Source organism: Tamandua tetradactyla, chromosome 13 (genome assembly GCF_023851605.1).
Source record: "Tamandua tetradactyla isolate mTamTet1 chromosome 13, mTamTet1.pri, whole genome shotgun sequence".
Lineage (NCBI taxonomy): Eukaryota > Metazoa > Chordata > Mammalia > Pilosa > Myrmecophagidae > Tamandua > Tamandua tetradactyla.
Window position 1 is genome coordinate 51,853,844 of NC_135339.1, and position 575,742 is coordinate 52,429,585.

Here is a 575,742-nt window from a genome sequence, read left to right on the forward strand (position 1 = left end):
GAATCCTAATATACCACATAAAACTCACCAATCCTTTACAAGTTAATATCTAAAGTCATAGAATCTGTGCCATGAGCAACAGTAGATAGTAAGTCAAAGAAAATTGTTATTCCTTGGAGCATTAGATGATTCTTAAGTGATCCTGTCATACAACTCTGTAGTAATGACATTGTAACAAGGGCATGCAGTAACCTCTTTGCCTTATTTCCAAACTTTTGATAATTTTTCTTAACAAGGTCTTTGAAAGCAAATTTTAATGAGTTATTATTCCAGTAATAACTCATTAAAGCTCTCATTCACGGAAAAGAAGTTTAGCCCTGAAACTTGCCAAAAAGAAAAACTTAGCAAAATGTTATTCACTGATTCCCTTTTAAAAATATTCTTTGTATAGATCATCAAATACTTCTGCCATTGTAACACTTCCTTAAGACAGGCAAAGATTTTCATGATTTCAGCTTCACTTTCCTTGGTTACATGTTCAATTAATGCTTCCTTTTCTTTCTTTTTTTTTTTTAATTCACATATTTAATTCAATCTAGAAAAACGATCACCTTACAAAACAAAGGTATCATATTGATCCCGTCAGGACAGAATTCCCAGATCCTGGGAATGAAGAAAACCAGAATAATATGCTCAGATATCATGCTTCCTTTTCAGACAGTCACCAGAAGCCTTTTGCTAAGACGCACTCAATGAACTCCACATTTATTAAGCAAATATCACTGTGGCAGGCATCATGCTAGGGTCTTTCATGTATGTTATTCCATTCAATCCTCCCAACAGCTCTGTGAGGTAGATGTTATTGCCCCCATCTGTAAGCTGCGAAAACTTATATTCACAGCTAGTAAGTAAAAATGCCAGAAGACAAACCCAGGTTTTCTTGCCCTAAGTCCAGTGTACTACTGCTTAGCGATTTTTGGTGTCACAAACATTTCCTTGGAAGACTGCAACGGTGATATCTATTAAAGAAGAAAATATCTATCAAGCATTACATATCATATTGCTTGGCCCTGGGGATAAAAAGCAAATAAGACCAATGAAGTCTGTTCTCACAGTGGTTACAGTCTAGATTGTATCTTATTTTATCTACTTTGTGTTATTTCTTTCTTTCGATTTCAGCTAGTCACAACTTAGGAAGTATCTGTTCCTCAGTTCCCTGAGCCCTGAAACTTGTACCATTTTGCCACAGAAGAACAAAGGTAAGGTCATGGCCAGAGCCCTCTAGACCCTGAGGAAGCAGGTTCCCAAAGGCACTGGTGCCAAATGCCTCCAGGGCTGGATTAAGCCAGCACCCTCTGTGCAGGAGAAAAAGACCTTCAAGACTATTTCCTTCTTAAACAGGGAATGTCTTCCTGAGGTCCACCAGAAATCTCTCAGTGGTAAATGCTCTTCCATGGATTTCCCTAAGAATGACTGTTTCAAACTAGAGCTCAAGGAACGTAGGGTTCCCTTTAACATTCGTTTCTTCTTCTTGTTTCATTTCTCTGGCTCTACTACATAGAATGAGAGAGAGACGAGCCACCACATCAATATAAATTCCACAGCAGGGAAAACCCTCAGATCATCTGTCCTTCTCTATAAACAAAGAGCCAACACCTAGGGAAACTGTAAAACAAAGATAAAGAGTTGCCTGGTCATTCCAATCTGTAAGCTATTTCCAAATTCACTTATAGAAATCCTACATGGCAGGAGCTCAACAAATATGTGATGGATGGATGGATGGATGGATGGATGGATGGATGGATGGATGGATGGATGGTTAATTAATTGAACCAATCCTTAGCGTGGTTCATAACTCAATTCTCCAGTGCCAAAGGGGCAAAGTGGGAACATTTTCTGTTCTAGCCAAACATAGCTTGGACAGTTTTGGAAATTTGGGCTCCAGTACCAAGGGAGCATCTAGGTGTTTGCCAATGCCTTCTAAAGGGCAGAAAGAAACTGAGCTTGTTGAAGCTGGTCACATCACTGGGCTGAATTTGAGTGTGTCCTGACTCATACCCATGAATTCAGCATCCTTTGAGCAATTTTTATTTTTAATGTTGTATCCATAGCATTATTTCCCCAACCCTGAATAAACTGGGATTACCAGATTGCATTTAGTATATCCCTTCTCCAGAGGTTTTTTGCCATATTATTGTCCTCACCAGCTTGTGTAGGCCATGGAATGAAAACACTACATTCTGAAAAGGGCAGTGTATTTTTTGCATGGAGCAAAGAAAGAGTCATAATTGTTTTTGATTGTTAAACATTAAGAATAGACCTTGTCATCTCTATTTAAACTCAGTGAAATGAGGAAATGATGACTGATTAATCCACACTGTTTAAGTAGAGTAATTATAAAGAGATAAGTGGAGAAAAATAGAAGGAAAAATAAGTGCCATGCTGCAGCAAAGGGGAAGGAACCCAGGTGCCCACAGTGCTAATTAGCTGTGTGTCCCTGGGCAAATTGGTCAACCCCTCTGCACCTTATTTCTTTATCACAGAACAAGCAGTTGAACCCTTAGGGTCTCTTGCTACTCTAAAACTTTATTTTTCTAACCAGAACCCTGCTATTGCCTAGCATGATAGGTTTTTCAGAGGGAAATTTTTCTATCATTCTTTTTTAAAGTAGGAACCAATTTTTCTGGCTTCTTCGTCCCTCTTTCTTTGACTTTAACATGCTTTCCTTTCAGCCTCAAGCCATCTTTTCTGTTTCAGTTTCTTCAGTGTTGTTTTTCTTACGGTCCTTGACTTTCCCTTCTTTTTCTCTTGACACCCTCACCTGGGCATTCCTGCTGATTACCGGAATGTCAATCTCAGCGAAAACCAGGTTGTAAGAACTGTGAACCTTTACGTTGAGTCAGAACAGATAAATAACATGTTCATGGAAAAGGTGCTTAAGGTATTTGCCTCTGAGGTAACTGTCATGAGCCAGGGTTTCACACGGGCACTATCTGAGTTTTTAAAATGGAACCTTTATGAGAATGTTTTTGACCCAGCCAGTTCCCCTCTAGGAATGCACTTGCACAACAGCACAATGCTGTATAGGTTCATAAATGCCCATTGCATGTAAGCGTTAAAGTGGAAACAGCCTAAGTGCTCAGCAAGAAGTAGAGAAGCCATGGTACATCCAGGCGACAGGTGGCCATCGGGCTTGGATAACTTATATATCTGCAACGGTGTTTTCAGGATATTGAGCAGTCTGGACGCCTTGTTCAAAGTCCTTTAGGGGACCTGAAAACCTTAACAACTCTCTTTGTATGGAGCAGAAACATGGGCTTCCTCTTTAGATGTTAGTGGGAAAAAAACATAATGTTCTAATCTCTTATCTAAGTAAATATTTATGCCTGTGAACTTCTCCTGGAGGTGAAAGATCTGAGGCTTAGTCTCTCATATCTCATAAATCCGATCTTCTGTTCAGATTAACTGACGTTTCTGAGCTCTAACCAGGAGTGATGAGAGTAGAGAGATCACCGGATTCCTGGCCTGGAAAGGCACCCAGAGATGCAAATAGACAATCACAGAATAATGTGGTATGTGCAATGAAGGAAATGATCTCACGGGGTGACGGGAATATGGTGTTGGGGGCACCTAATCCAGATGGGCAGGGAGCAGGTGGGGGCGGGGGTGAGCAGCAAAGGTTACCTGAAGGAGGTGACTCAGAGTTGAGGCTAATAACAGTCTGGCTCTCTGGGAACAACTCATACTTGGCAACAGTCCAGACAGCCACACCCTGCATACTCTAGGTCTGCCTAAGACACTTTGCCCATGACATCCTTTCCCCCTTTTCTCTTCCAAATCAGCAGACATCTGGCTGGTTCCACCTGGTCCCTGCCTGCTCCCTATTTTGATACTCCAAGAGCAGTGTGCAACAGTGGTTGGGAGTTCTGTGTTAATTGTGAGACCCGACCCTCAGTTTCCACATCTGTGAAATGGTATTAATCATAGTACCTATTTCATACAATTATTAACAATGAAACCTAGCACAGATTGCTTAGTATGTACCAAGCACTAGGCTAAAAGCTTTATACACATATTATCATTTCATTTAATGCTTACAGCAACCCTGTGAGGTAGGTACAATGTTATCCCCATTCTACATGCCCAGGAAATGACCATCTGGTACTGAAATGACTTGCCCAAGTCCCACAGCCAGTCATGTTCTTATCCACAGCCAGTCAAGGATTAGGTGACATGGTGTATACAAGTGCTGAGCAGCGTGCCAGGCACATAGTAAATGTACACTACATGTTAACCATTGTTACCAGCATTGCGTTAGCACAGGGAATTCTTGTTGCCTACGCAGTAATGAGTAGCTGTCATTTGTATAGCACGTCATCACTCTTACAAATGCTTTTTCACAATGATCATATCTGACATTCATAATAGTCCTGTGTTATATGTGTGATGGTAGCACAACACTGTAAGGGTAATCAACAAAACAAAGTATGAGTATGGTTGAAAGAGGAAGGCTAGAGTTGTGTTTGCCACCAGAAGAAGGAAAGCTAGAAGATATAGACTGGGACTATATAACTTTGCAAAACCCAGAATGGGCAATGACAGCAGCTGATTGTATAATTATAAGAGAATTCTTACATGAACTAGGACAAACTACGTCACTATTACAAGGTGTTAATAATAGGGTGTTATATGGGACAAAACACAATTAATGTAAACTAAAGTCTATAGTTAACAGTAACATTGTAATATTCTTTCATTAATTGTAGCAAAGGCACTGTACCAAAGCTAAATGTCAATAATGGGGGGAGATAAAGGGTATGGAATTTTTTTCTTTGGAAAAAATGAAACTGTTCTCATATTGACTCTAGTGGTGAATGCTTAACTATGTGATTACACCAAGAACTATTGATTTATACTTAGGATGGATTATATGGTGTGTGAATAAAACTTTCTAAAATAGCAATAATAAAATTTTTATTATTATTATCATTATCAATTATTTGTTTTAACAATAATATAATAAATATTGTTTATTTATTATTATTATTATTAAATATTTAATTTATTAATAGTAATATTGTCCCCTCGATGAAAAACCTGAGGGCCAGCATTCTCTTGGTGATACTGTGGCTGTAAGGCGGGCTGGTTTGGATTTCCTGCCTTTCACCACTTGATCCTAGCTCCAGAGTCACATCCTGGTCCAGTCCAGTGGAGAACATGAATTTATACCACAAAACTAAAATTCCTTTAGAGCAAAAGTTCTCAGAAATTAATCAGGAACATATAATTTGTTATGTAACAAGTCAGAAAGCAAATCAAGAGGTCCAAAATTGTGTTCCAGAGATCCAGAGTGGAATTAACCTCGCCTTGATGACTCAGAGAAATGCTGTGACCCAAGAACATACTGAGTTATAACACAACCCACGGACCTACCGGCTTGCCCATCAGGCCTTCTCATAGGCACTGAACGCAGCCCCTGTGACTCTCAACTGCCGCGAGGAGGTTGCCTGTGAAGTTTCAGATGGGCCAGATGCCATGTACTAAAAATCAAGAAAACAGATTGCACCCAAAATGTGTTTACAGTTTTCTATTTGAATATTTGATCCGTGTTGCTTTCTTTTTTCTTTTCTTGACTTATTGTGGTAAAATAAACATAGCATAAAGTTCACCATTTTAATCATTTTAAAGTGTACAATTCATGGCATTTAGTATATTCACAATATTGTGCAGCTATCACCACAATCTAGATCCAGAACATATTCATCATCCCGAAAAGGAAACCCTGTTCCACTCCAGCAGTCCCTGATAACCACTAATCTGCTTTCTATGAATTTGCCTGTTCTAGACATTCTATATAAATGGAACCATACAATATGTGGCTTTCTGTGTCCGGTTACTTTCACTTGGCATAATGTTTTCAAGGTTCATCCATATTGTAGCATGTATTATTATATCATTTTTTTTTATGTACAAAAAAAAGTATTTTGTACTTTTCTCTTAGGGATGTTATAGGGATTAGCAAAGTGCTTGCTATGTCATGGGAGTGAGATAAATAGGACTGGTTTTTCATTGTTGTTGTTAATTATATTGATAGCTCCCGTCCAGTGTTGGCAAGGAAGCAGGTTGGCACGTATGCAGTTGATGGGAGAGAAATAATACCTTAACAAAAATGATATTATTAGTAAGCAATTATGGGTACGATACTTTACTATGTCCCAGGCTCAGAAGACAGAAGAGGTGCAAATGAGGTAATATTGATGACATTGATAGTTGAACCTTGCAGCTCTAGATCCCATCTATTTATGCAAAGTAGGCCTTGCTTAACAACCTGCCTCCCTTTATTTTCCAGAATTCCCAGGAGAGTCTGGTCTCCATAATACTCAGCAGTGAGTCTGCACATGGTCTTTGCTTTGGCCTTCCCAGTCAAGGCCTCATGCCCTGTCTCCATGCCATTGCCTCCACAGGGACTCTGCTGGGGGCCCCTCTTCAGTCTGGGCAAAATGGATGGAGTGTGGGTGACCAGCCCTCTCCCACCTTGGGTGAAATTTTGTCCCTCAGGCTCTGAAGCGGCAGGAGAACAGGCACAGTGCTCTATTCCTTCCATTCTACCCTTTTTTCCCAGGCACTCCTGAAGGAAGGGGAAACAAGCCTCCATCCTCCTCCTCCAACCAAGAACCAAACCACGTTGCATATCAACTCTTGCAAACAGGCCTTGGGGTGAGAGGGTCATCCTTATCCTTTACCAGCTGTATCTCCACTCCAGCTCAGCCTGGACAGGAAATCTCATAAACACGACCACAGTCAACCTACAGTCTTATGAACTAGCTTGTATTATCTTGCTTCATAGATTGTTAAAAAGTATTGCAGCGAGGCCCTCAATATTAAAACAGAATGGAACAAACCTACCCGCAGCAAGCAGCAGACTTAGCAAATCCTCGTCGTCAGCCAGGGATCTGGTTATCTTAAGGCACATACACAGCTGGAATGCCTGGACACCTGCATATAAACTTCCCTTTGTGACCTCCTTTATTCTTGCTAGTTATTTAAGAATATCCTTGCAGATCCTGTATCTTTGCCGGCTGTGGTCTTTAATGGCTCTAATAGGATCCCAGACCGTCCCCTGGTATGTAAAAGTTTTGGAGAACTTAGGGTCTATAAAAGCAAGATGCCAGTCTTGGCTCCCAGAAGGCTGGAACAGTAGGAGAAGTCAGGGTCTGGCTTAGTTTTGTTGTTTACTCTGGACGGCAAGAAGAAAATGAGGTTTTGGAAACACACACGCGTAAAAAGCTTGCCATTCTGCCCAACGTTCTTCAGAAGAAGGTGGGATTTTGAGATTTAGATAAACCTGGGCCAAAATGCTCCTCTGGCTTTGTCATTCTTTCCTAAGCAACCCCAAGAGTTGCACAAAACCACAACTTCTAAGAGGCAGATACTGGTATCCCTGCAGGTGAGGAAACAGGCTCAGAGAGGCTAAACAACTTGCTGAAGTTCACACAGCAGGGTCAAGGGGGAAAAGATCACCCCAAACCGAAAAGTTTGAATTTGGAGCCATCACTTCAGGCCAGGATGCAAAAGGCTATTGGGCTCTGAAGCCTCTCTTGCCCTGGCCCCAGGCTGCTGCAATTTCCAAGGGGCCTGCAAGAATTCAGGGGGACCCAGGACTACCATGGGAAATAATTATGTCATTACTCTCACTAGTCTCTAAGCGAAATTTAGCATTTTAGTTGACTATGAATGGAGGCAACAAATCATACAGTGTTAGCAATACCTGTGACCTTGTCACAGATGGAAATCACAGATATTTTCATATCATAGCCTAGCTATTGCAGATATCTCAAAATATCGTTTACACTCAACACTGTTTCACAATGAAGGTCTAATAACTATTAGACTCCCCCCTAGATCTTATTTACTGCATTGATTACTATATTGATATATTACTATATCATAATTTGTTTAAAAAATATAGTGCTGTTTATCAGCATAATTGGTTTCCTTTGGAATCATGTTATATATATATGTATGTGCATATTATATTTATATTATAAAATGCATTTTATAGCATTATTTAGCAAAGGGATCCACAGTCTTCACCAGACTGCCAGAGAGGTTTATAAGCAAAAAAAAAAAAAAGGTTCTGAAAGCTGCTGCTATACAAACAATGAAAATTACACATTTAATGGTACAAGAGGGTCTGTGCCCCGAATTCCCATACTTTACCAGCAAAACGTCCACTGTTCCCTGCAGCTTGTAAACCGGAACGAGACCAAGAGAGGGGGTTTAGTCCTATCAATTAGTAACCGGTTGACCTTGAGCAAGTCATAACCTCTTTGAGCTTCCATTGTTTCAAAATGGGGCGTTAACCCTGCCTCTTCTCCCGCACGGGCCGTGGGGAAGATTGCGAGAGGCTGTGGCGACCCTAGACTGTGTCCCCCATGTCCACTTGTGCTTGCCCCTCCTGCTCAGTCTTCCTCCCCTGCATTGGGTTCCCCCCTCAGCCTCCAGAACGCCCCCTGCATCCCACTCCTCCACGAAGCCTTCTCTGACCACCCGCCCCTTCCACAGGCAGAACACCGGCCTTCCCGACCTGGTCCAACGGAACCCCAGGATCCCTCAGCCCCGCCCCCAGGGCCCCCAGGATCCCTCAGCCCCTCCCCCAGGACCCCCAGGATCCCTCAGCCCCTCCCCCAGGACCCCCAGGATCCCTCAGCCCCTCCCCCAGGACCCCCAGGATCCCTCAGCCCCTCCCCCAGGACCCCCAGGATCCCTCAGCCCCTCCCCTAGGACCCCCAGGATCCCTCAGCCCCTCCCCCAGGACCCCCAGGATCCCCCAGCCCCGCCCCCAGGACCCCCAGGATCCCTCAACCCCTCCCCCAGGACCCCCAGGATCCCTCAGCCCCACCTCCAGGCTCCCTCCCCCAAGGTGTCCAGCTGGGTTCACCCTTCCCAGGCCCCAGGACCCGGAAGTGCAAAAGCATCAAGGCCTGGCCGGGCTGGGCCCCCCCCCTCTAATCTCTGGAACCACCCCCTCCTCCACCCACCCAGCAGGGCCCTGGCAGCTGGGAAGGTAATTAGCGGCCACTATTAATTGGTGCTAGACTCCAGAGGCTCCTGGGAGCAACCCCCGCCCCGCCCCCGCCCCTGCCGCCACCTCCAACCCCCAAGGACTCCAGCCAGTCCCTTCTCCGCTAACCGGGATCTGCTTACACTGCAGCACAGGGTGGGGGCGGGTACTTCAGGACACCGCCCGGAGGTGAGATGGCGTTTATCTGCACCTTAGTCGTCCCATGCCCCATCCACCCTTCCACCATCCAACCAAGATGTCTTTCGAACTCTTCTAACACTTCCATTCATGCAGTCACTTTTAAAATAATTTTTAAAACTTATTTTATCCACTATATTTTTTATTTTTCCAAAATCTCCAAAACAGTCCCTCAGGCAATCATCCATCATTTGGCCCCTTCTTCATCATTGATGCAATAGCCCATTTTAAGGGAGCTGTCAAAGAAGAAAGTGGGGTTGGGGATGACAGTAATTAGCTAATGTTGGTTGAGGCCTTTACTCTGTACCACACCCTGTGCTGAGCTCTTTACTTGCATCTTATTTTTCAAGACTGTACGAGGTATTATTATTATTGTTATTATCCCTATTTTACAGATATGAGAAATTGGGGCTAGAGAAGCTAACGCACTGGAAGATGCACAGCTCATGCGTGGCAGAGCTGTCTCTCTAGAGCCCAGTTCTTAACTACTCCACTATGCTGCCTCCTAAAAGAGCATAAAATGCAGCTACAGCCAACGCTTCAGAGTTGAACACGTCTTTAAAGCAATAAGAAATTAAAATCGCATAAAGCCCTCCTTCTGCCCTTACATGCTTTAACCCCATGTGTACTATCTTGAGCAAGTCATAGAATCTCAGCCTCAGTTTCCCACTTGTAACAGGGAACACTGTCCACCTTGCAGGTTTATTGTAGATTAAATGTGATAAGGATGCCAAGAGCTCAGCACATTACAGGTACTTCCTAAATAACAGTCCCCTCTTTCGAGCTTAATTTGGAGTCCCTTGGCCTTGGAAATTCTGGGAAGGACCATTGTTACAGAATGAGCGGCACAGATTTCCTGTCTGATTGAACACTGCCATCATTAGCAGAAAGTTGGAGGTGGAAGGAGGGAGAAGAACCGCAGCCCGTGCTGGCTTCAATCAAATGGTTCTTTTCAGGCACTATGGAATTAGACAGAAGGGAAATTGGGTGCGATAGAGGACACCCTCCTTTGGATTTCCAACTATTTGTGTGCACCTGCTCAGAGCAGAGGATGAAATGGTGAACTACGGACAGACATGTAATGCTCTTGGCCCTGTGACGAGAGGACAGGAAAAGGAGGGTGAAGGGAAAGGAGTGGGCTCTGGGAAACGTGAGCAGAGCCAAGCACATTTTGTAGGCTCAATTGAATTTGTGCAGCCTAATGATTTCTTCAAACAGCCCAGCACTTTTCATACGTCCCTGTAGTTGCACTGTGCCCACTGATCAGTCAGCCTTGCCCCAGCAAGCCTAGGGTGTCTCTATTACCCCGTGCCAGGGACATCTATGCCCCGTCGGAGGACAAGTTGGCCCTGTGATTTCTCTCTTTCTCTCTGTCCCTTTCTTCTTTTTGCATGACTCTATAAAGCATTATGCCTGACTTAGGTCAAAGCACTGTCATGATGCAGTGTGCCATGGAGGAGACCTGGCAGGGCTGGGTGGAGGGAAGGGAGGATACAAATGTCAGATGAGTAGGCACATGGGGGCACATGGCTGAAGGTCCTTTGAGGGACAGCCTGGGAATAATTAATTCATCTTCAGGGCAGCATTGCCTCTCGAAGTGTGGCCTCAAGCCACTTGCATCCAAATCACCAGGGGTGCTGTTCCCCCAATTCTACCCCAGAGGCCATGAATTAAATTCTCTGGGGATGAGGTCCCATAGCATGCAGTTTTTAAAAACACTCTACCTCAAGACTCTGATAAATTCTAATATTTGACAACCCGTGCTTTAGACTTGGGAGAGCCCCCTCACATCTCCATTCAACCTAGAAGTGGCTTTTGCTTCCAAGGGCACTTTAAGAAGTGGAATGCCGGCATTTCCAAAATGGGTCATTTCCAGGCTGCAGCTGCCCATTCCTCCCACATGGCAGCCGGCCCCTCCCTGTCCCCATTGTCACACCCACACTCATCCTTCCGATTTCCCCACTATCGTCTCATATCTAACTTGATTAGCACATAAGCCTCAGACCAAACTTAGTATTTTAGGAATAAGATCTAGAACTAAGAATTCCAAGGAGAAAAAAAAAACTCTGTAATCATAGTTTCTCACAAGGGGGGAGTATAAAAACAGATATAAAGGGGCCCTTTCATCTCGACTCTCTATAAATGTTTAAAATAGGGTTGGTGGTAATTAATGTTTCTATAAGTATATGCTTAAGGAGTCGTTACAATCAGCCTTTGTCTGCTCAGAATTGGCAGCCGGGACCCACTGCATTTCAGAAGGGAATGTTTGAGGGTCATTTCACATTGCCTCACTCCTGGCAATTCGAAAACCGCTATAATTCTGCCAAAGAACATAGAGGGTTTCCCAGTCAGGTTCCATCCTGATTTTGATTATTGTTTATCTCCAGTCCCTGTCTGAATAGTCGTAGTAAAATAGAGGAAGTTTTACTCCTGAATCCGAGGTCAGCTTGTAATGAACCATGGTTTCAATTGCAAGAACAGCTGCTTCTTTTATAAGCAAGGAGGGTTCACTTACAGTTCAGGGTAACACAGAAATAATTTAAAGAACAAGGACGCTTCTATTCATTTCTTTATTTTTTTTTAATGTTTTTGAAACATTTTGACATTTGAGTGGCTGTAGAATGTGGATTATTGACTAGACTCAACAGGGGAAAAAAAGCCAATAAAGTTAAAAAAAAAAAAAGAAGTACAATATTTCTTGACCTCCCTGACCCTGGCCAGTCATTATATAAGAGTTTAATTTGTATAGGGAGAGTTCAAATAATTGACCACACATTTTTAAAAAAAAGGTATATTGGACATGCATATATAAATATAATGTATATATATATATTAATTATACACCAAATACTTTTAAAAGATCCAAAAAAAAAAGAAGGAAAAGAACTAAACTGTGAGTCAAAAATAGGCTCAGTTTAAAAATAAGTTTAGAGTATTTCCCCCATTACCAGCTACTGGATGGAAAATAGAACCTTTTAGGTTTGAATTTTTCATGTTGCAAATGTGTCTGGCACTTAGCTGTTAATAGTATGAGTGGCAGGGATCTGGCAGGTATCACAGCCCAGCCTCCCACCCACAGAAGGAATTGCTGCCACCACAATCCTGAGTGCTGTCTCCCAGCCCAGTGACCAAATAAGCATGTCTGGTGTCGGGGATTGGCCCTTTCCACTCTGGCTCAGGTCTGCTGATCATCATTTATCCCTTTAAGTTGGCAGTATCTTTCAAAATTAAAAATGTATAAAGAGGGGGAGAAAGATCAGAGGTGATGGTGGAGTTATACAGAGAAGGTAGGGCTTAACAAATGGGTATGACTGCTGAATCTTTATACTGATATTTCTTTTAGCCCCCAGTATCATAGAGCAGCTAGAAGTAAAAACCTAAAATTGTGGAATTGTAACCCATACCAAACTCTGAAATATGTTCTACAACTAATTGTTGCAATGTGCTTTGAAATTTATTGCTTTTTGTCTATATATGTTATTTTTCACAAAAAAGAAAAAAATTAACTTTGATGATAAATGCACAGCTATATGATGATATTGTGACACACTGATTGTACACTTAGGATGATTACATGGTATGTGAATACATAATATATATTAATTTTAAAAAAAGTATGTATCCTTGAACCCAGAAACCCTACTTCTAGAAATTCATCCAACAGAGAGACTTATCCATATGCAAAATGGCATTATATACAAGGTTCTACACTTCAGCCCTACTGAGAAGCAACTTAAATAGAAGGCCAGCCAAATAAGCTATAGTACATACCTAAATTGGGATGCTTTAATAGTAAAAGCCAACATATAATGAATGATACTATGACCAGTATCATTCTTGTGTTCTAGTGTTTTGCATGTATAAATTAATGTAATCCTTATAGTGTTACATGAATATTATATAATATTAATATATTACTATTTAGATGAGGAATCTGAGGCAAAGAAATTTAGTAACTTGTCCAAGATTTTACAACTAGTAATGAGCTGCAATGATGGAGCTGGGATTTCAAATGAGCATTAATTAATTCATTAATTTGTTTATTCATCCATTCATTCAATAAATATTTATTGTGTGCCTGTTGCATGCCTTAGGCACTGGAAATACACCCTACATGGCAGTGGAACAAAGTCCTTGCTCTCATAGAGCATGCTTTCGAGGGGCAGAGATGAAAAATAAACAGCTAAACAAATGCATGCATATCATGCCAGGATGCGCTTGGAAGAAAAATAATGCAGGGTAGGGAGAGAAGGTGATGGAGGGTGTATTAGTTAGGGTTCTCTAGAGAAACAGAATCAACAGGAAACACTAGCAAATATAAAATTTATAAAAGTGTCTCATGTAACCGTGGGAACGCAGAGTCCAAAATCTGCAGGGCAGGCTGTGAAGCTGACAATCTGATGGAGGGTCTAGACGATCTCCACAGGAGAGGCTCACCGGTCGAAACAGGAAGAGAGCCTGTCTCTTCTGAATTCTCCTTAAAAGGCTTCCAGTGATTAGATTAAGCATCACTCCTTGCAGAAGACACTCCCCTTGGCTGATTACAAATGGAATCAGCTGTGGATGCAGCTGACGTGATCATGATTTAATTCTATGAAATGTCCTCATCACAACAGACAGGCCAGCACTTGCCCAACCAGACAAACAGGTACCACCACTTGGCCAAGTTGACACATGAACCTGACCATCACATAGGGGTATCATTTTAGATGGGTGGCTAGTCAGTCTCTCTGAGAAGATATTATATCAGAGGCCTGAATGACACAAAGGAGAGCCCTGCAGGGCTTACCCAGGACAGACTGGTTCCAGAGCATGTCTTTCCCAAACCAGACTTAAAGTCTTTTGGCCATTAACAGGACCAGGGCCACTCTGCATGCAGGTTTGGAAAGTTCTCCAAAGCATATTAGGTTTGTGAAGCAGTATGTGGAAGAGTGTGCAGGGTGTGTATTGGCTACTGGATACACACACAGACAGGTTTGTAAACACACACTCTCTGGAAGGACACATAAGAAAAAGTGAACAGTTATTGCCTTCAAGTTCAAGAACAGGGAGGCTTTACTTAAAATTAGGCCTAGGAGTCATCTCCCAGAGAACCTCTTTTGTTGCTCAAATGTGGCCTCTCTCTCTCTCTCAGCCAACACGGCAAGCAAACTCACTGCCCTCCCCTTAACATGGGACATGACTCCCAGGGGTGTAAACCTCCCTGGAAATGTGAGACAGAAATCCTAGAATGAGCTGGGACTCAGCACCAAGGGATTGAGAAAACCTTCTCGACCAAAAAGGGGAAGGGAGAAATGAGACAAAATAAAGTGTCAGTGGCTGAGAGATTTCAAGTAGAGTTGAGAGGTTATCCTGGAGGTTCTTACACATTATATAGATAACCCCTTTTTAATTTAAGGGTAGCCTCTAGAGAGGCTGGAGGGAACTGCCTGAAAATGTAGAGCTGTGTTCCAGTAGCCATGTTTCTTGAGGATGATTGTGTAATGATATAGCTGTCACAATGTGACTGTGTGATTGTGAAAACCTTGTGTCTGATGCTCCTTTTATCTATGGTATGGACAGGTGAGTAAAGATGTGGATTAAAAATAAATAAATAATAGGGGGAACAAATGTTAAATTGGGTAGAGGGAAATACTAGTGGTCAATGAGAGGGAGGGGTAAGGGGTATGGTATGTATGAGATTTTTTCTTTTTATTTCTTTTTCTGGAGTGATGTAAATGTTTTGAAAAATAATCATGGTGATGAATATGCAACTATGTGATGATATTGTGAGCCACTGATTGCAAACCAAGTATGGAATTTTCATACATTAAGAACGTTCGTGTTGTATGTCAATTGCTTTTATTAATAAAAATTAAATATATATAATAATAATAAGGTAGTATATGGGAAAAATACAATTAATGCATAGTAAGGATTATAGCTAATAAGTAACATTGTAATATTCTTTCATCAAGGTACCAAAGCTAAGTATCAATAATAGCGGAGTAAGGGGAATACGGGATTTTTTTCTTCAGGGAAATGGGAATATTCTAAAATTGATTGTGGTGGTGAGTGTATAAACATGTGATTATACCGAGAGCCACTGACTGTAGTCTTTGTCTGGACCATATGGGATATGAATTAAACTGTTAAAAAAAAAACAACAACCAGCATATGACTATACAAAACAAACAGTGAGACAATGTAAACCATGGTCTATAGTTAATAAAAGTCTTCTTTCATGAGTTGTAACAAATATCCCACACCAATGCAGGGTGTTAATAATAAGGTGGTATATGGGAACTCTGTATTTTCTATATGATTTTTCGGTAAACCTACAACTTCTCTAAAACAATTAAAATTTTAAAAAATTAATGAGAAAAGAAAAGAACAGGGAGTCTGGCCAAAGGGAGGGAGACCTATTTTTACTATGTGCCTTTTTGTATATTTTTAATTAACATTTTATTACAGATTATTTGGCATATAGAAAGAATATGTGTAACATATGCAAAAGTTATATAGAATAATTTAAAAAAAATAAAAAACAGTGATACCCACTCCCACTATTGAAGCTACCTGTGGTCTCCTCCCTTTCCCACCCTCCTGTTTTTCCCTCCTCACCCCACCCCAAGTATCACCCTCTTGAATTCCATGTCTATCATTCTCTTGCTAACATATAATTCACATGCCATACAATTCACCCATTTAAAGTGTGTCAATTTAACGGCTTTTAGAATATTCACAGAGTTGGCCAACCATTATCACAATCAATTTCAGTACATTTTCATCACCCCATAAAGAAACCCTGTACCCCTTAGCAGCCATTCTCATTCCCCAGTACCCGCAACAACCCCTGCAACAGCCCTAGGCAACAATTAATCTACTTTTTGTCTCTATGGGTCTACCTATTTTAGATATTTCATATAAATGGAATCATACAATTTATGGCCTATTGTGTCTGGCTTCTTCCATTTAGCATAAGGTTTTCAGTGGTTCGTCCATATTGAAGCATGTGTTAGAAATTTGTTTCTTTTCATTGCCAAATAATATTCTATTGTATGGATAATGCATAAGAATTAGTATATGGATATGCCACATTTCATTTATCCATTCATCAGTTGATGAACATTTAGGTTGTTTCCACTTTTTTGGCTATTATGAATAATGTTGTTTCTATTTTTTAAAAATTTTATTAAGCAGATAAATTTTTAAGCAATATTTTTTTTCATCTGGTTTATTCTGAGTTTATAAAAATGGTACTATGCTATGTGTAGTCTTCTACAACTTAATTTTTTCACATTAACGTTAAGTTTCTAAGATTTTTCCATGCTACTGCATGTATCTGTAGCATTTTCATTTTCATCAATATATAATATTCTAGGGTGTGGGAAAATAATGTAATTTATTCATTCCCCTGTTGGTGAACATTTGGTCTTTTCTACTTTGGGGCTCTTAGAGTGCTGTCCCAAACATTCCTGAATATGTCTCCTGGAGCATATGTGCAAGAGTTTCTATGGGGTATGTACCTGTAAGATGGATGGGTGCATTATATCATCTGTAAATGTTCACTTTTTCCAAGCGGCTGTACTATCAGCTGTGGGTAAGGGTATCTGTTGACCCACATCATCACCCACACTTGCTATTAACACCTTTTAAATTTTGTACCATGAGCCTAATATACTTTTTCAAAACATAAGGCAATAAAAAACGTCTCCCTGGGTGGTGCACCGGTGGCTGAGTGGCAGAATTCTCACCTGCTGTGCGGGAGACCCAGGTTCAATTCCTGGAGCCTGCCCGTGGAAAAAAAAAAGTCTCTCTCATGCAGAAATGACATCTGCTTGCTTGGAACCCAACTGCTGGTCCTTGCTCTATTTTTTTGGAGCTACACAGAGCAAATCTAAATCTCACTGCCCAATATGCAAAACCTCTACATATTTGAAGGCATTCATCTTATTTGCCTAATCTTTTTTTTTTTTTTGCAATGTATCTAAATAAGGCAAGTGAAAAAATACGGAAAAAGAGATTGGGTGCATTTTTTCCTTGATTAGATGTGGAGCAGAATATCCAAAGTATGTTCCTCCTACACGAGTGCCTCAGGAGGCTAGTGGAATGCATGTTTATAAAGGGGCTGTTTCTTTTGTTGTTGCTCAGATGTGGCCTCTCTCTCTAAGCCAGCTCAGCAGGTGGACTCTCTGCCCACCCCCCCCACCCCCCGCCTACATGGACCAAATCTCCCGGCAACGTGGGACGTGACTCCCGCAGATGCGCCAGGACCCAGCATCATGGGAATGAGAAAGCCTTCTTGATCAAGAAGGGGAGAGAGAAATGAGACAAGATAAAGTTTCAGTGGCTGAGAGATTTCACAGTCGAAAGGTTATCCTGGAGGTTATTCTTAGACGTTATATAGATAACCCTTTTTAGTTTATGGTATACTGGAGTGGCTGAAACTACTGAGCTGTGTTCCAGTAGCCTTGATTCTTAAAGACGATTGTATAACAATATACCTTTTACAGTGTGACTGTGTGATGGTGAAAGCCTTGTGTCTGATGCTCCATTTATACAGGGTTGAGGACAGCTGAGTTTTAAAATAAACAAGTAAATAAATGGGGGGGGATAAAGGGTAAAAATTGGGTAGATTGAAATACTGTGGGTCAATGAGAGGGAGGGGTAAAGGGTATGGGGTATGAGTTCTTTTTTTTTTTTCTGGAGTGATACAAATGTTCTAAAAATGATCATGGTGAAGAATACTCAACTATGTGATGATATTGTTGGCCATTGATTGTATAATATGGTTGGACTGTACATGTCTGGATATTTCTCAATAAAAATATTTTTTGAAAAGGGGGTTCTGTGGCCCATAATCCTGGCACTATTGAGCTAAATGAACTGAGGGTGTTTTCTTGGCTGCAGGACTTTTCAGAACCTTAAAATATTATAAATTTCTGAAAGAGGTGACAGAACTTAACAACAGAGCAACTTTTGAGAAACATTTAGGCAATATTGGTCCTAAGAAAAAGTGGGGATTTGATCTTTGGTTTCCTTGACCCATTTTTGATCACTTTTTGTTTCCTTTAAATAACCAATATGCTTATGTCTTCATCTTCCCCATCCTTGCCTTTAATACCAAAACATTTCTCATGAGAAAAAAAAAATTGTCAGTCATTTAAAACCCTATTTGAATTTTAATTCAAGACTTACTTATCCTCAACCCCAGAATAGAAGACTTTAGCCCAAATTAAAGAGAATACCAGAAAGGAGAGGTAACCTCTCAGGAAGCATTGAAAGTGTTTCCCTTCTCTACTTATATCTGTTCATTGATGTGGTCAGGAAATTCAATTCTGGATGGTAAAAGCCAAGTGAAATACTACATAGTAATGTGTTTTATCAATGGTCATGGACAAATATTTTGAATGCAATGACTGTTGTCCATTTAATAATAGCTAGCATTATCACTTTACAGATAACCGTGTATTTAACCATCTTTACAACCTTGAGAAATAAATATTACCTCCATTTTACAGATGAGGAAACAGAGGCTCAGAGAGGTTCAGCACTTACCCAAATCAAGCAGTTCCAAAGTTTCATGCTGATTCTGAAGTCTGTATTCTAAGTTCTCTGCTCACCTGCTTTCATTCTCAAGCACATCTTACTTTGGTCATAGGCTCTACAAAACCTGCTGCGTGTCACACCACCTGATCAAATGCACAGCCATCCTTCTAATTACATCCCTTTTTTTTTTCCTTCTGCCTCTGCTACTAAGCATTCCATCTCTTCATGGCCCACTTGAGCTTCCAGGCTGTAATTCTTATGTAACCTCTCTCTGACAGGGAGGAAAATTGAGTGAATTTTTGGCTTCATATACTTTTCCACGACCCAGCCATCCTCCCTAAACGCATTAAACAAAATTTCACTATCTGTACACAGTTTATTCCTTCACCTCGCTCTAAGAGACCTCCCTGACTGTTCTACCATGAGTTCGGCCTGAAAATTACCAAAATGGAATGCTTTTCATTTAAACCATCATCAAGGATCCATCCTGAACCAAGATTACTCTGAACCCAGATATTTGGGAAAAGATACAGATTCAAAAGTGGTCAAAGATGCCAGCAATCCAAACCAGGCAACATCCCCCATCATCTTGCTTTTATTTGTGTTCACAGATATACCTAAGAGCTAAAAAAAAAAAAAAAAGGATTGTATTCTTGGGCCTAGTTCTGGACTTTGCCCAGGACACAATGGGCCCAAGGGTTCAAGAGTAATCATGACTTTCCCCAAACAGTTGTAGAGTGCCTGGCTCCAAACACTTCCTTCCAGAAGAATCTACCTCACAGGCACTGTAGTCCTATGTGTTCATCATCTATACCTTCTATGCTGGTTTGAATCTGTGGTGGACCCCAGAAAAGCCATGTCCTTTAATCCTCATTCAGTATCGCTGGATGGAAGCTTTTTGGTTATCCTTGGAGATGTGACCCACCCAATTGTGGATGATAACTTTTGATTAGATGGTTTCCATGGAGGTGTGTCTCCACCCGTTCAAGGTGGGGTTGTTTACTGGAGCCCTTTAAGAGGAAACCATTTTGGAAAAGGCTTTAGAGCCCTCACAGTCACAGACCTTTGGAGATGCAGAAGGAAAATGCCCCCGGGGATGCTTCATGAAACAAGAAGCCAGGAGAGAAAGCTAGCAGACGTTACCATATGCTTTTCCAGCTGAGAGAGAAATGCTGAACTTCATCAGCCTTTCTTGAAGGCAGGTAACGTTTTGTTGGTGCCTTTAATTTGAATATTTTCATAGCCTTGCCTTAATTTGGACATTTTCACAGACTTAGAACAGTAAACCTACAACTTAATAAATTCCCCTTTTCAAAAGCCATTCTGTTAGCATTTTGGCAGCTTGCAAACTAGAACGCCACCTGACTCTGACCACTGCTGCAGACCTGGAGTGACATCTGACCCAGTCCTAGGCTGTCCAGCAACCTGTATCCTACATGACATGGCTTGAAAACAGGAGACAGACCAGACATGCTCCTCTCTTTAGGATTCAAACTAAGAGCCTCCAAGGGAAATCGCCAGGTGTAGTGGTGGCATTACCATTGAAAAGCCAGGAAGAACTGAGGCTCAGTGGCCTTTGGGACCACTGTGCAAGACCAGACTTCAGACAGGAGAAGTTGTAATCACACAGAGGAAGTGAGGAGGCAAGGCAGGGAGAATGGAGCAGATGCACTGAGAAAAGCCCAGAAACCATGAGAGAGACAGAGAGAGAATCTCCCAGAAACAAGCTTCTGCTCCTGACTACTGTCTGGGTTCCCCTCCTAGCCCCCGTGAAATCTATCTGTGCTGGGCTTCTGGTCCACAGATTTTTGGTGTCTTTTCCTTTTGGGTTCTCACAACAAAGGCCCCTTTTCTTGAATACACTTGAGTTAGTCTTTGCTCTTTGTGGCCAAGAGAGCTCTGATTAGAATCCCCTAAACTCAAAAGACAAGTGTCTGCTGCCCCAACATAGTCTGATCCAAACTTAGCTTGGAGATAAAATTTTTTTTGTTTTTTAGTTTTAGAAAAGGAACACAGAAATGATCATTATCTATCTATCTATCTATCTATGTTTCCTCCATCCATCCATCCATCCATCTGTCCGTCCGTCCATCCATCCATCCACCCATCCATCCATCTATCTTTCTACCTATCTATCTATCTGTCTATCTGTTTGTCTGTCTTTCTATCTATCTATCTAGCCATCTATCTATCTAATTCTTTTATCTGGAGTCTGGTAATTACAAAATCATATTTAAGAGCAAGACAATGTATTATATTTAGCATTGTTTTCACATAATATTACTGTGTTTAATAGTAACATTTAAAGTTATACTTATTTGGACAAATACAAATTGCCAATTGGTTTCACCTTTAATATTTTATCCACTATACTGTAATTTCCAAGAGGGCAGAGTTTTTAGACTTTCTGTTTTGTTCACTACTCTATCTCCACAACCTAGAATAATGCCTGACACATAAATATGTGATTAATGACTTTTAAATGTCCATTATTCAATGTAGTTAAAAGCTACTAATTTTAAAGAATTTTCCGTAAGCTATTTTAAAGAAAAATTTTTTTTAGTTTCCCAAATCAAGCAAAACCTGATAGCAAAAGAAATTGTCACCATGGTATAGAGTCAGAAATATCTCTGTCTTTTAAAGACAAGCAGACTGTGAACGCTTTAATTTGGGGAAGATGATCCAAAGAAGAATTAACAGGGGTGGGGGTTATTCCAAAAGTTATTAGGCCTGTCTTTGCCGTAGAAAATATGGCCTAAATTTTCTGTTAGCCCTCACAGCAGTTTTCACTTGACCCACTGCTTGACTTTCATTATCTTCATATATACCCAAAAGTGAGGGATATGTGGACTGAACAGAAATAAATTGGTAAGACATGAGGTGCCCTGGAGCTGCCTGGACTCGGAATCATTGGCTGAGACCCATCTCTGCCACTTTGCAGCGATGCAAGGAAGCTTTTGGGGCCTCGGCTCCCCCACCTGTAAAATAGTGGGGGCAGAGAGACAGGCATGAAACTAGAAAATCTCTGATTCCTTTTGATAATTATTTCTGATGCCAAATTTCTAGCGTTTTCAGATATATTCAGTGCTTTGGTATATTGCTAGATGTAGACTGTTTCCTTCCCACCTGGCAGAGATGAAGTGCTGGGGAGCCAGGGCAGACCCGGCCGAGGCCACGGGAAAGGCTGGCCGGCCTGGCACAGGAAGGCGCTGCCTGGAAGGCTCCCAGACCACACTCCTGATCCAAACACCCGCCGTCTGTGACATTTGAAAGTACCTTTCCAACCACAAGATCCGAGTTGTTGCCCCAATTATTTAATCCACGCAGAAGTAGTAAGTATGACTTCCCTTACCGCCTTTGGATCTTAGACTTAAAAGATTTACCGTCACATGAATAGACTGACTGTTTCTAAAATGTATCTTTAATTTTACTTTATTTTTAAGTGGAGAAGCACCTAGTATAGGAAAGTTCCTTAAAGGTCACTTGTCCTATGGTTTCATGACCCATTTCCAAATTAGATGTACCTGGGTAGGTCTCTAAAAACGTAAATTCTGGGGTCTGCTTCAGTTACCGAGTCAGAATCTCTGGGGGGTGCCCAGCGATCTGTGCTTAATGAGCAATTGAATGTAAGCTACACTGTCATGGTTCTCACTCTAGAATGACAGGGGTGTTTCTGCAGGCATGCAGCACTCTGTGTAATGGAGGTACAGAAATTCGCGTCAGAGGCCCTTGGGATGTGTCCAGGATGGGAGTGGGGCTCACTCACAGGCACAGTTTCCTTGCCCTGCCAGGTCCCAGGAAGACGAGAGGAGGCAACCAGAGGTGGCTGAGGTTGGGACTAATCTCCCACAGGGTTCCAATCCCTTTTTCAGATTCCCCATCCGTCCCTATAAATCATGCCTGCCAGAGCCCAGGAGACCCCTAAGGGCTGCACTGTACTGACCACACCTCCAGACATCTATTTCCCGGCAGAAACTTGCTTTCCCCAAGTTTTTGTTTTGAAAATTTTCAAGCCTAAAGAAAAGTTGAAAAAAAAAATAGTACAGTGATTCCTAGGCCATGCAACTGCCCCTCAAACCAAAACCAAACCAACCAACCAACAAAAAATAGTACAGTGAACATCTGTATATCCTTTATATAGAATTATCAGCTATGAACATTTTATCATATTTGTGAGATATTTCCCCCTCTCCTTCTCCATTCTCTCCATATAAACAGTCTTTTATTTTGCTCCTGGAACCAACTGGGAGTAAGTTGCAGATACCACGACGCTGCATAGCTAAATACTTCTGCATTTACCCCCAAAGAACAAGGACATTGTGCTACCTAAAAACAGTTACACTCAGAAAATAGTACCTCGATACCATTATGCAATTTTGTATATTCAAATTCTTCCAATTATTACAAAAATGCCCTGTATAGCTTAATATTATGATTATTGATTTAGTCCAGGATCACATATTGCGTTTAGTTGTTCAAACAGCTTCTTAGTTCCTCTGTTTTCCATGACAGTGATATTTTTTAAGCATGCAGGCCAGTTATTCTGTAGAATGTTCCTCAATTTGAGTTTGTCTGTTTTCTCATAATTAGGCTCAAGTTAAATGGTTTTGGTAAGCATATTATAGAGATGCTATTGTGTCTTTCTCACTGCCTCACATCAGTCGACTTATGTGGTCAGTTTATCTCATTTCAGATGATAAATTTGATCATTTAGTACAAACATACTTTTTCCTTTCTAGTCAACAGGCATCCATAGAATGTTATTTGAGATATGTGAGTATTCTGTTCCCTGATTTGTGGTTTTATCTAGTGGGTAAGCATCCATTGATGAACCTTTATTTGCACCAATTATTGAAATGGTGGTTGGAAAATGATGATTTTTTATCTTTCCTTTTGCATTTGTTTGATGGAATTCTTCTATGAAGAAGAGCTTTGCCATCTTGCTCCACATTTTATTATTATTTTTATTATTGCTATTGAGTATCTTGATGGAGCCACTGATTTTTAATTTGATATTATCATTTTCACTATACTTTTTGACATTCCAATGGACCCAGATTTGACCAGTGTGAACTCCTACAAGGAGCTCCACTGTCTTTTTGGCACCTTCTCATCAATTTTTGAGCACTTCTTTACTTTGAGTACTTTCTGGCATAATAAGACTTTCTAGACTCACCTTTTACTTTCCCTTCCCCAGCTCGGGAATTAGCCATTTCTGCAAGGAGCTCTGATTCCTTTTAGGGCTCATCATTACTGGAGCCTAGCTCCTTTCAGTAAACAGAAATATATATATATATACACACATATATATACACACACACACACACAAATCCAATCAAACATCAAAATGTCTTCCACTCATTGCCCTATTTTCTATTTATATCTTCCTTTTCCCACAGTAAAATCCTAGTTTCCCAAAATAACAATTTAGTTACTTATATACTACAATATGCTCAAAAATAATTTATTTTGTTTTCTGTTAGAGAAGTTGTGGGTTTAAGGAATAGGAGTCTTTTGTGTTTTTTTTACGTGGGCAGGAACCAGGAATCAAACCCAGGTCCTCTGGCATCGCAGGCAAGCATTCCTGCCTGCTGAGCCACCGGGGCCCACCCTGAATAGGAGTTTTTAACTACTTCACCACAGTCACTCCAATAACAGACTTCCTAAACTAAGGTGAAGACTGCAATTCTGTAATCTTTAGACTATATCCCACTGAGGGTGTGTAGTCAGAGTACTATGCCCAAAAGTTTCTTGGATTAGTTCTTTGTTTTCCACTGCATGGCTCTATATTCAGTTTTATATACTGTGAGGTTCAACTAAACCTTTAGTAAGTCTTGAGAGCAAGTCAAAGGTTGTGGTCACGGACAGAACCTAGAGGGCAAAGATCCATGTTGCTAATTCAGGGCAAACTCATGCTTTGGTCACTGAGGTGGGAGATGTGTTCATACCCTACTAGGAAAACGGACCAGGCCTTTCCTCCCACACATGATGTTAAACTCTGAAATGATCTGAAAATGAGCAGAACTAATGCCAAGTAAAGTTCCCCAGATCAGACCTTGTAGGGTCCAGGTTTGTTTATTGTTTTAATGTTTCCTTGATTTGTGAGAGGAAAGGTGTGTGTAGAACATGACAGACAGAGAAACAGAGAGAGACAAGGGAGGGACTGAAAGAGGGAGAAAGAGCGAAAGCCAGAGGTAGAAACGGAAAGAACTGATGGAGAGAATGGCATCTAAAGATGCCAGACAGAGTGGTGCGGACCGAGTGGTGTCCGCAAAGCCCAAATCTTCCCTGCATTCTCCTCCTTATGGAGCAGGTGAGTTTGCACTGGAGGACTGGCCTGGGTTAGTTAGTGAACGAAAGCTCACTAGTGTTTGGGCTCATTAGCGTTCAGTGTTTGGGCTGGTTAGTTAGTGAGTGAAAGCTAGTGTGCTGGTTTGAAAGGATTATGCGCCCTAGAAAATCCATGCTTTAATCCTAATCCAATCTTGTGGGGCAGCCCTTTCATTTAATCCTTATTCACTACTGTAGGTTGAAAACTTGATTAATTATCTCCCTGGAGATGTAACACACCCAGTTGTGGGTATTACCCTTGGGTTAGAGGGAGATGTGACTCCACCCATTCCACATGGGTCTTGATTAGTTTACTGGAGTCCTTTAAAAGAGTAAGCATTTTGGAAAAAGCTTCAGTGTGCCCCAAGAGCCATGAGAACCACAAGAGTCCACATAGCCCGAGACCTTCGGAGATGATGAAGGAAAATGCCCCTGGGGGAGCTTCATGATACCGAAGCCTGGAGAGAAAGTGAGCAGAGGCCACTGTCTGCCATGTTCCTTTGCAGTTGAGAGAGAGAAACCCTGAACACTGTCACCTTCTTGAACCAAGGTGTCTTTCCCTGGATACCTTAGACTGGACATTTCTACATCCTTGCTTTAATTTAGACATTTTCATGGCTTTAGAACTGTAAACTTACAACTTAATAAATCCTCCTTTTAAAATCCATTCTATTTCTGGTATATTGCATTCCTGCCGCTAGCAAACTAGAAGCTCAGAGCGCCACAATTGCGGATGTGGGCCGAGCCTCTGGTCTGGCCAGCCCAGCCCAGTGACCTTTGCGGTAGCTGCGGGTGTCAGGGCAGATGGCCTATGTTATCGAGATGCTGCAGGGTGGTGCCAACATCTTTGGGTCGACAAGATGAGACTTGCTTCTGATTCTTCTGGGTGTGAGTCAGCTCAAATTAGGGATCTTCACTTCCAAGGGCCATGCCACGGGCAGGGCAGGGCAGGAGGGGGTGAGCTAGTCCATCCTTTCTGATATCTGCTGTCACAGCACAAAGACAAGCCAGAAAATTCCATATTTGACCTGGGAGGGAGGTGAAGGGTAAAGATAAAGAAGGGATGAGGGTCTACTGTTCTCCCAACTCTTTGGTCCTGCTCCCCACCCCACCCCACTCTGCTGCAGTCCTGCTCACGTTCGACCTGTCATCAACTCTGCACGATATGGTGGGCTGCAGCCCTGCTGAAGAGCTCTCTTCGCTGCCCCTCTATCCCTTTCTATTTGGAAAGACAGCACTTTCCAAATAGAGTTAATATTCAGGGGTGGGAAGCTTTTTGAAACATCACTCACGCCAGGGCATTGACCACGTAAAAGGCCGGTTCTGAATGGGATAACAAGATTTTGGGAATATTTGGAGGATTCTGCTTCCTCCTAAATAATTTATTTTTTTCAAGTCACCATAAAACTTGAGGGCCCAGGTGAATTCAGGGGGCACCATAAAATTTACTTCAGCAACAACCAGGCCATAATTCTGAATTGCAAAATTCTGCTTAAGATTTTCCATCCAACCTCAGTGTCAAATTAAAGCATTGGTAGGTCCCAGGTAAATGAGTATGTCTCACCTCCTTTCTCTGCCCTGCACTTGCTGACTGATAAACAGGAAAATGTTGGCATCATCCTTTTAAGGACACAGATAAGGGAAGATGGCTGAATAGGGGTGTGGAGCCAAAGACCCAAGGTTGGATGCTGAAGTATGGCTGTCACTAGCTTCCAAGCTTTCCTAAGTTCCTTAACTGGGGGCAGCAGCCCTAGAGAGCACCGGTGAAGGCTCCAGAAGTACTGTCTCTGGGAAAATAAGAAATGGAGAGTTTAACTGGCAGGTCTACTAATGGGGGAATTATACTGAGAAGCATTTTTGGTGTATTGGAGGATGTGGGAAGAGTTAGCCAAAGGTTCAAAGAAAACTAAGCAAAGAAAGAAAGCAGTAATTAGCCCCAGGAAACTAAAAGAGTTATACAAGAAAATAAATGTCATGATAGTACACCATTTGGCTCAGCATTAAACAAGGTTAACTGTTATTTTTTTAAATTCTAAGCCTGTTAGCATTGACTTTCAAAACTGTGTTTATTTACTATTTTGATAAAAAGCGATTTGAAAGCTTTTAGTCACTTAAGGACCTTTTCACATCTATTAAAGTAAGTATATAGGGCACGAATTCAGCATGGCATTTGCCAAGAAGTCAGTTGGCGCTGTCCAATGGCTTCGTTCTCCTTGCTCTTTTCTCTAAGAGGTTTGGGTTCAGTTGGAAGTCAGGGGCTTGGAGTGTAGCACAGATCATTGGAAACAGTCAAAAGTCCCCACAGCTCAGGGTACCCCCAAATCATCAGGCATCCTTGTGAGCCTGAAATTCCACCATCAGGGTAACCCCAAGCCAAATCCAACCTCATGAGAATGTGGGGTGAACTCAAACAGTTCATCATACACAACAGTTCATCATACACGCGTGCGCACACACACACACAAACACCTGGGCTTCGGTTTGCTCAGCTCTAAAACTCATAGGGCAGGGAGAGGGCACAAGATAGTTACCTATTTTTTGTTTCATTCAATCAGTACAGTCATCAAGCACCTGCCGTATCTTGCTGGTCACAGGAGTTAAACCATAAACAGGACCAACAAAGGCTCTGCCTTCACATGGTCTGCAGTCCAGTGGATGAGACAGACAAGAACCAGCGAGTAGTCCACCGCCCAGCCCACCTGTGTGTCCACGATGCCACCTGGTCAGGTGTGCCACCGCCGGCCCTGCTTGGACTGAAGGCTCAAATCCCCTGGGGTGGAGAATTTGTGTCTTTTGGGAGAGAGGATTTAGAAGTCCTTTGAAGAAAAAATTTTTCTTCTCAGAAAATTAAAGCTTAGGGCAGGCTGTGAGGTGTGCCCTGGCAGCGCGCCTGCCCTTGGTTCTCGCCCAGCGCCCGCGGCCCTGCACCCGCGCCGCTGCCGGCCCCACCCTGCCGTCCTCTCCCCTCGCTTCCCTTCCGAAGACATGGAATTTCCAGGGCAGCCTGATCCTGGTCCCTGAGCCCCCAGGACCTCCTTGACAGACCAGTCAAGCCCAGACAGGGAATGAAGTGGGTGGGGGTGGAGGGGAGGGACCAGGAATGCAATAGCAACCAGAGGAGGAGGGGGAGGGGAGGAGGGGAGGAGGAGGGGAGGGGAGGGGAGGAGGGGGAGGAGGGAAAAAGACGAGGAGCAAGGATGGTCTTATATCCCTCACCCTTTAAGACACTCCCCGAGATCTACATTCCCCCCAGTCCCCCCCGCCCAGTATTCCTGATCTGTCCTGATTGGCCTCATCTATGATCCTTCATTCATTTAGCTCATCAATATTACCTAACTAGTGCCTACTACTGCCAGGCCTTGTGCCAGGTGCAGGTCACAGACCTGAGCTAAACAGGCCAATACCTGCCCTTGCAGGGCTTAGACAGAACAGTGGTCAAATAAACATCCAACTACACAGCCAAAAATAGATGCTGAGTGCTGAGGAAGAAAAGAGCAGCTGCTCTCTGAGCACAAACTAAGGGGACCTGTCATCATATTTTGGGGGTTGGGAGCCTTGAGGATAATAGGTTTCCTTTCCCCTAACTTTTTATTTTGAAATATTCAAATCTATAAAAAAAGTTACAAGAGTGTTATAAGAAATACCTTTATTTCCTTTATCTAGATTCGCCAATTGTTTATATTCTGTCACATTTTCTCTCTCTCTTTACAGACATCTTTTTTTTCCTCAGCCATTTGAGAGAAAGTTGTAGACATCATAGCCCCTAAACATTTCAGCATATATAATCCTAAGAACAAGAGCATTCTACCTAATCACAAAGTCTTGTCACCCCAAGTGGTTTAACATGAATGCAATGAAAGTATCAATGTACAGCCCATCATCAAATTGATTGGAGAGTGGTGAGAGAACCTGGAGGAGGAGGTATGGGCAGGTGTGAGGCCAGAGTATAGAGATGAGGAACACGGAGGCGAGGCACCTGGATTTTATAGGAAGCCCTTGGCAACCCTCAGACGTGCTTGGGGGGAGGTGGCGTGTGGAGTCAGGGACAGGCTGGTGGTTGGAAAGCCCAGAGTTTGGTTGCCTGTACAGATCATACTGGCTGGAATGGGATCCCAGGACTCCTGCTACTTTAGCACAAATATTTCCTGGACAGGTTACATGTGTTGGGAATCACTGAGATCAGGCCCAGAGTGGAGGAAAGACAAAAGCTGGAGTTTGAACAAAGGAGTGATGGGGGATGGGGAGCTCCGGACCAGGCCTGTGAGTCTCCAGAGTCAGACACCCGCCTGAGATGCAAGTCTGTCAAGTTCCTGGCATACCCTAAGTGCCAAATAAACATTTGTTTCCTACCTTCCTTTTGTTCTTTTGCAAACTACTTTCATATCACGTAGTCTGTTTCACCTGAATAAAATCCTATGCAGTGTTTGAGAAGAATGTTCTTACTTGTCAGATAGGAAACCCGACGACCAGAGAGGTTCAGAAACAGCCAGGGGAGCAAAGGGCAGGAATACAGGCCATCAGGCTCAAGTCCCCCACCTAGTTAGTTGCCTTTGTCTCACCAGAAGTAAGCCACTTGGGCAGAGCTTCCCCAGCCTTCTCCATATTCTCCTTTTTCTCAGAGAAGAGGCACCACACTGTATCGCTATCAACAAGGACTTAGTGAGTGGGAAAAGTACCAACCACCAGGAGTTACAGAGCTGAGTAAGATCTAAATCCCTGCTGTGAAGAAGTTCTCATAATGAGGTCTCTAAAGAAGGGGTCAATTATCATGGTGTTTTGAGGGATTACTTTAAGGACAGATAACCCCAATATAATGCCTGACACAAAGTAAGAGCTCTGTAAATTCAAAATGAAATACAAAGGAGGAAAGAAGGGAGGGAAGGAGAGAAGGAGGAAAAGAGGAAGGAAGAAAGAAAGAAAGGAAGAACACTAGATAATAATGACCTTAAGCAATTCTTCCCAACACTTCGGTGCCTACCAGAGATGCTCTGAGTTCTGATATAAAAACGTCACACAGCAGTCATGATTTTGTGGCCCATGCTCAGCACAGAGCCACACCACAACTATCCATCAGCTGGGCAGCACTTAACCTCACACAACTGTCCTAACCCCTAAAATTCCATATAGGTCTGTGACCACTCATTCAAAAGCACCCATCTGCTTCTTTCCACTTCTCTGGCCACCCAGAAACCTGGATGGACCAACTCCACCTTCACAACCTGCAGCTACTACCACCCCATACTCACACACTTAGACACACAATCACACCCCCCAGCACACAGCCATGAACACAGCTCAGGAGTACAAGCCAACTCAAACCTGCAGGGAACTCTGACCAGAAAATGATGTCCTTATTCTTCCATTTCATCATGCTCACAGCCACCCCTCTTCCCATCTGAACACATGCTCACACTTAAATTCACACCCAAATGCAGTGACAGGAGATAGACTAGCTGGGTGGAGGTCACAGCTCTGTTTCCAGGGTGTTGGATGCTAAGGACCAGGGTAGGATCTATACGATGGGGATCCTTGTGCCCCAGAAGGATAGGGAGGATAGAAAGGACGGAAGAGAAGGACACAAGGAAAGAGAAGCAAAGGAGCTACTTAGCCCAAAGCAATAGGTGACTTGCTTTTCTCCACTGCTCCTATTCCAACCCAGCTCTCAAGGGGCTAGAGTTGATGCAGTCCTAAGACCAGAGAACACACTAGAGAGTTTGGCATGGATTTTACTGGGACTTATGAACAGGAGATCTTTCCTAGTGATGGCCATCTGGAAAAATGAAAGTCAGTGCTCCACAAAGTGGGTAGGAGAATGTAAGGGATTAAAATGCAGTTGTCTTGCTATCTGTTGCAAAAAAGTTAGCAACTTCACCAGAGTTTTCAGGGCATCCCTATGCTGTCACAGTAGTCTCCATTCATCTAGAAGGGCAGCCACCCTTCCCTAATTGGACTATATAGGCCAATTTTGGATTTTCCCCATGGAGTCTCCCTTCCCAGAGCCAGTGCCAACTACAGCCTGTGGTTTTTGGTCTCCTGGCTGGCTCGCCAATTGTTCCAAACCAGCTCTCAAAGAGCTCAGGTTGACACAGCCTTAAGACCAAAGAACACACTTGAGAGAGAGTTAGGCCAGGATTTTATTGAGACTTATGAACAGAAGATTCTTTGCAATGGCAGTCAATTGGGAAATGGAAGTCACTGTTCTGCAAAGGGAGTGGGGTAGTACAAGGGTTATAAGGGTTTAGGACAAGGCTGTGAGAATAGTTTCAGCAGGGTCACATGACACAGGGACTTGTTATCAATAGTGACCCAGGGGGCGATGTTTTAATGCTTTGATTATAATACCATCTGCACATCCCCCCCCCAACATGAGGAGTTGTGATGACCTTTAACTTCTGTCCTGGTCATTGTAGGTGGCTATGTGCAGTAACTTATTCTCAAAATAGAAGGGGGCCTGGGTCCTGGAGCTCCACCACCCCTTTACAGAGAATGTTTTCCAATCAGGCAGGCATCTCACCCCCAGAAGGAGTCTTAGGTATCCAGGTCTTAGAGTGGGCCAGATGCCCCTCTGAGAGTACCCTCAAGGAACACTTCCTGGTTCCATTATGCTCCTCAGAGAAGGACAAAAATAATAACAGACATTGTTTCACATTGGAGCACTTTATTGATATTGCTACCATGTTATTATAGCCATGTGCTTTCAATCCATTACCTCATTTCATGCAACTTGGCTTATTTGTAATGTCCCAACTTCTTCTCAACCTCAGCCAGGAGAAAGGAGGACTGGATTACAGTTCTTGGGAAAATCATTTAACTCCTTGCATTTAGAAGGGAGGAAACTTCTAAACTAAGGGATTGCTCTCAATGATGCTTGACTCCCCTTTCAGCTCTAACACTTTTTTGTTAGAATTGAAAGCAGTGCTGTCCAATAGAAATATAATATTAGCCATACATGTAATACTAGCCATATCTACTAAGAAGAAATAGGTAAAAATGATTAAGTAATATGTTTTATTTAACCCAGTATGTCCAAAATATCACTACTTCAATAAGTAATCAATATTTTAAAAATTAAATGATATTTTTTACATTATTTTTTTCAAACCTCATCTTCTAAATCTGGTATATATTTTACACTTAGCAGCACATTTGTATTTGGATGTTAAATTTTCACTGGAAATACTTGACCTGTTCTTAGATTTCATAAAATTTACCTTGTAAAAGTAGATTCACATATGAAGTTGGTCCAAACATACTTAATTTTTTTTTCTCAATAACTGCATTGAGCATCCGTTTTTAAATTAAAATGAAATGAAATTAAAAGTTGAGGCCTTCAGTTGCACCAACCACATTTCAAGTGCTCCATGGGTGCATGTGGCTCGTGGCTACCATATCCGACAGCAGAGATGAGAGCATGGGAGTAAGGGGCTGGGGAGTTGCCCTCCTCCCCCTGCCGGCCAGGGCTCCAGCTCCTGAAAGACTGCTAGCTGAGACTGAGACGGCAGGGGAGGGCATCACGGCCAACCCCAGTCAACATCTGTCCCGCCACCTCACTGGGTCCATGCCAAGGAGAAGCCAGAGAAGGGGCCAGCCCACCTCGCCCACGGAAACAATCTCCAGTTCCTTTCCACAAAGTCAATGCCAAAGTTTCTGCAGGCAGAGGCCACATTTCCAGCTCAGACACAAACGCATGGGCAGGCGTCTGAGCTTCCTTTCCTTACTTGAAGGAATGCCCGCCGGGCAGCTAGCCAGGGCTACAGCCTAGACTCTACGTGTCAGTTCAGGGATTTGGACTTTATTAGCACAAGACTTATGCAGGGTGATGGGTGTGGGGGTGGTAAAAAGGCAGTGGAGACATGGTACAGGGACAGACGGTGGAGCACAAATACCACAGAGCAAGCACCAGAGAAGGGCACATCCACTTTAGGCTTTGAATTGTACCGTGGATACAGGGAGAGTCCCTGGATTTCAGAAACACAACCTGGAACCACATAACCCTGCGTGAGGGGAAGCATTGAAGGATACCTCCAGAATGATCCTTTTATGTTTCTTAGAGCTGTGGAGAAAAGCCAAAACTAGAAAGTTTTATAATACTCATGGAGAAATTGAGACTTATAAGTGAAGTAACTTGCGCAAGGTCATGCAACTACAAAGCTGAAATTTAAACTCAAATCTGTTTGCTTCCAAAGTCTGTGCTCTTTCTACTAATGATACCTTATAATAATAGCTGATGTTGATTTAATAGTGCCATGTGAATGGCACCATACTGGGTAGTTTATAAAAGTGAATTCATTTGTACTCATGTTTCCATTAAGTAGGTACTGATCTCACACCCATTTTAAAAATGAGGAAAACTGAGTTTCAGAGAGGTTATATAATTTGCCCAAGGTTTTGAATCTCGCAAGTGATATAGTAGAGATTTGAACCTAATTTATTTATTTATTTTAAAATTATTTATTATTATTAATATTATCTTTAATATTTTATTGATAAATCTTAACACAAACATTTCATACATGGTGTACAATCAATGGCTCACAATCTTATCATGTAGTTGTGTATTCATCACCATGATCATTTTTAGAACATTTGCAACACTCCGGAAAAGAAAAAAAAGAAAAACTCATACATACCTTACCCTTACCCCTCTCTCTCATTGACCACTAGTATGTCCATCTACCCAATTTATTTTAACCTTTTCCCCCCTATTATTTGTTTATTTTCAATCCATATTTTTTGCTCATCTTTCCATATCCTGGATAAAAGGGGGATCAGACCCAAGGTTTTCACAATCACACAGTCACATTGTAAAAGCTGTATCGTTATACAATCATCTTCAAGAATCAAGACTACTGGAACACAGCTCAACAGTTTCAGATACTTCCCTCTAGCCACTCCAACAGACCACAAACTAAAAAGGAATATCTATATAATGCATAAGAATAACCTCCAGGATAACCTCTCGACTCTGAAATATCTCAGCCACTGAAACTTTATTTTGTCTCATTTCTCTCTTCCCCCTTTTGGTCAAGAAGCCTTTCTCAATCTCTTGATGCTGGGTCCCAGCTCATCCCAGGATTTCTATCCCACCTTGCCAGGGAGATTTATACCCCTGGGAGACATGTCCCATGTGGGGGAGTGGGGCAGTGAGTCCACTTGCCATGTTGGCTTAGAGAGGCCACATCTGAGCAACAAAAGAGTGAAACTGATTTCTAAATGGATGCATTTAGCCATGACATAGCACCTCTTAATAAATAAGAATACTTATGGTAGTAGACACTGCTGATGTCCTGCTCTATCTATGTCCTCCTGACCCATCTCTGAGCTCACTGCAGCTGGGGAAGTTTCCCACCCACTGGCAGCATCCCACCTCAAGTACCTTCATCTCTGCATCTCTGCCTGTAGGCTTTCTTGAGCACCTGGGGAGCCACTGGGCAGGGTGGGGGGTGGTGGGGGGGTGGAAGTTGTTAACATCTTTGGGAAGATCCCTCAACTAATGGGGGGGGGTAAGTGGGTAGACAAATACTTTAGCCATCCCATCTTCTGGTGGGACAACTCTGAGGTGTGTTCTACATGGTTTCCCAAAGGTTCCCCAACAAGGTTGAGCCTCAGTTGCCCACAGCAAGAAATTGGTCACTCTCATACCCATTATTGGCTTTTCTCCTTTCTCTGTCTCACTTTCTCACTTCTTGCTTTGGGCTTTCTGGGATCATCCCTCAAAGAACTATCTGCAACATTGCCTGGCTTAGGAGGTATCATTGAGTGGGATCCCAGCCCCCTCAGTGATGTAGCCAAAGCTACAGGCCTTCCCCCATCACTTATTCAAGCTGGACCCTCTGAGTTTGGGTTTGCTGCCATGGAAATAAGCAGGCTACAGGTGCCTGCATACAATCCTGACAAAACCTCTGCATTCGGAGGCATCAGATAGATCAGGGTTTCTCAATCTTGGCACTATTGACACTTGGGCCAGATAATTTTTTGTTGTGGGAGCTGTCCTGTGCATTGCAGGGTGTTTTGCAGCTTCCCTGGCCTCTACTCACTAGATGCCAGTAGCGCCCACCCAGTTGTGACAACCAAAAATATCTACAGATATTCCCAAATGTCCCTTGGAGGGCAAAATCACCTGCAGTTGAGAACCACTGATATAGACCAACTGACTTTCTACTCTGAGGTTCTTAAAGTCTAATTCATTTTATTTATTATTTCAGTGATTTTAGATTTAAAAAATCTATTTATGATTTTCCAATCCCAAATGTATAAGAAAAACTTCTAAATTAAAAAAAAAAAGACTGGAAGAAAACGTTAGTCTTTGTTGTCTCTGAATATTGGGTAGTGTGTTATGCAGGTGGATCATTGTTGGTTTTTCTTTCTACTTTTTTGGATTTTTCTTTTTTTGCTATATTGAAAATATATTAGTCTTATTGATGAAAAAAATTGGTTTGCTTGTTGACTTGGGAATTTTCATGTTAAATGCATACTAAGACACTATTTCACACATCATTTGTAGGAGCCAGGGTTAATGGAAAACCTGTGGAGTTTATTGGGAGCAACTGGCTTCAGAGTGGCATCAGCAATAAACTGTGGAGACCGATATCTGCTTAATTGGAGGACAGTCTGAGAGGGAGAGAATGTTTGTTGTTTCTTAAGCCCCAAGGTCTTGTTAGCTATCTCTTGTATGTAGGGAGTAATATACTGAAAAGTAGGCACTCTGTTTTATCACGAAATGTATGCATGATTTTAGTCACGTAAACCCTGCAGTATATAAGCAGGAACTAGTTAAGAATAAACTTGTCTGTTGTCTGTTATGGCTAAGCTTCAGACCCTCTGATCCCGTCTTTTTTTCTTTCTTTCTCATCATTCCTTAATATCGTTTGAGCTCCGTTTCATAGGAAGCAACAATCATTAAAATGTAATTAAGCATAACCAGATCAAGGTGATTGTAGTAGTTAGGATCAGGTGTCAACTTGGCCAGGTGATGGTGGCCAGTTGATCAGTTAGTATGGACCTAAATCATCAGCATGTGATTCCATCTATGGCTCATTACACATGTGATTGGCTAAGGCGAGAGCAACAAGTGACATTTAATTTGATCAGCTGGAGGCTTAAAAGGAGAAGTCAAAAGAGAGAGAGAGAGTACAGACCTCAGAGCTGACATAGATCCAGATGTTTGGAGAGGAAATGCCCCGGGGAAAGCCATTTGAAACCAGAAGCTGGGAGAGAAGGCAAGCAGATGTCACCATGTGCCTTCCCATGTGACAGAGGAACCCAGATGATTTCTGAACCAGAAATACCCTGCTTATTTCCATGACAGCAAACCCAAACCCAGAGGGTCCAGCCTGAATAAGTGGTGGAGGAAGGCCTAGATGAAAGCTAGTTACCTTTCCTCCAAAGAAATGTAAATTGTGACCAAATAAATCCCCTTTATAAAAGCCAATCTATTTCTGGTGTATTACATTTTGGCAGATTTAGCAAATTGAAACAGTGATAAAGGAGAAAGAGCATGGTTTTGAAGTCTGACAGATGTGAGTTTTAATCCTGCCCTTTCCACTCACCAACTAGCCATGGGATGCTGGTAATATCTGCCCTGTCTGGCTGAGCTCAGGCTGAAGTTGGGGATATTTGTGAAGTACCTAGAGAATGGTAGGTTTAATAAACGGTAGCTTACACAATTATTATGCTTCCTTCCAGCTCAAGATTCTAGACCCCTCTCTCTTTAGTGCTACTGTGGAGTCACTAGCATGACCTTGCAAGGCCCAGTAGGCACTCTTTTGCTAGGCAGGACCCTCTCTCCAACTCCCAGATTCAGGGACTAGAAGGAGAATAACGACATCATCATTTGTTATTATTACTGTGCCAGACACTATATCCTACACTTTTCACAAATGGTCTCGCTTCTACCTCTCAACCACCCTACAAAGGAGTAATGATTTCCTTTTCAGAGATGAGAACTGAGCTCGGAGAGGTTATGCAATTTTTCCAAGATTGCACAGCTCGTAGGTAGCAAGAGTCAGCATCACATGGTCCACTCGCCTAACTTTACAGGTGATAAAATTGAAGCTCAGGGAATTAAGTGACTGGCTCCAACGTCACCCAGCTAATAATGCCACCAGAATGAGAGCCAGACTCTTGGTATCTGTGCAGTGTTCACCCCACATACCGGGCAGCTCTTTTTCAGGATAGAAGAGAGAGGATGCCAACATTTGACTAAGCAATTATCATGTTCAGAAGGCAAGGATAGCATCGTGGTTTAGAGAATAAGCTCTGGAGCCAGTCTGCCTGAGTTCAAATCCAGTCTCTATCTCTTCCCAGCTGCATTACCTTGAAAAGTTATTGAAAGTCATCAGGCTTCTGCGCCCTCATGTCTAAGAGGAAAATAAGAATATCTTTAAGAAAAATAAGTTAGACACTCTTAGAATATACTTGCCACAAAATAAGCATTCGATACACACAAAAATAACTTTTTACTTTGGGAATTTTCAAGCATGTACGGGAGAAAAAAGAATAGTATAGTGATCTCCAATGCCTACATCATCCAGTTTCCTTAAACACCAACTCACGGCTAATCCTGTTTCATTGATAACCCTACTTGCTTCTCTCCCACTCCTGCTTTCAGTCTGTTTGAGCAAATCCCATTCATCAAATCATCTCATCTCTAAATATTTAGATTCTCTCAGTTAAAGGAAAAATAGCCGTAATACTAATATCATGCCTTAAAAATTTACAGTAATTGCTTAATATCATCATAATACCAGACAGAATCCAAATTTCCTCCAATCATCATATAAACGTTTTAGGTTTGCTTAAATCAGGTTTCAAATTGAATCCACACATTGGATTGGTTGATGTTTTTAGAATTTCATTTACTCTACAGACTCCCCCTTCAGCTCTTTTTCTTTCCCTTGAAAATATTTGTATTCAAATATGGAATATTTTGTCCTGTAGAGTTTCCACACCCTGGATTCTGTGGATTGCATCTCTGTGGTATCACTTAATATGTTCCACTGTACCATGTGTTCCTTGAAAATTAATAGTTCTAGAGGCTTGGTCAGATTCAGGCTTCATTTCGTGCCAAGGCTACATTGTAGTGTGGTGCTCTTCCATCAGGAGGCATGCAATGTCTCTTGATCTCTCTTTGTGAAAAGTTGGCAACCTTTGATGCTCACAGAGCCCAGAGCCATGGATTTTGTTAAGGGTTACAAAATAGTGATATTTTTTAACCAGCTAGTTAGTAAATAGAATGTTTACAAGCTGGAATGTTTCCATAAAGAGAGATTCTCATCGTGATATATAATTTATATAGGAAAAGCAGGATAAACACATGATTCTTTCCCTTTAATGGCCAGATGTCAAAGTAAAAATCTCTAGCATACTGCAGAGGTGACCCAATGAGCGGTTATTGTTATTTTGTTTTGTTTTGAGCACATTACCAGTTAGTATCTAAATGACCAACTAAATAATATAAACTTAGTCTACAGGTTTTAGTACATTGCTGTTGTTAGTCTTATTAGAACTCATATTATCTGAAGTTTTGAGGTTTTTTTCTCTTTACTTTTAAGTAGCCTTGGTATTATCTGATTTTTAAAGGTTTTGGTGGAATTCCCTTGTGAAACCATTTGGGCCTGGTGCTTTTCTTGTGGTGGGGTTCTTTAATTACCTTCTCTATTTCCCCTATGGTAATTGGTCTATGATTTTCTGTCACTATTGAGATCAGTTTTGGTAAGTTGTATTTTTCTATTAAATTATCTGTTTCAACTAGCCTCTCAAATTTATTTGCATAGAGTTGAACAAAACAGTTCAGATTTTTATTTTAGATTTCTTCTGCTTTGATGGTTATCCCCACTCACCCACTGCCATTATTTCTAATTTTGTGACTATGCTTTCTCCCATTTATTTTCTTCATTACTTTAGCTAATGTTTTTTTTATTTTTAACTTTTTGAGCCTTGAGCTTATTTATTACTTCTACTTTTTCTGTTTTCTACTATACTAATTTCTGCTGTCATCTTTTAAAATTATTTCCTCTTTATTCTTTTGGCTTACTTTTTCGTTCTTTCCTAGCTTTTTAAGTGAGATGTTTGGTTCACTTATTTTCATTTGTATTGACATAAGTTCATAAACCCCAATTTTTTCTTCTAAAGAACTACTTTAGCTGAATACCATAGAACCTGATTGGGTTTCCATAATCATATTTTCAAGTAATTCTGTCATTTCATGTTGCATTGCTCCTTCTGACCAAGAGCTGCTTATTGGCATGTTTTTAAAAACTTTTCAGGGAGAGTGGACTTTTTATTTTGTTAATAATTATTACTTTTATTGCATTGTTATCAGTGAATATACTGTTTTGTATTTCTATTCTTTGGAATTTATGGAGGTTTTCTTGTGGCTCAACATACATTCTCTTGAGAAGAAGGTGTTTTCTCTACTATTGGGGTTCAGAGTTCTATACATAAGAACTACCTTATTGAATACGTGCTTAGATCTCCTAAATCCTAACTGTCCACCTAATCTGTCTTGGATTGAGAGGGAGGTATTAAAATCTCCTGTTCTTGTGAATTTCTATTTCCACCTGCATGTCCGGTTGTTAGATATATACACATTAATAATTAGTATACCTTCGTTGTGAATTGTTGCCTTTAGCATTTTAGTCTCCCTCAATACTTTTTTGGTCTAACTTCCATCTTGTTAGATATCAAGATTGCACCCCTGCTTTTTAGTTTTAAGTTACATTTGCCTTAATATCTCTTTATATTTAACCTTTCAAAACCTCTTGTACCTCATGTGTAGAGCAGAATGTGGAATTTTGCTTTGTTAGCCAATCTGAAAATCTTTTTTTTAAAAAAATAGGTAAATTAAGTCCATTTACATTCATTGATATAATTGATAGGTTTGACCCTGGCTCCATCATCTTATTTTATCTCGTGACTAATTGTTAACATAATTTTTGTATCCCTTTAACTTTCCAGTCTGGTTAATCCCTTTACTGGGCAAAGTTCCATATGATTCGCCTGTGTTTCCATCATCCCTCATCCTGTTTTTGATGCTATTTTCTAGTTCACACTGATCATATATCCATTTTGTATTGCTAAAGCTGAAAACCTCAGCCTGTTAAAACACTTAGAGCATTCGCTTGTGCGTGGGTTCCATTACGAATGAGCGAGTTGTTGAGAGACTCACCCAGGGTTTCTTGACATAGGGATGAACCCGGGGTTTGGAAATTAAAAGACAAAGGGTGTTGGGAGAGGAGAGAAATGTCTCTGTGAACATTTCCCCTTACTTAATGAATTACTAGAGATTTGTGGCTGCCCAGCCGTCGGCTAAGTCTTTCAGCATGTGGACGCAGAAGTGTCGTGAGCATGCTCCGCTGTATCCTCACTGCCCTCTCTGTGAACTGCGACACTTCCTGTCACCAGTTTATTTTCACTTCTCTCCTGGCAGCCTGTCTGCTGCAGTCGGCATGCATTTGAAATCATTTGCTACTTACTTGAGAATTCACACTAGGGAGAAAGGGAAGAAAATAGCCATTCCTGGGGACACCACACAGTCATGAATTTGAAAGAAAAGTCAACATTGAAGAAAGCCCTTTTCCACTTTTTTTTTCCACCGAAATGACTGGATTAAGAGACCACATAATGCCAAATAAACCATAGAAGAAGGGAAAGAAAAGGTCAAGTCAGTTGCGGGGGGTGGGCTGGGGTAGGGGGTGATGTAGAGCCTTCACGAGGCTGCAGTCCCTTCCTTCCTAGCCCTGCTCAGAGGCCCGGCAACCAATCATTCTCCCTCTCCCATCTGCTCTGGGTTCTGCTACTGACAGAAGCAGCACACGCTCAGGATTTTCTCGAGAGCTTCAAGTTGGTCTCAGATGTGTGGGTCTTGTTGTTTGTAAGCCAGAAACATAGAAAGTCGAAGTGAAAGGAACTCTGGGGGGAAAGCATTGTGCTCAGGGTTGTGGAAGGAGCTTTCGTTCAAATAGTCTTGGGGTCAAATCATAGCTCTGACACTACCTGTTAACCCGTCTGAGCCTCAGTTTCCCCATTTAAAACACTGAGACTATCCTATCTCACAGGGTTTTTGCAAGTTAAATGAATTAATATGTCAGCAGCCCTCCGAGTGTGGTCTCTGGACCAGCAACATCAGCATCACCTGGAAACATGTTAGAGATGCAAATTACCCGGCCTCAGCCCAGGCAACCTGAATTAGAACCTCTTGGGGAGGGACCCAGCAAGCTGGTCTGAAAAGCCCTCCAGGTGATTCTAATGCCCACTGAAGTTTGAGACACACCAGTGTAAATAAAGCATCTAGCAGTGTCCGGAACCAAGTCTCCCAAAAAGAAGTCCACACAAAAAATGGAAGCTATTAGCACTGATATTATTCAGAACTCAGCTCAATCTTGCTTTTATAACTGGATTGACTGGGACCCAAGGAGGTGTAATATCAAGGAGGGCACAGTGAGTTAATGAATTGGTGGCACAGTCATAGTTTACTTTTGGTGTGTTTTCATTTAAAATTTTTAATGTGCATGGATGCAGATCTATAATGTAATATGTGAATATTGTATATGCATGTAATGGATATTGCCATGCATATGATAAATCTATAATGTGAGTGTATGTTTATGTATATCATATATATATATCTAGGGAGAGACAGAGGGAGTAGAGAGAGTGACACAAAATTGGGATCACACTAAACAAAGCTTTTTAGAAAGCTCTTCCATTTAACAATGTTATAAAAGTTATCTTTCTTCTTTTTATTTCCTATTTTATTGAATTCACTTTTTGATTAAAAAACAAACTTGTATGTAGTTTTAAAAGTCAAGTAGTACTACCAGGTTTATGGGCTTTAATGTTTTTTTTTTTTAAAGCCCCATCTCTGCCCATTTACAACTTTTGCTCCCAGAGGCAACTACTTTCTATCTTTTCAGCTATTTCTTCTTATATTTTACTCTATTTCTGTAAATAACATGCTCATAGTACTCTTTCTTGATTTTCTCAGTTTTAGATATCTATTGACTTTCTACTCTGTCACACACCCACTTTCCTTCTGGCGTTATCCCATTATGGATCTGCTCTTTTTTTTTTAGTATATATATATGTGTGTGTGTGTGTGTGTGTGTGTGTGTGTGTGTATAAGTATGAATTATGTGTGAATTCTGTACACATTTAAACCATGAAGAATACTCTGAGTACATTTATTTTCTTGTATGACTTTGTTCTCCTTGGAGTAAATAAATCAGACTTGAAGGTTGCTGTTTTCTTCTCCTTGGAATCCTCTCTCCTGAAGGCTTCTCTCTCCTGCTTCCATCTGGAACAGGTTCTCTCTGAGCCCACAGCTTCCTGGTATCATCTTGGGTGATCTCTTCCCTACACTTCTGTTGATCCCTAGTTACCTGGCTGCCTTTTCATCTTCTTTCTTGGTAAATTATTTTGCTGAAGCTGCTCCTTTAGTAGTATCCTAGGAAAAGTCTCTTTTCTGGCTCTACATCCCTTTTTTAGGAACACCCTGAAAGCAGTCATTGGCTCAATCTATGTTTCCTGCTCGAGTTTACCTTCAAGCTGATGAGAAAAGGCCATTCTCCATGACATGATGTGATATGATGAGGGCATATCTCTGAACCACTCTGTAATGAACACTGGTACTGAAAACATTGGGATTTTCTGTTATCAAAATAAGGGGTAAGTCATTCTGATGCCTTAAATTGGCCCCAGAGCTAATATAACACCCCACCTCCAACCACTCACTGCCAGCCAACCTCAAAACAAACTTGCAAAATTTAAGACATTTCAAAGACACAGGGTAATTCTGTGGCCATGGGTTGGCCCGGGTCAAAATGATGTCATTTTACAGACATTTGTTGAACTTCCACTGTTTGGCAGGTGCTTGGCTAGAAGGGAATGCTACTGTCCTTCCCCTGGATAATGGTATCATAGTCCAGAAAGGCTAGAATGGTAAATCTTCAGAATTTTGGTTCCCTTAGACATGTCTAAGTCTGCCTTGACTGCATACAATGGCGAGTTCACTTTGCTTCCATCTATAGATCTGTTATTTGTTGAGACAACAACAACAAAAAGATTTCAAGAATAAGAGTGGACATCTATAATTTACCTGCTCATTGGCATCTCCTCCCTACCTTCTGTCTTCTGGGAAATTCACAAACTTCTGAAAAATTTCCAGAGGGGCCGCCCTTCTTAGAACTTTGCCTCCCACCCAGAGGTGGGTAGTGGTAGCAACCCATGACACTTGGCCATGGTAATCAGCACAAGGATGAACATGTGACCCAATCAGAACAATTAGGGTCTTTCCTGGGTTTTTATATTTGACATCTTTGTAAGAGAAGCTCTTTCTTTCCCTTTACATTGGGATGATGTAAGCTTGCAGCTGTTTGCAGCTGTGTGCTTTCTCTCTAACCAATGGAAGAAGATGCCCTGCAGAAGGAGAGGATGAGAGCAATACAGAAGATTAAGTAGAGCCAAAAGATGGAGTAGTCCTGGGAGCATTGTTGAGTTCCTGGACCCAATTTTGCCAAGTCAAGTCCACCCAGACTTCCTGTGCTGTGCATACATGAGATGATGAAGAATCCTTTTTGCTCCAGTGAGTTGGAACTGAATTTTTGTCATTTGCAACCAAACAAATCCTGACTAATACAGAACCATAGACCAGAAACAGAGGTTCATTGCTAGGGTCCAACCTGTGTCACTTGCCACATTATACATATATGGGCATGTACAGGGGCTGGTGGAGAAGGCATTCTGGGGTCCATGGGCAGGAGAGACCAAGATGCTTGATGGAAGGATAGAGACTGGATATGCAGAGACTGATGGCCTGTAGCATGACCCTGTTGGGTGGTAAGGAGGACTCTTTAAGCCTTTTCTCATGTACTAGATGGGGCAGTTGGTCACCATGAAAGGAGAAGGAGATAGGTTGAAGAAATAGAATGAAGGTATAGGAGGATAAGACAATATTTATAGCCAGGGCAGGGGGCTAGTATGTGAATTTTGATTGAGTGTTCCTTGGTCTGGCTTTCAGCCCAGGTTTGTCTGGACTTGTACCTGAGCCTCAATGGCAAGGTGAGGATGTACAAAATGCAAACCTACATCTCTATGGACTTTGTTCTTTAATTTATCTGAGAATCTCATGGAAATGCATATACTGTCCTAGGAAAAAATGTATGCATAACTGTGGTGGGCATATTTTGAAAGGCCTCCTCATCTTACAATGACCTCTCTAACTGCCTCCCACTCACCCACCATGGAGAACTCCTAGGAGTTATCAAATTCTTTTCCTTAGGTATTTGAAATTTGGATGCAAAGAGATTTCAAGTCTCTGACTATATAAGACTGTTGTGTGTGAATTTTGACATTATGGAATAAGTGTCAGAGAGAGCTGGTACACAGTGAGAGTGACTCAGAGACCCAAAGAGAAGCACAGATGAGACTCAGGGAGCAAGAACTCCTTAAATTAATGAGTTTTCCATTCCCAGTTCTAACACCACCAGCCCTGCAATGAAGCTTGGCTCATTTCTTCTATTTAACTTACTAAGATGTCCATGAATCTCAATAATAAATTATTTGTCTTTGCTTAAAGAAATTCAAGTTGCCGCCAAAAGAGCCCTAATATATACAAACACACACATAACACAGCCCCAGATTAAAAACCCCAGGGCTAGGATTCAAGCAAGGGATACTTTATGGACACAGAGTTGGTGAGAAACTGGGTTTACCCCCATTTACCCAGCTGGATTATAAAGGATAATTAGATTGGAAAACAGAATCATGTAGAACGGAGAGGAAGGCAACATGCTGCAGTAGCATTGTGTGAAAGAATGGGATCTCTGGAGAGTACTGGTGGGAGCCAGATATATGAGGAGCAGTTTAGGGTGATTGCACAAGGCCACGTGGAAGCGTGGGATACAACGAGGGCACTGGAGGTCTCTTAGACTGTCCCTATGTATCGAAGGGAGAGATTTTGAAACATTGCAGGTTCTGTGATCCAAGTGGTTGGGAAGACCATGGAATAACTGTTAGTTTCTATTTCTATGAACCTATCAACTTTTTTTAAAAACTTTTTTTTTACTGTATAATATAACATACATACAAAGCAAAGAAAGAACAAGGCAATAGTTTTCAAAGCACCCTTCAATAAGCAGTTACAGACAGATCCCAGAGTTTGTCATGGGCTACCATACCATCAACTCAGATTTTTCTTTCTAGCTGCTCCAGAACGTTGGAGGCTAGAAGGTATATATATATGCTTTTTAATCATCACTTTTTTGTGAAAAAGTAACATATATACTAAAAAACAATAAATTTCAAAGCACAGCAATTTGTTGTAGAACAGATATCAGTGTTTGGATGGGTTACAATTCTGCAATTTTAGGTTTTTACTCCAAGCTGCTCTAAGATACTGGAGACTAAAGGAAATACCAATATAATGATTCAGCAATCATGCTCATTTGTTAAACTCTACCTTCTCTGTATAACTCCATCATCACCTTTGATCTTTCTACCCCTCTCTTTAGGGATATTTGGGTTATGACCACTCTAAATTTTTCCTGTTGGAAGGGGCTGTCAGTAATATGGAGGAGGGAAGTGGAACTAGCTGATTGAACCTATCAACTTTTCCTTAAACATCTTTACACTGTTTTGTGTAACCCAATAAAGGTGAGCTCGTTCTTGGTCTAGTCCAAGAGGGGAACTGCCATCACAGAAACAACAGCCCAATCACCAAAATATAGTGTAAACTCTTCATCCCTTTGCTCCCCCTATTAGCATCCTCAGACACTATAGATACCGTTTAAACCACCCCTTGTATTTAGTCACCTGTCTGTGACCAGGCCACACTAAAGATGAGCTTCTAGCCTTGTACAATAACCTAATGCCCTTTACCTTCTAACCTGGAAGTAGCTATGCTCTTGATCTTCCTGCCTTGGCCTCCTACAACCACTAGCACCTGGGTCCTCCACCAATTCTCTCTTCCATCCTTGCCATGATCTAATTTTCAGGATCCACCCCCTCTTTGAGCTCTCCTGACACCCCTCAAGTTCCCTTTCTGAGAAGGCAACTATTTTAGTTATCTGTTGTTGCATAACAAAGCAACCCCAAAAGTGAGTGGTTTAAAAGTTAGTGGCTTAAAACAAGCATAAACATTTATTATCTCAAGGTTTCTATAGGTCTGGAATTTGGAGAGAGTCTTGGGGTTTCTCATGAGGTTGCAGCCAGATGTTGGCAAGGGCTGATGTGAAGGTTTGGCTGGGGCTGGAGGATCCCTTTCTAAGGTAGGTCATTCATGTGGCTGGCAAGTTGATACTGGTTGTTGGCAGGAGCCCTCAGCTCCTCTCCACATGTCTGCTTGAGTGTCTTCATAACATGGTGGCTAGATTGTCCCAGAGCGAGCATTTTAAGAACTAGAGAAGGCCAGGAGGAAACTGTAGGTTTTTTGGTTTTTTTTAATGACTTAGTGTCAGAAGCCACATAGTATCACTTCTGTCACATTCTGTTTGTTAGAAATGAGTTACTAATTTTAATCCACATTCAAGGGAAAGAGAACTAAACTCTATCTTTTGAAGGGAGGAGTGGTAAAGCATTTGCAAACATATTTTAAATCAGCACTGCAGCTAACATATCTGTTTCCATGGAAATAGGGGCAAAGTTACTACGGTTCTTTCTTCCCTCCATTCACTACTTGAACAGCTGCAATGAGTGCAGTCTAATAGAATTCAGATCTTGTGCCAATTCCCACTTACTGCTAGTGGCTTCCAGGGACACTCTTGTGCAAAGGATACTCAGGGTATATCCAGGTTCAGCAGGAGAGAGCTATGGTTGATTAGTGATATCTACCATGCACACCATAGTAGGATGTTGGCACATGACCCATGTTGTTATTTCTGTGGGAGGTTGGTCCTCTGATAGGGATAAATATATGTAAGACATAGTCATAGCTCTTGAATTGTTTACAATCTTCTTCTAGAAGATTGTGGTGGGCATGGTGAGCTGCCCACTAAATTCCATTCATGTCTCCTTTCATAGTTATAGAACTGTAGAGAGACATATGGTTGCCCAGCAGACTACATTTCCCAGCCTCCTTTGAAGTCATGTGGCTACATTCTCTCCAAAGTAATTAGAAGTAACATATACCACTGCTGGTCTAATACCTAAAGACTAGAGACATATAGGGGATGGTAGAGGAAAAAAGATAGAAGGAACCAATGTCCCTAAATGACTATATGAATCTAAAACCTGCTTCCTGGACTTTTACATGAGAGAGAATTAAGGTATTTGTTCTTTAAGCCATTGAATCTTGGGGATCACTTTCTTACAGCAATTAATACAACAAACACAGATAGGGCACTTGACAAATACCACAAAGTCTCCACATAGTGTGAGATAACCACCCAAAAGACATCATAAACCCAGGAAAAGTCCAAATAAGTCAGACTTAATATTGGTGGAAAAAATTCAATGGCAATAGCCCCTATTTGTAATTAGTAACTACTCTTAGAATTGTTGTGAAGACTAAATGAGATGACATCTATAAAGTGCTGTGCACATACACAGAATAATATAAATGCTCAATAAATGTCAGTGATCTGTTCTTATAAATTCATTTATAAACAAAGTGTCATGTTTTGGCCAATAGGGTATTTGCCAAAAAGTGAGCTTTTTCTTTCAGTACTTAAACATGCTTCTGATCCATTATTTCATTTGTTTTCATGGACAGGTCTATTTCTCACCCATTAATCCATTACCTGATATGCAACCAGGAGGCTGTCTGGGGCACGAAAGTTAATGTACAGCACAGATGTGGCCTTGGTCTCTAAGGAGTTCATTGTAGTCACAGGAGAGAAGAGTGAGAGTCTGTTCTTGAAATTGAAAAAATAAAACCATGGAAAGAATTTGAAGCATTAGAAGTAAAATCAGTAATTCTAGGTCTGGGCCAAGGCAGTCTAAGTATTGGATGCATATTAACATTCATGAGCAGAGCTGCTGTATAAAGCAGTCATTTTTCCGTGAAGAGACACACTTAGTAATGTACACTGCTCAAGTATATTATGGTAGAGATTACCCCTTCCCCAAAGAACATCCAGGAAGAAGATGCGATATAATTATTGGGAACTATATGCTTGGTTCTTCCTCAGCATCAGGCGATGCTTAGCTCCTTTGAGCTGATCTCTTGAGGCCCAGGACTCTGACAGTTACTGGGTTCCGTGTAGGAGGGCTTGGGAGGGACGTTGGAAGTCATGGCTGTGGGCAATGGGAAAATGTATGATCAATTTCCTGCTCTTACCAGGCTTACAGTCTTATGGGAAAGATGGATGTTCATGTGGGAAGAAAAACAGAAGATACCAACTGTAAACCCACAGCTAGTGAATAGTTAAATCACAGCTCAGGCTGAATTCTAGGGAGGCTGAGAAAGGTTTGCTCATTGTGAACTGGGTTAGACCCATAAAATATTAGAACTGGAAGGAAACACACGACTTGGTATTGGTTTTCTTCTCGCGGTTGGTAATTTCTTAGTCCAATTCCCGCTCATATTGTGTAACAATGTACATTCCAGAGCTAGGTAGAGAAGAAAATTTACTGAGGATGGTTTTTCTGTCTGGACAATGAAGAGATTTTGTTGTGTTTTGTTTTGTTTTTGAAGGAGGCTGGTAAGGACAGAAAGAAGAGGAATAAAAGAAAGAAGGGAAAGAACTTTCATGTCCTTCCTTCTGGTGCAAATCCTCAGAATCACTCCCCACACCCACTCTTGGACCTTTATTTGATTGTATTCTAGTCTCTATTCAAATGGACTTATTTAATTTGTCACATGGCCTTCCAATACATTTGTTTTGACTTGTATATAAACTTACCCAGGATTCCTGGCTAGGATTTGAAACTTTCAGAGCTCCCTTACATTCCAAAGATGGCTCTGTCTTCTGAAAGTCTGAGAAATATCCCTTCAGCTTTATTTGAGATGTGAGAGTCAAGTTGGGGTTAAAAAAAAAAAAATTTTTTTTTTTTTTTTGCTTAAAAAAATTCTCAGACATTTTTTTGCTAAGCCGTAAATCAACAGTGGTTGAATTAAAACAGATCACGCTTGGCTTGGGTTTAGACCTCCATGAGGTCTCTGGCTAAGCTTGAAGGGAAAAATAAGTTAATACTTTTTAAAAGACCAACTCCTGTGCATGTCCAGTTGGAAGAGAGTAAATCCCACTTAATGAGAGTCAGCCCCTCTAATCACCCCTACATTTGTATCTACATAGCATTTCTTCAGGTTGGCCCAAACCTGGTTTTCTGTCCTTTCCTTCTACAAGTAACAGGATGGACATGGAAGAAAAGAGAACTTGTGTGGAGAATCAAGAGCACACCTTTCAGATAGTGTGGCTTGCCTAGGGAGTTGGTGTCTAGTTCCTAATATTAGCTTCAGCAAGAACAGAAACATGGGTTCCTTGAGCTCTTGGCTTTCCAAACAGCAGCTTACAGAGAGAGCTATGATGGTTGTGCCCCAAGAGAGAATGTCTGGACTGGAAGTTAGAAGGTGGCTTGATAGGATGCTGACCAAGTCTCCTACTCCTCAGTGGGTCAAGTCTGATGGAATCCTCTGTATCACCAAAGCCAAAACTCAAGCAGAAAATCATTCTGAATGATTTTCAGAGGCAATGCCTGCATGGAACCATGGCCTCAACTGTTTTGATCACAAATCTTTTGGGCATCTTTCTGAGTAGCAACATAAAAGAAGTTTCCAGAGCCACTGGATTTTTGAGGATACGTATTACTTCCCAGGAACTACAAATATTTAATTCTGTGGGCTTACAACTTTGGAACTTGTACTACTTATGTAATGTAAGGATTGTATAATTGTATGTGGTTCTCCCCTCCCCTTTCTTTCTTCTACTTTTTGGTAATTTTATCATCCATCTTTAATGTTTGGGGACATAACTCAAAAGGAGCCCTTTCCCCACACCCACTTCAAGTTGTAACCATCAAATGATCTGCCTTGCTTTCTTTTTGGCTAATGTACTGCACAAAACAATTATTTCATGGACAATTTAAGTCCTGGAAAGCTAAAATCCTGAGAGATACTTCTCTAATGTTTATATAAGGCAGACATATCAGGCTTAAAAATCTCTAGCTAATTCACTTATCAAACATAACTGTAACAACATCAAATAAAGGAAATTTAAAAAGTATAAGTACCAAGAAAGTATACTTAGTCTCAGACTTTGTGAACCTGTTGCTTTGGCCCGTTCTTGGCTCTTTTAAACAAAGTTTCAAAGAAGAGCTTCATAAAGTATGTTAGCACCGTTCAGTTGCCCCTATGATGACTAAAATCCACAGTGTCTTAAATGTCATGCTCTGATTCTTTCTGGGCTCTTAAAGCCTCAAGTCTATGCTACCTTCTCTCTGAAACAGTCTCAACCACAATCTTTCCTGGTAGGACCTGAAGCAACCCTCTTTATTACTAACATTATTTTATGTATCTGCCCTTATCTTGTACAGTAATGTTGCTCTATTTCCTTACTTTCCGATTCTCTTTTTCTTTAGGCCATGTAAGTGCATAGTGCATCATCATTTAGGGAAAAAAAGGAACTAGATGGTCAATCACACTTTACATACATTAAATATATGCATTCACCAGTTCACAAATTAAATGTATTTCAAAGGTATGTTATCAGGAACTTAATATGCATTTTTTTCCCATAGAGACCATATTATCATGACAAGTACAGTCTAAAGCTCTCTTAGAAATGTGTTCACTTTGCTGTCAAGCTAGCTGCATGATAATATTAGTCTCCAATTATTTTCTTGTGTTTTGCCTGGAATTTCACACTTTAATGGAGAAAGAATTCATCTTTCCCAATGCAACCCCAGGAACTTGAAGGGACTCTCCACTCCTCAATGCCCCAGTGGCAAAAAGACTTTTTCTATCTCTTTCCCCTTACAGATCAGAGTCAAAAGAGCATCGTTTATCTTGAGTAAAAGATGACATTGTTTCCTAGCTCTGCTGCTACCCACAACCTGTGGGAGTTTCAGAAAGTTAATAAACCTCTTCAGATTCCTCATTTTCAAATGGAAATTATAACTACATCCCTCTGCTCTAAAATGAAGAAAATAAAACCTATTGACTGGGTTGTTTTAAAAATTAAATGTGAGAATGTATAGAATGCCCTTAACACATGGTAAGAGTCTGATGAAAGGCAGCTCTGATTTTGGCCCTTTCTTGGCTCTCCCATGTGGTTCCCATCGGGGGAGACGACTTCATTCCTGTCTAAAGCCCCCCAGGTGCTCTGCAATGAGCCTTCCTGAGTCAGGTGCCACCGAGACCACCTTTACTCTCCTTGCAGCCAAAAGCTTTCCCCCTACAACTGCAAGTCAAACCTAGGCAGACTTCTTCAGATTAAAACAAACAAAAGCGCTGGTTGTGTTTACAAAGAGGGTTTGGGAAGCCACAGCTGCCCATCACAGCTGCCAATCAGTTCCAGCCACAAGCCAAGCTGGCAGGAGATGAAGAACCCTAGGCGAGAGAGGGGAGTGGGAGAGAATGGGGGTGGGGGGAGCTGAGGGTCAAACCAGTTTGACTTCCTTAAAATGAAAGAAAAATGATGAGACTGGCACACTTGAGGAAGGTTGAAAAAGAAATATTTAGGGCATCATAACCACTTTATAGATTTCAGTGCTGGGTCTATTTTAAAAATATTTAAAAGAGATTATATATGCCAGTGTTTTCCAAACTGTAGAGTAAAACCCATTAATACAGCATAAAACCAGTTTAGTAGATTGCTCTTAGCATTTTTTAAAGGAATAGAATAGAATAGAGTAGAAAATAACAGAATGCATCGAACAAAGGTATTTGTAAGTATTTTTCATGAAACTGGGTTGTGATATAAAATGTATTTTTTATTGTGGGCTGCATACAGACTTTCAGAAGAGTCCATTTCCTGTTTCCTTGTTAAAGTGTTATTATCTATGTTGAACAAGAACAAATTTTATTTTGAAACTTCATCATAAAACCAAAGCCTTGCCCAAGCTTAACCAAAAATAAAAATTTTTTTAAAAAATAGGGCCACCAACAACTTGAATTCTATTCCAGAAAAATCTATCAACTTTCTGTTAGATTTTGAGATGCTTTGGAGTTGAGTTACCCAGGACAAAAACTATCAAATCAAACAAAATTAGGATTTACCAAAAAAAGTAAAGCAGGCATGCTTATATAAATAATGGTCCAAATGGAAAGGATTAATGGAATTTCACTGCAAGATGAGAGGTGAAATGATCCCCACGAATAGAAATAACGGGTGGGGGGATAAATGAGATCTTCTTGCAGTTGTGTCTGGTACATAGTAGGTGCTCAGTAAATAATTTTGAATAAATGAAAATGATATATTACAGGATAACCAGCCATGACTTCCAGCAAATTTTTTTTGGAAAAAAAAAAACCACAACTCTTGGGAGATTTTAACCAATAAAATAACATTTAGCAAGAGTAATGGAAACAATGCTATGGACAATTCCATATTCTGGGTATGAGAGAGAGTTAGTACCTGTGCTGGTTATTTTCTGAATTCCACACCCCATCTGCTCCCCACCCCTCCCCCCCATCTAGTCTCTACTTTTGTCTGCCCTATTCTTGTCCTAGGAGGCTGATTCCTAGAGACTGACTCCTCTGTCTCTCCTGACTTCAGGCTTCCCACGGGATTCAACCAATGGAGACGGTAGATTCCAATAGCAAGAGGTAAAGGTAATTCTGCCCTGTCCCTCTGCTCTAGCACCTTGGTTCTGGCAGAGGCTGCATCCCTTCAAGACTCTGGCTCCCCCAGCCCCCTCCTCCATGGCTCCAGTCTCACTATGCTCCAGTAACACTTGTTCTCCCTCTTGCCCTTACAGGCCCAGGAGTGGTAATGAGTGTTTTAGGTGCCTCAGTTTCCCCTGTGGGTTCCATTAACCCTGCTCATCCCTCTGTAAGTGGTCTTTCATAAAAGTCTCCTTATTTGAACTATCTGGAGTTAATTGTGTTTCTTGCCGGGACCTCCACTGATCCTGTACCTCTAGCATACACAAATTAATGTGTTTTAAAAATTGAAGAATGGTAACAATCACTTATGCCAAAAACTTTTCAAAGCACCACTTTTTGTCTATCTTTAATAAATGAAAAGACATTTGAGGCTCTCAAGAAGTCTGGAAAGAGTGTCTACTCTCGTAGAAAGCTGTGAACATTTCAGAGGTTAGGATTCTGGTCGTTTGGTTTCTGATAGAGAAATGGCCAGTGTTGTGGTGGGAGTGCTGGTTGTCTAGGAAAGGAATTCCTAATTCTCATTAGGAATGCACAGGCCTTTAGAGTAAGAGGAGGAATTTGGTGATAACTAGGGAAAGGGGAAAACAGATCTGGCTTCCTTTCCTCTCTTCTCTATTTCTTTCAGGTGAAATAGAGAGTGAAAGGAGAATCTTCAAGAACAGCACTGTGGACAAAGGTATGCTCGAGAGAAATTCCTGGAAGGAGACTTAACATCATCCATGCTGAGGATTCACCAGATCCTGAGGGAGAAGGTATCCAGGAATGCATGGCTGCAGTGGCACTTGCATTTTACCTCTCTCTCTTCTTTTGTCCTTTCCCTTCATTGGCATTGGCCACTTATCCGCCTCATCCTTTTCTTCTCTAAGCTCCACTCACTCACCCTTGCCAGCACTCTCTTTCCTTTCACTTATCATTGGGCCTATAGGGTCAAGTATTTTCTAGGGATTTGTTTCCAACCCTGCATGTCTAGGGCGGTGGGAGTGGTTGACAAGATCAGGGGGTCAAGTACATAAGGTAGGAGGATGGATGGATGAACTAAGCAAAAGGCTAGGGCTGGTGAGGAAAGTTGGCAGTGTCCCCAAGTGCAAGAAGACACAGCAGGTCCATGTGCCCTCCTACTGGTGGACTTGGCCTCGCTGAGTGCACAGAGCTTCTCTGTTTGTTAACTGCTGTATTCCCAGGGAAGAGCACAATGTGGGGCACGTAATAAATGCTCAGTGAGTATTAATGTAAGGCATGATGGTTTCAGAAACTGACCAATCGCTTATCAGAAATGTCTTTGGACTTAGCAATCAACCTAAAGATCAGGTAGGCAGATGCTAGTGAAAAATATATCCCTAAAATTTAAAGGATGCACTTACCCTTATTATGGGATACTTCACTGGGGAAGTTCCTTGGACCTACATGGGCTCACATGTCCCCTCTTGCCTCTCTCCCAGATGAAAGGAAGCCCATCTGGCTACATGCTGTAAACCAGATGTGTGGCAGGAACCAGCATAAAGATCTCCCTGTACTCACAATTCCTGTCTAGGAAGTCAGAGAACTTTTGGGAAATGCAGAAAAATGGCCAATTGGTTTGCTATGGAATGTATAAACCCAACTGACCCCATGATTGGATTTCATCCTCTGACCACAAGAGTGCCAGGCAAGGGAAATGACTGAAGTTTTCCCATCTAGGGCCCATTAAGACAAATTGATTGACTTTAAACTTTCAGGTTTTAATTTGCTCTCTACCCAGATGGTCCCTAGGGATGAATGCACCAACCCTTCCCCTGAAAACTGGTTTAACTTTTCTTGTTTTGATTTCTTTGAAGATGGTATTAACTGATGGAAATTTTAACCAAAAAATGCAGATTTTTATTTTTTAAATTATAAAAGAAGCGCATATTTATTGTAGAAAGTTCTAGAAACTCCAAGAAAATATTTTAAAAATAGCATTTAAAAAATCAACCACAATCTCTCTACCCAGAGATAATCTCACAAAATCTCACATTCTGGTGTATTTCTTATTATATATATTTTTAATGAATATTTGTGGGTGTGGTTATATGTTTTAAAAAATCAGGACCAATACTTTTCTAGCATAAATTACCCAATTATGAAAACATCCTGGTATATAAATTTTCTCTACATCTCTGCCCACCTTTCCTCAGGATCAATTTCTAAAAGAAGAATTAATTACTCAAAGTTATAAGAGTTTTAGAGGCTCTTGATGCCTATTGTTCATATTGCCCTCCAGAAGTTTGTACCAATTTTTGCTCCATTGGCTGGTTTGAATTTGCTTTTGAAGGAAGCTTGTCTTCCTTCCCTCAGTGTGTTTTATGAGTTGGGATTCCAGGGAAGGGGGGTGCTAATGAGTGATGTCATCAGTCTGATAGTTGATGGATTCCCACATGCAATTTCCTCTTCTACATGTGAAGAGATAGCTTAGACAACCTCAGAAATGTTTTCCATCCAAATATTTCATGACACTATGAGTCAAAGACTGTGCTCTCAGGAATCCTCAGCCTCCACTTTCTTATTTTTTTTGCAGGGTAACAGGGTTTGTTGGTTTGTTTGTTTGGCACTATTAAATATTTTATTTATTATAAGCACCAATATTTATATAGAACCAAATAAACATCAGTAGAGAAAAAGGACTCAGTCTTGTCTGGCAACAGTGAAATATCCAATCTGGAAAAAGCAAACAGAACTTCACACACCCTGTGGATAGTCACATGGAGGTATGGGTGTGTCCAGAGTGAGTGATGAATTCAAATTTCTCAATGTGGTAGACATTTGATGCATCCTGGGCTACCCTAGGGTCTGATTTCCCTCCAGGTTTGGGGAATTCCCCATCATATAAGCCTTGGAAGGAACTGTATTCCTTTGCCCCAAAAGCCGGATACTTAAAAAAGTGCAATATCCCTTGCACTGGGACAGGGACATGTGATCCAAGCTGAAGCAAGCAAATGCTTCTACTCCAAACTCAGAACTGGGAGTTGGTGTGTCATGAAGAAAGAATTCTTTTTGCAGCAGTGGCAGCAAATCTAGCTTCCAAAGGCTGCACAGCAACAGCAGCCCTCAGGGTCCAGGGCTGGTGGTACTGGGGAATGGTTCTATTGGGTGGATTTGGCTATGGTTATTAACATGTTACTACTGTCTTTGTACCTGTCCTGTTTTCCGAGTCTGTCTCTGAACCTTCCAGGTGTTTCTGTGAGCTTCTGATGTCCTTTCAATTAATTCCTTTTCTGCTTGAATCAGCATGTTGCTTATAACCAAGGACCCTCACTGATACAGAAACACCCTTCAGACTCAGGGTTCTCTTCTATAAAATGGGGCTCTTTTGGCACCACCTTGGAGCCCTGGGATGAGGACTAATGACATAGAACATGAAGGCACCTAAACCCACACATGGTAGAGCCTCAATATAGGATGGTTTGTCACTCTTATTTATAGTTTTGGGAATCTGAGGTTACCTTGCCATAGAGATGATGGTATTTGGTGGAGAGGAGAAAAAGCAAGCCATTTTACTTGCAATTGTGAATACAGTCGATTCTTGTTATTCAAAGTAGTTGTGTTCCATAAAGTCACAACGAACACTGGATTAGCAAATACTGAACCACTGCTCCTAGGAGAAATAAAGGGTTAAATTCCTGCAAGCCTCTGTCACAACATTTTCATCAATCAATCAGCACATAATCTGTTTAAAGACACCTTATTTAATAAGTGAGAATTGTGCAAGCATCTAGAGAATGCTCAGAAAAACCAAAGAACTTGAATTATACCCATATTTAGACAACTATATATAATATCCGTTCATCTGTTTTGACCAAATCAAAAGTATTAAATGGTTTGATTGACGTTTCAGGATTGAAACCTTCACTGAGAATCCCGCAGTTTTAGTGAAAAGGGCCAAATAGTTGTGCCTCTCTATAGACTCATCTCAGTGGACCTGGAAATCTCAGCGGGTCTGGGATGATATTTATCAGAATCATTTTGAGAATTCTTTCAAGCCACACATACCTGCCCTCCCCAACCACCCCAAAGGAAAGGGACTGAGTGGCAGCTGCTGATACAAGTAGATCCTGAGACTAGGCTTAGGCTCTCTGCAGTTTGGGGAAATATGAGGCAATTTTTTTTTCATGAAGACTCAAAGTCCATTTTTACTGTCTTTAGGCGCTAGATGAAAAAAATTTTCAAAAGGTCAAAAATAAAAACCTAGTTTCATGCAATGCAGCTGGAGTGACATAGCAGTGACAGGAAAATGTGAACTATGTGCGAGAGGGAGTGTTAGACATGCACACAGACAAGCTCTTCTCAAGGTGGGAACTCCTGAGCTCCAGGCGTCTGGAAGGAGTGCCCTCGACCCACCCAGCAAAGGCCTTGGTGCCGCTTGCATGGCTTCAAAGCCCGTCTATACTTTGGCTTCTGAAATGAAAAACTATACCAAGAGATGCCTGATTTTTATTAACTATCCTCAAAAGGAGTCTTTCACTAATTCTGGGGAAGGTATTTTGCTTGAGCATTTTCCCATTTTGGCAAAGGTGATCCGGAGAGGTTGGATCTAAGGGGTTTTGCCCTGGGCAAATTTTTGAATATAAAAACCCTGCCGACTCCAGAAACAATTTGAAGAAGAGAGAAAAGATTTCCTTGATTCGATATGGTGGAGCCAAAGTAAATGGGGTATGCTTGTTCTCTTGAGAAAACATTACATTTTTCATAAAAGAGATCCTGATGCAATTGACTAAAAGACCTGGTTCAGGAAACAAAGAGGCTGGGGCCAGACCTGAAGCTTCTGAAGGGGGTTGTGCAGCCGCCATGCGGCCAAAGCAGGGCACGGAGGCGGAAGTGGCTTTGGAAAGGAGCCACCCTTTGCGGCCTGTGAGCAGATCTAGGTTTTTGACAGAGTAAAGACGGCTCCTGCAAATCGGGCCCGAGGCGGCTGCATCAGGGCATTTACCCAAAGCTCTCTGTCAACAGTGGCAAAACGAAAATGCACATGGACAATCCTGGATCAGCCGTGAAGAGTTTGGAAGGAAATCTTAACAAAAAGCCAGAACAAGAGACGGGAGCAGTAAATCAGACAGGGAGAAAGTCTGAGTCGAAGGACGCTGCTGCCTGGCCTGTCCCTCCTCGGCCCGCCGGAGCACACGTGGGTCCCGGCCGGCGTTGACTCTAGCACCCTGCCAGCTTATTCTGGCTCCGAGAAAATGAGAACATCTTGGCTAACGATGTTGGGGCAGTGAGTGATTTTCAGTTAAAAAAAAGAAATTGTCCCCAAAGGAGAACCTAAGGCCTGGGACCTCTTACATCAGGCAAAGATGCTAACTAACGCGTGGTGAGGCTCACAGGAGACGGTCCTCAATCTTCTGGAAGGCTGATCTGAGAGAAAGAAAAGCAGAAGAAAACCAATTCCATCTTACGGAGATGTTTCCTTGGGGTACCACACTGCTGATTATTTTTTTTTAAACCAGTAATGAAGTGCCAACAAAACACCGCATCAGTATAGTGTGGTGGTTAACAGTCCAGGATTTAGATCCAGCCCTCTGAGCCTGTTTCCACGTCCAGCATAATCTCTGCTTTAGAATGTAAGGATCAGGCAAAGCACAGGACACGGAGCAGATATGAGAGGTCACGCTGTGGCGGCTGAGAGCATTTATAACCACTTCAAAAAACGCCTTTCCAGGAAACATGGCAGTTCATGGGAGGCGCCATTCTTTAAAATTCCTAAGTGAACGCCAAGGGAAAGCCGAGAACAATTAACTTACAAATTGTGCTAGTTGGTTAAAATACATCCACATCAAAAAAGAAATGAATCCATTTTGTACTTCTCAGCCTCAGCAGCTGCCTCTTCCAATCTATCTCTCACCTTGACCCCAGAGTGACCTTTCTTTATAAGCCCAGAATTTTCACTGGTTCCCCAAGCTCTAAGGAAAAGATCTAACCTTCTTCATTAAGGACCCCTACGGACCTATAGAAAATGGCCTCCCACGTTAAGACTCAACCTCACCACGCCCTCCAGGGGTTCTCATGCAGGGTGGTGCTGTCCCCAGGGCCCCTCACCCCCCACACACACACCCAGGGGTCTTTGGAAATGTCTGGAAGCCTTTGGTCTTCACTGGGAGGGAGGTAAAGTACAGTGTGGGTGCAGAGTGGGGCACCTCCTATTACAGCCCTGGTCAGAATGCCAAGAGCAGGCTGGCTGAAGGCCCTGAGCCTCCGAACTATAGAGCTCATGACTCTGTGTCTTTGTATTTGCGTCAAATACTCATCTCCACTCCACCTAACTTTCTCATCCTCAAAGACCTAGATCAAAATTGAGATCCTCCAGGAAGACTCCCAGATCCCTCCAGTACCCCAAAGGCAGAACTGATGGGTCCTTCCTAAATCCCCCTCCCAGCCTGCCTCTGCAGGACCCCTAAACCACACCTGCCTTCTGTCCCCCAGGTGTACCGTCAGGGCCTAGTTTCATGCCCCACCCAGGGAGGCCCAATTCTGGTGAGGGAAGGAAGGAATGATGCCCTGCAGCCTTTTTTCTCACCAAACTTTAAGTCTGGAGGGCAGGGAGTCTTGCAAGATTAACTGTGAAGTCACATGGCTACGAGCATTCTCAGACCCCTTTGACGGGGGCTGCGCTGCTGAGATAACTGCTCTTTATTTTACTTGAATTGTTTTTTCTGGGTCATTAGAAGTTGTTTAATCTGGTTAATACTTTTATTTCATAATAAATTCCATCCTGGCAGTCAAGTTCAGGAACTTGGCTACTTCTTTGATAGAGATCTCCTTGGCTCCAGTGATCTTAGTCCAGACTAAGGAAAATGACTCATGTTGAAAATTTGGATTCCTCAGGGAAGTGCTATAGCAGTGGAGACAGACTTAGAAATACTACAGGAAGCAGAAAGCGGTTAGGGCTAAACAGAGGGGCCAGCACACTATGGAATATATGAAGTGCTAAATAATATGTAGTGACAATAGAAACCAGCAATCAGTTTGAGAATAGAGGAGGGCACCGTAGCCAGTGGTTACTCATGCAATGATCACCTTTGTGTCAGCTCAGGAGGTGGCCCAAACTGGATTATGACATCTGATTAGTGTCTGACACTAATTATCAGATTCTTGTCCTTCAGTTCATTCTGCACACTGCCAGAGGTTAACATTCTGGAAAGATACTCCCTTCCCTGTCCATCCCTGTTCTTCAATAGCATCCCATACCCTACAGTCTGAACCCCTTAGCCCAACAACCAAGAGTTCCCCTCCTGCCCCACTGTGGGCCAAGCCCTCCTCCCCATCGCCCTTGACTCTCCTGCCTCCACTCCAGGCAAAGAGGTCAACTGACTGTCCCCCAAATGCAATGAGAAGCCCCTCTAGCCTTTGTGCATTTGATTATGCTGTTTCCATGATCTAGAATGACTTACCTTTCTCTTAACCCATCCAAGCTTTCCTTTTCTACCTTTTCAGCTTCAATTTCTTCAGTAAGCTCCCTTAATAGCTCGGTTTCTCAAAGCCAAATTCTCTCAACACATATTTGTTCAGCCAAGTTTAGAGCTTATAGATTGGCAGAACATGCATCTCATCAGCTCTGGTTCAGAAGATGGATCATATGATCCAAACGTGTTGATCTGTAGCCAATGCCTTCTGCACTCCCGTGGGCAGGCCCTGTGTCTGAGGTTGGAATATAAGCAGAAAAGTGCATAGCAAACTGAGCCTGTTTTTTGCTTTTTCTTTTCTTTTTAGTAACATGTCTCACAAATCATCCTGGACTTAATGAGTCTATTGAAAAAGAGCTTCATTCTGTTTTACAAAACTCTATTGGCCAGGAACCCAGGTTCAAAACCTCACCTTGTGCTGGCCATAGGAGTGATGCTGGGACCCACCTGGCCAAGGTCCCAGGACAGCCAGGGGCTTCACAAGGTCACCACGGAGCATGGAAGTGGAGACCCAGGCTGTTCTCCTGGGGACCATTTCTGCCCAACCATCCAAGGACACAAGTGAGAGCCCTCTCCTCTTGGGGTACAATGAGGGCTAAATTCAGGGGAGTTGGCTCCCCAGTTCATCCCTGCCATTCTCACCAGGCATGCCCAGGGAAGTTACTTAAACTTACCCCTAGGCTTCCTCTTATTCTAATCCATGGATCCTAGCACATACTTTGCAGGACAGTTTAAGGATTAGAGATTTTATATATATATATATATATATATATATATATACACACACACACATATATATATATGATGATGATTTGGTGCAGAGAAGATGGCAATTACTGCAAGTTATGCTAATCTGCAGACAGCTGTTTGGGTCCTAAAAACTAATACAAAAAGATATATAGGCAGGGAAATCAGAGGGACATAGCATAGACCCTTTGAGAGGAAAGTTTGACTTTTTTGTCATGCTGTCACCTCCTGCTCATCCTCCCCCAACTCCTACCACACAAACACATCCCAAATTCAGTCCTTCCTAAGCCTATCAGATCTTCTTTGTGTGACCCCCTCAGAAGTCTTATTTCTATCTTCAGTTTCCCCACGCATCTCCTTTATTCCTGTGTCACTGCCACATGCACTTTTGTGCCTTGAGAACCCATAGCTTCTTCTGACTGTTCTCCATACAGGACCCTGGGGTACAGACCAGGCCACAGCTCCCATCGCCTGCTTCTCCCTCCTGGGGTCCCTCACAGAAGTCTCTTTCACTCCCCCCAACCCCGACCTCTGCCTGACCGCTCCCCAGCCATCATTCCACTGCAGTGGGACCTCCCTAAATGCTTTCTGAATGAACAAAAACTCCTGTCCTTATTTGCCATCCTACATGCACTTTAAAAGAATGCCACCAGCTCCAGTCCTGGCCTGGACTCATCAAGGGACACGTAGCCCCACTATACAGGGCAGGTCAACCAGAAACAGAGCCATAAAATCTGGGCAGCCCCATACGTGGAGCCGCAGAGGCAGTGAACCTTGTTTTTCCTTCCAGCCTCACAACCCCATGGGGAGGACAGACCACCTTTAACTAGGTCAACGAAATTTCACAGTCTTCACTCTCTCCCCATTTAGTATCGTAGTTTATTATCATGGTCGGAGGCACTAAATTTATTGTGATAATTTACTGTCTGGAAAAAAAACGGAATACTTGACTCAACTGAATAAGACCTTCCTGTATGGAAAAGTCCCGGTAAGGCAGAAAGCCAGCACCAGACCTTCTCCACAGGGGAGAGTTTTCTAAAGTCTCCTGACCATCCTAGAAGTAAAATCCTGGCAACTTTGAGGTCAAAGTCAGGAAGAAAAGGAAACTGCTTTGGAAAATCAGTTCCATTTAACTCACAAGGAAGCCTCTGCCACAGGATTTGACCTTCTCACCTATCCCTTTCTCTCAGCTTCCACACATGACCAAGCAGAGCTTTCCCTCCTCACCCGGCAGACCAACCCCTTGATAAACAAAGGGGAATAAACAGCTGCCGCATGAAAACGTATCTGGCTTGGACGGACCCTCCCACCCCAAATTGCTGGCCTCAAGTTGTCCCTTCACTTTTACATGCTGTGACATAAAAACCAAAGGAGAAGCACATTTCCTTGTAACAAATGGAGAGTGTAGGGATGCGACATGAAACCTTGTTCCCTGATATGGGGATTTCACTGGGTACACACAAGCTGGAAGACATCCTAGCCAAGTGACTTCATGATCTTGTTTGCTTTACTCCTGAAGATAAAGCTGCATAAACACAAGGTTTACAAAACAAGGGGTTCTTGAACTTAATTTGTATGTGTCTGTGTGCATTTGTGAAGAGACCAATCAGTGAAAGCGCAGCATTATTCCCATCCCTGTGAAACGTTCGTTCCGCCTACCCTTGTGTAACCAGGTCCCATCAAGCCCGAGTTACATGAGAACATGGGTTCTAACTTTAACAAATACATAAAGTCATGACCCTTTTGTTTTCATACGCTGCCTGTCCCAGACAGGCAGAAAAGCCGCCACTAAAACTGAGAGGTCTACAAGACTTCACAATTTATTAAGAAGATTAGCTGACTTTAGTTTGTCCACTAATGATTAGTCACTGAATGTGCGTTCTTTTGGAAGCCTCAGAGGGCAGGTAACTCAAGGATCAGTTTGGTTTAATTTCTTCTCTCCCGCTCTTTTTTGATATGTTAATGTGCTCTGTAAATTAAGGACTATTTTATGTACACCCATTCCTAACCACATTTTATACATGACTAAGCCCACCTTAAATACTGTATGTTTTTTTACTTTCCGCGATATTTGTAGAACTGCCTGCTGTGAAATTACAAAGTTCATGGTTCAGCTGAACTTTTGAACTCAAGTGAGGATTTGACACAGCAAAACAATCTAAATGAACCCAACACGAAGTTTTCATAGTTGAAACTGCTTTTCAGCCTATTGTCTGGGGTAATTGGGTAGGAAAGTTCTTTATTGATGTTGTAAAAACTACCAGTTTAATAACAGGCAGAGGGAGTGAGAGGAGATGAGTGGATGCACCTTGGAGCATCTAAAATCACGCTGCTTTGCGAGTTCGCTGAACTCTACCTGACCCCATCGGGAAGGCCTTCCCAGGATGACCCACCAGCTCCAGGGTTTGTGACCAACTGGCTGCAGCCTGCCAGTTTTCAATGCCTCAGAGCAGAATGACTTCCCAAATGCCACACAAAATAATAAACGTGATATTTATTAATTTAAAAAATAGTAGCTGCTACGATACAGCTTATGGCTACCAAGTGCCAGGTCCTTTACAGACATTTCTTCATTCAAGTTTCACAAAAACTTTATGAGGTTGGTATTACCATCTCCATTTTATAGATGAGAAAACTGAGATCAGAGAGATTAAGCTATTTGCTCAAGAGCACACAGCTAGCATTTGGCCTCTCCATGTCTCAGTTTCCTCATCCAGAAAATTGGACTAACTGAACTCAGATTTGAGGTTTTAGGTGCTGGCTCATGCACATGGGGCAGCCAGAGAGAAAGACAGTAGAGCTGTCACTCACGGTATCAACCTAGGAGTCAGCTAACCCTACTTGACTGAAGAAATTGAGCTCAGGTGGTTTAATTGACTTCCTCAAGGCCACACAGCTGGCAAGAGCAGATTTGGCATGAAGTCTCTGACACTAAAGTGTATGCACCTTCTCTGCTGATGAAAGCTATGCAGTGATGCTTGGGTTTCCCTGGCCTAAACATCCAAAAGTTTGATTGAGCTTGAGAGTGACAGTTGGGGATGGGAGGAGGGTGTTTTGTTTGATCACTTATAAGATTAATTCCTGCAGAGATTTTACTTTAAAACCAAAACATTTTGGGAGCCTTCGTGCAGGGTGGTGGCAAACCCCTGTTGGCCACCAGGTGCCTCACCACCACGCTTTGGTGTGATTCCTCCTGAGAAGGCCAAGGGAGAAAGCCTGCCGGACAGTGATAATGGAGACAAAATGTATAAGATGCTTAGTCTAGTCTTTTAGTAAAATATTACCTATTATAGGTTTATTAGTCCTTCTTCTGAAAATAGGGTTAGGTCTACTCCATTTCCCAGCCATTAACAGCCTGCAGCAGACTTTCTTTCTTATATCTGTCTCTTATAAACATGATATAGTTAGATTTTTTTTCCTTTATAATTTGACATTTTTTTCTTTTAATTTGGCATTTTATTTATTTACATTTAATGGAGTTACCGATTTATGTGGGTTTACATCTACCATCTTATAAATTTCTAAATTGTCCTACCTGTTCTTTGCTCCTTTCATCTCCTTTCTTGTCTTCTTTTGGAGTAATCAGATAGTGATTGTTATATTATTCTTTTCATCCCACCATTGTCTTGGAAGATCTATCCACTTATACTATTTTTTCATGGTTATCCTAGAGATTATAGTATGCATCCTTGATTGATCAAATTTTAGTGCTATTTGATACTTTCTCCTCTTCCCTATTAACCCATCCTCCATAATTATAAGCCATGATTATATCTCTGAACTCTATATTTTGAACCTTCCTAAATGTTACTATAATTATTTTATGCAGTGAATATTTACTTAGCTTTACCACGTTTGCCCTTTTTAAATTGTTCTTATTTCTTCCTGTAGCTATAAACTTCTATTCGGAATCGTTTATCTTCTGCCTAAAGAAGACCCTAAAATATTTCCTTTTCTGCAATCTGCTGATGATACATTTTCTTAACTCTTGTTTGCCATTTTTGAAGGTTATTTTCCTGGGCTTAGAATAATAGGTTTGCAGTAATTTTCTTTCAGATATTCCATTGTTTTTTTTTTGGTTTGCATTTTGGTTGAGAAGCATTCATTGTTTCTTTTGAAATATTAGATATCTAATTGTTACTCCTTTGAAGGTAATCTATCCTCTTTCTCTGGCTGTTTTTAAATTTTTATCTTTGTCTTTAGCTTTTAGCAATTTTATTGTGAGGTATTCAGGTGTGTATTTCTTTATATTTGAACTGTTTGGGGTTGAATCTGTGGCCAGATGATTTTATCAGTTTAGGGAAATCCTCAACCATTATTATTTTTTCAAATATTACTTCTGCCTGTTTTCTCTTTTCTATCCTTCTGAGATTTCAGTTACATGTGTTAGATCTCTTTATGTCCTTTACCATCTTTGCTGTATTTTCTGTACTTTTTCTCTCTATTATTCATTCTAGATCTTTTCCACTGATATGTCTTTCACTTCAGGACTTTACTCTTCAGTTGTGTCTAATCTTCCATAAAACCTATCAGCAGAATTTTTAACATGGGTTGTTACAATTTTTTAGCCAAATTTCCTAATTTTTCAAATCTACCATATCCTTTATTATAGTTTCCAGATCTCTGCTAACATTCTCAATCTTATTCTTTATTCCTTTGAACATTCCTTCTTTTTGAACATTACGCAGTTATTTTGTGAGCGTATTGTTTTATTTTGCAGTTATTTTAAAGTCTTTATTTGGGAATTCTAATATCTAGAGCCCATATGGGTCTTTACCTACTATCTGTTGTTTCTCCTGATTTAACTCATATTGTCTTATCTCCATGTGTACCTGATTATATTTATGTGTGTGTCGCATGCTGTATTTGGAAAATTTTCTGGAGAATTATTTTAAGGTCTGGGAGATTATTAGTCTCTAGAAAGGACTTACATTTGCTTCTGCCCAGTGCTTAGGAACATTAACAATCCAGGCTTACCTTAATCCAGTTAGGGTACTGAGTTAATTCGGTTTACCGGAACTGAGTCTATCTAAAGCTGTGTTGAGAAAGCCCAGAGTTCAACCTTACTCCTAAGAGACTTTCCAGATCCTAACTAAACCAAATGGGGTAGTGGTGGGAGGGGGTCACTTTTATAGGTCCTGAATTCCAACCTTTGTTCCCTTAGCCCCATGAGACTGTTAAAAATACTCGTTATCCTCTCAATGACTTCCTCCAGATTTCATAAACAGCCTAGGTGCAAGGATTATCTTCCGAGATTTCCTTCTTTGCTTGGATCTTGGGCCTGTAATTCTTAATATCGCTTTGTCTCTCTGATGTCTTCAAACAGATGAGTTTTTTAAAAATATTTTGTTTAGCTTTTCTAGTTATCCTCCATAGGAGGATTGATCCAAATTATCTAGTCTACGATTATTGAGAGTGAATGTTCTCAAATTATTTTATTTTAAAATATGTTCTTTATTTTGAGATTTTCCTCTTCCTAGATTTTTTTTTTTTTTTTTTTGCGTTAAAATGTGCCTTTCCTCTTATGGTAATGATGAGAATGGATGAAAGCTTTGTGTGTTTTCTGTTTTTAATGTTTTTGTTTTTACAAAAAATAAGGACAATCTAATATTAGGCCACAATATTCTTTTGAAACTTTATAGATCCATAAAATTTATGTCTAAGGATAACTACCTATTTCTTTTAATTATCATAACAAATATGTAGGGTAGGTATTATTATTATACACATTTTACAGATGAGGACACTAGTTCACAGAAGTTTTATACCATATTTTGCTTGAGATCTTGCAACTGGAAAGGGCTGGGTCAGATTTCAAATCTAGGCTTTATTTTCTCTGGAACCTGAGAAATAATTTTATCCGTAACTTCTTTTATTCACAAAGTTTACTGTGTTCATTCAGTCATTCATTTTTCATTCATTTATTGAGTCCCTAGTATAAGTGCAGGGGATACAACTGTGCTTGCACACTGGTGGATGAAGCAGATCATAAATAAGCAAATGAATAAATCACAAAAAAATTCAGATTGTATAATGAGTGATATGCATAGAATTAAAATAATGTGATGTGATTTGGAGACTTTATATTTGAGAATGTAACATGTAAATAAAATCTGAATGTAAGAATGGAGCCAGCATGTAAAGACCATTCAAGGCAAAAAGACAGCATGTCCACAGGCCCTAAAGAGGTAACAAGCTTGTGTGTTCAGGAAACAAACAAAGGCTTATGCCTAAGTTTCAGTGAATGAGGGGGAGGATGATAAGGGATAAGGAAGGAATGGTAGGCAGTGTTTTATAAAGCAGGTATTTTATTTGCCAAGCTAATCAAAGCAGATACCATGAAAAGAGTTGGCCTTAACTATGGGAATTTATGAATTTAAAAGCTTACAGTTTTGAACCCTTGAAAATATCCAAATCAAGGCATCATCAAGATGATGTTTTCTTCCTGAAGACTGGCTGCCAGTGATCCTTGGCTCCTCTGTCACATGGCAAGGCACATGGTGGCGTCTGCTGTGCTCTCCCTTCTCACCCAGGTTTTGTTGATTTCAGCTTCTTGCTTCTATGGCTTTCTCTGTCTGAATTTCATTGTCTTACAAAGGATTCCACTAAGAGGATTAAGATCCATGCTGAATGAGGTGGGTCATACTTTAAATTAAGTCACCTCACCAGAAGATCCTACTTACAAAGGGCCCACACCCATAGGAATGGATTAACATTAAGAACATACTTTTCTGCAGTACATACACTTCAAATCGCCATAGCAAAATTGGGAGTTTGGAGTTTTTTCTGAATGGATGGAGTAGAAGTTTAGGTACCCAATATACATTCTTCAGCATTCATGTCTAAGCACAAAGGGTTGCTTACTGCAAACACTGTGACCATCTGCCAGAGGACTGCAGGCAGTGCAAGCCAAAAGTTCTGGGAACCAATGCCCTTGGAAGCAACTTTCTGTCTTGGCATTGGTGGATAAGTACTATCAACATTGCCTGCTAGGTGGAATAACTCTGAGGCATGGTCTCACTGTCTCTCATAGTTCCTCAACAATTGAGCTCCAACTGTGGCTCATATCTTGATAGTATAAATTTTGTTTGTTTTCATGTATTACTTCTCCACTCCTTTACAGGTATTTTCTAGGAACACTTCCCAAACAATTTGCACTAAAATTCTTATCTCAGACTCTGCTTTTGAGGCAACTCAAACTAAGACAGATGGGAAACTGCTGGGGAACCAAGGGCAAAACCAAAGTAGACTCACTCTAACAAACCACAAACAAAACCTTCACAGGATCAAGGTGATCTGCCTGCTAGAACCTTTTTTGGAGGAAAAAACAGAACTCAGAGTCTCTACAATACATTATTGCTGAACAAAAACTACTAGATGCAGGAAAATGTGACTAAGACATGGAGGGACAAAATACAATCAGGAGAAACAAATCCAGAGGTGATAATGTGTTGGAATTCGCAGACAACAACTTTAAATGAATTCTAATAAACACATTACCATTTTTATAGGAAAAGACAAATGGAGAAATAGGGAATTTTCTCTATTTCTGAGTGAAGAAATAGGGAATTTCAGGAAATATATGAAAAATGAAAAACACCATATTTGAAATTTAAAAATTCATCAAAGATTCATAGCAAACTGGACAATACAGAAAAAATAATTTGTGAACTTGATGATAGGTTAACAGAAATTATACAAACTGAGTGACAGAGAAAAAATATTTTTTTTAAAGAATAAAGCCTTCTGGTGACATATATGACATTAAACGTCCCCTTTCTACACAAACACCATTCAGCACTGTAATTTTATCTCACAGTAACATGCTACCGTCACCTCTGCCCATTCCTAAATGTTTAAGTTCAACCTAGTTAATATTCTGCACTTATTAAGCAACTACTCCCATTCTTTAGCCTCATTCTATATCCCTGGTAACCTATATTCTATGCTTTATGTCTATGAATTTACATGGTATAATTAGTTCATATCTGTATAATCATATAATATTTGTCCTTTAGGGTCTGACTTGATTTTACTTAATACAATGTCCTCAAAGTTCATCTATGTTGTCGTGTGCTTTAGGATTTCATTCCTTCTTACTGCTGAATAATATTCCATAGGATGTATATACCACATTTTGTTTATCCATTCCATCTGTTGATGGACATTTAGATTATTTTCCCCTTTTGGCGACTGTGAATAATGTTGCTATGAACATCAGTGTGTAGAGGTCTGTTTTTGTCCCTGTTTTCAGGTCTTCTGAGTATACCCAGAGAAGTGGAATTTCCAGGTTGTAGGACAACTCTATACTTAGCTTCCTGAGGAGCCGCCACACCATCCTCCTCTGTAGCTGTACCATTTTACATTCCCACCCGCAGTGAATACGTATTCCCATTTCTCCACATCCTCTCCAAAATTTGTAGTTTCCTGTTTGCTTAATAGTGGCCATTCTAATAGGTGTGTGATGACATCTCATTGTGACTTTGATTTGCATTTTCCTAATAGCTAGTGATGCTAGAGCATCTTTTCATGTTGGAGGTTAAAACACGGTGTATTAGTTAGGGTTCTCTAGAGAAACAGAATCAACAGGGAACACTTGCAAATATAAAATTTATGAAAGTGTCTCACGTGACTGTAGGAATGCAGAGTCCAAAATCCACGGGGCAGGCTGCGAAGCCGACGACTCCAATGGACTGGATGAACTCCACAGGAGAGGCTCACCAGCCAAAGCAGGAATGCAACCTGTCTCCTCTGAGTCCTCCTTAAAAGGCTTCCCATGATTGGATTTAGCATCACTAATTGCAGAAGACACTCCCCTTTGGCTGATTACAAATGGAATCAGCTGTGGATGTAGCTGACGTGATCATGACCTAATCCTATGAAATGTCCTCATTGCAACAGACAGGCCAGCGCTTGCCCAATCAGATGAACAGGTACCACAACTTGGCCAAGTTGACACCTGTCCCTAACCATGACAGTCCACCCCTTGTCAACTTGGCATATATATATATATATATATATATATATGTATGTATCACCTTAGACCATACTTAATTTCCAAATGAAAACAAATAAGCACACATTTTTTTCTTTTACCTGACAATACTCAACTGTCCAGCATATAACTGGAAACACATTAAATCTCTCCAGAATAGGGTGCAAATCCTTGGGCAACATTCATTCTTAAACTTGATATCTTACAACTTAAATAGTATAACACAAACAAAACAGCATTACAGTCCTCGTTTCTGTAACTGATCACGTGGTCGAAGTTCATATTTATCACTACCTTCTTCCACTACCCATTCCATGTTCCCTTTCCCCTCAGCAAGCACTTCAGCTGGCTGTGGTTCTTTGCCTGGTGGGGTAACCCAAACCTTCATTCCTGAAGTCTCAGGGCCATTAGTGGTCCTGCCTGGATTGTGTTGTTGCAGTTTTCCATTGATTTTAATCACAGGGCATGGCAGTACTAATAGATGCCCCAGGGGATCTCCTATATTCCAAGAAAACTCTTCTTTACCTCCGTTATGTAGTTGCAGTCCTACTTCCTTCTGATAGTCAGGGTCAATTACCCCAGACAATAATGTAATCCCCTTCTTGGTGTGTTGATCCAGAGGCATAAGTAGCCCAAAGTGGCCAGGTGGCAATCTTAACTTCCAGTTCAGTGGTATCACTGTTGTTTCTCCTGGAGAAAGCACACCTGTTTTGGAACTAAAACCTGTAGACCAGCAGAACTCAGGGTAGCAGGGACAGGAAGCAAAAATTTTCCTAGTGGATCACTAGGAGTAATAGTGAGTGGCACCACACCCATTTCCACCCCTTGGTTCCTGGACCCATGGATCCTGGCTATGGGAGAAACAGCACCATACAGCGGACGCTGATTCAGAGCATACACAGCTTCCTGGAGAACATTACCCCAGCCTTTCAAGTTTTTGCCACCTAGTTGGCACCGTAATTGAGTTTTCAAAAGGCCATTCCACCATTCTATCAATCCAGCTGCTTCTGGATGATGGGGAACATGGTAAGACCAGAGAATTCCATGAGCATGTGCCCATTCCCGCACTTCATTTGCTGTGAAGTGTGTTCCTTGATCCGAAGCAATGCTATGTGGAATACCATGACGATGGATAAGGCATTCTGTAAGCCCACAGATAGTAGTTTTGGCAGAAGCATTGCGTGCAGGGAAAGCAAACCCATATCCAGAGTATGTGTCTATTCCAGTTAGAACAAATCGCTGCCCCTTCCATGAAGGGAGTGGTCCAATGTAATCAACCTGCCACCATGTAGCTGGCTGGTCACCTCGGGGAATGGTGCCATATCGGGGGCTGAGTGTGGGTCTCTGCTGCTGGCAGATTGGGCACTCAGCAGTGGCTGTAGCCAGGTCAGCCTTGGTGAGTGGAAGCCCATGTTGCTGAGCCCATGCATAACCTCCATCCCTACCACCATGACCACTTTGTTCATGAGCCCATTGGGCAATAACTGGAGTTGCTGGGGAAGGAGGCTGACTGGTATCCATAGAACGGGTCATCTTATCCACTTGATTATTAAAATCTTCCTCTGCTGAAGTCACCCTCTGGTGTGCATTCACATGGGACACAAATATCTTCATGTTTTTAGCCCACTCAGAAAGGTCTATCCACATACTTCTTCCCCAGACCTCTTTGTCAGCAATTTTCCAATTATGGTCTTTCCAAGTCCCTGACCATCCAGCCAAACCATTAGCAACAGCCCATGAGTCAGTATACAAACGCACCTCTGGCCAGTTTTCCTTCCAAGCAAAATGAACAACCAGGTGCACTGCTCGAAGTTCTGCCCACTGGGAGGATTTCCCCTCACCACTGTCCTTCAGGGACACCCCAGAAAGGGGTTGTAATGCTGCAGCTGTCCACTTTTGGGTGGTACCTGCATATCGTGCTGAACCATCTGTAAACCAGGCCCGAGCTTTCTCTTCCTCAGTCAATTCACTGTAAGGAACACCCCAAGAGGCCATAGCTCTGGTCTGGGAAAGAGAAGGTAATGTGGCAGCAGGAGTGGAAACCATGGGCATTTGTGCCACTTCTTCATGTAACTTACTTGTGCCTTCAGGACCTGCTCTGGCTCTATCTCGTATATACCATTTCCACTTTACAATAGAGTGCTGCTGTGCATGCCCAACTTTATGGCTTGGTGGGTCAGACAACACCCAACTCATGATAGGCAACTCAGGTCTCATGGTAACTTGGTGGCCCATGGTTAAGCGTTCAGTCTCTACTAAGGCCCAGTAGCAGACCAAAAGCTGTTTCTCAAAAGGAGAGTAGTTATCTGCAGCAGATGGTAAGGCTTTGCTCCAAAATCCTAAGGGTCTGCGTTGTGATTCTTCTATAGGGGCCTGCCAAAGGCTCCAGACAGCATCTCTATTTGCCACTGACACTTCCAGCACCATTGGATCTGCTGGATCATATGGCCCAAGTGGCAGAGCAGCTTGCACAGCAGCCTGGACCTGTCGCAGAGCCTCCTCTTGTTCAGGTCCCCACTCAAAATTAGCAGCTTTTCTGGCCACTCGATAAATGGGCCGGAGTAGCACACCCAAATGAGGAATATGTTGCCGCCAAAATCCAAAAAGGCCAACTAGGCGTTGTGCCTCTTTTTTGGATGTGGGAGGGGCCAGATGCAGCAATTTATCCTTCACCTTAGAAGGGATATCTCGACATGCCCCACACCACTGGACACCTAAAAATTTTACTAAGGTGGAAGGCCCCTGTATTGTTGTTGGATTTATCTCCCATCCTCTGACACGCAAATGCCTTACCAGTAAATCTAGAGTAGTTGCTACTTCTTGCTCACTAGGTCCAATCAACATGATATCATCAATATAATGGACCAGTGTGATGTCTTGTGGGAGGGAGAAACGATCAAGGTCTCTGCGAACAAGATTGTGACATAGGGCTGGAGAGTTGATATACCCCTGAGGTAGGACAGTGAAAGTATATTGCTGACCTTGCCAGCTGAAAGCAAACTGTTTCTGGTGGTCCTTACTAATAGCTATTGAGAAAAAAGCATTTGCCAGATCAATAGCTGCATACCAGGTACCAGGGGATATATTGATTTGCTCAAGCAATGATACTACATCTGGAACAGCAGCTGCAATTGGAGTTACCACCTGGTTGAGTTTACGATAATCCACTGTCCTTCTCCAAGACCCGTCTGTTTTCTGCACAGGCCAAATAGGAGAGTTGAAAGGGGATGTGGTGGGAATCACTACCCCTGCATCTTTCAAGTCCTTAAGAGTGGCAGTAATCTCTGCAATCCCTCCAGGAATACGGTATTGCTTTTGATTTACTATTTTGCTTGGTAGGGGCAGTTCTAGTGGCTTCCACTTGGCCTTTCCCACCATAATAGCCCTCACTGCACGAGTTAGAGAACCAATGTGGGGATTCTGCCAGTTGCTCAGTATGTCTATGCCAATTATACATTCCGGAACTGGGGAAATAACTACAGGATGGGTCCGGGGGCCCACTGGACCCACTGTGAGACGGACCTGAGCTAAAACTCCATTGATAACCTGGCCTCCATAGGCCCCCACTCTGACTGGTGGTCCAGAGTGACATTTTGGGTCCCCTGGAATTAATGTCACTTCTGAAGCAGTGTCTAATAATCCCCAAAATATCTGATCATTTCCTTTTCCCCAATGCACAGTTACCCTGGTAAAAGGCCGTCGGTCTCCCTGGGGAAGACTTAGAGGAATGTTAACAGTATAAATTTGTGGCAGTGTAACAGGTTTCTCCCCCATAGGGACCTGGCCTCCCCTTCATTCAAGGGGCTCAGGGTCTGTAAACTGTTTCAAGTCTGGAAATTGGTTAAGGGGCCGTGACTCTGTGTTTTTGTAATTCAGGTTAGACTTCTGTTCCCTTGACCTAGAACTCTTTTGTTTATACAGCTCCAACAAGAATTTAGTAGACTGCCCTTCTATTGTATTTCTAGGCACCCCATGATTTACTAGCCAATGCCACAAATCTCTGCGTGTCATATAATTTTGATGCCTCCTTTGAGTTTGTTGTCTATTATAATACCCACGTCTACCCTGTCTTTGGTGATTAAGTACTGCCACCTGGCTTCTGCCAACTCGGGATCCTGTCATCCCCATTGTGTTTAAGGATTCCAGCTCAGTGACAGCAGTTCCTACAGTAATATCTGACCTACAGAGAAGTGCAACCACAGAGCTCTTGAGGGATGATGGTGCTAGTCTCACAAATTTATTTCTCACTGTTCTGGTAAAAGGTGCATCCTCTGGACATTCCTGGGGTGTAAGAGCAGGCTTTGCATGATAAATCCACTCTAACATCCCAATCTCTCTAAGCCTCTGGATCCCCTCATCTACATTATACCAGGGCAGTTCTGGCATTTCAACCTCAGGTAATGTTGGCCACCTTTTGATCCATGTTTCAACCAACCACCCAAACAAGCTGTTAACACCTTTTCTAACTGCTCTAGCTATAACATTGAATGCAGAATCTCTGCTTAGTGGGCCCATATCAATAAATTCAGCCTGATCCAGCCTTATATTCCTCCCACCATTATCCCACACTCTTAAAATCCATTGCCACACATATATCCCCTGATTTCTGTCTATATAAATTGGAAAACTCACACAGTTCTTTTGGAGTATAACGTACCTCCTCATGTGTGATACTTTGTACCTCACCTTTAGGGGCCTGTTGGGACTTTAGTCTAGTTATAGGTCTAGAAGAAATGAGGGGTGGTGGGGGTGGGTCATGAAAAGAATTAGAAATATCTTCCAAGCCATTTGCTTCAGGGCTTTCATTTGCAGTTTCATCTGGTGAAACAGGATTAATAACTCTAGGGCTAATCCCTTCAGGAGGAGGTTGGGTGGCCAATTCCTCAAGGCAGGCTGGAGGTGGGGCGGCTATGTCCTCAGGGCAGACTATTACAGGGTTATCTAAAGAAGGCTCAGCATGGTCTAGGGTTTCAACCTCACCCCCAACATCATTATCAATCCATATGTCACCATCCCATTTTTCAGGGTCCCACTCCTTTCCAATCAATGCTCTCACTTTTACGGCAGACACCATGCAAGACTGAGATTTCAGTTTACGTTGTAAAGTTGCTACTCTAACAATAAGATTCTGAGTCTGATTTTCAGAGATCTCAAGTCTACGGCTACAGGAAATAAAATTTTCCTTCAGGATACTCATAGAAACCTCTACATCTTTCAGACGGCACTTAAGCTTCTTGTTTGAAGCCTTAAGCCCATCCCTTTCACCCTTTAATGTAGACAGTGTATCTAACAACAACCAACCAACATCTCTATAACTCTTATTTCTACAAAACTCTGTAAAGGTGTCAAAAACATTATCCCCCAGAGTCTGGCTTCGTACAAGCGAAGCATTAGGAGAATCGAATGATGATATTTTGACTATCTCCTTTGCCAACTCAGTCCATGGATTGGGAGTGTCATTCTGATTACGGGAATCAGAGTCCTTAGTGTCTCTGAGCCCAGTCAGAGTAGAAAACCATTCATAAAAACCCATTTTTAAGATTCTGTTCCTTAAGAACCACTCCCGGTACCAAGATGTATTAGTTAGGGTTCTCTAGAGAAACAGAATCAACAGGGAACACTTGCAAATATAAAATTTATGAAAGTGTCTCACGTGACCGTAGAAATGCAGAGTCCAAAATCCACAGGGCAGGCTGCGAAGCCGACGACTCCAATGGACTGGATGAACTCCACAGGAGAGGCTCACCAGCCAAAGCAGGAATGCAACCTGTCTCCTCTGAGTCCTCCTTAAAAGGCTTCCCATGATTGGATTTAGCATCACTAATTGCAGAAGACACTCCCCTTTGGCTGATTACAAATGGAATCAGCTGTGGATGTAGCTGACGTGATCATGACCTAATCCTATGAAATGTCCTCATTGCAACAGACAGGCCAGCGCTTGCCCAATCAGATGAACAGGTACCGCAACTTGGCCAAGTTGACACCTGTCCCTAACCATGACACACGGGAATGTGTAACACAGTGAATCCCATGGTGGACAGCGCCCATCATTAACAATACAAGTATAAAAAACTTCTTTTATGAACTAGAACAAATATATGACACTATTACAAGGAGTTAATATAGAGGGGTTTATGGAGGAAAATGTACCTATTGCAACCAGTTAACAGCAATATTTTAATACTCTTACATCAACGGTGACAAATGCACTACACCAATACTATGGATGAGTAATGAGGGAGGCAGATAAGGGGTATGGGAGGATTTTGGTTTTCATTTTTATTTTTATTTCTGGAGTAATGAAAATGTTCTAAAATTAATTATGGGGTAGTAGCACAACTATGGGATGATACTATGGGCCAAAGACTATATACTTTGGCTAGTTTGCATGGTGTGTGAATGTATCTCAATAAAACTGCATTAGGAAAAATAGAGCCTTAATGACCCATGGGAAAGCATCAACTGGTACAACATACAAGCAACTGAAATCGCAAATAGTTAGAAAAGAGAACCAAGTAGAAAAATATTTGAGGAAATATTGGCCAAAAAATGTTCCTTGTTTGATTAAAAACATCAACACACAGACCCAAGACACTGAAAGAACTCCAGGCAGAATAAAGTAAAAGAAAACCACATCTAGGCACATCATAGTCAAACTATTTAAATACAAGATAATGTTAATATCTTAAAAACAGTCAGAGAACAAAAGACATTACATACAAGTGGGCATCAATAAGAATGACACCTAATTTGCCACCCAAAGCAATGGATTCCAGAAAATGATGGAACACAATTTTTTTTTATTTTAGCAATATATTTTATTAAATACTAAAATATCTACAATACGCAAAATTATTTCAGTGAAAACTATTTAGAAAAGTACAAAATCACTTAAGTGACTGTTCCTTGGTGTGGTCAAGAAACTCTTATAGACACTAGAGGGTATCTAATAAGTACTTACTGCAATACTTACACTTTGAACAGTTTTGACAAGAAGAAAATGTACAACTCTGAAGACTGTTATATACCTGTTCATAGATATCTTCAAAAAGCGTACTTTAAGAATATATAAAGAATTGTTCAGCAAACATGCAAAACAAACAAACAAAATTCAACAAATGGTGCTGCACTAATGAGATATTCACAAGGAAAAATAATGAAATATGACTGTGCCATACAGCCTACAAAAAAAAATTTGTTCAAACTTGTTTGGTAATGCCTAAAGTACAGAACATGTCAAATTATGAGTATGAAGAAATCACATGTAATTAAATGCTATTTTTTAAAAACTAGGATCCTTTAAAATACTGGTTCTCAAACTTTATCACACATCAGACTCCTCTGGAAGGAAGGGTTATTAAAATAAAGATTTATGGACCTTAACCCTAGAGTTTTTAACAAGTTTCCAGGTGATTCCAACGCTGGTGGTCTGGGTATCACACTTTTTTTTTTTGCATCGGCAGGCACTAGGAATCGAACCTGGGTTTCTGGCATGGCAGGCGAGAACTCTGCCTGCTAAACCACCATGGCCCATCCCTGGGCATCATACTTTAAGAACCCCTGCTTTAAGATATAGTCTCCAGAATTATTCCAAGCAATGCTCATATACCTTTACTTTTTTCTAATGGTAAATAATTAAAAGAACATCTCAGATATCCTCCATCAAATCTTTAGGCTTTTGAAATGTTCTTTTTAGAACACACAATTCATTCATCTTGGCTCATAATGATTCCCATGAGTTCAAGAAATAGAAACATAGGATAGTACAATATAGGATAATGCATGACTAAGGATAAATATTTCTTTACAAAATACCCAGCAACTCTTAGGCCACAGAGAACTTGGTCCTTTCTCCTCTTTGTTTCTCCCTATAGAATATCCAAAAAGAAATCATAAGAATACAGTACCCAGAATGAGAACATAGCTATCATGTATGGATACATAAATATCATAGTCCATTGTCATAACTAAGACTCAGATTCAGAACTTCATCAGGTCAACAGTTATATTCCACAAAACATATTTGTCCATTTTCATTTCTAATCATGTACTATAATCTTTGTTTCTAATCATACACTGTTATAAGAGGAACCCCTCAGTTATCAGCTCAAATAAATACCTTACAAGATTGGACTAATGCCTTTGTAGATGTTTTCATTAAGGAAATTTTGTAGCTGTTAACCTAAGTCTAGTTAAAATGAAATGCTTCCATCAAATCAGAATCTTTGAGAGAGTCCAGGTGGGAGTTTCCTGCTTTTTCAAAAGTAGATTACCTGAAATAAAGCTTGTCAGGAGACATGATGATCTGGAGGATCTCACCAGAAAATGCTTCATAGAGTCTCTATGACTGCAGAATAATTTTATTAATCACACTGCACTGCAGAAATAAAAATCCAGCATCTCCTCAGGCTACCAAGTATTGATTTTATAACACTCAACACTCCTCTTTCTTCTAGAAATAGCATGAAAGGGTAACCATAACCTTGGCATCACATTTGAAGTGCCGAGTCCCTGAATAAGAGCATTTGCTTATACATGCATTGCATTTTCAACTGGAAACTTGCTTCCATTTTTAGTAACAAAACATGTAGCATGTTCCTGGAAATGAATGGCTTTCAAAATGTTAGAGAGATTCATAACATTGTCAAGGCTGGCCAATAAGCTGTACTGATCATTCTCAGCTTGGATCTATGGGGTTAGAAGAGGCATCTTTCACTGTATATTTGACTCCAAGGGATGCTTCTGGGGCCAAAGCCTGCTCCTTTGGGCTGGGGTCTGGATTCCAGAAGGCTCCTCCCAGCAGTTCAGCTGGGAAGCAAGCTCCAATCCCCAGGTAGAACACTATTTTAAATGTGTGTTGGAGCAGCAACTCTCCTTCTAAAATTCTATATGTAGAGAGAATATCCTTCAAAAGTTAGGGTGAAATCAAGACACTGTCTGCTATAGGAAAGCTGAAAGAATTAATCACTAGCAAAACTGCACTATATGAAATGATATAGAGCCATTTTCTACATATGATATGGATCTATATAAATATGGATCTTGTTTTAGTTTGCTAGCTGCCAGAATGCAATATACCAGAAACAGAATGGTTTTTAAAAAGGGGAATTTAGTAAGTTGCTAGTTTACAGTTCTAAGGCTGAGAAAATGTCCCAATTAAAACAAGTCTATAGAAATGTCCAATCTAAGGCATCCAGGGAAAGATACCTTGGCTCAAGAAAGCTGATGAAGTTCAGGGTTTCTCTCGCAAATGAGACGGCACATGGTGAACACACTTAGGGCTTCTCTCTCAGCTGGAATGGTACATGGCAAACATGGTGTCATCTGTTAGCTTTCTCTCCTGGCTTCCTGCTTCATGAGGCTCCCCAGGAGGCATTTTCCTTCTTCATCTCCAAAGGTCACTGACTAGTTCTTTCTGCTTCTTGTAGCTATGTTGTTCTGCTCTGCTCTTTCTGAATCTCTTTCTTTCTCCAAAATGTTTCCTCTTTTATAGGACTCCAGAAACTAATCAAGACCCACCCAAATGGGTGGAGACATGCCACCCATGTTGTTGATCCAGTTTAACAACCACTCTTGATTAAATCACATCTCCAGGGAGATGATCTAATTAGTTTCAAACTGATAGGGATTAGAAGAAACAGCTGCCTTTACAAAATGGGATTAGGATTAAAACATGGCTTTTCTAGGGTACATACATCATTTCAAACCAGCACAGATCTATATAAAGGAATGAACTTGAAGACTATTTTTCTTCCTTAAATTCCCTAAAAATAATGGACTGTTCAAAGCAAAGATAGTAACAATATATTGCATAGTTTACAACATATGTTGAAAAAATAGATGAAAATAACTACACAAAGGATGGGGATTCCCTGACAGCAAAGCTCAATAATTCCATATTTGTTCTCCCATCCCTCAAGGGACTTCCCAGTACTTTTTGATTATCTGCTTCATGAACTCCAGGATGTATCCTGGCATCACATCAAGCTATACAGAATTAAAGGACCTTTTTCTTATTCTGGGCTCCCTGTGCTTCAATTGTTCAAATGAGCTATACAGATAGGTTATTATATGCTACAGAGTCTTCCCTTGGTCTCAAAGAGTGTGCATGGTTCTAAAATGTAGACAATGTCTTCCCTACCCCTGTGTTTTGAATTACTTTAACCCCGACCTGATTGGCTTTGATCTTATCATTAAATACCAGGCATATAATAGCCTCTCAAAATCCAGAAATAATAATTACCACTCCGGACTAAATGTGTCTGCTATAAGAGCTTAACTAATCTAGGCCCCTGTTTTCTTAAAACATTTTTTCCAAAGGAGACCATGCCATAATTGTTCTTTTGTTTCTGCTTTTGCCCATTTTTTAATTGGGTTGTTTGTCTTTTTATTGTTGAGTTGAAGAATCTCTTTATATATTCTGGATACTAAACCCTTGTCTGGTATGTGGTTTCCAAATATTGTCTCCCATTGCATAGGCTACCATTTTACTTTCCTGACAAAGTTCTTTGATATACAAAAGTTTTTAATTTTCAGGAGATCCCAATTATCTATTTCTTTTCTCAATGCTCACGCTTTGGGTATAAGGTCTAGGAAACCACCTTCTATTCCAAGATACATGAGATATTTCCCTACATTTTTTCTAGCTGTTCTATGGTCTTAACTCTAATGTTTAGGTCTTTGGTCCATTTTGAGTTATTTTTGTATAAGGTGTGAGATATGGATCCTCTTTCATTCTATTGCATATGGGTATCCAGTTCTCCAAACACCATTTATGAAAGAGGCTGCTCTGCACCAGGTGGGTTGGCTGGCTTGACTGCCTCATCAAAGATCAATTGTCCACAGATGAGAGGGTCTGTTTCTGAACACTCAATTTGATTCCATCGGTCAGTATATCTATATTTATGACAATACCATGCTGTTTTGACCACTGTAGCTTTGTAATACATCTTAAAACAGGTAGTATGAGACCTCTTACTTCAATTTTCTTTTTCAAGGTATTTTTAGCTATTTGGAGCATCCTGCCCTTCCAAATAAATTTGGTTATGGGTTTTCCTATTTCTGTAAAGTAAGTTTTGGGGATTTTAACTGGCATTGCATTGCATCTATAAATCAATTTGGGTAGAATTTACATCTTAACTATATTTAGCCTTCTAATCCATGAACACGGTATGCTCCTCAATTTATTTAGGTCTTTTCAGGATTTTTTCTGGCATTTTCTTGTAGTTTTCTGTGTATAGGTCTTTTGTATTCTTAGTTAAATTTATCCCTAAATATTTGATTATTTTGTTTGCTATTATCAATGGAATTTTTTTCTTGATTTCCTCCTCAGATTGAAATACTATTCATTTTTAGGTGTTGATCTTGTATCCTGCCACTTTGCTGTACTCATTTATTAGCTCTAGTAGTTTTGCTGTAGATTTTTTCAGTTTTTTTTGACATATAGTATCATGTCATCTGTAAACAGAGTTTTACTTCTTCCTTTCCAATTTGGATGCCTTTTATTTCTTTTTATTGTCTAATTGCTTTGGCTAGAACTTCCAGCACAATGTTGAATATCAATGGTGACAGTGGTCACTCTTGTCTTGTTCTGGTCCTAGAGGGAAAGCTTTCAGTCTTTCCCCATTGAGGATGATGTTAGCTGTGTGTTTTTCACATATTCCCTTCATCATGTTGAAGAAGCTCCCTTCTATTCCTATCCTTTGAAGTGTTCTCATCAAGAAAGGATGTTGAATTTTGTCAAATGCCTTTTCTGTAACAATCAAGATGATTATGTGGCTTTTCCACTTGACTTATTGATATGGTTATTACATGGTAGATTTTTTGCTTTGAACCAGACTTGTATACGTGGCATAGATCCCACTTGGTCATGGTGTGTAATTCTTTAATGTGCTGCTGGATTCAATTTGCAAGTATTTTCTTGAAGATTTTTGCGTCTATATTCATTAAAGAGATTGGTCTGTAATTTTCTTTTCTTGTCTTATCTTTGTCTAGCTTTGGTATTAGGGTGATGTTGGCTTCATAGAATGATTTAGGTAGCTTTCCCTCCTTGTCTGAGCATGATTGGTACTAACTCTTTCTTGAACGTTTGGTTGAATTCACATGTGAATCCATCTGGTCCTGGACTTTTCTTTTTCAAGAACTTCTTGATGACTGATTCAATCTCTTTACTTGTGATTCATTTGCTGATATCATCTATTTCTTTTTAAATCAATTTTGGTTGTTCATGTCTTTCTAGACAGTTATTCATTTCATCTACACTGTGTACTTTATTAGCATATAGTTGCTCATAGTATCCTCTCATTACCTCCTTTAATTTTGTGATGTCAGTGGCTATGACCCCTCTTTCATTTCTGATTTTATTTATTTGCATTCTCTCTCTCTCTCTCTCTCTCTGTCAGCCTAGTTAAAGGTTCATCAATTTCACTTATTTTTCTCAAAGAATCAACTTCTGGTTTTATTGATTTTCTTGATTATCTTCATGTTCTTAATTTCATTTATTTCTGCTCTGATCCTCATAATTTCTTTCCTTTTGTTTGCTTTGGGGTTAGTTTGCTGTTCTTTTTCTAGTTCTTCCAAGTGAACAGTTAATTCCTCAATTTTTGCTCTTTCTTCTTTTTTGATATAGGCATTTAAGTACTGCCTTTGCTGCATCCCATAAATTTTGATATGTTGTGTTTTCATTTTCATTTTCCTCAAGTTATTTATTGATTTCTCTTGTAATTTCTTCCTTAATCCACTGGTTGTTTAACACTGTATTGTTTAGCCTCCATTTATATGTGAATTTTCTGGCCCTCTATTATTGATTTCCAACTTCATTCCATTCTGATCTGAGAAATTATTTTGTAGAATTTCAATCTTTTTAAATTTATTGAGACTTGCTTTGGGAACACTACATTTAAAATTTTAATCTAATAGGAGGCAGAAACTCAGGAACAGAGAAACAAAGAACAAAGGGAATAAGTTGAAAACAAACAGCAAGATTATAGACTTGAACCCAACCATGATCAATAATTACATTAATAAAAATGGACTAAGCACTCCAAATAAAAGTCAGAGATTGTCCAATCCAACTGAGTGCCATTTATAAGAAATACGCATTAAATATAAACAGATAGGTTGAAAGAAGAAAAATGAAAAAAAAAATACAACACTAAGCTTTTTTTTTTTTTTTTTACATGGGCAGACACAGGAAATCAAAGTGAGGTCTCTGAACACTAAGTATTTTAATGTCAGATAATGTAGACTTCAAGACAAGGAGAATTTCCAGAGATAAAGAGGGTTAATTAATCAAGAAAATATATAACAACATTAACTGTATATGTACCTAGTAACAGGGCTTCAAAATACATGAAGCAAACATTTACAGAACAAAAGGGAGAGATAGATAAATCCACCATCATGGTTAGAGACAATAACACACCTCTTTCAATAATTGATAGAACAAGAAGATAAAATGTCAGTAAGGAAATAAATTTAAACATTTTTAATCAATTTACCTAGCTCACATTTATCAAACACTGAACTATTGTAGAATACGCATTCTTTTCAAGTGCACATGGAATATTCACTAAGATAGACCAAATGCTGGGCCATGAAGCAATTTCAAATAATTGCAATGATACAGGGTGTTTTCCTTGACTGCTATGGAATGAAAAGAAAACATCACTCTGGTTTCTGTGTAGCAAACGGATTGTAGGGAAAAAGAGCAGAAACAAGAAATTCCGTTAGGAGAGATGACAGGGATTTGTAGTAGGATGTAGGCAGAGATAGAAGAATCTGTGTTAGTGATACGTTTTATAAGTAGAATCATAAGACTCTTTCTGGACTGAATGTGAGGGGTTAGCAATTGGAATTTTGTTTACTGAGATAAGGAGAAGGAGCAGCTTCAGAAGGGACGTGGTATGGGAATGATTGGTTTGGGAATAAGAACAAGGATTCATTTTTGATCATTTTAAGCTTGAGAATTCTATGGGATGTGTTTATTAGGGACGAATTACTTATTTCACAGCTCATACTTTACAACTGATTATAATGCTGGAATTTCAAAATACTTTAGTTATGTCATTCCTCTGTGAAGTGTAATTTGTCTTCTCTCCTCTTTAAAGAATTCCATCCTAAGTTACATCTTACAAATTGTGCTTGACCTGCTGGGTCAGTCCTATGACAAAGGCCATGGTATCTCCAGGTCAAGTTATGGGAAGTCACTGGGGCCACATGAAAATATTTTCATTTTTCATAAGGTAGGAGTGATGAGTATACAAAGACTATCATTGTTCGGTTCCTTTTTATGCTGAGCTGTACATACCCCTCAACCTGTTCAGTCTGCACGTGTTGTTCCCAGAACATTTATGGCAAGAGGATGACTATGTAAGCATTGTCCACATATGAGCTTGGGGATGTCTTATTCTAGGAAATGTTTACCTAAAGGACCATGGCTGAAGTCTGACTCAGTCATACCTAAACTCCTGTGCCCCTCGGCAGGAGGGGTACTGTCTTACTCATTTAGCTTGATCCTCACTGTTAGTCTGCGCTGCTTGTCTGCTGGTACAAAAGCCAGTAAAAATGTGATCGCATCAGTCCTCACTTAAAATCATGCAGTGGTTCCCCATCATCTTAAAGACAAAATCGAAGTTCCAGAACAAAACCAAGATCTTTTATGACATGGCCTCTGTTGGGCTCTCAGAAATCACTCTTCCTTTCCTCTACTGCCTCCCAAACATATGTATTCACTCACACTACTATGCCATTAATTTCTGTCATGCAGGTGACGATTTCTGAAAATAGTGGCACTCAATACTCAATATCCAATGAATCCCCTTATGTTACAGGTAAGGAAACTGAGTAGGGGGAGAATTGACATAACTGGGGCCTGGGTCAAAGTAAAAACTGGGAATACTCAACACAGAGGTTTTAACTTAAATATCAGTCGACCCTTAGAATCTTTGAAAATCATCTTGAACACCTTAGAAATTCCAATGAATTCCCTTAGGAATCCAATGAACTCCCTAAGATTTCTAGGAATTCTAGTAGCTTGCACTCCTGACACCACTGACTTCAAGTTCATCCTTCCAATGAATTAGTTAATTTCATATAGATTATTTTATTGTCTCTGGTCCTTACCAGGTCAATCCATCAAAGTGCAGAACTCTAGTCTTCGATCTGCGTGCACAAAATAATTAAAAAATCACTCCTACCCAGAATTTTCGGGAAGAGGGCCAACTAGAGTAGCTCAGATTAGCCCTGCTCCACGGAAAAGTTAGAGAAGGGACAAGAGGGCAACTGAGGTGGCAATTTGGGAGTGTGGCTGACCTGGGAGAGTCTTCTGCATGACATGTGGTAGCCCTGGTTGCATAGGCTGAGGAACTGAGATGGCAGAAAGCTGTAGCCTAGTGCGGAGGCATGGAGCCCATGGGAGTGCACGGATGGAAACACGGGACGAGGAAGTAACCAGGCCATGTTCCGTGGGTGCATTACTCTCACCAGCACAGCCCTGTGACTGGTGACTCATCCCACATCTCACGCACGCACCTGAACCCCCTCACCCGCTCCCATTCCCCACACTCCAGGCGCCCCCATCCTAAACAGCCCCCAGTACACATACCTGCCCCACAACCCCACCCCAAGTGCAGCCCAACCCACCTCTCCTACACCCCTCCCGAGCACTACTTCCTCCTCCCTGTTCCCTGCAGGCTGTTGCCAGCACATAAAGGCTGCGGGCACTAACCTCCATACCCAGGTTACTCCCGCCCATGGTGCTACACAGCCTCACCCACCCTCCCTGAGCTCAGCACATCCGTTTACAGCACTCCCAGGCCGACGCATGCACTTGGGCCCCCAATCATATCATTCGCTCTGGGAATCGCACTTTACAGCAGTCCTAGAACCATGCATGCACACAGCCTTCAGCCTCACTTCCCAGCTCTGAGAAAGTGCCGACCTGTGCAGCCAGGTCACATCTGCCCACAGTCCATGAAAGTGTAACACTGACCTGCTGCCACAGCTATATGCACGTGCACAAAGGACCTGTGCCTTAGACCAGCGCACACCAGAGTCACACCCCCCAAACCGGTGCACCCGCCCAGCTACATCCTCCCTGGCTGCTGGGCGCCCACGTTCACAAGCACCAGAGTAACATCCCCAACCTGCATCAGTACCTGCCCTGAAACAGATCACCGTACTGAGTGCTCCACCCCATGTCCTGCTCCCTGCTGCACATCCATCCTGCAAACGCAAGGCCTCAGACTACTGAAAGACATCAACTCCCAAAGTAAATCAATCAAGATATCTACATGCGATGAAGACGGTAGAAGATCACTAAGCATATATCACAATGTAGACAGATGTGGCTCTGCCTAATGACCAAATTAAAACACCTGAGGAGACACAGGTGTTGGAACAACTAATCAAAGATGCTCATACAACTCTGCTTAATAAAATAAGAGTGATAGCAAATGACACAAAGGAGATCAAGAAGACAGTAGAAGGACACAAAGAGGACTTTGAAAGACTAAATAGAAAAATAGCAGAAATCACAGAGATTAAAGACTCTGTTGACCAAATAAAAAGCATACTAGAGGCACACAACACCAGATTTGAAGAGACAGAAGAAAGAATAAGTGATATAGAGGACAAGATAATTGACTTTGAAGACTCAAAACAGCAAATGGCAAAAAAAGATAGAAAAAAATTGAATGGGAACTCAGGGAAATGATAAACAAAACAAACCACACAAACATAAGAATCATTGGTGTCCCAGAAGGAGAAGAGAGGAGTAAAGGACTAGGAAGAGTAGTTGAGGATATAATGGGGGAAAACTTCCCAACCCTCATAAAGGACATAAATATACAAGTCAAAGAAGCCCAAAGAATTCCAAACGAATAAACCCAAATAGGCTTTCCTCAAGGCACATACTAATCAGTCTGTCAAATGTTGAAGAGAAGCAGAAAATCCTGAAAGTGGCAAGAGAAAAACAATCTACTACATACAAGGGAAACCACATAAGACTGACTTCAGACTACTCAACTAGCACCCTGGAGGCGAGAAGACAATGGTATGATATATTCAAGACCTGAAAGAGAAAGACTTCCAGTCAAGAATTCTGTACCCAGCCAAACTGTCCTTCAAAATTGAGGGGGAGATTAAAGTTTTCACAGACAAAGAATTCCTGAAAGAATTTGTCAACAAGAGACCAGCCCTATAAGAAATACTAAAAGGAGTACTGCTGGCTGAAAAAAAAAAAAAGACAGGAGAGGAAGGTTTGGAGGAGGGCACAGAATTGAAGAGTACCACTAAGGGTCATTTAAATAATACAAAGAGAAAGAGGGAAAAGAATATATAGATCTGACAAATAAAATTAGAAAGATAAGATAGTGGAATCAAGAAACGCCTTTTTGGTAATAACTTTGAATGTTAACAGACTAAACTTACCAATTAAAAAATACAGATTGGCAGAATGGATCAAGAAACATAATCCAGCTATATGCTGCTTACAAGAGACTCATCCTAGACACAAGAATACAAATAGCTTGAAAGTAAAATGATGGAAAAAGATTTTCCACACAAGTTGTAACCAAAAGAAAGCTGGAGTAGCTATGCTAGTATCGGACAAAATAAACTTTAAATGTAAAGACATCATAAGAGACAAAGAAAGCTTCTACAAAAAGGAACAATGTCGTGAGGCATGCAACGATGTGAATGAACATGTGGGACATTTGGTGAGACAAAAGCCAGAAACAAAAAAATAACAATGGTATGGTCACCTTTAGAAAATGCTTATAAGAAAACAGGGGCCTAGACTGTAAGCTTTTAGAGCAGACATATTAAGTCTGGAGTGGTGATTATTATTTCTGGATTTTGAGAGGCTATTTTATATATATAACCTGATATTTAGAGATAAGAACAAAGTTTAACAGGTTGGGGTTAAAGTAATTCAGAACATAGGGGTAAGGAAGACAGTGTCTATAGTTTAGAACAAGACATACTCTTTGAGACCAATGGAAGAAAGGTTTATTTGGTCTGGAACTAAAATTTTCTGTAGTGCATAATATAATTCAACCTATCTGTATAGCTCATTTGAACAACTGAAAGACAGGAAGCACAGAAGAAGAAAGAGCTCCTCTAATCCTGTATAGATTATTGTAAAGCCTGGAAACATCCTAGAGTATATTCAGCAGGTGATCAAAAAGTATTGGCAAAGTCCCCAGAGGGAGCGAGAAAGACTATGGAACTATTAAACCTTTACCATCAGGGAATCCCCTGATACCGTGCCATGCCCTCGATCATGAGGGTTGCTCTTGTGAAGCTTATGTAGGTAACAGAGAAGCTTAGCCTACCTGTAGGTGTGCCTAAGAGTTACTTCTGGAGGACCTTTGTTGTTGCTCAGATGTGGCCTCAGTCTCTCTAAGCCCAACTCTTTAAGGGAAGTTATTGCCCTCCCCCCTATCTGGGACATGACATCCAGGGGTGAAAAGTCTCTGTAGTGATGTGGGAGAGGACTCCCAGGGATTAATTCAGACCTGGCACCATGGGATCAACAATTTCATCCTGACCAAAAGGGGGAAAAGAAGTATAAATAATAAAGTATCAATGGCAGAGAGAATTTAAATAGAGTTGAGAGGCTACTCTGGAGGTTGCTTTTATGCAAGCCTCAGGTAGATCTTGCTACCTATCATAAGCTGCCAACCTCCAACCAGGACAATTCCAGCCAATCCTAAAGAACACCTAGGGCAATATATAAGATTCCACAAGGGTTCCAGGCACTAGAGTAACTTTCCAGAAATCTACAACCTCCACATGGGTCCCTGGTCCAGATAAGCCCTGAAACTTAGCCTAGCCTCTCCAGAACATCAGATAGTTCCATCTTCCTACCCCATATTAGTGACAGACCCTTCCAATATCAAAAATTTAGAAATTTCCATAACCCAAACAACCCCAACGAGAAGTATGGAAAGATCAAATGTGATGGTGGAATTATACATAGAAGATAGGACTTAACAAATGAATATGAATGTTGAATCATTAAATTCATATCTCTTTTAGTCTCCAGTATTTTAGAGCAGCTAGAAGTAAAAACCTAAAATTGTGAACTTGTAACCCATGTCAAAGTCTGAAATATGTTCGACAACTAATTTTGGAGCTGTGCTTTGAAATTTATAGCTTTTTTTGTATCTATGTTATTGTTCACAAAAAAGAGAACGAAGAAAAGTTGATTGTGGTGATAAAAAAGCATTTAAGCCCTCTAGCAGCCTATATTCTGGAGCAGCTAGAAGGAAAAAAATGAAAGGATCATATGGTAACCCATGACAAATTCTGGGATCTACCCTGTAACCACTTTTTGAAGAGTGCTTTGAAAACAATTGCTTTTGTATTTCTTTGCTTTGTATATATGTTGCACTATACCATAAAAAGGGTTAGAATGGGCATAGACCAAATACCCCTACAGAGTGTGAGAAACATCAGAGGTGATGGTGGAGTTATTCAGAGAAAGGTGGGTTTAACAAATGAGTGCTGAATCATTTTACTTATATTTCTTTTAGCCTCCTTTGTAAACTTTGAACAGCTAGAAATAAAAACCTAATATTGAGGAATTATAACCCATAGCAAACTGTGAAATCTGTTCTACAGCTATTTGTTGTGATGTACTTTGAAATGTATTGCTTTTAGGTATATATGTTATTTAAAGAGAAGGAGTATAACATAGGATTTAACAATGCGTATGAGTGCTGAATCATTGTATTGACATTTCTTTCCATCCCAGTGTCTTGGAGGCACTAGAAGGAAAAAGCTGAAATTGTTTAACGTAACCCACACCAAACTGTGAAATCTATTCCATAACTACTTGTTAAAATGTATACTAAAATTTATTGCTTTTCTGTGTATATTTCACAATTTAAAAACATTTAAAAAATCACTCCCACCCAGTGGTTATCTATGTGGCACACTTAAATGAAGATTTGGGGAATGAAAGGAAAAGAGGTTAAATTCTATAACCAGAACTTTATATATTGAATATTGGACATCTAGGTTCTTAGTTCTCGTGCTACTCTATAACTTTGCTTCTCCTAGTGGCTCTGCAGTTGACTACTCTCTTCTCCATTTCTCTGTCCTCTCTCTTTCTGTTCCTTTATAATGATAATCATTTTGGTTGTCATGTTTGTTTCCTCAACTTTATTAACTCATGCTCTCAGGGTCATATTTTCTGTCTGGACGGGCTTATTGAGGTATTTTCTTAAAGAAAAAAAGTTTCTTCCCTTAGGAACACTTTTGTTTCCTACCATTTCTTTACTTTTCATCCAGCTTTACACTAAAGTGATCTATGAGGCAGATTCTTCCCTTATGGCAAAAATCCTGGCCATAAACTGAATCTCTGCAGGACTTCACGGTAATAGGAGGTTCTCACTCCCACTGCCCACCTGTGAGCATCTACCATGATTGAGCTGGAAAGACACCCTCAGTCGGCACACCAGAGTATATTCCCACTAAAATCTACTTTCTCAGGTTGCTGCCTTGAAAGCTATTGCCTTATTCCAGGAAGAGGTAAGTTTCGCAGTGGCATTCATCCATGCTGTGATGATGTGCTTCCCTACAAGAGGGAAGTGGCTAATTCCCAGGAACCAGCAGTAGCAGACAGGCTTGGCTCATAGAACAGACAGTGTGGCTCCTCTTAGGCGGAGTGGGAGGCAAAGAGGCCAAGCCACAAATAGGAGCAGCCTTAGCAAACACTGGGCACACACCAAACCCAAGGCTGGGCCTCCCACAGCAACATCAAGTAGAGGCCTCCTCAGACAGGGCAGCCCGTGTAGGGAGCAGAACCATCAGTAATTGCGCTCTATGGACAAGATGTAGCATAAGATCCATGACCCATCCACTCTAGGAAATACAGACTGGCAAAGGAATAGCCTTTCCTAAGTGAACAACATGTCAATCCTCCAGAGACAAGAGACTCCAATACATCTTCCTCCCTTGGGAGAGTCAAATTTGTTTAAGTACAACTAAGAATAATAGTAATTCCTATGTTTGAGGAGCAACTATGTTCCAGGAATTTTACTAAATGTTGGTACATATAATATTTCTAATTCTCCCAACAATCCTGTATGTGAGATATCATTGCTCTCATTTTATAGATTAAGAGATTGAGGACTGGAAGGATTAAGAAACTCACCCAAAGAACACAGTGGAGACATGGAGAGAAAAGGTTAAAACAAACGTTATAAAGACCACAATACAATGCTTTTTCAAGAATTCCCTTAGAAGCAATAAAGACTTTCATTAAACACCCACTTCCTATAATCCTAAAAGAAACTGCTTCTGGCCGCTTGCAGAGCCTCCCAACTTCACAAATACTCTTGCCTAGCTCCCATCCTTTCCAATTCTCTGTTGTCTCTTGGCCAGATGTCTTCTGGACACAACCTTGTCCTTCTGGCCCTCTACTCGGTCAGTTTAATCCTTCCTGGTGAAAAACCCAAGGTCTATTTTTCTAGGCTCAAACTTCTGACACTGCTAAAGTCTTTCTCTTCATTTTTCATTTCTGGTCAGAAGAACATGCCTAGATGGATTGTGATTTGTAGGACTGTGATGATTGACAGTTATAATGCCCACTGAAAATCTTAGCCCTTCCCACCTCTGGACATCAAAGGAAATTATCTTACAAATTTTGAAGACAAGTCTTACCATGTGATTCTCTTGCTTAAAAAACACTCTGCTGGGCCTCCCCAACTTAAACCCATGTTCCATAGGGTACAGATTATCAAGGCCAAACCATCTTCTCCATCCTCATATCTATGTTCCCATCACACTGAATTTCCCACCTCTCTCCAAGTAAGCCATGGTCTTTTGCATCTCTACGCATTTGTACTTGTTGTTTCCTCTGCCAAGAAGACCCTTTTCCAATACCAGGAGAACCTGAGGCCTGGTCATCTTTTCTCAGGGCTCCCATAAATTTTTGCATATATCCTTATAACAGAAGTTCAGTGCAATTCAACAAATTCTTCATGAGCAATTAAGTGCTAGGCACAGAGCTAAATGAGATAGCCAGATTTTCTGTTCTCAAGACACTCCCAGCCTGATTGGGGCGTCAACAATGCCATCATCATAATACATCTGTCAGAAAATAAAATAGATATTTATAGAAAAAGTAAAATACACAAAGAGGAGAAAGGTCGACCCCATCTGGGGAAGTCAGGAAAGGCATCGTGGAGGGAAAGTCATTTGAGTACAATTCGGATGAGTATGAATCTGTCTGATGAATGGAATGAAGTGGAGGGGGGAAGAGGAACTGGGGGATAAACATCCCACTAGAGTATTCTTGCACAAAGTTGGCAACAATGAAGGCATGCATGTTGTGGTGGTTTGAAGCTGTATGTACCCCAGAAAAAAAAACTTGTTCTTAAATCTAATCCATTCATATGGGTGCAAACCCATTGTACGTAGGACCCTTTGATGAGGTTATTTCAGTTATGGTGTGTCCTCCCTCAATCAGAATGGGTCTTAATCTTATTATTGGACTTCTTTATCAGAGAATGAAATTCAGACAAAGAGAGAGAGAAAGCCAAAGAAGCAAGAAGCCAAAATCAATGAAACCTGGATGAGAAGACACCACCTTTTGCCTTACCATATGACACAGTAGCCAAGGATTGCCAGCAGCCAGTCTTCGTGAAGAAAACACAGCTCTGATCATGCTTTGATTTGAACATTTTCCTGGCCTCAAAACTGTGAGGGAATAAATTCCCATTATTTAATCTGATGTACTTCATGATATTTTCTATGAGCAACCTAGGAAACTAAAACATATGTCTTAGCATTTCTTGAGGAGAAATGAAATTATGGTGATTTTATTTACAGCAGCCATTACAAAATTATCTCCAGATGTACACTTAAATAGAATCAAAACTTACTGTGCAAAAATATAAGATGACACAATGTTTATTCATCAAAGGAAAAGATTAACACAATCTCCTCTCTTTTGAACATACATCATAATTAATATTTGGACCGTTCATTAGCAGTGAATTCTACAAATCAGAGCTCAGAATTGCAGCTGCCACAGAGATCAGAACTCAGGAAACCACCTGGAGTGGTCGTTGATGTGGCAATTTTTAAACAACATGAATCATTTTGAAAATTAGATTTATCTATTGATAAAGTAAGTATATACGTGCTGCTAAATAATGAATGAGAACATACAAACGGCAGACAATTTTCATCAGATCATGAAGAAAGATGACAGCGAGCAATTTTGAAAGTTGTGCCTTCCCTCTAACTGTCTTATGCTTGGACCTCACTACCCCTGTCGCTGCTCCAGCTATGCAGCTAGGGATTCATCTCAAGCACAGAGAAAAATTCAGACCCAGAATCCAATCCGAGTGTACCCTGATAGAGATGCTAGGAGCATGTGCTTTAACAAGTAAATTAAAATGATTTCTCAACAGTGGTGGCTCCAGGGTTTCTATATACGAGCAATTAGTAGGGTAAGTTGGGGCTTTTCTGAAGACTAGCATTTTTACTTGATTTTGTGTTTAGAGTAGCTTTGTTAGCAGGGTTTATAGAATTGATGGGGAAATAAAGTCTCCACCCTCACTCCCTGCCACCCAAGCCATCCAGGTGCCACCACTGTTAATCTGTCACCACCCAGCTTTCAAAGGGGTGGTGTGCCCCCACTATTTCTCCTTCTCCTAACTCCCCGTCAAGTCAGTTTTAATTCCCTTTACTGAGGCTCTTCTGTTGAAGGCCACCAATTTCCTCTAGTGAACAAAGAAAATGACATTTTCTGCATTTGTTCTCTTTAGCCTCTTCATATGATTTATGTCCTGATCACTCCCTCCTTCCTAAAACTCTTCCCAAATCACCAATCTTGGTATCCATGGTAATACATGATGTTTCTCTGTCCTCTTCTGATTATTTTTCTCCATTCATATTCACCCCTACCCTCCCACATACACATGAGGATTTTTCAAAGTTAAGGCTTGGTGGTCTATTCTTCTTTCACTTCAATATCTCCTTTGGATTCACTTATGCTGAAGGCTACAACTGCTACTTCTAAACAGAGGATGCTGAATGCTTCCAGTGTTTTAAAGATCCCAAAGAACCTTCTTTCTATTTTTTGTTACATTGGGTTGTTATAAGCCTTAATTGATCATGATACATTCGCTTTTTATACACTGCTGAATGGAGGAGGGAAAGAACGTAGAAATGTAGGTCTGAGAAATGGGAAACAAAATCACAGGCTTGGTAACTGATTGGATGTGGGGGGCTGAAGAATAAATAGAGCCTAGGATTATGGCTCTATTTCTATAGCTGGATGGACATTGGTGCTAGTCACTCAGATCTAAAACACTGAGGAAATAGATTTGGTAAGATAAATTCCATTGAGGGCACAGTGAGTTTGCAATGTCTTTATGATATCCAAATGTGTTAAAAGAGTTGTTGCCAGTTAATTTAGAATATTAGCCAGACATTGTTTGAAATGATGGCCATACCCCTCTGTGTCTCAGCCAACATGACAAGCAAACGCACTTCCCTCACCCTGTCTACGTGGGACATGACTCCCAGGGGTGTGAACCTTCCTGTCAATGTAGGACAGAGATCCTAGAATGAGCTGGGACTCAGCATCAAGGGATTGAGAAAACCTTCTTGACCAAAGGGGAAAAGAGTGAAATGAGACAAAATAAAGTATCGATGGCTGAGAGATTCCAAACAGAGTTGAGAGGTTATCCTGGAGGTTATTCTTACTCATTAAATAGATATCACCTTTTTAGTTAAGGTGTAATGGAGAGGCTGGAGGGAAGTGCCAGAAAATGTAGAGCTGTGTTCCAGTAGCCATGTTTCTTGAAGATGATTGTATAATGATATAGCTTTCACAATGTGACAGTGTGATTGTGAAAACCTTGTGTCTGATGCTCCTTTTATCTACCTTATCAACAGATGAGTAAAATATATAGATTAAAAATAAATAAATAATGGGGGAACAAATGTTAAAATAAATTTAGTAGATTGAAATGCTAGTGATCAATAAAAGGGAGGGATAAGGTGTATGAATATACAGCTATGTGATGATATTGTGAGTTATTGATTACATATCAAGAATGGAATGATCATATGGTAAGAATGTTTGCGTTTGTATGTTATATTTAATAAATAAAAAAGTAAATATTTCATTAAAAAAATAAAAATAAAGAAATAAAAAAAAAAAAGAAATGATGGCCATAAACTCTCAAATGGAAAAAGAACTGAAAATAGGAAGGGTGTACAACAGACGCTATTAGCTGTTTGCTCAGTATCCATTATCCTCTTCTTTCTAATAGAATGTTGATTTCATTGGGAATGCCAAGCATAAAAGAACCACCAAAACACAAACTTTATTTCTCAGCTTGTCTTGCACCTAGGGTGGGTAGTCATTTGACATTCTGGGCCCAAAAGACAAAAGCAAAAGTTACTGGGTGGGACTTCTAGGAAAGCTCATTTGAAAAGACCTAATGTAGAGGGTATATGCCCCTCTTCCAGAAGAGTACTCCCTGAAATCAAGCCAATTTGCATAGTGACTCACTTTTGGGTGATGAGGTCTGCTTTGGTGGCCAACACATCTGAAAGGGATTTGGAAGAAAGGGCTTATTTCTATTTAATTCTTGGGCAAGGAATCTAATAAATGGGGTGACTAAGATCCATTGGAATCCAAATTTCTGAAGAAACAGTCTTTTTTGCCAGAGCCATCTGTCCCTATTCAAGCCTCAACTCTAAGTAGAAGACCCTCTCTTCTCTTGCTGTAAATTATAGGGAAGTAATACAGCACACAGTGTTTGTGGACTCAGACAAACCAGTGTTCAAGTCTCAGTTCTGTAAACTCTGTGGCATCACCTAACCTATCTGAGCCTGTTTCTCCACCAATAAAATGGCGATAATGATTCCCACCTTGTAGGATCACTGGGGTATGAAGAATGAAATGAAATAATGCATGTAAAGTGTATGACACTTAGTAAGTACTGAAATATTTATTTCAATTTTTTATATCATTACTTGCATATCAGTTTAAGTATACTAAAATAGCTTTTGTCTCTTAAAAACAATGATGCGTTTTTGTAAAAGTTGTCCATTTGGGTTCCCTGAATGGACAGCATCATTTGTTCATACCCAAGGAAGTGATTATAGCACCTATAAAGACTCAGGGAAAGGGCACCAGAAGCTTTGAGCAAAGCTGGTTGTCACAGAGGCAGAAGTAGCCTCTGCTAAATTGGAAAGAAGTACAGACCGAGCATGCAGGATCAAGAGTGGGGTCAGCTCCCAAGGGTGAAGGAGGGAGGGGAGAACCTCGAGGGAGACAAGGTGACCAGGCAGGGACAAAACAGCCTCCTCCATTGTCTGGGAACTCAGGAGACAGAGCCAGTTGCCCACTCACAGCTTCAGACATAGGATGGGGGCCCAGGCCTCCCTTGGTGACAGATCCATCCATCCACCCATCCATGGAACCTGGCCTAAGGAGGTAATGAAGCAGCTTTGGTGGGCACAGCTTTCCTGAGGTTACTGGAAAGTCAGTGTGGGAAACATTGAGGTTCTAAAAGGAAATTAGCTTCCTTCAGAACACAGAAGTCTGGGCAATCCTAGAAGGAGCACAGCATGACCTGAAGCCTATGCAGCATGTCTGGGGCTTGGGAAGATCAGGGCTTTCTCCAGAGGCTGAAGATGTCACAGAGTGAGGGAGTGAGGTTGACAGTGATGGGCTAGGGGTGAAGATGACTGGGTGAAATTAGAAGAAATGTCTGAGCACAGGGCCTGTCCCAGTAAGCTCTAAGTTCCTCCCAGATCTTCTCAGATCCCTACACCTTCTCCAGGCTTACTGGCTCCCAGTGGGCTTTCATTCTCAACAGCACCTGTTCCTCTTTTGATGGCAGGCTCCTGTCAGGCTGTCAGGAGTGCTCCCCCATGGTCCTCTGGAGAGCCAGAAGCCTGACAGTTGATGTCACCTTGAGAAGACCTTAACAAATGACAAATTGCCCCTCGCCAAGACAATCTGAGGTGTGATCTACATGTCTCAGAGCTCCCCTGGGGATTGAGCCAAATTTACCCTCTGTGGGACTTTATGGGATAAAGCATCCTTGCTCCCTCTCATTCTGACCCTGTGTCCCCATTCCCTTCCGATTTTTACTAGGAACACTGCTAACAAAGCACTTGATAGGGACTTTCCCCATCTCAGGCTCTGGGTCTGGGGGAAACTGTGCCACAGAGCAACAGGTACGTGAAAAATGTTTGTTGAGAGAGTGAGACAAAGAGACATTCTGGCATGATCTGAGCCACTTCTGTCAACAGAGAAGAACCCAGGGCTGGCCAGGACAGCATATGGTCAGAGGAGAATAGCTCAGTCCAGAAAAATCGTTGTAACCTGGGAGCAGATGAAGCCACTGCTTTTATCCTGTGCGTAGAACTTCTTCTTCATTTCCTTCAGTGAACGACTCCATAGACCACAATGGGTTGGGTATAATGTCTTTTTGACTCAAGCCTGAAGGAAGGTTCAAAGTCCGGTCAGAAAACAGGGAAAGAGAGGTGAGAGAACATTCCAAGGAGCAGGTCAGAGAGAGGCAGAAGTCATCACCATCCAGGCTGGACTAGAGGAGAGACTGGACTGGGGGGACCAGTCAGGAGGACAGAAGGGTGAAGGGTTTATGAAGGTCTACTTAAAGGCAGAAGGGGTGGTTTGGGGTGGAGAGAAAGAGAGACCAGATTCAGACAGCTTGGAATCTGAATGAATGCAAAGGATGAGAGGTTGAAGATGACTACAGAAAATATATACATATATATATATATATATATAAGTATTACTGTAATCCACAAAATTAAGTATCTTCAATGCATTTTAATGTCTATACTTGTATTAAAGGGAAGTGTGAAGTCTCCTTACCTTTCACCTCCAGCCGGGCTGAAGCCTATATTTAGAATATGTCAAAAGAAATAGTGATTGAGGTCAACACAGATGTTAACAGTAAGGTTAACGCCCAGAAAAGCTGCAGGGTCCATAACCTTCCCCTAGACAGGCAAGTGAATGCATTCTCCATTTTTCTTCTTTGGTCTCCTGGACATGTACAAAAAACATGCCCTATCTTAAACAACTGGGAATGCACCCAGGTCTTTCCTCTACTTTTTGTTCTTCTATTTTCCATCAAGAGATAACCCAAGGAGTGTACCTGACAATGACATTAACACTTCTGCAGGAGCCATGCCAGTGTCACTTTTCAATTCAAAAACAAACAACTGAACTTTATTTCAGATAGCTTGCTCCAGGTCAGAGATTCCTGTCTCAGGTAAAAATGTCATCATGGGCACAGGGTCCCAGACCAACCAAATGGCACCTGACCTCTGGCTTCCCATTGGTGAGAAAATACCACACGCTGTTGAGAAATGATGAATAGACCTAAAACTATAAAGTGAAGAGTGATCAAAACCACCATGACCTGAAGTATGACGAATATATGTGGACAATCCACATGTTTAACATCATAAAAGCTGTACAATGAAAGATTTCTGCTCAGGAAGCAGCTAAGGGTTTGCCTTTTTCCTTCAGTTTGACTTGCATTCAGCCCCTATATTTATACATGTGAATATATTACAGTTTGAGATTTTCAGGTTATATTTCACAGATGACATTTTCAATCTGTCTCAAAAATGTAAACATAGCAAGGTTGTTCTGCAGACGTACTGCCCGGAGCGACTGTCAAATGGAAAATTCAGTGGAAAGTTTAGCCTGTCTCCAGTTTAACTAAGTTGAGGAATGCTGCAAAAACAGGTGTTGTCTGACACAAGCGATAATTATCTTTCACCTTGATGGATGTTAGTTTAATCTGTTCCTTGCATGGTAGCTTGGTCTCAGCTGACTGAATTTAGTGTCAAAAAGCAGAGGAGAGGGTGAGTGTGGCTGGTATGTGACACTATTCACAAGAAAAGGCTTTGGGGGCAGTTTTGATTGATTTTCTGAAGGGGGTTTCATCCTTTTTCCTATTTGCCCAACAAATATTTAAATCTAGATGGATATCATGGTGATCTGTTAATATACTAACATTTTCATTAATGGATTTTAAGTGTTACCTTGAGAGCATATTCAATTCGATGAATTTACCAGAAAAGGAAAAAGGAGTTACTAGAATATTTTCATAAGCCATGAATAGACCCTACACTATTAATGCCCCCGGGATAAATGACTCAGCTACAGAAACTGTAATCCTAGCAGGGGGGTGGTACAAGAAACACCTTCCAAATGCTGATCATGGACAGCATTATTCAAAAATCTTTGAATTCTTGGGCTTTATAATTAAGGACGAAACAGCATTGTCACTAGATGGATGCTGTATTTTCTGTCTTCTGGCAGCTTTTTCTTGAGCAATGATAGGCAAATAAAAGAAAACACTGATCTTAGCAGTCTGATACTCAGTCTGTTCAGAAGGAGAAATGGTCTATCACTCCCAAATAGCAGGAATAAATATTGGAGATAATTTTTGGAACAAGACCTGTCAAGCTGACCATATTCAATTCATCATGTATTTAAGTGCCTACCTTGAAAGTCAGCAGAGTGTAGTGGGTAAGGCTGGAACCTGGAATCATCTGGATCTTGGGTCTGTCACCCACCAGCTGTGTAGTCTCGAGCAAGGCACTTACCTTCTCAAAGCCTCAGTTTCCTCACCTGCAAAATGGGACAATAGCAATGACTACTGCATGTTGCTTCATACAAGTTTAGTAAACATTACATGATGCTGTGGGGGATAAAATGATGAAGGAGACACATGTATGTACACACTCTCTCAGAGAACTTACAACACACAAAGGAAACATAGGTACATGAATCATTGCAGAATATGAGTGGAATAATGAGCAAATTTAACATGTAAATTAAGATTTCTGGGAGCAAAGAATGACATATCCCTTGTGAAGTGTGAGCTGGGCCTTGACAAGTGAGCAGGATCCCAGCAGGAAGGGGGTTTCGGCAGTTAGAGTATTGTGACGGAGAAGTGAAGAAGGGTCTTCTCCCGGCCGAAAGAACCGTGTGAATGAAGAAGGTGGGTCTGTCCTACCATATACTGCACACCAAGCACAAAGCACAGGGAACGATCAGGGCCTTAAAGAAACTGCCCTGCTCCTGTAGCCGTGGAATGGGCTGTTCCAACAAGCCTGGAGCTGAGCTATAGGTCTGATGCAGATGAATTAACCATGAGCTTTATTCTACCAACCACTGTTTTCTCTGGGGCCTGCCCCAAAGGACACCAACGAGCTGGTGAGAGAGCTGGTGGCGAAGGGGTCCCGGGTGTGGGCGTTACTGGGCTGTCCCTTGTCTAACCCTTAGAGAGAGCATAGACGGTCACATTTATAGCTGTACTCCAAACTGCCCAGTCTTTTCCCGGGATTCCACTTCCAACTGCTCACCCTGGAGTTCCATCTAGGAGTTTCCTCTCCAGCGATAGTGGCTGATGTTATTAGCTGAGGACTGCTAAATGCTAGGCACTGACCCCAGCCCTCCACAGAGGAGAAAGCAGTTCTACTGTTACGCCTTTTATACAGAGGTGGAAACTCATATTACCTGAGTCCAGCAGTATGAAATATAGCTTGGCAGCCTGCCTCTTCAGGGCTGCACTGCCTCGCTGCCGGACAATTACTTGAGCTTCTGTTGTTCTGACTCTCACAGGGTGAGGCCTGAGCCACTGCCATCCTCTGCCCGCCTGCCCTCAGGGATCTCTCTTGCCTGCAGACAGACCTGTTCCCTGGGGCTCCCCCAGCAGACACGCTGAGCTCCAAGTGGCAGCTGATACTTCCTACCTTGATGCTCCCACCCTTTCCCAGAGCACTCTCGGGGAGAGGGGTAGGGTAGGAGCAGACCTGGAACAGAGCCTATGCTACTAGAAATCCCTGATTCCTCTTAGCTAGTCCCACTGCTTGTTCTGACTGCCTGAGCTAAATGGCTTCACTCAAGGGGCAAGGGGACTTTCTTTCCAGGGACTCCACTCTCCTCCCTCCAGCCTGGTCCCCTGTGGAGACCCCCTTCCCAGGCTTTCAGACAGGGCTTTACATGTCCAAACCCAAATTGTGAGCCAAGTTCAAGTCTTTCCAAGGCTTATGGGCCCCAAGTAAATATGTGATCAAGCCCTAGTTCAGTGCTTCCAGATTATTCAGTTAAGAAACCCTTGTGCATGGAGCATACAGAAGCCCTGTGAAGATGACGACTCCACCCCAGTCCCAAACACCCTATTCCAGGTGGAAAGAGTCAGGCCCAATGATCTGAGGTCTCCCCGCAAGTCTACACTGGATCCTGTACAAAGAAGCCCTGGTGCACTCCAGAGCACACACGAGCCTGCCCCCCTCACCTGCCCACACACACCCAAGGTGCAGCTTTTATTCTAGAGCCAGGGCAAGATGGCCTAGTATGATCAGGAATTATTAATACGTAATGACTAAATTCAGGTTTGTTATCAGTGCACAATCATATTAAAACTTTGCTGTTCTGAAGATAACAATATCTGATATTTAGTGGACATTCTCTATGCCAAGCAGTTTACAGAGTTTAGCCCATTTGTTCTTCCAACAACAATAATAGGCTAGTACAATCATTCCCTCCTTTTCTCAAAGAGAACATTAGGGTTCTGAGAGGTAGAATCACTTGCCCACAGCCACAATTAAACACATGCAGTCTAAATCAGAACTGAGATTTTGCCCACCGTGCTTTATACTCTCTTCTTAACAATACACGAAATTTAATGGCATGGGTTTGTTAGTGAACTCATGACGCTGTTTGTAAATTATGGGGCATGAAAGGCCCCCTTACTCACTCACCCCATGTGAGGGACAATATGCATTCTTCCTCCCTGCTTCTGCACCCTTAATGTCCATGGGCTCTGGTGAACCCCACAAAACCTCTCTCCAACCTCCTTCGTTCTTGACCACTTGGTAACACGGAGATCCGTACCTCAACAGCTCTCCCCATCCTCAGCTTATGAAACAGGGGAGAGCTCCTAATTCCTTTTCTCCTTTTTATTATTCAATAAATTCAGGCTCTGGATATTCTTTCAGTTCCATTTACTTCCTTTTCCTCTTCCTCCCCTAACTGGATGGATGCCCCTTGCCACTCCCAAGTTCAGTCCTTAGACATCTATTCTCCCCTATGCCAGAGGTTTCAAGCCAAAAAACTAGAGCTAGAAGAGTATGACTAAGGGGCCAGGGGCAGTCTAACTGCAAAGCTCACAACCAAAGAAGAGTCATTCCCACTATAAAAGCCCCAGGAAAGACATTTTTGCTTTCTTTCCCTAGATGGAGCCAGGAGAAGCTGTGGGCCCACAGCGGTTCACTTAACCCCCTCTGTGGAAAGGAGGCAGTCGGCAGGGCTAGGACAGTGAGGGGTTGCATTTTAGCAAACCTTAGCCCAGATCAGTAGCCCACCTACAGACCCAAAATCCAGACGTAGAACCCAAAGGGCTTCAGGGCCCTATCCATGTAAATTCAGCCAAAGCCACGAAACCAGAGTGATATTTAACTAACAGCTGGAACGAAGTTGATAGTTTTGGGGAATCAAAGGCTCACAAAGGAATGATGTGAACGGACCCTGGTACGGTGTGGCCTGAGGTCTAACGGTAGGACTACATCCTGCCCCACCGCAGCGGCAGGGCACCAGCATGAGGCCTACGATGGATTCTCCAACGCTCCTCTTCCCGAAGCCCCCAAGGAGGCCACGAACACTGAAGGGAGACTAAGGTCCTTCCCCAGGTTCCCTTGCTTCTTCTCCGGTCTCTTTTCTCCCTCACCCTCATAAATACCCGGGTGGAAAACATCCACCCTGGACTTCCGCACAGGGTCCTGGTTACTCGGATCCTCAAGGGGCTTCAGGTCCTCCACGCTCCCTGCAGTAAACATCTACCATACAAAGAGATGCTTCTCTTGCTGGTGGTGGCCATAACTCTGACCAGTTGTCCTCCTCACAGTCTTCTTATCTACACTCTGGAAGGAGTGGGGAGAGGAAGGAAAGAAAGGGATGAGGGGAAGGAGAAATCCAACCCGTCCTTCACTCATCATCCTGGTAACTATTTGTTAAGTGTCTGAATCCTTCCAGAAACCATAAGCCCTTTTCTTCATTTCTCGGGTAATAAGCACTTGATGAATGTGTTGAAACAAACTGAAATTTATATATTACATTTCTAATCGTTAAAGCTTTCAGAGCTTAAAGAGTACCAATGAAGTAAGCACACCGAGTACCTGTGTGCTTACTTACTTAGGCTCATGTCAACTTGGCATTTAGCTGATGGTGCCCAGTTGTCTGGTCAAGCAAGCACTGGCTTAACTGCTACTGCAAGGACATCTTGTGGACTTAAATCATCAATAAGTAGATTGCATTTATAGCTGATTACTTCTACAACCAACTAAGGGCAATGTCATCAGCAATGAGACACATTTAATCTAATCAATTGAAGGCTTTAAAAGGAGAAGTAATGACTTCAACAGTCAAAAGAGAAAATTTCAGCCAGACGACTTCACCTGGGGAATACATCAAAAACCTTCATCGGAGTTGCCAGCTTGCAGCCTGCCTTAAGGAATTTGGACTTGTACATCCCACAATTGCATGAGACACCTTTATAAAAGGTGTCTCATATTTACAGCTATCTCCTGTCAGCTCTGTTTCCCTAGTGAACCCTTCCTACTACAGTGCCCATCTGCACATCAACACTAGGTTCTTGTAGTGGGTGTGAGCTACATTGCAGCAAGTCCAATGTAATGGCCCAGAAATAAAGAGAGTAACTTTTCAAGAAAATAACAAGGCTCACCAGTAATCCTCTGACCTAATGCACCTCTCTTGCATAATCTCTTCCAGCTCACCATGAAAGCTAAGGATTCCTGAAGATTTAATGCCAGAGCCAGACTCAGATAGCTCAGGTACAGTTGCTCCCCTTCAAGGAGGGCTCGTCTGGATTGGTTATAATCCAGAGACAAACCTATGGCCAGCCCTAGGTGCAAACCAAACCCTGAAAAATCTAGAATAGGGAAAGAGGGAGAAGGATACACACTAAGCCCAAAGAAGCTAGATTAGAAGAACAGTGCTAATTTATCCTGACACACACATATATATATATTAAATATATATATATGTATATATGAAAATTTAATGGAAGGGACTGACTGAATCCCAGAATTCTGGAAGTTCTCTTTGAAAACCCTAAGAAACAGCAAATTAATACTGACCAGGGTCACTGCAATTAAGTTTTTGCAACTCAGCATTTAGTTGACTTAAATATCTTTGAGTGGTTACTACATTCCCATGATAGGGGCTGGAGATACAAAGATGAAAGTGACAATATCCATGCCCTTGAAAATCTTGCACCCAGTAAACTGTCACTTCCATTTATCCAACTTAATTCTGTAGTCTTTTGACCAACAACACTCATGTCTCAAAGGTTACACAGTCCTAGAACCAGAAATAAAGTATCATAGTCAGTCTTCAATATTGATGAATCAGCCAGGATATGCTCATCTTAATACATCCAAATGTTAACATATACCCATCATTAGCCGATTGTCTTTTCCTGTGTGTGTGTGTGTGTGTGTGTGTGTGTGTGTGTGTGTGTGCATGTACACGTAAAGAACTGGACAATTTAAAATGAAAATCATAATAGGTTCTCACAAATATATAATAATTGATTAATATCAAAGCATTGTTTTGGATATTAATGGGAAGAGGAAGAGTAATGCATCATGGTCTTGATTTTCAAGGCTATTTCAGCTACATTTGATATGTAAGACATTGCAAACACAGATTGCAATGCAAGATTGAATAAAGCAAGATTTGAAAGATAATAGCAATCTTTTATTGAGCGAGTATTGAGTGCCAGCCAGGGCCTTAAGCACTTTATTATGTATTATCTCTTCAATGCACAAAAACTACATGAAGTAGGTGCTATTACTACTCAGCTTTACAAATGAGAGAACACAGAATGAGAGAGGCAACGAACTGTTCAAGATCATGTAACTAGTAAATGTTAGAGCTGGAATTTGGACCCAGATCCATCTGACACCAGAGCAGCTAATTCTTAAATGCTACACTGTATTACTTACTAGGGTGACTAGTGGTTATGGGGGGAGGAGCCAACTCACAAACCATGTCTTATGTGACTCCAGAATGGTAGCCCTGAGGATAGAATGAGGTAATGCATACTGAAGGAAGTATTAGAATGTCAGAAAGGGTTGTGGTCCCAACCAATTGATTAGGGAAGAGTTTAGAAGGCCTCCTAGAGAAGGTGGGAACCACAGGATGAGTTGGGTAGCTGGGGAAATGGAAGAGCTTGACTGTGGAAACGAATGATAGTTTGCATAAGTAAGCACATGTAGATGAAGATGAGACTGTGAAATAAGGATCTTTCATGTAGACTATGTGCAACCTTTGAAGGTTCATAAGCAGGTAAAGGGCATTAAGAAATAGTGAAGGCAACTAAATGGGAAGGGATGGGCAACTGCAGGCTGGGTGGAAGGACCAATGCCAGTGTGAGAGTAGGCTTGGAATTTATAATCTAGTGTGCTGGTTTGAAGCTGTTGTGTATCCCAGAAAAGCCATGTCCTTTAATCCTCATTCAATATTGTTGAGTGGGAGCTTTATGATTGTTTCCATCGAGATGTGACCCACCCAAATGTGGGTGGTAAGTTTTGATTGGATGGTTTCCGTGGATATGTGTCTCCACCCATTCAATGTGGGGTTGCTTACTGGAGCCCTTTGAGAGGGGACCATTTGGAAAAAGCTTGAGAGTCACCAGAACTGACAGAGCCACCAGAACCAACAGAGTCCATGCAACTAGAGACCTTTGGAGATGAAGAAGGACAACATCCCTGGGGGAGCTTCATGAAACAAGCAGCCAGGAGAGAAAGCTAATAGATGTTGCCATGTGCCATCCCAACTGAAAAAGAAATCCTGAACTTCACTGGCTTTTCTTGAGTGAAGGTAACCTCTTGTTGGTGCCTTTATTTGGACAGTTTCATGGCCTTAGAACCATCAACTTGCAACTTAATAAATTCCTGTTTTAAAAAGCCATTCTGTTTCTGCTATATCACATTCCAGGAGCTTTCAAACTATAACACTAAGATTGAGTGAGAAGACCTGAATACCTCCCACAGATAACTCCCATCACATTTAAATATATATATTTTTATTGATAAAACAACACAAAAACACACAAACATTCTTAACATACGAACATCCCATACGTGGTATATGATCAATATCTTACAATGTCATCACATAGTTGTATTCATCATCATGGAGCATTTTTTAGAACATCTGCATCGCTCCAGAAAAAGAAATAAAAAAGAAAAAACTCATACAATCCATACCATTTACCCTTCCCTCTCTTTGACCACTAGTATTTCCATCTACCCAATTTATTTTAATCTTTGTCCCCCCATTATTTGTTTATTTTTATCCATATTTTTTACTTATCTGTCCACACCCTAGATGAAAGGAGCATCAGACACAAGGTTTTCACAATCACACAGTCACACTGTAAAAGCTATACCATTATATAATCATCTTCAAGATATATGGACAATATGGACAATATCATCCTTTACCAAGTCTTCTGATATACCTTAGTCCTATCCAGATCAGCTTCATTCATATCTCTACTTGATGTCTGATCACTATTTCAGCTTTTTAAACAGTTCCTGCATCCCATCACATATCAACCTTGGTGCTGGCACTGAAAATAGCATAAATGGAAAGAAGAGAAGGCAGGGAGTTGGAGGACGGAAGAGAGGAAAGGATAGAGGGAGGGAGAGAGAGGAGGGAAGAAAGAAGGTGACTTCAGCTAGACTTAGAGACTGATTGTATAAGGTTGGGAGCAAAGAGAAGAAAAGATGACTCTATGTTTAAGTCTGGGCATCTTGAACAAAATTGTCACTTACAGGAAAAAAAGAAAGTTTGAAAGGAAAACAAAGTTGATGAATTAATTGGGTTTTGTGTGTGTTTGCTGGGGCTAGAGGTGACAGAACAGAGAATGTTTTATTTTGGACACTTTAAATTTAAGCCAATAGGACTACCATTTGAAATTATCCCACGTGAACCTGTAGACTGGAAGTGATCATCAAAATTGGAATGTAAATTTGGGAGTCATCCACTTCAAGAGGGTCAAGTTGTTCTCTGTACCTAAGGCAAAAGACACTGCGCCTGTAGCCTTTCTGATTGTGACTTTCCTCAAAATGGGGTAGACTAGGGACCAGAGGTGGTTAGGACACTATCTGTCATTAACTGTCAATCTGACAAGTTATGAACTTGGCACTCTACATATATTATCTCATTTTATTCTCCTCCCACATCTGTATGAGGGAAGAATAACTTCCCTATTTTACAAGGTTCTGAGAGGTTGACTATTTTGCACAATGTCGCATAGCCTGTAGGTAATAGAGCAAGAATTAGAAGTCAAATGGAATGCCAAAATCCAGAGTTGCCTAATGTTATAGTCCCAGTGCTGGGTCAGTGGCATTAGGTGTCACAGGTTTACTTAGAGGTCAGAAAGGTCCTCTGATCTGTTAGCCACCAAGCACAAATCTGCTCTGAGACCCTGGAGTGTGGATGCCAGTTTTCCAGCTTGTAGTGTTGGGCCATACATATCCCAGAAGCACCTGGAAAATTCTTGTCACAGGTATCCAGCTCTGTAAAGATGCCTATGGCTCATCCAGTCCTTCAGATCTGATTACAAGATATTAGCAGGAATGGCTACCTTTGATAGTAATATTTAGGATTTTTTTTAACTTGAGGAAAGTTGAATAAAAATATTATTCCGAAGATGAAGTCATCAGAGAAACCACTGAATGAAATGAAGAGCTTGCAGTTGCCCATGGGTCATCGTCTAGGAAGACTCTCAGAGCGGCAAAGCAGTTATGAAGCCATTTCCTAAGAAGTGTGTGAAGAATTCCCTTTTTATACATGTGCGTGGCATGTAAGAGCTGAGATTCTTCTATGTTAATTAAAATGCCAAGTTTCATTCTACAACACATATTTCACTCAAAGACAATCACTCTGAAAAACTGAGCCACCAATAATTGGACATTTCTGCAGCCTGGCACCTTTTTCTTACCCGTTGGGAAGAAGCTGTCTCCTGGAAATGCAGACAGCCCATCCCCAGACATGGGGAGTCATCACCAGCCTCTAATAACTGCTTGTCTTGCCAGGAAGATGGGCAAGTCAGGGCAAGCCTGTGGCCTGCAGCATCTGCATCCGATTCACCATTCTCAGTAAGTAAACTTGCTTCTCACTGTCAGAGTGGAGCAGAGACCACGTAAGGCCATTTCATAGACTCAGATCCAGCAGAGGTCCATCCAGGCTGCCACCCTGCATGCATGGTGTGTATGAAGCTCTTGTTACAGGAACACATTCACACCCACCCACCCATATTTCATGCCCTTTAGTCCCACACCTCCAGTCCACCAACTCCCCACCCCACATCAGCTGATCAGTTCATGCATGGGCTCTTTCAAATTGATATGTTCAGGAATCCTCTACACGGATAACAGTTGAAATCAGATTCTTTGAAGTCATGAAAAATTATACTTGACCATCTTTAAATGAGCATGGATTGTCTTTGGGAGCAGAGTTGGATCCATTTGTTCAGCAAATAATGAGCTGCGGCTTTTCCCTGGGGAGAACATCATTACGGATGTCAAGAAATATTTTGTTCTTGTTTACTTTTATTGACTTCTACACTCAAACAGATCTTGTTTCACAAAAGCAGGTCCTGGGCCTCTTTTGTTGCTCATATGTGGCCTCTCTCTCTCTCTCTCTAAGCCCAACTCTGCAAGTGAAATCATTGCCCTCCCTACAGCGATAGGGACACGCTATCCAGGGGTGAAAGTCTCCCTGGCAGTGCGGGAGATGACTCCCAGGGATGAGCCTGACGCTGGGATCAACAATGCCATCCTGACCAAAAGGGGAAAAAGAAATATAGCAAATAAAGTATCAATTGCTGAGAGAGTTCTAACACTGTCAAGAGGCTACTCTGGAGGTCTCTCTAACACAAGCTTCAGTTAAACATTGCTTACCTATTATAACTTGCCAAACCCCAACCAAAACCATTCCTGCCAATCCTAAAGAATACCTAGGGCATTATATAGGACTCTACAAAGGTTCCATTCGTTAGGGTAACTTTCCAGAAACCTGCAATCTCCAGAAACCAGATAAGTCCTGAAATGCAGAGCAGGCCAGCCTCTCCAGAACATCAACTAGTTCTAGCCCCCACCCCATATTATCGACACCCCTTCCAACATGAAAAAGTTAGAATGGGCATAACCCAAACACCCCTAAAAAGTGGGAGAAAGATCAAAGGTGACAGTGGAGCTTTACAGTGAAAGTAGGGTTTAACATATGAATATGATTGCCGAATCATTATATTGATATTTCTTTTAGTCCTCAGTATCTGAGGGCAGGTAGAAGTAAAAACCGAAAATTGTGGAACTGCAACCCATATCAAACTCTGAAATCTGTTCTACAACTAATTGTTGTGATGTGCTCTGAAATTTATTGCTTTTTTAATATATGTTATTTTTTACATAAAAGAAAAATAAAACAAAACAAAAAACCGTGAGTCCCGGGATTTAAAGATATTTTTACAATTTTATTATTTCATAGAAAAGTGAAGCTTCTTATGAATGACTCTGGCCCTCCAGTGGCTAGGCAATCTACCTAATAGCATCCTCCATTGTAGGAACAGCACCAGTGAAAAACCTTGTGAGTTTCCTTCTTCAAGGAAGAAGGATGCTGGGCTCGCAGGAATGACTGGCCCATCTTTTTCAGTATGTATCAGGCTGTGAAAGCATCCATCCAAGCAAAATGGAGCCGCACAGACTTCTTTTTTTTTTTTTTCACATAAACAAGGACGATTTATTGGGTGCATTTGGAGTTTTTCACATGGAAGAGAAGAAGGGAGGTTCAGCCAAACTGGAGAATCAGCAGCAGCCCATGTTCCTTCCCTGTCTGCCTGGTCATGTGCTTTCTCTTTCTACTTCTCCCAGTAAGATTTGCTTCATTCTTTTTACCTCCCCAATAACCAGCTTTCTCTTTTTTTTTTTAATTTTTTTTTAAAACATGTTTTATTGTGAAAGAAACATATTTACAAAGAAAAGAGAGAAAAAGCAATAATTTTCAGAGTTCATTTTCAACAAGTAGTTAGAGAACAGATCTCAGAGTTTGTCATGGGCTACCTTCCACTATTTCAGATTTTTCCTTCTAGCTGCTCCAAAACACTGGAGGCGGGAAGGTATATTAATATAGTGACTCAGTAGTCATATTTGTTTGTTAAATCCCATTTTCTCTGCTATACCTCCTCCTTCTCCTTTTTTTTTATTAATTAAAAAAATTAACTAACACAACATTTAGAAATCATTCCATTCTACATATGCAATCAGTAATTCTTAATATCATCACATAGATGTATGATCATCATTTCTTAGTACATTTGCATCGATTTAGAAAAAGATAGAAAGACAACAGAAAAAGAAATAAAATGATAATATAGAGAAAAAATAAAAATAAAAAATAAAAAAAAATCTATAAAAAACAAACAAACAAACAAAAAACTATAGCTCAGATGCAGCTTCATTCAGTGTTTTAACATAATTACATTACAATTAGGTAGTATTGTGCTGTCCATTTTTGAGTTTTTGTATCTAGTCCTGTTGCACAGTCTGTATCCCTTCAGCTCCAATTACCCATTATCTTACCCTGTTTCTAACTCCTGATGGTCTCTGTTACCCATGACATATTCCAAGTTTATTCTCTAATGTTAGTTCACATCAGTGGGACCATACAGTATTTGTCCTTTAGTTTTTGACTAAACAAACTGTGGTATATACATATGATGGAATATTATGCAGCTTTAAGACAGAATAAACTTATGAAGCATGTAATAACATGGATGGACCTAGAGAACATTATGCTGAGTGAGACTAGCCACACAGACTTCTTGACATTATAGACTAAACCTTTTTTTTCCTTGTTACTTAGGACATTAGGGGAATCCCTTTTTTGACTCTTTGTCACACATGCACCTAAAGGCACAGGCAGTGTTTCCCAGTGCATAGCACTCAGTGCTACTAGTAGTTCTAACCCCCATTCTATAGATAGGGAAACTGAGGTTCAGAATTAGTCTAAACAGCTAGTGTATGGTGATGCTGGGATCACATTATGCCATGGGTCGGTTCTCGCTGATTTGTTTCCCTCACTGGGTCATGGTTCCAAGGGTAAAGGCCCTGAGCTCTGTCAATCCTAGCTCATCTCCCATGGGCTCTATAATAGCTTTTCCTGCTTCAACATTCACATATCCCCCAACCATGAACCTTCTCAACTATATGTAGAAGTACACAGCTCAGTATTGGGAGATGGGGGTGGCGGAGTACTTATAAGCAGTTGAGAGTCTACTTCTATATACAGGCAAATATGTATGTACATTACTCAATTACCAAGTATATACCAACTAAAGGGCATCCCAAGGCCCAGCACAGAGAAGACGGCCAATAATGAATGTTTCAATAGAACAAATTCTCAAGCAAGTGAAATAAAATAAAATTAAAAACAGGAGTTGAATTTCTTTATGTATATTTTTGTGAGAAAAATATAAATTTGCCCAGGCACTGTTAACCAGCTTTGTGACTCTGAACAATACTTTCTCTGGCCATCAATCCCTTCGTCTGCAATTGAGGAGCTAGTCTAAGTGATCTGTTTGGCCTTTCCTATGCAAGGATCCTTGGAATCTCTAATGCCAGTTTGTGAATTCCTTTTTAACAGGAGGGTTCCCTCCTATGTCTGCTAGGTGTCTGTGCATTCCTTAGCATGGTCCTGTGTGCAAACACTGGTTGAATGACTGCTATATAAGTTGGTTTGATTGCATAGTTAGCCAAAACAGTCAAGTCTCCTAAAAAGGGAATTTCCATTAAGTAAATTCTACTTTTCTACTAGTTTTAATGATCAGAAATTAAATTTTGCTTGGGCCAGCATAAAACAGTGGCTACAAGTTATAATAAAATCACACTCAGAAAGTCAGTAATTAAGAGAAATGCACACAGATTTCCATTGCCAAATACCTAGTGACTTAGGTACCCTGAAACATAATGGCCATAAAAAAGCTTAAAATGCTAGATAAAATATAGAAAGCACTCTTTAAAATAAACAGAAAAGCTTCCAAGAAAAATGTGTACTTCATCCCCTGAAGCCAGGCTGAGAGCAGAAAACCAGAGATAAGTGACCACTGCCACCATCACATCAGCTGGGGATATCTGTGGATCTTCAGATAAGATGCCCAGGCTGGGGAGCAGGCCACTCTGCATAAAGTCAGGGCTCAAGCAGGCTATTCCCCAAGAAAAAGAGTGAACTAGAAGAAAAACAAGTCAGCAGTGGCAGACAGCAATGAAAAACATTATCTCAACTTTGGCTTTGTGTATAGATAAAATTAGCAAAAATGACAATGAAATTTCCTCAAAATCTTGTAACCACAAATCTGTCCACACATGGAGGTTTGGTGCTGGAAATTATGTATTGGTATGGTCTAATGAGAATCTTATTTAAACTGATGAATTTTAGCAAATTAATTCACAATCAAGAGTTACATAAAACAAAGGAAATAAACTATCTACACTGAGTTTCAGCACAAACAACGAACAACAGGACCTAGTTCAAAAAAGATGTCAAGTTCTAGAAGTTTTGGATATATAAAACATAAAATAAGAATGTTAGTATGTTTTTAAGAAACAAAAGAAAGAATCAAAAACTCAACTAAAACACAGACCTGAGAATGAGCCTACTATAACATCTAGAATTAAAAATATAATCAATAAATTTTAAAATTCAATTGAAAGGTTAAACAGTAGGGAAAAAATCATAGCTAAAGAAAATAAACAGATTGAAGAAATTACAGATGATAACAGAGAAAGAAGACAAAAAAAATGGTATGGGTAAATAACCAAGAGGATAATGAGAAGATCCCAAAGATATTTAATTGATATTCCAAAAGGGAAAGGATAAAATACTGATAATTTTCCAAAATTGATAGAAAACTCCAATGCTTTATTTAGGAATTCCAGTTATATGCATGATAAATTCTAGGCAGGAGGGGGTTAAATCAAAGACAAACAGAAGATCTTAAAAGTGTCCAGAAAGCAAAGACAGAATCCTTCAAATGAATGGGATTTAGACCCACAGAAGATTTCTGAACGGCAACAGTGAAACTCAGTAGACAGTTGACTAAAATCTTGAAAGTGCTGAGAGAAAATAACTTGTAAACTAAAATTACGTATTCTCTCAAGAATGACAGTAAAGGAGAAGAGCCAAGGTGGTGGCTCAGCAAGGTGTGGGATTTAGTTTGTCCTCCAGAACAGCTACGAAATAACCAGGAACAGTACAGAACAGCTCCTGGGGCCATGTCAGTGACTGGACACACAGCGTACACTAGTCTAGACCAGCTGGACCGGCTGTGAGCCCCCCCAGAACTGTGAGTCCCCCAAGCCATGGAGGCTGGCACACCTCCCCCACAGACTGCTTCCCAGAGGGGAAAGGAAAGAGGCTTTATCAGCAGCAGGGGCTGAGCCTGACCAAATGCCAATTGGGGAATTAATTAACAAATTCTGACAACTAAAAAAACAGGCCCCAAACTCAGGTGAACCTGGTCAAAGTGGGGGTTGATCATTTTTGCCCTGGCACCAAGGGGGTAGGGCTGACAGAAAAAGGAAAAAAAAAGAAAAAGAAAAAGGTTTTTGTGGCTGTGTTTCTACAGAGGCTTGACTGCCTTTGGATACAGCAGCAGGACTTCTCAGGCTGCAACTGCCCCAGGCATAGGCAGAAACAAGCTTCTTTGAGAACTTCTCTGGAGCTGGTGCCTTCCCCAGGGGAGGGGTGAGGCCCAATTCAGGTGGAATCCCTCCCTCAAGGAATTCAGACCTCAGGGCTTGGTAATTTGAAGCCATTAAAACCAGCCTACAACCTCTCCTCTGTCTCCATCACATCACCAGCAGGGAGAGTCTGCCAAAGTTAAAGGTACTGCATCATCTTATGCTAGTGGGACATGCAGGCAGACAAACACCACATACTGGGCAGGATAAGAAAAAAAGAGCCCAGAAACTTCACAGGAAAGTCTTTCAACCTCTTGGGTCTCACCCTGAGAAAACTGACACAAGTGACTCTTTCCTCCTGACAGGAGGCCAACTGGATCTGGGAAAATCTGGCAGGGGTCTATAATACCTAAGTAGACCCTCCTAAGAGTGTGTGTGTAGGTGGGGAAGGCACCATACAGGCAGGGCAAGAAACAAGAAAACAAAAACTGAAATTTTCTCCTCTGTTAAACAAAACCTAAGCTAGTGGTCCAGAAAAAGCTGAACTGAATGTCAAAGAACAACAGAAAGAAAACAAATTCATCCAGCAAGAAAACCCTAGATAAATGAAGTGAACACAATCTTCAGAATAAACTAATTAAGGTAAATAAATGCCTAGACACCAGCAAAAAATAACAAATCACACCAGGAAAATTGAAGATATGACCCAGTCAAAGGAACAAACCAACAATTCAAGTGACATACAGGAGTTGAAACAATTAATTCAGAATGTATGAACAGACATGGAAAGCCTCATCAAAAATCAAATCAGTGAATTGAGGGAGGATATAAAGAAGGCAAGGAATGAACAAAAAGAAGGAATCAAAAGTCTGAAAAAACAAATCACATAACTTATGGGAATGAAAGGCACCATAGAAGAGATGAAAAAACAATGGAAACCTACAATGGTAGATATAGAGAGGCAGAAGATAGGATTAGTGAACTGGGGGATAGAACATCTGAAATCCGACAAGCAAAAGAAAATATAGGGAAAAAATGGAAAAATATGAGCAGGGATTCAGGGAATTGAATGACAATGTGAAGTGCACAAATATACATGTTGTGGGTGTCCCAGAAGGAGAAGAGAAGGGAAAAGGAGGAGAAAAACTAATGGAGGAAATTTTCACTGAAAATTTCCCAACTCTTATGAAAGACTTAAAATTACAGATCCAAGAAGTGCAGCATACCCCAAAGAGAATAGATCCAAATAGACGTACTCCAAGACATTAACTAATCAGAATGTCAGAGGTCAAAGAGAAAGAGAGAATCTTGAAAGAAGCAAGAGAAAAGCAATCCATCACATACAAGGGAAGCCCAATAAACTATGTGTAGATTTCTCAGCAGAAACCATGGAGTCAAGGAGACAGTGGGAGGATATATTTAAATTACTAAAAGAGAAAGACTGCCAACCAAGAATTCTATATCCAGCAAAATTTTCCTTCAAAAATGAGGGAGAAATTAAAACATTTTTAGACAAAAAATTACTGAGAGAAATTGTGGCCAAGATACTGGCTCTGCAAGAAATACTAAAGGAAGCACTAGAGGCAGATGTGAAAAGACAGAAGAGAGAGGTGTGGAGAAGAGTATAGAAAGGAAGACTATCAGTAAAGGTAAAAAGAAGAAAAATTAGATATAGCATATAAAATCCAAAAGGCAAAATGGTAGAAGAAAGCATTACCCATACAGTAATAACATTAAATGTTAATGGATTAAACTCCCCAATCAAAAGACATAGAGTGGAAGAAAGGATTAAAAAACAGGACCCATCTATATGCTGTCTACAGGAAACACATCTTAGACCCAAGGATAAACATAGGTTGAAAGTGCAAGGTCGGGAAAAGATATTTCATGCAAATAACAATCAGAAAAGAGCAGGAGTAACTATACTAATATCCAACAAATTAGATTTCAAATGTAAAACAGTTAAAAGAGACAAAGAAGGACATGATGTATTAATAAAAGGAACAATTCAACAAGAAGACATAACAATCATAAATATTTATGCACCAAGTCAGAATGCTCCAAAATACATGGGGCAAACACTGAAAACACTCAAAAGAGAAATAGACACATCTACCATAATTGTTGGAGACTTCAATTTCACACATTCATCAATGGACAGAATATCTTAACAGAGGATCAATAAAGAAACAGAGAATTTGAATAATACAATAAATGAGCTAGACGTAACAGACATTTATACAACATCACACCCTGCAACAGCAGGATACACCTTTTTCTCAAGTATTATGGATCATTCTCAAGTATAGACCCTAAGCTGGGTCACAAAGCAAGTCTCAATAAATTTTAAACGATTGAAATCATACCAAACACTTTCTCAGATGATAAAGGAATGAAGTTGGAAATCAATAATATGCAGAGTGCCAGAAAATTCACAAATATGTGGAGGCTCAACAACACACTCTTAAACAAGCAATGGGTCAAGAAAAAAATTACAAGAGGAATCAGTAAATATTTTGAGGCAAGTGAAAATGAAAACACAACATATCAAAACTTCTGGGATGCAGGAAAGGCAGTGCTAAGAGGGAAATTTATTGCCCTAAATGCCTATAAAAAAAAAAGAGGAATGGCAAAAATCAAGAAATTAACTGTCCACTTGGGAAGTAGAGAAAGAACAGCAAACTAACACCAAAGCAAGCAAAAGGAAAGAAATAATGAAGATTCGAGCAGAAATAAATGAAATTGAGAAAATCAACAAAACCAGAAGCTCATTCCATGAGAAAATCAATAAGATTGATGGACCCTTAGCAAGATTGACAAAAAGAAGAAGAGAGAGGTTGCAAATAAATAAGACTAGAAAGGGAAGAGGAGACATAACACCAACTCCACAGAAATAAGGGAAGTAATGACAGGATACTATGAACAATTTTATGCTAATAAACATGACAATGTAGATGAAATGGACAAATTTCTAGAAAGGCATGAACAACCAATTTTGACTCGAGAAGAAACAGATGACTTCAACAAATCAATCACAAGTAAAGAAATTGAATCATTCATTAAGCTCCCCAACAAGAAAAATCCAGGACCAGATGGCGTCACATGTGAATTCTACCAAACATTCCAGAAAGAATTAGTACCAATCCTGCTCAAGCTCTTCAGAAAAAATTGAAGAGGAAAGAAAGTTACCTAATTCATTCTACGAAGCCAACATCACTCTCAAACCAGAGCCAGAAAAAGATATTACAAAAAAAAGAAAACTACAGACCAATCTCTCTAATGAATATAGATGCAAAAATCCTCAACAAAATTCTAGTAAATCAAATCCAGCAACACATTAAAAGAATTATATATCATGACCAAACAGGATTCATCCCAGGTATGCAAGGATGGTTGAACATAAGAAAATCAATTAATGTAATACACCTTATCAACTAATCAAAGCAGAAAAAACACATGATCATCTCGATTGATGCAGAAAAGGCATTTGACAAAACTCAGCATCCTTTCCTGTTGAAAACACTTCAAAGGATAGGAATAGAAGGGAGCTTTCTCAACATAATAAAGGGAATATATGAAAAAACCCACATCTAACATCATCCTCAATGGAGAAAAACTGATAACTTTCCCCCTAAGATCAGGAACAAGACAAGGATGTCCACTATCACCACTGTTATTCAACATTGTGTTGGAAGTTCTAGCCAGAGCAATCAGACAAGAAAAAGAAATACAAGGCATCAAAATTGGAAAGGAAGAAGTAAAATTCTCACTGTTTGCAGATGATATGATACTATATGTCAAAAACCCTGAAAAATCCACAGCAAAACTTCTAGGGCTAATAAATGAGTACAGCAAAGTGGCAGGTTACAAGATCAACACTCAAAAATCGGTAGTGTTTCTATACACTAGTAATGAACAATCTGAGGGGGAAATCAAGAAAAGAATTCTATTTACAATTGCAACTAAAACAATAAAATATTTAGGAATAAATTTAACTAAAGAGACAAAAACCCTACACAAAGAAAACTACAAGAAATTGTTAAAAGAAATCACAGAAGACCTAAATAAATGGAAGGGCATACCGTGTTCAGGGATTGGAAGACTAAATATAGTTAAAATGTCAATTCCACCTAAATTGATTTACAGATTCAATGCAATACCAATTAAAATCCCAACAACTAACTTTTCAGTAATAGAAAAATGAATAACCAAATTTATCTGGAAGGGCAGGGTGCCCCGAATAGCTAAAAGTATCCTGAGAAAAAAATGAAGTCGGAGGTCTCACACTACCTGACTTTAAGGCATATTATGAAGCTACAGTGGTCAAAACACCATGGTACTGGCATAAAGACAGATATACTGACTAACGGAACAGAATAGAGTGTTCAGATATAGACCCTCTCATCTATGGACAATTGATCTTTGATAAGGCAGTCAAGCCAACTCACCTGGGACAGAACAGTCTCTTCAATAAATGGTGCCTAGAGAACTGGGTATACATATGCAAAAGAATGAAAGAGGACCCGTATCTCACATCTATACAAAAATTAACACAAAATGGATCAAAGACCTAAACATTAGATCTAAGACCATAAAACTGTTAGAAGAAAATGTAGGGAAATATCTTATAAATCTTATACTAGGAGGCAGTTTCCTAGACCTTACACCCAAAGCAAGAGCATTGAAGAAGGAAATAAATAAATGGGAACCCCTCAAAATTAAACACTTTTGTGCATCAAAGAACTTCGTCAAGAAAGTAAAAAGACAGCCTATACAGTGGGAAGCAATATTTGGAAATGATATATCAGATAAAGGTCTAGTATCAAGAATTTATAAAGAGATTTTCAACTCAACAACAAAAAGACAAACAACCCAATTACAAAATGGGCAAAAGACTTGAACAGATACTTCTCAGAAGAGGAAATATAAGTGGCCAAAAGGCACATGAAGAGATGCTCAACTTCCCTGGCCATTGGAAAAATGCGTATCATAAAACCACAAGGAGATATCATCTCACACCCACCAGAATGGCCATTATCAATAAAACAGAAAATGACAAGTGCTGGAGAGGATGTGGAGAAAGAGGCACACTTATCCACTGTTGGTGGGAATGTCAAATGGTACAACCACTATGGAAGGCAGTTTGGCAGTTCCTCAAAAAGTTAAATATAGAATTGCCATATGACCCAGTAATACCATTGCTAGGTATCAATTCAGAGGTCATGAGGGTAAGGATACAAACAGACATTTGCACACCAATGCTTATAGCAGCATTATTTACAATTGCTAAGAGATGGAAACAGCCCAAATGTCTATCAATAGATGAGTGGCTAAACAAACTGTGGTATATACATATGATGGACTATTATGCAGCCACAAGAAAGAATAAAGTTATGAAGTATGTAACAACATGGATGGACCTTAAGGACATTATGCTGAGTGAGATTAGCCAGAAACAAAAGGACAAATACTGTATGATCTCACTGAAATGAACTGACGTTAGTGAATAAACTTGGAGAATTTCATTGGTAACAGAGACCATCAGGAGGTAGAAATAGGGTAAGATATTGGGTGATTGGAGCTGAAGGGATACAGATTGTGCAATAGGACTGAATATAAAAACTCAGAAATGAACAGTACAATACTACCTAACTGTAATACAATTATGTTAAAACACTGAATGAAGCTGAATGTGAGAATGATAGAGGGAGGAGGGCTGGGGGCACAAATGAAATCAGAAAGAAAGATAGACAATAAAGACTGAGATGGTAGAATCTAGGAATGCCTAGAGTGTATAATGATAGTGACTAAATTACAAATTCAAAAAATGCTTTTGCATGAGGAAGAACAAAGGAATGTCATTACTGCAGGGTGGTGAAAATAGATGATAATTAATATTTTAAAATTTTACCTTATGTGTGAGACTAAAGCAAAAAATATTTATTTGGTACAAAATTTATATTTTGACTAGTGTATTTCCTAATATAACTTATGCAGACAGCTTAATTGGACACCATAAGTACATGGAACCTTGAGTAGGACATGAGACTTTGTTAGTTTGTCCAGAATGATGCCCTGATAAATCCCAGAGTGATTTGAACAGTGAATAAAAAAGTATTTGCAAAGTGGTGAGAAAAAGGGAAAATTCAACTTCCCCAAGTTGAATTCTTGATATTCTCACAAGCAGTGTGGACAATCAAAGCTATAGGCTGAGCCCCCATTCTTGGGGTTTGTTCATATGAAACTTAACCCCACAAAGGATAAGTCAAGCCTACTTAAAATTAGGCCCAAGAGTAACCCCCAAGAAAACTTCTTTTGTTGCTCAGATGTGGCCTCTCTCTCCAGCCAACACAACAAGCAAACTCACCACCCTCCCTCTGTCTACATGGGACATGACTCCCAGGGGTGTGGACTTTCCTGGCAACATGGGACAGAAATCCTGGAATGAGCTGAGACTCAGCATCAAGGGATTGAGAAAACCTTCTCGACCAAAAGGGGGAAGAGTGAAATGAGACAAAGTGTCAATGGCCGAGAGATTCCAAACAGAGCCAAGAGATTATCCTGGAGATTATTCTTACTCATTAAATAGATAGCACCTTGTTAGTCAAGATATAGTAGAGAGGATGGAGGGAACTGCCTGAAAATGTAGAGCTGTGTTCCAGTAGCCATGTTTCTTGAAGATGATTGTACAATGATATAGCTTTCACAATGTGACTGTGTAATTGTGAAAACCTTGTGTCTGATGCTCCTTTTATCTACCTTATCAACAGATGAGTAAAACATATGGAATAAAGATGAATAATAGGGGGGACAAATGTTAAAATAAACTGAGAGTGAAATGCTGGTGATTGGTGAGGGGGAGGGGTTGTGGGTATGGTATGTATGAATATTTTTTCTGTTGTCTTTTTATTTCTTTTTCTGAATAGATGCAAATGTCCCCAGAAATGATCATGAGGATGAAAATGCAACTGTGTGATGATATTGTGAATTACTGATTATATATGTAGAACAGAATGATTAAAAGTTACAAATGTTAAAAAATAAAAGTAGGGGCGGGCCGCGGTGGCTCAGCGGGCAAGAGTGCTTGCCTGCCGTGCCGGAGGACCCCGGTTCGACTCCCGGCCTCAGCCCATGTAAAAAACAAACAAACAAACAAAATATAATAAAACAAGAAAATGTTTAAAAATGTTTCCCTTTCTTCCTCCCTTCCTTCCTTCCATCCTTCCTTCCTTCTCTGTCTTTCCTTCCCTTCCTCCCTCTCTCTTTAAAAAAAAAAAAAAAAAAAAAAAAAAAAAAAAAAAAAAAAAAAAGTAAGCAAATAAATAATAGGGGGAACAAATGTTAAAATAAATTTAGTAGATTGAAATGCTAGTGATCAATGAAAGGGAGGGGTAAGGGGTATGGTATGCATGAATATTTTTCTGTTTCCTTTTTATTTCTTTTTCTGAATTGTTGCTAATGTTCTAAGAAATGATCATGATGATGAATATACAACTATGTGATGATATTGTGAATTACTGATTATATATGTAGAATGGAATGATCATATGGTATGAATGTTTGTGTTTGTATGTTGGTATGTTTAATAAATAAAATAAATTTAAAAAGAAAAAAAAGAATGACAGTAAAATAAACACATTTGTAGATAAGAAAGTCTACCATCAACAGACTCTTGTTAAATGTGCTTCTTTAAAAATAACCCCGTTTTTGAAGGAAGGAAAGTGACCTGACAGTAAGATCTGAGATGCAAGAAAAAGGGGAGATAAATGAAAATGGCAAAGATGTGAGTAATTATAAATAAATACTGAATGTATAAATCAACATATCAGAAAAGAAGCACTTAACTTTTGTGCTGGTTTGAATCTGTTATGGGCCCCAGAAAAGCCATGTCCTTCAATCCTCATTCGATATTATGGGATGGGAGCTTTTTGATTGTTCCCATGGAGATGTGACTCACCCAGTTGTTGGTGGTAACTTTTGATTAGATAATTTCCATGGAGGTGTGTCTCCACCCATTGAAGGTGGAGTTGCTTATTGGAGTCTTTTAAAAGAGGAAACATTTTGGAGAGAGTCCCTTTTATAGAGCCCCGAGAAAGCCAGCAGATGCTGCCATGTTTGCCATGTACTCTGCCAGCTGAGAGAGAAACATTGAACTTCATCGGCCTTCTTGAACCAAGGTATCTTTCTCTGGATGCCTCAGATTGGACATTTCTATAGACTTATTTTCATTGGGACATTTTCTCAGCCTTAGAACTGTAAACTAACAACTTATTAAATTCCCGTTTTTAAAAGCCATTCCATTTCTGGCATATTGCATTCCAGCAGCTTGCGAACTAGAACAACTTTCTAATAAAAAATAGAAATATTACACTCCTTAAAATTTTTTTTTAAGAAAGAATGTTATTCAAAGAAAAGTGAAAAACAAAGTTCACCAACTATTTTACCCCTTTCTACTCCTTTTTGCAAGCCTCCTACCCCTTGCTTTCTCCATTCACTGACGGCCATACCTTTGGGTACATAAAATTAAAGAACAAATTGGCCGGGCCTATCTGAAGATGGAAAGGATTGTTAGTGTGTCACAAATCAGAGAAGGATCAATCAGAACATTTTTGGTGACCTGAGTAACAGCATTTGCAGTGGAATGCTGAGGTTGGAAGTCAGTTGCAGTATACAGCAAGAACGCCGTGAGAAGTTAGGTCAGTTCACCAAAGGAGGAGCATGGCGTACCTTGCATTTTTGTAAAGAGGTAGGATAGGCCTCACTGCAAGTTTGGAGGTGCTGACTCCCAGAATAATTTGGAAATTCATTAAACAGAACCCATAAACTTCAGGAATACATGAATCATGTGTAATTAATTCCAAAGAAACAATGTTCCTCCCTTTTAGGACTTATTTCTTCAAGATTGTTTTATGCTTTTATTTACCAAGTGCTGACTCCATACCTGACATAGAGCACTTTACACAGAGCATTGTGTTTAGTCTTCACATAAACCCTATGAGAAGATTATCATTTTTATTCCCATGAGGAAACCAAAGCTTAGAGAGGTTAAGCACTGTTCTAGTTTGCTAGCTGCCAGAATGCGATGTACCAGAAAAGGAACAGCTTTTAAAAAGGGAAATTTATTAAGTTGCTAGTTTACAGTTCTAAGGCTGTGAAAATGCCCAAATAAAGTAGAAATGTCCCATCAAAGGCATCCAGGGGAATATACCGTGGTTAAAGAAGGCTGATGACGTTCAGGGTTTCTCTCTCAATTGGAAAGGCACATGGCAAGATCTTCTAGCTTTTCTTCAATGGCTTCCCCCAGGATCTGTCCATTCAGTTGGCTCTGTTGGTTCTGGTGGCTCAAAAACTTTTTCCAAAATTGCTCCCTCTTAAAGTGCTCCAGTAAGCAACCCCACTTTGAATGAGTAGAAATGCATCTCCAGGGAAACCATCTAATCAAAAGTTACCACCCACAATTGGGTGGGTCAGATCTCCATGAAAACAATAAAAAAGGCACCACCCAGCAATATTAAATGAGGATTAAAGGACATGGCTTTTCTGGGACCCACAACAGATTCAAACAGCACAAGCACTTTGCCGAAGGTCATAGAGATAACAGGAACCAAGTCAAGATTTGAACCCAAGTTACTTTGACATCAAACCTCATGTTCTCAATTGCTATATTCTTTGGTCTCCTTTAACTTTTTCCACTAAAGAACCCTATTTAAACAGTTTTTAAAAACTGTTTACCACCACATGATGGTAAAGTAACTGTATATGTATAAATTTAATTCATATTTATATTATAAACAATATTTTAATAACATAATTTATATTACATCATCACATATTTAGTTTTTATTATTTAAGATAAGGCAAATTTGTGTGGACTTTCATTAATTTTGTGGCCAACAGCCTGAGCCACCAGAATAAGAAATACGTCTTATTATAGAAAAAGATGAATCTTGTCTTCCTTGTATTTACTATGGTATGTATGCAGCATTGCTATGTATGCAGCAGGTGCTCAGTAAATGTTTGTTGAATGAGAATCTATGACTCCCTCAATAGCCTGTAAGCATTCATACTTTTGAGTGAAGACTGGTAAGAGATATTTAAGGGGTGTTAGAGTATGCAAGTAAAGTAAGAATGTAAAAAAACAACCAAACACACACGCGAAAAAACCTTTCCCAAACACGGTCCAAGAAACACTGGATGGAATAAATCAAAACAGATTCACTTCCTGTTCTATTGTTAACTACTTAGCTATTTCACCTCTCTGTGGTGGGGTGTGGTAAGTATTTACTGACTGGTTAAATATGGGCACGATTTGAATCACTTCCAATTCTCATGATGTAAAGACCCCTCCATGGCTGAATTCTAGGTACCAACAAGATGAACTAAACACAGAGCTGGTAAAAGGCACGCAGTTGTCCACCGTTTTCTAGATTTCTACCTACAGATACAATAGACGCAAATAAGCCCAAGAGCTTAGATTACAGCAAAATGTAATAAAATAATTAGGAAGTGATACTTTTCAAGTATTTTTCACCTTTGTTTTTAATATGATATATTTATTAATAAGTTTATATAACAATTTTTAATAATGGCTGCGTTTCACAACCAGATCACAAAATTCCTGAAATTTTAATAATTGGCTCTCCCAAACTGGCATTAGTCAAATACTACCTCTCTGGATCTCGTTTTCCTCTTTTAAAATTTTTAGGAATTATCCTAAGGAAATTAAGGACGTGTGCAAAGATTAAGCTATAAGACTATTTGTCACATTGTTACTTTTAAAATCAACAACCTGTAAGCAAATTAAGCAGCAAACAATAGTTGCTCAGTTAACAGAAATAATAATGCTAACGTTCATTGGCCCTTCTTGATCTGCCAGGAACTGGGGATATGGCACAACAGTCACACTTTCCCAGTTTCCGCTTCACAAACTCACTGATTATCCGCTGATCACTCATTCTGTAGAACGTCCTGTCCGGCAACAACAGCGAACTGAACATTCCGACGTCTCTGCTTTTACAAGTTCTGCGTTCATCAAAGGAAAGGTGTGCAGATATTACAACCTGCCATGGTATGCAAAGCTCCAACTAACAACGTTCATAAAAACCCCTAAGAAAACCCAGGGCTCTAAGACTCTATAAAAGTTTTGCTTATTAAGTTTATTTTTCAGAAATTTAAAACCTTCAGGTTGTTCCAATGCCAGATAAACCCTCAAATTTATAGGTACTAGTCTCTCCAAGAACATCAACCAGTTGCATTTTCCTACCCCATATTGTCAACACCCCTTATCAATATGAAGTTAGAATGGTCATTGCCCAAAAAATCCCTAAAGATTGAGAGAATGCTCAAATGAGAGGGATGAGTTGTAACAGAGAAGTCAGGATTTAACAAATGTTTGACTACTGAATCATTGTATAGATACTTCTTTTTAGTTTCTAATGAATTAGAACAGCCAGAAGGAAATACCTGAAACTGTGGAACTTAACCCATACAATACTTTGAAATTTGCTCTATAACTATTTGTTAAACTGGACTTTGAAATTTATCACTTTTCTGTAAATATGCTATATTTCACACTATTTTTTTTTTTTAAGTAAGGTATGCTTGTTTCCAAATCTCCTTTGGCCCACCATTCTTTTTTAACATGGGCAGGCACCAGGAATCAAACCCGGGTCTCTGACATGGCAGGCAAGAACTCTGCCTGCTGAACCACCGTGGCCCACCATTCTTGTTAGAATGTGTATTAATGAACCATGCAAACTGCAGAAATAAAAGTGACAAAAGAGAGTTTTTGTTTCCTTGAAATGTAATGTCAGTGTTTGGAGAGATTCCTAAGGCTAAAAAATCTTTCAAATTAGGTGTGAGAAAGACAACTGCAAAGGATGGGGATAAATCATAAATACATGGGACTGTATACTCAGGGTGTGTTTGTTTGTTGCAAATACCTCCAATTTCTGGGTCTACTTTAAAGAAATCACTGGAAGCTTAGTTTAAATACATCCCGGATATTGTACTGAACATAACTTATACTTTTAAAAAATATGTGTTGTTATTTGAAATTTAAATTGAACTTACTGGTGACTCATCCAGATGCTCCTCATCCACACTCACCCCCCAGCACCAGCTTCATAGAACAGTGTTGCATCCCTATAGAAATCTTTGACTCCATACAGATCTTTGTCCACAGAAAGAAAAGCATCCTGCTCCTTTAGGGTAGAGGTTGGGGCTCCTTCTAGCCTACAGTGAAGGTCCTCCCTGAAAGGCGGCCCAAGCAGCTGGCTCAGTCAGAGCCAGAAGTTTCCGTGAGGCTCATCACACTCCTAAGTGCTGGGGGGCAGCAGAGGGCAAGGAAGAGCCTGGAAGACAACCTTCACTTACTTCACAGTTTCGCCCAGGACTAGCCCTGATCTTAATCAGGGCTGAGAAGCCAACCAAAATTTCCCAGGGAACCCTACTGTGCTCTCCTGAGCCATTTCCTTTTATGGAGCAGTTCACGTGATGCTTCCAAATCCCTTCGAGAACTCCACTTCTAAATTAAACAACGTGTTCGACTGCAAATGAGGTCATGTATTATATCCTTTGAATGAGTCCAAAACTACCTAACAGGTAAAGACCTTGCCCAGTTGATTCTTTCCCAGAATAGAAGGCGAGACATTGTCCAAAGGTGATAAAGCATTACACAGAACACGTGTGTGTGTGTGTGTGTGTGTGTGTGTGAGAGAGAGAGAGAGAGAGAGAGAGAGAGAACTCTCCCCTTACCTTAGGGATGATCTATTTGGATGAAGCATTTTGACATCCTCATGAAAGGCGGGGGAGCTGCCACAGCGAGGAAATTGCCCATGATTAGGGGAAAATGTGAAAGGCTGAAGTGCCTCTTTGGAGCACCTCACACACGCTAACAGCTGTCATGAAAATGACCCCAATTTTGCTTCTCCTCATTAGGGAATGAGAGAGGAATTTAACATCTAACCTTTCAGAGGTGTATCCTTAGTGCTAGTTTTAGATGTAGGGAATTTCTAATTTTAAGAAAAATGTGCAGGTTTCACCAGATGTGACATGAAAGCCCAGAAGCTGGAAACTACATTTTAGGATTTTGGTGGTTTGGAGTTTAACAGTGATGTTATGCAATAGTCGACGCATTGGAAACATTCCGAGTGTCCATAATGAAGATTGCCTCAACAAATGAGGTGACCCATGAATAGGATTTTCTGTTGCCATTAAGCATGGCACTGAGAACTAGCTGATGATGTGAAAAGCTAATTGTTATATATTTACATGAAAACTTACAAAACATGTACAGTGATAATTCACCAAATTGTGGACAGTGGCAGGCTCTGAGAGGTAGAATTTCCAATTATCTCTATTTTCTTCTTTTTGAAATATTCTTTTTTTTTTTACAGTTAGCATGGACTGCTTTTGTAAAAAGAAAAAAATTTTTATAAATATTAAAAATCTTTAAACAGTCCAGAACCCTCAGAACCTAGAATTGCGTTTTTAACAGACAAAAGCCAAGGAACCAAAGACTGATTTAAAACCAAACTACAGCAAGAAAACTCAGCAGGGGTTTGACCCATTCCCTACATAATAGAAATACTATTAATATTTTTGAAACTCATGAATTTATAAACTCCTTAGAAGGCAATGGGGGTATATGCCAGGTATGAAGATGGCAGTGATAACACAATGAACAGCTAGTACCTCTGGAACTCTTCTTTACTCTGTGCCAGGCAGCAGGCTAAGGGCTTTACGCAGATTATCTCCATATGAATCTAAATGGGTCAGTGTCCAACAACCCTAGGAAGTACATTCTATCATTATTCCTATTTTATAGGTGAGAAAACTAAAGCTTGCTGAAGGATGCACAGCCAGCAAACAGCGAGCAAGGATACACACCCAGGTATTTCTGACCCCTGGTCCTGCACACACACAAATCTTTTCATTTGACCCTAAGGACCACACCCTCTGAATATCTCCAATCATGCTTCTCTCAGCCATATTGGTCAGGGTCCTGGTTAAGTGTCAAAATCAAGGTCTTTTTTTTCTGTCTTAATTATCAGAAAAGAAAAGCTTAAAAAGCATGCAAAATCTGTGCACTTTCTTCAACAGTTACGGGGAGAAAGTTAGCTCGGGTCTGCAGCTACGTGCATGCACCAGAACCAATGCCAACAAGCATCAAAAAAAGGCTGGTTATTTACAAAGCAGCCAGTTAGCTGATTGAATTAATCAGATTTTTTTTGAATCAGTTGGCTGACTTAAGTTTCCCGCTTCTACTCCCGCTCCTACACCCCCACTGAGGAGGGAGTAAAACAAGATGCGTACATAATAAATACAGTCTGTACAATGGGGGGAGGGTGTGGGGAAGGGAAAGCCAGGCTAGCAACCAGGTGTTCTCTACAGGACAAACAACCTTTTGATGTTTGGGTTGTTTTTATTCCACTCCCTGAACTGATAGTCTGTCTTGCTGTATTAAGTCAAGCCTGTCTAGGTGTCTTGTCTTTGAAAAATATGGCAAAATAAAATTTGACCAGCTCACTACTGCTGCGGTCTGCAAGCTTCCTTCCTGATTTTGTAGATGAAAGTAATGCAATCTTGACCTCTAAATCGAAAATGTATTTTACCACCAAGACTATCAAATATGCTGCTTCTGAGCCTCCTGAAGCCATCCCAGGCCAGAACTCACTAGCAAAACGACAGAGATCTATTTAGACAGAACACAAATAAGCCAAAGGTATAAGGAAACTGGTGCTTTCCTCATCCGGACTCCTTCACTTTAACCAAGGAAAGGGTGTGTTTCAGGAGTCCAGCTCAAAGGCAGTAAGGAGACCTGAGGCTTCATTCCATAATTCTTATTTGCTACTAAAGCCATGAGGCCAGGATGTGTGTTTAAAGCCTCTTTAATTCAAAGACCTGTTATCTTTACTTGACCTTATTTCCTGTCATTGGCAAGAATTAAACTGCTTCTATTCCCTCTAATAGCCATATAGTATAACCCTTGCTGAGAACAACCTCTGTGTGTGCCTTCCTTTGTGGCAGGCCACAATCTTGGGAAGTAATATGTCTGTTTTGAAAAGAGTCATTTACAGCCTGTTGTTTGACCTAAGGGATCGAGGAACCCACCCTTTTCTGGCCTCTTACACTGTATTTCCTTCCTGGGTGTTTTGCAGGTTTAATGCAGCACAGGTGGTGGCGTGTTTCCAAACCAGGTGTCTGAGGCTAAAGACATTCGCTAAAATATTCGACTCGTTTGTTTCTTTTTGGCTTGGAATTTAGCACTGTGAACTATGGCGATCTGGTGATGGCTTGACTTGACTTTTATTACATTTTTGACTGTCCTTTACACATTTTTTTTCCTTCCTGCAGTTTAACACTCCCTAAAGATGCCATAAAATCCCTACAGTTTACTCACCAACACTTTTCAGTGCAGTGATGATGCCTCTCACACCCCCCCCCACACACACACACACGCTGACCACTCACTAGTTGATTGGGTGTGGCCAGGACTGTAGCTACCTGTCCACTGAGGGCTGGCCACAGAGAGGAAACACCTGGGACAGATGCGCGGCTGGAGACAGCAGGTCATTAGGCCAGTCACACTGTCCTAATGCATCCTCCTACATGCATCACCAAAAAGCAACCAAAGTCCAGAGTTTAAAAGATTGTTGGTATGAAGCTGAGACAGGGACTGCCCAGAGTTCTATAGGCATATCAATAATAGGATTAATAAAAATAACTTTCTTTGACCAAGCATTGACTATGTTCCAGCACTGCACTCGACAGGCAATATCTCACTCACCCTCAAAATAAACCTCTATGCAGGTACTGCTAGTAGGCTGTTTTTATAGATGAGGAAACTGAAACTCAGAAAGGTTAAGTAATTTGCCCAAAGTCCCACAGCTCATAAATGGTAGAGCTGGATTCAAAGGCAGTTGATTCCAGACCCATACTCCTTACCCACTAATTATATACCGTTCAGAGGTGTATACGTCTGTGTACACAAGATATTTAATGCAGGATATCTAAGTACGTCAAAGATGGAAGGTTGTTACAGATGGCCTCTGGCATGACTCTACAAGGGAATATGCACTTGACCTAATCTCATCAGTGACCCTATTTTTCAGTAATATCTACTCTTCTAAAGCCCATGCTATAGAAACAAATTTCTGGTGGCTAAAAATGACCTTTCAATTGATACACACTGGAGCAGGTTCTACACCTAGTTTTAGCCCTCACTAGCTGGGGAGCTTTGGCAGAGTCATTTCACTTCTCAGGGAGGCATGTGGTTAGAGTGCCCTAGGACCAGTTTGCCCAAAACAGTGCCCGTTTATATTCTTGTCTCAGGGTAACATTTTTTTTTTAATTTTTTAGATTTTATTGTGGAGGTGCTTCTAAGTAATCATCTGAATTAAAATAACCAATTGTGATAAATACTGACCAGGCTTGATAAGCTGATGTATCAAGACACGATACAGACTTATAAGTACAATAGAAAAAAAACTTACAAAAAAATGTGTGCACACATTTCCAATGATCACACAGGAAATCCCCACACTCTACATAAAGGATCCCAGATTACATGAAACTCATGATGCATAGTCCATTTCAGCCAGGTATCAAACAGCCCTATTTATATAAATAATAATATTCCCAAATAGAGATGGTCCACATAAGAGATTTTAACATTATAACAAACTTCACCTAAAATGATGAATGCACCTTAATCATCCTTTCTAGGCTTCCTTTATATAAAGTTTATGATAATCCTTTGAGTGAATGTTCAAATTAAAATGTTTGTCCAGAGAAATGCAAAGTTTAACTTTCTTCCCCAAATATCATTAATATTCTAGATACAGCTCTGCTCTTAAGCTATTCCTTAAATCATATGCTTTGCCACTTCTTCTTGCTTGCCTTTATTTCAGATGCCTGTATAAGAAATAGATCCCCTAAATTTTAGTGCTTCTTTGTTTCTCGTGATGTTTGATAACCCTGTTTCTAAGTCTCTTCAGCTGTGGTCAGAAAGGTGCAGCTTTTTGACCTACAGCATCACAGGCACAGTAGAATTAAGAGAAAATATCCTTTGCACTTCTATCCCTGAGGATCTTAGCTGTAACATTTTGCTTTCTACAGTACTGCTTATAAAAACATGTCTGCATTGATCATTATTATGATTGCCATTTGGAGGTGTCCTAGTTTTCCAGCTGTTAAATACCATACAGTGGGTTGGTTTAAACAACAGGAATTTACTGTCTCACAGTTTTGAGCCTAGGAGAAGTCCAAAATCAAGCTCTCAGCAAGTTGATGTTTTGTCCCCAAAGAGCATGGTGTTCTGGGGCCGAATCCCGTGGATGCTCAGCTTTTCCATCACACTCAGTGCACGTGATGATAGCCTCTCCTTTCTCTTCGGGGTCTGCTGACTTCCAGCTTCTGCTGCTCCACATGGCTTTCTCTTGACACTGCTGCATTTCACTCTGTTCATAAAGGACTCCAGTAATCTGGATTAAGACCAATTCTTTTTCAGTTGACCACACCTTAACTAGAACAGTATCTGCAATAGGTCTTCTTTACAATGAGTTCACACCTACAGGAATGGGTTAAGATTAAGAAACATGTTTTTCTGGGGTGCATAATTCAACTTATCAAGTAACTTTTAATGGTGGCCCCTTTATTCTCTTAAGTGTCCCAGTCTGAATAATAAATTATATGGCCACTTTAAGTACAGTGCTCATTTTTCGAGAATATTTCCCTTTCTTCTGGTGTCAGCTCCCCAATGTCTCCCACTGTAGTCCATAGGGCTTAGAAAGCCCAAGATGGTTAATTAAAGTTCTGGCCTGACTATGGTGATTGGAGCATAGGAACCATACTTGGCCAAAGAGGGTGGACTCACAGGACTGTTGCAGAAACCATCAAGGAAGAAGCCCTCTTTCCAGTGGGGAATGCTGGGCTCGCAGGATGAAGCCCAGAGCTGATGGTGGCCATCTGTGCTACAGTGTGAGAGGCACCTGCTTAAGGAGCAAGTAGTGCAGAGCTAAGAGATGGGAAGGATGAGTATCCTGCTGGTACTGTTTTAAAAACCCAGTCTGAAGCTAGATACATACAGGGAATTCATAGTTACATGTGCCACAAATGTCCCTGTTAGGCACAGCTAGTGAGAGTTGGGTTCTCTGTTTACGAGTGAGGGAGGTCACTAAAATAGAGAGGTTGGCACTTCATTCCAGAAGGGATGAGGGATAGAGAGTGAGAACAGGCCAGGCTCAGCAGCTCTCCCTGCTTCACCCATGGAGGTCCCACTTTTATCTGTTTTATATATTAGGATTCAACATGAGGTTTGATGTGAGGAGAAGGTTGGAAAATCACTTATTCGATCAGAAACTATCGTTTTAAAAGTGAGGCCATCAGGGTCCAGAGATAGCAAAGGACACCCACACCATACACACACACACACACAAACACACGCAAGGTCACACAGCTAGTTGATATAAGATGGAAGACCTGGACTATATCTGGTGCTTTGACGTCACAGTGGCTCCTTTGGTATAATAAAAAGCCTTTCGCTTCATAGTGTTATGAAGTCCAAATAGAGTTATACATTTATATAATAATAAATATATATTTATATGCCATTTAGACAAAATAGAAATAAAAATTCATATTTCTTTGTTTACTTGTGTGGTGTCTGTTTCTCATTGGGCCATAAGCCCCTGTGGGAGGGAACTAGGTAGATGAGGACCCAGTGCCTTAAATACGTTAGGAGCCCAATAAAAACCTGTCAAAAAAACAAGCAAATAACCCAATCACAGGAAATATAGGGGACAAGGGGAGGTGTTAAGCAGCACATTGGGATGAGATCATCAAAATTCAGACTGAAGAAAACTCTACAGGACAAACAACACATTTTCTTCAACAAATAAACCTCAAGGGGAAAAAGGATAAAATAATGGAAAAAAACCCTGCAGCTTAAGAGAGATCTGAGAACTATATGCCCACTAAATGCAATGTGCAGACCTAATTCTAACAAACCAACTGCTACGTTAATGTATGAGAAAATTAGGGAAACTTTGAAGACCATATGGATATTGCTTAATATTATTATTATTTTATTTTAGCTGTGATAATCATAATGTGATTATTTTTCAAATAAAAATCCCCATCTTTTAGAAATACATGCTGAAATATTTACAGCTGAAATGATACGAGGTCAGGAATTTTGTTCAAATAATCTGGGCTCAGAGGGGTGAAGGGTATAGATGAAATAAAATTGGCTTGGAGTTGATCATTGTTGAAGCTGGGTGTAGCTTATGTGGAAATTCACTCTACCATTCTTGCTATTTTTGTCAGTGTCTGAGGTTTTTATAGTAAAATTTAAAAGGAAGGATGGGAGAGAGGGAAAGAAAGAAAGGAAAGGAAGGACAATCATAGGCTTTGAAATCAAACTTGGGTTCAAATCTTGGCTATCCCATTTAATAGCTGTGAGTCCTCATTATCTTCAGTTTCCTCAATTGCAATGGACTAAAAATAGCACCTATCTACTAAAAAGGTTGTGAAAATCTAATGAAATCACACATGTAGTATGTCTGCTAAGTGGTATACGATAAACGATAACTGCTATTGTTAAGACCAAACGTTAAAGATGCTGCCATCATTCTTCAATTATAACTGGCTCCATAAAATCACACTTTTATAATAAAAACTAGTATTTATAGAATATCTTCTATCAACCAAACATTATTCGAGATGCTTATGCCAGTTTGAATTTATTATGGACTCCAGAAAAGCCATGTTTGAATCCTGATCCAATCTTGTGGGAGCAGCCATTTCTTTTAATTCTGATTCATTACTGTAGGTTGGAAACTTTTGATTTGATTATCTCCATGGAGATGTGACACACCCAATTGTGTGTGATTTTTGGTTAGTTGGAGATGTGACACCACCCATTCCAGGTAGGTCTTGATCACTTTACTGGAATCCTCTAAAAGGGGAAACATTTTAAAGAAACCTCAGAAATGATGGAGTCATAGAAACTTCAGAGCAGAGCTGACACATACCGACACTTGGAGAACAGAGACGCGGATGTTTGGAGATGCTTGGAGCCCAGCAGATGTTGCCATGAAATGTTAGGCAAGCCAGAACCTGGAGAGAGCCAAGGGAAGCCAAGAGATGAAAGCCAGCTCTGGAGAAGCAAAGTGAGGAACCCTCACAGGGGCAGAGGCTGAAAGCAACAGAGCCCAAGAGGAAGGGACCAGCAGATGCCAGCCGTGTGACTACCCAGCTGACAGAGGTGTTCCTGACACATTGGCCTTTCTTAATTTTTTTTTTTATTTAAGAAATTAAATATTTCTTAAATAAGGTATCATTAAGGTATCATCCCCTAGATGCCTTAGTTTGGACATTTTTATAGATTTAGTACTGTAAACTTGTAATATTAAATTCCCTTTATAAAAGCCATTCCACTTCTGCTATATCACATTCTGGCAGCATTTAAGAAACTGAAACAATGCTTTATATGTAATAGCTCTTTTAATCTTCACATTAAAAGTGAATCACTTGTGCCCTGATAGTAAATGGAGAAGTATTTACAAGGTCCCTTTGGGAGAATGGGGGGGCAGAATATTCAACTTCCCCATTTGGAGAATTTCTGGTGTTCTTGCGGGCAATGTGGACAGCCAAGTCAGTGGACCGGGCCCTCAGTGTTGGGTTCATAAAGGATAGACCAAGTCTACTTAAAATTAGGCCCAAGAGTCACCCCCAGAGAACCTCTTTTGTTGCTCAGATGTGGCTTCTCTCTCTTTCTGTAAGCCAACACAGCAAGTGAACACACTGCCCTTCCCCTCTACAGGGGATATGACTCCCAGGGGTGCAAATCTCCCTGACAACATGGGACAGAAATCCCAGAATGAGATGGGACTCAGCATCAAGGGACTGAGAAAACCTTCTTGACCAAAAGGGGGAAAAGAGAAATGAGAAACAATTAAGTGTCAGTGGCTAAGAGATTTCAAACATAGTTGAGAGGTTAACCTGGAAGTTATACTTACACATTATATAGATATCCCCCTTTTAGTCTGTGGTATATTGGGGTGGCTGGAAGGAAGTACTTGGGACTGTGCGGCTGTGTCCCAGTGGCCTTGTTTCTTGAAGATGATTGTACAATGATGTGGCTTTTGCAGTGTGACTGTGTGATTGTGGAGGCCTTGTGTCGGATACTCCTTTTGTCTAGGGTATGGACAGATGAGCAAAAAATATGAATGGAAAGTGAACAAATGATAAGGGGAACAAAGGTTAAAATAAATTGGGTAGATGGAAATACTAGTGGTCAGTGAAGGGGAGGGGTGGAGTGTAGCATGTATGAGTTTTTATCTTCTTTCTCGTTTGTTTCTTTTTCTGGAGTGATGTAAATGTTCAGAGAGATGATCATGGTGATGAATATACAACTATGTGATGATATTGTGAGCCATTGATTGTACACCATGTATGGAATGTTTGTATGTTAAGAATGTATGCTTGTATGTTGTTTTATCAATAAAAATATTTTTAAAGTGAATCACTTTAAATCAAATTAAAAATTCATAGTAAATAATAGCAACAAAAATGGTTTGATGGAAATTTATCTTTAAAACTGAAGATAAATAAAAATGAGCTTATTTTATCTTACATTTAACCAAATTTAGGAAATAATTGTAAATGTGCTACTAATTCTTGGAACAAACAAATAAATTAGTTTCGGGGTTCTCAGTACAACTTTTCAGATGACATTCTACGATAGTATAATATAGTTATCCTTCACTTCATATTTTGGTTTTGTAACACAATCATAAAGTAGCTCTCACAAAAAATAATAGAGAACTTCAATCATTTCCTGAAAGTTTTCATATTCAAATCATCCTCTTTTGAAGTATCCCTATCCATAGTCTCTCTTTCGATTGTTAAGTGAACTAATTCAGCCAGATCCACATCTAGTAACAGCTTTTCCTGGATCCAGAGGAATTGTCCAACATTTCCTTTCTGAACACTACAGGAAATTCTGTGTCTTTTGCAAGATTTTTTTCTTATATGTTTTTGGCTTCTGCAGATGCCCCCGTTAGGTTGGGTGGAGGGGTACGAAGGTGTTCAGAGATGCTAATTTTTAAACTTGTTAATTTATTAGAGAATTTTGCTTTCTAATGTGACTTTCCAATTGCTGGCACTGGACTACTGGGCCTTGAACAACTTCCTATAACGTTGGGCAAATCGTACATGACCTGATGTTCCCATAAAGCATTATGAGGATTGACATTTGGATAGTTCAGACCAGAACAGCTTTAGTCTAATAATCTAGAAAAGTCCCCTAAAACTCCACTTCTTTTTGATTGTACGGCTGTAGATTGGACCAAAGTTACCTCAATTCACTTCCTCTCAAACCCATTCAGATAGACAACGCCAGGGAGAGGACCAGGTACCCATCGAAGGCAAGACTGAGAAGTTAATAATGAACCTTGGCCTTTCAGCACTCAATGTTAACCAAAGTTCAAACTCCTGCAGTTTGCCTAGAGACTCCTTATCAATTTAATTCACGCAAATACGTTTTTCAGCTCGAACATATTGGCATGTGGAGATGATACCTTTGGGGGTAAAATATTGCTGTATTTTAGCTTAGCCACCAAATGGATCAAAATACAATTTTAAATAATATCATAAGGAAGAAAGCCTAAGCAGTATTTGACAGGGATCAGGGGAAAAGTATATTAATATGAGAATTTTACTTCCTGGACCACATAAACCTTGCAAAGGTAAATAGCTTACAGCCAACTGAGATTATATTTGTAAGTGTGAAAATCAGCCTGTGCCAGCACTGCCCAAACCTGCCTGAGCACATCAGAATCACCTTTGGAGCACGTTAAAAATAGCTTGCCTGGCTCCTCCCATAGATTCTAATCAGTAGATCTGGAAGTAGAGTCCAGGAATTGATATTCTTAATAAGCACCCCAGGACTTCTTATATTCACAAATGTTTAATAAACACTGAGGTCATCACACGAAGACGTCATTCTCCGTTAAGAATGAAGGTGACTAAGCAGTGAACACAGTATCTCCATATGATCTTTGATGTCAACATAGAAAGTAAAATACAAATAGGCTTTGGCATGGGCAGATGTTGGGATGGTTTAGCATTGCCTCTTAGCAGCTGTAAGCCCTTGAGTAACTTGATATTTCTAAGCCTCTGTTTCCTTGTCTGTAAAATGAGTATAACAACTACCTACAGCATTGTTACAGAACTAAATAAGATAACTAAACTAGAGAACTCAGCACAGTATACATCATATAGTACGTGTTCACTAACGAATAATTCCTTCACCCTTATGTTGCTGAAAATGGGCCAGTTAAGTAGAATATAGGGCAAGACAAGCCATGAGTTTTGACATTCCTTATAGCCGCCAGAGGCATGCAATCATTCCCCTTACCTCCCAGCCCCCAAACTGCTGTTTTTTCTACAGTCCCAGTGGCACAACCACACATTCCTTTGGATGCTACCCAATCATTTTGTGCCTCTTCTTTCCCCACAAGGGGATCATACCCACACTGTGCTCTCTCCTTTATTCTGTCACCACTTCCCCTTCTGTTACTTGGAACAGGCATCATCTGCCCCAACAAATCTAATTCTTTTCTTTTCTCTCTTTTGCTCAAAAACCTCTGAAAACTTCCTCTTACCTGTCCCAAACTTCACTCTGCTTCTATGTGCTCCAGGTGAATGCCACTCCAGACTGCTTCCTTGCATCCCACTCCGGCGTGGTCTACAGTGTGGAGAGAACACCACAGTCACTGGCCTGCTCATACCCACATAGGTTTCTCTTCTTTTTTGGCCTTTCTTTTTCTCACCCCTGTTTAATGCCTTTCCTACTCCCCAACTGAGCATCATCAGAGCTGGATTCAAATTCTAACAGTTCCACTTCATCTGTGACATGAGGCAAATTATTTAATCCTTCTGGACCTCAGTATCCATCTTTAAGGGAACAATTGGTAATAATAATACCAATCCACAGGGTCACTGTGAGAATTAAATGCATTAACAGTTCATCCATGCAGAGTGCTTATGAATGTGCATGTACACTGTACGTGTGTGTGGCGTATACGTACGTATATATACCACATGTGCATGTACACTGTACGTGTGTGTGGCGTATACGTACGTATATATACCACATGTGCATGTACACTGTACGTGTGTGTGGCGTATACGTACGTATATATACCACACGCGCAGGTACACTGTACGTGTGTGTGGCGTATACGTACGTATATATACCACACGCGCAGGTACACTGTACGTGTGTGTGGCGTATACGTACGTATATATACCACACGCGCAGGTACACTGTGTGTGTGTGTGGCGTATACGTACGTATATATACCACACGCGCATGTACACTGTATGTGTGTATATATATCATGCATGCATGGATATATACCACACGTGCATGTACACTGTATGTGTGTATGGCGTATACGTATGTATATATACCACACGTGCATGTACACTGTGTGTGTGTATGGCATATACGTATGTATATATACCACACGCGCAGGTACACTGTACGTGTGTGTGGCGTATACGTACGTATATATACCACACGCGCATGTACACTGTGTGTGTGTGTGGCGTATACGTACGTATATATACCACACGCGCATGTACACTGTACGTGTGTGTGGCGTATACGTACGTATATATACCACACGCGCATGTACACTGTGTGTGTGTGTGGCGTATACGTACGTATATATACCACACGCGCATGTACACTGTGTGTGTGTATGGCGTATACGTACGTATATATACCACACGCGCATGTACACTGTGTGTGTGTATGGCGTATACGTACGTATATATACCACACGCGCATGTACACTGTGTGTGTGTATGGCGTATACGTATGTATATATACCACACGCGCATGTACACTGTGTGTGTGTATGGCGTATACGTATGTATATATACCACATGTGCATGTACACTGTATGTGTGTATATATATCATGCATGTATGGATATATACCATACACACAGTACTTAGCCTAGTGGCTGGCACAGGGTAAGCACTCAATGAATGAATTAATGTTTGCTCTTGGGTTTTTTAGTTCCCTTTTGTCTTTCACCGCCTTTTGAGGATGTTCACCTTTTGGGGTAGAGGAATGAAACTGGTTGATGTTCTTGGAGAGACTGGTACCTCTGAGTTTCAGGGCTTTGCTGGCATAGGAATAATCTGGAGGCCTCAAGTCTCTGAAAGAATACATATTAAACTTTTTGTAGAGTTTTAGACAGAGCCCAGGGTATTCTCTAGGGTTTTAGGAATTCTATTGGTTAGGGCTAGGTATATTGTGGCTATTTGTAATATCTGGCTGAAGCTTGCATAAGAATAACCTCCAGAATGACCTCTTGACTCTATCTGAAATCTCTTAGACATGAAACTTTATTTTGTTTCATTTCTTTTGCCTCTTTTGCTCAAGAAGGCATTTGGTGAGTAAGGTCATAAGTTAAGACGTGACCCACCTTATGCAGGGTGGGTCTTAATCCTCTTACTGGAGTCCCTTATAAGAGAATTAAATTCAGACACAAAGAAAGACACAGAAGCTGAAAGAGAAAGCCATAAAAACAGAGAGGAAGCCACAGAAGCTGGATGCTATAAAACCCAGAAGAGAAGGGGGAGACCATCAGACAAAGCCATGTGCCTTGCTTTGTGCCAAAGGAGCCCAGGATTGCTGGCAGCCTGTCTTCAGGAAAAAGGTATCATTTTGATGATGCCTTGATTTGGTAATTTTCATGGCTTCAGAACTTTAAGCTTGTAAACTCATAAATTCCTGTTGTTAAAAGCCAGTCCATTTCTGGTATATTGCACTTCAGCAGCTTTAGCAAACTAAAGTACATAATTAATTACATAGTCCTCTATTGTTTCCAATTTATACCAGTTAAACAACCCTGAAATGAACATTGTTTTCAGAAATCTTTCGTCCTCAATTCTGAATATTTCTTTGGGGTAATTCCCTGGTTTGCAGGGGTCAGAAAAGATTAACCTCCTTAAGACTCTTGATACATATTGCAAAACATCTGCGAAAAGGGCGTGCCACAGCCCCATCAGCAAAGTCTGAGACACCTAAAAGTCCATATTTAGCCTTGGAGCTGTGATGAATAGCCCCTTCAGTTTCTGAGCAGAGACTGTGACAGGGGACTTACCAGAGCACTCAAGAGGTACTGAGACTGCTTCTTGCTTCTTACTTTGTTCAAAAGGACCTCAGATATACCAAAGGAACAACAAACTTCAACCAACTCCTATGGCTCAATCCTTCCCTACATCTTTCCACCATCTTTTTAGTGAACTCCAGCCCCACTCCCAAGGCACCAACTCTACAACTGACCAGCATGCATAACACCACCCTGAAATCCACATCACCACCCCATTTTTAAATTTTAAGATTAAGAAATACCTTTTAATTTGGATAAATAAAGCTCAAAAAGGTGGTGTTCTCAGCCGTGGTGTCAGGCCTTCCTTTGCATCCCTGGGGCCTGTGACTGTTGGGTCCTCTCCCCTCAGCTGTTACACACCAGGCCCCGCTGTCAGTGCCCGGCTGGGGCTCTGGAGAGGAGCTCGTCCAGGCTGCCCATCATTGGTCTGGGGCTGTCAGTAGGCCCCACCACCATTGTGGTGTCCTCATATATCTGGACCATGCACAGCTGGGCCAGGTCAGGTTCATGATCTCTCAGCTAATAGGGCTTCTTAATCAGTGTGTGCCTGGGGCTGATCTCCAGGGTGGGCTGCAGCATCTGTGCGTGGGTCCTGGCCAGCTGCTGCAGTCACAGGAAAGGCCAGGCGGCCTTATCTCTAGCACAGTGATCATAACGAGGTGGGTGACCAGGCGAAGAGTCCCCTTCACTCTGGTGACACACAGCCTGGGCACATTTTTCATCCAGGCCATGGCGTGCTCTGTATCCTCAGACAGGTGCTTGCCAGCTGGGAACCTGCCCTTCACCTGCTTCTCCTTGTAATGATGGACAACGATGTCCATTTCCACAGAAACCAGCTTCCTCTTGTCACGTGCAAGGTGATGTAGCAGGGTCAGCTCATTAAACTATTCACAGTGGGAAAGAACCTCCGTGTCTTTCTGCCTTGAGGCCTCAGAGTAGGGCAAGTGCTCCGCCAGGTGCTGGCTGGGGGCACAGAGGTAGTAGATGTGGGAGGGCTCGGACCGCAGTGACTTTGCAATCTCCTCCTTGACCTCCTGCTTTGCAATGGTCAAGATGCCCTCCCCCATGAACAAGCCATTATCTTCAAAAAGCTTCACGTATTTCTCAGCATTTCTCTTTACTCTGGTCAACAAAAAACTTTATTAACCTCAGCTGCAGAGTGTTTCCTGATGAGTGCGCTCTGCTGGCCAAGGCTCCTGGGTATGTCCTCACTGCCCACCAAGACCTTGAATGAAGTGCAGCCACTTGGGCAGGATGTCAGGAGGTCTGGAGGAGGACTCTGTGCTGCCCAGCATCATGCTGGAACCCAGCTCAGAACAAAGGTTAATGGTTTCAGCTCAGCCCTCGAGGTGTTGGTGCTCTGTAGTGTTGTCTTGTTACTGATCCACCCACGTGTGCATGCATGGATGTGGCCGTAAAAGACTACACCCAACAAGCAGTTCAAAGCTATGGGGCCCACCCCACCCAGCCTGGGCAAACCACTCCCAGCAGAGCAGTCAGCCAGCCCTGTGGACAGCAGAGTTATGGTGATTACAGTGGACACTTCAGACCATGGTGGAGCAGCTACCGTTCTTCTCATAGGCAGATCCAGAACCCAGGCCAAGGCACCCAGTCAGCTCCCTGGGGATATGGTTCAACTGGTGGCTATGGCAATAGCCAGAGTTCCCAATTGTCTTATGGGCAGCAGTCCTCCTGCCCTGGCTGTGGGCAGCGGCCAGCTCCCAGCAGCACCTGAGGAAGCTATGGTGGCAGTTCTCAGAGCAGCAGTTATGGACAACCCCAGAATGGGGGCTGTAGGCAACAGTCCAGCTATGGTGGACTGCAACAAAGCAACAGACAGCAGCAGCAAAGCTCCTATAATCCCCCTCAGGGCTATGGACAGCAGAACCAGTATAACAGTAGCAGTGGGGGTGGCAGAGGCAGAACTAAGGAACTGCAGACATGATCAGTCATCCATGAGCAGTGGTGGTGGCGGCTATGGGGGAGGCCATCAAGACCATGGGGGGCTTTGGTCAGGGCGCGATGGTGGTTACAACCATAGCAGTGTTGGTTAGGAACCCAGAGGTCATGGAGGTGGCTGTGTAGGCAGCAGGGGCATGAGTGCAAGTGACCAGCCTCAATAAATGTGTTGGCCCTCAGGTCCAAGGATCATGTTATGACTCTGAACAGGATAATTCAGACAACAGCACCATCTTTCTGCAAGGTTTGGGAGAAAATGTTAAAATTCAGTCTGTGGCTAATTACTTCAAGCAGATTGGTATTTTTAAGACAAATAAGAAAACAGGGCAGCCCATGACTAATCTGTCCACAGACAGGGAAACAGACAGGCGGAAGGGAGAGTCTCATTTGATGACCCACCTTCTGCTAACGCTGCCACTGGGTGGTTGGATGGTAAAGAATTCTCGGGAAATCCTATCACGGTCTCCTTTGCTCCTTGGGTGCAGACCTCAGTGGGGTAGTGGCAGTGGTCATGGAGGCCGTGGCAGTGGTGGTGACCAGGGAGGATCCCCCGGTGGAGGTGGTGGCAGTGGAAGATGGCAGCGAACTGGGGATGGGGTGTGTCTAATCCGACAGGTGAGAACATGAACTTCTCTTGGAGGAATGAGAGCAACCAGTGTAAGCCCCTAAGCCCCTAAGCCCAAGGGCCCAGGAGGGGTCCACGAGGCTCTCACATGGGGGTAAACTATGGAGATGGTCGTCATGGTACCATGACGCCTTGGGGCAGCTACCAAGGCCTTGGTGGGGACCATAGGGCTTCGGAGGGGGCCGGGGTGGTGGAGACAGAGGTGGCTTTGGCCCCAGCAAGGTGGATTCCAGAAATGAGCACAGACAGGGTCACAGGGAGAGGCTGTATCAACCTGGTCCTGAGGCTCTCCAGAACAGCTTTCCCTCCTGTATCCAGCATTTCCCTCATTATTTTGTAATGATTTGTAAAAATTCCTCATCCACCTATGGGTTTTTTGTGTCAAGCCATGTAATTGTAGCCATACCTCTGGTTCCCATTTAAAAACATCGTTTTTTTATGGTAGTTTCATTTCCAGTGTGTAGAAGCAGCTCCGGACGCTGGGCAGTGCGTCTGTCTTGTGGTGCAAGGAGTAGAGGGGCTTGTCATAGCCCTACGCGATGCAGTGGTAAAATTCCTCGTGTCACCACTCGCCCACATCCTTGGTGTCCATCGCCCAGACTGCCTGTAAAGTGTTAGACTGCTCCCTTTAAGGCACAGGGGGAAGCCATCAAAGCTACTGTACTTTGTGACCACATCTCGTACCCGAGCCTTGCTGGCAAACTCTCTTCAGTCTGATTTGCAGTTGATGATTATTTTGGTCCCAGTTCTAACTCCCAAAGCTTCAGCAATTTCAAACCCTCTATGCTGTCAGAAAACCACTGTGACCCGGGTTTCCTGGGCCCACCAAATGGACACAGACCTCAACTTTGCCGCCCAGCATGAAGACAGAGTAGAAACCCACTCTGACCTTGCAGCCGGCCTCAGCCTGACTCTGCAGCGCATCCAAGAAGGCCTTTGATTCTGATCTGGCAATTGTCCCCAGATGGGACACCAGCTCGTGTGCCATGCCAATGCCAGCGTCCCGAGTCCTGGAGACGCCTTCCTCGGCATCAGGCTGCAAGTGAATCTCCATTGCTGGGGACATCTGGCCTTCCAACAGCACCTTATGACACAGGTTTCCCAACGTACCATGGTTGTTGGAAATCAGTTCTTGAATAAACACCTAGAGCATAACAATGCCCCAGAGCTTTTGGTCCCAGCCTGAAACTCACGTATGGAGATGGAACCCTACACGGTCTCTGTGCTGCACATGAGAATGCGGGTGCTCCTCCTCCTTCTTTTCAGCAGCCTGTGTGCTGTACATCCATCCAGCGTGGAAGCTGGGGGCAGCCAGACTTGGTCTGGGGTCTCCTAACTGGCCGTGGTTCTCTAAGGACCCAGAACTGGTTTTCCTCCCCGGGCAACAGAGGCTGCAAGCGGTCAGTCCCCAGCAGCGGTACCCACAGCTCACACTTATTTCAGTGCCTCCCACGTGCCCCACATGGCCACCACCACTCCATCGGTAGCTAGCTTACCTTCTCATTTGTTACCTTCATAACATTAACCACAACCAGGAATTTTTTTTACTGCCTGTTCATCATCTGCTCCCCCCATTATCATGTAAGCTCCAGGAAGGCACTGTTATCTTATTCATCATCGTGACCCCAGGACATGGCCCTTCACCTGGCACAGAGCAGGTGCTCAGTAGATATTTGTTGAATGATTGAAAGATTCACCTTTGTCTTCCTATATCTGCCACCCTAAGTTTATAAGAGCTGTTTTAGGGTTCAAAAAACAGATGTAAATTTTCAATACTTACTTAGAATCCTTAAAGAATTCAAATGGTGAGATACGGCCAGTTATTATAATACCAAGTGGGATGAAGTTTCTTGACTGGCACAGTCTATTTTGTCAGTAACATCTACTTGTTATTCATAGCCTGCCTGGATGATGTGAGTCTCAGCAAGCATAAAGTGAACTCTCTCTCTGTCTCTGTGAGCTCTTTTAAGGACCTCAGTAAGCTATTAAGACCCACCTTAAATGGGTGGAGTCATATCCCCAGTTAATCAAAAGGTCCTACTCTCAATTGGGTGTGTCTCCATAGAAGTAATCTAATCAAAAGGTCACACCCACAGCTGGGTGTGTCACATCTCCATGGAAACAACCTAATCAAGAGGTCCCACCCTACAATACTGAATCAGGAGTAAAAGAACACGGCTTTTCTGAGGTACATAATAGCTTCAAACCAGCACAAAGAGCACTCCAGAGGGAGGAAAAAACACAAGTAGAGTCCTGGAGACAAAAGAGAAAGCAAGAACAGTTTAAGGAATTTTTCAAAAGTTTGTTATATTATATTATATAAATTCACAGACATAAAATATAGAATATAGGTTACCAGGATATAGAATGAGGCTAAAGAAATGGGAACAGTTGCTTAATAAGTGCAGAATGTTAACTAGGTTGAACTTAAATGTTTGGAAATGCACAGAAGTGATGGTAGCATGTTATTGTGACAATAGTCAAAGGTGCTGAAAGGTGTGTGAGTGTGGTGGGAAGGGGACATTAAGAGTCATGTGTTCCAGTTTGCAAGAATGTGTTGTAAGTCATGTGTTCCAGAATGCAATATACCAGAAGTGGAACGGCTTTTTCAAAAGGGGAAGTTTTTTTTCACAATTCTAGGGCTGTGAAAATGACCAAATTAAAGCAAGGCTATAGAAATGTCCAATCTGAAGCATCCACGGAAAGATACCTTGGTTCAAGACAGCTGATGACGTTCAGTTTCTCTTTCAACCAGAAAGGAACATGGCAAACATGGCTATATCTGCTAGCCTTCTCTGCAGGCTTCTTGTTTCATGAAGCTCACTGGAGGTGTTTTCCTTCTTCATCTCCAAAGGTCTCTGGCTGCATGGATTTTGTTAGCCCTCGTGGCTCTGATGCTTTTTCCAAAATGTTTCCTCTTTTAAAGGATTCCAGTAAACTAATCAAGACCCACCTGGAATAGGTGGAGTCATGTCTCCCTCTAATCAAAGGTTAATACACACAATTGGGTGTGTCACATCTCGGTGGAGATCATCTAATCAAGTTTCCAACCTACAGTGCTGAATAGGGAATTAAAAGAAAGGGCTGCCTCCACAGGATGGATCAGGATTGAAACACGGCTTTCCTAGGATACATAATCCTTTCAAACTGGTACACATGTATGCCACCAGAAGGAAAGCTGGAGGTTAAAACATGGGAATATATAACACAGTGAGTCTTGTGGTAGTGAATGGTTGTGATTAACCGTACAAGTGCAGGGAAGTTCTTTCATGGCTGTAGCAGATCAGACGACACTATTGCATGGAGTTGGTGATGGCGGGGTATATGGGAGGAAGTGCGTTTGTTGCAAAAAATGGACTACAGTTAACAGTAATATTTTAATGCTCTTTTTCATCAATAGTAACAAAGGTACTACACCAATACTATGGTTCAATAATAGGGGTGGAATAAGGGATATGGGAGAATTTTTATTTTCTTTTTTCTTTTTCTTTTCTGGAGAAATGACAATGTTCTAAAATGGATAGTGGGGTTATATGCACAATTATTTGATGACACTGTGAGTCAATGATTGTATACTTTGGTTGATTTGTATGGTGTGTGAATATATCTCAATAAAGCTGTTTTAAAGTTAAAGAACTATGCAGGAAGTCTATTATCACCACTCTAGCCAACATTTTAAAAGTGGTACAAGCCAGTGCAATATTGAAAGAAAAAAATACTTCGTTAATGATGAAGGTTGTTCTAGTTTGCTAGCTACCGGAATGCAATATACCAGAAACGGAATGGCTTTTAACAAGGGGAATTTAATAAGTTGCTAGTTTACAGTTCTAAGGCCGAGAAAATGTCCCAATTAAAACAAGTCTATAGACATGTCCAATTTAAGGCATCTGGGAAACGATACCTTGGTTCAAGAAGGCCAATGACAGTCAATGTTTCTCTCTCAGCTGGAAGGGCACATGGCAAACATGGCGGTGTCTGCTGGCTTTCTCATGGCTCTACCAAAATGGACTCTCTCCAAAATGTTTCCTCTTTTAAAGGACTCCAGTAAGCAACTCCACCTTCAGTGGGTGGAGACACACCTCCATGGAAATCATCTAATCAGAAGTTACCACCCACAATTGGGTGGGTCACATCTTCACGGAAACAATCAAAATGCTCCCACCCAACAATATTGAATGAAGATCAAAGGGCATGGCTTTTCCAGGGTCCACCACAGGTTCAGACCAGCACAAAGGTGATGAGAAACAGATGTTTTTTTTCAATGAATGGTGCTATATCAAATGAATAGCCATATAATAAAAATAAATAATAGGGGGAACAAATGTTAAAATAAATTTAGTTTGAAATGCTAGTGATCAGTGAAAGCAAGGGGTAAGGGGTATGGTAGGTATAATCTTTTTTTTTCTGTTTGTGTTTTATTTCTTTTTCTATTGTCTATTTACTTATTTTTCTGAATGGATGCAAATGTTCTAAGAAATGATAAATATGTAACTAAGTGATGATATTGTATTTACTGATTATCTATGTTAATGTATTTCATTTGTTACATTTTTTTAATTAATAAATAAATTTTAAAAAATGAATAGCCATATAGTAAAAACAAATATATAAATCTTAGTCCCTATTTTACACCACACATAAAAACTAATTCCAGTATAGGCCTTAATAAAAATAGCTAATACAGGGCGGTACAATGGTGGTTCAGTGGCAGAATTCTTGCCTGCCCTGCCAGTGACCCAGATTTGATTCCTGGAATTTGCCCAGGCCAAAACAAACAAACAAATGGAGAAAAATAGCTACTACAATTAAACTTATAGAAGATAAAATGGGTGAATACTTTTTCTTGGATTAGGGAAAGATTTTTTAGGCAGGGCACAGAAAGGAAAACTGTATCATAAAGGAAAAGATTATAAACTTTAACTCCATCAAAATCAGGAACTTCTGTTCATCAAAAGATATAACTAAGACAGTGAAAACACAAGCCATGGAATGGGAGTGCAAATGTGCCACATAGTTAACTAGCAACAAGTCTTCATATCAGGATATATAAATAACTCTTATGAAACTACAAGAAAAATACAAACAATAGGAAAATAGGCAAAATATTTAAAAAGACATTTGATTGAGGATATCCAAATATCAATGATGTTATGAAAAGTTGCTGAAATCTCATCACTCAAAAAGAAAATTAAAAATAAAACCATGAAGAGATACCACTATACACCACTAAAATGGCTAAAATTTAAAAGATTAACAATACACAGCGTTGGCAAGTATGTAGAGTGACTCATTGATTATTAGTAGAAGAGTAGATTGGCACAATCACTTCAAAAACTGCTTGGCAGTATCTACTCAAGCTGAAAACATGTATAACCTATGAACCATCAATTTCACTCCTAAGTACCTATCCGAAAGAAATGTATATATGGTTGCTAAAACATGTATACAGCAATCAAACAAATTTCTTCAAAATGCCCAGGTTTAAACAAAAGATTACAAAACATACAAACAAATAAAAACATACAGGCAAAGGAGAAGATTAAAGCATTAGAAACCATCAATGAGGAAGATCAGACCTGGGACATTTCAGACAAAGACTTTTTAAAAATTGTCCTAAATATGTTCATAGAGCTAAAAGAAAATATGAACCTAAAAGACATTATGAAAATGATAGATGAATACAAGAGAACATCAATAGAAAGATAAAAATTATGAAACGGAACTAAATTGAGCTGAAGACCACAGTAATAGAAATTTAAAATTCTCCAAAGGGGGTTTTTCAGTTTGCTAAAGCTGCCAAAATGCAATATGCCAGAAATGGAATAGCTTTTAAAAAGGGAATTCATGGGCCATGGTGGCTCAGCAGGTAAGAATGCTTGCCTGCCATGCCAAAGGACCCGGGTTCGATTCCCGGTACCTGCCCATGTTAAAAAAAAGGGGGGGGGGGGAATTCATTAAGCTGCAAGTTTATGGTTCTAAGGCCATAGAAATGTCCAAACTAAAGCATTCAAAGAAAGATATTTTAACTCCAAAGAAAGGGCTGATGAAGTTCATAGATTCTTTCTCAGCTGGGAAGACACACGGCAATGTCTTCTAGCTTTCTCTACCAACTTCTTCAAACGACTTCCCAGGGTGCTTTTTCTTCTGCATCTCCAAAGGTCTCTGGCTATGTGGGCTCTAAAGCTTTTACCAAAATGGTTTCCTCTTAAAGGGCTCTAGTAAGCAACCTTTCCTTGAATGGGTGGAGACATATCTCCATGGAAACCATCTAATGAAAAGTTGCCACAACTGGTTGGGTCAGATCTCCATGGAAACAATAAAAAAGATCCCACCCAGCATTACTGAATGAGAATTAAAGAATATGGCCTTTCTGGGGTCACAACACATTTCAAACTGGCACAGGGTTCAATAGCAGATTGGAGCTGGCAGAAGAAAGAACAGTGAACTTGAAGATAAGACAACTGAAACATCCAGCCTGAGAAGCAGAAGGAAGAGAGAATCAAGAAAAATGAAAAGAACCTGAGGAATCTTATAAACATCGTTAGGTATACCACTATATGTATTGTGGGAATCCCAGAAGGAGGAAGAAAAGAAGAAAGGGGCAGAGAGAATTTTTTTTAATAATGGCCTAAAACCTCCCAAATTAAAAAAAAAAAACATGAATTTACACATCCAAGATATTCAATGAACTCCAAATAGGATGATCCCAATAGACCCACATGTTATAATCAAACTGTTGAATGCCAAAGATAAGGAGGGAATTCTGAAAGTCACAAGAGGGAAGCAACATGTCACAGATAAGGGAGCCTCAATAGATTAAGTGCTGATTTCTCATCGGAAACCATGGCAAGAAGACAGTGGGAAGGCATATTTAAAATTCTAAAAACAAAATATTGCCAACTAAGAATTCTATATCTAGCAAAACTGTATTTCAAAAATAAGGGAGATTTTTGCCTGCCATGCCAGAGACCCAGGTTAGACTCCCAGAGCCTGCCCATGCCAAAAATATATAAAAATAAGGGAGAGATTAAGCCATTCGTCATAAGAAATGCCAAAGGGAGTTTTGCAAGTTGAAAGGAAAGGACACCAAACAGTTGAATGAAGTCACCTGAAGAAATAAATGTATCCAGTAACGATAATGCCATGGGTAAACATAAATGCCAGTACTATTGTATTTTTTATTTGTAACTCCACTTTTTTACTTCCTACAGGATCTAAAAGGCAAATGTGTAAAACGTAATGATAAATCCAAGAATGGCAAATAAGTTTTATCATGTTTTCCACTGTATCAGTCAGGGGACAGGAATCATATCAGTTATTTAAACAAAGAGAATTTAATATAAAGAATTATTACCGAGATAACCAAAAGGTAAAAAGGGAATCCCTAAGCAATCATGAAGGTAGCAACTGCAGGAAGCAGCTATCACCCGTACAGCCGGGGCCCAAAAGGAGTGATAAAAAGGTAGAAGATTGGAGGAGGGGCCCCACAGAGGCAAAATTCAGACTGCTGAGGAGGGGGTTGGCAGGCTGGTATTGGCGTCTCTGAGGGGGCACAAGGAAGCTGGAAAAAACTATGAACTGGATTCAGCTGTTGCTATAGGAAGGAACTGCAGCTGCTGGAGTGAAGGAGCATTGCCATGGTGATGCCTAGCAACTTAGCAGACAGGAAGGAACAAGTCCCTTCTTCCTCCTTCAGCCTCCAGCTTCCCTCTCGTTCCTCTTGGTGGTCAGAGTCCCAGCCGAAGTACCACAAATCCCAGAACAGAAGGGTGAGTTTGGAGCTCAGACAGGCATTGGGGCTTACTAATTGCTTCAGCCACTTACAGTTGATTTGGTAAGAGCTGCCTGGAGGACTACACTGAAGCCGAGTGTGGGCTCAACAGAGAAATACAATAAATTGGTGGTCTGCCATAAGCCCAGAAAACAGAAATGGTTGCTAGAATGCCACATCTTTGCCCTTTCTGAATTGCCCATGAATTGACCGCCATAGCATGAGAGTGAGTGCTGCCTCTTTACTTCCAAGAGCACAGGCAGCTGGGTGGGCAAAGTGACCCACAGAAGCAAGACAGCAACCCACAGAGTCTCTTCCCTCCCCCCCCCCCACAGCCAGCTCTCATCTACTTAATGTGCATACATAATGGTCATGATCAAAAACTAAAAGTAAAATTTAGACTCTTAAACTAACGCTTCCCAAAGAAACTGTTGATTGGAACAAGGAGAGGGATGGTTTAAGAGGATGCCTGATACTCCATACAGCAACTGTTAAAGAAGCTGAAACAGAGATCGGACTTCAATTAGAGATATGAATAAAGCTGACCTGGTTAGGACAGCAAAAGACAGGGTAAAGAATAATATTGTCTGTATTTTGAAACTTCAATTTCTGTGTGAGACCAAAGGAAGGGATTTTATTTTATCCAAAATTTAAATTTTCCATAACACATCATCTAATTTAACCTGTCTGTTCAGTTTATTTAAACAACCTAATTACATGGAACTTAGCGCAGGGAATGGAATCTTGTTATTCTGCACAGGTTACTGTAATACACTGATACATTCCAGAATGTTTGGGGCAGAAAACAGATGTTTTTGCAAAGTACCCCTGATGAACTGGGAGCAAATATGGAACTGTTAAACTCCCCCACCTCAGGAATTCCTGATATTTGTTCAAGCATTAGGGACTCCCATGTTAATTTGCCAAGCACTCAATCTTGAGGATTGTCCTTATATTCCTGAAATGATGAAGCTAAGTCTACTCATAATTATGCCTAAAAGCCACCTCCCAGAGCACCTCCTTTGTTGCTCAGATGTGGCCTTTCTTTCTAAGCCAACTCTGGAAATAAACTCACTACCCTCCCCTCTACATAGGACATGACTCTCAGGGGTATAAGTCTCCCTGGCAACATGGGACATGACTCCCAGGAATGTGCCTGGCCCTGGCATTGTGGGATAGACAATCCCTTCTTGAATAAAAGGGGGAAAAGAAATGAAACAAAGTTCCAGTGGCTAAGAGATTTCAAATAGAGTTGAGGGGCTATTCTGGAGGTTACTCTTATGCAAGCTCCAGCCAGATGTTGCAAATTGCCACAGTCAGCCAAGTTCCACCCAACAGTATTTCTAAAAACCCTAAAGAATACTCAGGGCTCTAAGACTCTATAAAAGCTTTTGTTAGTAAGTTTATTCTTTAAGAAACTTAAGGCCTCCAGATTGTTCCTAGGCCAGATAAGCCCTGAAACCCAGAGGTACCAGTCTCTCCAAAAACATCAACCAGGTTCATTCCTCTACCCCATAGCGTCAACACCCTTTTCCAGTATGAAGAAGTCAAAATGGTCATTGTCCAATATCCCTTAAGACTGAGAGAATTATCAAATTTGAGGGAAGATGTATAACTGAGGAATTAGGATTTAACAAATGATTATAACTACTGACTTTATACAGACATTTCTTTTTAGTTTCTAGTGTAATAGAATAGCCAGAAGGAGGTACCTGAAATTACCAAACTGTAATCCAGTAGCCCTGATCTTTGATAATCATTGTAAACTATATAGCTTTCATCATGTGACCATGTAATTGTAAAAACCTGTGACTGATACTCCCTTTATCTAGTCCACAGGTAGATGAGTAATAAAATAAAGACATGCATGAAAAAAATAATAAAAATAGGTTGGGAATATGAGCAAAAAAATATCCCTACATAAACTATGGGCAATAGTTATGGTACTACTTTAATAATCTTTCACCAACAATTGTGACAAATGTAATTACTGCTTAAAAAAATAGTAAAATTACAAAAACAGTGTTATCATCAATTTGTTTGTTTAATTTTTTTTTATTAGAGAAGTTGTGGGTTCACAGAACATTCGTGCGTAAAATACAGAATTCCCATACACTACCCCACCACCAACACTTGCATTAGTGTGGAAAGATTGTTACAATTGATGATAATACTTTTTTTTTAATTTTACTATTTTTTTTAAGGGAGTATCAGTCACAGGTTTTACAATCACATGGTCACATGACGAAACACCCTCTCTGTTCCTCACCGAGATTCACCAGAAAGCCTTTCCCTTACAGGTCTGGTGACCTGGCTCTCTGCAACACTCATCTCCTACCTCCAGGCCTGGCAAGTTGTTGGTTTTGTTTGTTTGTTTTTCTTTTTTTCTCTCTCTCCTCAAATACTATTTTTTAATATTTTTAGCCTTTAGAAACAAAAAGTCAGGAAGTTCTGTCTTAAATCTACCTTGAACTCAGGAGCAAGGGCAGACTCTCTGATTGAATGGGAGAAGAGAAAGCAGGAAATGCTAGAAAGGTTTGAAATTTAAAAAAAGTTGATTTGGCAAACAAGTCAGACCATAAACACATTCCAAAATTCTCAGTCTTTGTTTTTGTTTTTTACCAATAGAATGAACAAACAGCTTTCTCACATTTTCCTGTTGATCTGTGGAATGCCTAGCACATAGTAGGTCCTCAATAAATGGTGGCTTCCTTCACCTTCATTAAGGCCATACCCACTGTGACAAGGCTCGCAGGGAGAGAAAGCCAGAAGTGGTGTCTCATCCTTCCCTGCCTTGCACAGCGGCAGGGGTTGAGATCCCCTGGGCTGGGTGCTGTAACCCATCCTCCTGAGCCTTGAGAAGCAGATACTGGTACATTAATAATGGGTAAAAAATTCCCACATGCTCAATTGTCACACAGCATCCTCTTGGGTTAAGCAGGAAGGCCAATGAAATATTTAACAAGTGACCAGTAATGCTACCTCAGAGTGCAGAATCTTGGCAAACCACTCTCTTCTTGAACAGTTTCCTCCTTGGGACCCCCTCGGACCCCTTCCAAGCCTCCCTTCTTGCCTGTTATCCTGACTGTATATGTTCAGGCTAGTCAATTTCATCCAGAACCATGCTGCAGGCACCTCCCCACACCCATCCGTCAATGACTCCCAATCCCATTCTTCTCTCTTCTAACACCAGAGAGTTCAACTGAACTTCCATAGACACCCCCACACTCAACATGCTCCACCTTGAACTTATCTGCCCTACCCCTTCCCATGACATCGGCCATGGCCTGCATTCTCTAACCTAGTGAATTTTATTTCTACCTGTAGTTCTCCCAGACATCTCCTGCACTCTCATTCCCCTCATCCAGATGATGATGAGGTCTTCTGGTTCTACTTCCTTCAGTACCTGCCTCTGCAGTCCTTTTCTCCAGGTTGTCTCATAGGGACAATCGAATTCTCCTACAAAGTCCTTTCTCTGCCCTCCTGCCTTGTGTCCTTCAGTCCATCCTCCATTGCCCAAAACAAATCCGAACATACTAAAGCACTTCAGTGGCTTCCCTACTGTCCAGGCACTTTAGTTAGAATTTGGCAAGACATGCATGGCTTTCTATGATCCAGACATAAAGTCCTAAAACTAAAATCTCATTTCTTCCCTCTCTCCCTGATGCCCCCTGCCTGTGGCAACCACAATGAACTCCTGGCACTTCCTAGTTCCTTCTGCCTATGGCATCATTTTTCTCTTTTTGCACCAGGTTAAGTCATACTTAGTTTTACAAATCCATTTTTAGCACCACCTCTGTGAAGCCCTCTTGGATTCCCAACCTCTTTGATCATATTTGATAAGTACTTCTTTGAGGCCACTTCTGCCAACAGCTTGTGCCTCTCTCTCTTTTTACCCTTACCTCGCTGATGTAAATTTTCTTTGCACATCTGTCGGCCCCCCTAAACTAGGTTTGTTGAGGGAAAGCAACATGCTTTAATTATGAACGTTTAGTCTATGAAACATCTTATTAATGGGGAGTGAGTAAGCAGAATTACACTGCTGTGAAGTGGGAAGTATGATGTGTCAGGCATGAAGTTTGAATTAGTAGAACTGACTCTAAACAAACTCTGATAAGAATGTATACTGTTAGCCTTGGAGCAATCATTTACAAATGTTTTTTCAAAGGAATAGCTAAGAAACAAACAAAAGAAATAAACCAGAGTATCAAAAAGTATGTGATTAATACAAAAGAAGGTAGAAAAGGAGCAATAGATAAACAACAACAACAAAACCAAATGGAAAACAAGTAGCAAGATAGTAGACAAATTGACAGATTGTCACGTACATACAAACACCCCAGTATGTGAGTACGGGTGACTCTGCTCCTTCCAGAACGGACCAGGACTCACAGTGAGAGCTCAGCCGGCGCCCACCACGCTGAGGAGAGGCTGGGGGAGGGACCAGCCAGGGCACCACAAGCTTCTCCTACAGGTTTTAAGTCGTGTTTTCTTGATTCGGCACTCACCCAGTTACTGCAACCCTATAACTGCTTTACAGAGTTTTGAGGACGATGGCTTTGCCAATTTTTGCTAACTGTTCAAAGATTCTCTGGGGGACTTCCGGAGAAGATGGCGGCTTAGTAAGACGCGCGGGTCTTAGTTCCTCCTCCAGAAAAGCAACTAAAGAAACAGAAACAATATGAAACAGCTCCCGGAGTCACGACAGAGACCAAAAAGACAGCGTACCCCATTCTGGAACGGCTGAACGGGCAGGGAGAATCTGCTGCGGTGAGCTACCCGAGGGGCGCGCGTTTTCCCGGCCGGGGCGGCTGGCGACTGGGGTCCCCTCCACGCACGTGGCTCCCCGGTCTGACTGGGAACGTTGGATAGCAGGGCCCTCCCGTCACGCTTGGCGTTTCGGGCCAGCTGGGCAATTAGGACCGGCACTCTCCCAAGCCGTGGCGGCCAGCGACCCCCACCTCCACGCGCAGTTTCCCGGGCCGACTGCTGTGCAGACAGACGAGCGCCACGAGCGCCACCTACTGGGCAGGAAAAGAAAAACAGAGCCCAGAGATTTCACAGAAAAAGCTTTCAACCAGCTGGGTCCCACACCCAGGGAAATCTGCTCAAATGCCCAGACACCAGCAGAAAATAATGGATGACGCTCGGAAAATTGAAGATATGGCCCAGTCAAAGGAACAAACCAATAGTTCAAATGAGATACAGGAGCTGAGACAACTAATGCTGAATATACGAACAGAAATGGAAAAATTCTTCAAAAACCAAATCAATAAATTGAGGGAGGACATGAAGAAGACATGGACTGAACAAAAAGAAGAAATAGAAAATCTGAAAAAACAAATCACAGAACTTATGGGAGTGAAGAACAAAGAAGAAAAAATGGAAAAAACAATGGATACCTACAATGGTAGATCTAAAGAGACAGAAGCTACAATTAGTGAACTGGAGGATGGAACATCTGAATTCCAAAAAGAAACAGAAACTATAGGGAAAAGAATGGAAAAACTTGAGCAGGGGATCAGGGAACTGAATGACAATATGAAGCGCACAAATATACGTGTTGTGGGTGTCCCAGAAGGAGAAGAGAAGGGAAAAGGAGGAGAAAAACTAATGGAAGAAATTATCACTGAAAATTTCCCAACTCTTATGAAAGACCTAAATTTGCAGATCCAAGAAGTGCAGCGCACCCCAAAGAGAATAGACCCAAATAGGCGTTCTCCAAGACACTTACTAGTTGGAATGTCAGAGGTCAAAGAGAAAGAGAGGATCTTGAAAGCAGCAAGAGAAAAACAATCTGTCACATACAAGGGAAACCCAATAAGACTATGTGTAGATTTCTCAGCAGAAACCATGGAAGCTAGAAGACAGTGGGATGATATATTTAAATTACTAAAAGAGAAAAACTGCCAACCAAGACTCCTATATCCAGCAAAATTGTCCTTCAAAAATGAAGGAGAAATTAAAACATTTATAGACAAAAAGTCACTGAGAGAATTTGTGACCAAGAGACCAGCTCTGCAAGAAATACTAAAGGGAGCACTAGAGTCAGATATGAAAAGACAGAAGAGAGAGGTATGGAGTAAAGTGTAGAAAGAAGGAAAATCAGATATGATATATATAATACAAAAGCCAAAATGGTAGAGGAAAATATTATTCAAACAGTAATAATACTAAAAGTTAATGGACTGAATTTCCCAATCAAAAGACATAGAATGGCAGAAAGGATTACGACCCAGCAATACCACTGCTAGGTATCTACTCAAGGGACTTAAGGGCAAAGACACAGACGGACATTTGCACACCAGTGTTTATAGCAGCATTATCTACAATTGCAAAGAGATGGAAACAGCCAAAATGCTCATCAACAGACGAGTGGCTAAACAAACTGTGGCGTATACCTACGATGGAATATTATGCAGCTTTAAGACAGACTAAACTTATGAAGCATGTAATAACATGGATGGACCTAGAGAACATTATGCTGAGTGAGTCTAGCCAAAAACTAAAGGACAAATACTGTAAGGTCCCACTGATGTGAACCGACATTTGAGAATCAGCTTGGAATGTATCATTGGTAACAGAGACCAGCAGGAGTTAGAAACAGGGTAAGATAATGGGTAATTGGAGCAGAAGGGATACAGACTGTGCAACAGGACTAGATACAAAAACTCAAAAATGGACAGCACAATAATACCTAAGTGTAATGTAACTATGTTGGAACACTGAATGAAGCTGCACCTGAAATATGGTTTTTTGTTTGTTTGTGTGTTTGTATCTTTTGTTTTTGTTTTTTTCTTTTTCCTTTATATATATATATATATATTATTAGTATTATTATTTTAATTCTCTTCTCTATATTAACATTCTATATCTTTTTCTGCTGTTTTGCTAGTTCTTTTCCTAAATCGATACAAATGTACTAAGAAATGATGATCATACATCTATGTGATGATACTAAGAATTACTGAGTGCATTTGTAGAATGGAATGATTTCTAAATGTTGTGTTAATTTCTTTTCTTTTTTTTGATTAATAAAAAAATTAAAAAAAAAAAAAGATTCTCTGGGAAAACAGAACCATGGAATATTTTATGCAGCCATTTTTGTCAACCAGAAGTCCTAGTCATGTCTCTATTTCTCTCCCGGAACACATGAATACAGGTATAACCACTGTTTTAATGTTCTTCTAGGGTCATTCTAACAGTTGCATCATTTCTGGGTTGGTTCTGACTGATCTTTTTTTTCATTTTGTATCATATTTTCCTGCTTCCTTACATACCTGGGAATTGTTGTTAAACGTCAGTCATTTTGAATTGTCCTGTTTGGGGTTGGGTATTTTTATTTCTATAGATATTCGTGTGTACTCTAGCTGTTTGGGACTTCCCAGACACTGAGTTGTGTCTCCTCAACTCAGGAAGCCTGCTGGACTCCACCTGGGTTCCCTCTCCTTGTGCTGCAACCTCACGGCGGTAGGCTTGAAGCAATTGTAGGCGCACCTCAATTCTTCCCTCTCAAGTATCATTGTCCTTTGCTGTCAGTGCCCTGCATTGACCTTTGAGAGTTAAAAATTGTTATTTCATATATTTTGTCCATTTGTTGTTGTTGTTGTTCCAGGCAGAGGGGCAAATCTGGGTCCTGTTAACTTTCTTGGCTGAAAGTGGAAGGAACGCCTCTTTTTTAAATAATCAACTTTTTGAGGTCTAACTTACATACATGAAATCGAATGCAGTCAATTGTACAGCTCTTTTTCATCTGTCAAATGTACAATCACTGTTCCAATGAAGATGTAAAACATTTCTATCCCCTCAGAAAGTTTCCTCATGCTTACTGGAAGTCAATCCCTCCTCTAGTGAACCACTAATCTGTTTTCTGTAACTGTAAATTAGTTTTGCCTGTTCTATAACTTTATATAAATGGAATCTTTATGTAAATGGAATCTTCAGATCAGAATTGGATCTGAATTATTTTGCTCAGCATATTTTTTCAAATTCATCCATGTTGATGTGTGTACGGTAGTTTGTTCCTCTTTATTGCTGAGTAAAATTCCATTTTATTGATACAACACAATTTGTTTATCCATTCATCTGTTGCTGTACTTTTGGGTTGTTTCCAGTTTGGGGCTATTATGAAGAAAATTAACATAAGAATTTGTATACAAGTCTTTTCTTGTGGACATATGTTTGCATTTATCTATATAAATACCTAGCAGTGGAAGCACTGGGACAAAGAGGAGATGTATGTGTACAGGAAATTGGCGAAGTGCTTTAGAATTGGTTGTCAAGTTAGTTGAGATGATGCTGTTCATTTCTTCTGTTGTTCTTAATGATTTTTGTTTGTCCATTTGTTCTAATGATTTTTGATGAGGAGTGTTGGAATCGCTAACTCTAATTCGGGCTTTGTCTATTTCTACCTTTAGGTGTTATTCATGATTTTTGAAGCTCTGTTATTGGGTGAATACACATTTAGGATTATTATATGTTCCTCAATAATTGCTCCTCTCCTCATTATGAAATGCTCCTCTTTATCTTTTCTTTTGTCTTGAAGTCTTCTTTGTGTGTGAAATTACTATAGCTTACCCAGGCTTCTTATGCTAACTCTTTGCATGATGTATCTTTTTCCATCCTTTCACTTTTTTTTAATTCATCCTTTTACTTTTTTTTTTTTTATTAATTAAAAAAAGGATTAACAAAACAATTAGAAATCATTCCAATCTACATGTACAATCAGTAATTCTTAATAACATCACATAGTTGCATATTCATCATTTCTTAGTACATTTGCATCGATTTAGAAAAAGAAATAAAAAGACAACAGAATAAGAATTAAAACAATACTAGAAAGAAAAAAAACAAAAAAAACAAAAACAAAAAACCTATACCTCACATGCAGCTTCATTCAGTGTTTTAACATAATTGCATTACAATTGGGTAGTATTGTGCTGTCCATTTCTGAGTTTTTATATCCAGTCCCGTTGTACAGTCTGTATCCCTTCATCTCCAATTATCCCTTCTCTTTTTTTTTTTTTAATTAACAGAAAAAAAGAAATTAACCCAACATTTAGAGATCATACCATTCTACATATGCAATCATTAATTCTTTTTTTTTTTATATTAATTAAAAAAAGAATTAACAAAACAATTAGAAATCATTCCAATCTACATGTACAATCAGTAATTCTTAATAACATCACATAGTTGCATATTCATCATTTCTTAGTACATTTGCATCGATTTAGAAAAAGAAATAAAAAGACAACAGAATAAGAATTAAAACAATAATAGAAAGAAAAAAAACAAAAAAAACAAAAGCAAAAAACCTATACCTCACATGCAGCTTCATTCAGTGTTTTAACATAATTGCATTACAATTGGGTAGTATTGTGCTGTCCATTTCTGAGTTTTTATATCCAGTCCCGTTGTACAGTCTGTATCCCTTCATCTCCAATTATCCCTTCTCTTTTTTTTTTTTTTTTTTAATTAACGGAAAAAAAGAAATTAACCCAACATTTAGAGATCATACCATTCTACACATGCAATCATTAATTCTTAACATCATCACATAGATGCATGATCATCATTTCTTAGTACATTTGCATTGGTTTAGAAGAACTAGCAACATAACCGAAAAAGATACAGAATGTTAATATAGAGAAAAAAATAAAAGTAATAATAGTAAAATCAAAACAAAACAACACAAAACAAAACAAAAACCTATAGCTCAGATGCAGCTTCATTCAGTGTTTTAACATGATTACTTTACAATTGGGTATTATTGTGCTGTCCATTTTTGAGTTTTTGTATCTAGTCCTGTTGCACAGTCTGTATCCCTTCAGCTTCAATTACCCATTGTCTTACCCTGTTTCTAACTCCTGCTGAACTCTGTTACCAATGACATATTTCAAGTTTATTCTCGAATGTCCGTTCACATCAGTGGGACCATACAGTATTTGTCCTTTAGTTTTTGGCTGGATTCACTCAGCATAATATTCTCTAGGTCCATCCATGTTATTACATGGTTCATAAGTTTATCTTGTCTTAAAGCTGCATAATATTCCATCGTATGTATATACCACACTTTGTTTAGCCACTCTTCTGTTGATGGAGATTTTGGCTGTTTCCATCTCTTTGCAATTGTAAATAATGCTGCTATAAACATTGGTGTGCAAATGTCCGTTTGTGTCTTTGCCCTTAAGTCCTTTGAGTAGATACCTAGCAATGGTATTGCTGGGTCGTATGGCAGTTCTATATTCAGCTTTTTGAGGAACCGCCAAACTGCCTTCCACAGTGGTTGCACCCTTTGACATTCCCACCAACAGTGGATAAGTGTGCCTCTTTCTCCGCATCCTCTCCAGCACTTGTCATTTTCTGTTTTGTTGATAATGGCCATTCTGGTGGGTGTGAGATGATATCTCATTGTGGTTTTGATTTGCATTTCTCTAATGGCCAGGGACATTGAGCATCTCTTCATGTGCCTCTTGGCCATCCGTATTTCCTCTTCTGAGAGGTGTCTGTTCAAGTCTTTTTCCCATTTTGTAATTGGGTTGGCTGTCTTTTTGTTGTTGAGATGAACAATCTCTTTATAAATTCTGGATACTAGACCTTTATCTGATATATCATTTCCAAATATTGTCTCCCATTGTGAAGGCTGTCTTTCTACTTTCTTGATGAAGTTCTTTGATGCACAAAAGTGTTTAATTTTGAGGAGTTCCCATTTATTTATTTCCTTCTTCAGTGCTCTTGCTTTAGGTTTAAGGTCCATAAAACCGCCTCCAGTTGTAAGATCCATAAGATATCTCCCAACATTTTCCTCTAACTGTTTTATGGTCTTAGACCTAATGTTTAGATCTTTGATCCATTTTGAGTTAACTTTTGTATAGGGTGTGAGAGATGGGTCTTCTTTCATTCTTTTGCATATGGATATCCAGTTCTCTAGGCACCATTTATTGAAGAGACTGCTCTGTCCCAGGTGAGTTGGCTTGACTGCCTTATCAAAGATCAAATGTCCATAGATGAGAGGGTCTATATCTGAGCACTCTATTCGATTCCATTGGTCGATATATCTATCTTTATGCCAATACCATGCTGTTTTGACCACTGTGGCTTCATAATATGCCTTAAAGTCAGGCAGCGCGAGACCTCCAGCTTCGTTTTTTTTCCTCAAGATGTTTTTAGCAATTCGGGGTACCCTGCCCTTCCAGATAAATTTGCTTATTGGTTTTTCTATTTCTGAAAAATAAGTTGTTGGGATTTTGATTGGTATTGCATTGAATCTGTAAATCAATTTAGGTAGGATTGACATCTTAACTATATTTAGTCTTCCAATCCATGAACACGGTATGCCCTTCCATCTATTTAGGTCTTCTGTGATTTCTTTTAGCAGTTTTTTGTAGTTTTCTTTATATAGGTTTTTTGTCTCTTTAGTTAAATTTATTCCTAGGTATTTTATTCTTTTAGTTGCAATTGTAAATGGGATTCGTTTCTTGATTTCCCCCTCAGCTTGTTCATTACTAGTGTATAGAAATGCTACAGATTTTTGAATGTTGATCTTGTAACCTGCTACTTTGCTGTACTCATTTATTAGCTCTAGTAGTTTTGTTGTGGATTTTTCCGGGTTTTCGACGTATAGTATCATATCGTCTGCAAACAGTGATAGTTTTACTTCTTCCTTTCCAATTTTGATGCCTTGTATTTCTTTTTCTTGTCTAATTGCTCTGGCTAGAACCTCCAACACAATGTTGAATAATAGTGGTGATAGTGGACATCCTTGTCTTGTTCCTGATCTTAGGGGGAAAGTTTTCAATTTTTCCCCATTGAGGATGATATTAGCTGTGGGTTTTTCATATATTCCCTCTATCATTTTAAGGAAGTTCCCTTGTATTCCTATCTTTTGAAGTGTTTTCAACAGGAAAGGATCTTGAATCTTGTCGAATGCCTTCTCTGCATCAATTGAGATGATCATGTGATTTTTCTGCTTTGATTTGTTGATATGGTGTATTACATTAATTGATTTTCTTATGTTGAACCATCCTTGCATACCTGGGATGAATCCTACTTGGTCATGATGTATAATTCTTTTAATGTGTTGTTGGATACGATTTGCTAGAATTTTATTGAGGATTTTTGCATCTGTATTCATTAGAGAGATTGGTCTGTAGTTTTCTTTTTTTGTAATATCTTTGCCTGGTTTTGGTATGAGGGTGATGCTGGCTTCATAGAATGAATTAGGTAGTTTTCCCTCCACTTCGATTTTTTTGAAGAGTTTGAAGAGAATTGGTACTAATTCTTTCTGGAACGTTTGGTAGAATTCACATGTGAAGCCATCTGGTCCTGGACTTTTCTTTTTAGGAAGCTTTTGAATGACTAATTCAATTTCTTTACTTGTGATTGGTTTGTTGAGGTCATCTATGTCTTCTTGAGTCAAAGTTGGTTGTTCATGTCTTTCCAGGAACCCGTCCATTTCCTCTAAATTGTTGTATTTATTAGCGTAAAGTTGTTCATAGTATCCTGTTATTACCTCCTTTATTTCTGTGAGGTCAGTAGTTATGTCTCCTCTTCCATTTCTGATCTTATTTATTTGCATCCTCTCTCTTCTTCTTTTTGTCAATCTTGCTAAGGGCCCATCAATCTTATTGATTTTCTCATAGAACCAACTTCTGGCCTTATTGATATTCTCTATTGTTTTCATGTTTTCGATTTCATTTATTTGTGCTCTAATCTTTGTTATTTCTTTCCTTTTGCTTGCTTTGGGGTTAGCTTGCTGTTCTTTCTCCAGTTCTTCCAAACGGATAGTTAATTCCTGAATTTTTGCCTTTTCTTCTTTTCTGATATAGGCATTTAGAGCAATAAATTTCCCTCTTAGCACTGCCTTTGCTGCGTCCCATAAGTTTTGATAGGTTGTGTTTTCATTTTCATTCGCCTCGAGGTATTTGCTAATTTCCCTTGCAATTTCTTCTTTGACCCAGTCGTTGTTTAGGAGTGTGTTGTTGAGCCTCCACGTATTTGTGAATTTTCTGGCACTCTGCCTATTATTGATTTCCAACATCATTCCTTTATGGTCCGAGAAAGTGTTGTGTAAGATTTCAATCTTTTTAAATTTGTTAAGACTTGCTTTGTGACCCAGCATATGGTCTATCTTTGAGAATGATCCATGAGCACTTGAGAAAAAGGTGTATCCTGCTGTTGTGGGATGTAATGTCCTATAAATGTCTATTAAGTCTAGTTCATTTATAGTAATATTCAGATTCTCTATTTCTTTGTTGATCCTCTGTCTAGATGTTCTGTCCCTTGATGAGAGTGGTGAGTTGAAGTCTCCAACTATTATGGTATATGAGTCTATTTCCCTTTTCAATGTTTGCAGTATATTCCTCACGTATTTTGGGGCATTCTGATTCGGTGCGTAAATATTTATGATTGTTATGTCTTCTTGTTTAATTGTTCCTTTTATTAGTATATAGTGTCCTTCTTTGTCTCTTTTAACTGTTTTACATTTGAAGTCTAATTTGTTGGATATTAGTATAGCCACTCCTGCTCTTTTCTGGTTGTTATTTGCATGAAATATCTTTTCCCAACCTTTCACTTTCAACCTATGTTTATCTTTGGGTCTAAGATGTGTTTCCTGTAGACAGCATATAGAAGGATCCTGTTTTTTAATCCATTCTGCCAATCTATGTCTTTTGATTGGGGAATTCAGTCCATTGACATTTAGTGTTATTACTGTTTGGATAATATTTTCCTCTAACATTTTGCCTTTTGTATTATATATATCATATCTAATTTTCCTTCTTTCTACACTCTTTTCCATATCTCTCTCTTCTGTCTTTTTGTATCTGACTCTAGTGCTCCCTTTAGTATTTCTTGCAGAGCTGGTCTCTTGGTCACAAATTCTTTCAGTGACTTTTTGTCTGAGAATGTTTTAATTTCTCCCTCATTTTTGAAGGATAATTTTGCTGGATATAGGAGTCTTGGTTGGCAGTTTTTCTCTTTTAGTATTTTAAATATATCATCCCACTGTCTTCTAGCTTCCATGGTTTCTGCTGAGAAATCTACACAAAATCTTATTGGGTTTCCCTTGTATGTAATGGATTGTTTTTCTCTTGCTGCTTTCAAGATCTTCTCTTTCTCTTTGACCTCTGACATTCTAACTAGTAAGTGTCTTGGAGAACGCCTATTTGGGTCTAATCTCTTTGGGGTGCGCTGCACTTCTTGGATCTGTAATTTTAGGTCTTTCATAAGAGTTGGGAAATTTTCAGTGATAATTTCTTCCATTAGTTTTTCTCCTCCTTTTCCCTTCTCTTCTCCTTCTGGGACACCCACAACACGTATATTTGTGCGGTTCATATTGTCCTTGAGTTCCCTGATACCCTGTTCAAATTTTTCCATTCTTTTCCCTATAGTTTCTGTTTCTTTTTGGAATTCAGATGTTCCATCCTCCAAATCACTAATTCTATCTTCTGTCTCTTTAAATCTATCATTGTAGCTATCCATTATTTTTTCTATGTTTGCTACTTTATCCTTCACTTCCATAAGTTCTGCGATTTGTTTTTTCAGTTTTTCTATTTCTTCTTTATGTTCAGCCCATGTCCTCTTCATGTCCTCCCTCAATTTATCGATTTCATTTTTGAAGAGGTTTTCCATTTCTGTTCGTATATTCAGCATTAGTTGTCTCAGCTCTTGTGTCTCATTTGAGCTATTGGTTTGTTCCTTTGACTGAGCCATATTCTCAATCTTTTGAGCGTGGACAGTTATCTTCTGCTGCTGGCGTCTGGGCATTTATTCAGCTTTCTCTTGGTGTTGGACCCAGCAAGGTTGTAATATTTTTCTGTGAAATCTCTGGGTTCTGTTTTTCTTATCCTGCCCAGTAGGTGTCGCTCGTGGCACCCGTTTGTCTGCGGGTCCCACCAGTAAAAGGTGCTGTGGGACCTTAAACTTTGGAAAACTCTCGCCGTCCTGGGGATTCGCTAGCCGAAACGGCTTGAGCCGGCCCGGGGTCCGAACGCAGGGAGGGTTGCTGGTCGCCGCAGCCAGGGAAAGAGCCCGTCCGAATTTCCTAGTCGGCCCTGGGCAACAAGCGTGGCGGGAGGGCGCCAGCGGCAGCGGCCCGCCCGAGAGAGTGCACGTTCCCCGGGAGTCACGGGTTTGGAAGGGGCCTCCCCCACCCGTCACCGTTCTCCGCGGCCTGGGGGTTTCCGATCCAATTCTCTCAGTTGGTCCGGGGGCTGCGCGTGGTGTGGGCGCCAGCCGTCTTTGTTTCAGGGGACCGCCTCTCCAATTCTCCCAGCCGGCCCGGGAAGGGGGAAGGGAGTTACTCCGGCCGCTTGCCACCCCGCCTGGTAAGGCCCACGCGCCTCGGCGATCTCACCCGAGCTGCTTCTCTCAGCCAGCCAGCCGTTCCAGGATGGGGTACGCTGTCTTTTTTATCTCTGTTGTGGCTTTGGGCGCTTTCTGTATCGTTTCTACTCCCCTAGTAGGTGTCCTGGAGAAGAAACTAAGATCCGCGCGTCTTACTAAGCCGCCATCTTCCAGGAAGTCCCCCATCCTTTTACTTTTAATCTATTTTTTTTTTCTTAAAAATCTGGGAATAGAAGGAAACTTCTTCAACATGTAGAGGACATATATGAAAAGCTAACATCATATTCAATGGTGAAATAATGAAAACTTTCCCCCTATGATCCGGAATAAGACATGGATTTCCACTGTCACCATTCTTATTCAACATTGTGCTAGAAGTTCTAGCCAGCACAAATCAGCAAAAAAAAGAAATAAAAGGCATCCAAATTGGAAAGAGTTAAGTAAAACTTTCCCTACTCGCAGATAACATGTACCTATATAGAGAGAATCCTGAAATTTCACAACAAAGGTGTGGTAGTTAGATTTAGGTGTCAACTTGGCTAGGTGAAGGTGCCTAGATCTATTGCTGTGGACATGAGCCAATGGTGTGTGAACCTCATTCGTTGCTGATTACATCTACAGTCAGCTAGGAGGCATGCCTGCTGCAATGAATGATGCTTGATTTAATTGGCCGGTGCTTAAATGAGAGAACTCAGCGTGGCACAGCCCAAGTATCTCAGTATACTTCATCTCAGCACTCACAGCTCAGCCCAGGCCTTTGGAGATACAGAAAGAAATCACCCCAGGGAGAGTTGTTGGAACCCAGAGACCTGGAGAGAAGGCCAGCAGATATAACCCTGTGCCTTCCCACATAAGAAAGAACCTCAGTTGAAAGTTAGCTGCCTTTCCTCTGAAGAACTAATGAAATTCCCCTTTTATTAAAAGCCAATTCATCTCTGGTGTGTTGTATTCCAGCAGCTAGCAAACTAGAACAACCAGAAACAAACCCTTTTAAAAATGGAATTTATTAAGTTGCAAGTTTACAGTTCTAAGGCTATGAAAATATCCATATTAAGGCGCCAACAAGATGTTACTTTCACTCAAGAAAGGCTAATACCATCCAGAACACCTCTGCCAGCTGGAAAGGCACATGACTGGCCTCTGCTGAGGTCTTTGGCTCCTGAACACCTCTCTCAGCTAGGAAAGCATGTGGCGACATCTGCTAGCTTTCACTCATCATTTCATAAGACTTCTCCAGGGGCATTTTCCTTCTGCATCTCCAAAGATCTCTGTATATGTGGGCTCTGTTGGCACTTTCCAAAAGGGTTCCCTCTAAGCAATTCCACTTTGAATGGGTAGAGGCACATCTTTATGGAGACAATCAAAAAGATCCCACCCAACAGTATTGAATGAACATTAAACAACATGGCATATTGAACTTCTAGGGATGCAAACTACATCTGAGATGAAAAATACTCTTGTTGGGATTAACAGCAGATAATATCCAATATGAAACAAAGAAATAAAAGATAATTTGGGGGGATTAGTTGCCTTTTTTTATTAATTAAAAAACTTTTTTTAAAGTATAACAACAAGCAAACACAAACATTCTTATGACCATTCCATTCTACATATATCATCAGTAATTCACAATATCATCACATAGTTGCATATTCATCATCATGATCATTAAAAGATAATTTTTTAAACAAAAATAGCATCAGTGAGCTGAGGGAACAACTTCAATAAGTCCCCATAGAAGAGGAGAGAGACAGGAAAAGAAAAATATATTTTAATAAACAACATGCAAATTTTTCAAATTTGATGAAAAGTAAAAACCCACAGATCCAAGAAGCACAACATACTCCAAGAACAAGAAATTGAAAGAAAACTACTTCAAGGTTCTTTATAATCAAATTTCTCACAATCAGTGATTAAAAGACAGTAAGAGGGAAAGGACAGTTTAAATAGAGAGAGATAAAACTAAGGCTAAAATCAGATTTCTTGTCAGGAAAAATATCCAAATTAAAAGGTAGAGATTATCAGATTGGATAAAAAAAAACAAAATCTAAGTATAGGCTGCCTAGAAAAACCCAACTTTAAATGTAAAGAACCAATAGGTTTAAAAGTGTAAGGATGGGAAAAGATATAATACTCTAATACTAATCAAAGGAAAGCTGGAGTGGCTATAGTAATATCAGACAAAGACAATTTCAGAGGAAAAAAATATTACCAGAGATAAAGAGGGTAATTTTATAATGATAAAGGGGTTAATACATTAAGAATACATAAAAATCCTGAATGTTAATGTACCTAATCACATAGCATTAAAATACATGGAGCAAAAACTAATAGTATTAAAAGGAGCAAGTAGACAGAAAATCAAAAAGAGAAGAACTGGACAACACTATCAACCAACTTAATCTAAATGACTTTTATAAAATTCTCCATCAAATAACAGCAGAATACACATTCTTTTTAAGTATATAGGGAACATTTACCAAGATAGAATATATTCTTAGCCATAAAACAAGTCTCAACAAATTGAAAAGGATTTGGAGAGCAACACTATGAAGCAGAGAGTCCACCAGCCAGCGACCTTTGGAGATGAGGAAGGAGAACGCCTCCTGGGGAGCTTCGTGAAGCCAGAAGCCAGGAGAGAAAGCTGGCAGATGACGCCATGTTCACCACGTGCCCTTCCAGCTGAGAGAGAAGCCCTGACTGTGTTCGCCATGTGCCCTCTAACTTGAGAGAGAAACCCTGAACTTCATCGGCCTTCTAGAAACAAGGTATCTTCCCTGGATGCCTTTGATTGGACATTTCTATAGACTTGTTATAATTGGAACATTCTCTCAGCCTTAGAACTGTAAACTAGCAACTCATTAAATTCCCCTTGTTAAAAGCCAAAAAAAAAAAAATTGAAAAGGATTCAAACCCAAGTATTTCTCTGACTACAATACAATTAAATTAGAAATCAGTAACAGCAGATATCGGAAAAATCCCCAGGTATTTGAAGCTAAATAACATACTTCTAAATAACCTATATGTCAAAGAAGAAATTAAAGGGGCAATTATAGAGTATATTGGACTGCATAAAATGAAAGCACAAAATACAAAACTTTGTGGGATGCAGCCAAAAGAGTATTAGAGGGAAATTCATAGCACTAAAATAACCACTTAAACACATGGAAAGTTCTCAAATTAATGACAGCAGTTTCTCCTAAACAAAATAGAAAAAGAAGAGCAAATGAAATCCAAAGTTAAAAAAGAATAAGAAAATAATAAAGATCAGATCAGAAATCAAGAAAGTAGAAAACAGAAAAACAGAGAAAATAAATGAAATTGAAAGCTAGCTCTTTGAGAAAATCAATAGAATCAATAAACCTCTAGCCAGATAAACCAGATCAGGAAAAAAAGAGAAAAGACATAAATTACCAATACCATGAACGAGAGAAGCAACATCACTACAAAATGTACAGATATTAAAAAGGTAAGGGGACGGGCCATGGTGGCTCAGCAGGCAGAGTTCTTGCCTGCCATGCCATAGACCCGGGTTTGATTTCCGGTGCCTGCCCATGCAAAAAAATAATGTACGGGATTATTATGAACAACTTAAAGCCATTCAATTTGAAAACTCAGATGAAATAGACAAATTCATTGAGAGACAGAAACTGCTAAAGTTCTCTCAAGAAGGAAGAGATCATCTGAATAGCCTACATGTATTTTAAAAATCAAATCTGTGGTTTAGAAAAAAATCTCCTAAAGATGACTCCCAGGGATGAATCCAGACCTAGCACCATGGGATCAACAATTTCATGCTGACCAAAGGGGGAAAAGAAGTGTAATTAATAAAGCAATAGTGGCAGAGAGAATTCAAACAGAGTCAAGAGGCTACTCTGGAAGTCGCTCTTACACAAGCTTCAGGTAGACTTTGCTACCTATCATAACCTGCCAACCCCCAAACACGACCATTCCAGCCAATCCTAAAGAACATCTAGGGCAATATATAAGATTCCACAAGGGTTCCAGGCACTAGAGTAACTTTCCAGAAAACCTACAAACTCCAGATGGGTCCCTGGTCCAGATAAGTCCTGAAACCTAGCCCAGCCTCTCCAGAACATCAGATAGTTCCATCTCCCTACCCTGTATTAGTGGCAGACCCTTCCAATATCAAAAATTTAGAATTGCCAAAGCCCAAACAACCCCAAAGACAGATATAGAAAGATCAAAGGTGATGGTGGAATTATATATAGAAGATAGGACTTAAATGAATATGCATTTTGAATCATTAAATTGATATCTGTTTTAGTCTCTAGTATTTTACAGCAGCTAGAAGTAAAAACCTAAAATTGTGAAATTATAACCCGTGTCAAAGTCTGAAATATGTTCTACAACCAATTGTGGTGCTGTGCTTTGAAATTTATAGCTTTTTTGTATATATGTTATTGTTCACAAAAAAAAGAAGGAAAAAAAGTCGATTGTGATGATAAAATAGTAATTAAGCCCTCTAGCCTCCTATATTTTGGAGCAGCTAGAAAGAAAAATATGAGAGGATCATACAGTAGCCCATGACAAACTCTGAGATCTGTCCTGTAACCCCGTGTTGAAGAGTGCTTTGAAAACTATTGCTTTTTTTATTCCTTTGCTTTGTATATATGTTATACTATACAATAAAAAAGTTAAAAAAAAAAAAAAAAATCTCCCAGGCAGGCCACAAAACATCTCCCCATAAAGAAATGTCTGTGTTCAGATGACTTTGCTGGGGGATCCCACCAAACACTGAAAGACAAAATAATGCCTTTTTAACACAAACTCTTCCAGAAAACTGAAGAGAAAGGAATACTGCCCAACTGATTCTATCACGTCAAGATTACCTTGGCAACAAAACCATACAAAGACATTACAAGAAGAGAAAACTATGGACCAATATTCCTCCTAAACACAGATGCAGATTTCCTGAGTGGAAACCCACTTCTTAATCTCACTGGCCCATCCCAGCCTCAGGCCAACTTCAAAGTAAAAAGAAGGTGGAATGATGATGATGTCTTCAAGAACTGCGTGAAAGGTGTAGATGATCAGAAGACAAAAGATTTGTAAATGATATGCTGCGATCTGAATTTCACAAAAAGTTCATGGAAAAATATATTAAGTAGTATAAATTTATGTGCTTATTACTAAAAGACTATAAAATGTAAAGGAGCATTGTTCTAGTTTCCTAGCTGCTGGAATGCAATATACCAGAAACAGAATAGCTTTTAAAAAGGGGAATTTAATAAATTGCTAGTTTACAGTTCTAAGGCCCAATTTGGAAATTTGGCCAATTAAAGCAAGGCTATAGAAATGTCCAAATTAAGGCACTAACAAGAGGTTACTTTCACTCAGGAAAGGCCGATGAAGTTCAGGGTTTCTCTCTCAACTGGAAAGTCACATGAGGAACATGGAGATGTCTGCTAGCTTTTTCTCCAGGCTTCTCGTTTCATGAAGCTCCCCCAGTGGAGTTTTCCTTTTACATTTCCAAAGATTTCTGGCCGCCTGGGCTCTGTGACTCTCATGGCTCTGTTGCTCACAAGCTTTTTCCAAAGTGTTTCCTCTTTTAAAGGATTCCAGTAAAGTAACCAAGACCCACCTGGAATGGGTGGAGTCACAGCTCCCTCTAATCCAGGGTTAAGATGAGTCATGCCTCCATGGAGATAATCGAATCAAGTTTCAACCTATGGTGCTGAATAGGGATTAAAGAAACAGTTGCTCCCACAAGATTGGGTCAGGATTAAACCATGGCTTTTCTAGGGAATATAATCCTTTCAAAGCAGCACAGCTATTATGCTTTATTTTCATTTGTTTGTTTTTGGTTTTTTAGCCTTCCCCCCACCCTTTCCTAAATTGCACACACGTTTTCCTCATTTTAAATTCCAAAAATACCTTTTCTTTTAGTGATACTTTATTTGATAATGGACTTGGGAATTGGTTTAACCAATTTCTATTCTTTGAATGCTCCCAGACATGTTTGTCTTCCTTCCTTCCTTCCTCCCTCCCTCCCTTCCTTCCTTTCTGGAAAATGGAATCTAGCTTGTAATAAATACTTTATTAGTTCAAATACAAAAATTACAAACCCAAAAATTTCTCTTCCCCAAAATGAGCAAAGATCTGAACAGACACTTTACTAAATAAGCCACATGGATGGCAAAGATGCACATGAAAAGATGTCTAACACCATTTTTCATTAGGGAAATGCAAATTAAAACACAAGGAAATATCACTGCACACCCACCCTTACAAAAAAGAATGCCCATACCAAGTACTGAAGAGGACATGGAACAGGTGGAATGCTCATACCTTGCTGGTGGGAATATAAAAGGGTACAACCTATTTGGAAACGGGTTTGCGAGTTTGTTGCAAAGTGAAACAAGGAGTCTCTCCCGCGCTTCTCCGCGTCCTACGTCGCCTCGGAACTGACACGACCCGGCCGGGCTCTGGCAGCGCCTGGGTGTCCGGCTCCCGGCGCGTCGTTTCCTCGGCTCCCGGCGGCAGCGCCCTCCGCCAGCGGCTCCTCGCCCATCCGCGCGCCGGCACCTGCGGACTCCGGGGCACCCAGGGGCAGGCCGGGCGCGGGGGCCAGCCGGCCGCTGAGCTTGTCGCCGCCGCCGGCTCAGAAGATAAAATAACAGCCCACTTGCTTAACCGTGATGGTAAACATTAACAACCAAAGGGGAAGTGGCTGACTCTCTGCTAGAGGTTGTGGTTTAAAATAATCTAGATATCGGTGGTTCGGGTGCACGTGAGGGAGCTCAGCCTGCTCTCCTGTCTCCTTGTCTTTCAACAGCACATATTTGAGACGTGACAAGCAATCAAGGATGGCCTGCCTGATCCAGCCTGTGGGCTCACAGACACATCTGTGTGACACACTGTCTGGGCGATATGACTGTTCAGGCACCTTTCGCCGTGCCCATGTCCAACAATCCACTGATAGGCAAGAACTCCTAGGCTAGAATAAATAGAAATATTTTCATGAAAAATTTCCTATTTTTATAATTATTATTTCTTAATGTAATTAAATGAGAACATGGGCGAATGGATTTATTATTACAACTAGCGTGATTATTTTAACTTACCTTGTATACTGAATTTTGTAGTTCTGAAAGTATGCAATCTGTGTTTTGGTTAAATTATAAAAATGCCAACCAAATGTTAGAAAATGGTTCATTGCATAAAACCTAACATATTTTACCTCATATTTGTTTAGTGACATATAAATCATATGCCTGTTCGCCTATAAAATAGATTTAGGACTATTAAATAATTATTAAATGATTTAAAATTATTACCCCTGTTTGATCTAGGTATAGGTGGGGATCTGAAATGGCTTGTTTAGGGCCATACAACTACTTAGAAGATGTGGTACTAGAACCCACATCTTGGCACTACAAGTTAAATGCTCAGATTGAAACTGGACGAATTGTGAATTGCTTAGAGCAGTAAGTAAATGCGAATGTGTGTGGACAAAAATAATTGCTCAATGAACAATTTCAAAGTTAATGATTAACCTAATTTCAAAGACGGTTATTAACCTTATAAAGAAATATTTCAAAATTTGATTTGTTGAGAAATAAAGTTTGAATGCAGGCATTTTATCACTATAAGAGGGGCTCACTGCCTATTCTGACAATACTGGAGGTATAAACTAGATGTCCTCTTCTGAGCAAACTGTCTTTTAATCTTTTAATAATAATGCTGGATTATAAATCTCTGTCTGTAGCAGAATGGGAATCTTATGAGTTAGGTTTTCTCTGTCCTGAGCGAGAAAAGGACATGAACAGGCTGCCACATTGCACAACTCTAGGGGACACTATTCTCTTCAACAAGACTGAAGTTGTACAACAATATGCATCAGTCCCAGAAGTGAGGGGATGGTTTTGAGTACCACAGATTACCAGTCACAAAAGGGAAATAGCTATATCTTTGTTTTTACTAAAAATAAATAAGTAAATAAATTTGTACAAGTTAAAAAAAAAAGTACTAAACATAGGCCTGCCTTATGACCTGACTTTTCCATCCCCTAGGTATTTATGTAAGAGCAATAAAAGCATATATCTGCATACAAAAACTTGTACACAAATACTCACAGCAGCTCTACATGAAATGGCCAAAAACTGGAAACTAAATGTCCTTCAACAGGTAAATGGATAAATGCATTGTGGTATATCCATATTATGATATATCCATACAGTGGAGTACTACTCAACAATAAAAAAGGAATGAATTATTTATACACACAATTACGTGGATGAATCTCAAAATAACTATGAGTGAAAGAAGCCAACAAAATGATTACATGCTGTGTGATTCCATTTATATAAAATTCTATAAAATGAAAACCAATCTCTAATGACTGACTTCGACCCTGATTGTGGTGATGGCATCACAGATATATATGAGCATTTATCAAATTATGTACTTCAATGTGTACAGTTCATAGTATATGAATTATACTTAAAGCTATTAATAAATATGTACACAATAGATTTTTAAAACCAGTCCAACATCTGTCTTGGCCTTCAGAATCTCTTGCAGCAACTTGTTTCCTTGGTCATTCCCCCCTCCCTGCTGCATAGAGAATGGGATGTGGGCTGGAGGGGCTGCAGTGAGCAAGAACCTGGCCTCTCCCTTGGTCTCTAGAATAGCCTAACACAGGCTTTTCTGCTCCCTTCCCCACAACCTCCCTGCAGATATGCTAGAGAGGAAGCACAGAGCCCATATGTGCACTGGCCCTTCTGCTTTTCCCAGTGTACAGCTCCAGCTGCCCTTTGGGCTTATCAGCTATCCCCACACCACAGTCAGAGAGTCTGCGAGGCTGACCCCCTTCTCCTGCTCTTGGCTCTTCTCTCACTTCCTTAGACTGAGGCCAGCACCTCCAGGACCCTCCCTAACCCCACAAAGCCCCAGCGCAGCCCCCCAGACAGACTCTGTCTGTCACTTCTCTACCTAGACTGGGGAGGTCCCCCGCTGTCACTCAGAGGAGATTAAAACAGTTTGGTTCTCACCTAAGGCTGTTATTTGCATGGAAGGGCTTGTCACACATGCTAATGAAGAGCCCGGCTAAGGGGTCTGACTAAGAGCAGGCCCAAGGACTAAGGGCTTGCAGGCGGCTGCTCGATTCTTCCTGGCTGCTGTGCTGATAACATGCAGACAGACAAGTGGCTGCATCTCTCCTATCTCCTGGACTGACGGCCTGTTCATCTTCCTGAGTAGCTGGGTCCCAGGCCCGTGGGCTTGTGGTGCCCTCCTAGACTGGCCTGAGTCAGGGCAGGACCTGGTCAGTGGTGACCTGGAGGGATGGTGATGCCTAAGCCAGGTCCGTTCACCCCCCAGTGCACAGCTGCCGTTGCTTCTAGGCCAAGACAGAGTGGCTGATCCAGTGGGTCTTGAACTTCTGTGAAGGCTTAAACAATTCAAGGCAAGCATTCCCCCTCCTTTATTCTTAGTGACTTTTTTCCTTTTTACAAAAGTAGTTTGTACATACGGAAGAGTAGTCTGATATTCAAATACCCACACAGAAAATGTTAAAACCACATGTGGACTGGTCCAAGATGACGGCTTAGTGAGGTGTGGAATTTAGTTCGTCCTCCAGAGCAGCTAGTAAATAGCCAGGGACAGTACAGAGCAATGGTTGGGCCACATCAGTGACCAGGCACACAGCTACAGCGTTTTGGACAAGCTAGACCAGCTGCGATCCCACCCAGAACCATGAGTTCCCCAAGCCACTGAGGCCAGTGTCCCTCTCTGACAGGCTGGTTCCCAGAGGGGAAAGGAAAAAGATTTCACTAACAGCAAGGGGCTGAGCCCAACCAAGCTCCAATGGTGGAATTAATTAACAAATTCTGACTACTAAAAATAGACCCTCAGCTCAGATGAACCTCAAGCGAAAGCTAAGGTTGCTGGGTTTTGATCCAGCATACAGGGGGCAGGGCTGATGGAAAAAGAAAAAAAAACAAAACAGACTTTTTCAAATCAGACAGCACAAAATACTTGGAAAGTTCCTGAGCCCTGAAGGAAAAGAGGGGGCTCATAGGACCTGGAGATACATAGAGCAACATACCAACTTAGGCTCTTGATTGGCAAACCCAAGGAAAAGGGTCCTGCTCTGAAAAGGACATTTTTTCTTTTCTTTTTTGTGGTGGCTATATTTCTACTGCTTGACTGCCCTTTGCATACAACTGCAAGTCTCCTCAGACTCCAACTGCCCCAGTAATAACACTAAATATTAATGGATTAAACTCCCCAATCAAAAGACATAGACTGGCAGAATGGATTAAAAAACAGGACCCATCTATATACTGTCTACAGGAAACACATCTTAGACCCAAGGATAAACATAGGCTGAAAGTGAAAGGTTGGGAGAAGATATTTCATGCAAACAACAATCAGAAAAGAGCAGGAGTAGTTATACTAATATCCAACAAATTAGACTTCAAATATAGAACAGTTAAAAGAGACAAAGAAGGACACTATGTACTAATAAAAGGAACAATTCAACAAAAAGACATAACAATCATAAATATTTATGCACTGAGCCAGAATGCTCCAAAATACATGAGTCAAACACTGAAAACACTCAAAAGAGAAATAGACACATCGACCATAATAGTTGGAGACTTCAATTCCCCACTCTCATCAATGGACAGAACATCTAGGTAGAGGATAAATAAAGAAACAGAGAATTTGAATAATACAATAAATGAACTAGACTTAGCAGACATTTATAGAACATTACACCCCACAACAGCAGGATACAGCTTTTTCTCAAGTGCTCATGGATCATTCTCAAGAATAGACCATGTGCTGGGTCACAAAGCAAGTCTCAATAAATTTTAAATGAATGAAATCATACAAAACACTTTCACAGATCATAAAGGAATGAAGTTGGAAATTAGTAATAGGCAGAGGGCCAGAAAATTCACAAATACATGGAGGCTGAACAACACACTCTTAAACAAACAGTGGGTCAAGAAAGAAATTATAAGAAAAATCAGTAAATATCTTGAGGCAAATGAAAATGAAAACACAACATATCAAAATTTATAGGATGCAGCCAAAGCAGTGCTAAGATGGAAATTTATTGCCCTAAATGCCTATATCATAAAAGAAGAAAGAGTAAAAATTGAGGAATTAATTGTTGACTTAGAAGAACTAGAGAAAGAACAGCAAACTAACCCCAAAGCAAGCAAAAGGAAAGGAATAACGAAGATTAGAGCTGAAATAAATGAAATTAACAACATGAAAACAATCGAAAAAATCAGCCAAACCATATGTTAGTTCTATGAGAAAATCAATAAAGGTGATGGACCCCCTAGCAAGGTTGATAAAAAGAAGAAGAGAGAGGATGCAAATAAATAAAATCAGAAATGGAAGAGGAGACATAACCAATGAAATAAAGGAGATAATGATTCCACAGAAATAAAGGAGATAATGAAAGGATATTATGAGCAACTTTATGCTAATATATTAGACAACATAGGTGAAATGGACAACTTCCTAGAAAGGCATGAACAACCAACATTGACTCGAGAAGAAATAGATGACCTCAACGAACCAATCACAAGTAAAGAAATTGAATTAGTCATTAAAAAACTCCCAAAAAAGAAAAGTCCACAACCAGATGGCTTCACATGTGAATTGTACCAAACATTCAAGCAAGAATTAGTACCAGTACTGCTCAAACACTTCAAAAAAATTGAAGAGGAGGGAAGACTGCCTAACTCATTCTATGAAGCCAACATTACCCTCATACCAAAGCCAGGCAAAGATATTACCAAAAAAGAGAACTACAGACCATTCTCTCTTATGACTATAGATGCAAAAATCCCCAACAAAATTCTTTCAAATTGTGTCCAGCAGCATAGTAAAAGAATTATGTACCATGACCAAGTAGGATTCATTCCAGGTATGCAAGGATGGTTCAACATAAGAAAATCAATTAATGTAATATGCCATATCAACAAATCAAAGCATAAAAACCACATGATCATCTCAATTGATGCAGAAAAGGCATTTGACAAAATTCAGCATCCTTTCTTGTTGAAATCACTTCAAAGGATAGGAATAGAAGGGAACTTCCTCAATATGATAAAGGGAATATATGAAAAACTGACAGCTAACATCATCCTTGATGGGGAAAAACTGAAAACTTTCCCTGTAAGATCAGGAACAAGACAAGAATGTCCACTGTCACCACTGTTATTCAACATTGTGTTGAAAGTTCTAGCCAGAGCAATTAGACATGAAAAAGAAATACAAGGCATCAAGATAGGAAAGGAAGAAGTAAAACTCTCACTGTTTGCAGATGATATGATGCTATATGTTGAAAACCCCAAAAAATCCACAGTTTTGAGGTTGCAAGATCAACACTCAAAAATCTCTAGTGTTTCTATACCCTAGTAATGAGCAATCTGAGGGGGAAATCAAGAAAAAAACTCCATTTACAATTGCAACCAAAATAATAAAATATTTAGGAATTAATTTGACTAAGCAGTCAAAAGACCTATACAAAGAAAACTACAAGAAATTGCTAAAAGAAATCACAGAAGACCTAAATAGATGGAAGGGCATACCATGTTCATGTTTTAGAAGACTAAATATAGTTAAGATGTCAATTCTACCTAAACTGATTTATAGATTCAATGCAATACCAATTAAAATCCCAAAAAGTTACTTTTCAGAAATAGAAAAACAAATAACCAAATTTATCTGGAAGGGCAGGGTGCCCCAGATAGCTAAAAATATCCTGAGAAAGAAAAATGAAGTCGTAGGTCTCACACTACCTGATTTTAAGATGTATTACGAAGCTACAGTGGTCAAAACACCATGGTACTGGCATAAAGATAGATATACTGACCAATGGAATCTGATAGAATGTTCGATATAGACCCTCTCATCTATGGACAATGGATCTTTGATAAGGCAGTCAAGCTAATTCACCTGGGACAGAACAGTCTCTTCGATAAATATTGCCTGGAGAACAAGATATCCACATGCAAAAGAATGAAAGAGGATCCATATCTCACACCCTATACAAAAATTAACTCAAAATGGATCAAAGACCTAAACATTAGATCTAAGACCATAAAACTTTTAGAATAAAATGTAGGGAAATATCTTATAAATCTTATAATAGGAGGCGGTTTCCTAGATCTTAAAACCCAAAGCACGAGCATTGAAGAAAGAAATGATAAATGGGAACTCCTCAAAATTAAACACTTTTGTGCATCAAAGAACTTTGTCAAGAAAATAAAAAGACAGCCTACACAATAGGAGACAATATTTGGAAACAATACATCAGATAAGGGCCTAGTATCCAGAATATAGTAACAGATTGTTCAACTTAACAACAAAAAGACAAACAACCCAATTACAAAAGGGCAAAAGACATGAACAGACACTTCTCAGAAGAGGAAATACAAATGGCTAAAAGGCACATGAAAAGTTGATCAACTTCCCTGGCTATTAGGGAAATGCAAATCAAAACCACAATGAGATATCATCTCACACTCACCAGAATGGCCATTATCAATTAAACAGAAAATGACAAGTGCTGGAGAGGATGTGGAGAAAGAAGCACACTTATCCACTGTTGGTGAGAATGTTAAATGGTACAACTGCTGTAGAAGGCAGTTTGGCAGTTCCTCAGGAAACTATGTATAGAATTGCCATATGACCCGGCAATACCATTGCTAGGTATCTACTCAGAGGACATGAGGGCAAGGACACAAACGGACATTTGCACACCAATGTTTATAGCAGCATTATTTATAATTGCCAAGAGATGGAAACAGCCCAAATGTTCATCAACAGACGAGTGGCTAAGCAAGCTGTGGTATTAACATATGACGGAATATTATGCAACTGTAAGGCAGAATAAAGTCATAAAGCATATAACAATCATATTGTTGGGCCTTGACGACATTATGCTGAGTGAGATTAGCCAGAAACAGAAGGACAGATACTGTATGGTCTCACTGAGTGAACTAACACAGTGAGAATGAATGAACTTGGAGAATTTCAGTTAAGACCAGAGGCCATCAAGAGTTAGAGATAGGGTAGATTTGGGGTAATTGGAATTGAAGGGATACAGATTGTACACAGGACTGATTGCAAAAATCCAGAAATGGCTGGCACATTACTACCTAACTGTAATACAATAATGTAAGTACACTGAATAAAGCTGAATGTGAGAAGCATAGAGGGAGGAGGGCTGGGGGCACAAATGAAACCAGAAGGAGAGATAGACGATAAAGACTGAGATGGTATAATCTAGGAATACCTAGAGTGTATGATAGTGACTAAATATACAAATTAAAAAATGTCTTTGCATGAGGAAGAATAAAGCAATGTCAATATTGCAGGGTGTTGAAAATAGATGGTAATTCATATTTTAAAACTTTAATTATGTGTGAGATAAAGAGAAAATGATTATTCAGTACAAAATTTATACTATGACTAGTGCATTTCCTAATATAACTTAAATGCACAGTTTAATTGAACACCATGAGTACATGGAACCTTGAATAAGGCTTGGAATTTTGTAAGTTTGTCCAGAGTGATGCCCCAATAAATCCCAGAGTGATTTAAACAGTGAATAAAAAAGTATTTGCAAAGTCCCGAGACTTTGCAAATGAAAAGACAAAATGAATGGCGAGAAAGGGGGAAATTCAACTTCCACATTTGGAGAATTTTTGATATTCTCGCAAGCAGTGGGGACAAACGAATCAATAGGCTGAGCCCTCAATCTTGGGGTTTGTTCATATGAAACTTATCCCTGCAAAGGACAGGCTAAGCCTACTTAAAATTAGGCCTTAGAGTCACCCCTAGAGAACCTCTTTTTTTTCTCACATGTGGCCTATCTCTCTCAGCCAACACGGCAAGCAAACTCACCGCCCTCCCCCTCTCTACGTGGGACATAACTCCCAGGGGAGTAAACCTCCCTGGCAACCTGGGACAGAAATCTTAGAATGAGCTGGAACTCAGCATCAAGGGATTGAGAAAATCTTCTCAACCAAAAAGGGGAGGAGAAAAATGAGACAAAGTGTCGGTGGTTGAAAGATTTCAGAGCCCTGGAGGTTATTTTTATGCATTTTATAGGTATCCCTTTTTTAGTTTAGGTGTATTAGAGAGGCTAGAAGGAAGTGCCTGAAACTGTAGAGCTGTGTTCCAGTAGGCATGTTTCTTGAAGATGATTGTGTAATGATATAGCTTTCGCAATTGTGACTGTGTGATTGTGAAAACCTTGTGTCGTATGCTCCTTTTATCTATGGTATTGACAGATGAGTAAAAAATATGGATTAAGAATAAATAATAGGGGGAACTAATGTTAAAATAAATTGAGTAGATGGAAATACTAGTGGTCAATGAGAGGGAGGGGTAAGGGGCATGGTATATGTGAATTGTTTTTTTCTTTCTTTTTATTTCTTTTTCTGGAGTGATGCAAATGTTCTAAAAAATGATTATGATAATGAACATACAACTATGTGATGATATAGTGAGCCACTGATTGTACACCATACATGGAATGTTTGTATGTTAAGAATGTTCATATGTTAAGAATGTTCATGTTTGTATGTTGCTTTGGTTTGATAATACAAAATAAAATTTTTAAAAAATATATAATTAAAAAAAAAATGCATGTGATTCTATCACCCAGAAATAACCATTACAATTTTGTCTTCATTTGTTCCTTATCATTTTTTGTATATGTTTTTAAAAGCAAAAGTGGGACCATAATAGCTAATATCTGTTGAGCAAGTGTCTAGTAGGTACTAGGCTGTGCTAAGCACTTCACATTTATTAGCTCATCTAATTTTCCCAATAACTCTGAGTGATGATGTCATCATTATTATCACCCATTTTATAGATGGAAAAATTGAGACTTAAGGAGATTAAGTACCTTAATTAAAGGATTTTAAGCAATTAAAGGGTATGGTTGCAATTCCAACCAGGAGGTCTGATTCCAGAGCTAGTATTCTCACTCTTAACTGCTTTCAAAGTGAATATTATGTAAACATCTTTTAGCATCATTTTTAAGGGCTGCATAGTATTCTATTGCTCAGATATACCATAATTTACCTAGTCCTCTATCAGTAGATATTAGGTTATATTTAATGCTGTCTATAATAAATTCTCCAATCAACATCCTTGCAGTTAAATATTTGCTCAAAAACAAAAATTGGAATCCTTAGGTCAGAGCATATGTATAATTTAAGGCTTTTGATACACATTGCCAAGATTGTCCTCCAAAAATTATGGAGCAAATTAAACTGCTTACATCCTACAAGCATTTTTCATCCAAGTAATTCGAGGCGGCTCAAATTCTGCCATATGAATAACAAAATTTAGATTAATTAGGGGATCGGGGTAGCCTAATCCCTTCCAGTGGAAATTCCATCCCTCTGTAGCAGAAGAGCCGGAGTTAGAAGCTGGGCAGAAAGGAGTCTGGTGTAGAGAAAGCAGGAGCAGCTTCTGCTTACCTGAATCAGCTCAGCAATTCTAAATTCCTCAGAAATGCTTCTGTTTCGATCATTGTCACTGAACAGTGTATAGAATGTCCCTGAGACCCCTGGCTGCTAAGTCCAGCTGGTGGCCTGAGCCAGGGAGAGGACAGAGACCTGGGGTCAGGAATCCTAGGTTCTATGACCAGTACCAGCATGGGTTGTGATCATGAATAAGATGAGCCAAGTCTCATTTCTCTCCTTTGTCATAATGGTGGTTAGACCCAGTGCCTGGAGTTTCCATCTGCTCCAATCCCCTAAAACCCAGAATAGGACATTCACTAGTTCCAACTAACATGTATTGCCTTCCTACTACATAGCAGGCACTGTGCTTGCATTATCCTGTTTAATCCCCAAAGGTCTTTGAAGTGGATACGACTTTTTTCCTTGTGTGACAGGTGACAAAACTGAGACATAGGAAGGCTAAGGGATTTCCCCAGCAGGAATGGGGGCAAATGACAGAGCAGAATTTGACCTAGGGACAACCCAAGTCACTTTCACAGTCCCACATTTCTAAACTTGGGCCACAGGGTCTCTCCTGGGATCAGGATGTTAGTTCCTTGAGCATGAGAGCTGTGTCTGTCCTGCCCTCACTCTGTGCCCAGCACCAAGCCCACTGCCACGACAGGCAGGAAAGATTTGTGACTGTATTCCTTCTCTACTTTTGTAACAAATTACCACAAACTTAACAACTTGGAAGAACATCCATTTATTATCCTGCAGTTCTATAGGTCAGAAATCAGGGCACAGCATGAGAGGGTCTGCTAAGGGTCTCACAAAGCTGAAATCAAGGTCTTAGCTCAGCTACATTCTCTTCTGGAGCTTCGAATCCACTTCTAAGATATTTCAGATTCTTGGCAAAAATTAGGTCCTGGTGGTTGTTATGACTGAGGTCCCATTTTCCTGCTAGCGGCACCCTCAACTCCTAAAGACTGCCACCTCCATATGCCCTCTTGCACTTTCATGCTTCAAGCCTCTTCCTTCAGAACAGGACTGATCTCCTTTAAGGGCTCACCTGATCAGGTCAGGCCCACCCAGGGTTCACTTGGAGTCATCTGATTAGGGACTTCAATTACATTTGCAAGATTTCTTCTGCCATATAATGTAACCTACTCACGATAATGATATTCCATCATATTCAGAAGTCCCTCCTACACTCAAGGAAAGGGGATTATACAGGGTGTGTGCACCAGGGGTGAGAATCTTGGAGGCCGCCTTAGAATTCTGCCTATCACGGTAACTACAAGCATGAGAGAGTAGATGCACGAATGATTGAAATGAATGAAAAGCTCACCCATGCAGAAAGAAGGGAGGAGAGTGGTCTGAATGTGCAGTAAGTTTGGAATATACACTAGAAATCTGAGTTTGACAGATCGCCAGGATCACTTTGGTCTTTATGGAGCAGGGACCATGATGTCAACCCTTTATCCTGTGTTGACACAGGGCAGGCTTATGTAGAAGTCAAGTGTGATTTTCTCTGAAGCTTATAGTGGGGTTAAATGGTAATAATCCAAATGCCAGTAAAGATGCCATGGCCATAATTTCTTAATTGGAAAACGAACTTTCATTCTAAGCCCCACTTTCTGCTTCTCTTCATCTCCCTCCCCTGTTGGTGCTCATACCACCCCTCCAAGGGCCAGCTTCTGTCCTTTGCCTTCTTGGAGAAGCCGGCCTGGGAAAGCCACACACTTCACCTCTGCCCAAAAGCACTATCCCAGTAACACCACCACCCCACCCTGCACCGAGCTGGGTCCTGGAGGAAAGGTGCACGGGCCGCACCCCCATCTACCCCAGGTCTCCTCTTTCCAGTCCATAAAATCACACTCACCGTGATCCCACGGGGACTCACGAGTTTCACTGGGACCGGGCGAACTCGAACAATCGCTGACTCGCCGTAAGGGATAAAGGGGCGGGGGGGGGTGGGGTGGGGGGGATTAGGTGGCGGTGAGGGCAAGCACAGTGGCCAAGATCGGTTGCTTTTCCACCTGAACTGGCGCGCTCCTAAACCTCCCTGATGTGGAGGTGACCAGCTCTGTGTTCCCTGGCATTTAACTCCGGACACCAGTAATGAGGGATTGGGTCAGCTAGATATTTGAGGGATTGCAAGTGCAAAGGCCCTGAGGCAGGAGTGTGGTGCGCGTGTTTGAGGGCTAAGTGCAGACTAAGCAAAGGGGAGAGTAATAGGCGAGACGGACAAAGAGGTAAGGCGGCAGGTGCTCCGGATCACCCAGGAACTCATCTGTTTTAATGCCTTTGGTTTTCACTTGGAATGAAATGGGGAGCCCTTGCAGGGTTTTGAGAAGAGGACAGCGTGAGCTGCTTACATTTTTAAAGGGCTTCCTCACTGGGTCAGGAACATCACATTGGTCCCAAGGGGGACTTAGATTGTGAAATGTTGGCCTTCGATAAATATTTATTGACCAACTTGCTTGAATATCTAGGTCTAGTGCCTGTCAAGGGTTGGTTAAGAAGCATTAAGACAGAAAGGGGATGAGGGCTATGGTTATCAGGATCTCAGGAAGCTGCCGCTGTGGTGAGCAGATGAGCCAGAGAGAGGGAAGAGGCAGGTGGGGTCAGGAATCCAGCAGGCTGGCCAGCTAGCAAAGCCCTCTTCGATGAGACCGCCCTTCAGACAGATGCCGCTTGCCCTTTCCCGTGCACTTTTGTCCCCCACACATCAAATCCTTACAAAGCGCCGACGCTATCGCAGCCACCTTTAACAGAGAACAGCACACACGACCATCAAGAACTTCAGTTCAATGGGGAAGATGGTCAAGCAATCATATAAACAATAAATAAAATAATTATAGTTTATAGAAAGCACCGTAAAGGATGCAATGTTGCTATAGAACAACTGGGAAAGTCCCCAAAGGAGGTGACAGTCAAGGTGAAGCCGACCATCCAGAGAGAGGTGGGGAGACGCGTACTCCAGGCAGAGGAAACGGCAAGGGCCCCCCCAAGGAAGGAAGGTCCACAGCAGGTTTAGGAAGCGAAGGAAACACTACATGGGTTAGAAAGTTAGCCAGGGTCCTTGGTTCTTCCTGCTCAGTGGTCCAGTGTGGCGAAGGGCCTGTGCAGGAGGGGCTCAGCTGCAGCCACCAGGGCTCTGGAGGTAGCAGCTGCAGCATGTGCTGAGCCCCAGGAACACTCATTCCTCAAGGAGACCCCGGGAAAAAGCTGTCAGCACCAGAGGTTCCCAGGCGCCAATACCCATTTTCACATGTACCAAGCATTTTAATAGGTTTAAACCTGAAATCTGATGAGGAAGTTATTTTTTTTTTTTTTAGGGAGGAAGGGAAGGAAAGACAGAGAGAAGGAAGGAAGGATGGAAGAAAGGGAAACATCTTTAAACATTTTCTTGTTTTATTGTATTTTGTTTGTTTGTTTTTGTTTTTTACATGGGCTGGGGCCGGGAATCGAACCGAGGTCCTCCGGCATGGCAGGCAAGCACTTTGCCCGCTGAGCCACCGCGGCCCGCCCTGAGGAAGTTATTTAATATGTTAGTTCTTTATTGCATCAAACTCACATTTCTTTAAAAAAAAAAGCCATAGCACTGTACAACGCAGTGAACCCTAATGTAAATTATAGTTAATAATACAGTTGTAACACTATCCCCTCCTCCGTTCTAGCAAAGGCAGCATACTAACGCAAGGTGTTAGCAATCGGAGGGTATATGGGAGCTCCGTATTTTCTGCACGATTTTTCCGTAAACCAACTACTCCAATTAAAAAGTTACATATGTATGTAACAAAAGAAATGCATTTCTGCTTAAGAACAGAGAAAGAAGAGAATAAAAATACTGTATTCTTTCCAAAACAAAGGAACGAATAAAGTTAAAAAAGAAACTTTAGTTAAAAAAGAAAGGAAAAAATAAAATCCATGGTAATGCCCATTGAAAGTTGCTTTGCTATGCCTTTTCTTAAATAGCATAATATGCCTGTTATATGCTAGCTAATAAGTAAAACATCTAATAAAATTTATGAAATTCTGCTCAGGGAAAATTCCTACTTTTGCTTCCTAAAATAATAGAAAAACAGCAGAATAGCTCTAGGTAATAACAGATGGACAAATAGCACTTGCTAATGAGAAAAATCAAGTCCGCGCTTAAGTAAGCCTAAAGTAAGTAACATCAGCAGCATCTTTTCAACTCCCCAAACGCCCTCTCTTCTTAGACATTGCATGTGCTGACCCCGTTCCTACCCTAAGGGTAGACACCCAACCCCAGCTGGACCATTGAAATTCTCTCCCCCTGGAAGTTGGATTCAGGCTGACAGGCAGCTTATCAGTCTCAGCAAGTACATGGAATGAGGGACAGACCTATCCCCACAGCTCTGCGGCAGCCGCGTTCAGCTAAATGGTCAGGAAAGCAAGAAAGCCGTTAACTCCACAAACATGGATCAGCTCTTGCTGTGGGCTAGATCTGGGGAATCCAGGGTAATCTGATAGGATACGTGTTTCAATCTGTAGGATTTCAGCCCAGCGCAGGAGAAAGATATATCAAGTGGTGGTTCCATCATCTAGGGGCTCCGCCAGTTATCCTGGGAAAGCCCTTCTCCACTCTGGACCTCGGTTTCCTCATCTAGAAAACAATAGAAGTGACTCTTCCAGTTCAATAACTGTAGCTCCTGAAGACAAAAGCAGTCTGATTGGGAGGTGGGAGGTAAATTTAAATGTCCTACCCCTTCTTCAAAACCAGATAGAGCCGTCTAACATTGATTGTGGTGATGATTACACAGCGATGTGATGATACTGAGAGCCATTGATTGTACACTTTGGGTGGATTATATGGTGTGTGAATATATCTCAATAAAATTTGCATTAAAAAAAATTGGGCAGAGGGGTGTCCCATGGCCAAGCAGCACTTCCAGAAACACCCTGAACACAGGCAGTTTGCTTCCAAGGCCAGCATCCACTTCCTTCCCAGGAGGTGTGAGCAGGAAGGCTCTGTGTGAAGCCTGCCCTGCCCCCAGCCCTTGGCCACCTTCACTACCAAAATCCCCAAGCTGTCAAAATTCATGCCAGACACTCTGGGCCCACCTCCAGCTTCCTCTGGAACATTCCTGCTGCTCTCCTGTAGGCAGAGGAAGCCACACTCAGGGCCAATGAGCAGGCTCTGATGCTTGAGACACAGTCGGGACTGACTGGCCAAGAACTAGGCAGTCCCAAGCCATTGCTCCCCGCGGCTTTCCTGCAGTGATGCATGGGGAGTGCCAGACTGGCCGTGGTAGCACCAGGCTACAGTCACGACAACTTACAGACTTACAAGTCTCTTCTCTTTGGTCATCTAGGTGTTCACCCATTGCCTCCCCGAAAGTTCCTAAAATGTCATCTTGTAACAGAGAAATTAGGATTTAAGGGATGATTGTGATCACTGAATCATTATATAGATATTCCCGTTTTACTTTCTGGTGTATTGGAGTAGACAGAGGGAAATACCTGAAATCTCTGAACTGCAATCCAGCTGTCTTGATCTCTGATAATGAATGGATAGCCTTTGTCTTGTGCCTTTCTGATTGTAAAAACCTTCACAATTTTTTGAAATTGTGGCTGACCTCAGTTCAGCATTGATTGCCCCTCACTTGTTCTATCCGATTTTTCAACTTTGGGCTCTTGTGATCACTAAAAGACAGCTCCTAATGTTTATTAATGAAGGGTCTTGGGTCAAGCCCAGAATGAACCCACCCCAATTCCAAAGTTATCCTGATGACCAAAACTGGATCTAACCAAAATGGGCTGGCTGACATGCACAGATGCTTAGACTTTAACCTATAAGTCACCTGTATCTCATTATAATACTAAAAGTCATGTCCATCGTCATATTAAGACTGCCATTTTCTTACATACATTCCGTGACTAAGCGTGTAATCCATCCGCACACACTCAATAATGAGGTCACCTCTAATGACATCATTGGAAGTCATTGTGCTCATGAATCCTAAAAGTGGCCCATCTCTTTTTGTGTGTCTCCCTACATACATATATTTCTGTATCTATACACACACACACACACACACAGAGCCAGACATGTGATCTGCATATCATAAGGAATTTTGTTCACAAATTTTTTTTGGGGGGGTGCCTGGGCCAGGAATTGAACCCCAGTCTCCCACATGGCAGGTGAGAATTCTACCACTGAGCTCCCCATGTGCTCCTCCAGCCCATCTTTTGAGTCTATAAAACTATCAGAATTACTGCAGTTCGGGGAGATACAGTTTTGGCCTGACAGGCCATTTGCTCTCCTGCTTTGTGCCTAGCAATAAACTCTCTCTTTGAAACCCCAGTGTCTCAGGAATTGGTCATTCAGTGTATGGAGCAGAGAACTCACTGCCTTTGTCTGGTAATAGTCTCATTAAATTGCATTTTCAATTATGCAAAAAGGCCACTTTAATTCATTAGGATGGAACAGAGATAAAGCAGATCTTTGCTTTGTTTGGGTACTTTTTTTTAATAATGAAAGCATAGTTCCTCAATATCCCACATTTATGTCGTTTTCTTAATGGCCCAGCGGTCCTTCGTAGTTCTCAGCTCGTGGGCCCACAGCGTCTGCATGCTCCGCACCCTTTGGAATTAGCTCCTGAAGAGCCTTAGCAACCAAAAGCACAAGACTCTCTCCTGCTTTGCCTCCCATGATCTGGGCTCCCCTGGCTTCTCTCCTTCTTCTCAGGTCAGTCCATCTCTGGCTCATGCCGCTTTTCCCAAGTGGTCAGGAAGTCCCTCCCTTTCTATACACTGTCCCCAGCTATGATTGCTTCCACAAGCTGAGCCTTCCCCAGAGAAGCAGACCTGCCGGTACCTGCCCGCAGACACCTCCACCTGGTGTCCTGTGGTTCTAAAACGCCGCAGCCCCAGGCAGACCTAGTCACGCCTTTTTGAAACCAGCGTCTGCCTGTGCTCCCACCTCTCTCAGGGACTTCACCCCATGCCCAGGTCCCACGTCTCTCAAACTTGGGCTCCTCCTGCTCCTTCAGACCCTGATCTAGGGAGTCACCAAGCCCTGGCACAGCCACCTCCAAGATGCCTCTGACTTCTGTCCCCTTCCTGACATACCCAATCATGCCCCCTCTTCCTCTCACCTGAACTTTTCCAGTAACTTCACAGCCTACTACCAGCTGGCTACCTTTGGACAAGTCACGTTACCTCTCTGAGCTTCAGTTTTCCTCATCTGAAAAATGGTCCGAGGATGTTCACTGCAGAAGGTTGCGCCCAGCATGTGCCAAATAAATCCTAATTCATCTCTCCTTTGTTATTCCACTTCTTCAGCCCAGTTCTCCCCCATGTGGTTTATCCTCTAGAGATAAATCTGATCTCGAGAGTCAGAGTTTGCCAGACACACCCTGCAATTTTCTGCTTCCCATAATCCAGCTGCAAAGGTATTGAGTCTTCTTTTGTGTTTTCCATCTTAAATCAAGTTGGTATTGCATAAAACTATCTGGTTATTTTAATTTATCTAAAATAGATAGGAAGGATACCTGAATTTTTAAAAATAATTGTGATTTTGGAAAGCTCGTCTCAGGAAGTTTTTAATAAAACAAAGTAGAAAGGACTCATTCCCGTCAGGCATTGTTCTTCCTGAGCATTCTGCTTTGGGAAGGATTTCAACTCAAATTGAGGATAAGCTCTCTTTTCATTTAGAAAAATCACATTCCTGGTAACAATGAATGCCCCCCCCAAAGCCATATCTTTATAGCTTGTGTGTGTGTGCAGCAGTTATACAAGAAAACGTGACTAGTCTCTTTCCCCCTTCTTATTCTTTACCACTATCTCTTTACAATGGACATTCGGAGCTGCACAATCACACAACACACATGCACATACACACACCTCCATTGTCCTTTCAGATTTCTTCCCATCAAAACCCCAGAAATGACAGACCAAAATTAATCAAAATTATTTTAGCTGACATCAGCTTAGGTCTAGGTCCCCAGTGGCAAAATGAAACAGAAAATTGAACTAAAACCCCTTAATGTCAGTTGCATTATCCTGATAATTGCCTGAATTTCTCTATCCCTCAAGAGAACTCAGATCAATATAGAAGAAAAAACTGTATTAGTATGTTGATAAGGAAAAGGGACAGATGGCTCTCGAGGATAGGGGTTAGTGTGCAGGGTCTGGGTTTAAACCCTGCGTCCTTTATCAGCTGAGGGACTTGGAATGAGTTGCTTTCATCTCTGCATTTCCGTTTGCTCATTTGAGATTGCGAGGATGAAATGAATGAATACATATAAGCTGTTAGGAAGTGCCTGGTACATACGAAGTGCTCAGTGAAAATAGGAATAATTTTACTCCACATAAAATTCAGTGCCGGTTCCAAGCAGTGCAATACAGGAGGCAGTATAGTGTAACGACCAGAGCCTTGTACTCATCCTGCCTGGGTTAAAATCCTGACTCCAAGTACTAGTTGCGTGACTCTGGGCAAGTTACTTAAACTTTCTGTGCCTCAGTGGCTCCATTTGACAAATGAGTACTTAAAAAAATGTACCTCCATCATGGAAATGTTGTGAGAATGAATTGAGACGATATGAAATAGTGCACACTTTCCTGTACTTAGCACTATAAAAATTAGGTTAACTCAAAACTACGTGGTGGATTTCAAAAGGGTCAAGCTATAAGATTTTCCACTTTCCTCATTGACTAGGAGTCAAATAGTGTTACAATATACCTCCTACGTGGAGGCGCCTAAGAGGGGTGGGTGGCAAGGACTCTCCTGTTAAAGGGGGTCAGACATTCCCTCTCCCAAGAATTGGCAGTCAGAGCACGGGTGCGTGACCTGGGCTCAACCAATCAGACGACAGAAACTGGCAATTGGGACTTTGCATCTAAAAGAAGCAGGTGGTGGGGGGGAAGGGGAGATGGGAGTAGGGGTGAAAAGGGGGGCCAAAGAGGAGACTCACAGCCGATCTCTTGATTCTCACTAACTTCAACCACAGCATTTCTACCTCTTCCACTCTAATAAAATTCTCAGTTACAAAACCAACACGTCCTCCTTAAAACCCAGAAGAAACACCCATAAATGCATTCAGAAAATGTGAACAATCTTCCCACACAGTGCCTTCCTCAGTTTCCCCTACCAATCAGCCAAGTCCCTCTGCTTACCACACACTGCTTGGAGGGTCAAAAACTGGAAATAACCTAAATGTCAGCAATCTCCCCTTATGCGTGTTGTTTATGGCACTTAGGGAGGTAATAGGGGAATTTCAACAGAAAATGTGTTCTATGAAACCATTACTCAAACCAAGGTGAGAGTTGGGACTTTTAGGTTCCTACCAGCAATGAAATTTTAGATGGCTTTCCCTATTTGGGGAGGAAAAGGAGATAAGAACAAATGAAGTACATATGTCAAAGGCAGACTACAACACAGGTGGGTCATCATTAGGTCTATTTTTGTCTTTTTTTTTTTTTTTTTTTTACTATATAGCCTTTATCTTGTGATTGCCCCTCACTTAAAACCACTTATTCTGTTTTCAACTTGAGTGTATTATAATCACTACAGACAGCTCCCAATTTTTATTCTTGTAGGGCCTTGGAACTGATCCACTCAGCCCAGAACTAACCCACCCCAATTCCAAAGCTACCTTGATAGACAGAGATGGATTTAACCAACATGGACCCACCTGACATGCACAGTAGCGTAAATTTTAAGCTATAAGTAACCATTAGGTCTATTTTACCCACACAGATAGCAAATCTGAATCCTCATACAGCCTGAGGCTGAGTTTTGCTCTGATCCAAAGCACACAGCTCACCTAGGACTCCAGCTAAAATGCAGGTTGACTCATCGGTCTGGGGGGGTGCCTGAGACTCTGCATCTCTAACAAGCAGCCAGGTGATGCCAAGCTGCTGGTCCATGGACCACATCTGATCAATTCTCATCTGCTTTTAACTGAATTTTCCTCCTTGGTCAAATAGCACTATTGGTTAGGGTGACCAATGATGCCAGACTGCCCAGGAATGGCCCAGTCTTAACCCTGAAAATCTTGCATCGCAGGCAAATCAGCCTGAGCCTCAGGAAAATCAAGACAGCTGGCTACCCTTGTGGTTGGATTAGATAAGGCTCTTTAGTTTGTGGGCTCAGATCAGGGTCAGATGACTCAGAGGACTGAAAGGTTATTATAAAAGTCAGAGATCTGGGCAAGTAGAAGAGCAGAAACACGTACTACTTGGGCTTTCCTAAGAGTCTTCAATTTTCAACTTTGACCCAGGTGACCCTTTAGACTACATGCAGCTGAGAAATTCTGTAATTCATCTTTTTCTGATAGTAAGTATCCATAGGTAACATGTCACAATGAAAATATTAGAAATCAGAAATAAGATGAAAATGCTTTAAAGAGAGAGAAGTGTCTGTAACTGCTCAAAAACACACAGTGGTAGCCAGTCCGTGATATTGCCCCCCCCCCCCCCATTGATTTTTACCTCCTGGTATTTGTACCCTGTGCAGTTCTCTCCCAAACTGGACAGGACTAACATGTATTATCAATAGGATACTGCAGAAATGGTAAGATTTGACTTCCTAGGCTAGGTCACGGAGGTCTCTGTTTGGCTGCTTTGCATCACTTGCTCTGGGGGTGGGGGTTGGCTCGCTGCCATGTCATGGAGAGAGTCACCTAGTGAAGTACGGAGATCTCCAGGCAACAGCCATGTGAGTGCACCATCTTGGAAGCAGATTTTTCACCTCCAATCAAGCCTCCTAATGACTGCAGCTCTGAACAACATCTTACCTATAACCTTGTGAGAGACTCTGACACAGAACCACCCAGCTAAACCACTCCTGAACAGCACTCTAAAAACTCCCAAGGGTTCTAAGACCCAAGAAGATGCAAACTGGAAGTCAACAAGGCCACAAACAAGTTTTACTTTACCTGTGCAATATTTTTAAAAATATGGCTTAGCTAACAGCATCTAAAAAAATAGGCTATTCCCATACAAATCTAAATTTCCAGCATCTCCTGAAAAATTGGAAGAGCTTTCAAACTATTATCTTCATCCCTACAGGTAGGGGTGGGTGGAGGCTGGGCAGCAGCTGCCCTCTTTAAGATGGGACCCAAACTCCCCGCACGCCCACACCCACCACCTCCACTGTCTCCCCACCTGGCTCGCTTACTAACATCAACTACAGGTCCCCTCGAGTGTGTGGTTACTGAGTTGGAGGTCACAGACTTTTTCACCAGTGATTTTCAAAGTGTGGTCCCTTGATCAGCAGCCACAGCATTAGCCTCACCTGGGAACTTGTTAGAAACACAAATTTTTGTGGGTGGGGTGGGGTTGGGGGTGGGGTGGGGGTGGAGTGGGGGTGGGGGTGGGGGAAATCAACCCAGAAACTCAGGTCAGGCTCAGCAATCTGTATGTTAACAAGCTCTCCAAGTGATTCTGATGCACTCTGAAGTTTGAAAACTGCTGTTTCTTATAAATAAGCTTTCTTGTCTTTGGAAACCATTTTCTGCTGTTCAGTAGAAGGGGTTCAAAGTGCCTCAGGGTATTTGAAGGGCACCTGCTCCATGTAAAAAATAAATTAATTAATTAAAGTTTTTGAGTCATTGTCTTTAAACAGTTTTTTTCCCGTTGATCTCAATTAGTTTCTTCTACAAATCAGTCGCAAGGCTAGATTTGTGCAATGGAGAAGGATTAATCACCGGGTTATTGAGTATATTTTAGAGATATGTTGTAGAGACTTAATAGAATATTGGCTTAACCGACATAGAAGTGTGTTTCTCATGTTAAGTGGGGCAGGAAAAGTTTCACCTTCACCCACATGGCTATGCCTAGCTGCAGGGAGGCTGGGAAACGAATCTTTTACTCAGCGTGGTTACAGGCCCAAGTAAAATAAAAGGTGCCAGAGAATGGCTATTGGAAAACAAATATCAGTCTATAACAATCATATATGTTAAAGCAGACTTTCTCAGGTAAACATTGTAATATAGGAACTCAGAGAAGCACAAACTAGCATTTGTTTATATATATTATATATGTATACATGCATGTATTAAATCTTGTATTACTTTACTTTCTATTGCAGAGAACCTCACTGCATTTACATATAGAATGATAACATAGACAGTATTTTATCATTACCATAAAAAAAATCTGAGGTCCGAGCTCTACCAAGTACAGCCCCAACAGAAGTGCCGGCAATCTGTTCCGTCGTGTTGAGTCCCAGATTTCATGTTGAATCCTTTGTGGCCACAGAACTCCAGGTACTCTCAGCCCCTCAAAGAGCAGGGGCACTCTCAGAAGCACCGTGAGGTACTATAACTGTTCTAGTTTGCTAGCTGCTGGAATGCAATATACCAGATAACAGAATGGCTTTTAAAAGGGAGAATTTAATGAGTTGCAAGTTTACAGTTCTAAGGCCGAGAAAATGTCCCAATTACAACAAGTCTATAAAAATGTCCAATCAAAGACATCCAGGGAAAGATACCTTGGTTCAAGAAGGCCGATGAAGTTCAGGGTTTCTCTCTCAAGTGAGAAGGCACATGGCAAACACAGTCAGAGCCTCTCTCTTGGCTGGAAGGGCACATGGCGAGTACGGTGTCATCTGCTAGCTTTCTCTCCTGGCTTCCAGTTTCATGACGCTCCCTGGGAGGCGTTTTCCTTCTTCATCTCCAGTGGTTACTGGTTCGTGGACTCTCGGCATCTCATGGCTACATCCTTCTGCTCTCTCTGAATCTCTCATTCTCCAAAATATTTCCTCTTTTATAGGACTCCAATAAACCAATCAAGACCCACCCAAATGTGTGGAGACATGTTTTCCCTTAATCCAGTTTAACAACCACTCTTGACTAAATCACATCATCCAGGGAGATGATCTCATTACAGTTTCAAACATACAGTATTGAATAGAGATTATTCTACCTTATGAAATGGAATTTATATTAAAACATGGCTTTTCTTAGGGGGCATACTTCCTTTCAAACCAGCACAATAACCTAGGAAAGAATTTGGTCTCAAATAACCAGCTCATTTGCTCTTTTTCCTTGACATATATATAAATAAACAATATCATTTTAGGGCGAGCCACAGTGGGTCAGCAGGCAGAGTTCTCACCTGCCATGCCAGAGACCCAGGTTCAATTCCCAGTCCCTGCCCATGCAAAAAAAGTCGTTTTAGTTTGGTTTTGTTTTTTATTGAAGGACAAATCCTACAATGTGCTGGAGACCCGAGTATTAGTCTGATTCTCAATTGTGACCTTAGACAGTGAGTGTTTTCCTTTGGGCCTCAGATGTCTCCGCAGTAAACTGAGTCCATAGCCTCCCTTCCAGCCCTAAGGGTCTATAACTACTTGACATTAAACAAACTTTTTGTTTCAGAATACTGCATGCCCTCTTCAATCATTAAATAAGTCATAGCTGTACTTAATGAATCTATCAATGTGCTTTGTCAAATATCCATTATAAACAAAGCACTTTGTCCCCTATTCACAATGTATTTGAGTTTAGTGAACCTTTTAGCAACTTCAGATGAAAATCTTGATGCATCTAGCATCAGAAACAAGTGGCTAGATGTCTAACCCCTCGCTGGATGAGGGAGGAGTTTGGCAGAGGTAGGAAATCTTACAGTGTAGGTCAGCTTCTGTCCTGAGGGGCATGGTTCTGAATATGCAACTTGATAACTCTCACCCAGAAAACCCACCACATGATCCAGGGCTAAATTTCCACCCCTGTCCCAGGGCTCTAACTAGAGTTGACTGTACTTCAAACGAAGGAAAGCTTGTTTGGCCAAATACCCATGGTGTGTCGGTTTCAGGAATGTGACATGCTGTTAAACCACAGCCATGCAATCTTGCCGCTGCTGAGATTTTCCAAGGATGAAAGTTTCACTTTTCAAAGAAAAATATGGCACCATGTAAGCTGGAGAGACATAAGGTAAATGGTGTCAATTGCCCCCCAGAAGCTTTTTCTCCCAAAGACTTACTATGTGGTAGTACGTTTTAGGGGGAGGGCAAGGAGGTGAGTGAGAATGGACTAAGTTTACAAAATTCAAATGATGAGACACAGTTCTTTGAGTAGTTTCTCAGGAGGCAGAGAAAAAGGACATTGAGAAGGGTAGAGTCTAATGTCAAGGCAGGGCATTGTGGGAGGTCAGGATTCTAGAATCCCAGAAACTAGGTCGAGTGGGTGGACACACGGGAGAGGACAAGGGGGCTGCTGGACCAGACTCAGGAGCTTGAGCTCAAAGCATCCGGGTCCCCGGAGGGAGAGAGGTTCCTGGACAATCAACACAGGGCGCTTAGTGCCCCACTGAGGTCACGCTCAGGTCCCTGAGGTTGGGAGAATGATCACCAAAGACTGTGGAAGGTCTCTGCAAGAGATGGGAGGATATCCCATCTCCCTAGATTGGAATTAATCTGCATTTTAAAGTAAAAAGTAGGTATTAAAGAACTGAATTAATACAGAATTGAACCTCAGAGAATTGCAAAGTTTGATTTTGAGCTTGCAGCTCATTTACTTGACCCCTCATTCCATGTCAGATTCCCTACAGCAGCTGAGTCCTCTGCTTCTGTTTGGAAGCCCCCTTTGACAGGGCGCTTTGCTCTCTCACAAACCAGCACATTTTGTCACCTCACCAAAGGGCTCTAATTGTCCCAAAATATTTTCCTTACGTAGTGCTACCATCTTCCCCCGCCCTAACTTACCCGCATCTAAGGCCACACTCTGTCTTTGAGAACAGATCTGAAACCATATTTAATACAAAAACCCTTTGAATGTTTGAAGTCCATGGTACCTTTATATATAGCTCGAAAACTGTGCTCCAAACTCAGAGCAGTTTTCCAGGTGTAGTGAGAGTGACACAGGACAGACCTTAGACAGTGAGGGAGTGGGAGGAGACAGGTCTGGAAACCTGAGCCAGCCTGACCACAGAAGCACCATCGCTGCCTCAGGAACCCAAAGATGGTCCAGTTGAGCCTAGCTAGAGAGTGACCCCTTCGAGGCCGGGCAGGCTTGACCAGACCTAAGTTGAGTCCCTGCCAGTTCCTGGGTGGTCTGTACCCTCTTGCTATCTGGGATAAAAGCGGGCCTTGAGCCAGAGTCTGTGGACCACGGATTTCATGGACACGGGTGGGGAAAACCATAGGTCCCTGAGCTTGGCATAGGAGGGAGAAGCCCGCCCCCTTGTGGACCCCTTGGGTGGCAAGGTACCAAAAACACCTAAAACTACATTGGAGGCAGAGGGTCTGAGGCCGGTGGGAGTGGCCACCTCCTCTGAGGGCTCCCATTTCACCATTGTCTCTGGTGCCCTGCAGGAGAATTAATCTGCTCTGTCGTGAGGCGGGGGAGTGATGGCAGGGGGCCTAAAGGCAAGTTAAGAAGGAGAGAACCCTGGGTCGAGCCATCTGGCAACAGAAGTTGGAGAGAAATCAGGCAGTTGTTATTAGCTGTTTAAAAGAAAAAGGAATAAAAAAACAGAAGCAGGAGGTTTTTCCTGGTTCTGCCACTCGCTGTGTGGCCCCGGCTAAATCACAGTCCCTCTCTGGGCTTCCAAGTGTTGAACTAGGTAAGGACTGTAATCCCTCTGATTTGAACCTGCAAACTCAAGCCTCCTTAGAACCTGTCCTGATGCTGGTCTGTCTTCAGTGGTGCCACATCCCTGATTGAAGAGAAGGGGAGGGCAGGAGGCAGCATTTAATTCAACTTAGAGCGAAAGGCATGCATGGAAGGGAAGGCAGGGGTCACCAACTTGACCAGCTTGGTGGGTCAGCCAAAGGACCTGGAAGGTACAGCACCCTCCTTCACTGCAACGAAGCTCCAGGAGCCCCCAAAAGGTCTCCCTCCCTCTGTAGTTGTGGCCAAGTCTAACTTCATCCTGAGACATTGGGTGACACTGATGCAGAGGTGACTGTACCGTAAAACATGCTCACCCAGATCGCCGTCACCCAGGCCCATCTTGCGTCCAATATCACAGCCCACAAACGTCGATTCTCCCTCACATTCATGCACTTCTAAACTGCCTCTACTCAGCTCTAAGCGCGTTATGACAGATTGTGTTTTTAAGGTAACTTCCTGGCAAATTCTGCCCTACTCCGTTAATCGATCATTATAATTGGGCTTAATGTAGCCCTGGGAAATGCAAGCCAGAAGCACTTTCTTCAAAGCTCTCCAGATAAAAAATAAAGATGGACTTTAAAAATAGAATTAAATGCTAAAATGATTTAAATTCCTATGGCCCTATGTTCAGAGACACACAGCCAGTGTCACCAAAGATGTCTTTAGAGGCAAACTTCCTCCGATGAAATGAAAAGTGTTGCAACCTTTAAAAAAAAATGCCTTTTTATAAATTATCTGAAGTAATCCTTCAAGCTAGTATGTTCCCACCTGGAAAGATCCCTAAATGAATGTTATGGGGGGTGGGGAAGGGCATTTTTTCAAAAGACAGTGCACTAATGATTTGGCTGTAATTTCTCATTTAAAAAAAAAAGGCATTATAAGATTATTATAAGGCATTGTAAATTATTTATGTAAACGGCTCTTAAAAATCAAAGGATTCCAACAATAAGTACAAGCCAAGTTCTGCCTAAGAACTAAAGTCAGGTAGAGCATGTATCTCTAATTGCAGACAGACCCTTTTCAAACACCTATTTAGACCACCCAGTTTCTGCAACATTGCCAGAGACTGAAATTGTAATGAAAAATTTTAAATCCAAAACCTACAAGCCATCAGAGGTTTAGTAAGCAGATTGTACCATTTCAAAACTGAAAATGTGCTTGCATCAGCAAGTCACCGGGGCTAACCTTTCTGGATTGAGAGTCTGGCCTTCAGTTCAGAACATGGCTATGCCAGGGTCAGAAATGTGACAAAACTGTGCTTTCGGGGAGGTTAGCCATGGTTCACCGGGTCATGACTGGGCCATTTTATCAGCCATGTCAGGCTCACACCCTACTGCCTGGGATAGATAAAAACTTTATCTGTCACTTCCCTAAATCTACTCTTCCTGCCTTATTTTGAATAAAGAAAACCTGAACTCACTTATCTAAACCAGAGATTTGCCTTTCTCAATACTGTTTACAGATGGAACTTCTGAGTAAAGGTGACTCACCAGTGATTTATTTTTATTTTTATTTTTATTTTTTTGCTTCATCTTGGTTAATAACTGTTCATAATTGGAGTGACTGGCTTATCTTCTTTAAAAACCTTAACTTCAGAAAACAGCTCTGGGACTATTGACAACTTGGATGTATTATATTTATTAAGTGTTAGATGGGCTGAAAGTATTATATTAAAAAATGACTGTTTTCAAAGCATTACTTTTACAGATACATCTTTCCCTAAATTAAAACCAAAAAAAATTTTTAATGAACTTTTTGATAGATTTTCCAAACAGTAATTTAGAAGAGTTTACAAAGTTACCTTTGGACTAATAGGTGTACATACACACACGCACACACACACACACATTTCCCCCAATAACTGTTGAGGGAGAAAAAACAGCTAAGGTTTTTTTCCTCACAGAAAATAGGTATACACTGATACAAACAAACCTATGCAAACATTTAGGAATCTGGTTAAATACTTCAAGGGCATATATTCAATTGATGAGTTTTCTTCCACAGGAATCCTAAATACAAGAAAAGCACTTTAGAAATTTACTCTATTTGGAAATCATACAAATTTATTATTTTAATATTTGAAGACTGGGACACTATCATAGAGACACATAAATATTATAATATACATTTAGGAATTAAATATAATAAAGTCGACACAACACTATATAAAAACTCATATGTACACATCAAATAAGTCCAAGATTTGGACATTTATGCCGATCAGATTTTTCCCTGAAAATGGGTGAATCGTGTGGGGAGATTGTCCACAGGGTACACCGTGGGACCGGTTTTCATCGTAGGAGGCCCATTTAGAAGCCGCCAGTCACAACGCCTGGCCAGCTCCACTGTAAATATTTTGAGGAGAATTTTTGCAAACTCTTTTCCTACGCAGCTCCTGAGGCCTCCTCCAAACGGAATGAAGCTGAACCTGGACGCATCCTCCGGGGGAGGCAGCATAAACCGGTCAGGATTGAATTCCTCCTTGTTGGTGAAGATGTCTGCCACGTCGTGAGTATCACAGATACTGTAGATAACGTTCCAGCCCTTGGGAATCTGGTATCCCTGCAAAAGATTATGAAGTCCCAAGAGCTGACCCACTGGAATTTAACTTTCAACAACAAAAAGCTATCACTGATATCTTCGGGGGGGGGGGGGAATGTATGAGTTAAGAGACAGAGAGAGGAGATTGAGACCTGCAGGTTGCTAAAGCATGCATCCACATGGGGCAGGACGAAGTTATCAAAAACATAAGGAATTTAATTAAGCCAGTGCACGGGAAGTAAAGGGAAGGTTTGAAACCACAACCAAAGACAGGGAAAAGGGCGAAATGTTAGACTTACACTTAATTCAAAAGTCTTAAGAGCAACCCGAAACCCTCCTGGAACTGGGGGATTCAGTCGCAGGGTCTCTTTAATAACACACCCAGTGTATTTAAGCTGCTCCAACATTTCCATGTTCAACTTGTTGTCGTGATTGTTCTTGCAGAGTAAACCCTATCAAAACAGTCACACAGAGGTGAACAGTTATACAGTGCTCCAATAAAATCAGCCCAGCAGACGTAAACAGTTTAAGTGGCGGCGAAGTCCAAAGGGCCCCTCGATGGGGGGGGGGGGAGCAGTGAGAAGCTAGTGACCATTTGCCTCCACCCCTCCCACGAAACCCACTATTTACAATTCCAAGAGAACACTGTCACCGGTTGGAACCGCCCAGCTTCTCCCCTCAGCATCACCACTGCCTGCCCACACCCGGCAGATAGGAGTTTGCCGTTTGCTCTTTTGAACATACAAATCCAAGGAAGTAGAACCTATCTGAAATCTCCAAGCTTCTAAAAGGAGGCAAGAGGAGGGAGGGAGTACTAGGTCAAACTCTGTCCAAGGTGGTGGGATCGCAGCTCAGAGGCTCAAGATTCCTTCCTGTTTATTCACCAAGTTCATTCTCTCTCCCCACCAGCCCAGGCACCCCTTGGCCTACTATTTTCAAAATACTCAGCAAGGCAGCTTTCTTATTGGGAAGTTTGCTAGGTTGCAGCTGAATTTCTTTACCTAAAAGCCAACTCCCAGATTCCCCCTACCTTACTCTTCAGCTCCTCTCGCACTTTCTGGAGTACATGTGGGTACAGCCCCAGGTAAGTGATCAGAGATGTAGCTGCACTGGCCGTGGTTTCGTGTCCCCCAAAAAGGAGTTCAGTTGAAGATTGCTTTAGTGCCTAAGAATGGAATCAAATGAATGTTTTTAAAGAGAAAATGCAATCTCCAGGCAGCTTGTTACAGAGCAATTACAGCCTAGCTGAGGGTTCTGGAGGGAAGACTCGAAGGGCTGAAAGTTCTGCCGACGGAAAAAAAAAAAATCAAGGAAAGCTACATCATAAATGCTCCACGGCCAAATCTGGCAGAGCTAAGCAAAATGCAGTCCCTTTAGTTCAACTAGAGCAGTAGAGCTAAAGCGATTAAGATCCCTACCCTACCCGGAACCCGTGGATTAAACACTTAATTCTACTTAAATTGCCCAAGATTATTTATTCACACTTTGCACATTTCATTTCCCATTTGAAAACCCGGAGGGGCGCGGGGACGCTCTGCGGACCAAGTTTCCTAGTGCCTCTTCCGAATCTGCCACTCACCTGCATGTCTAGCCTCTCTCCCCTCTCCCACGAGTGCTCAATCAACAGCTGCAACGCGTCTTTGCAGTCCCTGCCTGTCTCGGTTGTCCGCAGCCCGCAGATCTTGGCGCGAATGTTCTCCTCGATGCGCGAGTGGATGAGGTTTCGTGCCTTCAAGCCCTGAGCGCAGAGAGTGCGCGGCTGTAAGCAGACGCGGGGCGGCCGGGCTCCCGGGCTCCCGCGCCCCTAGCTCCGCACCCGGCTTGCTGCCCTTACCCTGTACAACCCGCTGAAGGGCACGTCGATGGGCAACGAGAAAAGATTGCGAGTCATCTCCTCAAAGGCCTCCACCAGCTGCTGCTCAGCCTCCCCACCGCCCGCCAGTGGAGGCTCGCAGCCCAGTAGGATGCGCATGGCGATGCGGAACATAAGACGCTTCACTTCTGGGTAGACCAGGAGGCCGCGATCGCCGCAGGTCAGCCATCTCTCCAAGCAGATACCCACTTCTTCGGTAATCACCGGCACGTAACACTGGAGCGCTTCGCGGCTGAAGGCCCGCATGATAACCTGAGACCACAGAAGGGGACAGCGTTAAGCCCGGGCCCTACCCGCCCTTCTCGTCTCCGGAGTCCCCTTCCAGCCGCGTGCAACCCCTCCAGAACCAAGCCGCGTCCTGGCTGGGAAAGCTAAACTGGGGTTGGAGAGGGTCCTAGCCGATGCTTCACGCTGCTGCTGTTCACCCAGCATCGATCTGCTTGAACCCCTCCGGGGGGGGGGGGGTGTTCCCCTCCCTGTCCAGTCGGCCGCCACCCCGCGCTCACCTTCTTGCGCTGCTTGTGCGAGGAGTCGTGCAGGTTGGAGAGGCAGCCGGAGCCCAGGATGGTGCGCACCGACGCCGGCCAGTGGACCGACACCAGCCGGTGCTCCCCGAGCAAGATGCGCCGCACGTTGTCTGCACCCATCACCCGCACTGTGGGCCGCCCGAACAGATGCGTCTTGTAGATGAAACCGTATTTCCTCCGCTTCATCTGCAGGAACTTCCTCCGCTGCGAGATGAACGCAGAGGAGAGAGGCTGGCGTGAGGGGGCGCCGAGGAGCGCCAAGCCACGGGCTGCGCTGCTCCTAGCAGTAGTCACCTCCCTCCCGGGGAAGCCCGGAGCCGAGGAATTGTCCTGTCCCACCCCAAGCTCCCTTACCTGCAGTACCATCTGCAGCGTTTCCCCAAAGAAGGGGAAACCCATAGTCCCGGGGGGCAGGGGCAGGGCGCAGCTGCGGTCGCGGCTGCTCACACAGTACAGGTCCCATAGCTTGATTGCGGCCAGGAAGAGCAGCAGCGGTAGGACGAAGGTGCAGAGCGCGCTGGCCAGCAGAGCAGGGAGCCCCATGGCGCACCGCGGCCTCCCGCGCCACCTGCTGCCGCCACAAGTTCTCCGAACCCCGCCGCGCGCCAGCTTTATAGGCGGTCCAGGTTGCTGCCCACGTTACCTTGGTCAATTAGTTCACCCAAAGTTCATCTTTAATTGCGGATTGGGCCCCTGGCTCCTCCCCCCGCGAGGCGCTGCCCAAAATCGTTAACCGTTTGTTCCGCGCAGAGGCCGAGACGGCGTGGTGGCCTCCTGGGGTGCCGGGCTAGGAGCAGCCCACCTCCCCCATCCAAGGTGTGCCGAGCTTCCAGAAGGCGGCGGAAGCCTGTAGAGGTTCTGGCCGGGCAGGAACTCCAAGTCCTGGATTTCCCGGGCGGTCTCTTTGGAATCCCTCCTGCCGGGTCGGATGGATTGTCCCAGCTCAGAGCTGCCTTCACCGGCTTTGCATTCACAGACGCCACGTGGGCTCCCTTCCACCTGTTGAGGAAGCAGTGGGAAGTGCTTTCAAGGACTGTCCAGCTTTGTTGTCCCACAGATAGGACCCTGAGGTCCAGAACGCGGAGAAAGACGCAGGCCTCCCTACTCTTCTAAAGACCCTACAGAAGAACCCAGGGCTAGGACTCCAGCGGGAACACGGGGTGTCAGGCGTGACTACCAAGTCGTGGACCCAGGCTCCCCGACCTCCGCGTGCGGATTGGCACTCATTAAGCCTCGGACTTTCCTACTTGAGGATACAAGATATCCTCCAGGTCCCTCAAGATAACAGGTGTAACTCTGCACAAGCCTGGCCCCCAACTTGAAACCCAAGTGGGAAACCACAAGGGCAATTTCATCTGCGACGTGACAGTCAGCGCCCTGTCCCGCGATCCCATTCGGTGAGCCCTGGGGTTTGTGGCCCTGGCTAGGTAACCGGGAAGAGGGTCTTTAGCCCTGACAGGTTACGGAGATGAAGATAGAGAAAGAAAAGCCCGGGAGTCCTGACTCCACCTTTATTTGCGTGACCTTGGGAAAGTCACCGTACATCGTTGTACCCGTTTCCTCCTTCTTAATATGGGGGCGACAATTTTCTGCTTGTAACCCCTCTGGGTAGTTGTGAGTTCTCAAAAGAGGCGTCTGGTCACAAATACCGCTCCCAGTTCTACGCACGCTAGGCTGAGTTACCCCGGTGGCCTAGGCGCAGTGCGTTGGAGCCTTCCTTTGCTATCCCAGTCCCACCCAGCGAAAGGCCACTGCACCCCACCCCACCCCAGGTGGGAGGGGCGCTCGACCCTCAACCCAGGCCTCCGCCAGCCGCTAATGGGAAGTTTGGGGGATTTGCCTAGGAGCTGGGGTCTCCTGGCCTCTGCCCAACTATAATCAGCTGTGACTGCAGCCAACGCATGGAAGCCGCGCAGTGCGGGACGCGCGTGTGCGCTCCCGGGCTTCCCACTTTGCGGAGCCTCACCGCTTCAGTCCAGTCATGGCCACATGCTCCCTCGATGTGAGCGCACCAGGGGCGCGGAAAACAAAGCGGAATTGCGTTCCGTTTGTTTAAAACAGAACACCGGCTCTCGCAGGAGCTCGCGGAAAGCGTCCCTTGGTAATGGGAAAATCTTCATTCCTGAGAGCTGTTAAATACGTGATCCTCCCGCGGTCCTCTCGAAACCTACCGGGGTCGCAAAATGTTTGCGGAGGTCTTAGGGACCCGCGTCCTCTGGGCAACTCTAGATGCCGTGGTCGCCAAAGGGCATAATTCGGGGAGCCAGTGTCGCCCCATAAACCTGTTGGGCGTCTCAGAGGCTCTGCGGAAGGGGCTTTCCCTTTATCATCTCATCTGGTGACTGTAAACAGTGCGAGCTCAACTGGGTATAGGAAGAAACCGAGGCGAGTCGCGCTAGAGGTAAAGTCTCAGCCCTTTCTGGACAGTGCCTCAGGCCGGTAAGCAAAACTGTCGAGCGGGAGCGTGACCTGGGGCCCATTCCCAGTCCTGGGCCTGACCCGCCTGTGACCCCTGCAGGCTGGGCCATGACATCCGAGTGAACTCTGTGGGGCCACCTTGCCAAGTTCAGCGTGCGCCGGGTCACAAGATGAGCTGGGCCTGCGCGCTGGAAATCACCAAAGGAAAAAAAAAATTTTTTTTTTAAATTTTTTTATCTATCTGCCCATCGCCGCTGACCCAGGTGTCTGGCAGGAAAGGATTAAACGGGAAAAAGTGAAAGAGATCATTAAAGAACATCTTGAAAGGGAGTTGGAGGAGGGTGTCAATAAATTACCAACCGAACTTTGATCTAAGAACTCATCAAGGTTTCTTGGGTGGTTGTGGGCAGGAAGGGGGTTTGGTTCCCTGGAAAATAAAATGTTGCGAAAATGCTTCCAAAAGACAGCTTCCCGGTTGCTAAGGGTGGAAGAGGGGGCTGTAGGTTTTTATTTGGGGGTGGATGGGAATCAGAACCCAGAAGGTGGACAGGAGTGGATGAGCTAAGGCAACTGAAGTACCCGAGTCCCCGCATTTCTTTCTTCAACCCCCTCATCCTCTTATCTCTTGAACACATTCATTTCTGCCTCAGGGCTTCTCTGCCTGCTGTTCCCTGTGCTTGGGACTCCCTTTCGGCAGGTCACTTCATCACCCACCCAGCCAAGCTTAGTCCACAGGCACTCTATTGCTTCCCCTGTTTTATTTTCTTCCCAGCACTAATCACATCTGACATTCTTGGTCTTTTGTTTGCCCCTTGACCTATTGTCTTCCTTCTTCACGAGTGTGTCAAGTCCAGGAGGGCAAGAAACACGTGTGCTTCTTCCCCAGAGGAATCCAGTGCTCCACAGGACCTCTGATATTCATTGGAATTATTTAATGTGATGTGTCAACGGAAAATTAAAGTTGGAGTCTCCCTGCAGGGGTTTATAGTTAGTCCAGATCTCAGAGCAGTTTGCTCCAACCAGTTCTACTGTTTCCGAGTCTACATTTCCTTCTTCCCCGTGTTTCCTTCCTTCAGCAAATCAGAATCAACCCCGAGGGCCGGGTGCTGCTGCAGCGCTGCTCAGGCCGGTAACCGGCCTCTCGGGACGCGCAGTGTTCTGCGCAGCCTCAGGAGCGCCCTGAGGGCAAGCCCGCGTCCTGCCCGACGTTGCCGCCTCCGGCGCCGGCCGACCCCAGGGCCTGGCGCCGGGCGCGTTGTCCGCAGTGGGTGATGAATTGCCCTGGATGGAGGTTATGGCAGTGTCAGCTGAGCGTGGAAGGGACACACGCCTGCTGCGTCCTCCCTTCTTTCTGGCCCCGGCTTCCACCTTAAGCATAAGGTCAGGAGGGCACCAGCTTCCTTCTGGTTCACTAAGGGGTCAGCTCAGGCCTGGGCGGCAACTTCCCTGGGCTCACTGTCTTGACCAGACGCCTGTGCCTGTCAGAAGGGTAGGTGGGCAGGCTGAAGTGGGTTGTGGAAACGATAGCGCACAGGCTCTAGCTTTCATTTAAACACTAGTGGGAATCTCAGTGATGGAGAGACCCAGAGAGCTCTTGATCCAGATGAGGGATCACTATGAATGAGGGCGGGCCGCGGTGGCTCAGCGGGCAAGAGTGCTTGCCTGCCGTGCCGGAGGACCCCGGTTCGATTCCCGGCCCCAGCCCATGTAAAAACAAACAAACAAAACAAAATATAATAAAACAAGAAAATGTTTCCCTTTCTTCCTCCCTTCCTTCCTTCCATCCTTCCTTCCTTCTCTGTCTTTCCTTCCTTTCCTCCCTCTCTCTTAAAAAAAAAAAAAAAAAAAAAAAAAAAAAAGGGTTGATGAGTCCTTCATGGTGGCTACAGGTCAGAGGCTGGGGCTGGGGCTGGGGGAAAAGACGGGGTGGGGGAGAGCACTGGGGGGAGTCCAGGAGCCAGAGTCTACTGCTGGCTCCTGGGGGAGTCATTCTCCTCCCTTGCTCTTCAGTTTCTCCCCTATAATAGAGAGGTAGACTGAAGCAGAAATCCCGAAGGTTCCTGAGGCCAGCTATCCCTGAGATAATTCCCCACACAGCTTCCACAGGCTGCTCAGGAGGCTGGGGTCCAGCCTTGCCCCAGCTCCTGGCCCCAATCTCAGGCCGCACACTGGGAAAGGCGGTCTTTCCCCCAACCCCCCTCATCCTCCTGCAACTTTCCACCAAAGAGCAGCTGCCATTTCATTTCTCGTGTTTTTAGTAAAAACACCCCAAATCTCCCTGATTAACTACTCAACCTTGCATGAAAACAATCCTGCCTCATATGCATCCTGATATACCTATTCTCTGCATTATAAATGGAGAGATTCAACGCGTTCTGAAAGTGGGATTTTTTTCCCCCGGTGGTGCTGAGCCCTGGAAGCGCCCGTAATTCTAAATTGCCTTCGAATCTCGGCACCCAAGGCCAGGCCAGCTGCCCTCGGGGACCTTCCTTTGGACGCCCTCTCCGCGTGTCCTGCTAAGGTCCAAAGCCAGGCCAGGGTCACGCCCCTGGGGTCCCCGCAGGAGTTGCCGATTCTGCCGCGTGCGCCAGGTCTCTGGCGGGGTTCCGCAAGGCGCAATCCTCTCCGCGCCCTCCAGGAACTAAAAAGAGGGAAGGTGAGGCCTGGGAAGCTCCCGGTGAAGATCTGTCCCCTCCAACCCCGCTGTGGAAGGCTGGGAGGTACTTCAGAGGTTTAGCCCACTACTTTTACTCAGGCGCCTTCCCACCGGCCTGGGTGATGGCTCACAGCTTGTTCCCCCACTCCGCCTCCCTCAGAGCCCGGCACAGAGCCGCGTCCGGTCAGTGTTGGTTAAATGAGCGAGCCAGTGAGGGGGCGCAGGATTCGACACTGGGAAACCACAGATGGGCGGTGCTGCGCGCGCGCCGCAGCCACTGGCCAAGCCGTGTCCCGTAGCGCAGCGGGTCAGAGGCGTAGCCCATCCGGCGCCGCCGAAGGCACGAGCGGTCGGAAAAAGAGCTGCAGCCCGTCCACTGGGTGCACAATGGGTACGGTCTGCATGGCGGGGAAGGCGGGCGTGGCCAGCTCCCAGTGTGCGGTGCGCACCAGCTCCACAGCGAGCAACTTCAGCACGGCCTGCGCTAGTTCCTGGCCAAGACAGCTGCGCGCACCGCCGCCAAACGGGATGTAATGGAAGCGGCCGGCAGCACCCCGCGCATCTTCGTGCGCGGTTCGGAAGCGCTCTGGGTCGAAGCCCTCGGGCGGGCTATGGTAAACCGCGGCAGTCTCGTGCGTATCGCGGATGCTATACATCACGCTCCAGCCCTTCGGGATCTGGTAGCCCTGAGGGGAGGCAAAAAGACGGGCCTGACCGTGAGGCACCTGGAAACAGGATCCAACCGACCCTGCGCCCCAGGTTTAGCAAACAAGCTTCAGAGGACTGGCAAGAACGTGCGTCTACACCGGAAGCCAGAGGAGCACGGCATTCCAGTCTCAGCTGCTTCTCTGGTGAGCTGCGTGACTTCGGTCTTTTAGTCAATCTCTGAGACTCTGCTTCTTATTCATTAAAATGAGGACATAAATGTGCACTTTGTTGTGAGGATTCTAATAAAGGACCTGACACATAAGTCCATGTTCGGTAAATAGGGTCTATTATTTATGCTCTCGTGTTTTGTTTTTGTCTCTTTTTTTGCTTCTGATATTAGGCAGGAGACCTAAATTCTGTCCATCTACCAGCTGCCTGAGCAGGAACAATGCAAATGACAGAGACCCAGATTCCTTTATGTTCTGCTCAATTATGAAACTCCTTGCATTTAATTGAAAGCTGTCAACCTGACCTTCCTTCCTATCCATGGCCTGAAGAATAATATTCAGATCTGGTGGCCACACTTCAAGAAGGTGCACGTGAGAATTAAACTGGGGAGTCCTTCAAATGTTGGAAGGCAGTTTCCAGGTTCAGTCTGCCCACTCCCAGCTTTTTCAGGCATTGTTCTTTTTTATGTGATTTCTAGTGTCCTATCCTGCTACCTTTTCCTCAGCCAGCTCCAGAGTGTCCAGTCTAAGACTCTTAAGGTGGGGACAGAACATTTTGGAATCACTTGAGTCTCTCTGTCTCCCCTCTCTGAACCACAATTTTCCCATCTTTAAAGTAGAGGATGGCAAACACCCTCACCCTGTGCTCATCCTCCATAGTTCTGTGCTCCTTTCCCTCAGTTCCCCTAAGGTCTTGTCTCCAGCACCCCAGTACCTGCAGACTGAAGTCTGAATTCCCCGACTAAGCATCTGGCATACAGTCCCCATCCCAACCCTTCACTGCTCCACTTCAAACCTCAGTTCCCAAAATGTTTTAGTGTCACCCAGCACAGCAGATCACTCTTCTTCACAGCACAATTGGGATGATGCTGTATATCAAGCTCCTCCAGAGCAGAATCCCAGTCCCTTCGGAGTCCCCACAACTTGGACACAATGTGCCATGGATGCTTCTGTTTAAAGTAGGGTCAGGGGTGAAGGTGTCCTCTCTGCCTGGAGTCACCCAGTGACATCAGTGCGCTGTCCATACCAGCACCACTCCCGATGCAGACACTGCACCCAGTAGCCCCACTTCATTTAGAAAGTGAGAGAACCGAATAAAACTGACAACCTACTTTCAGAGGGTAAACTGAGGCCCAGAGTGGGAACTGCCCAAGGTCACATAGAGCCGGAACTAGGCCTAGACCTTAACCCTGTCCAGTCCAAGGATTTCTTAATGTTAAGAAATTTTACCCCATATTTTAATTCCCTCGCTTCCCTGGAATTTAGTCTCAGCCCTGGACTGGTAACAAGGATCGGCCTCTTGCTCTTGTGAGGGAGTCAGAGGGGATGGGTTCGGGTCATACTACGGGTCCCTCTTTGCTCCCCGCCCAGACTCACTGGCTGTGGCTGGAGGGGAGGGAGATGGGGAGACTGCGAGGGGGGAGTTATGTTTTTGTTCTAAAACTTAGCTCTATTTGAGTTACGGACGCGGGCCACTGCCCCAGACCGAAACGTGCGAGGTCTCTGGTCCTGCCTGCTCACCAGATAGGAGGCTTTGCGCCCTCAACCGGGGATCCGTGGAACCAGGCTCCGCCCATTTTACACACGGGAAAGCAGAGGCTGCGAGAGGGGAAGGGGAGGGTCCTCGTCGTCCTGGTCCCCCTCGCCTCCCCTCCCCTTCACCCTCCAGCCCGGTGCCGCAACAGGCTGCAGCAGGCCGGCTGCCGAGTGGGCGCGGCGCACTTACGTCGAGCTCAAAGGTGCGCAGTGCTGTGCGGTAGCCCCCGGACACCGGCGGCAGAAGGCGCAGCACCTCTTTGACCACGCAGTCGACGTAGCGTAGACGACCCAGCGCCGCAAGGCTGAGGTCGGATTCGCAGCCGCAGTCGAACTCGTGCCCCGCGCCGCCCAGCACCGCCCGGGATTCGCAGCCGCCTGTGCGCCACAGCCCCTGAGCAGCCAGCTCCTGCCGGATATTGACGATGGCCGCCGGGTGCTGCATTAGCAGCAAGACGAGGGAGGTGCTGGCACTGGCCGTGGTAAAAAAGGCGGCGAAGAGAAGCTCCACAGCAGACTCCTGTAAGATAGCCCCAGACGATGCTCAGCCTCCTTTCAGTGGAGTTAGGTGGGGCCCTGGCCTGCTAGCTCCATTGAGGGGGCGGAAGGGGCCTACATTTACCCCTGCGCAAAGGCTGGCGAACTGGGATGTGCCATCGTGGCGGCTAGGAGCGCGGGTCCGGCAGTCGATTGAATCCCAAGTCTGCCACTTGGGAAAGTCACATATATTAATGGGCAAAAACCAGGATCCATCCATCTACCTAGGAAGGGTTATGGGACATAATGCCAGAACTTACTCCGTGCATTATTTTAGTGCTTTACTCATTTAATTCTCACCTCAACCCTGGGGGGGCGCAATCCCTGATCTTGTTTTACAGGGTTGGAAACTGAGACACGTAGAGGTTAAGTCACATGCTCAACGTCCCTACAGCTGACAGTCCCAATAGTCGGGCTCGACAGTCCAGTGCTCTTAACCACTTCGTAGTGCCGCCTCCAACCCCAGCTGGGCGTCCTGGCGATGGCCGTAGCGGGACAGACTGTGCCGCCCGCAGCATCAGCACCAGCTTCGCACCAAAGTAGGCATCATGGCTTCTGGCCTCCGCTGACTGGAAGGGTCCCAGTGAGTCACTAAACTTCTGCCTTGTTTCCTCTGCCCAGGAAGGGCAGCGGAGGAGGTCAGGTGGCTTCACTTGCTGCCTCTGCCCTCCCAATACCAGGTTTCTTCCCTGCAGCACCCACAATTTGTCTTTATGCACTGATTCTTGATGATGAGTGTGTACCCCTCCCCGCTCTGCACCTGCCACATCAAACTACAGCTGCCTGCCATGCTCAAGATGAGGAGCCAGGAGAGATGCCCTAGGGCATCAACATCCTCCCTGACCAGTCTAGCCAGCCTGACCTGCCCCTGAAACCCAAACTAGAACTGAACATTCCTGGCCAGAGGGTCCCTTCCTGAAAAACTGTAGGGTGTTGGCACTGGTCACTCCCTCCCTAGTCATGCCAGGGTTATAGGGACTGTCCACTCCTTCTCACACCACTCCTCTTCCACGCCCAGAGCCATTCTCATTCACGGGCTTCCCCGGTATTCATGAACCCATTGGTTATACCTTCTAACCCACTTGGCTCCTCTCAACTTCACTACCATCTTAGAGTCAGGATAGAGATTATTAGCCCCGTTCTACAGAGAAAAAAACTAAGGCTAAACTCCACCTTTTAGTGACTGGCTACTGGAAAGGGAGAAACAGGCCCAGAGAAGAGACAGGAACTTATGAAAGGATGTAGGTCTTCCCATTTCTAACCTTCTCCTCCCCCCACCCCGACCATTCTGGATTCTAAAGCAGGGGCCAGGGTCTATTCCAAAGCTCCTCTCCTTGCCCCCACTGCATGTGCTCTATACATACATTAGAAAGGGTCCTAGTTCTCCAGGAGATTTCACAGTGGTCAAACTAGGGTAGGACACAAGATCACAGGCATTAAAGAAACATGGTGGCTGATGGAAGGAGAATGTTGATTTGGGTGTGGAGAGGGGAGGATGTAGAATTTGACCCTGAGTTCTCTAGGGTTTGGAGAGAAAAGGAGTAGAAAGGACATCCAGGCAGGGAAACTGCAGAGGCAAAGGCACAAAGCAAGAGAGAAGCACATGGAGGGAGTGGGGGCCGGGGGTACAGCTTGTGGCCAGAACCTATAAGGAGGGGCCTAAGATTTATGCCTGACCACGGCTACTGAGGGCCCAGTAGGGGTAAGAAGGCCACATGGCTGGTGGGTGTGGCTGAGCCGAGACTGGAACTCAGGTGTCCCTTTTACCCTCACCCTGAAGAGTGCCTCTGGCTCACAGTGGGGTCAAACAGGATGTGGATCTGGGGCTGCAGCTTCTGTAGAGGCGTACTTTATGTGTAGAGAGACCTACTGGAAATGCAGATGAAAAGAGGACAGGATTCCCTCCACCTACCTTCAGTTCCTGCACTGAAAGCTCGCGGCCGAGCTCCCTGGCAGTGTGGATAATCAGGTGGAGAGCGTCACCTGGCTCTGCAGCCTTGTCCTCACGAAGCTTCTCTGCAATAGCTTCCTCCAGGTGCTGATGCAGCTGGTCCCGTGCTCGGATGCCCTGATGCCCCAGGAGAGAAGGGAAGTGGGGCAGGAAGGCTCAGGGGCATCTACCCTGAAAACATTCCCTGGGGCCATACTGGCTCTGCCAAGATCCACTTGCTGTCTCCCAGCCTAGCTTTGTGCATGGCACATAGTAGGGGTTCAATAAATAGTCAGAAATTTGTCCACTACCACCAAACATCATTTGCTCTTATTACAAGCCTCCTCTGAGGCAAGGCAGGTCCTTACTGTCAATCCTGAGGGGAGGATGGTGATGCTCAAAGGGACTAAGTGATTGCCAAATCACACAGCCCAGTCAGGGTTGGGGTCAGCCCATTGCCCTTTCCCTCCTCCCTAGGCAGGAATGCTCGGCACCAGTGCAGAGAGGAGGAAGGGGGACCCCGAAGCCCCCAGGAAAGCTCTGGCTTAGGGGACACTCTTGGATGTTCTAAGCTTAATCTCCGGAAAGGGGACTGGGAAGAGGGCCAGGGTGTCCCTCCGGGGTTCAGGGAGCAAGTATAAGCAAAAGCAGGACTGTGTCAGCTTAGGGAAGCATTTTAGTTGAACTTGGGTTTTGGAGCCAGAGAGGATCTGAATTAAAATCCTGCATATAGTGCCTACTAGCTGCATGATTTGGGGCAAGGCCTTTAACCTCTCTGAACCTCAGTTTCTTCATCCAAAAAATGGGAATAATACCCTTTGCAAGCTGGAAGTATTGGATCAGCCAATGTGTCTAAGATGCTCAGCTCACAGCATGCCCCTTTATAACTATTTATGATTTTTATTCAGGTAACTGAAAACCAGGGAATCTGCACAGTGAGAAGCCCCAGCTCAGGGGAAGAGGGAGAATAGGTTGGGGCCTTTCAGTTGCACTCTGGGCTCCACCCGTCGCTGTGAAGTCTTAGGGCCATGGTTCTCTAATCAGGAGAACCCAGGGCCGCGGGTTGGGAGCCGGCATCCGCCCCTTTCTATCCGGGGCTGGCGCCGGGCTGGGTCGGGGCGTGTCTGCGGCCCTTGTGCTCCCGCCGGTTCTGCAGCAGCACGGGCTTCCGAGGAGGAGAAGGAGGCCCGGCTGGGAGGCGCCGCCCTGAGAGGAGTCAGGCCGACTGGCGGGGCCCCGCCACTAAGACCCAATCTCGGGAAGCGCGCGTCTCCTGGGGCTGGAGCACGTCCCGGCAGGCGCGGCCCAAAGAGGGTGTGTGGCCTCCCTCGGTCACACAGTGAGTCAGGGCAGAGGCCGGCCCCGGAGCTCACCGCTGCACCACGTCGTCTCTCCACCTTGAGCCGCGCCTGCGACCTCGGCAGAGATGACGCGAGTCCCTCTCGGTATGGGAGACCCGTTTGCTCCGTGAAACCCCGAGGGTTAAGGTCTGGGGCCCCGGCTCTGGGCATCTTGAGCCAGGGCGGCGGTACCTTGCGCAGGCCGCTGAAGGGCACGTCCAGAGGCAGCGAGAAGAGATTCTCCACGAGCTGCTCAAAGGTTCGGGCCAGCTCTGAGCACTGCGCCTCGTCTAGGCGCAGCCCGAGTAGGATGCGCGCGGCCATGCGAAAGGTGAGCGCCTTGGTGGCCTCATAGACAGCGACGGGCCGGCGGGCTGAGCACCAGGAGCGCACCTCGCGCTGCATCGCCCCCTGCAGACGCGGCACGTAGCGCTCCAGGGCCGCGCGGCTAAACACTCGTGCCAGGAGCTGTGGAGAGCGCAGCGGCTCAGCTCTGGCAGCGGTCAGGTCTCCTCTACTCTGCGATTCCAGAGGAGCCAGAAGGCCAATTTCAGTCCCTTCCTCCCCTTCTAGCGACCCGGACGTAAACTCGTTGGCTTTTGCGCACGCCATGCCTCTTATGACCTAAACTCGTTGGCTTTTGCGCACGCCATGCCTCTTGTCTACTATAGCATACAAAAGCCCTTCCCATCCATGTAGGTTCCAACTGCTCCCTTCTCCAAGAAGTCTTCCTGACCCCTCTTCAAGTCTGGTTCTCCAAAGCTTCTGGTATCACAGTCATACAAGTCAGAACTGGAAGGACTATTTAGTCCCAGTCCTGGCCTTAAAAGACCGAAGCCGGAGAAAGTAAGGCAATGGTCCAAAAGCTACTCACTTTTTAGCTAAAGGCCCCGGCCTTGTTGACAGTATACCCTCAGAACCTGGTCCTAGCCTGGCCCACAGCAGGTGCCCGGGAACCGCGGTTCCCACGATTCGAGGGCCCCTTCTTTTGACTTCCACTCACCTTGCGCCGCCGACGGTGCGGCTCGCCATCCGCGCTGAGCAGCGTGTGCGAGCCCAGCAGGATGTGCGCACTCTGCGGCCACTGACTGCGCACCAAGCGGTGCTCGCCCAGCAGGATAGTGCGCACGTTCTCGGCGCCGCTCACGCGGATCACTGGCCTTCCCAACAGGTGCGTCTTGAACACCATCCCGTAGCGCTCGCGGCGGGAGCTATGGAATCGGGAGCCCTGCGAGCGAGACGGATGGAGGTGGGCCGGGGCAACAGCGGCCTCAGCCCGGATTTAGCCCAGACCTCCCAGGTGTTCCTTAATAACTCCCTGCCTCAGGTTGATGCGTCACTCTTTACAGAGCACTTTCAACACAGGGCCTCTCGACTACCCTGTGGGGAAATAGCGATGCTCCTGTTCCTGAGGGTTCTCGGCCCGGACGCTGGCTCCCGATCTTGCAGGACATCAGGTGATACTCCTCAGATCCCTTCCCAGAACTCTTTCTTGTTCACCCCCACGTTGCGACCCGGCCAGTTTAAGTTGTGCTGGGGAGGACTCTGGAGACTGTGCGATCTCCTCGAGAGGGCAGTGAGCAGCTAGACGCAGCAGAGGGCTGCGCTGCGCTGCGCTGCGCTCCCGGGGGAACCCTGGACGACGGAAGGGACCAGCGAGGAGAATTCAGCGGGACCCGGGGAAGAAGAGGCCAAACTGGGGTACGGGAACGATGGACTGCTCACCTGAACTAACCAATGCAGCGTTTCCCCGAAGAAGGGCCAACCCATGGAGCCCTTGGGCAGGGGCAGGGCGGAAGCCGGGTCCCGGCTCAGCGTCCAGCGGAGGGTCCAAAGATGCTGGGACAGGCTGAGTAGCAGGCCGGCGCAAAGGAGAGCTGTGCCGGCTGCCCCCAGCACCGAAAGAAAACTCAGCCCCCAGGGAAACATCGCGATCCAGTGAGCGCCAGGCCCCGGGGAGCGCAAAAGAGCTGGGGCTTGGACGGCGCGCTGGGATCACCTGTTGCCCCTGAAAGGGCCTGGGGTCTGGAGGTCACCCGAGATTTATAACCTCGGACAAGGAGGGCGCCGAGCTACAGACTGTGAGTGGAAGGCGGCAGTGATCGTGCGCCCTTAAGGAACATGTCTACCTCGTGGCGGACGCGCTCAGGTTTTCCGGAGTCTGAAGGCTCGAGGGACAAAATATGTCTTTCGCGGGGGTGCCGCTGCCTCCGGGCCCCTGACAATGGGTTCCCACCTCCTCCCCCAAGTGTCAACACTCGAGAATGCCCCCGAGCCCCGTCAGCACTTCCTGGGTAGAAGTAGTGGAGAGGAAAGAGAGGAGCAACTCACCGCTGCGACCACCGGGACTGTAGACCCCCGCCCCGCCTCCCTCTCTTCTCCTGTGGTTTAACCCTTCTCAGTCCACTCTGGACACCTTTATATTAGATATTGTCTCTTTCCCCCTACAGACGGATCCCGGTTCACACGACGTGACATGCCTATGCATATTTAAAGTGCTGCAGGCAGAGGTAGTGATTGGAGACGGTGGGCACGGCGTGCTCACCCAGGGGCTCTAGGTAGGGAACGGCAGCTCGGGTTGGGCTATGGGCCAGGCTCCGCGAAGATTCCCCGGGGAAGGGGCGGGCAGCGGTTTCACGCCAGGATTTTAGCAGGAGCCTGGCGGATGGGCGAGCCTAGCGCGCTGAGCAGCCGCGGGCTTGTGCGCCGCTAAGAGCTAGACCCATCTCTGATTGCTAGCTCTGAGAGCTTCACTTTCCGAGATACTAGGTGCTCTCCCCCTGCCACCCCAGGATTAATGCTCGGATTCTCCTTGTCCCTCGATGCCTGCTAGACATTGCAAACACCTATTAGGGATAGCCTGCCTGAACTGAGGAATGCCCAGATTCTCAACCCCACCCCCTTATCTAATCTACCACTTATTAGAGAATCTTCAAAAAAAAGAAAGAAGCAATTTCACTGTTGTCCAAAGCTTCACAGAGATATCCTATGCCCACGAGGAGCATATTAACTCGGGCGCATTTGGGTTTCACTGACCGAATTCACCGTTCGCTCCCTTCCTCTCGGAAACCCGTTGGCCTACACTGTTCCGTCTCGGGATTACTGTGTCCAGTCCTAGGGATTCAAACACTCCAGGACTCGCGCGTCCTTGTGGGAGCGGCATAACCTGGGGTGGGGGCAAGTGCAGGGTGTTTGTATTATTGGGGAGAGCAAAGGGTACTCCTCAAGATCATCACAGCCGAGGGTCTACAGTGAGGCGCGGCAAAGGCTGCGGTGCTCGCAATCCCTGGACCGCGACGCTTCAGCCAAACCAGGGGTACATCCCAGGTGCCCTGCAGGGCTGGGTAAGGCACGCAAGGACAGCTACATTCCAGAGTCTTCAAAGAAAGCTAGGTGGTCACTGCTCCTCTCTTAATAATTGCCATGTTTCCCATGTAAAAAAAAAAACATATATATATGTATGATGTATGTATATGAAATACTTCAGGGTCAGAGATGGTCAAGAGAACAAATGCTTATTTTCTTTGTTTTGGTGCCACTCCCATTCCAAAACTAAGGAAAACTTGTCTTTTCTGAAGCAGTTATTTTAAATCAGGAAGCTCTGAACAGATACAATTAGCAATGCATTTTCAATAACCTGCTCAACCTTTTTAATATTTCAAGAAAAAATCAGGAACTATACATATAATTCTTTACACTTATTTTACAGAGTGAAGTATAAGTTTCTTACGGGCATAAATTCTGAAATGCAAAGGGAATATTCAGCATAAACACAATGAAAAGAAAATAAGGATGAGATACATTACCAAATTTGGACTATGGTAATTTATACAAAGGAAAATGTACAATGCTTTCAGGTTTTCCAGAGTTCTCTTGGCTTGGCTTGTTTCTGCAGTCAGGATATGGTACCATGACCTGCTTTTTGAAAAAGGTAACCTGACCCCTGTGGTAACTTCCGTGTGTAGGAGCATATCTCCCTTAGCACAGGCTACAACTGAAGTGTTTTGCCCAGTTCTTGTCTCCCTTTTAACTCGAACCAAACAAATCCTAGAATGCAGTCAGCTACAAACAATACAGGCAGAAATATTAACCCCTGAGCAGAAATGCTGCATCTTTAGAAAATCAAAACACTTTTAAAGTAAACTGTCAAAGGAGAACAAATAATTTACAGTTTTAATGAGTCAAATTATGTTTGATTTCAGGGAACTTTAAAGATTTGTCTATGTCCCCCTCAGAATCAGCAGAATTAGAAATTTTAGTCTACACTGAATTGAAAATAAAAGTTAAAGTCACAAAATGACAGTGAAATACTTTCATATCAGATATGACTGCATTCCAAAACCAGATGAAAAAAACCAGGAAATCATTCAAGTCTAAATAGAAACAACACCAACAAACTTATAAGTAGAGGCACAATTTAAAAAAATATATTTACAATCAGTTTCATATACAATTTTTTATGTGATTTATATTTTATAGTTTTGCCTTTTCCCCCAAAAAGTCAAAAAAAAAATTGTCACATTTTCCACATACAAAATAGTATTCAATTATTTAAAAATCCATATAAATGATTTTATGTTATCATTCTTTCTTGTTTAGGCCCTAACCAGTGTATTTTCTCCACTATATTTTTTAATTCAGCACACAAATTTCAATATCATGACTAGATTAGGGATCATGACAAAATTAGAGATCAATTTTGAATCACAGATTTGGTGTCAATTTGAGATCAGAAAATGTGAAGCCTATGTGTGCTGGGACATACCATTCACCAAACTTCTCAGCTGTTTCATGACTGTCTCTATTAACTTCTGCTTGTCTCGATCATTCTTCCTAAACTGAGCAAATATATTGTTCTTTTTGCTAGTATCTTTCATCCTAGAAATACAGATAAACGACAACTTAGTAAAAGTAAATTAAAAGCTACATTGTCACAAGTATCTCAGCGTGCTCTGAATTATCTCATTCAAAGCTTGAAAAACATGATTCAACTAAAATAGGTACTAATAAATTTACAGATAGCAAATGCACAAACTTTAGCAGCTTTATTTTATATCTATCTGAAGATGTGTTTTTGTATTAGTATGCAAATCTAAAATATCATACTATTTCTAATATCATTCCATAAAATATGCTAAAATACATACCCTCTATGGACTCTGCAAATCACATTCACAGCAAGACAAGGTGAAAGGAAAAATAGTATTAGAAAATTTTAAAACAGAGGGGCTTTTTTTACCTCAGTGGTGTTTCATGGCATTGTAAAACAACTTTACATTTATTTTTAACAGTTCCTTTTGTCCTCTCAAGTCAAATATGCCACAGATATTTTGAAATGTTGACAAAATAATAAATTTATTTCAAAAATTAAAAAATGTAATAGTGATACTTAAAATAGTGATGGTGAAATATGATTAAGCAAAGAGAAAATCTGCCACATGATGAGTGGGAAAAGGAACACATAAATTAATGTTATTTGTAGTTGGACAAGATGCAACAGTAAATGTCCTGTTACATCAGTTTTTATTATATGATTTTTTTTCAAATCACATATTTCTCTACCTGCAAAGAGCCCAAGCCCATAACACTAGGATTTAGATGGCACTGGTGATAATCATGCCAATTTTTTTTTTTTTTTACATGGGCAGGCACCGGGAATCGAACCTGGGTCCTCTGGCATGGCAGGCAAGAGTTCTTGCCTGCTGAACCACCGTGGCTGGCCCAATCATGCCAATTCTTTCTTTCTTTTTTTTTTTTAACATGGGCAGGCACCGGGAATCGAACCCAGGTCCTCTGGCATGGCAGGCAAGCATTCTTGCCTGCTGAGCCACTGTGGCCCGCCCCATGCCAATTCTTGACCACATTTTATAAAATACCTTCTTTTCTGTTTTATATATATATATATATATATATATTTTATGAGCTCCAATTCTCACTTATATCTCCTACAAACATATTTTTAAGGCCAATTAAGCCTGCTGTTCAGTATACAATGGGAAAAATGTTTTGTTCCTATCAACATTAACAGCAATTGGCTATAAAACCACACTAACCCTGAAGGACAAGAAAGAGGTTTATTTTTGTAAGCTTCCTTTGGACTTTTCTCTTTTGACAGAAATATCTGGCTGTTCATTTTATCACTGAATCAAAAACTCCTAAATATTTTACAAAAAAGTTTTCAGAATATACTCACTTCTCCAAAAGAGTAAGGGCTGTGTTTGGATTCACCCGAAGGTATTTAGAAGTTGGCTGTCCATAATCAGCTAGATAAGTAGACCAATCCCAAACCATAAACAAATCAAGGAGCTAAGGAAGATAGGGGAAAATGTTAAACCAACTTTTGATTATTTACCACAGCTAATACATTAACCAAGTATATGATATTTTTGATCCATTTTAATATGTACTACTTCTTAGATGGAACAGAATAAGGAAACTCATTTTTACAACTTCATTCACTGTACTTTACGACCAAAATAGTACTCACTTTTTTCATTAGAAATTACTAAAATTGTCAGGAATAGCTTTTCCAATAAAATACTTCGTTGTATTTTCAAATAATTACAAAATAATGAAAACCCTGTTAGAATATACTTTACATTTGTATTGATATATTTAACCTTTATACATTATTCAGTCTGTGTCCAAATTAAATTGAGAAGAATTTGGTGCTACTAAATATATGAAGAATTTAAAAGACCTTAAGTTGAACCTTTTTGCATTAGAGGTAAGTATGTTTACCTTTCACAGAAGCCATTTGCATCAAAACTTTTCCCGAAGTAATTTAAACCAAAAGCTCAGATAATCTCAATTAAGGGCATTAAACAACCTCTGCTGGATTCTCCTGGTGACAGATCCTCAGTAGTGTTATGAAATGAGGGCTTCATTTGTATAAACAAACAACAACAACAAAAGAAACCCTCTTGTTTTCTGAGGTACCTTAAAATTGACTATTTGCTTTATAATCTCCAGTTAGAACTGTTGTCAAATATAGAAGTAATCTTTTAAAAGCAGTGCAGGGCCTAAACCAAAGCACCAAACTCCTTATCCAACTTTAAAGCCCTAATCCCCTTTAAGCCATTTAAAACCAACTTCCTATCCCTATTTGAATTGTTTCAGAGAGCTAAACACTTTACTTAACTACCTTCCTTCAGTCTTCATTCTTACATTTTGTTTTATGATTAAGGCATCTATTAGTTTTTGCTTTCAAATAAAGGAAGCATTTGCATTTACTCACAGGATATGTGGGCCAATTCACTGGCACACATCTCTATATGTGGGCCAATTCACCAGAAGGATAAAACTTCTGGTGATTAAACCATCTAAAGAAAGGTCACAAGAAACTAGTTCTTCCTAAGAAAGGTAAGGAACTTGTTTGGCACTTCCTATTCCAATTTACACTGTAATGAAAATATTTCCATTACACTGTAATGAAAATATTTAATTACTAATACTAAAAGCCATTCTATTTTCTTACAGTCAAGATAACATTCAAGTAGTACCAAAATTTGAAACACGGGTACAGAAACTAAACTGAGACAATGTTAAGGAATATACTGCCTGAAAACTAAAAGAGAACTTAAAGTTCTGTTTAATTTTTGACTACCGTTTGGCAAAAAGTATGTTTTTCTCTCTTTTCACAAAGATGGTGAGATGGTGAGAATGTAACTTGGTAAAATGTCTCTGGAATGTGGCTATGCAATATATATATTTAAGGACTTTAAAAAAAATGGGCAATCCCTTTGGCTCAGTTATCCCACTTCTAGGAATCTCTCACTTGTGCTAACAACAATAAATATAGACAAAAGCTTATGCACAAAGACATTAATTTCCAAAGAATTAAAAAAATCTGAAAACAACCTAAATTCTCAATATTAAGATAAAGTAAAATAGTGAGATATAGCCACATGATAAATATTATATGGCTATTAAAATTAGTGTTAACAAAATTTTAAATAACTTGAGAAGATGCCTATGATAAATGTTGCTACTTCAATTACATAAAAACCCTTCAAAAAAGACTAGAAAAATATTTGAGAAAATGTTAAGAAATGTTATTTGTTTAGAATTACAAACAACCGTTATTTTCTTCTTTATTTTCACAACATTCCACAATGGACATGTGTTAACTACAGTTAGAAATAAAGTTTATATTTATTTATTTAAATATATTTTAATAACAAACACCCTTCACAGAGTTGTTAGCAAAAGCCTCATTTGAAGGTATTCCTCTTTCAGGTGCATTATGTGTTTGCACACATGCGTGTGTGTGTACACACAGTCATCAGAAAGTAAACACTTAATACACTGGCTGTAATCTTCCTTCCTTTCTGAAAGGCATTTGTGACGTATCCTTTGTGATACAGAAGACGAAGCAGGTTTTTAAATAAGGCCATTTCTCTCTTGGGCTGACCTATTGACAGGTAGTAAAAAGGAGGAGCATACTTAATTAAAACTCTGTATCAACTCAATGTGAATACAAAATTGGTTCTACAGCACAAAAACAGACTTTCCTAGATAAAGAAATACTTTGCTTACAGTTTTCACATATGGTCAGAAACTCAGATGCAAATCTCTTATCACTAGAAATTATAGGAAACACAAAATTTTTTTCCTGAAATTTTTTTTTATTCTGTGATAATTTTAGATTTATAGAAAAGTTAGATATATATACCCCTCACCCAGTTTCCTTCTGTTGTCATCTTACGTTACTTTGGTACATTTGTAAACAGTAAACAAATGACACTCGTATACTACTGTTCACTCTAGCATTGATTTGGATTTTGCCAGTGTTTCCACGAGTGTCTTCTTTCTGTTCCAGGACCATTCCTGATACCACGCAGCATTTGGTTGTCATGCCTCCCCAGACTCCCCTGACCTGTGACAGTGCCCCAGTCTTCCTTGTTTTTATGGCCTTGACAGTCATGAGGCCAGATATCTTGCAGAATGTGCCCCAATCCAGCTTTGTGAATTGCTTATTGGGATTATGGGTTTTTGGAAGGAAGACGATGCTGGTGAAGTGCCCGCAACATGTATCACATTGGGAGTACTTGGGATCCCGTGACACTCACTACTTGGGAGGTTCACCTCTGTCACTCGGCTAATGTAGTGTTCACCAGGTTTCTCCACTGCAAAGTTACTGTTTTTCCCTTTCCCTCCTCTATTCAGAAGCAAGTTAGTAAGTCTAGGCCACCCTCAGGATGGGGTAGGGGGAGTACCTATACCTGTTATTTGGAATTCAGGAACCACAAAATTTAACCCACCTGCCCACATGTAGACAAATGTATATTCTTTCATATTTACATTAATATGAAATGCATATGTGCATGGTTATCTTGTGGGTATATGTGGAAAGCTAAGTAAATTTGGAACATTAATGGCTAGAAATACATTACTAATGTAGATAAAAGGGTCAAAGACCTAGATAAGATTCACTTGTTCAGTCAACAAATATTTGATTGCCCACTTATCAAGTGCTGATACAGTGTAGGCATCAGAGATACAGAAGTAAATGAGATAAAATCCCTTTCCTCAAGGAGCTTACATCATAGTTGCAGAGGCAGAGAGTCAACAATAAAACAAGTGTCATTTTGATGGAAACAAAGAAATTACAAAGAAAAAAATCTATTGCACAAAATCTTAGTAAACAACAGTAGCACATGAGGAAGTTATTATTAGTTTAATATCAAATAAGATAGAAGCCACTGATTTATCTTGCAAGTAAGAGCTGGTGATCGCTATCAAATGGCTATATACTTGACCATTTCAGTGTCTATGCCCCAAAGAATGGACGAATGTTGGTAGGGAAAAAAGATAGGGCCAGCCAACATGTTGATCTCATATTCTGCTTTCTTGTTCCCATGTGCTGGGAACTGAATCATGTCCCCTGCAGGCATGTTCAGGTCCCCATCCCTGGTCCTGTGGGTACGAACACATTTGCAAAAGGACCTTTGAAGTTGTTATTAGTTAAGGTGTGCTCCAACTGAATGAGGATGAGCCTTAATCCAATATGGCTAGAGTTCTTATAATCAAAGGAAATAAGACAAAGAAGAGTAAGCCACAGGGAGCAGCCAGAAGCCGGACGTTAATGGAAGAAAAAGAGAGGATAAAATGAGAAAGGATTAAATACCTGCCATGTGCATTTCCATGAAACTGAAATGCCAACGAACCCCAACAAGATTGCTGGTCAGACATAAGATGCTGACTCAGGAGGAAGCAAGCCTTCTAGCCTCTGAAACCATGAGTAAGATCCTGTGGTTAAGCCAACCCACTGAATGCTATTTGTTTTAGCAGCTGGGAAACTAAGACACCACGTAGGTAAGGTTTTTTCGAATGCACAAAATTGTTGGCACAAATAAAAAGAAACAAACTTCACAAAGCCAGGAAGGGAAACTCATATAGTGTGTCCAGTATAGTGTAAACATCCAGTAGATATATAAAAAATAACCAAATGATTGATAATACCAGACCATGAGTCCAAGTTTACTTTGGAGCTGCTTCTTAGGCTTTACATGTACAAAAAATGACCGCAATACAAACTGCTTTGGCTTATGCTGATAGCTCTCGGAAACATGTCAATGCAGCCCTGCAGACAAATGATTTCCCTCCATCTCTCACAGACTTTCATGTGGGCACTGGTAACAAGAATAGATTCCCTCATGATAAAAGATTGAGTCTAATATTAATTGAGTTAAGTGATCTTCCTAGAGAAAGAAGCACCAATATTTCCTAATGGTCTACAAGTATCTCTCATCCATAACAATTTCAAGGTCCTTTTTCATTTTTTAAAATACAGTTCTATTGAAGTAAAGGATGTAAGACAAAACGGGGACTTTAGTCATGAGTCCTACCCCACACTATGCCAGCCATATTTCACAGACTGAACCCATTTTCACAGTCTGCTGTCCATGTCCATACTGACCAAGCAGTGCCATGGTATCTGACTGGGGTGACCTAAAGAGAATGTGGTTGCTCTCAAGCCACAGTAGGACGAGAAGGGAAGAGGGAACTTAGGTACCGCCGGGTATAACCACTGACACCTTCATTTCACACCACAGTCCCTGCCTTGGGGGACTACTTCTCAAACCTCTTGGTCAGGTTTCACAGGATACAAACTATGGTCTAATACTAGACAACTCAATTATAGAAAACCTCAGTTCTCTCTCTCAAGTTTTGCTTCCTTCGGATGGTAGAACCCAAGTTATAAGCTTATTATTAGTTACACAAAATCTCTTTGTCTTGTAAAGAAACAATAAAACATGGTCTTAAGAAGTGAATTTATTAGTTAACACACAGACCTGAAATACAAAGTTGTAGATCAAACATGAACAAAACCAAAAATCTTCCACAGATCATCCAAAAGCAATTTTACAATTACTTATTCAGCCAGGCAGGTTATAATGAGAAATTGGTATTAAATTCTATAAATGGGTTTGTTCCAATAGTCAAAGTAATTCAATCTTAAATCCTTTTGGGAAGTAAGTAAAATATAGATCATTCATAAATGAATAACAAAATAATGCTCCTCAATTCTATCACATCATGATTTATAAGATTATCTGAAATTAGTATCCTAATTTTCTTCACCAAGGATTCAAAAATACCCTTCATAACTAATCTGATAATATAAAGTGAATTTATGCCAATATTTGTAAATGAGTTGTAAGTTTCACTTCCTTAGCATTTCCTGTGTGTCCAGCAAACAAAAAGATCAGCTTAAGGAAAGAAATGATTGCATGGGTGGTCCCTTTTATATGCTCAATATAGCACTTAAAAACAACCAAAGAATCCATTTGTATCAGTGCATGCTTGCTGACCACTTCCCATCTTACAGTTTCATTGCCAGTTTACATTCATCAAGAAACTTGGGGTCTAAGACCTGTTGAAATCACTCTGCACAAATGACACGATGAATCTAGGGGGACTTAAAGCTGTTCTATGGAACCCTTGAAGTGACTTTTTGCCTTTGTAAAAGTGATCCCAGTGTACCAGGTCATTTTTTCCTCGACTCTGGTTTAGCTTTCTTTGTTTTGGGTCTTTTGGTTTTTGCTTTTGAAGTACTTCAGGGGCAGTGACCCAAGACAGAAGATAAATAAAATTAAGCCAACCTCAAGTGAAAAGCAACTGGGGATACCACGTTTGCTTTTGTAAATGTGAACAGTGACCTGGGGGCTCAGGGTCGGCCTTAGTCCCCCAAAGTTCTCTTTTCCAAACACCAAATCCACCTGGGACCTCAGGGTTGCCTTGCAGATTCCAAAAGTAAAACAGGAGATCATTTTCCCTTTGCCTCCAAAACAAAAAGGCCAGGCCAGGGTTCCTAGAGTGCTTCAGAGATTTAAACAACAGCAACAAAAATCCTAAACCCTAATACAGCTTTAAGAAAGAAATACTTGTCCTTCAAACAAATCCTGAATAATTAGGCACTGGGGATTCAAGGAAAATGGGTCTTAGTAAATTAGACACAATGGCAGAACATACACATCCCTTTTCTAAGTAGATGTTGAAATCAAATGATGAGATTCCTGTGATTTTTGAAACACTTGGCTTTTTCCCTCTTTACAGCTATCTGAAAACACATTTGGAAAACTCCACAGGCAGCAAGGAAAGAGTTTTAAGTAGTAGCCAAAAGGAGCCTGAGCAAAAAAAAAACTGCAAGAAAGCAAAACAGTATTGTGTTTCCACCCACCTCACTTTTTGCCCTCAGGTGTTAATTGCCCTCCTACAGCCCTCTGGCTCCCTGGTACACCTTACCCTTCACCCAAGCCTGCCCTCTTCAAAGTGTTCCATTTGCCAAATCTGCTCTCAGCCATCCTTTCCTCTCCCACATCTGTATGTGAGGACCAAGAATAAGCTCTGAGCACTCTGTGCTAGAAAGGCTGTTAAACGCATTGGTTTCTTTACGTCACTTAGGTGACTACACATAGCTGAAGTAGAATGTTTGCAAAGTATTTTCGATGGTAAGATACATGTAAGGTAGATTGTGGTTCTAGATAACCCACAATGTGGGAGCAACTGGAAAAGAAAAAGATGTACAAAGTGGAATTTACATAAACAGATTTATACAATATCTGTATTTGCTTGATTTTGAATTTTTGCCACTATCCTGGCTGTAAAGACCTAAAAATATACATGTGGTTAATTTCTTTATTAAAATTAATTTTATCAAAGTAATACATGGTTAATAACCAAATGGTATTATCATGAAAATTAACAGTCCACTGCTCCAACCCTTCCCCTTCTTAGAAGCAACCATGTTCAAACTCATGTTTAATTATGGTTATTACCTGCATTACTTCTAAATATGCTTAATTTTCTAATATTTGAGTTATCATCTTACAGCTATCACATATGAGTATTTACTTTTTACCTATACCACCCTTCCCATTTTTATAAATAGACTTGATTTTCTCTATTGTTTACTTTTATAACTTAATATAATTAAACCTCTATTTTTCTGTTACAACAAAATTTTTAAGTTTCTTTTCTTAAACAGCTTTGATATATATTTCATATATCATACAATTTACTCAAAGTGTACAAATCAATAGTTTTTAGTATATTCACAGTTTGCAACCATTTCAATCAATTTTAAAACATTTTCATTACCCCAAAAAGATATTCTGGACTTAATAGTAGTCACTCCCTATTTCCCCCCAATTTCCCCAGCACTAACAACCACTGATCTACTTTCTTCTCCATATATTTAACTATTCTGGATATTTCATATAAATATTAAAAAGTAACATAGTCTATTGTTATTGGCTCTTTCACTTAGTATACTGCCAAGGTTTAGCCATGTTGTATCATGTATCAATACTTTATTCTTTTCTACTGCCAAGTAATATTCTATTGTATGAATATACCATATTTTGTTTATTCATTCATCAGTCAACAGACATTTGGGTTGTTTGTTTCTACTTTTTGGCTATTATGAATAAGGCTGCTATGAACATTTGTGTACAAGTTTTTGCATGGGCATATGTTTAATTTCTCTTCGATGTATGCATAGGAGTAGAATTTATTATATTAAGTTTTAACAGGGTCCTTTGGCTCTCCACTAAGTAATATAAGAATAGTAGCACCATATGTAGTTGAATTTTTTTTGTTTTGTATGCTGTATGGCAGGGTCATATTCCGTTATTTTTCCATGTGAGTAGCCTATTATTGCAGCACTATTTGTTGAAATTTTGTTTGTTTGTTTGTGGGGAAAGGGCATGGACAGGGAATCAAACCCAAGTCTCCTGCATGGCAGGCAAGAACTCAATCATTGAACTGCCCTTGCACCCCTTTGTAGTTGAATTTTAAGGTCATTCTTTTGGCAAATGGGGTTTAAAACATCTATAGTATGTATTTAAACTCAAATAGCAACAGATGTTTGATTAAAGTCTCCTAAAAGTTCTTTAAGAATATAGAAAGATGCTAATAAACTCTTATCAGTAATGTTTTAATCCTTTGCTTCTGAAAAACAAAAACATAATTATCCAAAACAAGAAAAACATTTCAGATAGTTTCTTCAAGTAGATTTGTTTCAAGTAGTTGTCTGTGATTTAGGTTTCTGTAACACTTTTTCATATTATACATGGCTTGTTTTTCTAATTCAGCTAACTGGTATTTTGTAAGGTGGGTCATACTTTATAGGAGGTAGAACTAACATGATTACCCAAAACAGGAAGCTAGATGCAGTCTTGCTTGACTCCTGTCTCTCACAACTCTGCACCTAACTTATTGCCAAATTGTGTGAATTTAACCTCCTAAATATTTCTTGATTTTCACTTCCTACTTTCCACTCTCCTACTACCATCCTTGTTCAGACATCATAATCACTCCCCTTGCTGATTCCCTTTTTCTCTGCCCTTCCCTTCCCATGCCTCAGATTCATCAACATTCACACTGCTGCCAGGGAGATACAGCTAAAATACCTACGCTTAAAACCTTCAATAACTTTCCAACTCCTAGGTTTCTTAACATGACACGCAAAGCTATCTTACACCTTGTACTACTACTCCTTCCTTGTAAATGAAGTTCCTAAACAAGGAATGACTCATAGTTCCCTTACAAACCAGGAGGTTTTTAACTCCCAAACACTGCTCACTCTCTTTTCCTCTGTGTAGGAGAAGCCCCTTCCCGTCCTTCTTCAGCCAGCACTTACTTATCCTACAAAATTTAAGTCTGGATTAATTTCTTTCAGGAATCCTCCCTACCAACTTTCTCTTTTGTGTCCTCATACTCCCTCCACATTATCTCTAGAACAGTATATTACACAGTATATTAATATCATGGTGTGCTGGTTTGAAAGGATTTATGTACCCCAGAAAAGCCACGTTTTAATCCTAATTAATCTTGTGGGAGCAATGGTTTCTTCAAATCCCTATTCAGTAGGGATTAGAAACTTGATTGGGTTATCTCCATGGAGATGTGACTCAATCAATTGTAGGTGTTAAACCTGATTAAATGGAGATGTGCCTCCACCCATTCTATGTGAGTCTTGATTAGTTTACTGTGTCTATAAAAGAGGAGACATTTTGGAGAGAGTTCCTTTTGAGAACGAGGAGAGAGCCACAGAACCACGACAGAATGATGAGAGAACCACAGTCTACCAGCCAGTGACCTTTGGAGATGAGGAAGGACAAAGCTGCCGGGGAGCTTCATGAAGCAAGAGGCCTGGAGAGGAAGCTTGTAGATGCCGCCATGTTCACCATGTGCCTTTCCAGTGGAAAGAGAAATCCAGAACTTCATCACCCTTCTTGAACCAAGGTATCTTTCCCTGGATACCTCAGACTGGACATTTCTATAGACGTGCTTTAATTGGGACATTTTCTCAGCCTTAGAACTGTAAAGTAGCAACTTATTAAATTCCTCTTTTTAAAAGCCATTCCATTTCTGGTATATTGCATTCTGGCAGCCAGCAAATAGAACAGATTTTGGTACCAGAGGAGTGGGGTGCTGCTGTGGTCTGCAAATACCAAACATGTTGGAATGGCTTTTTAAATGGATAAGGGGAAGATTCTGGAAAAGTTGGAGCAGCTTAATAGAGAAGGCCTAGAATGCTTTGAAGAGACTGTTGGTAAAAATGTGGACTCTAAAAATACTTCTGATAAGGCCTTAGACAGAAATGAGACATGTGCTATTGCAAACTGGAAGGAAGGTAAGCCTTGTTTTAAAATAGCAGATGATCTGACAAAATTAACTTGTGGCTTTGGCTGGAAGGGAAATTTTAAAAGCCATGAACTTAGATATTTTAGCAGAAGAGATTTCAAAATTAAATGTGGAGAGTAGGCCATGTGGTTCAGGGGCAGAGTTCTTGCCTGCCATGCCGGAGACTCGGGTTCGATTACTGGTACCTGCCCATGCAAAAAAAAATTAAATGTGGAAAATGCAGCCTGCTTTCTCCTCGCAGCTCACAGTGAAATGTGACAGGAAAGAGATAAGCTGAGAACTGAACTCCTGGGTACAAAGAAACCAGATGTTGATATTCTGGAAAATTCCAGGCCTCTAGGAAGGGAGACGCTAGAAAATAGTTCCCCATGTGAGGATTTAACCAAATGTGGAATCAGTCAGCCATTTCAGAAAAAGCCAGGATTAGAAATAGAGTTATCTAGGAAGGATTTGTGGAAACTCCTGCTGTCTGGTGGGCACGATCCTTGCTTGCTACGTAGAAAGCCATCAAGAGTGCTGTGGGGCCTGTATAAATGGAACAGCTGCCGGTCTCGACTGCAGGGCTCAGAAAAGGGACAATGTGAAGGTAAAATAACTTCAGAGGCAAAACTATGGAGGCTGGGGTCTGAAGTCAAGGAGCCTCCAGTCAGGAGAGTGGACCCACCTAAGCACAAGGAGAAGAGTTTACCCCAAAGGCAGAGGATGAGCCTTTGCAGTGGAAGAGTGGTGCCACCTCAGGCCTTGGTGAAGGTGGAGAACATTCCTTAGGGATTGGGGAGAACCTGGCTGCCACCACATGGAGGGGTTGAGCGTGTGCCCCAGTGATGGCAGAGCCTGGGTATGGCCCCAATGCTTGGGGTGGAGCCGAGAAAAAGGTGGTCTCACCAATGTCCCCCAAGGTTGTATTCAGAGAAAGGCAGGCCACTGGGTAAGCCCTTGGAAAGGGTGGGACTGCCACTTCCTAAAGCCTCAAAGATAAATGACTTTCAGACTTTGAAATCTAAAGGACTTTGCCCTGCAGGTTTTTGAAACTGCTTGGGTCCTGTGACCCCGTATACCTTCCACTTCCTATGAAATGGGTATATGTATCCTATATGTATGTTGGCAGCAAATAACTTGTTCTGAGTTTTACAGGTCCAGATCCAGAGGAGAATTTTGACTTAGGACAGACCATGTCTGTAACTAACTTTGGGATTTTGAACTGTGTTCTAGTTTGCTAGCTTTCTCTCCTGGCTTCAGGTTTCATGAAGCTCCCCAGGAGGCGTTTTTCTCTCTTCATTTCCAAAGGTCACTGGCTCGTGGACTCTCTGCTTTGTGGTGCTGCAGCATTCTCTGCTCTCTTTGAATCTCTCAGTCTCCAAAATGTTTCTTCTTTAATAGGACTCCAGAAATTTATCAAGACCCACCCAAATGGGTGGAGACATGTTGTCACCTAATCCAGTTTAACAACGACTCTCAATTACATCACATCTCCAGGGAGATGATCTAATTACAGTTTCAAACATACAATGCTGAATAGGGATTAGAAGAAACAGCCGTCTTTACAAAATGGGATTAGGATTAAAACATGGCTTTTCTAGGGGATATACATCCTTTCAAACCAGCATATACTGTTTCTGACTTTGTATTATATTTGTATTGTTACTGAAATGGTTTAAGGCTCTGTGATATTGTTATGGAATGAATGTGTTTTGTATATGGAAAAAACACTTTTTTTGGGTCCAGTGCTGGTTTGAAAGGATTTATGTACCCTAGAAAAAACATGTTTTAATTCTAATTCATCTTGTGGGAGCAACGTTTCTTCTAATCCCTATTCAGTACTATAGGCACTTGATTAAGTTATCTCCACAGACGTGTGACTCAATCAATTATGGTATTAAACTTGATTAAATGGAGACATCTCTCCACCATTCTATGTGAGTCCTGATTAGTCTTCTGGAACCCTACAAAAGAGGAGACATTTTGAAGAAGGAGAAAGCCGCCAGGGGTCTTCATGAAGCAAGAGGCCTGGAGAGGAAGCTAGTAGATGTCGCCATGTTCACAACATGCCTTTCCAGCTGAGAAAGAAATCCAGAACTTCATCAACCTTCTTGAACCAAGGTATCTTTCCCTGGATGCCTTAGTCTGGACTTTTTTTTTTTTTTTTTTACATGGGCAGGCACCGGGAATCGAACCCAGGTCCTCTGGCATGGTGAGCCACCAAGGCCCGCCCAGTCTGGACTTTTTTATAGACTTGCTTTAATTGGGATATTTTCTTGGCCTTAGAACTATAAACTAGCAGCTTATTAAACTCCCCTTTTTAAAAGCCATTCCATTTCTGGTATATTGCATTCTGGCAACTAGCAAACTAGAATACATAGGTTAATGTGTCTGTCTACCCACTGAAGAATCAAATACCAATAATCCCTTTTTAAGTTTGGGTGATTCATGGCTCCCCTTCATCTTCATCTCAGTCCCCCAAAAATTGAAATGGCTTTCCTTCTCCTAAGAATATACCTTGTAACCACCTCAAAATTGGTGACCTTATTTTTACTTAATATCTGATATTTTTACATTTGGCCCAGTACCCAGTATATGGAAGGTACTAAGTAAATGTTTGTTGGGATGAACTGCATGTTACTTTGTGATACAGAATTTTATAAGTTTATATTAAACCCACCTTACAAATTAACAGAAGGGCTATGCTATCATTTGTTTTACATGTAAACTATTAATTATTAAGAATCTCTGAATTTTTATTTTTTTATGCCATATGTTTTACTTGTCTATTGATAAGGTAGATAAAAGGAGCATCTCTGAATTTTTAGAAATGTCTGATTCTGAGAGTCAGACTACTCTATTTATTGATTGATTTAACTTGTGCTATAGAATGTGCAAAGATATTTCACAACCAAAGTTCTGCTACTGAGATTACCTTTTGTAAACCATAAACTGGTGATGCTACCATCAAACTTGCTAAATAAACATTCACAGCTTAGACGTTGAATTTTCTGTTCAGATTAGTTACCTCATCTGCTATACTTACCTAACAGGTATTTATGTAATGGCTTCACCAGTGAAGCTCAAAGACTTCTAATATTAAGGAAATCAAGCCTTGAAACTCATGAGAGGTGTTCCCTAGATTTTCATTCTCTCTATGAGTCATTTTGCTTCACTGAAGCTATAAAGAAATAAGATATGTTTGTATGAATTGACTTTGGAAGAATTCAAATAACAAAGGAAGACAAAATGGATTGGCCAATGAAGAAAAATTATATACTAACATTTTTATACTCCAGAATATTGCAGATGCTTGAATGAAGGGTTATTTTATGTATTCCTTATAGTGCAAGTATTAAAGAAAACAAGGATAAGGGAATACTATATTTTTAAAATTTGAAAGAATTTATAGTAGTGATTAATAAGGCAAATGAAAACTTGGGAGAATTTAATAACAAGATTAACATAATCTTCCATAAATTTAATCACTATGTTTTACTCTAAAATTTTACTAAGTCAAATATTTTAATTTATTTATGATTTGTCATTAGTTCCTAACAGATTTCTGCCTTTTGAAAAAACAAAGCTACACTAAAAACTAAATACTTCAAGCCCCAGAAGCATCTTATAATTCTATTCTTTAAATGGAACTCAAGCCATTTAGGATAAATGAAACACACCAAGAGTGTGAAAGAAGGAATGGGGTGCGGGGAATTGTTTCTATGGCTATACCTTAGCAGACAGTGGAAAAAGTAGAGACCCCAGTTTTAGCCCTTTGAAAGAAATCTTTGTCTCTGGTAAAGCAGCAAACTGAATTTCAGACTCCTGTCTCATTTGTTATGCTTTATAGAGATAAGGTTCCAATTTTATGTCTGAGACTATGAATATAAGACCCTTTACCATTTTACCTTGGATTTCCAAAGGAATGAAAGTTTACTAGATTATTATACTTAGCAAGATGGAAATAAAGAAAATATACTTCTCTGGTCTCTATTAAAGAAAGGAATATTACAATAAGTTGGTGACTGCATGGAGGGGGTATGCATTCGCATTCATTTTTCTTTTCAATCTCATAATAGATTTTGTAATCTTTACTCAAATAATTAAAAAACATATATTTACTTTATTTTAAACATCTTGTCTAGAATCTACAGGGTACTTCCCTTATACTAGACAATTTATTAACCCCTAATCATCCAGTTGCTTCCACACCTGACTGTATATGTGATCACCTTTTGTCAGGTATAATAACTTGCTTGATAAACATGTCAGAACACTTACAGCTTAGTCTGTTTCAACAGCTAAATGCAGTCTTTCCACAGCCTCAAGGGATAATTAAATATGAAAAAAGGGGGCAGTTATCAAACTACACCAAAGCTGATTCACCAAGAAGGAGTTCACAGCATGCAGTCAAGGCTTATTTTGTGGCCTGAAGCTTGCCTGAGTGCTTAGTTAGTCACAGCTTTCAGAGACAGGTAACAGTGACAACACTCTCTGTGACATTCTGATTAATGCAGGTATCCACATGAACTTCAAAACAGGTAACAGATGAACCTTAAGTTGTAGCTCAAGCAAGAAGCAGCTATTGGTAAATCGCTATTAGTATCATACCTTCACTATAAGTTATAGCTGTAAAATATTAAACAAAAACCTGAATAAAAACATTAGCAGAAGGGCTTATTTTCTGAGAAAGATAAATGCAGCCACTACAATTAAATGGATTGTGACTAAGTCCTGTAACGCTTGTCTCTTGTGAATCTGGCACTATGAGAGCGCAAAAAGCAATCTCTACCTGACCTCTGGATAACCTAAACAGGAAATTAGGATATTTCTAAGCAAAATAGGCTGTGTCATCCTGTTAAGATCATTGTTTCCATTGACATTTTGCATAAACATCTTACACTAGGCCATTGGAAAAAAACTCAAGCCACAGCGTCTATTCTTTGTAATACATAAAAACAGTGCCTGGCTCAATGCCCTTAACATAGTTAAGGAGGCAAAGTTTGTGGATAGTAATTAGGAGGACAAAGATACAAAAGGGGAAAGAGGAAACAAACAGGTGAGAAAACTGGAAGCATTCTTTAAGTATTTAACCAATTGGCTGAAAATAAATTAATAAAATATTAAAAACTGTAACTTAATTCTTACTAAGAATCAGATTATTAAGAAAGCATTCAATGCCTGGATATATCCCAGAGTATATTAGGCAGATACTACCAAAAAGTATTGGCAAAGTCCCTTGAGGGATGGGAGAAGAAATATTAAACTTTACCACAGGGAAACCCCTGATACTGTGTCAAATATTAGGGACACTCAAATCAACAGGCCAAACCCTTGATCTTGAGACTTGCTCTTACAAAGCTTAAGTATACAGCAGAGAAGCTTAGCCTACCTCTAGGTATGCCTTAGAGTTACTTCTGGAGGACCTCTTTTGTTGCTCAGATGTGGTGTCTCTCTCTCTCTAAGCCCAACTCTACAAGTGAAATTACTGCCTTCCCCCTATGTGAGACATGACATCCAGGGGTGAAAGTCTCCCTGGCAGCGTGGGAGATGACTCCCAGGGATGAGTCTGGCCCTGGCACTACAGGATCAACAATGCCATCCTAACCAAAAGGGAGAAAAGAAATATAATAAATAAGGTTATCAGTCAATGGCTGAGAGAGTTCAAATATAGTTGAGAGGCTACTCTGGAGGTCACTTTAATGCGAGCTTCAGTTAGACACTGCTACCTATTATAACCTGCCAAACACCAACCAAAACCATTCCTCCCAATTCTAGGGCATTATAAAAATTTCTAAATATGTTCCACGCACCAGGGTAACTTTCCAGAAACCTTCAACCTCCAGAAGGGTTCCAGACCAGATAAGTCCTAAAATGCAGAAAAGCCAGCCTCTCCAGAACATAGCTAGTTCTATCCCCCTATCCCATATTATCAACAGTCCTTTCCAACATGAAAAAGTTAGAGTGGGCATAGCCCAAATCCCCCTAAAGAGTGAGAGAAAGATCAAAGGTGATGGTGGAGTTACACAGAAAAGGTGGAGTTTAACAAATAAGGATGAATGCTGAATCATTGTACTGATATTTCTTTTAGTCTACAGTATCTGCTAGAAGCAAAAACTTACAATTGTGGAATTGTAACCTATACCAAACTCTGAAATCTGTTCTACAACTCACTGTTGCCATGTGCTTTGAAACTTACTGCTTTTTGTATATATTTTTCACAAAAAAAAGAAAAAAAAAGCTGATTATAATGATAAATGCACAGCTATATGTTGATATTATGAACCACTGACTGTATACTTTGGATGATTATATGGTATATAAATATATAATATATATCAATAAAAAATAATTAAAACAAAAACCAAAAGAACAACAACAAAGAAAAAAAGAGAGCATTCATTGATTTTAAGGAAAGACTCAACAAGCACTACATTTTTTTAAAAGGATAATTTAAAAATATCTGATATTTGGTCATGGTACTTCATAATGTTAGCAAAGGCACCAATTTGGTTCAGAAAAATGAACCTCCCTGATTGTCTCACCTAATCAATTCTCTGGACATTATATGCTTATCTCATTATATTTCACTTGAGTAAGAAGTAAAACTTTTAAGAACTAATGTTTCTTATGACACCAATAGGGTATTTATGTCTATGTACTACTAAATTCCTTCCCAACCCAATTTGTTAAAAATCAAGCCACTTTCATTTTGAATTTATCATTGAAAGGAGTTGTAAATCCCACGGGTTTCAACTTCCTCTTCTGTAAAATAAGGGGACTGTGTTCATATGTGACAGGCACTTCATTTGAGACTAGCAATGACAAGATTATAACCCAGTCCTGGGATTCAAGTAGTTCGTAAGTAATGGGAGACATATTCATACAAATACATTTATGAACTAACATACTAATTATACTGATAGACCTGTGTATAGATTATTATTAGTGCATTAAATCTTACTTAGGATGGGAACAAAATCTGAGAAGGCATCTTCCATGGTACCCAAATTGAGTCTTACAAAAGAGTTAGTCAAGGGAAGGGTGGCGATATTTCAAGCAGATGGGACATGATGAAGAAAGGCACAAAGACAAGAAACAGTTGTATTTATGGGATGTTCTAGTTTGCTAGCTGCTGGAATGCAGTATATCAGAAACAGAATAGCTTTTAAAAAGGAAAATTTAATAAGTTTCTAATTTACAGTTCTAAGGCTGAGAAAATGTCCCAATTAAAACAAGTCTATAGAAATGTCCAATCTAAGCCATCCAGGGAAAGATACCTTGGTTTAAGAAGGCTGATGAAGTTCAGGGTTTCTCTCTCAAGTGAGAAGGCACATGGAAAACAGAGTCACGGTTTCTCTCTCAGCTGGAAGATGGCAAGCACAGCGTCATCTGCTAGCTTTCTCTCCTGGCTTCCTGTTTGATGAAGCTCCCTGGGAGGCGTTTTCCTTCTTCATCTCCAAAGCGCTACCTGATGGACTCTCTGCTTCATGGTGCTACAGCATTCTCTGCTCTCTCTGAATCTCCTTTCTCCAAAATGTTTCCTCTTTTATAGGACTCCAGAAATTTATCAAGACCCACCCAAATGGGTGGAGACATGTCGTCACCTAATCCAGTTTAACAACCACTCCTGATTAAATCACATCTCCAGGGAGATGATCTGATTACAGTTTCAAATATATAGTATTGAATAGGGATTATTTTGCCTTTATGAAATGGGATTTAGATTAAAACATGGCTTTTCCAGGGGACATACATCCTTCCAAACCAGCACATGGGAAGTGTCATTTACTTTAGCGTTGCCAAACGAAATACGAGTAAGTACAAGATAGGCTGGAGAAGGAGGCAAGGTCCTGTTGATAAGAAGACACATAACTTTCAGTAGCCACTGAAAGGTCTTACACAAGGGAGGTGACATAGGCAGATTTACCATTTAGATATGCAGCTCTGTGAAGAATGAATTTGAGGAGAATTAAACTAAAGGCAGGAAAAATAATTAGAAGACTGTTCTGAAAAACTTGGCCTACACTGGAACAGACTGGCATATAGTTAGGATGGAAAGAAGAGGACAGGTTTGAGAAATAATAGAGGAAAAATTCCTTGACATGGAGTTTGACTAGACACATGGCAGTTAGTGCCACTAACAAACAGGATACAGAAAGAAGACATGATTTCAGACTGAGGGAAGATCATGTGTTGACAGGTTTGACCACATAGGTTGTAGGCTATAGATCCTAGTGGTAATGTCTACCAAACAACAGATATAGATACCTTGTGCCAGAAATATGATGTCACCCAGCAAGGTCAAGTACACAGAGACAAATGTTGTAAGGACAGAAACCTCAGGGACACCAACATTTAGATGGTAGCACAAGGAGGATGCAAAGGAGACAGAGGAAAAAATGTTCACAGAGGTTGGAGCCTTTGAAGAAGAGAGAATTTTTTTTTAATTAAAAAATTTTTTTAAACATAACAACAAACACAAACATTCTTACACATGATCATTCCATTCTACATATATGACCAGTAATTCACAATATCATCACATAGTTGTACATTCATCATCATGATCATTTAGAATAGAGAATTTTATACAGGAAGATAACACCTACTGTCCTTCCCTGCCCTGATGACTTAGGTGTATACTGCTTCAGTAATGTGGCAAAGCAGATTGTGTAGACTGAGGAATGAATAGAACATGAGGAAATAAAGGCAACCAATTAATCGTTCTTTTAAGAATATGGATTCAAAGGAGAGAAGAGACTCGAAATAGCTAGAATGAAGCTAAAGAAGTTTCTTTCTCTCTTTTAGGTTGAAGAGACTGAATATGATTTTAGGCTAATGTAGTTAGGAAAAGGATAAGATGGAGGAAAAGTGGATGAATAATAAAACTAAGTCTCAAAGAAAAGATGGGGCAAGATAAATAATAAAACTAAGTCTCATAGAAAAGACAGGGTCATAGGAAGATGAGAGAACCTTGACAGATTAACTATCCCGAGTCTGAAGGAAAAGTGAGGATGGGTGGTGAATACAGATGAACCATCTGACGCAAAACTAACAGTAAGAGATTGGCAGTGATAGAGATGAATGACATGAGGGCCAAAGGGGTTGAATCTTTCACTTAAGTGTGGAAGTACGATCCACAAATAGAAATGGGGAACCAGGAGAACACCAATCTGCCATTCCCTGTGCAAGTTGTGAAAGAATGCGTAGCTACACTAGAGAGAGCTACAGAATTAGGAGTCTTTACAGAACTACATGACAAGGAGGTAAAGAAAGGTATTCTACCCAACAGAAACTATGGGCCCATTTACATTAAAATGAGGGGTCTTACCCCTAGAATGAGTTGAGACTCAGCATCAAGGGATAGAGAAAACCCTCTCGACCAAAAGGGGGAAGAGAAAAATGAAACAAAATAAAGTGTCAGTGGCTGAGAGATTTTAAATAGATTTGAGAGGTTATCCTGGAGGTTATTCTTACGCATTAAATAGATATCACCTTGTTAGTCAATATGTAATGGAGTGGCTGGAGGGAACTGCCTGAAAATGTAGAGCTGTGTTCCAGTAGCCATGTTTCTTGAAGATGACTGTATAATGATATAGCTTTCACAAGTGACTGTGTGATAGTGAAAACCTTGTGTTTGATGCTCCTTTTATCGACCTTATCAACAGACAAGTAAAACATATGGAATAAGAATGAATAATAGGGGGAACAAATGTTAAAATAAATTTAGTTTGAAATGCTAGTGATCAATGAAAGGGAGGGGTAAGGGGTATAGTATGTATAAATTTTTTTCTGTTGTCTCTTTATTTCTTTTTCTGAATAGATGCAAATGCTCCAAGAAATGATCATGATGACGAATATGCAACTATGTGATGATATTGTGAATTATTGATTATATATGTGGAACGGAATGATCAAAAGTTAAGAATGTTTGTGTTTGTTTGGTGTTTTTTGGTATTTGAAAAAAAATTTTTTTTAATGAGGGGTTTTAGCTAGCATAGTGTAAGAAAGCAGTAGCGAAGTGATAAGAGTAAACAACAAGGAGGGAATGAGACAGGATAAAGGTTGGAAGATGGGAAAGAATGGAGTAAGAAAGTGGAAAGAACAGGGAGAGAGTAGTTAACTTCATTGAGTAATCAAGTATTTTAGTCTTCTGGAATATGGATAGATGGTTGGGAAGTGCCAGAAATGTCAGTGTCTGACCAGGTCGGAGAGAGAAGTGGTGAAGGCTGCTATGAGGTTTACAAAAGGTCAGAGAAGCTTTGATCTTAACTGACTGATCTGAAACAACCTCAAGATATCTGGAGCAGTAGCAAGGGCTCTGGTTCAGAAGCAAGGGAAGAGCTTCTAGAAGGTTTGGAACCAGTGGTTAGATATTTTCTGAAGTCCCTTTCAATTCTCAAATCTCGGGATTTCACAGACTTGAAAATCATTGAATCACAGATTGAAGCTAACTGGCAGATGCTCTGATATCTAAGAAACCATAAAAAGGGTCAAAGAAAAGGAGAGAACTATAAGTTGTAAAACACTCTGGGGACTAACATGTCATCTAACATTAGTAATAATCATTGTGAGCTATACCCAAGAAAGAAATTTAGGCAATAATGCTAAGAATAATTAATTCTCTAATCAAATAATCCCTTCAGCAATTTCATTCTGTGATATGTAATATTATATTGGTAAAATTTCTCATCATCACTATATATCCATTTAACTCTTAAGAGGTTACTATTGACGTAAAAGACATTGATCTAATTTTTTTAAATATATGGTTTTATATAAGAGGAGGCATAAATCCCTTCCAAGTGCTAGCAGAGGTTGGTAGTATTGAGTTCTTTTAGCCATCTACAGTGGAAGACAGGGTGGGATCAGGATCCATGAGCACTGAGAATCTCCTAAGTTTGGAGTTCATATACCAACCGAGATGCTCCTTTTGCATCAAAGAAGGATCAAGATATGAATCCTTCAAGGGCAGAGGTAATAGTTCTCATTTCTACCTTGGAGTACTCAATAAAAGCTTGTTGTACTGAAGAAAACTATATTTCACAGAATACTTTGGGAAACAGAGTTTAAGGATTGTGTCTTTTCTGGGGCAAACACAAAGAAATAGCAGAGAGATTAGGGCATAAGTTTCCAATTCAAACTACTATAAAAGCTTTGTATAAATAAAGCTTGAGTCAGGGACTTTTTCACACATAAAGTACTTGGGATGGATCCTGACAGACTCTCTACCTGAAGTTCACTTAACCAACAATTCATTTTTCTTTTTCTCCATTTAGACCATTAGTTATGTTTGTATTATGTTATCATAAACTTAAATATTATATTATGCGAACAATTTAAAATGTATTTTATAAACTGTAAATTCCTTGGACTTACATATTTCAACTGAAGAATTTTCACTTGAACATCTCATTTGAGTGAAGTATAGGTTTTTCTATACCTTATAAAAGGAGAAACTAAGTTCCAGAGAGATTAGGTATCTTGCTCAAAATTACCCGCAAAAACAAGAGACTGGACTCCAATTTTCTCAATTTACAAGTTAAGCGCTTAAATAACTAGACTAGTATCATTTAATTTTACACAAGATTTCATTTCAATTATATATATAATGAACCTGCTTTAAGCTTCATAGGGTTTTTTAGAACAGTGATCTAAGATTCATACTAGATACGGAAAATATAGTAAAGGCAATCTAGGGAATATTATTTTATATAGCTAAAAGAATGTAACTGAATAGGGTGGTTCTAATACTCATTAGTATGTGACACAGACAGTACACTGTTGCTGTTTTTCTGAAGAGGCATTTAAATATAAACTTTTCATAATTATCTTCCAAACATGAGGAATACTATACTAAGAAAAAAGAGAAACACTTTCATTCCAAAAAAGAAAGTATTTATCAGAGAAAAATGTTATTTCTCATAAATGAATAATAGGAGGGTTGGAAAAATATATAAATTAATTTTAAGAGAAATGATAGTTTCTTATTGACTACTGCTAAGGCTATGCTAATATCTAATAATAGTTTAATGTATATATAGTATTTTCCAAAGTCCAGCATATCACTACTCTTTATTGCTAATGGCATGGTCTAACAATTTTAACCTATCCCTTTTTAGTGAGAAAAACAGCAAGAATATTGATGATTGAAAGCATTTAAATTAGGGACTGCCTCTCTCTACATTGCCTACTGGTTTATAAATTCCAAGCTGTGGAAGACAAAGACTTACTCTTCATGGAACACACTGAAAATTTCCTTCAAAATTAATCAAATATGATAATGCTGATAAATTAGGAATATTCATATTTGCCCTACTGCACACTTACATGACATAATTTTCCCCATGGATATTGTTATATTACCAAATTAAGTACTTATCTTAAAAAAGATTCTAAATGGTATACTTCTTGGGGTACTTATTTTGACAGTACCCAGTAATTCAACTTCTGAAGGCCTACAGAAATACTTACATAAGTATAGCTATATAAATAACTGTAGGGCTATTTATATGTAGAAAAATTAGGGACTCTATAAATAGCCAACAAAAGGGGATTTATTTAATAAACCATGGTATATTATACTAAAGAATACTATGAAGAAATTAAAAAGAATGAATATGACCCTATTTATAGTAAAAAAGAAAATAAAATATAGAATAAATGACCATTTTCCCCAAAGGAAGGAAAAAACTATACATGTGAACACACAAATATATACATGTGAGTATTTGAATATGCATTATAAAAGATATAAGGGAAACACACCAATTACTTTAGGAAAAGAGACTGAGGAAAAGGAAAAATGATAGCTTCCTCTTTACACACTTCTATTTTATTTGATTGGTTTTTCTTTGTCGTTTTTTTTTTTTTTCACATGGGCAGGCACCGGGAAACGAACTTGGGTCTCCAGCATGGGAAGAGAACTCTGCCACTGAGCTTACCACCCTGTTTGTTTTAAACAGTGAACATTCAGTGTCAATTTCCTGGTTTTGGTAATGTAAGAAACTATGCAAGTTCACATTGGAGTGAACTGGGGGTAGTGTACATGGAACATTTCTGTACTATTTTTGTAACTTCTGGTGAGCCTATAATTATTTAGAAACAAAAAAGTTAAAACAAACAGTGAGCAAGTTTTTTTATAATTATTATGCTTTTTTCCTTTAAATAATCATGTGAAAGAGTAATTTTCCAAACTATAAAACAGTTATAATCTTTACTCTTAAAATACTCTTACAAACCTGTGAGTTCAAAATAACTGAAGGTTTAAGTACAAATCACGCACCGAGTTAAGCATATAAACTGTAAATTTCCCAAATTATGACACTGGAGCAAAAACAAAAAAAAGGCAAAAGCTATTTAGGTTTAGACTAATCCTTTACAATCTAAGCTCTCCCAAAGGGCAGCATACTTTTCTAATATCTGAACCTTAAGGTAAACTTTGTGAGATGTCTGGTCTTGTTATATTCAAGAGAAAAACCAAATACATCTTCCTTTAATTCTCTGGCATGTCACATGAATGTAGGATTGTCTAAGGAAAAAAAACGTTTGCTGCAGGAGCTGTGTGAACAAGCTTGTTGTCCTGCTACTAACTTTAGACAAGTATTTGGATACTACAACTTTGGTAAATCCCATTAATATTTTAAGGACTCAAAGACTAAAACTTCTAAAGAAAGTTCCTGTGAAGTAGTCATAGGAACAAGTTTAAGCAAGCTAGGTGTATGTATAATTTAATAACAAATATAATGCAGACAAAAGATGTGTTTAATTATAGTGGAAATAATTGTTATTTAAAAGTGCCTTCTTCCTCCTTGTGAAAGAATAAACTGGAGTAGTGGCAAAAGAATTTTATGTTATGATGTGTTAAGATTAGAAACAGAAGACAGAAATTTCAAAGTAAAGTCTTGGCAGATACTCAGTCTCCATGGCAAGCATTATAGCCAAACAATTCCTTCATTACTTCCAAGATTTATTCATGTTCTTTTGCACAGAACCTCAAATTAATTGTTTTGCGTCAAAAACTGGTGTATATTTAGCAGAGTTCTATCTTTCTGTGGTGAAGTATACCCTAATTTCTTTACTAAACCTTACACTCATTTAGGGATATGGTGGAGAGAGATTCTCAGATTATGTATAAAAGGGTGAAGAAAATGGGTAAGAGGGTTAATGAGATCAAGGAGGTTGGTGTCTATCTACCTTTCCCTTTTCAAGCAATACTGTTGGAAGGACACGTCAGCTCCTCATGGTTCACCATGATGTAGACCTGACACATCAGCCTGACACTGAAGTGTGGTAAATACAGAGATGGTAACTGCCAACTCAGTCAATCCATATCTTCGTAGGGTAAGCGGTACATGACTTACTAATTTCAGCAATGAAGATAAAGCATGCAATGAAACGATCCCTCCCAGAAGTAAAATGTACACCATCCTTCCTCACAAATTTAATTAAACCATTAAAATACATAGTTGAAAAAGTTCAGGAAGCAATTTCCCAATAGATATTAAGAAGCTGAACTCCACCTTGTCTCCTGATATCCTATGAGCAAAGCGTTCTCTCTAACCCATCATTCAAATACTTTTCAGTGCTTTCTTTTCACACTCCTTAGTTTCTATTGTTTAGGCAAGATATTTTTCAGAATCTAACAGTCCTTATCTTCATTGATGCCAGCTAATTGACCTTCAAATTGTCTAGTCTTCTGCTAATCAAAATCTATTCCTTGTATTATAAATGTGTTTCTTTCTAAAGCCTACCAAATTTGTTCTCTCACTTAAAATTATAGTGGCAATTCTATCTCCTCTACTAAGCTAACTGAGAAAAAAACAAATTGTCTTGTTTCCTTTCAGGTAAAATTTTAATATAATTTATGCCCCTAGCATCATTAAATGTTAAAATCCTGGATTTAAGAATCAAGTCATGAATATACTTTCTCACTAAAATACCTTCTTTGCTTGCCTAAGCTCTTAGTCTGTATCTTTAGAACAAACTTTATTTGGTTACAAAACTGTAACCTGAAAATCAAATTTAAGAGCCACCCGTTATTTTTCTCTGTTTTGGTGATTTGGATTTTTACTTCAAGAAAATATAAACAGAAAGTCACAATACCTAGAAAGGAGAAAAGGAGAGTTAACTGAACCATCAAATCCAATTAAAGTCATAAATACTACAATATCAAAAATAGATATGGCAGTTTTAGAAAATAAACCATACATTACCATTTATTCAAAAACTCAACTCTCCATTCATCTCTCTTTCCCCTCTTAAAATGCAGATTTTAACATCTATTCAAAGAGGAGGATAAAGCTACTTTGGGGAACATGTTTTGTGTATGGAAGTCAAATATTTTCAAGAAGCTTCATCTGTTGACAGAAGCTGGCTTTGAGGTAGGTATATTCATGGGGTTCTTTCATTGTTTGTCATGTCCTGCATATTTCTGCCTCCTCACAAATAGGTGGGGATAAAAGAAATGTTAGGAACTTTAAACTTTATCGGCTACTTGTAAAGTAGAAGACTGCTGTGGACTAATCAAGAATAATTTTTTATTTAGTTTGAATTGCTAGTGATCAATGAAAGAGGGGTAAAGGGTATGGAATGTATAATTTTTTTTTCTGTTTTTGTTTTATTTTTTTCTGTTGTCCTTTTATTTCTTTTAATGAATTGATGCAAATCTTCTAAGAAATGATCATGATGATGAATATGCAACTAAAAAAAATGATCATGGTGATGAATACACAGATATGTGATGATATTATGAGCCATTGATTGTAACCATGATGAGAATGTTTGCATGTCAAAAATATATGCATGTCATGAATGTTAGTATATCTGTTTGTTGTTTATAATAAAAATTAAAAAAAATAATTTTTGTAAAAAATAAATAATATTCTGTAGAGTATAAGCACACTAGTGAGTGTAGGAGACAGGATGAAGTTAGTATACAAAATGCATATGATGTTGCTCTATACCCTTCCTAGGAATGGATTACAAATTTAGCCCTATGTTTTCTAGCTCCAAAATAAAGAAGAAAATATAATTAATTATATAACTCAATATTCTTGAGATAAAACAAACCATTTGTTCAGGTTAAATTAAACTATTTTAAGTATTGAAAACAGAAATTGTTAAGTTCACATGAAGAAACCATTATGATCAAGGGATTGAGAAAACCTTCTCAACCAAAAGGGGGAAGAGCGAAATGAGACAAAATAAAGTGTCAAGGGCTGGGAGATTCCAAACAGAGTCGAGAGAGGTTATCCTGGGGGTTATTCTTACGCATTAAGTAGATATCACCTTGTTAGTCAAGATGTAAGGGAACTGCCTGAAAATGTAGAGCTGTGTTCCAGTAGCCATGTTTCTTGAAGCTGATTGTATAATGATACAGCTTTCACAATGTGACTGTGTGATTGTGAAAACCTTGTGTCTGATGCTCCTTTTATCTACCTTGTCAACAGATGAGTAAAACATATGGAATAAAAATAAACAGGGGGAACAAATGTTAAAATAAACTTAGATCAAAATGATAGTGATGATTGAAGGGGAGGGGTAAGGGCTGTGGTATATATGAATTTTTTTCTGTCTTCATTTTATTTCTTTTTCTGAATTGATGCAAATGTTCTAAGAAATGATCATGATGATGAATATGCAACTATGTGATGATATTGTGAATTACTGATTATATATGTAGAATGGAATGATCACATGTTAAGAATGTTTGTGTTTGTTTGTTATATATATTTTTAATTTTAAAAATTAATTAAAAAAAGAAGCCATTATGAAATACAGTGAACTATATCATCAGTAACTAAGTAACAGCAATTCAATCATATGTAGCCTAGACTATCAAAACAATCTTCAATTGCTCTTCCCATTTCCAATTTTGTCCCTCTTCAATCCATTCTCTTCAGAACAGCCAGAATAATCTTTTAAAAATGTAAACCAGGCATGATATCTGCTTCAAATTTTTGCATAGCTTCCTATCATACTTAACATCCAAACCCTAAGAAGGTCCTCAAGGTCCTACATGATTTGGTTCTGACAATCTTCCCAATTTCCTTTGTATCCCTTGTCCCCTTGCTGATTACATTACAGTTATACTATTATCCTTTTTATTCTTCAGCATCTTAGGACTTGCACTTGCTCCTCCCTCTGTCAGGGAGGTTATTTTCCCAGATCTTTCAATGACTAGCTGCTTTTCATTCTGAGAGCTGCTCACATGTTACCTCCTTGTAGAGGTTTACGCTGATAGCCCAACCTGAAGCAGTCTACCACACTCCCAGTCGCTATCTATCATATTTCCCCATATCACTGAAAGCTATTTGAAATTATCGTTACTTATTGTGGATCTCCCTCTAATGAAAAGAATCCATGAAAGCAGGGATCTTGTCCATATTATTCACCATTTAATCCCCAGCTCTTAAAGCAATGCCCAGAACAGGTGCTCAAATATCTGTCAAGTAAGTGAAGAAATATCTGGAAATGGGGCAGCTCTCTGGTGATCTGCTTTAATGTGGACAGCTCTCAATTTCCCTAGAGCAGTGGTGGTCAGTTAACTGTTTTTAGGTCATACAGACTGCCTCTGAGAATATGTTGACAACATTGGACCCTCTTTTCAGAAAACTGCACATATACACAAAATTCTGCATGAAACTCCTAAAACTAATCCATGGTTTAGAACCCAGGTTAGAATCTGTGATCTAAAGGTATGTAAGGGCTTTGGGCAATACAATCCTATGTTATAACCAATTACTGCCTATGGAGTTGAAGGGTGGAGGGAAAAATCAATAAAAAGCTGCAAGTTCAGACACAAAGAATAGATACTGTATGATTCCACTTTTATGATCATGGTAAAGGTAAAACCAAATGCTTATAATACAGAATATAGGGGACCTAGAGATACATGGAAGCTAGAGATGGATGAACAGTCAGCTAATGAGGTTGAACTTAAATGTAAAGAAAAGATAGAAGTGAAGGGGGTTCACTAGTGGGTCTATAAGTAATATTACCATATTGAAGGTGATCATGATTGAAAGGGGATATATAGAACCATGTGTCCCAATGATTAACATTACAAGTATAAATAAGCTCTTGCACGGACTACTGCAACGGTATGAATCTTGTACAAAGAGTGTATAAATTTGGGTATAAGGGGAAACTGCTACTGCATGCTATGGGCTGTGTTTAACAAGAAAACATCAACACTACCATAATACATCAGTAAATAATAGGGGGAAGGACAAGAGTTAAGGGGAGGCTTGGATTTTTTATTTGGTGAGGGTGTGTCTATTGGTTATCTTTCTCTCGGGAACAATGAAATTATCTAAAATTGAGAGTGTTGATGGACTGTCAACTTTGGATATTATACATGATGCCTAATGGATGGAGGTGGCTGAAGGACGCACTTATGGAGTAGACTGGTGAACAGTGCTATATACATATGATCGAATATTGTACTGCTACAAAGAGGAACAAAGTCGTGAGGCATGCAACGATGTGAATGAACCTATGGAACATTTGGTAAGACAAAATAAGCCAGAACCAAAAGAGAAAATATTGGACAGTCTCATTTAGAAAACACTGATAAGAAAATAGGGGCCTAGATTGTAGCTCTTATAGCAGTCACATTTAGTCAGGAGTGGTAATGGTTATTTCTGGATTTATATATATATATATATATATATATATATATATATATATATATAACCTGGTATTTAGAGATAAGAACGAAGCCAATCAGGCTGGGATTCAGAATACAGGGCTAAGGAAAACACTGTCTGTATTTTAGAACCTTATCTACTCTTTGAGACCAAAGGAATAAAGGTTTATTTTCTCCAGAACCGAAATTTCCCATAGCACAGAATCTATCTTAATCTGTCTGGATAGATCATTTAAACAATCCAAACAGGGAGCCCAGAATAGGAACGAGGCCCTTTAATCCTGTATAGCTTAAGGTAAGGCCTGCATAAATCCCAGGGTATATTAAGCAGAGAATCAAAACTACTGGCAAAGTTCTTTGAGGGATGGGAGAGAAAATATAGAACTATTAAACTTTACCACCAGGAAAACCCTGATACTGTGTCAAACATTAGGGAAACCAAAATCAATAGGCCAAGACCTTGATCTTGAAGCTTGCTCTTGTGAAGTTTACATATGTAGCAGAGAAGCTCAGCCTACCTCTAGGTATGCCTAAGAGTTACCTCTAGAGGACCTCTTTTGTTGCTTAGATGTGGCTTCTCTCTCTCTAAGCCCAACTCTGAAAGTGAAATCATTGCCCATCCGTTATGTGAGACATGACATCCAGGGGTGAAAGTCTCCTTGGTGGCGTGGGAGAGGACTCCTAAGGATGAATCTGGCCCTGGCACCATGGGATCAACAATGCCATCCTAACCAAAAGGGGGAAAAGAAGTGTAATAAATAAGGTTATCAGTCAATGGCTGAGAGGGTTCAAATACAGCTGAGAGGCTACTCTGGAGGCCACTCTTAGGCAAGCTTCAGTTAGGCTATGCTACCTATTATAACCTGCCAAACACCAACCAAAACCATTCCTCCCAATCCTAAAGAACTCCTAGGGCATTATATAAGATTCTACAAAGTTTTCATGTACTAGGGTAACTTTCCAGAAACCTACAACCTCCAGATGGGTACCCAGACCAGATAAGCCCCAAATGCAGAGGGTCAGCATGTCCAGAACTTCAACTAGTTCCATTCCCCATCCCACATCATTGAAAGATCCCTCCAACATGAAAAAGCTAGAATAGGCATAGTCCAAATACCCCTAAAGAGTGGGAGAAAGATCAAACATGATGGTGGAATTATACAGAGAAGGTAGGGTTTAAAAGGTAAATATGATTGCTGAATCATTATATTGATATTTCTTTTAGTCTCCAGTATTGAGAGTAGCTAGAAGTAAAAACCTAAAATTGTGAAACTGTAACCCATATCAAACTCTAAAATCCATTCTACAACTAATTGTTTTGATGTGCATTGAAACTTACTGCTTTTTTGTATATATGTTATTTTTCAAAAAAAAGTAGATTGTGATAATAAATGCACAGTTATATGATGATATTGTGAACCACTCACTGATTGTAAACTTTGGATGATTAAATGGTATGGATATCAATTTAAAAAAATCAAGTTATTCCTAAAAGATTTCTCTACAAAGTGGTAGTTTGTAAGAGTGGTCAAGTGAGTAACAGCTGTAGCTAGTGGTCACTTATTCCTCATGTAGCATACTGTATTAAGAAGCTAGCCTTGCAATTTATCATGAAAGAAAATGGCATATATGTAAATGACATAAGTAATAAGTAAACATCTGTGAAGTGATGAATAGATTTATGGTTTGCCTCTTTAAACAATAGGCAGAAGATGGCCACTTAGCGAGATGTGGGGTTTAGTTTGTCCTCCAGAACAGCTAGTAAATAGTCAGAAACAGTACACAACAACTGCTGGGGCCACGTCAGTGACTGGACACACAGCATACCCCAGGCTGGACAAGCTGGACCGGCTGCAATACCACCCAGAACCGTGAGTTCCCCAACCCGCAGCAGCCAGTACCCCTCCCCAACAGGCTGCTTCCCAGAGGGGAAAGGAAAGGAACTTTACCAGAAGCAGGGGCTGAGAGCACAACCAACCTCCAATTGTGGAATTAATTAACAAATTCTGACTACTAAAAATAGGCCCCCAGCTTAGCTGAACCTCCAGTCAAAGCTGAGGTTGCTGGGTTTTATCCCAGTGCAGAGTGGGCAGGACTGACGGAAAAAGAAACAAGGAAAAAAAAGAAACAGAGGATTTTGGATCAGCACATAATACTTGAAGGGGTCTGGGCCCTAAAGGAAAGGAGGGGGCACATAGGACCTGGAGATACACAAGGCAACATACCAACTTAAGCTCTTGATTTGCAAACCCGAAGAAGAACGGGAGTCCTGCTCTGAAAAGGATTTTTCTCTTTCTTTTTTGTGGCTGTGCTTCTACAGTTTGACTACTCTTTGGATACAGCTGCAAGGCTTCTCAGGCCCCAACTGCTCTAGGCATAGACAGGATTAAGCTTGTTTGAGAGCTTGTCTGGAGCCTGTGCCTTCCACAGGAGAGGGGTTGGTACTAGCTCAGGTGGATTCCTTCCCTCAAGGAATTCAGGCCCCAGGGTCTGGAAAAGTGAAGTGATTAAAACCAGCCTACAACCTCTCCTCTGTCTCCACCACGCTCCCAGCAGGGAGAGTCTGCCAAAGTTAAAGGTACCGCATCACCTTATGCTGGTGGGACCTGCAGGCAGAAAAGTGGCATATACTGGGCAGGATAGGAAAAATGCAGAGTCCAGAGACTTCATAGAAAGCCTTTCAATCTTCTGGGTCTCACACTAAGGGAAAACCAATGCAGGTGACTCTTTCTTCTTGACAGGAGGCTACTTTGGGCTGGGAAAATCTAGTTGGGGTCTATAATACCTAATTAGACCTCCTAAGGGGGAAAAAAGGTACCATACTGGCAGGGCAAGAAGCAAGAAAACAAGAACTGAAAAATTCTGATCTGTTAAAAAAAAAACCCAAGCAAGAGGTGCAGAATAACTGAACTGAATGTCAAAGAACAGGTAGACAACAAAGTCATCCAGCAAGAAAATCCTAGGTAAAAAAAAAAAAGTGAAAAAAACCTCCTGAATAAACTAACTAAGGCAATTAAATGCATAGATGCCAGCAAAAATTAATGAATCATACTAGGAAAATTGAAGATATGGTCCAGTCAAAGGAACAAACCAACAATTCAAATGAGATACAGGAGTTGAAACAAATAATTCGGAATGTTCGAACAGACATGGAAAATCTCATCAAAAATCAAATCAATGTATTGAGGGAGAATATAAAGAAGGAAAGGAAGGAACAAAAAGAAGAAATCGAAAGTCTGAAAAACCAAATCACAGAACTTATGGGAATGAAAGGCACAGTACAAGAGATGAAAAACACAATGGAAACCTACAAAGTCAGATTTCAAGAGGGAGAAGACAGGATTAGTGAACTGAAGGACAGAATATCTGAAATTCAAAAAGAAAAAGAAAATATAGGGAAAAGAATGGAAAAATAGGAGCAGGGACTCAGGGAATTGAATGACAACATGAAACATATGAATATATGTGTTGTGGGTGTCCCAGAAGGAGAAGAGAAGGGAAAAGGAGGAGAAAAACTAATGGAGGAAATTATCACTGAAAATCTCGCAACTCTTATGAAAGACTTAAAATCACAGATCCAAGAAGTGCAGCATACCCCAAACAGAATAGATCCAAACAGACGTACTACAAGATACTTACTAATCAGAATGTCAGAGGTCAGAGAAAGAGAGAATCTTGAAAGCTTCAAGACAAAAGCAATCCATCACATACAAGGGAAGCCCATTAAGACTATGCATAGATTTCTCAGCAGAAACCATGGAGGCAAGAAGTCAGTGGGATGATATACTTAAATTACTAAAAGAGAAAAGCTGCCAACCAAGAATTCTATATCCAGAAAAACTGTCCTTCAAAAATGAGGGGGAAATTAAAACATTTTCAGATAAAAAGTCACCAAGAGAATCTGTGACCAACAGATTGGCTCTGCAAGAAATACTAAAGGGAGCACTAGAGACAGACAGGAAAAGACAGGAGAGAGAGGTGTGGAGAAGAGTGGAGAAATGAAGACTATCAGCAAAGGAAAAAGAAGAAAAATTAGATATGACATACAAAATCCAAAAGGCAAAATGGTAGAAGAAAGTACTGCCTGTACAGTGATAACACTAAATGTTAATGGATTAAACTCCCCAATCAAAACACATAAATTGGCATAATGGATTAAAAAACAGGACCCATCTATATGCTGTCTACAGGGAATGCATCTTAGACTGAAGGATAAACACAGGTTGAAAGTGCAAGGTTGGGAAAAGATATTTCATGCAAACAACAATCAGAAAAGAGCAGGAGTAGCTGTATCCAACAAATTAGACTTCAAATGTAAAACAGTTAAAAGAGACAAAGAAGGACACTCTGTATTAATAAAAGGAACAATTCAACAAAAAGACATAACAATCATAAATATTTATGCACTGAGCCAGAATGTTCCAAAATACATGAGCCAAACACTGAAAACACTCAAAAGAGAAATAGACACATCGACCATAATAGTTGGAGACTTCAATTCCCCACTCTCATCAATGGACAGAACATCTAGGTAGAGGATAAATAAAGAAACAGAGAATTTGAATAATACAATAAATGAACTAGACTTAACAGACATTTATAGAACATTATACCCCACAACAGCAGGATATACCTTTTTCTCAAGTGTTCATGGATCATTCTCAAGGAGAGACCATATGCTGGGGCACAAAGCAAGTCTCAATAAATTCAAAAAGACTGAAATCATACAAAACAGTTTCTCAGATTATAAGAGAATGAAGTTGGAAATCAATAATAGGCAGAGTGCCAGAAAATACACAAATATATGGAGGCTCAACAACACATTCTTAAACAACCAGTGGGTCACGGAAAAAATTACAAGAGAAATCAGTAAATATCTCGAGGCAAATTAAAATGAAAACACAACATATTACAATTTATGGGATGCAGCAAAGGCAGTAGGAAGAGGGAAATTTATTGCCCTAAATGTATATATCAAAAAACAAGAAAGAGCAAAAATCGAGGAATTAACTGTCCACTTGGAAGAACTAGAGAAAGAACAGCAAACTAAGCCCAAAGCAAAAGGAAAGAAATAACAAAGATTAGAGCAGAAATAAATGAAATTGAGAACATAAAAATGATCAAGAATATCAACAAAACCAGAAGTTGGTACTATGAGAAAATCAATAAGATTGATGAACCCTTAGTGAGGTTGACAAAAAGAAGAAAAGAGAGGATGCAAATAAATAAGATCAGAAATGGAAGAGGAGACATAACCACTGATGCCACAGAAATAAAGGAATTAATGAGAGGATACTATGAACAACTCTATGCTAATAAACTCAACAATGTAGATGAAATGGACAACTTCCTAGAAAGGCATGAACAACCAACACTGACTCAAGAAGAAATAGACAACCTCAACAAACCAATCACAAATAAAGAAACTGAATCAGTAATTAAGAAGCTCCCCAAAAAGAAAGTCCAGGACCAGATGGCTTCATATGTGAATTCCACCAAACATTCAAGAAGGAATTAGTACCAATCCTGCTCAAACTCTTCCAAAAAATTAAAGAGGAGGGAAAGCTACCTAACTTATTCTATGAAGGCAATATCACCCTCATACCAAAGCCAGAAAAAGATATTGCAAAAAAAGAAAATTACAAACCAATCTCTCTAATGAATATAGATGCAAAAATTCTCAACAAAATTCTTGCAAATAGAATCTAGCAGTACATTAAAAGAATTATATACCATGACCAAGTAGGATTCATCCCAGGTATGCAAGGATGATTCAACATAAGAAAATCAATTAATGCAATACACCATACCAACAAATCAAAGCAGAAAAACCACATGATCACCTCGATTGATGCAGGAAAGGTATTTGACAAAATTCAACATCCTTTCCTGTCGAAATCACTTCAAAGGATAGGAATAGAAGGGCACTTCCTCAACATGATAAAGGTAACATATGAAAAACCTACAGCTAACATCATACTCAATGGGGAAAAACTGATAACTTTCCCCCTAAGATCAGGAACAAGACAAGGATGTCCACTATCACCACTGTTATTCAACATTGTGTTGGAAGTTCTAGACAGAGCAATTAGACAAGAAAAAGAAATACAAGGCATTACAATTCGAAAGGAAGAAGCAAAACTCTCACTGTTTGCAGATGATATGATATTATATGTCAAAAACCTCGAAAAATCCACAGTAAAACTATTAAAGCTAATAAATGAGTCCACCAAAGTGGCAGGTTACAAGATCAATACTCAAAAATCTGTAGTGTTTCTATACACTAGTAATGAACAATCTGAGGGGGAAATCAAGAAAAAGATTCCATTTACAATTGCAACCAAAAGAATAAAATATTTAGGAATAAATTTAACTAAAGAGACAAAAGACATATACAAAGAAAACTACAAGAAATTGTCAAAAGAAATCACAGAAGACCTAAATAAATGGAAAAGCATACCGTGTTCATGGACTGGAAGACTAAATATAGTTAAGATGCCAATTCTACCTAAATTGATTTACAGATTCAATACAATACCAATTAAAATGCCAAAAACTAACTAATAGAAAAATGAATAATCAAATTTATTTGAAAGGGCAGAGTGCCCCAAATAGCTAAAAGTATCCTGAGAAAGAAAAATGAAGTTGGAGGGCTCATGCTACCTGATTTTAAGGTGTATTATAAAGCTACAGTGGTCAAAACAGCATGGTACTGGCATAAAGATAGATACATTGACCAATGGAATTGAAAGAGTGTTCAGATATAGACCATCTCATCTATGGATAATTCATCTTTGATAAGGCAGTCAGGCCAACTCACCTGGAACAGAACAGTCTCTTCAATAAATAGTGCCTAGAGAACTGGATATCCACATGCAAAAGAATGAAAGAGGATCCATATCTCACACCCTATACAAAAATTAACTCAAAATGGATCAAAGACCTAAACATTAGATCTAAAACCATAAAACTGTTAGAAGAAAATGTAGGGAAATATCTTATAAATCTTATAATAGCAGGCGGTTTCCTAGACCTTACACCCAAAACACAAGCACTGAAAAAATAAACAGTAACTCCTCAAAATTAAATACTTTCGCGCATCAAAGAACTTTATCAAGAAAGTAAAAAGACAGCCTACACAATGGGAGACAATATTTGGAAACGATATGTTAGATAAAAGTCTAGTGTCCAGAATACATAAAGAGATTGTTCAACTCAACAACAAAATGACAGACAACCCAATTACAAAATGGGCAAAAGACTTGCACAGACACTTCTCAGGAGAGGAAACACAAATGGCCAAAAGGCACATGAAGAGATGCTCAACTTACCTGGCTATTAGAGAAATGCAAATCAAAACCACAATGAGATATCATCTCACACCCACCAGAATGGCCATTATCAATAAAATAGAAAATGACAAGTGCTGGAGAGGATGTGGAGAAAGAGGCACGCTTATCCACTGTTAGTGGGAATATCCAATGGTACAACCGTTGTGGATGGCAGTTTGGCGGTTCCTCAGGAAGCTAAGTTTAGAATTGCCATATGATCCGGCAATACCATTGCTAGGTATCTACTCAGAGGACATGAGGGCAAGGACACAGACAAACATTTGCACACCAATGTTTATAGCAGCATTATTTATAATTTCTAAGAGATGGAAACAGCCCAAATGTCCATTAACAGACAAGTGACCAAACAAGCGGTGGTATATACATACGATGGAATATTATGCAGCTGTAAGACAAAATAAAATTAAGAAGTATGTAACAACATTAAGGACATTATGCTGAGTGAGATTAGCCAGAAACAAAAGGACTGTAAATACTGTATGGCCTCACTGATATGAACTAACATTAATGAACTTGGAGAATTTCAGTTAAGAACAGAGGTCATCAGGAGATAGAAATTAGGTAGATACTGGGTAATTGGAACTGAATGGATGCAGATTGTGCAACAGGACTGATTGTAAAAATTCAGAAATGGATAGCACAATACTACCTAACTGTAATACAATTATGTTAAAACACTGAATGAAGCTGAATGTGAGAATGATTGAGGGAGGAGGCCTGAGGGCACAGAGGAAATCAGAAGGAAAGATATATGATAAAGACTGAGATGGTACAATCTAGGAATGCCTAGAGTGTATAATGATAGTGACTAAATGTACAAATTTAAAAATGCTTTGCATGAGAATGCCAATATTACAGGGTGTTGAAAATAGATGGTAATTAATATTTTAAAACTTTAATTTATGTGTGAGACTAAAGGAAAAAATGCTTATTTGGTACAAAATTTATATTTTGACTAGTACATTTCCTAATGTAACTTATGTGGACAGCTTAATTGAACATCATAAGTACATGGAACTTTGAGCAGGGTATGAGATTTTGTAGGTTTGTCCAGAGTGATGCCCCAATAAATCCCAGAGCGATTTGAACAGTGAATAAAAAAGTATTTGCAAAGTCCCCTTTGGGGAATGGGGAGAAAGGGGGAAAATACAACTTTCCCAAGTGGATAATTCTTGATATTCTCACAAGTGGTGGGGACAACCAAAGCAACAGGCTGAATCCCCAATCTTGGGGTTTGTTCATTTGAAACATAACCTTGCAAAGGATAGACTAAGCCTACTTAAAATTAGGCCTAAGAATCATCCCCAAGAGAATCTCTTTTGTTGCTGATGTGGCCTCTCTCTCTAGCCAACACAACAACCAAACTCACCGCCCTCCCCCTGTCTACATGGGACAATGCTCCCAGGGGTGTGGGCCTTCCTGGCAACATGGGACAGAAATCCTAGAATGAGCTGGGACTCAGCATCAAGGGATTGAGAAAATCTTCTCGACCAAAAGGGAGAAGAGCGAAATGAGACAAAATAAAGCGTCAATGGCTGAGAGAATCCCAACAGAGTCGAGAGGTTATCCTGGAGGTTATTCTTATGCATTAAATAGATATTACCTTTTTAGTTAAGGTGTAGTGGAGAGGCTAGAGGGAACTGCCTGAAAATGTAGAGCTGTGCTCTGACAGCCATGTTTCTTGAAGATGATTGTATAATGATATAGCTTTCACACTGTGGCTGTGTGATTGTGAAAGCCTTGTGTCTGATGCTCCTTTTGTCTACCTTGTCAACAAACGAGTAAAACATATGGATTAAAAATAAATATATAATAGGGGGAACAAATGTTAAAATAAATTTAGTAGATTGAAATGCTAGTGATCAACAAAAGGGAGAGATAAGGAGTATAGTATGTATGCATTTTTTTCTGTTTTCTTTTTATTTGTTTTTCTGAATTGAGGCAAATGTTCTAAGAAATGATCGTGATGCTGAATACACAACTATGTGATGATATTATGAATTACTAATTATATATGTAGAATGGAATGATCATATGTTAAGAATGTGTTTGGTATGTTTTAAAAATTTTTTTAATTAATTAAAAAAATCAATTGGACATAGACCTGAGGGTTTATTTGTGAGCTCTCAATTTGATTCCATATGTCTCTCCTTGTGCCAACTGTGCTGTTTTTATTTCAGTAGCTTTGTAATAATATAAAGAAATGTTCCCCTTTTTTGAAAAATAAATAAATAAATAATAGGGGGAACAAAGTTTAAAATAAATTTAGTAGATTGAAATGCTAGAGATCATTGAAAAGGACGGGTAAGGGATATGGTATACATGAATTTTTTTTCTGTTGTCTTTTTATTTCTTTTTCTGAACTGAGGTAAATGTTCTAAGAAATAATCATGATGATGAATATGCAACTATGCAATGATATTGTGAATTACTGATTATATACGTAGAATGAAATGATCACATGGTAAGAAATGTTTGTTTATATGTTGGTATGTTTAATAAATAAAATAAATTTTTAAAAAATGTCATAGACGACATTTGTTCCAAATAAATGAGATCTTGGATCAAGATATGGATAAGAACAAGGGAAATTGTAGGAGTTGACGATAAAGTGCAAAAAATGGATTATTGTTTAACATTCAGAATGGCCTATGAATTTTTCTAGAGACAGAGACTGTGCCCAGCGTGCCACTAATAAACAAATATTTGTGCAAAGTCACAAAACAACGTTTAAAAATGTATTCTTTGAAAAACTACCAGATCAAAGATGTGGCGGCAGGAGAAAGAGCATATTTAGGTGTATTACTCTCCTTTTGCCAGGGAGGGTTTGACATCAGGTAAAAGGGACCAGTTGAACAAAGTAGCCTTTGTTAGCCCATCCCCATCGCTTTTTATATCTGCAGGTATACAGTTAAGTTAATGTAGAAGGTAAACCATCTGGGCAAATAATTTCTGTAAGTTCTAAAGTATTTAGCAAAACTCTATTTTTAAAATCACATCTTTAGTACCAGGAAGCAGTAACACTATTTTCTTTCTGGAAATTTTGGCTTTGTTCCAAGATTCTTATTTTGGCAAGTATTAAACTTTCTGTCTCAAGGAAAGGTACAATTATCTTGAAGAAAGTCGCTTTCACTGTATTTTCTCTTTAATATTTGGACATGCTCTTTAAACAACACAGAAAAATAGATACTTTCCCCTCATCATTTGATAAAATGTGTCATCAAATTCTTACCATTCTCTCATTTAGCATATATGCAGTGTATGTGTGAAGTGAAAAAAAAAAAACAGTAAACCAACTTATTCTTCCTCTCCAAGTATGCATAACAGTGGCTTAATAACAAGAGTCTTGATGATTCTGTAAGAAATCTGACAACTGTTAGGATCTGAACCCCTTATGAGCTGGAATTTTAATTTCCTATTTAAATCTTTTCATTCTTCATAAGCAATCCTGTGTTACCATTTTATGATTCTTAAAAAGAAGTTATTTGTGGGAGATGACCCCCAGGCATGAATTCGGCCCTGACACCGTGGGATCAACAATTCCATCCCGGGCAAAAGGGGGAAAAAGTTTAACTAATAAAGTATCAGTGCAGAGAGAGTTCAAATAGAGTTGAGAGGCTACTCTGGAGGTTGCTCTTGTACAGGCTTCAGGTAGACCTTGCTACCTATCATAACCTGCCAACCCCCAACCAGGACCATTCCAGCCAATCCTAAAGAACATCTCGGGCAATATATGAGATTCCAAAAGGATTCCATGCACCAGAGTAACTTTCCAGAAACCTACAACCTCCTGATAGGCTCCTGGTACAGATAAGTCCTGAAACCTAGAGGGCCCAGCCTTTCCAGAACATCAGATAGTTTCATCTCCCTACGCCATATTAGTGACAGACCCTTTCAATATGAAAAATTTAGCTTGGCCATAGCCCAAATACCCCTAAAGGGAGGGATGGAAAGATCAAAGGTGATGGTGGAGTTATACAGTGAAGATAGGATTTAACAAATGAATATGACTGCTGAATCATTAAACTGATATCTCTTTTAGTCTCCAGTATCTTACAGCAGCTAGAATTAAAAACCTAAAATTGTGGAATTGTAACCCATGTCAAACTCTAAAATATGTTCTACAATTGTGGTGCTGTGTTTTGAAATGTATTGCTTTTTTGTATAAATGTGATTTTTCACAGAAAAAAGAAGGAAAAATAGTCAATGGTAAAGACAAAAAAATATTTAAGTCTTCTAGACTTCTGGAGCACATAGAAGGAAAAATCTGAGAGGATCATATGGTAGACCATATGATCTGGGAGCTATCCTGCAACTACTTGTTGAAGAGTACTTTGAAAACTATTGCTTTTTCATTTCTTTGCTTTGTATATATGCTATACTACACAATTAAAAAGTTTTAAAAAAAGTTATTCGGTATGACTGATTGACTGGTTTACTACATCGAAGAGACATTAATCCTCTAGTAATTATCACCTTTGATAAAGTCATTTGTTTAAAAAAACAGGATGTTCAATAAACTGTTCTTCAAAATTTACTATTTTCAACATTTTGTATTTGCATTTTAATATTTAAATTTCATCTATCTACTGAAAAGTTTATCTATTTGCTATCAGAGCCTTCTTTTAATCAAATAGTTCCAGAAGTCACAGATGTCTGTAATGCAGTAGTAGTCCTGGTAAGCCAGATTTTCCAAACTCCATACTATAGAAAACTGCTTTGCAAGATCGTAAGAGATTTTCATTTATGTAAAGCACTCCGTACTAAAATAGATTTGGGGGGAAAAATGGGTTATACTCTAGAATTTCTCAAAGCCTTAAACGTACTAATGAAATTGTGAATTTACAAGAGATGGACAGTTTGCAAGATTCACCAAACTAATTTCACTATGGTTTACTTTCTTCATGACTCAGTTCCAAACAATAGTAGCTTAGGAAATGTTGCTTTAAGCTCTGCTTTATATGCAGTCATTACCGAGCACTTAAAGTGTGCACTGCCTTTGTCTAAATTCCTATGATTCCCCTGTCCAAAATATTTATTTATAAAAATACAAGCAACTGCTTATGTACAGATGGCAACATTTCTTACAAGTAACTTATTTTATATAACATATAATAATATTAGTGTCTCTAATGATGATGAAGAAATATAAAGAAATGTTTATATTTGTTGTACTTTTGAGAAAAAAGAGAAATGTACAGTGTATTTTTAGAAATACTCCTACCAAAAATTATTAAAATAAAAAATAATTGATGTCTCTAAAGAATGTTTGTTTATATGGAACAGTAACTTACTGTGGAATACCTCAATTCATAAAAAGTTGTTGCTTTTTATGCTTTTAAGTATAGCTAAAGCTCTGCATTCACTTATTCAACATTTACTGATTATCTACATGTCAGGATAGCGTTGGGGGTATTGGATATACGGGAGTATATTCTTGTCTTCACAGGCTTGTAGTTTAGCTTTTAAAATTTTATATGGCCCTTATTTTGTTGTAAATACTCACTCTGGAATTGCTTTATATTTTGGAAACCATTCGATGTGGTGAGGGTATAGTTAGGCCGGTGCAAAATACTGGAAAAAGAAACCTATGGTAAACTAATTTACTAATGAGGATGCACATGAACCATGAAAAACATAGGCATATAGTTCACTTCAATTGTTCACTAGAATAATCTATCATTTATGTGTCACAGATTTGTGTTTTTCAATTATTTCACGTTAAAATGCTTGAAACCCAGGTCTTTGCCATAAACTGTGCTGGGTCAACTGAATAAACATATGGAACAAAATGAATCTTGAACTTAATATCCTACACCATGCACAAAAATCTATTCCAGATGGATTGTAAACTTAAATGTGAGAGGTAAAACAACAAAGCTTTTAGGAGAAAAAATAGGACAGTATCTATGATCTTAGGAGTAGGCAAAGATTTCCTAAACAGGACATTAAAAGCACTAACCATAAAGGAAAAAATCATAACTTGGATTTAAAATTAAGACTTTCTGTTCATCAGAAGACAACAACCACTAGGAGTGAACACAGAAGCCACGGAGCAAAAGATTTCTGCAAAATATGTATCTGACAAAGGACTCATATCAGAATATAAAAAGAACTTCTACACATCAGCAAGACATAGACAACCAAATAGGAAAAAAAATTGGTAAAAAACCCGAGCAGATACTTCACAAAAGAGTATATTTAAATGGATAATAAACATACGAAGAGAAGTTCAGTCTTATAAGTCATCACAGAAATACAAATTAAAACCACAATGTAAAACTACCACACAGCCACCAGGATGACTAGACTGGAAAAGTCAGACAATACCAAGTGATGACAAAGATGCAGAGCAACTAGACCTCTTCCACACAGATGGGGAAGTACACAACTGCTTTGGAGAAATGCTTTGCAATATCTATTAAAACTGCTCATAAACCCGTCCTCTGATTCAGCAATTCCACTTTTAGGTACATATCTCAATAAAAATGATGCATATTTCCACTGAAAGACAGTCAAAAGAATGTTCATGTCAGCACTATTTATAATAGCGAAAACTGGACTCAATTCGTATGTCCATCAACAGAATGTATATATTGTATATCAGTGTTCATGGTAGCATTATACAAAACAGCCAAAAGGTGGAAACAACCTAAATGTCCAAATGAATTAATAAAATGTGGTAGATACATACAGTGGAATATCATTAAGCCATAAAGAGGAATGAAGATCTGATACATGCATGCTACAATGTGGATGAACCTCGAAAACATTATGCTCAGTGAAATAAGCCAAGTCCAAAAGGATAAATATTGCATGATTCCCCTTATATGAAATATCTAGAATATGTAAATTCATAGAGATAAAAGGATTAGATGCTACCAAGGGCTAGGGATAGTTATTGCTTAATTGGTACAGAGTTTCAGTTTGGGGTGATGACCAAGTTTTGGTAACAGATGGTTGTGATGGTAGCAAAAGATTGTGAAATATAATTTACATCAATGAGTTGTACACTTAAAAATGGGAAATTTTAAATAATATACGTTACCCAAAACTTTTTTAAGGAAATAGAATGAGGTGGGAATGAATGAAACACAACTCTTTGAAATAATGTGGAAAAATTCTGCAAACATATCTTTTTTCTTTTTCGCACGGGCAGGCACCGGGAATCAAGCCCAGGTCTCCGGCATGGCAGGCGAGAACTCTGCCTGCTGAGCCACTATGGCCCGCCCCTGCAAACATAATTTTGAGCTTAAGAAGGCCAAATCAAAAAGTTATACTCCATGATTTGATTTACATAGAGTTCAAAGTTCAAAATCAGGCATACCTTATTTTTAGTGTTAGAAGTCATGATAGTGGTCATTCTTTGAGGAGAAGGGTAATGATAAAAGAGGCCCAGTTGCAGGGCAGGTTTCTTTTGAAGTATTGATTACATTTCTCTCTCTTGACATGGGTGCTACAGAGATGTACTCACTTTGAAAAATTAACACCAGAGCTGGGTCAAATAAAACTACCAGATCTTCTTCACATTATAAGTCAGATTTCCTACATCTTTTTTTTATAAAATTAATTTTGACAAACCTTAAATATGACACTGAATATTTTCCTTACTATGTTTAACTTGGTTGACTTTGGCCCATCACTCAAGCCTACTGAGACCACTCTGATTTTGTCTTCTGTCATCTTAGGTAATTCTCTTGGCTTTGTGTAATCCATACATGTAATTCATACTTCCTCTCTTTTTATCCAAGATTCCAAACTGTCAAAGCAGATTTCTAGAGAGAGCTACCAGGGACTTACTTAAGGTAACATTTCCCAGAGTATGTTCCATATAACATGCCTCAAAATAAGTGAGGGAAGTGTTCTGTAATGAGTTTGGGAAATGTCAGGCTATTGCAGAATTTCTCAGCCTTTAAAATTCTTATGCACATGGCAAATCTCTAAGAAGGGATCAGAGTATAAAGTGGTCTCCAAATTTATCTGGCCTCGTAACCTTTGTAAAGATCATCTTGAGAATCTGTTTTTGGAAAGACTTTGGGAAACACTGCTCTAGGGTGATAAGGATGCATCAACCAACATTCTTTGGACAAGAGATTGTTTTATTAGCTACAAATCCACCTAACTACTTATTATCCAACCTATTTCAAAAAGAATAGCAAGATATTGTCAAATGCAACAGCAATATTTTGATAACAAACGAAGTAAGATCAACTAAACAGGACTTAGCATTAATTTTAGTGAAGTCAAGGATGATGAATCTCCATAAGAAGTGATGAAGATGAGCTATACGTTTTTTAAAGTTTCCCAACAAAATGACTACATTTGAAAGGTCTGGTGATTAAAAATAATGTTTAGTTACCTGAAAAATTCAATTATATGGGACATTTTATTTTCAAGTGATATTTAATGAAATTCTTCTGTGTTAAGAATGATTTATAAAAATTATTACTGAATATTACATATTATATGGAGAATCTTATCAAAATAGCTTTTAAATTTTAAGGTTTTAATATATGGCCAATAGAATTTCACATATTCATCTAAAATCCATTTGAAAGATTATATTTAACAAAACAAATGGTCTTTGTAAAAGAATAGTATAAATACAAAAGGATAGAAATAAAACTATATCAAATATCATCATTTAGTGAGTTAATTTCAGAACTGGGAGTAGGAAAGGGGATAGGCCTTACTTGTTTAAAAAAACCACGCATATACAAATCATGCTCACATAGCACAATTAAAACTGATTGAGGCAACATATTCACATACTGCAATACCAGTACTTGCTAATCCTCCACACTGCCTACTGGAGCAGTAAGCTTTAAGATGTTGTTGCGATAACTGGCTTCCATTAGCTAGCATGTGATTGGCAGGATGATTAAGTCTTTTCACTCACAGGTCAGCTATTTCCTTTTCTTTAGAAGAGGGCAATCCTGATGATCCATCTTTTAGCTAGTCTCTCACTGAGTCCCAATTCTCTTGCCTTCAGCTTTGATATGGTTCTAACTTTCCTCTTGTATCAGCTCATACTTGTCATCAACTCTTCTACTCAGAACAGCAATATCAGGAGTTTGACCTCAGGGCAAAGTCCGGGTGGCCAGGTAAAATCTGACCGGTGGACCTACTTCCTAATCCTTCATACCCAGCAATTCACGAAGCGGTATCAAATTCAAGCTAAAAACCAGAAGCATGACCCCTTATAAGTACTATGAAAAGGGCTCTTTTCCTTTCTAAGTATACTTGAAAAGAACTGTCAGCCACCCTATTAAGAAAGAAATGGATCACAGATTAGAAAGAAAGAAGGAAACGTGCAAAAACCCAACTGAAATTTAAATAAAGGTGTTATCGCCCTCTCTAGATTTGATCACATACTGCTTCATATAAAAGTATTAAAAGAATACATTATGAAATATATCTTTATGAAGTCGGGAATATACAAGTACTATTAAAATTTTAAGGCATACTCATTTAAACAACCACTGACATATGATTCAAAAAATTTTTATTACCTCAGGTGAGACTCCAACATTTTCAAGACTAATTTCAATTTTTTGCCAATTTCCATACATTGCATTTTACCACTTAACTGACTGTAAAATAATTAAAAAAAACAAATATAGTTGAAAAAAACTATTCTCAATAATCTATTAAATCTAGGCCTCTGGAATCATAAAATTCAAGTTTTGTCATAGTGTTCCAGTAGCTAAAGACAAGAATTAGTTATGTATTCTCATTTTAGAATACAAAAGTACAAGAATAAAAGTATGATTAAAAATTTTAAGCTTTTTATTTTGAGGTAATTCAGACATGCAAAAATAATACAAAATCCATACAGAGAACTCCAGCATACCATCACCCCATACCCAGATCCACCAACATTTAACATTTTGCCATATTTGCTGTACTGTCTGTCTGTGCATCCATCCATCAATTTTCTAAACATTTAAGAATAGGTTGTATACATCATGCTCCTCGAACACTTAATTATTCCTTATACATTTTTGAAGACCAAGGATATTCACTTACATAACCATTTTAAGTACAGTAATCAAATTCAAGAAATTTAACATTGATATAAAGCTTATAGTCTACATTGAAAATTATCCTATGTTCCAATAATGTATTTTTGGGTCTTTGCTACTCCATTATTAGATCCAATCCAGAAGCTTGTATTGCATTTGATTGTCACTGTCTCTTTAGTTCTTTTTAAATTGTGGAAACATTTAAACAGCATAAACTTTCCCATCTTAACTGCTCCCAAGTATACCATTCAGTGGGGTTAATAACATTCACAACGTTGAGCTACCCCCACCACCATCCATTATCTAAACCTTCCCATCACTCCAACCAGAAACTCTAAACCCAGTATACATTAACTCCCATTCGCCTCTCTCCTGGCCCCCAACACTCTGGTGACCTGTACTCTACTTTATGTCTCTATGAATATTACATATTCGAAATATTTCATATAAGTGGAGTCATGCAATATCTGTCCCTTTGTGTATGACTTTTTTATTCAATGTGATATTTTCAAGGCTTAGCCATGTAGTAGCATGTATCAGAACCTTATTCCTTTTTAAGGCTGAATAATATTCCACTGAATGTATAAGAATATGATTCAATTTTTCATTAATAAGGAGGAAAAATAATTTTAAGCCCTTTTTAAAATAAGAAAATTAATGTATAATAAATTAGCTCATCAAAATTTTCTGTCCACTAGTCATTTCCACTAAATATTTACTACCATACTTTAAAACTGTGTTTTATATTTCCAGCTATTTCTATATGAATCTTTTATTCCAGCAATTTTACATGTTTTAAAATAGTTTTTTTGTTTTTTTTTACTTAAAAGTCTCTTAAAGAAATAACATAAACAAAGAAAAGTCAACCAGGACTCAATGCCTTCTAAACACATATACTTAAAGAATAAATTCAACCAAAAAATTTTGAAATGTTTATTAATATTTAAAAGTATGCCTTGGTAATGATTCCCTAGTGAACTAGATGCTCGTAAAGAAGCCTCCTTTGCTGTTGAATGATGACTTATTTCAGGGATTTTTTTTGCATGGACATGCACTGGGAATCGAACCCCAGACTCCAGCATGGCAGGTGAGAATTCTGCCACTGAGCCACCGTCACACTACCCTGACTGATGATTGTATTTAAACAATAAAGTACACAGGATTAATTTTAGTCTGCATTGAACCAGCTCCCAATCTGAATCAACAGATATCAACAGTTTCATGAGATATGTGGCTCTATTCGCAATCCTACAATGAGATTATAAACTAGTTAATAGGATACAATCTAGTTATCACCATACAAAATCACATAAAACTTAAAATACATAATATAGTAAATTCCCATTTTTTTGTGTGAATAATTTGAATATAATGGGAGTCATCACCAAATAATCTGCTCTTAGAACCATCTTTGGATTGAAGAACATATTCATGCTCTTGTTGCCAAGAAACCTACCAGGAAGTAACTGGGAAATGGATATACAACCAAATGTATTTCAAACTTGCTAAAGGACCCAGTTTTCTATATTAGATAATCTTGTGCAGGAAAATAAGATTGCAACATAGAGATCTCCACCTCCAACAGAAAAAAAATTCTTTGCGTAAACTGGAATGGAAATTGAGAGTTCATCTCCTTCATTTTCAACTATCTTTCTCAATTTAGTAAGGGTAATCTTCTACAGTTACAGGTCATGCCTAACAGAATATTTTAGCATTGATTGCAGACAGAAATAAATATAAACATATTCAGTACCTGATGGACATAATTGAGAGACAGTCATGGCTTTTTCAGTTTCCTTCTAAATCTGACATGATGTACTATTTATTTCCACAAGACTCACTGTCTTATAAGGCTTTCTAATCAGTTTGTGGGTATTTTGCATCTCTAAAGGATTTTTAAGCTCCGTAAAGATGAAACTGTCTATTACATTACTTTTGTTTCAACCACTTCCCTCCACATCAAAAAATGAATACATAGTGGTCAATAAATAGTGATTAACCATTGGTTTGGAATTCAAGGAAAAATGACCCTATTATCAAGCATTTATGGATATCAGAGCTTCTTAACTGCTCAAATTAGTCCACCGTGGTAGGGTCTCCTCACACTAATGGTGGAGGCTCATCACCAGTCACCCCCACCCTCCAATGTGGATGGCACCATTAACAGACTGATATCACAGCGGCTCTGCATTAATTCTATCTCTGTATGGGTCTTCCTGCCAAGGGTAACAGTGATGCCTCCTGCCAATTCTAACACTCATGGGCCCTTTAACTTGGATCCTGCCCTCCTCCACACCCTTGGGCCTCCCCAGCTTTATTAAGCCCCTTAATCCTTGGATTAAGAGAGAAAAAGAAAAAGAGGGAGGGGGAGAGGGAAAAAGGAATAAGAAGTAAGAAGAAAAACTATAGGGGTGGATGGAAAAGTGTGAAAAGAATAAAATAAAGAAAATGACAATAGAAATGACAGAGAAGTAGTAAAATGAATAGAAGGGATTTTTAAAAATTATCATATAACTCAGAATTATATGACCAGCAAACGATTACAAAATATATCTTTAAAAAGTAGTTTTCTTCTTTTTGGAGGTATACAGAAAATGTACAAAAATAGCATTTTCTGTATCACTCACAAAATTAAACAAAGGTTTCTTTCTAGATAGTAATATTTAACTTGGGCCGCGATACTAATTTCACAAATTTTCATATGTGACCATTAAATCATTAAGAAATAATTTAAACTTTAAGTGTCACTAAACCAAAGTACAAAGCTGTTCTTTAGTCATGTTTATTAGCAAGTAATGACTAAGTTAAATATTCACCAATGAGAACACTCCATGAAGCTGAGACAGTAACTGGATATAGGTTCAGACAGGAGTGCCAAGTTCATAATTATCAAGAAAACATTTTTCTGAAGAAAGGCTGTTTCAAGGCAAACCATCATTCCTGTAGCTTAAGAGAAAACAAAAGGCAAAAGGTAGAAGGCAATACATAAGAATTACATTATTACATCTTACTTGTCTGAGGTCAATGAATGCTAGCTGCAAGGTGTCCCCCTGGAATCCTGGCACAGGCTCAGAACTGGCAAACACTATTAAAAATAAATAAATAAAATCAAGATTGCAAACTATATAATGATTTAACTGCTAAATTGATTTCTACTCATTACAAGTGTATTATAATATTTACATGTAACCATTTCAAATGAAGACTTTATAACCATCAATTTCCATTACTGAGAATGTTCCCCACACCCATTACCACAAATATTCTAATAATTTTAAACTAATCTGCTATTTGATCACTGTAATCCTTAATTACAATAAATTTAGAAGGGTTATTTTACACAAAGTTTGAGAGTGGTAATATACTTCAATCAAGTAAAGTTTTCTGAGTCTCTTTAGCCTCAGGTGAATGATTATAGAAGCATTTTGAAACTGTACCAACTCCACGGCTGTCAATATATTTCTAAACATCTGCTTTGTTATACCACATACTCTATAAAAATCCCACCTCTAGCTAACAGCAATAAAAGACAGACACCAAGGTTTTAAGTAGCAAATCAGGATGACTCAGGAATGTCTGCTCGTGCCTTTTAACGTTTTTTTTTCCGTAAAAGAACGCTGCCTCTTCTTTAAACTAAACAATATCTTAGGACAAGAAAAAAACACTTCAAAAGATTTTTTTCAACAATAATGTTGTGCTTTAAAATGTTAATACTAGTAATACAGCATGCTTAGTAAAGTTGAAGATAATACACCCTTTTACACACAAGCTTCTTTGATAAGAATACGAATACCTACAATCACTCCACCTCCCCATTAATATCCTAATTTTCTCAGAAAACATTATAGATTTTCTATTTGTGAATTTATCTGAACCAATAATTTAGAAGCCATTTAAATTTTCAGCTTTTATAATTCTTGGATTAACAAAAATTCTTAACTTTAGCATATTCTGGGTGAAACATAGTTTAAAAAAGCTCAAAATCAACAACTAAAAACAATAAATATATGAAAGCCTACCATAGTTTAATTTATCTGACACCTCTGGGAATGAGAAGTTCCGAAATAAGCTTTTGTTGTTGCTGTTATTTTTAAAGTAATGGTAATTTTTGCTTTAAGTATCACAACTTTTTTTTTTAAATCTTCAGCATTTTTAAACGGAATTCTAAAATATATACTTGCCTTCCTTTTTTTTTTTTTAAGTATATGCTAAATATTATTTAAACTTTCTTAATTCTCTGGGTCACTATCTTAATAGTATTCTTAAATACTTTTTATTTTATAGAATACAGTAAAATTCCCAGAGGCTGCCAAAGTATTAAGGCTATTTTCTTTTAAATAGCTCAGAATGCTGTGTTGAGTTGAGTCTAACTTTTCCAGTTTTTCAGCCTTCTCTTGCAGTTTTAACATAAACTCTTACTCTGTTCTCTCACTCATCTCTTATTAATATGCTATTCTTTAATCTTCAGAAGCTGGTAAATTAGCTAATTAATTAAAATTATGTTGTGAGGAAATAGAGTCCAAGCAAGGGCCTCTTCCACAAGTACATGGGTTTTATAAATGCCTTTTAATATATATACCTTTTGAGTATGAGTACTCAGATGGTACCATGTTTTTCCCTTACCTTCTGGTTCTCTGCTAGGACCAAGTAGTCAGGATCATTAGGTAGGTGACAAGTCACCTTTGCCAGGCACCCTATTTTTTTGGAAAACAGGATTTGCTACCCAAATCTAACCATACTTTTCATTATTTAGTGTAATTTACTCACATCACTATCTTTTCATATAGTCCTTACACAGTAATACACGCCACCCCTACCATGTCCGCCCCAGATAACTGAGTTGCCTTTCTCTAGAACCATCAAAATCTTAACTGAAAAAAATGGTGAGCAAAATTTTATATAGTCTGTTAAAAGTAAGGGTGTTTTCTAATTTAAAAAATATTTCTCTTAAGATCAGCCGGCGTTTTGTTGGCTACATTAGCCACAGTCCGGGCTAATGTCTCCAAGTAACAGTTTACCATTAATCCCTAGTGGTCTCCATTCAGGCTTGTAAATGTTAGCTCAGCTCCTACCATCACCACTATACCTATGCACAGTAAGATGGCCTATGGTACGAGACGTATTCCACACTTCAGACACAAATATCAGTTTGTTTTCAATTAGTCTTGCAATTAGCATTTACTTAATCTCTGAGAATTTTTTCTAACAATTAATGTATCATTTTTCTTCTTCAGTTTCTGTTTAGAGATTACGCTATAGTTTAAACCCAACTGGCATGGCAATAAACCAAAGAGCTTATTGTCAAAATTATAACAGTACCATAAATTTATAAAGCATTTTATAGTTTACAAAGCACCTTCTCGTAACACCGTCTGATTCGATCACAACAATAATTTATTTTAGTAAACAGAGCTGCAGATGATGGATCATAACATCTTGCACCTAGAAAAGACAGCCCCACCCCACAGCTTCTGAAATATCTCCAATAGTCCTGTAAGGGCTCAGTTTAAGTCACTGAATCCTTCACCTTACAGGGTAGAAATTTAAGAGTGAAGCCACTTGCCCAGGATCACATTGTTAATTCAGGTCTCCTGGCATTCAATCTATTGATCCAGAATTTGATTAAATATTCAGTCTCTCACCTTTTCCTCCTCTCACCAGCATCTAACAAATATGGAAATGAAACTCACTAGTTTATAGCTTTCAGCACTTTTTCTTATATGCCTTTTACAAATATGAGGCAATTTAGCAATCTGATAATCATCTAGTATAAAAAATAGACACCTGTAATCATATGCTATTCATTGTTGATCAACAGCTACATGTTTTCCTTTACTTTCTTAAAACTCAAATTCAATCGATCCTGTTGTTTCTACCTTTTAAAATATTCCTTGAATATGAATCTGTGCCCACCTTAGTTCAATTATCAACATTTCTTGCTTCAATTACTAAAACATACGTCTATCTGGCACACACTTTCCAGTTTAGTATCTTTCAATGATTCTCCATCACCTTTACAATAAAGCAGACACTATTGTCTATCAATAAAGATAGACACTAGCCTACCTCTCTAGCCTCATCTCTTACCACTTCCCTAAGGGCCCCTTAAGCTCCTTCCATATTAAACTACCTGCACTTCCATAGACTCTTCCCACGGTGCCTTTGATCTCTGCCTGAAGCATCCTTTCTTGTTTGCTTTTCCATCTGGATAACTCTTGCTTATTCTTCAATTCAATCATCTGCTGTAGGAATAGTTACATCACTCCTCCAGACTGGGTCAGGTCCAGTCTCTGCGTTCTCACTGTACTTCTGGACTATTCCCTAACTAGAACACTCAATTTTGTCGTTTTATAACTGTTCACCTGTCTGAGTCTTGTCATCAGACCATGCACTCCCTAAATGGAGGGACTATACTTTTATTTTAACATCTCTGTCATCTAGCAGAACGTCTGACACCTATTGAGTATTCAACTTAAGTTTCTTGTATGAATGAAGGGAAACTAAATAAATGAATTCTTAAGGGGAAGCTACCTTGTCCTGATCATTTATATATTATATAGCTTGTTGATGAGATTTAGAACAATGCTGTCCAAGACAACTTTCTGCTGTAATGGAAATGTTCTATATTTGCGCTGTCCAATATAGCAGCCAGTAATCATGTATGGCTCTTGAGCCCTTAAAAAGGCAGATAATTTATTTTATCTTTATATACCCTGCATCTGGTATACAGCAAATATTCAGTAAATATGTTGAATGAATGAATAAAAAGATTATTCATTCCTACTAATATTGTCTAATGTTCCCAATAATTCTTTTGATTGTTGTTGTTAAATTTTTATTAAAGAAAACAAGCAATACCCTTAGAACCAGCAACAATGGATATCTTCCCAATAATTCTTAAAATAGATATTAACCTTTGATATTTTAAAAGAATTGGTGTCTAGTTTTTGGAATCCCTTGAAGTATCTTCTCAAATTTCCCTCGGCTCATCCAAGTTATTCTAAATCTACTCTAAATATCTGTTCTTTTCTATTAAGGCCTCCAATTTGGCCATTTCTTTTTACTTCATGATATATTCATTTCTTCTTATTTCATGTTAGAATACTGAACTTAATAGAAATAAATTATTCCAAATACTCTAAATGACTAGTGAGGGAGGTGGTCTACTCTTATTGAGAAGATCATTATAGTAATACAGTAAAACTCTGCTATATTAGCCTACTGGAAAGAAGACCAGTCTGAATTAATTTAGGTGAAACGGAAAACAAAACATTGGGCGGGGGATGGTGGCTCAGTGGCAGAATTCTTGCCGGCCATGCTGGAGACCCAGGTTTGATTCCTGGTGCCTGGCCATGCAAAACAAACAAAAAAACACATGCTCTATAAGCTGTGATAATAATAAAAGGTATCTTCCAAATTGGCAAGCTATTAAGTTTTAAGAGAATAAATAAAGAATATCTACAGGTAAAAACATGAGTAATTTTTTATATAACAATTTTTTTTAAGTGAAAACATAAATTTTTCTGCCTTAAGGATCTTTATATAGGGTACAGGAAAACAAAGACTGCTAAGAAGTCAGGCTGTAAGTACTTATTCTAGCATGTATATATAAAAACTTATGCTGAAATCAAATGTAGAGGGAGTAAGTCCTTAAATAATCTTGACCTAGGCAGTTATCCTTACTGTAAGATAGGGAATGTGGATTATATGGAAAACATCTAAACAGGGTAGACAGAATTGACAGGGGTGGAGGAAGGGGAAGAAAGAATGTCCATGGAGTCATAAGAGCAAGGAGGCCAAAAGCTTGACAAAAGACTTTGGAAGGGCAAATAGGCTAGGCTAAAGTTTCAAAACCTTGTGGACGACGAGGAGGGGGATGACCTACAAAATGGATTAATTTTGTAACTAAATAAATGATTACCAATTGTGTTCATACTGAAGAGAGTCCTATTATTCCATTTGTTGCTAAATCTGAAATTTTAAAGTAACTAATTAAAATTCAAATTTTGGTAGGTAATATACCTGTGTGGGCCAGCTGTGTCATTACAAAGGGTGACTAAGAGCACCATCTGGTGGTTTTTCCGGCGGTGGCAAGAACGACTTCATGGCTGGGAATCAAGGGTCTTAGAGTTATAATTCTTGGCTTTTAGACTTAAATTCCATCACAAGTGGTGGGCAGCAGTGGTACATAAGCCTCTAGGACCAACTGTGCCTCTACAATCATCAGCCTACTTTTACATAAAGTACTGTTTAATCCTCTCTCTTTCTTGCAATTCAGTACTGGCAAGGTACCTTCAATCTGACGCCTTAGGGTACCATTATAACCAGGAGCAAATTCAGGTATCCAACCAATATAACGACATCCAGATTATTTTTCCAGAAGACACTGAAACTTACTTTCCATGCCACCCACATGATTTTTCTTTAACCCTTTTATTTTGGTGCATAGGTTTTTTCAAAGTTAAAATTAAAGGCCCTGAGGTCACAGATTATTGCCACAAAAACCCTATAAAAAGGCTTTCTTTTTTTTGAAGTTGTGAAACCTTTGTCCAAAATGAAGAAAAATCAAGGCTTTCATATCTAATGATTTACTTATCCCCCCAAAACTTAGGACTGAAATAGGTGCCATATTCTTCATCCTGGAATTTCTAATGCTAATATGATTCTATGTTACCAAACTCAGACATTTTATCAAGTTTGAACTATTATGGATTAAAAAACAGAAAACGATCCAGAGAAAAATGATGAAGAGAGGAGCAAAAATAATCCTACAAGGAAACATTAAGGAAGCCATGACTATTTAACTCGGACCAGATAAAGTTAAAGGGTCATTTAAACAAGGTCTTAAATATGTGAAAAATTCGTATAAATGGGATAATGATCAGTTTACATCAGGGATACATCAGGTATATATATATATGATATATATATGATAGGTTTGTAACCTATATGATAGGTTTACAACAGGTAGTTAAATGGCCTTGAGTTAAAGTATGGCAGTAACAACTGGCCTTAAGAATTTTTGGCAACAAAGGTCCAGGAACTTCAGAAGATTCTAATGCAGAAGATTATGGAATCTTCCTGATTTGTTAATTTGCTTCTTTATTCAACAAATAAACATTTGTAGACCTTTTATTATGAACACAGAATATGCAGGGTGCCTGATATTTAAAATCTTCTATGTTGCATTTAATTGAATCATCTATCCTAGATGGTTAAATCTCTTTTCTCCTCTTCTTCTCTATCTTCCTCTTCACAACACCCCCCTAACCACAGAATGCATTCTCTAGGTTTCTTCCACTGTGTGACTCGATGATTCTAACCATCATAATCATATCAACTTGCACGTTTACTCATTCACTAACTTTATGCATCCCCCAAATCCATTCTTCTCTGTTCATGCCCACTGCCTGAGATCAAGCACCGTTATAGCTCAAGCTTGTTACTCAAACTTACCTCCTATTCCCTAAATTCTTTGTCTAACTCTCCTTTCCCAAGTTGTCCAGGGTTTCTGGTAGTTTCATGGTCTCCAGTCTGAGTTTCTGACCCTTGGATCCTGAATTCCCTGAGTATGGCTCTCTTGCTAGAGTGCCACAACTAGTCGGATTCTGTGACTCCCAAGGAAGAGCCACACTACTAAGTTTCTGAGCCTCTTCAACCATCAATCAGAATAGTATCATTTTCTTGTTGGAGAGGGAAAAGAGGCTGGGAAATGAGAAAACTCAATAGCTATTATTACCTCTATCTGCCAGACAAGGCATCTGACAAGGTTTTTCATAACTGAGCTATACATGAAAATATGGGTTAGATTCAATTAGATGATTAGTAACTGGCTGAAGAACGTTACCCATAGGATCCTGAAAAATGATTCCAAATCCCTATGAAGGGGAAGTTCATGTAATGAAGTGATTCCCAAACTTCCTCTGCATCAGAATCACCTGAGGGGTCAATTCACACACAGAGTGCTGGGCCCCAGGCCTAGAGTTCCAGATTCACCACGTGGGGTCCAAGAATTTGCATTTCTATCAAGTTCCCAGGTGATAATGTTACTGATAACCTGGAGATCACATTTTAAGAACCACTAATTTACTACTGCATCTCAGAATACTGATGGCAGGTTTTGTTCAACCTTTTGTTAAATATGTAGGAAATGTTCTCATTAAATACGTAGGAAATGTGACTACAAATCTGTGGATATTAAATTTTGATATAAAAAGATCTTTATAGGCTGGAGTTCTGGAACAAATCTTAAAAATACAAAATTTAATAGAGATAATCTTAAAATCCTAAAACAAAAAATCATACAAATATAGGACAGGAAAAACAGAGCTCGGCAATTACAAAAAAAAAGAAAGAGAGACTTTAAAGCACTGTAACTTCAATGTTTCAAGACTATACTCTGGCTGCAGAAACAGGTAATAACAGCTTGGGTAAAGTACAGAAAGTGGAACAAAGTGTTTAACAGATAGCTCAACTATTATACTAGTCCCCCATGATGTTTTTTTGTATTCAGTTTTGGGGCATGAGACATTAAACAGCAGGCAGTCAAACCAGTTTACTCAAAGAAGAGCCATCTGTTGTAAGTGGATCTAAAGTCATTTCAGATAAGAACAGAAAGAGGAACTGTTAATTCCAGACTTCAGAAGATTCAAAGAGATATAAAAATGTTTTCATAGAACCAGTTTGTAGATGAGGATTTGGATTAAGTCTGGATAACCCTACACAGAACTTCCAAATGCAGTTTGTCAGACTGCTTTATACATGGGTGTCCATGTGGGGAACAGTGAAAGGACAGTGAGGGCTGAAATCTAACTCATATTTCAGTTGCCAAACCATGTACCCTCACTGAAGTTGAGCCCAATTAGAAGAGACAACTTTTTCTAGTTCATATAAAGGGGACAATTCTGAGGAGCTTTTTCTTTTTAATGAGTTCAGACACACTTTAAAATTTGCACAAAGGCACAATATGAACTAATGGTGATTCTGTCCTAAAGGCAGAAATAGGTACATTCAGAGAAATTCAGAAAGTGATTTTAGCTTAATATAAGAGATTGATAGAGCTATGTATTGTTTGAAAACACATTTTTTGAAGAGTAATTAATCCCACAAAGTGATTCCAGGAAAAGCTGGACAACTACTTGGCAGGGTTATTTTAGAGGGGATTTCAAGGTAGAGAAGGGTATGAGTGTATGTGTTTGGGTGTGTGTACTATCAAGTAGGAAGTTGAAACTCAATGGCCATTTCGTTTCTAGGATTCTACATGTGAACTATCTCCTCTTCCATTTTCTAGCTGACTTCCATGGTATCCAGACCCCTTTTCTTCACAAATTTACATCCTAAACTTTCCCCTGCTTAGCCAAATTCTTCTCCCTGCCTCCCTTTCTTCTCTTTACCCTGCCCCAATATGTAGAAAGCATACATATTGCATTGATACTTTGCATTTTTAAAAAACTGCTTTCTTCAAGATTTACTTTTTTTAAAAAACTACTTAAAATAGGATAAGGGTGGTATAACGGTGGCTCAGTGGCAAAATTCTCACCTGCCATGCTGGAGACCCGGGTTCAATTCCCAGAGCCTGGCACTCTTTCTAGTGTATGGAAGACCTTATCATTATCTATACTAAAATATTTTTAAGTAAAACAGCATGTTTTGAAAAAGAGGACATTTAGATAGTGAAATAAACTTGAAAAAACAGTCAATTTATATCTGAATGAGCAGTGAAAGCATGATATTGTATTAAGGAACAGAGCAAACCATAAGCAAAATATCAAAAGAAGCCAAGTTGTCTTCTGTGATTTGTCTTTGAGTCTTTTCCTTTCCCTTTCCAAACTGTCATACTAGGACTTCAGCCCTCATGCAGCCAAGGTGACCCTAACCTCCTTAACTCCTCTTGACCCCAAAACTTCTTAACTGAGTTACACTTCATGCTCAGGACTTTCTTGGCTTTTTCCCAAGAGATAAGTTCCTTAAGAAGACACCAGCATTTTAAAAGGCACCCTCAGTAATTCTGCTCAAAGGAGCAACTAATGGTGGAAATCATCCTAAGGCAGGATATAAGGCAAAGATTTTAGATTATTTGTGCCTTTCACTAATTAACAGTTAGGGCTAGCTTTTCACAGAGAGAAAAGAGCACAGAGAGAAGATCTAGACACCTGAAGTTGCCCAGTGAAACAGTATTTCCATATTCAAGCAATAAATCTAATTGAGAAGACACAGCCAAACGCCAATAAAAGGTTCAACCACCTAATTATTTTGAAGCCACTTTAAGGATACAACAATGCAAAACACCTCAAGCATTGTTTGTGAAAGATTCTTAAATAAGCTATGTCATACTGTAATTGTTCTCATAAGACAATTTTTAAAAAACTTAAATCAGTTTCAAACTATTTGTAGAATAGGAATAACAATCACTCTGAGCTTAAAATCTAGTAAAAAATAAATGACAGATTTATTGCAAGAAATATAATAAAGATTTTCTAGTTAGAGAAAATGAGAAATGCTTTCTACCTAGGGAGAAAGTATCTTCTGCTTTCTAGATACTCATCTTTTTTTCTTTTTGAAGGAAATAGATGGGTTTTTAAAAACTTTATATTTGTGGGCAAAAATGGACCGTGATCAAAGAGCCTATGTAATTATTTTCTTTAATGTTATGTTTTTCCTAGAATGTCTTGTACACAATTGACACATAAATATTTGAAACTTTTTTTAAACCTGTCACTCCTCCTTTAGTTGTGGGTGGCTGACATTTCATTTTTCGAATATCTTTCACACAGAATATATTATTGCAAGATTTGTCTCACAAAATTATTTCAAATCCTTCTTGTGTCCCACTGATTTTCAATCTATCAACAGTGGTACCTGATTGAATTGCTAAATAGTTTACTGGTCATGGGGTGGAAATGCCAACCAGCCATTGTCATCATTTAACCCGGGTACCACTCATTTAAAAGCACTGCTTGAAAACTGCTCACATATACTCATATAATTCTTTAAGTACAGGTCATGGGTTGATAAAAATCTACATCCCAAAGCACGCATATATATCAAAGCTAATAAGCAAATAACAAATCCAGAAGTTGGCTGACTAGAGTCAAATTAGATTATGGACTTTGTCTAACTTTATTACCTAAACAAAATAAAATGAAAAGCAATGATAAAGGTAAAGACTTGAGAAATTCTTTGGGGGAAGAGAAACAAACATTTAGAATATAAAAGCTTTATTTGGAATGATTACCTTGCTAGCAAAAATATCTAAAAAGTTACTTACAGGAAAAGTAAGGACAAAATTACAATGATTTCATCCATTTATGACAAACATTAGGACAACGCTGGCAAGAAGGCAGGAATGATCAAAGGAAAGAATAATAAGAAAATTATCTTTTAATAATGAATTAATTTTTTAATTGCCCTAATTTAGATTGCCACTTCAGCGTCTCTAGATGTGAGTCCCTGGATGTGAAGCTGAAGATATTTTTCCCTTCATGGAAGGAAGTTAGCTCTGCTCCTGAGGCTGCTGAAAGTTTAGTCAAATATGGTCCACTTTTTGTTTTCTGATCTATCCTACTATATATAGCTTTTTTCATATTATAATTAAAATAAAAGTTTCTAGAAATGCATGAGATTAACCAATATGGTACTTACGTTCACACTGTATGACATCTAAGTTAAATTGCTGAACAGCTCCCATGCTTATCTGTTTTAACTCACTGTCCAGTAGCATCTGCATTAAAGATGTTGACAAATGCTGGCAAGCTGACATGCAGGCTGTCTGGGCAACTTTCCCCTGTTTAAAACAAATAACGAAATCAAAACACAAACAAACAAATAAACATAGAAATATATCATAAGGCATCAGAAAAATTATATTCCTGGCATTCTTTTTGTTGCCTTTTTTCCTACATGAATGATTACTAGTTTTTCTGCTTCTGTATTCTGAGGGCATATGCCTTTAATATAGGGGTTAAAATTAATATTCTTGTTCACTTGTCCTTCTTAGGATATAAATATCATCAAAGTTCTAATTGCACAAAGGAAAATTAAAATACAAGTAGAAAACTCATTATTTCATAAATATGACATATGATAACGGACATGTTGCCAGAACATTTTATTTAAGTTTTTCTTTATATGATAAACCAAGTCAGAATAAAGGAAGGTAACAGTGTAATTTGAGTTATAATTAAACTGCATCTCAAATCCAAAATATACTTTGTGTCATAAGTCTTTGTTTCTAATCGGCACATTAATTTATAGCATAGCTTCATTTACTGGGGTAAAAAAGAGGTGCTGACCTACCAATAAGACTTTAAAATCATCTACAGATCCGCATTTAGTTTTAGAAATCAAGTTTTAAGTGATCCAATACTTTAGAATGTACAGCAAACTACAAGTAATTGTGGTTTCTTTCACTATTCGTAATATCACTATAAAATATTTCTCACTATAATAAACTTCTAAAACTCTACATGAATTTTTACTTATGCCTTAATTAAATTTTCTTAAAAGTAACAAAAATGTTAAGTCTAGATTACATAGCAGAATCACAATGTATCACTTTTAGCATAAATGGTTTAAATAGGTTTTACATTTCAACTAGAAGTTTTTATAAAAACTCCTGGGTAAAGTTTTCCAGTGTAAAAATGCTTCTAGAGTGGCAAATTCAATAGACAATTATAGGGCTTGATGATGGATTGACTCCTAAGATAATATTCAAAGACTGATGTATATGGTTAGAAATATTAACTTTTGGAAGGTAAATCATTCCTTAACAAATTGTTGGCCAGTGATATTAGTAATTACATTTTCCCTATTTATCATAAAGGCCAATAAAGCTAAAACAGAATGAAAAAATCCTCTAAACAGACATGATACAATATATTGGGGCAAAATCATTTACATAGCATTAATTTCTTAGAAAAGTAAAACTTTACATGCATTTCCAAGATGTTTACTGGACAATATTTTTTCTTTAACTTAAATATTTACAGCCAGACCAGAAACAAGCAACTTTTATGAATCAGTCTTTAGTGTTAAAACACTATGCATGGTGAAAAACAGCATATTTGAAATGGAATGCCAATTTTTCAATAAAAAACTTTAAAGATAAAAGCCGATGCAAACAATATATTTGACAGATACTGATGAACTGCCAAAAAGGAATGTAAGAAACAATGCTAAACCCAGCATGCTTCAAGATCCCGCAAATCCGAGAGGAATTAGTGTAGGAGACATGCAGCTTCATTCCCCAAGCAGAATAATATCAATATGAATGGGAAAGGGGTGGGAAGCAAAAAAAAAAAAGGAGAAATCAATGGCATGTCATTTAGTTACAAGGTGAAAGGCTTAAGAATACTTAATGAAAATGTCATTTTTATCTAATGGAATAACTAGTGCATTTTAATTTAATGTACTTTTCCATCAAATTAGCTCCATGCCTTATTTATGTTGCTACTATAATGTAAAGCAGATTAGTAAACTGCCAAGAAAAATTACTATTAAGCTTATTTCATAAGCAAACACATTGCACAATATAAGTGGTATTATTTTAAGGAAACTCTTAAAATTTAACATGGGTTCAGATACTACAAATGATTATATATCAATAAAACCAGAGCTGAAAGTGATGGTAAGAGTACAGAAAGAAAGGCTATTCCATAAAACTGCTGAATAAGGGTTATGAAAACACATATACACACATGAACTTAGCTCTTTATTTAAATGATACATAATAATAAATAAATCCTAACATTAAATTTCTTTTGATTATGTATACTAAATAAATACAGGCTTATTGTTCTCAAAGACAGAAACTTAAATATAAAAATTTTTATAAATCATCAAATGAAAGAATTTTAACTTAGAATTTAAGTTGATAATGTCAAAAGTTAAGATTCTTTACATTTTTAAAAATATCTTCTTAAAGATCTTTTTCACACATTTAAAAAATGTCTACTTCCTAATTATAAAATATGTACAAATATTCTTAATTTTTATCTATTAGTTATTTATAGACAGAAAAATTTTAATGTACCTAAAATTTGCACATCTAAAAAAATACATTTGGTCACTTCTGTTGCTTGTAGCCCTTGGCACACTTTGGTATGACCAAAATACTTCTCTCTGAACACTATTATTGCTGTTACTATGGATGCTGTTAATATCATTTTCTAGAATAAAACTAATTACTTTTTGAATCATCATTAAAAACAAGCTTTTTAAAAAAACAAAGATAAAAACAAAACAAAAAACTAGATCTTTTTATTAGAGATGCTGAGGTTTTTAATGTTATAAAAAACAAAGCCAAAATAATTAAGTGACTGAAAAAGCATAGCACATTTAACAAATTTTAAGCACCTGGAAATCTCCGCTGCCTTCACCTAAAAAAATGGATTGCAACTATTATTAACATTTTATTTCTCTTTAAAAACACAAAGTTCAAAATAAGTAAAAACACCTGCTAAACTTTATAAGGTAACTACTTTTTAACCCTTCTCTAACGTTTTGCTGAAAAACAACTTGTAAAGATAGAAAACCCCTAGACAAACTTCTTATATTTCAAAGGAACTTGTAAAAGAGAATCTGCTGACATATTAGATCCTTTTTGCATTACCCCAAAGCTTTTCTTTTAAGAACAATTGTGGTAAAGAGACATTTGGCTCCTAGGAAATTCCCGAAGGGTCAACCACATGCATCCTTCCATGGCACCTTCACAGTGCTGCTTTCTAGATCTATGTCTCAAAAGCAGCTTTCATCATTTACTTGTGTGTCAGTCAATATGATTTATGGACTGCATTCAACAAAGTCAAAGCATATAGAATGAGAAATATGACTACAATCTGCTAATTTGTTTTGTATTGAGCTACTTAAGAGTCAAAGACCTGATGTCAGGCTGAGACCAGCAACACAATTAACCAGCCGGTGACAGATTCATCCATCCTCCCTGCCAGGCTACGCCAATCAAAGACAGCATGAGGCAACATTTGGTGAAATCAGTAAGAAAACTCATTCTCTAAGTAACCTATGTGAAACCTTGATTGACACTTTTTGAATTTAGCTTGCAGAACAGAGCCACTCTTTACTCAATACTCCCCTACTGCAAGCTGTGAAACAGGCTTTTAATGCCAATCATAAAAACAATAAACCACAAACCACCAACCCTCAGTTTAAAAGGAATCAAGAAAACTCATCTATTTGTATGTTAAGCCACATTTCCAAAATAATTTACTATTATAGATTGGGCTAAAGATACTGTGTCCTTTGAAACATTATAAAATAACATGGTAACAAAAACACAACACATTTTATTAGATTATGGCTCAAAATTGTTTTGGTTTCAAAATAATGTTTTGACAGATCTACTTTAATAAAATATGAGAAATGTAGAACACTTAAAAACTAATTTGGCACATTTAAATTTTCATTTGAAGTTTCCATTTCTGCCTCACCATTCTCTTATTTCAAAGATCCAATAAAAAGGAAGGTTTTATTTCAAAAGCAATTATTTGAAAGGAATTTTCAATGCTGCTTTCATTCTCTCAACTACATTTAACATAAAAATGTGTTTTTTAAATCACAACCATTTTTTTTGTATTGCTCTACTCTTCCTTAATAATTTCAGGAGAATCATTTTCCCCATTATTTATACCCTCACAAAAGATCAATTCTCCAGATAAACTATTTTTTTAATAAGTAAAAATAAATACATGGACTCAGAAATAAATTGTGTATTGTATTTATTATTCTTTAAATTAACAACAGGTTTTTAAAAGGCCATGTAAATCTTGTCAGAAAAAATGAAAGCTGAAATAAAATCATGGACAATTTGAATATCAAACCTAACACTAGTAATTGAACTTATCAATTCTGATTCTGTATGGCTTTATTAAATTATATGTTAAAACAGTAAAAACTGCTATTCTGTATAAACTCACTACCTCTCAGTTCGCTATAAAATTTCAGTTATAAGACTGTGAAATAATCTTTACAGAGGAAAGGCTCAAGAAAAAGGGAAGTATTCTGATGAATTGTCTGGTTTCCTAAAGAGCCACAATTTCGGCCTTTTAAAGAGTAGGGGCTTTCTTCAAATGTGGAGTAAACACTAAAATTAGAAATAAAAAAATCCTTAATCTAGCCCATGATAAACTCTAGGATCTGTCCTGTAACTACTTGTTGAAGAGTGCTTTGAAAGAAAAAAAGCCTTAACTCTGAAAAGAAATGCCTAGTTGAAAAGTAGACATTTTAATTCAAGAACTCTATTATTGGGTAGGCCATGGTGGCTCAGCAGGCAGAGTTCTCCCCTGCCATGCTGGAAACGCAGTGTCTGTCTATGCAAGAAAAAAAAATCTATTATTCATCCTTCTATGTTATATGCAACCACCAACCCAAAGTTTTACTATAGGAAACTATATCTTGCTCAAATGTAAACAATATCATTAAATCAGGAAAAAGGACCTCTAAAACAATGAAAATTTCCCCAAGATGATGTCACAAATACACAAAGATTCTTCTACCTAATAAGATAGGTTTTAATCCATTTTCTGGCAGTACACTCTATGTAACACTGAAATGTAAAACACTGTAATGTTTCAGATTCCCAAGAATGTAGAATGGGTAAGTTATAAAGATTTAAATACCAAGATGAATTTCCTTTACTGAGTTTTAATAATAACATTAGCTCTATCTTGAAGACAAACTTTGAGATTATGCCAAAAAACTGAAAGGTCTTTCAAAATATACCCACTGCAATATTCCCTAAGTTCCCCCAAATACCTTTTAATATGTCTGTATTCCTCTTACTCTCTCTGTCACCATCTAACTATCCCACCAGTAACCATAATCCGTATAGTCAACTCTGAATTTCCATTTTACTCTCCAAGGATATGACAACATAAATGTTTGTACTTGACTCACACACACACACGCAGATTAAACAGAACAAAAATGACTTAGTGTTAAAAAAAAAAAAAAAAAAAAAAAAAGCCCAAACCAGGAAAAGTTCAGGGACACCGGTAATACATGGCACATTTCTATTTCTCTCAAAACTTCCTTATCCCAACCACAGGACTCATCAACCTTTGGTAGTTTTTGTTTTTTTTTTTTAATTTTTTTATTGTATAGTATAACATATATACAAAGCAAAGAAACAAAAAAGCTACGGTTTTCAAAGCACTCCTCAATAAGCAGTTATAGGACAGATCCCAGAGCCCATCACAGGCAACCATACACTCCTCTCAGATTTTTCCTTCTAGCTGCTCCAAAACATAGGAGGCCAGAGGTCTTAAATATTTTTTTATCATCACAATCGATTTTTCTTTCTTCTTTTTTTTTGTGAAAAATAACACACACACACACACAAAAGCTATAAATTTCAAAGCCCAGCACCACAACCAGTTGTAGAACATATTTCAGAGTTTGATATGGGTTAAAATTTCACAATTTCAGGTTTCCACCTCCAGCTGCTCCAAAATACTGGAGAATTTAAGGGATAACAATTTAATGATTCAGCATCCATATTCATTTGTTAAATCCCATCTTCTCTGCATAACTCCACCATCACCTTCAATCTCTCCATCCCTCTTTTCAGAGGTGTTTGGGCTATGGCGATTCTAAATTTTTCATATTGGAAGGGTCTGTCACTAATATGGGGTAGGGAGATGGAACTATCTGATGTTCTGGAGAGGCTGGGCTAGGTTTCAGGACTTATCTGGACCAGAGACAGATTCCAGGGACATCTGGAGGTTGTAGGTTTCTGGAAAGTTACTCCAGTGCATGGAACCCTTGTGGAATCTTATACTCTGCCCGAGGTGCCCCCTAGGATCAGCTGGAATGGTCCCAGTTGGGGGTTGGCAGGTTATGATAGATAGTGAGGTCCAACTGAAGCTTGTGTTAGAACAACCTCCAGAACAGCCTCTCGACTCCATTTGAGTTCTCTCTGCCACTGATACTTGATTAACTACACTATTTCCCCTTTTGGTCAGGATAGAACTGTTGATCCCATGGTGTTAGGTCCAGACTCATCCCTGGGAGTCAACTTCCACATCGCCAGGGAGACCCTTACCCTTGGATGTCACGTCCCACTTAGGGGGGAGGGCAATGATTTCACTTGCAAAGTTGGGCTTAGACTGAGGCCACATCTGAGCAACAAAAGAGGTCCTCCAGAAGTAACTCTTAAGCATGCCTATAGGTAGTCTAAGCTTCTCCGCTACCTACATAAGCTTCACAAGAGTAATCCCCATGATTGAGGGCACAGCCTATTGATTTGGGCGTCCCTAGAGTTTGACATAGCATCAGGGGATTCCCCAATGTAGTAGTCTTTTTTTTTTTTTTTAAACAACCTTTTGGCTTTATGGCATGGAGTATTCTCTGTAAGTATCACTACTGCTATTGTGGCATTCACAGGTAGAACTAGGGAAGCAAAAGTCCAGAAGAAATCAAGGTTTTGAAGAATGCCTCTGCTTCCAAACAACAGATTATAGTAGAAGCCCAGCAGGGGATAAAATGGTGGATGTTACAGGAACTGTTTTAAAAGTTGAAAGAAGGATCAGACTTCTACTAAAGATATGAATGAAGCTTATCTGGAAAGGACTAAGTTAAATCTGAACACAGGGTAAAGGATGATATGGCCCATATTTTAAAAGTTCAACTTCTGTGTGAGACCAAAGGGACAGTTGTTGATTTGGTGCAAAAGTTACATTTTGGGTAGTGTGTTACCTAGTTCAGCTTGTATGGTCAGTTTAATTGAACACCATAAGTACATGGAATCTTGAATAGGGCATGAGATCTTATTGGTCTGTCCAGGTTAGTGTGATGCCCTGAAATATCCCAGAGTAATTTGGGCAATGAATAAAAAAGTATTTGCAAAGTCCCCTTGGGGGACTGGGGAGAAAGGAGGAAATATTCAACTTCTCCATTTAGGGAATTCCTGATGTTCTAGCAGGCTAGTGGTGGACAACCAAATCAATAGGCTGAGCCCTTGATCGACTTGAGGTTTGCCCCTATGAAACTTAGTCCTAAAAAGGATAAGCTAAGCCTACTTATAATTATGCCCAAGAGTCACCCCCAGAGAACCTTTTTTTGTTGCTCAGATGGGCCTCTCTCTCAACGCCAACTCATTCTGTGAACTCACTGCTCTCCGCCCTACCTGGGACATGTCCCAGGCAACGTGGGACAGAACTCCTGGGATGAACCAGGACCTGGCATCATGGGATTGAGAAAATCTTCTTGCCCAAAAGAGGGAAGAGAAAAATGAGACAAGGTTTCAGTGGCTGAGAGATTTCAAACAGTCAAGAGGTTACCCTGGAGGTTATTCTTATGCATTATACAGATATCCCTTTTTAGTTTATGGCATATTGGAGTGGCTAGAGGGAAATACCTGAAACTGTTGAGCTGTGTTCCAGTAGCATTGATTCTTGAAGATGACTGTATAAAGATGAGTAAAAAAATATGGATACAAATAAATAATATGGAGTATACGGGGTAAAATAAATTGGGTAGACTGCAATTCTAGTGGTCAATGAGAGGGAGGGGCATCGGGTATGGGATGTATGAGTTTTTCTTTTTTCTTTTTATTTCTATTTCTGGAGTGAGACAAATGTTCTAAAAATGATCATGGTGATGAATACACAATTGTGATGATAAAGCCATTAATCACATACCACCATGTATGAACAGTATATGTGTGAAGATTTCTCAATGAAAGTATTTTTTTTTTTAATTGTGGATGTTGTATGCCACTGCTGCTCATAATAGCAGGAAGAGAAAAAAGTCACTTTGTGTTGTATAGCAACTGACTGGGAATATTTTTAATTCTTACATCTACCTGACAACATTAAATTGGATAGCTAGGAAAGTGATAAAATACTAAGGTCCTATAACTCTTCTCACTTAGCAAATGTAAGAAAAGCAAGAGAATGAACTTTTTCCTGTGGCAATTTTGAGTATGAAGGAAACTTTAATTAATGCAGCAGCTCTTTAATGGCAGAACCATATCCTCATTTCTTTATGTGACCATTCAGCTCAAAGTATCAGAGTATATGTTAAAAGAAAAACCGTAAAAAGTGTGATTTTTTTTCTAGAGACAACCATGCACGTAACATTCAACAATACTCTGAAAGTGAGGAGTTAAGTCCTTACAGATACCTATCTACATTAGGCTTTTGTCAATCTCTCTCTTTTGCTTCCAAAGAATTGACAGACGTTTTTCATATCAATGCTACCATCTTGATTTTCATAAGAAATAGAAATAGAGAGAAACAAGAAACAGAAACATTTACAACAACATGACACTGTTCTACATTGCATAAGGCCTCTTGGATGAAAAAAAAAGGAAGCGATCAGTGTCTTGGCCTGTTGCATTTTCTGTTATTTCCGCTTAACTTGCAAACATCCTGTATACAAGAGTGCACCAAAGGTACAACCTATCCCATTAACTCCACTCTGACTCTTTCCGATTTCTGTTCCCTCTGTACAGGGATGAAAAATAAGAGACTCTTGGCATCAGTATCAAGGAATTGAGAAAAACTCTTGAATGAGCTGAGACTCAGCATCAAGGGACCGAGAAAACCTTCTCGACTAAAAGGGGGAAGACTGAAATGAGACAAAGTGTCAATGGCTGAGAGATTCCAGAGTCGAGAGGTTATCCTGGAGGCTATTCTTACGCATTAAGTAGATATCACCTTGTTAGTCTTAGATGTAATGGAGAGGCTGGAGGGAACTGCCTGAAAATGTAGAGCGGTGTTCCAGTAGCCATGTTTCTTGATGATGATTCAATAATGATATAGCTTTCACAGTGTGACTGTGTGATTGTGAAAACCTTGTGTCTGATGCTCCTTTTATCTACCTTGTCAACAGACGAGTAGAACATATGGAATAAAAATAAATAATAAGGGGAACAAATGTTAAAATAAATTTAGTTTGAAATGCTAGTGATCAATGAAAGGGAGGGGTAAGGGGTATGGTATATATAATCTTTTTTTTCTGTTTTCATTTTATTTCTTTTTATTTCTTTTTCTGAATTGATCCAAATGTTCTAAGAAATGATCATGATGATGAATACGCAACTATGTGATGACATTGTGAATTACTGATTAAATATGTATAATGGAATGATCATATGTTAAGAATGTTTTTGTTCGTTTGTTGTTGTTTTTTTAATTAATATAAATAAATAAAAGAGACTTTTGGCATCACCAGATCATGGTTACAGAAAGTTCTAACTGCAATATCTTTCCCAACCATTTCTTTTCTTTCTCTTTAGGGTACCTTAAGTCCTTTTTGCTGTCCTTTTCTGCTCAAAATAAAAGGTAATTAGATTCCTGGGCCATGCACCCACTCCCACACCCCTAATCCCCAAAAAAGGTAATTAGAACTCAGACAATCTCTTAAGAACATATTTCGGTCTTTTCTTTTTCTTCTCCCATTTCAACTTTTTTCCAATTAACTCAGCAAAATAAGAAATATCTTCTATTTTTCTTTTCGTATTTTGCAAATATAGGTCAAAGAGAAGATAGCATTTGCATTCCTAGAACATTATCATTTCTACCTGTAAAAACTTAACTTTCTGCACATGGATCCTCTGTTGCCATCAGGTAGTAAACTGTCAGATGGTAAACTTTCATTTGTTTTAAGTACTGAATCTTCCTGTTCAAGACGGTAGGTACTTTGTTCATAAAGTCTGGACCAATGACCTAGTCTATTTCATTTATAACTCTGTTAGAGTAAAGTTATATGATATATGTAAGTATATATGTATGTATGTATGCATGTATGTACACAAATACATATGCATACATTTAGTCTAGGGATTGACAAGAATCCATTTAAATTATTTCATTTACATCTCTCTGGTCTGTTATTTACAGGTAAGCCTTAAAAGCGCTCTGCTCATCCATGAGCTTCTGATTAAAATATTCATGTGCTACTTCATTCTAAAAGCCCTTCTGATACTACTACTTCTAACTAAATCCACAAAGGGTACTGTTCATTAAAATTGCTCTGATCAAGAGCAATTCAAAATATTGTTCTCTATAACCTTAATGGCAGGACAGTATTTGATATTTCATGGTTATGAAATAGTAATTTAATAATTTAATATTAAAACATTTAATAATTTAATACTAATTTAAATATGCTATGCCCTATATACATATAAGAACTGTAATTTATGAAATTAAATTCTCACCAAGATTAGCCAGAATTTAGCTATAGAGACACTAAATTAATACATGCATAAGAGGATTTAAAGTCATGCAAATATGTTCATTTTCAACTAAGAAGCAAGATTCCTTTTTTTTTTTGCATTTACCTTCTAACAATGAAATAAATTATTTTTTAATGACATTAATAGCTTAGAAAAAATATATAAATTCTATTTCTAATAGTGGGCTAACACTGTTTTCAACTTTTTCATTTCCATTTTCTCTCAAAGTTCTTTAGCTCACTCCAATGTAATGATACGCTATCAATGGTTGGTTGGTTCTTTTTGGAGGAAGGGGCTTGTTTCTGTTGATTGCTATATACTTGCAATTGACTATAAAGTATGGAAATGGATGTCAAAACACGTCACCAAAATACCTGATTTTTTTTTATATAGGAAGAATTATCCCACATAAGTGATTTTTTCAAAACACTAGAATTCAAGTGACAAACCTTTTAAGATTTCTCATGCAAATTCAACTAAAACTGATCCCCAGATCAGTTCCTGTCTTCTTAAAAAGACAATAAGCAATTTGAGCTTTGTTGGATAGCAAAATAATCATCACTCAGAACAGTGTTTTCAATATGTATATGGTTTTTGATCTACAGAAAACCAGTCAGCAAGTTAACATGTGTTTAATAATTACCATATTAAATGAGTAAAAAAGGCCAAGTGAAAACCTGAGGGTCTTTTCACTGCAACAAAGTACTTGTCTCCTTAGTACTAGGAATTTACAGCAATTACTGGTGTATTATAGGGCCTTTAATTTTGTTTTAATCATTATTGAATTTATAGTTGTGTCTAGAGAGTTGCGGTGTGAATTACTGTATTATTCTTTAGTGGGTATGTGGAAACAATGAGTAAACACAAAAAATATTTCAACCCTCTGTCTGAGAATAAGAGGCCCCAAACTAGAAAGTATTCTATATTTGAAAAATAAATTTCTTGGTTAGAAAATTCTGATTTGCAGTGTACTTTCCATACTCTATAGAAACATGAAAATGATTTTTTTCATAATATATATCTTTACCACTTCTCTCATATTAATTTTAAAAATTATCAAGCACTTTTTCCACCTAAGACATTGTGCTGGGTACTACAGAAAATAAAAGAGTAGATACAGGTGTCGATATAAACAGATTCAATTGTAGTAGGGGAAAGAAGGCAATAGTTATAGTACAAGACAAAATATAAACAGGAACATAAAAGAGAAAGCAGCTATGTGGTTGAGCGGAATCAGCAAAGGCTTCATGAAAGAGGCAGCACTAGAGAAGGTCTTTGGAAGAGATCATGGATTTTTACTGTTTATAAATGAAGCCAAGGTAGAAAATCGAAGATAAATCCAGGATATAATAAATATGCCAGTTTAGGTGTTCATAAGGAGTTATGTCAGAAATGTATCTGGGAAGATAAGTAGAATCACTTTTTTTTGGTAGTCTGTGGGATTTTTACTTAATTCAGGAGAAAATCCGAGGGCGCCTGAAGTTACTGAACAGCAAAATAAAAAGATTAGACTGTACTTTAGAAAGAAGAATCTGGCACTGATGTATAGGGTAAACTGAAGTAAGGAGAGACTGCTGGCAGAGACCAGTTAAAAGACAATTACAAACAGACGAGTAAAACATATGGAATAAAAATAAATAATAGGGGGAACAAATGTTAAAATAAATTTAGATTGAAATGCTAGTGATCAATGAAAGGGAGGGGTAAGGAGTATGGTATATATGAATTTTTTCCTGTTTTTTTTTATTTCTTTTTCTGAATAGAAATGATCATGATGATGAATATGTATGTAACTATGTGATGATATTGTGAACCGAATGATCAAAAAAAAAGGGTGGGCCACGGTGGCTCAGCAGGCAAGAATGCTTGCCTGCCATGCCAGAGGACCCGGGTTCGATTCCCGGTGCCTGCCCATGTAAAAAAAAAAAAAAAAGACAATTACAACCATGCACACTGCCTCCCACCCAAAAAAAGGCAACTACAGTAATCAAAACTTGGAATGTCAATAATAGGAATAAAAACAGGAATGAGAGGGTACACACTAGAAAATTTAAATTTCAAATGCTAAATGACTTTTTTTTTTTGGCAGGTGGGAGCAAAACTTTAATGGATTAAGGAAATGAAGGTAAACATAGCAAAAGCTATAAATGTATATTTGCTTTCCTTTCTTTTTTCTGCTACTATAAAACACAAAATTACATAGGTAAAAATTATGACAATATGACCAGACTGTTTTCCATAGTGGTTGGCATCATTTTACAGTCCCACTGTCATGGTTAGGGACATGTGTCAACTTGGCCAAGTTGTGGTACCTGTTTATCTGATTGGGCAAGTGCTTGCCTGTCTGTTGCAATGAGGACATTTCATAGGATTAGGTCATGATCACATCAGCTGCATCCACAGCTGATTCCATTTGTAATCAGCCAAAGGGGAGTGTCTTCTACAATGAGTGATGCTAATCTAATCATGGGAAGCCTTTTAAGGAGGATTCAGAGAAGAAAGGTCCCATTCCTGCTTCGGCTGGTGAGCCTCTCCTGTGGAGTTCATCCAGACCCTCCATCGGAGTCGTCGGCTTCACAGCCTGCCCTGTGGATTTTGGACTCTGCGTTCCTGCAGTCATGTGAGACACTTCTATAAATTTTATATTTGCAAGTGTTCCCTGTTGATTCTGTTTCTCTAGAGAACCCTAACTAATACACCCACCAACAATGGAAAAGGGCTATTTCTCTGCATCCTTACCAACACCTACTGTTTTCCATTTTTTAATAGTAGCCATTCTAGTGGTAAATTGGTATCTCATGATTTTGATATGCATTTACTTTAGGCTAATGATGGTGAACATCTTTTCATGTGCTTATTGGCCATTTTTGGAGAAAGGTTTAATCAAGTCTTTTGCTCAGTTTTGTTTGAGCTTTTTATCTTTTTGTTACTGAATTGCAAGAATTCTTTATATATTCTGGATATTGAACCCTTATCAGATATATGATTTCCAAGTATTTTCTCCTATTCTGTAGGATATTTTTCATTTTCTTGATACTGTCTCTCTTTTTTTTGGCATGGACAGGCTTCAGGAACTGAACCCCGTTTTTAGCATGGCAGATAAGAATTCTGCCACTGAGCCATTGTTGCACAGCCTCTTAATAATGTCTTTTGATGCACAAAAGTTTTTAATTCTGATGTGGTCCAAAGTATTTATATTTTCTTTTGGTACTCATGTTATGGTATAAAGTCTAAGAACCCAATGACTAATACAAGGTCCTAAAGATATTCCCTTATGTTTTCTTTTGGGAGTTTTACAGTAGGTTCTTTTATTTGGGTCTTTGATTTGTTCTGAGTTAGTTTTTGTATATGGTGTGAGGTGAGGTCCAAAATCATTATTTTGCAAATGGATAGACAGTTTTCCCAGCACCATTTGTTGAAGAAACTATTCTTTCCTCATTGAGTGGATCTAGTACCCCTGTCAAAAATCAACTGACCATAGATGCGAGGATTTATTTCTGAATCCTCAGTTCTGTTCCATTGGTCTCTATGTCTGTCCTTGTGCCAGTACCACACTGTTTTGATTACTGTAGCATTGTAATAAGTTTTTTAAAAAATCAGGAAATGTGAGTCCACCAACTTTGCTCTTCTTTTTCAAGATTGTTTCAGCTATGTGGGGGCATCTTGCAATTCCATATGAATTTGAGGATCAGCGTATCCATTTATTAGGAATTGTTCAGGTGTTTTCAACTTCAACTGTGAAATAACTGTTAGATTTGGAAGAACTGTGTTTTATTCACACACTTCTCAGTCAGTCATAATTTCCTTTCTCCTTCATTCATTCCTCTAGTGTGTGCTGAGCTCGCTGCCCCGCGGGTCCCAGCTTGCCTCAACCATGGAGGAGACTCGGACACAGCCGGGCCATCTTTGGCCACCTCTGAACCTGTTTACACCTTGAGAATTTTTTTTTTTAAGATAAGACATTTCAGGATTTATATATTCAGCAATAATTTATCAGTTCTTATTCTAGTCCTGAAGAGCTCACAACTGGAGGTGAAAAGGATAAACAAATAAAGCAAAAAGCAAAATATGATAAAGTCATTAAAAAGGTAAAAGCTATAAGAATTCAGGAGAGATAGTGAGAGAGCTGGAGTGAGAAAGAAACTTTTGCATTGGGTTGTGAATTGCATTGGGTCATATTTCTACAATTAGACTTGGGATAAGGGCCGTACAGAAAACAGCACTTATGCCAGGAAAAGCACAAATAATCTCATAAACAAGTAATAATAAAAACTAATATTTTTTAGCGCATATTATATGCCAGGCACTATTCTAAACATTTTATGTGTATTATTTCATTTAACCCTCACACCAGGCTTTATGGGAAATATACTATCATTAAATTCATTTTACAGATAAGGAGAATAGCTGCAAAGTATGCTCTGTCATGGAGTGACCAAAGACAGGTTTCCCAAAGCACTGCACTCACCACAAATCCATCATAATATTAAGTTTCATAATCAAACCCCAGAGAAGCTTGAATGCTTTGCCAAAATAACTAATATTACCTTCAAACTTCCTTTTTCACAATGCTACAAATATATCAAAGACATTACCAAAATAATTAGTATTTAATATAAATACCTAAGCAGAGAAAAATAAGCCTGCAGGAAATTTATTATTTTCTAATTTACATGCTAGCTTTAGCTTGTATCTACTTACCGACATGGCTGCATGATCACTGCTGTTAGTCTGAGAAGGAAGTCAGCAAGGCAATCAAATAAAAAAGCAAAATGTATTCCAATAACAGCAGAAGCAGTGTTTTTAGAATAGCAGAAAAACAAAAAAAAAAACACTGTAAAACAAGCAAGTGGCTCTGTGTGTGCTGCTACAATTTAAAGGCATTCATTTATCACACAAATATGACTATCATTTCATGCTGAAGATTTATATGTGAGTTTTTACATCCCACTGATCAAATAAACCCTCCTCCAAACATTTGTCTATCTAAATTGTCTACTTAATCAAGTTGACTGTGTAGTTCAGTCAGGTCTAGAGGCAGGCACTGGAATCTGAATTTTTAACAAGTACCTATTTTCCAAAGTGATTCTAACAAGAAATAATAAATGTCTATTTATCCACAAATAACAGAAAAGTGTACTGCATATATGCAGAGGATAAATCAACCTGCTAACATAGCTTAAAATAAACTACTCAAGAAAAGATGATACAGGAAAATATTTTACAGTTAATTATGAAAATGTATATTCTACCCTAGTAGTAAAAACAAGCCAAAATAAAATCCAAATCATTAGTCTCATTTTAAATACAAATAAGCCCGTGTTAAAGTTCTGTAATAATATGTAGCCCTGGCTTATTTCTTAAAATACTCCTTAAATTTTTAAATTACCTAATTTAATTTTAAATTTCAACCATAAAACATATAATATTTAAGCATTTTTTAAAGAAAAAGACATTTATCCAGAAACATGAATTTAGCCTTATGAGGTCAATGAAACTCAGTCTACTTATTAATGGAAGTTGAATTTCTGGTAGAGCCGACACTGAAGGTCTCCCTCTTCGTGGAAAGTTGTCCTCTTCAACAAACACAATGAGTAAAGGACAAACCACAAGTAGAAAAGGAGAAAGGAGATACTCAACTAGCTAGGCAGTCAACCTAATGAACCCTAATAAATAGTGGACTGGCAGTTTTGTCATCCAGACAATTCATTCTTCTGGAGATTAGATCCTAGGTAATACCTTAGTCCTTGCTAGATTTAACTTCCAACAAATTCTGTTTGGATTAGTTTAACTACCCTGCCATCACAGTTATTTAATTCAACTATTTCTCCATAATTTTTCAAAGTTCATATAAAGAGGTCTTGTGAGGTATAAAGAAGCCACAAAACCAAGATGAAATTCAGCTAAAATTTAGTAACTTAACCAGTAAAAGTCAGTCAACAACATTTAACAAATGAACAGCATGGTCCCATAGGACTTATGATCACAGTTCACATCATACCATATTTACATTAATTACATTAAATACATAAGATCAAGATCAAAATGATCATTATGCTATATATATTTTAACATTAATAATATCCAAGTGAGAAAAATCAATGTATAAGCATATATGTATAATATATGGCTATGTTTTTATAAAGAATGCACTAAAATACATTCACAGCCACTTATGCCACAATTTTAAAAATTCAACTATTTTATTTTCAAGACAATGCTTATTGATATTGCGTAAAACAAAGGGAAATTGTAATGATGGTACTGTTACTATTACAGTTCTCCTTTGCAGTCTTCTGTCTAGTAAAAAGCCATTTAAACCAGATACGTAACTTAGAAAGGTATGAACCCAAAAAATAAAGAAATAAACATGTAGAGCTGGAAGAGAAAATAAGTTGCCAGAGAGAGCAGGCTGGGACTTTATATCTGTCTGAAAGAATGATACTTAGAAATATATGGTAATATATATAGGGACCTTAGGGATGGTGATTTCCAATTACTTTATTTCAAAGAGAAGGAAGCTGGAATTCAGAATCAAGATGATACACTGATTTCATGTGCTTGCTTCCCAATCTTCCTGAGACGCAAGTGAAATAAAAAGTACAGATTTGTGAAAAGGCATAAATTGCTTTAACAGCAAAGAAAATTAAGATATATGGAGGAATCCATCAAGAGTTGTTTTCTGGAAAGAAAAAAGCAGAAATGAGAAAGCCACTACCCACTGTAAGGTATCATGGATCTACAGTTGAGCTGGAAGCTAGCTGCCTATTAAAAGCCCAGGCTTGGCAGGTATAAAAGAGAACAGAAATAAGAAACGGGATGGAAAAAACAGGTAAAGTAAGTTGAACAACTCTGGAACAACTATGCTAACGATGCTCCAACTACAGAGCACAGGCAATATCTTAATGGAAGAACTTTTGGGGAGAGTTGAGGTTTTTGGTTTAAGTGCAAAGACAAAAATAAAGTAAAAAAAAAAAAGCCCTCTTTATTCTAGCATACAGGTAATGGAAAGAGAAGTAGGAAAGGTACACAATTTTTAGAGCCCAGTGGAAAGTGAAAATGTAGGGGCCCTTGTTAAAAAATTATTAATAATTTCAGGATGGTGATAGCAGACCACCAAACCACGTGCAGTACCTTCCTAAACATGAGAGCCCACGAAGACAGCCCTGAAGAGAGACCATAATCTTATGGCTAACTCCATACTTGCTCACTCTAAGGTGAAGCCTTCTGGGCAGAATAATTCACCAATGTATAGTAAATCTCCAGTCTGACTCCTAGTTGGGAGAAAGGTCTACAAAAAGTAGTCTTTAGGGCGGGCCGCGGTGGCTCAGCGGGCAAAGTGCTTGCCTGCTATGCCGGAGGACCTCGGTTCGATTCCCGGCCCCAGCCCATGTAACGAAAACGGAGAAACAAAATACAATAAAACAAGAAAATGTTTAAAAAATGTTTCCCTTTCTTCCTCTCTTCCTTCCTTCTATCCTTCCTTCCTTCTCTCTGTCTTTCCTTTAAAAAAAAAAAAAAAAAAAAAAAAAAAAAAAAAAAAAGTAGTCTTTACACAATAAACCCATATTAGTTCTACTGGCCTTCTCCATTACAAAAGAATGGAAAGCCAAGGATTATCAAATACATTGTGGAAAACAGCAGAATAAAACAAAATGAGTAAAATAAAGAAAAAAAAAATCATGTTTCAACTAACGTGGTATAATTTCCAGTAAATAATGGAATGTAATAAAAAAGAATCTAGTTGGCCATAATACTAGAAATATTCTTCTACAAGTATAACTGAGAAATCAGGATTTAAGGGATGATTTTGATTACTGAATCATTATATAGCTATTTCTTTATGCTTTCTGGTATACTGGAGTTGACAGAGGGAAACTCCTGAAATCTCTAAATTATAATCCAGTTGTCTTCATCTTTGATAATGATGTATAGCTCTTATCTTCTGCTCCTGTGATTGTAAAAACCTTGTGACTAACCTTCATTTGTACCCAGTTATCCAGTTTTTCAACTTTAGAGTCTTGTAGTCACTAAAGGCAGCCCCTAATGCTTATTTGGCTTTTTTTCGCATGGGCAGGCCCCAGAAATCAATCAGGGTCTCCGGCATGGCAGGTGAGAACTCTGCCTGCTAAGCCACCATGCCCCACCACCAATGTTTATTAATGAAGGGTCCTGGGTCAGTCCAAAACTAACCCGCCCCAAATCTAAAGTTATCTTGATGATCAAGACTGGACCTAACCAAAGTGGGCCTGCCTGACATGCGCAGTAGCTTAGACTTTAACCTACAAGTCACCTAGACCTCATCCCACCATGTTCTTTCATACATTCTGTGACTGAGCATGTAATCAATCTGTGCATGCTCAATAATCAGAACTCCTCTAATTACATCACCTGGGGCCACCGAGGTTATTACCTTAAACCCTGCCCATCTTTTCTCTAATAAAACTACCTGAAGGACGCAGTTCGGGGAGGGAGACAGATTTTGGGCCGCTAGGCCATCTGCTCTCCCAACTACGTGCTTAATAATAAACTCTTTCTCTCTTTGAAACTCTGGTGCCCAGGAATAGTTATTGAGTGGGACGGGCAAAAGAATCCACAGCCTTTGTCTGGTAACACAAGCAGCCCAGAATTTAAGATACTAGACCCAAAAGTGAAAGGAAGAAAAAGGTAATTCTAGCATAGTACCCCTTCTTAAAAGGAATGATATTAACATAATTATGACTGAGCTTGGAAAGTCAAAGCAGACTGGGCTGTGGTCCCCAAATAGAATGTAAATATTAATAACCCTGTTAAAGGTAAATATACAAGTGCAGCTGTCAGAAGATAATAGATGGAAGAACTGATAGAGCAAAGGGTATGGAAGCTAATATCTTCATCTTAAATAGAAGGAAATTAAGACACTAAAGTAGAAGGAATGAGAAATAGAAATAAAACTATTTTATATAGAGTAATAGTAAATAGGAAAAAAAATGAAACCACCAATCAATGGAAGTCAAATAGAGAAGGGAGAGGGTATTATGTGTGTCTTATATTTCATCGTAGGGGATCACTAGATATTCTCCCTATTAAGACAGCCACCAGAAGAAATAAAAACAAATGGTAGTTTGGGACTAGAGGCAGGGAAAGGTAGGGAAGGAAGCTGTTTCCAATACAAACTTTTCTTGACAACTTCATTTACTACCATGTACATATATTAATTGGAATGAAAGTAAATTAAAACAAAATCTTTATTTTGGACACCATGAACAAAATAGACAATAGCAAATTAATCCAAAAGATAAGTCTGCATTCATGATGCTAGTTTCAGGCCTAGAACCCAAATTTCAAAATATTCAATACAGTTTTTTATCTTCAAAAAAAATTTTTTTTTAGATACCATCTATTTCTGTTCAATCATTTCATGATTTGTCAAAATGTATCTTCATTTATTACTGGATACATTTTTGTTTCTCCCTTAAAGAATGCATAATATGTTTTAAAGTAATTTTTGGACATAAAAAAAAAAAATACAAATTTAGTGGCACCAGACACAGTGAGGAAAGCTACTATGGTTTTAAGCATAAGGAATTTACAAAGGATACTAAATTAGCACATCAACAAAACACTAACAGCCTCAAGTAATCAAGGCTAGGGGAAAAAAAAATCTCTCAAAGGAAGCACCTAAAAAAGACACTAGATAGATGGGGAAGGAGACACTGAATTTAAAGAACAAATAACACTGGGGGCAACATTTCCCTCTCTAGAATGTGATTTCTATTATAATATTTAAAATTTTAATACTGGATGCAGAGATATGGATTTATGTTCTGATTTATTTTCTGAGATAATACAAATAATTTCCCTTAGTGTGATTTTAAAAGTTATGGTATATACTTAGTGGCATGTTAGTAAATGTTTAACAATTAACTCTTCTAGGGAAGAAAACCTTGATTTCTAACATTTGCTGTCTTTCATGTTCTAATTACTCCTACCATGGTTATCAAAGTAATATATCACTGAATGCGTAGTTGGGAAGAGACGTGCACCATCTGCCGTCACCATATATATTTCCAGATACATTCCTTGAGACCATTTTCTCTCAGAAGGACAGCATCTTTCATCTTAGAGTAAAAGACACTGGAAGGAATGATTTATTAAAAGAACTTTTTTATGAACAGCCTTCCAAACATTTGAAAGAAATAGAGAAAATGGCCTCTTCTCTGGAAACAAAATGGCTCAGATGTGCCTGCCCAGCCTCCGACATCCTGGTTCCTGGTTTAAGTCCCAATAAGCACAAGTTAAGTTTCATACTCCTCCAGGCTTCCCCGAATCCACATCCACAAGGAGGCTGCAACTGTAACCTCGGACCTTCCTAAGGGAAGGTCGCATCTCTTCCTAAATGGATTAGTTTTCGCACTCGAGACTATAAACCCACAACTCCCAGCCAATGGGGAACGGTGAACAAGGGGAGGGGACGATTGCGTCAGGGGACCTATACAATCCTTGTTACCGCGCAGAGCCAGCGTACTCGCCTGCTTCCGCTTATCCCGTGGGTGCGTTTTCTCATGAGAAAGAAATAAAACACTGGCTGTCTCTGATTTAATTTCTTGTCTTCCGAAATCTTCTTTTGGGTAGGCAACTGTCACATCTATTCTTTAACATACATACCTATACAGATATATCTACAACCAGATAATGATTTTCTTGAAAAATATCCAATCACATTAGCATAACTAGAGAGCGAAATGCCAAAGACCAACTCACGGTTGCTAAAATCAGTAAATTATTTTTATTGCTCACTATGCTACGTTCATTAATGAAGAAAATTGAAAACTGAGTATATTTGAAAGCAAAGAGGAAAAGTTATCTTTCTGGGAAGAAAATATTTTGATAATTAAAATAAAAACCAAACTAGTCAATTAATTTAACATTTCTAGAGGAGCAGTAAATAAATTAGACAAGATTATATTATGGCTAAAGATAAAACAATGGTGAGTTACTGGAAAGGAAGATAAAAGAGCAAATTGACCATTCAATTTTTTTTAATACTCTAAAAGATAAACACTTCGATAAATTGGTTCCTTTTTTGTGAATAAACATGTGAAGAAATTAAATTATTATCATTTAGTTTAATTCTCTAGTGGCTATAAATCAATACAATAGCTTTATTAAAACAAACACATGATTAGCATGTATAGAAAGGGGAATTACTAACTATTCTTTCCAGAAATAATATAATCAAGAAATTAGGATGTAAGGGATGATTTTGATTACTGAATCATTATATAGATAATCCTTTTTCTTTCTGGTATACTGGAGTACACAGAAATCCTTAAAACTATAATTCAACTGTCCTGATATCTGAAATGACTGTATCTTGTGCCTTTGTGATCGAAAAAGCTGTTACTTCCTTTATCTAGTCATTTTCCTGTAGGGCAACTGCCCCAATGCTTACAAAGAATTTGAAGTCAGCCCTTAACTACTTCAACCTCTTACATTTGTAAATCATATGGGCTTAGACTCTGCTATTGAAAATATAACTTCTCTCCCTTTCTTTAGGCTTACAATATAAGTATTGAAATAATTGTGCCTCCCCTCCCTTCCGATTATGTTCTCCTATTGAAATGATAACACTGTCTCCTTTTCTGCTTAGAACTTGATATCTGAAATTGTAATGACCTCATCTCCCCTTGCTAAAATCCATAAAAACCCAAATACCCTAAACTCAGGGAGACAAATTTTGAGCCAATAGGCCATCTGTTCTGCTACACATCTAGTAATAAACTTTTTCTGTCTTTGAAACCCTGGTGTCTCAGGAATTATTCACTGAGTCCCCAGGCAAAAGAATTCATGGCCTGTGTCCAGTAACAACACAATAGTGTTTGGTCTTTAGACAGTATACCTGCAATGAGATATTACTGAGCTCCAACTGGCAGCCATAAAAACTAAGTATGTTCAAGCTGCTCATCAGCTTCTACTATTTACACTCATACACATGAATGAATGTTTTAATGCTTTTAAAAATTATTTTGGTTTTAAATTTTCTGGCTAATAGAAAATCTTTTAAAAATTAAACAACAGCTTCTTTATAAACTAGGCTTTAAAAAGTATCATAAATATAGAGAAGATAACTTGCAGAACATATACCAAAATGTTAACAGGAGTTACCCTTTGAAAAGACAGCAGGTGATTTTTATTTTCCTCTTTATACTTAACTGTATTTTCTAATTGTCAGGAAAAAAATTATTATAAAGAGGGTGGCTCACACAATGAAAACAGTAAAAACTGCTGAGTTCCAAGGGTACAAATTTAGGGATAATATAAAATTTATTTAAAATATTAATCAGACTGCAAACAGTATTAGCTAGCACCTAACCTTTAGCATTGTAAGCACTCTATATATGCTACAATTATTCAAATAAATATGCTTTACAGTGAATGCCTTTCACAATTAATAAAGGACTTTTAAAAATGGTTGTACTAAAAAGAAAAAAATGGCTGTATTCATGCAAAACTATGAAACTCAAAGTAAATAATAAACAGCTAAAAATGTAGCCATATAAATAAAATGTGAAAATATATTACACTAAAACTAGTATTACAAAGGGCCTTAAAACAATAACAAAGGAGGAAGAAAGAAGAAAAGACAAATATAATATTTATTAAGAGTACCTACTGCATACCAAGCACCCTGTCAGGCAGCTTTTACACATTATCTTAATTCATCCTACAGTAGTCCTATGAGAAAAATGAATCATGCCCATTTTGCAGAAGGGAAGAGACTCAAAGAGGTTAAACAACTTGTCAAGATCCCACAGCTAGTAAGTTATGAATACAAAGTTCAAACATAAGGCTGTCTAACTCTAGATTCCATCCTATGCACTCCTCACTTCAACACCCTGGCCCGTAGGAATTATAAAAGTAAATGGTTTTACCTCTGAGGTGTAAAAAGGCAAGTTCTCTTGAGGCAGATAAAATGTATAGCCGGAAAGGTTAACATTTTTAGGTAGTGGAGAAATACCTGCCATTACTATAAATACTGCCTATTTAGCCTGTGTTAATTCCTGTGGACATAAAAGAGCCTAGATTTGTGCTAGAGCATAAGAAAATGAAGATGAATAGGTAACTTCATCTAAAAGGATGAAGGCTAAGAAGCTCCTTTCTTTTCCATCCCATGCATAGGCATGCACTGGCTGACTCTTAAGGGGAAGAGGTGAGTGAAGTAATATACTAATTCCCTCACTCATCCAACCATGGAGATAAGAGGCATTTAAAATGGACATTACTGGTGGTGTTCTAAGTCCTATGGCTTTCTGCTGCTACCACAATCTGTAGCAGAAAAGTGAAAGAACAACTCTTTCCTTTGGCTCCATCAAAACCACTATAAAACTCACTAAATTTTAAAACTTTTGTACATCATGAAAGTAAATAGACAACCTACAAAATGGGAGAAAATATTTGGAAACTACAGATCTGATACAGGTTTAATATCCAGAATATATAAAGAAATCTACAACTCAAAAACAAAAAGAGAAACAACCCAATTTAAAACTGGACAAAAGAAACAAATAGACATCTCTGCAAAAAAAGATAAACAAATCACCAAAAAACTCATGAAAAGATGCTCAACATCATTAGCCAATAGGGAAATGCAAATCAAAACCACAATGAGATACCATTTCACACCCACTATAATGGCTACTAATAAAAAAAAAATCAGAAAATTACAAGAGTTGGAGAGGATGTGGAGAAACAGGAACACTCATTCATTGCTAATGAGAGTGTAAAATGGTACAGATGCTGTGGAAGACAGTTAAATATGGAATTACTGTATGACACAGCAAACCTAATTCCATGCATTTACCCAAAATGATTGAAAGCAGGGACTCAAACAGACTTTTCCATACCCATGTTCATAGCAGCATTACTCAAAACTGCCAAAAGATGGAAGTAACCCAAGTGTCCATCAACTGAAGAACGATAAACAAACATTGTTTGCTCACGAACCTTTTAGGCATCATGTTGAATGAACACACAAAAGGACAACTACTGTATGATCTTACTGACATGAAAATATAAAAAGCAAATTAATAAAATTAATAAAGCCAAAAACCAGAACATAGGTTACCAGGGGCCTAGCAAGGATATGGAATGGGAAATTACACAGAATTTATACAGAATATATAATTCTTAAATTATACAGAACTTCTATTTGGAGAGATGAAAGAATTTTGGTAATGGATGGTGGTGATGGAGCACAACACTGTGATTGTAATTAATGACACTGAAATATACACTTGAATGTAGTTAAAAGGGGGATATTTTAGGTTGTGTATATATATGACAAGAAAAAAATTTTGAATAAAATAAACCATGGGTCTAGACAACACAAGGAACCCTAATGTAAACAATGGACTACAGTTTAATAGTACAATTATAATAATTAATATTCTTTCCTCAATTATAACAAATATACCACACTAATGCATGGTGTTAATAATGAGAAGAGGGTATATAGGAACTTAGTATTTTCTGCATGATTTTATGTAAATCTACAACTTCTATAATAAAAAAATTAAAACGGGGGGCCAAGATGGCGGCTTAGCAATGTGCGCATTTTAGTTCATCCTCCAGAACAACTACTAAATAACCAGAAACAGTACTGAACAGCTCCCGGAGCCACGTCAGTGACCGGATACACAGCGTACCCCAGTCGGGACCAGCTGGACTGGCTGCAAGCCTCCCCAAAACCATGAGTTCTCCAAGCTGCAGAGGCCAGCACCCGGCACCCCTCCCCCACAGGTGGCTTCCCAGAGGGAAAGGAAAGAGACTCTAAACCTGGTCAAGGCAGAGGTCGCTCACTGGGCTCACGGAAAAAGAGGAGAAGGGAGGAAATGGAGGCTTTAGTGGCTGTGTCTCTATGCAGATTTGGCAGCCTCTGGATTCAGCAGTGGGACTTCTCAGGCTGCAACTGCCCCAGGCATAGGCAGAAACAGGCTGCTTTCAGGGCTGTCTCCCACCTGTGCCTTCCCCAGGAGAGGGGTGAAGCCCAACTCAGGTGGAATCCCTCTCTCAAGGAATTCAGACCCCAGGGCCTGGCAATTTGAAGCCATTAAAACCAGCCTACAACCTCTCCTCCATCTTCACCACACCCCCAGCAGGGAGAGTCTTCCAAAGTTAAAAGTGCTGCAACATCTTTTGTTGGTGCAACCCGCAGGCATACATGCCACATACTGGGTAGGATAAGAAAAACAGAGCCCAGAGACTTCACAGGAAAGTCTTTTAACCTGCTGGGTCTCACCCTCAGGGAAAACTGACGCAGGTGACTCCTTGCCCCTGATAGGAGGCCAGTTTAGTCTGGGAAAACCCGGCTCGAGTCTATAATATCTACATAGACCCTCCTAAAGGTGGGGAGGGAAAAGGCACCATACAAGCAGGGCAAGAAACAAGAAAACAAGAACTGAAAAATTATCAGTTCAGGACCTAAGCTAGAGGTCCAGAAAAAGCTGAACTGAAGGTCAAAGAACAGATAGACAACAAATTCATCTAGCAAGAAAACCCTAGGTAAGAGAAGTGAAAGCAATCACCAGAATAAACTAATTAAGGTAATTAAATGTCTAGACGCCAGCAAAAAATAACAAAGCACACCAGGAAAATTGAAGATATGGCCCAGTCAAAGGAACAAACCAATAGTTCAAACGAGATAGAAGAGCTGAAACAACTAATTCAGAATATACGAACAGACATGGAAAACCTCATCAAAAACCAAATCAATGAATCGAGGGAGGATATGAAGAAGGCAAGGAACGAACAAAAAGAAGAAATGGAAAGTCTAAAAAAACAAATCACGGAACTTATGGGGATGAAAGATACAGTAGAAGAGATGGAAAAAACAGTGGAAACCTACAATGGTAGATTTCAATAGACAGAGGATAGAATTAGTGAACTGGAGGATGGAACATCTGAAATCCAACAAGATACAGCAACTATAGGGAAAAAAATGGAAAAATATGAACAGGGACTCAGGGAACTGAATGATAATATGAAGCACACAAATATACGTGTTATGGGTGTCCCAGAAGGAGAAGAGAAGGGAAAAGGAGGAGAAAAACTAATGGAAGAAATTATCACTGAAAATTTCCCAACTCTTATGAAAGACCTAAAATTACAGATCCAAGAAGTGCAGCGTACCCCAAAGAGAATAGATCCAAATAGACGTTCTCCAAGACACTTACTAGTCAGAATGTCAGAGGTCAAAGAGAAAGAGAGGATCTTGAAATCAGCAAGAGAAAAGCAATCCATCACATACAAGGGAAACCCAATAAGACTATGCGTAGATTTCTCAGCAGAAACCATGGAAGCGAGAAGACAGTGGTATGATACATTTAAATTACTAAAAGAGAAAGACTACCAACCAAGAATTCTATACCCAGCAAAATTGTCCTTCAAAAATGAGGGAGAAATTAAAACATTTTCAGACAAAAAAATCACTGAGAGAATTTGTGACCAAGAGACCAGCTCTGCAAGAAATACTAAAGGGAGCACTAGAGTCAGAACCGAAAAGACAGAAGAGAGAGGTATGGAGAAGAGTGTAGAAAGAAGGAAAGTCAGATATGATATATATAATACAAAAGGCAAAATGGTAGAGGAAAATATTATCCAAACAGTAATAACACTAAATGTTAATGGATTGAACACCCCAATCAAAAGACACAGACTGGCAGAATGGATTAAAAAACAGGATCCTTTTATATGCTGTCTACAGGAAACACATCTTAGACCCAAAGATAAACATAGGCTGAAAGTGAAAGGTTGGGAAAAGATATTTCATGCAAATAACAACCAGAAAATAGCAGGAGTAGCTATATTAACATCCAACAAATTAGACTTCAACTGTGAAACAGTTAAAAGAGACAAAGGAGGATACTATGTACTAATAAAAGGAACAATTCAACATGAAGACAAAACAATCATAAATATTTATGCACCAAACCAGAATGCCCCAAAATACATGAGGCAAACACTGCAAACACTGAAAAGGGAAATAGACACATCTACCATAATAGTTGGAGACTTCAATTCCCCACTTTTATCAATGGACAGAACATTTAGACAGAGGATCAATAAAGAAAAAGAGAAGTTGAATATTACAATAAATGAGCTAGACTTAACAGACATTTATAGGACATTACACCCCACAACAGCAGGATACACCTTTTTCTCAAGTGCTCATGGATCATTCTCAAACATAGACCATATGCTGGGTCACAAAGCAAGTCTCAACAAATTTAAAAAGACTGAAATCATACAAAACACTTTCTCAGATCATAAGGGAATGAAGTTGGAAATCAATAATAGGCAAAGTGCCAGAAAATTCACAAATATGTGGAGGCTCAACAACACACTCTTAAACAACCAGTGGGCCAAGGAAGAAATTACAAGAGAAATCAGTAAATATCTCGAGGCAAATGAAAATGAAAACACAACATATCAAAACTTATGGGATGCAGATGATCACATGATCATCTCAATTGATGCAGAGAAGGCATTTGACAAAATTCAACATCCTTTCCTGTTGAAAAGACTTCAAAGGATAGGAATACAAGGGAATTTCCTTAAAATGATAAAGGGAATATATGAAAACCCACAGCTAATATCGTCCTCAATGGAGAAAAACTGAAAACTTTCCCCCTAAGATCAGGAACAAGACAAGGATGTCCACTATCACCACTGTTATTCAACATTGTGTTGGAAGTTCTAGCCAGAGCAATTAGACAAGAAAAAGAAATACAAGACATCAAAATTGGAAAGGAAGAGGTAAAACTACAACTGTTTGCAGATGATATGATACTATATGTCGAAAACCCTGAAAAATCCACAGCAAAACTACTAGAGCTAATAAATGAGTACAGCAAAGTGGCAGGGTACAAGATCAACATTCAAAAATCGGTAGTGTTTCTATACACTAGTAATGAACAATCTGAGGGGGAAATCAAGAAACAAATTCCATTTACAATTGCAACTAAAAGAATAAAATACTTAGGAATAAATTTAACTAAAGAGACAAAAGACTATACAAAGAAAACTATAAGAAACTGTTAAAAGAAATCACAGAAGACCTAAATAGATGGAAGGGCATACCGTGTTCACGGATTGGAAGACTAAATATAGCTAAGATGTCAATTCTACCTAAGTTGATTTACAGATTCAACACAATACTAATCAAAATCCCAACAACTTATTTTTCAGAAACAGAAAAACCAATAAGCAAGCAGGGTGTGCCGAATTGCTATAAGTATCTTGAGGAAAAAAAACGAAGCTAGAGGTCTCACGCTACCAGACTTTAAGGCATATTATGAAGCCACAGTGGTCAAAACAGCATGGTACTGGCATAAAGATAGATATATTGACCAATGGAATCGAACAGAGTGTTCAGATATAGACCCTCTCATCTATGGACATTTGATCTTTGATAAGGCAGTCAAGCCAACTCACCTGGGATAGAATAGTCTCTTCAATAAATGGTGCCTAGAGAACTGGATATCCCTATGCAAAAGAATGAAAGAGGACCCGTATCTCACACCCTATACAAAAGTTAACTCAAATTGGATCAAAGATCTAGACGTCAGGTCTAAGACCATAAAACAGTTAGAGGAAAATGTAGGGAAATATCTTATAAATCTTATAATTGGAGGCGGTTTTATAGTCCTTACATCTAAAGCAAGAGCACTGAAGAAAGAAAGAAATAAATGGGAACTCCTCAAAATTAAACACTTTTGTGCATCAAAGAACTTCATCAAGAAAGTAAAAAGCCTACACAATGGGAATCAATATTTGGAAACGGCATATCAGATAAAGGTCTAGTATCCAGAACTTATAAAGAGATTATTCAACTCAACAACAAAAAGACAGCCAATCCAATTACAAAATGGGAAAAAGTCTTGAACAGACACTTCTCAGAAGAGGAAATACAAATGGCCAAAAGGCACATGAAGAGATGCTCAATGTCCCTGGCCATTAGAGAAATGCAAATCAAAACCACAATGAGATATCATCTCACACCCACCAGAATGGCCATTATCAACAAAACAGAAAATGACAAGTGCTGGAGAGGATGTGGAGAAAGAGGTACACTTATTCACTGTTGGTGGGAATGTCAAATGGTGCAACCACTGTGGAAGGCAGTTTGGCCGTTCCTCAAAACGCTGAATATAGAATTGCCATATGACCCAGCAATACCATTGCTAGGTATCTACTCAGAGGACATAAGGTCAAAGATACAAACAGACATTTGCACACCAACGTTTATAGCAGCATTATTTACAATTGCAAGGAGATGGAAACAGCCAAAATGTCCATCAACAGATGAGTGGCTAAACAAACTGTGGTATATACATACGATGGAATATTATACAGCTTTAAGACAGAATAAACTTATGAAGCATGTAATAATAACATGGATGGACATAGAGAACATTATGCTGAGACTAGCCAAAAACTAAAGGACAAATACTATATGGTCTCATTGATATGAACTGACATTAGTGAATAAACTTGGAATATTTTGTTCATAACAGAGACCTTCAGGAGATAAAAATTGGGTAAGATATTGGGTAATTGGAGCTGAAGGGATACAGACTGTGCAACAGGACTGGATACAAAAATTCAGAAATGGACAGCACAATACTACCTAACTGTAATATAATTATGTTAAAACACTGAATGAAGCTGCATGTGAGAATGATAGAGGGAGGAGGGCTGGGGACATATTGAAATCAGAAAGACAGATGCTAAAGATTGAGATGGTATAATCTAGGAATGCCTAGAGTGTATAATAACAGTGAAATGTACAAGGTACAATTTTAAAAATGTTTTTGCATGAGGAAGAACAAAGGAATGTCATTATTGCAGGGTACTGAAAATAGATGGTAATTAATATTTTAAAATGTCACCTTCTGTGTGAGACTAAAGCAAAAAATGTTTGTTACAAAATTAATATTTTCACTACTGCATTTCCTAATATAACTTATGTAGATAGTTTGATTGAACGCCATAAGGACTTGGAATCTCAGGTAGGACATGAGATTTTGTTGGTTTGTCCAGAGTGATGCCCCGATGAATCCCAGAGTGATTCGATCAGTGAGTGGAAAAGTATCTGCAAAGCCCCCTTCGGGGAGTGATGAGGATGGGGAGAAATTCAACTTCCCCAAGTTGAATTCTTGATATTCTCACAAACAGTGTGGACAACCAAAGCTATAGGCAGAGCCCCCAGTCTTGGGGTTTGTTCATATGAAACTTAACCCCACAAAGGATAGGTCAAGTCTACTTAAAATTTAGGCCTAAGAGTCACCCCCAGGAGAGCCTCTTTTGTTACTCAGATGTGGCCTCTCTCTCCAGCCAACACAACGAGCAGTCTCACCACCCTACCCCTCTCTACGTGGGACATGACTCCCAGGGGTGTGGACCTTCCTGGCAACGTGGGATAGAGATCTTGGAATGAGTGGAGACTCAGCATCAAGGGATTGAGAAAAACCCTAGAATGAGCTGAGACTTAGCATCAAGGGATTGAGAAAACCTTCTCAACCAAAAAGGGAAAGAGGGAAATGAGACAAAGTGTCAATGGCTGAGAGATCCCAAGCAGAGTCGAGAGGTTATCCTGGAGGTTATTCTTATGCATCAAGTAGATATCATCTTGTTATTCAAGATGTTACGGAGAGGCTGGAGGGAACTGCCTGAAAATGTAGAGCTGTGTTCCAGTAGCCATGTTTCTTGATGATGATTGTATAATGATATAGCTTCCACGATGTGACTGTGTGATTGTGAAAACCTTGTGTCTGATGCTCCTTTTATCTACCTTGTCAACATATGAGTAGAAAATATGGAATAAAAATAAATAATAGGGGGAACAAATGTTAAAATAAATTTAGTTTGAAATGCTAGCGATCAATGAAAGCAAGGGGTAAGGGGTATGGTATGTAAATTTTTTTTCTTCTGTTTTTGTTTTATTTTTCTGTTGTCTTTTTATGTCTTTTTCTGAATTGATGCAAATGTGTGGGAAATGATCATGATGATGAATATGCAACTATGTGATGATATTGTGAATTGCTGAGTGTATGTGTTGGGAATGTCTGTGCTTCTTGCAATTTTTTTTAATTAATAAAAAATTAAAAAAGAAATAAAAAAAATTAAAAGGAAATAGCCAAAATTATCCATTAGCCTCTACTCTTCTCACCCCTTATGAGCAGAGAACAAAATCCTCTATTGGATAGTCTGAAACTTTTCTGGAACCAATGGAACTTTCATTGGGTAATGCAGTCAGCAACTTGGATAGTATGAATTACTGACTCTAGAAGATGTTTTTTTTTTAATGTATAACCAACTGTTCAAAATATAGATGTGCTATGACTATTTACCAAGATGCCTAAAAATTACAATAAATTCTTGGCCTTTTCTAACCGAAAAAGCCATTGATTATTTTGACTTTTATAAATACCACTACTACTAGAGTTTATGTCTATTTAAGTCTCAACAGCAAATTTCAGAGTTTTATTTTTGGTTTGTTGTGTTTTTTTGTGGGAAGAGTGTTACAATTATTTTGGCTAAAAAGTGAAATAAATTAAAATCTTTAAAACAATTGGCTAAGTTATGATTCTTTACAAACTGATTTCTAATAATGGAAAGGAAATATGTGAATGAGGAAATTATTTGAAACGAGTAATCCACAAACTATAGTAGAATTCTAAAATATATTTTAACAAGCAAAATTATAATGTAACTTTCTGAAATTTTTATACTTACAGGCAAGTGAGTAAATACTTGGAAGATGCTTCTCAAAAAATTAATAAGATCTATTAAATAACCACTAGCTCTTCCATCCGGCTCAGACATTGTCCAGTCATAATCAGCAAGCTGAACAAATTCATCAATTTTTTGATTAAGTTTGGTATATATTTCTCCTTCTGCTGCATGTCGTGCATCCTGACAGGAGACAAAAATAATATGGCAAAAAAATAAGAAACAATAACAGAAGTAAGTCATAAAACAAGTTTTCTTAAAATTCTAAACTTCAGTTTATATATTTCTTTGGTCTAATATTTTAGTCATTTGTTCAAAGACCAGGAAAACTGTTTTGTTTTGCCGGCATTACGCTATTTATTTGACTAGGCATTACAACTTTTCTCCCTTCTTTTCTGACTTTTTTACTGTGTTTTTCTGTATTTATACAGTAAGATGACTTATGAGATATTAATTCCTGATTTGTTATTATAGTTCAAGAATAACCTTAGGAGGAACAGATGTGGAAAAACAGAAGAATGTAGATGACCACCTCCATCCACTGACTCACTGAGGTAGGAAAAAAAAAAAGGGACTATCACAGAAGAAAAAGAATAGTTGTTGGTATATTGACTTGAAGAGGTAAAAAAAAGAGATGGCTACTTCTCTCAGGAGGATAAAAGAAATAATGGGAGTGATGTAAGCAAAAATGGCAAGAGAAAAGATCTCCAAACATTCTCTACTCCATAAAAGCACAAGAAAACTGACAAAAATGGTCAAAATAAATTTATTCAGAACTCTGGAAATTAACTAAAAGCTTACTGCAATCCAGGCAGCATTTATTCAAGAAAAACAACTCAATCTTTATAAGAAAAATAAGCTTTGTGGCATTTTTAATGCACCATATTTCCATCCCGCTCCCCACCCCTGCTCAAGCTCCCTGGTACTCTTGAAAATCAACATAGGCAATCAGCACCAGCAGCCTGGCAGCCATTGCAGGAGGCAGAAATGAGATGAATGAAAACAAAAATACAACATATCAAAACTGAAGGGGGCGGGCCATGGTGGCTCACTGGCAGAGTTCTCGCCTGTCATACCAAAGACTGAGGTTCGATTCCCGGTACCTGCCCATGCAAAAAACAAAAAACAAAAAACAAAACTGAAGGGATGTAACAAATGACTATAGGGAAATTTATAAATACAGATGTATACATTAAAAAAGAAGATCTCAAATGAATAATCTAAACTTCTACTTTAAAATTAACTAGAAAAAGAAGAAATGGTATGAAGGGTTCTCACCGACCAAGGCAGCAGCACTCGATGGAATGGCATGAGAGAAATTGCGGGACTGAAGACTAGGCCCCGTAACCTTGGGAACCAAGGCAAAATATTGCCATGTCTATGCTTTTCTTAAGAAGGATCATATGGATTTGAACAGTGAGGATCTTGGAGATTAAAATTAGAAAGAAGCTTGCTTTTCCCTCAAGGGTCTTTATGGAAAAGACCACACAAACTACTGGGATTACTAGTACCATTTTAAGGAGAGTGGATACTACCCTGGCCAGTAGAGCTTGAGAGCTAGATTTAATTTGATTAGGGTGGTGATTTGGAGGCAATGTGATATTTCTGGCAAAACTAATGCCTATTTTGACTCTTACCTTGACTAAGAAGAATCCTAAGTATCATTCACCAATAGTCACATAGTATACGTGAATACAATTCAACCTAATAGAATGTATATCATGTCTTTGAACAAGAGCACTATAAAGACACTCAAATAAGACAGCTCCCACCCTCAAGATCTCACAACCCAAGGAGAGATATAATATAACAAAACATTCGGGATAATTAGGACTTATATGATGTGATGGTTAGGTTCAGGTACCAGCTTGGCCAGGTGATGATGCCTAATTGTCTGGTCAAGCAACCACTGGCCCAACTGTTGCTCTGAGGACATGTCATAGACTTAAATCACGAGCATGTTGGTTGCATCCACAGCTGATGAGATCTGAAGTTGGCTAAGGGGAGGGTCTTTTGCAATGAGCGACACTTAATCTCATTACCTGAAGGCTTTTATGAAGAATTCTTAAGAAAGAATCTCTTTCTGCACATCAGCCAGCCAGCCTCTCCTGGAGAGTTCCTTGAGAACTTTCACTGGAGCTGCTAGTTCACGGCCTGCCCTACAGTTTTGGACTCTTACATCTGCACAACTATATGAGATACTTCTATAAATCTTATATTTATTATTTACTGTTGGTTCTGTTTCTCTAGAGAATTCTAATACAACTTGGTACCAGGCGTGGCGCATGTGGTTTGCAAATACCAAACATTTTGGAACAGCTTTTTAAATGGATAAGGGGAAGATTCTGGGAAGAGTTGTGAGGAGCTTGACCTAGAAGGCCTAGAATGCTTTAAAGAGACTGTTGGCAGAAATGCAGACTCCAAAAATACTACTGATAAGGCCTTAGACTGAACGATGCATGTGTTATTGCAAACTGGAAGGAAGGGATCCTTGTTTTAAAGTGACAGAAAATTTAGCAAAATTGACTACTGGTTTGGGTGGAAGGCAGAATTTAAAAGCCATGAACTTGGATATTTTGCAGAGATTTCCAAATTAAATGTGGAAAGTGCAGCCTGGTTTCTCCTTATAGCTTTTAGTGAAACGTGATAGGAAAGAGATAAGCTGAGAACTGAACTCTCGGGTACAAAGAAACCAAAATTGATGGTCTGGAAAATTCTGGCCTTCCAGAAAGGGAGACTCCAGAGAATAGTGCCCCATGTGAAGATTTAACCAAACATGGAAGTAGTGAGCCATTTCAGAAAAAGTCAGGATTGGCAATGGCGTTATATAGGAAGGTTCTATGGAAAGTCCTATCATCTGATGGGTATGTTCCCTGCATACTAGATAGAAAACCAACAAGAGTGTGGTGGGATCTGTATAAATGGAATCACTGCCAGTCTGGACTAAAAGGGACAAATGGAAGGAAAAATAACCTCAAAGACAGAACCATGGAAGCTAAGGTCTGAAGCCAAGAAACTCTGGGTCAGAAGAGTGGACCCACCCATGCACTTGGGTGAATTTGCCCCAAAGGCAAACGGCAGGAATTTCAGTGTTCCAGGCCTCAGAGAGGGTAGAACACATTCCTTGGGGATTAGGGAGAGCCTTGCTGTCATCACACTGTTCTCAAGGGGTTAAGCTTATGCACTGGAGATGGCAGAGATCCCAAGTGCTGCCCCGATGCGTGGTAAGGGTGAAGCTGAAAAAAAGGTGGTCTCCCCAAAGTCCCCCAAGGGTGCATTTGGAGAGAGTTATGCCTCACCGTAGGCCCTTGAAAAGGGTGGGACTGCTGCTTTCCTTAGCCCTGAGGAGAAATTACTCTCAGACTTTGAAATTTAATGGACTTTGCCCCATAGGTTTTCAGAACAGTTTGGGTCCAGTGAGCCCTGTGTTCCTTCCAATTTCTCCCTATGGAAATGGAAACATTTATCCTATGACTGTCCCTCCTTTGTAGGCTGGTAGTAGATAACTTATTCTGAGTTTTACAGGTCCAGGGCCAGAGGAGGATTTTGCCTTAGAACAGACCATTCTGCAGCTGACTCTGATGAGATTTTTGTACTGTTTTTGACTTTGTATTGTTACTAAAATGCTTTAAGGCTTGTGATATTGTGATGGAATGAATGTATTTTAAATTTGGAAACAACACGTCTTTTGGGGGTCCAGAGGGTGGAATCTGCCAGTTTTAATCTGCTGTGTACCCCAGAAAAGCCATGTTGTTTAATCTTCATTCAATACTGCTGGGTGGGATCTTTTTGATTGTCTCCATAAAGATGTGCCTCTATCTATTCAAAGTGGAATTGCTTAGAGGGAACCCTTTTTCAAAGTGCCAACAAAGCCCACATAGGCAGAGATCTTTGGAGACACAGAAGGAAAATGCCCTGGAGAAGTCTTATGAAATGAGGAGTGAAAGCTAGCAGATGTTGCCACGTGCTTTCCTAGCTGAGAGGTGTTACAGAAGCCAAAGACCTCAGCAGAGGCCAGTCATGTGCCTTTCCAGCTGGCAGAGGTGTTCTGGATGGCATTAGCCTTTCTTGAGTGAAAGTAACATCTTGTTGGTGCCTTAATATGGATATTTTCATGGCCTCAGAACTGTGAACTTGCAACTTAATAAAGTCCCTTTTTAAAAGGGGTTCTGTTTCTGGTTGTTCTAGTGTGCTAGCTGCTGGAATACAACACACCAGAGATGAATTAGCTTTTAATAAAAGAGGATTTATTTCATTAGTTCTTCAGAGGAAAGGCAGCTAACTTTCAACTGAGGTTCTTTCTTAAGTGGGAAGGCACAGGGCGATCTCTGCTGGCATTCTCTCCAGGCCTCTGGGTTCGAACAACTCTCCCCAGGGTGATTTCTTTCTGCATCTCCAAAGGCCTGGGCTGAGCTGCGAGTGCTGAGATGAGGTATGCTGAGCTGCTTGGGCTGTGCTACATTGAGCTCTCTCATTTAAGCACGAGCCAATTAAATCAAACATCATTCATTGCAGCAGGCATGCCTCTTAGCTAATTGCAGATGTAACCAACAACAGATGAGGTTCACACGCCATTGGCTCATGTCCGCAGTTCTAAGGATGGATCTTGAAGAGCTTAAGTCAATCAGCAATTCCCATCCTTTTAAGCACAGGGGATTCCATGGCAACTAGTGGAGGGAAATTTTCTTCCTTAGATGATACGGCATGAGGCTAAGTGAGGGTTGGAGCAGTGACTGGACAGCCATTTAGCTACCCAGATGGAGAGAGCCTAGAGCTGTAGTCTGAAGATGATGCCATAATTGCAGAAGGCTGAGCTAAAGGATGGACGAACTATGGGTCACTGATACCATCTCCTGAGTAGCTGACTCCAGCCGCACCTGCTCTAACCCTTGAACTTTGCAGTTACATTGGCCAATAATTTCCCTTGTGGTTTAAGATAGTTTGATTTGGATTTTCTATTAATTCAATTGGAGTAGTCCTGATTAACACAAGTATCTTATCTTAAACATTTTATTGAACATTCTAGGAAAACAATGTTATTTACTTTTATTCATTTGGAGCAAGGGGAACACTACTTCTATGACATTTTTCTGGGCCTTAAAAATCTAAGCAGGAAATGAGGCCAGGGCTGTCAAAACAAAAATTTCTTCCCCTGCTTTTCCTTCCTGCTCAAACTTAAGAAACAAAGTTCCAATTATCTATGATCTTGATCTGAAAAATTTCAAATGTTAAGTTATACTGCATATTGCATCCAACTCATTACCCAGTATCACAACTGGCTAATATAAGGACAATTCCTGTTGACAGAGGGGGAAAGGAGATAAAACAAAGAAACCTAGTAATTACATATGATGGGGGAAAGGATATGGTGGGAGCAATTAAAAAGAAAAAAGAAAAAAAGAAATACATCTAAGATAATCATAGATTTTCTAGGCAAGGATGTAAGAAAAATGATCGTGCCATCATAAAAAATGAGATGAGCAGAAAGAAGAGCCAATTTAAGAAACTGTTGTTTCAAAAACATAAATATAAACTTCCTTTAGATGTATTAGATGTCAGTGTGACAATCAAAGGAAATTTTTATTCTTATATTCAATACCGAAAATGAATAAAAATAAAAGAATGATTTGCTTGCATAAGCTTATCATTAATTCAGTGAAATGGCTACTTTCACCTGATTTTTCATTATGCTATACAAATGTGATTAAAAAAAGAGTTGTAGATTTTAGAATCTGTTTCGTACCTGATACTCATGAATATCATGTTATCAGCACCTGTTCATTAACACTCTGGGTTAAAAAAAAGTCCAATATCTGCTTCACAATGAACTAAGATGTCAAAGGTGAAAAGCCAAGGAAAACTTACACTAATTAGAAGGTATGAAGTTTTCACAAAGTTCTAAAAATCCCTGTAAAACATTTTTTTTCATAAAAGAATATAGTCACCAAGGACCATGTGTTAGTTCTGACGTCAATGTGGTCAAATGATTATGCCCAGTTGTCTGGTCAGGTTGATAAAAAGGAAGGCTGGGATATTAAATCATCAGTCAGTTGACTGCACCTGTGCCTGATTACATCTGTGCTAAACTAAGGAGCGTGCCCCTCCCACAAGATAATCCAATCAGCTGAGGGCTTTTAAGAAAAAAGAGAGACTCTTTCTCTGCTTCTTCAGCCAGCGAGCCTCTCCTGTGGGGTTCATCCAGACCCTTCATCAGAGCTGCCAGCTTCACAGCCTGCCCTACAGATTTTGGACTCTTCCATTCCTATGGTGGCTCAGACACCTTTGTAAATCTCGTATTTACAGTTCTCTCCTGTTGGTTCTGTTTCTGTAGAAAACTATGACTAACAGAGACTAAAAATCAGAGATCCATGATCTCATAGTTCAAAAGTCAGCAGATCTCAAATAGTACCCTGAATGTTCTATTGCAGATACAGATTACTGTTAGGAGTTATAGTTAGATACACCAAAAGAAGAATTTTTATGGGGCAAATCCAAAGTACTTCTTCAGGTAACTAGTGTTAGATAATACAAACTGATGCATCCCTGGATCACTTAGAAAGCTGTGATCCAGATGAGAGAAAAACTGAAGGTAGAAAATAAGGAAGCTAAACCATCTTCCACCCCCTTTTGTATTTTCTCATCCTAAAAGCTGCCTACCTGAAAGTAAGTAATAATATGCTGGACGAATAGAAATCGTTGTGGGTATACTTGTGGTATATCATAAAATACCGTAATTATTTCTGAGGCTGCTTTAAAACTCTTCTGTAATAATTCTTTCATCATTTATTCATTCTGCAAACATTTATTGAGGGCCTGCTTTACTTATAAAAGTGAGCTGAAAGCGTCAGGGATTTGCTGTAGCTGAGGACACTGGGAACACACTGAATTTGCCAGGCGATGCCAATGAGGTCCTGAATGGACTGACAGTCCTCCCAAACAAAACAATCACACGGATTCTGGTGCAGCTAAGACTTGTCGTACTCTTGAGTAAATCTGTTCTATCCTGGAAACCTAAAAGTACCTTTCTTCACCTTCAGACATATTTTACTTTCACATCTACTTTTTCAGACTGAGTATCACTACCATTTAGGGACTGAACTCTTAATGCAATCACTTTACATTGGAATTTGGTCATCTAAGTTTGAATGAGATGAAACTGGAAATTTTAACTGGGGGAGGGGTGGGGAGAAAAATTGTCATCCCTCTAAAATAACTATCAAGGAAAAAAGTAGGAATAATATGTAAAGACAGCAGTCATGGCAGCCTTTTTTTCCACTTTAAAAAGCCTTTATTTTTTTAAAATAGGAAAAAAAAATTTAGGTGCCGACACCAACTGTTTCTAAAAGGAATTATTTTTTTCCCCAGAATATATATTCAAAACATGTGTAAATCAAACTTGATTTTAAAACAAAAATAAGCATGCTTATGCTGGTCTGAATCTGTGGTGGGCCCCAGAAAAGCCATGCCCTTTGATCTTCATTCAGTATTGCTGGGTGGGAGCATTTTGATTGTTTCCATGAAGATGTGACCCACCCAATTGTGGGTGGTAACTTTTGATTAGATGATTTCCATAGAGGTGTGTCTCCACCCACTGAAGGTGGAGTTGCTTACTGGAATCCTTTAAAAGAGGAAACATTTTGGAGCGAGTCCTTTTTGGTAGAGCCACGAGAAAGCCAGCAGAAACCACCATGTTTGACATGTGCCCTTCCAGCTGAGAGAGAAATGTTGAACGTTGTTGACCTTCTTGAACCAAGGTATCTTTCCTCGGATGCCTTAAATTGGACATTTCTATACACTTGTTTTGATTGGGACATTTTCTCAGCCTTGGAACTGTAAACTAGCAACTCATTAAATTCCCCTTTTTAAAAGCCATTCTGTTTCCGATATATTGCACTCTGGCAGCTAGCAAACTAGAACAATACTTATTAACACAAAATGAATAAATGATTTTATATTCCATCTTCCAGGTCACTATAGTTTAGGTTCAGAATCTCTGATATACCTGGAGCATAATTCTGACTTTTGCTTCTGTATTTACATCAGTTCCTCCCTTCCCTCATCTTTGCTGGCTGTAATCCCACCCATGTTCCAAGTGGATGCAATACCCACTTGCCTTCAGGAGCCGGTTAGTTAACATGAACGAGTTTGCGAGACAGGGTGATTACGGTAGGTAGGATACTGGACAGCCTAGTCCTACCTAAAGCCATTTAAATAAAAAAAACAACATAGAACTGCAAAACCAAATCAAATATGTTTAAAGGACCAAACTTATTTACTTATTAAATACTGTAATTACCCTTTCAGATTAAAAAAAAAATCCTAACGGTTAAGAACCATTCAACATCTTCCCCTCTACATTTGGCACAGTACACAGTACCACAATAAACATCATTTAATGTATTCCCCAGATCAAAAATAACAATTGGTTTAGATGAAAACCTCTAAACTTTGTGCATAGGAAGTCTTTTGGTAAACTATTAAAAGTTTTAGACAAACTATTTCATTTCTTGCTTATCAAAGTACACTGTCCCAAACATCATACAAAAACATAAATCCTCATAGAGCCATCTGCTAGCTATTCCATTTACGAGCAGAAAAGGAAAACATAGGTTTTGGACTAGAATCAGAGTCCAGAATAATTCAAAATCCAGATTCTCATCTGGGATTGATGTAGGTCACTGTACCAGTTTGAATATGTGGTGGACCCCAGAAAAGCCATGTCCTTTAATCTTCATTCAATATTGCAGGGTGGGAGCATTTTCATTGTTTCCATGGAGATGTGACCCACCCAGTTGTGGGTGGTAACTTTTGATTAGATGATTTCCATGGAGATGTGTCTCCACCCACTGAAGGTGGAGTTGCTTACTGGAATCCTTTAAAAGAGGAAACATTTTGGAGAGAGTCCCCTTTTGTAGAGCCATGAGAAAGCCAGCAGACGCCACCATGTTTGCCATGTGCCCTTCCAGATGAGAGAGAAACACTGAACTTCATCAGCCTTCTTGAACCAAGATATCTTTCTCTGGATGCCTTAAATTGGACATGTCTACAGACCTGCTTTAATTGGGACATTTTCTCGGCCTTAGAACTGTAAACTAGCAACTTATTAAATTCTCCTTTTTAAAAGCCATTCTGTTTCTGGTATATTGCATTCCGGCAGCTAGCAAACCAGAACAGTCATCATAAATCGAATACATTTTTAATTGTCAAATTGCCAAAGTTACCTCAACTACCTTTATAAAAGATGGGTACTATATTTTTTATCTTTCTAATTTTCAGGGCTTTTGTACCTCAAAAGCCCTAAAAAATAATGGCTGGACAATACTAAAGAATATCTAGGGCTTTATATAAGATTCTACAAAGGTTCCATGCACTAGCGTAACTCTCAAAACCTACAACCTTTGTCGGGTTCCTGGACCAGAGAAGTCCTGAAATGCAGAGGGGCCAGTTCTTCCAGAACATCAACTAGTTCCATCCTCCTATACCATATTACTGAAAGCCCCTTCCAACATGAAAAAGTTAGAATGGGCACAGCCCAAATACCCCTAACAGCGGGAGAAAGATCAAGGGTGATGGTGGAGTTATACAGAGAAGGTCAGGTTTAACAAGGAGTATGAGTGCCGAATCATTATAATGATATTTCTTTTAACCTTCAGACCTTAGAGCAGTTAGAAATAAAAACCTAAAATTATGGAATTGTAACCTATACCAAACTGAAATCTGTTCTACAATTAATTGCTGTGATGTACTTTGAAATTTATTGTTTTTACGTATATATGTTATTAAAAGAGAAGGAAGAGCATAACAGAGAAGACAGGATTTAACAAATGAGTATGACTGCTGAAACATTATATTGATATTTCTGTTGGTCTCCAGTGTCCTGGAACAGCTAGAAAAAGGAATGAAAAATCGTGGAACTGTAACTCATACCAAACTCTAAAATCTGTTCTATAACTACTTGTTAAAATGTACTTGGAAATTTATTGCTTTGTTGTATATATGTTATGTTGCACAAGTAAAAAAAAGTTAAATAAAAAATGGCTGGAGGCTTTGTAGTAGCATCTGACACTCCTTAAGTAATCTAGCTCTCATGTCATGAAGTTTGCCAATCATCTGATATAAATAGCCTTTTTAAGTACTTCTCAACCATTGCCTTCCCTATTCTATTTCTGCTCTGCACTATCTTTTTAAGGGGTATTAATTGTAATTAACCGATTACTGATGATAAATTACAGAAAAACAGAAAGCTGAGCACTTTCATTTATCAGTGGGACTGAGGTAGTCTATAAATTTTGTTGATCTTCCTACTTTGCTTATAAAACTGAAAAATGTTTTTGTTTTCTGTTAGCATTTATGTTTTAGCAGGGTAGCATCTCCTTAATTTACTTTTCAATTCTTATATTTATATCTTCAGCTTAATTACTCTATTCAATAAATATTTGTTACCTAATCTGATTTTGCTTTCTGCCATTTTCTAACTCACCATTTAGGATTTCATGAAATCAAATGTTCTAAATCAGCTGTAAGGCAATAATATTGCTTTAAGCAGCCCTCTCTAAAGGGGAAAGATGAGAATAGGGAAGCTGGTGGTAAAGCAAGACAAAAAAAAAGTGACAGCCTTTAAAAAAAAATGGCAATCAAGTTGGTCATCAGCAGATGAAAATGGGCAAATTAGAAAAAGAATCAAAAATGTATTTGCTGTAGGCACTTAGAAGTTATAATCACTGCCAGGATTCAAAAGGAATGGACTTTTTAGGGTAGCAGGTTGGAAAGGCTCCATGGAGCCATGTTAAAGAACCCTGAAGCCACAGAGAAAGAACTCAGCTATTTCTCTACCTCATAGATTAAAGAGAAAATAGGATTCCCATTATGTCCCTCTATTCTGATGCAAACCGTTTTAGTTATGAGAGCCATATATTACCTATTAGTAGCACTCAGCAGGGGCCCAATTAATTTTAAAACCTGAGGTAGAGCTTGAAGTCAGGAACCACTTACTGTACCTCTTCTCTCACTCACAGATTTAACAAGTTGAAAGGCAAGATAACAAGGTAGTCTATATAACATTTCATAGAGTAAACATATAAGAAGTCAGAGCAGGCACTTAGTGCTTCCACAAGTGCTTTTTGGAGGGAGGGGTACAAAGGAAGGTATAAGTAAATGGCTCCTATAAGTGCCTATATTTTCATAACATAGGTATATATTTTGTAGGGTTGCAGGACTGAAAGGAATTAGGCTAAGAGGTTGCTTAAGCAATTCAAAAAAATGTCCGTGATCCAACTGTACTTTACTTATCTCTGTGAAACAGGCAACTGACTACTCAGTATAAATGGAAATGCTCCAACTTTCCTCAGTAATTCACTTTAATATTGATTTAATGTTCAACACATCCTTGAAGTGATTTCATATCACAATATATACAAATTCCTCTTGAAACAGACCAGAAAGTAGAACTTGACCTCCAACTACAGAGCTCCCACAGCATAAAATACAAAAGGGTTTCTGAGCTCTATGCCAGAAAACAACAACAACAACAAAAAAGGATGCTTTGCTATTTTTAGAGACTGAATCTGATTTCCAGGGAAACCTACCAGGTTTTGCTACAAATGTTGTGGTTTCCACTAAATATCTACAACTCAAGGAACCCCTGGAATGATGGACCAAAACTAACATTTCTAAGCATTCCCTCCTAACAGGCAGATTTTTTGAAGTATATTTCCAAGACCCCCAATCTAAAAGTATCTGGTTCCAATATCTCTGGTTCTTTCCCTTATAACTGATAAGAAAAATGGCTTAAGGATCCCTAGATACACTAGATGTCAAGGCAATTCATGTTTTAATCAGAGTGGAATAAGTATATAACATTTAATGTTAAACAGTTAAATATGCTTATAACTCTAGATCTTAGTAAATCCTGTCTTGAGAGGTTATGAGTAACACAGACAGAAGAGACAGAGCAACAAAGAGAGAGACTGTGCAAAAATCTGTTCTAAATGCGGATAAACACTGTGATAACAGGCATCAATTTGTCATCGGATAAATAAAAGTAAAAACACTTGTGCAGTCTCCTCTTATACTACAGTACTTACCACACCATACTGTTAAGTGTCTGTTCAAAATTTTTTTCTCTTATGAGCTTCTTGGACAGGGATTTATTTTTGTATCCACAGCACATACCAAGAATGTTTATAGCATAGATGATGTACAATAAATGATACCATATTACTGTAACTGAGAAATAAGGATTTAAGGGATGATTTTGATTACTGAATCATTATTTACATATTCCTTTTTGCTTTCTGATACATTGGAATAAACAGAGGGAAATACTTGAAATCTCTAAATTGTAATCCAGCTGCATTGATCTCTGATAATGACTGTATAGCCCTTATCTTTTGTTCCTGTGATTGTAAAAACCTTGTGACTAACCTTCACTTGTACCCAGTTATCCAGTTTTTCAACTTCAGAGTCTCGTAATCACTAAAGACAGCCCCGAATGCTTATTAATGAAGAAGGGTCTTGGGTCTGCCCAGAACTAACCCACCCCAAGCCCAAAGTTATCTTGATAACTGAGACTAGATCTAACCAAAATGGGCCCACCTGATATGCACAGTAGCTTAGACTTTAACCTGTAAGTCACCTATACCTCAATCTGCCATTTCCTTACCTATGATCTGTGACTAAGCATGTAATCAGTCTGTGCATGCTCAGTAATGAGATCACCTCTAATTACATCATCTGAGGCTACTGTGCTCATTATCCTACATGCTGCCCATCTTTATTAATAAAACTATCAGAATTACCGTGGTTCAGGGAGATAGATTTTGGGCCGACAGGCCATCTGCTCTCCAACCACGGGCCTAGTAATCAACTCTTTCTCTTTTTGAAAACCCGGTGTTTCAGAAATTGGTATTGCGCACTTTGGGCAAAAGAAACCATGGTCTTTCTCCTGCAACTGTATCTCCTTTAATCCTCATAATAAATGTAGGAGGTAGGGTTATATTGTTACCCTAATTTTACAGATAAAGTAACCAGGAATCATTAAAATTAAAAAAGTTTCCCAAGCCAAGGTCATATAGCAATCTAACTCCAGAGTAAATGCCCTATGTCACTATATTATACCATGTGAATAAATAAATGCCTATTTTTTTCAGGTTTATATCTCAGTTCTAATAACTGTTTTTGTACATGTGTGGGCTCAGATATCATTCCACATTTGTGCCTCATCTATTAGTATAAATACATGAACTCAGAGTCATCAGAATAACATAAGATTTGGGGGCCAGGCAGATTATTTTTGAAACCCCGAGTCATTTTTGGACTTTATACTTTCAAAGGCTGGTTAACTTTTAACGTTAAATTATTTAATTCAAACTATAAGTACACTGAATTTTTTAAATATAAATGATCACACTATAATTTTAAGAGATAACTTGTATAACCACAGCAAAAGAAGTAAGACAAGAATTCTCTGTAATAGTGTTGAAACTATGAAGCTCATATTGTAGATATGAGGGATTAGTAAGTAGTTTATCAGGAGTTTAACCAAAAATTCAATGCAAAAGGTTTTATGCTATTATACTGTGCCAGTGTCTCATCAATGTAACTCCAAATCAATAAAAGTATTTTATAAAACAGAAATGGTATTTAATTTTGCCTTCTGCTTGAAATAGTCATTAATTAATATTTTGGCATATCTCATGATTATCATACAAACAAATCTTTGTATTCAGAAAAAAAGGAGGACTTTAATGACATTAAAATAAGGTAACATTTCTTTTCTTCAGACCAGACCAATAAGGAATGTAAAGCAAATCTTAAACTTAACTAGTTTAACTTTCTAATACCCAAACACACATATAAGTATATGGCCCATATAAAAAAATAATTACTGAACTGAGTCATTAATTGAAATTCAGTTAGACTAATCAGTCATAGTGCAAGTCTCCAAAACTTGAAAAAAAATATGATATATCTTATATTTGTCATGGTTCTCCAGGGAAACAGAATCAACAGTAGACAGACAGACATAAAGATCAGATAGATATATAGATAAAGATATATACATAAAGTAAATATTATGAGATTTATTATAAGAATTGGTTCATGTGACTATGGGGAGAGGCAAGTCTGAATTCCATAGGTCAGTTCACAGTCTGGGAACTTTAAAAAAAAAATTTTTATTGCTAAATCTTCACGTATATACTTTCTATACGAGGTGTACAATCAATGGCTCACAATATCATTACATAGTTGTATATGTCACACTGTAAATGTTGTAGCTTTACATTATTGTCTTCAAGAATCTAGGCTACTGGAACACAGCTCTACAGTTCCAGGTACTTCCCTCTGGCCACTCCAATACATCATAAACTAAAAAGGGATATCTATAAAATGCATAAGAATAACCCTCCAGGATAAACCTCGACTGTTTGAAATCTCTCAGCCACTGAAACTTCATTTTGCCTCATTTCCCTCTTCCCTCTTTTGGTCAAGAAGGTTTTCTTAATCTCTTGATGCCAGATCCTGGTTTATCCCCAAAGTCTGGGAATTCTGATGAAGGCTTTCAATACATTGCCCAGAAGAGATGGAAATCCTTCCTTCTGATTGCTGAAATCATCAGTTCTTCTTTTAAGGTTGTCAAATGATTGGATAAGACTTCCCTTACCATTGAAAATAATCTCCTTAGATGAATGTAGATGTAATCAGCCATAGACACAAGCAATTTACTGATGATTAAAATCCACAAAATATCTTCACAGTAGCAATCAGGCCAGGGCTTGCTTGACCAAACAACTGGACACCATAACCTGGCCAACTTGACATATAAGTGTAACCACCACAGTCCACCTCTTGTCTATCTGGCACCCATACACATCTTCAATCTCTAATTAAAAGCAATAACAGTCTTATTTTCACCTAGCAATACTCAACTGTCCCAAGTACAACTGGAAATGCACTAATTCTTTTCCCAGAAGAAGGTACAAGTCCACGGGTAATGTTTTCTGTTAAATTCGATATCCTATAACTTAAATACTATGACATAAAGTTAATATAATTTATGTTGTATGATAAGGGGATAAAGGAAGGAGGAAACAAAGATATTAGCTTTATGTATCTAGACAAACATATTCATAACAAAGCAAGGGAGAAATATTAATAACCCTTACAGTCTTAATTTCCGTAACTGGTCATGTGGTCAAAGCTCATATTTATAGTTGCCTTCTTCCACTACCCATTTCATATTCCTTTTCCCTCAGTAAGGACCTCAGCTGGCCATGTTTTTTCGCCTAGTGGGGTGAACCAAACCCTCATTTTTGAAGTTGGGCCATTAATAGTCCTGCCTGGATTGGGCTGTGGCAGTTTTCCATTGACTTTAATCACAGGGCATGGTGGTACTATGAGATGCCCTAGGAAATCCCCTGTATTCCAGACAAACTCTTCTTTAATTCCACTCTGTAGTAGCAATCCTATATCCCCTTAATAATGCGAATCAATCACCCTAGCCAGTACAGCAATTTCCTTCTTTGCCTGTTGATTCAGAAGTGTGAGAAGCCCAAAGTAGCCAGTGGTATTCTTAACTTCCGGTTCAATGGAATCCTTGTTTGGTCTCATGATGGAAGAGCTCCTCTTTTTGGAACTAAGACCCGTGGATCAGCAGAGCTTAAGGTTTCAGAGATAAGAAACAAAAAACTTTCTAGTGGTTCTCTAGGGGTAATAGTGAGTGGTACCACTCCCATTTCCACTCCTTAATTCCTAGACTCATGAATCCTGGCTATGGGAGAAACAGCACCGTATAGTGAACGATGATTTAGAGATACAGTCTCCTTAAGAACAATGCAGTGGCCCTGCAAGATATTACCACACAGTTAGAGGCAAAATTGAGTCTTCAAAAGTCCATTCCACCATTTTATCAATCCAGCCACTTCAGGATGATGGGGAACATGGTAAGACCAGGTAATATCCATTAGGCATGTGCCCATTCCTGCACTTCATTTGCCATGAAGTAGGTTCCTTGACCAGAAACAATGCTGTATGGAATACCACACTGATGTGATGAGGCATTCTGCAAGTCCAAAGACGGTAGTTTGGGCAGAATCATTATTAAATGTAGAGGAGGCAAACCCATATCCAGCGCGTCTATTATAGTTACAATAAAACACTGCTCCTTCCATGACGGAAATGATCCAATGTAATCAATCTGCCACCATGTAGCAGGCTGATCACCTTGGGGAATGGTAACATATCAGGAACTCAGTACTGGCCTCTGCTGCCGGCGGACTGGGCATTCAGCAGTGACTGTAGCCAGGTTGGCCTTTGTGAGTAGAAGTCCATGTTGCTGAGCCCACATTTAATCTCCATCTCTACCACAATGGCCATTTTGTTCATGAGCCCGTTGGGCAATGACAGGAGTGGCTGGGGAAAGAATCTGATTGGTATGCACAAAAAAGGGTCATCTTATCCACCTTATTAAAATCTTCCTCTGCTGAAGTTGCCCTTTTGTGAGCATTCACAGATGATACAGATATCATGTTTTTGCCCACTCAAAAAGGTCTATCCATTTACCTCTCTCCCAGTCCTCTTTGTCGCCAATTTTCCAATCATGTTCCATTCAAGTCCCTGACCATCCAGCCAAACTACTGGCCACAGCCCATGAATCAATATACACTTCCAACCATTTCTCCTTTCAAGCAAAATGAACAACTCAAATTTCTGCCTACTGGTAGGATTTCCCTTCACCACCGTTCTTCAGAAATGTCCCCAAAACGGGCTATAATAGTGCAGCTTTCCACTTTCACATGGTACCTTTATTTTGTGCAAAACTGTCTGTGAACCAAGCCCAAGTTTTCTCTTTATTAGTCAAATGAAAGTAGGAAATTCTCCAAGAGACCACAAAACTCCATTAAGGTGTCAAATATACTGAAATCCAGAGCTGGCCACTTATAAGCATTTGATTAGCAGTATCCAATGGTGAAATTATGCATGTCTATTGCCAGTTCACACTATGGACTATCACTGCCATCTTGATCACTGGAAATAGTCATTATGCCTTTGAATCTAATCAGACTAGAGAAGCAATTCTAAAAACTTCAGTGCCAACTCAGAAATCTTATTCTTAAGATTCTGTTTCTCAAAAATCACTTGGTGATAGGTTCATGTGCCAACTTGGGCAGGTGATGGTGCCCAGCTGTCTGGTCAAGCAAGCACTGGCTTATTGGTTACTGTGAGGACATTTCATGAACTTAAATCATGAGCACATTGGTTGTATCTACAGCTGAATACATGTACAGTCGGCTGAGGGGAGGGTCTTCTGCAATGAGTGACACTTAATCACCCGAAGGCTTTTAAGGAGAATTCAGAAGAGAGAATCTTCCTTTCTCTACTTCAGACAACAGCCTCTCCTGGGGAGTTTTGTTGAGGACCTTCACTGGCACTGCCAGTATGTGGCCTGCCCTACAGATTTTAAACCCTTGCATCCCCATGGCTGTGTGAAAAACTTTTATTAATTTTATGTTTTCAGATATCTCCTGTTGGTTCTGTTTCTCTAGAGATCCCTGACAAAAACACACTCCCAGTACCAAATCTGACTAGTCAGGGTTCTCCAGGGAAACAGAATTGACAAGATAAACATATATAAATATTCTGAGATTTATTTTAGGAATTGGCTCATGTGACTATGGGGATGAGCAAGTCTGAATTCATAGGCATGTCACAAGCTGGAAACTCCGATGAAGGTTTTTTTTTCTTTTTAAATTTATTTATTAATTAAAAAATAAAGAAACAAAATAAAACAACATACATAATCAGTAATTCACAATATCATCACTTAGTTGCATATTCATCATTTCTTAGAACATTTGCATCGATTTAGAAAAAGAAAAAGATAACAGAAAAAAATAAAACGATAACAGAGAAAAAAAGTTATACGTACCATACCTCTTACCCCTTGCTGTCATTGATCACTAGCATTTAAACTAAATTTATTTTAGTATTTGTTCCCCCTATTATTTATTTTTATTCCATATGTTCTACTTTTTTGTTGACAAGGTAGATAAAAGGAGCATCAGACAGATGGTTTTCACAATCACATAGTCACATTGTGACAGCTGTATCATTATTCAATCATCCTCAAGAAACATGGCTACTGGAACACAGCTCTACACTTTCAGGCAGTTCCCTCCAGCCTCTCCATAACATCTTGAATAACAAGATGATATCTACTTGATGCATAAGAGTAACCTCCAGGATAACCTCTTGACTCTGTTTGGAATCTCTCAGCCATTGACACTTTGTCTCATTTCCCTCTTCCCCCTTTTGGTCGAGAAGGTTTTCTCAATCCCTTGATGCTGGGTCTCCGCTCATTCCAAGATCTCTGTCCCACGTTGCCAGAAGGTCCACACCCCTAGGAATCATGCCCCACGTAGAGAGGGGTAGGGTGGTAAGACTGCTCGTTGTGTTGGCTGGAGAGAGGGGCCACATCTGAGCAACAGAAGAGGCTCTCTTGGGGGTGACTCTTAGGCCTAAATTTTAAGTAGACTTGACCTATCCTTTGTGGGGTTACATTTCATATGAACAAACCCCAAGACTGGGGGCTCTGCCTATAGCTTTGGTTGTCCACACTGCTTGTGAGAATATCAAGAATTCAACTTGGGGAAGTTGAAATTCTCCCCATTCTCAGCACTCCCCAAAGGGGGCTTTGCAGATGCTTTTCCACTCACTGATCGACTCATTCTGGGATTCATCGGGGCATCACTCTGGACAAACCAGCAAAATCTCATGTCCTACCTGAGATTCCAAGTACTTATAGCATTCAGTCAAACTATCTACATAAGTTATATTAGGAAATGCACTCGATGAAGGTTTTTGATGTATTCCCCAGGGGAAGTTGGCTGGCAGAAGTAGAGAAGGAAATTCTTCCTTCCGACTGCTGAAATCATCAATTCTCCTTTTAAGGCCCTCAACTGATTGGCTGAGATGTCTTTTACCCAAGATTACTGAAGGTAATCTCCTCAGTTGATCATAATCAGCAATTGATGCAAGCAACTTACTGGTGATTTGAAACCATAAATATGCTCACAGTAGGAATAAGGCTAGGGCTTGCGTAGCCAAACAAATGGACTCCATAACCTACCCAAGTTGACAAGTTGTACTTAGCTATCATACATCTGCAGAAAAGAAATAAATTCTTCTCCATTTTAATAAGATGTTTAAAATGCCAAAAAATGACAACTGTCTACCCATTGTTGACAATGATTAAGAATATAATGGAATCAAGCATGTAATAAAAATTGCCTTTAAGTTTTAAAAGTTTCTTACAGTGATTGAAATGAAAACTTTTGGTCACATTTTTACATACCTTAAAAGTAGAAAGTCCATAAAGTCTTGTAGTATGAACAGTTTCTTGAGAAATATTTGTAATGTTGGTTATAAAGTCCTCAAGGTATTTACAAGCTTGTTCCAGGTGTGTTGTATTTATGATGATTTGCACTAGCTGTGAAACACAACATACATCCATTAAAATGCAGGTTCTATGTATGCAAAGCCACCTGATTTTTTAAATATAGGATTACTGCTTCTAGCAAATATATCCCATTAATACATAATTTAAGCATTACAGAATATAACTGATTATCTAATTTTAAAAGCCTGCTTACAAATACTATAATTGTTTAAAAAAATATACATCAAAAGTCTGCCAATTTTAAACAGCTTTTCAAAAACTTTTTCAAATTGTATACATTTATAAATTTTTTTAAAGTGAAGATTTTGACTTTTCATGTAAAGTCTGGCAATCATAAACCTAAATATATGTTCTAACATCTTCAAGTATCTACTATTCCCCACATAAACCCTTTGCTCTCACATTTTGTTTTCATTTTAAAAATCAAACCCACTTACATTAATACAGTTAAAGCATAAAGCCAATTTTATAGAATAATATTCAGCAATAACTAAATTATAATAATCGTTTCATATAACAAAACATTTAGCTATGTTTCTTTTTAACATACCTCTGTCAAACCTATATGAGGTTTTCTAATAAGATTCAGTAAACAGCTATTCAAAGTTCTGGTCAGCAGCAGATTTGTTGATTTTCTAAGCATATCATCTATTTCTGTTGAGCTAAAAACAAAGGTTGGTATTATTAAGCTTATCAAAAGGGGACAGTTTAGTTAGTATCCTAAATAATAATTTAACACAATTTACTAAAATATCTGCTTCAAGTCATTCCTTTAAACCTTTAAATAAATTGCAACAATTCACATGTTAAATCACAAACTGCAATTCAACTTAATTTCACTAGAGTGACATATTCAAAGAATATTCACTCATGGCATAATTTAATGTTCTCCTTTTTTAATATGGGAGCCCTTTCTAGTTTCTGTTAACCCTAATACTGGCAAAGGAAAACATCTCTCTCTCTGAATCTTTACATTTAGATTTAAGATCTCTCAGGAAATGTGCATTTCACCAGCAGAGTCAAAGTTAGTCGGTATCAAACACTCAGACAGAAAACTCCTTCTAATCTATCAATAGTTGCTCTAGAACAAAATGTATTTCTCTGATTTCTTTTCTGACAAAACTCAAATTATACATAAAGACACCCTGGACAGCATCTGTCTCAGATGAAAACTTTTCCATTACAAATAATGTCTTTTGTTTAATTGTTCCTTCATTTCCAGTTAATTCTTTGAGTGCTGGATCAATGCATAATTTTTCTTCCACGGGTAAAAACAGAAAAAGAAAACTCTCAGTATTTATGATATCTGTGCCAACAAGATTGACCTGTATTTCCCTCATGAGATTTTTATCTGAACTAAGTAATTCTTCTTATTAATTGCTGCTGTTTGAATCTATGAGTTGTACTCTTCCTAATAATTAAAGACTGTTTCACACTTATCAAATCTTAATATACTAAATCTCCTAAAATATTTTAGTCTAAACCTTTTACGCAGACCGAAAATTTCTTAAAAGAAAATATCCTTTTCTACACTGAGTCCATATCCTTTCTCTGAATGGATAAGTTATGATTACAGAGAGTTAATTAGAACCATCAGGAAACGAAGTAACAAAAATGACAGTATATTTATCAAAGATACAAGGAAGAAATTCTACTGTAGCATGAGTGTACCATGGTTACTTTTTACAATGCTAAGAGTTCATATACAAAAAGAGTCAAAATAATAAATGCATGCATCTATCTTATTCATTTCCTTGACAAAGAATCAAATATTTTCAGAAATGCCTAACCGTAACTGGAATCTCTACTTCGGAGTACATAAACAAATCCAAGTCTACTCAAACGTAAGTCAAATTGTTCTCTAACCTTTAAATTTATCTAATTATTCAAAAGTACTCTAATTTCAAATGTCTAAATATTTCTTGCATTTGTTCTTTCTCTTAGTCACCAATGATCTTGATTATTTCAGTTTTTCATCTTTTGCTTGAACGACTGATTACCTCACCCCCTCATATGACTGTTTTTGTCTTCCTCCAGTCTATCATCCATACTGAGGCCAGAGCCATATCCTAAAATTCAATTCTAATAATGCCACTCCTCAGATAAAAATTCTTTAACAGTTTTCCAATGCTTAAAAAATAAAATGTAACCACGAGTAACTCTAGCCTCCTAATATTACAGCATCCCATTCTCTCCTAAGCCCAATGGGTCTATCATGTGCCAGGTATTGTACTGAGGGCTTTATACACATGCAGTACTTAACTTACAACCACCTTATGAATTAGGTACTTCTATATCTCTCATTTTACAGTATAAAGAGATGACGTGACTGGCCCAAGGCCATTCTACAGCTAAAAAGTGTCAGCATCAAACTAAGGTCTACAGGAGTCTAAAGCTTATGTTATCAATCACAACTTTATACTGCCTCTCTCTTAGATCAGAACTTTAGTATTTTAAATGAAAAAACAGCGTAGGTATAAATTATTGGTGACTCTTAGATCATTTGAGCCTCAAGATCTACTCATTGTAATATTATACATTTTATGCTATCCCTTTTAAGCGAATACTCACTTATATTCACTGTTTTTCAAATACTTGATTATGTTGTGTGTGTCAATGGGTGCACTGCAGAGAATACATTACTTCTAGTGAGTTTCTTGATTGAGGTCTAAAGCTAATGTCATTAAAATACATCATTAGAGACTGATATAAGAGACTAGCAGTGTATGATGAAGCTTAAGGTATTGGTTCTTTAAATTTCAGCATTCATCAGCATCCACAGGGAGCGTGATTTAATCCTGGGACCCACCCTCAGAATTTCTAATTCACTAAGTCTGAGCTTGTTTTTCTAATAATTTCCAAGTTTAATGCTGCTGACCTGGGGGAGTGGGAGGGGGCAAACTTTGAGAACCACAGGCTTATAAGGGCAATATAGCACAGCAGATACTATGTGTCAGGTATTTTCCTTCCCTCTCCCACTCACATTATTCAGGATCAGAAATTAAAGAATATTTTAAAGAATCCTTATCCACAAGGGAGGAGCAGTATAAACCCTAAAATATCAATATTCTTTCATCCTGGCAGAACACACATTTATATTTCCACGTACTTATACTTTGTTTAAATCCAAAATAGATTTGTGGCAGTTTACAATAAGAGACACAGATACAATAAAAGAACTGTTATTGCTTTCACTGTTTCATAGTGAAAAATAAATGTTATATCTGAACTGCCTTTATGGCTTTTTGTGACATAAATTTCAGAACAAGTTTCCCACTGAAGAAAGACATTTTATGCTATTCAGTACATAAATCTGGAAGGTTGGATTTCGGAGAGGTGGCAGTATGAAAGGCAGTATCACCACCCTGTCTTCCAGAGAGTATTCACAATCAGAGTTGTATCTTATCATATGACAATGTTCTAGACAGCTGGAACAGATGTATAAAGAATAAAGGTTCCCATCTCTTTAACTATGTCGGTTATTCAAGACAACTGATACAGCCTCTCTGAGCCTCAGTTTCCTTATTAGCTGTTCTAGTTTGTTAGCTGCCAGAATGCAACACACCAGAGATGGACTGGATTTTAATAAAAGGGGATTTATTTAGTTAAAAACGTATAGTTCTTCAGAGGAAAGGCAGCTAACTTTCAAGTGAGGTTCTTTCTTATACAGGAAGGCACAGGGTGATTTCTGTTGGCCTTCTCTCCAGGCCTCTGGGTTCCAACAACTTTCCCCGGGGTGATTCCTTTCTGCATCTCAAGGCCTGAGCTGAGCTGTGAGTGCTGAGATGAGGTACGCTGAGCTGCTTGGGCTGTGCTACGTTGAGCTCTCTCATTTAAGCTTCCAGCCAATTATATCAAACATCATTCATTGCAGCAGACATGCCTCCTAGCCGACTTGCAGATGTAGTCAGCAACAGATGAGGTTCACATGCCATTGGCTCATGTCCACAGCAATAGAACTAGGCACCTTCACCTGGTCAAGTTGACACATGAACTTAAATACCACATTAGCAAAATACGAATAATATCATATTGCCTGTCTCCATAAATATAGGGTATTACTTTCATCACACTAGGAAAATGGTATTGTCTTGTCTATAAGGTTAGGTTTGGCTAGAGCTATCAGCAATTGCTGTGCTGCTCTCCATTAGTGAGTGTGATACCAATTACTACAATAATCTTTATTCCATTGAATTTGTCTGAATCCTCACTTCAAACCTATTTGGGAAAAAGCAAAACAAAACTATAGAGAATATCAGATTTCCAACAACTCTATGACATAGAAAAAAAGAGGGCACTGGTCAAACAGATTTGGCAACAAATATAAAGTGTGGACCTTGTTTAGAACCTGACTCAAACATACCAACTATAAAAAGATATTCTGAGGACAATCAAGAAAATACTGAAACAAACTAGGGAACTGATAATATTTAGGAATTAGTGTTAATTTTCTTAAGTGTGGTTGTGTAGTGAAATGCTGTCACTGTTTTTAGAAACAAAAATGAAGTATCTAGGGGGTAAAAATAATTATTTTTGGAATTTACTTTATAATATTGAGTAAAATTATTATTAAATAAAGATACAATATATGAATTTCCTATTTATTATTTCTACTCTTACATGTTTAAAATTTACATAATACAAAGTTAAAAAGCATAATATCAGACATATAGTAATACCACGTCACCAAAATACGTAAGCCTTTCCAATGAGATCATAATTCATTAGAGAGTCACAGCATGAAAATAAAGCACCAATTCTTCATAAAAACAGTTATGATAAAGATTCATTTCTTATTAATAAACTTACCTTCGGTGTAGCGATTCTGAAAATTTAAGGCTGGCATAAATAAATTCTTTAACTTGAATGTAAATATGAGGCACTGACTGAGACATGGGAAATTTCTTTGGGAAAGATTGCTACAGAAATAAAAACAAAGTTAATGTTGTTTTGTAGTCACCTAAAATTTAAAACATAAAACTGAATTCACCTTTGAATTAGCAATAAACACCTGCATCACAAAGTCATTTCATTTACATTTATTTTTGAGATTTTAAAGAAAACAAGTATTTCTGAAGAAAATTATGTGGCAGTTTACCAGTTTCTTAAATCATAATGCCAGATTTCGAATAAGCAGAGAAAACACACATAATATCTATGTTTTAATGAAGAGTACCCTGAAAGACATTTATCTGCTTCTTTGAATCTATAATTATGAGTCAGGTTGGCCAGAAAAGCTACGGGCCAACGACCTGGCTCAAAATTATCATTGTGGTACAAGGAATCATTCCTGTACCATCTGCCAAAGATCTGAGATGAAAAATTGGATAATGAGATGTCAAAGATTAAACAAATGTAGTAGGAGTTCTGCTACTATTTTAGGGAACTACCCAGGAAGTTTTCACCTGGATAGAATAATTCTACGAAGGCTCTATTCAACCTTCTATGTAGGCTTGATACAAATTCATGAAAGTATTCAGTTCAATCCCTAACTCCCAGAATACCTTATAGCAGCTTTCTAACCAGTATAACATCACACACTGGTATGCAGCCAATGGTTTACAGAGTACTTCTTAGCTAAACTCTTGTATCAGTCAACGTTTATTTGAAAATTCTCAGTATTTTCCCAAGATTGTTACCAGAAGCCCCACATTATATGCTTTTAAAAACAGGTTTACTGAGATATAATTTACATACTGCTGTATGATGAATTTTGTCTCCCCCAAAGATTATCCTAAATCGTGGTCCCATGAGTGTGACCTGTTCTGGTTTGAAAATATTATGTACCCCAGAAAAGCCATGTTTTAATTTTGAGCCAATCTTGTGGGGACAGCTGTTTATTTTAATCCTGATCCATTACTTTAGGGTGGAAATTTCTGATTAAATTATCTCCACAAAGATGTGATGCTCCCAATTGTGGGTGTGACCTTTCGATTAGATGGAGATGTGACTCTGCCCCTTCAAGTTAGGTCTTGACTAGTTACCAGGGTTCTTTAAAAGGGTAAACATTTTGAAGAAACCTCAGAAATGACAGAGATGCTTGAAGATACAGACACTTGAAGAACAGTTGCTTCCGAGCTGACAGACACACAGATGTTTGGAGATGCTTGGAGTGCTGATAGAGAGAGCAGATGCCTAGACACAGGCGGAGCCCAGCAAATGTCATCATGTGCCTTCCCATGAGATGCTAAGCAAGCCAGAATCCAGAGTTGTGTCCCAGAGGAGCTAAGTGAAGGCCCATAACACTTAAGAGAGGAAACCAATGGCATCAGAAGTGAGAAGCAAAAGAACCAGGAACAAGGACCAATAGATGTTAGCCACATGCGTTTCCGGCTGAGAAGTGTTCTGGATGGCATCAGCCTTTCTTGAGTGAAGGTAACCTCTTGTTGGTGCCTTAATTTGGATATTTTCACAGCCTTAATAAAAACTTGCAACGTAACAAATTCTCTTTTTAAAAGAAGTTCCATTTCTAGTATATTGTATTCTGGCAGCATTAGCAAACTAATACATGATCTTATTTCAAAATAGGGTCTTTGAAGATGTAATTGGCTAAAATGAAGCCAAACTGGATTAGGGTGGGCCTGATTCAAATATGACTGGTGTGCTTATAAGAAGAAGAAAATCTGGACTCAGAGACAGACACCAATGGGAAAATACTATATGATAATGGAAGCAGAGATTGAACAGCTGTCCCTGCAAGCCAAGGAATGCCAAGAACTGTCAGCAAACCACCAGAAGCTAAAAAGAGGCAAGGATATTCCCTACTGGTTTCAGAGGGAACATGGCCCTGCTGACATCTTAACTTTAGACTTCTAACCTACAGAACTGTGAGACAATACATTCTTGTTGATTTAAGCGAACAAGCCTATGGTATTTGGCAGCACTGGGAGGCTAAGACACACAGCCATACAATTCACCCTTTCAAAGTGTACGATTCAATGGTTTTTGGAATACTCACAGATATGTACAACTATCACCACAGTCAATTTTAGAATAGTTTCATCACCTCAACAAGAAAACATACCCTTTAGCTATACTCCCCTACCCTCCTGCCAGCTCCCTCTCCTCTAAGCTACCACTAATCTATTTTTTTGACTCTCTAGATTTTCCTATTCTGGACTTTCCAAAGAAGAGAATCATACAGTATGTGGCCTTTTGTGTCTGGCTTCTTTCACTTAGAATAATTTTTTCAATTATTGTTGTAAAATATATCAGTACTTCATTTCTTATGATTGAATAATATTCCATTGTATTGGTAAATCACATTTAGCTTTTTCATTTGTTCACTGATGAACACTTGGGTTGCTTCCACCTTTTGGTGATTATTAATAATGCTGCCATAAACAATCATGTACAAGTTTCCATGTGGACATATATTTTAATTTATCTTGGGTTTATACCTAGGAGTGGAATTGCTGGATCATCTGGTAAATCTATGTTTAATTGCTTGAGCAACTGCCAGACTATTTTCCAAAGCAACTATACCACTTTGTATTCTAATTAGAAGTATATGAGGGTTCCAATTTTCCCACACCCTTGGGACACCTCTTAGTATCGGACTTCTTGAGTCTAGACATCCTAGTGGGTGGGTATGAAGTGACAGCTTATTGTGGCTTTGATCTGCATTTCAATGACTGATGATGTCATGTAGTTATTGTCCAATTGTGTACCTCCTCTGTTGGGAGAAATGTCTATTTAAGTCCTTTGCAAATTTTTTAATTGGGTTATATGTCCTCTACTAGGTTGCAAAAATTCTTTTGCCTTATATGATTTGCAAATGTTTTCTTCCTATCCGTGGGTTGTCTTTTCACTGTCTTGTTGATGTCATTTGAAGCACAAGTGTTTGTAATTTTGATGAAGTCTAATTCATTTATTTTTTTATTTGTGCTTATAGTGTGATATCTGCAAATCCTTTGCCAAATCCAAGGTCATGAAGATATATCCCTATGTTTTCTTCAAAGAGTGTTAGAGGATTTTTTGCAAACATTTAGGTTCTTGATACATTCTGAGTTAATTTTTAAATATACTGTGAGGCAAGGGTTCGACTTCATTCTTTTGCATGTGGCTATCCAGTTATCCCAGCACCATTTGTAGAAAAGACTATTGTTTTCCCAATGAACATTCTTGGCATCCTTGAATAAAAGCAGATGACCATAGATGTATGGCTTTATTTTCAGACTCCCAGATCTACTCCATTGAACAATACATCCATTCTTGTGCTGTACCACACTGTCTTGGTTAGCATCGCTTTGCAATAATTTTTCTTCTAACTTTTTTATTGTATAATATAACATATATACAAAGCAAAGAAATAAGAAGGCAATAGTTTTCAAAGCACTCTTCAACAAGTAGTTACAGGACAGATCCCAGAGTTTTTCATGGGCTACCATACCATCCTCCCAAATTTTTTCTTATAGCTGCTCTGTAATATAGGAGGTTAGAAGGACTAAATATTTTTTTATCAACACAATTGACTTTTCTCTTTTTTGTGTGAAAAATAACATATATACAAAACAGCAATAAATTTCAAAGCACAGCACCACAATTTGTTGTAGAACATATTTCAGAGTTTGACATGGGTTGCAATTCCACAATTTTAGGCTTTTACTTCTAGCTACTCTAAGATACTGGAGACTAAAAAAGATACTGATTTAATGATTCAACAATCATTTTCATTTGTTAAATCCTACCTTCTCTGTATCATCCTACCATCACCTTTGAGCTTTCTATTCCTCTCTTCAGAGGTGTTTGGGCTATGGCCATTTTAATTTTTTCATACTGGAAGGGTCTGTCAATAATATGGGGTAGGGAGATGGAACTATTTGATGTTCTGGAGAGATTGGGCCCTCTAGGTTTCAGGACTTATCTGGGCCAGGGACCCATCTGGAGGTTGTAGATTTCTGGAAAGTTACCCTAGTGCATGGAACCCTTGTGGAATTTTATATAATGCCCTAGGTGTTCTTTAGGATTTGCAGGAATGATCCTGATTGGGGTTTGGCAGGTTATGATAGATAGCAATTTCTAACTGAAACTGCTTTGTAACAAGTTTTGAATAAGTAAATGTAAGTTCTCCAACTTTGTTCTTCTTTTCCAGGACTGTTTTGGCTGGTCTAGATCCAAGGTAATTCCATATGAATTTCAGAATCAGCCTGTCAATTTCTATAAGAGCAGCTGGGATTCTGATAGGAGTAATGATGAAAATCTGAAGATCAGTTTGGGAGTGCCACCATCTTAACAATATTAAGTCTTCCAATCCAGGAACATGGCATATTTTTCCCATTAATTTAGATCTTTTTAAATTTCTTTCAACAATGTTTTATAGTTTATGGAGTAGAAGTTTTATATTTATCTTTCTAAAATTATTTCTAAGTATTTTATTCTTTTCACGCTATTTTGAATGGAATTAATTTCTTAATATTATTTTCAGATTATTCATTGCAAGCGTATAGAAATACAATTTATTTTTGCATTTTAATCTTGTATTCTGCAACCTTGCTGAACTTATTACTTCTTACAGTTCTTTAGAGGATGCCTTAGGACTTTCTATATACAAGATCATGTAATCTATTAATAAACACAAAGTTTACTTCTTCCATTAAAATTTGTATGTCTTTTGTTTCTTTTTCTTTACTGACAGTGCTTGCTAGAATCTCCAGTACAGTGTTTAACAAAGTGACAAGAGTAGACATCTTTGCCTTGTTCTTGATCTGAGGGGAAAAATTTTGCACTATTAAGTACAAAGTTATTTGTGGAGTTTTTCACAGATGTCATTTATCTGGTAGAGGGAGTTCCCCTCTATTCCTAGTTTGTTAAGGGTTTTATCATAAAAGGGTGCTGGGCTTTGTCAAATGCCTTTTCAGCATCTATTGAGAAGATTATGTGATTTTTGTGTTTTATTCTGTTGATATGATATATTATACTAATAGATTTTGGATGTTAAATCAATCTTGTAGTATTGGGATAAATCTACCCTGGTCATGGTATATAATTCCTTATATATATACTGCTGGATTTGGTTTGTTAGTACCTTGCTGAGGATTTCTGTATCCATATTCATAAAAGACATTGGTCTCTAGTTTTCTTTCCTTGTGATGTCACTTTCTGGTTTTGGGGTCAGGTAATAGTAGCCTTATAGAATGAATCGGGAAATGTTCTCTCCTCTTCTGTGTTTTTGGAAGAATTTATGAAGAATTGGAATAAATTCTTCTTTAAAGGTTTCTTATCACCCAGTGGTAAAAGCATCTGGACCTGGGCCATTTCTGGGTGTGAGTAGCTTTTTTAATTAGTGATTTAAACCCTTTGTTTGTTACAGGTCTATTAAGAATGCCTATTTCTTCTTGAGTCAGTTTTGGTAGTTTGTCTCTTTCTAAGAATTTGGCCATTTCATCTAAGTTATTAAATTTGTGGTGTGCAATCTCATAGTATTCCTTCATAACACTTTTATTTCAATATGTTTACTGGTAATGTCCCCTTTCTTCATTTTTGATTCTAGTAACTCAGGTATTTTCTTTTTTTTTTTCTTTTCCTGGCCAACCTAACTAAAGGTTTCTTAATTTTGTCAACCTTTTCAAAGGACCACCTTTTGGTGTCATTGATTTTCTGTGCTGTCTTTCTATTCTTTCACTAATCTCTAATATAATCTTTACTATTTCCTTCCTCCAACTTGCTTTGTGTTAGTTTCTCATCTTGTACTAGTGTCTTATGGCAGAAAGTCAGGTTACTGATTTGAGATCTTCTTTCTTAATATAGGTATTTATAGTTATAAATTTCCCTCAAAACACTGCTTTAGCTTCATCTCACACATTTTAATACATTGAGTCTTCATTTTCATTTATCTCAAGGTATTTTATGATTTTTGCTTTAATTTCTTCTTTGACCCAATGGTCATTTAGGAGTGTGTTGTTTAATTTCCATATATTTGTGAATCTCCCATGTTTCTTTGTTATTCATTTCTAATTTCATTCCATTGTGGTCAGAAAACAATTTTCTATTGAGTCTATCTTTCTACATTGATTGAGGTTTCTTTTATGGTCTAGTGCACGGTCTATCTTGGCAACTCTTCTATATGCCCTTGAGAAGAATGTATAAGATACAGTTGTTGAACAGAGTGATGCCCCAATAAATCTCAGAGTGATCTGAACAGTGAATAAAAAGGTATGTGCAAAGTCCCCTTTGGGGAATGGTGAGAAAGGGGAAAAATTCAACTTCTCCAAGTTGAATTTGTGATATTCTCACGAGCAGTGGGGACAACTAAAGCAATAGGCTGAGCCCCCAGTCTTGGGGTTTGTTCATATGAAACTTAACCCCACAAAGGATAGGTCAAACCTACTTAAAATTAGGCATAAGAGTCACCCCCAAGAGCACTTCTTTTGTTGCTCAAATGTGGCCTCTCTCCAGCCAACACAACAAGCAAACTCACTGCCCACTCTTTGTCTACATGGGACATGACTCCCAGGGGTGTGGACCTTCCTGGCAATATGGGACAGAAATCCTAGAATGACCTGGGACTGAGGATCAAGGGATTGAGAAAACCTTCTTGAACAAAAGGGGGAAGAGTGAAATGAGACAAAATAAACTGTCAATGGCTGAGAGATTCCAAACAGAGTTGAGAGGTTATCTTGGAGGTTATTCTTACACATTAAACAAATATCACTTTGTTAGTCTAGATTTAATAGAGAAGCTGGAGGGAACTGCCTGAAAACGTAGAGCTGTGTTCCAGTAGCCATGTTTCTTGAAGATGATTGTATAATGATGTAGCTTTCGCAATGTGACTGTGTGATTGTGAAAACCTTGTGTATGATGCTCCTTTTATCTACCTTATCAACAGATGAGTAAAACATACAGAACAAAAATAAATAATAGGGGAAATAAATGTTAAAATAAATTTAGTAGATTGAAATGCTAGTGATCAATGAAAGGGAGGGGTAAGGGGTATGGTATGTATGAGTTCTTGTCTCGTGTCTTTTTATTTCTTTTTCTGAATTGATGCAAATGTTCTAATAAATGATCATGATGATGAATATGCAACTATATGATGATATTGTAAATTACTGATTATATATAGAATGGAATGATCATTTGTTAAGAATGTTTGAGTTTGTTATATTTTTTAAAAAATTAAAAATTGATAAAAAATAAATAAATGGGCAAAAGACATGAACAGACACTTTTCAGAAGACGAAATATGAATGGTTAAAAAGCATATGAAAAGATTCTCAACTTCACTAGCTACTAGAGAAATGAAAATCAAAACCACGAGATATCATCTGACACCCACTAGAATGACCATTATAAAAAAGAAAAACAGAAAACAAACGCTGCAGAAGCTGTCGAAAAATAGGCACACTTATTCATGTTGGTGGGAATGTAAAATGGTTCAATCACTCTGGAAGGCAGTTTGGCAAATCCTCAGGAAGCTAAGTATAGAACTGCCATATGATCCAGCAATCCCATTACTAGGTATATACTCAGAGGAACTGAAAGCAAGGACACAAACAGACATTTTTCACACTGATATTTACAGCAGCACCATTCATGATTGCCAAGAGATGGAAACAGCTCAAATGGCTATCAACGGATGAGTGACTAAACAAGTTGTGATATATATACATGACAGAATATTATGTAGCTGTAAGAATAAAGTCATAAAGTCATGAAGAATGGAACAACACGGATGAACCTTGAACACACTATGCTGACTGAAATTAGCCATAAACAAAAGGACAAATACTGTATGGTTTCAGTAATATGAACTAAAATTAATGAGTAAACTCACAGAATTAAAGAACATATGTTATCAGGAGACAGAAAGAGGATAGAGATTGGGCATTTGGTGTTGAAGAAATACACAATGTGAAACAGGACTGATTATAAAAATTCAGATATGGAATAGTACAATACCATCTGATGGTAGCACAATAATAAAAGCATACTGAGTGAAGCTGAATGTGAGTATGGCTGAGGGAGAAGGATTGGGGCATGTATGATACCAGAAGGAATGACAGAGGATAAAGACTGAGAAAGTATAACTTAGGAATGCCTAGAGTGGACAACAACGGTGATTAAATGCACAAATATAAGAATACTTTTTGCATGAGAGAGAACAACTGAAAGTCAAATTGCAAAGTGTTACCCATAATTTCATGTAATCTTGAATGGGTATGATATTCTGTTGGTTTGTACAGGTTAGTGTAATGCCCCAAATACATCCAAAGTAACTGAGGAAGAAATATAAAAGTATTTTCCAAGTCTTCCCTTGGGGAGAAAGGAGAGAATGTTAAATTTCCCCAGCTGGGAAATTCCTGATATTCTCACAATCAGTGAGGACAATGAATTTAATAGGCTGAGCCCTCAATTTTTGGGCTCATCCTTATGAAACTTATTCCCACAAAGGAAGATTATTATTATGATACTGATAATTATGCCTTGAAGTCACCACTGGAAAGCCTCTTTTGTTGCTTAGATGTGGCCTATCTCTCTAAGCCAACTTGGCAAGTGAATTCACTGCCCTCCCTGCTACGTGGGACATGACTCCCAGAGGTGCAAATCTCCCTGGTAAGGTGGAACCTGACTTCTGGAGATGTGCCAGGATCTGGCATCACTGGAACAAGAGAGCCTTCTTAAGCAAAAGGGGGAAAAGAGAAATGAGACAAAATAAACTCTCAGTGGCTGAGTTTCAAACAGAGTTGGAAAGTTATCCTGGAGGCTATTCTTATGTGTTACATAGATATCCCCTTTTTAGTTTGTGGTGTATTGGAGTGGCTAGAGGGAAGTACATGAAATTTTTGAGCTGTGTTCTAGTAGCCTTGATTCTTACAGAAACTGTATAACTATACGGCTTTTACAATGTACTTGTGTAATGGTGATAACCTTGGGTCTGATATTCTTTTTACCCAGGGTATGGACAGATAAATAAAGAAAAAAAAAAAAAGGTTAAAAAATAAATAAATAATAGGGAAAGATAAAGGGGAAAAATTGGTTGGATGGAAATGCTGTGAGTCAATGAGAGGGAGGGGTAAGGGGTATGGGATGTATGAGTTCTTTTTTTCCTTTTAATTTCTTTTTTTCTGGCATGATGTAAATGTTCTAAAAATGATCATGGTGAAGAATATACAACTATGTAATGATATTGGAGCCACTGATTGAATAATACAGTTGGACTGTAAGTATGTGGATATTTCTCAATAAAAGTATTTCTGAAAAATTGCAAGAGGTGAAAAACAGGATGGAATATAGGAAAAAAAAAAACAATGCAAGCTAGGGTCTATAGTCAATAGTAACACTGTAAAATGCTTCCACTTAATGTAACAAAGGCAATATGCCAAAATTAAATATCAATAAATGGGGGGTATGGGAGAGGGGCATGGGATTCTTTGTGCAGAAAAGGAGAATGTCCTCACATAGAATGTGGTGGCAGGGCATGGCTATGTCATTATATTAGGAAGCACTGATTTTTTACTTAGGTTGGATTGTAGGATGTGCAAATAAAACTGTTTAAAAATGAACAGAGAGATAGTGTTAGAGAAAATGTGGAGAAAGAGATGTAGCTATTCATTTTTGGTAGGGAAGCAGAGAGCTGCAGCCCCTTTGGAGGGCAGCGTGGTGGTCCACAGGACGCTAGGGGCGGGACTGACATATGATCCTGCAACTCCATTACTCAGAATATACCTGGAGGAACTGAGAGAAGGGACAGGAACGGACACGTGCACACTGGTGTATATGGTGGTGTGTTTGTGATTTGCAATGGAGAGAGGTGGCCTAAGGGTACACTGACTGAGGATTGGAATGGTGAACTGTGGTATTTACATACAATGTACTACTGAGCAAGCGGCTGCAAGAAGGAATGAAGTTTTAAGGCGTGCAACTAGGTGAATGAACCATGAGGATAGTATATTGAGTGAAATGTCAGAAATAAAAAGACAAAGACTATCATGCCTCACTGATATGGACTAACTATGATATATAAACTTGGAGAACTGAAGTTGAGAGCATGGGCTGTCAGGTTGGGCCTATTGTAAAGGATCCTAGATTATAAGCTCTTACAGCAGTCACATCTATTTCTGAGATGTAACTGTTATTTCTAAATTCCGAAATACTGAGCTATTGGTGTGTAACCTGGTCATTCCCTGAAACTTCAGGTATTTGTGTTACACCAGAGACTCAGAGTTCGAGCTCTGAAGCTATGACAGTCAGCATTACCCCATACAGCAACTATTTAAGAAGTTGAAAAAGTGACTGGACTTAGGCTAGATATATAAATGAAGTGGATCTGGATAGGACTAAAGTAAATCAGAATACAGAGTAAAGGGTGATATAGTCTATATTTTAAAACTTTAACTTCTCTATGAGATCAAAGGAAGAGATGTTTTCGGGTACTAAGTTTATACTTTGGGTAGCGCATTATCTAACTTGTATGGTCAGTTTATTCAAACACCATAATTACATGGAATCTCGAATAAGGCGTGAGGTTTATTGATTTGCACAGGTAAGTGTAATGTCCAGACACATTCCAGAGTAATTTGGGCAGAGGGAAAATAAGTATTTGCAAAGTCCCCTTGGGGAACTGGGGAGAGAGGAGGAAATATTCAACTTCCCCATCTGGGGAATTCCTGATATTCTCACAAGCAGTGGGGACAATCAATTCAATAGACTGAGCCCTCGATCTTGGGGCTTGCCCCTATGAAACTTATTCTTGCAAAGGAGAAGTCAAGCCTACTTATAATTATGCCTAAGAGTCACTCCCAGAGAATTACTTTTGTTGCTCATATGTGGCCTCTCTCTAAGCTAACTTGGCAGGTGAAATCACTGCCCTCCCTCCTGCTTGGGACATGACTTCCAGGGGTATAAATCTCCCTGGTAATGTGGGACTTGACTCCGGGAGCCTTCTTGAGTAAAAGGAGGAAGTGAAAAATGAGACAAAATAAACTCGGTAGCTGAGAGATTTCAGACAGAGTCGAGAGGCTATCCTGGAGGTTATTTTTATGCGTTATATAGATAACCCTTTTTAGTTTGTGGTGTATTGGAGTGGCTAGAGGAAAGTACCTGAAACTGTTGAGCTGTTACAGTAGACTTGACGCTTCAAGATGACTGTATAACTATACAGCTTTTATAATGCGACCATGTGATTGTGGAAACCTTATGTCTGATGCTCCCTTTATCGGGTATGGACAGGTATGTAAAAACTATGGATAAAAAATAAGTAATAGGGTGGGGATAAGGGGTTAAAAAAAAGGGTAGACTGTAATACTAGTGGTCAATGAGAGGGAGGGATAAGGAGTATGGGATGTATGGGTTTTTTCTTTTTAATTCTTTTTCTGGAGTGATGCAAATGTTCTAAAGTGATCATGGAAATGAATACACAACTATGTGATGATATAGTGAGCCACTGATTGTATACTTTGGATGAACTGTATGTACATGAAGATATCTCAATAGAAGTATTTTTTTTAAAAAAACCCAATGCAGGTATTTCCTCCTCTATGAGCCATTTCCTGACCCTGTGAGTGTCCCCAACCTCTGCAGAACAGATCATCCCCTTCTCAGAGTTATATGTATCATGCTGCATTGTGTTTTTTTAAATCTGATCATTCTTCTTAAACAAATGAGTTTCCTTAAAAACAGGAATTCAGTTCTGTTTTCTTGGGACTTAACAGTATATCTGATACTTACTAGGCAATTAATAAATACTTAAAGAATAAAAAATAATGCGGGGGGGGCGGGCCATGGTGGCTCAGCAGGCAAGAATGCTTGAATGCCATGCCTGAGGACCCAGGTTCGATTCCCAGTGCCTGCCCATGTAAATACAGAAAAATAATAATAATGTGGGGGGTGAAGAGTATGGGAGCATAAGGGTTTTCTTTTTTCTTTTTACTTCTTTTCTGGAGTAATGAAAATAGTCTAAATTTGATCATGGGGACGTATGTACAAGTATGTGATTTATGATACTGTGAACCAATGATTGCATGTTTTGGATGGTTTTTTGCTGTGTGAATATATCTCAATAAAACGGCATTAAAAAAACTCTTAACTTGGTCAAATAGTAATAAAAATAATAATAATAACATAATCTTTAAAATTTAAAACATAATTGCCTCAATACAATTAAAAAAACGCTCAGAAAAAGCCATTACACATTGTTAGATTAATTTTATGCAGTGATAAAGATTTTGAATTTATTTTTTAAGAAAATTCTTGAATTAAATAATAACTTTTACCTTTTCAAGGTCCAGATTTTGAAAAGGAAATTTACCAATGACTACTTTATATTCTTCTTCATTAACAACAGGGATGGGACTATAGTTATCTTCTTCAAAAATGTCCCTATTAAGAAAGAAGAATTAAAAAATTATTTGAAAACACAACATTTAGAATGTTATAGAACAATATATAAAAAAAACTATTACAAAAGCATTTTGTATTTATCAATTAAAGGTACAAATAGAAAAACCACTTAATCATCCAGAATTCTAAAATTCAACACCAAATTTTTAATTCTTGACCCCTCAAAATTCATGTGAAATTTCTTATTTGCACTTGTTTGTTTTACATTCTCTGAGTTCTTTAGTTTTAGTTTTCTACTCAAGAAAAACCCACTACCTGCAACTAAAAACAAAGCCAAGAAATGAAAAGTATTCTAGTCATTTTTTAATAGGGACAATTCTTAAGTTCTGTTTCTTCTGTGTCTTCTATTTTCCCAACTAGTATAAGCTCCTTGAAGATCAGAATAACTTCTTCTATATGTTTAGTCTCTCATAATAATTAGAAAAGGATCTTTTACAGTTAGTGAAGCAGAGACATATACAAATATCCACGTGTTCTCCTACTCCTCAGCTCCCTTGCAGTTAGGCAAAGCCAGGTGACTACTTTTGGCCATTGGGCTATGAATCAAAGTGGTAATGCTTCAGCGTTAAAGCATTTATGAGCCAAATTTGCAACCCTCCTTCCCATGGCTGTCAGGGAAATCACATACTGAGAAACTAGAATCACAAATGGAAACAGTCAGTATCCCTGATACACTGTGGACTTTTGTGTGGGTAAAAAATAAACTGTGTTCATTCACTAATATTTTGAGATTTTGGTTACTGTAGCATAACTCAGCCCGTCCTAACATAGCTGTTGTCTAATAATCAACTTACTTTTAATCAAAAATTCAGTATGTGATTATATATGTAGAATGGAATGAGCATATACTAAGAATGTTTGTGTTTCTTTCTTGTAATTTTTTTAAATTAATAAAAAAATTTTTAAAAATTCAGTATGATTAACATTTATTGATGGCCTATTATGTGCTAGGCTCTGGGATAACTGTGATAAAAACTTCCTACCTGAGGAAGATACAGGCAAAATTCCTGTTCTCAAACTTAACAGGAGAGATAGATATGCAAACAAATAATAATGCCTATAATGCTGTTATACAATTTTTAGGATTAAGCCAAAAGAAAAACATGGGATACATCTTCAGGAAGTTTTTCCAGAGAAGCTATGAGCTTTATAGGGATTTTAGAGATGTAAAGAAATAATTCAAATAAGATTATAGGGAAAAGGCTTTTCAGACAAAGGGAAAGATGCAAAGACATAAGACGTGTGTGTGTGCATGTGTAAAAACCAAAGGAAGGGCGGTATTATTAGAGTGCGAAGCATATGAAGGACTTGGGGAAAGGCTGGACAGGTAGATTAACTGAGGTGCCCAGACTTCATCCTGTAGGGAAAGAACACCATTAAAAGTTTTAGGCAAGGGAATGATATGTAGAGGATGGGCTAGAAAAAGACCAATACTGAACACAGAGAGACAGAAATACTGAGGAACAACGCAAAGAAAAGGTGATGCGGATTTAAACTAAAGCTACGGTGGTGGGGCAGAGAGGAAGTGGTAGAAATGAGGAGTTTTAAGATGTAAAATATATAGGACTTAAAGATTAAACGAGGGTTTTGAAGAAGTGTAATCATGATGAATCTGAAGTTCCTAGCACAAAGACCAGATAAATGATGTATACCTTACCTCATGAAAAACATTTCCTGAGGTGAGGATTACAAGAGAAGGATATAGTCTGGGCACTGGATGATATTGAGTTGCTAAATGAGTCTGGGGTATTGATTAAAGACTGGGAATAAAAACACAGGTTCAAAAACCATGGGGGTGCATGAAGTAGTTAAAATAAGGTTCTGTACACCTGATACAGTGAGCCTCAATTCTATTTCATTCTAAATAGTATTCCAAAGAAAGCTAAAAGGTTAAAGAGGCAAATTACAGGAAAGAAAACTGTAAATTACTCAATTTATACAAATGTCAGTGAACTAGTTAACATACAAGGAGAGAGAATTTAATGAATGTTACTTCATATTCTGAAAATGTTAATACTGTCTTAAGAGAGATCTGTTTATTGAACCAAATTCTATAAGCACTTATTAGTTCCTTCTATGGGTCAGGCAATCAGCAATATAAAAATAAATAAAACCTGGTACTCACAATATAGTAGAGAAGAATCACACATTAAAAAAAAAAAACCAGCTATGACAGTATCAGATTACAAATTCTATCATGGAAATATCCAAGTTTTAATCATTCAATACCAATTACAACTTTCACTTTTCCCCTATTTATTAACTGCTAGGTTGCCAATTCACTGCTTATAAACTCTTTGAAGGTCTAAATTAGGGTTAAGCAAAGCCTAAATTCTGCTACATCTTCAAAATCTAATCAAAATGTTTGATCTAGAAGGATGCTGAAAGTAGAGGGTAAAATAGATTTGGAAATTGTATAATTGGCCTACTATTATTTGTTTCTTTCACCATTACTATAAAGGACCTAATTACTGTGGTTGAATTAACCCATTTTAGCTTCCCAGAGAGAAAACAGTATCCCATGGTATCCCAATCTTGGGGAGCAATCTCATTATTAGAAGTCTTAAGATAGAGAAGAAAGAACAGCTAGCTAAATACAAACCTATTAACAATTATAAAAACGAAAACACCCTTCTGAAGAGGGTTAATTAATAACACTAATACTGCAAGCACAGAGCATATTATACCAATGCATTAAACCACAGTATATATATATATATATATATATATATATATATTATAGACTATCAGTATAAATAAATACTATTACTATTTTTAAAATACTTAATATCAAAAATTGATAGTCTTAGGTGACTCAGGATTGTCAACTATTCATTTGGAATAGCATGCTAACAATATCACTCCTAAAATATGTTGATACAAAAAGCTGAACAAGGAAATGAGGATTTGCTGAGTTGATTTTAATAGAAATGTATCAACTTGTGAATTGTTTAGGCATTTAAAACAAATTTCTGTTACAGAATTCAGAAGTTAAGCTCTCTATAGTTTAAAAATGGATGGAGTAAGGAACCCATTAAGGGCCCCTTAATATCCAAGTTAGTATTAAGTCATCTGACATATTTCATAACTTCAATCTCATCAAATATCACTTATACATTAGCTATATCATATTTTGGGTGAACTAGATGAAAGATCTCAAGAATGTTTTTTTTCTCCCCTTAGGAAGGAAGGATGGAAAGAGGGAGGAAGGGAGGGAGGAGAAAATGAAAACTTTTAAAATTTAATAAATGGAGGGAAGGCAGATTTTCCTTTAGCAATTCAAAGTTATTCTGATAATTAAAATACTTTAGTCCATGCTGTGCAGGCAAGCAGTTAAAGCAAAAATAATTTTCCTAATTAGATGATTTGACATTTTCTATCTAGTTATGTTTGTACAAAGAGCACTTTTCCCAAACAAAATTTAAAAGCTATGAATTTCTGTCTTTAATACTGAATACCTTTAAAGATTTACAGCCTTCCAGTATCTAATCACTTATTGAAAAAAAAACTTATAGTACAAGAAATAACTGACATAATTTAGAACAGGTATCATTTCAGAACTAAAATTACAAATAAAAATTGATTATAGGCATATTTTATTGTTAAATACACAATCAATTATTTGAGCATTTGACAAACTTATTTATCACATTAAGGCATCATGCATCAGACTAACCTGAAAACTCCAGCCCATTTCTTAAGCAGGGTTTCATTATATTGATCTCTTATTTCAAATAAAAGGTCAAAAAGTCGGTTCACTGGAAAACCATAACCCTAAAATGGGAAAAACAAATAAATAAAAAAGTCACATAAGTAAAAATATTCATTAAACATATTGGTGTACTGGAGACTCATTTGGAAGCGATTTATAAAACACAAACTGTATGCCATTCCAAACAGTATAGAAAAAAATAGATCTTTTTGACTTTGCATTAGGTAAGAAAAGGTCTAGAAAGAGTTTTATCAGATGAGATTAATTATTCCATTTCTCTCTCTTTTCAGTTAGGATTACAGTATTAGCCTTAAAAAGTATTAAAAGTAAGGACTGGAGAAAACATTCAAGATTAGTCATTTATATAACTTCCTTGGAAAGTAGAGCCTAAACAGGATATAGGAAAAAATAGGAATAGATTGCATCTGAAACATACTGGCTTCTTCTTGCACCCTCAATTTAAGATTAATTTTATTATATATGGAAAATTTTTATCTTTCCATCAAAAAATATACTCCCCCAAATTTTATTCCTTTCCAAATTCAAAAATCATTGAACTCTAACCCATATCAGAATCTCCATCTGTTACTCCTTTCAAAGAAAAAAACCTACTATAATCTAGCTTCCACTTTTATTGCTTTATTGAAATTGCTCTCAACAATGTCATGGATTATCTCTTAAATATAAAAGTCAATCATCTCTCACTCTGCATGACCTCTTTCTTGAAATTCTTCTACTCTGAATTCTATAAACCCATTCCCTCTCATTGTTCTTCTACACCTATGAACAATTCATCTAGTTTTCTTTTTAAACTTCTCGCTCCATACTTTTCTTCTAGCTCTCTAATGTAATCTCAAGTCTAAGGACTTCAACCATTACCTTCTCTGATTATTCTGAATTTACATGTGTAGCTACACCGTTCTAAGTTTCAAATATTTAATTCCAAAAGCTTTTGGTTATGTCCACTCAGCTGGCCAGCAAGTGCATTAAACTTAACTTATCTCCTCCCCTTCCAACTAAGCAGAGTGCTTGTCCTATTTCCTATCTCTGTTAATAGTTCTATCATCAATCCAGTTTATCAAGAGAGAAACATGAAAATCATCTAAACTTACTTCCTCCTTTACATCTAATCAATCACCAAATTCTTTTGATTTTACTTCCTTTAGAAATCTCTTTCAAATCTATCACTCTCTTCCATCATCTATCCACCTTTCTTCCTTCCAGGAATATTCCCAGTGCCACTGCTTTATTTCAGGTCCTTGCCATCTTTTCTCTAGACCATTGTAAGAGTTTCCTAAACTGAAATTCCTACCATCTTTTATTCAATTATCACTCAGATTCTCAGAATTATTCAAAAGTACAAATCTGATCATGTCATTCCCTGGTTAAAAACTACAGAAGGCTTACTAAAGCTCCACAAGACCTGGCACAGTCTGGGTTAAATCACTTTAAGTTTCCTATCTGCCCTATTTTTCCCATATACCAAGTAGGAGAGAATACCATCAAACACTCGTTCATCACACCATACCTCTACACATTATACAAATTATTTTCTCTGCTGTTAATGCCCTTTCCTCATAACTACTTATTGACTCATTCTTTAAAAACCAGCTCACAGTAAATAAACAAGAAACTACAAGTGTTGGAGAGGATGTGGAGAAATTGGAACACATATTCACAACTGGTGGGAATGTAAAAATGGTACAGCCACTGTGGAGGACAGTTTGATGGTTTCTCAGGAAGCTGAGTATAGAGTTGCCTTACAACCCTATAATCCTGCTACTTGAGATATACCTAGAAGATATGAAAGTAGGGACAAGAACAGACATCTGCACACCGATGTTCACAACAGCATTATTCACAATTGCCGAAAGTTGGAACCCAAGTTCCATCGACAAATGAATGGATAAACAAAATGTAGTATATACATACCATGGAATATTATTCAGCACTAAAAAGGAATGAAGTCCTGAAGCACATGACAACATGGATGAACCTTACGGACAATATGCTAAGTGAAATAAGTCAGCTCAAAGGACAAATATTGTATGATCTCACTGATATGAACTAATTAAACTATGTAAACTCATAGACATAAGATATAGAATATAGATTACCAGGATATAGAATAAGGCTAAATAATGGGGAGCAGTTGCTTAATACGTGCATTTGGCAATGGACAGAAGCGATCCTGGCAGTATGTTACTGTGTTGAATGGTGTGTGAATGTGGTGGAAAGCGGAAGTTTAGAGTCATGTATGTCACCAGAAGGAAATGTGGGGGTTAAAACATGGGAATGTATAACAGTGAATCTTGTGGCAAAAAATGCCTGTGATTTACTGTACAAATATTTAAAAATTCTTTCATGACATAAAACACATGTATGACACTATTATAGGATAATATAATAATAGAGGAGGTTGTGGGGAAAAATATACTTATTGCAAACTATGGACTATAGTTAACAACAATATTTTTAAAAACTTTCATCAACAGTAACAAATGTACTACACCAATACTATGGGTCAATAATGAGGGGAGAATATAGGGGTATGGGAGGATTTGAGTTTTCTTTTTTCTTTTTATTTCTTTTCTGGAGTAACGAAAATGTTGAAAAACTGACCTTGGGGTTATATGCACAACTATGTGATGATACTGTGAGCCAGGGATTGTATACTTCACATGGTTTGTATTGTTTGGATGGTTTGTAAACTGCAGAATATATGTCAATAAAACTGCATTAAAAAAAACACAACAACTTACATTTCAACTTTTGGTACAGCCTTCCCCAAGTCCTAGAACTGTTAGTCATTCCATCTTCTGTGATCCCAAAGATCTTTAACATATTGCCATCTTAGCAAAATATGTTAGCCTTATTATACATCTTATTTGTTTATTACTAAACTGTGAACTTCTTGAAGCCAAGGATTTTCACGTCTTTTCCTATTGACTTCTTATTTTATTTTTATTTAAGAAAACAAACAATACACTCAGAACCACCAATAATGGATATCTTAGTTAGCTTAAATTTAGGCATATTTAAATAAAGTATCCATATATAATTGTAAAACCTGTGTCTGTGCAGTAAGTTTCATAAACCAATTTAAAATTAAAGCAACAAGGAAAAAAATCTACTAATTCAGAAAGCAAAGTTCTTAAATTCTAAATATTAAACACTTACTTAAATAGTGTTTGATCAGCTGTCAAAACTGAATGTTCTCAAAATATCAAGTAGAAAGTGCTTGCTTTGCTATAGTAGTGAGCTATGCTACTAAATATTTTCAAATTTTTGATTTCAGGAATTTATCTGATATTACTATAGCTGCCTATAGTTTTTTTTTTTTTACCTTCTTTGTGTTGTTGTAAAGTATAACATATATATATATATATATATATATATATACATATGCAAAGAAAAGAAAGAAAAAAACAATGATTTTCAAAGCACACTTCAACAAGCAGCTACAGACAGGTCCCAGAGTTTGTTATGGCTACCATTCCCTCAACTCAGATTTTTCCTTCTAGCTGCTCCAAAACACTGGGGGTTTTACCAGAGTCATAACAACGGAATCATACAGTATCTGCCCTTGTATGTCAGACATATCTCACTCAGCATTATGTCAAGGCTCATCCACATTAAGAGTTGAGGGCAGTGATGTGAACAGACGTTTGCACACCAATGTTCACAGCAGCACTATTCACAACTGCCAAGAGACAGAGACAATCCAGGTGTCCATCAACAGACAAGCAAATAAACAAAACGTCATATATACTACGATGGAATATTATGCAACATTTAGACAAAACGATGTCCCGAAGCATATGACCACATGGATCTTTCTTTTTTTTTTTCACATGGGCAGGCACCAGGAATCAAACCCAGGTCCTCTGGCATGGCAGACGAGCATTCTTGCCTGCTGAGCCACCATGGCCCACCCCACATGGATCTTTCTACCAAGTTTTATGTCTTTATCATTTAAAAAAACCATCCAGCTGCTAGCATACAGTGGGTACAAAAAATGTTTGATGAAAGAATATGAATAGGGCAGGCCACAGTGGCTCATGGGCAGAGTTCTTGCCTGCCATGCTGGAGACCCAGGTTCAATTCCGGGTGCCGGCCCATGCAAAAACAAACAAACAACACAAAACAAAAAAAAAGAACATGAATAAATGTCTACTTCTGATTTGCCTAATTAGTAGTAATCAGAACTACAGATATGCCAGTGCTACTTTTTTAACTTACTGTTTAGTCAGCTTTAATTTAAATGATGAAATATTGACATTTTAAAAAGTAAAATTTCCTTAGGGTGGCAAAGCACAATTTAAAAAACTAAATATTATGCAACATTCTTTAATTAGTTTTGTTGAGAAGACATCCCTCCAAATCTTTAATTAACGGAGATAACATGAAAAAACAGCATTTCATTAATCCAGTATAGCATGTACCTAATACTGAGCCTGTCAATTCTCAGAAAAATGAAAAAACTGCAGAGCTTCTGAATAAATAAGAAAGGGCTGGCTTGTCTTCTTCAGCTCTTTTCAAAGCAATATGAAAGGTACCCTTATGAGGGTTTATGTCCTTTTCTTTACGGCTATTACAACTCTTTGATTATCTGAATATTGACGTTTTAATTTTTTATTCTCCAGAGAGTTCCTCAGAACCATATAAAATACTCTAGATTCAACTGTCCTCAAAGTGCCAGTCTAAAAATTGTTCATTACAGTACCCAAAGAGATAAGGAGATTGCACCAGAATATAAAGCATCAAGAAAGTCTTCCTCTACAATGACACCATCTCACACCCATAAGAATTGCTGCTGTGAAAAAGAGGGAAAAGAAGTATAACAAATAAGGTATCAGTGGCTTTTGAACAGAGAGAGTTCAAATAGAGTCGAGAGGCTACTCTGGAGGTCACGCTTACACACTCTTCAATTAGATATTCCTACCTATCATAACTTGCCAAACCCCAACCAAAATTATTTCTCCCAATCCAAAAGAACACCTAGGGCATTATATAAGATTCTACAAAGGTTCCATGCACTAGGGTAACTTTGCAGAAACCTACAACCTCCAGATGGGTCCTGAAAATGCAGAGGGGCTACCCTTTCCAGACTATCAACTAATTCCATCCCCCCCCCGTCCCATACTATCAACAGCTCCTTCCAACATGAAAAAGTTAGAATGGGCATCACCCCAATACCCCTGAAGAGTGGGAGAAAGATCAAAGGTGATGGTGGAGTTATACAGAGAAGGTCGGATTTAACAAATGAGTATGACTGCTGAATCATTACTTTGATATTTCTTTTAGGCTCCAGTACCTTAAGCAACTATAAGTAAAAACCTAAAGCTGTGGAATTATTTATATAATATAACCCATTCCAAAATCTGAAATCTGTACTATAACTAATTGTTGTGATGTATTTTGAAATTTATTGCCCTTATGTATGTATGTTATTTTTCACAAAAAAAAAAAAGAGAGAGAGAAGGAGGAATATAACAGAGAAGACAGGATTTAACAAACAGGTATGACTGCTGAATCATTATATTGATATTTCTGTTTGTCTCCCAGTGTCTTGGAATAGCAAGAAGAAAAAACAAAAGATTGCAGAATTGTAACTCATATCAAACTTTAAAATCTGTTCTATAACTATTTGTTGAATATACTTGGAAATTTATTGCTTTTTTGTATATATGTTACATTTCACAATTAAAAAACATTTAAAAAAAGAATGGCTGCTAATAAACAAACAGGAAACTAACAAATGTTGGAGAGGATGTGGAGAAATCGGGGCACTTATGCACTGCTGGTGGGAATGTATATTTGTACAGCTACTATGGCAGACAGTTTGGTGCTTACTTGGGAAACTAAATATCAAGTTGCCCTATTGACCTAGCAATACCACTCGCTGGTTGGTATATACCCAGAAGAGCTGAAATCAGTGTCACAAACAGACATTTGCACACTGGTGTTCATAGCAGCATTATTCACAATTGCCAAAAGATGGAAACAATCCAACTGCCCATCAACAGATGAGTGGATTAGCAAAACATGGTATATATACATGATGTAATATTACGCAGCAATAAGATGAAATGACGTCCTGAAACACATGACAAGATGGATGAGCCTTGAGGACATAATGCCGAGTGAAATAAACCATACACAAACGGATAGATACTGCATGATTCCACTTATGACCATGGTAAAGGTAAAATCAGAGGCTTATAATACAGAATATAGGGGACCTAGAGATACACAGAAGCTACAGATGGTGGTTAGCTAATGAGGTCAAACTTAAATGTAAGGGAATAGACAGAAGTGAAGGTGGTTCACTAGTGGGTCTTTAAGTAATATTACCATATTGAAGGTGACATGGTTGAAAGGGGTTGTATAGACACATGTCCACCAATTAACACTACAAATATAGATAAGTTCATTCATGAACTACTGCAAAGATACAAATCTCGTACAAAGAGTGTGTAAGTTCGGGGTATGGGGGAAATTGCTATTGCATGCTATGGGCTATGTTTAATAGGAAAACATCAATAGTACCATAGCAACACCAGAGGTAAATAATGGGAGAGGGACAAGAGTTAAGGGGAGGTTTAGATTTTCTATTTGGTGAGGCTGTGTTTATTGGTTATCTTGCTCTTGGGAACAATGAAATTATCTTAAACTGAAAGTGTTGAGGAACTGTCGACTTTGGACATTATACATGATGCCCAATGAACAGAAGTGGCTAAAGAATGCACTGACTAAAAAGGAGACTGGCGAATGATATGTATATATATATATATATATATATGACTGAATAGTTTGCTACTACAAGAAGGAACAAAGTTATGAGGCATGCAACATTGTGAATGAAATTGTAGGACATTTGGTGAGGCAAAATAAGCCAGAAACAAAAGAGAAAATATTGGATGGTCACATTTAGAAAACATGTATAAGAAAATAGGAGCCTAAATTGTAAGCTCTTACAGCAGTCACATTTAGTCCAGACTGTTAATTGTTATTTCTGGATTTTGAGAGGCTGTTTTATATACGTATAACCTGGTATTTAGAGATAAGAATGAAGCTGAACAGGTTGGGATTAAGGTGATTCAGAATACAGGGGTAAAGAAGATATTGTCTAAATTGGGGAGGAGATAAAAGGTAAAAAACGGGTACATTCAAATAGCAGTGGTCAATGAATTCTGACATGTATGAGTTTTTTCTTTTTTTCTTTTTATTTCTTTTTCTGGAGTGGTGCAAACGTTCTAAAAATGATCATGGTGATTTATAAATAACTATGTGATGATACTGTAAGCCACTGACTATATACTGTGTATATGGACTATACATGTCTGGAGATTTCTCAATAAAAATATTTTTAAAAAAGAAAAACTTTATCTATTTTAACTAAATTAGGCCTAAAGTTTAAAAGACAGTAATAGTCCCTGAGACCTAAGTTTCATTGTCGGGAAGGAGGTGGTATAAACAGTCCTGGGTAATAGGAGAATACCAATATGTACATAAACATTCGGTCACAACTAATTTACTACCATTGGTTCACATAAAATAAATGAAAATGGTCTGTATTGTATATACAATTGCTCAAAATAGCCATTGCTTAAATGTAAGGTTATCACCTACCTGCAAAGTATCTGCAAATATTACAATGAGATTCTTCAGCTCCAAAACAAGATCAGGATCGGTGCAGAAAGACTAGGGGAGTAGAAAGCGGGTGGGGTGGAACACACACACAACAAAAAAACAGTCGCTTGGTTAAAAAGGGACTGATCAAGAAAACCTAATTTTTGTTTTTTATTTTAATCTTCCAAATTTACAATAAATTTAAAATTTTGGTAAGTTAGATCAACAATTGTCCTCCTCTATTCAGTAAAAATTCTTAAAGTACCCAAAGTTAACTATTATGTGAAAAACAATTTTCCTACAATTTGTACCACTAAATTTTGGTAAAATTAATGATGCTTACACTGCTAAAAGTCTTTAGATTTTAAGAATGCAGCCATTTTAAACTTAAATGGTTTATATGTAGATCACTACTTTTAATTTTATATTGTTTATTTATTCTCTACCTTATAAAAGAGATGTAATATATTACTTTTTCAAAATAAGAATGCCACACAAGTATTTTCTTAGGAATTTATCACAAGAAAATTAAAAAGTATTAATTTCAAAGGGGGAGTTCAACTCATTTTGTCCCCTTAAGAGCATCTGATAAAATTCTGAGTGTGCTTATGTTGCATCTAATATGTTATGACTTCATATTTGGTGTCATGAAATTAACAGGAAGCATATATTCAAAACTGATCTGATGATAAACCATAATAAATGTAATGCTTTTTATTAATATGCTAAAAAGAGTTGAAGTTCATTGGATAAATATTGGTATCAAGTTTATAACTGGTAAATTAAAGTTAATATATTTATATTCTAATATATTAGCTAACAATCCTCCTTCTAAATATTTTAAATATTCACCATAAATAATAAAATGATTAATAATAACAGATTATAAAATAGGGAGATATTTTACTGAAGGTAAATTACTAAAATTATCTTAAGGAAAGGTCTATATAAATAGTTATTAATTTCAATAGGTCTGTATAATACTAACATATTTCCACAAAAGGCATATTAGGAAAATATTCAACAATTTGGCTTACATCAATAAAGTTTCATTATATAAGCTTCATTATTTCAAGTAAATTCAAATTTTGACAACTGTATATTTTTAAGAAATTCATAACTGTAGTATATTGCAAATAAATTATAAATATCAAAGGACAAGTTCTATTGAGTTTTAATGCTAGAGTGTATTTTGGAAATAAAGAATTTGGAATGATAATTTAAAACCCTTCATTCACATTGCTTTTCAGTGACCTAAGTAAGAAGTCAGCTGAGACTAATGACATCAGCTTAATTTTTCATTTTCTATAATGCTGGACTAAAGGTATCTGGGGAAGCCTGAGTTAGTCGCAAAAATCATAGCCTGATATTATAACATCAATATCCCAAAAGCTTAACATTACTACTTCCAATTTTGAGCAACTACAAAAAGAAAATGCAGAATGATAGAGTACAGTTGTGTGGGTTTGAATCTGTTATCACCCCAGAATAGCTTATGTTATTTTAATCCAGCCCTGTGGGGGCAGATCTATTGTGGGTGGGACCTTTTACTTAGAATATTTCCATGGAGAAGTGACCCTGCCAATTCAAGCTGCATCTTAATCCACTTGGAGTCCATTATGAGAGGATAAAGACAGAGACATTTTGGAGAGAGCTCAGAAAAGCTAAGAGAAAGAAAATGCCCCAAGAGAAGCCAGAAGGATCCACAGGAGCTGAGAGAGCCATTTTAAACAGAATTCAGGAGAGAAGGGCCAGCAAACGTCACCATGTGCCTTCCCATATGACAGAGGAACCCCAGAGACCAGCAGCCTTTCCTGAGAGAAGGTATCTTCCTCTTGGATGCCTTAATTTGGACATTTTCATGGCGTTGGAACTGTAAATTTGTAACTTAATCCCCTTTGTAAAAGAAAACTCATTTCTGATACACTGCATTCTGGCAGCTTTAGTAAACCTTAGTTTCCTTCAACATTAATCATTTTGGAAGTTCTTTAAATAACTGAATTAAAAATTTAGTAACATATTATCTGACTTACTGAATGAGCCCTAAGGACAGCGATTATTTTTGAAAGGGCCATGTTCCAAAGTTCATCAGTGTACGCTCTGGTTACTAATCCTTGGGTCACATGTAAAATGTGATCTTCCACTACAAAGAACCTAAAAAAGCAATTTCCAATATAATATGTGTTTAAAAAAAACAAAAACAAAAACAAATAGAAAATAAATAATTATTGCTGGCATTTAATATAATATTAATGATAGTTATTTCCATACTGGATACATACCCTACAATTTGAGTGAAATATCTTCTATAGCCATCAACTGTTTCATGCTTTAAATGAAAAATAAAAATTTATTTAAACCAATAAATACCAATAACATAAACATAAGTTTCAAGTCACTACCACATTCATTCATTTAACAAATATTTATTGAGAACCTACTATATGTGGCATACTTTTTTTTTTGTTTTGTTTTTCTTGTTTTATTTTCTTTCTTTGAATACCAAACAGCACCAAACAAATGCAAACTTTTCTATTTTGATCATTCGGTTCTGCATATAGAATGAGTAATTCACTGTATGTTGCATACTTTTCTAGGCAACAGGAATGCACTGGAAAATAATAAGTCCTTACCCTCATAGAATTTATATTATAAATTAATTTATATTAAATATTAATTAATTAATGAATAAATATTAAATAATCAATAAGATTTCAGAACCTCCTTCTCAGCAGACTAGTTCAAGCCACACTCATTTCTAACTTGGGACTATTGTGTTATCCTCTTAACTAGTCACCCCAGTTCCCAGGGTGACCCCTACAACTTTTTTTTTTTCCATACAGCAGCCAGAGTGATAGTTTCTAAAAACAGTAATCAGATCACTACATCTTCTGTTAAAAACCCCCAATGAAGGATGCTCAGGTGGTTCAGTGGTAGAATGCCTGCCTCCCATGTGGGAGACGTGGGTTCAATTCCTGGACCATGCACCACCACTACCACCCCAAAAATAAATAAATAAAAACCCAAAGACTTTTCATCTGATCCACACTAAAAGTCAAACTCCATAAAAATGGCCTACAATTGCCTACTGTTTATTACTTTAACATATTATTTTCACAAAAGGTATAATAGGAAAATATTTGATCATTTGACTTTCATTCATGAGAGCTCATTACAAGAAATATTTCATTATTTCATATAACTTCAAATGTTAGGATGTATGTATTTCATAAAGTAATCATAATTTTCAAACATTTGGAGATTCTTTAGGCATTTTGGCGGGGGGCAGTTGTTATTACTTTTTAGCTTAAGTGCTAAAAATACCTTTAATATTTGCTGATGCTTGCATTATAACATAGTTTGCAGTCAGGTGTGGTTGAAAAGAATATGTTTCTACAGTTGTTGGAAACAGATTTCTATATACTCCATTAGATCATGCCTGTTAATCATATTCTGTATTACTATGAATTTTCTATCTATCTGGCTTATAAGTACACTGATAAGTGTTTAAAAATCTACTATGCTTATGGATTTCTCCTTTTAATTCTAATAGTTTTGCTTTAAATATTTTGAGTCAATGTTTCTAAGTACTTACAAGGTTTAGAATTAGCATATTTTATCAATTCTAAGACACACAAATATTTTATTTTTTATCATTTTAACTTTTTTTCCTGTACTACATGAATAACACAGTGGGTCTTTAGAAATTACATTATACATTGTTAAGTAATCAAACTCTAAAATTAATCATAGCTTTACTTATCTGGACAATTCAGAAACTGAAGGATAGTTTAATTTCATTATCTCCATCCCATTTTAATGCTTAGGTTTTGTTGTGGATTTTAATTATATTCTGCTGTATATTCTCCCAAGAATTTATTGATACTATTTTATACAATCAATACAGATTTACTCCACAGATTTACCATTTCTTTGCTATTCATTCCTTTTTGCATTTATCTTCCATTTGACATCATCTTCTTTTTGTCAGAAGGTTATCTTTTAGAATTTTCTTAGTAAGAGTCTGTTGGTGACAGACTCTGCTCTTTTTTGATTGAAAATGTTCCATCATTTTCCTTGTTTCTTTGCATATAAAATTCTCAGTTGATAGTTATTTTCTTTCAGTATTAAAGATATTCCACTGTCTTCTTGTTTATTTGAAAATACTGACTTTTCTCTCACGTTTTTAATATCTTCATCTTTTTTTAAGTCAAGTTTATTGAGATATAATTTATAGACCATAAATTATTACATGTAGAGTTAGTTCAGTGAGTTTTGACAAATGCAGGCAGCTGGGTAATCGCCACCAAAATTAAAGTAAAGAACATTTTCATCTCACAAAAAGTTCCTTCATGCCCCTTTGTAGTGAACCCCTGTTCAAACCCTAGTCCTCAACTACTACTGTTGATTTCTGTCCTATAGTATTGCCTTTTCCAATATGTCATATAACAAATTGTACAGTACATAACTTTGCAGTATCTGACTTCTTTCATTTAGAATAATGTTTTTAAGATTTATCTATGTTATTGCAGAGTAGTAGTCCATTATATGAAGGTACCACAATGTGTTTCTCTATTCATTATTTCATAGACATTTTAGGATAGTTCTAATTTTTTGCTATTACAAATAAAGCTTCTATAAATATTCATGTGCAGATCACCGTGTGATGGTAAGTTTTCTCTTCTTATGGGTAAATACACTAATGGTGAGATTGTCAGGTCATGTATAACAAATTGTCAAACCATTTCTCAAAGTGACAGTATAATTTTTATACCCATCAGCAGCATATGAGAGTTCCAATTCCCCACATCTTCATCAGCACTTGCTATTGTTAACTTTTTAATTTTAGCCATTCTAGTAGGTATATGGTGATATCTCAATGTGGCTTTAATTTGCATTTCTGTCATGGAAAATGATACTGAACATCTTTTCATGTGCTTATTTGCCACTGAATATCTTCAGTAAAATGTCAGTTCAAATCTTTCATCTATTTTTAACTTGTTTCTTTGTCTTTTAATTATCAAGTTATGAGTTCTTTATATATTCTGGATATAAGCTGAAGTCTGCAAATATTTATTCCAGTCTGTGGCTTGTCTTCATTTTCTTCATACTGACTTTTAAAGATCAGAAGTTCTTAATTTTGATCAAGTTCAATTTATCAACTTTTTCTTTTATGGTTCATGTCTTACGTATCTCACCTAAGAAACTGCAGCATGGCCCACAGTCATAAAGCTTTCACCCTTTGTTTTCTTCTAAAAGTTTTACAGTTTTAGCTCTTACATTTAGATCCATGATCCATTTCTAGTTCACTGCTGAATGAGGTAAGGCTAAATATTCTATTTTTTAAATATGGATGTCCATTGTTCCATCATTATTTGTTGAAAAGATTATACCACCCCTATTGAATTACCTGGGCATTTTTGTTGAAACCCAATTGACCACATATTTCTGAGTCTATTTCTGAACTCTCTATTCTATTCCGTTTATCTATATGTCTGTTCTTATAATTATTTATTAATAAATACAGCTTCAAAGCAAGCCTTGAATATGGTAATATGAGTCCCTAATCTTGTTCTTTTTCAAATACTATTCTGGCTATTCTAAGTCCTTTGAATTTCCAAATAAATTTTAGAATCAATTTGTCATTTTCTACTAAAAAAAGAAAATACTGAAATTTTAATAGGGAATGCACTGAATCTACAGATCAATTTGGGAAGAACTGACATCTTTTTTTTTTTTTTTTTTTTTTAAAATAACTTTTATTGAGAAATCTTCACACATACAGTCCATCTACAGTATACAATCAATGGACCACAATATCATAACATAGCTGTAAATTCATCACCATGATCATTTTTAGAACATTTGCATCACTTTCAGAAGAAATAAAAAGAAAAAAATCATACATCTCATAAGCCCTTACCCCTCCCTCTCATTGACCACTAGTATTTTAATCTACCCAATTGTTTTTTTTACCCCTTATCCATGCCTATTATTATTTATTTATTTATTTTTCTTTATATTTTCACTCATCTGCTCACATCCTAGATAAAAGGAGCATCCAACACAAGGTTTTCAAACTCACACGGTCACAATGTAAAAGCTATATACTTATACAATCATCTTCAAGAATCATGGCTACTGGAACATAGTTAAACAGTTTCAGGTACTTCCCTCTAGTCCCTTCAATACACTATAAACTTAAAAGAGATATCTATATAATGCATACGAATAACCTCCAGGATAAAGTCTCGACTCTGAAATCTCTCAGCCAATGAAAATTTGTCTCATTTATCTCTTCCCCCTTTTGATCAAATAGGCTTTCTCAATCCCAGGATGCCAGGTCCTGGCTCATTCTGGGAGTCCTGTTCCACATTGCTAGGGAGACTTACAAGCCTGGGAGTCTTGTACCATGTAGGAGGGGATGGTAGTGAGTTCACTTGCTGAGTTGGCTTAGAGAGAGACAGGCCACATCTGAACAACAAGAACTGACATCTTAACAATAGTCTTATAATACATCTACACAGGATCTCTATTTATTTACACCTTCGATTTCTCTCACCAAAGTTTTCAGCATATGAATTTTGCCAGACTTATTCTAAATTATTTCATGTTTTTGATGTTACCATAAACAGTATTTTTTATTTTAATTTCCAATTCTTTATTGTTAGTATTTAAAAACACAATTGGTGGGCGGTATAACGGTGGCTCAGTGGCAGAATCTTGCCTGCCATGCCGGAGACCCGGGTTTGATTCCTGGTACCTGCCTATGCAAAATAAAAAGCTAAAAAATACAATTGGTTTTTATATATTGACCTTGCTAAATTTAGTTATTTCTGTAGTTTTTTCTACAGATTAACTAAGATTTTCTAAGTAAATAATTATGTCTGAAAATAAAGGCAGTTTTATGTCCTCCTTTCAAAACTATGCATTTTATTTCATTTTCTTGCCTTATTGCACTGGCAAGGACCCCTGGGACAATGTTGAAAAGAAGCTAAAAGTAGAAATCCTTGCCTTGTTTCCAGTCTTAGGAGGAATTCAGTCTTTCACTGTTAAATATGAAAACAGCTGTAGGTCTTTCATAGATATCTTCCTCATATTGACAGGAAGAATGGTGGTCCCCTAAGATGTTCAAGTCCTAATCTTCAGAACCTGCGAAATGTTAACATTACATGGCAAAAAAAACAATTAAAAGGTGGTGCACTGGCGGCTCAGAGGCAGAATTTTCACCTGCTGAGCTAGAGACCTGGGTTTGAGTCCCTGAGCCTGCCAATGTAAAAATAAATAACTAATTAATTAATGTGTTAGATGGAATTAAAGTTATAATCAACTGACCTTAAGAGTTAGAGGGAACTGTGACTATGAAAGAGATCAGAGTGATATGATAAGGGAAGGACTTGACCCATTCTTGCTAGTTTTGAAGACAGAGAAAGAAGACCAGAAGCCAAGTCATCTTCTAGATATGAAAAAGGCAAGATAAAAGATTCTTTCTTAGAGCCTCCAGAAAGCCCAGTGTGATCATTTGTTTTAGCAGCAATAGAAAATTAACACACTTTCTGCCCTAGGTTGCTGGGAGGTTTTATCAGGAATGAATACTGAATTTTGTCAAATATTTGTTTTTTGTTTTTTTTTTTGCATAGGATCTGTAATTAATTCTTCCCTTTCATTCCTGATACTAGAAATTTGTGCTTCTCCCTTTATTTTTTTTCCCCTTGATCTATCTGGCTAGAGGTTTATAAATTTTATTAATCTTTTCAAAGAGCTAGTTTCTGGTTTCAACAATTTTTCTCTATTTTCTTTTCTATTTTATTGACTTCTCTTATATTAATTATTTCCTTCCTTCTGCTTGCTTAGATCTAATTTATTTTCTAGCTTCTTAAGTCTGAGTTGAGACTTTCGTCTTTTTCTAATACAAGCATTTTAATGCTATAAATTTGCCTCTAAGCACTACTTAAGCTATATCTCACAAATTGACATGCAGGTTTTCATTTTCATTTAATTCAATATGCTTTCTAATTTCTCTTGTGTTGTCTTCCTTGTCCTACATATCATTGAGAAGTGTGCTGTTTAATTTCCAAACATATAGCAATTTTTCCAGATATCTTCAAGTTATTAATTCCTAACTTAATTCCATTGTGGTGGACATGCTTCATAAAATTTCAAGACTTTTAAATTTGATGAGATTTGCTTTATGGCCCAGAATGTGAACCCTGATGAACCTTTCACATGCACTAGAAAAGCTTGTGCATTCTTCTGTTTGGGGTGGAGCTTTCTATAAATGTCAATTAGAACAAATTTGCTGAAGATGTTTTTCAAATCTCTTATTTTCTCTGTACTTCGGGTATTCTGCAGTTTCATGATGAGATCTCTAAGAATGGACTTCTTTTTACTTAACTTTGACTATGTGTATTTCTATTTGTCATCTGTCCTAGAAAATTCTCAACCATTATATACTCAAATATTATTTTGTATCATTTGTTTCAGACTCTTTTTCTGAAACGCTAATTAGAGATATGTCAGATTTTCCTCTGTATTCCTTATGCAAGTCTCTTCTGTATTTTTAGCATTTTTCTCTCCAAGATGCTTTCTAGATAATTGCGTCAGATCAACAAAGAGAGTTCATCACATGTTAAACCTAGCCATAACATATATATATATATATATATATATATATATATTTTTTTTTTTTTTTGAATGGGCAGGCTCTGGGAATTGAACCCAGGTCTCTGGCATGGCAAACGAGAATTCTAACACTGAGCAACTGTTGCACCACCCAGCCACAGCATTTTAATTTCAGTTTCATATCTTTAATTTCTAGATGTTCTACTTGATTTTTCTTCACATCTTTCTGGCCACGCCCTATAGTTTCTTGCTCCCTATTCACATGCCCAAACTTGCCTTTTTTTTCCTTTAAACATATTATGGAGTACACACACACACACACACACACACACACACACACACACACACTCAAATATTGTGAGTTTTTTAGGATCTATTTCTGTTGTCAGTATTTCTGATGCTTCTCACTTGTTTGGTAATTATTTTTTACTATAAATTGTTAGTTTTCCTTGAAACTTTAACTGTGAATATTCTTTAACTCTGGGATAAAGGTGGATTCCTCAGAGAAAATATGCATTTCCTTCTGCCAGGTAGCTGGAGGCATTATCAGCACAGGATCACTTAAAACTAAATTTTTGGCTTGACATTTTTTTTTTTTTTTTATCCCTGAAGAATGAATTTGCAAATACACATATGGGGCTGTGCATTATAAATTCTTAGAAGGATTTTTTCCCTCTGTTTCCTCAGCACTAAAATTTAAGATAGGAAATTTTCCTTGTGGTATGTGGCAATGGGAGTAGGGAAGTTTCACTGGATGGTTTTAACCCTAGATCATCCTAGTGATAGGGATATAATCCTTTGGACTTTCAGCTTTTCAAGGATGGGAATCTCTTATTAGCTTAGCCTTCTGTACCCCATGTCCCTAAAACTCAAGTTTCCCCATTCAGCAGATTGTCCCAGTATAAAAGCTACATTCAGTGCTTCATTGAATCTATCAGGGTTTCTGCCTTCATTCAGGTTTTCCTGTTTATTTCATTATCAGATGTATTGAGGTATAAAATACATACACTAAAATTCACTCTCTTTGTGAGCAGTTTCTATAAGTTTTTATATACAGGCATTAACTATCACCATAAAAAACATATTGCACAGTTCTATTCTCATTTAATTTTTGGCCTGAGTATTCATTTCTTTCTTGCCTGATCATTGGGACATTTAAAAATGAATTTAAGATTTTAAAAAATGTTTTATCCAGCATCTTTAGCTGCTTCTTCATTAGGAAGGTTTACTAAGGTACAAGAACACTATATTGTCAAAATGTAATTCCGCCTTCTTCATAGCAATTATCACCCCTGGCATTCTATATATTTAATTTCTTTACCTTTTAATTTATCCACTGTCTATTTTGTTCCCTGCCTATCTTTCCTAATAGAATGTAGGTTCATGAGAGAAAGAACTTACTATTTTGCTCACTGCTGTACTAACAGCACCTAAACCAATGATTGGCAATGGTAAACTTTCAATAAATATTTGTTGTTGAATGAACAGTGACACAAGCTATGAAGAAATTAAAGCAGGGTCAGGGAATAAAAAGTGGCAACATACTCAACTCAATATTTTTACATGCTTACCATACTTGACTGAGGTTGTAACACCAGTCTTGCCTGTTTCTTTCTTTGTTTTCGGTAATAATTTTCAAATGTTTCCTCATCGCCCTAAAATAATATTAACAGAGTTATGAAAAAACTACACACACAGCTAGACAGATAGTCTTTTCCCCAAGGGTACTTTTTTATTTTCTAAAAACTGAAATATAAATGCTGAGTGCCATTTCATATTGAATATCAAGAACAAGTCTTGGGCATTAAGCTCAAAGAAAATAATCTTGTTTGGTATCATGACAATTAGAAAGACTTAAGTTAGGTTCAACCAATTGACATCTGCCCAATTTAACACTTATGCTTTATAGATTTTTTATTTGTATGCTTTATGGAGGGGTCACATTTCATTCTTTTTCCATGTGAGTATCCTATTATTGCAGAATCATTTGTTGAATTTCTTTTGTTGTTTATTTGATTTTTGTTTGTTTGCTTGTTTGTTTGTTTTGGGAAGTGCATGGGAGGGTTTATAGATTTCTGACTGATCAAATCACAATATGATGTTCAATGAAAGAAATAAAATAAGGAAATTAGCTGTTAAGCCAAAACTCCTGAAGATGTTGTATTAGGTTCTAAATGATCCAGAATCTTCTTCTATCTCCTGCATTACTCTTGCCACTCCCTATACCAGACCCAAAATCTGTGCCCCAAACATACTGAGCTCTAAGTATAGCCATATACTCTTTTCACTTTCAGGTTTTGTATAGGCTACTCCCAAAATATGCTTCCGCATTCCCTTTTCTTGTATGACTTTTACTTAGCCTTCAAAGCTCACTACTGATATCACTTCCTTTAGGAAGCCTTCCCTAACTTCCTAAGAGCTTGATATTCTCTTTGCCATCCTACAGCAATTCGTACTTCCACATCACAAAACTTATCACATAGCGCTGCCATTTCCTGATTGCTAGTTTATCTTAGCACAGTCCTAAAGAACTTTCTGTGATGATGAAAATTTTCTATATCATAAATGTACAATATGGTAGCCTCTAGACACATGTACCCATTGAGCACTTGAAATGTGGAGAACAGAATGAGAAACTGAATCTTTTATTTTATTTTTATTCTAATAGCCACATATGGCTAATGGCTACCATAACTAGACAACAAAGATCTACCTTTCCCATGTGACTATAAGTCTGTTAGGTCAACCATTATTCAACACTGTACTGGAAGTTCTTGTCAGAGCAATTAGGCAAGAAAAAGAAACAAAAGGAATCTGAACTGGAAAGGAAGAAGTAAAACTTCCCATACTTACAGATGACATGATCCTATACACAAAAGATCCTGAAAAATCCACAACAAACCAACAAGAGCTAATAAATGTATTCAGTAAAGTGGAAGGATACAAAATCAACACCCCAAAATCAGTAGTGTTTAATTACACACGCAATGGACAATCAGAAGAAATCAAGAAAAATATTTCACTCAAAATAGCAACTAAATGAATCAAATACCTAGGAATAAATCTAACCAAGGATGTAAAGGACTTGTACACAGAAAACTACAGAACACTGCTAAAAGAAATTAAAGAAGACCTAAATAAATAGAAGGACATTCCTTGTTCATAGACTGAAGACTAATATTATTAAGATATTAATATCACCCAAAGCAATGTGAAGATTCAATGCAATCTTAATCAAAATTCTAAGAACCATTTTTGCAGAAATGGAAAAGCCAATCATCAAATACAAATGGAACTGTAAGGGACCCCAAATAGCCAAGGCTATCTTGAAAAAGAAGAATGAAATTGGAGGACTCACTTTCAACCTTAAAACTTATTACAAAGGCACAGTAATCAAAACAGCACGATACTGGCACAAGGATAGATAAATATACAACAACGAAATCAAACTGAGAACTCAGAAAAACAATCTTCTCATTTATGGCCAAGTGATTTTTGACAAGGGGCATATGTCTCTCTGATCACTCATGCTGAAGAAAGCCAGATAAAGGGAGACGATTAAGAAAATGAGGGAAGCAAGAAAGGGAAAAAGGGTAAGCCAAACAAAAACACACTCTTCAGGCAAAAAACATCTACAAGAAAGCAGGCTTTAGCCTGATCCCATGAAAAACTTTAGAGTTCAAATTTTGCCTTCAGCGTTGTCCCAGTCTAGGGAAGGGACCTACTTGCAAACTCCCATACCCACACACCATGATTAATTATAACCCTAGTAATTTGGGTTGGGTTGTAGTAGTAATAGACTCCCAGGTTCTTCTAACTCTTATAAAAAGGGATCAAGGGGATCTGAGCAGAATACCCACAGTAAGATGAGATCTATTGTGAAGGCAAGCTGGGGTTCCCAAACAGATCAGTTTCAGGAAAAAGCTGATGCTCTAGAAATTATTTTTATTAAAAGCCTTCACATACCTTAAAGAACTTACAGCAGCATTACTCACATTGCATTTAATATTTATTATTCTAAGAAAAATAATCACCATACTAAAAAAGTTTGGGATATGGCCAGCTAAGAAAATTCATACAAGCTCTTAGAATTTCTCAAAGCCTTAAAAATGATAAGCTATATTGTGGATGTTGTTCACAGCATTTTCCAAAGTGAACCCTTTTATTTCACAAATATGTAGAATTTTTTAAAACTTTTTTTTATTGTTTAATATAACATATATACAAAGCAAAGTAAGAAAAAAGCAATGGTTTTCAAAGCACTCTTCAACAAGCAGTTACAGGACAGATCCCAGAGTTTGTCATAGGTTACCATACCATCATCTCAGATGCTCCAGAACATTGGAGGCTAGAAGGAATACATACTTTTTTTATCATCACAATCAACTAGTTTTTCTTTTTTGTGTGAAAAATAACACATACACAAAAATCAATAAGTTTCAAAGCACATCACAATAATTAGTTGTAGAAAAGATTTCAGACTTTGGTATGGGTTACAATTCTACAATTTTAGGTTTTCACTTGTAGCTGCTCTAAGATACTGGAGACTAAAAGAAATATCAATATAATGATTCAGCAACCCTATGCATTTGTTAAACCCTACCTTCTCTGTATAACTCCACCATCATTTTTTATCTTTCTCCCACTCTTTAGAGGTGTTTGGGCTATGCCCATTCTAACTTTACAAATATGTGAAATTTAAACAACATACACTTAATAAACAATGCATCAAAGAAGAAATCACAAGAGAAAACAGAAAATACTTTGAGACGAATAAAATTAAAATGCAACCTATCAAAATATATGGATTGCAGCTAATGTGCTCAGATGAAAATTTGTAGCTGTGAACACCTATATTAAGAAAGAAAAGTATGTCAGATCAATAACCTAACCTTCCACATATGAGAAAGAAATAATACAATATGATTCAGTTTATATGAAATGTCCAGAATAGGAAATCCACAGAGATAGGAAGAGATTAGAGGCTCCGAGGGGCTGACGTGAGGGAAGAAAGGGGAGTAACCGTAAATGGGTAAGGGGTTTCTTTGGGGGTAATGAAATGTTCTGGAATTAGATAGTGATAATGGTTGCACATTTGTGAATATGCTAAAAAAACACTGAAGTATATACTTTAAAAGGATGAATTTTTTTGGTATGTCAATTATATCTCAATAAAGCTGTCATAAAAAATAATCAACTGTCTAAGCAAAAATAAGAACACATAGTGTGGAACAAATATATAAAGAAATAACTTACTTGAGGTAAAATGTTAGACAACAAAAGCACAGAGGCAAGAAGGGAGAAACAGAAGTACGCTACTATAAGGTTCTTATATATACATGAAGTGGTATATCATTTGAAAGTTAAAAAAAAATAAATGCCTTACACGCAATGGATATTTCACAAACATTTGTTGCATGAAGAGCTACAGATCTCTGAACTTATGGTCAGCTTACCAAAACGCAGGCCTAAAATGCATTAATATATATACACACACACACATAATACGCATATAACCAAAAGATACTTACCAAGACAGAATAAATGTGCAAACATCGATAAACAGGAGAAAAATCAACAAGATCCTGAACAGTTAAGACCTGAAAAATAAAACCATTTTCTTTTAAATTGATATGTCAAATTATTAATCCTTTATTGGATAATATACTATCCAATATCCAACAATATTGGATGAGTCTTGAAGACATGATGTTCAGTGAAATAAGCCAGACAAATACAAATATTGTATGAACTCACTCAATTTGAAACAATTAGAATAAGCAAACTCAAAGAGTCAGAATCCTGAGTATAGGTTGCTAGAGGACAAGGTGGGGGATAGGAAATGGAAAGTTAAGGCTTTTCTTAAAAGCTTTCACATACCTTAAAGAACTTACAGCAGCATTACTCACATTGCATTTAATATTTATTATTCTAAGAAAAATAATCACCATACTAAAAAAGTTTGGGATATGGCCAGCTAAGAAAATTCATACAAGCTCTTAGAATTTCTCAAAGCCTTAAAAATGATAAGCTGTATTGCAGATGTTGTTCACGGCACTTTCCAAAGTGAACCCTGTACATTTAAGGCTTAAAATGTACAGGGTTCCTATTCGGAATGATGGCAATGTTTTGGTAATAGATGGTGGTGATGGTAACCGAACATTATGACCCAATTAACAGCACTGAAATACATATCTGAATATGATTAAAAGAGAAATATTAGTTTTGTCTATATGTAACAACAAATTTTAAAAAAAACTTCACAGTGAACCCTAAGTTAAACATAGGCTTTAATTAATAGTATAATTAGTAAAATGTGTTATTATATAAGGGGTAAAAAAAAAATTGGGTAGATTGCAATACTAGCAGTCAATCAGAGGGAGGGTTAAGGGGTATGGGATGTAAGGGTTTTTTTTTTAATTTCTTTTTCTGGAGTGATATTCTAAAAATAATCATGCTGATGAATACACAACTATGTGACAATATCATGAGCCACTGATTGTATACGTTAGATACAATGGTACATGAAGATATCTCAATAAAAATATATATTTTTAAAATGTGCTATCATAAATTATAACAAATGTACCATATCAATGCAAGGTGTTGGTAGTGGGATGATACATGGGAATCCTATACTTCATGCGTAATTGTTCTATAAACCCACAACTTCACTTAAAAAAATAAGTTTGTTAGAGTACTTAAAATTGAAAAACAATGAATTAGTAGCTCGTTATAGACATATAACTAGTTGACCAAAATAATATGGAGATTACATGGAAGATAGAATATATAAGTGGAAAAGTAACAGATATGCAATAAAGGATCAAATTAGATATAATAAGAAGACGTGAGTTATAACTAATTAAGGGAAGTGGGCCAAGACAGCATATTTCTATCAGCTCCAGATATGGGAATCTACATTTAAATTAAAGATTTACTCTTTATGAATGTGATTCATATGCACAATGCAAATGATATGCTAGGTTGAGGGGATTAAAATTGTGGCTAATATGAACAGACAGAAAAGTTTGAAAGTAAGGAGTCTTGTAACAGAAAAGAAATAAAGCAGAGTCTAGCATGAGTCTTTAACAGTAGAGACAAAGAAAATGATATGCAATGTAATAGTAGCGGAGTGTTCTAAGAGATAAAAATAAGGAAACAACCAAGTAACTCTAAAAGTATGGATTTGGAGTAGGGCATTACTATAATGGTTCCTGCAGTTACAGTTATATAAAACAGGCTGAGAAAAACTGAGGTAGCAAGACATAATCTGTTTTCACCACTCTGAATTTACAGAATATAAAGATCCTCTGAATACTGATTAAGAAAGAAAGAGCAGAAAGGTTTATTTCGGAAACATGTATTTAATTTCAAGGGACCAATCAAGACACACTGATTCACACTACAAAGACATTAAACCACAGAAGTTCATTTATTTGTCTGTATTCAGTACTATACCATACATTCACCATGCACACGTGCGTGCATGTGTGTGTGTACAGCATCATCTAAAAACATATGGTAAAAACGTACATACTGAAACTAAGTGGTTCCCCCACCCACAGAAGGCCATGGACACACACTCATGTAGTTTCTTTTATCAATCAACTAAAAGTTCTTCCTGTGTCAATTAGGTCCTTAAACTCTTACTGACAAGGCAAATCTTCTAATGAGAATAATTAAGTTTCCCATGATATTAACTATATTCAAAGGGAATTCAGAGGAAAACATGAAGATAGGCTCAACAGAAGACTTTGTAGAGAGAGAGAGAGTAAAAAATGCAGGAAGACTACAGAATGAATTTGGATATAGAGATGAAAGATATTAAATACGTAAGGACAATTTCATGGCTTGCAGATTTACCAGGACTTTAAGAAATAAAAAAACTTAACTTTGATCATTTTAGAATTACTTTGTAGTACCTCAGCACAATTGGAGGAAAAAAAGGTTAACTATCCAAAATTAGTCTAAAAGGCAAGGTCAAGCTATCACAAAATCTAAAATCTTGCCACAGATAGTTCAAAATGATAAATGAGTGATCAATTTAAAAATCACTAGATTTGCACTTTTACTGTTTATTATGGCAGAACATCTAGGTTCAGCTATGGCTTACAAATACAATCTACAGTATGTCCTATTTGTCAAGTTATACAGTCTAATATTCGTTACATAAACAAATTTACATAAATACAATATTTCTAGATTATAAACAAATTTACATAAATACCTTTTATACATGGGAAGATTGTCATATAAATGTACACTGCAACCCAAAAGAAAAAAATATTCAATAATAAAGAAAGAAATCCCATCACCTCGTCTTCATTCTCATCCTCTTCCTCAAGAGCATGCTTCAATACTACTTCATTCCTTTCTGCTGGAATTCTGTCACTATTTATACACATATTCTTTCCAAATTTTATGTTAGCTTGCTTCTGCAGAACAACACTGAAAGTTTTCTGCTGCTGAGCCTATTTGGAAAAAAGAAAAATTTGGATTATTTCAAAATTTATCAAGGTCAAAATTAGCTCAAAAAATGTGTTCATTATATTTTATTCTTTTAATGTCTATAGGTATAGGACCTGTAGTGATGTTCCTTTTTTAAATTCATGATCTGTGTCTTCTCTCTTCCTTTTTGAATAGTGTTGCAGGGATTTAGCAACATTATTTGAAAAGACTAAGAACCAATGTTTGGTATGTTGATCCTCCCTATAGTATTTTATTTTTTATTATATTGATTTCTGCTCCTATTTTACTGGATTATTTCTCTCTTCCTACTTTTGTGAATTTAATTTGCTGTTATTTCATTTCTTGAGAGGGATACTTAGATCAATGATTTTGTCCTTCTTTTCTAATTTATATATATAAGGCTGCAAATTTTTCTTCAAACACAACTTTTGCTGCATCCTACAATTTTTGACACATATTTTCATTATAATTCAGGTCAGAATATTTTCTCATTATTATTGCTGCTTCTTCTTTGAACCATGGATTATTTGGAAGTTATTTCTTAATTTCCAAACATACAAGGACTTTTTAGTTATCTATATGTTACTGATTTCTGAACAATTCCAGTGTGGTCAGAGAAAATACTGTGTATTATTTCAATCCTTTGAAATTTAATGATATTTGCTTTATGGATTAGAACATAATCAATTCTGGTAAATGTTCTATGTATACGTCTATGTTCTATGTACACCATAATCAATTCTGGTAAATGTTCTATGTATACTTTCAGAATATACATTCTGAAATCATAGGATAGTACTGTATATATATGAATTAATTCAGGTTTGTTCATATTGTTTTAATAATCCGTATCCTTACAGATCTTTTTCTGTTGGCTTTATTAGTTACTGAGGGGAATATGTTAAAGGCTCTAATTATGAGTCAATGATCTAAAGATAACAGGCAAAACCAAAACACTCAAACAAAAACAAAGAGGTATATCTTCATGACCTTGGATTTAGCAATAGACACTTAGCTATGATAATATCAGCATGGGAAGTAAAATAAATAAATGAACTGGACTTCATCAATATTAAAAACATTCATATATCAAAGGACATTATCAAGAAAGTGAAGGACAACCTACAGAATGGAAGAAAATATTTGAAAATCATGTATCTGATAAAGATCTAGTGTCCAGAATACATAAAGAAATCTTAAAACTCAATAATAAAAGACAATTTAATTTTTAAAATGGGCAAAGGACTTGTAGACATTTCTCCAAAATGATTTACAAATGGCCAACAAATACATTAAAAAGATGGTCAACATCATTAGTGAGGAAATGCAAATGAAAACCACATTGAGATACTTCATATATACTAGGATGGTTATATTTCTTAAAAAGTTTACACAGAAACTGGAACCCCCATGCATTGCTGGTGGAAGTATAAAATGGTACAGTCATTGTGGAAAACAGCTTGTCAATTCCTCAAAACGTTAAGCATAAAATTATCATAAGAGCCAGCAATTTTACTCTTAAGTATAATGATAGAGCATTTTATTTTAGAGTGATGGAAATATTTTGGAATTAGACAGAGGTGGTAGTTGCACAACACTGTCAATGTTCTAAATTCCACTGAATTGTTCATTTTATTTGAAATGATTAATTTTAGGTTATGTGAATTTCACCTCAACAAATTAAACTAATTCTTTTCTTCTCTCATTATGATAGTTAAGTTGTCTATTTCTCCTTTCAATTCTGAAAAGTTTTTCTTTGTTTTGAGGGTGTTCTCAGATGCAAACAAGTTTAGAATTGCTTACCTCCCTGATGAATTAAATATTTTATCACTATGAAATATCCCTCTTTCTCTCACCACTAACACTTCTGCCTTAAAGCCAACTTTGTTATTAATGTAGCTATATTAGCTTTCTTTTGTTTGTGTTTGCATGGTATATTTTTCCCATCCTTTTGATCAACTTTTCTCTATGTTTATATGTAAAATATGCCTCCTATAAACAATATAATTTAATAGATTTTTTTTAACATGGGCAGGCACCAGGAATCAAACCTACTTTTCTGGCATGGCAGGCTAGAACTCTGCCTGCTGGGCCACCGTGGCCTGCCCTTTAGTAGGTTTTTAACTCAAAAGAATCCCCCTCCCAACTTATATGCTGCTGTTTATATATATACATAATATGTATAATATGTATAATATTTTACATATATATATATACATATATACACATATATATATACACACATATATATATATATACATATATATACACATATATATATATACATATATATATATGTATATATATATATATATACACACACACATATATATATATATGTAAAATCCCACAGGATGATTTTGCTGAACATAATCAACATATATGTTATTTTATCCCAAATACTTGCCCTTGCCATTCACTTTCTACATCTCTGAGCTTCTTACTGGGATAATGGTCCTTCTGTCTAAAAAAACAAATACTTCCTTCAGTTCAAGTCTACTGGTTAAAAATTTTCTAGATGTTTATTTGAAAAAAAAATACCCTCGTTTCACTTACAATTCCTGAAAAATATTTTTGCTGAGTATATAATTCTAGATCAATAATTGTTCATCAGCTCTTCAAACATATCATTCCATATTCTTTTGGCTTCCAGTGGTCCTGTTCAGAAGTCAGTTATTGGCATTATTGTTGCTTTTTCAAGGTAAAATATTTGTCCCCTCTGGCTGCTTTAAAGACTTTTCTTCTTATCTTTAATTTTCAGCATTTTACTATGAAGTAAGATATATTTGTATTTATCTTCACAGAATTCACAACACATTTTGAACGTGTGGCTTCAAGGTCTGTCCATATTGTTTCTAGCCTATTCTCTCTCTCTCTTGTCTTTTGTGGATTGAAATTACACAACATTAAACTTTTTCATTTATCTCATAACTCTTTCAAACTCTTCCCTATATTTTCCATCCTTTTGTCTCTCTGAGCCTCTATTCAGGTATTTTCTTCTGACCCATCTTCTGGTTCATTAGTTTTCTCTTCAGCTATGCCTAATCTGTGACCCATATATACAATGAGTTCTTAATTTGTTATTGTATTTTCAGTTCTAAAATGTCCAGATAGTTCTCTTTCTGGCTATCAATGATCTACCAAAATTTTCAATCTTGCCTTACAATCCCTTGAATATGTTAATTTTAAAAACAATCTTATAGTTTCATTTTCTAGGCTTATTAGCTTTATTAAATTACCAAAATCTACACTTCTCTTCCCTTGAATGATTCAAGTCAAACTTGTAATTCAATTATTTTAATTACCTTTGGTTTAAACCACTGTCAAAATTCTGTAAAAGAATAACTACTAATTCTTTTTCAAGGGGAAAAACAGACACATAAATTTATAAATACCAGAAAGTTTATAAGATATGATACATGCATGGTTGTGCATAAAATATGTTGCCTTTATTCCAATTGGTTATCTGTAGAGAAAAAAAGTTAATTGTCTGAAGCCTTGAAATATATGGACCCATATACCTACTGAGTTCATATGCGTGTGTGTTGGTTAGAGGGTCTGGTACACAATTTGGTCACAAATCCAACTTCTTGAAACCTCACAGAAGGAATTACAGCATCAAGTTGCAAGTTTATTTCATTTCCCACTGAAAATGTCATATTTTTTGAAGACTAAAAATTCAGAAGTTAACTTCTACAAAAACGACTATTTTTAATGACTAAGAAGTTGAGGAGCACTACACTTTCTCTTATACATTTTAAAGATACATCACTATCTGAACTTCATTACCAGAAATAGAAAAATATATAGGTTTAATCCCAGAATTTGAATTTTCTTATACACTGTATATCAACGGGACATTTCTTTTGTTTTGATGGATTTCAGATCATAACTACTCTGTTCCTTTAACATGTAGAAAGGCTATTCACTGCCTTTCTTGGGGTGCATTATCTGTAAGGGATACAGGAGTGCTAATTATCTGTAAGGGATACAGGACTGCTAATGCAATGTGCAGTAATCTGACTCTTCTCTCACCTAGACCTTGATTCTGACTACCCTACAAAGGCTTGTACTTAGAAAAAAAAATCCCTACCCCTACTCCTCCTCTGTTGCCACCATAAACCTACTCACTGAGAAAAAGAGAAATATCTTTCTCTCTCTGTGCTCAAACTAACTTTGTAGATAATTCTATGTACTCAGAATATAAAATTCTTTAGAGGATTGCTTCCAAATTGTATTATTAATAAAATAATGTTTCACATGGTATCAATACATATTCCTTGAAAAAAATAGTTCTGTCCTCCACTGAGCTAGAAAATATTATATATTTTATCTCCTAGGAGATTTATAATTCATATGCCAGGGAATAAAGTATAGAAAATATTAGAGTATGAATATGAATTTTAGAGATTTAATGCTAAGTCAATGTGTTCACATTAAAATTAAAAAAAAAAAGTGCAAGGGTGTTTTCTACTTTAAAAATTCTCCACAGAGACTCTAAAACTAAGCTCTAAATTCATTTTTAAAATAAATTTTTGCGCCATTCATATTAGGCACAGTACTAGATCCCAGGAAGGCAAAAATAAATAGGACATAAACCCTCTCTCAAAGAACTCACAGTCCAACTGTGTCCGCAGCCGTCTCGTTCGGCTTCTGATCCCCGGCCGGCGAAGGGAACAGGAGGGGAGAAAGAGACAGGCGCAGGCAAACCGACTCGAGTGACAAACACGGGTTCGAGGCACGCAACGGTTGTGAGCACAGACCTTTACTGGAGTTAAGCTTGCATTCTCTGTTACAGGTTCCACGCGGGACAAGATGCCCCGCGGGGGAACAACCTCTATGCGGCCGTCAGGTACGGCTCCCTGCGGGTCGTCTCCACCCACCCTGTCCGGGTAACCTCTTATATACTGTGCCCAAACCCAATAGGTTAGTGCCACGTATACAGAGGTGATTGGAAGATAGGGTTGGTGGGCGCGTACGTCATACGCGGAAACAGGATGCGGGCGCCATCTTGACTCACTCGATGGGCGGGGGGAACTCTAGAGCAGGCTGCAGCGCGACCACTAGGCCTGACCCGGGAGGCGGCTCTCCACACAACTGCACAAAATAAGCCATTATAACATAGTGCGACAAGCATTACAATAGATATATGCTCTGCTAAGAAGAAGGAAGTATCTCTTTCCGGTAGTAGAGGGATTGAAGGTGGGAGGAAGAGGGAGGCATATTTCACAGACAGGTGTGCTTAAGCCAGCCACTGGAGAGAAGGGAGGGAGCAGCAATTCATCAGACTGGGATATTTGGAAGAAAGGAATGCATTCTTGGTACAGAAAGCAGCTTGTGTATTCAAAATTCCTATGTATGATCTAATACTGCTACAGCATGGGAGGGAAAGGAACCTCAAGAGATGAGGCTTTCATTTCGTACTAAGAAATGTGGGTTTTATGTAAAGGGTGACTGGAAATCACAGAAGAATTGTAGAGGAAATGATATGGTAACATTTGCATTTTTGGACAATAACCTAATAGAGAAAAGACTAAAGACAATGAGAACAATTAATCAGATATAACAGCTTTCCAGATATGTAGAGAGGAGGGAACAGAATCCGGAGATATTTAGACGTAGAACTGAAAGGACTTAGTAATAAATTACAGTGAGTATAAATATTCCTGAAAGATGTAAAAGAACTCCTATGTTTCTGGCTTATGAAAACAGGAAATACTTTGATCTGAAGATAGGAAATATAGGAAAAACATTTAGGGAGAAGACAAAGAGTTTCATTTTGGAATATGGAGTTTGAGGTACCTACAGGATATTAAGTGAAGATATAACAAGAAGTCCACAAACAGGACATAAGATAATGGAATTAAGCACAGGGTAAGAGAGCACTCAAAGGAGGGTGTTTCTTTGCAAAATACAAGGTTTACACATATGCCACCTAGGAGAGTCCAGATCCAAACTGACTCTAACAAACTGACCAGAGCTTATGAGAGACTCCAGAACACTTCCAATACTTGAAAAACACAAGAAACGGAAAGGAAGCCTGAAGAGGTACAAAGAGAGAAAAAAAACACAACTTTTTTTTATCAGATCTTAAAGACTCTAGCTCTTTTCAAAAAGAAATATTCTAACCTTTCAACTCTGTAGAAGACATTTCCTAAAGCAGAAGTTGTAAGGAAAAAAAATCCTAAAAGAAAGATTAGGAATGGTTTCTCTACAGAAAGATCTAAGAGTACACTGTGAGGTGGAAGAGCTTGATTACTTTTGCAAGACAAAAGTTGTGAAGGATCAGGAGAGACTAGTCCCTCCTAGCAGGAAATTCTTATAAACCTCAAATCCTAGAGTTCATAATTTGGTGGACTGCGTGGGTGGAAAGAGCAGTTTTGTTTCTACTCCCAGGGCATGCACAGAATCTGTTCGCAAGTGACAGAAGAAAATATACTCGAAAGACTGATACTGAAGGCAAGGAATGTAACAGTGACGAGCACTCCCACGGGGAAGAACACACCTCATCAGCGGCACGGAGTCACAATTTAGGAGACTGATAAGAAACAGTAGAGAAATTTTATCATAAAACATATCAGTCCTATTAGTATTTTGCAGTGTAAGAGTGGAGGAGAAAGATGATCACTTCAGAGGAATACTACAAAATCCCATACTTTATTCTAGCTTAACAATGAGGTAATAGTCAACTTTATGGTTCTGCTAAACCCTCCATTCCTGGGGCGTTCCTAACCCACTGAGAATGCTCTGGAATAATCAGTCTCTGGATTCAGAATCTCTAGATTCTTTTCTTGAACTCCGGCCTCATATCATATCATCTTATATCTTCCAAGTCGTATCATCTCCTAAATTGCCTATCTAACCCTCAACAATGCCGTCCTGACCAGAAAGGGATAAAGAATTGTAACAAATAAGGTATCAATGGCTGAGAGAGTTCAAATAGATTCAGGGGGCTACTCTGGAGGTCACTCTTACGCAAGCTTCAGCTAGACACTGCTACTTATCATGGTTTGCCAAAACGAAACCAAAACCATTCCTGCCAACCCAGAAGAACACCCAGGGTTTTATCTGAGATTCTACAAAGGTTCCATGCACTATGTTTATTTTCCAGAAACCTACAACCTCCAGACGGGTTGCTAGGACAGATAAGTTTCCTGAAACCCAGAGGGTCCATCCTCTCCTATCCCAGTTCCATTCCCCTATCCCATATTATTGATAGCTGCTTCCAACATGAGAAAGTTAAAATGGTCATAGCTCAAATATCCCTAAAGCCTGGGAGAAAGCTCAAAGGAGAAGGTGGAATTATACAGAGAAGACTGGGTTTAACAAATGAGTATGATTGCTGAGTCATTATATTGATATTTCTTTTAACCTCAGGGTCCTGGAGCAGCTAAAAAGAAAAAAAAAAAAATTGTAGAACTGAACCCATTCCAAACTCTGAAATATGTTCTACAACTAACTGTTGCTGTGTTCTTTTAAATTTAGTGCTTTATTGTACATACATCATTTTTCATAATGAAAAAAAATGCGGAAATCTAATCTGTTACAGTCCGTTTATAGATAATCAAGAGTTAACTACAACTGAGAAAAAACGAAACAACTTTGAAAAACATTACTGTAGAGCACAGGTCCTATATAATAAATATTTTCTGCTTTTAGGAAAGTAAATTGATTCCAGTAAAGAATTATCAAAATCAACACATCCTCAAAGTAAGCAATCAATTAAACAAAGAAAATTAACATAGAGTGTACCACTGTACAAATCTGGTACAATCAACAATAAAAGAAATTACTAATTGATAGATAATATTTTAAAAAGTTAAAATAAGGAAAAGATTTAAATACTGAATTCTGATTTTCTTGATTTGACAACAGTCTTGATGACATCTTATAGAAAAGTAAAATATAGACTTCTCCAAAGTAGTTTGCAATATGTGGAAAGAAATCAGGAGTTAAGAAACATGTTGAACACTTTTGTACTTATTTGACATTGCACTTATTGGGAGTACGAACAGTAAATTTTATTTTATTTTATTACACTACACTCATTTCAAGCTTTCTACTAGAAATCTCAAATACAAAGACAGATTACTATAATGAATTTTCACATATTCATCACCTAGGATCAACAATTAACATTTTCCCATTCCTGTTTCACCTATATCTTAATCTACCCATCCCACCTCAATTACTGTTTATAGTTTTCTTTAGGTAAAATTTACATACACTGAATATACAGAACTTAACTGTATAATTTTAATAAACAGACTATGCCCAATCATTGTTTAGAATATTTCCATCTTCCCAGAAAATCCCCTTGTTTCCTTAGCCAGGCAATCTCCCTATTCTGGTTCTTTTCATCATAGTTTTACCTGCTTTAGAACTCATATAAATGGAACCACACAGGGTGTGCTTTTTTGTGTCCAGTTTCTGTGACTCAGTATAATGTCTGTGATATTCATAAATGTGGTTACATATATCAGTGATTCATTCTTTTTTATTGCTAAGTAGTACTCCGTTGTATGAATAAACGACGATTTGTGCATACAATCTCCTTTTGATGGCTATTTGGACTGTTGCCAATTTTTGGCTATTGTGAACATCATGAAGACATGTTTTCATTTTTCATTGGTAAATACAAGTAGAACTGCTGACTCCAAAGATAGACATAGCGCATATTTATAATGCCAAACCTTTTTTCCCACTGTTTTTCTTTTTTTATTGAGCTTCAGGTTTTAAGTCAAAGGAAATATTTTCAATTTGTTTTAAAAAGAGAGCAATATAAATTCTCGCCTGCCATGCCGGAGACCTGGGTTCAGGTTCAATTTCCAGAGCCTGCCCATGCCAAAAAAAAGAAAAGAGAGAGAGAGAGCAATACAGGACCTTAGCATAGATGGGCTGCATTTGCTTCTGTGGCTGCCATTTCTTAAATTCTATAATGGATCGGGTGCTGACAAAGGTTAACACAACACCACATACAAGAGAGAAATTGCTGAGAGGTCAGCTTGTCAGTAACTGATGAATTTCAGCTAGATTAACTTAACAAAAGAATAACTATAAATTAAAAAAAAAAAAACCTGATGACATCCATTCTAAACAAGAACCAAGAGACATAAGAAAAGAAAAAACTAAACAAAATAAGCATTTTATATATAAAAAAGTAAATTTTGGATACATTCTACTTTCTAGATTATTAAAGAGCATTAAATTTAAATTCTCCTTTTTAATCCTACCTGTTTCATTGCTGTTTCACCTATCTTGTCAGAATGTTTTCGAATGCTTTCCAAAAAGTCTTTGAGATCAGACATGGATATTTCTTTTATATCTTCACGGAGTTTAGGAAGATTTTCTATCATTAGCTGACAAAACCGATATTGACTAACTCGGGGAAAGTATATGTTCTCTAATTGTTCCATAGTTTTCAGAGCAGAATAATACCTGTGGAAAGTTTTTAAAATTTTTATTTTACAAGTAAGTTCAAATATTAATCAATAAAACATTCACATCAAAATGGATATAGTTATAGTTAAAATAAGTAAAATTAACATTGATTTCTATTTACTAAGCACAAAATATAAGCCTATGAACAAATTGTAGGCTGAAATTTCATGGCTTACATTGACATACATAATTTCCTTATTTTTACTTCATCTAAATCTAAAACATCATGATTATTATCATAATCATCACAAAACTTACATTTTTATGGATAATAGTTCCAAATTTCTGAGTTGCCATATTTAGTTTTCTTCTACATGCCACTTGATAACATATGTCCCATTTATACAACTGTTACCAACTAAAAGATGCATAGTGCATACTTAATTATGGTAAAATTCATTTTATAAGATTTTTTTTGAAAAATTTACAGTTATATAAGGAAACTAGAAACATCACTGCCTGGCCATGCCTGGGCCTGGTGTGGAGAGCACCCAGGAAACGCTGCCCCAAGCAGCACCTGCTGCCGCTGCCTCTGCTGGAGGCAGCCCCATTATGCCGCCAAGTCCCTTCCACTGCCCGCTCCCAAGCTCCAGAAGCCAGATGCAATCTATGAGAAATAGATAATATACCGCCCCAGACCATGGGATGCCAAGAGAAAGAAGAAGTCCAGACCCCCACAACTGATTATTTAAGCTCACCACGTTCTGTACATAGGAACTTATAGCAAGATGTGCCCTCCTGTAACTAAAGATTCAGGAAAGCAGGACATGACAGATTGATATCACACTTATCCTAAGAATGTTTATGTGACTATATCTTAACACAGGGGTAGGAGAGCACCAGAATCTGTCTCATCCTGTCATCTGCTCAGCCAAAATAAAGAGGTAAGGGTCATGGGACTGGCAATGAGGACACCCCCACAACCACCGAGTGTAACTGCAGTGATCACCCATTCTTGATGGCGGCAGAACAGGAGAGCAGTGGACCAGGTTCCCTTCAAAGAAGATGTATTCACAATCTCAAACATCCTGGGTACTTTGTGCTCCTACAATTTTCTTTTTCTTTGCTTGTACCTTTTTTTTTTTTTATTAATTTTTAAAAATGTTTTAAAAAGATATAACAAACTCAAACATTCTTAACAAACGATCATTCCATTCTACATATATAATCAGTAATTCACAATATCATCACATAGTTGCATATTCATCATCATGATAATTTCTTAGAACATTTGTATCAATTCAGAAAAAGAAATAAACAGACAACAGAAAAAACCTCATACACACCACACCCTTTACCCCTTCCTTTCACTGATCACTAGCATTTCAATCTAAGTTTATTTTAACATTTGTTCCCCCATTATTTATTTTTATGCCATGTTTTACTCGTCTGATAAGACGAGCATGAGACACAAGGTTTACACAATCACACAGTCACATTGTGAAAGCTATATCATTATATAATCATCTTCAAGAAACACGGCTACTGGAACACAGCTCTACTTTTTCAGGGAGTTCCCTCCAGCCTCTCCTTTACACCTTAACTAAACAGGTGATATCATTTAATGCGTAAGAAGAACCTTCCAGATAACCTCTCGACTCTGTTGGGAATCTCTCAGCCATTGACACTATTTTGTCTCATTTCACTCTTCCCCCTTTTGGTCGAGAAGGTTTTCTCAATCCCTTGATGCTGAGTCTCAGCTCATTCTAGGGTTTCTGTCCCACATTGCCAGGAAGGTCCACAGCCCTGGGAGTCATGTCCCATGTAGATAGGGGGAGGGTGGTGAGTTTGCTCGTTGTGTTGGCTGAAGAGGCCATATCTGAGCAACAAAAGAGGTTCTCTTGGGGGTGACTCTTAGGCCTATTTTTAAGTAGACTTGACCTATCTTTTGTGGGGTTAAGTTTCATATGAATAAACCCCAAGATTGGGGGCTCAGCCTATTGCTTTGGTTATCCCAACTGCTTGTGAGAATATCAAGAATTCAACTTGGGGAAGTTGAATTTTTCCCCTTTCTCACCATTCCCCAAAGGGGACTTTGAAAATTCTATTTTATTCACTATTCAAATCACTCTGGGATTTATTGGGGCATCACTCTGAACGAACCTACAAAATCTTATGCCCTACTCAAACTTCCAAGTACTTATGGTGTTCAATTAAGCTGTCCACACAAGTTATATTAGGAACTGCACTAGTCAAAATATAAGTTTCGTACCAAATAAACATTTTTGGCTTTTGTCTCAGACATACGGTTAAATTTTAAAATATTAATTACCATCTATTTTCAACCCCCTGCAGTAATGACATTCCTTTGTTCTTCCTCATGCAAAGACATTTTTAAATTTGTACATTTAGTCACTATCATTATACACTCTAGGCATTCCTAGATTATACCATCTCAGTCTTTATTGTCTACCTTTCTTTCTGATTTCATTTGTGCCCCCAGGCCTCCTCCCTCTATCATTCTCACATTCAACTTCATTCAGTGTTCTAACAAAATTGTATTACAGTTAGGTAGTATTGTGCTATCCATTTCTGAGTTTTTACAATCAGTCCTGTTGCACAATCTGTATCCCTTCAGCTCCAATTACACAATATCTTACCCTATTTCTACCTCCTGATGGTCTCTGTTACCAATGAAATTCTCCTAGTTTATTCACTAATGTCAGTTCATATCAGTGAGACCATACAGTATTTGTCCTTTTGTTTCTGGCTAATCTCACTCAGCATAATGTCCTTAAGGTTCCATACTTGCTGTTTCATACTTCATAACTTTATTCTGTCCTACAGCTGCATAATATTCTATCATATGTATATACCACAGCTTGCTTAGCCACTCATCTGCTGATGGATATTTTGGCTGTTTCTATCTCTTCACAATTGTAAATAACACTGCTATAAACATTGGCGTGCAAATGTCCGTTTGTGTCCTTGCCCTCATGTTCTCTGAGAAGATACCTAGCAATGGTATTGCTGGGTCATATGGCAGTTCTATACTTAGCTTCCTGAAGAACCGCCAAACTGCCTTCCACAGTTGTTATACCATTTAACATTCTCACCAATAGTGTGTTACCACCATTTTCTGATGAAGACCCTGGAATGTAAAGGACTTGATGACTTGCCCAAAGTATATACCAGTGAACAGTAGAGCCAGGACTCTGTTGTTCCCTCAACATATTGCTACGGAGTGACCAATGTGGGTGCTGGTCTAGATGTCAGGGAAAAGCAAGGGGGTGGGACAAACTGTGGGGATGCTCACCCCCGAAGGGCCTACATGGTGCAGTGTGTAGAAATCTTCTAGACATCAGGTGTTTTGTGTCAGCCGTCATAATATTGCCTAAGATGGGCACAGTTTGTTGGCCCTGCTTCTCTTTGATGAGACTCAGCAAGGAACAGAGAGAAGGAATTAGCTGGGAAAAGTATGTTCACATATAAAATTTCATTGCACAAAAGGCCATAGAGAGCAGGTGGGTCCTGGATGCTGCCCACATGGGAAGAAGGTAGAGGTAGAGACAAACTGTGGGGCAGAAATGTGAAAGACATGGGAGGAATGGGTGCTCTCGTGTGGCCCTTTCTATCTTAACCTCTTTGCTGGGAGCAAGCATTGGGACCAGGCCACTGTGGTACAAAGACTGGTTTAGCCCCAGTCTTTGTCTCTGCCTTGGGACCACAGCTCTGCCTGCTGAATTTGTGCCAGGGATGCACGCCGGGAGTTACAGCTTTCTTGAAACCACACAGGCCATGGGGAAGGAATCAGAACTTAACTTGGAGAAGGAACTATTGGCTGGGCAGGGACAAGGGTAAATGTCAGGGCTTTTCCATGGAGGGATTATAAGTGTCTGACAGGGCTGGTAGGAAGGGTTTGAAGAGGTGGATCATGCACAATTGCTTCTGAGGAATCATCCAGATATTTAAAGGCAAGGATTAGACCGTTCAGCAGAAAGACTGGGTGTACCCTCTCTCCTTGACCTCAGCTCTTTTCCTTGAATGTTTTATCATACAGCAGTTACCTGTTAAGTCACGTCCTGAACTTGTCTGCCCAGTGCTCACTTCAACCCTCCACACCCCCCAGAATTCAATCCCAGATGCCAAATGCCCGTCTTCAGGGGCCTGTGCAAGGGTCCAAGTAGGTAGAGACTGAGCATCTCACCCCTCCTCCCCTACCTCCCCAGCTAACATCCACTTTGCACACGCAAGGCAGCCCAGAGCCTGCAATACACCCCCAACCCTGTCTGGGCTTTTACAATCAAGTTGATACGTGTTGGAAAGTAACAATTTAGATATGAACATAAATCTCTATCTACGTGTTTGTACGATCATCCTTGAGAGATCCCAAAAGCTGCTGAAATCAGTCCCCTTGGCACTGGAAATGGATTCTCTAGTTGGACAAGACTCATTCCTTCACAAAAATACACAGCGGGACTTCATATCCTCCCACCAAAGCCCTATTTAATGTAAACATTTTTTTTGTTAGATGCATCATGAATCTCTTTCCAGCCCATTCCCTTCTGTCTGTCCTCACTGAGAAATAGCTGACCACAACTACATATTTAGTAATGATAAAAAAAAAGAAACATTATTAAGTGTCACAAAAAAAAAAAAAAACAGGTGAAAAACCACTGGGAGAGTGATTTTTCAATTCAATAAATATTTAATTAGTAAAGCATAGCCTGTGCCCTATAGGAACTGGAAGAGTGATTTTTCAATTCAATAAATATTTAATTAGTAAAGCATAGCCTGTGCCCTTAGGAATTCGCATATGCTTTCATATTCATAATTTGCTTTTCTTTAGACTTCTATGAGGTACAATTCTATGGTAGATATTACTAGTAACATTTTACATATGGGAAAACTGGAACACACAGAAGGCATCTATAATTTGGCCAAAATGCCATAATTATTACCGCTACCAGATTTTCCAAAAATATCACTTTCCTACAATAATATTCACCACCACAAATCCATTTCAGAGTAGGTGTAAGGTTTTTAAAAATTACTAAGTATTCTATATCCTCACAATGAACTGGATATGAAAAATAGGAAAAGGCACTATCTTGTGAACAAAAAAAAAAGACATACATAAATAAGTTGAAAAGACAATACATTCAAAAGGTATTTATTGGTTTTCTAGTCTATATTGTCAAAGAGATTATATTTTGAAAATTGTTGCCTCAAAATATCACCACTAATTTTAAAAGTACACCATCTAAATTTTATCTTGGCTATTTAAAAATCATTAGAATTTTAATATAAATGAATAAAATATACACCTGGTTATAATCAACATATTTAATGATGACATGGGTAGGAAAAATGTAATGGCAATGATTTGATAATGTCTCTATTATGTTATATGAAGTGAAATAATGTGATATGTTTTCTGTGTAACCCATGACATGAGTCATGGCAGCCATATTTACAACACCCTGAAAGTGGAATGATCTGAATATCCAGCAACCAGTGAATAGATAAACAAATTCTTATAACCAAATACCACTCAGCATGATAAGAAACAAACTACAATAGCTGCAGCCGCAACACAGATGAATCTCAAAAATATGTTGAACAGTATCAAATATGAAACATTTTATACTTGATGATTCCATTTGTATGAACCCTAAAAACATACAAAACTAATCTACGGTGTTAGGAATTAGGAAGTGGTTATCTCTGGAGCAAGGAGGAGGAAGTGATTGGTAAGGGGCATGAGGGAATCTGGGAGTACTCTATATCCCGTTTTGGGTGGTAATGACTGGCAGGGAGTAGGAGGAAAGCTTTAGGGGTAATAATGTAGTACTATGAAGTAGGACATACACAAATCTTTGATTTAACTAAGGATTCGTATATAATAGATTGTGATAATTAAGTAGTTATTAATGAATGAAGAAGAAATTATTTCCCTATTTCAAATGTCTCATTTATTGTGGTTTTCCTATTATTTAAAAATTCTTATTCTCTAAGACATTTTAAACATCATGACAGCTTATGTTCTTGTCAATAAATTACTTTAAACTACTTTTTTTTTTCATTTCCCATGTATCAAATTTGTATTATAAAATGGAATGTGGCTGGAGACCTGGGTTCAATTCCTGGAGCCTGTCCATGTGAAAACAAACAAAAAAGAATGTGAACTACACTAGCCCATTTGTCAAAATAAACTGTCCACTCTTTGCTTTCTTGTGGACTCACAACACCTATTTAGCCCTCGATTAGATGCTATATTAATACATTTGTAAGTTTATTAATATTTTCCATTGTCTTTCAGTTATATTTTACTATATTAATATAAATAATCTCTGATATCACAAATACAGGGCAAGGATCTGCAAATAAATGGCTAAGAAATGCTTTTTTTGGATGATCCTGATGAGTAAACTGTACAAATAAAGAATAGTTAAGGTGGATAGCAAAATACCACATGATTCACTATAATTTACAGTAAGTTATGCTACTAAAAACAATTAGGAAAGAAACCAACTCACCTTTTTGTACTCATCTGTTCTTTTAGCTTACTGTACATTTCCAGCACTGCATTAAAAATATAACACAATTTTAACTTCCAATGTAAAAATATTTTTGAGATGAAGAGTATATTATAAACTCATCAGTCTTCTCTACACTTCGATTTAGGCTGATATTTTCAAACAAAATGTTATACTTGAAGTAAATGAAACCATATTTTCACTTCTACATATACTGAACATTACAGCAGAGACATGGAACACCTGCATATATTGATGCCTGTAATTAAGACATTAACCTACTAGCAATTACCCTATTCAGAAATTCACTAGTACCTCTTCTCTGTACTGGAGCTGGGAGTTTAGGTAGTAGTTAGTTGAGAGAAAACATTGAATGACAGTAAAACTGATTGATTTTGATTCAATAAACCAAATAAAATAGTAAGATTATAATTCAACATAAATAAAATTTACACAAATCCACATAGAAAGAAAAACCTCAAAAGCTTACAGTAAAGAGTAAAATATAATGAAAGACAGAACTAAATATGACAAAGCATCTTTATTGAAATTATCCTTTCTATCAAAGAACCAGAAATGAAATTATTCAACAGAATTGTTACAAACTTCAGCTAGATGATACACTGACAGCAAAAATGATTTTAATGCAATCATATGGATTACAATGCATCCTTGGTAAAATTTCAAATTATAAAATGAGTAAATTATTATTGTCTTATCAAGCAATTCATGTTTTCCTAGATCACAGAGATAGACAATAATTTTTCCAAATTTTCTATAATCCCATGTGCTACTCAGGGCTCTCCAAATTTATAAAAGATATTATTTACTTGTCTAAAAACTATAAAAACTGCAATGAACCAGCCCCAACTCTGTGGACTCACAGGATCCTATGCATATCTTATCAAAGCCCCAATATTGTAATGCAGTCCTCACATTTTCCAATCAAAGCTTTAGAGTGAACACAACCTGGGAAAGAATGTAAAACCACTGCTATAAATTAAACTTGCTTTGAAATATCCTGTTTATCTCAATAATTCATGTAAACATCACATCTATCTTGTATTCCATATTGTTTTCATATGAAAATGCTTTCCTCAAAAACAATCAATAAATTAGTTCACCAAGAAAATGCAGTATTTTCTTTGTGACTTTTTAATATTGTTCTATACTCTTCCTAACCCAAGGAATAATTAGGCAATTGTACTGTAATTGATGGCTTAATTATCTTTATTCACACTAGATTGTATGATCCTTCAGAGGTGGGACCATGCCACTTTCAACTTTATATTTCAAAATCTACAATGATGCCTGACAAACACACAAAAAATTTTTGAATGGGTAATTGGATAGAAAAATGGATAAAGGAAGGGAGGTAGGCTGCACATGGCTATTAGGAACACAAGATTCACATGAGCTCAGTGAAGTTGCTGCCTAGCTCTGAAAGCAAAGACAGCAGCATGAACAAAAGCTCAATCTCTACTTCTCTTTATTTCTCTATTTCAAATACTTCACTAAGGGAATAAGCTGAATTCAACTCTTTTTCACTCCATCACTACCCAATTTTTCAGGCTTACCAGACAGGAATAAAGTATTCAAATTTAGTGACCATCTTTCTTGCTGTTACAATGTGTCTGATGGTGGCAAACAGTATTATTAAATATGACCATAAAGAAGTAGGCATCTTAACCCTAAAATCTATTAAGAGAAGCAGATATTTTATTTACTCAAAGCTAATGCGCAAATAGCTCTGGTCAATCAGAGGTTAAGCTAAGTAGAAGTTCAGTGATTCTAAAACAAAGAAAAACGATTCTCATAAGTCAGAAAAACAATAATATAATTTTTTCAGCCAATAAAATCTGCTGACAGTTTGACATATAATTTGTAGGTTAAGCAAAATTTTTATTATATAACTATTATACAAAACATTTAGTTCTACTGCCCTAGATATGGAGGTTCAGGTTCCTTCCTTAAAAAATAAAGGAAAAGGAACACAGGAGTGGATTTAGCTTGCTATATTAAGAAAAAAATGGCATATACCTGCTTCCTTTTGTTTGAACAGGAGGCATCCAACTTAAAGTATATTAAATCCAAGTAAAGAAAATACTGTTTAGTTTCTTCAGGATTTATTTGATGTCCCAGTAATATGTGAATCCTAATAGAGATCAAAAACTAAAAAGTCAGTCTTCCCAAAATACAGGAGGATAGGTAAGGAAGAATAAGGGAAAAGAACTAGCACTTCTTGATGTTTTATTATCTTATCAGCAAAATGAGTTTCTGAGGAAAGCAAAAACAACCTGCTTAAGTGAAAAACAGAAAATAATGGTATTAAGAACTAAAAAATTAGACACAGGCAAGAAAATGTAATCACTTGTCCCAAAGGAAAGCATTCTAAGGAAAAACAAAAGAGGGGGAAGGGGTGGAGAACAGGGACAAAGGGACATCTAGGCAGAGAGGAAACAGAAAGATAGAGGTTGTTCTAGGATACTGATGTGGCAAATCAAACAGGGGCTTTATAATACAAGAAATCTATGAAAATTCAGGGAAAAAAGTAGACAAGGATGATAATTAAGAGTTTTGTTGTGAGGCAGTCACCAAATATCTGTAATTCCCATAATAAAGAATGACTATATGTTATCATTAAATTTTAATTTTACCAAGCCAAACATTGCATTACAGATAAATTTTAACTCACCTGGAAGACATAACTGCAATTTTTCTACAACAGTTGTAATATTCCTCTGCTGAATTCTACACCGAATAATATTTTCTGTTTGGAGTATCACCTTAGAAAAGAATAAACACTCATATTTCTAAATGAATAGTTAAATAATGTCTATATTGAGTACACACAAGTAATGTATCATTTTCTTACCTCTTTTCCAGCATCTTGAAACCTTCTGTTGGTATCAGTAACTTGTACCTTAAAAATAATTTCACCTTAATTAGACAAATATACATAAAACTGCCCTGATGTAACTGCTCACCCTTGTAATAAGATCATGCTTCATGACAAACTTAGAACAATGAAATGCAAATTCAAATTAACTCTACAGCTTGAACTTGAACTTTTGACTGAAAAGGGCTTTTGTTAACTTCAATTACTTATGACAGTTCTTTTTAACAGATTCTGTGGCAAACTTCTCAAATTTACTCAGGATTTTTGAACTTTACTTGCTTCTCTAAGTCTGTCAAACAATTCAAATCACCGACCCAATTGACCACTGGTCCTTTTTGATAACTTCAATGAGGTCTATGTGCCATTCATTGTCTGTAGGAAATAGTGATTGCATTTTATGGTAATTAAACATGCATACTTTGCTGAATGCAAACACTGGGTGGTTGATTAACATCAAACACAGAAATCTCCAATCCAACGCAACATTTTAATGCTGCAGGTGCAAGCAAAGCTCAACCTCAAGTTTTCCCACATATTAAGTGACTCATTAGGTCATCATAGTAAGGAAGCACATTCTGGTTTATTAAAAATCTCATTAATTTCTGAACAAAGATGCTCAGTGACCTCATTGATGCTGTATTTGGTCTCTTGTTATCTGAATATCCTTTATATAGTGGTTTTCTAATCATAACCTTTGGTGAACCAGAGTCATTCTGTCTGCTAAGCTCTCCAAATGTAAGGAAAGAAAAACAGGACAATTCAGATAGTTAAATGTTTTATAATCTGACAGAAAAAAAATTAAGTTTCATTGAATAATTTTTTGCTCTATGGCAGAAAATGCAGACCAACTTCCTTTAAGAAAATTATATATTGTTTATTAAACTTTTAAAGTTTCAATATTTTTAAATTTTTGAGAATACAATCATATATAATAAATTCTTAAAAGGTTTTTAGCATAGCTTTTTATAAGGTTTATCAATATTAAAGAACTCTAAAACTGCAAACAGGACTTTCGTTACATGCTTTTTTTTTTTAAGGTCATTTCCCTGAATGAGGAAAATTCTGTTATGTCAATGTATTTACTTGCTTTAGGAAAAAAAGAGATTACTTCTGTCATTGCATGACAACTGTGTTAATAGAGCATAAAGAGCACTCCCAAATACATACACTATTTCACTTATTGAAAATAGCACATTTACTGACTTGTACATATGCTTTTATAAACTAAGACTTGAGTAATTTAATGAGAACAAGGGTAAATAGAATTTTAACATATTTCTTACCTTCAGTTTTTCTGCGTCAGTCCTTACTTTAAGCAGTTCTGTAATAGCATCTACAAAACCCTGATGATGAAAATTACACATCTTTTCAATTTCTTTGTCATGATTACGGATACAAGCATCTAATTTTTCCATAAACTTCTTGTGCGCATTTGGCTGATCATCATATACAGACCTGTATGTATATAAAAAGAAAGCTAAAATTAACTTCCTAATTCCCCAAAATTTATTCTTTAAGCCCAATCCTTGTAACAGCTGATATCCTAAGGTAAAACACTGAACAGATAAACTGGGTTGATAGTTTTGCCTTTACTTGAAATAATTTGGGTAAAAAAACATTAATTTTTTGGACATATTAATGTTAAAAGATCCACAAGCGCTCTACATAAATATATCAGTAGGTACCTGGGCGCAAAGGTCTAAAGCTCAGGAGGTATGGACCTAGTACAGAGCTGTTAAGACACTAGTGCTCAAAAAAGAATCATTGAGTGAATGAATAATGAACAAATCCTTGATTTCAATAACATTTGCTGTGTGTCGGGCCATGTTCAAAGTGCTATTTTATATATTAACTCTTCAGTCCTCACAACAAGCTTATGAAGTAAGCGCTGTTATTATAAAAACCTACTTTAAGATGAATTACAAATTATGTAACTGCCCTAAATTCTGCAACTATAAAGTGACAGATGGGATAGAATCCTGGTAGGGTGGCTCCAGAAGTCACCTTCTCAAACATAAGGCCATACTGCAGTATCCACAACGACCTCTAAACACAGCACACACATTCCTACTCTCACGCGTCTCCCCACAAAGGGCAATGCCTCCCTCCTTTCCTCTCCCCACCCCTGCACAGTAAAGGACCAACACTGCCCCCCAAAATGGTTTTTTGGCCCTTGCTCCCGGCTCCTGGGAGATAACCTCTAAGGCTTTGCGATGTCAAGCTTTTTTATTTAACTGGGTGATGTGACCTGGCCAGATAGTTAATGCTAAGCATGTGATTCATGGAACAGACCTTGGGCCAGGAGGTATAGCTTTACCTCTGGGAGGGCTGGATACCTACCATAAGGTCAGCCACTCAGGCATTCAGCCGTGTCTATGTGACTGACTTCCAATAAAACCCGGAACCCAAGGCTGGGGCAAGGCTTCCCTGGTAGACAACAATCTACACACATTCCCACACATTATTGAGGGAGAAGTAAGCACTGTTGCACACAACTCCATTGAGAAAGGGGAACTGGAACCTCAGGTCTAGAACTCTCCTGGACCCTGCCTACACAGTATTCCTGTTGCTGATTTTAACCTGTATCCTTTCACTGTAATAAACTGCAACCACAAGAATAACAGCTTTGCTACATTCTGTGACTCCTGCAGCAAATTACTGAACCTAAAGGGACCTTTGAGCTGCAACCCTCCATTTGTTGCCCATTGTTTGAGGTTTTAGTTCGAGTTCCATTTCTTCTAGGGGGTCCTTGCAAATCATTTCCATGCCAAATACACTCATCTGACATACAATCATATATAACTTTGAATTGTAATTTAATGATCCATGTATATGCATATATTTTGTTTCCTCACATAAACCATATGCTTCTTAAGGACAGACACTATGTCTTAGGCTTTTAATGTGTACCTACTATAACACCAGAGACAGCTATATATATATATCCTATATATTAGGATAGCAATTATTAATAACTTAGGCTCCTTAAGAGCTGAGCTAGAACTAGGCTTCCAACCTTAGACATCTCTTTTTTACCCATATTATTCTCTTGATCTCAACCAGACTTGTAGGTTTAAATTCTATATATGCACTGACACCTCTAAAATTTATATTTCCAGCCCTCACTCTTCCATATAGCTCTTCAATTGGGTATCTGATAAGCACCTGAGTATGTCCAAAAATGAACTCATGATCTTCCTCCCCCAAATGCCCCCTCAATCTTGCCATATCCAGAAATTCCATTCTTCTAGTTACTCAGGCAGAATAACTTGGAATCATTCCTGACTGTTCTCTTTCTCTCACCATGATCCTTCTCAAACAATCCAGCAAATGCAACCACATCTCACTAACTTTGCTGGTACTACCCTGAACTAAGCCATTAATATAGCTTGCTTAGATTTTTGCCAATTACTTTCTAATTGGCCTCCATGATTCCAGTTTAGCTCCCCATCAGTCTGTCCTCAACACAGTGGTCAGAAAGATCCCATTAAAACAGAAGTCAAGCTCTATATGACTCTCCTCTGCTCAAAGCCCTATTTCTCTTACAACACTGTCCATAAGGCCTTACATAATTCTGCCCCATGTTATCTCACTGACTTCATCTATTACTACTTTCTATATTTTACTTATTCCATGTCAGCAACACTGGCCTTCTCATGGTTCCTTAAACATACTAGGCACATTCCTGTCCTAAGCTCTGTATACATCGTTTCCTCTAACTGGACCACTCTTCTCCCTCGTGGCTACCTCCCTCACCTACTTTAGGTCTTTTATCCCCTTCTTAGTGAGGCCTTCTCTGGCTACAACAACTAAATTGCACACAGAAACATATACATACTATCCCCTTCACAGTGCTATTTTTTTCAGTTAGAAACATTATATTTAATTTGCCAAATAGACTCTCATGTTTTCATACCATAGGCTGTTAATACATTCAACAAAAATTTATATTACTGCTGTGAATTTACAGAGCATAATAATTCACATCCATTTTGATCAGTGGTTGAAATACCATTTCTAGGTTATAGACACCATAAATCTTTTATAATAATATAAACAAAAAAAGCTTTTCTCTCAAAGGTGAACTTGAGCTCGTCAATCTATTTTTCCAGGACCTGCACCTCTGTATGAACTTCCTGATGGGGAATGGCTTCTTTTTGGAGATGGTGACGTGGACTTTGATTGGCTCCTTCTTGGTCGTGAAGCAGACCTGGATCTGGATCTTGACCTTGACTGGGATTGTAAATACCTCGACCCTTTTATAGAACCAGACCTGAATCTTCTGAGAGAAGCAGATCCTGATCTACAAAGAGACACAGATCTTAATGGTCGAGGAGGTGCTGACCTTGACCTCAGTCCTTGCTCCTGCTGCACAAGGGAGAGTATTCCTTCCGCTGGATCCCGAATGCAATCTAGACTGTGACCTGCTTCTTTGCCACTGGCTACAGTGATTACATTCATAAGCATAACGCCCCTTTTCACCATACTCACAGCATCTACAACTGGGATCAAAGGGACATTGGGCAGGTGGTCTATCAAAATGAGATCTCTGAGGGAGTCCTGTTGGTAGTTCAACCCTCACTCATGACCACAGATCACCTTCCCATGCAGTCCTCAAACTGCATCCTCTACATCTCTGGCATCTTCAAATTCCATAATGGCAAATCCTGAGGATTTCTCTCAATCCACACAGTTCTTAAGGGATCATAATAACTGAAAGCCCTTTCTAACTCTCTTTTGCCAGCACCAGTTCCCAGGTTACCAACCTACACCTTCGTCTCTCCTCCGTACCACCGGTAACACAACATGACTAGCTCAGGCGCTCTGCTCTTTTATTTTGCAATGCCCAGGTAAGGACTGAAGAGAAAGCTGGAACACACTCCCACCTTTCAATAGTCCCAGCAGTGCTGCTCTAAAGGAGTTTATTTTATTACTCCCACTCCTCTCATTATAAAACATACTCTATTTCACACTTTCCTTATCTGTCTTCCCCACTGGAAGGTAAGCTGCAAGAGGACAGAGTTTTTGTTTTATTCCTTGTTATGTCCCAGCCCTAGAACCATCTCTATCATATGGTATGTGCTCGATAAATAACTGATGAATGGATGGATGAATGAATGAAAGGAAGGAAGGAATAAAAAAGGTCCCTTTAGCTGTCCAACCTCAAGTAAGCCACCTGACTTTTGTAAATCTCAATTTTCTCAACCATAAAATGAGGACTAAAAATAGCATCTATATCAGAGTGTTGTGAGGATTAAATAAGTGAACATGAAAAATTCTTAGCACAATAACTGACACATGGTAAGTGCTCAATACATATTACTAGCAGAGAAAATACCATTGCCCCTTTTTTCTCAAACAAGGAAATAGGTATAGAAATAATAAATGACCTGTTCAACATAGCCAAGTGAGTGACTGAGGAAGTATCAGAATTTTTACCCTGTGCTTTTCCCATAATACATATACCTCCTAATTAAACAAGTTAAATACAAAATCTCTTAATTAAACAAATAACATTATCCTCATGGAAAATCCATGTCCAATAAGTTTATCTAAATAACCCTGGTATGCTATAAACAAAGTTACATTTCATAACTGAGAACAAGTACTGCATTTCTTTAAGTAACATACACATGAAATTTTAAGTTTTCACATATTTTAATGAAACAGTTGATATTTATATAACTCTTCAAACAACCAGGTAGTAAAAAGAACATATTAAAAGAACTGGCCCTTACGGTATAATCTAGGAATGCCTAAAGTGTATAATGATAGTGACTAAATGTACAAATTTAAAAATGGTTTTGCACGAGGAAGAACAAAGGAATGTCATTACTGAAGGGTGCTGAAAATAGATGGTTAATTAATATTTTAAATTTTCAACTTATGTGTGAGACTAAAGAAAAAAATGTTTATTTGGTACAAAATTTATATTTTGATTAGTGCAGTTCCTAATATAACTTATGTAGATAGCCCAATTGAACACCGTAAGTCCATGGAACCTTGAGTAGGGCATGAGATTTTGTTGGGTTGTCCAGAGTGATGCCCCAATAAATCCCAGAATGATTTGCACAGTGAATAAAAAAGTATTTGCAAAGTTCCCTTGGGGGAATGGTGAGAAAGGGGAAAAATTCAACTTCCCCAAGTTGAATTCTTGATATTCTCACAAGCAGTGGGGACAACCAAAGCAATAGGCTGAGCCCCCTATCTTGGGTCAAGCCTACTTAAAATTAGGCCTAAGAGTCACCCCCAAGAGAACTTCTTTTGTTGCTCAGATGTGGCCTCTCTCTCCAGCCAACACAACAAGCAAACTCACCACCCTCCCTCTGTCTACATGGGACATGACTCCCAGGGGTGTGGGCCTTCCTAGCAATGTGGGATAGAGATCCTAGAATGAGCTGGGACTCAGTATCAAGGGATTGAGAAAACCTTCTCGACCAAAACGGGGAAGAGTGAAATGAGACAAAATAAAGTGTCGATGGCTGAGAGATTCCAAACAGAGTTGAGAGGTTATCCTGGAGGTTATTCTTATACATTAAATAGATATCACCTTGTTAGTCAAGATGTAATGGAGAGGGTGGAGGGAACTCCCTGAAAATGTGGAGCTGTGTTCCAATAGCCATGTTTCTTGAAGATGATTGTATAATGATATAGCTTTCATAATATGAATGTGTGATTGTGAAAACCTTGTGTCTGATGCTCCTTTTATCTACCTTATATACAGATGAGTAAAACATATGGCATAAAAATAAATAATAGGGGGAACAAATGTTAAAATAAATTTAGTAGATTGAAATGCTAGTGATCAATGAAAGGGAGGGGTAAGGGATATGGTATGTTAGAGTTTTTTTCTGCTATCTTTTTATTTCTTCTTCTGAATTGATGCAAATGTTCTAATAAATGGTCATGATGATGAATATGCAACTATGTGATGATATTGTGAATTACTGATTATATATGTAGAATGGAATGATCATTTGTTAAGAATGTTTGAGTTAGTTCGTTATATATTTTTTTAAATTAAAAATTAATTTAAAAAACAAGGATACAAACAAACAAAGAAAAAGAAAATGGTAGGAACACAAAGTACTCAGGATGTCTGAGATTGTGAATACATCTTCTTTGAAGGGAACTTGGTCCACTGCTCTCCTATTCTGTCGCCATCAAGAATGGGTGATCACTGCAGTTACACTCGGCGGTTGCGGGGGTTGCAGTTGCGTGCTCATTGTCTGTCCCATGACAGACAATTAATAAAAAAAGGAAAAAGAATTAGCTCTTGTTTTTACTCATTAGTAAACACATTATGGCAAAAGTCTAGCAAGAGGTATTTCAGAGCTAACCCTATTATAAGGTCCCTCCAAAAGAGTGTTTGAATCCCCTTATGAGCCCAAAGGCAATACTGTTATGCCTTGAAAACTAATAATAACTTGCAGTTGGGCGCAGGAGACGGTGGCACTGTGGACAGCTCACATCAAGCCTCAGCAACAGCAGCAGCAGCTACAGAAGCATCCCCACAGTCACAGCCCCTGCACTGGTGCAGCCACCCAAGCTTCCTCTGCACTTCCTCCCTTCGTTTGCACCATGGCTGACTGGCTGATGGAACAACAGATGGCTGAATTCAAGCAAGCATTTTCCCTATTCAACAAAGATGGCGACGGGACCATCACAGCAAAGGAACTTGGAACTGTCATCAGGTCACTGGGTCGGAATCCAACAGAAGCCAAACTATAGGGCATGATCAATGAAGTGGATACTGATAGTAATGGCACCACTAACTTCTCAGAATTTTTTTACCATGATGGCTAGAAAAATGAAAGACACAGGGCGGGTCATGGTGGCTCAGCAGGCAAGATGCTTGCCTGCCATGCCAGAGGACCCGGTTTTGATTCCCGGTGCCTGCCCATGTAAAAAAAAGAAAAAGAAAAAGGAAAAGAAAAATGAAAGACACAGATGGTGAAGAAGAAATCTGCGAGGCATTTGAAGTCTTATTTAAGGATGGCAATGGTTGTAACAGTGCAGGAGAGCTATCTCGTGTCATGACAAACTTAGGAAACAAACTAACAGATTAAGAAGGAGATGAAATGATCAGAGAAACATATTGATGGGGATGGACAAGTCAACTACGAATAATTAATACAGATGATGACTGCTAAGTGAAAACATACTTTCAACTCCTTTTCCCCTCTAGAAGAATCAAATAGAATATTTTATGTAACTCTTGCAAAAAAAAAAAAAAACCTAATAATAATATATAAATAAACAGGAGAAGAAAATAAAAGTTACTTTCCTGAAGTCTATTTTTATTTTTGAAAGTTCTTAAAGTCCATCCTTTGGTATATCTCTGCAATTTATTCTCCAACGTTTAAAAAAACATAACTCCTATTTTATAGTATCCAAGAACATGACAGTGTATTTATTGTAGAATAATATGTAAGCTCCTCTTTCTCTATTGATGTTATAATATGGAGAAAAACAGTATCAAAACATATGCAATACTCATACTCCATTAACAGAAAACAAAAGTCTAAAGATGGGTGGGCTATTTACATTCTAAACCTTCTGTTGTTGAAATAGAACCATAAGACCCAATGAAAGAAATAAAATTAACATTAAAGAATTAGTACTGTGCATGAGAAAGAGTAGGTCTTAATCTACCTGTTACCATTTCTCAACCTCTCCTGACTTTTTCCTGACTTCTGACAGCCATTTGTTATTCCAGACAGGCTGTACACCAACTTGATAAAAACTCTTGTCATCTACAATTCTAATCAGGAGGTCATTCTGAGCAAAGTATGTGAAATAATGAAGTCAAGGTAAACAGAAATTCTAAACTGCAGGAATAAGTTACATTTAAAGAAAGTGCCTGATCCAAATTCATCAAATGATAGAATGCTGGCCCTGGAACAGACACTAGAACGTTCTTCGTTTTGATTCTCCCATTTCAATAGAAGCAGCACAAATCTTAAAAGCAAGCAAGCACTCAAAGCTGAGTTAATTACTAGACGTAGTTGACTTAATTCACTGCCCATTCTGATGAAATTTTATATAAAAATATCTAGTCTAGATATTGCTAATAAAGCCCATTATAAGTAGCTGACTGAATAGAGAAAAGCAGGAAGGGGGAAGAAAGGAGGATATTTTCAAGAAGTCTGGAAAGAGAAGCAACTCTTATTCTAAGAATTTCTTGACACTGTAGGCACAGCAGGAATTATCAACCTTTTCTCAGAAGGGATCTATAATCATAGAGATAATTAGGAGAGGGACTGGCGGGAGAAAAATATGGAGAAGCAGAGAAAAGGGGCACTCCCTGTCAACAATTCCCCACAGTGACTTATCTGGCCAAAGAGAGACATCTTTGCTTCTGGTTTAAGAAATCTGTTGTTTCTGGTTTAATGATGATGATAAAAATAACAATAACCAGCTAAGTAGTTACTATGTATTAAGTGCTTTATATGCACTATCTCATTAAATACTCCCCATAGCTTTATGATATAGGTTCTGTCAACATCCCATTTTACAAATACAGCTTGGGAAAATTGAAGAATTAGTCCAAAGTCACAAAACAGTAGAACCGATATTTAACATCAAGTCTACCTAACTCCAAAGGCAGTGCTCTTGAACATTATGTTATACAGAATTTCTGATAAAAAAATGGTGATAAGCAGCACAGAATGCAGAGAGTTATCAGCATAGCCACCAACCAGACCAACAATTGATGACTCAGTAGGGAACCCCAGATGTGCACTACAGGCAAGCAATGGACAGAAAAAGGGGATGAAAATTGAGGCATAGTTAATTGACAGGCAGTATTAAATTACAAACAACAAAATAAGAAAGAGCAAAATCTGAATTAGAGAACCTCTGGGCCCTGAACTCATCTGACTTCCACTGAAGGGATGCTGAACAATCTATTTTACATTTCTTTCCCTTTGGAAGATACTCATTGTTCTTTGAAATTCTGATTTACAAGGGTAGCAAAGAAAATGTTGTGCAGACCATTCACTCTTCGAAACCTAAGTTGGTTAATAGTTGTATCCACCTAATACATCAACGTGCCAGATATGTCACTGTTCTAAATTGTCAAGCAATACACAATTTTAATGAAAATGATATATATTTTCTGCTCTCAAAATGTCCTCTTGAATTTTATAATGTCTACTGGCAAACTAATTAAGTTTCACACACAAATACATTCATATTATATGACAGAACCAGCTAGACTAAACATGAGGAAGCTGGTAAATTTTCCACTGTCTCACATCCACTAAGATTGTATTTGGCACCCCATTTGCAGATAATGACTTAGTATAAGAATGCTCAGTTGTTGCTTCCAAAACCTGAGTACAATAAAATCTTACCGGTGCTAAAATATAAGACTAATCACACAAAAATGCAGATGCAAAATCAATTTTGAAAGCAGATAAAAACTTCATGTGAATAGAAAACAAAGATGGGCTATGTTACTCTAAAGATTTTACTTATATATTTTAATTTTAGCAACCATGAATGCAGAAAAACAATGTACACGTCAAAAGCACAGCTAAAACTGTTTTTTCAAGTACAAAGATACTCTCTATCTTCATTATAGCTAATTTTCTACACCAAAGCAAAGACTAACTATTGAAATATGAACTATATCACAGTACTTGATAAATTAGAAAGTCAGGCTTACAGAATTTAGACAAGTAAATTATCTTTTAGTGATGCCTTCTTGAACTGTGTATATGGGGCTCCACCTAGGGGTAATAAAATAAACTTTAACATACAAAAATTAAGATGACACTAAAATGTTAAAATTGGTTCCTTGAAAACTAAGGCTTTTATGGTCAAATCAAATGTCTTAACTGAGGAACTCGGTCTACTTCATTTTTTGGACAGATGCAATACTCTATAAGTAAAATAAATGATTAATCACATTCTACAGCTTCTTTTTTTTTAAGGAAAATGTTTTCTTTATGGTGAAAAACAAACAACATTCACAAGGTATTATGTTTAAAAACACTTTTCTTATCACTGGTAACAAATCAGCATTTTTTTTTCAATAAGAACAGAATATACTATCTTCAGCATCTTTTTCTTTCATTTTATCTTCAAAGTAAAGAATAATTCTATCACAATAACTGTGAAGAAAAGAAAATGTATTAGTTTCCTGAAAAATTCTTTTTATATCCTCTTTTTTAAATAATATTTACACTTTGAGAAAAAGTGATATAATTCAAGTACCCAATCATAATTTCCCCCAATTATCTGCATTTACTAAAGTACAAGAGTTCCATTTCTAGGTAAAATAAAAAATGACCTTTTTCTGCCTCAGAACCCTTTGCCTCCAATAGAGCAAATTGTACTCATACATAAACACAAAAGAAAATGGCTAAAGTGTATACTGAATAACGTAAGAAGTTACTCACATAGAGTGATTGCCATTAAAATTCTGGCCACTGGCCAGCTTTCTTATGAATTTCATTAAATGTCAATCAATTGCTTTGAAGGAAAAAAAAAGACTCTACATATGCAATCAGTAATTCTTAACATATCACATAGATGCATGATCATCGTTTCTTAGTACATTTGCATCAGTTTAGAAGAACTAGCAACACAACAGAAAAAGATATAGAATGTTAATATAGAGAAAAGAAATAAAAGTAATAATAATAGTAAAAAAAAAAAAAAAAAGACTCTAGCAAGGAAATGGGCAGAAATACTGTTCAAGAATTCTTGGGCACCAACACTGCTTTGACCTTCAGAAGGCAAAACTTTCTACAAACCTTTATTAGAAAATAAAATTTCCCTCTTTTATGTCTGACAGTACTATCAGCTATTTCTGACTTCCTTTGGACGCTTTTTCATGTCATTTTCTATTTTTTCAACCACTAACCACATTTTTTTTTGCCAGTTCCTCAAAATGATGGATTAGCCTTCATTTCATATAATATCTAGTAATAAAAACATTTATTTTGCATCTTCTAGTCTATAGGCATTTTTACTATTCTTTTACTAAGGCTTCAAATATCAAGCTTAATTTCTAGCACATCAATCTTAATTTTATACTTCTAGCATATAGTAAGTAAAATTTTGGTATTTTATATTAATAACATTGCTTATGATACATCTTCATATTTACAATCAATGCTTTTCAAATTCTAGGTACCAATCTTATTGATCAGTAATGAAATTTTAGTTACTCATATATATATATATATATTTCTGAGTATTAAATATATTTATAAGACAATTAACCACCTTATATAATTATCAGCATTTGACAAATTAAACATTTCTAAAAATGCCGCTGTAAAGACAAAATTCAAAGTAAACATAGGATGGGCAACAGTGGCTCAGTAGCAGAGTTCTCACCTGCCATGCCGGAGACCTGGGTTCAATTCCCGATGCCGGCCCATGTAAAAGAAAAATGTAAACATAAGAGGGTGGTGAGGCCGTGGCTCAGTGGCAGAGTTATTGCCTGCCATGCCAAAGACCCAGGTTCGATTCCCAGTGCCTGCCCATGCAAAAGTTTTTAAAAAATAAAGTAAATGTAAGAAACTTACTAGAAATTTTCAAAAGCTATTGAAATCATCCTACCCAATACAAATTGCTTATCAACCTCAAACTTGTTCTAAAAAGCAAAGTTTCTGGTAAATCAGAAAATTTGGTAAGTTGGTTATGCAACAAATTCATCATTTGGGAAAGTGATCTAAACCCATGATTCGAAAACATTTCCTTAAATAGAAGCATATGAATTATTAGCATAATTCTTTCAGAATGGGACACATGTTAACCCGAGTGTCAAAGTACAGTGACACAGCAAAAACTCAGTTTCTAAGATCTAGTGAGGCCCTATTCTGCCCAGAAAGTCATTATCTGTTCTCTGTGACCCCACACGGACCCCGGAAACTGGAGCCGGAGATATGCTCTATCTCGCCAGAGTGGCCACTGTTTTTTTATCCTTGGCTATGTACACTGGGAACTTAATCTAATCTTTCAGCAAGGCAATATAATATCTTCATACAATTTATAGCCCACTTGAAACCTAACATTCATGTGAAAAACGATGAGCTAAAATATAACTAAAAAAAATAACAAATGAGGTAAACTGGTACTTGACTGACTGCTAGTGAAAATATCCTCCTGTATCTGCAGTGTAACCTGAGGAAGGCAGCGATCGATGGCCTCCCGAGAATTGCTAAAACACCCGAGAGGTATGGGGAAGCTCACCGGACAGCACATCCTATACAAAGAAACCTTCCGGTCCCAAGAGACCAAAACGTGTCATCTGAAAACCACGGTCTGAGCCTCCGACAGTGAGCACCATGGCCAGCCCCAGGTCCCAGCCTCCCGGCCAGGGCATCAAGTTCCTGTTTGATTCCTACTTCCGAAGCCTGTATTGTTTAGTGTCTCATTTTGTTCAAGTACTAGGTGATTATGAAATCTAAATAAACTTCTTTTTACATGGGCAAAAAAAAACAAAAAAAATAGCAAATGAGTTATCATTTGAGAGATGGGCCCCTTTTTCTTCAGGAAGTCACATGATTTGGAATTCTTTTCTTTTTAACTAGCAAAGATACCATCTTTCCAGCCTAAGGCTCAAAAGTCTTGTGCAGTTGGTTTCCCAGTACCTGCCCATGAAAAAAACTAAGTCTTGTGCAAAGTAGTCACCCAATCTTCCAATAAATATTTTTACTTATTACTCAGTAATACAGAAATAGCAAGAAAGAATGATCAATATAATGATCTAGCAAGTATTTCTAACATTTTTCCAACCATTTTATCAAGAATTCTTCAGGGAAGCAGGAATGTAAATGTAATCATTTTATAACACCAGGCCAAAATTTCTTGACACACCTTCCACTGAAAGGTGGGGTCTATAAGCTCCTTCTCTTGAATCTGGGAAGGCTGTGATTACTACCACTAAAGGAATGTGACAGATGCAATACTCTGTAACTACAGAGGCTAGAAAAGGTCATGAAACTGGATTTCTTTTGAGACTCACTCTGGAGGAAGTCATCTGCCATGGAAGAAATCTGAGTACACTGAAAATGACCCAAGGGAGCGCGTCACCACTGCCAACTATGTGAGTAAGCCAGCTTGGCTCTCTAGCCCAGTTGAGCCTCAAAATGACTTCAGCCCCAGCAGACAGCTGACAAGAGATCAGCATCTGACTGCAACAACTGCCTGAGCGATCCCAAGCCACAAATGCCCAGCCAAGTTTTTCCTGAATTCCTGAAAAAAGGTTTCTAAGTATAACACAAATTATTTGTGCATTTGCACAAGTATTTAAAAGAATATTAAATTCAGAACTTTTTCAGGACAATTCCTTTTCTATTTCTTTTTTTCTTTTTTTTTTTTTTTTTTGCACCAAGCCTTTTCCACACTGTCCTCAACTTCTTTTTCCACCCCAGGACGTCCTTCCCCACCACATACCTCAATCTTAATCTTATTTCAAATTTCAGCTCAAGACAGCTCTTTCAGGATGATTTCATGAATAGTGGCTAACTCACCTCGAATTTTCCCAACTCTATTACATAAAGTCTACACTACACTATCTCTTATTTATTTGCATAGCACTTCAAACTTATTCTTTTGTTATTTAGTATATGTTCTATCTTCTAAGTTCTTTGAGAACTTCTAAGTTCTTTGAGAAAGTGTCTTCTATACCTGTAACAATTCACAAGTGCTGTGAGGATGCAAAAGCCTCAAATCTTAATAAAAATAATTGGCTCGCTAGAGGGCACCCTTCACTAAAAAATAACCTCTACAAATCCAAGTATTATTCTCTTATTACTGTATTGAAATGTGTGAACCTAAAACTCAACCTAATTAAAAACTATTCTACTATTAAGTCAAACTAAAATTGATTTTACCCTATTTTGAAGTTGCTTCATCCTGCTTTATATTGCTTTAATACAATGGGTAAAAATTGCAGAGTGAAAACATAATCACCACAAAAATTCTCTAGCAATCCTAGGCTCCTGTGGGGAAGTATGGACAATCTATCATAGGATAAACTTTTATACATTCGATAGTACCTGACATTTGTAAGCACTCAAATATTGAAACAACACATATAAAAATAATTTTATTAAATAACATTATAATCAGTGTTTAAATTTATAATTAATATGTGAGCATGAAAACTGATGGAAAATTAGCACTGACTCATAGGGTGAAAATCTAATAGAAACTGAATATAATCAAATGCAACCAAAACTTTTTCATTTACCTTCTCTGTCAACATTGAAAAACCTACAAATAGATGATTTTTATCATATCCGATGTGTTATATATCAGGATAATTCCAAAATTATTGAATGAAAAATAATCTAAATTTGTAAAAGAGCAATGTGTTTTCAACTAATCTCTAATTATAAATCATTAGTACTTTACGGGGGGAAAATATCAAATAAAATTGATGTCTAAAGAAAAAATTTTTGGAGGTCCTGAAAAAGTATACCCTGGGAGTGCCAGGGCAGCTAAGTGGTAAAATTCTTGCCTGCCATGTGGGAGACCAGGGTTTGATTCCTGGCCCATACACTTCCAAAAAAACAAATTTTTTTTTTCAACAAATGGTGCTGTGATAACAGGACAGTCACATGGAAAAAGAATGAAATGTGACCCTCCCCATACAGCATACAAAAAAAAAGTATATCCTGAAGTAAAAATAAGAAGTTCAGTAAATTGCAGAGAACATTAAGGCTGAAAGTGAGATGCAAATGTATTTAATTTTAACTTAGGAAGAAAGAATTCTAAATTCATTTATTTATATTATTGTATATATATTACATTTTTATAATGTCTTTTTCAAAAGACAAAGAATTCTGCCAAATCAGTATATTCATAATTAATAGAGAAAAGAGCAGAAACATCATTACCCTGATACATGCCTGATTCCCAACTTTCATAACTGATTCTGACAGAGTCTATTGTCTATTGGCAGTTTCACAGTTTCACAGAAGAACATTAGAGAAAACAAGCAGTTGGAGAACACAGTTCTGTGCCCACTCAACACAAAATATAAATAACAAAACAAAAAATGTAAAACCTTTTACATCTGTACTAGTGCTCTGTAATCCATAAAGCAACTCTGTGCACTCTTATCTCATCTAATCCCAAGAACTCTGGGGAAAAGGAAAGGGCAACTGGTTTTAGCCCCACCTCACAGGTAAAGGAAATGAAGCTCAGAGAAGTTAAAGGATTTGCTCAACATCAGGTGACTACTAAAAGATTACAGTCCAAGTCTTGGACTCAAAAGGAATGCTGTATGATACCACAGAAGGAAAAAAAAAGGTAAAAGGAGCTCATTGCAAAACACCAAACATTTCAATATTCAGTTACTAAAATTATTTACCTTAAATACGTCAGTAAAATGTTCATTGCTCATTTCCACAGTATCTTTCTTATTACTACGGCAATATCTCTATTAATGAGTTCTCTCAAAATTAAGCTCCTTTAAAATGAAGTGGGCAATACAGAAACACCAACAATTTAGACATATTATACATTCCATACATATACATACACGTTAGGCTTGCTCTACCAAACTAAAAAAAAACAGGCTTTATATAATAAGAGAGCCCTAAAAGCAAATCAGATGTAAATTATTTTTATCACAGGAATGAATGAGGATGAAGATGAGAATGAAAAGGGAAGGTAGGGTATAATTGTGTTCTTCCAGGATTTTATTTTCAATCAGAATTGAAAAAAAGGCATGGAGATGGTAAAAAGGTCAGTGAATTTTCTTGCACCAAGCAGACCCCCTTCCTCCCAATCTCCTGAAGAGAATTAACTGGAGACTGGCCTTACTAAAATGACTAGAGGCCTGTTATCTGCAGAGAAAGAAAGGACCTATATAACTTTGTTAATTTCAAGATATGAGTTCCTCTGGCCTAGCACAAGTTCCAAATATAGGACCCTCCTTCCTGAGAACAATTCTGGTCACAATCCTTACCACTCCCAAACAATGTAAAATCCCCCTCTTTATTTTACTGAGGTGAAATTCGCATAACACAAAATTAACTATCTTAAAGTGAACAATTCAGTAGTATTTAGTACTTAATAATGTTTTTTATATTGCAGCTTTCATTATCTGATACTCTAGATTTGATGGCAAAGCACTGCAATCAAAGAGTGTAGGCTCTGGAGTCAAAGGGCCGAGATGTACATCTAGCTCAATCATTTACTGAGTGCCTAGGACAAAGGACCTAATTTATCTCTACCTCAATTTCCTCATCTGCCAAATGGATAGAATAATGGTACCTCATTTGGGCCCGAAGATGTAATGATACAGGACATTTAAGTATTTAAAACAGTGGCTGGCATATAATAAATAGACAATACATGTTAGCTAATGCCTATTATTCCCTACATGATAACTTTCACACAGGAACAAAAACCCAGACAAAGAAATTAGTTTACAGTTAATATTACTGTTAATAGAATTTCACAAAATAGAACTACCTAAATGTGTGGCAATAAGGAAATAACTGAATAAACTATTAGAATATATAATAAGATACATGTACTCTAAAATGTTAATCAACCATAAAGAATTTGCCTTACAGGGAGGTTTTAACATTACAATAGACACTGTCAATATTAAGTTCAAAAAGAATATATATAAACATAGACACATAAATACTTACATGCACAGGAAAAAATTGGGAAATACACACACCAACTATCAACCCAGTATATTTGGGTAACAGAAATTTAAGTGATTTTTTTTTTACACATATACATTTCCATATTATTCTGAGATATTTTTAAAAATGAATATTTATTACTTTTATAATCAACTAAAGACACAATAAATGCATTTTCATTTTGAAGGAAAAAACAAGATGAAATTATATACAATCTAATTATAACTTCATTCAAAATTCAGTAAGTTGAATATCATAATATTTATCATTTGATACTATTCAATAAATATTTACTGCATGCTTTCTATACATAGAAAAAATGAGAATAGTCAACAATGATTATCCCTGAGTAGTATGAATAAAAAAGGATTTTTTTCTCCCCGTTATTCTTCTATACTTTTCAAGTTTTCTATATTGAAGGTTTTTGTTCTTCTTTAATTCAACTCAAAAAGTATTTACCGAGGGTCTTTGTGTTCATGGCATTATGCCATGCAACAGTAGAAACTACTCAGATGTGTATGCTAACAACAGGCTTCAGGGACAATTTCATGAGGCATGTAAGACATCCATGAAAACTGACATTCATACCCAGCTATAAAACATTGTGTAGTGTAAAAGAAAACCCACGCTATAAGAATTCAGACACAGAAAAAAAGAAAAAACATATATATATATATATCCACATAGAACGTAAGTGTTCTAAAATGCAAAGATTCCACAGAGGAAATAAGACCTAAGAAAGGAATTCAGTGATAAATAATATTCCACTAGGTGGAGAAAATAAGGAGGAGGATAAGTAAAGGCAGTCAGATAAGAAGAATGTGGCATCGCGAAATAGACAATCAAATGATTTGATTGATAGGAAAGGGAATGTGCTGTAAGCATGAGAATTATTCTTTGAGGAGAAAGCATCGCCCTGATGATGTCTTGACCTAGACATTTTCTTGGCCTCAAAATCGTAAGCTAATAAATTCCCATTGTTTAACCCTACCCATTTCCTGGCATTTGCTTTGAGCAGCCTAGGAAACTAAAACAGTTACATGTAACTAAAGCCACCCTAAGACACACCCGCCCATCCACACAAATTTCTTTACATTTAGAGAATTTTTTAAAATCCTCATTGAACCATGTGTTAGAGCACATCTTCCCCACTGAACAGGTTACAGACATACCACAATAATGATCATCTCCATACCCAATGTAATTTTCTATGTAGGCCATGACATAAAAATCCTGGGAAACACTGTCAAAGAATAATCCAGAAACTGATTGCTTTAAGGGGCCTCAGGCATAGTTTAAGTTAATAAATTGAGGAAAACGCCATGTCCAAGCAGGTCTGCAAAATGATAATAATTTTAAAAAATAACAATACTATCGAGCTTTTAAAAAAGACTTTTGATTTTTTCAAAACATCCACAATATTCTACTGTTAAATAAAGAATTCAAGATAGGGTAAGTATCAAAATTCTGCTGCCGTATAGCCAACCCAAATATGTAATCTGTAATTGCAGAGGAATTTAAGAGTTTCTAGAAACCCCAGGAGGAAAAAAATTATAAACATAGAATCCAATTTCTTTCATCACAGAATATAGAAAAAGATTTCTTGTTTACAAAATACTCATCTTCTCTGTATTTTCCCAGGGACTATTTCATCTAGGTTGCTACATGAACTCATAAAATACTGCCCAGGTGCTTCCTCTAATTCAATTGAAGACGTTCCATCAAACATTTTTTAAATGGCAGTGTTGACATACCCTAATTTTAAAAAAAGATACAATCATATTTTAAAAGATCCTATAACCTATCAAAACATCAAGATCAAGCAAAGACAAAAACTGAAGGATGATTTTTCCCTATATTTCAGATGTATGAACTTGCCTTATTTTCCTCTATGTGCAATTTCTATGACTTGTTCTCACTAACAGTATCCTGTTCTTAGGCATAGGAAAGAGCCTAGGGTAATTTGTTGATTAGCACTATTTCCTATAACTAGGGTTACATTCTATAGTATTGATATTAACATTCACTGTAATTCTGGAAAACAACATAGTATGCTGATGATCATTAATGGACATCCTCTATGGTGAAACCTGAATTGATAATCAGTTAACACAGATTTGCAATAGACTTCCTCCTTCCTGTTTTTACACTCCTGACCAAGGAGCTGCCTTTTCCTGTTGACTTTTGTGCTACTTGGTAAATACAAAAGTGAGAAATTTAAACACCCAATACATATAATTTGTAAATGTCTTTAGAATAACAAACTCAACTGCTTAAACAAATTTTAATTTAAAAAGCTTAAACAATTAAGTGGATAAACAGAGCCAGTAGTAGACTGCTTCCCTAGTGCACTTAAGAAAATTAAACAAAAATATTAAACTTGTGATTTTTGTGTAACAGTTCATGAGATGAACTCTATGCTGTACCAAAATCCTTTCCAGGAGTATTAATCTACAATCAAGGAGAAATTCGCTGAAGGGTTGACTTCTCAGTAAAACAATAAGGAACATTATTCACATGGAAAACAAAACAGATAATTTATTGAGTTTTACACATATGATTTTTGTACTTTTTAATGCTAAAGACTACAATTCAAAATAACAATATAACATTAATAACTATGCACCCAATAATTCAGCAACAAGTTTCATAAAGCAGAAACCACAGAAGCTATAAAGAGAAACAGACAGAACAAACTAATAAAGGAGGATTTTAACACACTAAATCCAACAAAGATCAAATGGAAAGACCATGAGGCTATAAAAGATATAACCAATTTAATCACTAAGGCATATATGTGGGCAGGAGACGTGTGAGTGCATGCATGTGCATGTACAATTCTAAACCCTAGTAAAAGAATACACTTTCAAGAACACGTGAAACGTTCATGAAAACTATTATTAAGCCACAAATAAAACCTCAATGAATTCCAAAGAATAGAAATAATACACCCAAATCTAACTATAATGTAATAAAACCAGAAATTAGTAACAAATTTATTAAAAAATCTAAAGACCTACCACATTTGGAAATTTTTTTTTAAATATTGAAAAATTGTTGGGCAAAAAGAAAACTCAAAATAAAACAGCATAATTTCCTTAAAAGAGCAATAAGAAAAATATCAGAATATGTGGGATTCAGCTAGAGCAGTTGTCAGAGAAAACTGTATCGCATTAAATAATTACATCAAGAAAATAAAAATAAATTAATGAAATACCCCCAAACAGAAAGCTAGCAAAAGAATAAAGAGTTAATGAAACATAAGAAAGGAATCTTTAAAGATAAAAGCAAAAAAGAATAAGTTATAAAAAAGGTAGTGGAATTTAGAAAACTAAAACTGGGTTCTTAAAAAATGTCAACACAAACCACTAGCTTAAGAAAAAAATGAGTGAAAAGAGCAAATACGCAAAATTAGAATAATGACAAGGGAGATATAACCATCAAAACAGAAGAAATAAAATCATAATACTACATTGCACAACTCAAAATTTGATAACCTAGAAGAAATGGATAAGTTTTCAAAACAATACAACTTATTGATTCTCTAGAAACAAAGTTCTCACAGGAGAAATAGACAAAGGAGTTAAAATGCACCATCCTCCAAAAAAAAAAACAGGCCCAATTAATTTCAAGGGTAATTCTAACAAACCTTTAAAGATTAGATAATATCAACGCTAATTATATTATTCAAAACATAGAAAAACTTTCCTGTTGTTTAACAAATTAAGTATAATAGATTCTTAAACCTGAAAGACTGCATCAAAAGAAAATGATAAACCAATCTCACTTACATCTCTCAATGAAAGAAACCTTTAAAAGCATACTAGGGCGGGCCGCGGTGGCTCAGCGGGCAAAGTGCTTGCCTGCTATGCCGGAGGACCTCGGTTCGATTCCCGGCCCCAGCCCATGTAACAAAAACGGAGAAACAGAATACAATAAAACAAGAAAATGTTTAAAAATGTTTCCCTTTCTTCCTTCCTTCCTTCCTTCTATCCTTCCTTCCTTCTCTCTGTCTTTAAAAAAAAAAAAAAAAAAAAAAAAAAGCATACTAGCAAACAGAAGCCAACAGCACATTAAAAGGCCAATTTATCACGACCACATGGGGATTATTCTAAGACACGGGTATTTCAATAAGAGGAAATCTATTAATAAATGTGATCATATTAGCACATCAAATTCATCTATAGCTGATTACTTAATCTGTGGTCAGCTAAGGGGGTGCCTACCACAATGAAAGACGTTTAATTTAATTAGCTGGAAGGTTAAAAGAGAGAGGTCAGAAGAGAGCTCAGCAACTCAGACCCAGAAGATTGGAGGCATGGAAAGGAATCACAGTAGAGTAGGCCATTTGAACCCAGATGCCAGGGGAAACTTCACTGTGTACCTTCCCTTGTGACAGAGGAACCCAGATGAAAACCAACTTCCCTTCCTCCAAAGAACTGTAAATTTATAACTAAATAAATCTTCTGCCTCACAAAAAAGTTCCTTTGATCCAGTTTTGGTCTCTTCTCCTCCCTCCCAGTCAAAAAACTTATCATCAAAATGATGCCGAAACCCAGGAACAGGAACGGAGGTGAAATGTCCATAAGAGGGGACAAAACCCACTTGCCTGACTTCAGCACCAACACTGGTGAATCACCTCAGGGTAAGGAAAGCACACTCTCCTCTATTCTGTCTGGCTACTCTCTTTCTCTGTTGTCCCGGACAATACATCTGAAATCCCAGCACTAGAGAAGTGCTACCTCTGCCAGCTCCTGGACCCTAGGAGTGAGTGAGATGGCGGGACACCTCCATCCACTCCTCCACATTCTTACTAGGACTTAAATCTCTCAAGGGGGGATGCCCTCTTGATAGTTTCTAAGTCATCTAAGAGCAAGAGCCTCTCCTTGCCCTATCCACTGTCATGGAAAACTGGCAATCCTTCATCTTCCTGCTGATTTAAAATCTAAAAGATTAATTTTCTATTGCAATACCACCTGACCACAGTACAAATTAGATTATGGGTCAGTTTGGCCAGAAAATAAAACCCTTGACCCACAAATTATTTTAAACCTTGACAATTACTGTCAGCGTCTTGGCAAGCAGAGTGAAGTCCCATATATCCAAGCCTTCTTGGGCTTGCGCAGGTGCCCCTCCCTCTCTCTGCCAAACTGGTTCCACTCATCAAATCGTTCTCCATCTCCTCCTGACTCTTCCTCTGATCCCACCAAAGACCTTCTCCTTAACTCCCCTCCCCCTCCTCCCTATGCAGCCCCTCTTAGCCAAGCTGCAGCGGCTGTGCCACAGCCAGAAGCTAACCGTCCCCCATCTCCTCCTCCCCCCATCTTCAGGTTCCACCGCAGAATCTCAGCCCTCCTCTGACCCACGGCTGCCGCCGCCTCCTCCTCCTCCTCCCCATATAGCTCCTCCTAACCAAGCCAAAACCGCTACCATTTTCCCTTCTCCCTTTCTGACCTTTCTCAAGTCAAGTAGTGTCAAGGTTCACAATCACCCCACCCAACTGATTGAAGAATTTCAATACGTACTGTGTCTTATGACCTCTCCCGGTGAAACCTAAGTGTTTAATGTTTGTTTGTCAGTTGGTGTATTTGGTCTAGTAATTAATTGGTAAGTTACTTAAATATAATAAGTGTTAAGTATTTGTTTAAATTTGTTGATTGGTATGTTCCTGCATATGTATTGGTCAAATATTCCTAATTGGTTACTAATTACGGAAATTCTTTAAAAGCGAAACTTTAGACTACAAGAATCAAACTAAGTTTAGCTTTCACAAGGGTGACACAGGCCTCTGACGCAAGGGTAGAACTGGCACGAAATTCTTAACAGACAGGGTCATTAAAAATGTAAAACATAATCAAAGGGGGAACCTTCGGCAGGAAGTTCAAATTCGTTAGATTTCCCAGAGGGGCTATAGCCTCTGGAGTATCCAATCAGCAGAGAAATAGGGAGAGACTGCAGGTCAGGTACATTTATAATCTACTGGGCATGCTGTTGTTTGGCACACCAGCCACGGTTTGTGCCCGGCTAGGCGCCTGTTCCTGCAAGATCGTGAATACATTCTATTCTCCTCCACAACTGGATGAGCGTTTATTCTTCTTCAGGTATAGCATTCTTTCTAATAAGACTACTGAAAATTGGAAAGATTTTAATCTACAAAGAAAGAGTTTATTTCTATAACATAATCTGCCTTCGAAATGATTTAAAATTAAAATACTAGCATTACAGTTAAAATAAAAGATATTACAGTTAAACTTATTCTGCAAAATGGTAGAAATAGGATGAGATAATATATTCAACCGTTTATTTGTCCCTCTCAGACAAATAAACTTCTGTTTCTGTTTCTGTTTCTGTTTCTTGTGTAACTAAGTTTCTATTTGTGTCTGTCTACCTGTTTCAATGTATATTCTCATATCTCCAGAAGGTAATAGAAAATTAATAAGAAAAATTTTAAAAAGCTCTATTTGAACTGCTTAGTACTTCTAAATAAAAAATAAATAAAAAGAGACCAAAAAAACCTCTGAAAGGCAAGACTCAGAAACCTTAGTTTTATAATTACTGTAAACAAACCTGGACTTAAAAAAAAAACTGGCCTTGGAATTTCCCTATGGCAGCAGAAAATTGCTAAACGGCTGCCTCCGGAGAAAGCAAAAACCTTTTCCAATGGTCCTGGTCACAGCTTTTAGTTAAATAAATCTAATAATTGCAAATAGTTAAAGAAGGACATAAGAACTCCCAAAATTCCATAGCCCTCACCTAAAACTTTCAAATCAAAGCTCAAGGAGTCTGATCTCTTTTAGTCCAACCTATCCCTGCCCCAAGGCCTAAACACTTAAAGCAGTTATGGGGTAGAGGGCTAGGCATAGAAAAACATGATGGAATGTGGTTCAGAATTTTTTTTTTTAACTGGGCCTGGAGATCAGAAATGGTAAATATAAAAATGCTACAGAATAAGAAATGTTTGTCAATTTTTTTTCCAATAAAACCTTTGCAATGGTGACTGGAGTAATCAGATCAATATTAAAATATAAATGGCCTTGGACTAGGAATAACTGAATAAAATCTAATCAAATATCAGTAAGTAAAATGAAAGATCTTTGAGAAATATGGAAAATTTTTCCTGGAAGTAATTTAAGCTTGAGACAAATTAAACAATTGCAGTATATTTTCCAGAACTTCACAGTCAATATACTTTTTAAATTGTCTGTAATTTTAAAATATTATGAAAACATTTTTTTCAACCTCTGACAAAAAAATTTTATGGCTAATTTTGAATTAATCAAATGTGATTTTATTCTGCTTTGGTGTATTTTCCCTAAATTTATACAAGCTGACTGATAAAATAAGCTAGCCTAAGTCAATACTGAGAGATTTTAAGCATACTGTAATGTAGCTATTTGTGTGTTCTGAATATAAAGTATACAAATGCATGGCTGTATTCCTAATCCAAGCATAAATTTCTTCCTTCTGTTATTTTGTAGTATCTTTGTCTCTTCTCCCCTTCATGGATACTGTTATTGGAAGGAAGTATGCAGATCCAAAAGCTTTGTGAATTTAGTATCAAATTTATTTCTGATTATGTATAGATTGGATAAACAAAAATTTAGAGGAATGAATATGGAAAGTGATAGAAAGTTTAAAGGAATGGATTTTGTTTGCTAAAGTCATTGTTGACTATAAACTCTGAATGAATGCAGAGAGTTGTAAAAAAAAAAAAGGAATTTATGAAAGTGTTCTGTCTGTCATAGTCAGTGCTGATCAAAATTTAGTAGGTCTGTTTATCATAATTTCAAAACACAAAGCTTTGGTGTGAAGGCAGGTATTCACACAAACTAAAATTTAGTTTTTCTCCATGTTATAACAACATAGATATTTAGAGATTGTATAAAATTCCTAGAATTCTGAGAATGTTCCCACTATCCACGTTACATCCTGACTAATCTGTATGATGTTCAGCAATGGTACAGTGTTGTTAGCAATGATACGGTGTTGTTAGTCATAGTTTTAATCATTCTTAAAAAGCTACAGATCACAGTAATAGCCAAATTATTAGTTGCACTGTCTTGCTCTAATACTTCTCTAAAACTAGATGTGGTCACTTATAGGTCAGCACTCCATCTGTAACAAAGAAAAACTTTAAAAGAAAGGCAGGATATATGTGTATGCGTGTGTGTGTGTGTTTATCACCTGATAACAGAACAAAAGCTCTGCTATGGTTTATTAATATAAAACACCTATCTAACGTTTTTACTTCTGAACTTAGCTTCATTTAAAAATGCTTATCAAAATTAAAGCTCAGATTGTAAGCTTTAACTGCTATCTTTAAATTCTAAAATGCTTTGCTCCTTATATAACTTAGTAGTTCCCAAGAACTTTAAGTATCGGTATAACACCTGAGACTCAGATTTAGTTCTCCAGCTCAGAAAGTCAGCATAAGTTCATACAGCAACTGTCAAAAAAAAAAAAATGAAAAAGATCAAACTGATTAAAGATGTGATGAAAATGATCTGCTTAAAATTAAGGTAAATCAATACACAAGGTAAAAAAAAAAGTCCGCAGTTTAAACCTTCAACTTTTGTGTGAGATAAAAAGAAAAATGTTTATTTTGTCCAAAATTTAACTTTTCTGTAACACACTATCTAATTTTCTGTCTAGGCAAACAACCTAATTCAGTTTTATCTCATATAAAACCTGGAATAAGGAATAAAATCTTAATATTCTGTTATGCAATGATGCATTTCAGAGTATTCTGGGCAGAAAATAAAAAAGTATTTGCAAAGTCCCTTGAGGGACTGGGGAAAAATAGAACTATTAAACTTCCCCACCTGGGAAATTTCTGACATTTTGTTAAACAAGAGGGGCTCCCAATTTAATAACTTAACACCTCAATTTTGAGGCTTGCCCTTCTGAAACTTATTTCTGTAATAGCAAATTAAACCTTCTTATGATTAGTGCCTAAGAGTCATCTCCAGAAAATGTCTGCTTTTGCTCAAATGTAGTCTCTTTCTAAGTCAAACTCTGAACTTCCCACCCAACGTGGGACATGATTTCCAGGGATGTAAGCCTAGTCTGGCATCATGAGACATAACTGGCATCATGGATTAACTGACCAAAAGGGGGAAAGAAATAGTTTCAATGGCTAAGAGATTTCAAATCAAATCAAGAGGTCATTCTGGAGGTTACTCCTATGCAAGTTTCAGCCAGATACTACAAACTGTCATAATATGGCAAACCCCAACCAAAAGTGTTCCTGGAAACCCTGAAAAGATATCCTGTGCTGTATAAAATTTTACTTATTAGGTTTGTTTTTCAGACATAAAACCTCCAGATTGTTCCTATGCCAGAGAAGCTCTGAAACCCAGAAATGTCACACTCTCCAAGGACAACAACCAGTTTCATCATATCATCCCTTTGCCCCTTACTGAATGCCCCTTTTCAGCTTTGAAGCAGTTACAGAGTCATCGCCCAGATAGCCCTCATTTTTGGGTCCAGTCTCTTCTCCTAAAACCCTTAACCAACTTTATTTGCAGAACCATCAAAATGAGTAAAAATCAGGCTGTTGGCAACATGCTACTCCTCCAGCAAAAACATCAGTACCAGCCACTACCCTGTGACAAAATATAGGGACAACTTTATGCCCTCCACCTGCCAGAAGCAGATACAGAAAACAGACCTCTGCCCTTCAGCCTCCCAAGACAACTAAAAGGAAAAGGCTGGAATGTTAGACAGAACCACAAGCCACATGATGTGACCAACCCTTAGAAAATATTCAAAGAAGTTTTCCCCACCCATGATTTCCAGGAAACCCACCGAGCCCACCCCAGAAGTTGTAATCTTCTGATAAGCTCTTCTTACCCAACATCCACCCTCCAGCAGTTGCAACCCTGCTATTTAAGCTTTAAACCTCACCAATGAAAAGCTGCCGACTCCCTGCACCGCCTCCTGACTCCAAAACCAACCAATGGAAACCTGCCAACATTCCACTCCCAAGCTAAACAAAGAAAACCCACCACCTCCTTTTCCCTACTTCCTGCCAACCATCCTATATAAACTGTAACCCTTCCCCTGCTTGGGGACATTGCTATCTTAGGCTTCGGCCCATCTGTGCATAGCCTCACAATGAAGCTCCTTTGATTGGGGTGAAAAAAAGCTGGTCCAATTCTGCTGTATTGCATTCCAGCAGCATTAGCAAACTAAAACATATTTTGGTTCTGGGAATGGGGTGCTGCCATGTTTGCAAATACCAAACATGCTGAAACAACTTTTTAAATGAATAAGGTGGGGATTCTGGAAGAAGTGTGAGGAACTTAATAGAAAAAGCCTACACTGCTTTCAAGAGGCTACGGATAGAAATATGAACTCCAAAGATACTTCCATATACTTCTCTAGTGCTCACAGATCATTCTCCAGGAAAGACCATATGCTGGGGCATAAAACAGGTTTCAATACATTTAAAAAGACTGAAATTATTCAAAGCACTTTCTTATCATAACAGAATTAAGCTGGAAATCAACAATCACCAAAGAAACAGAACTTTCACAAATACATTGGGGTTAAACAACACACTCTTAAGTAAGCAGTGGGTCAAATAAACAATTGCAAGAGAAATTGGTAAATATCTGGAGATGAATGAAAACGAGAATATAATAGATGAAGACCTATGGGATGTAGTGAAAATGGTGCTGAGAAAGAAACTAATAGCTCTAAATGCATACATTAAAAAGGAAGAAAGAGCAGTCCACGCACTTCCCAAAAAACAAACAAAAATTCAACAAATGGTGCTGCAATAACGAGATACTCACATGGAAAAATAATGAAATGTGACTCCACCATACAGCATACAAAATATATATATATATGAAGAAAGAGCTAAAATCTAAAGACCCAAGTGAATAACTGAAGAACTTAGAGAAAGAATAGCAAACTAAACTCAAAGCAAGCAGAAGAAAAGAAATAAAGCAGAAATAAATGAACTGGAGAACAACAACAAAAACACAGAAAATCAATAAAACCAAAAGTTGGTTCTTTGAGAAAATCAACAAGATTGACAAACCCTTAGGTAGACTGACAAAGTCAAAAAGAAGGAAGATGCAAATAAACAAAAATCTATGAAAGGGGGTTCATTACTATGGACCCCAAAGAAATTTAAAAAAAATTATAAGCGGCTATTAGGAACAACTGTATGCCAACGAATTTAGAGGAAATGGACAATTTCCTAGAAACATATCAACATCCTACACTGACTCAAGAGGAAACAGAAGACTCAACAAACCAATCACAAGTAAAGAGACTCAATCAGTCATCAAAAACCTTCCCACAAAGAAAAGCCCAGGGCCAGATGGGAATTTTATCAAATATTAAAAAAACAAAAACAAAAAATACCTAACACTGTTCCTGGTCAAACTGTTCCAAAAAATTGAAGAAAAAGGAACACTACCTCACTCATTCTCTGAAGCTAACATCACTCTAATACTAAAACCAGATAAAGATACTACAAGAAAGGAAAACTACTGGTCAAACTCTGTAATGAATATAGATGCAAAAAGTCTCACCAAATACTTGCAAATCAAATCCAAAGGCACATTAAAAGAATTATACACCAGGGCCAACGGGGTTCATTCCAGGCATGCAACTGTGGTTGACCATAAGAAAACCAATCAACGTAATACAACACATTAACAAATTGAAAGGGAAAAATCACATGATCATCTTGATTGATGCTGAAAAAGCATTTGACAAAATGGAGTAACCTTTTTCTGATAAAAATACTTCAAATGGTAGGAATCAAAGGAGGCATATATGAAATATCATAAAAGGCATATATGAAAAACCCACAGCCACCATCATACTCAATAGTGAGAGCCTGGAAGCCTTTCCCCTATGAATGGGAATAAGAAAAGGATGCCTACTGTCTCCACTATTATTCAACATTGTGCTAGAAGTTCTAGCTAGAGTAATGAGGTAAGAAAAAGGAATAAAAGGCATCCATATCAGAAAGGAAGTAGAAAAACTTTCATTAATTGCAGATGACATGATCCTAAATGTGCTGGTTTGAAAGGATGTATGTACCCTAGAAAAACCATGTTTTAATCAAAATCCCATTTCGTAGAGGCAGAATAATCCCTATTAAATACTGATTGAAACTGTAATTAGATCATCACCTCGGAGATGTGATTTAATCAAGACTGGTTGTGACTGGATTAGGTGAAGGTGTGTCTCCACCCATCTGGGTGGGTCCTGATTAGTTTACCGGAATCCTATAGCAGAGGAAACATTTTGGAGAAAGAGCTTTCTGAGAGCTAAATAAGTGGAAAGATATTTCATGTTCATGGATAGGAAGGCTAAATGTCATGAAGATGTCTATTTTACCCAAATTGATCTACCAATTCAACACATTACCAATCTAAATTCAACAACCTACTTTGCAGACTTGAGAAAACTAGTTACCAAATTTATTTGGAAGGGAAAGAGGCCTTGAATTGCCAAAAACTTCCTTAAAAAAAAAAAAACGAAGTGGGAGGACTTACACTTTCTGACTTTAAAGCTTATTATAAATCCACAGTGGTCAAAAAAGCATGGTATTTGCTCAATGTTAGACATATTGATCAATGGGACTGAACTGATCATTTGAAAAAAGACCCCCAGAGCAATGGTCAATTGATTTTTCACAAGGCTCCCAAATCCAGTAAACATAGAATAGTCTTCTATTCTCAGTTCTATTCTAAGAAGAGACTGGGAGAACAGGATATCCATAGCCAAAGGAATGAAGGAGGACTCCTACCTAACTCCCTTAACAAAAATTAACTCAAAGTGGATCAAACACCTAAAAATAAGAGCAAGTACTATAAAATCCCCAGGAGAAAATATAGTGAAACATCTTCAAGACCTAGTAATAAGAGATAGCATCTTAGACTTTACACCCAAGGAACAAGCAACAAAAGAAAAAATAGAATAATAAGAGCTCCTCAAAAGAAAATGCTTCTGGGCCTCAAAGAACTTTGTCAAAAGGTGAAGAGGCAGCCAACTCAATGGAAAAAAATATTTGGAAACCATATATTTGATAAGGGTTTGATATGTAGTATTTATAAAGAAATCCTACAACTAAAGAATAACTAAACAACAACAACTAAACAGAGCAATTCAACAACTAAAGAACAAACAAACCAATTATAAAATGGGCAAAAGATATTGTGCCAATTTGAAAGTATTATGCACCCCAGAAAAGCATGTTTAATCCTTATTCAAACTTATGGGGGTAGCCATTTCTTTTAATCCTAATTCAATATTGTAGGCAGAAACCTTTTTTTTTTGGCATGGGCAAAAAAAACGAACTTCAGGTAACAAACTTCAGGTCTTCAGCATGGCAGGTGAGAACTCTGCCTGCTGACCCACCGTGGCCTGCCCGTAGGCAGAAACTTTTGATTGAATCATTTCCACGGAGATGAGGCCTGTTCAACTGTGAGTGTGACCTTTTGATTAGCTGGAGATGTAACTCTTCCCATTCAGGGTGGGTCTTGATCAGGTTACCAGAATCCTTTAAAAGAGGAAACATTTTGGAGAAACCACAGAGCTGACAGAAACTTCAGAGCAGAGCTGACACAAATGCCGACACTTGGAGAACAGAGGCACGAATGTTTGGAGATGCCTGGAACCCAGCAGAAATCATCATGAGATGTTAAGCAAGCCAGAAACTGGAAAGAGCCAAGGGAAGTCAAGAGATGAAAGCCAGGCTCAGAGAAGCAAAGTGAGGAACCCCCACAGGAACAGAGGCTGAAAGCAAAGGAACCCAGGAGCAAGGGACCAGCAGATGCCAGCCACATGACTTCCCAGCTGACAGGTGTTCCTGACCCACTGGCCTTTCTTGAGTGAAGGTAACCTCTTATTGGTGCCTTAATTTGGCACCAACTGTAAATCTATAACTTATTAAATTCCCTCTTTAAGAGCTGTCCCATTTCTGATATATAGTATTCTGGCAGCATTTAAGAAACTTATACATATATGAATAGAAATTTTTCTGAAGAGGAAAAACAAATGGCTAAAAAGCACATGAAAAGATGTTCATCTTCATTAGTTATGCATGAAATGCATAGGGAAACGCAAATCAAAACCACAATGAGATATTATCTCACACTTATAAGAACGGCTGCCATTAAACAAACAAGAATCTATAAATGTTGGAGAGGATGTGGAGAAACTGGGATCTATAATGCTAGAGCCAATGTGGAAGACAGTTTGGCAGTTCTTCAGAAAACTAAATACAGAATTACCCTACTACCTGGCAATTCCACTATTCAATATATATCCAGAAGATCTGAAAGCAGTGGCAAACAGACATATGCACACCAATTTCATAGCAGCATTATTCAAAATTGCCAAAAGATGGAAACAATCCAAGTGCCCATCAATAGAAGAGTGGATAAACAAAATTTGGTATATATACCCAATGGACTATAATTCAGGAATAAGAAGGAATGAGGTCCAGAAGCATATGACAACATGGATGAACCTTCAGGACATAATGCTGAGTGAAATAAGCCAGACACAAAAGGATAGGTTCTGTATGACTTCACTAATATGAACTCCCTAGAAAATATAAACTCAAACTCTTAACATGTAGAATATAGGGGACTTAGAGATAGACAGAAACTAGAGAAGAGGTAGCAATGACCTCATATGTGCAGACTTGTTTATGAGGTTGAATTTAAATGTTTGGGAATGGATAGAAACATTGGGAGCACATTAGTAGGATTATAAGTAACAATGCTATATTGTTTAAGGGGTTGTTTAAAGCCATGTATCTCACCGATTAACACTACAAATATAAATTTTCATATGAACTATTTCAAAGGTATAACACTTGTACAAAAAGTTAGTAACTGAGTGGTGTATAGGAAAAAAATACCTATTGCATGCTGTGGGTTATATTTTATAGGAATACTTCACTAGTACCACAGTAATACTAAGGGTAATAATTGAAGGGAGGATAAGAGTTATTGGGTGTTTGGAGTTTTCTCTTTGGTGTGGGTGTGTCTGTCAGTTTTCTCTTTGTAGCAATGAAAATTGTCTAAAAATTGAGTGATGATAATTGTACAACTAAGTGAAGACAGTGTGTGACACTATTTTGGATAGAATATATGACGTGAATATATCAACAAAATCTGCAGATTCAAAATAAATAAACAGAAAAATTCAAGCACTAGAGAAGACAAAGATAAAAAGGTATGCCTACTCAATGTTGGTAGGATAGCAGAATGATGCAGCTGCTCTGGAGGGTAATGGAGTGAATTCACAGTAGGCTAAGTATAGGGTCACCATACTATTTGGCAATCCCATTACTAGGAATATACTTGGAAGAACTGAGAGCAGGGACTCAAAAAGACATTTGCTCACTGATGTTTATGTTGGCTTTTTCAAGATACTTAATGGATGGAGGTGGCCAAAGACTACATCGACAGAGAAGGAGATGGGCAAACTGTGGTGTATACATATGATGGAATACCGTGCACCACATAAAGTACCAACGTTATGAGACACCCACCAAGGTGAATAAACCTTTAGGACATTATGTTGAGCAAAATAAGCCAGAAACAAAAGATCAAATATTATATGGTCTCTTCTAAAAAATACTTGTAAGAAAATTAGGCCTAATAATTATAAGAAAATTAAGCATTCACGTTTATTCTTATGCTTTAAATATTATTTCTAAACTCTGAGGTGCTGCTTTCTGTGTATAACCTCATATTTTCCTGGAACTGTGAGTGACTCTGTGACACCTGGGACACAGAACTGGAGTGCTGCAACCCTCAAAGTTAGCATAACTGTGTACGATAATAGTAAAAGTAACTGAATGAGAAATCAGACCTCAATTAGAGCTGAAAACGAAGCCAACTGGGATGAGCCATGACCCAGCATCATGGGACTGAGACAGCCTTTTTCACCAAAAGGCAGAAGAGAGAAATGAGACAAAATAATGTTTCAGAAGCTGAGAGATGTCAAACAGAGCCAAGAGGCTATTCTTATGCATTATATAGATAATCCCTTTTTAGTTTATAGTGTATTGGAGGGCTAAAGGGAAGTATCTAAAACTGCTGAGCTGTGTTATAATTGATTCTTGAAGATGATAATATGATTATATAGCTTTTACAATGTGACTATGTGATTGTGAAAACCTTGTGTCTGATGCTCCTTTTATCCAGGGTATGGACGGATGTGTTAAAAAAAATGTATATGAGTAAAAACATATATGGACAAAAATAAATAAATAATAGGGGGAATAAGGGGTAAAAAAAATTGGGTAGATGGAAATACTAGTGGTCATCAAGAGGCGTATGGTGTGTATGAGTTTTTTCTTTTTTCCTTTTTCTATTTCTTTCACTGGAGTTATGCAAATGTTAAATGATCAAGGTAATGAATATACACTATTTGATGATACTGTAAGCCACTGATTGTACACCATGTATGGACTCTATGTGTGTGAAGATCTTTCAATAAAAATTGTAAAAATAAAAAAACAAAGCTGATTTGGCTTGGTCTAAAGCAGATCAGAATACAGGGTAAAAGATGGTAGTGTGACTTCCAGGTCAAGATGGCGGCTTAACAACGTACGTGTTTTAGTTCGTCCTCCAGAACAACTACTAAATAACCAGAAACTGTACAGAACAGCTCCTAGGGCCACGTCGGTGACCAGACACACAGTGTACCCCAGTCTGGACCAGCTGGACCGGCTGTGAGCACCCCCCAGAACCATGAGTTCCCAAAGCTGTGGCAGCCAGTGCCCCTCCCCCACAGGCCACTTCCCAGAGGGGAAAGGAAAGGACTTTACCAGCAGCGGGGACTGGGCACAATCAAATGCCAATCGTGGAACTAATTAACAAATTCTGACTATTAAAAATAGGCCCCCAGCTTAGTTGAACCTGATTAAAGCAGACGTTGCTCATTTTTGCCCCAGCGCCAAGGGGGCAGGACTGACAGAAAAAGGGGGAAAAAAAAGAACTAAACAGAGGTTTTTGTGGCTGTGTATCTACAAAAGCTTGACTGCCTCTGGATACAGCGGCAGGACTTTTCAGGTTGCAACTGCCCCAGGCATAGGCAGAAGTGAGCTCTTTTGGGGGCTTGTCTGCAGCCTGTGCCTTCCCCAGGGGAGGGGTGAAGCCCAACTCAGGTGGAATCCCTCCATCAAGGAATTCAGACACCAGGGCTTGGTAATTTGAAGCCATTAAAACCAGCCTACAACCTCTCCTCTGTCTCCATCATGCCCCCAGCAGGGAGAGTCTGCCAAAGTTAAAGGTACCACATCATCTTATGTTGGTGGGACCTGCAGTCAGACAAGTGCCACACACAGGGCAGGATAAGAAAAAAAGAGTCCAGAGACTTCACAGGAAAGTTTTTCAACCTGCTGCGTCTCACCCTGAGGGAAAACCAATGCAGGTGATTCTTTCTTCCTGATAGGAGGCCAGTTTGGTCTGGGAAAATCTGGCTGGGGTATATAATATCTAAGCAGACCCTCCTAAGTGTGTGTGTGGGGGGGAAGGTACCACAAAAACAGGGCAAGAAACAAGAAAACAAGAACTAAAAAATTCTCCTCTGTTCAACAAAACTTAAGCTAAAGGTCCAGATAAAGCTGAACAGAATGTCAAAGAACAGATAGACAACAAATTCATCCAGCAAGAAAACCCTAGGTAAAAGAAGTAAAAGCAATCTCCAGAATAAACTAATTAAGGTAATTAAATGTCTAGACACCACCAAAAAATAACAAATCACACTAGGAATATCGAAGATAGGGCCCAGCCAAAGGAACAAACCAACAATTCAAATGAGATACAGGAGCTGAAACAATTAATTCAGAATATACAAACAGATATGGAAAACCTCATCAAAAACCAAATCAATGAATTGAGGGAGGATATAAAGAAGGCAAGGAATGAACAAAAAGAAGAAATCAAAACTCTGAAAAAACAAATCACAGAACTTATGGGAATGAAAGGCACGGTAGAGGAGATGAAAAAAACAATGAAAACCTACAATGGTAGATTTCGAGAGACAGAACATAGGATTTCAAAACTGGAGGATGGAATATCTGAAATCTGACAAGAAACAGAAACCATAGGGGAAAAAATGGAAAAATATGAGCAGGGACTCAGGGAATTGAAAGACAATATGAAGCTCACGAATATACGTGTTGTGGGTGTCCCAGAAGGAGAAGAGAAGGGAAAAGGAGGAGAAAAACTAATGGAGGAAATTATCACTGAAAATTTCCCAACTCTTATGAAAGACTTAAAATTACAGATCCAAGAAGTGCAGTATATCCCAAAGAGAATAGATCCAAATAGACATACTCCAAGACATTTAATAATCAGAATGTCAGAGGTCAAAGAGAAAGAGGATCTTGAAAGCAGCAAAAGAAAAGCAATCCATCACAAGGGAAGCCCAATAAGACTATGTGCAGATCTCTCAGCAGAAACCATGGAGGCAAGAAGACAGTGGGATAATATATTTAAATTATTAAAAGAGAAAAACTGCCAACCAAGAATTCTATATCCAGCAAAACTGTCCTTCAAAAATGAGGGAGAAATTAAAACATTTTCAGACAAAAAATCACTGAGAGAATTTGTGACCAAGAGACCAGCTCTGCAAGAAATACTAAAGGGAACCCTAGAGACAGATACGAAGACAGAACAGAGAGGTGTGGAGAAGAGTGTAGAAAGGAAGACTATGAGTAAAGGTAAAAAGAAGGAAAATTAGATATGACACATAAAATCCAGAAGGCAAAATAGTAGAAGAAAGTACTACCCATGCAGTAAAAACACTGAATGTTAATGGATTAAACTCTCCAATCAAAAGACATAGTCTGGCAGAATGGATTAAAAAACAGGACCCATCTATATGCTGTCTCTACACAAAGGACACGAGGCCAAGGACACAAATGGACATTTACACACCAATGTTTATAGCAGCATTATTAACAATTATCAAGAGATGGAAACAGCCAAAATGTCCATCAACAGACAGGTGGCTAAACAAACTGTGACATTTACATAAGATGGAATATTATGCAAATGTAAGACAGAATAAAGTTATGAAGTATGTAACAACATGAATGGACCTTAAGGACATTATGCTGAGTGTGATTAGCCAGAAACAAAAGGACAAATACTGTATGGTCTCACTGATATGAACTGACATTAGTGAATAAACTTGGAATATTTCCTTCATAACAGAGACCATCAGGAGATGGAAATAGGGTGAGATATTGGGTAATTGAAGCAGAAGGGATACAGATTGTAAAACAGGACTGAATATAAAAACTCAGAAATGGACAGCACAATACTACCTAACTGTAATGTAATTATGTTAAAACACTGAATGAAGCTGCATGTGAGAATGATAGAGGGAGGAGGGCTGGGGACATAAATGAAATCAGAAAGAAAGATAGATGGTAAAGATCAAGATGGTATAATCTAGGAATGCCTAGAGTATATAATAATAGTGAAATGTACAATGTACAAATTTTAAAAATGCTTTTGCATGAGGAAGAACAAAGGAATGTCATTATTGCAGGGTGCTGAAAATAGATAATTAATACTTTAAGATGTCACCTTATGTGTGAGACTAAAGCAAAAAATGTTTGTTACCAAATTTATATTTTGACTAGAGCATTTCCCACTATAACTCATGTAGATAGTCTGATTGAATGTCATAAGTACTTGGAATCTCAGGCAGGACATGAGATTTTGTTGGTTTGTCCAGAGTGATGCCCCGATGAATCCCAGAGTGATTTGATCAGTGACTGGAAAAGTATTTGTAAGCCCCCTTTGGGGAATGGTGAGAGTGGGGAGAAATTCAACTTCCCCAAGTTAAATTCTTGATAGTCTCACAAGCAGTGTGGACAACCAAAGCTATAAACTGAGCCCCTAATCTTGGGGTTTGTTCATATGAAACTTAACCCCACAAAGGATAGGTCAAGTCTACTTAAAATTTAAGCCTGAGTCACCCCCAAGAGAGCGTCTTTTGTTGCTCAGAAGTGGCCTCTTTCTCCAGCCAACATGACGAGCAGTCTCACCACCCTCCCCCTCTCTGCGTGGGACATGACTCCCAGGGGTGTGGACCTTCCTGGCAATCTGGGACAGAGAACCTGGAATGAGCTGAGACTCAGCATCAAGGGACTGAGAAAAACCCTAGAATGAGCTGAGAATTAACATCAAGGGATTGAGAGAACCTTCTCGACCAAAGGGGGAAGAGTGAAATGAGACTAAGTGTCAATGGCGGAGAGCTTCCAAACAGAGTTGAGAGGTTATCCTGGAGGTTATTCTTATGCATTAAGTAGATATCGCCTTGTTGTTCAAGATGTAGCAGAGAGGCTGGAGGGAACTGCCTGAAAATGTAGAGCTGTGTTCAAGTAGCCAAGTTTCTTTATGATGATTGAACAATGACATAGCTTTCACAATGAGACTCTATGAATGTGAAAACCTTGTGTCTGATGCTCCTTTTAGCTACTATATCAACAGAAGAGTAGAATATATGGAATAAAAATAAATAATAGGGGGAACAAATGTTAAAATAAATTTAGTTTGAAATGCTAGTGGTAAATGAAAGCAAGGGGTAAGGGGTATGGTATGTATAATCCTTTTTTTTCTCTGTTACTTTATTTCTTTTTCTGTTGTCTTTTTATATCTTTTTCTAAATCGAGGCAAATGTTCTAAGAAATGATGAATATGCAACTATGTGATGATATTAAGAACTACTGACTGTATATGTAGAATGGAATGCTATCTTAATGTTTTGTATGTTAATTTTTTTTAATTAATAAAAAAAGTTAAGGTGGTTCCAGAGAAGATGGCGGCTTAGTAAGACGCGCAGGTCTTAGTTCCTCCTCCAGAACAGCTACTGGAGGAGTAGAAACGATACAGAACAGCTCCCGGAGCCATGACAGAGATCAAGAAGACAGCGTACCCCATTCTGGAACGGCTGACTGACTGGGAGAACCCGCTCCGGTGAGACCGCCGAGGGGGTGGGCTTCCCTGGGCCGGGGCGGCAGGCGGTCGGAGTCCCTCCCTCCCTCCTTCCCGGGCCGGCAGGGAGAATTGGACAGGCGGTCCCCTCAAGCCGCGGCGGCTGGTGCCCCTACCACGCGCGGCCCCCCGGACCAGCTGGGAGAATTGGATTGGAGATCCCCAGGCCACGGAGAACGGTGACCGGGGTCCCTTCCAAACACGTGGCTTCCTGGTCTGGCTGGGAATGGTGCATTCCCCCGGGCCGCGGCAGCTGGGGCCCTCCCGCCACGCTTGGCGCCCCAGGCCGGCTGGGAGATTCAGACTGGCGCTCTCCCAGGCTGCGGCAGCCGGTGACCCTCCCCACGTTCGGATCCCCGGGCCGGCTCGGAGATTCGGATTGGCACTCGTCCAAGCCACTTCAGCTGGCGAACCTCCCCCACGGCGAGAGTTCTCCAAAGTTAAAGGACCCACAGCATCTTTTACTAGTGGGACCCGTAGACAAACGAGTGCCACGAGCTCCACCTACTTGCCAGGATAAGAAAAACAGAACCCAGAGATTTCACAGAAACATCTTTCAACCTGTTGAGTCCAACACCCAGGGAAATCTGATTAAATGCCCAGACGCCAGTAGAAGTTAATGGATCATGCTCAGAAAATTGAAAATATGGCCCAGTCAAAGGAACAAACCAATAGTTCAAATGAGATACAGGAGCTGAAACAACTAATGCTGAATATACGAACAGAAATGGAAAACCTCTTCAAAAACGAAATCAATAAATTGAGGGAGGACATGAAGAAGGCATGGGCTGAACAAAAAGAAGAAATAGAAAAACTGAAAAACAAATTACAGAACTTATGGAAGTGAAGGACAAAGTAGAAAAAATGGAAAAAACAATGGATACCTACAATGATAGATTTAAAGAGACAGAAGATAGAATTAGTGATTTGGAGGATGGAACATCTGAATTCCAAAAAGAAACAGAAACTATAGGGAAAAGAATGGAAAAATTTGAACAGGGGATCAGGGAACTGAAGGACAATATGAAGCGCACAAATATACGTGTTGTGGGTGTCCCAGAAGGAGAAGAGAAGGGAAAAGGGGGAGAAAAACTAATGGAGGAAATTATCACTGAAAATTTCCCAACTCTTATGAAAGACCTAAAATTACAGATCCAAGAAGTGCAGCACACCCCAAAGAGAATACACCCAAATAGGTGTTCTCCAAGACACTTACTAGTTAGAATGTCAAAGGTCAAAGAGAAAGAGAGGATCTTGAAAGCAGCAAAAGAAGAACAATCCATCACATACAAGGGAAACCCAATAAGACTATGTGTAGATTTCTCAGCAGAAACCATGGAAGCTAGAACACAGTGGGATGATATATTTAAATTACTAAAAGAGAAAAACTGCCAACCAAGACTTCTATATCCAGCAAAATTGTCCTTCAAAAATGAGGGAGAAATTAAAACATTCTCAGACAAAAAGTCACTGAGAGAATTTGTGATCAAGAGACCAGCTCTGCAAAAAATACTAAAGGGAGCACTAGAGTCAGATACGAAAAGACAGAAGAGAGAGGTATGGAGAAGAGTGTAGAAAGAAGGAAAATCAGATATGATGTACATAATACAAAAGGAAAAATGGCAGAGGAAAATATTATCCAAACAGTAATAACACTAAATGTTAATGGACTGAATTTCCCAATCAAAAGACAGAGACTGGCAGAATGGATTAAAAAACAGGATCCTTCTATATGCTGTCTACAGGAAACACATCTCAGACCCAAAGATAAACATAGGTTGAAAGTGAAAGGTTGGGAAAAGATATTTCATGCAAATAACAACAAGAAAAGAGCAGGAGTAGCTATACTAATATCCAACAAATTAGACTTCAAATGTAAAACAGTTAAAAGAGAAAAAGAAGGACACTATCTACTAATAAAAGGAACAATTAAACAAGAAGACATAACAATCATAAATATTTATGCACCAAACCAAAATGCCCCTAAATACGTGAGGAATACACTGCAAACACTGAAAAGGGAAATAGACACATATACCATAATAGTTGGAGACTTCAGTTCACCACTCTCATCAATGGACAGAACATCTAGACAGAGGATCAATAAAGAAATAGAGAATCTGAATGTTACTATAAATGAACTAGACTTAACAGACATTTATAGGACATTACATCCCACAACAGCAGGATATACCTTTTTCTCAAGTGCTCATGGATCATTCTCAAAGATAGACCACATGCTGGGTCACAAAGCAAGTCTTAACAAATTTAAAAAGATTGAAATCATACACAACACTTTCTCAGACCATAAAGGAATGAAGTTGGAAATCAATAATAGGCGGAGTGCCAGAAAATTCACAAATACGTGGAGGCTCAACAACACAATCTTAAACAACGGGTGTATCAAAGAAGAAATTGCAAGAGAAATTAGTAAATACCTCGAGGCGAATGAAAACGAAAACACAACATATCAAAACTTATGGGACGCAGCAAAGGCAGTGCTAAGAGGGAAATTTATTGCCCTAAATGCCTATATCAGAAAAGAAGAAAAGGCAAAAATGCAGGAATTAACTGTCCACTTGGAAGAATTGGAGAAAGAACAGCAAACTAATCACAAAGCAAGCAAAAGGAAAGAAATAACAAAGATTAGAGCAGAAATAAATGAAATTGAAAACATGAAAACAATAGAGAAAATCAATAAGACCAGAAGTTGGTTCTATGAGAAAATCAATAAGATTGATGGGCCCTTAGCAAGATTGACAAAAAGAAGAAGAGAGAGCATGCAAATAAATAAGATCAGAAATGGAAGAGGAGACATAACTATTGACCTCACAGAAATAAAGGAGGTAATAACAGGATACTATAAACAACTTTATGCTAATAAATACAACAATTTACATAAAATGGATGGGTTCCTGGAAAGACATGAACAACCAACTTTGACTCAAGAAGAAATAGATGACCTCAACAAACCAATCACAAGTAAAGAAACTGAATCAGTCATTCAAAAGCTTCCTAAAAAGAAAAGTCCAGGACCAGATGGCTTCACATGTGAATTCTATCAAACATTCCAGAAAGAATTAGTACCAACTCTCCTCAAACTCTTCAAAAAAATTGAAGTGGAGGGAAAACTACCTAATTCATTCTATGAAGCCAGCATCACCCTCATACCAAAACCAGGCAAAGATATTACAAAAAAAGAAAACTACAGACCAATCTCTCTAATGAATATAGATGCAAAAATCCTCAATAAAATTCTAGCAAATCGTATCCAACAACACATTAAAAGAATTATACATCATGACCAAGTAGGATTCATCCCAGGTATGCAAGGATGGTTCAACATAAGAAAATCAATTAATGTAATACACCATATCAACAAATCAAAGCAGAAAAATCACATGATCATCTCAATTGATGCAGAGAAGGCATTTGACAAGATTCAACATCCTTTCCTGTTGAAAACACTTCAAAAGATAGGAATACAAGGGAACTTCCTTAAAATGAAAAAGGGAATATATGAAAAACCCACAGCTAATATCATCCTCAATGGGGAAAAATTGAAAACTTTCCCCCTAAGATCAGGAACAAGACAAGGATGTCCACTATCACTACTATTATTCAACATTGTGTTGGAGGTTCTAGCCAGAACAATTAGACAAGAAAAAGAGATACCAAAGCATCAAAATTGGAAAGGAAGAAGTAAAACTATCACTGTTTGCAGACGATATGATACTATACGTCGAAAACCCAGAAAAATCCACAACAAAACTACTAGAGCTAATAAATGAGTACAGCAATGTAGCAGGTTACAAGATCAACATTCAAAAATCTGTAGCATTTCTATACACTAGTAACGAACAAGCTGAGGGGGAAATCAAGAAACGAATCCCATTTACAATTGCAACGAAAAGAATAAAATACCTAGAAATAAATTTAACTAAAGAGACAAAAAACCTATATAAAGAAAACTACAAAAACTGTTAAAAGAAATCACAGAAGACCTAAATAGATGGAAGGGCATACCATGTTCATGGATTGGAAGACTAAATATAGTTAAGATGTCAATCCTACCTAAATTGATTTACAGATTCAATGCAATACCAATCAAAATCCCAACAACTTATTTCTCAGAAATAGAAAAATCAATAAGCAAATTTATCTGGAAGGGCAGGGTGCCCCGAATTGCTAAAAACATCTTGAGGGAAAAAAACGAAGCTGGAGGTCTCATGCTGCCAGACTTTAAGGCATAGTATGAAGCCACAGTGGTCAAAACAGCATGGTATTGGCATAAAGATAGATATATCAACCAATGGAATCGAATAGAGTGCTCAGATATAGACCCTCTCATCTATGGACACTTGATCTTTGATAAGGCAGTCAAGTCAACTCACCTGGGACAGAACAGTCTCTTCAACCAATGGTGCCTAGAGAACTGGATATCCATATGCAAAAGAATGAAAGAAGACCCGTATCTCATACCCTATACAAAAGTTAACTCAAAATGGATCAAAGATCTAAACATTAGGTCTAAGACCATAAAACAGTTAGAGGAAAATGTTGGGAGATATCTTATGAAACTTACAATTGGAGGCGGTTTTATGGACCTTAAACCTAAAGCAAGAGCATTGAAGAAGGAAATAAATAAATGGGAACTTCTCAAAATTAACCACTTTTGTGCATCAAAGAACTTCATCAAGAAAGTAGAAAGACAGCCTACACAATGGGAGACAATATTTGGAAATGACATATCAGATAAAGGTCTAGTATCCAGAATTTATAAAGAGATTGTTCAACTCAACAACAAAAAGACAGCCAACCCAATTACAAAATGGGAAAAAGACTTGAACAGGCACCTACCAGAAGAGGAAATACAAATGGCCAAAAGGCACATGAAGAGATGCTCAATGTCCCTGGCCATTAGAGAAATACAAATCAAAACCACAATGAGATATTATCTCACACCCACCAGAATGGCCATTATCAACAAAACAGAAAATGACAAGTGCTGGAGAGGATGCGGTGAAAGGTGGGAATGTCAAATGGTGCAACCACTGTGGAAGGCAGTTTGGCGGTTCCTCAAAAAGCTGAATATAGAATTGCCATACGACCCAGCAATACCATTGCTAGGTATCTACTCAAAGGACTTAAGGGCAAAGACACAAACAGACATTTGCACACCAATGTTTATAGCAGCGTTATTTACAATTGCAAAGAGATGGAAACAGCCAAAATGTCCATCAACAGAAGAGTGGCTAAATAAACTGTGGTATATACATATGATGGAATATTATGCAGCTTTAAGACAGAATAAACTTATGAAGCATGTAATAACATGGATGGACCTAGAGAACATTATGCTGAGTGAATCTAGCCAAAAACTAAAGGACAAATACTGTATGGTCCCACTGATGTGAACCGACATTCGAGAATAAACTTGGAATATGTCATTGGTCACAAAGTCCAGCAGGAGTTAGAAACAGGGTAAGATAATGGGTAATTGGAGCTGAAGGGATACAGACTGTGCAACAGGACTAGATACAAAAACTTAAAAATGGACAGCACAATAATACCTAATTGTAAAGTAATCATGTTAAAACACTGAATGAAGCTGCATCTGAGCTATAGGGTTTTTTTTTTTTGTCTGTCTGTTTGTTTGTCTTTTTTTTCTTTTTCCTTTTCTTTTTTTTTACTATTATTATTATTTTTATTTTTTTCTCTATATCAACATTCTATATCTTTTTCTGTTGTTTTGCTAGTTCTTTTTCTAAATCGATGCAAATGTACTAAGAAATGATGATCATGCATCTATGTGATGATGTTAAGAATTACTGATTGCATATGTAGAATGGAATGATTTCTAAATGTTGTGTTAATTTCTTTTTTTCTTTAATTAATAAAAAAAAAGTCAAAAAAAAAAAGATGGTAGTGTATGGACTCTAAACCTCCACCTACTATATGAGACCAAAGGCAGACAGGTTTATTATATCTAGAATCTAAATGTTCCGTAATGCACAACCTAAATCAGCCTTTCTGGTTAGCTCATTTAAACAACCCAAACTCCCAGAGACCAGAATGGGAATGAGGCCTTGTAATTCTGTATAGCTTAATGTAATATATCTCAGACTATAGTGGGCTGATAATTGTAAGGTCTTGGTAAAGTCTCTTCAGGGTCTAAAGGGGGGGGAAACATGGAACTACTGGACTTTCCCATAGTACCTTCAGGTACCTTCTCAACCACTGGGGACTCCAAAGAAAATAGGTTGGACCCTTGATTTGAGGGCTTGCCCTTAGGGAACTTGTTTCTGTAGGGAAGGAACTAAGACTACCCATAATGAGGCCTAAGAATTTCTTCCTGGAGGCCTCTTTTGTTGCTCAGATATGACCTTTGTCTCTCACACTTTAAGCCAACTCTGCAAGGAAAATCACTGCCCTCCCTCCTATGTGGGATGTGACATTCAGGGATGAGAATCTCTCTGACAACGTGGGGCATGACTCTCAGGGATGAACCTGGCCCTGGCACCTTGGGATCAATGCCTTCCAGACCAAAACGGGGAACAGAACTGTAATAAAGTAAGCCATCAGTGGCTAAGAGAGATGAAACAGAGTCAAGAGGCTATTCTGGAGGCTACTCTTATGCAAGCTTCAGTTAGTGCTACTTGCTATAGTTTGTTTGTTAAACCCCAACCCACATCATTCCTGTTAACTCTTAAGAACACCTAGGGCTCAAACAGAGACTCTATAAAAGTTTCATGCCCTAAGTTTGCTTTCCTGGAACCTATAATTTCCAGAGTGATTCTAGGCCAGATAAATCCTGACACTCAAAAGTACCAGCCTCGCTTGCTGTTTGTTTTGCCACTTAAGCTTCTAAGATGATGGAGCCAGCGAAGTCCGCCCCGGGCCCGAAGAAGGGCTCCAAGAAGAAGGGACCAAGACGCAGAAGAAGGACGGCAAGAAACACAAGCGCAGCCGCAAGGAGAACTACTTGGTGTACGTGTACAAGGTGCTGAAGCAGGTCCACACTGGCATCTCGTCGAAGGCCATGGGCATCATGAACTTATCCGTCAACGACATCTTCGAGCGCATCGTAGGCGAGGCATCACGCCTGGTGCAAAATTTCCCAACTCTTATGAAAGACTTAAAATTACAGATCCAAGAGGTGTACCCCAAAGAGAACAGATCCAAATAGACACACTCCAAGATACTTACTAATCAGAATGTCAGAGGTCAAAGAGAAAGAGAGAATCTTGAAAGCAGCAAGAGAAAAGCAATCCATCACATACAAAGGAAGCCCAATAAGACTATCATAGATTTCTCAGCAGAAACCATGAAGGCGAGAAGACAGTGGGATGATATATTCAAATTACTAAAAGAGAAAAACTGCCAACCAAGAATTCTATATCCAGCAAAACTGTCCTTCAAAAATGAGGGGGAAATTAAAACATTTGCAGACAAAAAATCACTGAGAGAATTTGTGACCAAGAGACCAGCTCTGCAAGAAATACTAAAGGGAGCACTAGAGGCAGATATGAAAAGACAGAAGAGAGAGGTGTGGAGAAGAGTGTAGAAAGGAAGACTATGAGTAAAGGTAAAAAGAAGGAAAATTAGATATGACATATAAAATCCACAAGGCAAAATGGTAGAAGAAAGTACTACCCATACAGTAATAACACTAAATGTTAATGGATTAAACTCCCCAATCAAAAGACATAGACTGGCAAAATGGATTAAAAAGCAGGACCCATTTATATGCTATCTACAGGAAACACATCTTAGACCCAAAGATAAACATAGGTTGACAGTGAAAGGTTGGGAAAAGATATTTCATGCAAATAACAATCAGAAAAGAGCAGGAGTAGCTATAGTAATGTCCAACAAATTAGACTTCAAATGTAAAACAGTTAAAAGAGACAAAGAAGGATACCATGTATTAATAAAAGGAACAATTCAGCATGAAGACATAACAATCATAAATATTTATGCACCAAACCAGAATGCTCCAAATACATGTGTCAAACACTGAAAAGAGAAACAGACACATCTACCATAATAGCTGGAGACTTCAATTCACCACTCTCATCAATGGACAGAACATCTAGACAGAGGATCAAAAAGAAACAGAGAATTTGAATAATACAATAAATGAGCTAGACTTAACAGATATTTATAGAACATTACACCCCACAACAGCAGGATACACCTTTTTCTCAAGTGCTCATGGATCATTCTCAAACATAGACCATATGCTGGGTCACAAAGCAAGTCTCAATAAATTTAAAAAGATTGAAATCATACAAAACACTTTCTCAGATCATAAAGGAATGAAGGTGGAAATCAATAATAGGCAGAGTGCCAGAAAATTCACAAATATGTGGAGGCTCAACAACACACTCTTAAACAACCAGTGGGTCAAGGAAGAAATTACAAGAGAAATCAGGAAATATCTCGAGGCAAATTAAAATGAAGACACAACATATCAAAACTTATGGGACGTAGCAAAGGCAGTGCTAAGAGGGAAATTTATTGCCCTAAATATCTGCATCAAAAAAGAAGAAAGGGCAAAGATCGAGGAATTAACTGCCCACTTGGAAGAACTAGAGAAAGAACAGCAAACTAACCCCAAAGCAAGCAAATGGAAAGAAATAACAAAGATTAGAGCAGAAATAAACGAAATTGAGAACATGAAAACAACTGGGAAAATCAATAAAACCAGAAGCTGGTTTTACGAGAAAATCAATAAGATTGATGGACCCTTAGCAAGACTGACAAAAAGAATAAAAGAGAGGATGCAAATAAATAAGATCAGAAATGGAAGAGGAGACAAAACCGCTGACCCCACAGAAATAAAGGAAGTAATGACAGGATACTATGAACAACTTTATGCTAATAAATTCGACAATGTAGATGAAATGGACAACTTCTTAGAAAGGCATGAACAACCAACTTTGACTCAAAAGGAAACAGACGACCTCAACAAACCAATCACAAGTAAAGGAACTGAATCAGTCATTAAGAAGCTCCCCAAAAAGAAAAGTCTAGGACCAGATGGCTTCACATGTGAATTCTACCAAACATTCCAGAAAGAATTAGTGCCAATCCTGCTCAAACTGTTCCAAAAAACTGAAGAGGAGGGAAAGCTATCCAACTCATTCTACGAAGCCAACATCACCCTCATACCAAAGTCAGACAAAGATATTACAAAAAAAGAAAACTATAGACCAATCTTTCTAATGAATATAGATGCAAAAATTCTCAACAAAATTCTAGCAAATCGAATTCAGCAACACATTAAAAGAATTATACATCATGACCAAGTAGATCCATCCCCAGTATGCAAGGATGGTTCAACATAAAATCAATTAATGTAATACACCATACCAACAAATCAAAGCAGAAAAACCACATGATCATCTCAATTGATGCAGAAAAGGCATGTGACAAAATTCAACATCCTTTCCTGTTGAAAACACTTCAAAGGATAGGAATAGAAGGGAACTTCCTTAAAATAATAAAGGGAATATATGAAAAACCCACAGCTAATATCGTCCTCAATGGGGAAAAACAGAAAACCTTCCCCCTAAGATCAGGAACAAGATAAGTATGTCCACTATCTCCACTGTTATTTTAACACAACATTGTGTTGGAAGTTCAAGCCAGAGCAATTAGATAAGAAAAAGAAATACAAGGTATCAAAATCGGAAAGGAAGAAGTAAAACCCTCATTGTCTGCAGATGATATGATACTATATGTCGAAACCCCCAAAAAATCGCAGCAAAACTACTAGAGCTAATAAATGAGTACAACAAAGTGGCAGGTTATAAGATCAACACTCAATAATCTGTAGTGTTTCTATACACTAGTAATGAACAATCTGAGGGGGAAGTCAAGAAAGGAATTCCATTTACAATTGCAACCAAAAGAATAAAACATTTAGGAATAAATTAAACCAAAGAGACAAAAAACCTATACAAAGAAAACTACAAGAAATTGTTAAAAGAAATCACAGAAGACCTAAATAGATGGAAGGTCATACCATGTTCATGGATTGGAAGACTAAATATAGTTAAGATGTCAGTTCTACCTAAATTGATTTACAGATTCAACGCAATACCAATCAAAATCCCAACAACTTACTTTTCAGAAATAGAAAAACCAATAAGCAAATTTACCTGGAAGGGCAGGGTGCCCCGAATAACTACAAGTATTGTGAGAGAAAAAACATGAAGTAAGAGGTCTCATGCTACCTGACTTTAAGGTATAGTATGAAGCTACAGTGGTCAAAACAGCATGGTACTGGCATAAGGATAGATATACTGACCAACGGAATTGAACAGAGCGTTCAGATATAGACCCTCTCATCTATGGACAATTGATCTTTCCTAAGGCAGTCAAGCCAATTCACCTGGGACAGAACAGTCTCTTCAATAAATGCTGGATATCCATATGCAAAACAATGAAAGAGGACCCATATATCACACCCTATACAAAAGTAAACTCAAAATGGATCAAAGACTTAAACATTAGATCTAAGACCATAAAACTTTCAGAAGAAAATGCAGGGAAATATCTTATCAATCTTATAATAGGAGGCAGTTACCTAGATCTTACACCCAAAGCACGAGCATTGAAGAAATAAAGAAAGAAATGGGAACTTCTCAAAATTAAACACTTCTGTGCATCAAAGATCTTTGTCAAGAAAGTTAAAAGACAGCCTATACAATGGGAGACAATATTTGGAAATGATATATCAGATAAAGGTCTAGTATTCAGAATATATAAAGAGACTGTTCGATTCAACAACAAAAAGACAGACAACCCAATTGTAAAATGGGCAAAAGGCATGAGCACACACTTCTCAGAAGAGGAAATACAAATGGCCAAAAGGCACATGAAAAGATGCTCAACTTCCCTGGCTATTAGAGAAATGCAAATCAAAACCACAATGAGATATCATCTCACATCCACCAGAATGGCCATTATCAATAAAACAGAAAATAACAAGTGCTGGAGAGGATGTGGAGAAAGAGGTACACTTATCCACTGTTGGTGGAAATGTCAAATGGTACAACTGCTGTGGAAGACAGTGTGGCGGTTCCTCAGGAAGCTAAGTATAGAATTGCCACATGATCCGGTAATACCATTGCTAGGTATCTACCCAGAGAACATGAGGGCAAGAACACAAACGGACATTTGCACACCAATGTTTATAGCAGCATTATTTACAATTGCCAAGGGATGGAAACAGCCAAAATGTCCATCAACAGATGAGTGGTTAAGCAAGCTGTGGTATATACATACGATGGAACATTATGCAGCAGTAAGATAGAATAAAGTCATCAAGAATGTAACAACATGGATGAACCTTAAGGACATTACGCTGACTAAGATTAGCTAGAAACAAAAGGACAAATACTGTATGGTCTCACTGATATGAACTGACATTAGCGAATGAACTTGGAGAATTTCAGTTGGTAACAGAGACCATCAGGAGACAGAAATAGGGTAGATATTGGGTAATTGGAGCTGAAGGGATACAGATTGTGCAACAGGACTGATCGTAAAAACTCAGATATGGATAGCACAATATTACATAACTGTAATACCATAATATTAGAACACTGAATGAAGCTGAATGTGAGAATGATAGAGGGAGAAGGCCTGGGGGCACAAACGAAATAAGAAGGAAAGATAGACAACAAAGACTGAGATGGTATATTCTAGGAATGCCTAGAGAGTATAACGACTAAATGTGCAAATTTAAAAAGGTTTCTGCCTGAGGAAGAATAAAGGAATGTCATTACTACGGGGTGCTGAAAATATATGGTAATATTTTAAAACTTTAACATATGTGTGACACGCAAAAAATGTTAATTTGATACAAAATTTATATTCTGACTAGTGCATTTCCTAATATAACTTATGTGGACAGCTTAATCAAACACCAAAGTACTTGGAACCTTGCATAGGACATGAGATTTTGTAGGTTTGTCCAGAGTGATGCCCAGATAAATCCCAAAGTGATTTGAACAGTGAATAGGGAAGTATTTGCAGAGTCCCCTAGGGGGAACAGTGGGAAAGGGGAAAAATTCAATGTCCCCAAGTGGAGAATCCTTGATATTCCCACAGGCAGTGGGGACAGCCAAAGCAATAGGCCAAGCCTCCAATCTTGGGGTTTGTTCATATGAAACTTAATCCCGCAAAGGAGAGGTTAACCCTACTTAAAATTAGGCCTAAGAGTCACCCCCAAGAGAACCTCTTCTGTTGCTCAGATGTGGCATCTCCCTCTCTCGGCCACCACAGCGAGCAAACTCATTGCCCTTCCCCTCTCTACATGGGACATGACTCCCAGGGGTGTGGGCCTTCCTGACAACGTGGGACAGAAATCCTAGAATGAGCTGGAACTCAGCATCAAGAGATTGAGAAAATCTTCTCAACCAAAAGGGGGAAGAGTGAAATGAGACAAAATAAAGTGTCAATGGCTGAGAGATTCCAAACAGAGTCAAGAGATTATCCTGGAGGTTATTCTTACGCATTAAATAGTTATCACCTGTTTAGTTAAGGTATAATGGAGAGGCTGGAGGGAACTGCCTGAAAATGTGGAGCTGTGCTCCAGTGGTCATGTTTCTTGAACATAATTGTATGATGATATGGCTGTCACAGTGTGATTGTGTGGTTGTGAGAGCCTTTTGTCTACCTTATCAACAGACAAGTAAAATGTATGGATTAAAAATAAATAAATAATAGGGGGAACGAATGTTAAAATAAATTTAGTAGATTGAAATGCTGGTGATCAGTGAAGGGAAGGAGTAAGGGGTATGGTATGTATGAATTTTTTTGCTTTCTTTTTATTGCCTTTTCTGAATTGATGCAGATGTTCTAAGAAATGATCATGAGGATGAATATTCAACTACGTGATGATAGTGTGAGTTATTGATTATTGATTATATAACAAGAACAGAACGTTCATATGATAAAAATGCTTGTGTTTGTATGTGGTTATGCATCATAAATAAAAAATAAATAAATGGAAAAAAAAAAAACACTAAAAGTCAGTGGCAGGATGTTTGCCTTCTGTTCAGGAGACCTGTGTTTGATTCCTGGACCATGCACCCAAGGGGAAAAAAAAAAAAACACCAAACACTAAAAGGTAAGTACTACTAGTATTCCTGTTCTACAGTTGAAAAAATTGAGGCTTAAAAATTATCTGAGTAACAAAGCTTAAAACTAAGCAGTGAAAGAGCTGGAATTTGATGAATCAATCATCTTTCTCTTAACCACTATTCTAAAAGATATTGAATACAGCTTTACTTATACTAGAAAAGAATTATTAGATGTCCAGAGATACATGTTTCAGTTTGCTAAAGCTGCCAGAATGCAATATACCAGAAATGGACTGGCTTTTATAAAGGGGATTTATAAAGTTACAATTTACAGTTCTAAGGCCTTGAAAACATTCAAATTCAGGCAGTTGGCATTTGGAACACCTCTGTCAGCTTGAAAGGCACATGTCTGACATCTGCTGATCCTTGCTCCTGGTTCACTGCTTTCAGCTTCTGATTCCAGTGGCTTTGTCTCTCTAAGCATCTGTGGGTCCTTTCTTAGCTTCTCCTGAGAAAACTTTGGATTTCTTAGCTTAGCATCTTCCAGGAAGATGACCTGATCATCTTCCAGGTCATTTCTGTCTGCATCTCCAAATGTCTGTGTATAAACTTTCTCCAAAATGTTTCCCTCTTAAAGTACTCCAGTAAACCCACCTTCAATGGGCAGGGTCACAGCTCCATGGAAACTGCCTAATCTAAAAGTCCCACTCACAACTGGGTGGTTCATATCTCCATGGAAACAACCTAATCAAACAGTCCCACTCAACAATAATCTGCCCCCACAAGATTGGATTAGAAAAACATGGTTTTTCTGGGGTACATAACAGTTTCAAACCAGCACAATACAATAATAACACAACTATTGAATAAGGTAAATACAGCACACTGCAACTATTTTTAAAAAGATATTTTAGGAATTTTTAAAGATATTCAATATAATAATAAGTGAAAAAAATCAGGATACCAACTAATATATCAGGGATAGTCACAAATGTTTGTGTATGCATGTACATGTGCTAGTGGGGAAAACAGCATACATAGATAAGAGGCTAAGAAGAAATTCACCAAAATCTTAATAGTAAATTATCTCTGGGTTATGAATTCTTTGGTGAACTTTTTGTCTTTTTTTTTTTTCCATATTTTCTACATTGAGTGCATATTACTCACATATTACAAATGTCATTTGTACCCTCCAGAAACAAATTCTACAACTATCTCAAAGCCATATATTAAAATTTTTATGGAGAAGTAATTTTGTTTTATAAATGAGTTTTTCCCTGTATAACTGAGAAGTTAGGATTTAAGGTATGATTATGATTACTGAGTCATCATGTAGATATTTCTTCTTTACTCTCTGGTATATTAGAGTAGACAGGTAAATCTCAAATCTCTGAACTGTAATCCAACTGCCTAGATTTCTGATAATGATTGTACAGCCTTTATTTTGTGCCTTTGTGATTGTAAAAACCTTGTGACTGATTCTCACCAGTACCCATTTATCAGGTTTTTCAACTTGAGTCTTACTATTGCTAAAGACAGCCCCTAATGTTTATTAATGAAGGGCCGTGGGTCAGCCCAGAACTAATCCACCCCCAATTTCAAAATTATCTTGATAACCAAAATGAGATCAAACCAAAATGGGCTGGCCTGACATACACAATAGCTTAGACTTTAACCCATAAGTGACCTATATCTCATTATAACACTAAAAATCAGGCAAACCACAGTAGCTCAGCAGGCAGAGTTCTCACCTGCCACACCAGAGACCAGGGTTTGTTTCCCAGTGCCTGCCCATGCAAAAAAAAAAAAAAATCACATACACCATCATATTAAGGCTGCCAATTTCTTATATACATTCTGTGATTAAGCATCTAATCCATCAGCACATGCTCAATAATTAGATCACCTCTAATTATATCATCTAGAGCCACTGCACTCATTATCCTAAAACATGCCCATCTTTTGATACTGTAATACTATCAGAATTATTGCAGTTCAGGGAGACAGACTTTTAGGCCCATAGGCCATCTGATCTGCTTTGCACCTAGCAATAAATAATTACTCCAAAACCCAGGTGTCTCAGGAATTGGTCATTTGAGTGCATCAGGTGAAGAACCCATGCTTTTGATCAACATCCCTTTTATGAAAAGTATCAGTTCCTTACTTTATATATTTTTTACCTTTATTTCTTACCTTTCTTTATACCTAGATTCATGTTCATTACCATGTCAGTATTTTTCAGTGTACACTAATCAATGAATCATCCATAGACAATAAAAGCACTGAGTCCATCTATGAAGAGAATGAAAAAGAATGCTGCGCTATCACTTCAGAAGCAACAGAAAAGGATATGTAACCAACCTCCTTTGCAAAGCGCTAGACACAAAGTACTATGTAGGTGGGATGCATGAATGAGAAGCGTGTACCTTTTTACCTTTGCTTTCTTTGGGACATCCATATCAGGTGATTCCATTTATTGAACTTTTACTATATGCACATCCCTTTGCTAAACAGCAAGGCATTTCTTGTGCCAGCCCTCACATAGTCTACCCAAAGGAGAACCCAAAAACACAAGAAGACAATTACAACACAGTATGCGGGTGCTGTCTATTACAGAAGTATGATTCGTAACAGAAGTGGTAAGATCATCTAATCTAGACATGGCGAAGATCAAGAAGGCTTCCCAGAAGAAGTAACGTCTAATACTTCAAAACAGAGCAGGTCAGAGTTGGTTTTGGTATGTTTGGCTGGTGGTGGAGGTTCCAGAATGAGGATTTTAGGCAGAAGAAACAGCACTGTGAAACCAAAGATAAGAGAGGAAACTTGGTGCACTTAAGGAATTGAAAAAAAATAGTTATAACTAGAACATAGAACGCAAGATAGGGAATGGTGAGAGATAAAGGTTGAAGAAGTCAAGAAGAGTCAGATCATGACGCATTATGAAAGTCACTTAAGGAATTTATACTTCAAACCAAAGGCAACAGAGGAACTTTGTTCCCCCATTTTAAGAACTGCATATCATTATCAGATTAGCATTACAGAAAAATCAGTCTGGCTGCTGAGTGGGAAAGGACTGAAATGGAGAAAGGATGGAGACAGGAGGACAGTTAGAAAGGATGGAGACAGGAGGACAATTAGGAAGACAATTACAATAATGCAGGTACTAAACTAGAGTAGTACCAGCGCAGAAGCAAAAGAGTGGACAAACCATATTACTCCTAGCATATGTCCCAGAGAGATTCTCATACACAACCAAGAGGGAAAACGTATAATGACATTCATACTAATGTCATCTGCAGTAATGGGGAGTCAGAGGCAACTTACGTTTCTCCATTACTGAGGGAATTAGTAACAATAATGTGGCAAATATACCTATGGAATGCCAGGTAGCAGTTACCAAACAATGAATTAGAATTACATCAACACAGAGAGTTCTTAAAAACAGCACTGAGAGAAAAAAGAGAAAAAAAATAATTTTATATAGTATGATACCATTGTGAAAATTTTAAAGACACGTGAAACAACTCTATTCATGTCTTACAAGGATATATATAAATTATAAAATTCATGCTAAAAAGTAAACATAAGAATGGTTGCCTCTGGGGAAAAATGGAATGAGGGTGGGTAATGAAGATATAAGGATTTATATATTTCTATACATAGTCAGTTATGAACTGAAGAATATGAAAAACTCAACTCACCACAGCAAACCCAAAGACCATACTACCTGCGCCAAGCCCACAAAGAGAAAGAGAGATCATCCAAGAGCAGCTATCTGGAAGACAGAATCAACAGGACTTGTTCACCGACTGGCTGGGGGCCTGCCGGGAAGGCAGACTCAAAGATGAAGCCTAGGCTCCTAACTTTGGCATTTGGGTGGATAGTGGTACCACTCATTTCCACAAGGACTGGAAAAGGAGGACCATTTTGTTCATACCCAAATTATCTGAAATCACCTCCAGCTTAATGAACCATGATCCAAACTCCCTAAGCACAAACTTCCAAAATAATCTTGTCTTTGGATAGCCTGTTACTGATCACTTTTACTTTTATCATCTTAGAAAAACAACCAATTGAACTTTTCTTGTGGTTATACTGCACTAAGTTTTCTATTGGGACCAAATAATCACTTCCTCCATTTACAGCTTCTGTGCCTAAAGAGAGACCCAAATGAGTTTTCACATTACAGCCCTCAAAGCTCACACCCACCTCTAACAACTTCAATTTTGTGCCTTACCTTAAATTTCCCCTAAAGTTGTTTCTGCTAATCAACACATCCCCAAAGTTCTGTGACTTGTGAGCCAATCAGAATGTCCTCAGGAAACAGATGGTCAGGTTTCTTCCCATGGAATAATACAGGGTCCTGGCAGCAAAGAGGTAGCTGCAATAATAAGTGGGCAAGCTAATACATAAACCAAATGAAAAACAAAAAAAGATACAGTGAAAGAAAAAGGAAGGTGTGTAATGGTACATAAACACATCCCCAGGAAGCCAGATCTGACCAGAGTGAATCAGGGAAAGCTGAAGCCAAAAAAGTCTACCACTAAGAAAAAAAATAACATAAACCTACAGGCCAGCTAAAAGATGATTAGAACACACAACAAAAATTAATTCTGAAATATTTAGGGATGAAATAATGCCTCGGATTTGCTACAGAATAATGCAGGATGAGGGAAAGTGGGGAGAGGAAAAGATCAAACAAGACCAGCCAGGGAATGACTTGAGGCTAATGCTAGCTTCCTGGTGTCATTACACTATCTGACTTTTTTACAAGTTTAAATTTTTCCACAATAAAAGGTTTTTGAAAATTAATATTAGCACCTCTCAACGAAACCCAAGGAAAAAATAGGGGAAAAGTAATCATAGCTTAAACCATGTCCAAGAGAAAAGACTGCTAACAGGGTGTGGAAAGAGTCTGCTTGTAAATGAGAGATGATGGCTATCTGTAAAGGACAGGTACAAGTCACTGTAGTTTGCTAAAGAAAAGAGAGTAGGTTTCAACAAACAAACAGCTGGCACAACTACCTGGGAAAAGAAAACAGAATGATAACACAGTGAATATATATATTGTTTGAGAATGTCCCAAAAGTCTCTCCATTTATTTCCAAGTTTTCTTCTAACACTAAGCTAATCCCACTTTGAAAAAGGTACATTTTCAGAAAATGAAGCATCTCTCTCACAACCAGCACTATTTTCAAGTACGGACTTCTCTGATAACTAAACCACATACTGTACAGTTTTAGTCTTACCACGCAATGAGAAAGACAAAGTTTCCTCTTAATCTACGATGGCTACTTTCATTACTAAATGTATACAGTTTTATGAAAGAGGTACTTACATTGGAAAACTAAGGAAACGCACTCATTATGCAATATCATGTCAGCAGGAACTTAACGTGACAAAATGTTATCACATGACTAACACACTCGTGGTGTTAGGGATAGAAGTGAACAACAAAGGCAAAGTCCCTACTGTTTTGGGCTTGGGGGTACCCAAACATCCCTCTCCCCATTCTGCAAATAAGGAACCACGGCCTAGCTAGAGAGGTTAAACGAAGTGATAGGACTACGCAAAACCAGAGCCCGGGTCTCCTCTAAAGGCAAGGTGGACTTGCCATATAGTTTGACCCGGCTTCCACCAATCATACATGCTCCATTTCCAGGAAGTGTATCCTTAAGAAAATACCAATGATAAAACACAATCATTTCCAAGCTCCTTGACTAAATTAATCTAATTTTCAATTTTGATTATCATCACTGCTAAAAATAAAACCTTACATTTAAAAGGCACTTGTTCTTGAAGAGAGTGCCTAGCCTAATATAACGGGTGAATACAGTCCCTGGCTAATATTCTATTAGGACAGCAGGTATTCAGTCTGGTACGGAATATTCATAACCTAGAACTCCATTCTTGAAGCGCGTGGGTGGGGATCCTATTAAAAATGGATGGAAAAATCAATGAAAAAATAATGAAACGTTCGTAAATAAGTGAAAGCTCCCCTGCCTCCAGCGAAGTTTGCGGGTGCGCACGGTCACATCGGAGTGTTTCGGAGCAGCATCAGCTCCTCCCCTCTAGCCCACGCTCCTTTCTCTTTCACTCGGGTTGTGCAGGGGATAAGAGTGCTGGCGTCTCGCGCTCAATTTCAATTCTCCCACGCCCGCGGCAGCCTAGGGTACCAGGATTTCATCCGCGCGCGCCTCGGCACCTAAGTCACGCCTTAAGCGGGCAGTTAACCTTAGTCCAGCCAACCGCTGCCAAGCCGCTCTCAGCCTCGGCGCAGACCAGCAGCCCGCCAGGCCTGAGGCGGCTCTCGCGTTCCGAAGCGCCTCGGCAGTCACACCCACTGGCTGCGTGGTGACAGCTACCACGGCCGAGGAGGACAGCACAGTTGCAGCGCCGACAGGTGCAGCCGCCCGCCCCGGGCCGGGACCAGCGTCCCCGCCCGCCCCCGCGCGCACCACCTGTCGGACCGCTCAGCGCGCGGCTGACGGCGGACGCCCCGCCCAGCTCCTGAGGAGCCACGGCGGGGGCGGTCAGAAGGCCTCGGAGGATGAGACTTTTACCGGAGGGTGGGCCCCACGCAGGCGGTGTCAGTGCTCTCGATCTCCTGCAAGATCCGCTCGTGCTCCGGGACAGTGCCCAGACCCTCGCCGCTCTCCGCCATCTTGGCTAAGGAGCCGGCAAAGGGCGGCGCCGCGCGGACTGCGGGGACGAGCGGGGTGTGGCGCGAGCGTTTGGGGCGGGGAGCGGGGCGTGGTGCGAGCGTTTGGGGCGGGGAGCGGGGCGTGGTGCGAGCGTTTGGGGCGGGGAGCGGGGCGTAGCGCTCGGGGAGGCGGTGCCGGGGCTCACCGCGGGAGGAGGCGCGGGGGCGCACAACCAGGTCGGGATTCCCGCCCACTCCGCAGTCAGAGGAGCTGCAGGCTGCTGGAAACCGGGAAGGACTCTGCCCGCCGTCGCAGCTTAGTTTCCCCCGCGATGTACCCCTAGTTGTCGTCCAGTGACTGGCCTTTTGGCTTTGACGTATATTCTTGTATTCTGTGTGCCCAGCTGCTGCGCAGTGGGGGTACTGCAGTAGTGAGGGAGGTAGACAATCTATCGCAAATGATCTGTAATCTCCCAAATAATCTGTAGCTTTCTACGACAACGTTTAACAAGTGGGCCTGATGAAATGAGAGGAAGGAAAATGTGCACTCAAGAAAAGCAAAACTGTGTGTTGGTAATACGATTCATTTTTAAAATGAACCAAGAAGGTCCCAGTGACCAGCCTGACGATCCATGCTGGGTGGATCTCTGTTGCTGCTCTCATGAAGTTCACGGAGGCCAGTCAATTTGGAAGAAATTACAAACCCCAGAAAAATTAGATGTAGAGAAATTAAAAGACATTTTCTGATAAAGAGGCCTAAGGCGATGTGCAATTTCATGCCAAAAGTCCTTGAACCCAATTTTTTGTGTTCTCTGTGGGCTAGGATTGCAGTGGGAGGCGGCTCAGAGATGATGTGGAAAATATTGGAAGGAGGTGGACATCAGCGAGATGGGAAAGGGTGGCGGGTGGCCTGGGGAAAGGTACTAGTGTAGAAAAGAGTCCTGTTAATGGCATGTTTGTAAGATGCAGAGTAAACCAGTTTGTCATGTACAAAGCATCGGAAGAGGACGATTAATCAGGAACTTTAGTCCTAACCTGAAGGGCTGGCCTCCATTAATTCAGGGTTCTGAGTTTCCCTTCAAGTCAACCAAACTCTTCACTAACCAGCTGAATAACTCACCACCTACAGTGTGCTTTTACTTGAAGCCTGCCTCCATCCTCCTCCCCTCAAAATCTGGGAAGCAGTACTGCATAACAGTAACAAAATTCGTAAATAAAATCGGTAGCTTAAAACAACACACAGTTATTGTCTGTGGGTTAATTAGTTATAGTAGCATTAGAAAACTAATACAATATGAAACAAAAATATAAGTTAGAGACTACTATTAGTAGTAGTATTGTCATTTACAGATGGGGAGACTGAGCTACAGAGGGATTAGGTTCTTGCCCAAGGTTAGGCAGTGGTGAAGTGAAGGAACCAGGAATTAAATTGAGGACATCTGTCTTCAGAGCTCATGCTCTTAACTGTTATGCAGTACTGCTTCCCAGGATTTTGAGGGGAGGGGTATGGGGTATGGTATGTATGACTCTTTTTCTTTTTTCTTTTTATTTCTTTTTCTGAATTGATGCAAATGGTGTAAGAAATGATCATGGTGATGAATATACAGCTTTGTGATGATATTGTGAGTTACTGATTATACACCAAGAATGGAATGATCATATGGTAAAAATGTTCGTGTTTGTATGTTGCTATGTTTTAAAAAAATTAACAAATAAAAAAAAAGTCTTACATGGGTCTACTAGGCTGAAGCAGACCATTCTTCTGTAGTCACATCTCCCTCTGACTTTGGCCTCAGCTGGGAAAGGATCTACACTTTTAAGGACCCATGTGATTAGGTCAGACTCGCCCATATGATCTAGGATAGACCCCCCATCTCAAGTTCCTTAACCTACATCCCACCTCCAAGACTTAGTAGGTAGGACCCTATAAATGTTACCAATATACATAAATACCCTCCTTCTTATAAATCTGGAATCTCTGTCCTTCGTAAAAACTCATCCCAAATATTATCTCCTTCATGATGATTTCCCTAACTAGTCAGGACCTTTTCCAACAACTTCAGATTCAGATTCAATTTAGTGTATTTATCCACTCCTCGATGACTGTTTTAATAGCCTGCATTTGTTTTGTATAGTTCATTTTAATAAAATGTGTGGGGTATGTTTTTGTTCACTTGGCCTTAGGAAACAACACAGCTGAACTCAGTGCACACTGGCTTGGAAGACCGTGGAATCTTTTACAACCAACAGCTTATTCTACCCAGAAACCTCCTCACAGTCCAGTATGAAATCATATTTCCACTGCCTTGATGATACAGATCTCCTCTGGCAAATCCCCATTTCCTTGAGCTATGGGAATATACAGAAACCAAATACCTCTTCCCAAATCCACCAGTACTGTCACATATTGTTAAGGTCCTAGAGTTCAAAGGTGACCTCTTTTTTTTTTTCTTTTCTTTTTTAGTTTTTGAAGTTTCTCTTAGACCTTTTCCCTATCTCTTCCTATTCAAATCCGGGCCCCATGCCCTGCTCTGGGAAACCAGCACTGCTTAGCACTCCTCACATCAGGCCTGTTTCAACACCTGACCATAGAGATTACCTCAACATAAGCAGCAGTATCTTCCCCACAATTCAAGACGAGATAAAAGGAAGTTCATTCACCACTTCTCCTTCTGAAATAGCTTTTGCTGGTTCTCTCTGTTCCTTCTAGAGGTCCACACATATTTGAAGGCTTTTCTTAAGAATTTAAAGCTAAAAGGTATGTGGATTTGAATCATGGATATAGATAGAATCACAAAAGTACGCTCCTCCCAAAAAGCCTATTCTAAAGTAATAACAGTTCTAAAAAACCCCAAAATAAAGAATGTCAGCTATAGGTGCAAACAAAAGCCATAAGAGCTATTTATTGAACACTAAGCCCTTTTCACTATTTCATTTAATCTTTATCACATCCCTGTGGGGTAAACATTATCCCCAATTTAATTTGAAGAAACTGAGACTTAGAGAGGTTAAATCACTTGTCCAAGACACATAGCTAGTGAACTAGTGAGCTGGAGAGGCTGGGATACAAACAGAGCTATTAACCAGTTCCTGTTTTTCCAGCTAATAAATAAGTTAGCCAAGAGGAATGTTCCAATGTGGTTTTACCCAAGGTAATAAATTATTTAATCAGTCTGGTCTGAGGAGGTTGTAGGTAGTAGAACACACACAAGCAGAATGCACAAGCAGAATGCACAAGCATGTAGAGTTATTTTTCTGACATTGGGTAGTGACTCCCAGAGATACAACCATAATCTTTCTTCAGGACTCCTGGAAAGGGAAAAACACACCAGGAAGATTGGCAGGATAGGAGATATACTGTGTGCCCACTATGAAACCAACCAGCAAAGTAAGGATTTAACCTATAAACTCTTAGTCATTACCACCATGTATTTTGAGCCACTTGTCTAGAAACTAAAAACCTATGAGAAAGCGCCTCCTCAGAAGGAAGTTCTCCATCGTAGGGTACTTCTGCCCTGATCTGGCATTTCACTGCTTGAGTTCAAATGCCAACTCATCTCTTACTAGGTGTGGGGCATAAAGGAGGTTACTTAACTTGTCTAAACCTCAATTTCTTCAAGTGTGAATTAGGCTAATAGTCCCTTGCTCACTAAATTGTGTGGGGATTAAAGGAGATTATATATATGTATTAAATTTAGCCCAGAATTCAGTCAACATTAGATTGGAGACTATGATTTTCAGGCATTTGTTATTAAACCAGGCAGTCCAGCCTTTAGATTGCTCTTTGATAAAATAAAAATTAAAACCAGACTCATAAATGTACTTTTTTTCATCATTAACAACATATCCTGCTTTTGTATCGGGGTGCTCTGAGCCTGAACCTGGCCCCATTATCTTCCGAATGCTTGATGGGTGGAAACTGCCTGAAATTTTGTTTCCTGCAGTTGTTGAAGGAGAAACAGGAACACAACTTTCTGTTAGATTCTTGTTTCCAGATCCACTTCAGCTAGCTCTCTAGATCATGCCTTTGTAAGTCCAGTGCCTCTTCATTATCCTTAGGACAGCAGTGCTCATCCTTTGGGGCATATACTGTGGTGGTGAACAAATCGCTGAGTCTGTCTCTACCTCCAGCTACTGCAGCTGCCACTTGAGTCAGACACAAGGACAATGTTTGTATTGTTCACTGTCCAGCCCATGCCTTGCACAGAGTAAGTGCTCAATCAATATTCATTTTTTTCATTATAATTAGAGATGTTGTGGGTTCACAGAACAATCATGCATAAAATACAGGATTCACATATACCTCCTCACTACCAACACCTTGCATGCGTGGAACATTTGTTACAATTAATGACAGTGCACTTTTATAATTGTGCTATTAATTAAAGCCCATGGTTTAACTTAGGGTTCACAGTGTAGTGTAGTTACATGGGTTATTTTTTAAATTTTATTCTGTTTAATCATAGTCAGATATATATTTCAGTGCTGTTGATTGCATTCACGATGTGGTGCTATCATCATCCCATGCTTTACCAAAACATTTCCATCCTTCCAAATAGTAAGTCTATAGATTTTAAACCTTAACTTCCCATTCTCTATCCCCACCCTGTCCCCTCATGATCTGTATTCTAGATTCTGACTCTATAAGTTTGCTTATTCTATCAGTCAGTATTTCTTAAATGAATAATCCAATAATTCTAATGTTAAGCTTCATGTTGTAAAACATGTCTCATAAGATAGGGTATCTCTCCTGGACCAGATAAGGCCTGAAACCTAGAGGGCCCAGCCTCTCCAGAATATCAGCTAGTTCCATTTCCCTACCCAATATTATTGACAGCCCCTTCCAACATGAAAAAGTTAGAATGGCCAGAGCCCAAATACTTCTAAAGAGAGGGATAGAAAGATCAAAGGTGATGGTGGTGTTATGCAGAGACGATAAGATTTAACAAATGAATATGATTGCTGAATCATTAAATTGATATCTCTTTTAGTCTCCAGTAGCTTAAAGCAGCTAGCAGTAAAAACCTAAAATTGTGGAACTGTAACTCATACCAAACTCTGAAATCTGTTCTACAACTAATTGTATGATGTGCTTTGAAATTTATTGCTTTTTTATATACATTTTATTTTTCACAAAAAAGAAAAAATGTTGATTGTGATGATAAAAAATATTTATTCCTTCTAGCCTCCTATATTCCGGAGCAGCTAGACGGAAAAATCTGAGATGATGGCATGGTAGCCCATGACAAACTCTGGGATCTATCCTGTAAATACTTGTTGAAAACTATTGCTTTTTTCTTTCTTTACTTTGTATATATGTTGTATTATATAAAATTAAAAAGTTAAAAAAAAAAGAGAGAGATAGGTATGTCTCTACAAAAGGATTCCCCTCCTCAGCCCTAGGAACCCTATAGCAGACATCTGATCATTCTTGTCTTAAAACTTTGCTAATATCATTCAGATGTTTCTTAAAGAGTTTAAGCGCCCTTGTTATATAATTGTAGAACTATGGCAAAGGGTAAACTATAGGCAATCTTTATACATTGACTCTACAAACCTAACCCTTCCTGTGCCATGTAGCCACTAATTCCCGGTGCCCAGAGTGCAAGCTACTCCAGTCCCACCTTCCTCATGTAGTGACCCCAAGTGGCCACATACGGTAAGTACAAGAGAACATGAACAAAGCAAAAGTATAGGGCCAGGTCTCTTGATGATTCCTAAAGCAAAACCACCAAATCCAGGAATCTGCTATTCCATAAAGATCTGCACGCAGTGGAGAACAATAGAAGGAAATTTGAAATTGAAGCCAAATAATCTTTTACTGAAACATGGGCCAGTCCTCAGAGGAGTTTAAAAGTAATTAGCCCCAGGTTCTATTAATTCAACAACTATTTTTATTGAATACCTGCTATGCCCTGCCTAGTGCTAAGCCCTCAGATAGGGCTGGCTCATAAGCATGTGACCTGTGCAGCTGTGCTTGGTTTAATGCTCTGCCATCACCATCCTGAAATGCTTGATCATTTTCGAACAAGAGTCTACATTTTTATTTTGCATTTGTCCCACAAATTATATAGCTAGTCCTGCCCTTAGAACAATGTCCTTAAAGTACCATTAGCTTGCTCATTCCAAATCTAAACATTTTAAAGTCCACTGAGCAACTAAAGAGCTCCATTCTCCCTCATCTCTTCATTACCCCCAACCCTACCTCCCCCAGAACTTGCAAACCCAACTATTTTCTTTCTCTTTTTACCTTTGTTCTCTTTGTTGTTGGTTTTTTATTCTACATACTGCTCAATGCACTCTCTATTCCTCACGCTTTCCCACACTTTGCTTTCCCTTACTGCCCTTTGTCCCTCTCTTCTCACTTGTCCTGTTTTTCTTTCTCTTATCCCTGCCAAACAGGTGTAGAAATATAACAAGTGTAATGAAATGGAACAATAATATTGATAACAATAGCTGACATTTACCCCGGCCACTCTCTGTAACATAGCATCCTTGTACCTCCCTATCCCTTACCATTTTGTTATTTTTCATAGCACTCATTCCCACTTTTTAAATTTATTTCTGGCTCCCCTTGCTAAACATAATCTCCCTGTGTATAGAGAATTTCCAGGTCTTGATCTTGTTATAACTTCAGCACCTAGAACACTGCCTAGCACGCTGTCGAGTTAGCTTAAGTATTTATTTACAAAGTGAATGAGTATTTACGTATGCAATGTTTCTAAATATATTTCATGCCTAATACATGTAAGTCCTTACAACAGCTCTATTAGTAATAATAAAGATGGAATTTGAACCCAGGTTTTGGTTCTAGAGTCCATCCACTTAAAGAGTAAATAAACAAAACTGTCTCCTAGGTTGAAATACTTGGTTCCCAAATTTAAAAATATTTTAAAAGTTTTCTCAAGTGTTGCAATTCAGAGCAAACAGCAAATAGTATCACTTAAATGTCCAGCAAAAATTTGGCAACTACAGCCCACTAATATCAGGGAACCCGCCGCAGATGCAGCAAGCATCGGATGTGGTTGGGCCTGCATTTATGTCTGAACAATTTTTCTGTATTCCATTTTATATCTGCAACACTACACCATTATCAGTAGAAATTAAATGAGGTCATGATATTGCATCAGTATACAAAAATACTAGTAAGCATGATAAAGGATATCTCTCTCCCCAAATTTTATGCAGCTGAAATAACATTTACATTCCTCAATATTTCCCCTTGCTCAGAATTTCATGATGTTGCTTGTTTACTCAAGGTTCTAAAGTACATATTTATTAAATTATACTGGAATATATATCTTAATTTAAATTAGGCATAATAATAGTGATATTTAATACTTATTGAGCATCTATTATGTGCCTGGCAGACATGTTGCTAAGCACTTCATATGTACTAACCATTTGAGATTTGGTATTATAGTTTCAGTACTATAGTTTCAGTAACTAAGGCTAAAGTCATACAACTAGTAAGTAGCTAAATCAGATTCAAATCTAGACCTTTCATCTTAGTCAATAAGCTTATGGCATATGCTTTAGTAGAAATCTTACATTCCTAAAGTTACAAACAACAAAGGCATTCTTGAATATCTAAGGCTGAACTTAACTAGTTACATATTATCTTATTATGCCATCCTAAGATTTTACAGTGTACACAGTTTAGTTTTACATTGTTTTTTTTTCAAATGTGTCCTGTACTTTTCTAAAAGCATGTTATCTTCATTCCTAAAAACACTGAAGTCAAAGAGATATAATATCCTGTTTGCTGTTAAACTGGTAAAACTTCATAGTCAGCTTTTGGAAAAGAGCCCAAGAGAGTCTGTGAATACAAGTGTAAAACAATTATGTTATCAGAAAACAATTACAAAAATTTCTTCTGGTACGTCATCCTGTACAATTCCCTTTCCTCCTGTTTTTCCCAGCCTCTGCAAGGCCTTCTTTGGATATGCCTCCTCTCTCTACCTCCCACTAAATTCCACTTGCCAGTCCCCTCCAATGTGTCTATGATTTTCGTATCTCAGTTGGATTTAGCTATAATGACAAGATAGGCTGTGATTTCTGAGCACAAATCAGTTCAGACTTGCAATCCCCAGACCACAGCAGCCATCACTAATTGATCAAAATCATCCCCAACTTCAGAATTCAGGCAACTATTATAAATCCATCAGGGTGGATATGCTGGCTGAGACCTATTGACCATCCTTATTCAAGGAAGTTGGTAATGCTGAGCGAGACTCATACTAAAATTGTGGTTTCCTTTAGTGAAACTCCAGACAGCCATTGAGCCTACCGAGAACAGGCACGCCCTCTAGAGGAGAAAGCTGGCCAGGAACCAGGCATACCCAGGCCAAATGGGATCTTCAGGATGTGACCAAAAACCAGTTTGAGAAAATCCGGTGGGAATTAGCATATGGTTATAACATGATGGAAATAATGATGCCCAGGACAATAAGATTAGGGCAGTAAAACGAATTCCAGACCCCACCTGCAGCGAGTTTGAGCCTACTCATACTCGGCCAGTCAGGACATTTTGAATGCCTGAAGCTGTCTGCAAGCACTAGCAGCAGATCATTTTTTACGTTTTTCCCTATTCGCTTAAGTTCTATCGCCACCTACATTTAGATTATACCAAATTCCACTTTTCCACCCTGGATTTTTATTTCCCATTTACAGATACACATTTTCATATTCCCCAATTACATATAATTATTTTTAATATAATTATGTATATATATTTAAATTAGATTAGTTACAGGCTTACAGAAAAATCATGCAGGAAGTACAAAGTTCCTATACACCCTGTTCTCACACACAGTGTCCCCTATTATTAATATTTTACATTAGTGTAGTGTCTGTTACAACTGATGAAACAATATTATTATAATTATGCTATTAACCCTAGCCCACTGTATACAATAGGGTTTACTCTTTGTGTTGTACAGTTCTATGGGTTTAATTTTGATGTGGTAACAAACACAACGTGAAATTTCCCAAATTGCAAATACACAATTCAGTGGTGTTAAGTATGTTCACAAAGTGTGCTTCCATCCACAACATCCATTGCCAAAACTTTTCCATAACCCCACACAGAAATTCTGTACCAATTAGCTCCCCATTGCCCTCCCCCACCCAGCCCATAGTAACTTGTATTCTAGTTTCTGACTCTATGAATCTGCATATTCTGCTTATTTAATAGAAGTGAGCGCATACAGTATTTGTCGTTTTGCGTCTGGCTTATTTCACTCAGCACGATGCCTTCAAGACGCATCCATGTCGTCACATGGATCAGAATTTCATTACTTTTTACAGCTGAATAATACTCCATTATATGTATATACCACATTTTGTTTATTCTTTCATCTGTTGATGGACACAGACTGTTTCCCTCTTTCGGCATTTGTGAAGGATGCCACTATGAACATGGGCGTGCAAATATTTGTTCAAATGCCTGCTTTCAGTTTTTTGGGGTATATACCTAGAAGTGGGATTGTGGATCAGATGGTAATTCTGTGCTTAACTTTCTGAGGAATTGCCACAGCAGCTGTGCCATTTTACATTCCTACCAACATTGTACGAGGGCTTCTATTTCTCCACATCCTCGCAAGCACATTATTTTCCATTTCCTAGTAGCCATTCCAGTGGGTGTGAGATGTTATTCCAATTCAATATTTATAGCTGCCTGAGATGTGTTTTGTGGATGTTTCATTGGCCACACAAAGTATGGAGCATTTCAGCTCTCTTCTAAATCCCTCTCTCCTTCAAATCTAATACTTTGGGCAACGTTACCATTTCGACATATAGAATGAAAGTGACATAGGACCTCAGAATAATCTGATTCCTGTCTATTTTTCCAACAAAACAAAAAAGAAGGCCAAAAGAGTTGACCTAAGGGCCCTTTGTGGGAAATCAGGCAGGAGACAGACTGGGCCATCTGGGGAAAGCTTGCTTAGGGAGAAGCCAACTATGAAGTCAGGAAGTGAAGGAATGCAGCTTGGGAAGGGTGAAGGAGACTATGGGCCAATGACAACTCTCGACCTTCTTGGTCTCAACATCCCTATCATGACACCACAGATAGAGGAGACTCATTCTCCCAGATAATGTGTGCAGCTGAGTGTGCCAGGAAGGCTTGGGCACTTCTGTAAAAGAAAAGCTGTTTAGTCCCCCTTAAGCAGCATTGGTAGGCACCATCTCTGAGTCACTGGGCTCTCTGAGCTCACTCTGTTGGAGAAACACACCCATCTGGCACAGATCTGAACACAGACACTTTAGATTCCCTACCTGAAAAATAAAGTGGGCAGGGACAGTAGTGAACAGTTCATGATTTTACACCAGGAAATATTTGTTGAAGCTATGCCTTTCTTCCATAAGAGGGAAAAATGAACAGAACTTTCCATTGTTCTCTCTATCCCAATTCCCAGGTGCAGGGTTCTCCCTGGAAATGTTTCTTATATTCTTTGCTCCATCTTCTCAATGCTCAAGCCCTTCCCCCTCCTTCCCCTTACAGGGCCTCAAGGCAGGGCCTTTGTAGTTCTGGCAGCCATGCTGCCTCCAGCCAAACCCCTTTACCACCCTCTCTATCCTAAGAGCTTGTAGTTCTTAAAATACTTCCACCTCCTCCTCTTCTTCACTGAAATGACATATTCTCTCAGTACTGCCTCCTTTCTTTTGTGTCACAGGTCACCATTAGATCCTAAGATGATATAAATTAGTTCAACATGTATTTATCTAGCCTATATGCCAGGCAATGTGGAAATGTCTGCAGAGTATACTGAACTATAAGACATAAGCTCTGCCTTCAAGAATCTTCAGCCTGGAGTCGCTATAACATAATGCGCACACGCACGCACACACAGACACACACACACACACACACACGTGCACACTCATCCAAGTGAGGCAGAATAAATACTCTGACTCTACGGGGCTTAAAAGGAGGGAGTAGTCACACCTGATTGGGAGATCAAGAAAGGCTTCATAGAAGAAAGAGGATATAAGCTAAGCCTTACAAAATGGGTAAGATTTTGGCAGGCAGAAATAAGAGTGAAAAATAATAAAGGAAAGGAACTATTGTACCTGGAGGCAGAAAATCTCACAGCATATTATCAAATAGTAAATAGGGTAGTTTGACCAAAATGTAAGTCTCTCCTTATTTTCTATACCTCATATTTGGCCACATGAGCTGATGTGTTCCATAAGAGCAGTGGAACAGAATAGTTGACATTGGGTTATCAGTCGACCTGCAGAAGTATCTGTGGAAAGGCCAGCCTAAGAAGTCTTCATCTAATAGAATGATTAGCGCCTCCGTTTAGGAAAACTAATTTAGGTTAATACTGTGCCAGGTAATAACTTGTTAGGAGTTCTGAGACTCCATTCTGTCCTCCAAAATCACATTTGTGTTTTAACAGTGGCCTTTGGAAAAGAGTTCTCATCATTTGTTAGATAACAATGCTGACAGTGGGCATTGCAGGCCATGGGGATGACAGGGCAGCAGCTGGGGAAAATAGATGTGCAGTCTCCACTGTTGTGGGTGGTGCTGGGAGAGTACTGTGGCACTCAGATCTGCTTCTCTACTTTAGGGAGATCAGGTACAAGATTGATAACAGGGTTATTTTTACTGAGAATAGAGGGAAGAGAAGATCCAGGAACCAAAGCAAGGAAGTCAGGTCCAGTGCTAGACCAAGATTAGCTGAGAGGATAATGAAGGAAGAATGAAATCTGTAGGTATTGGCCAGGTTGTGGGACCAGGGGAGAGCTGGGGAGAGTCAAGGATTGAAGGCTGAGGGCTCAGAAACAGTCACTGCAGCAGAGGCAACAATAACCGAACACATCCAGGCCCCTTCTCTCATTTCCCTTTAGACTATTCCCAGTCATCAGACAAGTGCCCAAGCCTTAGAGGATGCTGGTACAGTATCAAGAATGTTCCATATAGGAAAAAAATATTGAGCTTCCCATTGGTAAACAGTCTTAGTTTCTTCTACCTACTTTATCAATGGGATAAAAATTAACCACCTTCCAAAGTTTGTTCACAATACTCAGGTAAGATGAAGGTGTATGAAACAGTTATAATGGACTTGTCATTGTTTTGAAACATATTTCTAAAGACCTCCAATAATCAACCAGTAAATCTCAATAGCTTGCCATGCTCCCAATACTGCCTCAGGCCCTTTGAAGAGATTGAAACTATGTTCAATGCAGAACCAAATTTAAATATTCAGGAGAAATTTATTCAGATTTAAGCTGTTGGTTGATTTCAAAGCACTTGGTCCTGATCTTTCTGAAAATGAGGAGATACTACCAAAACAAAAAAAAAAAACAAAAAACAACAGAAAAAAAACCTTTCCCTTAATCTACCGATATCAATCAACAAATATTTATTGACTCTCACTATCACATGCAGTGATTGTCACCATGTTCCCACACTGATAGGTGTCAGATGCAGACAGATTTTACAGAGAAAATGAAATTTTAAAAGCTGCCCTTTTAACACAAAGATAAATGGTCCTTCTTGAAGTATGCAAATTAATACCCGTATCACCAAAGAAGCTATTTTTAAATCTTATGTAAAATTAAGAAATACCAAGCCGAGAGGTCTCCACATATTCGAGAGAGCAGCAACAATACAAATACACACTGTACATTTTTTTTCCCTACAGCTCATCTCCACGCAGATATAAATTGGTTTCATTGATATGTCTGATTGTGCTGGAAATTTTTCACTAAGTGATCTTTCAGAGAAAACAATTGAAACTTCATATAAATGGAGATGGAATATTTGGAGATGGCATGAGGCCCTTCTTGATTACTTGAAAGTCATTTATACTTGTTAAGCTTCTGGTAATGAGTCAGAAAACAAACATAATGTAAAAACAAATGGATCATTTATTATAATTTCTCTAAGGTTAAGAAAATTTTGAAATTAGGTGTATTTTTCAATAATAAAATAATATTTATTATTTCTTCAATAAGATTTTAAAATTTTGTTTTAGAAACAAGTATAAAATGAAGTGAAAAGGACTACCTTATCACCACTAAAGCAGAAACAATCAAATAATAAATGAACCCTACCTTAAAGTAGCTTCAATGGGCAGCTCAAAAGACTGAATCTCAGCCAGGACATTCTCATAGGTTTGATCTGTGTCTTCCTCCAGCATTGTTCCACATGCCCCCCTGATTTTCCAGCTGCAGAATCTGATTTTGAGTGCAGAGCAATTGTATTTTATAAAATAAATGTACTTTTTCTTATAGTTATTATAAGGATTCTCTGTTCACCCAAAGTAGTAGCAAAAACTGAGCTCACTATCTGACTTCATGCTACAAAGCTCTTGCTTCCAAGAATGTTGCACAGCTGTTGCTGTCCTGTCTCTACTTACAACATTTTACTTATTATTAACCTTGACACAGTTCAGAAAGTTCTTCCTAATGCCTGCTATATTTATTCACATGTTTCTCAAAGACTGTAACTATGAAACTCAGTAGGAACACTTGTACTATAAAAATTAAATACAACTGATTTGTTAGAACTTGTATTTTAACATAATTTGTGCTAAATACCTAATTAAAGCTATACTCCAAGCTATCCCTGCAAATATGCTGTTGCCTGCAAACTCAAGCAGATAACTAGTTCAGGAAAAATGTAACATCCTATGGAATGTGATTTCAAGGTTACCAGGCTAGTATTTCTCTGCTCCCCGTTCCCCTTTGTATCTCCACCTTAGTCACTGCTGTGTGAGGGTTCTCCACTGAAAGCCATTTCTTCTTTTATTTCCTGTTCAAGTACCAGTGCTCCTGAAGGCAGTTAGATTTGAATCCTCATCAGTCACTTAATACTCACTGCAAATGCGTTCCCCAGATTTTTCCTGCAGAATGGGTTTTGCTGGGGAAATAGTAAAAGCATGAAGTTGCCAGGATGTTAAAGCGGTTGGGTGCCACCAAGAGGAAGAAATAGTGCAAGCACTGGAGGTCCAAAATATCAAGGGAAAATGTGGCCTACAGCCAGCCCCAAGCAGACCTAAAGAATTAAACAGGCACTTTATTTCTTATTATCACTTACACTAGATATTCCTGAACCTCTGACTTTAACCTCATGCTTTCTTTCCCAGTACTAGAAAGTGGATATTTAAAGGGATGAGTAGTAATAGGCATATGAATTCTTACATATGAAAAACTTTATCAGGTTTTTTTTAGTATTGCTTTGAGAAAAAAATTGAAGTTCTTCCTCCTAAAAATGTAGTATTCAAAGCGTGATATAACCACAATGTGTCATATAATGCATCAGTTCTTCACTCTTCCCTGCATCTCGGCCCTTGTCAATTCCTCACTTTAGGCAGAGCGTCCTTCTTTACCCCATGAATTTGGGCTTGGCTACATGACTTCTGCTGGCCAATGATAGGTAAGCTGTAATGACGGTGTGTGAGTTCCAAGCACAGGCTTTTTAAGGCCTTGCTTATTTCCATTGGATGTCTTGCAACTGCAGATCTGTCTAAGGCTTTTAATTTACTCCAAATTATCAGATTATTTAAGAGCAGAAAGTCTATCTGATCCTTTTTTTTTAACCTTTGAAGTAATTCTTGTAAGAATTTATTTATATTTCTAGTGTTAATCAGTGGGACACACATATCTACACAACCCTTTTAAGGAAGATTTTTGTTTTTGTTTTTGTTTTTTTGGCACATGCAGGCTCTGGGAATTGAACCTGGATCTCTGGCATGGCAGGCTAGAATTCTACCACTGAACTACCCTTGCACTGCATTTGATTCATTTTTATATTCCCCATAATATTTAACACATTGTCCTGTATACGGTAGGTGTTCCAGAAATGCTTATTGAATGAATGAATGAATGACAGTGAAAACTATAATCTAAGAGTGCTCTGCCTTTTGAGGAAATTTGGGTCCAAATTGTAAAAACATGACAATTCCAGGTTGAATTTATCAGAATCTAAGAATTCATAAATTCGTGATGAGAAATCACTCTTGCCTAAGAGTGTTGGTCATCCCTAGGGTACAATGTAGAGAACAAATTCATAGGGAATGCTACATACTCATGTACATATGTCTGTAAGGACCCATCCAGCCCTGAATGTCACATAATTGAAAAACTGGTTTTCCTCCTCACACACACTAAACTTTCATCTTGAAAATTTTCAAACTTACAGCAAAGTTACAAGAAAAAGGGCGGGCCACAGTGGCTCACTGGCAGAGTTCTTGCCTGCCATCCCGGAGACCCGGGTTCATTTTCCAGTGCCTGTCCATGTTAAAAAAATTACAAGAAAAATACAATGAACAGCCTTAGAGCCTTCATCTGATTCACCAGTTGTTAACATCTTGCCACATTTGTTTTTTTCTTTCTCTTTGTTTTTGCAAGGAAATTTTATAATACAGGCATATACCTTAATAAATATATATAAAGAGAGAGAAAACTGTATTAATTTAAATAGAGTATTTTTAGAATAGCATAACACTATACTATAAAATAGTGTACAATAGTAAAAACCCCCAAAAGTTTTGACTTATTGTTACTATGTGACCCTGTTCCCACTACATGAGGCCATCATCCTTCTTAGATACAGCCAGCCCCACAAGGAGAGCCACGCACGGTCTCCTAGACCCTTGGATGTTTGCCTCCTATTTCCTTAGCTTTCCCCACCTCCCCTCCTCTCCCACCCGACTCTCTTCTGCTCCTCCCACTTCTTTTAAGTGAATGTTCTCTCAGCCTCTTACTTTCTTCTACACTGTATAAGGCAAAGCAACAACTTCCTGTTTCCACTGGCCACAGCAGCATTTTCCTTTTTTTCAAAACTTTCTTTGAGTGCCATTTCCTGCCGGAAGTCCGCTCAGATTGAATGAACAGTAGAGGACTGCCTGCTGTAAGTAACAATCAGAAAAACAACCTCCTCTGTCCCATAATGTGACGACAAATATCACCAAATAAGGAAAACAAAAGGAGGAAATGGAAAAATTTTTAACAGCTATATTCCAAGATACCTACAAAAGAGAGTGATGTATGTGGCTGGAAGGCTCCCAGCCTCCACGCCTGGCCTCTCCTCCCAGCTGCAGCTCAAACTTCTTGACTGCCTCCTAGAATCACACCTGACCACGTCACGAGAAATATTAGCGACCCTAGGCCAATGGTTTTCCACTGGATGATTTTGCTGCCCACACAGAGGGAAATGTCTAGAAATATTTTTGATTGTCAGAATTGGAACTGGGTACTACAAGTATACCTAGTGCATGGAAACTAGGAATGCTGTGAAACAACAGTTCTCCACAACAAAGAAGTATCAGCCCAAAATGTCAATAGTGCCAAGGTCGAGGTATCCTTCCCTAAGCTGATCTTTGGGACTCACCATCAGCCATGCTTAATGGTTGATGTAGCCCTGTGCCTGGGCCCGTCTCTGAGACTTTTTCTTCCTTTTCTATAACTAAGTCTCTGTTTTATTAGTCTGCTGAGTTCCTCACTCCCTCTGGAACTAGAAAACCATCTTTTTTTTTTTTTTAAGTAAACTGTTCATTCAGATAAAAACTCCATCAGTCTTTTGCCTTTCTCCCTCATCCAAACTAGAATTCCAGTCTCCTTGCTCTGTACTGGGACCACCAGAGGGAAGTTTTATGTTCATGGGTTTCATCAGCATAGATAACCCTTCTCCAGTTTGTAGTTTCTAGAAAATAGATTTGAGAGCTTAGGGCAAGGTGGCCCAGAAGGTAGGAGAAGGGTACCACAAGGAGGTGGCCTAGCCCAGCAAATATCACCTAGTTTTCAGTTCTGTTCAGAGCCTTGGTAGAGTGTGGGTTCCATTCTCCCACCCGTATCTTGCGCCTTCCTTTGGGAGTAGTTCTTTCCCCTTTTGGTTTATATATCTTGATGAGTCCATCACCACCACCATCATCATCATCACCACCATAAATGTCAGGAAACTAGGAATAGAAGAGAATTTCTTCAAAATGATAAAGAGTGTCAACCAAAAAGCCCACTGCTAACATCTTACTTGGTGACAAAATATCAAATGTTCCCCCTCAGTTCAGGAAAACAAGATGTTTACCATCCTTATCTCTGCTCAAAATTGTTCCTGAAGACATAGCTAGTACAATAAGGCAAGATAAAGAAAAGAAGGTATAAATATTGGTAATAAAGAATAAAAACGCACACTTGCTGATGTCATGATTGTATACATAGAAAATTTAGAAAAATCAACAGATAAAGATAACGAGTGACTTTAACAAGGTCTCTAGATTTAAAGAAAATGCATATCTATATAACAGCAACAAATAATTAGAAAATGAAACAAAATATTGATATCATTTATAATAGCATCAAAACACATCAAAATATCTAGGAATTTGACATGCTACCTGACTAGAACTTGATGGTCTGTCTCGTAGGCCATGGGTTAAAGTGCCAACAAGGCCATAGCATGTTCAGAAATCTCAAGGCCCAGAATTTCAGAAAGACAGAACTAGGGTTACCAAATTCAATGGGGTCAGAGGGCGTCACTGAGTTGGGGGCCTGAAAGATGAAAATAAAAGAGAATCAGGAGCAGCCAGGGTGTGGAAACTCCTGAGAAATTACCGAAAATGGCATTTAGCTTTTGCAACTAACTTTTAAGGACCAATTTGGTAGTTTTAAGGGTCAGAGGTGATGCCACAGGGAGGAACAGTTCTTCACGTTACAAAACATCATCTGCCTTTGACATTCTGCCTTATCACAAAAACCCAACAGTGTAAGTTGAAAATTGGGACACTGTGTTGCACGAGTATTTTCCACTTCCTCCCATAGAATCAAAACGCGAACTTCTAATACCCTCAGTGTTGAGCTGCGTCTTAGCTGGCCCACATTCCCTTGACTGACATTGTCTCTAAGCAGCAACCGTGCGCTCCGAAGCCAGAATTGCCTCTGGTGCTGGCATAGGGAATCACCTGTTTTTTGTTTTTTTTTTTTTTTTGGCTTCTCTCCATCTCTTCCTTTCTTCCTCTCTGTCTTCTATTTTAATCTTCAGAGGCATCAGATACTTGATTTCTACACCTACTTTCTTTGGTTTCTTATCCAAATAATCACTTTTTTTATTACACACACAAGCACATGCCAAACACACCTTCTCTAAAAGAATAGCCTTTTAAAATTGGAAATATTTTTGGAGGCCTAAATTGAGGCCAAGGAGTTGTTTTTTAATTGCCCAAGATTTTCTCATTAGCAGCAAAACAGAGAACAGAATGCAAACCTCCTGATTCTTAGGCCAGTGCTCTCCCACTGTACTGATTCTGGCTTTCTTTTAACTATAACCCACCATGACTAGCATCTTTGGTGAACAAAGAAAGATATCTTAACAGAGATAACAAACCATTTTAAATGAATACCTACTTACTTACCAATTAATATATGCCAGACACTGTTCTAAGAAATTTACAAATATTAACTCATTTAATCCACACAACAACTCTATGAGGTGGATATTTTTATTAACATCTACATTCATAGAAGGAAAAACTGAAGCAAAGGGAAGCTAAATAACTTGTCTTGGGCCACTGAGCTGGTTAGGGGCAGAGCTAGGTCCGGAACTCTGTATTTAACCACTACCTTAAGTTGTCTCTAAGACATATGCATAATGCTGACCATGCAGCATATTAAAGAAAGAAACATACTCTAACCTAAAAATATTTAGAAGGGAAAATGTGAAGTCCCATACATGAACTTGAGGTTTTTAACTCATTCAATATTCAATACCTACTTTGGGACACATAGTTACAGAACTATGTAAGAGAACAAAAGCATCCATAGAAGAGAGGACATTTGGAGAATTGAAGGGTGGGGCTATTTGCACATCCAGGTGAGAAGGGACTCAAGACCAGGTTATATAAAAAGGAGCTGGGGGTCAGGCCATGATGGCTCAGCAGGCAGAGGTCTCGCCTGCCATACCAGAGGCCCAGGTTCGATACCTGGTGTCTGCCCATGCAAAAAAAAGCAATCGGGGGTAACAGAGACATCTAATCTGGTGGGAGGGCATGGCCAAGTGAGAATGTAGCTGGTCTGAGACAAGGCTGGAGATGGAGAAGCACAGTGCTTTGTAAGTAATGGGTAGTCATTACATCTTTAACCATGATACTACCTTTGTCTTACAAAGCCTATCTAGTAATAGTTAAAGTTGTTTTAGTTATATTCATATCGTTTCAACATCAGGAAATCTTTTGAAATATTCAGCCAATTTTTAAAACTGTAGCATTCTTGATTCCAGGAAACTCATGGCAATGTGGCTTGATATTTGAAAGTCATTGTAGCTGTTGTTTAGTTGCTGTATTTATATGCTGTAAGGCAAGGTCACATGTCATTCTTTTTCCATGTAAATATCCCATTATTGCAACACCATTCGTTGAATTTTTTTGTTTGTTTGGTTTTTGCTTGTTTTCGCTTGTTTGTTTTGGGAAGTGCATGGACCAGGAATCAAACCTGGGTCTCCCTCATGGCAAGTGAGAATTCTACTACCGAACTGCCCTTGCACCCCCTGTTGTTTTTTAATCTATGGCATTGTGGTTTCACCAAGCCATTCTTTATTTTTCCTTCCTTCTTCAAAATTCGGAATGTAATATTTCACTAACAAAAACGTTTTTGTCTTTCAGTATTATTTATTTCTCAATAAACTTATTTCTGTTTTTTTTAATGGAATTTTTTTTATTAATTAAAAAAAGAATTAACAAAACAATTAGAAATCATTCCAATCTACATGTACCATCAGTAATTCTTAATAACATCACATAGTTGCATATTCATCATTTCTTAGTACATTTGCATCGATTTAGAAAAAGAAATAAAAAGACAACAGAATAAGAATTAAAACAATAATAGAAAGAAAAAAAAAAAAAAAAACCTATACCTCACATGCAGCTTCATTCAGTGTTTTAACATAATTGCATTACAATTGGGTAGTATTGTGCTGTCCATTTCTGAGTTTTTATATCCAGTCCCGTTGTACAGTCTGTATCCCTTCAGCTCCAATTATCCCTTCTCTTTTTTTTTTTTTTTTAATTAACGGAAAGAAAAATTAACCCAACATTTAGAGATCATACCATTCTACATATGCAATCATTAATTCTTAACATCATCACATAGATGCATGATCATCATTTCTTAGTACATATGCATTGGTTTAGAAGAACTAGCAACATAACCGAAAAAGATATAGAATGTTAATATAGAGAAAAAAATAAAAGTAATAATAGTAAAATCAAAACAAAACAAAACAAAACAAAACAAAAACCTGTAGCTCAGATGCAGCTTCATTCAGTGTTTTAACATGATTACTTTACAATTAGGTATTATTGTGCTGTCCATTTTTGAGTTTTTGTATCTAGTCCTGTTACACCGTCTGTATCCCTTCAACTCCAATTGGCCATTATCTTACCCTGTTTCTACCTCCTGCTGGACTCTGTTATCAAGGACATATTCCAAATTTATTCTAGAATGTCTGTTCACATCAGTGGGACCATACAGTATTTGTCCTTTAGTTTTTGGCTAGACTCACTTAGCATAATGTTCTCTAGGTCCATCCATGTTATTACCTTATTTCTGTTTTAAAAAGTTCTAACTAATTAAGGAGGTGGTTTTTAAAAATCTATTCTAAATTTCTAATATAACTCACCAGACTTTTTTGTTTATAAAATCATAGAGGACATGGTATCGCCATGAATATTACAATATTACTGCTATCTGAGCTTCATCTATTCTGGTCTCATCCAGAGCTCCCTGGAACATGCAATGTTTCTGCACATGTCTGGGCCATTCTACAGGCTGCTTCCTTTGGCTAGAATGTCTTCCCCAAACTAGTTTCTTAGTCTGTAGCATGGGGATAATAATAGCATCACCTACCTCATATGGTTGTTGTGAAGATTACAAGACTTTTAACCATTCATTAGGTAAAATGCTTAGCAGAGTAATTTGCACAAGTAGAGCATCAGGAAGTGTCAGCTGTTATTATTGCATATCTTTCAAGACGTCTTCAAATGGCACCTAGTTGTGTAGAGTGATTTGCTTAACTCTTTTGGAAATGCCTTTATCAAAGTTCTTATCGTTTGGTATTGTTTTTGTTATATATTTATCTGACTTGCTGGACTATGAACTACTCAAAGGCACCCAATGTGCCATACACTTAGATTCAAAGCAGTTAGCACAATGCCTGGTGCATACCGGGCATGAACTGAATGATTGCTGAATGAATAGAGGACTTAAATAGGAATGATGAAAACAATAATGACTCTCCAAAACAAATGTGAGTAGTGTTTACTACTTAATTAAACTGATATTTTTCTACTTTAACAAGAAAATGCTGGACTAATTGTTTTAACTATGATTATTATGCATTCTCTTTATAGTCACGCAAAACTGGGGTTGGTTTCTACTAGGAGATGGGCCAGAATCTTGTCTACTGTCTACTGTGTGTGTCTCTTTGAGGTTTTATTTTTCTTTTTTAGAGAAATTGTGGGTTTGCAAAATAATCATGCACAAAACACAGGATTCCCATACTACCACCCTTTTATTAACACCTTGCATTACTGCAGTACATTTGTTACAACTGATGAAAGCACGTTTTTATAATTGTACTATTAATTATAGCCCATGGTTTAACTTAAGGCTCACTGTTAGTGCAGTGCAATTCCATGGATTTTTTTAAAAATTTTATTATGTTACCATATTTTCAACCTGACATTTCCTCTTTTTTAAAATGTATTTTTTTTCATTTTTGACATTTCCTCTTTTAACCACATTCAGAGATATATTCCCACGCTATTAATTATGTTCACAATATTGTGCTACCAGCACCACCATCCATTACCAAAATACATCCATTGTTCCAAATAGGAACCCTGTGTATTTTAAGCCTTAACTTCCCATCCCTATTCCCATCCTGTCCTCTTGTAACCTGTATTCTAGATTCTGAGTCCATGAATTTGCTTATTCTAATTATTCCATCTCAGTGAGAATCATAAAACACTTGTCCCTTTGTGTGTGGCTTGTTCCACTCAACATGATGTCTTCAACTTGCATCCATGTTGTCACATGTATCAGAACCTCATTCCCTCTTACAACTGAATAATATTCCATTGTATGTATATAACACATTTTGGATATCCTTTCATCAGTTGATGGACACTTGGCTTGTTCCCATCTTTTGGCAATTGCGCGTAATGCTGCTATGAACACTGGTTTTCACCTATCTTTGTCCCTGCCTTCAGTTCTTTGGAGTATATACTTAGTGGTGGGATTGTCAAGTCATATGGGAATTCTATACTTACCTTTCTGAGGAGCTGCCAAATTGTCTTTCACAGTAGTTGCACCATTTTACATTGTCAGCAGTGATGAATGAGTGTTCCTATTTCTTTGCATCCTCTCCAACACTTGTAATTTTCTGTTTTTTTTTTGTTTTAATAGCAGCCATTCTAATGGTATATCTTTGTAGTTTTGATTTATATTTCCCTGATGTTAGCATCTTTTCATGTGCTTTCTGGCCATTTATATATCTTCTGTGGAGAATTCTCCATTCACGTATTCTGCCCATTTTTTTAATTGGTTTGCTTTTTTGTTTTTAAATTTAAGGATCTCTTTTTATATTCTGAACATTAATCCTTCATCAGAATATTAATCCTTTATCAGATATGTGGTTTCCAGATATTTTTGCCCATTGTGTAGGTTGTTTTACTTTCATGATAAAATCCTTTGGTGACAAAAGTGTTTAATTTTTTTTCCAAAAATTTTGCTTTTATTATTAAACCTCGTAGTACAAACCTGAAAAGTAAACAAAAAACTGGGAATAAACAATATGAAGCCCTCCCTCATGAGGGAGGGTGCAGAACTGTGCTAACAATTTAAATGTCCAGCTGTAAACCAGAGACAGAAGTTCACTGTCAAAGAGGGGTGAGTACACAGCAAGGCCATAAAAACCAGACAACCACATTGGAAAACATGTCACTCTGTTTGTTATTGTTAAATATTCCAAAACAGTTCAGTCTTCTGCAGCAACAACCAACCAACCGCATCATAGGACCTGCCTGACAGTCACCACTGCGAGCTCAGTGCAACAGGGGCAGCTGCGTAACTGATGACTCAGTTATGAAACAAAGGACAGTGTGTGAAAACATTTTCCCGTTTTTACTCCACACACACTGTATATACAACCAGAGAAGGGTAACAGCTACTCCATTGTTATTATTTTTAGTTGTTGTTCAGGGATGTAAGCAGCACTTATAAATGCTATTTAAAAAATCCCTGTAAGCATCCAATCCAACCGATGCAGAAACTGAAATGTAAGGCTTTTCTTCATCTTGTCTTTTCACCCCTCTTCCCACTCCCCACCAAGAAAAAGCCTCAAGTATTTAAACCAATTTTACAGGCGTATGCACAAAACGGATGGAATTTCTTTTTTTTTTCCTTTCTCGTTTTGGTTACAACTTGAAGAGAAAAAACAGAGAAGATGAGCGCAAATGTATTTTCACATTCAACAAGACCTTGCAGACCTCCTAGTGGCTCTAAGTGTGACCATAAACGAAACAATTTTTAAAAATTTATTTATTAATTAAAAAATTAAGAAACCAAATAAAACATCAACATATATAATCAGTAATTCACAATATCATCACTTAGTTGCATATTCATCATTTCTTAGAACATTTGCATTAATTCAGAAAAAGAAATAAAAGACAATAGAAAAAGAAATAAAACAAACACAGGAAAGAAAAAAAAAAAGATTATACCTACCATACCTCTCACCCCTCGCTTTCATTGATCACTAGCATTTCAAACTAAATTTATTTTAGCATTTGTTCCCCCTATTATTTATTTTTATTCCATATGTTCTACTCCTTTGTTGACAAGGTAGATAAAAGGAGCATCAGACACAAGGTTTTCATAATCACATAGTCACATTGTGAAAGCTGTATCATTATTCAATCATCCTCAAGAAACATGGCTACTGGAACACAGCTCTACATTTTCAGGCAGTTCCCTCCAGCCTCTCCATTACATCTTGAATAACAAGATGATATCTACTTGATGCATAAGAATAACCTCCACGATAACCTCTTGACTCTGTTTGGAATCTCTCAGCCATTGACACTTTGTCTCATTTCACTCTTCCCCCTTTTGGTCGAGAAGGTTTTCTCAATCCCACAATGCTAAATCTCAGCTCATTCTAGGGTTTTTCTCAATCCCTTGATGCTGAGTCTCAGCTCATTCCACGATCTCTGTTCCACGTTGCCAGGAAGAAACGAGACAATTTTAAAAGAAAGATTATGCTGACTTGTGAAGGTGTAAAACAACAGCAGTGAGATAAAGATGGAATGTTAGAGAGATTGCACATCTAGGACAAAGAAGCACTTACAGCTTCTATCGAAAAGTATTTAATTTTGATGAAGTTCCATTTATCTATTCTTTCTTTTGTTTCTTGTGCTTTGGGAGTAAAGACTTAAAAACCCCACTGACTAATACAAGGGTTCTGAATATGCTTTCCTGCATTTTTTTTTCCTAATAGTTTGATAGTTTTGTCTCTTATATTTACGTCTTTGGTCCACTTTGAGTTGAATTTTGTTTAGGGTGAGTTGAATTTTGTTTAAGGTGTAAGGTAGAGGTCCTCCTTTTTTTTTTTGCAAATGGAGATCCAGTTTTCCCAGCACTATTTGTAGAAGAGACCAATCTTTCCCAATTGAGTGGTCTTAGCCCCCTTGTCAAAAAAACAGTTGGCCATAAAGAAGAGGGTTGTTTTCAGAGCTCTCAATTTTATTCCCTTGGTCTATATGTCTGTCCTTATACTAGAACAATGCTGTTTTGATTCCTGTGGCTTTGTAATATGTTTTAACAGTGGAAAGTCTAAGTCCTCCATTTTTGTTCTTCTTTTTCAAGATGGACTTGGCTATTTGGGACCCTTACCCTCCTATTATATATTTGATTATTGGTTTTTCCATTTCTGCAAAGAAGGTTGTTGGAATTTTTTATTGAGATTGCATTGAATTTATAAATCACTTTGGGTAGGATTGACATCCAAACAACATCTAGTCTTCCAATCCATGAACAAGGAATGTCCTTCCATTTATTTAGGTCTTTTTTGTTTTTAGCAAATTCAGTTGTTATGGTAGAAACAACTTCAGCAAGAAATCACTAAAAATTTACCTCTGCAGTTTCTATTATAGTCTTCTGACTGAAAAATGTTAAGTTGCTTTCACTGGTCTTTTCCCAAGTGCAAACCGTGTACATTTGCATTCTGGCCAATATACAGTCCACAGGTTCTCAGGCCTGTTGCCATAGAGTAGATTATGGTGCTACCTAGTGGTCAACTTTTGACATGTCCTTCACTGAAACTAGCTATCATGCTCCTTCAAGTTTTTTAGATTCTTACATCGGCAATTGTAAAATGTCATTAGCAAGAATTAAAGATCTTGGTTTCTTCTTTCTAGTACTTTTAGCAGCTATTCTATGCATCATTTATCCTCCATTCTTCTAGACTAGATCTCTCCGGCAGAACAGAAAATGTAAAGACATGCTATAGGGCCTATAATCCAGCTATTCAAAGGTACCCTTTCCGCCCGCCAGAAAACCAGGTTCATTACAGCCAGAATTTAGGAACCAGCTTCTTTGGGTCATGCTGCGGGGAACAGGCTCCCAAGTGCCCCTCTGACCGCATGTGGTACATATAGGCTGCCCCGGCAAACGCACCCCTCCTTTGCACACATTCTTCTGAACAATCATTCTCTTTTCCCTCTTTTGAAACCAAACACTTTCCTCAAAAATATGTTTTCAGGCATAAAAATGTTTTGCTTTAAATACTGAAGGCATTTGTTTACATTAAGAAATAGTTTGTATTCAAAGTCCATAATTGAAAAGAAATGTGAATCATCAGTCACAAGGGGACTTTATAGATAAGAAATAAGTCGGGGCCTGAACAATTGTATTAAACATGAACAACTCTCATAGGGAACTTTCGCTGAGTCACTGTTCAGGAAATGGGCTGAACATGGAGAATTCTATGGGAGGAACAATCGACAATATTTTCATATTAATAACCTCCAGTTACTTTATTGTTCTCGAAACGTTTGTTAATGAGTATTTTCCTGTTCTGTGAAAAAAAAACATTAATAAAAAATCAAAGCCCAATCTGATTTATTTTTATGTGTTTTGGGTTCTTTTTTTCAGCTAATTATATTTAAGTAAGGAGTTAGCTCATTGTAAAATGTCCTCATTCGCTAAATATAATTATCAAGTAACATTTTGTTCTGAAAATATTATTTAACATAGGTGCGATAGCAGATATTGGATACACTGCTTTTAGAGCAATCCCAAATAATCATTTTGGATTCAAAGTCCCTTCAAGGCAATGGTTCTGCTCAGTGGTTTGTGGCCTCTTCTTCCGAACCCTCCGAGATTGCTTTGGGTTGCTGCTCAGATAAGGGGCAATCAGCTCCCGGACCAACTAGAAGACAGAGGCTCTGCACACAAGGGCCCCTCAGAAAACTCTCCAGCAGGACAGTGGAGGATAATTAGCGTCAGCATTTTCCCTGGAGACTCCCAAGTGTGCACGATTTCTGTCTCTGTCCCCAGGTGCTGAGCCTCTCTTGTAGCTTAAGAACAAGATTTGTGACAAAAGGCTGACGTCACCTGCCTAGGGGACTGGGGTTTGTAAATCATGAACTAAGATGATTGTGTGATCATGATTTCTTTTAGTATAAATAATTATCATGCGCCCCAGTTCCCCTCCACCCCAACGGACCCCAATAGCAGCAGAAGCTGTTGTGTAAAAGTTCCCAGGCCACCTGGGTTTGTGTGGCCCTGGTGAGAAAGCCTCACTTCACATGTGTTCACACAATACAGCTTCCCTCGGTACTAGGTGATGAACAAAGTACCAGGAGTACTAGATGATGAACCAGCTCTGCAGTCAGGTACCAGCTGATGGCCAAGAGTCAAAAGAGCCTTCTGTATAGGCTAGCACTTACATGCACAGACTGGAGTTGGGCTACCTCAGTTCAAATCCTCCCTCTGCTATTTATTAATTATGTGCCTTGGGCCCTTTTCTGTGCTTTAGGTTTCCTTATCCATGTAAATAGACAAGCTCCTATCTCACAGATTTGAAGGGGAGATTAAATTAGATAATACACATAAGGTCTTCAGAACAGTACCAGGCACTAAATAAGCATTAGCCAGTGTTAACCAGTGTTGTGCCGTTACCTAATAAGGAATGATACTATGTACCACTGAGGATAATTTTTAGTTTTTGCTTGTTAAATCAACTGCTTCCTATTTTGGGTCTGGTGAGTATTGCTGTTCCTCTATTTCTTTTCAAATGGACACATGGATGTTTCTCTAATGCTAAGTGAACAATAGTTTTGAAAATGTCAGTGACCCATAAAAATGTTAAGAAGACACAATGTTCATAAACTTTTTATAAAGTTATTTCCTTTGTTTTGTTTTTCGCTTTGTTATTTTCTCATTAATCTTTAAAAAAAATAAAAGCACACACACAAAAATCTACGTATTTTTTAATTTATTTTTAGCTTTTTATTAATTTTTAAATTTTTAAAAAAATATGACAACAAAGACAAACATTCTTAACATATGATCATTCTGTTCTATATATGTAATCAGTAATTCAAATACCATTACACAGTCGTATATTCATCGTCATGATCATTTCTTAGAACATTTGCATCAATTCAGAAAAAAGAAATAAAAAGAAAACAGAAAAAAATTCGTTCATACCATACCCCTTACACCTCCCTTTCATTGATCACTAGCATTTCAATCTACTAAATTCATTTGAACATTTGTTCCCCTATTATTTATTTGGTTCCGTATGTTTTACTTGTCTATCGATAAGGTAGATAAAAGGAGCATCAGACACAAGGTTTTCATAATCACACAGTCACATTGCGAAAGCCATATCTTTATACAATCATCATCAAGAAATATGGCTACTGGAACACAGCTCTACATTTTCAGGCAGTTCCCTCCAGCCTCTCCATTACATCTTGACTAACAAGGTGATATCTACTTAATGCGTAAGAATAACCTCCAGGATAACCTCTCAACTCCGTTTGGAATCTCTCAGCATTGACACTTTATTTTGTCTCATTTTGCTCTTCCCCTTTTTGGTCGAGAAGGTTTTCTCAATCCCTTGATGCTGAATCTCAGCTCATTCTAGGATTTCTGTTCCACATTGCCAGGAAGGTAAAATCTGTATATTTAAGAACCAACTATGTGTCAAGCCCTTGAGAAGCCACAAGCCAGTGGAGAAATTTCTCCCTCATTCCAACCACACTAAGAGTAGATGAGATCTGGGAGTGAGGTATGCATGCCTGGTGGGAGAATCTATCTCTGGACCTTAGAATCAGGACTTTTTTAAATGTAATTTTATTGACATATTATATATTTACATACCATATACTCATCCAAAGTGTATAATCAGTGGTTACAGTATCATATAGCTGTGCATTTATCATCAGAATTGATTTTTGGACATTTTCATTACTCAAAAAAAAAAAGAACAGCCAAAACATCCCATATCCCTTATCCACCCTATTATTTATTTATTGTCTTTACTTTCTTATTCATCTGTCCATACACTGGATAAAGAAAGAGCCAGTCACAAGGTTTTCACAATCACACAGGCACACCTTAAAAGCTGTATATATAGTTATGCAATCATCTTTAAGAATCAAAGCTTTTGGATTACCTCAGAGTCAGGATTTGAACGCAGATCTGTCTAAATCTACAGCTCATAACCACTATGCAATAATGCCTCCCTGGCTTTTTGAAACTTCACAACCTCGGACCAACCTTTTTACCTGACTCCTAGAACCTTCCAATCTATGTGCAATCCCAGGGGCGACAACTCAATTGTTCTGCCCCAGCCTCCAGGACTTTATTCTTGGGGGTGAAGAAAATAGCAACATTAAAAAAAGAGCCAAGAAAATAACAGTTTTACCTCAAAAGAGAAAGAATCTAACCAGGTTCACCTTTAGTATCTCCTGTTCTGCTTTGACATTCCCAAACAATCACCAAAGAAAGATGAAACTGTGGAGAAAGGAGAGAGTTGATGTTTTCTTGTGTTTTTTCTTCATATCTCCCTGGCTTCTCCTTCTTGGGCTCCTTCCCGAATTTCTCTCGATCAGTCTGTCCCTGAAATGTAGTTGTTTCCAAGGATTCTGTCCCGATTCTCTTTTTTCTCCATACTATACACCCCTGTAAGTTCACTTCCTACTTGTGTGTTGATGAGTCCCAAATCTGCTTCATCAACTGAACTCTCCTAAGCTCCAAACTCCATTTCTAACAACTCACATGACATCTTCACCAGGATATCCAGTCCCACTAGTACTTGACACTCAACATATTCAAAATTGAGCTCATTTGCTCTCCTGTCCCCCCATGTTAAGCCAGTCCCTATGCACCAAACATCCACTTACTAATAATGTTGATACCTCCAAAGTAGATATCCCCAACCTGCCCTTACTCTCCAAATCAGTCTCTGCCTCACTCTGATCTATTAGTGCTAAACCTGGTCACCTCTGGGCCAGACTCTGCTCTTTTTGTCTGGAAAGCCCTTCCATCTATCTGGTGAACAAATTTCTATGTATTCTTCAGGACAACACAGATAGTCTCCTCTTTCAAAGCCAAGCTAGGTCCTTGATTGTACTTCACATAAGTATACAATATGTGCTGTTTGTACTCTAGATATTTATGTTTTTATTTTACTTCCAATAACAAATTATGAATTTTTTAAAGACTATCTCTGGTCTTTTATAGTTCTCAGACCACCCAGTGCAGGACCTCATACATAGAAGTCTTTAACAAATGTTTCCTGGAATAATCAAGTAACTAAAGTAGCAAAAAGAAAATTGTGTTGTAGAATGATAAATTATTTCTTCCTGCACTCATAACTGTCTTCAAATTTCCAATTACTTACTATCACTTTTCTGGATTGGTTACTACTCAGAAACTTTTATGTAGTAAACAGTCTATCTTACAAAACATTTCGGAATAAATTTGGTTTACAAGGCCTGATACAATCTAGCCAGTTACAAGGACACCTATTGTGGAGTAAAAAACGAGCGAGTGACTAATGCAAATTCCTTCATTTCAAACACACTCTGACAAAAAGAAAAGTTTCCATTTATACCAGATTTTACAGGGTTGTGGTTCAATAGGTGATCTGTATGCTTCCTTTTTACTTCTAAACACATGTGTTCCTTTGTTTCTCAGGAAGTAATCATCATGTAGCCATGGAAATCGACGAGTGCAAAGGAAATGTTGCAGGGGAATAATAAAGCCAACTAACTTAACTCCCAAAAGTTGGTCACATCCTAAAGCAATTAAAACACAACCATCCAAAAGCGCTTAGAGGAAGTGTTGATCGGTGCTTGGTATTTGGACAATAACCTGTACAGTATGTGAAAGCACTTCAAAAATTCTAAGGCATTTATAAAATAACATTTAATCAAGGTGAATGAACAATTCCTTATCGAGGGCCTACTATGAAGTAGGCCTTTTCACATATATTTCCTTACTTTAGCATTTCAACAGCCTTATGAAATATGTATTTTAGTACTTCTACTCTACAGATAAAGTTAATTCAGACTCCAAAAGATTAAATGACTAGCCCAGCTACTACTACTAGTAGTAGTAGCAACTGATAATCTCTGAGGTGCATTTCTGAGTTGGAGGTTTAAGATATTATCTCAATAACAGGAAGGATCAAGACTATAAATCGTTTTCTCTTAAGTCATTTAAGGCATCAACATCTTCTGTCAAATTCGGATACACTGACTGTCCTGTTACTCTCTTTTTCTTGTAGCAGATTTCATAATGTTGAAATCTTTATAAAGATGCTATTTCAATGGAAGAAATGGAGAATGGTAACAGTACATTCATCATGGTTTGGAATCTTAAAGCAATGGGGCTTATCTTTAGGGAAGACTTGTGGACTCAGTCTCATTACTTCATAAACATACCTTATATTGTAATGCAAATTATAATATTAATTTAAATCCTATACTCTTTGGCATAAGTTCATGACATTACCCATTTGTTTTGACAAATCATATGAAATTCAACACCAAAGAAGTTCCCTTAGAAGTGCCAGGTATACAAACTTGATTCCAGAACTTTAGTTACTTCATTACCAATACTGGTAGGAATGAATATTTCAGACAAAACTTTGAGGAAATTTGCCTTCTCATAAATAACCAATCACTATCATTTATTGAGGGGCAATTTTGTGCTCAGTACTGTGCTAAGTGCTATAAAAAAATAAGAAAATGTGAATTCCTCCAAGGTGAACTGGTAGAAATCGTGCTAAGCTTCAAGCCACAGAAAAGAGACTACAGCAGCTTTTATTCTCTCATGTAAAAGAATCCAGACATGGGCAGCCTAGGGCTTGTGTGACAGTTCCATAAAGACACTCAAACTCTTTCTATCTTAAGCAAATGGCTTCCATCTTCAAAGTCACACCAGGCTGCAAAAATGCTCTTAGAGCTCCAGCCTCCAAATCCTCAATCCAGGCAGCAGAAAAGAAGATAGAAGAAGGACAAAGGGGATGCAGATCAGGTAGGTGCCCTCCCTTCTTTAAGCATTTTCCTGGAAGTTCCACCCAGCAACTTCTGCTTTTATCTCATTGGCCATTCACATGGACTAGGTCTCAGGACTTAGTCACATGGCCATACCTATCTGCTAATGAGGCTGGGATAGATAGTCTTTATCTGATCACATTACCACTTTGAATGTAATTAGGATTCCATTACTAAGGAAGAATGGGACAATGGATATGGAAGATGAACTACGTTATAGTAACAAAAGTCAGAGGCAGTAGAGTCCAGACAAGATCAGAAGTAGGCAAGGGGTTTGGGTGGTCTACTGCATATGTGGAGGTATCGGCCTTTGAAAATAGAGTGTGGAGAGTTCATCCAGACAAACAAGAGAGAAAGCAGAGTCTATGCTTCCTCAAATGCTGAAAAGTGGGTAGATGTGGTGGGGGAGCTTGTGGAATTTTTCTTCTGATGGCTCCCGTTTTCTCAGTAAATAGGAAGCAAAGCCATCATGCTTGAAAGGATAGGGAAAAGGTAGTTGAGGTTTTGAAAAAAGTGAATGAATGAATGGACTAGGGAAATATAGTATGATTGTTGGGCAGCCCTAAAGGTCCATTAGAGATGAGTGATCAGGAATTTAAAATGAGATCAATCAGTTGTGTGCTTTTCTCCAGTTATGTTCAACTATGCAAACGGAGTTGGGAAAAAGTTGTATTTAATAAAAGTTGTACTTAACCTGTTAATTCAACAAAGTGAGAGAAGGACAAAGGACAGTGGAGTCAAGGATATATTCAAGGGTGTGATGAAAACATTTGGCCATTGATTTAAACAGGTAATGAGGGAAAGGAGGACATGAAAGGAATGACAGACAATGAAAAATGGTAAGATCAATGAATTTTAGGTCCTGACGGGATGAAGGATTGTTGGAGTTCACAGAGTGTTTGCTTGCTTGCTAATTAAAAAAAAATAGTCTGAAATTCTCAAATCTTAGACTTAATGATGTCCAAAGATGCCTATAGCTTAGGGGGTTGCCAGTGTGAGCTCCTCCCCACCCACTCATCTAAACATAAATAAATCAGACTTTTTCCAGGCCCTCTCAAACCACTGACTTGATTTAGAGAGAGCTACCTTATCATGTGCCATGATTAAATTCTGTTCCTGGACCCTGGATTTTCATATACTTCTTGCCATTTCCTGCAGATGGCAAAGGAAAGATTCCAATGGGCTCTCTGACATGGCAGAACGCCAAGCCAACCAAAGAACTGTTCCTTTCTATAGCCTGAAGAGAACTGAGCATCATACCTCAGGCAGTCTACTGTGTTAATCAGTTTTCAAGGCAAGGCCACATTTGTTTCTACGGAGGCTCATTAAAGCTGCTCCACAAGCAGTTAGGCTACTCTTTCCTGATACCCACTCTTGCCTTGAGTGTGTAAAGGAGCAATAAATCAGAACCTCCCTGGTCATGCTCTTCAAAGAAGAACAATGAGGGCGGGCCGCGGTGGCTCAGCGGGCAAGAGTGCTTGCCTGCCATGCCGGAGGACCCCGGTTCGATTCCCGGCCCCAGCCCATGTAAGAAACAAACAAACAAACAAAAAATAATAAAATAAAAAAATACTTTAAAAAAAAAAAAAAAGAAGAACAATGAAGAACCAACACCTTGGGCATGGACAAGAGAGGAGAAAGAAACCCAAAGTCAAACATCGCAAGAAAGCCATTCCTTCTGAGTGGGGTGCCTGGACCCAGTTTTTCTAGCCAGTATCGAACAAATACACTCCCAAGCATCTCCATACAATTGAACAACATCACAAAAATATCTTACAATCAAAAGGACATTTGCACAAGTCCTACTTCCCTCTCTCTGCTACTGAAAATTCCGTTTCTTTTAAAATTTAAATTTATGACCTCAGAGCAGGCATTTTCAACTTCCATTATAGAAAAGCCTCATATCAGGATTTTAGAATTTTTTTAAAACTTTCTTCACTGAGTAACATAGGCCTGGAAGAGTGGACATGGTCAATTAATAGCCTTTTTCCACAGTGCCCTTTAAAAAACTTTCCAGCTAACAAACAAACAAACAAGAACTTACCAGTTATAAATGTAACATCTACTATACAGTCTGGATAAATATGAGTCTACTTGATTATAACAAACAAAACCAGTATATGTTTTGCATTCTTGAAATCTTGAAATTTTTTTTTTTAAAAAAGGTCATTTTTAAAGTTTAAGATACGTGTCAAACATTGCTCCTCTTTCACTTTTTAGTCAAGTCTTAAAATACTACAATACTTCTCACCCTTTACAAATCCCAGGTCCCAAAATGGCAGAACTTTGATTATAGGATAAAGATTTGCCATCAAAGAACTGAATGGCAACTGAAATCCGAATGCTCTTCCTCTCTGAGTTTAAGAAAAATTCTTAATGGTCCTTTTTAGCATGTGATTTGAGGTTGAGTAGTATTTAAGGCACTAAACTGCCTCTCTAGTATTTGAGGGGATTAGGTTTAGAGTTCATTGTGTTGACTGTCTTTTGTACGATTAGATAGTTTAGTTAGGCTCCTACTGACCACGCAAATGTCTCAGTGTTTATTGACTGTCTGCAGTCATTATCAAAGACTCTGAACACAAGCGACACCTTGTAAACAGAAATCCCATTATTTTTGTGAGACTGATAAGATTTCTGAGGCTTTAATTTTTTAGTATTGACTGGTCAGTTAAAGATATTAATACAGTATGGGAGAGTATGATAAATGATTACAAATTCAAACTGGTCCTCATATTTTTTGAAACTACAGTCTCATTGTGCATATAAATTGTAGAACAATTGTATTTAACAGTATTCTGCTTAAAAATAATTCTTAAGCACATTTGAATGTGTTATAGTCACTTCTACTAATCCCACAATGGTTATAAAGGGATTTATAGTTTTTTTTTTTTTAAAAAGATGTCTTAAAACATTTAGTACATAGAAATATTCTATGGATTGTGGACTAATTTGGTTTGGCAATGTTACAAGCACTTATTTGTTGGGTCATTTGGGCCTGAAATTTAAAAATCTTTAATCAAAATGAGATTTGGAAAGTCATGTAGTAGATGTGTTATATTTGATAATAGGTAAAAACCATAAGCTCAATGTTATTTTGATTCTGAATTTGGTGATCTTTGCTGGAGGGTCACTATTCAAATTTCCTTCCCACTCACACAGAAGGACTGGAATAAGATGTGTGAGACATGTGAGAGGATAAGGGCAAAAGACAAAGATGTCTTTGATGGCATTCAGGGATTAATCAAAGGAAGGAAAAGCGTTGCTGTAGGAAATGTTACAAATGGACTGATGTTCAAGAGGAAGTAGAAAGACAGAATTGGGATTAGACAGTTTTGCCTAGCATAAGTGGAAAGGACGCCCTCCTACCACTTTTGATTCCCTCAATATAAAACCTGAATTGCTTAACATGACATGAAAACTTTTACAATGAGGCCCAACACTCCCTAACAGCCCCGGCTCCCAGCTCAGCTCTACCATCTGCAAACTGCCACCCGTCTACAGCACTTTCATGCCCCTGTGCCTTTGCACCTGCTCTACCCTGCTTCCTTATCTCATTTGAAACTCCTCTTCACCCTAAAAGTCCAAAAGCCAGCTCTTCTGTGGTGCCCTTATCATTGCCCTCAAAGCAGCTCACTTGTCTCACTCTATTAATGAATTTCTTGTAATTTCTTTATGTGTGTCCAGCTCTCCCATATCTATAAGCCTATGGAAGGAAGGACTCAATCTGACTCTTTTTTTTGTATCTTCAACATCTATAGTCTGTGCTCAGTTAATGTATAGGGAAGAAAGAAGGAAATGAAAGAAGACTCATATCTATGGGTTTGGTCACACTCTCCACCCTCTTTTCCAATATGAAAATCACCCATCTATCAAGAACCACCTTTCCTGGCCAATGATTTCCTACTTCTTTAAAGTCCTATGGCATGTAAGTGAGAATTGTTCACTTGACACTTAATAGATTAGTGCAGCATTTTATATCCATTTTTAAATAAGCATCTTTATTGAGATAGAATTTTTATGCCATATGATTTGCCCATTTAAAGTGTACAGTTCAATGGTTTGTAGTGTATTTATAGAGTTGGGCAACCAATCCCACAATCACTTTTTTCATCACCCCCAAAAGAACCCTATGCACATTAGCAATCACTTCCATTTCCCCATCAGCACCTCAGCCCTAGGCAACCACTAATCTACTTTCTGTTTCTAAAGATTTTTCAATTACGAACATTTTATGCATATTAATCATACAACATGTGATCTTTTGTAACTGACGTCTTTCACTTAGGGTGTTTTCAGTGTTCATCCACATTTAGCCTGTATCAAAACTTCACTCTTTTTTTTGCTTAAGTATTATTTCATTTTATCGCTATATCACATTTATTAATTCGTTCATTTGTTGATGAACATTTAGGTTGATTCTTGACATACATTCTTTATACACTTTTCTCAATAATCCTGGGTGGTAGGTGTTAGTGTCCTCATTTCATAGATGAGCAAAAAGACTCAGAAAGGTTAATTACTCCACTCGTTCATATAAATGATGGCACTGGGATTTGAACTCAGGTCTGCTTGAATCCAAAGACTCTGCTTATTCATCACTTGCTCTTTAGCAAACATGGTCAGTAGAGGTATGTTGACCATACCAAATTCCAAGGACTTTCAGAAATCATTGGTGTGCCCCATCTTTCAAAGAATTTGGCTATAATAGAAAGAAACATGATAATTGCATGATATATTGGAAAGAACATGAGCTTTGGATCTTGGTCATCTTGAATTTAAATCCCAAATACAAGTTGTATGACTTTGGAAATATTGGTTAGCTTGTCTGAGCCTCAGATCCCTCATCTGTAAAAATGGAGATAACCCTTTCCTTGTAGGGTTATGTGAGGAGTAAATGAGCTGAAAAGTATAAAATGCCTGGCATATAGAGGTAATGAAAATATGATACCTATAATTACTATCATTACTCTTTGCAGTGGTAGCAAAACCAGATAAAACACACATACACACATTTCCCCCAAAGAACAGAATCTGAAGTTTGGGAATATGTGATTGTGGGAAATCCAGGCAGAACTCGCCGATGGTAAGCAGACAGAGATAAGAGGCAGGACCTCAGGTGAGAGGTCAGGGCTAGAGAGATAGAGTGGGAGGTTATCTGCATGGTGGTGAAGGCTGAAACTGTGACAACTACTCAGGTAGAACCAGGCAGAAAATAAAGAAATAAGTCTAGTGCTTGAGTCTTGGGATGTCCACAGTTACGGCCAGAACATGGAATAAGAAGTAGTAAAGAGTACAGAAATAATTATTCAGAGGGGTTGTGGTTATATCAATGTAACATATTATTTTTAAAGTCAAAGAGAGAAGATATTTGAGAAAGGGATAAGAAGTAAAGGAGACAGTTGAGAAGATTATGTGGTTGAAAGGTTTAATAATAATGAGAATTGAATAGTGAGAATCAAGCAAAGGTTATTACATTTGACTGTCAGCAAATCAATGGTGACCTTAATTGCTGTGCATCTCTCCATCCATTAATTAATTCATTTGTTTGTTCAACATTTGTGGAACACCTTCAGTGCATCAGGCAGAATCCCTCGCTATATTGAGCATGACATAAAATAGAAGAAAAGTTCAAAGTTCTGAACAGATTTGGGAGGATAAATCTGAGGCCACTTTTAACGTTTAGTTGGGCCCAGCAGGAGAAATTGGGACTCCCTGGGATAATTGCTATGGAAGGATAGACTATTAGCAGATCAGGAGGAAACTGAGTAGCATATCAAAACAGGCTGAATTAAAGAGGGGTGAAAGAGAAAGACATAAATACCATCTGGAGGCAGCTCCTTTCTTGATTTATGTTGAGATGTTGCTACAATGAATCTATCAATTATTAAAACTTGATGAATTTTTTAAAGTTGACACTGCATTTCAAGTTCAATGTATTGATAATTTCTCTCTTCTTCAAGAATTTTCAAGGACCCAGAATTTTTTCTCCAAGCTTCAGGATAAATGGACCCTTCAAGAAAATACACCATGCCTATCCTATAGTCCCCATATTCTTTGACCCACTACAAAAATTAGAGAATTCTTCCATTTCCCCATCCCTAGCCAGGGTACCCCTACCCTAGTTGGAGAACCAAGTTATAGAAGTAGGTTCAGGATACCATGGCCTCACCCTAGATGTGAGGCCATGGTATCCTGAGACTGTGATTGAGATTCATTGTAGCAACATCTCAACATAAATCAAGAAAGGAGCTGCCTCCAGATGGTATTTATGTCTTTCTCTTTCACCCCTCTTTAATTCAGCCTGTTTTGATATGCTACTCAGTTTCCTCCTGATCTGCTAATAGTCTATCCTTCCATAGCGATTATCCCAGGGAGTCCCAATTTCTCCTGCTGGGCCCAACTAAACGTTAAAAGTGGCCTCAGATTTATCCTCCCAAATCTGTTCAGAACTTTGAACTTTTCTTCTATTTTATGTCATGCTCGATATAGCGAGGGATTCTGCCTGATGCACTGAAGGTGTTCCACAAATGTTGAACAAATAGATAAAGAACAGCAAATAAAAATCAATTCATAAGTTATGGATAGAAAACAAAAAAATAAGATAATTACCAGAAATGGAAATACTAAAGTTAAAAATCAAAGGAGAAAATTGAGACAATATTAAATAGTACAGCATGTTAACATTGAAAAAGTTAAATTAAAAAAGTTAAGAACTTTAGTGATGAATACACAACTATGTGATGATATTGTGAGCCACTGATTGTACACACCATGTTTGGAATGTATGTGTGTGAAGATTTGTCAATTAAAATATAAAAAAAAAATCAATGAACTTTAAACTAAAAAAATGAAACAAATTAAAACTGCAAGAATCAAAATGATTAACTATTAGCTGGCTAAAATAGTAGTAAAACTAAAAAAAAATAAAATAGTAGTAAAACTTTTCAAACTGATAAGAAAATGTTAGTAATATTAAAATAAATTAAGAAGAAAGAAGAAAGAATTTTTTTAATCTAACCAAAGATTAAAGAAATTTTTAAAAAATGAAATAATAAAGTAAGAGAATAAAAATAGAAAATAATGATTGTAAATAAATGAAAATAGCTAAGATGAAAGCAGAGTAAAGACCAAAAACTCAGGCATAAAAGAATAAAATTATACCAATGTGAAAATAGATAAAATGAGTGAAACATTAAGTAAAGAAAAAACATATCAAAATGAAAAAGACACATTGTTACACAAAATACAAATATTTTAAAGCCGAGATATTAGAAATAAACATCTAATAAGTATAGAACACACACACAGGGAAAAATACCTGTTGGTTCCTAACACAGTCCTCTGGATTGAAGCCACTCCCTCCAAAGCCATGGACATGGAGGGCAGAGCTAAGGAATGATTGCAGAGCAGCCTTTCTCCTTCATCGAGTTGGGAACATGATGCAATGCCCAGGGTGCCAAGCAAACCTGTTTGCTCTATGGACAGCTGAGGGAGGTCAGGCACACCCAGATACTCTCTAGGAAAACACCACTGTCTCCTCGTGGTTCCATGCTTAAAAACTCTTCTAGGTGGTAATATCATATGACAACTGGCTTCTCAGTGAAGGGCCTACAGGGAGTCAGTTCTCTCTTTCTCACACATGAAACCTCCGGAGGTATCGGTTAGGATTAGGCTTAGCTGCAAGTAATAGAGACCCAGAATAAGAGGCTTGAACAAGCTGGAATTGTATTCCTTGCTTATGTGATAGTCCAGAGGTAAACCCAGACTGGGATGGTGGTTCTACTCCATGAAGTCTCCGAGGTCTCTGGCTTCTTCCAGCTTTCCATTCATCATTCCTAGAACTCCACACCTATATGGTCCCAGCCATCTCCCTCTAAGAGGAAGAAAATAAGGGCGAAGGGCATACACCAATTCCTCTTAAGGAAGATTCCCTGAAGGCCAAACAGCACTTCCACTCACATCTCATTGGCCAGAACTAAGTAATATTTGGCTGCAAAGGGTACTGGAAATGTAGTCTTAATTCTGGTGTCCACATGCTTAGTTGAAAATTCTATTGTGATGGAAGGTGAGAATGGATATTGGGGGTTAACTTACATCTGTCCCTTGACAATCCAATATCAGTACTCTTTTCCCTTCCTGTCTTGAGGAATATGCATTTATTTCAAGTAAGGGCCAACTTTGAAACTGATTACCCCGGTCTTGGGGGAGAAAAGGAGATTCCAGTAAACAACATGAACAAATATTGTCTTAAATATGAATGCTTCTACCATGAGAGAGTTCATGATCTGGTCAGAAGACAAGTGATATCACACTGGACTAATGTATCAGGAATCTGTGAGAACTAAAGTCACGACCCAGTTCTGAAGACCTACAGTTATGTTTTTATACAAGGGGAGGCCATGTGCTCTCTGACTTGGTTTTTCTTTTTTTGCATGGGCAGGTACCAGGAATTGAACCCGGGTCTTCAGCATGGCAGGTGAGAATTCTGCCAGAGCCACCGTTGCCCACTCTCTGGCTTGGTTTCTGCCTCCTATTTAGTTCCCTGAATATGATGGCTCCTAAACAAGCTGCTGCAAAAAGCTTTACATTCTCCTTTGGAATAGGCCTATTAGCTCCAAAAGAAATTTACAGAGGAATTTAGAGAAATGTACAGGTCCCCCATTCTGTTTCCAATACTGTGTTAGTCACAAAGGAGCATCACAAAAGAAAAAGCCTTTGGGCACTGCCAAAAGAAGATACGTTTACAGGACTTCAGTTAATCTCTGTGTAATAAAGGGGTTGGACTGGATCCTTGATTCCCAAATTATGGTCTGTTTAAACATCACACTAAGTAACTGGTTTAAAAATGCAGATTCCAAGTCCCTCCAATCACCACCACGACCACCACTACCGTGGATTACGCCCTGGGAGTCTTCATTTTTTATCATACTCCCAGGTATTCTGACATACATGGTGCTCAGACTACATTTTGGACGAAAGTTCTCTAGCGTCCCTCCCGGCCCTAATAGTAAGTAAAAAGCAAGAGAAGAGCAACGTATTTTTATAGGATGAATGGAAAGACTTCCAAATGGTATTCTGATTTTTTCTGAGTAGGGTTAAAGGGCTAGTCATGTAGAATCATGAAAGACAAACTTTTTAAGTTAATGCTATGGCTTCCTCACCTGTCCTTAAACCTGCCCTTATGGCCAATGCATTTAGGTATGTTTGAACTCAATGTTTCCCTTGGTAAAGTTTTTTTCCATTATAGTCTTTTCTCAAAGGATTTATAACCTGCAAGGTAAAGGTCTCTGAAATGGTGCTCTAAGGATGACTCTCACCATGGACTCATTAAGTGCACTCCAGGTACATTTATGTCCCCAGTCCCCAGATTTATTGCAATACGGTAAAGCCTCTTTTCAGAAAGCATACTCTTAGTTCCATTTATCCAGCAGGTTTTTTCAGAAAGAGATTAGAAGTAAAATGATTTGAGATGGAATCAAAGAATTCCATCTTTTTAATTAGTGTGTTAAACACAGGAACACCTAATACAAATATTTGACCACGTGGTCAAGCATTGGCTCTGAGGTCACCAGGGGAAATTTATAGGGAACTCTAAAGGTCTTACACAATGATTGTCTTGAGTTATGACTTCTCAAATTGCTCTTCATTGCCAATAGCACTTCATTTGGACATAAATAAAATTTGCTGAATTAGAGCACTTTCTGGCTAAAATGTTTAATCTTCACTTCAAATGAGTTGTGGTCATCGAAGCCTTTTTGTTTTGTGGGAGAGGGTATCTTTACACAAGGTTAGCTCTTTTTACACAGCCTAATGATTCATTAATTAAAAATCCTTTTTGGATAGATGCCAGGCTGGTCTGGTCAATATGGGAGAGGGAAGAAACAGAAATCAATTTCAAACATACTTTAGGTTAGTGTAAGTTTACATTGCATAATTTTTATTAAAAGTGTCTATAAATGATTTATTAAATGCTTCAGTGAGGAAGAAGTCACAAACATCTGCCTCTGATGTGCCAGATTCGTCCCTTGCCTAAAGTGAGGGGCAATTGTGCTGTGGAGTGAGAAGAGGCAAAGGAACTCCCCCACAGCCAGAACAGGATGGGGGACAAGGAGCAAAGGGGGAGGGGAAAAAAAAAACAGGGACAGAGTGTGGAGTAAAGCATATATGTTCCATTTCAGACCACCTTTAAGTGACTTTCACCATTTTTCCTAAGTTTTTATTCAGGGCTGGCTCTAAATACTGTGTTGGGTAGAACCCTGAAATGGTTTCTTTTCACAACGCATCCCTTCCATGCTACCCAAAGATTACTGCCAGCCCCTGCACAGTGTCTGAAAGTCCGTATTTCCTTTGGTAACATCACCTAGAATAGCACTCACAGCATCTCGAGTTTTTACTCATCTCTGTATTCCCAAGGCCCAGCACAGTGCCTGGTACATGGCAGGTGTTAATGAAATACTTGTTGAGTGAATGACTAGATGGATGGAGAGAATAGAGAATCATTGATTTAAAGTACAGATCTTCCTAATGAGGGTTAGAGTCAAAGTCACACTCAAGGAAGAGCCCATTGCGGCCAGCCATTTCAGCAGAGTGGCGGGGGTTTCTGGCTTCCACACAGCTTGAACGAACCTGGCACTCACCCTCCGCCGCCTGGCCTCAGCAGACGCCGCGTCCCCCTGGCAAGGTCCCCAGAGTCAAGATCAGAATCGGATACTTCGACAGCCAGACGGACCCGTAGCTCCCCACCCTCACATCTACCTGTTCACATCTCACCACTTTTATGGTGATGCGGCTGTTGAAGAAATGGGTCGAATGTTTTCTTCCCCAATCTCATGAGGGGATGGGCGATGCTGAGAAATTTATGAAGCTGCAGCACCAATAAGGTGGCAGGATCTTTCTGAGGATATCAAGAGAACCCGACTGCCAGGAGTGGGGGCTGAATGTGGCGGAGTATGCCTTACATTGGGAAAAAAGGGGTGAGTCGGTCATTACTGGACCTGCGCAAACTGGCCGCGTATGAAAAGGACCCCGCCTGTGTGACTTCACCTGAATGCGCAGACGAAACGCATCGAAGGACTGAGTGACTACCTAAGCAACTCGTGTAAAATGGGGCCTCCGGAACCTGGCCTGGTAGAGCATCTCTTTCCCAAGCACACCTGGGAAACAGCGACGGCAAGAGTAAACCTTCCGCTGACTTCCCCACGGCCACGGTGTGACTTCCAAGGTCACCAAGGCAGATAATGCCTGTTGGGTTTACCTTCACCTGGTCTGTAAGTTGCATCAACATCCACCGAGTTCCTCCATTTGAGCCATTCCTTCAAATAAAGTAATTTGGTACCCAGAAAAAGAAAAAAAAAGGGTTCATTGCATTCACAGTTGTTCTAATAATAATAGCAATAAATTGGAGGTGGCCTAAATGTCCACCAAAAGGGAAATGTTTGAATAAACTATGGATTACTATGCAGCAGTGGCGAAGAATGAGGTTGACGCATCCACTGACAGGAAGAGTTCTCAAATCCATCTTGTAGGATGAGAAAAGCAAACTGGAGAATATATATAAAGCTTTCCCAGTTTTCTTAAGAAAACATGTCAAAGATTTCTGGATGCAGACGTAGGTAAAAGCATAGAAAAGGATCTGAGAGCATCCCACTGCCAACCACGGCTGCTTCTGGGAAGAAGATCCGGACCTGTGAGAGGCAAAGTGTTCAAAGGTGATTTTTGCTTTACCTGTATTGGTCTGAGGACAAAAAATAAAATCAAATATGGCTTTCTTCTGGAAAAAATGGGACATTCACTCATCCACCTCTCCTGTCTTGGCCTACTGGGTCATATCTCCAGTGGGTGGACCCAGAGCATTTGTCCTTGACATAGTCTAGGTCTCTGTAGCACAATACAGTAGCCACTAGCCACACGTAGCTACTGAGTCCTGAAATGCGGCTAGTTCAAACTGAGAGACATGTTGTAACTTTAAAATACACGCCAGAATTCAAAGACTTAGTAAAGGAAAGAGAATGTTAAATATCTCATTAACTTTCATATTGATCACGTGTTGAAATAGCTTAAGATATCTGAATAAAAGTTACTACATTTTAAATTTTACTTCTTAAAATGTGATTACCAGAAAATTTAAAATTACATATCTAGCTCTTGTTATATTTCACATGGGGGTGATAAAAATTTTAAAAACACCAATGACCTGAATAATCCTACTAAACTTAAATTTTTTTTTCCATTTAAGAAAGCTAGACTTCAACAGCTTTGGATCCATTTTAGCTAGTTTACTTTCAAGAAGCACACTGAGTAGGTGTTTCTAGAACTTCATACTAAACTTCAATTTCCCCATTTGTATATTTACCCACTTCATAGGACTATAGTGAGGATTAAAAGAGGTTATCTATTCAAGGTACTTAGCCTCAGGTCTGGAATTGTCTAAATGAGACGTCCCCTATGGATGTCACATTTATACTCTTTACCCTTTCCCTTTCCCTGGCCCTAGTAAGGCCCAATAAATGTTAGTGCCCCTTCTTCCTCATATACTAAAAAAAAAATTCACCTCTAGATATTCACTCAAGAATGGCTACTCATGGATTTTTTTTAATGAGTTATTTCAAATTAGCTTCACTTAATACATTATCTACCTCTTTTTATTCTCCTTCTGAATTTGTTTAGGTTTTTTTGTTTTGTTTTTGCTTTTTTGTCATATCCTTCTAAAATTAACTACTCATTCTCAAAGCTCCTCATTATCCAAGCAACCTCTTCCAGGTGACCTCCTCCTCCCTCGGCACCCCCGTTGTGTTCAGGCAGACTACGCACTTCCTAGAAAATGATTTCATCCAGCCTCAGTGATTCGCATATAGCTGTTTATTCAAAGCAACCATTTCCTTATAAGTTCTAATTTCACTTTTTTATATATTCCTGGTTATTTGGTTCTCAGATTACATATCACTTTTCCAGAAAGAAGGTAAAAACAATCTTTAGTGTCTGTTGTAGCTTTTAAAAGTAGTTGAGCTTAAACGATATGTTTACAATCTGTTCATTTCCCTGCAGGTAAATTATACCTCGATTTTTTTTTTTAAAGTAATGAGCCAGATATTTTCTCTTTTCCAAAAAAAAATAGGAAAGTTTCTCTCTAGCCCTCAGCTGATATTCGAATAGGGTACCTTAACAGACAAAAAGAATAACAATAGCCAACGTTTACTGAGGGCTTGTTATAGACCAAGTGTTATTTCATCCACATGACATTTAATACTTTGAACAATTATTCTGCAGGCCTGCTCCAGGGGAAATTGCTGGGTAAAAGAAGTAGTTCAATACTTGTCCTTTTTCTGTACTCAGGACAACCTCTGGTCCTAGGTTTCTCTTCCCTAGTTTTGAATATTCACACTCAAAGTCACTAATCTTTCTTGTTAACACCTTGTAGCTTGACCCTGGATTAATTCGACCAATGATTAGCACTTCTACAATAAGTGTTGGCCTCTTCACAATACCTCAAAGCTTGCCTTGATTGCGGCTATCTGTCCCCAATCACAGTAGACAGGGGAGGATTTTGCTATTGTGAGAGACATCTACAAGGCATGTCCCATGCACTCCACCAGCTCAGAAAGGCCTGCTTCAAAGTCCTCTTGCACAACTAAAGCATAGAACCGAAGGGCCAGGTCTGCACCCACCACGTGGAGTAGACTCCAACTGTGTGCAGCTGCGCACTGCGTTAAAAGCAGAAGACCAAATACTTCGACGTCTGGAGATGGAAAGTGAATAAACCTCCAGAGGGTGCCCTCTGTAGTTCAGCCTGGGAGGAGGGGATTGGGGCCTGACAGAGCCAAGCCAGGCACAGGCATTTGGTTCCAGCCTTCCAGACGCTCAGCTGCTCGTGAGAACTGGGCCTTCTCAGGCACAACCAGCACGGCCTCCAGTCTGGCCAGGTGTGAAGGTCTCCAGCTTCCCGAGAGCAATTTTCTCCCCAAAAGTGGGTCTGTATGAACTAACAAACTGGATAGACTTGTCTTTTTTATTTCACAGATACGGGTTTACCATAAACTGAACAGTTTGGGCTCACAGTCCCAAGGAGGCAAACCCTGAGAAGGCAGGCCACATGAAGAAGACAAACATAACACGCTAACTGTTCCTTTTCCATTTAAAAGAGAACCTCTTTGATCTTGGTTTCATACATAGTAGGTGGTCAGCTCTCCCTGGAGAGCGGTAGTTGCAACGCTTTTTTTTTTTTTTTTTTTAGATTCCTATAAAGGCAAACTTCTCTACCTTCCCTACTACTTACAAACTCCTGGGGGGTTTCTTACAAAATAAAGGATTGTTAGAATCTTGATTACTAAGAAATCATTTCATCTAACCTTTTCCTTTATAGCATAACAATGTCACCGCCTTACCTTAGAAGGCATTTTCACATCGATTAGCTCATTCTTTCCCCTTATTAATTTTTTCAAGTAGGTACAGAAAATATATCCTCATCCCTTTTTTTGGTTTGTTTGTTTTTGGGTGTATGGTCTGGGAATTGAACTCGGATCTCTGGTATGGAAAGTGAGAATTTTACCACTGAACTACCCGTGTACCTGCTCATTCTGTTTCACAAATAAGAAAAAGGAGTCCCAAAGAGATTCAGGGTCTGATTAAACCTCACAGCGGTGTTACTTTGTGGAGTTGAGATTTTACATGTGGACCCCTCTGACTTACATGGCCAAGAGCATAACCACTCCTCTGCTGAGTTCCTTCTCAATAAGCAAGAACAGACCATGGTGTGAGGTCGTTCTTAACACTAGTGCAAGGGCTAGGAAAAAATCTGCAAGCATCACGGCAAAGCCACGGGGGTGGTAGCAGCAAGTTCTGTGAAACACGTGGAACTGGGCAGAGAAAGTTGAAAATTCCAAAGGAGTTAAGGGTAGCTATGAGGGAGAATGTGTTTTTCTTATGCATTTCTTTTTACTAGACCTGATGATTGTGGACAGTGAATGGTTCTTTGTGGGTTTTTGTTTGTTTGTTTGTTTTTTTATACTAAGAAATCTTCACACACATACAGTCCATACATGGTGTACAATCAGGGGCTCACAATATTATCACATAGTTGTGTATTCATTACCATGATCATTTTTAGAACATTTGCATCACTCTAGAAAAAGATATAAAAAGAAAACACTCATACATCCCATACCCCTTACCCTCCTTCTCTTTGACGACTAGTATTTCAATCTACTCAATTTTTAACTCTTTACCCTCTCCCCCCATTATTTACTTATTTATTTATTTACCTTATTTTTTTACCCCTCTGTCCATACCCTGGATAAAAAGAGCATCAGACACAAGGTTTTCATAATCACACGGTCACACTGTAAAAGCTATATAGTTATACAATTGTCTTCAAGAATCAAGGCAACCGGAATACAGCTTAACAGTTTGAGGTACTTCCCTCCAGTCAATTCAATATACCACAAACTAAAAGAGAGTTATTTATATAATGCATAGAAATAACCTCCAGGATGACCTCTCAACTCTGTTTGAAATCTGTCAGCCACTGAAACTTTATTTTGTCTCATTTCTCACTTCCCCATTTTGGTCAAGAAGGCTTTCTCAATCCCATGATGCTGGGTCCTGGCTCATCCCAGGATTTCTGTCTCATGTTGCCAGGGAGATTTACACCCCTGGGAGGCATGTTCCATGTAGGGAGGAGGGCAGTGAGTTCACCTGCCAAACTGGCTTAGAGAGAGAGAGGGGCCACATCTGAGCAACAAAAGAGGTTCTCTGGGGGTGACTTTTAGGCATTATTATAAATAGGCTTAGCTTACCCTTTGCAGGAATAAGGTTTGTAGGGGCGAGCCCCAAGATTGAAGGCTCAGCCTACTGAATTGTTTGTCCCCACTGCTTGCGAAGCAGATGGGGAAGTTGAATATTTCCTTCTTTCTCCCCAGTCCCCAAAGGGAACTTTGCAAATAATTTTTAATTCTCTGCCCAAATTACTCTAGGATGTATCAGAGCATCGCACTAATTGTACAAACCAACAAGCTCTCACACCCTTTTCAAGATTCTATGTACTTATGCTGTTCAACTAAACTTACCACACAAGTTAAATTAGATAATGCACTACCCAGCGTATAAATTTTGCACCAAATAAACATCTTTCCTTTTAGTCTCACACAGAAGTTGAAGTTTTAAAATATGGACAATATCATCCTTTACCATGTATTCTGATCTACCCTAGTCCCGTCCAGACCAGCTTCATTCCTATCTCTAGTCGACGTCTGAGCTGGACCAATGAATGCCTCTTGAGTTTTAAAGTAAAATCTCTGGAAGTCGTGTTTATTAAAACCCAGATTTCTGGGTCCACATTTTCCTATGGATCAAAATCTCTGAGAGTGTGGGGGCGGGGCAGTGGAGGAGGCAGGAATGTGCATTTAAACAAGCTTCCCAAGGGATTCTGGCAGCCCTTGGGGCCAGACAGCAGGGACAAATCTGCGGGGGGCGGGGGGGGGAGCAGAGGGGGGGCCTTTCTGCAGCAAAGAGCTCTGCTTGCTGCTGAGCATAGTTACAGGTAGCAGGTGAGCAAGAGAAAGTGGGAAAGAGAAAGACTTATTGGAAGATGTGTGGAGGCAGGAAGAACAAATGCCCGGATCTTTCCCACAGCGGAGCCACAGTCACCGCTACGAACCCCAGGCAGCAGATCCCGCCCACAGAGCTTGCCGCGGGGAGGGAAGCGGCAGACAGGGGAGCAACTTCAAAGGAAGGGACATTTTGTACTGTTTTATACCTCAGTTTTCATACTAACTGCCACACACACACACGTACACAGAATTTTTAAAAAATGTAATAGCAGCCACAGAAGCCTTCTGTTGCTCTAGGAAAGAATAAGAAAACTTATAAAAGGAAGGATCTATATGTGTTGCCAATTGTTGAGATAAGTAAGCCATGACAAGGCTCAGGCTTAGGCACTGAAGGAAGAAGTCTGCCAAATGCAGTGGGAGGACACTGGAATTATTTTGAAGAATTAATAGGAAAGCAGGAGGACTTCAGAGTAATACCTCATAGCCTCGCTCCAAGACTCAGATTCCTCGCCTGTTAAATGGAGATAATGACATTACCTTTGTCATAGGGTTCTTGAGAGAATTACGAGATAGTGTAGGTGATGTGTTTATCAAGTTAGCTGGCACATGGTAAGTGCTAGTTATTTTAGCTACCATAGGATTGTGAGTGGACAAGTGAGATAATGAATGCAAAACTCTTACCACAGCATCTGCACATAATAAATGCTCTATAGATTGTAACTATAAACACTATTATAAATTTTTAAATCCTGGCATAATTATTATATTGTACTTGGCCTTCAAAAATGCTTTCAAGTTCATACTGAAGATTTTTTTTAAACTACATAGGGACTATGTATAAAAGGGAAATTAAAAAGATTAGAAAACTTAACTTCAGCACCCAAGGAATTACTGGGGGGAAAATCAAAACAGTCAATTCTCAAATCTTACAAGAGTGCAGAGTACCTGAAACTGATTTTATTAAGAAAAAATCTGGTCAGGCTAAGAAGATAGATTATACACAGCGGAATCTATCTGGCTCAGTGAGACATTTTTGTCTCACATCCTTGGGTTTTCTAAAAGGTCAGGAAACAGGAGTTCATTTACATTGTCCTTGGCTAGAAAGGCAAAGATCCTCATTAAATTAAGGAACTGAGGAAAGGTCAGGCCTGGGTTCAGTGGAATTTAAAGGGTCCCCTGGGAGGAGTCTTATACGGAAAGAAAGGAAGCATGCCAAGGCTACAAAGGAGGTCAGAGGGAAGAAGTTGTGCTAAGAGGCACCCCACCTTCAAAGGTCTCATCCCAAGTCCCTCAGAACTTCCCTTGGGAGTCTCTTATTGGTCTCGAGAAACACTGGTCTGCAGTGCTCCACCTTGTTGAAGTAAGAGCCATGGACTCTCTCCTTACTTCCCTGCTACCTATTCATTCTTTCACTCTTTCCTTCACTCCACGAACATTTCTAGAGTGCCTCCCATGTACTAGGCACTGGGAATGCATCAGTGAGTAAAAGTCCCTGCTTTCATGGAGGGAGAGGCAGACAATAAAATAATAAAGAAATGAATATGTAATAAAATGTCCGAATATGAGAGGTGCGATGAAGAAAAATAAGGCAGGTATGAGAATAAAGAGTGATGGAGTAGAGGGTTGCCATTTTAGAAGACTGTCAGAGAAAGCTTCTCTGAGGGGACAACGTTTGAACTGAGACCTCACTGAAGGGAGGGAGCACACTATGCAGTCATCTGTCATAACTGCATGAAAGTCAGGTGCTATTAGCAGAGTAGGAAATGGATGCTGGGCAGGAAAAAAACAATCTGTACTAGAGAAACTGAGATGATGATAGCACAAGGCTGGACCTTTCCATTTCTCCAAACAGGTGCGAGGATATCAATTCCTGAAGAGTGGAAGGGAAGAACAAGAGGACATGTGAAGAGGACTCAGGAAGGAATATGAAATCATATCTCAGATTGATTAAGTCCTCCTGTCTTCACTGAGAACAGACAGGAAAATAGATACCCATTATATCAATTAAAGATGAGTTTGAGTAAATCTTTTTTTCTTTTGCATGGGCAGGTACCGAGAATCGAACCTCTCCGGCATGACAGGCAAGAACTCTGCCTGCTGAGCCACCGTGGCCGTCCTGAAGTTCTTCCTTTAACAGGTTAATACCATACTTCTGGGGAGGGCAAAATCCAAAAAGTCAGAAGAGAATATACTTTCAAACTGCATTGGAATTCTGCCTCTGCCACTCATTAGCTATGAGATCTAGAGCAAGTTATATTTAATTGTCTCTGTTTCCTCATGTGAAAAATGGGGATATTGTTTCCTACCATGAAGGATTTTTTTCTCCCCAAATTGCTTTTGTTTTTTAAAAATTATTTAATAATAATATAGTGAGAAACATATAAATATAATATAGAGAGATGTATATAGAAAAATGCATAAGGAAAAGCATGCTGTCCAATAAAACTTTACATATTAAATACACCCATGCAGTGAGAACCAGATCAAGAGACCAAACGTTACCACCACCTTGGAAGTCCTCCACCTTGTGCTCCCTTCCCAGATAACACATAGAAATTTAATTATCTTCAGACATATCAGAAAGCACAGATAATTAAATAAGAAACACTGGGGTATGCTTCACCCACTTTAAGAAATGAAACATTATAGATACAAAGGATGCCTCCATTAAATCCCATTGCTAATCCCATTTCCATCTCCTTCTGCAGAGGAAACACCAACCTGAAGTTGGCTTTTATCACTACCTGCTTGTTTTTCTACTTCTACTATATGTTAAGCATTTATAAACAAAAAGGTTTCTTTTTTATATAGTAAAACTTTATGTAAATGGAATCATGCCACATGAATACTCACACCCCTTAGAGTTAATGTAGTTGTTCTTGTCCTGCTCATTCTTGTTTCCGAGATTTATCCATGTGGACACACGTAGCTCTAGCTGATCATTTTAACTTCAGTATAATGTTCAATTCTATGACTATACAATTTATTCACTTATGTTTCTTTAGATGGACAATGTAGGTGTTTAATAGTTTACTATTAAAAAATGTTATATTTCTTTGTGCACATTTGCTACAGCTTCTCTAAAGTTTACACTCAGGAATAGAAGGAGGTCATCAGGTATGCAATTATCATGCAGGACAGTTTTGCTGCTGTACAAACAACCATAAAATGTCATTGGTTTAAAAGGTTTCTTTTTCACTCACATGGAGTCCACTGTAGATCAAGGTGACTCTCCAGGGAAGCTGGCCTCTTATATTTTAGGTCTTGTTTCTAGACTGCTTCGATCTTATGACATCGTCATACCAACAAATGTTTCCAAGATTCTAGCAGCAGGAGAAGAAACAGCATGGAGACCAGCACATCAACTGTTAAAACCTTCTGCCCAGAAGGAACACTCATTATTTCCACTCACATTTCATTGACCAAAGTCAATAATACTTGCAATAATGAGATTTTTAAATATGCTTAAGAGGAAGGAGAAAAGGTGCTACCTGGCTGTCACCTAGAGATAAAACAGATTACACTGATCATCTGAACACTGTTAGGTAGATGATACAAAGTGTGTACACACAAACCAGTGTAACCTGAACCCTTACACCTGACAACTGCACTCTTATTCTGGGTTTCACCACCCCAATTTCTTACCACTCTTGCAATTGTTCATATTCTTTTATTCATGCTCCATAAATTGAACCCCTCTTATGTGCAAAGCACATGCACATCTAGCATATATTATTTTAGATCCTCAAAAACAATTTTTTCACTGGTTCAACAGCAGGAAACACATCATATATTTACCAACCACTAGGCACACTAAAAAATAACACCTACTGGATGCACAGTGTCCCTACTAGAAGGTAACTTCTATCCAGTCTGGGATGTTGATCAATTTGACTCACTGCTACATCCCCAACATATCAAATAATGTTTGACATATATTAGGCACTCAATAAATTTTGTTGAATAAACTCATGGACCGTTTATCTCTATTGGATTTCTATAACAGAGGTTTTTGCTATCTGAGCCTTCTGATTTCCCTTAGCATGTTGAAATCTGTTCATTTCCTAAGGTTCACATGGGGCTTAAAATAGCAAAATAAAGGGAAGGATGCCTGCTGACTTTAGTGACAGAGAAGTGCTGACACAGAGAAAACGACACATATGACAGTTTGGCCCAGGTTATGTCAAACGGAAATAAGGCAAAAATTTAGTAATTCTGATTTGGCACGTTTCTTTCAGACAACATCGCCACAACCACCACCACGATGATGATGACAGGGAGCACCATCCTCACCACCGGGCGCTCTGCTAAGTGACTACATATCATGTTTGTATAATATGTACAAATCATATCATCAAATTTATAAATCAATTTATCAAATGATAAATAAGAAGGATCTTATTTATTCCTTCCAACAGTCCTAAAAGATAGGCATTATTTCCTCATTTTATGGATGAGAAAAGTGGGATTTAGAGAAGACAGCGTCTCCAAAATCAATCATCTAAATAGTAAGTAGTCAAGCCAGCATTCAAAGCAAATCTGTCTGACTCCAAGAGAAATGCTCTGAACCACTCTGCAGAAAAATGCTCTGAACCACTCTGCCATGTTGTCTTACCTGAGAGCCAAAGCACGGAACAGTAAATAGATCTGTACAGATCATGGCTCAGGGTCATGAGTTGTACAGCCAGCCAAATCTTCTAATCTTGGGGCCATCTTTTTTTTTAATGTGATTTTATTGAGATATATATTCACATATATGCCATATTATCACCCAAATTGTATAATTCACATATATACCATATATAACATACCATATTATCACCCAAATTTTATAATCAGTGGCTCACAATATCAACATATAGCTGTGCATTCATCATCACAGTTGATTTTTTGAACATTTTCATTACTCCAAAAGGAAAAAGAACACCCAAAACATCCTATACCCGTTCCCCCTGCCGCATTAATTATTTTTATTTTTATTTTTATTTCACTTTTTGGTCTATCTGGTAGTAATCTTGATCCATGTGTCAGAGGTGGCCAAGACCCAAAACTCAGACTATTATTCACAGGCATCACACATCACTGGTGTCAAGCCCCACCCAGAAAAGGGCGGGAACTTCCCCTTTAACTAGCTGCTAATTATTGAAAGATCATCCATGTGAATAGTCCTAGTCACATAATAACATAGTAGGTCATAGCAGAGCAGTAATATTCCACTTGAAAGCATGCTTGCCAGAAATATTTTTATTGTTTTTTGAAACTTTTATTACAGAAAACTTCAAACACATCCAAAAAGAGAGGAAAAAATACATGGATCTCACACTTAATTAGTTTAACACGTTCCTGAAAATGCTTCCTCTGAGTGAGAAGATAGTAAATGAAACTATTTTTATTCCTTAATAAGATAAATGATGCATTCTATTCCAATCTCAGATTTGCACACGATTTTCACATAAGGAAAATATATCAATTCAATAAGGAAAACAAGTTTGGGTATGTAAATAAGCAACAGTTGGAAAGTAGATAAATATCATTTATGCCTAAAATGTGACAATGAAAGTTCACTACACTCACCAAAAGAGGAAGAGACTGGGTGGGTGGTGGAGGGAGGGACGTGAGGAGTCATCCTTTGAAAAGTGCCGTCTTCTGTCTGCACCACTTTCTTCAATAATCAAACGTGAGGGGTCTTACGGTTTCCCTACACTCAAACTGCGGTTAAAAATATAATTACCTGTCTTCCTAGTCAGCACCGTGCCCCGGGCAGCTCCAGGGATAACTGGCACAAATGCCTCAAGACCGCGGGCGGCGAGAGAAAGTCCCGCCACAAGAAGCGAAAGTAGGAGCTAGAAGCGCGACACGCACATTGGCCCCGCGGCCGCCGCGCGGTGAGCGGGCGAGGAGGGAACGAGGAGCGCTGCGCTCCGAGGCTGGAGGCTCCTGGGGTCTGGCGCGGGCTGCTCGCCAAAGCAGGACGGCGCCATCCTCTCCGTGCGCCCGCCCTGTGCGCCCAGGGGTACAGCTGCCTTGCGCTCACCGACGACACGCCCGCAAGGGTCCCAGGTCCAGCGCGCACGGCCCCCGGTGCTGGTGCCAGAGGAGAGAGAGATTTTAAATAAAAAGCGAGCAAGAAGGGCAGAAGAAACATGATGAGAGGAAAAGAACACCGAAATCGGCGGTCTTCGGGAGTCGTTTCAGAAGGACCAGCAGCTTGCCGGCGTTGCTTTGAGGCCGGGCCAGGGTGGGATTTCCATCCGAGGAAAATCAAGGCCCGAAAAGGCAAATAACCCTCTTTCCTCTCGTCCAAGCGCTTATAAAAAAAGATGTTTATTGTTCTTAAAAACACACACATACACGCACAAAAACAAACAAAAAATATATTGTATAGAAAACCACCTTCGGGATGGGGCTGGGTTGGGGATAGGGAATGGGGAATTAATGCTTAAATTGCACAGAATTTTTACTGGGGTTGACTGTAGAGTTTTGGAAATAGTGGTGATGGTAGCACAACACTGTGGGTATAATCAAGAGCACTGAATTATATACGTGAATGTGGTTAAAAAGGGGGAAATTTTAGGTCATATGTATGTTACTAGAAACAAAATTAAAAGAAAAAACATAGGACTGTACAACACAGTGAATCTTATTGTAACTGATGGACTATAGTTAGTAGTACAATTATAAAATTATTCTTTCATGAATTATAATAAAGGTACCACACAATGCAAATGTGTTAATAAAAGTGTGGGATATGAAAACGCTGTATTTTATATATTTTATGCACGATATTTCTTGTGAGTCTACAACTTCTAACAAAAAAGTATTTAAAAACAGCAAAACAATAAAGTTATGGCATAGAAAACCAGCTTTGAAACAAAAAATTTTAAAAAGCCTAAACATTTGTTAGGAGAACCATATAAACAGAAGAGTCGTAGATGATGATACCTCTTCATCTCACACCACGAATTCATGCAAAGCAAATGTTTTTGGTTCATCCAAATATGGCAGGCAATTCAAATTTGTGACATATGAGATTCTCTAACTAGAATATGTTGTTGAGTATATTAGTCTCTTTGCTTGCCTGAAACCTAATGTTGAAATAGCACCTCTCATGGTATATTCATTCAGAGTGTGTTGGGATGAAAAGTTATTAAGCAGTTGTTATATGAGGTAAGTCTGTACAATGAACCCACAAGTACCTTTTTTTTAGAGAAGTTGTGGGTCTACAGAACAATCATGCACAATATACCACTCTGCTATTAATACCTTGTATTGGTGTAGTGCATTTGTGAAAATTAATGAAGGCACATTTGTATAATTGTACTATTAACTATATCGTTCATGGTTTAATTTAGATTTCACTGTTTGTATTGTGTAGTTCCATAGGTTTCTTTTTAAATTTTTATTCTAGTAATGTATAAGCAACCTAAAATTTCCCCTTTAACCACATTCAAATATACAATTTAGTGCTGTTAATTACTTTCACAACGTTGTGCTACAATCAGTACCATCCATTACCAAAACTTTTCCATCATCCCAAATAGAAACTCTGTGCTTTTTAAGCTTTAACTCCCTTTTCCCTACTTCCAATTTATCCTCTGGTAACCTATGAGTTTGCTTATTCTAATTATTTTATATCAGTGATATATACATGAAGTTTCCTATTTCCCCACATTCTCTCCAACACTTATTTTCCCTTTTTTTTTTTTAAATAGAAGCCATGCCAGTGGGTGTGAAATGGTATCTCATTGTGGCATTGATTTGCAGTTCCCTAATGGCTAATGATATTGAGCATCTTTTCATGTGCTTTTTGGCCATTTGGATATGCTCTTTAGAGAAATGTCTATTCGAGTCTTCAGCCCATTTTTAAATTGTGTTATTTGTCTTGTTATTGAGTTGTAGGGTTTTTTTTTTAATATATTCTGGATATTAAACCCTTATCAAATATGTGGTTTACAAATATATTCTCCCATTCTATAGACTGCCTTTTTACTTTCATGATGAAGCCCTTTGTTTTCATTTCCTGACTGCTAAAACAAATATCATGCAAAGGGTTGGCTTAAACAACAGGAATTTATTGGCTCACAGTTTTGAGGCTAAGAGAAGCACAAAATCAAGGCATCACCAAGGTTATACTCTCTCCCAGAAGACTGTGAGAATCCTTGGTTCTTGGCTTTTCTGTCACATGGCAATGCACATGACTGGTTAGCCGAGCATCTCTGGGTTCCATTGAATTCTGGCTTCTTTCCATGGCTTTCCCTCTGTGTGTCTGATTTTCATTCTGCTTATAAAGGACTCCAGTAACAGGATTAAGACCATCCTGATTCATCTGGGCCATACCGTAACTGAAGTAACCTCATCAAAAGGTCCTATTAATAATGGGTTTACACCCATAGAAATAGATTATTTTTAAGAACATGTTTTTCTGGGGTACATAGCTGTAAACCACCACATCATCTGATGCTCAAAAGTTTTTAATTTTGGGAAGAAATGCCTAATATCACAAGCATTCCATACTTCCAGGCGCTTCGGCCAGGACCCAGATCACTTGAGACTGTGAAGAAAGTAGCATCCTGCCATTCGCAAGGCCACTGCAATGGATGCAAGACGGCGACAGTGGCCAAAGCTCTGAATGGAAAATGACAGCATAGAAAAGACAAGTAACTCCAGAACTCTCACCTGTGTGTTAAAACCTCAACTTTCCAGCAGATTATTATGCTTCAACTTTTGCAATGAAAAGTTTTTAAGAGACTGGATATTAATGGACTGCAGAAGAGAAAGAAGACTCCATGGACATTACCATATGGCACACACTCCAGGGAATGCCAAAGATTGCTTGCCAGCTCGAAGATAATAATCCTAGGATGAAGAAAGTCTTCTAATTTCAAAACCATGTGCCAATACAATTGTGTTGTTTAATCCATTCCATTGTATGGTATTCGTTTTAGAAGCTAGGGTAGTTAAACACCTGTAATATGTAGATTATTTGTAAGTAGTGCTTGAATTTATACTGGGGTTCTACAAATATAAAGAACATTTGGCATCAAGGATCATTATATCCAATCCCAGCCTCCAGGCCCAACAAACCTTAAAATCCATTTGGCCTCTGGAAGCCTGATTATTTTGGTTGCATAAAAGAGTTAAATGTCCTTGTCCCAGCTACTAATTACCGTGGGTTCCAAATGGCGTATTGAATGTTTCTAAGCTAGAGCTATGATAAGGGCCTACAAAAACAATTGTTCCTGCAGAGAGGTACTACTGGGTTGAAATTCCAGGTTCCCATCAGGAAACAATTCTACCAGGATACATAATAAGTACTGCACTGTATCTTAGGCTATGCCACCAGGCTATTTGGGGCATTTCTCAAAAATTTTAGGCAATCCTAGTAAATCTTGCAGATCAATTCCATATCTTTTGCTTAATATTTTAAATCTTTGCCATGACATTTGACTCACCAAAGTCTTGCCCTTCCTCTCACATTAAGCAGATGGTTTGAAAGCATTTCACAAATATTATAGTTAATTTTGGAAATAGATTATTTTGACCATTAAAATTGAAAGTATTTCTAGAAAAAAAAGTTTTAAATTTTGATGACACCTCATTTATCTAATTTTTATTTAGTAGCTTATGCTTTTGATGTAAAGTCTATGAAACCATTGCCTAGCACAACGTCCTGAAGATGCTTCTGTAATGACGTAAAGAAATCATATTTGGTGCCTTGTCATACTGTCTGCCATACTCATCTGTTTCCCTAAGTGACCACTCCAGTTAGCCCTGCCCTGGGCATAACCGCAACTAGCAACCCACTATATGGGTTGGGATAATAAAGGTCTCTGCCACTTCTTCTGAAAGTCCCCTCCACTTCTACCCTTTCATTCTGCACATTTTACTAGCAGGACGGGTGCTGCCATATGGTGTGGATGATAGGAAGCTGTCTTCAGCTTTTCCAAACAGCCCTTGTAGTTTACCCCATAGAGTTAAAAAACTCCAATCCCCAGTATCTGCAGGAAAATGAAAGTATAGAATTACTGTTTGACCTGATAATTCTACTTCTAGGTAAATTTTCAAAAGAATCTAGAGCAGGTACTCAAACAGATATTTGTACACCAATGTTCAGAGCAGCATATTCACAATAACCAAAATGATAGAAGCAACCCAAGGGCCCATTAACGAATGAATGGATAAATAATGGAATATTAATTATCCATAGAAACGAATGATGTTCTGATACATGCGATAACACGGATGAACCTTGAAGATATCATGTTGCATGAAAAAAGCCATATACAAAAGGACGAATATTGTATGGTCTCACTGATATGAAATAATCATAATAAGCTAACTCATGGAATCAGAAACTAAAATACAGGTTAAGAGGGGCTGGGGTGGGGTTAGGGAATGGGGATTTAATGTTTAATTGGTAGAGTTTCTGTTTGGAGTGATGGAAAATTTGGGTAACGGATGGTGGTGATGGTAGCACAACACTGTGAATGTAATTAACACCACTCAATTATATATTTGAATGTGGTTAAAAGAGGAAATTTTCATTTGTATACATGACACTAGAACAAGATTTTTTTAAATGGACAAAAAAAAAATGGAATTTGGTAGATGGAGCAACATCTACCAAATTCTGAGGGAAAGTGTGACTCAAGAATTTTATATCCAGCCAGACTGTTTTTCAAGGTAGCAGAAAGACATCCTCAAGACTTCAAGTATTCAATAAAACTACCATAAGCCCTTCTTGGAGAGAAAAAGCTACTTGATGATGAAATCTATATAAACCCAGAAAGTAATTAAAATGAGGAATTCAGGAATGGAGAATACATGACCACAGATTGGTGCAGAGCTCTGAATCCATTTAAATATAGAACAAAGACTAACCAACTGAGGAAATTACAGTTTCAAAACAGAATGTTAATGTAAAAACCCTAACCACATAAAACTAACGTGAACCAACTAAATTCAGCAGAGGAAAGGGGAAATGGGGAAATTTTTTGTGTACTAATGTCCTCAGCTTCGCTTAGAGTACATCAAAGATGCTCTCTATAAGTGCAACATGAAAGTGAGAAAAAAAAAACCTGCAAAATAATGACTCAAATCTCTTAATGCTTTCTATATTTTTTTCCCTTAACTTTAGGAATAGTTTTTAAAAGATCTAATAATCTTTGTGATAAACATTTTTTAAATGCTTGTAAAAATCCTTCAATTGCACTTTTGTTACAGGTTCATTTAGTTTCTTTTTCTTTTGTCAAATTCAAACAGGATTAAATTTAATGTTATTTAAGAATAGCACATCTGGAATTATCCCATTTGTGTCTAGGAATTCTTTTACTGGATGTGTATTGGAGATGTGTGAATCTCTTATATCAAGGGTTAATGATCGATAGGGGTGATTTTTCAACTTTTCTCCAGTCCTTCACTTTACTTGTTTATTTAGTTAGTTACTTACAGTGAGTGTGCATTATCTTTACAAAAATGACAGTCAGTATTCTAAAAAATAAAACATGATCAGAGAAGAGAGTTGGTCAATGCACAGACTCTTTGCAGGACTCAACTGGTTATGAGCCTGTAGACATAACCTTAACAACACTAGCTCACATAATAATTTGTAAATGGAAAACATCAGTTTCAGAGAAAATGCAAAATAAGCAAATGGCAGTGAAGATGATACATGGCAAGGAAATGAGAGAGCAAATTGAAGTGGAATAAGCTTTGGTCTGGGAGTCCTAAGACGCAAGTTCTTATTCTGGCTCAGAAACTAATTCTCCCTGTCACCTTGGATAAGTCACTTAACCTCTCTGCGTCACAGGCCCAACATTACAATGTTTTCCGTTTCTCATGAAAAGCTGAGAATATGGATTCTTAGGAGAAATATCATGATATATAAGTGCCAGTAGCAAACAAAATATTGTAAACACTTACAAGCTAACCAGAGCACACCTGGAGTCAGATTTGTCCCATGACCCTTCCAGTGGGTGATATCCACTGTTCAGATACCACACCAGTGGTGAAGTTTCATTCTAACTGACACTGTCCAGGAATGTACTAGAGTTAGATTATATAAGCATGCAAGAACCAGGTATGCACGTTCTTTTCAACTCTGGGTTCAGTGACACAACAATGGTTGCTTGAAACCAGCCATAGTGGCAGTATTTACGCCATGAAAATCAGCAAATGCTACAAAGCAGGGCTTTGCTCCCTTAGTCCTATCCCTCCAGCTGCTTGTGAGACATTTATGCGACTATTACTGTCGCTGTTTATGCCATTTGATCCTAGAGATATGGTATTATATATCAAAACTGGAAGAGATCTAATATAATCTGCAAGAAAATATTCGTATTCCATATAAAGTGTAGTGAGCACAGCTTGGTCTTCCAAAATACTTTTTTTTATTATTAATTTTTTAATTAAAAAAATACAACAACAAACAAACGCAAACATTCTTAACTTATGATCATTCCATTCTACATATATAATCAGTAATTCACAATATCATCACACAGTTGCATATTCATCAGCATGATCATTTCTTAGAACACTTGCATCAATTCAGAAAAAGAATAAAAAGACACCAGAAAAAATTCATACATACCATACCCCTTACCCCTCCCTTTCATTGATCACTAGCATTTCAATTTACTAAATTTATTTTAACTTTGTTCCCCCTATTATTTATCTTTATTCCATATGTTTTACTCACCTGTTGATAAGGTAGACAAAAGGAGCATCAGATACAAGGTTTTCACAATCACACAGTCACATTGTGAAAGCTATATCATTATACAATCAGCTTCAAGAAACATGGCTACTGGAACACAGGTCTACGTTTTCAGGCAGTTTCCTCCAGTCGCTCCATTATATCTTTACTAACAAGGTGAAATCTGTTTAATGCATAAGAATAACCTCCAGGAAAATCTTTCAACTCTGTTTGGAATCTCTCAGCCATTGATACTTTATTTTGTCTCATTTTGCTCTTCCCCCTTTTGGTCGAAAAGATTTCCTCAATCCCTTGATGCTGAATCTCAGCTCATTCTAGGATTTCTGTCCCACGTTGCCAGGAAGGTCCACATCCCTGGGAGTCATGTCCCATGTAGACAGGGAGAGGGCAGTGAGATTACTTGTTGTGTTGGCTGGAAAGGGAGGCCACATCTGAGCAACAAAAGAGGTTCTCTTGGGGGTGACTCTTAGGTCTAATTTTAAGTAGGCTTGACCTATCCTTTGTGGAGTTAGGTTTCATATGAACAAACCCCAAGACTGGGGGCTCAGCCTATTGCTTTGGTTGCCCACACTACTTGTGAGAATATCAAGAATTCAACTTGGGGAAGTTGAATTTTTCCCATTTCTCACCATTCCCCGAAGGGGACATTGCAAATACTTTTTTATTCACTGTTCGAATCACTCTTGGATTTATCAGGGCATCATTTTGGACAAACCAACAAAATCTCATGCCCTACTCAAGGTTCCCCATACTTATGGTGTTCAATTAAGTTGTCTACATAAGTTATATTAGGAAATGCACTAGTCAAAGAATTATTTTTATTGACAAAACAACATACAAACACAAACATTCTTAACATACAAACATTCCATACATGGTCTACAATTAATGGCTCACAATATCATCACCATGATCATTTTTTAGAACATTTGCATCAAACCAGAAAAAGAAATAAAAAGAAAAAAGAAAAAATCTTCCATACCAATACCCCTTACCCCGCCCTCTCATTGACCACTAGTATTTTCATCTACCCAGTATACAAAGTACTTTTTTTTAATAACTGCCTCTGCTGCCCACCACATGAGGTTTGAGTGTCTGTACTCATTCATTCATTGATGTTCCTTCTGGTAAATCTGATACACAGAATCCTGCTTATAGGCTTGAAGGTGAATTTGCTGAACTTGCTGAAGAAGCTCCCAAAGGCCCCTGTCAACTCTGGCTATCCACAGGGCAAAATCTGCTGGTTGCGCATCTGTTGGTGCTGTCCAGCATGGGTAGAATTTCCTTTGGATGCAGCCTGCGGGAAATTGGTTTTGTCTGGGGTTCCACTACTGTTGCTGACATTGCAAGCAGACCAGGAGGCCACAGGGGCACTCTGGTGAGCTGGACTGGGCCACAGCACATTACAGTTACTCTATGGAGCACAGTCCCGAGGCCTGGTGAGGCTGCACCAAGTATCAGATTCCTGGTGCACGTGTAGTTGGGGTCAGGGAGACCACAGTTAATCAGAACCTATGGAGGTCCCAGACCCTGGGATACAGACAAACTTATACAAATAATCTAAAAAAAAAAAATTAAACCTCCCAAAGTTCACATGACAAGTGAATCTTTATAATGGAATCAAAACCCAATGTCAGATAAAAATAAAAAATAAATAAAACAAATACTAATGAACAAAATAATAAAAGAAAAAATGTGAAAAAGGAATACAGAAGAAAGAAAAGAACAAACAAAAATGAGAAAAAGAAAAAGAAAAGAATAAAGAACAAAGAAAACTAACAAAAAGAATTAGGGAAAAAAAGAAAAAATGAACAACAAAATTTAATACAATAACAGTAAACAATACTAACAATAATTTAATAACAATAAAAATTAATCAACAAAATAGGCATAAAAAAAAAACCCACAATGCCAAGGAAAAATAACTTTGGTCAGTATCCCTCAGGTTACTATAAAATAGCTTCCTGAGCTAGAAGGACCCCAAACCTAAGATCCAGGAACTTAAATAGGAGCTTGGAGTTCCATAGCAATGGCTCATTATGAGGTCATAGCAAGAAATGTATCTATGAAGGCTGGGGATAATTCACAGTAGTTTTGGCGCTTCTTGGTATTAAGAATATTTTACTCTTTTAAACAAGTTATTGAGGACTCCAAAGAATATTTTGTTTATGTGGATTGTAGCTATCAATATTTACTTTATTAGAAATTAAAACCTGTAGGATGCTTCAGCGGCCTTTTCATTTCTAGTGGGGCTTTTAAAGAGCTCAGAATGTCCACATTTAAAATATTCCATTTCTTTTTCTTTATACTCTGAATAAGTGGTCTCAAAATGATGCCACAATTTAACTGGAATCATGATATACAAACTTGTTCTGTTGCATGAGACACAATCAGTTTCATTATTGATATCAAAGCTGAGGAGAGGATAGTTTTCACCATATTTCCTTCCATTCCTTATTTGGTTTTGTCTATTTTCTTTGGAATAAATCACTCCCTTCCTTAAGTCAAAAAACTGGCTATGTCCATTTCAGTATCTTTAAACATAGAAGTCGCAACTGTGTATTAAGCCATGGTGCTTACTGTCCCTCTAATCAGTAGGGGGATCCAAGTGCTGGACATGAAGGTGGCTTCTCATGGGAGGACACCAATTTTTTAACCATTTCTATTAAAGTATAATGTAGATAGGAAAAAGTTAGAATGGGCTAAGCCCAAATACCCCTGAAGAGTGGGAGAAAGATCAAAGTTGATGGTGGAGTTATACAGAGAAGGTTGGATTTAACATGTGAGTAAGAGTGCTGAATCATTATAGTGCTATTTCTTTTAGCCTCCAGTACCTCAGAGCAGCTAGAAATAAACACCTAAAATTGTGGAATTGTAACCCATGCCAAACTCTGAAATCTGTTCTACAACTCATTATTCTATGTGCTTTGAAATATGTTGCTTTTTTGTGCTAATGTTATATTTCACAATTTAAAAAAAAACATAAAACAAAACAAAAATGTAAATGAAAAGATAAAGAGACTGTGTGGAGCCATCATCCACCTTGTTGAAATAAATCCAATCTGATTTTTTTAAAAAAGTATAATGTATGTTTTAATTTGCTAGCTGCCAGAATGTGATATACCAGAACTAGAACAACTTTTTTTCCCAAAACAAAACCCAACTTTTATTATATAGGACAAACACACCTAAAGTTTTTTCTGAAATTTTTACAAAGTAGACCAAAAAAAAAAAAGGTAAAAAGGATGAGCAAAGACATTCCCAAGCAAATGCAAACATGGAAAGAACAAGGGTGTTCTCTTTGTTTAATAGCTCATTCTCTAAAAAAGAATGAATTTAGGCAATTGAATAAATATACATAGTGAAAAAATAAAGGCACCAAATAATGCAAACAACTATAATCTACAATAAAGAGTTATCAGTAGCAATTACCTCTGAACAAGCAAATTGAAAGCAACTGTCATAAGTAGAAATTATAAAGGAGTAAAGATAAATAGAAACACTAATAATGAGAGAAATTATTAAACTTTTAGATTAATACAGAGCAAGTGGGAAAAAAACCCAATAAGTATATAGGCAAATGTGATGGCTTGAAGCTATTATGTACTCCAAAATAGCCATGTCCTTTAATCCCCATTCAATATTGCTCAGTGGGATCTTTTTTACTGCTTCCATGGAGACGTGACCCACCCAACTGCAGGGTGGCAACCCCCTACTAGATGGTCTCCATGGAGATGTGCCTCTACCCATTCAAGGTGGGGCTGCTTACACGAGCCCTTCAAAAGGGAACCTTTGGAGATCCAGAAGGAAAATACTACCGGGGAAGCTTTATGAAATGAGAAGAGAAAGCCAGCAGACTTCACTATGCGCCTTTCCAGCTGACAGAGGTGCTCTGGACCCATCGGCCTTTCTTGAATCAAGATATCCCTCCCTGGATGCCCCAGTTTGGACATTTTCACAGTCCTGGAACTGCAAACTCGCAATTAGAACAGCTTTTTAAATTAGGAATTTAATAAGCTGCAAGTTTACAGTTCTAGGGCCATGAAAATGTCCCAGTTAAATCAAGTCTGTGAAAATGTCCAAATTAAGGCACCAGCAAGAGGTTACCTTCACTCTCAAGAAAGGCCAATGAGGTTCAGGGTTTTTCTCTCTCTCAACTGGAAAGGCACCTGGTGTACATGTCAACGTCTACCAGCATTCTCTCCAGGTTTCTTGTTCCATGAAGCTCCCCTGAAGTATCTTCCTTCTTTATCTCCAAAGGTCTCTGGCTATGTGGGTTCTTATGGGTCCGTGGCTCTCTCCTCTCTCGTTTCTCTCTCCAAAATGCTTCCTCTTTTAAAAGGTTCCAGTAAACTAATCAAGACGCATCTAGAATAGGTGGAGTCACATCTCCCTCTAATCAAAAGTTAATACCCACAGTTGGGTGAGTCACATCTCCGTGGAGATAATCTAATCAAGTCTCCACAACATACAGTGCTGATTAGGGATGAAAAGAAATGGCTGTTCCCACAAAATTGGATTAGGATTAAGGCATGGCTTTTCTAGGGTACATAAATCCTTTCAAACTGGCACAATGCCAATAAGAAAAGTGCACAAATCATCAATGTACAGCTTGGTGACTCTTCACAAACTGGACTCAACTCTTTTACTAGCATCTAAATCAAAAAATGGATTACCAGCTCCCTAAAGTCCTCCCATCCTCCTTTCAGCCACTTTCTTTCCAGCAGAAACCATTATTCTGGCTTCTAGCATCATTGATTTGTTTTAATTGTTCTTAAAGTTCACATAAATGGAATCACATGGTATTCAATCCTTTGTGTCTGCTTTCTTTGCTCAGTATTTTTGTGAGGGTCATTGAAACTGTTTTTTTAGTTATTCTAAATGCTGTATAGTAGCCCATTGTGTGGCTATAACACAACTTGTCCATTTTACTGGGCAATTAGGTAGTTCTCAGTTTGGGGATGTTAAGAATAGTGGTGCTATATGAAAAAAATTGGAATATAGACTGTACGTTTATTATGATTATGATCATTGTACTTAAGGTGGTTACATAAGTAAATATCCTTGTTCTTAGGAAATGTGCATGGAAGCATTAAATGTTCAAGGAGCATGATATATACAACCCACTCTCAAATGTTTAGAAGATAGGTGATGAATAGATAGATAAATAGACAAATCGATGGATGTATGGGCAGAGGATGAGTGGACAGATAGACAGGCATTTATGGAAAGATAAATGGATGCATAGATAGATGGAGAAATACAATGATACAGCAAATGTGGCAAAATGCTAAAAGTTGAGGGATCTGGGTATCTGGGTGGGGGGGTATGGTGGGGTTCTCTGTACGGGTTTTGTATTCTTTTTGCAACTGTCCTGTAAGTTTGAAATTGTTTCAAAATAAAAAGTTGTTTCTTTTTAAAAACATACATCATCAACGTCAAAAACTAATAGTGCTGCTCTAAGCATTCTTCTTCAGGCCTTTAGGTGAACATATATATGCATTTCTTCGGGTATATACCTAAAAATGGAATTACTGGTTTATAAGGTATTCATATCTTTAGTTCTAGTAGATACTACAGTTTGTATCAATTTACACACTCACCACCAGCATATGACACTTCTGTTTCTTCTTTAATACCTACTATTGCCTGTCTTTTAAATTTTAACTTTTCTGTGAATGCTAGCGGTATAAAAACGTGGTTTTTATTTTCATTTTCCTGGATCCTAATGAAATGGAGCATCTTTCCAAATGCTTATAGGAAATGCTTTTCCTTCTTGGTGAAGTGACTGTTGCCGTTTTTTCTATTGAGTCGTATCCTTTATTGTTACTGGTTTGTTGGTGTCTTTATATGTTTTAGATATGAATTATTGGTTGTAAATGGCCCTGCATGCATTTCCTCTCCTTCCCACCCATCCCTGTTAACCCTCTACGCAATCTTGTATTACTTTACCTATTGCTCATTCCTTTCCAGCCATGGGAGTTCTGGTTGCTTGCACGTGCCAGGCACACTCCCACCTCGGGGCTCTGCACTAGCTCCTACTTCTGTCAGGTGTGCTCTTCTTTCAGAGATCCGCACAGCTCCCTTCCCCACCTCCTTCAAGTCTTCGCTCCAATGTCACCTTCTTAGTGAGACCTTCCCCATCTCCATATTGGTCTTGCAATACTCCATGCATGTAGTATCTTTCACCCATCACCCCTGCATGGCTTTCTATTTTTTCTTAAGAAAAATAAAACTTTATAAAAATTTTCAAACATACACAGAATTAGAAAGAATCGTACAAAGACTCATGAGTCCATCATCCAACATCATCCGTCATTCAACATCAGTAATTATCAACAGTTTTGCAATCGTATTTCATATACTTCAGTCTGCATCTTTAAATGATAAGTACTTTTTAAAAAACACAGCCACCATGCCATCATCAAATCTCACAACATCAACAGTACCATATAATACCAGTCCACATTCCAATTTCCCAGTTTTCTTAGAGATGTCTTATTACAGTTACTGTTTTTGCATGAAGTTCCAAAATAAAGTATACATATTGCTTTATTTTTTTCTATAACATTATTACCATCCAAAAGATACTACGTATTTTGTTTATTTGATTATTATTTTTCTTTGTCCATGCAAGCAGAGATTTTTGTCAATTGTTTCTTCTTTACTGTATCTCTAGCACCTACTGGCACATACTACACATTTAATAAATGTTAGTGGAATGAATGAATGAAGTTGGCAACATGGATGTCTAAACCAAGGGGTATGACATCTCAGTTCTAAAACTTTGGGCCACTTTTCTAAGCCTCAATTTTCTCATCTGTAAAATGAGACTAATAACACTAACTTTGCAGGGTTTTAGACAATATGTGTCCAGTGCCTGGCACCTAGTACACCTCTGTGTAGCATTATTTTTATTTTTTCATTGTAACTGCCTTCGTAAGGCATGTATGTGAAGCATAAGCAATCAAAGGTGTGTAGTAAAAATTTTGATCTTGTTCTAGAGAAGTCTGGCCTTTGTCCACAGCTCAGGAAGTTAACTTCTAAACCCTTGGAATTCCTGGAGTGACAGGAGTATCTTTGTTATTCATGGTGGGCCCTTGGGCCACACCTGATAGTTTATGCTAATGAGGTAATACTTGATGGGTCCCTCAGGCCACTTGATATCAGCCTAACCTCCAGGATGGGCTGGGGGCTAGAGATTTAGCTCAACAGTTTGGATAGCCCATCAGTCCATCATGCCTAGAAAAGGAAGCCCCAATAAAAACTCTAGACACCAAGGCTCAGGTGAGCTCCCCTGGCTGCAATACTATATATGTATTGTTACATATTGGTGCTGGCAGGGTAATGAGTCCCGAGGCATTGCTTTCCATTTTCTCTAGCTTTGTAGTTGGACCCTAACTCCTTGCAGTGGTGTCTGAATTCTTGGGCAGACATTGCATTCTGGAGAACTATGCCCTTAAACTCACAGTTTGGCTAACTTCCAGTAGTTGGTACCAGAAGTATAATTCTCCAGAATGACTCTGACTGGCTGAAACGTGATTTTGGAGAAGAAAGGATGAGAGGCAGAGGTTAATAAATCTTTTATTTCTGGATGGCCATATGGTCACCTATGGTATGGCAGTAAAAGTTATGGATAGAATTTAGAAATGATGTCAGGCATTTCCCAGGAAGTTGTTTCATTGGATGCATAAGAAACTGCAAGTAATAATACACACACACACACACACACACACACACACACACACACAAGCCCTTAGTTATTATTATCTGTTATAGCTAAAATGAAAGTAAGGGAGAGTGTTGGGGTAGATCTTGATGCTGAACCAAACTTGGATTCCAGCCAGTCAGAGGTACAGCTTCTAGCCTCAGGGCCTTTACCAATGCCTACAGTTGAAATGAAAGCAAAAGAAAGAGTTGGAGTGAATCCCGACACAGGGTCAAATGTGGATTCTGGCCATCAGAGGTACAGCCTCTAGCTTAGGCCTCCTACCAAAGGAATATGTTGGAGCTGATCCTGCAACTGGGCCAAGCCTGTCAAATAACAACAACAAAGCCTGTGAGTGCCATCCAGCAACAACCACTGGAATTCTTTGGACCAGAAAGTTTCCATCGAAAGAAAGCTAACATGCCAATGGATGCTAATTAAGACTGTCCCATATGACTGAAAGACATAAAATAGTTTTGAGACCTGTATTACTTATAATATCTTAGGCCATGTTGGAGAAAACTCTAATGGGGAAGACAGTGGTCAGAAGAATTCCATCATAAAATGGAAAGGTTTTATATAGAAACATGCTACTGGGGGAATATGAGGAGGTATTTGTGAGCAAGGAGCCTCCTTACCCTAAGGCCTGCTGTGGACCTATGTGAGGAATTGCCAAATCCTACTGTCACTTGCTTGGTGTCCTATGAACAACTCTCAATTGACCAACTATCAATCAACAAAGAGTTGCTTGATTTATAGATGGTGGTTCCAGGTTCTTGTTTGAAAGGCTGTCGGGCTGATTGAAGAAGGTAAAAATGAATCAGCTTGGCAGGTTAAATTACATGCATTTTGCTCCTATGTTTGAAGTTTCATCAACTCATGGGTGGTGGCCAATAGCCTTGCCATATGCTCAGGCAAAGGGGCAATGGAAAACTGGTTTATTAAAGGGATGCCCATATGAAATCAATATGGGACTTTAAGGGGGTGCATTAAAGTAGAACATTTCTGAGGCATGCACCCAGGTGAGTGAAACTTAAGGACAGTATGTTGAGTAAAATAAGCCAGGAATGAAAAGACAGATATTATAATGCCTCGCTATTGTGGACTAAATACAATGTGCAAACTCTGAGAATTGAATTCAAAAGCATAGGTTATCAGGTGAAGGCTTATTGTAAAGGTTCCTAGATTGTAAGCTCTTATAGCAGTCCCAGCTATTCCTGAGTTGTAACTGTTATTTCTAAATTTTGAGATGCTGAGCTCTTTGAGTATAACCTGGTCATTCCCTGGAACTTCAGGTGTCAGTATGACACCTGTGACTTGGAGCTAGATTTCTGCAGCTATGAAAGTCAGCATTACCCTATGCAGCAACTGTTAAAAACACTGAAAAAGAGATCACACTCCAATTAGAGATATGAATGAAGCTGATCTGGTTAGGACTAAAGTAAATCTGACTAAAGAGTAAAGGATGATATTGACTCTATTTTAAAACTTCAACTCTCATGTGAGACCAAACGAAGAGATGTTTATTTGGTGCAAATTTTATATTTTAGGTAGCACATTATCTAATTTAACTTGTATGGTCAGTTTATTCAAACACCATAATTAAATGGAACTTTGAATAGGGAGTGAGATCTTCTTGGTTTGTACAGGTTAGTGTGATGCCCCAATACATCCCAGAGTAATCTGGGTAAAAGACCAAAAAAAAAAAAAAAAATTTGCAAAGGCCCCTTAAGGGATTGGGGGGGAATGTGGAAATATTAAACTTGCCCTTATAAAACATTCCAACAAAGGAGAAGCTAAGACTACTTGTAACTGTGCATGAGTCACCCCCAGAGAAGCTGTTTTGTTGCCCACATGTGGCCTCTCTCTTTAGGGCATCTTGGCAGGTGAATGTACTGCCCTCCCTTGTATGTGGGACATGACTCCCAGGCATGTAAATCTCCCTGGCAATATGGTTCTTGACTTCCAGTGACAAACCTGGACCTAGCATTGTGAGAGTGAGAAAGTCTTCTTGATCAAAAGGGGAAAGAGAAATAAAACAAAATAAAGTTTCAGTGGCAGAGATTTAAAAAAGAGTTCAGACATCATTCTGGAGGTTATTTGTATGCATTATATAGATATCCCTTTCCAATTTTTTGGTGTATTGGAGTAGCTAGAGGGAAATACCTGAAACCATTGAACTATGTTCCAGTAGCCTTGATTCTTGAAGACAGTTGTATAGCTATAGAGCTTTTAAGATTGTGAAAACCTTGTATCTCTTTATTCAATGTATAGAGAGATGAGTAAGAAAATAAAGACAAAAAATAAATAAATAATAGAGGGAGAAAAGGGATAAGGATGTTTGGGGTGCTCTTTTTTACTTTTATTTTTATTGATTATGGAGTAATGAAAATGTTCAAAAATCTATTGTGATGATGAATACACAACTATATGATGGTACTGTGAACCACTGATTGTATACTTTGGACGATTATATAGTATGTGAATGTATCTCAATAAAGTCACATTAAAAAAAAAAAAAGAACAAAAGTAAGACATGTCAATGAGGAACCCATTTCCAGAATTGAAAGTTGATTGGAATCGGCCAGTGGATATCCTGGTGTGGTCACTTGAGATGGCCACCTAGGCCATGAGATTACGTGGAAATCAGGGAGATGCCTAAATAGGACAAGTCTGGCCATATCCCTTTTGTACCCTCTGAGGCCCAAAATGGGCCTGAATGGGAACAGATACTTATTCTGGACTGGGTTTTGCATACCCAGACATAGATGCAACTTGTCAAAATACTAGAAAGGGACTGGAATGGAAGATATTGCACCAATTTGGACCACCAATTCACATTTCCTCTGACCAATAAGCACGTTTTACAGCCCATAATATACGAAAATGGACAAGGAGATATCATCCTCAGAATAATGGCTTAGTAGAAAATGGGAATGGGAGAAAAAGTTCTCATACACAGACCTTCATCAATATGTACTCACATGCAACATGAGAGGGGCCAAGGAAGGGTCCACACTAGATACATTCCTCCACTTTTCAGGGGGTCTGGGGAAGATGGTTGGAGGAGGATGCTATACAAGACTTACCACAGGGTGGGGATGGGCAGGGAGGAAGATGGCTGCATTGCTATATTCTTTCTGTTTTTCCCACATCCTCGCCACCTTTTTTTTTTTTTCTTTCATGACAAAGTTGTCTCAGAACCAGGGTTAAACTGTAAATGCTGGAAGCAGGGGTGATTCCCAAAAAAGAAACTATAATTATACCTTTAAACTTTTATGCATAAATTCCTAAAGCCCTGATGGAGTAGATTGTATCTTTACCCTATTTGGCAAAATTGGGGTTGACAATAAATGCAGCTACATTACCTAGTAGTAGAAGACAATATATGCACAATATTACTTAAATCACAAAAAAATACTAAGAATGTATAATGAAGAATGTTTCCTCCCAATCCTAGTTGTCAGATTCCCAGTCTCCCAGCCAGCGACAACCACTATTACTAATGGCTTGTTTTCTTCAAATGATATTCTATGTAGGTACGATAATGTGTGTGTGCCACTGTTTTACACAAAGGATACTACACATGTTTTACAACTTGCATTTTTCACTCAATAATATATTTTAGAGATCATTCCCTATCAATATGTGCAGGTTTGAAACTGTTATGCACCCCAGAAAAGCCATGTTCATTTTCCTAATCCAGTCTTGTGAGGGCGGACCTAATGTTTAAGGTGGAAACTTTTTTTTTCAATAATACAGGAATTTTTATTTAAGCATGTAGTTTCCTTTTTTTTTTTTTTTCTTTTTCCAGCCTGAAGAGCTCCATTTAGCATTTCTTATAGGGCAGGTCTTCTGGTACTGAATTCTTTAGCTTTTGTCTAAATGAAGATGTCTTAATTTCTTGTTCATTTTTGAAAAATAAGTTCCTGGATACAAAATTACTGCTTGGCAATTCTTTTCTCTAAGGACTTTAAATTTGCCATCCCGCTCTCTTCTGGCCTCTATGGTTTCTGATGAGTAATTTATTTTATTAGGTATTCCTTGTATGTGATAAGTCTCTTGCTGCTTTCAGAATCCTCTCTTTGTCTTTGGATTCTAATAGTTTCATAACATGTCTTGGTGTGGGTCTCTTAAAGAGTCTATACTGCTTGGCGTTTGTTGAGAGTCTTGGATGTGCATATTCATGTGTTTCACCAGATTTGGGAAGTTTTTAACAACTAACTCTTCAACTACATTTCCTGCCCCTTTCTCTCTCTCTTCTTCTCATACTTCAAGGTACATAATGGTGTACACTTGATGGTGTTCCACTGGTCCCTAAGATTCTGCTCGTTTTTAATTCATTATTTTTTTTCTGTTCATCACACTGGATAATTTCTACTGTTCTATCTCCAAGTTTGTTGTTCCTTTCTTCTGCCTGTTCAAATCTGCTGTTGAATCTGTCTAATGAGTTTTAATTTCAATTAGGGTACTTTGCAGCTCCCATCTCTTTATTTTGTTCAATGTGTTACCAGTTTCCCTTAATTCTTTGTTTATGAATTCCTTTATCTCATTGATCGTATTTAAGATGGTTGATTTAAAGTCTTTAACTAATAATTCCAATGTATGAGCTTCCTCGGGCACGTTTTCTGGTAAATTACTTATTCCTGCAAATGGGTCATCTTTGTGCATTATTAATTCTTGTTGAGAACTGGTGCATCATTAGTTCTTGTTGAGAATTGGTCATTTTGAGTATTATGTTGTTGTAACCCTGGAAATCTAGTTCTCCTACTCCTCTGGGAGTGTTGACCATTACAAAGCCATCACAGTGGGTGGCTAGGGATTGGGCCAAGGGTGGAAGTTCTTTTTTTTTTTTTTTTTTTTTTTTAAAGACAGAGAGAAGGAAGGAAGGATAGAAGGAAGGAAGGAAGGAAGAAAGGGAAACATCTTTAAACATTTTCTTGTTTTATTGTATTCTGTTTCTCCGTTTTTGTTACATGGGCTGGGGCCGGGAATCGAACCGAGGTCCTCCGGCATAGCAGGCAAGCACTTTGCCCGCTAAGCCACCGCGGCCCGCCCGGAAGTTCTTTTTTTGATAGAAAGTCCTCGAGATGGTGATTTAGGAATAGGGGTTTCTCGTGAGAAAAAAGCTGACTTATAGATTTGTAGAATTCCCTTATAGTGATTCTTCAAATAAAGTAATATAAAATACAAGTTAAGACAAGTTCCTGCTTATTAATGAGCACATACTGGTATTTTTCAGGTGGTGCAGAAGCTCCAGGGCTGGTTTCCTTATCATCAGGGAGGCTTCACTGAATGTCTTCACCTGCAGTACAAAGCGAGGAGACAGGCCATGGGGAAATACAGTCTTCAAGCCCTAGAAGGGGATGTTGTAGCATTAACCCTCATCCTGCTCTGCATGCTTGGCTGGGTCACTCTCATTGGTGCAGAAAATAACTCTGAGACTCTCAACTAGAACCTGGGCATCTAGGCGAGCAGCAGTGCTTTGAGATGCCTGGGTCCCCAAATGCAAAAATAATCCACGGTTCAACTTATGGCCCCTAGAGATAAACCTCATCATTCCTTTCAGCATTGTCCCTGCACTCTTCTAACATCAAGCTGCCTAGTGAAATTGAAGATGTACCATCTATGAGGAGTGAGTGAAGTACACAGCAAACATCACTGCGTGTAGGCAGTAGCGGCAAATTCTTGAAATCTAAGTGTTAATCGGGCACTGGGTCTTCAGACACCACAAACAAGAGACTCTGTCAGTGGAAAGTGCCAGCCAGAACCGAAACTTTTTTTTTCAATTATGAAAAATAGAATATATTAAAAAAAAAGCCAATTGATTTTGGTGTCCCTAATGTTTGACGCAGTATCAGGGGTTTCCCTGGTGGTAAAGTATAATCGTTCCATATTTTTCTCCCATCCCTCAAGGGACTTTGCCAATACTTTTTCATTATATGCTCAACATACTCTAGGATATATCTGGGTGTTACATTAAGCTGTACAGAATTACAAGCCCTCATTCCCATTTTGGGCTCCCTGTGCTTGGGTTGTTTAAATGATTAGAGTGAAAAATTTTATTGTATTTTTTCCATGGAGGTGTGGCACATCCAGTTGTGGGTGTGACCTTTTGATTAGATAAGAGCTGTGACTCTTCCCCTTCAAGGCAGGGGACCGGGTCTTCAGACACTGCAAACAAGAGACTCTGTCAGTGAGAAGTGCCAGCTCCAGAACTGAAACACTTTTTTTCGATTGTGAAAAATAAAATATATACAAAAAAGCAATAAATTTCAAAGCACAGCACAATTAGCTGCAGAACAGATTTCAGAGTTTGGAATGGGTTATAATTCCACAATTTTAAGCTTTTCCTTCTAGCTGCTCCAAGACACTGGAGACTAAAAGAAATATTAATATAATGATTCAGCAGTCATGCTCATTTGTTAAATCCTATCTTCTCTGTGATAGCTCCACCTTCTCCTTTTTTCTTTCTCCCAATCTTTAGGAGTATTTGAGTTATGCTCATTCTAATTTTTGATGTTGGAAAGGGCTACTGATAATTGGGATAAGGGGATGGAATTAGTTGATGTTCTGGAGAGGCTGGACCCTCTTATCTGACCTAGGAATTTATCTGACCTAGCCATGTTTTAATCAAAATCCCATTTTGTAAATAGGCAGAATAATCCCTATTCAATACTGTATGTTTGAAACTGTAATCAGATCATCTCCCTGGAGATATAATTTAATCAAGAGTGGTTGTAAAGATGGATTAGGTGACAACATGTCTCCAGCCATTTGGGTGGGTCTTGATAAGTTTCTGGAGTCCTGTAAAAGAGGAAACATTTTGGAGAGAGTGAGAGATACAGAGAGAGCAGAGAATGCTGCAGCACCATGAAGCAGAAAGTCCACGAGCCAGTGACCTTTGGAGATGAAGAAAAAAAACGCCTTCCAGGGCGCTTCATGAAACCAGAAGCCAGGAGAGAAAGCTAGCAGATGACGCCATGTTCGCCATGTGCCCTTCCAGCTGAGAGAGAAGCCCTGGCTGTGTTCGCCATGTGCCTTCTCATTTGAGAGAGAAACCCTGAACTTCATCAGCCCCCTTGAACAATGTGTCTTTCCCTGGATGCCTTAGATTGGACATTTTTACAGACTCACTTTAATTGGGACATTTTCTCGGCCTTAGAACTATAAACTAGCAATTTATTAAATTTCCCTTTTTAAAAGCCATTCTGATTCTGGTATATTGCACCTGGCAGCTAGCAAACTAGAACACCTAGACACAGATGTTTGGAAATGCAGAAGCCCCAGTAGATGCTAAGAGCTGAGAGAGTCAACAACAGAATGCAGACAGGAACAAGAGCCCAGCAGACATCGCCCTGCATCTTTCCATGAGATGCTAAGTAAGCCAGAACCTGGAGACGGTGAAAGGAAGCTGCAAGATGAAATACAGGGTCCACCCAGAGCAGCTAAGCGAGGGCCCACAGACACTTAAAGAGTAACCCACTGGAATCAGAAGCTAAAGGCAATAGAACTGAGAACAAGGACCAGCAGACGCCAGAAACGTGCCTTCCCACGCGACAGACATCCGCCTTTCTTTGGAGTCAAGGTATCTTTCTTTCAGTGCCTTAGTTTGAACATTTTTAAGGCCTTAGAACTGTAGACTTGTAATTCAATAAATTCCCTTTGAAAGAACTACCGTTCATTTTTGGTATATTGTATTCTGGACACTAAACTAAGTATAAAATAAGACACAGTTCTAATGGGTTCCCTCATTCTTTTATTTGATAAGCAATTTTTATTGCGGTAGAGTACATAAAACATAAAAGTTGGCATTGTACCCATTGTTAAGTGTACAGCTCAATGGCATTAATTACATTCACAATATTGTACAACAATCACACTATATTTCCAAAATGTTTTCATCATTCTAAACAAAACTCTATACCCATTAAACAATCAATTCCCATTCCTCCCTCCCCACAGTCCTTTTAAACTCTAATCTGCTTTCTACCTTTATAAATTGGCCTATTTTAGATATTTCATATGCATGAAATCATAGAATATATATTTTTTAAATCCAACTTATTTCACTCAACATGATATCTTCAAGGTTTATCCATGTTGTAGCATGCATCAGAACTTCATTCCTTTTTATAGCTAAATCATATTTCATTGTTATGTATATACAACATTTGTTCATCCATTTATCTATTGATGGACACTTGAGTTGTTTCCAGCTTCTGACTATTATGAATAATATTGTTATGAACATTAATGTACAAGTACCTAAGTTCCAGCTTTTAATTGTTTTGGATATAGACCTAAAAGTGGAATTGCTGGAGCATATGGTAGTTCTTTGTTAAACTTTTAGGAATCACCAAACTGTTTTCTACTGTGTCAGAACCATTTTACCTTCCCACCAGCAATACACAAGGGTTCCAATGTTTCTATATCCTGGCCGACACTTGTAATTTTCATTTTTAAGAAAATATTATAGTCATCCTAGAGAGTGATATCTCATTGTAGTTTTTAAAAAATTAATTTATTTTAATTATGGTAAAATATACATAACAGAAAATTCATTTTAACCATTTTAAATGGACAATTCTTTGATGTTATTGTGTAACATTTATTACTAATTGCTATCTATTTCCAGACTACTTTTCATCATTCTAAACAAAACTCACACCCAGTTAGCAATAACTCACCATTTTCCATTCCTGCCACCTTTGGCAAAGGATGTTCTGCTTTCTGTCCCTATGAATTTCCTTATTCTAAGTATTTTATCTAAGAGAAATCACACAATGTTCGCCTTTTTGTGTCTGGTTTATTTCACTCAACATGATGTCTTCAAGATTCATTCATGTTGTAGCATGTATCAGACCTTCTGTCCTTTTCATGGCTGAATAATATTTCATTGTATGGATAGACCACATTTGACTATCCACTTGTCTGAGAATGGACACTTGAGTTGCTACCACCTTTTATTTTTTTTTACATGGGCAGTTACCAGGAAATGAACCTGGGTCTCCAGCATGGCAGGTGAGAACTCTGCCACTGAGCCATTGTTGTCTGCCTGTGTTGCTACCACCTTTTGGCTATTGTGAATAATGCGTGATGAACATTGGTGTTCAAATATCTGTTCGAGTCCCTGCATCAGTTCTTTTGGGTAAATACTCAGGAATGGAATTGTTGGATCATATGGTAATTCTAAGTTTAATTTTCTGAGGAACGCTAAACTATTTTCAATAGCTGTACCATTCTACATTACCACCAACAATGCACAAAGTTTCCTATTTCTCTGCATCATCACCAACACTTGTTATTTTCAGTTTTTTGAAATAATAGCCATCCTAGTGGGTCTGATGTGGTATCTCATTGCAGTTTTAATTTGCATTTCTCTAATGACTAATGATATTGAGCACCTTTTCGTGTGCTTAATGGCTATTTGTATATCTTCTTTGTAGAAATGTCTGTTCAAATCTTTGTGCATTTTTAAATTGGAGGGTTATCTCTCTGTTGTTGAGTTGTAAGAGTTCTTCATATATTCTGGATGTTAAATCTATTAGATATATGACTTCAAAGTGATGGTTGTCTTTTCACTCTCTTGATAGTGTACTTTGATACACAACAAGTTTTAATTTTGAAGAAATAAATTTATCTATTTTTCTTTTGTGCCTGTGCTTTGGGTGTCATATCTAAAAAGTCATTGCCAAATCCATGGCCATGAGGATATTTTTCCCATGTTTTCTTTTAAGGTTTTAGTGGTTTTAGCTCTTGCATTTAAGATGTTATTCCATTTTGGTTAATTTTTTGTATGGTGTAAGGAATGGGTCCAACTTCATTCTCTTGCATGGGGCTAACCAGTTTTCCTTGCATCATTTATTGAAAATATTATTCTTTCCTCCATCAAATGGTCTTGTCCCCCTTGTTGGAAATCAATTTTCCATGGATGTGAAGACTTATTTCTATGGATTGAAGTCTATTCCACTAGTATATAGATATCTTTATGCCAGTACTAAACTGTTTTGTTTATTTTAGCTGGATAGCAAATTGTGAAATTGTGAAGTATGAGCCATCCAGCTTTGTTCTTCCTTTTCAAGATGCTTTGACTTTTCTGGGTTCCATGAAATTCTATATGAATTTTAAGATGTGTTTTTCAGTTTCCACAAGAAAATGCTAATGAGATTTTGATGGGGATAACAATGAATCTGTATATTGCTTTGGATAGTATTGTTATCTTAATAATAGTAGATCTTCCAATCTATGAACATAAATATTTTTAAGTCTTCTTTAATTTTTTTCAGCATTATTTGGTAGTTTTTATTGTATAAGTTTTGTACCTCCTTAGTTAAATTTCTTTCTAAGTATTTCATTCCTTTAGATGCTATTATAAGTGAAACTGTTTTCATTACTAGTGTATAGAAGTACAACTGATTTTGCATAATGATTTTATATACTGCAAGTTTGCTGAATTTGTTTATTAGTTCAGCAGTTTTTTTTTTTGGTGTGTATGTGTATTATTTAGGGTTTTCTAAATATAAGATCATGGTATGTGCAAATAGGGATAGTGTTTCATTAATATTTTTATTGAGATATAGCTACACACATACAGTCCAACCATATTATACACTCACTCAATGACTCACAATATCACCACATAGTTGTGTAGTCTTGACCATGATCATTTTTAGAATATTTGCATCACTCCAGAAAAAGAAATAAAAAAAAAAAACTCATATATCCATGCTCCTTACCCCTTCCTCTCATTGACCCACAGTATTTCAATCTACCCAGTTTTTACCCTTTATTTCCTCCTATTATTTATTTATTTATTTATCCCTTTTTTTTTAACTTATCTGTCCATACCCTGGATAAAGGGAGCATCATACCCAGTCTGATGAATCACATTGTAAAAGCTATATAGTTATATAGTTGTCTTCAAGAATCAAGGCTACTGGAATGCAGTTCCACAGTTTCAGGTACTGCCCTCCACCCACCCCAGTATACCATAAACTAAAGAGAGACAGTTATATAATACGTAAGAATAACCTCCAGGATAAATTCCTGACTCTGTTTGAAATCCCTCAGCTGCTGAGACTTTTTTTTTGTCTCATTTTTCTCTGTCCCTTTTTGGTCAAGAAGGTTTTCCCATTCCAATGATGCCAGGTTCCAGCTCATTCCCAGGAGTCAGGTCCCATGTTGCCAAGGAGATTTTCATCCTTGGGCATCATGTTCCACATAATGGGGAAACAATGATTTCACCTGCCAAGTTGGCTTAGAGAGAGAGAGGCTACATCTGAGCAACAAAAGAGGCTCTCTGGGAGTGACTCTTAAGCATAATTATCAGTAGGCTTAGCCTCTCCTTTGCAGGAATAGATTTCATAGGGGTCAGCCCCAAAATTGAGGGCTCAGCCTATTGAACTGATTGTCCGCAATGCTTGCAAGAATATCAGGAACTTCCCAGATGGGGAAGTTGAAAATTTCCTCCTTTCTCCCTAGCTCTCCAAGGGAACTTTGCAAATACTTCTTTTTTTTCCTTCCCAAACTACTCTGGGATATATCTGAGCATCACACTAACCTGTCCAAACCAACAAGATGGCACGCCCTATTCAAGATTCCATGTAATTACAGTGTCCAAGTAAACTGACCATACAAGTTAAATTAGATAATGTGCTACCCAAAATATAAATTTTGCACCAAATAAACATCTCTCCCTTTGATCTCACACAAAGATTGAAGTTTGAAAATATAGGCCATATCATTCTTTATGCAGTATTTGGTTTTACCGTAGTCCTCTACAGATCAGTTCATTCATATCTCTAGATGAAGTCTGATCACTTTTTCAGCTTTTTAAACAGTTGCTGAATGGGGTAATGCTGACTTTCATAGCTTCAGTGCTCTAACTGTGAGAGAGACTATTTCTTTTAACATTTTTTTTATCACATAGTTATACATTCATCATCATAATCATCTCTTAGAACATTTGCATTAATTCAGAAAAAGAAATAAAAAGAAAACAGAAAAAAATCATACACAGCATACCCCTTACCCCTCCCTTTCATTGGTCACTAGCATTTCAATCTACTAAATTTATTTGAACATTTGTTCCCCTTATTATTTATTTATTTCTAATCCATGTTTTACTCATCTGGAGAGACAGTATTTTGAAAGAGATTTTATTGAATGTCAAGAGATGAAAAAATAAGACAAAGGGAAAAACAAGCACCTCTCCCACTCTTTGTGGATTGGCCCTTGCTGAGGCAACTTTGCCTTACTCTTCAGTTGCTGCTTGCATTGATCATAGAGATAGGCAAGAGGTAAAAGCTTTGAGATGCAGACTGTCCTGGGCAAATGCATGGCTTTCTAAATTTCCCAATATATATGGACATTTTTGAATACCTAATTTCCCAAAGAAAGTTTCTTCCCAGTTTTTCCTCCCAAGCTTTAAGTGATAGACTGTATATCTCAACAGTAATATTTTACCCTAGTGACTGTGGGTTTTTCTTCCACCTTACAATGCTTTTGAGCAATGGCCACAATTTTTCTGCTCTGAGTGAGCTCTACTTTAGGTGAAACAAAGACGAGGGCCTTGTATCAATCCTTCAGGTAGCCCCAGACAGATTAGAACAGAAAAACAAATAATACATGAAAAACAATAGGTAGAACAAGGAGCAGACCCCTGCACGGAGAGCATAGGTTGTCGTCTTCAAGGCTCCCACCAAGCGTGGGAGCAGTGGGGAAAGGGCAAGTAAAACACCACCAACGCTATCCTACAGCTTTTTTCTTTGATTCATTGTTTGTTTGGTAACTCTAAACCTTTGTCTTCCAGAGCTCTGACAAAATTGGTTCTGATAGCTTCTGATTTTCGATGTTTCTGTGGTGGGCCAGGTGTTTGGAGCTGCCTATTCCACCATCTTGCTAACATTTCTCTTGTGTAAGTGCCTTAAAATTTCTCATTGAAATAATTTCCAACTTAAAAAAGATGTTGCAAAAATAGTACAAAGAATTCCCGTGTACCTTTCCTACAGTGTCCCCAAATGTTAACATCTCACATAACCACAAGACAATTATCAAACCAGGTAATTAATATTGATACAAAACTATTAACTAACCTATAGATATTATTCAAATGCTTCCAATTATTTCATGAATGATCTTTTTTAAGTCCAAGATCAAGACCAGGATCATACATTGCATTTAATTTTTATCTGTCCTTGATTTCTTCTATTTTGGAAGAGTTCTTCAGCCTTTCTTTGTCTTTCATGAGCTGGACACCTTTGAAGAGCACCAACTAGGTCATTTACACCATATCTCTCAATTTGGATTTGTCTGATGTTTCCTCATGGCTAAATTCAGGATATTAATTTTTTAGAAGAATACCACAAAAGTGATATTGTGTCCTTCTCATTGCCTCATATCAGGAAGCATGTGATGTTAATATTGCAAAGATGCTTCAGAGAGTTCCCATAAAGTTTCCCCCAATGTTAACATCTTATATAAACATGGTGCCCTTATCAAAACTTAAAAAGAACAAACCAACATTTATACAACACTATTAACTAAACTACAAACTTTATTCCAATGTTATCAGTTTTTTCACTGATGTCCTTTTTCAGTTTCAGGAGACAATCCAGGATACCACACTGCATGCGGAGGTGGTTCTTTTTGTTTAATGTGTTTACCCCCCTCCCCGCAACAACCCATAGCACAGGAAGTTCCCATCTCCCCCTCTCCCCTTTAGAACCTCTCTACACTGGTAATATGGTTGCCAATGGCTACCAAGTTTCACTTCCTCACATCTTACACCAAAGAGAGGAACTGCCCCATACTTTCTGTGGTCCAAAATTAAAAACCCTAGAGAAGGGTTTTTATTGGCTTGACTTATGACAAACAACTTCCTCTAGAGCAAGGAGGACTGTCTGAGAAGGAGGGTCTTTTAGCATAGCAATGCCACTTGGGGGGCCCACCCTGGCAAGGCAGAGCCCTTCCTACAGAAAGGGAAATCACTGTAAACTAAACAGTGGCCCCAGCTGAAATCTAGCCCATCCACCTCGTGTAATACATCAGGAAACCACAGTCCAAAGCTAGCCCTTAGTAAAATGAAGGCTGAACCCAGGCCTCGTAACCCCAGGTCCTAGGCACTCTCCCCTAATACTACAATGAGTTTGACATTAATCCCAAGAATCAAAGAATCTGCGATGAGAAACAACCTCAAAGTTTGTCTAGTTCTTATTGATGCATCAATTTCTCAGGGTATCCAAGTTGATCCCAGAGAAATGGAAGCCTCTCCCGTTTATTTTTCTCCAATATTGTGATTTCAAAGAAATTCATGCCCTTTCAGCATGTTCGGATGCAAACTATTTTACTCAGCAAAGAATTGGGCAGGGGAAGGAGGATATTCTTCAACAGGTTTGTTAAACAACCTGGAGTATAACCATATAATGAAACACTATATAATCCATTCAGGAGATTGGAGAGAACTATATGTACTGACACAGGAAAATGTTTCAAATATAGTATTAAGTGGAAAAAAAAAGGTTGAAAGAAAAGGTGTGAATAGTACATTCCTATTTATGCGGGAGACAGCCAGAACAGCGACGCTCACCGTACTGTTAACAGACTTCATCCGTGAAGGGTAGGGTCACAGAATATTTTTTATTTTTTCAATATATTTTTCTGTAGTGTTTGGATTTTTTAATAAAGAGCATGTATGACTTTGGGAATCAGGAGAGGAAATAAAGATATTTTAAAAATAGGAAGACTATTTTCCTTAAAGTACTGAACCATGCTACAACATGGATGAACCACAAAAGCATTATGCTAAGGGAAAGAAGCCAGATACAAAAGGTCCATGTTATATGATTTCATTTATATGAAATATACAGAAGAGGCAAATCCACAGAGACAGAATGAAGAGTGATGGTTCCCAGGTGCCAGGGCAGGGGGCAATGGGGAAGTGAATAAGGAGTAATTGCTTTAATGTGTATCGGAGTTTCATTTTGGGGTGATGAAAATGTTTTGGGACTAGTTAGAGGTGATGGTTGCACATTGTGAATTTACAAAATTTCACTGAATTGTACACTTTAAAATGGTTAGTTTTAGGTTAGGTGAATTTTACCTCAACTTTTTTTTTAAAAAAGAGTCTTTTTCTTAAGTGAGGAAACTTCAGGAAACACTTCTTTAAATATGAGGTTTCAGCTAATTGTTTATCTTTGCTGCATCAGTTAGTTCATCTTTAAAATAAAAAAGATTTGGAGTAGCTGGTCTATAAAATCTCTTCAGACTGCAACACCATATTCTGTGTGACTTGTGACTTATAGTTTTTCTCTTGTAATTCAGGCTGAGATAGTAATTTTTGACAGCTACTCACACTGTTGACCTAATATTGAAATGGAAGCAAAGGTAAATCACTACATAAATGTGTGGACTCATCCAAGCCCAATAATGAATGGCAAGTGATTAAAGGAAGAATGTAGAAGGAAGAGTTTCAGAGGTATAAAGGTAATAATAATATTATAGACAACATTTTGAGTGCCTTCCACAGGCTAGACACTATGCTAGGTGGCTTATGAATATTATTTCCATTTTTTAAGACAGTCTTTAGAAGAGAAAATTGAAGCTCAGAAAGGATAAGTAACAAGTAGCTGAAAGAAGGGGAGTTGAAAGCCATGTCTATTTATACTCCAAAGTCCATGTTCCTTCCACTGAGCCATGCTGTTTTCCAAAAAGAAAAGGGATTCAAGGAAAATGACCTGGTGCTAGAGGCAAGATGATGCAAAAGCAAACAGGAAAGAAAAGACAAAGAAAAGTGAACAGGGAACAATCAGTAAAAATCCAGGATGATCCCTGTGTCTGCGAGTGGCCCTCCCCTAGACAGATCATCCACCCCGACCCTCTGGCATGCTTTCTGTACAGCTGTGGGGACTGGATGTGTCCTTCACCATAACCTGCTGAAAACAAAAGTTCACTGAGTTTAAAGAATCTTCCCTCTATGTTTCCATGAAGGAAGTCTAAGAATTATTGTAAAGTTTGATTAGATATTATTTTACCTTTTCATCTTAATAAAGAAAGGAGCTAAACAGAAAAAAGAAGTAACCCTCAAAACAGATAAATGAGAGATAAGGAAATGTAATTACAATCGGTTGAAAAGAATGCGATTTAGAGAATAAAATAATTAAACAAAGCCAGGGTACAAGTCATTAGGGTAAAGAAGCAAAGGTAACTATCAAATTATTTGAAGTTAAAACTATGAAGGAACATTCGAGTCCGGCTGTGGTTTTCCCAGCATGAGAAGCTGCTTAACAGGAAATACAAAATTTAGGGAAATGGGGACAAAGTCTCAGATCTTCATTTGGAAAGGATACCAGGCCACTCACTGAATTGTCACTTGGCAAAAATCTTCTGGGAATAGGCAGCGGGCAAACTGACTGGTAAATCTAGAAGGGAAAATTACACCAGCTTCATATGGAACCAAAGAAAGAAATGGAAAAGGTAGTGTGGTCAATGCCTTGGGAATAGCAGATTTGTCCATCCACTAGAAGAAAAATGCTTTAGAATTGAGGTAGATACTAAAAACACTCTCTGTGAACTAGTTTTCAAATCAGAGTCATCAAGTAAGAAAAGAAAGTCTCAACTAGGGGAACTAGAAAGCACAAACAGCATGTACAAATCCAAAGGACAAAAAAGGACCATCTGTGTTCAAAAGATGACCACATATGATAGTCCAGGTTTTTATCTGCTCAAGGAAGCCCAGCCAAATGATTGAGTAGATTCTGAAATCAAACCACTCTTTGCCCATCTGGATGGCTGCCTTCAGAGCTGCATCTCCCTGGAGCAGACATCTTTCCATCCAGATTGGAAAGAAAGAAGAAAAGCTATCTGTAATTCACAGGCCACATGACCTGATATGCAGAAAAGTCCAAGAAAGAAGCTACTAAAACTACTAGCAGGTTCTCAGGATACAAGGTCAATATAGAAAATCAATTGTACCTCTAGATACTAGCAACAAAAAAATTGGAAACGAATTTTTATGAAGTCCACTTATAACAGCATCCAAAAATATAAAACACTTCTGAAAAAAGCCAAATAATAGCTGTTCAGGATTCCCTATGCTTAACAATGAAAGTGAATTTTTTTAAGCCTAATAAACACTTCACTTAAATATCGCTGTAACTGCTGTGTTACTCATAAGGTAGGAAATACGGAAAGGGGAAAATAAGGGTGAGACTGACATTTGCTTGAACTTTCATTTTGAGATTGTCAAAATAGAGAAAATTAGAACAGATCAAGGAAGAAGGATTAAGATCAGCAAAATGATTCCAGCACTTGGCCTCCAATGTCCATAGATTTACTTTTATAACAATATGGAGCCTTGGTCCCCAGAATATGCCAACTAGACTCGAAGTGTACAGATGAGCCTGAAGAGGTCTCTCAGTCTGATTTAAAGACAATTTTCTACCCCGAAGATGTAACTAAGATCAGATTCTCTTTCTTCTAACTTCGAGATCACTGATTCAGAAGAAATAAACAGAGCAAAAATAAGCTGTAACCGCTACCTCCCATCTTCTTCACACACAGTGGGAACGAAAGGAAAGTCCTGCCTCAGAGAGGGAGAAGAGGGTTAAAGCTTCATATTGCTACAGCCAGGGCTCAGCATCCATTAAAAGGGGTAGGTATTTTTACAGCTACCACTGGGTGCCCAAGGAACCAATCTTTCATATGGGGATGTCCAGCAGTTCTGCCAGCAGATTCTAGCAAGCCAAAAGTGGTTACATAGACCAAGTGGCTGTCCTGCAGCCCCAGTTGTCCAGAGGAGAAAGCCATAGGCTATACTAGTTTTCAGGGCTAAGTTGGTGTCATTATGACTTACTGAGAGTGGCCAGATATTAAAGGGATGGGCTGCCCATGCTAAAGTCAACCATTGAGCCTCTAGAGCCACATCCTTCAAAGCCAACTAGAATTTTACATTTCAGGTATAGCAGTTGATCCTAAATTCATATTGTTGCACTACAATCAAGTTGCATTTGTCTGCTTCAACTAATTAAGGAGACAATATAGGGACCAAAGGAAAAAAGTCTCGTTACAAAATGGCAAATGCACAGGCATCTCAGCCTGGAAAAAAAATCACTGTCTAGAATGTGATGCCTAGAACTATGGCAGCCAGCTTGAAACCGCAAGAAGACAAATTGAGTATGTCACAGTGAAAGAAGAGAGTCTTGAAACAAAGTGACGTTGCTAAGCCACTCCCTAACGTTGGAATGCCCTGACTGCAGACATTGTCTTATGGAATATAACAAACATGAAATATTGTTTAAACCACCTTTTATTAAGTATTACATATTTAAACAAAAACCATCTTAACTGATGCACAGGTCAATAAGAAAAAAGACTAACAACTCAATAAAAAATTGGGTAAATGATACAGACAGAACACTCACAGAAGAAGAAATAAAGGTGGCCAAAAAATCTTAAAAGATATCCAGCTTCACTAATAATAAAAGAAAAAATATTTTTTGCTCCTCAGATTTATAAAGCTTGATAATTCTAGAATTGATAAATGTTGGGGAAATGGTTCCTCTAAAACTTTTAGGTGATTTTTAAATTGGAATACACTCCCTAAAGGTTAATTTAGCAATGTTTATTACAATTTAAAATGTGCATACCCTTTAACCCAACAATTCTACAGAAATACTCACACATGAGCACAAAGATGTTTGCACAAGGATGTTCAGTACTACATTGTCTGGTAAGCAAAAAAAAATCTGAAATAGTCCAAAGTCTGTCGGTGAGGAATTGATTAAATAAATTGTAGTGCATTATACTGTAGAAAAGCCATAGCCATAAAAAATAATGAGGTAAATCTGTATATACTGACATTAGAATTAGAAGATACGTGGTTAAGGAAAACGCAACTTTCTGAAGAAATGTATGCCCCATTCTCATTTTTTTGTAAATTAAATGCTTTTATATGTACTGAAATATATCTAGAAGAGTACATAACAAACAATTATCACTAGGAGGCTGATGTGAAAGCCTTCAATTTTAAACTTTATACATTTTTGTGTTTAGGACTATGTGTGTGTGCGTCTTTATTGCTTTTGAAATTAGAAAAAAAAGCAAAAAACAAATCTTTCATCTCCTCTACCTACAGAAACTGCTAGTCTTCATTTGGCATTTATGACTGTCGTAAGAGGGTTGTAGTCAAATGTCCTAACTCTCTTCCCAGACAAGGGGGAACCCAGGATGCTGAATCCATCCTGGAGATGTGTGTCTTGAGAAGGGCTTGAAGTTGAGGTGAGCCTGGCCTTCTGGGCACTAAGGGGAGTCTGGGAAAGAGTGTTGGGAGCAAAAGCCCAAGAGATAGTCTCATGTAAATAGGTTGGGCAAAAAGGTAAAATCCAGGGGATGGGACCCTTGAGCAGCAATCCAAAGCCCGCCGGGCTGCATGGTGATCGGTGGCTCTGGAGCGATTCTCTCAACAGCTGAGGTGCAGTATGGCTCACAGGGCATCTGCCAGCTGACGGGCCACAAGGGAGGACACTGTGAAGATGGGAAACCAGCAGTGAATAACAGTAGTATGAAGAAGCAATAAAGCATTAGGCTCATTTCAATTTTCTATTAAAAATGGATCTGGGGCAGTATGATGGTGGCTCAGCAGGCAGAATTCTTGCCTGCCATGCCTGAGACCCAGGTTCAATTCCCGGTGCCTGCCCATGTGAAAAAAAAAAAAAAAGGATCTGTATTAAAAAAAAACTTAAAAGGCAAGTACACAGTTTTTTAGGTGTAACTTAATTCCTTTCCGTCATGGGCTTGTGAAAATTTGCATATTGACTTGATGCAAATAATCTTGTTAAGAATTGCCTCATTATATTCCACTGGCCTGGAGAGATTTTGTAGAATCAAGCCCCCCTCCCTCTAACTTGGACATCTGATTTTAGTAATTGACATCATATTGCAGAGCTGCTGCAAGATGCTATCCCCAAACTCCTGAAGCATTAAACTGGGAAGAAGTCTGGGACCATACTTCACCATTTCCATCCCCCAAAAGCCATTTGTACAAAGCTTCGGGGGCAGTCAGCCATTTCCCAGTGCAGCAGGGCTGGGTGAGAAGTCCTTTTTAGGCAAAGCATTAAAAGGAGTTGGCTGAGCAGACCTAAAAAACCTTGGTTAATAGGGCGGAGCCAGCCCTGGGACAGAAGTATTACTTCACAGTTGCATTGGCTTCCTGTGGCTGCCAATAGAGGCAGCATCCGGCAGCAAGCCCACCGCACAGAAGAGGGAACTCCAGAGTAGAAAATAGCGACGAAGCAATGGGGCCCCAAAGGTGGAAGTACAGCCTGAGAAACTTGAGCCAGCCCGGGACTGTTCTATCAGCCAGACTTGCTGCTCACTTTCTACAGGGCATGATGAGTGCTTTCTTTAAGTACAGCCTATTCCACATATCATTTAATCCATACCACAAGGCCATGAGGTAGGTGCCGTTATAATCTCCATTTTACAGATGGGAAAACTCAAGTCCAGTGACGTCAAATCACTTGCCCAAAAACACACATCCAGTAAATGGAGGGACCAGACTCAAATCTCAGTGTGGCCAGCGCTGAATCCCACCCAGACTGGCAGCAGTGAATTGAGTTCTCAAGTGAAAACCAAGATGAGGTAAAGGTTAGTGTGCCACCTCAAACACACACCGTGGATCGCAGCAATCTTTTGTCTCCTCTACCCAAGCAAATGAGTGCAATTCTAAAAAAGTGATAAATATAAAAACAAGAAGTGAAACACAGCAGACACCTGAAACCCAACCATTTCTGCAAGCCTGAGTGTGGGGAGCTGCGGCACAACAGAAATAGTTCTGTCCTGTTTAGATAGGCTTTGTTTTGCTACATGGCTGCATATGCAGAGAAGTGATATCAGGTCCTGAGGGTCCACTCCTTTGATGAGTTAAACACACAAAGGCCTACATTTTGATGTAATCTGATAGCATGTAGTTAAGTCCTAGACAAACTGCAACTGGGAGGAAGTGATAAACCAACTTCCTGCACAAAGCTGCCTGAGATAACACTTTCCATGGACTGGAAGAAGAAGAAAAAAAAAAGAGAGACACGATTGCTACAGAATTTAGAAAGGAACTATTCCATTCTTAATAAAAAACATCTTTTTCATGTGGTCCCAGCAACATCTAAGCAGAACTGATTGCAGTCTGGTGACTATGTAGTAATTCCACATATGTCTTAATTCTGTCTTTTACTTATAGACAAAATCTGCCACTTGAGGTTCACCTGATTTTCTCTCTAAGAATACTTTAGTTCAAACGCTAAATCTCAGATCTCCTCTTGCCAGGAGTACTTCCCTGCAGCTTAACAAGAACTCAGATTGAGAGACTCGAGGTTGCAGTAACTTGTTCAGTGGCCTTACCACTGAGCCACGAGTGAGGCCCGATTCAGTTTGAATAAGCACATTGGAAGAGTTTCCACAATGCTTAGATGTGAAAGTCCCGAGGTGGGAAAGAGTTTGACGCCTTCGAGGAATTAAAGGAACACCTGCATGACCAGGATAAGTTAAAGGAGGAAAGAGAGGGTGTGAGATGAGGCTGGAAAGGTGAACAGAACCCAGAACGAGCAGGGCCTTGCAGGCCACGTTAAGACACTGACTTCATTCTGACCTCAAAGAGAATGCAGTGGCCCTAATATCCTTTGGGAAAAATTCTGAGATAAAATTCCTACAAGTAATTTGGGAAATCAAAGATACCCCCTCTGCCCCCTCCAACTTCAGTCAAGCCACAAACTTGAAAGGGAAATAATTAGGACAATAAAAGATGACATTAGCATGGAATTGAATCACATGTCATTTTACTATTTTATTATGATTATAGAGTCACAGGGTTCTTACATATAGATCAGACTTCAGCAGTCATAGAGGCAATTCTCTCATTTCACAAGGGGAGAAACTGAGATCTAGAGAGTAGAGGGTGGGGACTTGGCTCTTAGTTCCAGGCAGTCTCCACTATAAGAAGCTGCCTACACTTTTTCATCTCAGGCTGGCATTCAAGAGTCTGTTTCTAGGTTGCTAAGTATGATCTTTTGCCTGCCACTTACTCTCCTAGGCTCACATTTTCAGGTTCATGGCTGAGATTCCACACCAGACTTGGGGGATTCCTTTGCTGATTCTACTGGGACGGGACAGTAAATGTCCCCATGTTGAGAACCTCCCAGACTGCCGCTGAGGACAGGGGTCTGAGCCAGTCCCTAATTACATTGAGAGGCCTAGAAACCTGGGCTTCAAAAGTGCAAAACTGATTTCATTTTCCCCCTTTAAGTCTTCTTTACTGTATTCATTTTATCCCACAGATGGCACGATTTAAGGGCTCTAAGCCTCAGGCTAATATCAGTGGTGTTTCCCCGCCCTGTGTATCTCCAGGTTCTGATCCCTTGTATCTCTGAGATCTCAGCTGTTCTGTGTAAACCTCCTCGGTTACCTGGCCCTAACTCTTAAGGATTTTGAAGTGCTGAATTGAACTTCAAATTGAATCTGAAGTTTCAATTTGAGCCTCCTGGCAAGGGTTTCTAAACTTCTTCAAGTGAAGCTGAGGAATTTGCTGGTTTGTGGTTGAATTAAGTATATTATAAAAGGATGACACCTCCCCAGCCAATCACACATTGCCTTTGCCATTCTGACTTGGGGTTAATTGAAATCCTCCTATGGGGTAGCTTTCTGACTTTGGTAATTTTTCATTTAGTGACCAGACAAGACACTTTTACCTTTCAGGATGCCCATTTCTCACCAGATGATCTCTAAGATCTTTGTATTTCTAACATTCAGCATGTCCAACACAAATCCAGAGCAAATTTGAATCTCAACATAAAATACCCTTAACACTTTACTTTCTGTAAGAAGGAAGGAAGAAAGGAAGGAAAGGAGGGAGGGAGGGAGGGAGGGATGGGGGAGGGAAGCAAGGAGGAAAGGAAGGAAAGAGGGGTGGGGGGAGGGGAGGGAGGGACTAACCAAAGAAGGAAAGAAGGGAGGGAAGAACTTACTAATGAGCAAATTAAGGAAAAGGAAAAAAAAAAAACACCTGCTTTCTAAACCTCTCTGGAGCTTGAACAGCTCTCTGGAGCTGACTGAGTTTGGAGGTGGAGGACTTCTGCTCAGCAATTTCTATTTAAAAGAGCAAATGAAGTTGCAAGATAAAAATTGGTAGAAGGGTGATGCTTTTTTTTCTTTTAAATTTGAATTTTTTTATATTGCAAGGATTCTTTGAATTTTTGAAATTTATGGCATGTACTTAGGCCAGAGCCTGGCACTTAACAATTTCTCAGTAAATGTTGGCTATAATTTTTACTAAGGACGACCACTAGCCCAAGCATTAGAAGCCTGGATTCTAGACTTCTGACTAGCCAGCCTCAGGACCTTTTACTAAGTCTCTTCACCTCTGTGAGCATTTTCCAATTTGTGAGAAGAATGGATTGGGCTGAACTAGATGGTGTAAGGGCTTTCCCAGCTGGGATTCTCCAATTCTGTTTCTCCAAGTTTGGATCAAATGTTGATATCACCTTAATGATAAGAGCTTTTGTTTCACATCATATCATAAAACACTTACATAAGCTTCAAAGTACACTTCTTTTTTCCTAAATTGGTGGATATGGAACATTAACATTAGAAAAAAGTGATTGATTGGGATTAACATTTGCCGAAAGGTCATATTTTGAGCAGTCAAAATATAAATCCTCATAAGAAATGTCAAGTTAGAGAGCCTGGCCCTCCTGCCACACAGTGATATCTGGGCACTGTCAGAGTCCCCCAGGTTCTGCCAAGTCTTCACCCAGTCACGATGTCGGCCGCAGACTCAGTCCTGCCTAGAACTAGAATTCAAACACTCTTGGGAGATTCTGTCATTTCCCTGAGGGCTGTGCTTCAACTAAAACTGATTTTGCCCCCCCAAACTGAGTCAACACATCTGTTCTTACCTATCTCAAAAACTTCATCAATTTCACAATGCTACAAGAGGAAGGGGGGGGGGAAGCTATTGTACAATGAAAAAAAATTGGCAGATCTTATGAAAACACATTCTTAAAACATCTCTCATTTCTGAGAAACAAAGTAAAATGTGCTGATTGTTTTTTGTTTCATACCTAATGAAATGATTCATTGCTACAATGAGGTATTCTGGCCATATCTACATAAAACAAGTATGAATGTTCAATTGAAAAAATAAAAATAACTCAATTAGAAAAACAAAACTTGATTGAGGACCTCCCCTCTAAAAGGCACTGAACTTTGCCTCAAAAAACCTAAGCACGTTGTCATGTACAGAATTAAGCTACTTGGGTTTTAATTGTAGCTTATTCACACTGGGAATTTTCTTTACAACTGCTTATCTGCCCTGTCCGGTACAGTCACCACCAGCCACGTGGGGCTGCTGAGCACTTGAAATGGGGCCAGTGTGACTTGAGATGTGCTATAAGTGTAGAATACACACTAGATTTAGATTTAGAACAACAAAAAAGAATGTAAAATATCTAATATTTTTATATTATTACATATTGAAATGATAATATTTTGCATATGTTGGATTGAATAAAACATATCATTGAACTTCATCTGTTTATTTTATTTTTTTTAAATAGTTATTAAAAATTTACTATTGCATATGTGGCTTGTATTTGTGTCAACATTATATTTCTTTTCAGTCAAGCTGACTTACACTCATAAGCTTATTGGATGTTGATTCTAAGGCTATTTTTTATTGCTAGATCCACCTAAGCATTCTTGGTCACAGACATCCTATACTTATTAAAATATATATATATATATCCTATAGATAGTGTGGTCTTATAGGTTTAGAAACTAGGTTCCTAAAAGTATATCAGTAGTGAGAGAGAAATATTTATTTATATCAAAAGATATTCATGTTATATTAATGGGGAAAAAGCAGGTTAAAAAGTAGTATCTAATGGAAAATGTTCATCCTCATTCATAATTAAAGAAATACAATTAAGACAAATATGGCAAATGTTTAAAAGTCTGATAACATCCACTTTTAGTACTGATGTGGGGAAATAGGCACTTTCATATTTTATTTGTAGGAGTGTAAATTGGAACAAGCTTTTGGACGGTAAAGTGGCAATTGCTATCAAAAATTTAAATACACATATCCTTTAATATAGCATATCTATTTTGAGGAATTTGCCCTATGGTTATATTAGCACATGTGTGTAAAGATATATCACTAAGATCTCATAATGACAAATGATCTAATGGTTCATACATAGGGAATTGGCTGAAAATTTTGGTACACCCATAAATTTGAATACTATGCGGCCAAGAAAAACATGAGAGTCTCATTATTACTACTAAGAATTATTATTAAATGAAAAAGTACAGTGCAAGAGTTATTTACTCAAATTACTTGAAATTGTGTTTTCTGCCATCAGATAGAATGAAAGTTCAAAATAATCATTAGATTGAATTATAGAAAAAAAGTTTTATTTTTGTTGGTCATTTGAATTTAGTGGACTAAAATATTTATGCCTGTTACATTTGTTCTTTAGAGATCTTTGTAGAAGCAGGATGGATTGAAGGACAAAACTAGAAGACATCTCACTTAAGGGCCTGGCACACAGTAAGCATTCAATAAATGCTTGCAATTATTGTTGCAATTAAGATAATTCAAGCTAGAAGGATGCAGACTAACCCAAGAAAATGGCAGCAGTAAAAAAGGAGAAAAAGAGAGATGCGCTAGATATTGACAGGCCTTTGACTGAAGGGGATGGGAGATGGTATGCAAAAGTGAATCTCTAGGGTAATTTCCAGGGGCAGGGTGAGGTACCAGGTGGATGATGAGCCATTCTCTGAGACAGGAAACAGAGGAGAAGGAACAGGTTTGAGGAAAAGATAAATTCAGTTTGGGACATTACAAATTTAAAGGGACCTGTCGACTATCCAAATAGGTCCACTCAGTAATTGGATCTTTCCCCTCCAAAACTTGGTGGGAGAGGACTGGGTTAGAGAAATGCCACTGGGTATCATCACTGCAGAGGTGTAAGGTAGTTAAAGCCATGGGTTTGGATGAAGTTTTTCAAAGAAAAGAAGGAAAGCACTGTTTAGAAGGGAAATAGATAATGAAAAGCCCACCATGGAAACCAAAATGGTAAGGTCCAAGAAAGGGAAAAAGCCAGAAAAGCATGGCATCACACACCAAGCCAAGAGGAAAGAATTTCAAAAGGAGGTCATGATCAATGCAATTAATTGTTCCTAAGAGATCAAGTAAGGAATAAGTGAAGGCAGCTCCTAGCAAGGCAAGGAAAAGCTCACTAGCATCTTTGGGAAGAGCAGTTTCAAGGAGTGAAAGAGGTGGAAGCCAGACTGCAGGAGAGTGATAAGAAGTGAGAAAGTCAAAACAAACTTCTAAGAAGTTTGGAGAAGGAAAGAAGGGAACTGAAAGAAACTTAAAGAGGGACCATTGGACCATGCCTTTTTTTTAATGGGAGAGATTTGATGTGATTATTTGATGAGGAAAACTAGCCTGTGGGAAGAGAAAAGTTGAAGGAGAGATATAGATAGATATATAGATGGTGATGATAAGACATATAGAAAAAGATGATAGGTAGGTAGGTTGATGATTGATTGATTGATAGATAGATAGATAGATAGATAGATGGATAGGTGGATGGATAGATAGATAGATAGATAAATAGATAGATAGACAGACGGACAGACGGACGGATGGATGGACAGATGGATGGATAGATAGATAGATGGATACCTGAGGCAGAGGAACAGGAAAACAGACAGTGAGAACCTCAGAAGAGACATTCTGGTGGAGATGGTGACAGCAACAGCCACATCACTTTTTACAGACAGCAGAGGCAGCAAGACCAGGGCCAGGATCTGGGGTCTGTGGCCGGGAATGGCACTGGTGGGGACGATGGCACAAATGGACACTCAGTGATCACTGGTGGCATCTTCAGCAGAATGATCCATGACATGATTATGACTACCCTTGTTTCTGTCTATGTTCTGAGTTGTTTCTCCAGCCTCTCTGGGGATTCTGAGAGGTACACACTATCTTTGTAATAAATTCTTTTTTTTTTAATTTCGATCAATCTGACTCAGTTTCTGTTGCTCACAACTAAAAACTTTGTCTGATTCAATCATGCACAATGCAAAGCACCTTATAAGAACGAGCTCATTTAATCCCCTCAGCAAATCTAAGAGATAGATTTATATTATCATCTGTATCTTCCCAATGAGGAAACTGAGAGATAAAGAGCTTTAAGTAACTTGCCCAATGTCACACAGTTTGTAGATAGCAGAGCCAGGCTCAAATCCAGACTTTATTTGCCTTCAAAGCACTTAACTACTGCACTCTGCTGTCATTTACTTGAACAGGCATGATCACCTTCAGCAAATGGCAATACAGCACAGAGAGACTGCCATCCTGTCTCTAAACACAGCAGCAAACACAACTCTGACTTGACTCGGCGACGCTTATTTGATCAGGCATTTATGTTGTTTCCCTGGGGAGTCTTGACACAGGTGTGCTCATTTACAAAATTACAGCTAAAGCTTTCACCTGCTCTTGAGCATATTATACAAATAATTTTAAAAGTCCTGCCACACCTCTCTCTCTCTAAGCGCAACTCCATAAGAAAAATCATTACCCTCCCCCCTACATGGGACATGATATCCAGGGTCAAAGTCTCCCTGGCACCATGGAATCAACAATGCTTTCCTGACCAAAAGGGGGAAAAGAAATTGTAACAAGATATCAGTGGCTGAGGGAGTTCAAATAGAGTTTAAAGGCTACTCTGGAGGCTACTCCTACACAGGCTTCAGCTAGATACTGCTATTAACATGGTTTGCCAAACCCCAACCAAAACCATTCATGCCAACCCTAAAGAACACCTAAGGCTGCATTTGAGATCCAGGAATCTACAACCTCCTGATGGATCCCTGGGCTCCATCCTGAAATAAGTCCTGAAATCCAAAGAGGCCAGCCTCTCCAGAACATCAACTAGTTCCATCCCCTATCCCATATTATCTACAGACAGCCCTTTCCAACATAAAAAAGTTAGAATGAGCAAAGTCCAAATACCCCTAAAGACTGGGAGAAAGATCAAAGGAGAAGGTGTAGCTATAACAGCGAAAATAGAATTAACACATGAGTATGACTGCTGAATCTTTTTTACTGATATTTCTTTTAGTCCCCAGTGTCTTGGAGAAGCTAGACGGAAAAACCCTAAAATTGTGGAACTGTACCGCATAACGAAACTCTGAAATCTATTCTATAACTAATTGTTGTGCTGTGCTTTGAAATGTATTATTTTTCTGCATATATGTTATTTTTCATAATAAAATTAAAATTAAAATGAATAAAATAAAAAGAACATTCCATAAAAAAAAAAGTCCTGCCACAATAAATTTATAAAGCAAATGTCCCCACCCAGTAGATATGGTTGCATTTCTCAAAACCAGGGCTGGAAGATCTTAAACACTGGCCCACAAGGTCAAGTGGTTACTCACCAAAACCATATGCCCCCTTCACCATTCCTACTATGCCAGCTTGTGTTTTCCCAGGTGATAAGGTTGAGTGAGGAGTACAAGATGTCTATTAGGAGAGGGAAATGCCTATGAAAGGTAAAGGAGGCAGCAGTAGGCTTAGGGAGAGAGAGCTTCAGACCACAATGCAGCTCTGACAAAGTCTCAGCCAAACCAATGCAAAGTTTTGGAGCAAAGATTGCTCATTTGAGGGGTCCCACATCATACAGAAGTAAGGTCTGCAGCTCCCATGGCTCAGGCCACCAAATGGTAGGAACAACCATGAAGAGTCATAAGCTATTCTTCTACAGCTCTCAAATGAAAAATGGAACAGAAAATGAATACCAGTTTCTATCAAAAAAAAAAAAGGTAATGAGTCTTCCTCCTTGCTTCTTCTTGAATCAGTTGCTCTAGGGAAAGTCAGCTGCCATGCTGTGAGGACACTCAAGTAGCCCTGTGGAAAGGTCTATGTGGTGAGAAATGAGGCCTCCTACCAACAGCTATGTAGGTGCGCCATCTTGGAAGTGGATCTTCTAGCCTCAGTCAAGCCTTCAGATGGCGGCAGTCCCAGCCAATATGTTGACTGCATCTTCAAGACATAATCTGGATAAACCAATGGCCTGGTGCATTTGATTGTCAAAAGTTCAAGATATGATAAGTTTTTCCTAAAGCTTAAAATTTTCATATTTTCCTCTTTTTTATATTTGCATCAGTTATGGTTGCATTTGGCTACAAGTAACAGGCCACAGTGGCTTAACCAAATAGGGGCTTTATTTTTCTCTCCGCTGTACTTCTTTCATTCTAAATCCACAGCTCAGCTGAAAAGCCAAGATTATTTTTACATAGAATGAATTCAACCATGAACGCTCTGAACTAATGTTGGATGCCTGACCGTTTGCAAGACTCAGTGAGAGCTCACAATTGTTTCTCAGTTCTTATTTACCAGTTCCTGGTAAATAAAAAGGGTTCAATAAATATTTATTGACTTAATTGGTCATTTTTTAAAATAGGGGAATGATTATGCCAATTGCTGTGCTCCTTTCACAGGAGTGAGAACATTTCTCTTACAGCTTAGGCACAATAGAAATACTTCAAACATTTAAAATGTTTTATAAGTATGAGTAAGAAAGAGCAGGTGGGCGAAAACGGCAATCAATTGAGTCTGCAATGTTTGATAGTTGAGAGCAAGGCCTTTGGAGTCAGAGCAACCTGGGTTTGAATCTATATTTTTCCATCTACTAAATTAAGGACACTGCATAAAGTCACTTAACTGTCTTAGTCCCCACATCTCTAAAATGGGGAAAATATGTCCTGCCTAGTAGGGTTGTTGAAAGGATATATATATAAGAAACATTTAACTACTGGCACATAAACATTTGGCAAATGGTAGTTATTATCGTTTCTGTGCCTTCAGAAAGCTAGAAAAAATTAGGAGAGAGAAAAATCATGCGTATGTGGCAAAATCTTGAGAGCTGGTGAATCTGGGTGATGCGCATAGGGGATTCATTGTATTGTTTTTCCTACTTCTATGTATGTTCCAAATTTTTAATAATTTTTTTTTTTTAGTTTAAAGGGGGAAATGGAAAATTCATAGCCTTTAAACAAAACATATATTCAGTCAAGACATCATTTATTCCCTCAACAAATATTACCAAGCCCTGTGTACCAGGATATTGTGTGCCCTTGGGGAGGTGAGAGTCTAATTAGGAGACAGACATTTAACACAAAATCACACCAATAAATCTATAACCACACATATTTAAAAAAATCCCTGAAGGAAGTGATCTGGCTTTGCAGAGAGAATAGTGAAGGACTCAGTTGCGAGAAGGAAATCAGGAGGCTTCTCTGAGGAAGTGATGTCTGATCAGACCTGAAGGAACTTAGCTGGCTAAGGAAAGGGAGAAAGCATCCAGGCAGAGTGGCTACCATGTGCAAAGGTACCGAGGTAGGAGTAGAAGGGAGCACAGTGACGGGGAAAAACAGTGGCTTGAGAGGAGGCTGGAGAGCTGGGCTGAGAGCTGGAGCACCTGTTAGAGCTTTGGGTTTTGGTCCTCAGTGCACTGGGAAATCTGGCAAGGGAATGACAGACTCAAATGCCCATTACAGAAAATACTCTCTGACCACAGAGAATTGACTAAAGGGGGGTGGGGTATGTCACATGTTTGCATGTGTGAAAAATCTTTAGAAGGATACACAAGAAATCAGTAGTAGTGGCTACCTCTGGGGCAGGGAACCAGGAGACTAGATAATAGATGTCAGAGATTTAAATTTCACTGTATATATTTTTTGTAGTGCTTTTCTTTTTAAGCCATGAATTGTTTATTTAAAACAACTTTAAAATATCATTTTAAGAAAAAACATCCCCCTCCCCTTAAAGGAAACCTCATATACACAAACACACACATGTATGCATGCACACAACGTTGGGTTCCATATCAACAGAGCCCAGAGAAAGCTTTCCAAATGGTTGCTTGAATTAACATTTCTTCAGCCCTTCAGTGTGCAGTGCAGCCCTCCAAAAGGCCTGGGAATGGTTGTTTCCAGACAGAACCCTAGAGTGTTGAGAGCCTTTTAAGGCGGAAACTCTTGGAACAGCGCCCATCACATGTTGTGAGCATGCATACATGTTCAGGCGGGCATGGGGATGTTCAGGCAGGCATGTTCAGGCAGGCATGGGGACTGGTTCCGGGAGGGCTTCTATGTGGGGGACGCAGGGCTCTCAAAGGCTTTAGGGAGGCCTTGCTCCAGCCTTGAGAAGGAGGCTTGGGGGAGCGGGGCAAAGATGACACCTGGGGTTAGTGATGGAGGGGGTGCTTGTGCATGCCTCGTCTTTAGGAACTGACTTCTGCTTGCTTTGCAAAATGTGCAAGTTACTAAAGCAGCTGATACAAATGATTTATTTTGCTAATACTAGCCTTCATTTTAGCCTCTTCTTTCCTCCCTTCTTTCCACCTTGTTCAACCAAACATCTATTTACAATTTGCTTGAAGACTTTTTGTGATCTGCAGAATATAGTTCACAATATGCAAATGGTAGTTTTTGTTATGTGGTGAGATGGTGGATAATATTTTTATTCCTCTTTTTTTTGTTTCTAAATTTTCTCCGATAAACATGTTTACTTTTGTATTATAGAAGGCTATGGGGAAAACATTTTCAATGTTTGCATACAATATGCCCCCAATAAATTGGACACAACTCCTCTTTGTGCTTTTGTATTAGAAATATAAAAGGAAAAATAGCGTTTAGGACAGTGAAGAGATAGGTACTGCCAAGGTTTTAGACCTATGCCCTTACTTTCATTGTCCTCCCACACTCTTTAAGGGTCAAAGATTTAACTAATTGCTTGATCCTCCAGCCTACATTTCCCTGCCTCACCAAACTCCCTCACACCTGCAAGGTGGAGCACCGTCTTGAACCATATTCTTCACTTCAGCTGCTTTTATAAATTAACTTTCTAAACGGGGAAAGCAATACTCCACACCGCTAAGCAGAGGCAGTTTCACTAAGACAGATGGAAACAAAGAAATGGGACCACATCCACTTGAAGATTTGCATAGGCACAGACACTGAAAGTTGGGGCCTCTAGAATTCAGCTAAGTAATTCATGCAACTCCTGAAAAGTTACCCCTCATCTTGGTCCCTGACCTCATTCAATGATCCTCTACCTCTTTAAAACTGCAGCTGTATGAATAAGGGCTAAGAGGGCTCACCCCAGAGTCACGCTATCTGGGTTCAAACTATTATGCTGCCAGTTCAGCTCTGGGGACTTGAACAAATCACTTCACTAAACCTCAGTGAATGGTGATAACATGTGGATTAAATAAGATAATGCTTGTGGTACTTATTAAGTACTTAATAGATGTAACCTATTTTTAATTTCAGTAATTCTGCCACTTCATCCTGCCATTTCTCACCTCATTTAAATTGCTACCATTTAGACTTCTATTTTTAGTTGGAGAATATTGATTTTATTTTGTATAATTTGGGGAATTTTGTCTGGGTTGCTTCTGAGATGTCACAAATCTAAGGGAGAAAAGAATTCCTTGGTAATTAACAAGCTTCTGTTGAACAGTTGCTCAGCAGAGCATTCTGGGTATGGAGGAAGAAAGAGGAAGAGAGAAGGAGAAGGAGGAGGAAGAGGCAGTGTAGACCAAAGTTCTCCATGTAGTAAGGACGAATGAAAGATCAGTCAGAGTGAGAAAGGGCCCCCCTGGAGGAATTAAACATTTGTCATAAATGATGTGATAGAAAGGAATCAGCAAAGAGCTATAATAGTTACTTGAGATTTAAAGCTGTACAGTTAGAATAGTAGCTCTCAACTGGGATAATTTTGTCCCCCATGGGGACATGTGGCAACGCCTAGACATCTTTCTGGTTATCACAAATGCGGTAGGGCAGATGCTACAAGCTTCTAGAGGGCAGAGGCCAAACATCCTACAATGTACAGGACAGCTACCCACAACAAACAATTATACAAATGTCAGTAGTGCCAAGGTTGAGAAACTCTGATTTGGAAGTTTCCTACTTTTTGAGAGAAGTGCATTCTTGCCTACCTTTGCTTCTTAAAAGATGAGTGCTCACTGAAGTTATTATAAGGGTTTTCAAACACGTGTATTCCTGACAATAAGGTCAGTGTTTTCAGGTGCAGCTCATAATAGCATCCTCCTTTCCTTGCATTGCTTCTGGGGCATATCCTCACTGACCTTATGCCCTCACCCTACAAACACTTCCTTCATTTAAAGAAAGGAATCAAAATATGGGCAACAGTAGTCACATATGTTAATGATTACACGATCTCACAATAAAATTCCAGGCCCAGTAGTCTTTTCATCAATGCTTCTTTAGATAAATCAAGACACTTCACCAGAATGGGCTGCTATCCAAACCAGATTAAATTAAAAGAGCACGTAGCAACTACAGGAAAAAAAAAACTTATCAACACAATTAATCAGAGAGAGTTTTGCTAGCTGTTTGTTAATGCATTTCACCAAACAACTGAGGAATGTGACTGCTGGCTGTTGACTCTGGTAACCCAAAACCATTACACTGTGTTAAATTGATAAATTAGTGTTTATAAGAACCTTTACCTCCCTTTACTGTATGACTCTCTGCTTGACATCCTTTTATAAGAGGATGAGTCTAGTTTTCTAGTCTAGTGTGTAAGGCAGAGGGGCTCACACAGAGTGATTGAATTTACAACCCAACTGCATTGCCTCATACTCAAGAGGACATAGCCACTCCAAAAGCTTCTTGAAGGCTGAAGGCCATATCCCCTCTTAGAAGTTGCTCCTTTGTTCATCTCCATAAGGGGAGGAAAGGTCTCTCCACGAAGCCATGACCTTCTCAGATGAGAACACTAGGCTATGCCCTCAAATCACATTCCCTTGCAAAACTACTTGACTTTAGTAGCTAATTCAAATCTGAAATGTGCCAAGCAAATGCAAATGGCTTACAGACAATCAACCATCATTGTCGAGGAACCTTAAGTAAATCAATAGTTCACTAGCATTTGTAAGAGCTGGTGAGTGCATGTAGCAGGATCTAAGGGGATGGCTTAAAAGCCTGAGTGTTTTAAAGGCACTAGCACCAGAGTCAGCCTCAATGACAACAACAGTTGCTACTGCTTAATGAGCATTTACTATGGCCATTGTGCAAGGCACTTTCTCTCCATTGGGTCATGTAATCTTTAAAACCATCTGTAAGAACAGTATTATATTTCCTGATTTACAGATAAGGAAATCAGGCTGCTCCAAGAGGACAAGTATCCCTCTGTCTGCCTCCCTTGGAAATCCTTGGAGGCAGGAGGTTAAGAAGATTCACTGAGCAAAATTTGCTTTTGTTCAGACTTGACAGGGTGGTGGGTGAGATGGACTGCAGTAGTCCAACAGACTATAGAAGAGTCCTGGGAAAGAATGTAACACACCCAAAGCTAACAAGGGAAGGGGAGGCTTGGGCACTCAAGTCAAGGCCGAGATAGTCTTGGATAGTCTGATTAGAACACAGTCACAAGAGTACGGAGCTAAGAGTGGAATGCAGTTACTTATGATATGAGAGATCATAGTAGGCGTTAAATAACAGTGAATCACTTAAAAAGGTTATTAACTTGTTACTTCTCTATTCCATTTAAATCGAAGAAAAATAAATCTGAGCTTGGTGCTAATATGTTTTTAAACTTTAACACTTTTTCTTCCCCTTTTTAAAACAAAGAGAAAGAAGACCATAGACTTAGTTCTTAATAAGGAATCCAGCTAGAATTTAGGAAAAGAGGTTTGTTTTTCTTGTATTTGTTTTTATGGTGACCTTCTACTTATGGCAAGAAATACTGGTTTCCCATTCATGGTAATAAGTTAAAGTTCCCTTTAAAGATGAATGTATTCTTGTAAATGATTTGATATAAAGAAAACTGGTTAAATGGTGGCAAAGGTGACACATGGATATGACAATACCCAAGAGAGTGGTATGGGAATGACTGAAGTTTGGACTGCACTCAGGTGTCCAAGAGATAGAAAACACTCAGGAAATCAAGGGATCCATGAGGAGGACTGTGAAAAAAGAAGAGCAAGATTTGATATCAGATTAGATAGTCACAGGTGAGGAAAGTAACAAAAGGGAAATCCTACTTTGTATTTGTTTGTGTGATATCGTGAAAAGCAATTTAGCAAAAGTTTTCTTTGATTAAGACTGGTTAAAAAGTGAAAAGCCGTGTCAATTAACTGACTAATTTGTTTACATTAAGGTAACTCATCACTTTTTTGTTCATCAAACAAGTTGACAGGTTAAAATACACATACACACACACATGCACACAGGTGTGTGCACACATAGGCAAACGCCTGACCTGAGCAGTTGCTCTGGTGTCACCCCGAATTGCTCTGTACAGGAACAGAAAGAAGATCACAACCCAGAGATGGAATTGAACTTTCACCTGCAAAGAGTGAGCAATTTTGTACCTGGCGGTGGGTTCACCCGCTAATACAATGTTCTCACGGGCCTCGCAGCACCGCCTGGGTTCTGACATGTATACCAGTGGGGTGAGGAGTAGATACGGAGAGTGAAATGAAGCCATCATCAGCTGTTAGCATTTCAGGTCAAGCCAGCTCCACAATGAGTTTTGAGGAACGGAGGCCTTGGGTGGCTGAAGGCCTTACAGGAGCTGGTGGGACCTCAAAGGGAAGAGGGAGGTGCTGGCGCTCAGCTGGAGGGCTGCCGAAAGCCATTTTACTAACTTCCCATTTTGATAAGGGTAGCACCAGCTGAGATTAGCATGAGCCAATCAGCTGGTGTTTGTATATGATAGTTTAGATTTTTGCTGTTGCCATATATTTCAAATAAACAGGAAAAAATGAAGGACTATTCTAACAGCCCTATATGTACTCATGCAGATTTAATAAATGTGAACATTCGCCTGATTTCATGAATCCACCGGGAGCCCACAGCTCTCTAGCTGTTTGTCTGCACCTCTCTGCCTTTTCTGAATCTCTGGGACCCACCCAATTCTGGCCACTTCCTATTTTTTTTTTTTTTGTTTATTTGTGTATTTATTTATTTTATAAAGCCAGAATACATTTACTGGCCTTACCTCATAAGCACTCTTTGGACTAAAGCTATTTCCTGGCACTAGTCAGAGAGCCTCCATGCTTCCATCAGTAATAATAACTGACATTTATTCGGCACTGGCTCCATGTCAGGCCCTGTCCTAAGTGCTTCATGGGCATCATCCATTTATCCTTCACATTAATCCTATGAGGTTATCATGATAACTTCCATTTTAAAGATAAGAAAACTGAGGCTTTGAGATTTTGAGAGTTGCCCAGCTCAGAAGCCCAGGGACATTCATACCGCTGACCCCTGGGGCTGGGTGGAGCTGACTTCCTTAACCAACACGGACGGCTCCCCTGAACTTTTCTGTCTTCCCAACACCTAAATCAAATGGATTCCCAATACCAGCTGTGCACAAAAATCACCCAGGGCATTTATTAAAAATGCAATGCCCAGATCCACTATTCACGTACTAAATCAGAGTTTACTGGCCTGCACCCCAGGAATCTTCACCTAAAACCACCTCCCCAGGTGCTGCTAGAGCACACTGCGTTTGGGAATCTCCATTTGGGATTATTGACTTTTCAGGCCGTCTGGAGCCAAAGAGTCTGGGCTACAAGACCTCCTGTCCTCTTCGCTTTGCAAAGGGCTGCTCTTGTTGTTTCCCTTTATACATACTCATCATGTCCTTCAATGAAAGTAAAGGTTCTGGGTCAGGGCAAGGTTCCCAAAAGATATGGAGGTCCTGAGATGCCTGGCTATGAAAGGAAATTTAGACATCTAGATCCTCTGGCTACTTGCCTTCTGTCCAGAGGGAGAATTGTCACATGCAAGCAGGGGTCAGGTGGCCAGAAGAGGGAGGAAGACATAGGCCTCCCCAGCTGCCCTACCCTCTGCTTTCTGGGGAGATAGACAGGAGAAACCCCTCAGGCAACTGTTCTCCTGCTGGACGAGAGGCTTTTCTTCCCTGCATGTCCATCAACTCTGCAAATCAGTTGGTGTTCAGCAGGGCCCTGGGTCAGGAGTCACAAAAGCTCAATCAATATTTTTTTGTCAGTCAATAGTATTGATCTGACCCCATGGCATCCCAGGGAAAGCAGAACCATGGAAGGTTAGCCAGAGGTGGGACTGAGAGGTCACTTGGTCATTTTACAGTTGGGAAGCTGAGGTTCAGAGAGGGAAATGAAAGGGGGATGAAATTTATATCTTGAACCTTATTTTATCTGTGAGAAGACTCAGACCCAGAGACATGTTGAAGGACTTACCCTGAGTCGAATACTGTTAAGTAGGCAGGTTGGTTGGTTAGTTAGTTGATCCAGAACAAAGAACAGAATAGCCTACTGGAGTTACCAAATTAGTTTTCTGAACTATGTTAATGCATCATCTCTCTCTTCCTCTGTCTGGTACATATTGAGTGGTTGACGCCTGTGTCAGTAGGTACACTGTATTTGGAAAGTCATTCTCAGAAAGCATTACACCTATTATTTAAACTTACTTAATTTCCAAATTACTGTATTTGGAAAGTCATTCTCAGAAAGCATTACACCTATTATTTAAACTTTTCCTTACAAAAATCTAAAGACATGTGATAAGACCTGAGGTTGTCAAGGTCTGGATCTTCTTAATAATTTCTCTTTCCATAATCTTATCTGGGTGTTCATTATTAAACAACTCTTGGGCTTTATCTGTTCAGTTATTACTCCATCAAATTCTTTTGTTTATTTTATTTTTTTAATTTTAAAACTGTAGACAATCAAGTGCAAATAGTTTCCTGTCCATGCTGTAAAATCCTCAAACTTTTAAGGAAAGGAATAACTAAAGTTCATTGAGCATGTGCTATGAACCAGGCACTATTCAAATCACTATATGTGTCTTATCTTACTGAACTTTTGCAATACCTTTTAAGGTAGATGCCTTTATTATCTCCTTTTTTTCTTTTTTGCATGGGGAAGCATGGGGAAACCAACCCCGGTCTCCGGCATGGCAAGTGAAAATTCTGCCACTGAGCCGCCATCACACTGCCCTATTATCTCCATTTTATTCAATAAGGAATCTAAAACTCAGAAAAGTTCCATAATTTGCCTGAAGTTACACAAGTGGGACCAAAACTCATGTGGACTTACTGGAGAACCTGACCCCTTAGCCAAAGTGTCCCTCATAATTCTGAAAACAGGATTTGTGATATTAAAAATCATTTGTTTTATCAGGATTTCAATGAATATTTATTGAGTGCCTTTGATAGGGAAGGCCTTGCAGTGAATACAGATGTTATCTCAAAGATAGCCTTTCCATTCATGGGGTGTCAATCAATTAATATAATAAAAGGCAGAATGTCCTAAGGGCTACATTGGAGGCACAGATAAAGGATAAAAAAACAAAAGAAGGATGGCAGGCAATCAGCAATGACTTCCTGGAGGAGTGGGTATGTAACTTCCTCGAATGACAAAGAATGCCCTAATGGTAGGGATAGGGGCAAGGCAGACTCCTGCTGCCTCGCAGCATGGGATAGTGAGTGGGCTCCAGTTCAGGTTCCATTGCTTATAAACTATGCAGCTTTACCTCTGAGCCTTGGTTTCCTCACCTGGCAAAGTAGAGATAATTACATGAACCTCTCAGGACTGTTGTGATGATTAAATAGCATAATGCAACTGAAACTCTAGAACAGCGCACAGTAGGGGCTCGCTGGTGCTCAGTTCCCTTTCTGGTTCAGTGAATCATTTCAGAACCCATTGTTCTGGGGCCACTGTCTAACAAAGTATAGTTTGTGTCTCTGAGAAAGCACTCTTGTTAAGTCTTGGCTTCAATCAAACATTCAAAAGTGGGCTACTTAAACTCACAACAGGGTTTGTAAAGGAAATGAGCAATGATGCTTAACTTTAGTAGTGTAACTCGGAGCTACTGTTATAGAACAAATGGGTTGTTTATCAGCTTTCTATCTGTCCTTAACAAAACCATGTGAAATGAGGCATTAAATCCCTGGTTTTTTAAAAAGATGACAAACACAAGCTAATTTACTGGAGTAGAACATATTGAGCCAAATGTTTAGTTTTGCATTAAATCTATATCTAGCATTTTCATTAAAAGGGGCAAAATGTAGACTTTATTGATGCTTCAGTGCCCATTTCAGATTAATGCTTACCATTTAAAACCATGCATGAAATTGCAAATGTATCAGCAAACACATAAGAAGAACCAGAGTAAGTGCTGTGTGCTTATTCATAGCCAGCCATTTCAGAGGCTACCCCAACGTACTATTGCAGGGATTATTTGCACACACTTGCCTAGCCTGTGAAGTTAATATCCCTGATTGCTTAGTTAAATACCCTCCTAGATGGAGAGAGAGAGGACATGGAAGAAATGAGGGCCCATATAATTTTTGTGTAATGAACAATTAAGTCATGATATATTTCTTGAATCATAGTTGATATTTCCAGGGCAATTAGGCCCTTCTGAAAAAGTTGTTAGCTTCCTTAACCATCATGCATGACCACAGTTTCATTGAAGTAAAGGAACAAAAAGGATGAAAGATCTTAGAGTAAAAATGATCATTTTGGGGGTGCATGGGTGGTTTGGGGGTAGAATGCTCATTTTCCATGTGGGAGACCCGGGTTCCATTCCCAGATCATGCACCCATCCCTCCTCCCACCCCCCCAAAATAACATAATTTTTCAAACACCAAGCCTAATTTGTGCCACCACCAATACTAATGAAATGAAAAATCTCCCTCTTATGAGACAAGAACCTTCATTTGAGAGAAGGATCAAATGAGAGGGAGAAGTTGTAACAGAGAAGACGGGGTTTAACAAGTGATTGTGGCTATTGAATCCTACATTGGTAATTCTTGTTGGTTCCTAGTGTATTAGAACAGTTAGAAGGAAATATCTGCTACTGTGGAATTGAAATCTGTACCATATTTTGTAATTTGCTCTTGTTAAATTGTACTTAGAAATTTATCACTTTTCTGCATATGTTGTTTTTCACAATAAAAAAAAGTTTAAGAACTAATTCTAAAATCTTAACTCAGAAATTATCTTTAACAAAACTTAAGTGCTGTTTAAATAAAAAGTAGGGCAGGTTGGCACTAGAAGTGGGCTTTGGAGAAGTAGGTCCTGGTGTCATACTTCTTGGGCTCAACCCTCAAATCTGGTCTATCAGCAGACCAGCCTGAATATGGAATGGAAGAAGGTTAATTATTTAAAGGGAGAGAGCTGAATCCTGAAAAGGAAAACAGAAAGGGATAGAAGGCAATGGAAACAACAGACGACTAGGGTACTTCAAAGAATTCTAATGTCACCGAGGGGTAGGTGTCAGGGACCAAACTCCCACTCTCGCATCCATAGGACAGACCCAGGCCTAGAAGCCAGAGTGGAAAGTTGAGGCTGTGGAATTATTTCACACTAGAATGAGGGTCCATAGAATAGGTTCACACCAGGCACTACAATACCACAGCAGCTCCACATGCAGGGTCTGCCCCAACCACAGCAGCGACGGTGATCACTAGCTATCAGAGCAAGTTGTGCAAGAATAGTGGCCAGGAAGAAATTTCTTATTGGCTTTAGAGAGAGGTGGGGTGTGTCAGAGAAGAGAATAAGAGACTTCTAGACATTTTGTTTTTACTTTGTGTTTCATCTAAAGAAAAAACAGTTAGCATTTCCCTTCTACGTTCAGCTATCCTCCTTGTAGTCATGGGATACAAGGTTAAACCCTGACTAAATTCATAAGCTCCTCACCCAAATTTTAGAATGGCTTTTGGTATTCCTTCAACACCTACAAGGATTCTAGTGCTATCTTGAGGAATCCCAACTTTCTGTTTTGCGTCCAGATTCCCAGAAAATAAAGCATCAATGTCTAGGCCTTTAGTTCACAGAACAGTAATTCTAAGGAAATAATAGGTGGTAAACAAAGAGTTCTATGATCAGAACAATTTGGGGACACTTTGTGAAACAAAATTAAATTTATTTCCCTATTCTTCAGGATTTCCCAGAGCCTTTAAAATGCTAATGTGCCTTATGAATCTCTAAAAGATGATAAGATATGCCAAATTTCTCAAGCTTATTTGACCCCAGAATCCTTTCTTACCAACTCCACCGCCCATACTCATTGAGGCTAGTGTTTTTCTAACAGTTACTTTGGAAGTTATTTTGCTAAGCCTTGAAACTGAGGAATTTTATTTCCACTTAGGATAGAAAAAACCACAAGGAAATGTTGCTCCCGCTTAAGCAATAAGAAAAAGATGAATAATCTACAAAAATATATTTTTTTATCCCATCAGAAAACTGAGCTGTAAAGCAAATAGGGGGACTGAATTTCAAAGGATGACAAGCCCTTCCTAAAAGAGACAGGACACATCAACTGTTTCCTTTTTTGGTAGAGCAAGGGAAGAATGGGTAATCCTCATTAAATTGGGCAAGAAGAAAGCAAATTCTTAAAAGCTGAGTATAAACTATAATCCTTGAGTCCCCAGACAGAGGAAATATATTACCTTGGATATATTCCAATAACAAAATCCAAACCCAGCTCAACTAAAATCTAGATTGGCTCAATTTCCCACACCAATAATCTGACAAAAGAAGACACATGTCCATTTCCAGATATAAATAATATTTACCTCATTTTGAACTTGTCTTTTACTCACAATGTCTGGCTTTCAATGGAAACTACAAGACACACAAAACAAGCAAGCAAGAAACAACCCATTGTCAAGAAGTTAAATAGCCAACAGAACCAGACCCAGAGACTTCTCAGGTATTATAACTATCAAGCAACGATAATTTAAAATAACTATGATTAATGTGTTAAATGATCTAAATCCTAAAATCAAGCTGGACTATTTAGGATTAGGAAGGACTGCAATCTCATCTGGCTATAATGTGATCTTTTACATGAACAGGACCCCTTTAGAGTGACTTCTGAATAAAAAAAGACCCATTTACTGTGTCATTCAATTCTTTATGTCAGACTTTCCTTCCCTGGGGATTTCTTTCAGCATCATTCTTTAATTTTAATCTGGCTATCATAAAAATTAAAAACTTTAATTTTAATCTGGCTTGCTGACTGTTTTTGTTTCTTTTAGCTCATTAGGCATTTTCTAAAAATTTGATTAGTCAACATTTTTTACTAGGATATTTTATATAAAATCTGTACTTTTTATTTCCAGGAACATTCATGCAGGCACTGTTAAACTCAGGGGAGGCTGCCTAAACAAGAATCTGGAGCCAGGAGCACAGGGTGAAACTTGAAAGCCTGGAGAACTGAAGCCAGCATAGCTAACATAAAGACTTTCCTGTTGTGTATCTTTAGTACCATTAACATCAGCAACAGTCTTCTTAAAATAACCTGCAGCAGTCAACTATTTTATTAGGAAAAGGAAACAGTTTTAAGTCAATAAAAAATTGCATACTTGTTTGTCTTAAGTTAATCTCTACTTTTTCAAAAAAATCCATAATTAAGGACTTTACTAAATTCTATCAGTTTGTCTGAATAAATTTACTATGTTTTATGTTATTAACATAAAATAATAAAATAATTATAAATAATATTGGAATTATGTTTTAACAAAATTTCAAACAATTTAACTTAATTAATCTCTTTACAATATTGAATGATCCCAAGAAATCTTCCTCAAACCAACTTATTATTTGACTGAATTCAATCTTTATTATTTTAAAACTACATAAAGAGAAAATCTTTGTGATCTTGGATTAGGCAAAGAGTTCTTAGATATGAAATCTAAAGCATGATCTATAAAAGAAAATATTAATAGATTGGACATTATCCAAATTTAAAACTTATGGTCTACAAAAGACAAGCCAAAAACTGAGACAAAATATTTGCATAACAAGTATCTGAGAAAGAATTTATATCCAGAATATATATTTTAAAAAACTCTCAAAACTCAACAGTAAGAAAACAGCCAAATAAAAATGTAGGCAGGGGCAGGAATGCTTGCCTGCAATGCCAGAGGACCCAGGTTCAATTCTCAGTGCCTGCCCATGTTTTAAAAAAAAAAAATGTAGGCAGGTATATGGGAACACTGCATTTTCTGCATGATTTTTCTATAAACCTACAACTTTTCTAATAAAAAAACAAACAGAAATAAAAGTAGATAAATGCTAAGAGTTACTTTCAGAGCACCTCTTTTGTTGCTCAGATGTGGCCTCTCTCTCTCTTTAAGCCCAACTCTGCCAGTGAAATCATTGCTTTCCCCCCTATGTGGGACATGACATCCAGGGGTAAAAATCTCCCTGGTGGCATGGAAGATGACTCCCAGGGAGAGCCTTGCCCTGGCACCATGGGATCAACAATGCCATCCTGACCAAAAGGGGGAAATGAAGTGCAACAAATAATGTATCAGTGGCTGAGAGAGTTCAAATAGAGTTGAGTTGGCAACCCCCAACCAAAACCATTCCTACCAAACCTAAAGAACACCTAGGGCATTATATAAGATTCTACAAAGGTTCCATGCACTAGAGTAACTTTCTAGAAACCTACAACCTCCAGTTAGGTCCCCAGACCAGATAAATCCTGAAATGCAGAGGTGCCAGCCCTTCAGAACATCTATTGGTTTCATTCCCCTATCCCATATTATTGACAGCCCCTTCCAACATGATAAAGTTAGAATAGCCCAAATACCCCTAACGAGTGGGAGAAAGACCAAAAGTGATGGTAGAGTTATACAGAGAAGGTAGGGTTTGACAAATGAATATGATTGCTAAATCATTATATTGGTATTTCTTTTAGTCTCCAGTATCTTATAGCAGCTAGAAGTAAAAACCTAAAATTATGGAATTGTAAACTATACCAAACTCTGAAATCTGTTCTATTATTAATTGTTACAAGGTAACAATTTATTGCTTTTTTCTATATGTTATCTCTCACAAAAAAGAAAAAAAAAGTTTATTGTGATGATTTAAAAAAAAGGAGACACATGATTTTAACATATACTGCATGAAAAATATAACAAATGGCAAATAAATACAGGAAAAGGTGCTCAATATTATTGGTCATTGTGCCAGTTTGAAAGGATGTATGTATCCTAGAAAAACCATGTTTTAATCCTAATCCCATTTGGTAAAGGCAGCAGTTTCTTCTAATCCCTGTTCAGTACTGTATTTTGGAAACTTTAATTAGATTATCTCCATGGAGATGTGACTCACTCAAGAGCGGGTGTTAAAATGGATTGGTCTCCACCCATTCCAGGTGGGTCTCGATTACTTTACTGGAATCCTATAAAAGAGGAAACATTTTGGAGAAAGCTGTAAATTCAAAGTTAGCAGAGAAGAACAACAAAGCCACGAGAAAGCTAGAACAGAGAACGCTGCAGAACCATGAAGCAGAGAGTCCACCAGCCAGTAACTTTTAGAGATGAGGGAAAACACCTTCCCGGGAGCTGGAGAAGAAGCTAGCAGAAGACACTGTGTTCACCATGTGCCCTTCCAGCTGAGAGAGAAACCCTGAACTTCACTGGCCTTCTGGAACCAAGGTTTCTTTCCCGGGATGCCTTAGATTGGACATTTCTATAGACTTGCTTTAATTAGATTTCCACAGCCTAAAACTTGCAACTTATTAAATTCCTCTTTTTAAAAGCCATTTCATTTCTGGTATATTGCATTCTGGCAGCTAGCAAACTAGAATAGTCATTATGGAAATATGTATTAAAACCACAATGAGATACTACTAAATACCTATTTGAATAGCTTAAAAAAAAGCTAGCAATAATAAGTGCTAGTGAGGATTGGTACTAACAGGAACTCCAATACACTGCTGATGTGGATACAAAATGGTACAGCCACTTTGAAAAAACATTTTGGCAATTTCTTATTAGGTGAAATCCACAGTTACCATATGACCCAGCAAACCCATTCCTAGCTATCCATCAAAGAAAAATGAAATCATATTCACATTAAAAACTCATGTGAACTATTTACAATTATTTGTAATTGCCCCAAATTGGAAACAACTAAAAGGTCCCTAAACTAGTGAATGGCTTAACAAACTCTGATACAACCATACAATGGAATACTACTCAACAAACAGTTTATGGAAATAAACTATTCATAAGAACAACAAAGCTGAATCTCAAATGCATTATGCTAAGGAAAAAGAGCCACACACTATGTGATTCTATTTATATGACAATCTGGAAAATGGAAAACTAAAAGGAACAAAGAAAAGATGTGGTCACCAGAGATTAGGAGTGATGAGAAGGTTTGACAATAATGGGGCAGTAGAAGGAGAATTTCTGGGAGTGATGAAACTGTTCTGTATCTTGATTGTGGTGGTGGTTACATAATTTTATGCATTTGTCAAAACCCATAGAAATATAAACAAAAAATGAATTTTATTGCATGTAACTGCAAATAAATAACAGAAACTACATTAAAGATGGAGAAACAGCTTGCCTATATATAATAAATATTATGAATTTGTTTTTAATGTCATGCATACTTATGATGGTGAAATCTTCATTTGTATATTTTCTTTGATACACCTAAGAAGGCTGAGACTTCTTCAGCAATGACTTAATTCTAAACACATTAATGCCCAGTACTCTGTTAGCGATTGGAGATGCGTTGAGTAAGTCCCAGGGTGGCACTTCCCTCAGTGAGTTTCCTGTCTAGTGAAGGAGACTGACAGGAGCTGACAGTATTGACAATGTGGATGGCTTCAACAGGAACAATTTTTGAGCTTTTGTTATAATAAATCAGATTTGATAAAAAAATACAAAATAACTAAAAACTTCCATCTGAAAAAAATAAGATCACAAAAGATGAAAGCAGAGGAGGGTGAAAACTTGTCTGAGCAGTTACAATCATTAGAAAAAGTAAATATTAAATGTGAAAGGAATAATAGGCTTCAGTATATCTATAACCTAGTGTACCAGTTTGAAACTGCTGTATACCTCAGAAAAGCCAGGTTCTTTGGTCCACATTCAATATTATTGTGTGGGATCTTTTTGATTAAGTTCTTTCCATGGAAATGTGACCCACCTGATTGTGGATGGGAGCTTTTGTTTAGGTTGTTTCTATGGAGATGTGTCTTCACCCATTCAATGTGGGTTGCTTTCTAGACACCTTTAAGAAGGAACCGTTTTGGAAAAAAGATGCAGTTGACACAGGCAGAGATGTTTGGAGACAAAGAAAGAAAACGCCCTGGGGAAAGCTGTTTGAAACAAAAAGCCAAAGCCCCCAGCAGACGCCAGCCAGGTGCCTTCTCAGTTGACAGATGTGTCCTGGACCCATTGGCCTTTCTTTGGAGTTAAGATATCTTTCTCTGGATGCCTTAGTTTGGATATTTCTATGGCTGTAGAACTGTAAAATTGCAACTTATTAAATTCCCTTTATAAAAGCCATTCCATTTCTGGTATATTGCATTCCAGCAGCTTTAACAAACTAAAATACCAAGTCAGCCTAAGTGTGGGTTACCAACTGAGAAATGTTCACTAGAAGAACAGATTTTAAAACTTTTACATAAAGTAAACAATGTTATTAAACTTCGCTAGTCCTCATTGTTGTCAGAGACAGTAAATGTAATTCTTTTCAGAGTAGGCTTTGGAGTCAGACAAACTTGGTTTTAATCCTGGATTTACTACCAGATCTGTGACTTTGGATAAGTTATTTAACCTCTCTCTAAAATATGGATAGATACTAATATCTACATTACAGAGTTGTCACATGAATCAAATAAATAATGAATGCCAAAGGTGTATAATAGTATCTGATAGATATAACAGGCCCTCAGTGAAAACAATGTTAAAAATAAATAAAAAGAACAAAATTAGAGGACTCACACATCTTGATTTCAAAACCTGCTACAACCACAGTAATCAAAACAGTGTGGAACTAGCAAAAGAACTGACATACAGAGAGAGGAATCAAATTTAGAGTTCAGAAATAAACCCATAAATCTCCAGCCAATTGATTTTCATCTAGCATTAAAGAACATTCAGTGGGGAAAGAATAATCTCTTCAATGAGCAGTGCTGGAGAAACTAGATATACACATGTAAAAGAATGAAGTTGGACCCCCTACCTCACACCATATACAAAAATTTACTGAAATGGATCAACAACCAAAATGTAAGAGCTAAAACTATAAAACCCTTAGAAGAAAACCTAGGAGTAAATGTTTGTGACCTTGTATGAGGCAATAGATTCTTAGATATAACACCAAAGCAAACAAAGGAAAAAAATAGATAAATTGGACTTCATCAAAATTAAAATCTTTCATCCATCAAAGGGCATTAACAAGAAAATGAAAGGACAACCTACAGAATGGGACAAAATAGTTGCGAATTATATATCTGATAAGGTTCTAATATCCAGGATATGTAAAGAGTTCTTCAACACAACCACAGCAAAACTAATTAAAAAATGGATAAAGTACTGAAATACACATTTCTTCAAAGAACATATACAAATGGCCAACAAGCACATAAAAAGATGCTCAACATCACTAGGCATTAAAGAAATGAAAATAAAAATCACAATGAAATACAACTTTTCATTAAAGTAAAAATAAAAAGCACTAGTGAAAATATGGAGAAATTGGAATTTTTGTACATTGCTAGTGGGAATACAAAGTGATACAACTGCTATGGAAAAGTTTGGTGGGTCCTTGTTTTGGTTTGCTAATGCTGCTGGAATGCCATATTCAGAAATGGATAGGCTTTTATAAAGGGGATTTATTAAGTTACAAATTACAATTCTAAGGCCATAAAAATGTCCAAATTAAGGCATCAATAAGAGGATACCTTCTCAGAGGAAAGGCAGCCAGCATCTGGAACACCTCTGTTTGCTGGGAAGGCACATGGCTGGCATCATCTGATCCTTGCTCCCAGTTTATTGCTTTCAGCTTCTGATCCCAATTTTTTTTTTTCTCTAAGCATCTGTGGATCCTTTCTTAACTTCTCCAGGGTAAACTCTGGATTTCATTTCTCTGCTTAGCATCTCCAAATATCTATGTCTGGTTTCATCTCTTTGCTCTCTGTGTTGGCTCTCCAAGCATTTCTGGGTCTGAGCTTTCTGGTTCCACTTTTTTAAGGACTCCAATAAACAAACTAAGACACACCCTGAATGGGCAGGGCTACATCTCCATGGAAACAACCTAATCAAAAGATCCCACTCAACAATAGGTCTGCCCCCACAAAATTGGATTTAAAGAACATGGCTTTTCTCGGGTATATAACAGTTTCAAACTAGCACATTCTTCAAAAAGTTAAACATCTAATTCAGCAGATATACCCCTAGGTATGTACCCAAAATAACTGAAAATAGATACCCAAACAAATATTTATATATTTATGTTCATAGCAGCACTATTAAAATAGGCAAAAGATGGAAATAACACAAATGCCCATCAATGGATGAATGGATAAACAAATTGTGGTACAGAAATAAAATGGAATATTATTCAGCCACAAAAGAGAATGAAGTTCTGATACGTGCTACAGTGTGGATTAACCTTGAACATTATGCTAAGTGTGAAAGAAGACAGACACAAATTGTCACATGTTGTATGATTCCATTTAAAGGAAATATCAAGAATATTTAAATCCTTAGAAACAGAAAAATAAGTGATTGCCAGGGGCTAGGGGAAAAGGAAAATGGAGAATAACTGCTTAATGGGTACAGAGTTTTATTTTAGAGTGAAGAAAATGTTCTGTAACTAGATAATGGTGAATGTATTAAATGCCACTGAATTGTGCACTTTAGGATGATTAATTTTGTGTTTTGTGAATTTCACCTCAATAACATTTTTAAAAGTTTAGTTAAGTGGGTGTGTTAGTTTATAAGCTGCCAGAATGTGGTATTTAAATAGCCTTTTTTTTTTTGCATGGGCAGGAACTGGGAACCGAACTCAGGTCTCCGGCATGGCAGGCAAGAACTCTGCCTGCTGAGCCACCGGGGCCAGGACTTACATGGCTTTTTAAGAGGGAATTTAATAAGTTACAAGTTTACAGTTGTAAGGAAGTGAAAGTGTCCAAATCAAGGCACCAACAAGAGGTCACCTCACTCAAGAAAGGCTAATGGGTCTGGAACGCCTGTCCACTGGGAGGTCATGTGGCTGGCATTTGCTGGTCCCTTGCTCCTTTTGGGCTCTGTAGCTTTCAGCCTCTGTGTCGGTGGATGTTCTTCACTTCACTTCTCTGGGGCTGGCTTCCCTTGGCTCTCTCCAGGTTCTGGCTTGCTTAACATCTCATGGTAATGTCTGCTGGGCTCCAAGCATCTCTAAACATATGTGTCTGTTCTCTGAAGCAACTGTTCTCCAAGCATCTACATCTGCTGTTTTTGTAGGTCTGAGGCTTTTGTCATCTCTGTCAACTCTGAAGTTACTCTCCAAAATCGTTCCTCTTTTGAAGGGTTCCAGTAAACTAATCAAGGCCCACCTGGGATGGTGGAGTCACATCTCCCTCAAATCAAAGGTCACACCCACAATTGGGTGCACCACGTCTTTGTGGGAATAATCTAATCAAGTTTTTAGCCTACAGTATTGAATCAAGATTAAAAGAAATGACTTTTCTGGGGTACATAGTAGATTCAAACTGGTAGAGTGGGATTCATATGAAGAAAAATATGTAAATTTACTGAGAATATTAATGCAATGTTTTAAATTGGAAAAACATGAGACCTCAGTGAGTCTGAGGTATTATACATACTTCTGTAGTTATCAGTAATATTTTAATACTCTTTCATCAACAATATCAAACGTACCACACCAATGCTATGGGTCAACAATAGTAGTGGATTAGGGTTTTCTTTCTCCTTTTTATTTCTTTTCTGGAGTAATGAAAATGTTCTAAATATGATAATGGGGGAGTATGCACAACTATGTGATGTTACTGTGAGCCAGTGATTGTATACTTCAGATGGTTTGAATGGTGTATGAATATACTCAGTAAAATTGCATTAAAAAAATAAATGTACTAAATGCCATTGAATTATCTACTTTAAGAAGGTTAATTTTGTATTATGCAAATTTTACCCCAATAACTTAAAAAAAATTGAGTGGGACTCATATGAAGAAAAATATGTAAATTTACTGAGAATATTAATACAAAATTTTTTTAATTGGAAAAAATATGAGGTGTTTGGTATTATGTAAACTTTTGCCTAATACAACACTGAGGTAGAATAATTTAAAATATGATTGGACTGGAGAGAGGCATCTGTTCCTCTATGTCAGATGATTCAGACAATGAGGTACACAAGTTTCCTAAATTCTGTGCTTTTTAAGTTCAGTGCTTTGCACATTCTGACAGCCCTTTCATTTGTAGTTCAAGAGTAATGAACGGAAAGATACAGATACAGTAAAATCTAATATGAAGGATAATTGTCTAGTGCTAAAGGCACCACACGTGTTGGAAGGACAAACTGATTATATATAAGGATGAGCGGGAGCTCTTATCTGAATACTTCAATTCTAGTCCTTAAGCCCATGTACAAAGTATACAAAGCAACTGTAAAAACATAGTAATTAGTCCAGAAACCAATTAGTGTTTTCAAACATTTAATATAGGAAAACCCCCTAACGGAATGATTATTAAATGATAGGGACCCTTGGTTAGGTACTTGAAGGGAAATTTTTATTTGGTTCTTTACTTTGTTCGGTGGAGCAAAATACATTTCAGGTAAATTAAGAGTTAAATGTAAAGGAAGGAAGGGAGGGAGGGAGAAAGTAAAACAAGAAGAAAGTCATAGAGGGAATTTTTATTCTATTTTAAATGCAGTTGGATGTTTATTTGCTTTCTGAATAAGGAAAACTTTATATACTTAAGAAAAATGGTACAAATTATAAATGAGATACTGTTATCTTTGATTACACAAACATTTTCAGCTTTTCTGCAAAATAATAAACATTTTTTTAATGGGGAAACATTTTTACAATAAATAAGACAGAAAGTTCATATTCTCCAAAATAAAGACTTCAAAGTAATCTATAAGAAAAGGACACATTGAAAGAAAATATGCTAAAGAAGAAAAAGTGAGTTAAAATATAAAGTAATTCAACTTTATTAATGATAAAACAAATTAAATGTAAAATTATAATAATTGTTCTTTACAATTAAGAAAGATTAGAAAAAATAAATTTAGTTTGAAATGCTAGTGATCAATGAAAGGGAGGGGTAAGGGGGTATGGTATGTATAATTTTTTTTCTGTTTTTGTTTATTTTTTTCTGTTGTCATTTTATTTCTTTTAATGAATTGATGCAAATGTTCAAAGAAATGATCATGATGATGAATATGCAACTGAAAAAAAATAATGGCTCAAAGACCTAAACATTAGATCTAAGACCATAAAACTGTTAGAAGAAAATGTAGGGAAATATTCTATAAACCTTATACTTGGAGGCAGTTTTATAGCAACAGCATTGAAGAAGGAAATAAATAAATGGGAACTTCTCAAAATTAAACACTTCTGCACATCAAAGAACTTCATCAAGAAAGTAAAAAGACAGCCTACCCAATGGGAGACAATATTTGGAAATGACATATCAGATAAAGGTCTAGCATCCAGAATTTATGAAGAGATTGTTCAACTCAACAACAAAAAGACAGCCAATCTAATTACAAAACGGGCAAAAGACTTGAACAGACACTTCTCAGAAGAGGATATACAAATGGCCAAAAGGCACATGAAGAGATGCTCAACTTCCCTGGCCATTAGAGAAATGCAAATCAAAACCACAATGAGATATCATCTCACACCCACCAGAATGGCCATTATCAACAAAATAGAAAATGACAAGTGCTGGAGAGGATGTGGAGAAAGAGGCACATTTATCCACTGTTGGTGGGAATGTCAAATAGTACAACCACTGTGGAAGGCAGTTTGGCAGTTCCTCAAAAAGCAAAATGTAGAATTGCCATATGACCAGGCAATACCATTGCTAGGTATCTACTCAAAGGACATGAGGGCAAAGACACAAATGGACATTTGCACACCAATGTTTATAGCAGCATTATTTACAATTGCAAAGAGATGGAAACAGCCAAAATATCCATTACAGACGAGTGGCTAAACAAACTGTGATATATACATACAATGGAATATTATACAGCTATAAGACTGAATAAAGTTATGAAGTATGTAACAACATGGATGGACCTTGAGGACATTATGCTGAGTGAGATTAGCCAGAAACAAAAGGACAAATACTGTACAGTTTCACTGATATGAACTGACATTAGTGAATAAACCTGGAATATTTCGTTGGTAACAGAGACCATCAGGAGATAGAAATAGGGTAAGATATTGGGTAATTGGAGCTGAAGGGATACAGATTGTGCAACAGGACTGAATATAAAAACTCAGAAAATGGACAGCACAATATTACCTAACTGTATCACAGTTATGTTAAAACACTGAATGTGAGAATGATAGAGGGAGGAGGGCTGGGGGCACAAATGAAATCAGAAAGAAAGATAGACGATAAAGATTGAGATGGTATAATCTAGGAATGCCTAGAGTGTATAATGATAGTGACTAAATGTACAAATTTTAAAAATGTTTTGCATGATGAAGAACAAAGGAATGTCATTACTGCAGGGTGCTGAAAATAGATGGTAATTAATATTTAAAAAT

The 575,742-nt window shown here is 38.7% G+C and overlaps 3 protein-coding genes and 5 pseudogenes across 17 annotated transcripts; 2 read left to right on the forward strand and 6 right to left on the reverse strand.

Moving 5' to 3' along the window:
• Positions 1-77,925: 77,925 nt before the first annotated feature.
• Positions 77,926-78,686, reverse strand: LOC143653400 (cell cycle checkpoint protein RAD1 pseudogene; annotated as a pseudogene).
• A 61,670-nt stretch (positions 78,687-140,356) lies between these two features.
• On the reverse strand, positions 140,357-172,613 carry LOC143653401 (heat shock protein 75 kDa, mitochondrial-like; annotated as a pseudogene).
• On the forward strand, positions 141,387-142,991 carry LOC143654544 (RNA-binding protein FUS-like; annotated as a pseudogene).
• Positions 172,614-199,268: 26,655 nt separating the features above from the next.
• On the reverse strand, positions 199,269-203,246 carry CYP26A1 (cytochrome P450 family 26 subfamily A member 1). Its single transcript, XM_077124392.1, has 7 exons — positions 203,033-203,246; positions 202,658-202,882; positions 202,113-202,403; positions 201,858-202,016; positions 201,309-201,443; positions 200,578-200,730; positions 199,269-200,299 (listed from the first exon to the last, which is right to left on the reverse strand). The coding sequence occupies exons 1-7, from the start codon at positions 203,219-203,221 to the stop codon at positions 199,958-199,960; spliced, it is 1,494 nt and encodes a 497-aa protein (XP_076980507.1). The 5' UTR covers positions 203,222-203,246; the 3' UTR covers positions 199,269-199,957.
• A 4,814-nt stretch (positions 203,247-208,060) lies between these two features.
• On the reverse strand, positions 208,061-216,717 carry CYP26C1 (cytochrome P450 family 26 subfamily C member 1). The gene is made up of 6 exons (XM_077124393.1): positions 215,696-216,717; positions 214,974-215,198; positions 214,163-214,438; positions 212,613-212,768; positions 210,354-210,683; positions 208,061-208,438 (listed from the first exon to the last, which is right to left on the reverse strand). Exons 1-6 carry the CDS (start codon positions 215,897-215,899, stop codon positions 208,061-208,063), a joined length of 1,569 nt encoding a protein of 522 aa, XP_076980508.1. The 5' UTR covers positions 215,900-216,717.
• Positions 216,718-217,443: 726 nt separating this feature from the next.
• EXOC6 (exocyst complex component 6) lies at positions 217,444-467,920 on the reverse strand. Of its 15 annotated transcripts, XM_077125421.1 has the most exons (24): positions 450,097-450,921; positions 422,189-422,244; positions 397,446-397,617; positions 396,139-396,186; positions 395,959-396,049; positions 393,264-393,309; positions 386,577-386,781; positions 377,190-377,345; positions 374,403-374,471; positions 370,443-370,526; positions 362,532-362,578; positions 362,283-362,403; positions 360,250-360,321; positions 352,579-352,676; positions 348,776-348,881; positions 336,372-336,481; positions 332,113-332,224; positions 331,458-331,592; positions 312,110-312,289; positions 295,034-295,063; positions 279,778-279,919; positions 269,148-269,221; positions 220,164-220,276; positions 217,445-218,848 (listed from the first exon to the last, which is right to left on the reverse strand). In XM_077125421.1, exons 3-24 carry the CDS (start codon positions 397,575-397,577, stop codon positions 218,716-218,718), a joined length of 2,304 nt encoding a protein of 767 aa, XP_076981536.1. In that variant the 5' UTR covers positions 397,578-397,617; positions 422,189-422,244; positions 450,097-450,921; the 3' UTR covers positions 217,445-218,715. The 15 variants fall into 15 exon arrangements, 13 of the variants coding, with proteins under 13 accessions (XP_076981541.1, XP_076981540.1, XP_076981539.1 ...); XM_077125426.1 differs by lacking the exons at positions 422,189-422,244; positions 450,097-450,921 and adding an exon at positions 400,278-400,378 and having other exon boundaries at positions 217,444-218,848; XM_077125415.1 differs by lacking the exons at positions 422,189-422,244; positions 450,097-450,921 and adding an exon at positions 467,612-467,920.
• On the reverse strand, positions 400,258-400,970 carry LOC143654545 (serine/arginine-rich splicing factor 7 pseudogene; annotated as a pseudogene).
• Positions 403,744-404,319, forward strand: LOC143653988 (calmodulin-like; annotated as a pseudogene).
• Positions 467,921-575,742: the final 107,822 nt, after the last annotated feature.

Coding starts and splice junctions, on each gene's coding strand:
- CYP26A1 (XM_077124392.1), bottom strand. CDS start 203,221: ATGGGGCTCCCTGCTCTGCTGGCCAGCGCGCTCTGCACCTTCGTCCTA. Junction 202,404..202,657: donor CGCACAAGCAGCGCAAGAAG/GTGAGCGCGGGG, acceptor CTGTGGTCTCAG/GTTATCATGCGGGCCTTCAG. Junction 200,731..201,308: donor GAGAGGAGCTGAAGAGTAAG/GTAGGGGGAATC, acceptor CTGTTTTGATAG/GGTTTACTCTGCAAGAACAA.
- EXOC6 (XM_077125414.1), bottom strand. CDS start 454,567: ATGGCGGAGAGCGGCGAGGGTCTGGGCACTGTCCCGGAGCACGAGCGG. Junction 352,677..360,249: donor TATTTGCAGATACTTTGCAG/GTAGGTGATAAC, acceptor TTCCCATTTTAG/GGTTATGGTTTTCCAGTGAA. Junction 312,290..331,457: donor ATGGACTTTCTACTTTTAAG/GTATGTAAAAAT, acceptor GTCTCCTGTCAG/GATGCACGACATGCAGCAGA.
- CYP26C1 (XM_077124393.1), bottom strand. CDS start 215,899: ATGTTTCCCTGGGGGCTGAGTTTTCTTTCGGTGCTGGGGGCAGCCGGC. Junction 214,439..214,973: donor CGCACCGTCGGCGGCGCAAG/GTGAGTGGAAGT, acceptor CGCTCTCCACAG/CTCCTGGCACGAGTGTTTAG. Junction 210,684..212,612: donor TTTCAGTGCAGGAACTGAAG/GTAGGTGGAGGG, acceptor GCTATCTTACAG/GAGTCTGCTGTGGAGCTTCT.